Source organism: Ranitomeya imitator, chromosome 2 (assembly GCF_032444005.1).
Source record: "Ranitomeya imitator isolate aRanImi1 chromosome 2, aRanImi1.pri, whole genome shotgun sequence".
Classification (NCBI taxonomy): Eukaryota; Metazoa; Chordata; class Amphibia; order Anura; family Dendrobatidae; genus Ranitomeya; species Ranitomeya imitator.
The window spans coordinates 241,485,081-242,014,398 of NC_091283.1; the positions used below are offsets into that span (position 1 = coordinate 241,485,081).

Below are 529,318 nucleotides of genomic sequence, written 5' to 3' on the forward strand. Positions count from 1 at the left end.
CAGTGTGCTGGTCTATGGAGATCACAGAGGGAGATATATGGTGGAGGGAGCAGGGTGACAGCAGCACAGAGTATTTCAGGAGAGCAGTGTGCTGGTCTATGGAGGTCATAGAGGGAGATATATGGTTGAGGGAGCAGGGTGACAGCAGCACAGAGTATTTCAGGAGAGCAGTGCGCTGGTCTATGGAGGTCATAGAGGGAGATATATGGTTGAGGGAGCAGGGTGACAGCAGCACAGAGTATTTCAGGAGAGCAGTGTGCTGGGCTATGGGGGGTCACAGAGGGAGATATATGGTGGAGGGAGCAGGGTGACAGCAGCACAGAGTATTTTAGGAGAGCAGTGTGCTGGGCTATGGGGGGTCACAGAGGGAGATATATGGTGGAGGGAGCAGGGTGACAGCAGCACAGAGTATTTCAGGAGAGCAGTGTGCTGGTCTATGGGGGAATGTGCTCATACTCGCGCTGATACTCACACACTCACAACTGTATATTTAGCCTTTACTGGCTATTAAAATGGGGGACACCCCCCAAAAAATTGGGGTCCCCCTATAATTAATAACCAGTAAATGCTATGCAGACAGCTGCGGGCTGACATTAATAGCCCAGGAAGGGGCCATTGATATTGTCCCCCCACAGGCTAAACACATCAGCTCTCAGCCCCCTATTAGATGCGCCTTTTCTGGCGCTTTGCCTGGCAATTTCCACTTACCCTGTAGCGGTAGCAAGTGGGGTTCATATTTGTGGGGTTGATTTCACCTTTGTATTGTCAGGTGACATCAAGCCCATGGCTTAGTAATGGAGAGTAAGACACCGATCCATTACTAATCTTATAGTTATATGGTAAATGAAGACACAGCAAGAATAAAGTCCTTTATTAATCTTAATTAAACCATACTGAACGCAGAATCCCTGACTCTCTCGTCTCCTCTGCAACAAAAATAATAAACCACAATGGCGAAAGACATGCAGGGGGGAGAGGAGTGCATAGGAGGGAGAGCGATCCATGGGGAGAGAGGAGTGAATAGGAGAGGATTAGATACTGACTGCTGAGCTGCGTATCTAATACTGTCATGTGTATCTAATCCTATACTGTGTGATACTGTGCTGAGCCGTGTTTCTAATCCTATCCTGTGATACTGTCTGCTACACAGGACAGGATTAGATACACAGGACAGAGGTAGCAATGGTATGTGGTATATATAGAGGCAGGTGGCAGTGGTAGGTGGTATATATATGGGCAGGTAGCAGTGGTAGGTGGTCACATATGTGGGGTCACACGCATTCAGCAAAGCATCGCATTAGCTAAACATCAAGTTATAGCAGTTATTCCATGGCAGTTAGTCAGGGCAGGAGTCAGGTAACCCACACTCTGCTCTCTCTTCTATCCATGTGCATTATTCCTATCCTCCTATGTTCCCTTGCAATCCACATCCACTGCCCAATCCCCCCTCCATCACGGCTTATATACATCAGCTCCTCTCTCCTTCCCTCTCCCATGTACAGCTCCCATGCACTTCTCACCTTCCTGAAAAAACTCAGTCCGTCTTGCCCAAACACACTGCACAAAAAACTATTTACAATTCCAAAAACTTCTTGCTTTTTATCTTCCTACTCCTACTGATTTCGGGAGACATCTCCCCCAACCCTGGTCCACCATCCCACAACTTCAACCGCTACCCTACCTCACATCAAAACCATTCTAACCTTATTAATATTACTTGCACTCCCTCATCTCCTTCTTTTAATTGTGCCCTTTGGAATCCACAGTCTGTATGTAACAAGCTTCCTTTCCTGCACAACTACTTTCTGAACAACTCTCTAAATCTATTGGCCCTCACTGAAACCTGGATCCAGGATTCTGACACGGTCTCCCCTGCTGCCATTTCCCATGGTGGCCTACAATTCTCCCATTCCCCGAGACCCACAAACAGACCTGGTGGTGGAGTCAGCATACTCCTCTAACCACAATGCACCTTCCAGGTCATCCCACCAACTCCATCACTCTCATTCCCTTCTTTTGAGGTCCACACCATCAGGCTCTTCCGTCCTCTCTCTCTCAGAGTATCGGTCATATACCGGCCCCCAGGCTCACCAACCCACTTCCTGGACCATTTCTCTGCCTGGCTGCTGCACTTAATGTCCTCATAACTCCCAACCCTTATCCTGGGAGACTTCAACATCCCCATAAACAGCCCCACTTCTACATCTGCATCCCAGCTTCTATCACTAACCACTTCACTCGGCCTCTCACAGCTCTCAACCTCTGAGACACACAAGGACGGTAACACCCTTGACCTGGTCTTTGTCCGGCTGTGTTCAATCTCCTACCTAAATAACTCACCGCTTCCCCTCTCTGACCACAACATTCTCTCCTTCATGCTCACAAATCCTCGCTCACCCCAGCACCCTCCTACCTACCATTCAGTCAGAAATCTACATGCCATTAGCTCTCATACACTTTCAGATTCCTTACACTCATCACTGTCCCCAACCTCCTCTTTTTCCTGTCCTGATCTGGCGGTACATCACTACAACAACACTCTTAGAAGCACCCTAGACCACGTAGCTCCCCTCACCCTCAGAACCTCCAAGCACAGAGTGAAACAGCCCTGGCTCACATCGCAAACCCGATTTCTCCGGCGATGCTCTAGGTGTGCTGAACGCTTATGGAGGAAAACTCGCACACCAGAAGACTTCATACACTTCAAATTTATGCTAAGAACCTATAATTCTACCCTTCACCTCGCCAAACAGACCTACATCACCACTCTGATCTCCTCACTATCCAACAACCCCAATAAACTTTTTGACACCTTTCACTCCCTCCTCAGGCCAAAAGCTCAAGCCCCTATCACAGACATTTGTGCTGATGACCTGGCCTTCCACTTTATAGAGAAAATAGACAATATCCGTCAGGAAATCCGCTGCCAATCACCAAGTTCAGTGACTCCCATTCCTCCCCTCATTTCCCCTGGCTCACTCTCCGCATTTGATCCCATCAGAAAAGAAGAAGTCTCCAGGCTCCTCTCTTCTTCTCATCCGACTACATGCACTACCAACCCCATTCCCTCTCATCTCCTCCAGTCTCTCTCTCCATTCGTCACTACTCACTTAACTACAATCTTTAATCTCTCCCTCTCCTCTGGCATTTTCCCCTCCTCCTTCAAACACTTTATCATTACTCCATTACTAAAGAAACCCACCCTCGACCCATCCTGCACAAACAACTACAGACCGGTCTCCAATCTCCCCTTCATCTCTAAACTCTTGGAGCGCCTGGTCTACTCCCGCCTTACCCGTTACCTCTCCATTCACTCCCTCCTACTGTAGACCCTTCACAGTCCGGCTTCTGCCCACTACACTCAACAGAAACTGCACTCATCAAAGTGACCAACGACCTTCTGACAGTAAAATAACGGTGACCACTCTCTGCTCATTCTTCTCGATCTTTCTGCAGCTTTCGACACTGTTGACCACCCTCTCCTACTCTATAGGCTCCAGTCACTAGGCATTAAGGACACTGCTCTCTCCTGGTTCTCCTCCTATCTTTCTGACCGCTCCTTCAGTGTTCTGTTCTCTGGCTCCACTTCATCTCCTCTTCCTCTCACTGTCGGGGTACCTCAGGGCTCAGTCCTTGGCCCCCTTCTCTTCTCCCTCTACACGGCCCCAATTGGACAGACCATCAGCAGATTTGGCTTTCAGTACCAACTTTATGCCGACGACACACAACTATACACGTCATTCCCTGACCTTACCCCCGCTGTACTACAGAACACCACTGACTGTCTGTCCACAGTCTCCGACATCATGTCTGCTCTCTATCTGAAACTCAACCTCTCCAAAACTGAACTTTTTCTGCTCCCACCATCTACTAACCTCCCTAAATCTGACATTTCCCTCTCCGTGGGTGGCACCATAATAACACCCCGACAGCAGACGCGCTGTCTGGGTGTTATGTTTGACTCCGATCTCTCCTTCACCTCCCATATACAATCTCTTGCCCGCTCGTGCCGCTTACACCTAAAGAACATCTCTAGAATCCGCCCTTTTCTCACTATAGAAACAACAAAAACCCTCACTGTCGCCCTGATCCACTCCCGCCTGGACTACTGTAACGCTCTATTAATTGGCGTCCCCCTCACTCGACTTTCCCCTCTCCAGGATATCCTCAATGCATAGTTACATAGTTATTAAGGTTCAAGGAAGACTATAAGTCCATCTAGTTCAACCCATAGCCTAACCTTCCTAACCAAGGAAGGTGACGGGCACAAGGGGGCATTCTTTGCGTCTGGAGGAGAGAAGGTTTTTCCACCAACATAGAAGAGGATTCTTTACTGTTAGGGCAGTGAGAATCTGGAATTGCTTGCCTGAGGAGGTGGTGATGGCGAACTCAGTCGAGGGGTTCAAGAGAGGCCTGGATGTCTTCCTGGAGCAGAACAATATTGTATCATACAATTATTAGGTTCTGTAGAAGGACGTAGATCTGGGGATTTATTATGATGGAATATAGGCTGAACTGGATGGACAAATGTCTTTTTTTGGCCTTACTAACTATGTTACCATGTTACTATGTTACCTAACATGCCCTAACATGTTGATCCAGAGGAAGGCAAAAAAAAACCCATGTGGCAAAGAGTAAGCTCCACATTGGGGAAAAAAATTCCTTCCCGACTCCACATACGGCAATCAGACTAGTTCCCTGGATCAACGCCCTATCAAGGAATCTAGTGTATATACCCTGTAACATTATACTTTTCCAGAAATGTATCCAGTCCCCTCTTAAATTTAAGTAATGAATCACTCATTACAACATCATACGGCAGAGAGTTCCATAGTCTCACTGCTCTTACAGTAAAGAATCCGTGTCTGTTATTATGCTTAAACCTTTTTTCCTCCAAACGCAGAGGATGCCCCCTTGTCCCTGTTTCAGGTCTATGATTAAAAAGATCATCAGAAAGGTCTTTGTACTGTCCCCTCATATATTTATACATTAAAATAAGTTTACCCCTTAGTCTTCATTTTTCCAAACTAAATAGCCCCAAGTGTAATAATAACCTATCTTGGTATTGCAGACCCCCCCAGTACTCTGATAACCTTGGTCGCTCTTCTCTGCACCCGCTCCAGTTCAGCTATGTCTTTCTTATACACCGGAGACCAGAACTGTACACAGTATTCTAAGTGTGGTCCAACTAGTGACTTGTATAGAGGTAAAATTATATTCTCCTCATGAGCATCTATGCCTCTTTTAATGCATCCCATTATTTTATTTGCCTTTGTAGCAGCTGCCTGACACTGGCCATTGAACATGAGTTTGTCATCCCCCCATACACCCAGGTCTTTTTCATTGACGGTTTTGCCCAGAGTTTTAGAATTAAGCACATAGTTAGGCTACGTTCACACTAGCGTTCGGCTAGTGTGCGTCGCGCTAGCGTCGGGCGACGCAGCGGCGACGCACGCGTCATGCGCCCCTATGTTTAACATGGGAGACGCATGCGTTTTTGCTTGTTGCGTTTTCCGACACGTGCGTCTTTTTTTACGCTAGCGTCGGACCAAGAAAACGCAACAAGTTGCATTTTTCTTGCGTCCGATTTTCGTCAAAAAACGACGCACGTTTTTGCGTGCGTTTGCACGCGTTTTTCGGTGCGTTGTGCGTCGCCGACGCAGCGGCGCACAACACTAGTGTGAACGTAGCCTTATAGATCCTATTACTTCTATCCAAGTGCATGGCCTTACATTTATCCCCATTAAAGCTCATTTGCCATTTATCAGCCCAAGCTTCTAGTTTACATAAATCATCCTGTAATATAAAATTGTCCTCCTCTGTATTGATTACCCTGCAGAGTTTAGTGTCATCTGCAAATATTGAAATTCTACTCTGAATGCCCCCTACAAGGTCATTAATAAATATGTTAAAAAGAAGAGGGCCCAATACTGACCCCTGTGGTACCCCACTGCTAACCGCTACCCAGTCCGAGTGTGCTCCATTAATAACCACCCTTTGTTTCCTATCCCTGAGCCAGCTCTTAACCCACTTACACATATTTTCCTCTATCCCCATTATTCTCATTTTATGTATCAACCTTTTGTGTGGCACTGTATCAAAAGCTTTTGAAAAGTCCATATACACTACATCCACTGGGTTCCCTTGGTCCAGTCCGGAACTTACCTCTTCATAGAAGCTGATCAAATTAGTCTGACATGAACGGTCCCTAGTAAACCCGTGCTGATACTGGGTCATGAGGTTCTTCCTCTTCAGATACTCCAGTATAGCATCCCTTAGAATGTCCTCCAGGATTTTACCCACAGTAGAGGTGAAGCTTACTGACCTATAATTACCGAGTTCAGTTTTTGTCCCCTTTTTGAATATTGGCACCACATTTGCTATACGCCAGTCCTGTGGTACAGACCCTGTTATTATGGAGTCTTTAAAGATTACAAATAATGGTCTATCAATGACTGTACTTAATTCCTGTAGTACTCGAGGGTGTATCCCATCCGGGCCCGGAGATTTGTCAATTTTAGTGATTTTTAGATGCCGCCGCACTTCCTGCTGGGTTAAGCAGGTGACATTTAATTGGGAATTTTTATCACTAGACATTTTGTCTGCCATGGGATTTTCTTGTGTAAATACTGATAAAAAAAAGTCATTTAGCAGATTGGCTTTTTCCTCATCCTCATCCACCATTTCACCCAGACTATTTTTAAGGGGGCCAACACTATCATTTTTTAGTTTCTTACTATTTATGTAGTTAAAGAATATTTTAGGATTATTTTTACTCTCTCTGGCAATGAGTCTCTCTGTCTCAATCTTTGCTGCCTTTATTTGCTTTTTACAGAATTTATTTAATTTTTTGTATTTATTTAATGCCTCCTCACTACCTACTTCCTTTAATTCTCTAAATGCTTTCTTTTTGTCACTTATTGCACCCCTTACAGCTCTATTTAGCCATATTGGTTTCCTCCTATTTCTAGCATGTTTATTCCCATACGGTATATACTGTGCACAGGTCCTATCCAGGATGCTAATAAACGTCTCCCATTTTCTTTGTGTATTTTTGTGTCTCAGGATATCGTCCCAGTTAATTGCACCAAGATCATCTCTTATCCGTTGGAAATTTGCCCTCCTGAAATTTAGTGTCCTTGTCACCCCTCTACTACTCATCTTATTAAAGGATACATGAAAACTTATTATTTTGTGATCGCTATTTCCCAAGTGACCCCCAACCCTTACATTTGCTATGCGGTCTGGCCTGTTGGTTAATATTAGGTCTAGCAGTGCCCCCCTTCTTGTTGGGTCCTGAACCAGTTGTGAAAGGTAATTGTCTCTCATAGTTGTCAAAAACCGATTACCTTTGCTGGAACTGCAGGTTTCTGTGCCCCAATCTATTTCAGGGTAGTTGAAGTCCCCCATAATAATGACTTCTCCTTGAGTCGCAGCTTCATCTATTTGCTTTACGAGGATATTCTCCGTTGCTTCCATTATTTTTGGAGATTTATAACAAACCCCTATCAGTAATTTATTATTTTTCCCCCTCCCCTTATCTCCACCCACAGGGATTCTACATTTTCATTAAATTCACCTATATTATCACGCAGGATGGGATTTAAGGATGATTTTACATATAGACACACCCCACCCCCTCGCTTATCTGTACGGTCATTTCTGAACAGACTATAACCCTGTAAGTTAACAGCCCAGTCATGGCTCTCATCCAGCCACGTTTCAGATATCCCCACCATGTCATAATTATGCTCCAACAACATTAGTTCTAATTCATCCATTTTGTTGGCGAGGCTTCTGGCATTAGTATACATGAACTTGATGTTCCTCTCTGTACCTCTATTCTTTCTTAAATTATTAACTGTTCTAACCCCACCCCCCATGCCACCGCCACCCCCATCGTCCTTATTTGTGCCCAGGTCTCTATCTGCACTATCTTCCCCTGCTATAAATTGCATACCCTCCCCCCCAATTCCTAGTTTAAACTTTCCTCCAACCTTCTAGCCATTTTCTCCCCCAGCACAGCTGCACCCTCCCCATTGAGGTGCAGCCCGTCCCTAGCGTAGAGCCTGTAGCCAACTGAGAAGTCGGCCCAGTTCTGCAGGAACCCAAACCCCTCCTTCCTACACCAATTCTTGTGCCACTTATTAAGCTCCCTAATCTCCCGTTGCCTCTCTGGCGTGGCACGTGGTACAGGCAGTATTTCGGAAAATACCACGTTGGAGGTCCTTGCTTTCAGCTTGCAGCCTAATTCCCTGAAATCATCTTTAAGGACCTTCCAGCTACCTCTAACTTTGTCATTTGTGCCAATGTGCACCATGACCTCTGGGTCCTCACCAGCCCCTCCCAGTAATCTGTCCACCCGATCAGCGATGTGTTGGACTCGAGCGCCAGGTGGGCAGCACACCGTTCGACGATCCCTGTCTTTGTGACAGATTGCCCTATCTGTTCCCCTAATAATTGAGTCGCCCACTACCCGCACCTGTCTGGCCTGCCCTGCTCTCCTATTTCCCTCCTTACTGGAGCAGTCACTCCTCTGGCTTTCAGAGGACATGCCTGGCTGCAGCATTGCTACCCCTGTACTGGCACCCCCCTCATCTGCCAACTTAGCAAACTTATTGGGGTGTGCCAGATCAGGACTAGCCTCCCTGGCACTCTTCCCTCTACCCCGCTTCCTAACAGTCACCCAGCTTCCTACTTCACTGTCCTGCAGCTCCATCCCACCATCCCCCCCCCTCATCTGTCCCATTGAGCGTCTGCTCCGTGAGCAGAAGACTCCTCTCCATATTGTCTATGGATCTCAGTGTTGCCAGCTGCACATTTACATTCAGAATCTGGGCTTCCAAATGCACAACGTGCTCACATCTCGCACAGCAGTATGCACCCTCGACCGGCTGCTCAAGGACTGCATACATGTAGCAAGATGTGCACTGGATGGCATTAACAAGAGTGGAGCACATTTCCTAATTGGGATTGCACCAGACAGAAAAGTTAAATATTTAAAAAAATAAAATAAAATAAATAAATAAATACAAAGTATTAATAAAAAACAGACAGCAATTCCTCCCTTGGAAACTCCCTGAATCCAAAGTCACTGAATCACAAGTCACACTTACGCTCTGGTCACACTCAGCTCGCTCACACTCGCTATGCTGAAGATTTATAGATTTTTTTTTTTTTTTTACATTGTGAGGCTCTCTCTAAAGCAGTTTTGGTATCACTCCAAATTTTCGAGAAATCCTCGGTAAAGGTATCGGCTGCCAGAATGCCAGATGGTCCACAGATAGGAAGAGGAATTCCGGGTTGGAGTCCAAACACAATCTGAAAGAGAGATTTTCCAGAAGATTCACTCACTTGGTTGTTGTAGGAGAATTCCGCCCAGGACTGTATCTCTACCCAGTCGTCGTGGTGTGTGTTGACGAAGTGGCGCAGGAATCCTGTCAGGATTTGATTAGTCCTCTGCATTTGCCCATTGGATTGGGGATGGTATGCTTAAGAGAAATATAGTTCTATTTTAACCAGTTTGCGTACTGCTCTCTAGAACTTTAAGATGAACTGGACGCCCCTGTCGGACACGATGTGGGGAGGAAATCCATGAAGACGGAAGATATGCTGAATTAAGTGATCCACAAGTTCAGGAGCAGACGGAAGATCGGGTAGCGGAACGAAGTGAGCCATCTTAGAGAAGCGGTCCACCACAGCCCATACCACAAAACAGCCAGAAGAAATAGGAAGATCCGTGATGAAATCCATCGCAAAGTGCTGCCAGGGAGTGGACAGAATCGGAAGAGGCTGTATCCTACTGGCTGGTAGACGTTTATCAATTTTGTTACAGGGACATGAAAGACAGGTTGCAACATACTCTTGGATATCTTTACCCATGGCAGGCCACCAGTAGTAACGGGTGATGAGTTGCAGAGTCTTTTTCTGACTAGCGTGGCCAGCCAACTTGGAAGAATAACCCCACCGCAGGACAAGATTACGTTCTGAGGAGGTCTTGGGAATTTTCTCTGGGAAAAGTCGGGCAAGATCAATAGAGGCAACAGAAACGAACCTTGAAGGTTCAATAATGTGCTGAACATGTCTCCATTCTCGCAAAGGTAGTTTGATAGCCAACAATTCCCAAACTCCAACGGAATAGTTTCTCTCTACTGGGGAAAAAACCTTAGAAAAAAACCACAGTAGACCATCCTATCGGTAGATGATTTTTGGGTGAGAACCGCTCCTGCACCTATGGAGGAAGCATCTACCTCAAGGAAAAATTGCTCATTAGAATTTGGACGATGGAGAACGGGTGCAGAAGTGAAGGCTTTTTGAGAGAAACAAAGGCCTTCTCTGCATCGGAAAACCATACCTTGGAGTTTTCTCCTTTCTGGGTTAAAGTTTTGATGGGCACCACTCGGGTGGAAAAGTGTGGGATGAATTGCCGGTAGTAGTTGGCGAACCCCAGAAATCGTTGTATGGCCTTTAGTCCAGACGGATAAGGCCACTTGAGTATGGCGGACAACTTCTCAGGGTCCATCTTTAATCCTGTAGATGATACAATGTAACAGAGGAAAGGCAAACAGGATTGTTCAAAGAGGCATTTCTCGAATTTGGCATAAAGCCTGTTTTCTCCGAGTCTTTGTAGTACCAGACGCACTTGCCTCCGATGCGAGGCCAAGTCTGCAGAGAAGATCAGAATGTCGTCCAGGTAGACAACGGCACAAGTATAGAGCAGGTCCCTGAAAATGTCACAAATTCCTGAAAGACCGCAGGTGCATTGCTTAGGTCAAACGGCATTACCAGGTAGTCGTAGTGGCCATCACGGGTGTTGAAGGCTGTTTTTCCATTCGTCTCCTCGGATTTGGATCAGGTTGTAGACCCCTCTGAGATCCAATTTAGTAAAGATCCTGGCCCCTCAGAGATGGTTAAACAGCTCTGAAATAAGAGGTAATGGATATCTGTTTGTTGCCATGATCTGGCTTAGGCCCCGGTAGTCAATACAGGGCCGCAGGGATCCGTCTTTTTTCTTCACAATGAAGAATCCCGCTCCAGCCGATGAAAAGGACTTTCAAATAAATTCTCTTGCCAGGTTCTTTTGGATGTAGTCCAACATGGCCATAGTCTCTGCTTGAGAAAGAGCATAAACTCCCCTGCGAGGAGGAGATGTTGCGGGGAGAGGGTCAATCGGACAGTCCTACGACCTTTGTGGAGGTAGTCTCTCAGCCTCTTTTTTCCCAAAAACATTAGAGAACGGCCAGTAAGAGGATGGTAACCCTGGCAGGGAAACTGGTTGGACTGGAGGTGAAACGGGATGATTCCAGGTTAGGCATCATTCCATGCAGCAATCTCCCCTACGCAGAACCTCTCCTGTTCTCTCCAGTTTAGGACCGGTTCATAAATCTGAAGCTATGGAAGATCTAAAAGTAAGGGGTGAGACAAACCGGGATACACATATAAACAGATTCTTTCAGAATGTGTTAGACCTACCCGGAGTTCCACAGACTTGGTTTGAAACCGCACTTGCTCGGTCAGTGGTTTGCCATCTATGGCGGTCACCCGCAAAACATCAGGAAGACACTGGACTGGTATGAGGTAACGATCCACAACTGCCTGCTGGATGAAGTTCCCTGCAGCTCCAGAATCCAGCAAACAGAGTTCAGAGAGTTCAATTTCTCCAAAAGACACGGTGACCGAGACTTGTAAAGATGGAAAGGAATGTTCTCTACCTAGAGTGGTCTCTCCCAATGGACCCTAGGCACTGGAGTTTTCCAACCTCTTTGGACAAGTACGAAGTGTTCAAGACTACCGCAATAGAGACAACTTCCTTCTTTGCGCCGCACCTCCTGGTGGCGGCTGGCCAAACTTACACGATCAACCTCCATGGGCTCAGTGGAGGAAGACGAGGTAGGCGACTTAGGTGAAGAAGAGCCCAGGTAGTAGGGCCTCTTGTTTCATTTGATCTCCTTGGCATGTTCCTGAAAACACAGATCTGTTGGGGTTGCAAGGGAAATCAGATCATCCAGGATGGTAGGCCTGTCCTGTCCTGCCAGCTCATCCTTGATTCTTCCTGACAAGCCCTCCCAGAAGGTAGCCAGCAAGGATGCATTATTCCAGGATAAATCAGCTGAAAGAATGTGGAACGGAACAGCATACTGAGCCACCGTGCGCGTTCCTTGACGTAGGTGAAACAGAGCTGAAGTTGTGGACGTGACACGACCAGGTTCATCAAAGGTCCTGCAAAATGCTTGTAGGAAAGACTGGAGATCATTAACCATAGGATCCCCTCTCTCCCATAGAGGGTTCAGCCTGGCAAGGGCCTCTCCTACAAGGTGTGACGTTATGAAGCCCACCTTGGCTCGGTTGGAAGCAAACATATGCCCCAGGATTTTGAAGTGCAGCGTGCACTGATTGATTCAACCCCGACACTGAGTGGGGTCACCGTGGAAGCGGCTGGGGGCTGCCAGGCAAGGACTTTTATTTGCCGTGCAGGCGAGTTCCTGGGTTCTGGTAGACAAGTCAGTTGCAGCCGGGGTCAGCAGGGAATCGATGCGGGTAGACAAGCTACGAAGATAAGTGGTGATTTTATCCTGTTGATCCCTTAGACGGGTCACCTCTTGGCAAAGCTCCACAGTTTGGGGTCTCCGGGATCCAGCGGGTTCCATGGCAGGAGCAACCTGTAACGAATAGAAGCGGAGGCACAGGTGATGAAGTTCACATTCGTTTTTTATTTTTAGAGTGGAACCTCGGGACCTCGGTCTGGGGGGCTCTGAAGGGGGCGTAACTAGTGAGCCCAGGTATCCATAGTAAAATCCCTCGAACAGGACCAGAGTGGAATACATGGGGGACACAGGTGCTCCCTCCAGTTAGACCCCGGACACGTGGCAACTGTCCCAGCGGGACAAACAGGTAAACAAATATAACAGAGATGGTGGAGCAGACCGACGGACACCGAGTATGAGATGTGGAGCTGGCTCTGGTGAGGGTAGTCAGATTCCTGGTAGATGGGAGGAAGCTGGCTCTGGCATCTTTAGCGTTGTCCAGGAGTACGGATGGAGAGTGGCGGAATGGGCTGGCACTTGAGTATAAAGGTGCAGGAGTCGTCTTAGGATTGCCAAACAACTGGACACTGATATTCTGCAGAAACAAACAGTATAAGCAGAGTGCAAAATGGAATGCTATTACAGCGCAGTCAGAACAGGAACAGAACCAAAAATAGCAAGAGTAGATACTCGTTGCTCCGGCACCCTCCCTATGACGGAGAGGCCAGAAATAGTAATCAGTGTGCTGCCATTGGTTAATTAATATTTTCAAAAAAATGCTCACTGTCCCTTTAAGAGACCGGAGGTACGAGCGCGGCACGTGTCCTAAGTATTCTTCCTGGAGGCCTGCTGGCAGCATGCCAGGAAGTGGGGTATTACAAGAGATGTGGTGCACTCCGCATGGAAAAAAGGTGCAGGCTGAACACAAAGTCACAGTGTCTACAGAAAAAACAGCCGCACACTCAAGACTTGCAGGTTTTTACGTGAAAGTTGTATTTTTTATTATTAGTACAGGCATCACCAAATGCTTATTAGTGTTCAGAGAAAATGACGGATACTTTAAGTTACGGTTAACGCTTCGACCAAGGCTGGTCTTTGTCAAAACCACACTGAAAAACAAACATTACAGTGTAAGTACATGATATAGATGTGCTGTACATGTATCTGTGACATGAATATACAGTAAACAATATATTAACACAATAACATTCACCTAAAACAAAGATCTAGTACATATAATATATTTATATTTACAACCTAATATATACAAAACGATATTAACTAGAACCCCTAAGCAGGCTCGGACTGGCCCACCGGGGAACCGGAGGATCCTCCGGTGGGCCCTGGCACTGACACCTGCTGGCAGGGCCTCCCCCCGCTCCAGGGCCTCCCCCCGCTCCAGGGCCCCCTCCCCCGCTGCCGCCCGCCCGCCTTGAATACTCACCCTGCCTGCTCCAGCGATGGTCTCGGCGTCTGCACTGCAGCTCGTCCTGAACGAGCTGTCACGCGACACCGCTCATTAAGATCATGAATATGCGCATATTCATGATCTTAATGAACGGTGTCACATGACCGCTCAAGCAGGAAGAAGGTGCTGCGCCGCCGCCGCCGCCGCCTGGAGTCGGGACAGAGCGCGCCGCGAGGGATGTCGGCACGGCCGTGCAGTGGGACAGCAGGTGAGTATGAGGGACGGAGGGACTGGGCCCTGGGGGATGAAGGAGGACATAAGCCGGCGCGCCGAGCAGGAGCTGGAGCAGGAGCAGGAGCGGAGAGATAAGCCTGCATACAGGGGGGAATATGAGCCATGCAGGGGGGAATATGAGCCATGCAAGAGGAATATGAGCCATGCAGGGGGGAATATGAGCCATGCAGGGGGGAATATGAGCCATGCAGGGGGGAATATGAGCCATGCAGGGGGGAATATGAGCCATGCAGGGGGGAATATGAGCCATACAAGGGGGAATATGAGCCATGCAGGGGGGAATATGAGCCATGCAGGGGGGAATATGAGCCATGCATACAGGGGGGAATATGAGCCATGCATACAGGGGGGAATATAAGCCATGCATACGGGGGGGGGATATGAGCCATGCATACAGAGACGGACTATGAGCCATGCATACAGGGGTGGAATATGAGCCATGCATACAGGGGCGGACTATGAGCCATGCATACAGGGGGGAGAATATGAGCCATGCATACGGGGGGAGGGGTAATATGAGCCATGCATACAGGAGGGGGGTCATTATACAGTATGGAGCATCATGTGTGGCCAATGGACATTATACAGTATGGAGCACTGTGTGGCCGTTATACAGTATGGAGCATCATGTGCGGTCATTATAAGGTATGCAGCATCATGTGTGGCCATTATACAGTATGGAGCATCATGTGTGGCCTTTATACAGTATGGAGCATCATGTGTGACCAATGGACATTATACCGTATGGAGCACTGTGTGGCCGTTATACAGTATGGAGCATCATGTGCGGTCATTATACAGTATGCAGCATCATGTGTGGCCATTATGCAGTATGCAGCATCATGTGTGGCCATTATACAGTATGGAGCATCATGTGTGGCCATTATACAGTATGGAGCATCATGTGTGGCCGTTATACAGTATGGAGCATCATGTGCGATCATTATACAGTATGGAGCATCATGTGTGGCCATTATACAGTATGGAACATCATGTGTGGTGGCCGTTATACAGTATTGAGCATCATGTGTGGCCATATTTTTGTTTGCTTATAATTATTGTATATAAAACAGTGTGATCAGCAGTGCTAAATGGCTGCGGTTGGGACGTGGATATGGGTGTGACTAGTTGTGAAATGGGTCTGGTCAGAGGCGTGGCCTAAAATTTGCCGCGGCACACTACGCGCGCCGCAAACTTAATACCTCCTTCCCTTCAAAAGTTGGGAGGTATGGTACCACATTTGCCAGATCACGGCAAGTTCCGCAAATCCCATAGGGAATGAATGAGTCCGAACGCAGTGTTGCCATAAGTGATCCGTTACGCGGCAGATGCAGAAAAACTGCCCGATCTCCTGCAAAAGGCGACTTTCACATCAGCGATTCTTGCCAAAGTCACTGCCGATTGTGTCATACTCACCAAAGCGGGAGGCAGCGCTAAAAGTGCCTAGGGCAGCAGAAACTCTAAATATGGCCCTGGGGGGCTACATTATATTCTGTGGGGGGACTGCATTATACTCAAGGTACTACATTATATTATGGGGGGCTACATCATACTATATGAGGGGTTACAGTATACTCTATGGGGGGCTGCATTATATTCTGTGGTGAGGCTGCATTATTCTCTCAGGGGACTACATAATATTATGGGGGCTACATCATACTATATGAGGGGGCTACAGTATACTCTATGGGGGGGCTGCATTATATTCTGTGGTGGAACTGCATTCTCTCAGTGGACTACATTATATTCTGTGGTGGGTGGCATTACACTATATGGGGGGGGGCTGCATTATACCCTATGGGGTGCTACATTATATTCTATGGTGGGGACTGCGTCATACCTGAGAGGGTTGCATTATATTTTGTGGGGTGGTGCATTATATTCTATTAGAGGGGACTGCATTATACTTTATGAGGGGGCTACATTATATTCTGTGAGGGGGCTACCCCAACCCTTGCTACATTATTAAGACGTGAACTACCTTATATTATACCCTGATATTAGCGCTTTTTACCGCACAATTGTTGGTCTTGTATCTATTTCTATGTAGCTACATAGTGGGCCCCAAGAATGATTTTCTCTGGTGGGCCCAAGGTGCTCCAGTCCGACGCTGCCCCTAATTACAGGGGTAATGTAGGGAATCCATATGAACATAAATATTGTAGAAACAGGAGAAGCAAGAGGAGTATGAGAAGGGCTGCCTAGGTGTGCCCTGCATGCATTATTAACACATATCTATCCATATATATATATACACACACATACACACACATGTACACATACACACATATATACATACATATATATACATACATACACAAACACCCAAGAGCCCAATTCCTATCATTGTATTAACCCCTGAAGTCACTAGTCCAATATACAGGAAGGAGCAAAAAAGGAAACCGCGGCCGTTATACTACAGACCCTAGGTTCAGCATAAACCATTTACATGCAAGAAATCTGCAGAAAAAACATATGCAGGAAAAAAGCAAAAATAGTCCACAATCTGCCGGATCCTGGAGCAACATTAACCTCTATTCAGAGTCTCTAATATCACATGTGACACTGACCATCTAATGGAGGGTAGAAAAGGTGCAGAAGCAGTCTGGAGTAGGCTGTGAGAAGAAAAGAAACTTATAAGTATCCCACATGTGTACCTCTGCAGTGAGAGAATTGCGGATTAATAAGAGTCTAAGTGATTCCCATTAGAAATCCAGGTAATTACCGAAGTCTGCAAGGGTCCTGTAGCACTGAGTCTGTCACACTGGTGATGCAGTGTAGAGTAGTGAAAGCCACCAGCATTTTAAGCTGAAGGCGTGCCCAGTACAGTGCCCCTAGCACAGTGCTGGAAGTGTTACTAGGAGTCTGCGCAGTAGAGTGCCTATGTAAACAAGCAGTCTGGCCGCACGGGGATCTACACGGGAGGGGCAATTGGAGACAGCAAGGAGGAGACCGACAAGGAGGTCCAAACGTAAATACAACCGAACGTATGGTAACGAGGTCACAGGTAGGGAATGTAAGTCTGTGATCAATATATCATCTTACACTTTAAACCCATTGGAACTTTTAGTTCTAAAGCGTGGGCTCTCATTCTGCCCTACCCCTGCCTGGGATAGTTTTAAACTTGAACAGGATCTACAGTATTTCTATCGGAGTATTGGACTCAAAACACACTTTGGTTTGTTTCAGGAGACTCTTGGGAATAAACCTCCCCCCACTGTGGGGACTCCTACTCCCGAACTATCAATTTCTTCTCTAGGCTTGTTTAATAAAAGCTCATTTAACCCACCCCACACATATCATGCAACTGAAACATGCATTGAACTGATACACCGGGATATACAGGATATCCTTAAACAACACCAAAAGGGCCATTTCCCCACAAAAAGCAATATAACACCATTGGAAAAACAGGCCATTGAATCATTGAAAAATAATAAAAATATAACAATTAAACCAGCAGACAAAGGTGGGGCCATAGTCGTTATGAATTCTAGTGACTACATGAGGGAAATCCACAATCAGCTTTCAGACACTTCTACCTATAAACAAATTGCCCATGACCCCACAGCCAAAATCAAAAAGAATATTGACACTATACTCCAGGAATATACAACCCTTAACTGCATTGATCAAAAAACGGCGATTTTCCTGTCAAACCCACACCCAGTTACACCAGTATTTTACGTTCTTCCCAAGATACATAAATCCCTGACCAACCCTCCAGGTCGCCCTATAGTGGCGTCCACAGAGTCTATCCTATCTCCACTATCCATTTTTCTCGAGAAATATCTTACTCCGCTGGTCAAGAACACCAGGTCTTTTATTTTAGACACCGGCCACTTCATCAGGACAATCAAACAACTGTCCTTTATTCCAACAGAATGTCTATTGACTACTCTGGATGTCAAAAGCCTCTACACCTCAATCAAGCATGATTTGGGTGTGGAGGCCGTGAGCAATAACTTGTTGACCTCTAACCTTAGCCACCGGTCACAACAATTCATTTTGGACCTTTTGACCCTAGTCCTAGAGGAAAACTATTTCCTTTTCGGCGACCAATTCCATCAACAAATCTGTGGGACCGCCATGGGGTCTAATATGGCGCCGGCTTACGCCAATCTATATATGGACCACTTTGAACGGAGTCACGTGTATGTTAATCCGCTTTTCCAGTTACACTCAGGATGCTGGGTCCGCTACATAGACGACGTCTTCTGTCTATGGAACGGGCCAGCTGAAACGTTCTCCCTATTTGTCTCTCAGATCAATGAGGTAAGACCTGAGCTACAATTTGTACCTAATAGTGATACACAGAAAATTCCATTTCTAGACACCCTGGTGATCAAAAACGGGCATGGTGGTTTGGACACGGACATCTTTGTGAAACCTACAGATTGTTAGGGTTGGCGGAACGCACCAAATATATTGTTTATTAAATGGAATTGGCGCGTTCGCAACCCGGGATCCACCGTGCAGGAAAGTACCTGCTGCTAAATAATGGCGGCTCTATATGGCGGTATATACCAACTCTGTTAGCTTCACAGAGTAACCGCGAGAGACAGGCTCTGCGCCCTGTTAGACTTTCACAGAGGCACAGGCCAACTACCCAGATGTGAGCAGTGAGTGGTCATGCATGCATACACGATCTCCTCGCCGGAGGAGCCAGCATTCTAGGGGCTTATTTCAGCCGGGTCCCTGAACACACTCATACACAATCTCCTCGCCGGAGGTGCCAGCATTCTAGGGGCTTATTTCAGCCGGGTCCCTGAACACATACAAACGCATGACCACATTGGCGCAAAGCATATGACAAAAGACGATACTAGCGCATGGCCGTGCGGTCATGCGCAGCTTATATAGTTGCAGCACAGGAAGCTTTGCCCTTTCAGGACCTTCCTGGAGAACCAATGGAATGTGCTGTAGTACCTGAGCATGTGACCCTCGATCTCCAACGGGAGATCTTGCCCTGGGCATGCTCAGTGTGTGAAAATAAGGACTTAGTCCCAGAGAAGCCCGCTCGCCGCAGATCAGTGCAGGGTACAACAGGAGAACCAGAAAAGGCAGTAGTAACCCTTTGCACAGAATCAGTCCCAGCAAGACGCTGGGAGCGACGCCTCCGCTGAGCAGACCCCACTGCGGCCGATGCAGAATGGGAGACCGCAGCAGACATGGATCGAGATTCCTCCTGTGCAGCAGAGGAAACTCGACTCCTAACATTACCCCCCCCCTCCTAGGGCCCCCCCCTCCTTGAGCATCACTACGCTCAAAAGCTGCAATAAGCAGCGGAGCCCGAATGTGCTCCACAGGCTCCCAGGTTCTATCCTCTGGACCGTGACCCTTCCAGTCCACCAAATAAAATTTCTTGCCACGTACCACCTTGCACCCCACAATAGCATTCACCTCAAACTCATCCGTGGATGAACCCGATGTCCCAGCAGATGACTCAGAAAACCGGGACAAACGAACGGGCTTTAAGAGGGAAACGTGAAAAGTATCGGTGATACCAAGGCGTGGAGGAATAGCCAAACGGTAGACCACAGGGTTGACCTGTTCCAGAACCTTAAACGGGCCAATGTAGCGAGGAGCAAACTTAGTGGACTCAACTCGCAGCCTGATGTTACGGGCGGAGAGCCACACTAAGTCGCCAGTAGCAAAGACCGGAGCGGGGCGCCGGTGTGTATCAGCCGAAACCCTCATTCTCTCCTTGGAAGCCCGGATGGCATCCTGTGTGCGGTCCCAGATGTCACGTGCCTCCACCGCCCAGTCTGCCACCCTAGAATCGGTGGATGACACGGGCATGGGCACAGGGACACGCGGATGCTGGCCGTAATTAAGGAGAAAAGGAGTCTGACCAGTGGAATCGGCTACGGCGTTGTTCAAGGCAAATTCTGCCCAAGGTAGCAAAGATGCCCAGTCGTCCTGTCTAGCAGAGACGAAATGACGCAAATATGTCACCAGAGTCTGGTTGGTTCTCTCCACCAACCCATTCGTCTCAGGATGGTATGCAGAGGAGAGGTTTAACTCTATGCTGAGTAAACAGCAGAGCTCTCTCCAAAACCGAGACGCGAACTGGGGACCCCGATCGCTGACAATCTTATCAGGCATACCATGCAATCGGAAAATGTGCTTGATGAACAACACCGCCAAGGCCCGTGCTGATGGTAACCGAGGAAGCGGCACCAAATGCACCATCTTAGAGAAATGGTCGGTGACAACCCAAATAATGGAGCAGCCACGTGACTTGGGTAAGCCCACCACAAAGTCCATCCCGACCATCTCCCAGGGCCTGTCTGCCACCGGTAGAGGGTAAAGCAACCCAGCAGGCCGTTGCCGTGGAGACCGATTCTGGGCGCAAGAAACACACGCCTGAATATAGTCCCTGACATCTCGGGCCATATGCGGCCACCAGTATGTTCTCGCCAAAAGCTCAGATGTCCTCTTGGTCCCAAAATGCCCACCCACTCTGGAGGAGTGAGCCCAAGAGAGAACCTCCGGTCGCAAGTTAGCTGGCACGAAAGTCTTGCCCGGGGGCACAGACTCTAGCGAAACCGGAGCCACAGTTCTTAGGCTCTCAGAAGGGACAATAAGCCGAGGCTCCTCCTCCTCCTCAGATGACACTACGGAGCGGGAGAGAGCGTCGGCACGAACGTTCTTCTCCCCGGAGAGAAAATGGAGAGTAAAATGGAACCGGGAGAAGAACAGGGACCATCTAGCCTGGCGAGAATTCAGCCGCTGGGCCGTTTGTAGATATAGCAAGTTCTTGTGGTCAGTGAAGACTTGGAAGGGAAAGCGAGCTCCCTCCAAGAGATGTCTCCACTCTGAAAAAGCCAACTTCATGGCTAGCAACTCCCTGTCCCCGATGGAATAATTCCTCTCCGCTGGTGTGAAGGTCTTGGAGAAGAAAAAGCAAGGATGCTTCCGACCTTGAGCATCCTTTTGGAAAAGGACTGCTCCAGCACCAACGGATGAGGCATCCACCTCCAAGATAAATGGTTTATCTACATCGGGGCGATGTAGGATGGGAGCGCTAGCGAAGTGTGACTTAATCGAGAGAACGGCTTTGGAGACCTCCTCTGACCACAACTTGGGATTTGCTCCCTTCTTGGTGAGGGCAACCAAGGGAGCTACCAAAGTTGAGAAGTGTGGAATGAACTGGCGATAGTAATTAATGAACCCCATAAAGCGCTGCACCGCTTTAAGAGAATGGGGTTCCTGCCAGTCCATTACAGCCTGTAGCTTGGCAGGATCCATAGCCAAACCCTGGGCAGAGATGATATAACCAAGGAAAGGCAAGGACTCCTGCTCAAACACACACTTCTCCAACTTGGCATAGAGGGAGTTTGCCCATAAGAGGTCGAAGACTTTGCGAACATCTCTCCGATGGGAGTCAATATCTGGAGAGTAGATGAGAATATCATCCAGATAGACTACGACCGAGGTGGTGAGCATATCTCGGAAGATGTCGTTCACAAAGTCTTGGAAAACGGCTGGGGCATTACAGAGCCCGAAGGGCATCACCAGATATTCATAGTGCCCATCCCTGGTGTTAAAAGCCGTCTTCCATTCATCCCCCTCACGGATGCGAATCAGGTTGTAAGCACCCCGCAGATCTAACTTAGTAAATACCCTTGCTTCCCGTAGCCTATCAAAAAGCTCAGATATCAGGGGTAATGGGTACTTGTTCTTAACGGTGATGGCGTTAAGACCCCTGTAGTCTATGCATGGACGTAAGTCTCCAGTCTTCTTCTGTACGAAGAAGAACCCAGCCCCTGCCGGTGACACTGACTTCCTAATGAATCCTCTTGCCAGATTCTCTTGGATGTACTGAGACATTGCCTCCGTCTCCGGGAGAGATAACGGATAGACTCGACCCCGGGGAGGCTCAGCACCAGGCAAGAGGTCAATAGGACAGTCATAGGGGCGGTGAGGCGGAAGGGTCTCCGCAGCTCTTTTGGAGAACACGTCTGCATAGGGCCAATAGTGCTTGGGGAGAGTGGAAAGATCTGCGGGTACCTGTGTAGTAGCAACCTGAACACACTCCCTCTGACATCTACCCTTGCAGGATTTACTCCATCCCAAAATTCTCCCTGAGGACCACTCAATATGAGGAGAATGGTAGCGAAGCCATGGTATCCCCAACAGGACCTCATCAATTCCCTCAGGAATGACTAATAGGGAGATTATCTCCTGATGTGATGGAGACACAGAAAGCGTGAAAGGAATGGTTTGGTGGTAATCTGTGAGGGTAGTGTCGACCCATTTACCACTCGAACGGTTACTGGGTTGGCGAGCATCACCAAGGGTATTGCACGACGCTGGGCAAAAGAGGATGACATAAAGTTACCCTCTGCCCCAGAATCCACGCATAGCTCGACCATAAGAGTGGATGGGCCTATGGTAATTGTCCCCTTGAAGGACAACTTAGAGGCAAACGTCGCCGTGTCTAGTGTACCTCCTCCAACTGCCACTAGACGCTGACGTTTCCCCGACCGCTGAGGACCCTTGGAGGCAAGATGTCCTGATTGCCGGCTAACATGACGGACCTTATGTGCACGGGCGGACTGAGACTTAGATCCCGCTCGTGTCACCTCTAAGGCCTCATGTGACTCGGACACCTGGACTGGAGATTCCAAAGGTTTGGCGAAGGTGGGAGCCAGCCGAAACCTCTGCCTACACTGGGCTCGCTCCAACCTTCGCTCGTGAAAACGAAGGTCTATGCGAGTGGATACGGCTATGAGCTCCTCCAGTGTGGCGGGAATCTCCCTAGTGGCCAAAGCGTCCTTCACATGGTCAGCCAGCCCCCTCCAAAATATGGGAATGAGGGTTTTATCTGACCATTCCAACTCAGACGCTAATGTCCGGAAGTGAACAGCAAAATGGCTGACCATGGTTGAACCCTGAGTCAAAGCCAGCAGTTGGAGCGCTGTATCATGGGTGACCTGAGGTCCTAAAAAGACCTGTTTCAGAGTGTCCAGAAACAGAGGAACACTCCGCACCACATGATCGTTGCGCTCCCACAGCGGCGTAGCCCACTCCAACGCTCTGTCCGACAAGAGAGAGATTATGAATCCCACCTTTGCCCGCTCAGTAGGGAAACGTGCAGCCAGGAGCTCGAGGTGTATACCACATTGGCTCACGAAACCCCTACAGGACTTACTGTCCCCAGAGTATTTCTCAGGCAAAGGAAGGTGAGATGGGTCGGAACAGAGGTGGCAGTGGGTAAAGCTGCTGCAGCCACGCTTGCAGCCTGAACAGCTATTGCGGTAACATCCACCGCCGAGGTTGCACGCTCAAGAGACGCCAACCGGCCCTCCAGCAGCTGGATGTACCCCTGCAATCGCTGTTTATCCGCCATTACTTAGCCAGATCCTGGCGCTAGTATACTGTTAGGGTTGGCGGAACGCACCAAATATATTGTTTATTAAATGGAATTGGCGCGTTCGCAACCCGGGATCCACCGTGCAGGAAAGTACCTGCTGCTAAATAATGGCGGCTCTATATGGCGGTATATACCAACTCTGTTAGCTTCACAGAGTAACCGCGAGAGACAGGCTCTGCGCCCTGTTAGACTTTCACAGAGGCACAGGCCAACTACCCAGATGTGAGCAGTGAGTGGTCATGCATGCATACACGATCTCCTCGCTGGAGGAGCCAGCATTCTAGGGGCTTATTTCAGCCGGGTCCCTGAACACACTCATACACAATCTCCTCGCCGGAGGTGCCAGCATTCTAGGGGCTTATTTCAGCCGGGTCCCTGAACACATACAAACGCATGACCACATTGGCGCAAAGCATATGACAAAAGACGATACTAGCGCATGGCCGTGCGGTCATGCGCAGCTTATATAGTTGCAGCACAGGAAGCTGCTACCAAAGTTTTGCCCTTTCAGGACCTTCCTGGAGAACCAATGGAATGTGCTGTAGTACCTGAGCATGTGACCCTCGATCTCCAACGGGAGATCTTGCCCTGGGCATGCTCAGTGTGTGAAAATAAGGACTTAGTCCCAGAGAAGCCCGCTCGCCGCAGATCAGTGCAGGGTACAACAGGAGAACCAGAAAAGGCAGTAGTAACCCTTTGCACAGAATCAGTCCCAGCAAGACGCTGGGAGCGACGCCTCCGCTGAGCAGACCCCACTGCGGCCGATGCAGAATGGGAGACCGCAGCAGACACGGATCGAGATTCCTCCTGTGCAGCAGAGGAAACTCGACTCCTAACACAGATTCAAATAATCTACTCCTCTACACAAGTTGTCACCCCAAATCCACTAGGAATAGCTTACCGCGATCACAATTCCACAGGGTCACTAATATAGTTTCAGACCCCAACTTGACAGAGACACGGCTAAACGACATGTCCCAGAAATTCATGGAGAGAGAATATCCCATCAATATTCTCCAAAATGAGAAACAAAGAGTTCTACAAAATCGTCCTCCTCCGGCCAACCAAACCCCCCAAAAAGATAGGGTCCCTTTCATACATACACATCACCCTATTATGCCCTTGGTATACAAGGTAATTAACAAACATTGGCCCCTCCTGTCCGAGGCTTACCCTCAAATAACCCCCTTTCAATCTCCTACCCTGATGTGCAAGCGTAGACCAAGAAACATCAGGGATTATCTTGTTAGGGCTGATGTGGGTAGCCTCACCAGACAACCGAAACAACAGTTTTTAGGCTGCGCAAGAACAGGCACGTTCCCTTGTCTAGGATGTGCCTGCTGTGCGAATGTAATTAAGTCAAGTGAGATCATACACTCACACACTGGCAAGAGGTTTGACATCAAGGGGTTTCATACATGCAACTCCAATTTTGTAGTCTACTTGATAAAATGCCCTTGTGGCCTCATATATGTAGGCGAAACGACTCAGCATGTGCGCGATAGGATTTCGAGCCATAAATCTACTATCAGACTTAGGAAAACATGGCTCCCACTTCCGGATCACTTTAGTAGGGCCAACCATTCGGTGTCACAATTACGCTTCCAGGTGATTGAAAAAGTAGAGAAACCTAGACGTGGGGGGGATCATGTAAAATTGTTAAAACAAAGGGAGGCCTTTTGGATCTATACGCTACAGACCCTTTCACCTAAGGGGCTCAATAGGGAACTGGATTTGGTATTCAACTAGGTAGATGCGACATGAGTCTCTTCATATACCATAGTCTACAGGCTCTTCATATTTATGCAATAATTAACCCTTGTTCCTCTTCCTTCCTCTCCATCACGCTTCAGACTTCATGATAGAACTATATACAGAAGCTGGAGGATCGCACTCTTTTCCTCTATCACTGCACTCTCAGGGTAAGTCCTCTTAGCTTTCCAATTTTTGTTCAAAACATTTTTATTTTACATTTTAATTATTTTTTTTTTTTCATGTATTCTTATTTATTTCATTCATTTTGTTCATCTTTTATTTTTTATTTTTTTATCCCTTTATTTTTATTTTTTAATTTTTATTTCTCAGTCATTATCTTCATTTTTATATTTATTTTCATTATTTTCTTCAGTATTAGTCGGGTTTTTTGCTGTCCAACATTAACAATCTCTATTCCTATCCTAAACCTGACCGTTGCAGCAAAGTGTTCAATGATAAAATCTTATTCCCTCCTCACTACGGGATATACGGTATTATTGTTATTATCCTTTTTTTGTCTTTTTCGTTTTATTGAAATTCTGGGATGTTTTTTCCTTATTTTTTCTTTTTTTCTCTAATTTTTTTTTCTTCATTATTCTCTTTTTCTTTTTCTTATTTTTTTCCGGCGTATTTTTTCCCATATAACTACTTAGAGGCTACCCGTCCCTTTAATCCTTAATCTTTTATTTTTATTTTTACTATTAGGGGAATTTTTTCCCCTTTTTTTTTCTCCTTCCCGTCCATCTCCTGGGTTTCAGACGTTTCCCCTGGGGTGCTCAATTTCAGCTCCACACAGAGATCACACGGCCTTGCTCCAGGCACATCCTCCCCTCAGACAGACTACACAGATTCATAGATCCCCGTGCGGCCAGACTGCTTGTTAAGTCTAAGTTCACATTTGCGTTGTGCGCCGCAGCGTCGTCGCCGCAACGCACAACGCAAACAAAAACGCAGCCAAACGCATGCACATGCGGCCCCATGCGGCGCCAATGTTAAAGATAGGGCCGCACGACGCATGCGTTTTTTAAAAGGTCGGCGCCGCACAAAAAATCCAACATGTTGCGTTTGCCGCGCCCAGACAGGTGCGCCCTAACGCCGCATGCGGCGTAAAACGCAACACAACGCATGCACATGCGGCCCCATGCGGCGCCAATGTTAAAGATAGGGCCGCACGACGCATGCGTTTTGTTGCGGCGGCGACGCTGCGGCGCAAACCGCAAATGTGAACGTACCCTTACATAGGACCAGGTCTACTGCGCAGACTCCTAGTAACACTTCCAGCACTGTGCTAGGGGCACTGTACTGGGCACGCCTTCAGCTTAAAATGCTGGTGGCTTTCACTACTCTACACTGCATCACCAGTGTGACGGACTCAGTGCTACAGGACCCTTGCAGACTTCGGTAATGACCTGGATTTCTAATGGGAATCACTTAGACTCTTATTAATCCGCAATTCTCTCACTGCAGAGGTACACATGTGGGATACTTATAAGTTTCTTTTCTTCTCACAGCCTACTCCAGACTGCTTCTGCACCTTTTCTACCCTCCATTAGAAGGTCAGTGTCACATGTGATATTAGAGACTCTGAATAGGGGTTAATGTTGCTCCAGGATCCGGCAGATTGTGGACTATTTTTGCTTTTTTCCTGCATATGTTTTTTCTGCAGATTTCTTGCATGTAAATGGTTTATGCTGAACCTAGGGTCTGTAGTATAACGGCCGCGGTTTCCTTTTTTGCTCCTTCCTGTATATTGGACTAGTGACTTCAGGGGTTAATACAATGATAGGAATTGGGCTCTTGGGTGTTTGTGAATGTATGTATATATATGTATGTATATATGTGTGTATGTGTACATGTGTGTGTATGTGTGTGTATATATATATATGGATAGATATGTGTTAATAATGCATGCAGGGCACACCTAGGCAGCCCTTCTCATACTCCTCTTGCTTCTCCTGTTTCTACAATATTTATGTTCATATGGATTCCCTACATTACCCCTGTAATTAGGGGCAGCGTCGGACTGGAGCACCTTGGGCCCACCAGAGAAAATCATTCTTGGGGCCCACTATGTAGCTACATAGAAATAGATACAAGACCAACAATTGTGCGGTAAAAAGCGCTAATATCAGGGTATAATATAAGGTAGTTCACGTCTTAATAATGTAGCAAGGGTTGGGGTAGCCCCCTCACAGAATATAATGTAGCCCCCTCATAAAGTATAATGCAGTCCCCTCTAATAGAATATAATGCACCACCCCACAAAATATAATGCAACCCTCTCAGGTATGACGCAGTCCCCACCATAGAATATAATGTAGCACCCCATAGGGTATAATGCAGCCCCCCCCCATATAGTGTAATGCCACCCACCACAGAATATAATGTAGTCCACTGAGAGAATGCAGTTCCACCACAGAATATAATGCAGCCCCCCCATAGAGTATACTGTAGCCCCCTCATATAGTATGATGTAGCCCCCATAATATTATGTAGTCCCCTGAGAGAATAATGCAGCCTCACCACAGAATATAATGCAGCCCCCCATAGAGTATACTGTAACCCCTCATATAGTATGATGTAGCCCCCCATAATATAATGTAGTACCTTGAGTATAATGCAGTCCCCCCACAGAATATAATGTAGCCCCCCAGGGCCATATTTAGAGTTTCTGCTGCCCTAGGCACTTTTAGCGCTGCCTCCCGCTTTGGTGAGTATGACACAATCGGCAGTGACTTTGGCAAGAATCGCTGATGTGAAAGTCGCCTTTTGCAGGAGATCGGGCAGTTTTTCTGCATCTGCCGCGTAACGGATCACTTATGGCAACACTGCGTTCGGACTCATTCATTCCCTATGGGATTTGCGGAACTTGCCGTGATCTGGCAAATGTGGTACCATACCTCCCAACTTTTGAAGGGAAGGAGGTATTAAGTTTGCGGCGCGCGTAGTGTGCCGCGGCAAATTTTAGGCCACGCCTCTGACCAGACCCATTTCACAACTAGTCACACCCATATCCACGTCCCAACCGCAGCCATTTAGCACTGCTGATCACACTGTTTTATATACAATAATTATAAGCAAACAAAAATATGGCCACACATGATGCTCAATACTGTATAACGGCCACCACACATGATGTTCCATACTGTATAATGGCCACACATGATGCTCCATACTGTATAATGATCGCACATGATGCTCCATACTGTATAACGGCCACACATGATGCTCCATACTGTATAATGGCCACACATGATGCTCCATACTGTATAATGGCCACACATGATGCTGCATACTGCATAATGGCCACACATGATGCTGCATACTGTATAATGACCGCACATGATGCTCCATACTGTATAACGGCCACACAGTGCTCCATACTGTATAATGTCCATTGGTCACACATGATGCTCCATACTGTATAAAGGCCACACATGATGCTCCATACTGTATAATGGCCACACATGATGCTGCATACCTTATAATGACCGCACATGATGCTCCATACTGTATAACGGCCACACAGTGCTCCATACTGTATAATGTCCATTGGCCACACATGATGCTCCATACTGTATAATGACCCCCCTCCTGTATGCATGGCTCATATTACCCCTCCCCCCGTATGCATGGCTCATATTCTCCCCCCTGTATGCATGGCTCATAGTCCGCCCCTGTATGCATGGCTCATATTCCACCCCTGTATGCATGGCTCATAGTCCGTCTCTGTATGCATGGCTCATATCCCCCCCCCGTATGCATGGCTTATATTCCCCCCTGTATGCATGGCTCATATTCCCCCCTGTATGCATGGCTCATATTCCCCCCTGCATGGCTCATATTCCCCCCTGCATGGCTCATATTCCCCCTTGTATGGCTCATATTCCCCCCTGCATGGCTCATATTCCCCCCTGCATGGCTCATATTCCCCCCTGCATGGCTCATATTCCCCCCTGCATGGCTCATATTCCCCCCTGCATGGCTCATATTCCTCTTGCATGGCTCATATTCCCCCCTGCATGGCTCATATTCCCCCCTGTATGCAGGCTTATCTCTCCGCTCCTGCTCCTGCTCCAGCTCCTGCTCGGCGCGCCGGCTTATGTCCTCCTTCATCCCCCAGGGCCCAGTCCCTCCGTCCCTCATACTCACCTGCTGTCCCACTGCACGGCCGTGCCGACATCCCTCGCGGCGCGCTCTGTCCCGACTCCAGGCGGCGGCGGCGGCGGCGCAGCACCTTCTTCCTGCTTGAGCGGTCATGTGACACCGTTCATTAAGATCATGAATATGCGCATATTCATGATCTTAATGAGCGGTGTCGCGTGACAGCTCGTTCAGGACGAGCTGCAGTGCAGACGCCGAGACCATCGCTGGAGCAGGCAGGGTGAGTATTCAAGGCGGGCGGGCGGCAGCGGGGGAGGGGGCCCTGGAGCGGGGGGAGGCCCTGGAGCGGGGGGAGGCCCTGCCAGCAGGTGTCAGTGCCAGGGCCCACCGGAGGATCCTCCGGTTCCCCGGTGGGCCAGTCCGAGCCTGCTTAGGGGTTCTAGTTAATATCGTTTTGTATATATTAGGTTGTAAATATAAATATATTATATGTACTAGATCTTTGTTTTAGGTGAATGTTATTGTGTTAATATATTGTTTACTGTATATTCATGTCACAGATACATGTACAGCACATCTATATCATGTACTTACACTGTAATGTTTGTTTTTCAGTGTGGTTTTGACAAAGACCAGCCTTGGTCGAAGCGTTAACCGTAACTTAAAGTATCCGTCATTTTCTCTGAACACTAATAAGCATTTGGTGATGCCTGTACTAATAATAAAAAATACAACTTTCACGTAAAAACCTGCAAGTCTTGAGTGTGCGGCTGTTTTTTTCTGTAGACAGAGGAAGTGGGGTATGGCGAAGCAGCAGCAGGACGCCGGGGAATAGACCGAGAGCAATGATTCTGGCAGGGACCTCTCAGAGGTGCAGGGGCTGCCTCGGGAGCAGGTGAGGGACCAGAACTGGGGGCAGCACCAGAACCAGGTGTATCAAAATGTAGTCAGTAAGCGGGCTGGGATTACAACAGTAAATACTAGAACAAATGACCTGGAAAAAGTAATAGGGACCAAAGAACTCCAATAGTACATAAGTAGCAACAGGTGAAAGCACACACCAGAAAACGGAGTATAATCCTCAATATAGTTTTATTAAGATACAAACAATAACAAATACACCATAAATATTAAAACAAGAACCACTGGAAAACCAGTGACAGGACACAACATTACCGACATACAGAAACAGCCAGTAGATATGTAAATACCATGTGAAAATTCAATACTCCATAAACTACCTATCAAATGCAGTATCCCAGTATATCAGCATATGCTTGAACAGCTAAATGCATTGGGTAGTACGAGAAAATGCACAGTGCAAAAGAGGGGCTATTAGTCTAACCAAGACCTAACAAGTAGGTAAACATGGAGGAGACATGGTATACTTACTAAGTAGCAAAGGCAATATGCCAACCACGGAACCATCACAAGAGCGGCGGTGGAACGCAAGCAGGCATGCGCCGCCTCTGTGGCTCCGGACCATTGTGTGGGCGGCACCCGGCGCGCGGCATGCAGATTCCGTCTCCCTGACGGCTCTGCCTGCTTGTGTTCCACCACCGCTCTTGTGATGGTTCCTTGGTTGCCGTGGCGGCGGCGCATGCACCGTTATTACCGGATACAGCTGGACGTCAGGGCGGGCGGCAGTGAGTGCATGGACGCAGGTTCTTTTAATTAGGAATGTTTTCTTTGTCCCTATTGGCCAGGTATTGCTTAAATAGTCGGAGCCCCCCTCCCCAATGCACGCCTCCTGAGGAAGTCTCGATGAAACGTGCGTTGGGGCGGCAGGGACCGACCTCTTACCGGGATATTGCCTTTGCTACTTAGTAAGTATACCATGTCTCCTCCATGTTTACCTTCTTGTTAGGTCTTGGTTAGACTAATAGCCCCTCTTTTGCACTGTGCATTTTCTCGTACTACCCAATGCATTTAGCTGTTCAAGCATATGCTGATATACTGGGATACTGCATTTGATAGGTAGTTTATGGAGTATTGAATTTTCACATGGTATTTACATATCTACTGGCTGTTTCTGTATGTCGGTAATGTTGTGTCCTGTCACTGGTTTTCCATTGGTTCTTGTTTTAATATTTATGGTGTATTTGTTATTGTTTGTATCTTAATAAAACTATATTGAGGATTATACTCCGTTTTCTGGTGTGTGCTTTCACCTGTTGCTACTTAATTTGGGATTACAACAGGAAACAAATACAACAGCTGAGCACAGATGACTGAACCAGAGGTGAACAAGGCTGTATCTAGCAGCTTCCGGGAATATGCTTCAAGCTTTAGTAGGGTTTGGTGCTTTCTAATTGGCTTAAGCAGGTAGCAGATTGCTGCCTGATTGCTGGACAGTACACAAACCCATACTGCCAGGCTGGATGGAACTACTGGTCTCAGGCACTCTAATCTCAGTGGCTGGACAGAGCCAGCACCACCCAAAGCTTCTGGTTTCTCTTCTATTACCAGCAATAAATAAGGCGCTGCCTGATGATGGAATCAAACATTGCAGGAGCAGATTCCAGTGGAGAGGGGACACATCATTTGTAGATGCCCTAATATAACAAAATTACAGAAACCTAAAGCAGTAGAAATCCCCATAAAGTGACTCCATTTTGGAAATGATACCCCTCATTGAATTAGTCTATGGGTGTAGTGACTATTTTGACTCCACAGCCACTTTACGGCAATTAGCTCGAACTGGATGTTCCAACATGAAAATTGCACATTTGCCATTTTATTATCCAACGCATAGATTGTCCTCCAGAAGACACACAACATAATATAAGTGGGTTCATCACACTATAGTAATGCCAAATATGTGGATGCTAAATATGGTTTGGGCACACTACAAGGCCCAGAAGTGAGTGGGTTTTTGACTTTGGGAGAGTTGATAATGCTGGATTGGTTTATGGAAGCCATGTTGCTTTTCAAGACCTTTTGAGCCACAAATATTGTGGAAAACTTTTGTTTTTCCACTGACAGATGATGGACCTTAGTGGTGTCATGTCTTTCGTGAGATGAGTAGATGTTTTATTGGTATAATTTTAGCCTACATAACATAGTTTGGTGGCTTTTTATTCCATGTTTGGGAGGTAGAATGAATAAACTGTTGGACACCACGATGCACTGGTTCATGCTATGAGGCTTTCGATTAGACTGGGAACTGTCATTGTCTTGGTGAATAATTCAATATTTTTAAAAAACGTTATTTTTGACAACTTAAGTAGAAATGTTTATAAGTATAAAATTTGAGGATATTTTATTCAAAATTATTAATTGGTTTTATTTTTAGCAGATGACTATACCAGGAGATCAGAGGGAACACTGACATCTTCAATTTTTAAATCTGATGATCTTGAGATCTCACAGGACACAACTGAAGTGAATGCCATTACTCCAGATATACTATCATCCCTTCATAGCAAAGATCTGTCATCTGATACTTTGAAACAGGTCCCATCTTCTGGTTCATTACCGACTACTAAGGAAAATCAAAGTCACAGCACAATCGCTCCGATTGGCTGTTTCACTTTCAACAGCCAATCAGAGCAATCAGTAATACTTCACCTATGAAAATTGGTGAAATATTACAATCCAGCCATGGCCGATGCTGCAATAGCATCTGCCATGGCTGGAGACCCTGATCTGGCCCCCCACCAACTGACGGCGGCGATCTGCAGCCACCGTCAGTGTTCCCTACCGCTCCGTCCTAAGCGCCTTCCTCTCCCCTCCGCTCTCCCTGTAGTCCGATTGCACCCCCCCATACTTACCTAGTCCCGGTGTCCCTCCCGGTGTCCTCTGTCTTCTCGCATGGGCGCCACCATCTTGGAAAATGGCGGGCGCATGCGCAGTGCGCTTGCCGAATCTGCCGGCCGGCAGATTCGTTCCCTGGACATTTTGATCGCTGTGATAGAACCTATCACAGTGATCAAAATAAAAAAAATTGTAAATCCCCCCCCCCTTTATAGGTAGGAACAATAATAAAATACCGAAAATATAATTATTTTTGTTTTTCCGTTAGGGTTAGGGGTAGGGTTACGGTTAGGGTTGCACTTAGGGTTAGGGTTGCACTTAGGGTTAGGGTTGCACTTAGGGTTAGGGTTAGAATTATGGCTAGTGTTAGAATTAGGCTATGTGCACACGGTGCGGATTTGGCTGCGGATCCACAGCGGATTGGTCGCTGCGGATTCGTAGCAGTTTTCTATCACGTTTACAGTACCATGTAAACCTATGGAAAACCAAATCCGCTGTGCCCATGGTGTGGAAAATACAGCGCGAAAACGCTGCATTGTATTTTCCGCAGCATGTCAATTCTTTGTACGGATTCCGCAGCGTTTTACACCTGTTCCATAATAGGAATCCGCAGGTGAAATCCACACAAAAAACACTGGAAATCTGTGGTAAATCCGCAGGTAAAGCGCAGTCCGTTTTACCTGCAGATTTTTCAAAAACCGTGCGGAAAAATCCACACACAAATCTGCAACGTGGGCACATAGCCTTAGGGTTGGAATTAGAGTTAGGGTTAGAATTAGGGTTAAGACTAGGGTTAGGGGTGTGTTGGGGTTAGGGTTGTGGTAGGGTTGGGATTAGGGTTAGGGGTGTGTTGGGGTTAGTGTTGGAGTTAGAATTGAGGGGTTTCCACTGTTTAGGCACATCAGGGGGTCTTCAAAAGCGACATGGCAAAACCATTGATTCCAGCCAATCTTGCGTTGAAAAAGTCAAATGGTGCTCTCTCCCTTCCGAGCCCCGACGTGTGCCCAAACAGTGGTTTACCCCCACATATGGGGTATCAGCGTACTCAGGAGAAACTGGACAACAACTCTTGGGGTCAAATTTCTCCTGTCACCCTTGGGAAAATTAAAAAATTCTGGGCTACAAAAATTATTTTTGAGGAAAGAAAACGTATTTATTATTTTCACAGCTCTGCGTTATAAACTTTTGTGAAGCACTTGGGGGTTAAAAGTGCTCACCACACATCTAGATAAGTTCCTTTGGGGGTCTAGTTTCCAAAATGGGGTCATTTGTGGGGGATTTCTACTGTTTAGGCACATCAGGGGCTCTGCAAATGCAACGTGACGCCCGCAGAGCATTCCATCAAAGTCTGCATTTCAAAACGTCACTACTTCCCTTCCGAACCCCGACGTGTGCCCAAACAGTGGTTTACCCCCACATATGGGGTATCAGCGTACTCAGGAGAAATGGGACAACAACTTTTGGGCTCAAATTTCTCCTGTTGCCCTTGGGAAAATAAAAAATTGCGGGCTAAAAAATCATTTTTGAGAGAAGAAAAATTATTTATTTTCATGGCTCTGCGTTATAAACTTCTGTGAAGCACTTGGGGGTTCCAAGTGCTCACCACACATCTAGATTAGTTCCTTGGGAGGTCTAGTTTCCAAAATAGGGTCAATTGTGAGGGAGCTCCAATGTTTAGGCACACAGGGGCTCTCCAAACGCGCCATGGTGTCCGCTAATGATTGGAGCTAATTTTCCATTCAAAAAGCCAAATGGCGTGCCTTCCCTTCCGAGCCCTGCCATGCGCCCAAACAGTGGTTTATCCCCACATATGGGGTATCAGCGTATTTAGGACAAACTGGACAACGACAACAACTTTTGCGGTCCAATTTCTCCTGTTACTCTTGGGAAAATAAAAAATTACGGGCTAAAAAATCATTTTTGACGAAAGAAAAATTATTTTTATTTTCACGGCTCTGCGTTATAAACTTCTGTGAAGCACCTGTGTGTTTAAAGTGCTCACTATGCATCTAGATAAGTTCCTTGGGGGGTATCGGCGTACTCAGGAGAAATTGCCCAACAAATTTTAGGATCCATTTTATCCTGTTGCCCATGTGAAAATGAAAAAAGTGAGGCTAAAAGAAATTTTTTGTAAAATAAAGTACTTTTTCATTTTTACAGATCAATTTGTGAAGCACGTGAGGGTTTAAAGTGCTCACTATGCATCTAGATAAGTTCCTTGGGGCGTCTAGTTTCCAAAATGGGGTCACTTGTGGGGGAGCTCCAATGTTTAGGCACACAGGGGCTCTCCAAACGTGACATGGTGTCCGCTAAAGATTGGAGACAATTTTCATTCAAAAAGTCAAATGGCGCTCCTTCCCTTCCGAGCCCTGCAGTGCACCCAAACAGTGGTTTACCCCCACATATGAGGTATCGGCATACTCAGGACGAATTGCACAACAACGTTCGTGGTCCAGTTTCTCCTTTTACCCTTGGGAAAATAAAAAAATTGTTGCTAAAAGATCATTTTTGTGACTAAAAAGTTTAATGTTCATTTTTTTTCCTTCCATGTTGCTTCTGCTGCTGTGAAACACCTGAAGGGTTAATAAACTTCTTGAATGTGGTTTTGAGCACCTTGAGGGGTGCAGTTTTTAGAATGGGTATTTTCAGCCATATAGACCCCTCAAACTGACTTCAAATGTGAGGTGGTCCCTAAAAAAATGGTTTTGTAAATTTTGTTGTAAAAATCAGAAATCACTGGTCAAATTTTAACCTTTATAACTTCCTAGCAAAAAAAAATGTGTTTCCAAAATTGTGCTGATGTAAAGTAGACATGTGGGAAATGTTATTTATTAACTATTTTGTGTCACATAAACTCTGGTTTAACAGAATACAAATTAAAAATATGAAAATTGAGAAATTTTCAAAGTTTTCTCCAAATTTCCGTTTTTTTTCCACAAATAAACGCAGAAATTATCGACCTAAATTTACCACTAACATGAAGCCCAATATCTCACAAAAAAACAATCTCAGAACCGCTAGGATCTGTTGAAGAGTTCCTGAGATATTACCTCATAAAGGGACACTGGTCAGAATTGCAAAAAACAGCCAGGTCATTAAGGTCAAAATAGGCTGGGTCATGAAGGGGTTAAAGTTGGAACCGGACTCTGTCTCTTTGTGTACTAAAGTAAAGGAAGAAGTTTCTCTGCGACTCGGGAAGGACCCTGAGAACCAGGCAAGTGAGACAGTGGGACTGTGTGTATGTGATGCGGGTGGCTAGGGCACGCTAAAGCTGACACCTGTGTGGGCCATAACTATGGCCCTGGCTGAAGATCACACTATCAGTCCAGTGTCTGTGTCATCTCATATCATGAAATCCAAGGTGATAAACATGCAAATCCCATGATAAAGCTTTTATAATAATCAAAATAAAATCCCCACATAGTTGATGATAAATATATGATAAAAGCCGTATGTGAGGAGCAGGCACAGAGGGCAGTAAATCACCAGTCCAGTCTAGCTCTGGCAAAAATGAAGAGACCACTGCACAGTTTTATAAAAATCAGCTCCTCTCCATGTCCGACAGCCATTCCATTCCAGTGTCAGTTTAATTCCAAATAGAGGACACCTCATTCTACTTAATGTGCTACTGATTAGGTGATCACCTGAACCAAATCTTATGTAACGAAGGAAAGTATAAAAAACCCTGCTCTGGTGTTCACAATCCTCTTGCAATAGGACAAGCTGGATGGCAAAACAAGTGCTGTGCTAGTATCCCAAAATTAATATGAATGAAAAAAAATAACTTTCAGCCATGCCAAACGAGTTGAAAAGTCTTGAGTGAGGAAAAGAAGGGCTCAATTCTGGCTTTACTAGCAGAGGGATACAGTGAGCATTATGTTGCCTCCATCCTTAAAATTTCTAAGACGGCAGTCCATTACAACAATGTCATGCAGCAGACATTGGGGACAACAAAGCTACAGACCGGCAGAGGGCGAAAACGACTCTCCACTGACCGGGATAAACGTCATCTTATTTGAAAACACTCAGCAACCACAGGTTGATATCAAGTGACCTACAAAAGTAATGGCAAATGGCAGCTGGAGTGAAGAGCATGGTAAGAATAGTTTGTAACAGGCTCCTAGAGGCAGGGCTGAAGTCGTGTAAAGCTAGAAAAAAAGCCTTTCATCAATGAGAAGCAAAGGAGTGCCAGGCTGCAGTTTGTCAAAGACCATAAGGATTGGACCATAGAGGACTGGAGTCAGGTAATCTGCTCTGATGAGTCTAATATTCAGATTTGCCCAACATCTGGTTGTCTAATGGTTAGACGGAGACCTGGAGAAGTGTACAAGTCACAGTGTCTTGCACCCACTGTGAAATTTGGTGGAGGATCGGTGATGATCTGGGGATGCTTCAGCATGGCAGGAATTAGGCAGGTTACCCTTTGCGAAGGACATAAGAATCAAGCTGCATACAAGGTTATCCTGGAAAAAGTTGATTCCTTCTGCTCATGCAATGTTCCTCAACTCTGAGGACTGGATTTTCCAGGGGGACAATGCACCATGCCACACAGCTATGTCAATCAACACTTCTGTACTTCTGCACAAATTATTTACATTAGTTACTGTGCTTTTGCATTTTTTCATATATCATCACTTTGTCCCTTCTACTGGGTTAAATGTGATCTTGTCCGCAATCTCTTCCTAAAAATGTTTGTTTCCTTGTGTCAGTATGTGTCACAACACAGCTGTCTGGTGACCCGTGATCAGTGGCTCCTTCCCTGTCCCAAACACTAGGAGGCGCCTTAGCTTGCCCTACTTCCCGTGATACTTCTGAAGGTGAAGATGCCAGGGCCCCCACCCTTGCCTTATCTCCTGAGTTGGCCCCTCCGTCTGTTCTCTTCTCCCACCCAGGGAAGAGGGGGCGCTACTGTACACTGTAGTACACAAACCCGACAAACAAGGCAACACAAGCAAGGGTAAACAGAATACTCCAGGCATGCAAAATATTCACTCACATATAACAGGGGAATGCATCGGGGCATAGAGATAGGGGAATAAACCAAAATAGAAAAGGATAGGGAATTACAACAGTCACAGATAACTCCTCCAACTCGCCTTCTCATATGAACTTTTCTCCATGCAGCAAATGCTAGCTCATACAAGGATTTGTAACAGGACCCAGATTATAAGGGGGAAAGGAGTGGCTAACCGAGCTCAGCTGTGAGCACAGGGATTTCTAACAAGGCCTATTAACCCCTGTTCTGCCAGAAGGAATAAACACCTTTAAAATGAAGGAGTGCTTTTTCTCAGTGCCGGAGTAGGAGTAATCAGACGCTGTGGTCTTCTGGCTCCGCACTGTCGTGGTAACCCCGTGACAGTATGTCCGGCTTTTGTGGGGTTTGGCTCCACCTGAGTTATATCTGATTTTTTTTTACTTTTAAAATATCTGGTTTTCTTGGATACACAAAGGGCGGTGATGGAGGGTGCAGAAAATTCACTTCTGCTTCTTCATTAATCTTTGGAGAGTCCATTAGCTGCCAGCGGTGCTGATCATATTCACATATCACATCACTAGTTATGTCATCCATTGCCAATCTTGTGCCACCTCCAATCACTTCATGGACTTCACTGTTGAATGAAAAATTCATTGTTATTTTTTCTTTTCCACTACATGGGATGACAGTTCGGTATTGCTGAGTCTCACTGATGGGTTCTGCTTACAGAAATCAATGTTTTAACAAACTCTCCTCTTCTTCATAGTCCTGGTTTGTACAGTACATGATCTGGATGTTAGGAATAATGTTTAAGAATTGAGAGTCCTCAGTGGTTGATACATTTTAATGGCAAACTGAAAAGATGGTAACAAATTGCAAGCTTTCGAGACTACACAGGTCTCTTCATCAGGCAAAGACTAAAAGAAATTCAGAAGAATCACATATTTATGCACAACATAGCATAGAAAAAAAAAAGGAAAAACCATGGATAAGACAGGTGACATGAAGCAGAATTACCATGAGTGATAAACAGTTATGTCCATAAATATTGGACCAGTTCTTAGATAAGGAATATTTTATTGTCCTCTGATTGGGGTCTGGTTCTGTTGTGATGACCCCTCATAGTCTGAGGGGCAAGATCCTCAGTTGATGTAAAAAGACATAAATCCATGCAAGCCAATCGACAGTCCAACATACCTTAAATGGGACAGTTTCCATCCAAAACACATAAAAAACTCCATTGTCTACAGCCAAGCCATCAGATACAATCGTATATGTTCCAACCCAATGGATAGGGATGAACACCTTGGTTGCCTCAGAAAGACCTTTTTGAATAAGGGCTACCATCCAAGAACAATTGAAAACCAGATTACAAGAGCCACCAGAATATCAAGGAATCACCTGCTACATTACAAAGCTAAAGAAGAAAATAACCGGGTACCTCTAGTACTAAGAGGAGCTGCACGGAAATTACAACCTTTACTACAAAAAGATGCCCGATTACAATCCATATTTCCAGACCCCCCCCACTACTGTGTTTTAGGCAGCCCCCAAATCTAAGAAGCATCATTGTCAAGAGCTCCCTGTCCTCTCCAACAGCTGCAGGAACCTTTCCTTGCAACCAGAAAAAATGTAAAACCTGTCCATTTATAATGACCACGGACAAGATAAAGATCCCCAATTCACATCAGGACTACAAGATCCCAGGTACTTTCAGCTGCGTCACTTCTAATGTGGTGTACCTAATTATTTGTACTAAATGTCCAACTGGGCGTCTGTATGTAGGGGAGACAGGGCAAAAGCTTAGAACAAGAATGAATTCTCACCGCCACACAATAAGAGAAAAAAGAATGGATCTACCTGTGGCAATACATTTTTGTCTCCCAAATCATAACATTATGGACATGAAATTACTTGTGTTAAAAGGTAACTTCAAATCTAAGAGAGACAGAAGAGTCTGGGAATATAAACTGATGACAACCTTTGACAGCCTTAGTGCAGGAATGAATGTGTTGCATGGATTTGTCTTTTTACATCAACTGAGGAACTTGCCCCTCAGATTATGAGGGGTCATCACAACAGAACCAGACCCCAATAAAACAATCCTTATCTAAGAACTGGCCCAATATTTATGGACATAACTGTCCATCACTCATGGTAATTCTGCTTCATGTCACCTGTCTTATCCATGTTTTTTTTTTCTGTGCTATGTTGTGCATAAATATGTGATTCTTCAGAATTTCTTTTAGTCTTTGCCTGATGAAGAGACCTGTGTAGTCTCGAAAGCTTGCAATTTGTTACCATCTTTTCAGTTAGCCATTAAAAAGGTATCAACCACTGAGGACTCTCAATTCTAATATTTTTCTATCTACTGGCTAACACGGTACCAAGATATGTATCTTTCCTGTAGGAATAATTTTCTCACTCCAGTTGAAAAGTTGCAAGGGTGATAAGATTTGGTCTGATTATGTCCTCTGGAGGCTAGCCCGAGCTACAAAACGTTTCACGGGGCATCCTAAATCATCACATACACATTTGCCATGAGCTGTGGCAAAAAAAAGGGCCATTCGGCTTCCACTCCAAAATCTTTCTTGTGATGGCAGGCATTTATAAAGTATTTCTTATTTTTATAATGTGCAGAAGAGGCATCCGAGTAGTAGATTGCTCAAGCATGGCAGAATGTCAGTTTTTATCACTGAAATCATTTTTTGGGGGGAACAAATGAACAGCTATGAATTATAAAGTAAGCCCTCCGTTACTATAAGTACACTGTTGTATTTTATTTCTGACTGTAAGCAGAGCCGGCTTATTAGTATTCAGCTAAGTAGATAACAGACCGGACGCTGCTCTCATCACACAGGGCACTGGGGGAGACATTGCACAAGGGAGGCACTCCAGGGACCAGCCCACGAAATGAGCGTGACTGATAATGCTTTGTTTCAGGGCGGCAAACTAAGTAAGCAAAGTGTTGGGATGTCCTAGAACCCTTCAATGATGCTACATTTCAGGGGAGTGACAGCAGTTTCAGCCAGCAGATGATGATTCTCAAACTAATCATCATAGCAAGCGGGCAATATCAGCAGAACCCTAAGTTCAGTACAGAGTGAATGGTGTGGAATTAAAAGACTTGAATTGCAAAAGTTATTAGCTTTTAAAGATTTAATAATTGAAATTTACTTTTTGGTTTTCGACTAATCCTTTAAGGATTATCAGCTGGTCACAAAAACGTTCTACAAAGCCTTCTGCACTTTTAGAAACAATGTCAAGAGTCCATCTGTCACCAGTTATCCACTGTTCATAAGTTATACTTTCTATTATTATTATTATTATTATTTATTATTATTTATTCCATGGCGCTTTACATGTGAGGAGGGGTATACATAATAAAACAAGTACAATAATCTTGAACAATACAAGTCACAACTGGTACAGGAGGAGAGAGGACCCTGCCCGCGAGGGCTCACAATCTACAAGGGATGGGTGAGGATACAGTAGGCGAGGATAGAGCTGGTCATGCAGCGGTTTGGTCGATCGGTGGTTACTGCAGGTTGTAGGCTTGTCGGAAGAGGTGGGTCTTCAGGTTCTTTTTGAAGGTTTCAATGGTAGGCGAGAGTCTGATGTGTTGGGGTAGAGGGTTCCAGAGTAGGGGTGATACGCGAGAGAAATCTTGTATACGATTGTGGGAAGAGGAGATAAGAGGGGAGTAGAGTAGGAGATCTTGTGAGGATCGGAGGTTGCGTGTAGGTAAGTACCGGGAGACGAGGTCACAGATGTATGGAGGAGACAGGTTGTGGATGGCTTTGTACGTCGTGGTTCGGGTTTTGTAGTGGAGTCTCTGGGCAATGGGGAGCCAGTGAAGGGATTGACAGAGGGGAGAGGCTATCATAGAATCTTCAAAATGATTTAGTATATTTTCTTGGAGAGCTATTACTGGAGGACATTTTTTGCAGATATTTAGGGAACAGATTGAACTCTTCTGGACACATTATTTGAGACACATACTTTGTAATCACCACGGTCTTAGTGTGTCATGATCCAGGTCGGGTTTTGCCACCTGTTATCTTTTTCCCGGCCCAGTCATGTGTGGGTTAACTTTCTCTGCCTCTCTTTGCTTTCTGTTTGGCTATCTCTCCCCACAGCTGCCGGCAGGCTTTGTCAGTTATAGTTCCTGCCTCTGGCTAGAGCGGCTGACCCCCATTATAAACTGATTCGTCCTCTGCCCTGTGCTGTATTCCTGTGCCCATCCTCACCTGGTATCCTGCCCAGACTTAGTACTAATCCTCCGTGCGTTGACCCCCTGGTGTATGACTCAGCTTGCATTCTGACCTGTCTTGTTGTCTCCCGTCTTGGCGTTCTTGCTCCCGGCTAGATCTGACTTCTTTGGCTTCCTTCTGACTTTGTGTACTGTTGATTCCCTCTGGTACTGCGTTTACCAACTGTTACTGACCCGGTTTGTCTGACACTTCTTATGCCATCTAGTTGCGACTGCGTGACATTACCTCAGGTCCACGTTTGTGAGTGCTATTCCCTCTCCTATCCCCTGGTGGTGGTTGCACGCAGCAGCCCTGCTGTTGCATTACAGTATCTTTCAGTTGACCTCCTTCAGTCATAAGCTTAGTTTTCTGGTGTGCGGTACATACGCATACTGAGTGTACGCTACATCCCCCAGTCAGGACACAATTCTTAGGTCACAGGGCAGCACATTGTGAAAATCCTACTTTGGCAGAAGTTGAATTTTACTTTAATTTTTAGATCTCTTTCAAATTGGCAAGAAGCAGCGTCATATGGAGATGCGTTTTCTCACGGTTCTCTTTCATAGACGCACAGTCTTTCCTGTCAGGTATAATCCGGCTCATGTCATCACTATTGTAAACACCTGTCACGTATCCACTATAGATTTATCTAATGATTTCCTGGTTTACCATCAAGACAAGTCAGAAAGCAAGCTGAGCAGATCTGAATTCAAGATTTTCAATTTGACACTGTCTATATAGCCATTTTTTGAAGTATTATTCCTTTGAGATCCCAACTTGAATTTTTGTACAGATGTGGCTAGGAGCGTAGGAGGTGCATGGGAATTTTGTTACATTTTTATATTGTATAGTTTCTTTGGAAATGCTTCTCAAAATGTTACTCTTGAGTCCATGTAAAATATTAAGATTAATAATACCTTTTTGCTTTGATGACGGCTTTGCACACTCTTGGCATTCTCTTGATGAGCTTCAAGAGGTAGTCACCGGGAATGGTTTTCACTTCACCGGTGTGCCCTGTCAGGTTTAATAAGTGGGATTTCTTGACTTATAAATGGGGTTGGGACCATCAGTTGTGTTGTGCAGAAGTCTGGTGGATACACAGCTGATAGTCCTACTGAACAGACTGTTAGAATTTGTATTATGAAAAGAAAAAGCAGCTAAGTGAAGAAAAACAAGTGGCCATCATTACTTTAAGAAATGAAGGTCAGTCTGAAAAATTGGGAAAACTTTGAAAGTATCCCCAAGTGCAGTGGCAAAAACCATCAAGCGCTACAAAGAAACTGGCTCACATGAGGACCGCCCCAGGAAAAAAAGACCAAGAGTCACCTCTGCTTCTGAGGATAAGTTTATCCGAGTCACCAGCCTCAGAAATCGCAGGTTAAAAGCAGCTCAGATTAGAGACCAGGTCAATGCCACACAGAGTTCTAGCAGCAGACACATCTCTACAACAACTATTAAGAGGAGACTTTGTGCAGCAGGCCTTCATGGTAAAATAGCTGCTAGGAAACCACTGCTAAGGACGGGCAACAAGCAGAAGAGACTTGTTTGGGCTAAAGAACACAAGGAATGGACATTAGACCAGTGGAAATCTGTGCTTTGGTCTTATGAGTCCAAATTTGAGATCTTTGGTTCCAACCACGGTGTCTTTGTGCGACGCTGAAAAGGTGAACGGATGGACTGTACATGCCTGGTTCCCACCGTGAAGCATGGAGGAGGAGGTGTGATGGTGTGGGGGGGCTTTGCTGATGACACTGTTGGGGATTTATAAAAAATTTAAGGCATACTGAACCAGCATGGCTACCACAGCATCTTGCAGCGGCATGCTATTCCATCCGGTTTGCATTTAGTTGGACCATCTTTTATTTTTCAACAGGACAATGACCCCAAACACACCTCCAGGCTGTGTAAGGGCTATTTGAGCAAGAAGGAGAGTGATGGGGTGCTACGCCAGATGACTTGGCCTCCACAGTCACCAGACCTGAACCCAAACGAGATGGTTTGAGGTGAGCTGGATCGCAGAGTGAAGGCAAAAGGGCCAACAAGTGCTAAGCATCTCTGGGAACTCCTTCAAAATTGTTGGAAGACCATTCCCGGTGACTACCTCTTGAAACTCATCAAGAGAATGCCAAGAGTGTGCAAAGCAGTCATCAAAGCAAAAGGTGGCTACTTTGAAGAACCTAGAATATAAGATATAATTTCAGTTGTTTCACACTTTTTTTGTTAAGTATATAATTCCACATGTGTTAATCCATAGTTTTGATGCCTTCAGTGTGAATGTACAATTTTCATAGTCATTAACCCCTTTCTGCCATTAGACGTACTATTCCATCCATGTGGGGTGGGCTTTACTTCCCAAGGACGGAATAGTACATCATAGGCGATCGGCCGCGCTCACGGGGGGAGCGCGGCCGATCGCGGCCGAGTGTCAGCTGCTTATCGCAGCTGACATCCGGCACTATGTGCCAGGAGCGGTCACGGACCGCCCCCGGCACATTAACCCCCGGCACACCGCGATCAAACATGATCGCGATGTGCCGGCGGTGCAGGGAAGCTTCCCGCAGGGAGGGGGCTCCCTGCGGGCTTCCCTGAGACCCCCGCAGCAACGCGATGTGCTCGCGTTGCTCCGGGGGTCTCCTACCTCCTTCCTGCAGCAAGTCCCGGATCCAAAATGGCCGCGGATCCGGGTCCTGCAGGGAGGGAGGTGGCTTACCAAGTGCCTGCTCAGAGCAGGCACTTGGTAACGCTGCACTGATCTCAGACAGATCGGTGATCTGTCAGAGTGCTGTGCAAACTGGCAGATCACCGATCTGTATTGTCCCCCCCGGAACAAAGTAAAAAAGTTTAAAAAAAAAATTTACAAATGTGTAAAAAAAAAAAAAAAAAAAAAAAAAACTAAATAATGAAAAAAAAAAAAAATTATTCCCATAAATACATTTCTTTATCTAAATAAAAAAAAAAAACAATAAAAGTAAAGTAAAGTATTTAGTATCGCCGCGTCCGTAACGACCCGACCTATAAAACTGTCCCACTAGTTAACCCCTTCAGTAAACACCGTAAGAAAAAAAAAAAAACGAGACAAAAAACAACGCTTTATTATCATACCGCCGAACAAAAAGTGGAATAACACGCGATCAAAAAGACGTATATAAATAACCATGGTACCGCTGAAAGTCATCTTGTCCCGCAAAAAACGAGCCACCATACAGCATCATCAGCGGAAAAATAAAAAAGTTATAGTCCTGAGAATAAAGCGATGCAAAAATAATTATTTTTTCTATAAAATAGTTTTTATCGTATAAAAGCGCCAAAACATAAAAAAAATGATATAAATGAGGTATCGCTGTAATCGTACTGACCCGAAGAATAAAACTGATTTATCAATTTTACCAAACGCGGAACGGTATAAACGCCTTCCCCAAAAGAAATTCATGAATACCTGGTTTTTGGTAATTCTGCCTCACAAAAATCAGAATAAAAAGCGATCAAAAAATGTCACGTGCCCGAAAATGTTACCAATAAAAACGTCAACTCGTCCCACAAAAAACAAGACCTCACATGACTCTGTGGACTCAAATATGGAAAAATTATAGCTCTCAAAATGTGGTAACGCAAAAAATATTTTTTGCAATAAAAAGCGTCTTTCAGTGTGTGACGGCTGCCAATCATAAAAATCCGCTAAAAAAACCCGCTATAAAAGTAAATCAAACCCCCCTTCATCACCCCTTTAGTTAGAGAAAAATAAAAAAATTTAAAAAATGTATTTATTTCCATTTTCCCATTAGGGATAGGGCTAGGGTTAGGGTTAGGGTTAGGGCTACAGTTAGGGTTAAGGCTACAGTTAGGGTTGGGGCTAAAGTTAGGGGTAGGGTTTGGATTACATTTGCGGTTGGGAATAGGGTTGGGATTAGAATTAGGGGTGTGTCTGGGTTAGAGGTGTGGTTAGGGTTACCGTTGGGATTATGGTTAGGGGTGTGTCTGGATTAGGGTTTCAGTTATAATTGGGGGGTTTCCACTGTTTAGACACATCAGGGGCTCTCCAAACGCGACATGGCGTCCGATCTCAATTCCAGCCAATTCTGCGTTGAAAAAGTAAAACAGTGCTCCTTCCCTTCCGAGCTCTCCCGTGTGCCCAAACAGGAGTTTACCCCAACATATGGGGTATCAGCGTACTCAGGACAAATTGGACAACAACTTTTGGGGTCCAATTTCTCCTCTTACCCTTGGGAAAATACAAAACTGGGGGCTAAAAAATAATTTTTGTGGGAAAAAAAAAGATTTTTTATTTTCACGGCTCTGCGTTATAAACTGTAGTGAAACACTTGGGGGCTCAAAGTTCTCACAACACATCCAGATAAGTTCGTGGGGGAGGTCTAGTTTCCAATATGGGGTCACTTGTGGGGGTTTCTACTGTTTAGGTACATTAGGAGCTTTGCGAACGCAATGTGACGCCTGCAGACCATTCCATCTAAGTCTGTATTCCAAATGGCGCTCCTTCCCTTCCGAGCCCTCCCATGCGCCCAAACGGTGGTTCCCCCCCACATATGGGGCATCAGCGCACTCAGGACAAATTGGACAACAATTTTTGGGGTCCAATTTCTCCTGTTACCTTTGAGAAAATACAAAACTGGGGGCTAAAAAATAATTTTGGGGGGAATTTTTATTTTTTTATTTTCACGGCTCTGCGTTAGAAACTGTAGTGAAACACTTGGGGGCTCAAAGTTCTCACAACACATCTAGATAAGTTCCTTGGGGGGTCTAGTTTCCAATATGGGGTCACTTGGGGGTTTCTACTGTTTAGGTACATTAGGGGCTCTGCAAACGCAATGTGACGCCTGCAGACCATTCCATCTAAGTTTGTATTCCAAATGGCGCTCCTTCCCTTCCGAGCCCTCCCATGCGCCCAAACGGTGGTTCCCCCCCACATATGGAGTATCAGCGCACTCAGGACAAATTGCACAACAACTTTTGGGGTCCAATTTCTCCTGTTACCCTCGGGAAAATACAAAACTGGGGACTAAAAAATAATTTTTGTGGGAAAAAATTTTTGTTTTATTTTTACGGTTCTGCATTATAAACTTCTGTGAAGCTCTTGGTGGGTCAAAGTGCTCACCATACATCTAGATAAGTTCCTTAGGGGGTCTACTTTCCAAAATGGTGTCACTTGTGGGGGGTTTCAATGTTTAGGCACATCAGTGGCTCTCCAAACGCAACGTGGCATCTCATCTCAATTCCTGTGAATTTTGCATTGAAAAGTCAAACGGCGCTCCTTCCCTTCCGAGCTCTCCCATGCGCCCAAACAATGGTTTACCCCTACATATGGGGTATCAGCATACTCAGGACAAATTGTACAACAACTTTTTGGTTCCAATTTCTTCTCTTACCATTGGGAAAATAAAAAATTGGGGGCGAAAAGATAATTTTTGTGAAAAAAAAATGATTTTTTATTTTTACGGTTCTGCATTATAAACTTCTGTGAAGCACTTGGTGGGTCAAAGTGCTCACCACACCTCTAGATAAGTTCCTTAGGGGGTCTACTTTCCAAAATGGTGTCACTTGTGGGGGGATTCAATGTTTAGGCACATCAGTGGCTCTCCAAACGCAACATGGCGTCCCATCTCAATTCCAGTCAATTTTGCATTGAGAAGTCAAATGGCGCTCCTTCGCTTCCAAGCTCTGTCATGCGCCTAAACAGTGGTTTACCTCCACTTATGGGGTATCGGCGTACTCAGGACAAATTGTACAACAAGGTTTGGGGTCCATTTTCTCCTGTAACCCTTGGTAAAATAAAACAAATTGGAGCTGAAGTAAATTTTTTGTGAAAAAAAATTAAATGTTCATTTTTATTTAAACATTCCAAAAATTCCTGTGAAACACCTGAAGGGTTAATAAACTTCTTGAATGTGGTTTTGAGAACCTTGAGGGGTGCAGTTTTTAGAATGGTGTCACACTTGGGTATTTTCTATCATATAGACCCCTCAAAATGACTTCAAATGAGATGTGGTCCCTAAAATAAAATGGTGTTGTAAAAATGAGAAATTGCTGGTCAACTTTTAACCCTTATAACTCCCTAACAAATAAAAATGTTGGTTCCAAAATTGTGCTGATGTAAAGTAGACATGTGGGAAATGTTACTTATTAAGTATTTTGTGTGACATATCTCTGTGATTTAATTGCATAAAAATTCAAAGTTGGAAAATTGCGAAATTTTCAAAATTTTCGCCATATTTCCGTTTTTTTTTCACAAATAAACGCAGGTAATATCAAAGAAATTTTACCACTATCATGAAGTACAATATGTCACGAGAAAATATTGTCAGAATCACCGGGATCAGTTGAAGCGTTCCAGAGTTATAACCTCATAAAGGGACAGTGGTCAGAATTGTAAAAATTGGCCCGGTCCATAACGTGCAAACCACCCTTGGGGGTAAAGGGGTTAAAATACAGAAAAATCTTTGAATGAGAAGGTGTGTCCAAACTTTTGGTCTGTACTTTATATATAAACAAAATAAAAATAAGATGTGAAAAACAAATCAGAATAAGGTGTAAAAAATCATTTATTGAGATACAGCATCTATCGATCTATTATCTATCTATCTATCTATCGATATACCTATCTATTTACCTATGTATGTATCACATATCTATCTGTGTGTAAACATTATTCTTCAATAGAGAATGTAAAAGAAAAGGTTAGATAAGGAAATTACACCACAATTCTTTCTTTTTTTGTAAAATAATATCTCTCTATTTAGTTTACAAAAACGCATACAAACCTGCATGAAAAAAACGCATCAAATCCGCATGGATTTTCAACTGCGTTTTCTGACGAGAGGAAGAATCCGTGCAGAAAATTCCACAAGCAAATCTGCAATGTGTGCACATACCCCAATACTGATTTCTTTATATTTCTATATTTTACAGAAAACGTTTTTTATGAGTGTATACACTTCCCAACAAACACTTTTCCATGTATGTTATTATCATTACTGTTTTTTAAGCTGCTTTTATCTTTATAACTTTAGCCTATCACTTTATTCTGCATTTCTCACCCGTTGAACTGGTCACTTGGTGGTCTCACATCTGGCACTGTTCACGTGCATTGTTTTGTTTCCTGACACCCCTCACTATCACTTTACCTGACTGATCGCTACCAGATGGCTCTATACATTATTCATCTTGGTCTTACCAACAGGTTTTCATCCTGTACCTCCTGCTTCACTTGGGGCGCTGAATGCTCGTGTGGTGTGGGCCCGTCCAGTCTCCATGCAGTGTCATTCCGGTCACTCCCCTCGGTGACGTAATCCAATCGGAGGTGCCCAGAGGCGGAGTTACCCGGGATGGCGTGTGACGCTGTTTCCTGGATCCCACACATGACACCACCCGGGGGCGTCACAGATGCATTTACCCACGTGGGGTATACTCGCTCCCTGGGAGCTGATTGGCATTTGCCCCAGGTCGTTCGGTTTACACCAATAAGCCATCAGGGGTATGTCCCAACCACTATTAGGTGTCACGCCAATAACATGACCCTGGATAGGAAAGGGTGGTATAAACAATAACCACCAATGTGATTGGCTTACACTGGCAGACTCAGTCATGTGTTCCATAGTTGTGACCGGGGAACAGCCCCAATTAGAAACACTCCCACTGTATCCCAGAGTTACTCACCTTGCCTGGATTAGTGCAGGACCTTGGTTTGTTGGAAACACTTATCCATACCCTCTGAGGAAGCTGACGTGGCGAAACACACGCAAGAGGGAAGAGTGGTAAATATTTCATCCTTACCTGTCTACTACTGGCATGTCGTCTATAGGATTTGTAATCTCCATCTCTTGTTGGGATGTTTACTCCTTTACACTATACTGTACTATATTCCTGGAATATTCCATATAGCACTTGCTGCACTTTATATCTCCTATTATTCCAGGAATGCAATGCACTGTTAGCGCTTTATTTTCTTACTATTTATACCCTTTGCTCTGTGTCTTCTCATTATAGAAGCTTTTCATTTATTAGTATCTATTGACCTTATAAACTAATATCAAGTGATATATCTATAATTCGTTAAAATATATCTATGTATGTATTTATCTTATACTCAATAAATACGGTGCACTTAAAGGGAAGATGCCATAAAAAGATTTAAAAAAAAAATTCAGCAATTGAAAAAGTGCAAAGAATTAATGTTTAAATTTTCTTACAAAAATATAATTTGCTTATATAATTTAGTAAAATCTGAAAAATAATTTGAAAAGGTTTGGTTTTTCCACTTTTAAACACTAGGGGGAGCAGCTACTGAAATTTGACAAAAACCAAGTGTACAACTAGCTCACATTACTGAACTGCAGTAAATATGGGCGGGGTCTGCCGACGTGTGTGATGTCTCCTCTCCACCCCTTCTGGATGTTTACTAAGGGATAAGAGAGGACGACATTTACGAACAGAGTGCGGAACCATTTTGTTGGTGACAGCAAAGTGAAGATAGGAGGCAGCAAGGATTCTGTTAGTTGGTGTTGCTCGCCTTATCACACTCAAGCTGACACACTCATGCTCTTTCAGGCTCACATGCTGATGCTCTCACGCTGACTCTCACATTCATGCTGACGCTCACACTCATGCTGACACTCACTCGCTCTCTCTTATGCTCACACACACACACTCAAGCTGACGCTCACTCACACACTGACGCTCACACTCTCCCGATGTGACTAGTCTACATGTGAGATCGCTGTGGGACACTCGGATTACCTGGACTACGGCGGACAGGGAGTATATGTTGGTTATTATTTTACATTATTTCTAGGGGACGAGGGCATTGGGGATTTGGTGTGAGATGAGTATAGTGGGTATTGTTATGTGAATGTGTATGTAATTTTACTTTCTTTTTTGTTTTTAACTGTGAGCACAGGCAACCGCAAATTATACTACTCTCCCATCAGCGGCACCTGCGGTCACTGTTATCAGTGACACCAGACAAAGCCCGATGGGAGCAGTAGCCTCATCGGTTCGTGCCTGCTTCACCTCTGTGGGTCACAGTCAGCTGCGGAATCACGCTGACATCTGTCAGCATGATCCCGCAGCGCTGTGTCCGAAAGTACCAGTGGTAGCATTACCGTGGGTGGCAGTTACAGCTGTGGGGTCACGCTGACATCTGACAGCATGACCCCGCAGCGCTCTGAACGGCAGTCTTACCGGCAGCTCCTGTCATCGCACGCACTGAGCATTGTCCCATGCACAACCTCCATATGCCAGCTCCCCCTATATGCCACGCACAACCTTCTTATGCCAGCTCACCCCTGTATGTCATGCACAACCTCCATATGGCAGCTCCCCCTGTATATGCCATGCACAACCTCCATATGCCAGCTCACCCCTGTATAGGCCACACACAACCTCCATATTCCAGCGCCCCTTGTATATGCCATGTACAACCTCCATATGTCAGCTCACCCCTGTATACGCCATGCAAAACCTCCATATGCCAGTTCACCCTGTATATGCCATGCCTTACCTCCATATACCAGCTCCCCCTGTATATGCCACGTGCAACCTCCATATGCCAGCTCCCCCTGTATATGCCATGCGCAACCTCCATGTCAGCTCCCCCTGTATATGCTGCAGCGCCCCAGAGATCTGGTCATTGCAGTATGGCCCCAAGGCGAGTAGCGGTACGTCCGATGGCACTAAAGAGTTCTCCTGACCAGGTATCACCAGAACACATTACACTTCACACTCCGGCCACTAGGGGGAGAAAAAGGCTTTATTTATTGGGCCACTCCTTACACTGGTAAAACTAGGGGCTGGGGAGGAAGTTAGTTAGAAGCTGACTGGGTTGGAACCAGGCAACATCCCGTGGCAGGGGGTGTTGCAGGGAGAAGGCACAGGGGGGTCCCTGTCAGGCATGGGAACCTGGCAGGTGCCTAGCGAACAGAAGAGAACGTTACAGCATGCCTTGCGGCGGTATTTTAAGAGAGAGACACGAAGGGAAGAATATTGTGGAACAGTGTAAACGAGATCAGCACAACGGAGAGCCAGTAAGAGTCGTGCCGAGAGAGGAAGGCAACATCTTACTGAGGCGCGTAGTCGGTGGCCGGATCACCGTAGGAGTAACTGACTTCAGGCCTTACTTCAAATTCCGCTGGACAGTTGATTATAGGTTGGCTGTCTACCTTCTACACCTACGAAGACATAGGGGGCAACATTGGGAGAGGGGCGTCTCTAGGGTCCCGGAAGACCTCCAAGCTTTCCCGTCAAACGGGTGGCGTCCTAGCCATAACATATCTGGGGGACGTTAGAAACTAGCAACATCTGGAACTAAAGAACGAGAGAGAGAGAGAGAGAGAAAGCTGTAGAGAACGAACGAACGAGAGCAGCAGTTGTGAGGACTATTCCGAATGCTCAGCAGGGTAGGACTACAACACACAGGCGCTACTGGTAGGCAACGATTTCCATCTGCGAGGGAAACTCTGGATGTGCTCATCGGACCGGCCGGTCTCTGATAGCCCGGTTGAACGTGCTCTGGACTGAGTATATTGAAGCCTTCAGTAAAGAGGTAAAGAGACTGCAATCTTGTGTCCTCGTTATTGCCTGCGCCTCACACCATCACCATCCACCTTACTGGGAAGCCGTGGGGACATACTTCACCTGTGGGAAGGTATACCATCCGGCTGCCATTCCATCACCCCAGCGGACCCCACAGCAGCGTCGGTCACCCTGACCGAACACCACAGGTGGCGTCACGATCCCCTGACAGACTGTACTACCACCTTCATTGGACGCCCCTTAGCAGGGTCACGACCGGGTCCAGCCACCGTGACAACCGCAGAACCGAAGAAGGGACCGGTACCGAGTGACTTGTGGCCCTGTGTCTGGGGGCGCTCCAATGCCACGCACAACCTCCATATGCCAGCTCACCCTGTATATGCCACGCACGACCTCCATATGCCACCTCCCCTGTATATGCCACGCACAACCTCCATATGCCATCTCCCCCTGTATATGCCATGCACAACCCCCATATGCTATTTCCCCCCTAACACATACCATCAACCACCTCTCATATTTTCGCCTCTGTTCAAAAAGCAGTATTCCTGGCCCTTCACCTCTGCAGCCCTAATAGTTACCAATGGATGATGTCACCACCCCACTCCTGTCATCACTGCAGCATCCCTGGTATACAGCAGGTCGTCTTGTCTCCAGCAGCTCATCGGGTCTACATCAGGCAGCAGCTTGTCGGGTCTACATCAGGCAGCAGCTCGTCGGGTCTACAGCAGGCAGCAGCTTGTTGGGTCTACAGCAGGCAGCAGCTTGTCGTGTCTCCAGGAGCTCGGCCGGTATCCTGTCCTGATCTCCTGCAGCTCCTCAACTATGCACAGCAAGACCATCCGAGACCTGTTATGCCGGAAGTGAACAATACAGCATCCGGCATAACAGGGCTTGCAATAGAGTGTAAATGGAACTCAGCGGATAGCGCTGGCCTCTAATAAAATGGCACCTGGCCACACCTACAGCTGTGAATTGAGCAGCCCAGAGGCGTGCCCAGTTCACAGCTGATGTGGCTGCAATGTTAGAGATAGGGTGGCATCCGACCACTGTCTCCTAGGCCCAGGGACTGCCGTATTTGAGGATGGAAAGTGTCGTTCAGCAGCCATTACAGAGTTACGCTTAGGTGAAAACATCTTTTTAGATAATTTATTGTAAAAATGAAAATTATCAAAAATCACAGCACCTTCCCTTTAATCTCATTTCAACGTTGATCGTGACAATCTCTTAGGATACATTTTACTGTATGATGGCACTTTTGCACATAGCCACTAGATGGAGCTACATTTGACATTTGCCTGAATTTTTATATCTACATATGGTTTACACAAATTATATTTTCTTGTCTTAACTATACACTATTTATCATTATAAGCTGTGTATTTCTGTAATTATTTGTATGTATACATGATTGATTACCACTTCTATCTCTGTAAAAACAAGAACCCCTTTAACCCCTTTCCGACATCAGCCATAAATGTACGCCGATGTCGGACTCCCACCCTTTGATGTGGGCTCCAGCGCTGGGTCCACATCTTTGCTGGCACATGTCAGCAAGTGCGCCAGAAATCCTGCCTATCAGTGACCCCGTCACATGATCGTGGGTCACTGATGGGTTGGCATGACAACCAGAGGTCTCCAACAGAAGTCTATCATTGTCACTACCTGATATAGCTATGAGCACCGCCCGCTAGACAAAAATACAGGGATCGTCTTGCCGAACTCCCGCTCTCCTTTTAACATGAGCAAAACGCTACTCAGGCAACACAGGGTGAGGAGAAAACAGTGTGGCAAAGCTTTATTGTACCACAAAACAGGCAGATAAACAGAACAGTCCTAGCAAAATACCCAAGATGGTGCACATTAGAGTCTCACCCTTCCACTGACTCTCCGGGATAATAGCAGCTGTGACTACAGATCTTCCAGGGTCGCTACCTCACCTGTTGCACGCACAGAGGAGGTAACGACAAGCGTAGGAAGATGTCAGTCCATACAAGGCCAGTTGATCCAAGGATCACAACCTGGCTTCATATTCCAGGGTCGGTTACCCTGTGGCACGCACACAGAGAGGAGGTAACGAAAAGTGTAGGAAGATGACAGTCCATTGAGTCCATACAAGGTACAAGGCCAGTTGATCCGAGGATCACAACCTGGCTTCATATTCCAGGGTCGGTTACTCTACCTGTGACACGCACCCAGAGAGGAGATAACAAGTGTAGGAAGATGACAGTCCATTGAGTCCATACAAGGTACAAGGACAGTTGATCCGAGGATCACAACCTGGCTTCTCCAAATGTATCCATGGTTCAGCAATGGTCAGTGCAGCAGATCTGTATTCCTCCAACCGAGGCTGAAACCCCCTAGGTTGTTTCCTATAGAATGATAGATCCGTGTCCCTCGTGATGGAGCCATGATGTAAAATGGCTGCTGTCCTGTCTCTGGTCCTTTTGAGATGTATGGATGTCTTGGCAGAATCTCTCTGGCTGTTTCTTTCTCTCTCAGTCTCTTTATACAGAGGCATGTAACCTATTTTTAGACTTAACAAGTGTCCCTCATTCAGTATTTACATAAGGGTAAGAATGGAGATGTGATCAAGTGGCATTACCTGAATATTTAAACAACTAGATGGTGGCCCGATTCTAATGCATCGGGTATTCTAGAATATATATGTAGTTTATTTATGAAGTTTTCAGAATAATGCAATTTATACACAGGATTAGGCGGACCACGACCAATTAGCGAAGCGTGGTTCAAATTCCGCGCCAATTCGCGGGCGGACTGCGACTGTCGCTGATTGTTCGCAGTTGGTTGGGCGTGACCAATCAGTGAAGCCATGGCCGGCTCCAGGTTTTTGATGGCCCTGGGCGAAAGAGTCTCAGTGGGCCCCCCTCTTTAACACATACCACGATTCATGATGCACAGACACAGCAGAGAAATATAGCACAGCCAAGTAGCGTATAACACAGCCCACATAGTATATAGCACAGCCACGTAGTATATCACACTGCCCATGTAGTATATAGCAGCCACGCGGTATATCACACAGCCCCAGCAGTATACCGCACAGCCCCAGCAGTATATCGCACAGCCCCAGCAGTATATCGCACAGCCCCAGCAGTATATCGCACAGCCCCCGCAGTATACCGCACAGCCCCAGCAGTATATCGCACAGCCCCAGCAGTATATCGCACAGCCCCAGCAGTATATCGCACAGCCCCCGCAGTATATCGCACAGCCCCCGCAGTATATCGCAGAGCCCCCGCAGTATATCGCACAGCCACGCGGTATCTAACACAGCCCCCGCAGTATATCACACAGCCCCCGTAGAATATCACACAGCCCCCGCAGTATATCACACAGCCCATGTAGTATATAGCAGCCACGCGGTATCTAACAGCCCCCACAGTATATCGCACAGCCCCCGCAGTATATCGCACAGCCCCCGCAGTATATCGCACAGCCCTCGCAGTATATCGCACAGCCCCCGCAGTATATCAGCCAGGATTCCGCGTACATATTAACAAAATCTGGGAAAGAGAACTAGTATGTGTGATAATAACCCAGATTATACATATAATCGCTCCAAATACTAAATATAAGAAAAGAAGAACCAGGAGCATATAGTAAGGATATCAATAAGATGACCTTTATTAATACAAAAAGATTAAAAAATCATTGGACATCAGTAATAATCACATTGTAAACCACGACATAGCATAGAAAGGGGGAGAAAAACACCCTACATCTCACCACCCCAGCATAATGTAACAGATGGTCATAATACAGCTGTAAACGGTAAACACCATATGGTAGAGGATAGGTACATGGGGAAGAGGTCACAACTATGACAGGGCCTAGCGGAAGGTAAAGAGCAGGTGCACGCTAACGGCTAGGGTAACCCCTGTGACAGCGGTGACACCTGACCTATGTATGACAGACCGTACACAGGACCTAGCAAAAGGTATGGAGCGAGTACATAATAACAGCCGTAATGGCCCCTGTGGCAACGGTAGAACCTAAACTGTGTACAGCATACCATATGGCAAAAAAGGTAATGGCATGGGAAGAGGAAGTCACAACTGTGACAATAGCTAGCACAGGGTATGGAGCCAGTGTGCACTGGCGGCTAGGGTAACCCCTGCAACAGCGATGAAACCTAAATTAATGCTTACCCATGCAGATGGGGGAGGGAGGTGAAGGGGTCCCGCCGGTGGTTACGCCCCGACGCACGTTTCGCAGCGTAAACACGCCGCTTCCTCAGGGGGATATGTGATCTAGTGGAGCAGGACCTGCCTATAACCTCCCTGACCTCGGTCACATGTCCGGTGACCGCCAATCCAAGTAGCGCTGTCGGCGCATGCGCACTGCGGCGGGGAAGCCCGACAGGAGGACCTGGCGCACAGCCAAGCACGGGGGCCAGGAAAAAGTTCCGGACCTGCGCACAAGACGAGAAGGGGGCGTGCCAAAAGGTAATGTGATAGAAGGAAATACGATAAATAGTAAGACTAAATAATAAATGTAACATCAGCGCCACAAGCCCACAGATAAATATAGCCATACTACTACAATATACAAACACCTGTGACATTTCAAATCAGACAGCGTATATCCTGCGGCACTACGAATGTCATATATTATGCGACCTGTCCGTGGCCAAGGATATACGATGGTCTTACTACTCGCGAACTCAGAATTCGCGTACGGGAGCATGTGCGGGACATTGGCGCGGCCAGGACGGTGTCCGCGTCGGCGGATCCCCAAACTATCCCCCGCCACTTTAAGTTGCACCACAACTGTAACGAGAAATTACTTAAGGAGCGGGGGATTGATGTGCTCCATCTGGGTGTCAGAGGTGGGGATAATAAAAAAAGATTAACACAGATTGAAACTAGGTGGATCGTTATGCTTGACACTGTGACCCCCAAAGGTCTTAACGAGTCCCTTAGTTTCTCTCCCTACCTCTAGTCTACCGTGCCTTTCTCTCTTAGTGGTGTGTCCCATCTCTATTGTTTATTTGAGTCCCACCGGTGGGCTGTTTTGTTTTTATTCTGTTTTTAATTTGTTCTATTTTCCTTTTTATTATCAGTAAGTACTCCTATGTGAGCCCTGTTCTGTGGTCCTCCTTGTCCTTGCTCCCTTGCTCGCGTTACTTACCCGTTAACTACTGCCGTCACCATCCGTGCCTGCTATATGTGTGGACCATGCTTGAAGGATACTGATCACCATGCGCCTCTCCTTAAAGCCTACGGAATGATCTGCAGCACACGTCATGTGACCCCGGTTTTATGATGGACCAGTCTATGATTTGTTACTTTCATTGTGTACACCAGGATATACTTTGTCACAGGTGTTTGTATATTGTAGTAGTATGGCTATATTTATCTGTGGGCTTGTGGCGCTGATGTTACATTTATTATTTTGTCTTACTATTTATCGTATTTCCTTCTATCACATTACCTTTTCGCACGCCCCCTTGTGGCCGTGCGCATCGCCCTGCGTGCAGGCGGCTCTGACATGTGGGCTGGCGCCCTTCTCATCTTGTGCGCCCTTCTCATCTCGTGAGACCGCTAAGTCTTCTGAGTAATTTCGCAATGCATCTCTGGGAACGGAAGATGTCGGCCGGCGCGAGCGCATCGTCAGACGACAGAGGGTGAGAATAGCAGATTTTTTTGTTTTTTTTAATTATTTTTAACATTAGATCTTTTTACTATTGATGCTGCATAAGCAGCATCAATAGTAAAACGTTGGGGACACACAGGGTTAATAGCAGCGATAACGGAGTGCGTTACCCGCGGCATTAACCCTGTGTGAGCGGTGACCGGAGGGGAGTATGCGGGCGCCGGGCAGTGACTGCAGGGAGGAAGGAGCGACCATTTTTCTGCCGGACTGTGCCCGTCGCTGATTGGTCGCGGCAAAACAGCCACGACCAATCAGCGACTTGGATTTCCATGACAGAGGCCGGGACCAATGAATATCCGTGACAGACAGAAGGACAGACAGAAAGACGGAAGTGACCCTTAGACAATTATATAGTACACTAGATGGTGGCCCGATTCTAACGCATCGGGTATTCTAGAATATGTCCACGCAGTATATTGCCCAGCCACGCAGTATATTGCCCAGCCACGCAGTATATTGCCCAGTGACGTAGTATATTGCCCAGCCACGTAGTATATTGCCCAGCCACGTAGTATATTGCCCAGCCACGTAGTATATTGCCCAGCCACGTAGTATATTGCCCAGCCACGTAGTATATTGTCCAGTGATGTAGTATATTGCCCAGCCATGTAGTATATTGCCCAGTCACGTAGTATATTGCCCAGTCACGTAGTATATTGCCCAGCCACATAGTATATTGGCCAGCCACATAGTATATTGGCCAGCACAGAGCCACGTAGTATAGAGACTTAAAAAAATAAACATATACTCACCTATAGCCCATTGAAGTCCTGCTATACTCACCATCCGCCGCCTTTCCCGCTCCTCTCCACGCTCCCGGGACCGCTCCATTGCAAGCGGCATTTTCCGGTCCCAGGGCTGGTGTGAGCAGGACCTATGATGACGTCGCGGCAGGTTCTTGTCGCACACCAGCCCTGGGACGGGACGGGAAGCTGCCGCTTGTAATAGAGCGATCCCGGTAGCGTGGTGAGGAGCGGGAAAGGCGGCGGAGAGTGAGTATAGCAGGTTTTTTTTTTTTTTTTAACATGACATATTTTTACTATTGATGCTACATGGGCTGCATCAATAGTAAATAGTTGGGACACACAGGGTTAATAGCAGCGGTAACGGAGTGCGTTACACCGCGGGCCGTTACCGCTGCCATTAACCCTGTGTGAGTGGAGGGAATTACGGAGCGAGCGCCGGGCAGTGAGTGCAGGGGAGTAGGGGAGGGACTAATCGGACTGTGCCCGTCGCTGATTGGTTGCGGCAGCCATGACAGGCAGCTGCCGAGACCAATCAGCGAATTAATAACCGTGACAGAAGGACAGACAGACGGAAGTGACCCTTAGACAATTATGTACTTAGATAAAGCACAAACACAGCACTTACTAATTCAGACAGGACATGAACAATCCGCCACATATCAGAGTAATACATAAGACCGAGCAGCAGGGAGCGCTGTTCACAGGAGCGAGCACTGAGGAGACAGCAATGTGTGTCCTGCTTCACTGAGGCCTCACTGTACAGACCTGGAGCGAGGACTGGGCAAAATATAGAGCCGGGCCGCCCATCACTACGGGAACCGCTCCTTCTCGCGGTGTTTGCTACCACTGCTTCCCGCGTTACCCGCACGTGACACTCAGGAAGCGCCAAGCAGGGAACGCTGGGAAATGTAGTCCGGCAACTCTGTCAGCGCCACGTGACGGCAGGGGGCGGGGCCTCCAGGCGGCTGCGCAGTACGGGGCAGCACACTAGCTGGTGAGAGCTGGAGCAGCACAGTGTGGTCAGGACGCGGCAGGTATCTGTGTTCTCCTGGGGAGGCTGCGCTGTATGATCGCTGCCTGCCCTTGTGATGGCGGCTTCTCTGCCTGCACTAAGTCAGGGCACGCCCCCCGTGTGACACGCCCCGGAAATGACGTCACACCTGGGAGGAGCCTGTGACGGGGTGTACGGCAGAGCAAGAAGGGACAACAGGCCGAGGGATGATTCAACAGATTTATTATCAAGAACGCTGGAACAACACATGCAGGTAGATCTACAGAGTCCACAATTAGTCCAATGGAACAGGTTCGGGGGCACCTCCCAATAATCCTTGTGCCAGGTAACAAAGCAATAGTCCACAATTAGTCCAAGGCATCCCAAAACAATCTCACGAACGACGAGATATGTCCTCAGCTCAAGTCTCGCCCCGTTCGCTTCCACAGTCCTAGATGGGCGTGGGGTCTTGCCTCAGCTAAGAATCCCCACCTCTTCTCCTTCAAGGATCAACTCACATCTGATCTCAAAATAAGAATGGATTGTCTGAGCTCCTGGGATCCGCCCATGAAGGGGTAGGGGTCACACCTTCTATTCAATGGTTGGGTCCACCAGAAGATTCTAGACTGGTGGGCTCCACGCAGTCTATGTAATATGTACATTTGACTAGCCACCTGCTGTGAGGAAGAATGGCTATTCCTCCACTAGTGATGTTGACAAAGCTTAATTACATTAGAGCTTAGGGCTGCAAGTATTGGGGAAAGGAGACATTGTTACAGGTGAACTCCCAGCCAAGAAAATACATAAATTACAGCTAATAGAAACCAGAGAACAGTTACATACATCAAATGGCATATTATTCAAATACAGGAAGGGCAAAAGTACATATCATGACAATCCCTTCCCCTCCCAATTTGTGTACGTACCAGGGACCTCTACAGGTCGCTGGTTAAGTACACACAGGCAGAGCGTAACTTACATGTGGCTTCATGCAGCCACGAATTGGCATCGTAGCTCTCCCACATCATTGCCCAGGAGAACATAGTAACATAGTAACATAGTAACATAGTTAGTAAGGCCGAAAAAAGACATTTGTCCATCCAGTTCAGCCTATATTCCATCATAATAAATACCCAGATCTACGTCCTTCTACAGAACCTAATAATTGTATGATACAATATTGTTCTGCTCCAGGAAGACATCCAGGCCTCTCTTGAACCCCTCGACTGAGTTCGCCATCACCACCTCCTCAGGCAAGCAATTCCAGATTCTCACTGCCCTAACAGTAAAGAATCCTCTTCTATGTTGGTGGAAAAACCTTCTCTCCTCCAGACGCAAAGAATGCCCCCTTGTGCCCGTCACCTTCCTTGGTATAAACAGATCCTCAGCGAGATATTTGTATTGTCCCCTTATATACTTATGCATGGTTATTAGATCGCCCCTCAGTCGTCTTTTTTCTAGACTAAATAATCCTAATTTCGCTAATCTATCTGGGTATTGTAGTTCTCCCATCCCCTTTATTAATTTTGTTGCCCTCCTTTGTACTCTCTCTAGTTCCATTATATCCTTCCTGAGCATCGGTGCCCAAAACTGGACACAGTACTCCATGTGCGGTCTAACTAGGGATTTGTACAGAGGCAGTATAATGCTCTCATCATGTGTATCCAGACCTCTTTTAATGCACCCCATGATCCTGTTTGCCTTGGCAGCTGCTGCCTGGCACTGGCTGCTCCAGGTAAGTTTATCATTAACTAGGATCATTAACATCTGCAGGCAGACCACCCATCACCCCAACCACACATCGCCTGACCCCAAAACCAAAGTTCAGATCCACAGTGGCTGTGGGAATAGTCCTCCATTGTCCACCAGCCAGTTCAATGACAATCCCAGGTCCTCTATGGATTGCCTCAGGCCGAACTACTCGGGGATCAGCCAGTGTGAGGAAAGCCCCTGAGTCACAAAATCCAATAAGTCTCTGTCCATCCAGCACGACCTCCTGCAAGTGCTTACCTCGATGAGCAGAAGTCGTCATAGCTGCAGGTCGCACACCATGAACTCCTAGTGGTGCAACATGGGTGGGTGAGGCACTAGGCCAGTCCTCACGTAGTGGTGACACGTCGTCCTCCATGGCGCTTGGCTGTACATAATTAATAATACGACTGGGTACAGGATCAATCCTCATTTGAACAGCTGGGCAGGAGGCTTGCAGATGCCCCGGCTGTCCACATCGATAGCATCTGTGCTGGGTCTCACTCCATCCAAGGCGTCCTCTTGGGCGAGGGGTAAGGGAACCTGGAGGCCGGCTCCCACCTGAAGGTGCTGTAGGGGTTTGAGGACGACTTCTCCATGAACTGGCTGGGCATGAGGCCTGCAGATGCCCCAGATGCCCACAACCATAACACCTGCGCTCTACTACTTCCTCTCCTCGTCGTATTCCAGAAAATGCAGTAGAAGCAACTGGAGGCACATTTACACGCGTATCAGCATGAGGTGGTGGCTTAGAGGAACGGGGAACAATGGGGACAGAAGAACAGGGGGCCACCGGTGTTGTGGAGCTGGTAGGCCTCTCTCCATCCTCCAACAGAACCCTCCACTGAGGCTTGATGGTGAGAGCCTCATCAGCTAGAGCTGCAGCTTCCTCCACAGTGGCTGGTCTCCTCTCACGCACCCATTCCCGGATCTCAGCAGGGCACTTGAAGTAAAACTGCTCTTTTAGGATAACCTGGAGGAAGGTCTCCCAGGTTAAGGCCTCATCTGCCTCCAGCCAGCGATGACATATCTGTTTGAGTCTGTGGGCATACATCTTGAAAGACACTTCCTCATCACAGGCTAAAGTACGGAACTGAGTCCTGTAAGTGTCTGGGGTAACAGCATAATGTTCTAGAATAGTCCGTTTAATCTCCGCATACTCACAGTTCCCCTGAGGGTCCATAGCTCTATAGGCTGCGGCAGCTCCACCCTCTAAGAGCCCCACCAGATGTCGGACTCGATCCCTTTCCGGGACTTCCATTAATCGACACTGATGCTCAAAGTCCTGGAAGAAGCCCTCAATGTCACCTGCAGCCTCATTAAAATGCTTGAAGTCTTTGCGGGACACTCTGGGGAGTTCCCTCATGGTGGGTGCTGGGGTTAGAGTCTGTCTGGAACTTCTAGCTGCTTCCAAAGCGATCTGCCTCTCCAGCAATGCCATCTCCTGAGCTCTGTCCTCGGCTCTGTGAATGGCCTCCCTCTCCCTCTCCTCGGCTCTGTGAATGGCCTCCCTCTCCCTCTCTTGAGCTCGGTGAATGGCCTCTTTCTTATAGTCTATGGTGGCCTCTTCTCCCAGCAATGCCAACTCCTCCTCGTACCACATAACCCACTGACTTTTTTGGGTATTTACCTCCGGCTGCAGTCTTTCCTCCATTTGCTGTGAGGATCCTTCCTCAGCGTCATCTTGCAGGCGAACTCCTTCCAAAGCCTCAATAAGCTGCTCCTTGGAGAGTCCCTTAAAACGGACTCCTACTTCACGGGCCTTTGATTGTAGGCTCCCCAAAGTCCAGTTCTTGTACTCTGCGGTGTTGGTTCCCGATGTTGATGGGCCTTTGTCCTCCATTCCTTCTGCTCTGGTCCCACTGCTTGCCACCAGTTTGTGACGGGGTGTACGGCAGAGCAAGAAGGGACAACAGGCCGAGGGATGATTCAACAGATTTATTATCAAGAACGCTGGAACAACACATGCAGGTAGATCTACAGAGTCCACAATTAGTCCAATGGAACAGGTTCGGGGGCATCTCCCGATAATCCTTGTGCCAGGTAACAAAGCAATAGTCCACAATTAGTCCAAGGCATCCCAAAACAATCTCACGAACGACGAGATATGTCCTCAGCTCAAGTCTCGCCCCGTTCGCTTCCACAGTCCTAGATGGGCGTGGGGTCTTGCCTCAGCTAAGAATCCCCACCTCTTCTCCTTCAAGGATCAACTCACATCTGATCTCAAAATAAGAATGGATTGTCTGAGCTCCTGGGATCCGCCCATGAAGGGGTAGGGGTCACACCTTCTATTCAATGGTTGGGTCCACCAGAAGATTCTAGACTGGTGGGCTCCAGGCAGTCTATGTAATATGTACATTTGACTAGCCACCTGCTGTGAGGAAGAATGGCTATTCCTCCACTAGTGATGATGACAAAGCTTAATTACATTAGAGCTTAGGGCTGCAAGTATTGGGGAAAGGAGACATTGTTAGAGGTGAACTCCCAGCCAAGAAAATACATAAATTACAGCTAATAGAAACCAGAGAACAGTTACATACATCAAATGGCATATTATTCAAATACAGGACAGGGCAAAAGTACATATCATGACAGAGCCGCACAGTCTAGTGTAAGTGTTAGGGTTGTGGCTAAATCCAAGTCGGCTAAAGCAGAGGTCCCCAACTCCAGTCCTCAAGGCCCACCAACATGTCATGTTTTCAGGATTTCCTTAGTCTTGCCCAGGTAATAATTGCATCACCTGTGCAATGCAAAGGAAAACATGACCTGTTGGTGGGCCTTGAGGACTGGAGTTGGGGACCTCTGGGCTAAAGGACCAGGTCCCTCTGTGCACTGGGATTTCACTTTCTCACACAGTCGCTATTTCCCGGTTGCAGACGGACTGGGGCCTTTAGTGACTTGGATTCCGCCTGCTCTATATAAGAATGCTGAATCCCAGTAGACAGAAGGCCCCTTATTGTATATAGATATAGATGAATCCTGTCATGTGATTTTTTCCAGTAATATTGAGCCGCAGACTAAATATGACATCTGATTACACATTTATTTATATGTGACAATTATACGCAAGAATTTTCCCCTTAATCCCAGTGTGTACAATATTCTGCGCCAATCTCATCCGCGTCCCGTTTTATTTACTGGTGATCATTTTTGTAGATCACACGACCACAGATTTTTTCCATGCATGCAGCTAGGAGTGTTTTAACCCTCGGGCGATTTTCATTTTAAAAAAAAAAATATTTCCTTCCCATAACTTATTTATTTTTCCATCCACATCGCCATTGGGATTATTTTTATTTTGGCGGGACGTTCTTATTGATGCCATTTTGGCGCAGATACCATGTTTTGATCACCTCTTATTTCATTTTATTGCAATGTTGCGGCGACCCAAAAAAGTCATTATGGTGTTTCGAGCTTTTTTCTCGTTATGCCGTTTACTGATCAGATTATTTTACACTTTGATTGGTCAGACCTTTCTGAACACGACAAGTCCAAATTTGTGTATTTTTTTTAATTGAGCAAAAGCAATATTTTTTTTCTTATATTTCTATGATATATGACGTAACTGCATCATGCATTGTGACGGGGTTAATACTATAATTATTGGCCAAATGGACCAGGTCCTTCTGCCAACTTGGATTTAGCCTGCTCTCTGTGAGAAAGCTAAATCCCAGTCGGCTAAAGGACCAGGTCCCTGTGAGTGTGTGAGTGTTTTAATACTAGATCTAGCAGGCTAAAGGACCAAGTCCTTCTTTCAACTTGGATTTAGCCTGCTCTCTGTGAGAAAACTAAATCCCAGTTGGCTAAAGGACCAGGTCCCTGTGAGTGTTTTAATACTAGATCTAGCAAGCTAAAGGACCAGATCCTTCTGCCAACTTGGATTTAGCCCGCTCTCTGTGAGAAAGCTAAATCCCATTTGGCTAAGGCCTCTTTCACACTTCCTTTTCTTGCAATCCGTCGCAATCCGTCATTTTGGGCAAAAATGGATCCTGCAAATGTGCTCGCAGGATGCGTTTTTTTTACCATAAACTTGTATTAGCGACCGATCGCGACGGATTGCAACACGTCGCGTCCGTCGTGCTACGGATCCGTCGTGTTTTGGCGGACCGTCATCACAAAAAAATGTTCAATGTAACGTGTTTTTGTACGTCGCGTCCGCCATTTTCGACCGCGCATGCGCGGCCGAAACTCCGCCCCCTCCTCCCCAGACTGCAGAATGGGCAGCGGATGCGTTGAAAAACTGCATACGCTGCCCACGTCGTGCAAAACTTTCACAACGTCCATCGGTACGTCGGCCCGACGCATTGCGACGAAAGATGATCTACTAGATCTAGCAGGCTAAAGGACCAGGTCCTTCTGCCAACTTGAATTTAGGCTGCTCAGTGTGAGAAAGCTAAATCCAAGTGGGATAAAGGACCAGGTCCCTTGAAGTGGTTTAATACCAGACTTAGGCTAGGGTCACATTGCGTTATGTGACCGCGATTAACGGACTATGTTACACCGCGGCATAACGCGGTGTAACGTAGTCCGTTAACGCCGCCATAGCCTGTAATGGCGAACGCATCGCTAGCGCACGCCCACATTGGGCGTGCGCTAGCGATGTGCCGTCATTTGAGTGACGGACCGCGAACATTGCTTGCAGGGTTCGCGGTCCTTTCCTCGCTAGCGCAGATTGGGGATCTGCGTTAGCGGGATCGGCTAATGCGATCCCTTTCTGGACATTGCATTAGTGCAGTCCATAGCGCTATGCGCTAAACGGACTGCCCTAACGCAATGTGACCCTAGCCTTAGTAAGCTAAAACACCAGGTCCTTCTGCCCACTTAGATTTAGCTTGCTGTATGTAATAAATTTTAGTGGGCAACGCAGTCCAACAGTGATTCACCATCTGATGCACTGTAATGATTCCACTGGTTCACTGTCGGACTTCCGTACTGTAGTGCCCCTGTGTCATGCAGGGGGCAGTTCGGCAATCCAACCTACTACAATGTTTCCGCCAGGTTATACATATTGCCGGTCACTGTGCTCCTTGAGTTCACCTCAAGTGACAGTTGACAGCTCAGAGGGTTCTGTGATAACCACAAACTGTAATCTCCAGTAGAAAAAAGAAATAAATATATACCAGCTCACCTGTCGGCATGTGTTGTGGGGAAGCACGGATAACGTGTAGTCATCACGTGAGCAAGCAGTCCAAAAAAGAGAAAAAAATCCAGCTTCCAAAAACTTACAAATTTATTCAGGATAAAAGGCAAAGTCCAGTCCAATCCAATAAATTGCATAGTGAAGAGTAGCAAGCAACGCGTTTCGAACAATGGTATGTTCTTTCTCAAAGCTGACCTCACAGGTGGTGATTTCCATGCCATCCTTAGGCCGGCGTCACACTCGGCGTAAGACAATACGGTCCGTAATTTACGGCTGTAATACGCAGAAAAGTCCCCAAAATAGTGGTCCGTATCTCCTCCGTAGGCAGGGTGTGTCAGCGTATTTTGCGTATGGCATCCTCCGTATGTAATCCGTATGGCATCCGTACTGCGAGATTTTCTCGCAGGCTTGCAAAACCGACATATGGACATACAATGGATCCATGTGCTCAAAAAATCGTAACAACATATATACTGTATATATATATATATATATATATATATATATATATATGTCAGTAGACACATATATGTATATATATTAATATTTCATCCAGCGCGAGATAGCAAAAGCCGGCAATTGAATTACCGGCTTTAAAGCTATCTCCCTCCTAAACCCGACATGATATGAGACATGGTTTACATACAATGAATGAACAAAACGCACCAACCCATTTCCTCAAGTTACCAATGGGCCACACTCCAAGCTCAATATAAACATATTGACCATAAGGTAATAAACCCTAGTCACGAAGTGTATACTTTTAGACAAAATCGTTATTTAACATACATAAAACAACATATAAATATTAAAACAGTGCCTCACAATCATAGTAACATAGTAACATAGTTAGTAAGGCCGAAAAAAGACATTTGTCCATCCAGTTCAGCCTATATTCCATCATAATAAATACCCAGATCTACGTCCTTCTACAGAACCTAATAATTGTATGATACAATATTGTTCTGCTCCAGGAAGACATCAGATGAAATACTACACCAAGGTGAACAGCGAACATCACAGTTATATAATCTTAAGTGTATTTTATAGTTACTTAGAAATCATCGGATAGATATTTCCTATTTCATATCTCCGCCAGAGTAGTAAAGCCAATGACTGAGGGCAGATATTAATAGCCTGGAGAGGGTCCATGGTTATTGCCCCCCCCTGGCTAAAAACATCTGCCCCCAGAAAAGGCACATCTGTAAGATGCGCCTATTCTGGCACTTGGCCACTCTCTTCCCATTCCCGTGTAGCAGTGGGATATGGGGTAATGAAGGGTTAATGTCACCTTGCTATTGTAAGGTGACATTAAGCCAGATTAATAATGGAGAGGTGTCAATTATGACACCTATCCATTATTAATCCAATTGCATGAAATGGTTAAAAAACACACACACACACATTATTACAAAGTCTTTTAATGAAATACAAACCCAGGTTGTTGGAATATTTTATTATCCTGGTAATCCACCTGAAGACCCTCGCTCTGTAACAAAGGAAAAATAAAAAAACAACAATATCTCATACCTTCCGATGATCTGTCACGTCCCACGATGTAAATCCATCTGAAGGGGTTAAAATATTTTACAGGCAGGAGCTCTGCTATAATGCAGCTATGCTCCTGCCTGTAAAACCCCAGCGAATGAATGGAAAGTAGGTCAATGACCTGTAGTTACCTTCATTCGCGGTGATGCGCCCTCTGCTGGTTGTCCTCATATGACCTCGAGGCTGGGAAAATATTCTGAAAAGTTCCCACGCTCTAGGTCATATGAGGACAACCAGCAGAAGTGTCTATCAGCCATATCCTCCTTCTTCACCTCTCGCTTCCTAAAACTCAATGTAGACAATACCGAACTCATCATCTTTCCTCCATCTCGCGTATCCCCCCTACCTGATCTATCTATTATGGTAAGCGACATCACGCTCTCTCCCACACCTGAAATCCGCTGCCTCGCGGATGGGAAAATATTCTGAAAAGTTCCCAGGCTCGAGTTCATATGAGGACATCCAGCAGAGGGCGCATCACCACGACTCGAGGTAACTACAGGTCATTCCCTTGCATTCCATTCATTCCCCGGGTTTTTACAGCCACGAGCACAGCTGCATTAGCAGAGCTCCTGGGTGTAAAATGATTTAACCCCTTCAGATGGATTTACAGCGTGGGACAAGACTGAACGACGGAAGGTATGGAATATTGTTGTTTGTTTTGTTTAACTTTGTTTCAGGTGACAAGGGTCTTCAGGTGGATTAAGAGTATAATAAAATATTAAAACAACCTGTGTCTTTATTTCATTAAAATTCTTTGTAATAATTTGTGTGTGTTTTATTAACCATTTCGTACTATTGGATTAATAATGGATAGTTGTCATAATTGACGCCTCTCCATTATTAATCTGGCTTAATGTCACCTTACAATAGCAAGGTGACATTAACCCTTCATTACCCCATATCCCACTGCTACACGGGAGTGGGAAGAGAGAGGCTACATGCCAGAATAGGCGCATCTTCCAGATGTGCCTGTTCTGGGGTGGCTGGGGGCAGATGATTTTAGCTGGGGGGGGGGGGGGCAATAACCATGGTCCCTCTCCAGGCTATTAATATCTGCCCTCAGTCACTGGCTTTCCCACTCTGGCGGAGAAAATTGCGTGGGAGCCCACGACAATTTTTTCCGCGATTTTACCCTTTAATTTGATAGAGCCCCCACATTTTACACCAAGACACTTCTTACATTACTAAAGAGGAATATGTAATAAAAGAAGAGATATGAGATGGTTTACTGTATGTAACCATGTCTCATATCATTTCGGGTTGGGGAAGGAGATAGGAAAAGCCGGCAATTGAATTACCGGCTTTTCTGCTATCTAGCGCTGCATGAAATATTAATATATATATATATATATGTGTCTCACTGACATATATATATATATATATATATATATATATATCCCTATACTATGTATAGACATTTATTTTAGCTATTCTATTCTAACCTGTCAGTGTGATTTAACTGTACATCGCACTGAATTGCCGGCTTTTCTATAGAACACCGCTGCGTATTTCTCGCAAGTCACACTGTTGGTCCGTGTGTAATCCGGATTTTTCTCGCCCCCATAGACTTTCATTGGCGATTTTTTTTTTGCACAATACGCTGACAAACGCAGCATGCTGCGATTTTCTACGGCCGTAAAAGACCGTATAATACGGATCTATAAAATACGGCAGATAGGAGCTGGGCCATAGAGAATCATTATACCGTGTGCAATCCGTATTTTCTACACCTCTCATACATCCGTAAAACTCGCTAGTGTGACGCCGGCCTAACTCTCGACTCTGCCCTGTCCATCAAACCGCACGTCCAAACTCTTGCCACCTCCTGTCGCTTCCAACTCAAACATATTGCCAGAATCCGTCCCTTCCTCTGCCCTCAATCTACTAAAACGCTTGTGCATGCCCTCATCATCTCTCGCCTCGAGTACTGCAACACCCTCCTCTGTGGCCTCCCTGCTAACTCTCTTGCACCACTCCAGTCTGTCCTCAACTCTGCTGCCCGGCTAATCCACCTCTCTCCTCCCCTCTGCAAATCCCTCCACTGGCTCCCAATTCCCCAACGAATCCAGTTCAAACTACTAACACTGACCTACAAAGCCATCCACAACCTGTCCCCTCCCTATATCTCTGAACTATTCTCCCAATATCTTCCCTCACGTAATCTTCGATCCTCCCAAGACCTCCTACTCTCCTCCACACTTATTCATTCCTCACACAACCGCCTCCAAGATTTCTCCCCAATATCCCCCATCCTCTGGAATTCAACACTTCAACACGTCTGATTAGCCACTAGTGCCACCACCCTCAGATCCTTTAGACAGAAACTGAAAACCCATCTCTTCAGGAAAGCCTACAGCCTGCAATAACCATTCTGCCACCTCCCCACCACCAGAGCTGCTGCACCCCCGACCTTCTGTCTCTTCCCCATTATCCCATAGAACATAAATCCGCAAGGACAGGGTCCTCTCCCCTCTGTAATTGTAAATGTGTTCACTGTAAATTATATCTATAACCCTGTATGTAACCCCTTTCTCATGTACAGCACCATGGAAATAATGATGCTATATAAATAATAATAATTCATGCCAGGCTGCCCAGAGGCAAAGACAAACTGTCCTCTGTGGGAGGTGTATGGTCTATGTCCTCCCTGCCATGCTCCAGTGATGCCCGTGAGCTACTTTGAGTGCCACCCTGTTGTGTTCATGACATGGTGAAGTGTTGTTCCACAGAGCTACTCGCCCATGCATGCTGCAGCTGAAACTCCAGTATTGCTTCTGCTCGCACAGCCTCTACAGCGTATTCAACTTTTGAGTTCCACCTTGTTGATATGTCGCATATGAGGCGCTGATCGAGAAGGTAGAAATGAAGCTGCAGCTCAGACCGTCGAGCAGCTGCAGGGTGTGAACGCCATAATCGTGCACAGACGACCTCTCACATATGGGTAATTTTTAAGAAAGATTTGCACCACTAAACTTGACACATGTGCCAGGCAAGGGATGTGGTCAAACCAGCAAGGCCTAGAGCTGCTACAAGATTTCGCCCGTTATTGCACACCACCAGGCCTGGATTTAGGTCCAACAGCACCAACCACTCATCAGTCTCGTTTATTCCTTGTCCACAGCTCTTGCGCAGTATGGAACTTGTCCCCCAAAATGATGAGTTTGAGAACAGCCTACTGTCTTTTCCCCCTGGCTGTGTTGAAGTTGCAGGTGCTAGTCTTACTGCTAGGTGATGGAGTGTTAAATATTACCGTAAGTGAATCATTCTGTACTGAGCACATTGCTTCTTGCTGACACTATCAAAAGCTATTTCTGTGTATGTAGCTCAGAGTATAAGTTAACTCCATATACAGGGAACACGTGATCTGTGTTGGACATATATAAACGTCTCTAAGGAGGTTGTGGGGGCCTTTTGTCACGTGGGACGGTCACCTCCCTTCCTACATTTCATTCTCCATGGACGTCCAACAAGGAAGGAACAACAGCTGATAGCGGAAGCCATGATGACCTTCGAACTTCACACAGACAGATGACTTTTACCATTCAGGACCTTGGGAAAGATGAGTAACAAGACAAGCGCTGATATCTACACATGGACACTCTGTTCGTAACTATTTCATTTACTTTTATGTTTTTGCTGCAATGGTGGATAATTCAATAAACCACTATACTTCTCTTCAGAATACCATGACATTTTTCTTTTAAGAACAACGCACCTGGTTAAGTCTTGATTAAATATTTTTGCGGAATAACAATTTTTAACATTGGTCAAGCCAGCCAGTTTTGATTTTTTGTGCTATTTTTGCGTGAATTTCCTTCAATCTTGCACACGGGGGAAGACAGAAGAGTTCCGCTAGATTATGCAAGTTTTCAGGAATTCCACTTCAAAACTTCAAGTCACAAAGAACTCATACAAGAACCTACGAATTACGGAGACTTTAACAGGTGTCAGACGGTTTGACAAGCAGTAGCATCGGATGTGCTGAAAATAGCCGTGCTGAAGTCCGGAGCCCAGCGTTGTAAAAGCAAAGGGACTACAAGCTGAGATTTCAAGAATTTTACTTTCAAAGCGAGGATTGAACAAAAAATACCTGTTTCATGAATTTATATCCTATTCACACAGGAAGCTATATTAACTGCATGATATATATATATATTTAATACTTAAAATAATTACTAAAGACCTAAAATGTGTGTACTACAAGTTTTTCTGTAACATTATGTTTTTTCCACTGCATGGTGCATGACGTGACAGCTGTGAGTTAAGGGATATCATATAGCCTTGTTTTTAATTTTAGGAGTTTTCCTCAGCCTATACATTCAAATGGATTCCTGTACCGATTTAGCTGTGGAACATTCAACTCGGGTTTCTTGTAAATGGAGGAGTCCTTTCTATAGGTTAAAACATACTGTTAGATAATATTTGGGGAATATTCAAAGAAAATATTAGAATACTAAATTTAATAGAATACAATGCGCATTGATTGATAATTAGGATACAATATTTTGGGTTAATATATGTGTATTCTTTGTATGTGAAATATACATTGTGAACGTCTATGTGTGTCACATGTGACAGGTGAGAGAGCATATGAGCAGCTGCTGAGTGAATTTGACATGAGATGTGATGTAAGAGTGACCAGAGCGTGGTATGTGGAATGTGGAATGTGTATGCACAGTTTGACAGAGGCCTTATGATTCATGGCATGTTGAAAAAGAAAAATCTTGTGTTTATGAGAAAATAAGATTTAGTTATTAGTGAATAAGTACAATAACACATCTTCAAACAAATATAAGTCATAAAGTTGATATGACAGTTATAAAAATAATTATTTTTTCACCAGGGTTTTTAAAAAATAATTTTTTTCATGAAATAATATTTTTTGATATTAAGGGGGAAATGTGTTTTTGATCCTGATAACATCATCACATTTCATCAATACCTCTTCTTCACACATTTTAATAAAGAAGAAATATTAATAAGGTATTATTGGGTACAATAACATTAAATATTATAAATGTCAGTTTTTTTCTCTAATGAAGAGTATTATGTGCAAAGTTGCATAATTTCAATATTTTGGTAATACTAGGTCATGACAACATTTACATGAGGAAAATATTAAGGAAATGTGTTACTGAGACGAGACATAACCTCAGCATTTTTCATCAACATATAAAGGTCTTATTTTTATTTTTTATTCTCATTTTTATTTTTCATTTTTCATTTTTTCATCAACAAATGAAGGCCTTATTTTAATTTTTCATTTTTAATTTTTTCTTCATTTTTATTTTTCATTTTTCATTTTTATTTTTCATCTCAAGAAAAAATCAATATTTGATAAAGTAATGTCTACAAGCATATTGCTTTATCAAATATAGTGATCATATGATTTCATTATATAAGAAATGTTTCAATTCTAAGTTAAATACAACAATTCTTTCACTCATTCATTCATTCATATATATTTTTATTTTGGTTCATTGCTATACATACTTACATATTATTGGTCTACTGAACATAAATTAATAAAGTTTTAATAATAAATATCAGCACTTGTTACATAAAAGACACACTGACATCTATGGGTTCAAAAAGAAATTACACCTACGACATAAAAATGTCTAATCACATGAAGAATATGGTTAATAATATATCATTTATTATTATTATTATTATTTAATTTTTCCAAATATAAATTTCATATTAATATTCTGATAAAATAATTATATGAATATTATTGATTGCTATGGTACGCTGTGATATTATAAGTTAGGGAAATTACCAGATTTGGTATAGAATAGGGAATGAAGACTTCAATCAAGATACCGGAGATACGTTAATAAAGACATTTCATTTTTCTAAATTCAATTGATTCTTAAAAGTTACAAGAAGAAAAGCTGTTATCCAGAAGTTCCACAAGGTAACAATGCTATGATTTCTGAGTAATAATAGACTGTGTCAAATACAATTCATGTCACCACTCACAACTACAGCATCCATCACTGACAACTGAGTACAGTATCAAAGATGAACTGTGTTATTACGTTCTTATTACGTTCCAGTGGTTTCCTATCACCTATAAGACTTCCATGAAAGCTGGTGAACACTCAGGTAATTGTCAGGCCGTTACACCCTGACATGTGTCCTGTGCACTAAGGACTGGTTATGGTGCTATGTTTGGCAAGGAAGAGTCAATGTAACCCTTGCTGTGCTGACCAAAGATGTCACACCTGTCCCAAGACCAGTGCGGACGATATGGAAGGATTCCAGATGGTTTCCAAGGCGAGCCCATGTAAGTCCAGGTCTCTAAAGGTGACACTGCATAGATATTAACCCCTTCCCGACCCATGACGCCACGTAGGCGTCATGAAAGTCGGTGCCATTCCGACCCATGACGCCTATGCGGCGTCATGGAAAGATCGCGTCCCTGCAGATCGGGTGAAAGGGTTAACTCCCATTTCACCCGATCTGCAGGGACAGGGGGAGTGGTAGTTTAGCCCAGGGGGGGTGGCTTCACCCCCTCGTGGCTACGATCGCTCTGATTGGCTGTTGAAAGTGAAACTGCCAATCAGAGCGATTTGTAATATTTCACCTATTATAACGGGTGAAATATTACAATCCAGCCATGGCCGATGCTGAAATATCATCGGCCATGGCTGGAAATACTAGTGTGCCCCCACCCCACCCCACCGATCGCCCCCCCAGCCCTCCGATCTGGCCGGTACACTGCTCTGGCTCCCCTCCGTCCAGTGCTCCGCTCCCCCCCGTGCTCTTGTCCACTCCCCCCGTGCTCCAATCACCCCCCCTGCACTCCGATCCACCCCCCCGGTGCTCCGTTCCACCCCCCCGTGCTCCATTCCAGCCCCCCCGTGCTCCGTTCCACGCCCCCCGTGCTCCGTTCCACCCCTCCCGCACTCCGATTCCCCCCCCCGTGCTCCGATCCCCCCCCCGTGGTCCCCCCCACCCCATCATACTTACCGATCCAGCCGGGGTCCCGTCCGTCTTCTCCCTGGGCGCCGCCATCTTCCAAAATGGCGGGCGCATGCGCAGTGCGCCCGCCGAATCTGCCGGCCGGCAGATTCGTTCCAAAGTGCATTTTGATCACTGAGATAGATTATATCTCAGTGATCAAAATAAAAAAAATAATAAATGACCCCCCCCCCTTTGTCACCCCCATAGGTAGGGACAATAAAAAAATAAAGAAATTTTTTTTTTCCACTAATGTTAGAATAGGGTTAGGGTTAGGGTTAGGGGTAGGGTTAGGGTTAGGGTTAGGGTTAGGGCTAGGGGTAGGGGTAGGGTTAGGGGTAGGGTTAGGGTTAGGGCTAGGGGTAGGGGTAGGGTTAGGGCTAGGGTTAGGGTTTCGGTATGTGCACACGTATTCTGGTCCTCTGCGGATTTTTCCGCTGCGGATTTGATAAATCCGCAGTGCTAAACCGCTGCGGATTTATGGCGGATTTACCGCGGTTTTTCTGCGCATTTCACTGCGGTTTTACAACTGCGATTTTCTATTTGAGCAGTTGTAAAACCGCTGCGGAATCCACACAAAGAAGTGACATGCTGCGGAATGTAAACCGCTGCGTTTCCGTGCAGTTTTTCCGCAGCATGGGCACAGCGATTTTTGTTTCCCGTAGGTTTACATTGAACTGTAAACTCATGGGAAACTGCTGCGGATCCGCAGCGTTTTCCGCAGCGTGTGCACATACCTTTAGAATTAGGCTATGTGCACACGGTGCGGATTTGGCTGCGGATCCGCAGCAGTGTTCAATCAGGTTTACAGTACCATGTAAACATATGAAAAACCAAATCCGCTGTGCCCATGGTGCGGAAAATACCGCGCGGAAACGCTGCGTTGTATTTTCCGCAGCATGTCAATTCTTTGTGCGGATTCCGCAGCGAATTACACCTGTTCCTCAATAGGAATCCGCAGGTGAAATCCGCACAAAAAACACTGGAAATCCGCGGAAAATCCGCAGGTAAAACGCAGTGCCTTTTACCCGCGGATTTTTCAAAAATGGTGCGAAAATATCTCACACGAATCCGCAACGTGGGCACATAGCCTTAGGGTTAGGGTTGGAATTAGGGTTGTGGTTATGGTTAGGGGTGTGTTGGGGTTAGGGTTGTGGTTAGGGGTGTGTTGCGGTTAGGGTTGTGTTTAGGGTTATGGCTACAGTTGGGATTAGGGTTAGGGGTGTGTTGGGGTTAGTGTTGGAGGTAGAATTGAGGGGTTACCACTGTTTAGGCACATCAGGGGTCTCCAAACGCAACATGGCGCCACCATTGATTCCAGCCAATCTCGTATTCAAAAAGTCAAATGGTGCTCCCTCACTTCCGAGCCCTGACGTGTGCCCAAACAGTGGTTTACCCCCACATATGGGGTACCAGCATACTCAGGACAAACTGCGCAACAATTACTGGGGTCCAATTTCTCCTGTTACCCTTGTGAATCAAAAAAAATGCTTGCTAAAACATAATTTTTGAGGAAAGAAAAATGATTTTTTATTTTCACGGCTCTGCGTTGTAAACGTCTGTGAAGCACTTGGGGGTTCAAAGTGCTCACCACATATCTAGATAAGTTCCTTGGGGGGTCTAATTTCTAAAATGGGGTCACTTGTGGGGGTTTCTACTGTTTAGGCACACCAGGGGCTCTGCAAACGCAACGTGACACCCGCAGACCATTCCATCAAAGTCTGCATTTCAAAAGTCACTACTTCCCTTCTGAGCCCCGACGTGTGCCCAAACAGTGGTTTACCCCCACTCATGGGGTATCAGCGTACTCAGGAGAAACTGGACAACAACTTTTGGGGTCCAATTTCTCCTGTAACCCTTGGGAAAATAAAAAATTCTGGGCTAAATAATTATTTTTGAGGAAAGAAAACGTATTTATTATTTTCACGGCTCTGCATTATAAACTTCTATGAAGCACTTGGGGGTTCAAAGTGCTCACCACACATCTAGATAAGTTCCTTTCAGGGTCTAGTTTCCAAAATGGGGTCACTTGTGGGGGGTTTCTACTGTTTAGGCACATCAGGGGCTCTGCAAACGCAACGTGACGCCCGCAGAGCATTCCATCAAAGTCTGCATTTCAAAACGTCACTACTTCAATTCCAAGCCCCGGCATGTGCCCAAACAGTAGTTTACCCCCACATATGGGGTATCACCGTACTCAGGAGAAACTGGACAACAAATATTGGGGTCAAATTTCTCCTGTTACCCTTGGGAAAATTAAAAAATTCTGGGCTAAATAATTATTTTTGAGGAAAGAAAACGTATTTATTATTTTCACGGCTCTGCATTATAAACTTCAATGAAGTGCTTGGGGGTTCAAAGTGCTCACCACACATCTAGATAAGTTCCTTTCGGGGTCTAGTTTCCAAAATGGGGTCACTTGTGGGGGGTTTCTACTGTTAAGCCACATCAGGGGCTCTGCAAACGCAACGTGACGCCCACAGAGCATTCCATCAAAGTCTGCATTTCAAAACGTCACTACTTCACTTCCGAGCCTCGGCATGTGCCCAAACAGTGGTTTACCCCCACATATGGGGTATCAGCGTACTCAGGAGAAACTGGACAACAACTTTAGGGGTCCAATTTCTTCTGTAACCCTTGGGAAAATAAAAAATTCTGGGCTAAATAATTATTTTTGAGGAAAGAAAACGTATTTATTATTTTCACGGCTCTGCATTATAAACTTCTATGAAGCACTTGGGGGTTCAAAGTGCTCACCACACATCTAGATAAGTTCCTTTGGGGGTCTAGTTTCCAAAGTGGGGTCACTTGTGGGGGGTTTCTACTGTTAAGCCACATCAGGGGCTCTGCAAACGCAACGTGACGCCCACAGAGCATTCCATCAAAGTCTGCATTTCAAAACGTCACTACTTCACTTCCAAGCCCCGGCATGTGCCCAACCAGTGATTTACCCCCACATATGGGGTATCATCGTACTCAGGAGAAACTGGACAACAACTTTTGGGGTCAAATTTCTCCTGTTACCCTTGGGAAAATAAAAAATTGCAGGCTAAAAGATCATTTTTGAGAAAATAATTTTTTTTTTTTCATGGCTCTGCGTTATAAACTTCTGTGAAGCACTTGGGGGTTCATAGTCCTCACCACACATCTAGATTAGTTCCTTTGGGGGTCTAGTTTCCAAAATGGTGTCATTTCTGGGGGATCTCCAATGTTTAGGCACACAGGGGCTCTCCAAACGTGACATGGTGTCCGCTAATGATTGGAGCTAATTTTCCATTTAAAAAGCCAAATGGCATGCCATCCCTTCCGAGCCCTGCCGTGCGCCCAAACAGTGGTTTACCCCCACATATGGGGTATCTGCGTACTCAGGACAAACAGGACAACAATATTTGGGGTCCAATTTCTCCTATTATCCTTGGCAAAATAGGAAATTCCAGGCTAAAATATCATTTTTGAGGAAAGAAAAATTATTTTTTATTTTCATGGCTCTGCGTTATAAACTTCTGTGAAGCACCTGGGGGTTTAAAGTGCTCAATATGCATCTAGATAAGTTCCTTGGGGGGTCTAGTTTCCAAAATGGGGTCACTTGTGGGGGAGCTCCAATGTTTAGGCACACAGGGGCTCTCCAAACGCGACATGGTGTCCGCTAACAATTGGAGCTAATTTTCCATTCAAAAAGTCAAATGGCGCGCCTTCCCTTCCGAGCCCTGCCGAGTGCCCAAACAGTGGTTTACCCCCACATATGAGGTATCGACGTACTCGGGAGAAATTGCCCAACAAATTTTATGATCCATTTTACCCTACTGCCCATGTGAAAATGAAAAAATTGAGGCGAAAAGAATTTTTTTGTGAAAAAAAAGTACTTTTTCATTTTTACAGATCAATTTGTGAAGCACCTGAGGGTTTAAAGTGCTCACTAGGCATCTAAATAAGTTCCTTGGGGGGTCTAGTTTCCAAAATGGGGTCACTTGTGGGGGAGCGCCAATGTTTAGGCACACAGGAGCTCTCCAAACGCGACATGGTGTCCGCTAACGATGGAAATAATTTTTCATTCAAAAAGTCAAATGGCGCTCCTTCCCTTCCGAGCCCTGCCATGTGCCCAAACAGTGGTTTACCCCCACATGTGAGGTATTGGTGTACTCAGGAGAAATTGCCCAACACATTTTAGGATCCATTTTATCCTGTTGCCCATGTGAAAATGAAAAAATTGAGGCTAAAAGAATTTTTTTGTGAAAAAAAAGTACTTTTTCATTTTTACGGATCAATTTGTGAAGCACCTGGGGGTTCAAAGTGCTCACTATGCATCTAGATAAGTTCCTTGGGGCGTCTAGTTTCCAAAATGGGGTCACTTGTGGGGGAGCTCCAATTTTTAGGCACACGGGGGCTCTCCAAACGTGACATGGTGTCCGCTAAAGAGTGGAGCCAATTTTTGATTCAAAAAGTCAAATGGCGCTCCTTCCCTTCCAAGCCCTGCCGTGCGCCCAAACAGTGGTTTACCCCCACATATGAGGTATCAGCGTACTCAGGACAAATTGGACAACAACTTTCGTGGTTCAGTTTCTCCTTTTACCATTGGGAAAATAAAAAAATTGTTGCTAAAAGATCATTTTTGTGACTAAAAAGTTAAATGTTCATTTTTTCCTTCCATGTTGCTTCTGCTGCTGTGAAGCACCTGAAGGGTTAATAAACTTCTTGAATGTGGTTTTGAGTACCTTGAGGGGTGCAGTTTTTAGAATGGTGTCACTTTTGGGTATTTTCAGCCATATAGACCCCTCAAACTGACTTCAAATGTGAGGTGGTCCCTAAAAAAAATGGTTTTGTAAATTTCGTTGTAAAAATGACAAATCGCTGGTCAAATTTTAACCCTTATAACTTCCTAACAAAAAAAAATTTTGTTTCCAAAATTGTGCTGATGTAAAGTAAACATGTGGGAAATGTTATTTATTAACTATTTTGTGTCACATATCTCTCTGGTTTAACAGAATAAAAATTCAAAATGTGAAAATTGCAAAATTTTCAAAATTTTCGCCAAATTTCCGTTTTTATCACAAATAAACGCAGAATTTATTGACCTAAATTTACCACTAACATGAAGCCCAATATGTCACGAAAAAAACAATCTCAGAACCGCTGGGATCCGTTGAAGCGTTCCTGAGTTATTACCTCATAAAGGGACACTGGTCAGAATTGCAAAAAACGGCAAGGTCTTTAAGGTCAAAATAGGCTGGGTCATGAAGGGGTTAAAGCTACATTTCATCTATGAACTTTGTTTTCTTATCAACATTTGAATTTATGGACTTTGATTGACACATGACACACAGTCTCTACATATCTACATGCTATCATCTATTTCAAAAGACTTAATAAAGATTGTTTTAAAAGAACCAAGAAGAAGACATCAATATGAAGACCAGATGACACCAGATGACATCTTCAAGTAGATATAAGGAAGTATAATTATATATTTTATATGAATATTAGTCACGGCCTACCATAACATGAATTTACATATCATTATATTATTGAGAACATATAACAATATTATTATTGATTTATTACATTATTTTGCCAAAGAAGAAAGTAGATCTAATTAATATTCTTAATTTGAGGGTTCCAATCAATGTCTGTCACCCTCAAAAGGGGAATTGTTAAATATTAATTATTCTTATTCTGTACCGAGCACATGGTTTCTTGCTGACACTATCAAAAGCTATTTCTGTGTATGTAGCTCAGAGTATAAGTTAACTCCATATACAGGGAACACGTGATCTGTGTTGGACATATATAAACGTCTCTAAGGAGGTTGTGGGGGCCTTTTGTCACGTGGGACGGTCACCTCCCTTCCTACATTTCATTCTCCATGGACATCCAACAAGGAAGGAACAACAGCTGATAGCGGAAGCCATGATGACCTTCGAACTTCACACAGACAGAAGACTTTTACCATTCAGGACCTTGGGAAAGATGAGTAACAAGACAAGCGCTGATATCTACACATGGACACTCTGTTCGTAACTATTTCATTTACTTTTATGTTTTTAATACGACTCAGGTCATTTATTATGCATTATGTAACTGTCCCAAAATTTATATTGGATTAACGTCAAGACGACTGGGTACTCGCACGAGAGAACATGTTAGGGACATTATGGCGGCAGAGAGAGAGGCAGATATCTCGAAATTAAAAACCATTCCACGCCACTTTAAAGAGCACCATAAATGCAACCCTGGACTTCTCTCAGTCAGAGGAATTGAACATATTTCGAGTGGGATTAGAGGCGGAGATATCCCACGCCTGCTGGCACAAAGAGAATGTAGGTGGATTACCGTCCTGGGGACGCTAACACCCAATGGGTTAAACGAATCACATGGTTTCTCTTCCTATTTGTGATATCACTCTTGGTGTATGATCCCTCTAACCAGTATTAAGCCTGTTCCACCTTAATACACTCCGTCCGGATTTTATTCGATTTTAATTCTGTTCTTAGTTTAAGGTTTTTAATTACGTTTTTGTTATCTTGTTCATTAGTTTTTGATCGACACACTGCGAATGTGATGAAGACAGGAGAGAATAATTCCCCATCATCATTCTAAAAAGGAAAAGAAAGAAGATGGCCCCCCCCCCCCTTCTTTTCCCCTGTTTTCAACAAAAGACTGTTTTGGACACATTGGAAAATATGTAGTATTCCTGAATGGAAAATGTGAGATAAAATGGTGAATACGTTCCTGAATGACCATGTGTTTTAAAGGGGCAAAACTTTCATGGTCCTTATCCATTTGTATGTGTTTCTATCATGAACTATTTTAATTATGTATGGATTAACAATGATCAAGGTATTGGTATCTCTTTTTGTGGGCACGTTAGTATAGCAGTCTATTGTAGTGTGTACACTACTATCTAGAGACGGACATATTAATTTAATCATCATGGTAATAATAAGCACTATTAGCACTTTATTTTCACAACTTCACATCACTAATCTGCGCACAGTCATAGTTATAGGTGCAGTGAGCGGTTGGGCGCTGTGTGTCTCGCGCTGTCTCCCTCTGTATAGTGGTGGCTCCCGCTCCCCCTGGGAACGTGGTGCGGGCTAGGCGCCGGCCCGCTCATGTGACCGAGGTGGGCGGGGACTCCCCTGTGCGGTCGGGATCACTGTGGGACATATGGCGCCCACTGGCACTGTTGGATTGGTGTGATGTGCGGACACTGGGAGGTCTGATGCTCGCGCGCCGGGCAGCATCCTGGTAATGTTGGTTACCATGACAAGCTGTTAGAATGCTGGCCCGCTTATGCGATCTAGGTGGGCGGGGACTTCTCGGCGCAATCGAGATCATTGCGGGACATGTGGTGCGCGTTGTTGGATTTACACAGCGCGCAGACACTGGGAGATCCCTCCTTTACACACTAGGCAGCGTCTTGGTATCATTAGTTACCATGACGAAGACACGTTATTAGAACGCACGCGCACCTTCACCCTGTATTGATTGGATGCCGCACGGTCAAGTGACCGGAACGGCATAGTATTTAGAGGGCACTAAGATCAGGATTAAGCCACGCCCCCTGAGGAAGCGAGGCTATTTTAAGCACGCGAAACGCGCGTCGGGGAGACCGTGACTCTAATCTTCACTGGATATGGGTAATTACCTATTTCTATTTATGTTCATATTGTACCTATAGGCTATTTGTTTCATGATGCTTACAGCATAGATTAGTGGGTGGCTGTGACTCTGGATATGTTCTGTGGAACGACATCCAGCTATATTGGTTACACCCATATGCAATGCAATTATTTATATGGAACTTATGCCTAGTTTTCCGCTTTAGAGTGAGAGTCACTGGTCTAGTTATTACACCTGGGTAATGGTTTACTGGTATTTGACTCATGATATCCATTTTTACCAATGTAAATTGTTTTTGATTTAAATAAAGTTTGTATGTTTGGTTAAATCTATGTCCTCCTGTTTTATACTTTTATGTTTTTGCTGCAATGGTGGATAATTCTGTGGCACCCCTAGGGGTATTTGCCACAAAAATAGTTACTGACAGTAAGTACAAATACTAAAATAGCAAGACTGCACTACCACCTCCGGCCAGAAGGGGGAGCTCCAGAGACTCCCCTTGATCCATTCTGGTCTGAGAGAAGAAATGGCAGTTGGGCCAAGGAGCTGAAAGTGAGAGGTCATACAGTTGAATCTCTAACAGCCCTGTGACTGTTACCAGGCCTAAATCACCGGCCTGAGGAGAAGAGGGATAGAGAAAAAGGACATTGTGAGAACCGGGTAGCATTAATCACTACCCAGAACAGGCGCAAAGACGGATACCGGATCCGTGGCTGTATTCATTATATATAATACAGCAACCAGAAAAACGTGAGGTGATATCAGCTTCACTAGGGTCGGATGCAGCAACAGACACAGAGTTCAGCGGTACTCCCAGAGGGGGTAAACCGATAAAAGGACTCGGGTTGCCCGTCGAACCAGGACCCGGAGGGGACAGATTGGGCCGGCAGCCAGTTCACATACAGCAGCAGGGCCACACAGAAATTGCGCACAATAAGAGGCGAAGACCCCGTCAGGGTCAAAGTAACTCAGAGTTCCCATACAGACTCCGGTGACAGGACTGGTTGTAAATCCTTTTATGTTAAAGTAAACTGATTAAACGTTTCAGTGCCTCAGTCTTTCATTTGGACAATAGCCATCTATCCAGGATCGAGATCGTCACCGCTGGGAGAACCTGCTGCTGATCAAGTAAGTGCCTGTCCCCTCATGATACCCCTTACACTGTGCATTGCCTGAGGCCACAGCACCGGGTCAAGCCACCCGTGACATCCCCCTCAAGAGACAGACTCCATTGGTCCGGTGCTGGGTATCCCGGTCTCCTGGGCGTCACAATTGGCGTCACGAACAGGATCTAGCCAGCCCGTATACCGGGTATTGTGTGCCGTGATTGGAGCCCAAAACTGTGAAAACTGGGATGAAAAATCTTGAAAATTGACTTTATTAAAGAAAAATCCATTCCCCATTGAAAACTATTAAAAGTGACTTTTCCCCATTGGTTATAATGGAGTAAAGATGGCCGCCATCCCCTGAGGTAATCACTTCATAACCGTTAGGCACGAGACTGTTAATTGAGCTACGCCATCACCTGAGCCCCAGTCTAACTGAAAAACTTCAGAATCCGCCATTACAGAGCGCGGTGGGTGGGAGCAGCAGGGGGCGTGTCATTGTGGGCGGCACCAAGCTGAGCGCTCTGACATCAGAGCAAGGGGAAAATCGATCCTGCTGCACAGCGGAACGAATCTACACTATCCCGACGGAAGCGGAGGACCGGAAGGGTCCGGATTAACTAAGGGGGCACAGTATGTCGCAGCACGGAGACGCCGCAGCACTCGGCAACGCTAATGCAGCTGAAAGACAGAGTGTCAATAGAGAGTCCGGCAGCGCAGCGGTGCAAGGAGTGGCGCCCATCATGCCGGTGCTGATGCCATATACCCCGGGTGGCCCATGGCTTCCAATGTATGAAGGTGAGCCTAATACAATTGACGATTTCAGAGAAAAGATACTGGCCCATTTTGACATGTTCCCTGTGGGTGAAGTTCAGCGTGTTAGTCTCCTGATGATGCAGTTAAGTGGCCATGCTAAGCGAGAAGTCACAGCATGGGCAGCTGATCTAAAAGGCACTGTTGAACGCATATTTGCTGGATTAAAAGCTACATTTGAAACCACGGCCAGCAGCAAAGCTAAAATACGATTCTTTAGTTGCAAACAAAAAGCTAATGAGGGCGTGAGAGACTTTGCCTTAAACCTGCAGGAAGCCCTTAAATCACTTACACTGGCTGAACCCATTTTTAACACCGGAGCGGATAAACTGCTAAGAGATCAATTTATTGAGGGACTCTACACCCCTTCTCACCGGGGGCATGTGAGCATGCTTGTTTTTAAGAACCCTGAATTGACATTTGCCCAATTAAAGGAGAGCGCTATACGTCTCCAGCTGGCAGAGGCACCTCGGGATCAGGATCCTGCGCAACCCATGGCAGAGGCACCTCAACAACAGGGAGTGCCAGTGACATCAGCTATGTCTGGGGCCATTGCTAAGCCCCTGGGGCCCAGTACTAATGAGGCTCTTCAACAAAAGCTTGACTCTTTAGCTGATGTTGTTGCTTCAATGGCTAAAACCATGCAGGAGATGAGAGGACACAAGATGGAGTTGGCAAACTGTAGAGAGGATGTTCCATGGATGAGACCCCGGAGATACCCGACATGGAGAGGACGACCCCGCGACCGCTACCAACCGGATGGACAGCCCATTTGCCGCCGTTGCCAGCAGCCGGGCCACTTTGCACGAGATTGTGATTTAAACGGGAATCCCCTGGGAATGCGGGCCGCTTCGCAGGAATGAACTTTCAAGGCCCAACACCCTGGCACGACAGGTACATCGGAGGACGACCCATTATCCCTATCGTGCTGGACGGAATTCCCCTCAACGCTTTGCTGGACACAGGTTCCCAGATTTCATCTATACCGTATATCCTTTATAAGAGGTACTGGGCTGATGCAGATATTGATAAAGGGCCCTCTGATGTTGAACTAGATATATGGGCCAGTAATGGTAAGTTGGTACCGAAACTAGGATTCAGGGAGATGACCATAAAGATTGGTAAAGTAGAACTGAAGAAACAGGGTATAATTGTTGTTGATGTTGACCGGCGGAACTGTGAACCAACTGTATTGATAGGAATGAATGTGTTAGAGAACTGCTTTTCCGAAGTCATTTCTGTCTTACAGCAAATTGCTGAAACTGCCCAATCCTGCCAGCAGAGAGTTCTCCGGAGGGAAATAAAAGTATTGATGTTAAGGCAACAGGTAGAAGTTGCAGGTGGAGAAATCGGCAGTGTGAGGGTAAGTGATCCAACGTCTATTGTAATCCCACCAAAAACAGAAATGCTGGTATGGTGTAGAGCAGCCATTGGTACTAAGGGACGAGATTATCAAGCCTTAATAGAACCAGTGTACACCGACAGCAGGCCCACTATACTCACAGCACGAGGGATAGTCGAGGTACACCGGGGACGAGTGCCGGTACGACTTTTGAACTGTGGAGAGGAAGAGGTCACTTTGCCAAGGTATGCTACAATGGCAAAGCTATATACTGTTGACAACAATGCCATCACAACCATTGAGCCCTTAGAACCAACCTGTCAGGTGGAAGGCAATGGCTCAGATGGAGAAATGGAGGATTGGTGCCAACAGCTACACGTGGGCATAAATTCAACACCTACCCATCAAAAACAAGGGGTGTATAGGCTAGTGACGGAATATGAACAAGTCTTCAGTAAACACCCATTGGACTTCGGACGGATAGAAGGGGTAGAACACACAATCCCCACAGGTGACCATCCCCCAATAAAAGAAAGATATAGACCCATACCGCCCGCTCACTATCAATGTGCAAAAGATATGCTGAGGGAAATGAAACAGGCCGGGGTAATAAGAGACAGCTGTAGCCCCTGGGCGGCCCCTCTAGTGATTGTCAAAAAAAAGGACGGAACCATGAGAATGTGCGTAGACTACCGGAAGATTAATAACATCACCCATAAAGACGCCTACCCCTTGCCTAGGATAGAAGAGTCCTTAACTGCTTTGAAATCTGCTAATTATTTTTCCACCTTAGACTTAACAAGCGGGTATTGGCAAGTCCCTGTGGCTGAGAGAGATAAGGAAAAGACGGCATTCACCACACCAATGGGTCTATGTGAATTTAATCGCATGCCGTTCGGACTCTGCAACGCATCCGGTACCTTCCAGCGGCTGATGGAATGCTGCCTCGGACACAAGAACTTCGAGACCGTCCTCCTGTACCTAGATGATGTGATCGTCTACTCAAAGACTTACGAACAACACTTAATAGACCTGGCAGAAGTGTTCGAAGCCTTATCCAGGTATGGCATGAAAGTCAAGCCATCCAAATGTCACCTTCTCAAGCCAAAGGTACAGTACCTGGGACACATCGTGAGTTCGGAGGGAGTAGCACCAGATCCCGAGAAAATAAGCGCCATAAGGGATTGGCCAAGACCTACCAGCGCAAAAGAAGTGAGACAATTCCTGGGATTGGTGGGTTACTATCGCAGATTTATAAAAGGATTTACCAAGTTGGCAGCACCCTTGCAAGACACCTTGGTAGGGCAGACGAAGAAACCTTCAAACCGAAACCCTCCTTTTCAGTGGAACGACGAAAGGGAAGACTCCTTCGAACAACTAAAGAAGGCACTAACCGGAGAAGAGGTTCTGGCATACCCAGATTACCATAAACCTTTCATCCTCTACACCGATGCCAGTAATGTGGGACTAGGAGCGGTGCTGTCACAAAAGCAAGAAGGTCGGGAGAAAGTCATCGCCTTTGCAAGTAGAAAGCTCCGGCCTACTGAAAGAAATTCAGAAAATTACAGCTCCTTCAAATTGGAACTACTGGCAGTAGTTTGGGCTGTGACGGAGCGTTTCAAACACTATCTGGCCGCTGCAGAATTTATTGTCTATACTGACAACAATCCATTGACCCACCTGGACACAGCCAAATTAGGTGCGTTAGAACAGCGATGGATAGCCCGGTTATCTAATTACAACTTCATAATCAAGTATCGAGCAGGTCGCAAGAATGGAAATGCCGATGCCCTATCCCGGATGCCACACTTGAGAGATGTAGAAGAGGAAACGGGGGAGCTTGAAGAAATTGAACTACCAGCCTTCCATCGTCCCAAGGCAAAACATCATCAGTCAAGTACCTATCAGAAACAACAAGAGGTGAATTTTAATCCGTTAGCACACCATAGATGGGCTGACACCCAAGACAGCAATCCGGCTGTGAAGTTGGTGAAGGAACTGTTGACTGAGCAAAGTGCATATCCCTATGAGGATGCCCCAGAAGAGACGCATCAACTCTGGAAAGAGAGAGGCAAAATGTTCCTGTATCAAGGGAAGCTCTGTAGAAGATACACCAATCCGAAAACACATGAATTGGTTTGGCAGATTATTGTGCCTAAACAAGATGTGAAGATGGTCCTCGAAGCTTACCATAATGGTGCTGGTCACTTCGGTTGGAAAAAGTTAGAAGTACTTCTAAGAGAAAGATTTTATTGGGTCGGGATGAGAAAATCAATCGAACAGTGGTGCAGAAATTGTGGCCCGTGCAACCTCAGAAGAAACGATCAAAAGAACCAAAGAGCACCACTGCAGCCCATAATCACCAAACAACCACTTGAACTTGTAGCCATGGACCACGTGAAGTTGACACCAAGCCGGTCCGGCTATGTCTATGCCTTGACCATCGTGGACCATTATTCACGTTTCTTGGTAGTAGTACCCGTAAAAGATCTGACAGCAAAAACAGCAGCCAAAGCGTTCCAAACGTACTTTTGTAGACCCCATGGATATCCGGAACAGGTTCTCACCGACCAAGGTACAGCCTTTGAATCAGAGATCTTCAGAGAATTCTGTAATATGTATGGTTGCAAAAAGATCCGGACGACGGCCTATCATCCACAAACAAACGGCTTATGCGAGAAGATGAACCATATTGTAATAGACCTACTAAAGACTTTACCTGAGACAGAAAGGAATCAATGGCCAGAGAAATTGCCTGACTTGGTGGATCTGTATAATCATGTCCCGGTGAGCTCCACCAACTGCACCCCAGCTTACCTTATGCGTGCAAGACCCGGCCAATTACCAATCGATCTAGAAATGGGAATTCTGAAACCAGACGCAGAAGTTCAAGACTCCAATTGGGATATCATACGGCAAAAGCAGTATCGCCAAGTGCAAGAGAGTGTGGAAAGAAGCCTTCAGCAAACTAGAGAAAGACAAGAGCGAACTTTCAACCAGAATGCTCTAGCGACCCCATTAAGACCGGGTGACCAAGTGCTCAAGAGAAATCGTCGAACCAATAAACTGGACAATCAGTGGGAAGCCGTACCCTACACAGTTTTACCAACAAGAGTGGATAATCCTAAAATGTGTCTCATTAGCAAAAACGGAGGCTTAACATCTGTACTAGTGTCAAGAGACAATCTTAAATTGTGTCCGGAAGCATTGAAAGAGCCAGACGTTGTCCAGCCAGAACCAGAAGTTATTCAACCCATACAGGTTCAACCAGTAAAGGAAAAAGAAGAGGAAGTGTATCACACCTGTATAGGAGACTTTCCCAAAACCCTACTAACATACCATGGTGCAGTAGTGGTTCCCATGGTGGCCTTTTACCCAACACCGAACCCAATACCAGAAGTCCCAAGACAGGAAGAGGCTGACCCCGTACTACAGGAGGTTCCAGGCCAGGAAGAACAGATTCCTGGTCAGAGTAATCCCATTCACGGTGGACTTGCCAACTCCATAGTCGTGGAATTATCTTTAGCAGAGCGGGCAGATACTACATCCGCAGTAGACAGTAGTACACCACATGAAGAGACACCGCTATTACGTAGATCACAGCGTAGTACCCAGGGTCAATTACCGGCCAGGTATGCAGATTACCAACTATAAAGCTCATAATGTGAATTGTATATATGTTATGCCGTATATAGTTAAACAGAAAATGTAGTATAGTCATTGCTATCAGTCTGCAACGTTTAAGCCCAGTGCCTACAGAGACTTGTCTGTATGAACTTATTGCATATTCTTGAACTTTTTATCAGCCCGGAGGCACTAAATCAAAGCTCCGGAAAGACTGCTTTTTGAACTTTGCTTTTTGCTCTTTTTGAACTTTCTTTAGACTTTATATTGATAACTCCGTTGGAAAAATGGAACTAAATTCCTGGACACTAAGTACAGTGCCGTTCCTAATACCTTCAAGGATAGAACTGTATTAATGGACGCTATTTGAAGTGACTTTTTACAGAACTCTATTTTTGTTTCCTTGAGTGGTTTTTGTAACTTTTCATTTTTAAGACTCTGTACATATTAATTGTTATTTCAAAATGTTATTGTCCCACAGTCCCGGAGTACTGTTCTTAACTAAGGGGGAATGTGGCATCCCTAGGGGTATTTGCCACAAAAATAGTTACTGACAGTAAGTACAAATACTAAAATAGCAAGACTGCACTACCACCTCCGGCCAGAAGGGGGAGCTCCAGAGACTCCCCTTGATCCATTCTGGTCTGAGAGAAGAAATGGCAGTTGGGCCAAGGAGCTGAAAGTGAGAGGTCATACAGTTGAATCTCTAACAGCCCTGTGACTGTTACCAGGCCTAAATCACCGGCCTGAGGAGAAGAGGGATAGAGAAAAAGGACATTGTGAGAACCGGGTAGCATTAATCACTACCCAGAACAGGCGCAAAGACGGATACCGGATCCGTGGCTGTATTCATTATATATAATACAGCAACCGGAAAAACGTGAGGTGATATCAGCTTCACTAGGGTCGGATGCAGCAACAGACACAGAGTTCAGCGGTACTCCCAGAGGGGGTAAACCGATAAAAGGACTCGGGTTGCCCGTCGAACCAGGACCCGGAGGGGACAGATTGGGCCGGCAGCCAGTTCACATACAGCAGCAGGGCCACACAGAAATTGCGCACAATAAGAGGCGAAGACCCCGGCAGGGTCAAAGTAACTCAGAGTTCCCATACAGACTCCGGTGACAGGACTGGTTGTAAATCCTTTTATGTTAAAGTAAACTGGTTAAACGTTTCAGTGCCTCAGTCTTTCATTTGGACAATAGCCATCTATCCAGGATCGAGATCGTCACCGCTGGGAGAACCTGCTGCTGATCAAGTAAGTGCCTGTCCCCTCATGATACCCCTTACACTGTGCATTGCCTGAGGCCACAGCACCGGGTCAAGCCACCCGTGACATCCCCCTCAAGAGACAGACTCCATTGGTCCGGTGCTGGGTATCCCGATCTCCTGGGCGTCACAATTCAATAAACCACTATACTTCTCTTCAGAATACCATGACATTTTTCTTTTAAGAACAACGCACCTGGTTAAGTCTTGATTAAATATTTTTGCGGAATAACAATTTTTAACATGGAGTAAGCGGAGTAGGCCACATGGGCAGAGCAATGTCCAACAATAGATGTAGGACATGCGCTAGAACGCCTTCCTCCTCTGTCCCAGCTGCCACATTTACCCAGTGTGCAGATAGGGAGATGTAACGTCCCTGCCCATACTTACTGGTCCACGTATCGGTAGTTATCTGGACCTTGCCACTGAAGGCGTTGCACAGTGCACACCTGATGTTGGTTGCAACATGTGTGTGCTGGGCAGGGATGGCCAACTTGAAACATTAGTGACGGGAGAGGACCACGTACTTCGCAACAGCCACCACCATCATTTTTTTAAAATGGTTTTCCTCCATCAGCTGGAATGGCAGTGTTTCAAAGGCCAGGAAATGGGAAATGTTGTTATTCAGGACCAGGGCCTGTGGGCGGGTAGTGGGGTATTTCCTCTTTATGGGGTTTGGGTGATGGAGAGATGAACACTTCCATGGGACAGGGTGGAGATGCTTGGTGACACTGCTGGTGGTGGTGCTGTCACATCCTGTCTTTGCGGGTAGGCTGTTGTTCGTGAGCTGGATGAAGAGGTCAAGACCGCAGCAGAAGAGGGAGCAGGAGGAAAGCTCACATCTGTCATGTTTTTTAAGGTGTCTACTCTACTGCAGCTCATACTTAGAACTCAGATGCAGGTGGTGCTCAGGTTAAGAAAATGTAAAAAAAAAAAAAAATCAGAGGAGACTGCTTCATGACTTTGGGCTGATACTGCTTGGCCGATTTGCAAGGGGGTGAGGTGGTAGAAAGATGCCCACGGTCCTCAGGTGAAAACGCTGCGCTTTCAGCAGTGGACCCAGTGGAAGGAACTAGAGGCGCTCTCAGCCATCCAATCAAACACCGTCTGCACATGTTCTTGCCTCACTATCCATCCAGCGGTGCTCATGCCTAGGATATGGTGCACAACATCCCGTGGACTGCATGTACCAGAGGAACGTGTTTCATGTAGACACGTAACGGGCCAGATCAACAATGTCACCTCCACCACGACCTTCATTTGATGCTCTCCTCATGTCACTCCCCAACAATAATTCCCAGTAGAGAAGAGGCTGAATTAGGGCAGACTGAACCATGCTTCATTACTGGCAGCGTGCATCAGGTTGCTACGGCATGCTGCACAAGGGTGGTAAATAAACAGTATACGGTAATTGTCAAAATTTTTCTATTAAAAAAAATAAATAAATTTTAAAATTTGAGAATCACTAGTGGTTGATACCCTTTTAAAGGAGAAGTGTAACAATGATTGCAGCCAGCGTCTTGGGAGTCTCCTCCGATCTTTATCAGGCTCAGTGTAGGAGGAGGCTGACAGCAGTGGATACAGAAAGCGCTCCCACGCTCATCAAGGAGAACGGATCCACGATGATTTGTTCCCACTTCTCAGTGGTGTACTAGCCCAGTTTTTATTCATCTTACAGGACCATTTCCAGTTTTCCATATTACAGAATTGTATCTTTATAAATGTCGCACTGATGGGCCATATGGCGTCCAATGTTTTCTGCTCACACCCATCTGATTTCAGTCAAATTGTAGCTGAATACAGATCTGCCCGGCCTGATAGAAGAACATTGCTCCGAGGGCAGCCGACATTTACAGGATTGACCTCAACTGATTTTTATGCTAACAAAAGCGAGATAAAATGTGAAGAGTCACATATTATACAGAACTGGCCATAAATAAGACAAGTGATGCAGAACTATCAATATGGGAGGGGGAAACAGTTGTGGCCAGAAATATTGCAGCAGTTCATAGATGGAGGTTTTATTGTCCTGTGATTTAGGTCTGATCCAGGGTTGTGAAGTCTCCAGGAGGTCTGAGGGAAACATTCCTTAATTGATGGAGCAAGACAAATATATGCGACACATTCATTCCAGCTGTGTCACAGGTCGTCAGAATTTTGTAAACCATTAGTACAAAAAAATTAGAATGTGAATATTGCCTAACATTCCAGAGATACATTATTCCTCTGGAAAATGTCACAGCCTGTCCCATCAGTGGTGGCAGCAGCAGTGAAACCCTCAGAGAAAACCAGCGTATGTCTTTTAAAGAAAAAACAATTATGGACTTTAAAAAAAAATAAACATACAGCTAGTCCGGCTGTAAGGGCTACATGGAAGTGCGGGTCCGGTCTACTGGTGAGGACGTCCCTACAGATAGTTTCCCCAATAACCTGCAATGTGTAAACTCAGCCTGATACAGATCCAACTGCGTTACCCTCCACTAATATCACCCCGCGCTTAAGAATTATAGAAATGAAAATTCAACTCATAGCTGTCAAACAAGTTTATTACAAGTCAAATAGTTAGAAATAAAAAAGAGAGATACATAAATATATGCATACATACAAATGAATAATAGAGATTAAGAAATCAAAACAATAAATTAAACATTAAAGACAGATTAATGACAAAAAAGCAAAACACATTTTGTACCAAAATCCCGTGCTTTAGCTGCAAAAATTGTATTGTGGTGCTTAAAAAGGGAACCTGTCACCCCCCAAATAGAGGGCGAGCTAAGACCACCAGCATCAGGGGCTTATCTACAGCATTCTGTAATGCTGTAGATAAGCCCCCGATGTATCCTAAGCAAATGAGAAAAAGAGGTTAGATTATACTCACCCAGGGACAGTCCCAGTCCTGTCCGATGGGCATCGCGGTCTGGTCCAGCACCTCCTATCTTCATCAGATGACGTCCTCTTCTTGTGTTCACACTGTGGCTCCAGCACAAAGTACTGCAGTGCGCAGGCCCCAGGCCTCTCTGACCTTTCCCGGCACCTGCGCACCGCAGCCTGAAGACAAGAAGAGGACGTCATCCTATCAAGATGGGAGGCCCCGGACCGGACCGCGACGCCCATCAGATCGGACTGCCTGCGTGAGTATAATATAACCTCTTTTTCTCATCTTTTAAGATACATCGGGGGCTTATCTACAGCAACAGCATTACAGAATGCTGTAGACAAGCCCCTGATGCTGGTGGGCTTAGCTCAACTTGAATTTTGGGTCTGACAGGTTCCCTTTAACACAATTCCTCTCTCACTGAATACAGACAGAGGGACCCGACGGGGCCGGGGAGACAGAGGGACCCGACGGGGCCGGGGAGACAGAGGGACCCGACGGGGCCGGGGAGACAGAGGGACCCGACGGGGCCGGGGAGACAGAGGGACCCGACGGGGCCGGGGAGACAGAGGGACCCGACGGGGCCGGGGAGACAGAGGGACCCGACGGGGCCGGGGAGACAGAGGGACCCGACGGGGCCGGGGAGACAGAGGGACCCGACGGGGCCGGGGAGACAGAGGGACCCGACGGGGCCGGGGAGACAGAGGGACCCGACGGGGCCGGGGAGACAGAGGGACCCGACGGGGCCGGGGAGACAGAGGGACCCGACGGGGCCGGGGAGACAGAGGGACCCGACGGGGCCGGGGAGACAGAGGGACCCGACGGGGCCGGGGAGACAGAGGGACCCGACGGGGCCGGGGAGACAGAGGGACCCGACGGGGCCGGGGAGACAGAGGGACCCGACGGGGCCGGGGAGACAGAGGGACCCGACGGGGCCGGGGAGACAGAGGGACCCGACGGGGCCGGGGAGACAGAGGGACCCGACGGGGCCGGGGAGACAGAGGGACCCGACGGGGCCGGGGAGACAGAGGGACCCGACGGGGCCGGGGAGACAGAGGGACCCGACGGGGCCGGGGAGACAGAGGGACCCGACGGGGCCGGGGAGACAGAGGGACCCGACGGGGCCGGGGAGACAGAGGGACCCGACGGGGCCGGGGAGACAGAGGGACCCGACGGGGCCGGGGAGACAGAGGGACCCGACGGGGCCGGGGAGACAGAGGGACCCGACGGGGCCGGGGAGACAGAGGGACCCGACGGGGCCGGGGAGACAGAGGGACCCGACGGGGCCGGGGAGACAGAGGGACCCGACGGGGCCGGGGAGACAGAGGGACCCGACGGGGCCGGGGAGACAGAGGGACCCGACGGGGCCGGGGAGACAGAGGGACCCGACGGGGCCGGGGAGACAGAGGGACCCGACGGGGCCGGGGAGACAGAGGGACCCGACGGGGCCGGGGAGACAGAGGGACCCGACGGGGCCGGGGAGACAGAGGGACCCGACGGGGCCGGGGAGACAGAGGGACCCGACGGGGCCGGGGAGACAGAGGGACCCGACGGGGCCGGGGAGACAGAGGGACCCGACGGGGCCGGGGAGACAGAGGGACCCGACGGGGCCGGGGAGACAGAGGGACCCGACGGGGCCGGGGAGACAGAGGGACCCGACGGGGCCGGGGAGACAGAGGGACCCGACGGGGCCGGGGAGACAGAGGGACCCGACGGGGCCGGGGAGACAGAGGGACCCGACGGGGCCGGGGAGACAGAGGGACCCGACGGGGCCGGGGAGACAGAGGGACCCGACGGGGCCGGGGAGACAGAGGGACCCGACGGGGCCGGGGAGACAGAGGGACCCGACGGGGCCGGGGAGACAGAGGGACCCGACGGGGCCGGGGAGACAGAGGGACCCGACGGGGCCGGGGAGACAGAGGGACCCGACGGGGCCGGGGAGACAGAGGGACCCGACGGGGCCGGGGAGACAGAGGGACCCGACGGGGCCGGGGAGACAGAGGGACCCGACGGGGCCGGGGAGACAGAGGGACCCGACGGGGCCGGGGAGACAGAGGGACCCGACGGGGCCGGGGAGACAGAGGGACCCGACGGGGCCGGGGAGACAGAGGGACCCGACGGGGCCGGGGAGACAGAGGGACCCGACGGGGCCGGGGAGACAGAGGGACCCGACGGGGCCGGGGAGACAGAGGGACCCGACGGGGCCGGGGAGACAGAGGGACCCGACGGGGCCGGGGAGACAGAGGGACCCGACGGGGCCGGGGAGACAGAGGGACCCGACGGGGCCGGGGAGACAGAGGGACCCGACGGGGCCGGGGAGACAGAGGGACCCGACGGGGCCGGGGAGACAGAGGGACCCGACGGGGCCGGGGAGACAGAGGGACCCGACGGGGCCGGGGAGACAGAGGGACCCGACGGGGCCGGGGAGACAGAGGGACCCGACGGGGCCGGGGAGACAGAGGGACCCGACGGGGCCGGGGAGACAGAGGGACCCGACGGGGCCGGGGAGACAGAGGGACCCGACGGGGCCGGGGAGACAGAGGGACCCGACGGGGCCGGGGAGACAGAGGGACCCGACGGGGCCGGGGAGACAGAGGGACCCGACGGGGCCGGGGAGACAGAGGGACCCGACGGGGCGAGGGAGGTTTTGCTTTTTGGGGTTTTTTTTGTAGGAAATATACTCATCTATCTGACATTATCAGACACCCACAGTGTCGTCACTTTGGGTCCTCGCATGGATTGTAGGGGAACAAGCATTCCACTTGGTGAAGAGAAGTCCAGTGATGAAATGACATCTGTAGGGAGGTCACTGCTCTGGGGGACATAGGATGGGGAAAAGCCACAATACCTAGAATAAAACAGAAAAAATCATGCAGAAAACTCGATACAAGTAGTGGCTGACACCATAATACTGAACAGAACAGCGTGCGAGGAGAGAATAAAGCCCGGGATCTGGAGACATTATTATCACGCAGTTTCGCTCCCAGAGGTCATAGGTCAGTCATCAACCTGACGTCATGTGTGCCCAATAATATTAGTGAGAAAGTTTTATGTTAAAAAAAAACAAAAACAACACAACAGGACCGACTCACCATCAGGCAGAGATTCTCATGTTAAGTAATATCAATCCCTCAGATCTCCATCATCATCCATCCCCTCCCCTGTTCGCCCCCTCACATGTAGCACTATACTTCCCTACACACCCCCCACCGCAAGTGACATCACACACTGACCTGCACAGCACGTGACAACAGCCCCCCACACCATGCAGACCCATGCGAATAACATCAGCCCCACTCTGCAGGCAGACCCCCTCTGCACACATCCCCCACGCATGCATGACCCCCTTCCCAACAGAGACTCCAGCACACAGCCTCTCTTCCCCAGAGACCCCCAGCATGCAGCCCCCTTCCCAACAGACACCCAGCCCCGCTCGCAAGGAACATGACCCCCTTCCAACAGAGACCCCCAGCATGCAGTCACCCTTCCCCAGGCAGGCCCCTCCAGCACGCAGTCCCAGGCAAGCAACGTCACCCCCTTCCCCAAGCAGGCCCCTCCAGCACACAGTCCCAGGCAAGCAACATCACCCCCTTTCCCAGGCAGGCCCCTGCAGCACACAGTCCCAGGCAAGCAACGTCACCCCCTTCCCTAGGTAGGCCCCTCCAACGTGCAGTCCCATGCAAGCATCACCCCCGTCCCGAGGCAGACCCCCAGCACGCAGTCTTACACAAGCATCACCCCCTTCCCTAGACAGACCCCCAGCACACAGTCTCACGCAAGCATCACCCCCTTCCCCAGGCAGACCCCCAGCACGCAGTCCCACGCAAGCAACGTCACCACCTTCCCTAGGTAGCACCCCCAGCATGCAGTCCCACGCAAGCAACGTCCCCCCCCTTCTCCAGGCAGACCACCAGCACGCAGTGCCATGCAAGCATCACCAGCTTCCCCAGGCAGACCACCAGCACACAGTCCCATGCAAGCACCATCTCCCCCGGCAGAGCCCCCCTTCCAGCATGCACATGCAGCCCCATGCAAACATCACCCCCTTCTCCCCAGGCAGACCCCCTCCAGCATGCACATGCAGCCCCATGCAAGCATCACCCCCTTCTCCCCATGCAAACCCCCCTCCAGCATGCACATGCAGCCCCATGCAAGCAACATCACTCACTTCCCCCAAGGCAGACCCCCTCCAGCATGCACATGCAGCCCCATGCAAGCATCACCCCCTTCTCCCCAGGCAGACCCCCGTCCAGCATGCACATGCAGCCCCATGCAAGCAACATTACCCCTTTCTCCCCAGGCAGACCCCCCCAGCATGCACATGCAGCCCCATGCAAGCATCACCCCTTTCTCCCCAGACAGACCCCCCCATCCAGCATGCACATGCAGACCCATGCAAGCAACATCACCCCTTTCTCCCCAGGCAGACACCCCGTCCAGCATGCACATGCAGCCCCATGCAAGCATCACCCCCTTCTCTCCAGGCAGACCCCCTCCACTATATACATGCAGCCCCATGCAATCATCACCCCATTCTCCCCAGGCAGACCACCCGTCCAGCATGCACATGCAGTCCCATGCAAGCATCACCCCTTTCTCCCCAGGCAGACCCCCGTCCAGCATGCACATGCAGTCCCATGCAAGCAACATCACCCCTTTCTCCCCAGGCAGACTCCCACTTACCTGATCTGTGACTATGGAGAATGACCCCAAAACACTTCAAATCCTGCACAAAATCCTCGAAATCCGCCCTGACATCCACAGCTTCCTCCTGTCTGCTTTGCTCTATGGAGGAAGAGGCAAATTCTGCACAAGACACTCAAAATCCAAATCCTGCACGAAATCCCGCCATGACATCCACAGCTTCCTCATGTCTGCTCTGTCTGCTCTATGGAGGAAGAAGCTCCGCCCCTTCCGGTCACATGGGCATGATGTCAGCAGAGGTCCTTTAGCGACTGGCAGGCAGCCATTTTTCAGTTTACTTTCTGTTGTGAGAGGACGTGCTTTTGAACTGGGCTTAGGAAGGCATCAGTCTTTCGACCTCTTGCTGCTCTTTGTTGCTCACACTTGCAGTCACACTTGGTGCTACATCTTACTGTACCTGGTCTACACCTGCATATCTGGAGAAAGTACTGTATTACCAGTTATATGCTGTATGTCCAAATCTACAAAATAAACAAGTCTGGATCACACAATCCCTGGAGTGCATCATCTCTCCGGACGCTGAGCAGCATTGGTCCTGTCTGCCTCACATCGAAGAAATACGAAGGTACGACTCTTTCTCTCACAACACTTATTAATCAATCACACCTTCATTCGCTTCATGTGGGGACAGAACAGTCGAAAGACTGCCTTGAAGCCCGGCCAGAATCATCCTTATATCCCTATCCATGTGCCCACGCTCTGCCTGCTCACATACTGCAGCCCTGCTCTGCTAAGAAATCTCCTGCAGCATCACCTCAGACCGCATTGTGCATAAAAACTCTGTGTATTATACCACATCGCTGCGGATTGTCGGACCACAGAACCCCACAATTCTCCAAAAACACCTTGGGAATCTTATCAGGGGGTCGCAACTAAGCTGCACCGCAATTTCCAGCCTCCAATTCAAAAGTTCAGTTTCTTAAAGAGACAGTGCACCTTAAATCAAAATGGCCGAAAAGGACCTTACGCAGGTCCCCAATGCTGAAACAGAGCAAATACAACCCGATACCGTCCATTATGAAGACCAGGAAGCAGTCCGCTTCCGCAGCAGACCCAGGTGCACGACCAGTACGCTCCATCAAGCCAACATTAAAGGTCCTCGAGAATTACCATTCCACAAGGGATGAGTTCAATGACAACTTGGATGACCTATGGGAACGAGTCGCCTCCCTCATTTCAAGCGTCCAACACCACAAAGATGATGCAGCGAGTTTACAGCTAGACTTTACTGTAAGACAGCTAGACGCGGCCCACGGCAGATACAAGAGACTGTCCGCAAAGTATGCTGCCTTCCTAAAAGACTCTAAAATCAACGTAGCCCTATCAGAGTTAAGCAAGGCAGATTCCACAGACAGAGAAAGGGACGCCGCCGTGCAAGACGCCAAAGATAAAGCGGAGCTTCGTGTCGCCCATCTGCAAGAAACTAGATCGCACAGGTCAGCCTCATCCAAACACTCTGTTCGGTCATACCAATCATCCTGCTCAAGAACTTCAGCCCTCAGCAATAGAATTCTAGAGGCCCGTTTAAATGCAGAGCGGTCCAAACTAAGACGTTCATACACAGAAAAGAAAGCAGAAGCAGAGGCTAAAGCAGAAGCAAAGAAAGCAGAAACAGAGGCTCAAGCAAGGATTCTTCAAACAGAAGCAGAGGCTAGAGCAAAGATTCTTCAAACAGAAGCAGAGGCTCGAGCAAAGATTCTTCAAACAGAAATGGAGGAAGAAATCGCGCTAGCTGAAGTAAAAATACTCGAGCAAGCATTGAAGCAAAACCTCGACCCGATTTGCCTGCCACCACTGGAAGAAGACCACCAAGCTGTTCGTACCAGAGACTATGTGCAGAAACAGATACCTGCAGCGCACACCTTCTCCAGCGACGTTCAACCCAACATTGCGGAAACGTCCAAGTCAGCCCAACCTATGGTGCCAGTGTCGCCCACAGCCCCTACAGAGACCCAAGACCAACGCCTTGATGCACCCCCTCAGGAGCAGTCATCACTGCAAGACAACCACAAGGCGCACTCCAGCTCGCCTCCACAGTTCATGCAGCAGTCATCAGAATTTCCAGAGGTTAAACCACAGCTCAACCCTGCAGCAACATCATTTTATCTGGGAGCAATTCACCCTTCCACGCCACACAGCTTCTATGCCAGAGGGGCACAACAAGCTAATACGGTAACAAGGAGTGAAGGATCAGACATGTGAGCAGGGAGCTAATCAGCACTAGCCTCTCAAAATTCGATGACCGTGCAGAGAACTACAGAGCCTGGAAAGCAACCTTCAAGGCCGCCATTGCTGATCTCAACCTATCTGCGGAGCAGGAGGTCGACCTCATGGTAAAATGGTTGGGTCCTGAATCCACAAATCGTATCAAGAGTCTTAGGACTGTTTATGAGGGGCAGGCTGAAGCAGGTCTCGCTGCTGCCTGGCAGAGACTCGAAAGAACCTACGGCAGTGCTGAAGCCATAGAAAAGTCTCTATTCAAGAGACTGCAGAATGTTCCAAGGATCAACCTTAACCCCTTTCTGACCTCGGACGGGATAGTACGTCCGAGGTCAGAAGCCCTGCTTTGATGCGGGCTTCGGCGGGGAGCCCGCATCAAAGCCGGGACATGTCAGCTGTTTTGAACAGCTGACATGTGCCCGTAATAGGCGCGAGCAGAATCGCGATCTGCCCGCGCCTATTAACTAGTTAAATGCCGCTGTCAAACGCAGACAGCGGCATTTAACTACCGCTTCCGGCCGGGTGGCCGGAAATGACGTCATCGCCGACCCCGTCACATGATCGGGGGTCGGCGATGCGTCTCCATTGTAACCATAGAGGTCCTTGAGACCTCTATGGTTACTGATCACGGGTGGCTGTGAGCGCCACCCTGTGGTCGGCGCTCACAGCACACCTGCAATTCTGCTACATAGCAGCGAACAGCAGATCGCTGCTATGTAGCAGAGGCGATCGCGTTGTGCCTGCTTCTAGCCGCCCATAGAGGCTATTGAAGCATGGCAAAAGTAAAAAAAAAAAAAAGTTGAAAAAAATGTGAAAAAATAAAAAAAATATAAAAGTTTAAATCACCCCCCTTTCGCCCCAATCAAAATAAATCAATTAAAAAAAATCAAATCTACACATATTTGGTATCGCCGCGCTCAGAATCGCCCGATCTATCAATTAAAAAAAAAAAGCATTAACCTGATCACTAAACAGCGTAGCGAGAAAAAAAATTGAAACGCCAGAATTACGTTTTTTAGGTCGCCGCGACATTGCATTAAAATGCAATAACGGGCGATCAAAAGAACGTATCTGCACTAAAATGCTATCATTAAAAACGTCATCTTGGCACGCAAAAAATAAGCCCTCAACCGACCCCAGATCACGAAAAATAAAGACGCTACGAGTATCGGAAAATGGCGCAATTTTTTTTTTTTTTTTTAGCACCACTTATGTTAAAAATAACCTAGTCATGTTAAGTGTCTATGAACTCGTACTGACCTGGAGAATCATAATGTCAGGTCAGTTTTAGCATTTAGTGAACCTAGCAAAAAAGCCAAACAAAAAACAAGTGTGGGATTGCACTTTTTTGCAATTTCACTGCACTTGGAATTTTTTTCCCGTTTTCTAGTACACGACATGCTAAAACCAATGATGTCGTTCAAAATTACAACTCGTCCCACAAAAAATAAGCCCTCACATGGCCAAATTGAAGGAAAAATAAAAAAGTTATGGCTCTGGGAAGGAGGGGAGTGAAGAACGAACACGGAAAAACAAAAAATCCCAAGGTCATGAAGGGGTTAAGGAAGCCTACAAGCTTCTGGACTTAAAGGGACACTGTCACCTGAATTTGGAGGGAACAATCTTCAGCCATGGAGGCGGGGTTTTTGTGTTTTTGATTCACCCTTTCCTTACCCGCTGGCTGCATGCTGGCTGCAATATTGGATTGAAGTTCATTTTCTGTCCTCTGTAGTACATGCCTGCACAAGGTGCAAGATTGCCTTGCGCAGGCGTGTACTATGGAGGACAGAGAATGAACTTCAATCCAATATTGCAGCCAGCATGCAGCCAGCGGGTAAGGAAAGGGTGAATGAAAAACACAAAAACCCCGCCTCCATGGCTGAAGATTGTTCCCTCCAAATTCAGGTGACAGTGTCCCTTTAAGTGACTTGCTTATGGAGCTGGATCTTGCTAAAAGAGACCCTCGTCTGTCTGGACTGTGCTACCTGGACACTGACCATGGGGTGAACCCAATCGTCTCAAAGCTGCCACATAGTCTGCAAGAGAAGTGGGCAGGTGTAAAAGGTCACATGATGTCACCTTTCCTCCGTTCATTCAGTTCTGCAAGTTCATTGACGAACAAGCCAAATGAGGAACGACCCTAGCCTCGACTTCCTGGAGTCTAACACTGCAGCTCCAGCAACAAATTCATCAAGGTATGAAAGCGTCGCACATAGACACAAGGACTCAAGGAATAGTATAAGCGTCAGAAAGACTAACCTGCCATCACCTGCAGTACCTGCCGATAAGCAGTACACTATTCCGTCGAGGGATAAGTCAATCATGAGTGTCCCATTCATAAAAGACCACACTCACTGAACAAATGTAGAGGCTTCAGGTCCAAAACCATGCAGGAGCGCAAGAAAATCCTCAGCGAACTTGGGGTATGTTTCAAGTGCTGCGCTTCATCAGAACACATGGCCAAGGACTGTAAATCTGCCATTACGTGTGAAGTGTCACGGCAACACACCCATCAGCCTTGCACCCAGCCTCAGTCACCGGCGATTCAGCAGCTGCAGTTACCTCTAGTCCCACTACAAGCCATGGCGAGGAGCCACAGAATCACGCCAAGTCCACCACAGCTGTTTCCTGCTCATGCTCAGAGGTATGTGGGGAGAATCAAAGTGCTAAATGCTGTTCCAGAATATGCCTAATCAGTCTATCCAGTAGGGCAACCAGAGAAGGCTGTAAAAATGTATGCCATCATTGATGATCAGAGCAATCGATCCCTAGCTGGACCTAAGTTCTTTGAAGCCTTTAGAATCAAAGGACCAGCAACGCCCTACACTCTGAATACTTGCTCGGGGCGCATAGAGACTAGCGGCAGAAGAGCACAAGGTTTCATCGCTCCTCCTGTCAATGGAGACGTAGAAATACCCCTACCTACGCTAATCGAATGCAATCAAATACCCAACCAAAGGGATGAGATCCCTACCCCGGAAGCTGCTTTCCACCAACCACACTTAAGGCACCTAGCCAGCGTTATCCCACCTTTGGACACAGATGCTGAAATCCTACTTCTGCTCGGCAGAGACAATTTGAGGATACATAAGGTCCGCCAACAGTGTAATGATCCTGACTACGCCCCCTATGCCCAGAGTCTTGACTTGGGGTGGGTAGTCATAGGAAATGTATGCTTGGACCAAACAGGAGTCCATTCCTTTAAAACCTACGTACGCTGAGACGGGCGCACTACTTTCTGCAAACCATGTCCTCATCACTATGAGGTGAAGGAAAAGCTTCCAGATCCTGTACAGCTGCCTGATGTTATCCCTTCTCCCTATGCAGACGACTTGGGAAAATCGGTGTTTCGTACCACTAAGGATGACAACAAAGTAGCCCCATCTATGGAAGACAAGGAATTTGTCAGGATAATGGACAACGAGTTCCTTAACCCCTTCATGACCTTGGGATTTTTTGTTTTTCCGTGTTCGTTTTTCGCTCCCCTCCTTCCCAGAGCCATAACTTTTTTATTTTTCCGTCAATTTGGCCATGTGAGGGCTTATTTTTTGCGGGACGAGTTGTACTTTTGAACTAAATCATTGGTTTTAGCATGTCGTGTACTAGAAAACGGGAAAAAAATTCCAAGTGCGGTGAAATTGCAAAAAGAAGTGCAATCCCACACTTGTTTTTTGTTTGGCTTTTTTGCTAGGTTCACTAAATGCTAAAACTGACCTGACATTATGATTCTCCAGGTCAGTACGAGTTCATAGACACCAAACATGACTAGGTTATTTTTTACGCAGCGACCAAAAAAAAACGTAATTCTGGCGTTTCAAATTTTTTTCCCGCTACGCTGTTTAGCGATCAGGTTAATGCTTTTTTTTAGTTGATAGATCGGGCGATTCTGAGCGCGGCGATACCAAATATGCGTAGATTTTATACTTTTTTTATTGATTTATTTTGATTGGGGCGAAAGGGGGGTGATTTAAACTTTTATATTTTTTTTTATTTTTTCCACATTTTTTTCAACTTTTTTTTTTTACTTTTGCCATGCTTCAATAGCCTCCATGGGAGGCTAGAAGCAGGCATAGCACGATCGCTTCTGCTACATAGCAGCGATCTGCTGTTCGCTGCTATGTAGCTGAAAATCAGGTGTCCTGTGAGCGCCGACCACAGGGTGGCGCTCACAGCTACAGGCGATCAGTAACCATAGAGATCTCAAGGACCTCTATGGTTACAATGGAGACGCATCGCCGACCCCCGATCATGTGACGGGGTCGGCGATGACGTCATTTCCGGCCGCCCGGCCGGAAGCGGTAGTTAAATGCCGCTGTCTGCGTTTGACAGCGGCATTTAACTAGTTAATAGGCGCGGGCAGATCGCGATTCTGCTCGTGCCTATTACGGGCACATGTCAGCTGTTCAAAACAGCTGACATGTCCCGGCTTTGATGTGGGCTCACCGCGGAGCCCTGCATCAAAGCAGGGGATCTGACCTCGGATGTACTATCCCGTCCGAGGTCAGAAAGGGGTTAAGGACGAGACCAATCACTGGGTTTTCCCCTTACCCTTCCGAGCTACCAGGGTAAGGCTTCCGAACAATCGCGAACAAGCCTTGTACAGATTCAACTCTCTCCAGCACACGCTAAGCAATAAACCGGAGATGAAAGAACCCATCGTCACCTTTATGGGCAAAATATTCCATAACAACCATGCGGAGCCAGCGCCTCCCTTAAAGGAAAACGAGGAGTGCTGGTACCTACCCTCATTTGGAGTATATCACCCGAAGAAACCTAAACAAATTAGAGTTGTCTTTGATTCAAGCGCCAAACATCAAGGCGTATCTCTCAATGATGTCCTCCTCACAGGTCCTAATCTGACAAACAACCTAGTAGGAGTGTTGATGAGGTTCAGGAAAGAGCCCATTGCCATCACCGCCGACATTGAACAGATGTTCCACTGTATCATAGAGAGGATCACAGGAATTTCCTCAGGTTCCTGTGGTACAAGGACAATGACCCCAGCAGAGAGATGGTGGAGTATCGCATGCGGGTGCACGTATTTGGGAACAGCCCTTCACCCGCAGTGGCAACATATGGCCTGCGGAGAACCGCACAAGAAGGAGAGTCCGAGTATGGAACAGATGCCAGAGACTTTGTAGAGAAAGACTTCTACGTAGATGATGGACTAAAATCTCTACCCACAGAAGAAGCGGCAATCGACCTACTTAAAAGGACCCAACATATGCTGTATCGAGCTAAGCTTAGACTGCACAAAATTGCTTCAAACAGCCCGGCTGTCATGAGAGCCTTTGAGTCAAGTGACCACGCACCTGGATTCAAGGACATAGACCTGGGACCAGACCGTCCGCCTGTGCAGAGAAGCTTAGGCCTGAGGTGGAACCTGTCAGCCGACACCTTCGGATTCCAAATCAACTGTGCAGACAAACCATTCACTAAACATGGTGTCCTGTCAGTGGTAAATAGCCTATATGACCCACTGGGATTCGTAGCACCAATTACCATACAAGGTAAATCCCTTCTGAGACAGCTATCCGAAACTGTCAACGACTGGGATGCCCCTCTATCTCCTGATAAGGAACCAAAATGGGAAACCTGGAAGCAGTCTTTGTGTGCCTTGGATAAAATCCATATACCGAGATGCTACGCTGGAATCTCACTTGATGCTAGCACTAGGACGGAACTCCATGTGTTCTCGGATGCATCCACGGAGGCCATTGCAGCTGTTGTCTACCTGAAGGTAACGGGATCCGACAATCAAGATCATGTTGGTTTCGTTTTCGGCAAGGCTAAGTTGGCTCCCAAGCCTGACCATACTATTCCCAGGCTGGAACTCTGTGGGGCTGTGCTTGCAGTAGAACTCACAGACTTTATTCAGCATGAGCTGGACACTCACAAAAATGATGTACAATACTACAGTGACAGTAAAGTTGTCTTAGGTTACATCTACAACCAAACAAGGCGCTTCTACGTGTACGTCAGTAACCGCATTGAGAGAATAAGAAGGTCTTCCAAATCTGAACAGTGGCACTATATCCCATCTGAACTTAATCCAGCCGACCATGCCACTAGACCTGTGTCTATAAATTCCTTTGCTAACTCTTCTTGGCTCTCAGGTCCAAAGTTTCTGCTGGAACAGAAGGGAAGTGAATGTGTCCAGGAAGTCTTCAGCATCCAGGATCTGGACGATGATCCAGAAGTCCGCTCCGAAGTCAGTGCTGTGGCCACGAATGCTAAACCAACCTCCACCCTCGGTTGCCAGCGCTTCGAACGCTTTTCCAATTGGATGAAACTCATCAAGACTATGGCAAGGTTAGTCCACATTGCAAGATCTTATCACAATTCCCATGGAGACAAAGACTGTCATGGTTGGCACGTCTGCCAAAAACCACTCTCTGCTGAGGACATTTCTCACTGCGAGTGTATTCAGTACCGAATGGGAATGCTTATACTACAAACAGCAGATCCCTCTGAAAAGCCCCATTGCCCATTTGAATCCACTAATTGACAGCTTCGGTTTGCTGAGAGTCGGTGGTCGATTAAGTCGAGCCAAGCTAGAGTTTTCAGAGCAACATCCTTGCATCATTCCCAGTAGACATCACATCACCGATCTACTGATTCGGCACTTTCATGAAAAAACCGAACACCAAGGCAGGCAGATCACTGAGGGCAAGTTACGGTCTGCAGGACTTTGGATCATAGGCATGAAACGACGTGTAGCGGGATCAATACATCGCTGTGTGCAATGTCGCAAAACTGGAAGAAAACAGGTACATCAACAAATGGCCGACCTACCCTTCGACAGGCTGAGCACCGAACCGCCTTTCACCTACGTTGGCCTAGACGTCTTTGGGTCATGGATGGTATCTGCACGCAGGACTCGTGGAGGTCATGCCAACAGCAAACGTTGGGCCGTACTATCCACTTGCATGAGTGTCCGTGCCGTTCACATAGAAGTGATAGAATCTATGGACACATCCAGCCTGATTAACGCTCTTCGGCGGTTTCTAGCGATCAGAGGACCAGTGAAACAATTAAGGTCCGACCGCGGAAGCAACTTCATCGGTGCATGTCGAGAGCTGGATATTGACATCAAGTCAATTCAGGATTAACTGGCAGAAAGAGCTTGCACCTGGATCTTCAATCCTCCGCATAGTTCTCACATGGGAGGTTCCTGGGAAAGAATGATTGGGATCTCACGCAACATCTTGAACTCTATGCTTATGGACATGAACTCTTCAAGACTTATGCATGAGACCTTAGTTACACTTCTGGCTGAAGTTTCTGCCATAATCAATTCAAGACCCCTTGTCCCAGTGTCAATGGATCCTGAAATGCCAACTATTCTTACGCCGGCTACTCTTACCCAAAAGATCGGGAACCCGCTAACAGTCAGTGGAGAGTTTACTCACGCAAACTCCTACCAGAAGCAGTGGAAACGCGTACAGTACCTCGCCAATTACTTCTGGAACCGATGGAGAAAGACTATCTTGTGGTTGTGCAAGGAAGAAAATAGCGACAGAGTAAACCGAACTTGAAGGAAGGAGATATTGTGTTAATGAAGGAACAACAAGCTCAAAGGATCGACTGGCCTATGGGAATCATTACAAAAACTTTCCCCAGTGAAGACGGTAAGGTCCGTAAGGTGGAGCTGAAAGTCCTTAGAAAGGTGAACCTAAGACATTTCAGAGGCCAATCCACGAGCTCGTACTGGTACTACCGATCGAGGACATTCCGGTAGGATAAACTATGAACAGAACACTGCACTACTACTTGCCCATTGGATTACAGTTGGGTCAGAGATAGTTTGGCCTAGTGCGGCTTCTCTGATCCGAAGATAGGTTTTCCTTTGGATTATCTCAGGAACTGACTTAATGTCTTATCTTGTTTAAAATTGTTATTGAATTGCATGCATGTTTGGTTTCATTTTCTAAGTTGTTGGACATTATTTCAATGACATTAATATAGTGAAATCCCTTACGGAATTTCAGACGGGGAGTGGCTGTTCCATTTATATTCCTCAGTTTCCATGTATGTTGTTATATATGTTATATTTAACTCTGCTGCCACCCAATGGCCTTTTTCCGTATGGCAGCTTGTTATTCATTTATTTCTTGTGGGCATGTCTTACATTCGGTTCAGGGGTCAAGGCTTTTCTTCCTCTGGCAGCCATTTTTCAGTTTACTTTCTGTTGTGAGAGGACGTGCTTTTGAACTGGGCTTAGGAAGGCATCAGTCTTTCGACCTCTTGCTGCTCTTTGTTGCTCACACTTGCAGTCACACTTGGTGCTACATCTTACTGTACCTGGTCTACACCTGCATTTCTGGAGAAAGTACTGTATTACCAGTTATATGCTGTATGTCCAGATCTACAAAATAAACAAGTCTGGATTACACAATCCCTGGAGTGCATCATCTCTTCGGACGCTGAGCAGCATTGGTCCTGTCTGCCTGACATCGAAGAAATACGAAGGTACGACTCTTTCTCTCACAACACTTATTAATCAATCACACCTTCATTCGCTTCATGTGGGGACAGAACATATACTATGGAGCATCTTATGGGGGCCATCAACCTTTATGGAGCAGCATATGGGGCATATGGATGGGAGCAGCAAATTACAGAACGGTGGCGCAGGATGGGAGCAGCACATGACAGAATAGGGCAGCACATGAAAGAACGGGGGAGCAGGATGGCAGCAGCACATGACAGAACGGGGGCGCAGGATGGAAGCAGCACATGACAGAACGGGGGCGCAGGATGGGAGCAGCAGATGACAGAACGGGGGCACAGGATGGGAGCAGCACATGTCAGGATGGGGGTGCAGGATGGGAGCAGCACATGACAAAATGGGGGAGCAGGATGGGAGCAGCAAATGACAGAATGGGGGCGCAGGATGGCAGCAGCACATGTCAGAATGGAGGCACAGGATGGGAGCAGCACATGACAGGATGGGGGAGCAGGATGGGAGCAGCACATGACAGAACTGGGGCGTAGGATGGGAGCAGTATATGACAGAATGGGGTCTCAAGATGGGAGCAGCACATGACAGCATGGGGGCACAGGATGAGGCTGCACATGACAGGATGGGGGCGCAAGATTTTAGCAGCACATGACAAGATTAGGCGCAGGATGGAAGCAACCCATACCAGGATGGAGACCATATACCAATATAAATGCTCGCCACCCAGGCATAGAACGGGTTCAATAGCTAGTCTAGCTATAATATAAAGTGCTGAAGTGTAAGACCATATACAGACAAGCAATGATGAACCATGGAGACATAGAAGATGAAAAATATAGTCTTGCAGGAAATACCCTATGTATCGGTGTTATACAATATTCTTATAGGTAATAGTAACCGTAGATCTCAATAGAAAAGAAACCCAGGACAATGATTGTGAAAACAGTTGTCCTAGTTAAAAAAAAAATATATTGCACAATGCCCTACGATAATGGTCTCAATAGATCAAACATAACATCAGTTACATATAAGAGTTAATATTCCATATGGAAAAAACCTGCAAACCGTAAAAACCCAGGTTCACATACTTTCATAGACCCATGAAGAGGCCTATAAACATCAGTCTTTCAGATTCAAGCAAAACTTCTTAATCCATAGATAGGTATATGTACATTAGTCTCACAGACTCGTAGACTGTAAGCCATGTCCATGATGATATAGGACAAGAGCACGTCAGGTCTATCCCTCCAGATAGTGTCCTGTATCATCATGGGCAACCAACATAAAAAGATAAGTAGCAGTCTCTGATAATATATGAATACACTCCTGATAAACCTCTTGTGGGAGGAGAAACGAGTCAAGTTTGAGACTGATTGATACATGCCTATCTAGGGGCTCATGAGGCTTACAGATTATAAAGCAGTCATGGAGGCATAAGGCCGGCAATGATGGGCGTTGTGGGCAATAATAGCGGGTATCATGCCTCATTCCTCTCTTGGAACATACACAACATCTTCTCTGGGGGTTCTTTCTTGTTTCAGTTGCAATATAATGTCCCTCAATGAGTCTTCTGACATCTTCAGATTCTAAAAGATTGGCGGGGACAACATTTTCAAAAACAAGATTTTCAATCACCTTTTTCCCTTCACCATGACAGCACCGCACGTGAGAGATGGCATCCGCCCCCAGGAACAGGAAACCTGTAGCAGAGAATGGGGAGGCCCCTCTCTCCTCAGTTTTGGTTTCCTGTTCCTGCAGGTGGACGCCTGTCGCAGAGCTCCTACCTCCGGAGGGATCCCCCTCTGATGATTCCGGTCTGGAGGCCGAGGTCCGCGGGGGGGCCAGCCATACTCGGCGGCATTACGTGCGGTGCTGCCGGGTGAAGTCACTGCTAGGTCCGCGCCTTCCCCCCTCGCTGGACTCCCCCAGCGACCGCTCTGTGCAGGAGGCTGGTCTGGGGATAGGGGGCGTGTCCTTCACCGACGCTGGTGCCGAAGTGAAGGATGACTACTTCCGGTCGCGCAGGAAGTGACGTCACACGCCGAAGGAGCCTGTGTGCTGGACACTTCCAGGCGGAAGTTGTTCCAGAGGCGCGCACACCGCTCCTTCTATATAAGAAGAGCAACAAGAGGAATCGCTGGTCCTTCACTTCAAGCGGTTGCCTGCTAAGATGACCGAACCAGCAATGGATCCAGAGACACTGCTTATGCCTGCGCCCAGAATGTCTGAGGAGACTCAAGCTGCCGCGGTATCTGGGGTCCTGGAGGGGTGAGTGCCTTTGTAAGGGAAACCACACATGCTGACACCCTGTACACTGTTTTTTAGGGAAGGGAAGGAAAGCCATCTCCAAGCAAAAGAATAGGGTCTGTGCGCTATGTAGGGAAACTCTCCCTATGCTATACAATAAGATAATCTGCCCGCCCTGTATCGACAAAACGGTTGCGGAAGAATCTTCTTCCTTATTACAAAATATTAAAACAATTATACGGGAGGAAGTTAAATCTACGGTTAAAGAACAGCTGAAACATCATACAGCAAAGAGAACCCCCCCACCCCCAACAAGTGAACAAGGGTCGGACGTAAATTCAGGGGATGAGCCGGGGGCCTTAACCCCCTCTGATGCCTCGGATTTAGACTCCTCAGATGAGGAGTATGGCCACCCTTATTTTCAGTCAGAAGATATTGGAAAGCTCCTCAAACTTGTTAGAGCAACTATGAGGGTAGAAACCCCTAAGGAGCCGCGGACAATCCAAGACACCATGTTCAGTAACTTGGAGGAGAAAAAGCGAAAACATTTTCCCTTCCATGATATAGTCAATTTAATAATACGTGAGTGGAAAAAGCCTAATAAAAAGATTTCCATCCCTCAGGCCTTAAAACGCAAATACCCCTTTGATGAGGAGGTCTGTGAGAAGTGGGAAAAGGCTCCTAAGTTAGATGCAGCCATCGCCAGCACCTCTAAAGGGGTTGCGTTACCATTTGAGGACATGGGAGCCCTAAAAGACCCCCATCGACAAGAAGGCAGATGCCTTTCTAAAGTCGGCTTGGGAAGCAGCGACTAGGGTTGAGCGACTTTTACTTTTATAGGATCGGGTCGGGTTTCACGAAATCCGACTTTTTCAAAAGTCGGGTCGAGTTAAATCGGCCAATCCTATAAAGGGGTCGGGGTCGGCCGAAACACGAAACCCAATGCAGTGCATTGGGTTTCCAATGGTTCCCAGGGTCTGAAGGAGCGGAAACTCCTTCAGGCCCTGGGATCCATATTTAAGTGTAAAATAAAGAATTAAAATAAAAAATATTGCTATACTTACCCTCTGACGCGCCCCCTGGTACTAACCGGCAGCCTTCCTTCCTTAGAATCAGCGCGTGAAAGACCTTAGATGACGTTGCGGCTTGTGATTGGTCGCGCGACCGCCCATGTGACCGCTCACGCGACCAATCACAAGCCGCAACGTCACCGAAGGTCCTTCAAGCGCTGATTCTTAGGAAGGAAAACTGCCGGTTAGTACCAGGGCGCGTCAGAGGGTGAGTATAGCAATATTTTTTATTTTAATTCTTTATTTTACACTTAAATATGGATTCCGATACCGATTTCCGATATTGCAAACATATCGGAACTCTGTATTGGAATTCCGATACCAGATTCAGAAGATCGCCGACCTCATGGCCGACCCCACACAGGGGTCGGGTCGGGTTTCATGAAACCCGACTTTGCCAAAAGTCGGCGACTTCTGAAAATGGCCGACCCGTTTCGCTCAACCCTAGCAGCGACATGGTCATTTAAACCAGGGATTGCTGTCACTTGCACGGCACGTGCTATAGTCAAGTGGTTAGAAGAGTTAAGTGGCCAAATCAAAAACAAGTATCCGAGAGAAAGACTTCTGGAAGCATTGCCCTCTCTACAGGGCGCCGCGAGATTCCTGGCAGATGCCTCAATAGATTCTGTTAGAAGTGCCGCACGTGCATGTGCTTTATCCAATTCAGGACGTAAAGCATTGTGGCTGAAAAATTGGACGGCTGACTTCCAATGGAAGGTCAAACTCTGTGAGGTACCCTGTGAAGGGCAATACCTTTTTGGCAAGGCTCTAGACGAGATCCTTGAGAAGGCATCGGACAAGAAGAAGTGGTTTCCACCTCCTTCTTTTCCCAGGTGCCGATGGGAGACCGTTCGTTTGTCCTTTCGTGGATCTGGATATTGAGGGACCCGCGGCCGATCAGATGACCGGTCTAGTCGAGGCAGACCCTGGAGAGATCAAAAACAAAGGGGATTTCTTTTCAACAAGCCTCCCCCCGAGGCTGATCCCAAACATCAATGACGCCAGCATTCCGGTGGGGGGAAGACTCCGGTGGTTTGTCCACCACTGGGCAGCACTGCCGGCTTCTCAATGGGTAACCAATTTATTGTCAGAGGGTCTAAGACTCAAGTTCTCCAGCCTTCCACCAAATCGTGTAAAAATGACCCAATTGGCGGGAAAAAATCAGGCCACAATAGAGAGAGAAATTTATCTCATGCAAAAGGAGGTATTAGTAAAAGTACCTCATCAAGAAATAGGAAAAGGATTCTACAGCACCTTATTTCTAACGCCAAAACCAGACGGCTCACTGAGAGTGATATTCAACCTAAAGGCCCTAAACCATTCAAATAGACAAATTCAAAATGGAGACCCTAAAAACGGCAGTAAAAGTACTCAACCCAAACTGTTAAATGGCAGTGATTGATCTTACAGATGCTTACTACCATGTGCCAATCGCTGTCCAACACCAACAATACCTGAGATTAGTGGTAAACCTTGCAAAAACCCCCGTCCATCTACAGTATCAATGTCTTCCCTTTGGGGTAGCCATAGCGCCCCGTATATTTACAAAAATTATTTCCGAAGTGGCATCCTTCATCAGGAAAGAAGACATAATGCTGGTACCTTATTTGGACGATTTTTTGGTAATAGCGAACAACAAAGAAAATTGCGAGAAAACAGTTGCAAGAGTACTGGAGGTACTGACCAGATTAGGATGGATGATAAACCTGAAAAAATCAAGACATCCCAACACAGACTCAAGAATTCCTCAGAATCTTATTAGATTCAGTCAAGCAGGAGTGTGTCCTCCCACAGAGGAAAATTCAATCTATTCAACAGAAGGTAAAACTGTTCCAGCTACAACGGACTATCTAAGGAATGCAATGTCGCTCTTAGGAGTCCTAACGGCAACAATTCCAGCAACACGGTGGGCACAAAGCCACACACGAGAGTTACAATGGCAGATACTAGCCGAACAAGTGAGGAATCCATACAATCTGAATCAGAAAATTCTTCTCCAAAGGTTCAGGACTCACTAGAATGGTGGCTTGAAACAGAAAATTTAAGCAACGCAGTGCCGTGGTCAGTACAGGATCCAGTAGTTGTTACTACCGATGCGAGTCCATGGGGATGGGGAGCACACTTAGAGGATCAGGTCCTACAGGGTCAATGGGGGGGCCCAATTACAACAGCGTCCTCCAATCTAAAGGAATTGTCTGCGGTAAGGCTAGCACTTCATATAGGAGAAAGGATTCAAGGAAGACATGTTGTGGTGTTGTCCGACAACAACACAACGATAGCCTATATAAATCGCCAAGGGGGCACAAAATCACCATCCCTTATGGCAGAAGCCAAAGAACTTTTTGTATGGGCCGAAAACAACCTTTCACTAACCGGAATATACTTAAAAGGGTCAGAGAATCAAGTAGCTGACTTCTTAAGCCGTCACACATTACATCAAGGGGAGTGGTCCCTGAATCAGCGAGTGTTTGGGAAAATATGTGCCAGCTGGGGTGTACCAGAGATGGACTTGTTCGCCACAAGAGAAAATCGGAAGGTGAAGAAGTTCTATTCTCTGAACCAAAGAGAACACCCGGAGGGAGTAGACGCGTTTCTATATCGGTGGAACTTCCATCTAGCATACGCATTTCCCCCAATACCATTAATCCCGACAGTCCTCAGGAAAATTCGGGAAGACAAGGCACGAGTGATCCTTATAGCTCCCTTTTGGCCGAAAAGGGCATGGTTCACGTGGCTCAGACACATGTCTATCTCGGACCCATGGATCTTTCCGGATACCCCGGATCTCCTACACCAGGGACCAGTTCAACATCCCCAAGTACACAGGCTACATCTCACCGCCTGGAACTTGAGAGGGGGCTTCTGTTAGCAAAAGGATTCTCAAACCCTTTGGTGACCACATTGCTCGCCAGCAGGAAAAAGGTCACCTCAAAGAAATACCAAAAAATCTGGCAAAAATTCCTAGAATTCTCGGGGCGACAATTGTCCGAAACAAGTCAGGAAGTCCCGGTAAAAGAAATTCTTGAATTTCTCCAAAAAGGGTTGGGAAGGGGACTATCTACTAGCAACTTAAAAGTGCAAGTCTCCGCCCTGGGTGCGCTGTTTGATCATAAACTTGCTGACCACCCTTGGGTCTATAGGTTCATCCGTGCCTCCTTTACATCCAGACCCTCAAAATTATTACCTAAGGTGGCTCCCTGGGATCTAAATTTAAAATTTAGTTTTAAATGCTCTAACCGTCTCCCCCTTTGATCCTCTTTGATTCTATTTCAATAAAATCCTTGACCCTAAAAACAGTCCTCCTGGTTGCCTTAACTTCAGCCCGTCGTACCTGCGAGCTGCAAGCTATGTCGGTGAACCCCCCTTACACTACCTTCCAGGATGACAAAGTGGTTATCAAAACCGACCCGGCCTTCCAAAGGTCAACTCAAAATTTCATAGGGACCAGGAAATTATTCTGCCCTCATTCTGTCCGCAACCAAAATCCCAGGGAGAGCAAACCTTCCATTGTCTCAATGTCAGACGCTGCCTGCTTCAATACATAGAGGCCACAAAATCTTGGCGTCTGTCATCAGCCCTTTTTGTCACCTTCCAGGGGACAAACGGGGAAAAAAGGCCTCAAAGGCAACTATTGCACGGTGGTTGCGTACGGCTATTTCACTTTCTTATTCCTCTTCTGGCCAAGTTCCCCACAGGGTGTTAAGGCCCACTCCACGCATGCTATTGCCACATCCTGGGCGGAAAGGGCAAACGCCTCGGTGGAACAGATTTGTAAGGCGGCAGTATGGTCTTCACCCTCTACCTTCTTCCGACATTATAGGCTAGACTTACATAGTAACATAGTTAGTAAGGCCGAAAAAAGACATTTGTCCATCCAGTTCAGCCTATATTCCATCATAATAAATCCCCAGATCTACGTCCTTCTACAGAACCTGTAGAACTTCGAACTTGTCTTTCGGGAGAAAGGTATTATCTGCTGTTGTCCCACCCTAGGAGTCTTCTATTTTCTCCTCTCACGTGCGGTGCTGTCATGGTGAAGGGAAAAAATGATAATTACTTACGGGTAATTTGATTTTCCAGAACCATGACAGCACTGCATTAATTCCCGCCCTATCCTGGTGATGGTTGTGTGATTCACAAAAAAAACAAAAAAAAAAACTTATATCAGTAAATACATTTGTATATATATATATATATATATATATATATATATATATATATATATAGTATTTATATATATATATATATATATATATATACACAGTATATATATATATATATATTATAGAGAGAGAGAGAGATATCTGTATAGATAGAAACTAACGAAAGGTTATACAATGTAAATATAATACATAACTGTGTACTAACAAAGCGGTCATCTTCCATACTCTGAAACAAACTGAGGAGAGAGGGGCCGCCCCATTCTTATATCTGTGCTACAGGTTTCCTGTTCCTGGGGGCGGATGCCATCTCTCACGTGCGGTGCTCTCATGGTTCTGGAAAATCAAATTACCCGTAAGTAATTATCATTTTTCCTGATCAGGAAAGTATCTGCATTCCCGGCTTTTTTGTATGACACATACGAATTATATGAGGCCACCTGAAACAAATAAATGACTAACTTTTTATACCAGGTATATGATTTTTTTGATACCTGGTATGGCTGTAGAACGTGATCTGCAAGGTCTGCACCCCTCATGTATTTGTTGTAGTCAATGACAGACACAGGTTTTGGAGTAGTGGATCCCTGTTGGTCTGCAGTGGCCCTTGTGGCATCTGTGTGGATCGAGCTCAGGATAAAAATATCTTTGTTATCCTTATACTTAAGGGCAAGCAGTTCTCCATTGTGTAAAGTCTGCTCCTTTCAGAACTTTTAGTTGACCAATGATTGTGGAAACCCCTGACGTTTTTTGCGAATGGTCTCTTAAGCCCCCATATTATGTCCAACCAGACATTTAAATAGGGGTATGCTGGTGTAGTACTTGTCAACATACAGATTGTAGCCTTTTTGTAAAAATGGAGTTATCTCCCAAACGTTTTTTCCAGATGTCCCCAGATAAGTAGGGCATTCTGGTGGGTTCAGTTGCTATCTTTCCTTCATAAATTCGAAAAGCTCATGTGTATCTTGTTAAACTGTCGCACTTTTTATAGAGCTTTATTCTGAACCTTGCCCTGTTAGAAGGAATAAATTGCTTGAGGTGCAGTCTTCCTTTGAATTTTACAAGGGACGCATCAATGGAAATGTTTTCTGTTGGGGTGTAAAGCTTTAAGAATTTTTCTGTCAAGTCTTCTATGATGGGTCTGATTTTTAATAGTCTGTCATGTTCTGGAGCATTTCTAAGCAGGCATTGACTCTTGTTAAAATGCCGAAATCTAATGAGCATTTCATAACGGGTCCTAGGAAGAACAGCAGAAAACATTGGGGTGGCTTGAACAGGGCAGTTGGACCAATAGGACCGAATGCTCATTTTTTTTTTAACAAGCCCCATAGCGAATGTAAGTCCTAAAAATGTAATAGGATCATGGATTCTGGCTGATGAATTGGGACGCATATAAATTTATTTGTAGGACAGTATGCCCTAGCAAGCTAATAGAAAACTCTGAAGTGACCAAGTTATTAGGGAGACAATTGAGAAAGGCCTACTTCTTTAGCCTAACCCTAACTTTAGAATAAACTCTAACTTTAGCCTAACAGTAACCCTAACTATAGCACTAACCCTAACCTGCCTTTTCTGTTTTTTTTACTCTATAACAAGATCGCTGACTGACACAGCTGTTGCCAGCAGCACTTCTAACACTGTTTCTCCTCTAATCTCTCACTGACAGGAGATCTGAGGAGAAACAGCGTTTTTATCAGGCAGATCGCCCGGGAAAGTTGGTTGCTACAACAAACTTTCCTAGTGATTTGTCTCATTGGCTGGTGTGACACGGACTTCATCAGGACCTGAACCAATCAGGTCTCAATGAGGTCGAGGGTCACAGGAACTGTTGTGCTCCGGAATCCCCTCGTTATAAGGTACGTGGGGGTCCCGATGAGCACAAAGCTGCCGACCGTAGACAAACGGTAGATAAATGCCGGCGCTAGCAGGGCTTTGTGCAGAGCCAACGTTTATCTACGGTTGGTGGTCACAAGCGGTTAAGTTAGGGGTACCATAATTTCTGTCCAGGCCTATTTCATGAGTTTTATTTTTTTTTTTTTTAAATCTGTGGAAACCTGGTTGAAAAGCAATGTCTGTCTTTAATTTGTTAAATTTCATAGATCTCTTATTTATTACTTTTGTCAGATTCAAGTTATTTCTGTGACCATTGTGGTTTTTTCTGTCATTAAACGAGGGGTACCAACAATTTTGACCAAGTGTGTAGGAGGAGTGAATATTTTGACTCCACAGCCATTTTCCGGAAATTAAGACTTAGTGGATGTTGGAGAGTGAAAATTATACATTTGCCATTTTAGTACCCAGCACAGATTGTTCTCCAGGAGACACACACCGCAAATTAAGTGGATTCTTCTCACTATATAATATTGCTAAATACAGGGATCCTAAATGTTGTTTGAGCACACTGCAAGACTCAGAAGTGAGAGCGGATTTTGCTGGATTGGTTTATAGAAACTTTGTTGCTTTTCAATAGCATTTGAGCCACTAATAGTGTGGAAACCTCTGTTTTTCCATTGACAGATGATGGACCTGAGGGGGGACTTGTTTTTTGTGAGATGAGAATTGGTATTATTTTTGCCTACATAACATTGATTGGTTTCTTTTTATTCGATATATGGAAGGCAGAATGAACAAACAGTTGAACACCACACACTACTGGTTCATCCAACAAGGTTTTCTATTAGACTGTGATCAGTCATTGTCTTGGTAAATAAAGTTGTTGTACATAGCTTGCCATTTGTATGGACAGTTTAAGCAGAAATGTTCAATTATATAAAACTCAAGGATTTTGTGTTAAAAATTTTTTTTTATCTTAGCAGATGACTGTACCAGGAGATCAGAGGGACATTTGACATCTTCAATGTTTAAATCTGATGATCTTGAGATCCTACAAGTTACAACTGAAGTGATTGCTGTTTCTCCAGATATATCATCAATTCACACCAAAGATCTGTCATCTGATCCTATGAAACAGGTCCCATCTTCTGATTCATTACTGACTGCTAAGGAAAATCAAAGTCACAAAAGAGGCAACAAAAAACAAACTGCTCCTAAAGCAAAGAAGTCATTTTCATGTTCAGAATGTGGGAAATGTTTTAACCAGAAAGGGAATCTTGTTAGTCACCAGAGAAGCCACACAGGGGAGAAGCCTTTTTCCTGTTCAGAATGTGGGAAATGTTTTACGCAAACATTGCATCTTGTTAGTCACCAGAGAACCCACACAGGGGAGAAGCCTTTTTCATGTTCAGAATGTGGGAAACGTTTTAACCAGAAAGGGAGTCTTGTTAGTCACCAGAAAACCCACACGGGAAAGAAGCCTTTTTCGTGTTCAGAATGTGGGAAATGTTTTAACCAGAAAAGAAATCTTGTTAGTCACCAGAGAATCCACACAGGGGAGAATCCTTTTTCCTGTTCAGAATGTGGGAAATGTTTTATCCAAAAATCAGATTTGGTTAGGCACCATAGAACTCACACAGGGGAGAAGCCTTTTTGCTGTTCAGATTGTGGGAAATGTTTTAAATGGAAAGTGCTTCTTGTTAGACATCAGAGCAGTCACACAGAGGAGAAACCTTTTTCATTTTCTTAATGTGGGAAATATTTTAATTGAAAATCAACTGTTAATAAACATCAGAGACATCACATAGGGAAGAAGCCTTTTTTATGTTCATAATGTTGGAATAGTTTGAACCAAAATTGAATCTTCTTAAATGGGTTATCTCTTGTCATTCCTCGTGTATGCTGACAAAAGGGTAAAACTAAACTTTATTAATTCCAAATGTAAAACTATACCGATAATTCACCCCCTGAAGGTTAGTCAGTAGGTGACTAATAGAAAAACATGTACCTCACATTTCATTATATAGGGTGAGGTGACGTATACACACTCACTTTCCAAGCCTCTCATTTCTACTTGTTTCATCATCCTCACCAAAGGCGACTCATCAGGAAACTATTTAATATTGACCTATATTCAAGCGAGACTAGACAAAAAAAAACTAGTCATGTATCATGTTATCCGAAACAGTCAGAAAACTAGCCACATATTGGCAGATCCCAGACCTCAAGCTATATACTTCATAAGTTTATAAGCCACTGCAGTGTCCGGAATAGATAGTATGTGAAAATACAGTACAGTATAATTCTTGTGTTTTTTTCTCCTATAGGGACTGCCCCAGTTTGGTATTGTAACAGCTGTTAATTAGTAGTGCAGACAAATTGTCCTGGACTAAACTCAGTTTTCAGACGGCCCAATATGTACCACTCATTGAAAACTTACCTGCTCCAAAGATCAATAGCAGCTTCTAACTAATGGCCATGCTGCGGTCTGTCAAGGAATGCAATATCGTTAGAAAGGCTAGGGATGTGTGCAATCATAAGACATGAGAAGGACAGGACAGCAGCCATTTTACATCATAGCTCCATTACGAGGGACACGAATCTATCATTCGTAAGAAAACAACCTAGGGGTTTTCAGCCTCGGTTGCAAGAATACAGATATGCTCCATTGACCATCATTGAACCATGGATACGTTTGGAAAAGCCAGGTTGTGATCCTCAGATCAACTGGCCTTGTACCTTGTATGGACTCAATGGACTGTCTTCTTCCTACGCTTGTCGTTACCTCTTGTCTGTGTGCGTGCCACAGGTGGAGTAACCGACGCTGGAATATGAAGCCAAGTTGTGATCCTCGTATCAACTGGCCTAGTATGGACTGGCATCTTCCTATGCTTGTCGTTACCTCCTCTGTGTGCATACCATAGGTGATGTAGCGACCCTGGAAGATCTGTAGTCACAGCTGCTATTTTCCCGGTGAGTCAGCGGAAGAGCGAGACTCTGTAATGTTCAACATCTTGGGTACTGTGCTGTGACTGTTCTGTGTTATCTGCCTATTTTGTGGTACAATAAAGCATTGCCACACTGTTTTACTCTCACCCTGTGTTGCCTGAGTAGCGTTTTGCCCATGTTTAAAGGAGAGCAGGAGTTTGGTGAGATGATCCCTGGTTCATGCCTTTTCGGCTAGCGGGCGGCGCTCATAGCAATCCAGCAGTGACAACCATAGACTTCTGCTGGAGACCTCTGGTTGTCATGCCAACCCATCGGTGACCCTCCGATCATGTGACGGGTCACTGATGAGCGGGATTTCCGGTGCACTTGCTGACATGTGCCAGAAAAGATGTGATTCAGCGCTGGAGCCAACATCAAAGGGAGAGGGTCATACATCTGCGTACATTTACGCCTGATGTCGGAAAGGAGTTAAAAGGGATTGTTTTAGGCTAGTTTCACAATAGCGTTCGGCAGGGCTGCGAATGAAAGCCTGCTAACTCTGTGAAGCCCCACCCACTGCCGCTCCTCTTCAGCTTCGCCTACGTCTGCATGCGTCCTGCATACCCTATCTTTAACATTTGGTACGCAGGCCATGCGGATGTATGCGGATGCTTCTGCATGCGTCGTTTTGAAGCTGCGCCGACCGCAACATATTGAGTTTGACGCAGGTCAGCGCAGCGTCAAGACGACCATGCGGAGGCATCCGCATACATCTGCATGGCCTGCGTACCCAATGTTAAAATTAGGGTATGTAGGATGCATGCAGATGTAGGCGGTGTCATGAATCCCACCGTGCTGCCACCAATATGTCACGAATCCCACCACTCTGTCACGGTTTATGGGGAAGATACCTTTATCATCCTCACCACTCACACCAATTTGTCATGAACCGGGCTTGTTTGGTTGCCCCTTGTTCCTTCTGAAGGGGATTTATCTATTTCATACTTCCCAGTTCCGCTTTGAAACTTTTCAGCTCTCTTGGCACACCCCATAACATCAGGTCAGTCAGGGTACTGCATCTAGGGTAATTAGTCACCAGAAGGGCTGCCTGCTATGTATTGGCTATTGGGCACGCTGCAGCGAGGGCGATATAACTACTCCTACACATGCGGGAACAATAATTATCAATGATATGCCCTCGTCGTGACATCACTTAGTGGGCTGAGTTATGACATGCACTCTTTACGTTTTGGCTTCACCAAACAAAGACATTCCTGGGGGAAGGGAGGGGGGAATGAGTGCCTTGAATTCCAATGTGCTGCCACCAGAGAAGAGAAGGGGGGTCAAACATGCAGCGGGTGTCTGTTCTCTGTTCTTGGATGTGGTAGAGCTCAGTGCGCAATAATAGACAATCCACTACCTCATGTTCCTGACACCTCCCCCTTTTGGACTACTACGGAGGCAGGACCTCTCGGTACACCTCCATACGAATCTCAGCAGGTTCTCTCAAGCGGGACAACCCAGGATTCCCTTACCAACCAAGGGGTCCCCAGACTCGCCTGCTATACAGGAGCTCGAAGGGGAGAACCCCGTAGAGGCCTTCGGAACCTCACAGTAAGCGAATAGTAGGTGTGGGAGGTACTGCTCCCAGTCATGTCCTTGGGTCTCAACCAGCTTGCGTAGCATCTGTTTGAGGGTACCATTGAAACGCTCACACAAGCCATTTGTCTGTGGTTGATACGCACTCTATACCAGATGCTTCACCTGCATTTTCTTAGAGAGCCTCCATTAGGCGAGACATGAGTTGGGTCCCTTGATCGATAAGCATCTCCCTGGGAAATCCTACATGGGAAAAGATAGCCAACAGTGCATCCGCCACCTTATCTGCCCTAGTTGAGGACAGAGTCACTGCCTTTGGGTCCCGAGTAGCGTAGCCTACCACAGTGAGGACGCAATGCTTTCCAGAGCTGCTGGGGACGGCCAGCGGGCCCACAATGTCCACCACGATCCTCTGGAAAAGCTCCTCGATCACTGGCAAAGGGATCAGGGGAGCCTTAAGAGCAGGCCCCGCCTTCCCCACTCTTTGGCAGGTGATACAGGAGCGGCAGTCGTTTGTTACATCTGTCCCCATCTTGGGCCAATAGAAGTGTTGAGACAGCCGGGCCTTAGTTTTGCTGATCCTCAAGTGTCCAGCGAGCGTGATCTCGTGGGCAATCCAGGTGAGAATAATGAGTATCAATGCCGCCGTCGCTACAAAGCCTCCCAAACGCACAGAACAAAGTATGCTGCCACCAGCTCCGATTTTCAAAGTATTGACGGGTCCGGAGGGAACTCAAATCTGTAGCGTAATTCACCTCAGAGGACGCGACAGTTTGTTTAGAACATGAAGAGACAAGCTAGTAATTTTATATTTTACTCCATAAAAAGGTAGGCAGTGTTTACAAGGTATAAAAAGATATTATAAAGAAGACAAAATCATCTCTACAATACAATTACAAATACACAGGGCTTATAATTGAAAGAAGAACACTTACATTTCATTCAGATCATTTCATCTTTCGATTGGCCGTGTGCAAAGGAGAGGGGTCACATCTAGATGCGTACCACACATCTAGACAGCAGCTAGACCCTGGACACCAAACTTGAGAAGACTCCTTTCTTCACTACTTGTTTCCTAGCCTAAAACCCAGGCACTCCCCCTGTGGTGACATCACTTAGGGGCTGAAACCTCCCCTTAGAGCTATGGTAACTGTTTTTATGCATAACTGTGTGAACCTCACATACGTATGACACCATGCTCTTAATGTTCCCCACGTCAGGGGCGTTCTTTTAAGTGTAAACTCCGCACTTTGCCCTCATTACGTTTAGCTGCTAGCGCTTTCAGTGAGTGATAGATCTATCGATGGACATCCGGAATATCTAATTCTTATAGTTCTAGCCCGGATTGGTGCCACTATATATCACATTAATAGAACAAAGAATCTTAAAGAAAGCACCAGTTTTGGCCAGTGTTCGATGGGAGGGGGGAATGAGGAGTCTAAGGAGAATTGTCTGCCCAGCATAGAGCTATAAAAATTCTTTTGGGGGGGGGAAATGAGGGGTTTTGGATTCCGACACACAAGCAGCTGACAGAGTGAGAAGGGGTGGCGTCGGGATGGCCCACAGCGTGTCTGGAAAGCCATGTAACCTTTTGAAACTAAACTCAACATGACATTTTTACATTATGGTGACAGGCCCATTGGTTCCCTGGCAGCCGGTACTGTCTGCAGGCTTTATCAGAGGCCAGCAGAAAAGTGTCGAAGTTCCCGTCCTTTTCCATCACAGGAAAGTGCTCTGGCTAGGGTTTAGGGATCTGAGTGCTGTTAGGTCCACGGTTCCACATGGTAGATGGTACTGACCCAAGTTGGGCCATCTGCAGTTCATTATCCCTCCAAGCTTGGGCCTCCTGCTCAGCTCTCTCTGCCTCTTGGAATTGCAGGACCAGCTGCAGACGTCTGTGTCATCTGCGGAGCATTGTTGCAGAGCCAGCTGCAGGCGGGGGTCCAATCCGCCCTGGTTGCTGGTAGGGCCGGCATTCTGTGGTTGGACCTCTGCCAAAGAACCATTTTCGCTTGGGCCGGCTTCTGCATCCGCTGGACTCTGAGCGATTTCCCGTTGCACAAGAGCCATGACCAGTTGGCTTTTGTTTTTGCCCATGGCGTCAATCTGCATCAACCTGCAGAGGGCAATAAGAGTGTCCTTTAGGGCAGGGGTCCCCAACTCCAGTCCTCAAGGCCCACCAGCAGGTCATGTTTTCAGGATTTCCTTAGTATTGCCCAGGTGATAATTGCATTACCTGTGCAAAACAAAGGAAAACCTGAAAACATGATCTGTTGGTGGGCCTTGAGGACTGGAGTTGGGGAACACTGCTTTAGGGTGCCAAGGAAATGCATGGTAAAAATGAAGTAGCAAGTTTTTGAAGGTCTTACCTCCTAATTTTGATCCATTTTGGTCATAAATATTTTATAATTTTCATTTGCAAGAATAGTTATCATTGACTGGTTGCTCAATGGCGCATCATATTGCAGTTTTAAATGTTTGTTTAGTGTTATCGTCATGCATATTCCTTGTTATATATGGTATGTTATGCCGTTTACCGATCAGATTAGTTACATTTACGCGAAAAGCTGAACTGCTACACTGCTACTAAGTACTGATACATGTACAATGTACATAATTGTGTAATGCATATTTTACTGTAATAGAATGCTTACTGCCATTCTGTGTTTTTTTAATTATAAATAGTATATACAGTTAAAGATATGATGACAAACTGAGTGGTTAGTTTGTGTACAATATTGTGGAAAATGAGAAACATGGAATAATTAACATGCCTTGGATAAGTGGTAAATCTAATTCTAATGTCAACATATTTTACATGGCGAATCCTTATGCCAAAATGAACAAATTTGAGGGGTAAGACTTACTAATTTGCAAAGTTCATTTTTCCTTGTTTTTCCTTGGCACTCTAGTGTCCTTGTTATGCTGCTTATACCAGCCTTCTCCACTTGCAGCCATCGTTACCAAAAAAAAGATAGGATAGAAAAACAAAGAGAAGGGTAGGGGGTAATCGCAAGTACACACTATTGTCTCAGGACTAGTAAACACTGAGCTTGTTCTCCAAAACTTATTTGTGCAGATTCCTCTCCAGAACTGTGCAAGTTTTTAGTTTTAGTTTATTTTTTAGTGAAAGGAATGATTGCTCAAACCCAGTCACTAATGCTCTATTATCCCACCGCTGCCACCAATATGTCAGGAATCCCATCGTGCTGACACCAATATGTCACGAATCCCACCGGATATGTCGGGGATCCCACCACTCTGTCACGGTTCACGGGGAAGATACCTTTATCATTCCCACCACTCACACCAATTTGTCATGAATCGGGGTTGTATGGTAGCCCCTGGTTCCTTCTGTAGGGGATTTATCTATATCCCACTTACCAGTTCCGCTGTGAAACTTGCAGCTCTCTGGCACCCCTTACCTTCAGGTCAGTCAAGGTGCTGCACCTAGGATAATTAGTCACCAGAAGGGCTGCCTGCTAAGTACTGGCTATTGGGCACTCTGCAACGAGGGTGATATAACTACTCCCACACAGACGGGAACAATAATTATCAATGCCGCCGGTCGCTGCAAAGAAGCCCAATTGCACAGGACAAGGTATGCTGCCACCAGCTCCAATTTTCCAAAGATTAACGGGGCCGGAGCCAACAGAAATCAGTAGCGTAATTCACTTCAGAGGATGCGACCGTTCATTTAGAGCATGGAGAGACAAGCTAGTAATTGTATATTTGACTCCAAATAAAAAGGTACAGTCATGGCCAAAGTATTCACACCCCTGCAATTCTGTCAGATAATACTGTTTCTTCCTGAAAATGATTGCCAACACAAATTGTTTGGTATTATTATCTTCATTTAATTTGTCTTAAATGAAAAAAACACAAAAAGAATTGTCCTGAAGCCAAATTGGATATAATTTCACACCAAACATAAAAAAGGGGGTGGACAAAGGTATTGGCACCCTTTGAAAAATCATGTGATGCTTCTCTAATTTGTGTAATTAACAGCACCTGTAACTTACCTGTGGCACCCAACATGTGTTGGCAATAACTAAATCACACTTGCAGCCAGTTGACATGGATTAATGTTGACTCAACCTTTGTCCTGTGTCCTTGTGTGTACCACATTGAGCATGGAGAAAAGAAAGAAGACCAAAGAACTGTCTGAGGACTTGAGAAACCAAATTGTGAGGAAGCATGAGCAATCTCAAGTCTACAAGTCCATCTCCAAAGACCTGAATGTTCCTGTGTCTACCGTGTGCAGTGTCATCAAGAAGTTTAAAGCCCATGGCACTGTGGCTAACCTCCCTAGATGTGGATGGAAAAGAAAAATTGACAAGAGATTTCAACGCAAGATTGTGCGTATGTTGGATAAAGAACCTCGACTAACATCCAAATAAGTTCAAGCTGCCCTGCAGTCCGAGGGTACAACAGTGTCAACCCGTACTATCTGTCGGCATCTGAATGAAAATGGACTGTATGGTAGGAGACCCAAAAAGACCCCACTTCTTACCCCGAGACATGAAAAAACAAGGCTGGAGTTTGCCAAAACTTACCTGAAAAAGCCTAAAACGTTTTGGAAGAATGTTCTCTGGTCAGATGAGACAAAAGTAGAGCTTTTTGGGCAAAGGCATCAACATAGAGTTTACAGGAGAAAAAAAGAGGCATTCAAAGAAAAGAACACGGTCCCTACAGTCAAACATGGCGGTGGTTCCCTGATGTTTTGGGGTTGCTTTGCTGCCTCTGGCACTGGACTGCTTGACCGTGTGCATGGCATTATGAAGTCTGAAGATTACCAACAAATGTTTCAGCATAATGTAGGGCCCAGTGTGAGAAAGCTGGGTCTCCCTCAGAGGTCATGGGTCTTCCAGCAGGACAATGACCCACAACACACTTCAAAAAGCATTAGAAAATGGTTTGAGAGAAAGCACTGGAGACTTCTAAGGTGGCCAGCAATGAGTCCAGACCTGAATCCCATAGAACACCTGTGGAGAGATCTAAAAATGGCAGTTTGGAGAAGGCACCCTTCAAATATCAGGGACCTGGAGCAGTTTGCCAAAGAAGAATGGTCTAAAATTCCAGCAGAGCATTGTAAGAAACTCATTGATGGTTACCGGAAGCTGAGGGTGCCAATACTTTTGTCTGGCCCATTTTTGGAGTTTTGTGTGAAATGATCAATGTTTTGCTTTTTGCTTCATTCTCTTGTGTGCTTTTTCATTTAAGACAAATTAAATGAAGATAATAATACCAAATAATTTGTGATTGCAATCATTTTCAGGAAGAAACTGAGTATTATCTGACAGAATTGCAGGAGTGTCAATACTTTTGGCCATGACTGTAGGCAGTGTTTACAAAGTATAAAAAGATATAAGAAAGACAAATCATATGTTGAATGCAATTACAAATAAAAAAAGAATTAAAGTTGGAAAAGAACAGTTAAATTTCTCTCATATCACTTCAGATCATGGCAAACCATGTGCTATGGAGGATACACACATCTAGATGCATAAGGGCAGCTGGCAGAGCTGCTGTTAGCTCGCTTCCTGGGCCAAGACTCACAACCCAGCAGGGGTAAGATATGCCATCTCGTCGTGACATCACTGAGTGAGCTGAGTTATGACGTGCACTCCTCTTTCTACTCTTTACATTTTGGCTTCACCAAAGACATTCCTTGGGGAAGCGAAGGGGGAACGAGTGGCATCAATTCCAATGTGCTGCCAGCAGAGAAGAGAAGGGGGGTCAAACATGCAGCGGGTGTCTGTTCTCTGTTCTTGGATGTAGCAGGGCTCAGAGTGCGCTATATTATAAAATCTACTACCTCATGTTCCTGACAGGCGGAGCTGAAGGAAGAGGTGAGTCAGGTGGCGGAGGAAGAAGGCTTTCAACTGCAGCCCTGCCGAACACATGTCTGAAACCAGCCTTACAGAGATAGAAGTGGTAATCAATCATGTATACATACATATATGTGTGTGTAGCCCCCCCCACTCCACATGCAAAGCATCGTATAATAAACATCTAATATATATTGTGAACCATGTATGTGTGTGTGTGTATATATATATATATATATATATATATATATATAATATGTCTGTGTGTGGCAAAATATGTACAGGTCTATGTGTGACCAGCAATAGTTTAACATCTGTCCTGAGATTGCAGGTCTCACAAAGGTCACAACATATGTATCTGAGAAAGCAGTCTACTGTCTCCAAATCTCACCAGGTAGTCTGCTGGAAACCAGGAAGAAAGGGAAACATTTCACATCTCCTAGCTCTTTGAAGAGAGATGTCAATTATAGCCTGACACTATCTGTGAGAACTTATAGGCAAAGAGTGTTCAAAGGAAAATAATATATTCATTGGGGGAGCAGCCATGGTCCAATCAAAAACAAGCAAGTATAATATTTATCTGAGAGGCTGGACTTGAAATTTTACCTCCAGAATAACACTATAAATTAGGCTTGTACGAGTACAAAGTTGTTCACAGACTGAGGTCAGCCCAGCTGATGTGTTCCAGTCCATCCATTCCCCCCTCAGGGAGCCGAAAGCAGACTACAAAGTTAGCTATTTTCTGTAAGTTTTCTCCTGTTTATTTTTATAACTGTTTTGCATACTTGTGTCTTATTACCATATTTTTATACTTTTTTCTTTACTGTAAGCACTGTACTTTTTGTATAAAAGCATAAACCTTTAACAAGTTGAACCTTGTATGTTCTAAAGAATCCATAGCCTTAAACTGTGTGAGCCTTATGATTGGCAGATAGTAGTAGTAATATTTCCGGGACTCATCGCCCGTGTGTTCGGTGAGTGGTGGCAGCGTGTATGAGCTGGTGTGTGCCCTGGGTCGGTGTGTGATTTATGCTCCCATTACAGCATAGGACAAAGGCTGAAGGCTGGACCGAGAGAGGGAAGATAGATTAACCCTTGCAGGCGCAAACCCAAGTCACGTGCTGAGAGCGGGTACGTGACAAATTGGTGGCAGCCGGGAAGGGATCTGTGACGTATATAAATATCTAATAAATATATATCTATTTCATAGGCACATCTTCTTGACCACAACAGCTTACACTGCCTGTGTTGCCCATAGCAACCAATCACTCAGCATCTTTCATTTTACCTGAGCTGTTTGTAATAAGCTGAGCTATGATTGGTTGCTATGAGCAACAGTTTTCCTTGTATACAGTTGTGGTTACTGAGACCTATTATTCTTCTCATTTCTATGGTGTTATCGTCCTTCTGTAAAGCTGGAAATAACAATTTATTACCGTGCTGACACAGACCCCCCTCTGCCACAGACTGCAGGGGGCCCAGAATCAGGAACTTCTCTTTGTCTGGCAAGAAGCATCTCGTTAACTTCAACCACAGATTAAAGAAAGAAGCACAAAACGGATTTCTCCAACCCAGGAACCATTTTACTCGGTGTAAAGGTACCGTCACACTCAGCGACGCTGCAGCGATACCGACAACGATGTCGATCGCTGCAGCGTCGCTGTTTGGTCGCTGGAGAGCTGTCACACAGACAGCTCTCCAGCGACCAACGATCCCGAGGTCCCTAGTAACCAGGGTAAACATCGGGTTACTAAGCGCAGGGCCGCGCTTAGTAACCCGATGTTTACCCTGGTTACCAGCATAAAAGTAAAAAAAACAAACACTACATACTTACCTACCGCTGTCTGTCCTCGGCGCTCTGCTTCTCTGCTCTGGCTGTGAGCACAGCGGCCGGAAAGCAGAGCGGTGACGTCACCGCTCTGCTTTCCGGCTGACCGACGCTCACAGCCAGAGCAGAGAAGCAGAGCGCCGAGAACAGACAGCGGAAGGTAAGTATGTACTGTTTGTTTTTTTTACTTTTACGCTGGTAACCAGGGTAAACATCGGGTTACTAAGCGCGGCCCTGCACTTACTAACCCGATGTTTACCCTGGTTACCAGTGAAGACATCGCTGGATCGGTGTCACACACGCCGATCCAGCGATGTCTGCAGGGAGTCCAGCGACGAAATAAAGTTCTGGACTTTCCTCAGCGACCAACGATCTCCCAGCAGGGGCCTGATCGTTGGTCGCTGTCACACAGAACGATTTCCTTAACGATATCGTTGCTACGTCACAAAAAGCAACGATATCGTTAACGATATCGTCTAGTGTGACGGTACCTTAACAGCATCACCCTGACAATGCCGGGTTCACTGTATACCTATTTATACAGCTATAACTAATTCCGCTCTAAATGACTCTTATACAATGTCTAACTAATGTGATTACTGAAATGCTCTGTGCTGCGGGGACACCGTGTACAGATGGGAGAACCTGGAGATGACACACAGGTATATACTGTATACAGGGGAGGGGACACACAGGTGTATACTGTATGTAGGAGGAGATGACATGCAGGTATATACTGTATGTAGAAGGAGATGACATACAGGTATATACTATATACAGGAGGAGATGACACAGGTATATACTATATACAGGAGATGACACACAGGTACATACTGTATACAGGGGAGACGACACAGGTGTATACTGGAGGAGATCACACAGGTATATACTATATACAGAGGAGATGACACAGGTGTATACTGTATACAGGAGGAGATGGCATACAGGTATATACTATATACAGGGGAGAGGACACACATGTATATACTGTACACAGGGGAGATGACAAACAGGTATATACTATATACAGGGGAGAAGACACACAGGTATATTGCAGCGCCCCAGGGATCTGGTCGTTGCAGTAACGTTGCTCTGCCACTAAGGGGAGTGATGGTACGTCTGATGGCACTAAAGGAGTTCTCTGACCAGGTATCACCAGCACCCATTACACTTCACACTCCGGCCACTAGGGGGAGTAAAAGGCTTTATTTATTGGGACACTCCTCACACCGGTAAAACTAGGGGTTGGACAGGAAGTTAGAGCAGAAGCTGACTGGGTTGGATTCAGGCAGCACCTCGTGGCAGGGGGTGCTGCAGGGAGAAGATTCAGGAGGGTCCCTGTCAGGCGTGGGAACCTGGCAGGTACCTAGCGAACAGAACGTTACGGAACCGCGCCTGCACTTCCTTGTGGCGGTGTCCTAAGAAAGACACGAAGCGAAGGATATTGTGGAACAGTGAGAAACGAGATCAGCACAAAGGAGATCCAGTAGGAGTCGTGCCCCGAGAACGGCAACATCCTACTGAAGCGCGTAGCCAGTGGCCGGAACACCGAGGAAGTAACTGACTCTATGCCTTACTTCAAACTCCACAGGACAGTTAATTATAGGTTGGCTGTCTACCTTAAATTTCCTACGAAGATATAGGGGGCAACGCGTGGAGAGGGGTGTCTATAGGGTCCCGGAAGAGCTCTGAGCCTTCCCGTCATACGGGTGCGTCCTAGCCATAACATACCTGGGGGACGAGAAACTAGTAACATCTGGAATGAAATAGAAAGAAAGAGAACTAGAACGAACAAATGAACTAGAATAGAAGTTAGGAGGACTATACCGAATGCTCAGCAGGGTAGCACTACAACACACAGGCGCTATTGGTAGGCAACGATTTCCACCTGCAAGGGGAACTCTGGATGTGCCATCGGGCCGGCCGGTCTCTGACAGCCTGGTTAATCGTGCTCTGGATTGAGGATCTTGAAGTCTTCAGTAAAGAGGTAAAGAGACTGCAACCCTGTGTTCTTGTTATTGTCTGCACCTCACACCATCACCATCCACCTTACTGGGAAGCCCTGGGGACATACTTCACCTGTGGGAAGTCACACCATCTAGCTGCCATCACATCACCTCAGTGGACCCCAAGCAGCGTCGGTTGCCCTGACCGAATACCACAGGTGGCGTCACGAAACCTTGACAGACTCCTATCACCTTTTATTGGACGCCCCTTAGCAGGGTCACGGACCGGGTCCAGCCACCGTGACATCCCCAGAACCGAGACAGAGAGGACCGGTACCGAGTAACCGCGGCCCTGCGTCTGGGGGCGCTCCAACTTGGCGTCACGAACAGGATTGTACTTAAGCCTGAAGAATCAGGTCATGTGTGCCTTGAAACTGATTGAATTGTGCTTGCACCGTGATTTATTGCAAGGACTGTGTATTGCTGATTGTCGCAAGATTCCCGCCAAACCCGCCGCCATTACAGCGCCACGAGGAGCGCAGGAGAAGAAGAAGGGCGTGGAAGTGGGCGTGAGAGAGCTGCAGAGAGCGAACGACAATGACCGCCCAATCTAAATATTTCTGCACCCTGAGGACGTGTCCGTCAGCGGCCGAGATCCGCCTCCTGATTCTCAATGGAGGGCAGAGACAAAGGAAATGGAACCGCCCACGAAGGAGAGAGCGGGAAAGAGACCAGGAAGCGACCCACGTGGTGGACGCCATGGCCAGTCGCTCACACCCAGACTGCGGGGATGAAGCAGAGGGCTCCCCCAGCTACCCGGACGAGCACAGCAGCCAGAGCTCCACATCTGGGACCTGTCTCCTGCAGGGAGAGATGGAGGATCTCATGGAGCAGCTTCTCCAGTGGCGGCTGGAGACCAAGGCCTCGAGCCAGGAGGCACCGGCGGAGGAGCTCTCGACCCCGGATCCTTTACCATCACCGGAGCCGGCTGCAAGGGAGGAAGTCGCATCGACCGCTGAGTCTGCCGACCCCATCCCGCAGGCAGAGGACCTGTTATTAGGCCCCATCGCAGCGCCCCCTCCCTCTGGGACCCATTGGCTCCAGCGCCTCCTGCCCTGGGACCAGGCCACGGGCATGGAACACTTCCTAAAGGCCCCGATCACCATGCCAGGTGAGGTCTATGCAGAGTGCACAGTGTGTCACTGGGTGAACCCGAGAACTGACTTCATGGGGTTCCCTGGGGTGAAGACACAGGAAGGGGAGATGGTGGAGGCCCTCAGCTAGGAAGCATACCAGGCCCAGCTGAACCGGCAGTGGGAGGAACAGGAGAAGAAATACCAGGCCGGGCGAGAGGCCCACTACTGGCGGGACCTCGCAGTGAAGGACCGCGCCCGCAAGGACCGCACTACCCACCAGGCCCCGCGCAGGCAGGGCACCTTTGTGGATTTCAAGCTCCGTGGGGGATGGGGCTTCATGAAGGAGCTGGACCTGTATTCTGAGATTTTCGTTAACCGGAGGGATGTGGAGTCCCATCTCAGAGAGGGCCACCCAGACCGGGATCTCTACCCGGGGGACGAGGTAACCTACACTCGACACTTTGGGGAAAGGGGGTGGTTCGGCCTGAATGTACACAATTGGCCAGTCCCCGTGACATCGACAGACAAAGCGTCGGAGAAGCCGTCCCCCGTAGCGAGGGTGCCCCCTTGTGACCGGACCACGACCATCACTATGACTACGGTGGTGACCCCCACGTGCACCGTCGTTAAGACCACCACTTGCACTGTCGACACCACTACTACTGTGGTGGCAGAAAGCCCAGCATCAGGAGTGGTTGGCACCTCGGCCGTTGCGAGGTTTAGAACAATTGCCACCCAGACTCCTGACTGGAGTCCAGGATCTCCTGTGACCACACCGAGTGCCCGTGAGTACCCGGCGGGATGGCCTCGCTCACTGCTGCCGGTGGAGTTGTCACAACCACTCATGCCGAGGAAATAAACCTCGGAAACCTGAAAATGTACATAGTTAACTCTTTGCTTTCCCTACTCCTTTCTACTTAAACCCGTCCAGGGTTAACTCCTAGGGATCCCTTTGTTTACCCGGGATCCCTCTTCCTTTTATCAGTGTTCTAAAAGACTGCCGGATCATGAACAGTGAATGATTCCAAAACTGTTTGTAAATAGTTTGCGCCTTATTAAAGGTGCCCTCTACTGGTTTTACATCGAAAGAAGACTTTGCGAAGAGACTGCTTGAATACAGCACAGAAGGTCTTGCTTTCAATAGACTTGCAGACAAAGAGAATCTGCATTACCTCGAAGAGACTTGGTTCCCTCTTAAAGGGAATGTCCACATGTTGCACTTGTTTTAATGTTGCCTTAAGAACAGAAAAGTTGAAATGTTAATAATGTTGTGATTCAGAAAAGTTTGGTAATGTTACTAGAAATTGAGGACAGGAAAGATTGAAAGTGAACCCGTAGGGGTTAGAGAAAGAGTCCTCCTGAGAACTGTAGAACGATAGTTGGTTGCTGAAGGAGAGACAATGACAGTAGGCCCAGCCAAGGAGCTAGGCGGTCCTGCATTGGTGAAGCTAGAAAGAAAAGAAAAAGTTGAGTTATCTTGTAGTACTTTATAGTAGGCCTTTAGTGGGTTCAGCTATACGTCCTTAAAGGAAAAGTTAAATTATTGTTCAGAATTTGCACTTAGTAGAATACCCGGAGGGGACCAGAAGTTATTTATAGTCAAAAATGTTATTTAAAAATATTTAACCTTGTTGTGTTTGTAACATTCAAGTGTCCTCACCTCCCATAAAGGGAAACATTGTTATATTTTTCTTGCATTTCAGAATTTTGCATGTCTTTCGTTAACATGCCCAGTCCAGGAGTACTGGGGGGAAAGTGCAGCGCCCCAGAGATCTGGTCGTTGCAGTAACGTCGCTCTGCCACTAAGGGGAGTGATGGTACGTCTGATGGCACTAAAGGAGTTCTCTGACCAGGTATCACCAGCACACATTACACTTCACACTCCGGCCACTAGGGGGAGTAAAAGGCTTTATTTATTGGGCCACTCCTCACACCGGTAAAACTAGGGGTTGGACAGGAAGTTAGAGCAGAAGCTGACTGGGTTGGATTCAGGCAGCACCTCGTGGCAGGGGGTGCTGCAGGGAGAAGATTCAGGGGGGTCCCTGTCAGGCGTGGGAACCTGGCAGGTACCTAGCGAACAGAACGTTACGGAACCGCACCTGCACTTCCTTGCGGCGGTATCCTAAGAAAGAGACACGAAGCGAAGGATATTGTGGAACAGTGAGAAACGAGATCAGCACAAAGGAGATCCAGTAGGAGTCATGCCCCGAGAACGGCAACATCCTACTGAGGTGCGTAGCCGGTGGCCGGAACACCGAGGAAGTAACTGACTCTATGCCTTACTTCAAACTCCGCAGGACAGTTAATTATAGGTTGGCTGTCTACCCTAAATTTCCTACGAAGACATAGGGGGCAACGCGTGGACAGGGGCGTCTCTAGGGTCCCGGAAGAGCTCCGAGCCTTCCCGACATACGGGTGCGTCCTAGCCATAACATACCTGGGGGACGAGAAACTAGTAACATCTGGAATGAAATAGAAAGAAAGAGAAAGAACTAGAAAGAACGAACGAACTAGAACAGAAGTTGTGAGGACTATACCGAATGCTCAGCAGGGTAGCACTACAACACACAGGCGCTATTGGTAGGCAACGATTTCCACCTGCAAGGGGAACTCTGGATGTGCCATCGGACCGGCCGGTCTCTGACAGCCTGGTTAATCGTGCTCTGGATTGAAGATCTAGAAGTCTTCAGTAAAGAGGTAAAGAGACTGCAACCCTGTGTCCTCGTTATTATCTGCACCTCGCACCATCATCATCCACCTTACTGGGAAGCCCTGGGGACATACTGCACCTGTGGGAAGTCACACCATCTAGCTGCCATCACATCACCTCAGTGGACCCCAAGCAGCGTCGGTCACCCTGACCGAATACCACAGGTGGCGTCACGAAATCTTGACAGACTCCTATCACCTTTTATTGGACGCCCCTTAGCAGGGTCACGGACCAGGTTCAGCCACCGTGACATCCCCAGAACCGAGACAGAGAGGACCGGTACCGAGTAACCCGCGGCCCTGCATCTGGGGGCGCTCCAATATACTATATAAAAGAGGAGATGACACAGGTATATATTATATACAGGAGGAGATGACACACAGAGGAAAAGGGGAGATGTGGTCTTGCTTTTAATTCATTTAGGAGGCCTTTATGGCACAGCGAATATAAAAAACGTAGAGTAGGACTGCCCCATTATGAGAATATGTGCATTTGCACTTTATGTATTGCGTTTTAACCTTAGGCAGCGCTGGCTTCTCCCCTCTTTTGCTTTGATATTGGTACGTGGCTGACCACCACTGTTGCCATGCGCCGGGCTGGGTTACGTGCGCCATTCTTTCTGTGTTTCTGTGATTGATAGGCTGCTGTATACACACACAGCAGCCCTGCCCTGCTCTAGGCTTTGTTTAATTGTGGTGCTGGATGGGCAGTGTGGAGGTTGGACCTGAAATGTCTGTCTGGACCTGGTCAACCTTTATCCTCGCTTGCCTCCTCTGGCGCCATGGGGGTGACTCAGTAATGCTCCAGGTACAGCTTGCATTTAATGTGGTCTTGCTTTTAATTAATTTAGGAGGCCTTTATGGCACAGCGAATATAAAAAAACGTAGCATAGGACTGCCCCATTATGAGATTGCTATGAAGTGGCAGGGTGGCTCAAAGAATTGATCAATTGTTTGCTTAATGTCTCATTTTGAAAATACAGTTAGAAATTAATATGTGCATTTGCACTTTATGTATTGCGTTTTAACCTTAGGCAGCGCTGACTTCTCCCCTCTTTTGCTTTGATATTGGTACGTGGCTGACCACCACTGTTGCCGTGCGCCGGGCCGGGTTATGTGCGCCATTCTTTCTGTGTTTCTGTGATTGATAGGCTGCTGTACACACACACAGCAGCCCTGCCCTACCCTAGGCTTTGTTTAATTATGCACCTGTGTCTCAGCCTGTCTCACACTTTATCTGTGGTGCTGGATGGGCAGTGTGGAGGTTGGACCTGAAATGTCTATGCCTGGACCTGGTCAACCTTTATCCTCGCTTGCCCCTCTGGCGCCATGGGAGTGACTCAGTAATGCTCCAGGTACAGCTTGCATTTAATGCGGTCTTGCTTTTAATTCATTTTAGGAGGCCTTTATGGCACAGCGAATATAAAAAACGTAGAGTAGGACTGCCCCATTATGAGAATGCCATGAAGTGGCGGGGTGGCTCAAAGAATTGATCAATTGTTTGCTAAATGTCTCATTTTGAAAATACAGTTAGAAATTAATATGTGCATTTGCACTTTATGTTTTGCGTTTTAACCTTAGGCAGCGCTGGCTTCTCCCCTCTTTTGCTTTGAGATGACACACAGGTATATACTATATACAGGGGAGATGACACAGGTGTATACTGTATGTAGGAGGAGATGACATACAGGTATATACCGTATATAGGGGAGATAACACACAGGTGTATACTGTATACAGGATGAGATGACATACAGGTATATACTATATACAAGAGTAGATGACACACAGTTATATACTATATACAGGGGAGATGACACAGCTATATACTATATACAGGGGAGATGACACAGGTATATACTGTATGTAGGAGGAGATGAAATACAGTTGTATACTGTATACAGGAGAAGATGACATACAGGTATATACTATATGCAGGAGGAGATGACACACAGGCATATATTATATACAGAGGAGATGACACACAGGTATATACTGTGTACAGGGGAGATGACATACAGGTATATACTATATACAGGAGGAGATGACACACAGGCATATATTATATACAGAGGAGATGACACACAGGTATATACTGTGTACAGGAGGAGATGACACACAGGTATATACTATATACAGGGGAGATGACACACAGGTGTATACTGTATGTAGAAGGAGATGACATACAGGTATATACTGTATGTAGGAGGAGATGACATACAGGTATATACTATATACAGGAGGAGATGACATACAGGTATATACTGTATGTAGGAGGAGATTACATACAGGTGTATACAGGGGAGATGACACAGGTGTATACTGTATACAGGAGGAGATGTCATACAGGTATATACTATATACAGGAGGAGATGACACACAGGTATATATTATATACAGGGGAGATGACACAGGTGTATACTGTATGTAAGAGGAGATGACATACAGGTATATACTGTATCCAGGAGATGACATACAGGTATATACTATATACAGGAGGAGATGACATATAGGTATATATACACCATGTTCCAAATTATTATGCAAAAGATATTTTTCTCGGATTTTCCTAAATGGTCGGTGCAAATGACAGTCAGTCTAATAAAAGTCATCACCCCTTAGATTATACATCGAATTTTATTGAAGAAACCTCCCAATGATAACAGTATAATCTCCAAAATGAATAAAACCTCACAATGCACTGTTCCAAATTATTAGGCACAGTAGAATTTCTAAACATTTGATATGTTTTAAAGAACTGAAAATGCTCATTTGTGGAATTTGAAGCACTGGGCCGGGGTCACACCCAGCGTAGGGAAATACAGTCCGTACTTTACGTGCGTAATACGCAGAAATATTCCCAAAATAGTGATCCGTATGTCATCCGTAGGCAGGGTGTGGCAGTGTATTTTATGCATGTTTATCTCCGTATGTAATCCGTATGCCAAACATAATGCGTTTTTTTTACGCAAACTCACAGATTGGACATGTTAACGGTTTTGAGGCCTGAAAATAATTTAAATCATAAGCCTAATCCTATTTAAGGCCTCAACAACAGATGAAACCCTCCCATATGGCGATTTTGTTGCTGTGCTTGGTAGGTGTTGTGGTGTTACTTGTGTAACATGTCTGACCTCCTACAATTCACACCAACTCAGCGGGTGTTAGTTAATTGGGTCTTGTCAAGCCGCTTTGGCTAGTCATACCCTGTGATAGTTGATCCACGAAGGAGGAGAAGAATGTGGGTGCATCCACTTTTGCAGCAACGCACCACTAAAGGGCATTTTCACAGGATCTATTCAGCTCTGTGGACACATCCGGGAAAATTCTGCAACTACTGTCGGATGACAATATCCACCTTTGATATGTTGTTGGAGATCGTACGTCCAGGAATCACGTATCAGGATACCAGGATGCGGAAATGCATATCCGCAGAGGAGCGTCTTCTCCTTACCTTACTTACGGTATGTAATCACCATCCTCACATACTGTATGTTGATGATATTTTTTTGGTAATGTTAACAACCTAGCATATTTTGTTAATTAGCTTACAAAATGTTTTATCAATCCTATACAAATATGTCTTAAAGGTTAAATGTTGTTATCCAGTGTAAATTTATGAAGGTAAACTGTTATCCTGCCTTTTAAAAAAAAGTTTTTTTTTGAACTATGGTTTAGTCTAAGCATTGTAACGTATATATTTTTTGTCTTGTGCTTTCAGATTCCTGTCAACTGGCTTATCTTATGCAGGATTACATCTAGAATTTCTCATAGGGCGGTCAACAATTTCAGGCATTGTACGTAACACATGTATGGAAATTTGGAACAGACTGCATGGACTTGTGATGCCGGAGCCTAAACTGGAGGATTGGCAAAATAGCCCATGTTTTTTCACAATATTGTCAATTTCCGCACTGTATTGGAGCCCTGGATGGGAAACATATCAGGGTGCGTAAGCCGCCGAACTCGGGCACCCAATTCTATAATTATAAGCAGTTTTTCTCTGTAGTTCTGTTAGCTGTAGTTGACAGTAACTACAGGTTTATAATTGTAGACATTGGGGCCTATGGGCGAACTGGAGACTCTAGAGTCTTTAATGTGTCCATTATGGGTCGGCGGCTATGTGATAACCTGTTGGACCTCCCACCACCACAACAACTCCCAGGCTCCAATGCTGAACCAGTGCCATATGTACTTGTGGCAGATGAGGCCTTCCAATTGACCAGGCATGTCATGAGGCCTTATCCCCGGCACAACCTGGATCACCGGCGGCGTGTATTTAATGTCAGACTTTCACGGACACGGTGACTGGTGGAGTGCGCCTTTGGCATTATGGCAGCAAAATGGCGTGTTCTCCAGACTGCCATTCAGCTGAGTGAGGCAAATGTTATTGAAGTAATAAAAGCTTGTGTTGTTCTACACAACTTCACAAGAATTCATGAGTGCTCCTCAGCTGACAGTGGTGAAGGCATGTCGCCTAATGTGGGTAGGCCTACAACACAAGTCCTTCCTCTGTGGCATCCCCTTTCTGGCCTAAAAGTTAGGGATATATTTACAAATTATTTTGTGTCAACTCATGGAGCTACTCCCTGGCAAGATAATGCTGTTTCTATGTTGTAATGTTGAAATATATATCTATATATGTTTTGCCAAGTTAAAATCTTTAAAAAACAAAAAAAATAACTATGTATGTTTCTTTGACTAATGTAGCAGATGTTCAACAACCAAGTAATTGTGTCTGATGTTTGAATGATTGGTCAAACAAACTGTAAATGATTTTTTATTTTGAGCTCAAGCTACTTTGGTTTTTTATAAAAGTAATACAAATATATATATATATATATATATATATATAACCAAGTGCCATCACAGCAGATTAAAACATAACATTTTAAGAAAATGAAATATAAAAAATTAGCAAAATATAAAAAAAAAAAACATTACAGATTTCTGTACATTGGTGGAGGAGATGGTGGAGGCTCAGGGTTCTGGTCAGGTGGCCTTTGTTGGGCCAATTGTACATCACCCTGTGTGTATGATGTCTGTCCCTGCTCAAAATGATGCCCTTGATCATATTGGCCAGTTGGGTATTGGCTAGAAAGATACATGCTTTGAGTCTGGCCCTCATGAGGTTGCAAAAAAGGCCTTGGCTCATAACCCCACCCAATATGGCCATGTCGTCCAAAACCAGGTTGGGACCAGCCTCCAGCACTGGGTCTGGACAAGTGGCCATATTGGGAAGGTTGCTGGAATGTTGGATTATTGTAATGTGATGGCCTTGGTTGGTTTTGGGTGGGAAGGGGTAGAGGTGTAGGCACACGTGGAGGGGGTGCTTCAAATACTTGTTGATCATGCACCTGGTGAGATGATGGAATGCGCAGGAGGTTACGTGATGAGAGCTGCCACCTCTCAATGATCTCAAACAATTCATATGGATAATTTTGGGGGTGCATGAATCAATAAGTATTTTAATACACCCTCTCACATGTAAGCCTTGCCTCACAGGGTATGGGATAGAGGTACCGGGCCAGGCTCCTCGCAAAGGCCTCCTCACAATCATCCTGTGCAGCCCTTGCCAAATAATTTAGGACCCCAGTGCCCACATTCCTGCGACTTTCTTGCAGCTCTCTCCTGCGGCCACGGTGGGAAATGACAGCAGGCTGTGGTGATGTCTCCAGAGGAACTGTAGGGCTGCTACTGTTTGCTGCTTCCTCCTGGCTTCCTGGATGTGGTGCTGCTGTGGGTGGTGCTGCAGTTTCTTGTCCACTTGTTGCCGGATCTTGAGTTGGAACTGAAAATGTTGCAGGAGGGAGGACACTGGAAGGATGTGAAGATGGGTCAGCCACCTCTTCCCCTTCCCCAACCGGATCTATGATGGCCTCCAAGTCCGAGCCGGTCTCCTTCTCAGTGAGGTTGGACTGTGTTCTGTTAGTAAAGTATGAGAATAAGTAATTTAATTGTTTACTTTGACCGTAAAAAATATATGTGTTATGTGTTTTGATGTTTTTACTTATGCTCTCAGATCCATATTGGGATCCAAAAAGGAGAGTTGGTCGTAATAAATATATTTCCTCTTTTTGGCAGGCGCTGCGGACCCACTCCTGGCCCTCTGCTGTCTTTCTCTCCTATACTGGTCGCGTATGCTGCGCCATAGTCTCATAACATCTTCCACTGCAATGAAACATCAAAAAATAATGGATAAGATCATTGTGCACAGTGGTAACACAAGGCGACAGTGATTTTTCAGATTTTAATGTGGCCTAGTAACCTGCTTTTCAAAAAAAAGATCATCAATATAAATATTGTCAACACAAACAGCACAATATGATGTAATGCAAAATAACAAGACATAAGGACAGGGTCCTCTTCCCTCTGTTGCAAAATTTGGGAATACAAACTAATGAATATGTTTAATTCGTTGACACTAGGACTCAATTTAACACCTGGATTTATGAGTCACTACATGGATACAATTCACACCTCCACCAGAAGGACTCCAGATGACTAAGAACATTATTCCCACTGCCTCTCTATTTGTAGGAAAATGCCTAATTTTATTACCTTGGCTTATGTATGGACTCATCACACTTCCCACCCCCTAACAAATGTCCTACTGTACTATTCTTTAAATGTTGTGCTTGTTTCTTATTAATCTATTTGTAATCTTGCCTGAAGAAGGAGCCACTGTGCTCTGAAAGCTGCAAACATATTATTTTCTGGTTAGCCATTAAAGGTATCACTCCTAGAATACTTCTGTCATCATTGGGCAGAAAAGTATTCACATCGATTTCTCTGTAGCAGTATGTAATTGTAAATTTTGATAATGTAACCGACATTTATAAAAATCTGAATGTAACCCCTTTCTCATGTCCAGCACCATGTAATTAATGGTGCTAGAAAAATAAATGATAATAATTTTAATGTAAAATACAATAGGTAGTAAATCATGTAGGTAATGCAGTTTCCAATATTCATTAATAGATAAACATGAGTGTACTTACTCATTTGATTCTGGACCTCATGTGGCCACTGGTCATATTCTGGGAAAAGGATCCCACAAATGCTCCTCCAAGCAGCCTCTTTCCTAGCCCTGTTGGCATAATTGGCATCCCGTTGGTCCCAAATTCCGGGCCTTTCCTGGACCAGGACTAGGAGCATATCAACATTTATGATGTTTGCCATGCTGCTTGGAACTCCGTGGAGGCGAGCGCCAGACTTCCGGGATGTCTGTGTGACTTTTTCAGCTAATTAGCATGTCTGAGCTTCCTGATTGAGGGCTTGGCACATTTCCTTGCACCTGGAGATGTCTGGCGTATTTCTCGCAAGTCACACTGTTGGTCCGCGTGTAATCCGTATTTTTCTCGCCCCCATTGACTGTCATTGGCGTATTTTTTGCGTAATACGCTGACAAACGCAGCATGCTGCGATTTGATTTTCTACGTCCGTGCAATACTGTATAATACGGATGCGTAAAATACGGCAGATATGAGCTGAGCCATGGAGAATCATTGTACCGTGTGCAATGCGTATTTTTTGCGCCTCTCATACGTCCGTAAAACTCGCTAGTGTGACCCCGGCCTTAGGAGGTAACATTCACTGAAAAAAAAGCTATTTAACTCCAAAACATCCTAACAGGCCAAGATACATGTTAACATAGGAGCCTTTCTTTGATATCACCTTTAGTGATGAGCGAGCACTAAAATGCTCGGGTGCTCGTTGCTCGGGTCGAGCAGATTGGAATACTCGGGTACTCGGCCAGAACAACGAGCCCAACGTAAGTCTATTGGAGACCCGAGTATTTTTACCGGGATCCCCGGGGATCTTTTAAGGTCTGAAAATGATGGAAACACTGCTCAAATGACACAGGAACATCATGGGGATCGCCCCTGGAAGCATTCCTGACTCCTAGTTCACAGCTTTAAACCATTTTTTCTGAGATTCATGCCTTTTTTCCCAGTGCCACCAAAAACACACTAAAACAAAACCAAAACGGATTTTGCTGGGAAATATGTTAAGGCACATCCTTTGCAGGTTAACGACTTATTAACCCCAGAACGAAAATTTCCTCTCCACTTAGGCCTAGTTCAGACGCAGCGTTTTTGAAGTGTTTTTCAACTTTAACATTGCTTTCTACCACTACAAATGCGTTCACTGGGAAATGTCATTGTAACATTTAACAACCCTAGCTGGCCATGTGGTGTGTGCCCAATTCATGCCCAATTCCCCAATGTGGGGTTCTTTTTTTACAAAATAAGAGTGCCATCACAGCCCCCTTGCCCAAAATGCACCGTACAGAGCACGTTCACCCTGGTGATCTATTGGCAGTTAAAGGACACATAGCAGGAGACAGAATTAAGAAGTAGGCCCAATGTAATGTAATGCCCAATTCCCCAATGTGGGGTCCTTTTTTTTTACAAAATAAGAGTGCCATCACAGCCCCCTTGCCCAAAATGCACCATACAGAGCACGGCAAGCGTGCAAACAGCAATGAAGCTATCAGGGAGCCTTGTAAGGCAGCCTAATAAGCTACAGAGCTGATGCACAAAAATCTAGCCTCCACTGTCCCTGCAAAGAAAAGGTGGTGTTGACAGTGGAAATCGCTACAGCACAAGCAGTTTGGGGGTTAATCTTCTGATGAAGCTGCAGCAACCTCTCCCTATGCTAAGATCGCCAGAAGTAACATGGCAGTCGGCGTGCACGCCCCTTTATAGCCCCTGTGACGCCGCAGACAGCAAGCCAATCACTGTCATGCTTTTCTCTAAGATGGTGGGGACCGAGACCTATGTCATCACGCTGCCCACACTCTGCGTCCTCCTTCATTGGCTGAAAAATGGCGATGAAAGCGTCATATGAAACGCGACTTTTGCGCGCAGATCGGCGACCTCGTGGCCGATCGCACACTGGGATCGGGTCGGGTTTCATGAAACCCGACTTTGCCAAAAGTCTGCGATTTTTGAATTTGCCCGATCCGTTTTCTCAACCCTACTTAAGATAAATATAGAAAAATCTGAAGCATTATTCGTAAACACTCCAAAAGATATGCAAAGCAATATAATCTCCCAATTTAAGATCACAAGAAAGGAGCATTACCTGACCTACCTTGGGATTACCTTACAACCAATAAGTCGACACTGTTCAAAGTTTGTGTGGCAAGGAAAGAGACCTAGAATCTCACAAAAAATTATGTTTCACCACCGGAGATTCGGATGATTATCTTTGCCCAACTTCGCACTATATTTCAAGTCAGCCCAAATAGCTCAACTAACACATGTACACATACCAGCAAACCTAGGTTCTCTTGGAGTCATTTCTCACAAAGCCATTCTCGTTACCAGGTCTCATATGGACTACACAGGGTTTGACCATCACGGCGCCTTTCACAGCCCACTTCCTAATACTCTGGAGGAAAGTAAGGGTACCTTCACACTAAACGACGCTGCAGCGATCCAGACAACGCTCCGGATCGCTGCAGCGTCGCTGTTTGGTCGCTGGAGAGCTGTCACACAGACAGCTCTCCAGCGACCAACGATGCCGGTAACCAGGGTAAACATCGGGTTACTAAGCGCAGGGCCGCGCTTAGTAACCCGATGTTTACCCTGGTTACCATCCTAAAAGTAAAAAAAACAAACGCTTCATACTTACCTTCCGCTGTCTGTCCCTCGGCGCTGTGCTTCTCTGTACTGACTGTGAGCACAGTGGCCGGAAAGCAGAGCGGTGACGTCACCGCTCTGCTTTCCGGCCGCTGTGCTCACAGTGAGTGCAGGAAAGCACAGCGCCGGAGGACAGACAGCGGAAGGTAAGTATGAAGCGTTTGTTTTTTTTACTTTTAGGATGGTAACCAGGGTAAACATCGGGTTACTAAGCGCGGTCCTGCGCTTAGTAACCCGATGTTTACCCTGGTTACCAGTGAAGACATCGCTGAATCAGCGTCACACACGCCGATTCAGCGATGTCAGCGGGAGAGCCAGCGACCAAATAAAGTTCTGGCCTTCTAGCCCCAACCAACGACATCACAGCAGGATTCTGATCGCTGCTGCGTGTCAAACTGAACGATATCGCTAGCCAGGACGCTGCAACGTCACGGATCGCTAGCGATATCGTTTAGTGTGAAGGTACCTTAAGATTCAAAGTTAAACTCCAGTCCAACCCTTCCCCGCTAATCTCATTATTTAACAACCCAATGTTTCTGCCTGGCCTTGAACCCCATCTCTTTTCATTGTGGAAGCTAAAAGGGATCTCCATATTAAAACACCTTTTATCTCCATTTAGCACATTACTTAATAGGCAAGAATTTATTCAGAAATATAACCCCCCCAACCAGAGAAGCCATACGTGAAAACCAGATTCTTCACTTTGCCAAACAAATTTTTTCAAACTGAGTCTTTTATCAATGCTTCAACCTTTGAACAAAAATGTCTAAATGACCCTCTGCGAAGGGGAATAATATCATTTGTCTACATAACCATCCATCAATCCTCCAGACGACAAGAAAAAACTAAAACATATGGTACAATGGGAGGAGGATTTTGGCTTCACTATGTCTGTGGAGAGTTGGCAACGATGCTGCGATACGCTATCAAGAGGTAGCCACCAGACGTCTCTTGTGGAGACTTCTCTGAAAGTTGTCCACAGAACGTACCGTGTACCAGCAAAACTTAATTACATTTACCCAAATGTTTCAGACAAATGTTTCAGGAGATGCAATTTACTAGGAGATATGAAACATATTTGGTGGACTTGCCCAGCGGTATCAGACCTGTGGCATGAAGTGAAACTTCTCGTTGAACAAATATTTGGAGGGACAGTCCAATTAGACCCCTGTATCTTTCTCTTGGGGGCAAAACCTTCAGGATTCACTAATAACTTACACAGATTGGTAAATTTTCTATTTATGGACATCAAAATCCACATAGCGGCGAAGTGGAAGTCGCCTTCACTCTCTATATCTCTGGTAAGAGAGAGGATGAATGCTATCATGCTATATGAACGTATTGAAGCCACAAGAGCTGACATGTAGGACTCCTTTAAGATATGGAACCTGTGGATAGATCTAGATCCGAAAACGCAACTAAATCAGGCCTTGCTTTTGTCACCCTGATGAGACGGGGCCTGAAGGTTTTGGGGAAGATGTCCAAACATAGGATTAGGGGTTTAATCACATGTCTATGCTTAAGCAGATCTTATTATAAATTATATTCTTTCTTTCTCTACCTTAAATTATCACCCCCTGTACAACCTAATCTGAATCTGAAATTCTGACTATTTTATGTTGTTGCCATTCCGTGCGATAGTGGAAAATGAGCTGGTGTAAAACACACCGTGGATTACCTGTTTGTCTTCCTTTGTACTGTCCCTTCCTATCTTTGTCTTGTCTTCCCGTATGTAAAAATTTGTATTTGTTCATTATTACTGAAATTTACACCTCCCCTGCGTGGAACAACCTACCCAAACTGTTGTATACTTTCTAAATAAAACTTATAGAAACTAAAATGCAATAACAGGCGATCAAAAGATTGTATCTGCATCAAAATGGTATAATTAAAACCGTCAGCTCAGCATGCAAAAAATAAGCCTTCACCCAACCCAAGATCATGAAAAATGGAGATGCAATGGGTGTCGGAAAATGGTGCAATTCTTTTATACTTTACCTAATGAAGATGAGTTATTGTTACTGATAAATGTTTGTTTTGGGTCATTTATTTTCTGTTGGTTTTTGGTTTATCATATAAAACTCCCACATAATATTCTCACCTTGAACGCACGCTGCTCGCATCATTTTTTTGTACAATTTGTCAATAATATATATAGGTTCTCACCGTCTGAGTTAGTTTTGAAGGTCAACAAAATACGATTTTCCTGTAATTCATTTCTCACCCTCTAGGTATAATAATGACTTTCCCTGTGTGGGATTTTTGATGTTTATAAAGGTTGACAACTAGTTGGACAAGCCCTTCTCATTCCTCATGTTCGGTCCTGTTAAAATAAAAATCCTCATACAAACCTCCCATGGTGGCGCTGTTTCACTGGTGTTGCCGATTGTGTTCTTCGGGCTCTTTTGTGGTTTTTACGTCATGTGATCTCTGTGTCCAATCAGCGCTGACGTCACGGTCCCCACCTTCGGACAAATCAAGCATCATGAGGCAGTCAGAGAGCAGCCGCGGTACACCAATCGAGAACATATGAAGACACTGGATCAAATATCTAATATATAATTGCCTAGAATACTACTTCCTGCAATTTGTGCCAACTTCCGTGGCTTTGTCCGGAGCTAATGTCCGGAGCTAATGTCCGGAGCTAATGTCCGGAGATAAGTGACGTCAACAGTGTCCAGTGTCTGATTGGTTGCCGCCTGCTGCGAGCGACCAATCAGAAACGTGCCGTACTGTGACACACTCCGCCCGCCATTTTGGTGTGATTTTTGAATTTTTACCTCACAGCAAGTTTCTACTGCGTGGAGGCGGGCCCAGTGACGTTGCTCTTCAAGCTCCTGCCGAATTTCGTCAAAAAAATGATAATACCATTTACCAAAACTATATATATTTAGTTGTGAAGTGGTTCAGTGACATTTTCACACCAATTTTGAACTTTTGTTTGGTGTTTTCTCCACATACTGCCTATTATTTTTGTTCTTTCTTACTATTATTTATTAATTGTATTATTCTTACATTTGAATAAATAAAGTATATATGGATTCTAGACTCCCGATTCTTTAGAATCGGGCTGCCATCTAGTGTAAATATAAAAGACATAAACTTTATTACAAAAGATTAAAAATACACATAGACCATATAACAAACTGGTGAGGCGTAACAGACAACAAGTACAAGGTCATAGCAGATGCTCTAGACCAGTAGGACTCCCCTGCCCATACCATATGTAAGATAATTACCATATGTAAAAATACCATGTGTAGATGGCTCCTAGATTATGCTGATAATACAGCTGGCCCACAGTGTATATAGTCTAGAGAGACCCACAACTAATAGGCGTGGGCCCAAATAGTAAATCACTATGTACGTAGTAAGTAACAACTAAGAGTCATATATACCTGTAGACATGGTGGAGCCCAGGGGAGAGGAGTCATATAGACCAGGGGTCCCCAACTCCAGTCCTCAAGGCCCACCAACATGTCATGTTTTCAGGATTTCCTTAGTCTTGCCCAGGTAATAATTGCATCACCTGTGCAATGCAAAGGAAATCCTGAAAACATGACCTGTTGGTGGGCCTTGAGGACTGGAGTTGGGGACCCCTGATATAGACTAGGCACACCTCGACATGCGTTTCGCTGCGGAAGCAGCTTCGTCAGGAGGTACGGTGGACTGTCTGATAAAGCGCTTATATAGTAAACCCTAATCCACAAATGTCCAGCACCTGTGTAGCGGCGCATCGGCGCCATGTTGCGGCATCACCGAGGGGACGGCGCTCAGTGTGCGCATCATCCGGTCACATGCTCCGGTCATGTGACCGGGCATGTAACCAGGACGACGGAGCACCACAAGAGAACGCCTCCCCACGGCGGCACCAAAGCGCATGCGCGCAGTGCGCACCCAAGTGTCAGCGAGAAACAGTATGTATAAGGGCAGAATCTAATAAATAGACCTAGATAAGAGTAGCAGCGCTGCCCATAATGACACACTAAACCGAATAGTGGACACATGGGCCACCCTCACTAGATATAAAAAGCCGCGAGACAGCGGCGGCCCTGGATTCCTGTTCATGATCAATACGTCCGAAGGAACAGTGAAGCTGCCGCTGATCGGGTGCAGGGCTCGTGTGATGTAACAACCTCACATAAGCCCCGGTACAGTGAGTCTCGAAACCACTGAAGTGGAGCCGGCCGCCAGCGGAGTATGAGTGTTTTTATTTTAATGAGGCCAAACATGAGGAATGAGTTCACTGAGAAAAAAAGATATATACCATGGTTTTGGGGGTATAAGACGCACCTAGGTATTAGAGGAGGAAATTTGGAAAAAAAATTGAAGCAAAAACTGTGGTCAACTCTGTACTTAATATCTCCGATCCTGGTATATATGTTCCCCTCACCCCCATCCTGATACACATGGCCCCTCACCTCTATCCTGATACACAAGGCCCCCTCATCCATATCCTGGTATATATGGTCTCCTCACCCCCATCCTGATACACATGGTCCTTCACCTCTATCCTGATACACAAGGCCCCCTCATCCCTATCCTGGTATGCATTCCTCCTCATTAGTGATGAGCGAGTATACTAATTGCTCAGATGGTCTCGAAAGTATTTGTTAGTGTTCGGAGATTTAGCTTTCATCGCCTCAGCTGAATGATTTACAGCTATTAGCCACCTTAAATACATGTGGGGATTCCCTAGCAACCAGGCAACCCCCACATACATATACTCAAGCTGGATAACAGCTGTAAATCATTCAGCTGAGGTGATGAAAACTAAATCTCCGAACGATAATAAATACTCGGAGATAACCTGAGCATGCACAGGAAAACCCGAGCAATGAGTATACTCGCTCATCACTACTCCTCATCCCTATCCTGGCAGGAATGATCGCCCTCATCCCTATACTAGTATGCATGGCCCCATCCTAATCCTGATATGCAGGGTCCACCATCTCGTCGTAGTATGAAAGGCACCATACCTATTCTGGAATGATTGGCCCCCATCCCGGTCCTGATATGCATGGCCCAATCCTTATAATAGCCCCAGACTCCCATCCTAGTATGCATGGCCCCATCAGAAAACATTAAAAATAAAACATCACATTTACCTACCCGGTGGTCCTTCGCAGCGTCCTGCTCCGATGCCGTCAGCTGCTTTATGCTTGTAAGCAGCACATGGAGGGACGTCACAAGCAGAGCACAGCTGCCGGAGTACTCGCCAGGACTGTGCGCATAGAGAGTGGTGAGTATTCATTACTCTTCAGTAGTGCACAGTGTCAGCCACCGGCTTCCTGCTGCCAGCGGTCACGTGTGCCGCTACTTAAGAGAAATGAATATTCATCAGATTCATTCATCAGGAGACTATTTAATATTGAACTATATTCAAGCGAGACTAGACGAAGAAAACCCTAAAATCATGTATCATGTTATCCGAAACAGTCAGAAAACCAGCTACATATTGGCAGATCCCAGACTTCACACTATATATAGTGTCAGGAATAGATAGTATGTGACAATACAGTATATACCGCTCAGGGAACACTTAACTTCCAGAGATAATTTCCATATTCATACTAAATAATGGCACAGATCTTCCAGACATTATGATTGCACACATCCCTAGTCTTTATAACGATATTGCATTCCTTGACAGACCGCAGCATGGCCATTAGTTAGAAACTGCTATTGATCTTTGGAGAAGGTAAGTTTTCTCTGAGTGTACCACACATATTGGGCCGTCTGAAAACGGAGTTTAGTCCAGGACAATTTGTCTGCACTACTAATTAACAGCTGTTACAATACCAAACTAGGGCAGTCCCCATAGGAGAAAAACACAAGAATTATACTGTATTGTCACATACTACCTATTCCTGACACTGGAGTGGCTTATAAACTTACAAAGTATATAGTTTGAGGTCTGGGATCTGCCAATATGTGGCTGGTTTTCTGACTTGTTTCCGATAACATGATACATAGTAACATAGTAACATAGTTAGTAAGGCCGAAAAAAGACATTTGTCCATCCAGTTCAGCCTATATTCCATCATAATAAATCCCCAGATCTACGTCCTTCTACAGAACCTAATAATTGTATGATACAATATTGTTCTGCTCCAGGAAGACATCCAGGCCTCTCTTGAACCCCTCGACTGAGTTCGCCATCACCACCTCCTCAGGCAAGCAATTCCAGATTCTCACTGCCCTAACAGTAAAGAATCCTCTTCTGATAATGAAAAGTAAACAGTAAAGAATCCTCTTCTAATGATAAATGATTTTAGTTTTTTTTTACTAGTCCGATTGAATATAGGTCAATATTAAATAGTCTCCTGATGAGTCGCCTTTGGAGAGGACGATGAAACCCATAGAAATGAGAGGCTTGGAGAGTGAGTGTGTATACGTCACCTCATCCTATATACTCAACTGTGGGGTACATGTTTTTTCTACTAGTCACCTGCTGACCAACCTTCAGGGGATGAATTATGGGTATAGTTTTACTTTTGGAATTAATAAAGTTTAGTTTTACCCTTTTTTTCAACAAACATGAGGAATGACAAGAGACAACCCATTTAAGAAGATTCAATTTTGGTTAAAACTATTCCAACATTATCAGGTAGGTTTTGTTCCAGGAAGAGAGGCAAGGGACAACACTATAAGATCTATTTCTTTGATAGACAGAGCAAACAGGACCGGGGACCCCATGTGTATATTTTCAATCGATGACGAAAAGGCATTCGATAGGGTGGGTTGGGATTTTATGTACCAAACGCTAGAGGGTATTGGATTAAAAAAGAAAATGCTGAGGAGTATTATGGCTCTTTATGAGTCCCCCTCTGCACAGATCAAAGTTAATGGCTCTTTGTCAGATTCCTTGCACATATGGAATGGCACAAGTGAAGGGTGCCCTTTATCACCCTTGTTATATGTATGAACTATGGAACATTTGGCCAATGCAATACGTAGTAATCCATCTATAAAGGGGGTGAAGATCCTTTCAGAAGAACACAAGTTGGCACTTTTTGCTGACGATGTGCTCATGTTTATTACCTCCATCTAACCTCTAAGATGTCACAATTATATGAAGCCAACCATAAAACAGCCCTTCGTAGAGCAGAACTTGATCTGGAGAGATGGAATAAATTACATCTATCCTGGCTTGGGAGGATCAATACGATAAAAATGGACTTATTACCACGACTCCTTTACTTTTTTCAGACCATTCCTATGGTCTTACCCGCCTCCTTTTTCTCCAGACTCAAGACAATACACACAAGATATGTGTGGTTGGGCAGGCGTCCTTGCATTTCGTACCAGCTATTAAGCAGATCTAAACGAACGGGAGGATTGAGCTTCCCTAACTTTCTACTTTACAATTATGCTTCCGTCGGAACCTGTCTCTTAGATCTATTTCATCATAAACATAAAAAAAATGGGTGGACTTAGAATCAAAGATCTCAACGAATGATCCCAAAGCAAGCATTTGGCAGGGAGGAAGTATAAAAGTTCAGAGAGAGGACCTCCCCTTTCTCCCAAGAAATCTGACCCTTTTTGGTAAACACAGTAATCAAAAGCTCAACATCTCATCCATACCAGGCCCCCTGACCCCGATTTTTGATAACCCAGACTTCCCTGCGGGCCTAGATAAAGTTAGATTTCTACATAAACACAAAGATAGCCACCCGATAGTCTATGATTACATAACTCAATATTCTATAAAATCCTTGCAGGCCCTCTTCGGAGAGACAGACCCTCCCCCTGGCTTATGGCTTTTTTAATAAACAAATTCGAAGCTATATTACCAAGATATCCAGACAGGTTGATCTATTTAGACCCCTTACTCCCTTTGAGTCAGCTTGCTTGGATGGGGACCCTCCATCACACACTGTATTACTTCTCTATAAAGTGTTTCAGGAACATCAAGTGTCTACATTTGATCCTCCAGTTTTTTCTTAAAATGGGAAAACGACTTGAATAAACCATTAACATTGGAAGACAGGAACAAGAATCTCCTCCACACGTTCAGATCCTCATTATGTGCAGATTACCAAGAGAGAAGTTATAAACTGTTGACTCGATGGTGCAGATGCCCAGATAGCATTCATACTATGTTCCCCACCACTCCAGATACGTGTTGGAGATGTTGGAAGGAGAAGGGATCGTATTCACATATTTGGTGGTCCTGTTTACCCATTAGAAGTTTTTGGGAGGCTGTTTTTGATCTCCACAACAAATTATCTCTCCATAAGGTCTGGCCTACAATGTAGGTGGTCCTGCTGTCTATTTGTGATCTCTCCATAGCCAAATTTAAGAAAAGCCTTCTTAGACACTTCTTGACAGCTGCACGCAATCTAATACCCGGCTACTGGAAGCAATCAAATTCCCCTTCACGATCTGAATTTGTAGAAGAACTAAACCATCTCTTTGGAATGGAGCAATTGGTTGGTCAGGATACGGGAACTTTTTATTATTATTATTTATATAGCACCATTAATTCCATGGTGCTGTACATGAGAAGGGGTTGCATCAATACAAATATCACTTACAGTAAACAAAACTAACAATGACAGACTGGTACAGAGGGAAGAGGACCCTGCCCTTGCGGGCTTACATTCTACAGGATTATGGGGAAGGAGACAGTAGGTCGAGGGTTGCAGTAGCTCCAATGGTGTTGAGGTTGCCGTGTGGTCTTTACAGGTTGTAAGCCTCCTTGAAGAGGTGGGTTTTCAGGTTTCTTTTGAAGGATCCAAAAGTAGTGGATAACCGGATGTGTTTGGGCACTGAATTCCAGAGGATGGGTGATATTCGGGAGAAGTCTTGGAGGCGATTGAGTGAGGAGCGAATAAGCATGGAGGAAAGGAGGAGGTCTTGGGAGGACCGGAGATTACGTGAGGGAAGATATTGAGAGATTAGTGTGGAAATATACGGAGGAGAAAGATTATGGATGGCTTTGTAGGTCAGTGTTAGTAATTTAAACTGGATACGCTGGGAAATTGGGAGCCAGTGAAGGGATTTGCAAAGAGCTGAAGCAGGAGTGTAGCGAGGAGAGAGATTAGTCGGGCAGCAAAGTTAAGGATGGACTGGAGGGGTGCGAGAGTGTTAGAAGGTAGGCCACAGAGGAGTATGTTGCAGTAGTCGAGGCGGGAGATGATTAGGGCATGCACAAGCATTTTGGTAGAGTGTGGGTTGAGGAAAGGACGGATACTGGAAATATTTTTGAGCTGCAAGCGACAGGAGGTGGCGAGAGCTTGGATGTGCGGTTTGAAGGACAGGGCAGAGTCAAGTGTTACTCCGAGGCAGTGGATTTTGGGGACAGGGAAAAGTGTGATTTAATTTATTTTGATAGATAGATCAGGTAGGGAAGATATGCGTGATGGAGGAAAGATAATGAGTTCAGATTTGTCCACATTGAGCTTGAGGAAGCGAGAGGAGAAGGAGGATATGGCCGATAGACACTCTGGGATTCTGGAGAGCAGAGAGGTGACATCTGGGCCAGAGAGGTAGATCTGAGTGTCATCGGCATATAGATGGTACTGGAAGCCATAGGATCTTATAAGTTGTCCCAGGCCGAGTGTATAGATTGAGAAGAGTAAGGTCCTAGGACAGAGCCTTGGGGGACTCCAACAGAGAGGGGGCGAGATGAAGAGGTAGTATGGGAGTAGGAAACGCTAAATGTGCGGTTGGCAAGGTATGAGGAGATCCAAGATAGAGCAACATCTTTGACACCAAAAGGAAGAGAGGATCTGTAGTAGGAGGCAGTGGTCAACTGTGTTGAAGGCAGAGGACAGGTTTAGGAGGAGTATAGAGAATTGTCTGTTAGCTCTGGCTGTAAGTAAGTCATTAGTAATTTCATTAACTTCAGATAAAGCATTATCTGAATTAACTTCAGATAAAGTATTAAACAAATGGACTCCTTGGATAGTGTTTAGAGAGACCGAAGAGCTAATTACTTGGCTTGGCTAACGGACTGAATATACTATTGGTACCCTCATGCATATGTATTCTAGGTGGTGGAACAAATGTGTTTTAATATTAACAGCTGAGTTGGACGAGAAACCAGAAACCATACCCTCCTTCCCCATCCTCTTTGTTTACTTTCTATTTCTCCTCTATTAATCATAAAGTTGGTTTAAACTATATTAAGGTTCTGTATAATGAAACAATTTGGATACTCTTACTCAGGGCCGCCATCAGGGCATTACAGCCATCACTACAGTATGGGGCCCGATGAGCTGAAGCAAAAAGGGGGGCCCGCACACGCTGGCAGCAAAGTCTGGGCGGGCCCCCCTCTCTTTGCTAATGCTCATCGGGCCCCTGGGATATTTTGTTTAAAGCTGCCGCAGACCAGATACATAACAACACTGTGGTGATTTAAAGTTACACCTACAGCGTTGTTAATGTATCCGGCAGAGAGAAATGGGCACTATACCTTTAATTTGCGGGCCCTGGTGCATCATGGTCCCGACGTCACGTTACACACTGAGCACTTCCTCATTCTGGAGGAGTGTGGCGTGTGTTGTCGTCAGGCGGGCTGAGGCAGAGAGCAGGAGAAGTGAGGAGACTGCACATCCAGTGAGAAGAGGCTTCGGGTGGCTGCATCTGCTGGCGCTAATTCAGGTCTCTCCTCCTCCCCCCTGTCTGGCAGTTGTGCAGCTCTGTGCTCTTAGTCACGGAGAACTGTCACTCCAGTCCTGTTGGACACAGTGGGGGCAGAAAGCTGGACACAGGGGGGCAGAAAGCTGGACACAGTGGGGGCAGAAAGCTGGACACAGTGGGGGCAGAAAGCTGGACACAGTGGGGGCAGAAAGCTGGACACAGTGGGGGCAGAAAGCTGGACACAGTGGGGGCAGAAAGCTGGACACAGTGGGGGCAGAAAGCTGGACACAGTGGGGGCAGAAAGCTGGACACAGTGGGGCAGAAAGCTGGACACAGGGGGGCAGAAAGCTGGACACGGGGGCAGAAAGCTGGACACAGGGGGGCAGAAAGCTGGACACAGTGGGGGCAGAAAGCTGGACACAGGGGGGCAGAAAGCTGGACACAGGGAGGGGGCAGAAAGCTGGACACAGGGAGGGGGCAGAAAGCTGGACACAGTGGGGGCAGAAAGCTGGACACAGTGGGGGCAGAAAGCTGGACACAGTGGGAGCAGAAAGCTGGACACAGTGGGGGCAGAATGTTGGACACAGTGGGGGCAGAATGTTGGACACAGTGGGGGCAGAATGTTGGACACAGTGGGGGCAGAAAGCTGGACACAATGGGGGCAGAAAGCTGGACACAGTGGGGGCAGAAAGCTGGACACAGTGGGGGCAGAATGCTGGACACAGTCGGGGCAGAATGTTGGACACAGTGGGGGCAGAATGCTGGACACAGTGGGGGCAGAATGCTGGACACAGTGGGGGCAGAATGCTGGACACAGTGGGAGCAGAATGCTGGACACAGTGGGGGCAGTAAAGCTGGACACAGTGGGGGCAGAATGTTGGACACAGTGGGGGCAGAATGTTGGACACAGTGGGGGCAGAAAGCTGGACACAGTGGGGGCAGAATGTTGGATACAGTGGGGCAGAATGCTGGACACAGTGGGGGCAGAATGCTGGACACAGTGGGGGCAGAATGCTGGACACAGTGGGGGCAGAATGCTGGACACAGTGGGGGCAGAATGCTGGACACAGTGGGGGCAGTAAAGCTGGACACAGTGGGGGCAGAATGTTGGACACAGTGGGGGCAGAAAGCTGGACACAGTGGGGGCAGAATGTTGGATACAGTGGGGCAGAATGCTGGACACAGTGGGGGCAGAATGCTGGACACAGTGGGGGCAGAATGCTGGACACAGTGGGGCAGAATGCTGGACAGAGTGGGGGCAGAATGCTGGACACAGGGGCAGACTATGAGACCCGGGGGCAGAATGCTGGACATGGGGGCATGGTTGGAGACATAGGGGGCAGAATGGAGACATGGGGCATGATTGGAGACCAGTGGCAGGATTTCAGACATGGGGGCATGGTTGGAGACATAGGGGGCAGAATGGAGACATGGGGCAGAATTGGAGACAGATCGTGCAGGATCATGGGGCAGGATGGATACAATGGAGACAGATGGGGCAGGATGGAGAGATCACATGGGGCGATCATATGGGGCAGGATGGGGAGATCATATGGGACAGAATGCATACTCATGAGGGCAGGATGGGAGAACATATGGCTGACGCCAGGAATGAGACACACGGTGGCCAGGATGGGGAATATTATTACCATAGGGGCTAATTTAGGGATATTATTACTGCAGTGATGTATTTATTTTATTTTTTAAAGACACGGTTTTAAATGGGGGGGGGGGTCCTGTTACTGTGTAGAGTGACACTGTCGCCTCTTTTTCTTCATGTGGTGTAATGTAGAAGTTGGGAAAAATTAAGTAATGTATTCTACAAGCAGAGCTCGAGATAACTGTGTTATTTCCTGCAGAGACAAGTCCTGGCTGGATGAAGTGATGGCGGTCTGGGCTGGATGAAAGATGAAGGACTTCACCTAGAGACGTCACTGGTGAGTCAGTGTGTTACCTATACACTGACACTATACACTGTATACAGAGCTTCTGTGTATAATTTCACTAGTGATCACTGTATTATCTGTACACAGACACTGCATACTAAGTACAGATTTCCTGTGTATAATAGCACTTATGGTGATAGTATGGTGCTTTTTTTTTTAATTACTGATCAGAATTGTAGTATTCAGTCACTATGTGGTGGTAATATGTGGTCTGGACATGGTGTTGCAGTATTTGTTCCTTGTATGTGATATTATTCGATCACTGTGGTGGTAATATGCGGTCTGGACATGGTGTTGCGGTATTTGTTCCTTGTATGTGATATTATTCGATCACTGTGGTGGTAATATGCGGTCTGGTCATGGTGTAGCGGTATTTGTTCTTTGTATGTGATATCATTCGATCACAGTGGTGGTAATATGTCATCTGATCATGGTGTAGCGGTATTTGTTCCTTGTATGTGGTATTATTGGTCATTTTAAAATAAATAAAAATATACCTAAATTGTATTGCATATTTTAACAAATATTTAGTAGGTTACAGTAGAGTAAGGCCCGGCCAAAAGTGTCTACCGTGTTATGGTGGCGGCTTAAAAAATCTTTTGGCCAAAACAAAAGCTGCCGGCTATATGTGTGATCTGGTGATGGGAACTGTTAATGTGTGATAGGTGAGAAGTGGAGTTTTTCCAAGAGAGAGCGGTGGGACTGCGGACAGTTCGAGGGGTGGAGCCTAGAGGCGGGGCTGGGGTGGAGCCTGGGCGGAGTCTCAAGGGGGCCCCGAAAATTTTGCCAGTATGGGGCCCCGAAATTTCTAGTGGCAGCCCTGCTCTTACTTGAGCATTATATTCAACTCTAGTTAACAGAACAGGACTCGGAGAATCAGACTCTTAATAACCACAAATCCTATTGCCAATAGTAATAGATTATTTCATAGTTAACGAGTAGAACATTCATAAGTTCGAACTCTAGAACTTAGTTAATGATCCCCGATTCTCTTTTGAAAAGTTAAATAGAATAGCATTCTCTATCCTAAAGGAGACAAAGAAACTACTATACAGGCTTATATTATTATTATTTATTTATATAGCACCATTGATTCCATGGTGCTTTACATGAGAAGGGGTTACATACAAATTACAGATATCACTTACAGTAAACAAACTAACAATGACAGACTGATACAGAGAGGCGAGGACCCTGCCCTTGCGGGCTTACATTCTACAGGATTATGGGGAAGGAGACAGTAGGTTGAGGGTTGCAGGAGCTCCGGTGTTGGTGAGGCGGTAGCTTCGGTAGTGATGAGGCGGCAGCGGGGTCAGTGCAGGCTGTAGGCTTTCCTGAAGAGATGGGTTTTCAGGTTCCGTCTGAAGGATCCGAATGTGGTTGATAGTCGGACGTGTTGGGACAAAGAATTCCAGAGGATGGGGGATATTCGGGAGAAGTTTTGGAGGCGATTAGATGAGGAGCGAATAAGTGTGGAGGAGAGAAGGAGGTCTTGGGAGGACCGGAGATCACATATTGAAAACATTATTATATTTTTCCCTGATTTACAGTCCTTGGAAGTGCCAAACGTTATTTTGATTTGTACCTGTTTGTTATATCTTTATATGCAACTTCATTTAATAAACCTGATTTACACGAAAACTATTCCAACATTATGAACATAAAAAAGGCTTCTCTCCTATGTGACGGCTCTGATGTTTATTAACAGTTGATTTCCAAGTAAAATATTTCCCACATTAAGAAAATGAAAAAGGCTTCTCCCCTGTGTGACTGCTCTGATGTTTAACAAGAAGTGCTTTCCATTTAAAACATTTCCCACATTCTAAACAGGAAAAAGGCTTCTCCCCTGTGTGAGTTCTCTGGTGAATAACCAAATATGATTTCTGGTTAAAACATTTCCCACATTCTGAACAGGAAAAAGGCTTCTCCCTTGTGTGAGTTCTCTGGTGACTATCAAGATGCCATTTCCAGTTAAAACATTTCCCACATTCTGAACAGGAAAAAGGCTTCTCCCCTGTGTGAGTTCTCTGGTGCTTAAAAAGATGCCATTTCTGTTTAAAACATTTCCCACATTCTGAGCAGGAAAAAGGCTTCTCCCCCGAGTGGGTTCTTTGATGACGATCAAGATCTAATTTCCTTTTAAAACATTTCCCACATTCTGAACATGAATATAGCTTCTCTGCTGTGTGCATTATTTGGTGCCTAACAAGATGCCCTTTCAGGATAAAACATTTCCCACATTCCGAACATGAAAAAGGCTTCGCTCCTGTGTGAGTTCTTTGGTGTTCATCAAGATTCCATTTGCGGATAAAACATTTCCCACATTCTGAACAGGAAAAAGGCTTCTCTCCTGCGTGAGCTCTCTGGTGGTTAACACATTTTGATTTATGTGCAAAACATTTCCCACATTCTGAACAGGAAAAAGGCTTCTCCCCTGTGTGAGTTCTATGGTGATTAACCAAATCTGATTTCCGGTTATAACATTTCCCACATTCTGAACAGGAAAAAGGCTTCTCTCCCGTGTGAGTTCTATGGTGAATAACCAAAGCTGCTTTCGAGTTACAAGATTTCCCACATTCTGAACATGGAAATGACTTATTTGCTTTAGGAGCAGTTTGTTTTTTAATGCCTCTTTTGTGACTTTGATTTTCCTTAGTAGTCAGTAATGAATCAGAAGATGGGACCTGTTTCATAGGATCAGATGACAGATCTTTGCTGTTAATGGATGATGATATATCTGGAGTAACAGCAATTACTTCAGTTGTATCTTGTAGGATCTCAAGATCATCAGATTTAAAAATTGAAGATGTCAGCTGTCCCTCTGATATCCTGGTACAGTCATCTGCGAAGATAAATATTTTTTTAAATAAAATATCCTTGAGTTTTACATTTTTGAACATTTGTACTTAAACTGTCTATAAAAATGGCAAGCTATCTAATAAACTTTAATTATTTACCAAGACAATGACAGTTGACAGTCTAATAGAAAACCTTGTTGGATGAACCAGTAGTGTGTGGTGTTCAACTGTTTGTTCATTCTGCCTCCCAAATTTCGAATAAAAAGAAACCAATTTAATGTTATGTAGGCGAAAATAATACCAATTCTCATTTCACAAAAACAAGTCCCCACTCAGGTCCATCATCTGTCAGTGGAAAAACAGAGGCTCCCACACTATAAGTGGCTCAAAGGCTGTTGAAAAGTAACAGAACTTCTATAAACCAATCGAGCAAAGTCTGCTCTCACTTCTGACTCTTGCAGTGTGTTCAAACAACATTAAGGATTCCTGTATTTAGCAATATTATAGTGAGAAGAATCCACTTAATTTGCGATGTGTGTCTCCTGGAGCACAATCTGAGCATGATGTGTTGGGTAATAAAATGGCAAATGTGTTATTTTCACTCTCCAATATCCACTGCGTGTTAATTTCTGGAAAGTCAAAATATTCATTTCTCCTGCACACGTGGTCTAAATTGTTGGTACCCCTCGTTTAATGACTGAAAAACCCACAATGGTCACAAATAACTTGAATCTGACAAAAGTAATAAGAAATAAAAAATCTATAAAAATGAACAAATGAAAGACAGACATTGCTTTTCAACCATGCTTCCACAGAATTAGAATTTTTTTTTAAAAAAAACCTCATGAAATAGGCCTGGACAGAAATTATGGTACCCTTAACTTAATACTTTGCTGCACATCCTTATGAGGCAATCACTGCAATCAAACGATTCCTGTAACTGTCAATGAGACTTCTGCACCTTTCGACAGGTATTTTGGCCACTCCTCAAGAGCAAACTGCTCCAGTTGTCTCGTGTTTGAAGGTTTCTTATCCAGACGGCATGTGTCAGCTCTTTCCAAAGATACTCAATAGGATTTAGGTCAGGGCTCATAGAAGGCCACTTCAAAAAAGTTCAATGTTTCCATCTTAGCCATTCTTGGGTGTTTTTAGCGGTGTGTTTTGGGTCATTATCCTGTTGTAAGACCCATGACCTGCGACTGAGACCAAGCTTTCTAACTCTGTGCAGCACATTTCTCTCTAGAATCCCTTGATAGTCTTGAGATATCATTGTACCCTGCACAGATTCTAGACACCGTGTGCCACATGCAGCAAAGCAGCCCCAGAACAGAGCCTCCTCCCTGTTTCACAGTATGGACAGTGTTCTTTTCTTGATATGCTTCATTTTTCTGTCTGTGAACATAGAGCTGATGTGCCTTGCCAAAAAGTTACATTTTTGTCTCATATGTTCATAGGACACTCTCCCAGAAGCTTTGGGGCTTGTCAACATGTAGTTTGGCAAATTCCAGTTTGGCTTTTCTATGATTTTTTTTTCAACAATGGTGTCCTTCTTGGTTGTCTCCCATGAAGTTGACTATGGCTCATACGACAGATTGTGTGATCTGACACTGATGTTCCTTGAGCTTGAAGTTCACATTTAATCTGTTTAGTTTTTCTGGGCTCTTTTGTTACCATTCGTATTATCCGTCTCTTTGATTTGTCATCAATTTTCCTTCTGCGGCCATGTCCAGGGAGGTCGGCTACAGTCCCACGGATATTAAATTTCTGAATAATATGTGCAACTGTAGTCACAGGGACATCAAGCTGCTTGGAGATGGTCTTATAACTTTTACCTTTAACATGTTTGTCTATGATTTTCTTTCGAATCTCCTGAGACAACTCTTTCCTTCGCTTCCTCTGGTCTATGTTGAGTGTTATACACATCATGTCACAGCACAATGAGTATCTGAGAACAAAAACCACTGATTAGTAGTGTTGAGCGATACCTTCCGATATCGGAAAGTATCGGTATCGGATTGGATCGGCCGATATTCAAAAAATATCGGATATCGCCGATACCGATCCCAATGCAAGTCAATGGGACCAAAATATCGGAATTAAAATAAACCCTTTCTTTCCTTGTAGGTTCATTCTACATGAAGGAAAACAACAAAGAATAATGCAGGATGTATTTGGGGAGGTGGCGGAGACATTAAAGTCATAGAGGTTTAGCCCAATCAAATAGAATAGCCTTATTTTTTTTTTTTTTTAAAGACGTTCGGAGTGACAAAGATATTGACTATGTAATTTTTTTTTTATTTTGTCAGATATTGATGTTTCACTATTCCACGCCCTTCCCCTTCTTTTTTTTTTACTTTTCCCACACTTTCATCTTCATCATCATCAGCATCTTTGACATCAACTTCTTCTTCACCTTATTCATCTTCTTCTTCATCTTCTACATTTCTTTTTATTACATTATTCATATTCATTTTCTTCAACTATTATAATTCTTCCTATTCTACTTCTTCATCATATTCTCATTTGTGACAGGCATTCCCGTAGTTGTTATCTATAAAAGTTTGAAGATTACACCTTCCGTTCTGCCAGTCACAAAAGTTACATTTGTCCGCGTTCAGTTTGGCCTGCAGCATCAGGCTTTATCCAGTGGCACCACGAGGAGGAAAGGACTCACCCCCATACACTGCTTAGTCTTCTTCTGCATATAATTTAGATAATATCTTTTGCTCTGATATTAAGTGTTATGCTTAATGTTCTTCTGCTCTTTGTTCTGCAGCCTCTTGTTCTTCTGCTTCTCGGTCTTCCATGTCGTCGTCTCCAGGGTCGTCGTCTCCAGGGTCGTCGTCTTCGTCATCGGGGTGGTCTTCCGGGTCGTCGACTTTAGGGTCTTCAACTTGGAAATGTAGCAGAAGGTACAAGAAGGTTGAGAAAATGCCAAGAACCAGCTGATGGAACTGGAACTCGGATGGCTACCCGAAGGTTCAAGAGCCTATGGAACTACCGAGGACCAGCTGACGTTACTGGAACCCGGTTACTAAGCAGGAGGTACCCGTGCTAAAAAGCACTACCAAGGACCACCTGACGTTGGTGGAACTTGGATACCCAGAAGTAGGCACCTAAGCCAAAGGCTCTGCCCGGAACCAGCTGACGGTACTGGAACCAGGATGGGGAGCAGAAGGAACAAGAGCAAAAGACACTGCCGAGAACCAGCTGACGGTGCTGGAACCAGGATGTGGACCAGAAGGTCCACAGGAGAGGAGAGAACAGCAAGGCCGCGAGGCAGCCGCAGTTACCGAACCCCAACAGTCCTACAGGGGGAGCTTGGCCTACTGGCACTACAGAACCAGCATTGACTACCAATTCACGCAGCCCACATAGGAAGCTCCTAAACTGGAGGCACCCTGGAGTTGGCTAACCCGACCACAACACGACGGGGCAAGCATAGGCGTCTCAGTGAGCTTGACACTACCCGGAAACAGCTGACGGTGCTGGAACCAGGCTGGGCACGAGGTAGTACCCGTGACAAAAACACTGCCGAGAACCAGCTGGCGGTGCTGGAACCCGGATGCGTCGCCCCTGTGTGCAAGAGCCAATGGCACGACCGAGGACCAGCTGACGGTGCTGGAACCCGGTTACTAAGCTGTAGGTGCCCGCGCTTAAAAGCACTACCAAGGACCGCCTGACATTGGCGGAACTCGGATACCCAGGAGGAGGCACCTAAGCCAAAGGCTCGGCCCGGAACCAGCTGACGGTGCTGGAACCAGGTGGTGGACCAGAAGGTCCACAGGAGAGGAGAGAACAGCTAGGCCGCGAGGCAGCCGCAGTTATCGAACCCCAACAGTCCTACAGGGGGAGCTTGGCCTACTGGCACTACAGAACCAGCCTTGACTACCAATTCACGCAGCCCACATAGGAAGCTCCTAAACTGGAAGCACCCTGGAGTTGGCTAACTCGACCGCAACACGACGGGGCAACGCATAGGTGTCTCAGTGAGTTTGAAAGTACCCGGAAACAGCTGACGGTGCTGGAACCAGGCTGGGCACGAGGGAGTACCCGTGACAAAAACACTGCCGAGAACCAGCTGGCGGTGCTGGAACCCGGATGCGTCGCCCCAGTGTGCAAGAGCCAATGGCACGACCGAGGACCTGCTGACGGTGCTGGAACCCGGTTACTAAGCTGTAGGTGCCCGCGCTTAAAAGCACTACCAAGGACCGCCTGACGTTGGCGGAACTCGGATACCCAGGAGGAGGCACCTAAGCCAAAGGCTCGGCCCGGAACCAGCTGACGGTGCTGGAACCAGGTGGTGGACCACAAGGTCCACAGGAGAGGAGAGAACAGCTAGGCCACGAGGCAGCCGCAGTTACCGAACCCCAACAGTCCTACAGGGGGAGGTTGGCCTACTGGCACTACAGAACCAGCCTTGACTACCAATTCACGCAGCCCACATAGGAAGCTCCTAAACTGGAGGCACCCTGGAGTTGGCTAACCCGACCACAACACGACGGGGCAAGCATAGGCGTCTCAGTGAGCTTGACACTACCCGGAAAAGCTGACGGTGCTGGAACCAGGATGCGTTGCCTATTAAAGATTGTCTTCCTACAGCCCCAACTAGCGGTGTTGGAGCAAAGGGTAAGCAGGGGGAGCAGAGTGTAGGCCGAAGCCTGCACTGGAGGCAGCTTTGTGTCTGCGTTGCGTTTGCAGGACACTTTGCCGGCTACACAGTGGGGGAACAGCTGGCGTTGCTGAACCCCACTGACATGGCGGGTGTTTTTCTCTGTTCAGCTAGCACTTCCGGGCAAAAACTAGCGGTGTTAGAGCCCAGGGGCAGCAGGAGGAGGTGAGGAGCAGAGTGTAGGCCGAAGCCTCCACTGGTGGCAGCTTTTGTTCGGTTGTGCCAGCGTGGCTTGTGCTGGACACGTTGCCGACTACACAGTAGGGGAACAGCTGGCGGTGCTGAACCCCACTAACACATTGGCTGGTGTTTTTCTCTGTGCAGCTAGCACTTCCGGGCAAAAACTAGCGGTGTTAGAGCCCAGGGGCAGCAGGAGGAGAGGAGCAGAGTGTAGGCCGAAGCCTAGTTGAACCAATTTCAAAGGTAACCTTTAACCCCCCCTCAGGTGTTACAAAGTACAAGAGCCACACCTTGTGCAGCATTAATGCTGCACAAGTGAAAGGTTGCTCTATTAATTTGTCTACTTGCACACGCTGAATGAAAGACGTACACAATTTAGCCCATTCTACAGTCAAACTGTAGTGGAGGCGAGACTTGTATTTTTAAGGAGACGCAGCACAGGTGTCCCAAATAACGCTTTCGTGCTTGGCGCAGCTTCCTGAGCGTTGTTATTTGCTGTACAGGAGTCTGCGCTCTTGTGTTATCCCTTGGCAATACCCTGTTAGCGCTGCCCGTCTTATGACCTCATTTCATGTTGGCCGGTGCGGTTAACGATGGCCATAAATCCCAGACCCACAGTGCCTTTTCATAAAGTCACACTGCGGTGCTGGGATTCGTGGCCTTGAGCAGTAAATATTTTCGCCGCTCACACACGTCCTTACACCTGCTTCAGACTGGGCGGCCTCTGCTGATCTCTTCTCGCATGCCACGGCCATGAGGCCGCACAGTCTGAAGAAGGCGGAAGGAGATGAGTGACGACAGGCGAACATATGCAATGCTCGTGCCCATAAACCACACCCTCGCTGACAAAATAAATAAGACACCGAGGGGCGTTGTTTCTAGCAGGGCGGACGCACAGGCGCAGCCAGCTAACCAATGATGTCAAAAGACGAGAAGCGCTACCAAGGGGGGTGTTGCGTATCATTAGAAAGGAAAGTCACACCTCAGGGACAGTGGAATGGTCTCAATGAGACACATTTTGTACGTGTTGAGTTCCACGTGGGCAAGTAGAAAAAGTCAGCCACCTTGTACAAATGCAGCATTACTGCTGTACAAGGTGGCTGTTATACATAGAAACACCTGGGGGTGGGGGGCAGGCTCCCTTCAATTTCAGTTCATGTGCCTGCGTGGCGTTTGCAGGTCACGTTGCCGGCTACACAGCAGGGGAACAGCTGGCGGTGCTGAACCCCACTGACACAATGGCGGGTGTTTTTCTCTGTGCAGCCAGCACTTCCGGGCAAAAACTAGCGGTGTTAGAGCCCAGGGTCAGCAGGAGGAGGAGAGGAGCAGAGTGTAGGCCGAAGCCTGCACTGGTGGCAGCTTTTGTTCGGTTGTGCCAGTGTGGCTTGTGCTGGACACGTTGCCGACTACACAGTAGGGGAACAGCTGGCGGTGCTGAACCCCACTAACACATTGGCTGGTGTTTTTCTCTGTGCAGCTAGCACTTCCGGGCAAAAACTAGCGGTGTTAGAGCCCAGGGGCAGCAGGAGGAGGAGAGGAGCAGAGTGTAGGCCGAAGCCTAGTTGAACCAATTTCAAAGGTAACCAGGTGTTGCAAGGTACAAGAGCCACACCTTGTGCAGCATTAATGCTGCACAAGTAAAAGGTTGCTCTATTAATTTTGCTCCTTGCACACGCTGAATAAAACACGTACTGTTGTGAATTCTGTGGCTGAATTCACTCCTGTGGTCACAAGTGGTACTGCAGCTTCTGAGCTTCCTCCCTCAGGTGTTCTGGTGAGCTCGTTAACTGCTTCATTACTTAACTCCGCCTGATGCTGCTATCCTTGCTCCTTGTCAATGTTTCAGTGTTGGATCTGAGCTTCTCCTGATTGTTCCTGTGACCTGCTGCTCTGTATAGCTAAGTGCCTTTTGCTTTTTTGTTGCTTTTTTTCTGTCCAGCTTGTCTTTTGTTTTGCTGGAAGCTCTGAGACGCAAGGGGTGTACCGCCGTGCCGTTAGTTCGGCACGGTGGGTTTTTTTTGCCCCCTTTGCGTGGTTTTGCTTTAGGGTTTTTTGTAGACTGCAAAGTTCGCTTTACTGTCCTCGCTCTGTCCTAGAATATCGGGCCCCACTTTGCTGAATCTATTTCATCCCTACGTTTTGTCTTTTCATCTTACTCACAGTCATTATATGTGGGGGGCTGCCTTTTCCTTTGGGGAATTTCTCTGGGGCAAGTCAGGCCTATTTTTCTATCTTCAGGCTAGCTAGTTTCTTAGGCTGTGCCGACTTGCCTAGGTAGTTGTTAGGCGCAATCCACAGCCGCTTTTAGTTGTGTTTAGGATAGGATCAGGTGTGCAGTCTACAGAGTTTCCACGTCTCAGAGCTCGTTCTTGTATTTTTGGGTATTTGTCAGATCACTGTGTGCGCTCTGATCGCTAAGCACACTGTGTTTCTGGATTGCCTTCATAACACCTGTCATTAGCAAACATAACAGTACAAGGAGCCAAACTAATGATTCTCAATAGAGGGAAAGAAAAAGTTCTGACATCATTTTTTTTTTTTTTTCTGCTCTGTGTTCACTTTTTTTTTTTCCCCTAGACATTTGGGTGATTCTGGACACAGGTGTGGACATGGATATTCAGGGTCTGTGCTGTTCAATGGATAATCTCGTTATAAATGTACAAAAAATTCAAGATACTATTGATCAGAAATCTATGTTAGAACCAAGAATTCCTATTCCTGATGTTTTTTGGAGATAGAACTAAGTTTCTAAGTTTCAAAAATAATTGTAAGCTATTTCTGGCCTTGAAACCCCATTCTTCTGGTAATCCTATTCAACAGGTTTTGATTATTATTTCTTTTTTGCGCGGCGACCCTCAAGACTGGGCATTTTCTCTTGCGCCAGGAGACCCTGCATTGAGTAGTGTCGATGCGTTTTTCCTGGCGCTCGGATTGCTGTACGATGAGCCTAATTCAGTGGATCAGGCTGAGAAAAATTTGCTGGCTTTGTGCCAGGGTCAGGATGATATAGAAGTATATTGTCAGAAATTTAGGAAATGGTCAGTACTCACTCAGTGGAATGAATCTGCGCTGGCAGCTTTGTTCAGAAAGGGTCTCTCTGAGGCTCTTAAGGATGTCATGGTGGGATTTCCTATGCCTGCTGGTTTGAATGAGTCTTTGTCTTTGGCCATTCAGATCGGTCGACGCTTGCGCGAGCGTAAATCTGTGCACCATTTGGCGGTACTGCCTGAGGTTAAACCTGAGCCTATGCAGTGCGATAGGACTATGACTAGAGTTGAACGGCAGGAATACAGACGTCTGAATGGTCTGTGTTTCTACTGTGGTGATTCCACTCATGCTATTTCTGATTGTCCTAAGCGCACTAAGCGGTCCGCTAGGTCTGCCGTCATTGGTACTGTACAGTCCAAATTCCTTCTGTCCATTACCTTGATATGCTCTTTGTCGTCGTTTTCTGTCATGGCGTTTGTGGATTCGGGCGCTGCCCTGAATCTGATGGATTTGGATTATGCTAAACGTTGTGGGTTTTTCTTGGAGCCTTTGCGGTGTCCTATTCCATTGAGAGGAATTGATGCTACACCTTTGGCCAAGAATAAACCTCAATACTGGGCCCAGCTGACCATGTGCATGGCTCCTGCACATCAGGAAGTTATTCGCTTTCTGGTGTTGCATAATCTGCATGATGTGGTCGTGTTGGGGTTACCATGGCTACAAACCCATAATTCAGTATTGGATTGGAATTCCATGTCGGTATCCAGCTGGGGTTGTCAGGGGGTACATGGTGATGTTCCATTTTTGTCGATTTCGTCATCCACCCCTTCTGAGGTCCCAGAGTTCTTGTCTGATTATCAGGATGTATTTGAAGAGCCCAAGTCCGATGCTCTACCTACGCATAGGGATTGTGATTGTGCTATCAATTTGATTCCTGGTAGTAAATTCCCTAAAGGTCGATTATTTAATTTATCCGTGCCCGAACACGCCGCTATGCGCAGTTATGTGAAGGAATCCCTGGAGAAGGGACATATTCGCCCATCGTCATCACCACTGGGAGCAGGGTTCTTCTTTGTAGCCAAGAAGGATGGTTCGCTGAGACCGTGTATTGATTACCGCCTTCTTAATAAGATCACTGTTAAATTTCAGTATCCCTTGCCATTGTTATCTGACTTGTTTGCTCGGATTAAGGGGGCTAGTTGGTTCACTAAGATAGATCTTCGTGGTGCGTATAATCTGGTGAGAATCAGGCAAGGAGATGAATGGAAAACTGCATTCAATACGCCCGAGGGTCATTTTGAGTATCTAGTGATGCCGTTCGGACTTACCAATGCTCCATCTGTGTTTCAGTCTTTTATGCATGACATCTTCCGTGAGTATCTGGATAAATTCCTGATTGTTTACTTGGATGACATTTTGATCTTCTCAGATGATTGGGAGTCTCATGTGAAGCAGGTCAGAACGGTTTTTCAGGTCCTGCGTGCTAACTCTTTGTTTGTGAAGGGATCAAAGTGTCTCTTCGGTGTGCAGAAAGTTTCATTTTTAGGGTTCATCTTTACCCCTTCTACTATCGAGATGGATCCAGTTAAGGTCCAAGCCATCCAGGATTGGATTCAGCCGACATCTCTGAAAAGTCTGCAAAAGTTCCTGGGCTTTGCTAATTTTTATCGTCGCTTCATCTGTAATTTTTCTAGCATTGCCAAACCATTGACCGATTTGACCAAGAAGGGTGCTGATTTGGTTAATTGGTCTTCTGCTGCTGTGGAAGCTTTTCAGGAGTTGAAGCGTCGTTTTTGTTCTGCCCCTGTGTTGTGTCAGCCAGATGTTTCTCTTCCGTTCCAGGTCGAGGTTGATGCTTCTGAGATTGGAGCAGGGGCGGTTTTGTCACAGAGAGGTTCTGATTGCTCAGTGATGAAACCATGTGCTTTCTTTTCCAGGAAGTTTTCGCCCGCTGAGCGTAATTATGATGTGGGCAATCGAGAGTTGCTGGCCATGAAGTGGGCATTCGAGGAGTGGCGTCATTGGCTTGAAGGAGCTAAGCACCGCGTGGTGGTATTGACTGATCATAAGAACTTGACTTATCTCGAGTCTGCCAAGCGCTTGAATCCTAGACAGGCCCGTTGGTCGTTATTTTTTGCCCGCTTCGACTTTGTGATTTCGTACCTTCCGGGCTCTAAAAATGTGAAGGCGGATGCTCTGTCTAGGAGTTTTGTGCCCGACTCTCCGGGTTTATCTGAGCCAGCGGGTATCCTCAAGGAAGGAGTCATTGTGTCTGCCATCTCCTCTGATTTGCGGCGGGTGCTGCAAAAATTTCAGGCGAATAAACCTGATCGTTGTCCAGCAGAGAAACTGTTCGTCCCTGATAGGTGGACTAATAAACTTATCTCTGAACTTCATTGTTCGGTGTTGGCTGGTCATCCTGGAATCTTTGGTACCAGAGAGTTAGTGGCTAGATCCTTCTGGTGGCCATCTCTGTCACGGGATGTACGTACTTTTGTGCAGTCCTGTGGGATTTGTGCTAGGGCTAAGCCCTGCTGTTCTCGTGCCAGTGGGTTGCTTTTGCCCTTGCCGGTCCCAAAGAGGCCTTGGACACATATTTCCATGGATTTCATTTCTGACCTTCCCGTTTCTCAAAAGATGTCAGTCATTTGGGTGGTCTGTGATCGCTTTTCTAAAATGGTCCATCTGGTGCCCTTGGCTAAATTGCCTTCCTCCTCTGATTTGGTACCTTTGTTCTTTCAGCATGTGGTTCGGTTGCATGGCATTCCTGAGAATATTGTTTCTGACAGAGGTTCCCAGTTTGTTTCAAGGTTTTGGCGAGCCTTTTGTGGTAGGATGGGCATTGAACTATCCTTTTCCTCGGCTTTCCATCCTCAGACTAATGGCCAGACCGAACGAACCAATCAGACCTTGGAAACATATCTGAGATGTTTTGTTTCTGCAGACCAGGATGATTGGGTGTCCTTTTTGCCGTTGGCTGAGTTCGCCCTTAATAATCGGGCCAGCTCGGCTACCTTGGTTTCTCCATTTTTTTGCAATTCTGGGTTCCATCCTCGTTTCTCTTCATGACAGGTTGAGTCTTCGGACTGTCCTGGTGTGGATTCTGTGGTGGATAGGTTGCAGCAGATCTGGACTCAGGTAGTGGACAATTTGATCTTGTCCCAGGAGAAAGCTCAACTTTTCGCTAATCGCAGACGCCGTGTGGGTCCCCGACTTCGTGTTGGGGATCTGGTTTGGTTATCTTCTCGTCATATTCCTATGAAGGTTTCCTCTCCTAAATTTAAACCTCGTTTTATTGGTCCGTATAGGATTTCTGAGGTTCTCAATCCTGTGTCTTTTCGTTTGACCCTCCCAGACTCCTTTTCCATACATAATGTATTCCATAGGTCGTTGTTGCGGAGATACGTGGCACCTATGGTTCCATCTGTTGAGCCTCCTGCCCCGGTTTTGGTGGAGGGGGAATTGGAGTATATTGTGGAGAAGATTTTGGATTCTCGTGTTTCTAGACGGAAACTCCAGTATCTGGTTAAATGGAAGGGTTATGCTCAGGAAGATAATTCCTGGGTTTTTGCCTCTGATGTTCATGCTTCCGATCTTGTTCGTGCCTTTCATGCGGCTCATCCTGGTCGGCCTGGGGGCTCTGGTGAGGGTTCGGTGACCCCTCCTCAAGGGGGGGGTACTGTTGTGAATTCTGTGGCTGAATTCACTCCTGTGGTCACAAGTGGTACTGCAGCTTCTGAGCTTCCTCCCTCAGGTGTTCTGGTGAGCTTGTTAACTGCTTCATTACTTAACTCCGCCTGATGCTGCTATCCTTGCTCCTTGTCAATGTTTCAGTGTTGGATCTGAGCTTCTCCTGATTGTTCCTGTGACCTGCTGCTCTGTATAGCTAAGTGCCTTTTGCTTTTTTGTTGCTTTTTTTCTGTCCAGCTTGTCTTTTGTTTTGCTGGAAGCTCTGAGACGCAAAGGGTGTACCGCCGTGCCGATAGTTCGGCACGGTGGGTTTTTTTTGCCCCCTTTGCGTGGTTTTGCTTTAGGGTTTTTTGTAGACTGCAAAGTTCGCTTTACTGTCCTCGCTCTGTCCTAGAATATCGGGCCCCACTTTGCTGAATCTATTTCATCCCTACGTTTTGTCTTTTCATCTTACTCACAGTCATTATATGTGGGGGGCTGCCTTTTCCTTTGGGGAATTTCTCTGGGGCAAGTCAGGCCTATTTTTCTATCTTCAGGCTAGCTAGTTTCTTAGGCTGTGCCGAGTTGCCTAGGTAGTTGTTAGGCGCAATCCACAGCCGCTTTTAGTTGTGTTTAGGATAGGATCAGGTGTGCAGTCTACAGAGTTTCCACGTCTCAGAGCTCGTTCTTGTATTTTTGGGTATTTGTCAGATCACTGTGTGCGCTCTGATCGCTAAGCACACTGTGTTTCTGGATTGCCTTCATAACACCTGTCATTAGCAAACATAACAACGTACACTATTTAGCCCATTATACTGTCAAACAGTAGTGGAGGCGTGACTTGTCTTTTTAAGAAGACGCAGCACAGGTGTCAAAATTTACACCTAGGTGCTGTGCGCAGATTCCTGAGCGTTGTTATTTGCAGTACAGGAGTCTGCGCTCTTGTGTTATCCCTTGGCAATACCCTGTTAGCGCAGCCCGTCTTATGACCTCATTTCATGTTGGCTGGTGCGGTTAACGATGGCCATGAATCCCAGACCCACAGTGCCTTTTCATAAAGTCACACTGCAGTGCTGGGATTCGTGGCCTTGAGCAGTAAATATTTTCGCAGCTCACACACGTCCTTACACCTGCTTCAGACTGGGCGGCCTCTGCTGATCCCTTCTCGCATGCCGCGGCCATGAGGCTGCCCAGTCTGAAGAAGGCGGAAGGAGATGAGTGAACACAGGCAAACATATGCACTGCACATGCCCATCAATCACACCCTCGCTGTCAAAAAAAATAAGACACCGAGGGGCGTTGTTTCGAGCAGGGCAGACGCACAGGCGCAGCCAGCTAACCAATGATGTCAAAAGACGGGCAGCGCTACAAAGGGTGGTGCTGCGTATCATTAGAAAGGAAAGTCACACCTCAGGGACAGTGGAATGGTTTCAATGAGACACATTTTGTACGTGTTGAGTTCCACGTGGGCAAGGAGAAAAAGTCAGCCACCTTGTACAAATGCAGCATTACTGCTGTACAAGGTGTCTGTTATACATAGAAACACCTTGGGGTGGGTGGCAGGGTCCCTTTAATTTCAGTTCATGTGCCTGCGTGGCGTTTGCAGGTCACGTTGCCGGCTACACAGCAGGGGAACAGCTGGCGGTGCTGAAACCCACTGACACATTGGCTGGTGTTTTTATTTCTGTGCAGCTTGCAGTACCGGGCAAAAACTGGCGGTGTTAGAGCCCAGGGTCAGCAGGAGGAGGAGAGGAGCAGAGTGTAGGCTGAAGCCTGCACTGGTGGCAGCTTTTGTTCGGTTGTGCCAGCGTGGCTTGTGCTGGACACGGTGCCGACTACACAGCAGGGGAACAGCTGGCGGTGCTGAACCCCACTAACACATTGGCTGGTGTTTTTCTCTGTGCAGCTAGCACTTCCAGGCTACAACTGGCGGTGTTATAGCACAGGGGCAGCAGGAGGAGGAGAGGAGCAGAGTGTAGGCCGAAGCCTAGTAGAACCAATTTCAAAGGTAACCTTTAACCCCCCCTCAGGTGTTGCAAGGTACAAGAGCCACACCTTGTGCAGCATTAATGCTGCACAAGTAAAAGGTTGCTCTATTAATTTTGCTCCTTGCACACGCTGAATAAAACACGTACACTATTTAGCCCAGTATACTGTCAAACAGTAGTGGAGGCGTGACTTGTCTTTTTAAGGAGACGCAGCACAGGTGTCAAAATTTACACCTAGGTGCTGGGCGCAGATTCCTGAGCGTTGTTATTTGCTGTACAGGAGTCTGCGCTCTTGTTATCCCTTGGCCATGCGCTGTGAGCGCTGCCTGTCTTCTGACCTCATTTCATGTTGGCCGGTGCGGTTAGCGATGGCCATGAAACCCAGACCCGCAGTGTCTTTTCTTTAAGTCACACTACGGGGCTGGGATTCGTGACCTTGCGCAGTAAATTTTTTCGCCTGTCACTCATGTCCTTACACCTTCCTCAGACTGGGCGGCCTCAGCTGATCCCTTCTCGCATGCCGCGGCCATGAGGCCACACAGTCTGAAGAAGGCAGAAGGAGATGAGTAAAGACAGGCGAAGATATGCACTGCTCGTGCCCATCAATCACACCCTCGCAGTCAAAATAAGTAAGACAACGAGGAGCGTTGTTTCAGGCAGGGCGGACGCACAGGCGCAGCCAGCCAACCAATGATGTCAGAAGACGGGCAGCGCTACCAAGGGGGGTGCTGCGTGTCATTAAAAAGGAAAGTCACACCTCAGGGACATTGTAATGGTCTGTAATGAGACACATTTTGTACCTGTTTAATTCAACGTGGGCAAGGAGAAAAAATCAGCCACCTTGTACAAATGCAGCAGTACTGCTGTACAAGGTGGCTGTTATACATAGAAACACCTTGGGGTGGGTGGCAGGGTCCCTTTAATTTCAGTTCATGTGCCTACATGGCGTTTTCAGGTCACGTTGCCGGCTACACAGCAGGGGAACAGCTGGCGGTGCTGAACCCAACTAACACATTGGCTGGTGTTTTTCTCTGTGCAGCTAGCACTTCCAGGCTACAACTGGCGGTGTTATAGCCCAGGGGCAGCAGGAGGAGGAGAGGAGCAGAGTGTAGGCAGAAGCCTGCACTGGTGGCAGCTTTTGGTCTGTTGTGCCAGCGTGGCTTGTGCTGGACACGATGCCGGCTACACAGCAGGGGAACAGCTGGCGGTGCTGAACCCCACTGACACAATGGTGGGTGTTTTTCTCTGTGCAGCCAGCACTTCCGTGCCCCAACTGGCGTAGTTAGAGCCCAGGGTCTGCAGGAGGAGCAGAGTGTAGGCCGAAGCCTAATTGAACCAATTTCAAAGGTAACCTTTAACCCACCCTCAGGTGTTACAATGTTGAAGAGCCACACCTTGTGCAGCAGTAAAGCTCCACAAGTGAAAGGTTGCTCTTTAAGTTATGCTCATTGCACACGCAGAATGAAAGACGTACACAATTTAGCCCATTGAACAGTAGAACAGTATTGGAGGCGTGACTTGTCTTTTTAAGGAGACGCAGCACAGGTGCACATACATAACGCCTTGGTGCTGGGCGCAGCCTCCTGAGCGTTGTTATTTGCTGTACAGGAGTCTGCGCTATTGTGATCCCTTGGCCATGCGCTGTGAGCGCTGCCTGTCTTCTCACCTCATTTCATGTTGGCCGGTGCGGTTAGCAATGGCCATGAATCCCAGACCCGCAGTGTGTTTTCAAAAATTCACACTGCGTGGCTGGGATTCGTGGCCTTGTGCAGTAAATATGTTTGCCGCTCACACATGTCCTTACACCTGCTTCAGACTGGGCGGCCTCAGCTGATCCCTTATCGCCTACCACGGCCATGAGGCCGCACGGTCTGAAGAAGGCGGAAGGAGATGAGTGAAGACAGGCGAACATATGCACTGCACATGCCCATCAATCACACCCTCGCAGCAAAAATATATGAGACAACGAGGGGGGTTGTGTCGGGCAGGGCGGACGCACAGGCACAGGCAGCCAACCAATGATGTCAGAAGACGGGCAGCGCTACCAAGGGTGGTGCTGCGTACCATTAGAAAGGAAAGTCACACCTCAGGGACAGTGGAATGGTCTCAATGAGACACATTTTGTACGTGTTGAGTTCCACGTTGGCAAGGAGAAAAAGTCAGCCACCTTGTACAAATGCAGCATTACTGCTGTGCAAGGTGGCTGTTATACATAGAAACACCTTGGGGTGGGTGGCAGGGTCCCTTTAATTTCAGTTCATGTGCCTGCGTGGCGTTTGCAGGTCACGTTGCCGGCTACACAGCAGGGGAACAGCTGGCGGTGCTGAACCCCACTAACACATTGGCTGGTGTTTTTCTCTGTGCAGCTAGCAGTTCCGGGCAAAAACTGGCGGTGTTAGAGCCCAGGGTCAGCAGGAGGAGGAGAGGAGCTGAGTGTAGGCCGAAGCCTGCACTGGTGGCAGCTTTTGGTCTGTTGTGCCAGCGTGGCTTGTGCTGGACACGTTGCCGACTACACAGCAGGGGAACAGCTGGCGGTGCTGAACCCCACTGACACATCAGCTAGTGTTTTTTCTGTGTAGACAACACTTCCAGGTGGCAACTGACAGTGTTGAAACCCAGGGAATCAAAGAGGAGCAGAGTGTAGGCCAAAGCCTGCAGTGGAGCAAGTTGAAAGGGAACCTTTATGTCCCCCCCCCAGGCATTTGTTGCTGAAAGAGCCATCTTGTACAGCAGTAATACTGCACATGGAAAATGGTGGCTCCTAAAATTATGCTCCTTGCAAACGCTGAAGTACACACTCATATAATGTGTCCCCTCACACCGTCAAACCGTCACGGAAGTGGGACTTTCCTTTGTAATGTGACACAGCACAGCCTTCATTCCAACCCCCTTGGTGCCGTGCGCCACCTCCTCAACGTTGTTTGGTTCTGTCACGGAGCCCGCGCTGTAATGTTATCCCTTGGCCATGCACAGTTAGCGGTGCCCGTCTTCTGACATCATTTAGGTGTCAGGCTGGCAGTGCCTGTGCGTCAAAGCTGCCCGAGATACAACCTCGCAGTGTCATCTAATGTAATCCCACTGCGGGCCAGGGATCCATGGGCATGCGCAGTGCATATCATCGCCTCTCACTCACCTCCTTCCTGCTTCTTCAGACTGTGCGGCGTCACGGCCGTGGCATGCTTTTAGGGATCAGCTGACGCCGCCTAGTCTGAAGAAGTGTGAAGAAGGGGAGTGAGAGGCTAGTATATGCACTGCGCATGGCCATGGATACCAGGCCCACTGTGGGATCACATTAGACGACACTGCGAGGTGGCATTTCGGGCAGCGTGGACGCACAGGCGCAGCCAGGACGACAACAAATGATGTCAGAGGACGGGCAGCGCAAACTGTGCATGGCCAAGGGATAACATAACAGCGCAGGGTCCATGACGGAATCAAACAACGCTAAGGAGGCAGCGCACGGTGCCAAGGGGGTAGCAATGACGGCTGTGCTGCGTCACATTACAAAGGAAAGTCCCACCTCCGGGACGGTTGGACGGTGTGAGGGGACACATTACATGAGTGTGTAGTTCAGCGTTTGCAAGGAGCATAATTTCAAGAGCGACCTTTTCCTTGTGCAGTATCAGTGCTGCACAAGGTGGCTCTTTCAGTAAAAAACGCCTGGGGGGGGGGGGGGACAGGTCCCCTTACATTATAGTTGTGCCAGCGTGGCGGTCGCATGACACATTGCCGGATACACAGCTGGGGATCAGCTGACGTTACTGAACCCCAATAACAGAGGAGCGACTGTTGACTGTGCAGACAGCACTTCCAGGCACCAACTGGCGGTGTTAGAGCCCAGGGACAGCAGGAGGAGCAGATTGGAGGTATTGCCACACACACAGCTGGGGATCAGCTGACGTTACTGAACCCCAATAACAGAGGAGCGACTGTTGACTGTGCAGACAGCACTTCCAGGCACCAACTGGCGGTGTTAGAGCCCAGGGACAGCAGGAGGAGCAGATTGGAGGTATTGCCGCACACACAGCTGGGGATCAGCTGACGTTAATGAACCCCAATAACAGAGGAGCGACTGTTGACTGTGCAGACAGCACTTCCAGGCACCAACTGGCGGTGTTAGAGCCCAGGGACAGCAGGAGGAGCAGAGGAACAGAGTGTAGGCCAAAGCCTAATTGGAGCAAGTTGAAAGGGAACCTTTAACCCCCCCCAAGACGTTTGTAGCTGAAAGAGCCATCTTGTGCAGCACTAAGGATGCAAAAGGAAAAGGTTGCTCTTTTAATTATGCTCCTTGCAAACACAGAAGTAAACACTAAAAATGTGTCACCTTATACTGTAAAACCGTCCCGGAGGTGGGAATTTCCTTCGTAATGGGACGCAGCACAGCTGTCATTCCTATCCCCTTGGTGCCGTGCGCTGCCTCCTCAGCGTTGTTTTAAGCTGTCACGGAGCCTGCGCTGTTCTGTTATCCCTTGGCCATGCCCAATTAGCGTTGCCTGTCTTCTGACATAATTTGGTGTCAGGCTGTCAGTGCCTGTGCGTCCACGCTGCTCCAGATCTCACCTCGCAGTGTCGTCTAATTTAATCCCACTGCGGGCCTTGGATCCATGGGCATGCACAGTGCATATCCTCGACTCTCACTCCCCTCCTTCCCTCTTCTTCAGACTGTGCGGCGTCACGGCCGTGGCATGCTATTAGGGATCAGCTGACGGCGCACAGTCTAAAGAAGGCGGAGGGAGATGGGCGAGAGCCCGAGGTGAAGATATGCACTGCGCATGCCCATGGATCCCAGGCTCGCAGTGTGATTCAATCAGAAGACACTGCGAGGCGGGTTCTCGGGCAGCGCGGGCGCACAGGCGCAGCCAGCCTGACACCAAATTATGTCAGAAGACAGGCAGCGCAAATTGGCCATGGCCAAGGGATAACAGAACAGCGCAGGCTCCGTGACAGCTTAAAACAACGCTGAGGAGGCAGCGCATGGCACCAAGGGGGTAGGAATGACGGCTGTGCTGCGTCACATTATGAAGGAAAGTCCCAGCTCCGGGACGGTATAACGGTATTAGTGAACACATTTTATAAGTGTTAAGTTCTGCGTGTGCAAGGAGCTAAAATAAAAGAGCTACCTTTTCCTTGTGCAACATTACTGCTGCACAAGATGGCTCTTTCAGTAACAAACGCCGAGGGGGGGGGGACAGGTTCCCTTACATTTAGGTTGTTGTGCCAGCGTGGCGGTCGCAGGACACATTGCCGGCTACACAGCTGGGGATCAGCTGACGTTACTGAAACCCAATAACACTGGGTCGTATGTTTTGACTGTGCAGCCTGCACTTCTGAGCCGCAACTGGCGGTGTTGGAGCCCAGGAATAGCAGTTCAGGTGGTAGAAAGATGAACACATCAGGAGACCTGGATGACATCCAATTACTTAATCAGGCAGAGGAGTGGCAAATTCCTGCGAGATCCAGGCCTGGTTCATTTTCAGGAAAGTAAGCCGGTCAACGTTATCGAAGGATAGTCGCATGCGACGGTCTGTTAGTACACCACCTGCGGCACTAAAGACACGTTCCGATAAGACACTAGCCGCAGGGCAAGCCAGCACCTCCAATGCATACTGGCTTAGCTCTGGCCATGTATCCAGCTTAGAGACCCAAAACTTGAACGGGGAAGAGCCGTCTGGGAGTACACTAAGAGGGCAAGCCATGTAGTCTGTCACCATCTGACGGAATCGCTGCCTCCTGCTGACTGGAGCCGCCGGTGATGGTGTAGACATTTGGGGCGGGCACACAAAAGTTTTCCACAGTTGTGCCATACTGGGCTTGCCTTGGGCAGAGGCACTGCTTCTGCTCCCTCTTTGTGCAGAGCCTCCTCCTCCCCTGCCTCGACGCACTGAGCTGCTTTGTAAAGCACTAGCAGCACTCCTCTCAGTTGGACTGGAGAAGATGATGGAATTCACCAGTGTGTCGTGGTACTTCCGCATTTTACGCTTCCGTGTCAACGCCGGGATGAGGTTTTGGACATTGTCACGGTAGCGAGGATCGAGGAGGGCGTACACCCAATAATCAGGCACGTTGAGAATGTGGTCGATGCGGCGGTCGTCTCTCAGGCACTGCAACATGAAATCAACCATGTGCTGCAGATTGCCAACTGGCCCAGAAACGCTGTCCCCTGTTTGAGACATTATCTCTGCCCGCTCTTCATCACCCCACCCTCGCTGTACACACTGACCACTGGACAATGGTGTAACTCCCTCCTCTGGACGTAGCTCTTCCTCGTCCATTGACTCCTCCTCATCCTCCTCACAAAGGGTCCCCTGCCGACCCCTTTGTGAGGAACCACGTGGCGCTGACTGTCCAGAAGATGATGGAAAAGGTGACTCCTCATCCTCCACCTCTTCCACATCATCCCTTATCCCTTGCAGGGTTTCTTGAAGCAAGCAGATAAGGGGGACAGTCATGCTGACTAGTGCATCATCTGCACTTGCCATCCGTGTGGAATAATCGAAAGGACACAAAACCTGGCAGACGTCCTTCATAGTGGCCCACTCTGTGGTTGTGAAGTCTGAGCGGCGCTGACTGCGACTTTTTTGCGCCTGATGCAGCTGGTACTCCATTACTGCTTGCTGCTGCTCACACAACCGCTCCAACATATGTAACGTGGAATTCCACCTGGTAGATAGGTCACATATGATGCGATGTTCAGGAAGGCGAAACCGACGCTGCAGAGCAGCAATGCGGGATCTTGCCAAGCTGGAACGCCGCAAGTGAGCACACTCTAGGCGGGCCTTGTGCAGAAGTGCATCAAGATCCGGATAGTCCCTCAGAAAACTCTGCACAACCAAATTGAGCACATGTGCCAGACATGGGATGTGAGTGAGGTTGCCAAGGCCTAAAGCTGCCACCAGATTTCGGCCATTGTCACACACTACCATGCCTGGCTGGAGATTCGCTGGCACAAACCACACATCGCTCTCCTGCTTTAGGGCATTCCAGAGCTCCTGCGCTGTGTGGCTTCGATTCCCCAAAGAAACTAATTTCAAGACGGCCTGCTGACGTTTGGCCACGGCTGTGCTCATGTCAGTCGTAACAGGTAAACGTTCACGGGTCCAGTGGAGGTGGACTGTGACGGATCCTGCAGCGATGAATCTGAGGAACTGGTGTAAGAGGAGGAGTCAATGCGTACAGACTGGATTCCTGCAATCCTTGGAGTGGGCAGGACACGTCCTGCGCCACTCGCACGGTCTGTACCCGGCTCAACAACATTAACCCAATGGGCAGTGACGGAAAGGTATCGCCCCTGTCCATGTTGACTGGTCCACGCATCGGTGGTGAGGTGGACCTTGCTACTGACGGCGTTCAGTAGCGCGTGTTTTATTTGTCCCTCCACATGCTTGTGCAGGGCAGGGACAGCTTGCCTGCTGAAGTAAAAGCGGCTGGGCACCTTGTACTGTGGGACTGCCAATGCCATCAAGTCACGGAAGCTGTCAGTCTCCACCAGCCTGAATGAGAGCATTTCCAGTGACAGAAGTTTGGCAATGCCTGCATTCAGAGCCTGTGCTCGGGGGTGGTTTGCCGAGAATGCCCGCCTTTTCTCCCATGCCTGTACTACCGATGGCTGTAGACTAGGCTGGGAGTGTGAGGATGACTGGGAACGTGGTACTGTGGGTGGAATTACACTAGGTCTCTGGACAACAGTGCCAGAGGTTCTTCCATGGCGATCCAAGGAGGAAGCCGAACCAGCTGTGCGTGAGCTGGAGGAAGAAGCAACACGAGCTGAAGAGGTGGTAGCTGCCGCTGTTGGTTGGCCTAGGTCTTCAGTGTGTTTTTGTAACTCCACCGCGTGCCTGGTCCGCACATGTTTCCACATATTTGTGGTATTGAGGTTGCTGACACTTTTACCTCTTTTTACTTTCTGATGACACAGCTTGCATTTGACAAAACAAATGTCATCTGCAACTGTGTCAAAAAAGGACCAGGCACTGCAAGTCTTGGGAGCGCCCTTTTTGGCTTTTGAAAGAGACAGGCTCCTAACTGGTGCCAAAGTGGAGGCTACAGGCTCCGCAGTCTTCCCCCTCCCTCTCCCTCTTTGGCCCATTAGGGGAATCTCTTCCTCTGAGCTGCTCCCACCACCTTCCTGTTCCTCACGCCACGATGGGTCAAGGACCTCATCATCTCCACTACCCTCTGCCACCAACTGCTCCTCCTGGGTAGTCTCGGCAGCACAGTACGCACCAGAAAGCGGCACCTGAGTTTCATCATCAGATGCGTACTGCGCTGTGGTCACCGCAGGCACTGACCCACGCGCCTCTTCAGAGTCAGAGAGACAAAGCTGTTGGGCATCACTGCACACTGCCTCTTCTTCCATTTCTCCAATACTGCTTGGCTGGCCCCCTGTTTCCAAGCCAAGAGATTCAGAGAACAGAAGTAGAGACGGCTCCTGTCCTGGGCTCTCTGACTGCCTGGCCAATTTGGCAGGTGGTGAAGAGACAGATGGCTGCTCTCCAGTGGTCTGTGCCTGAGAGGATGTGGCACTAATTGAAGTCGATGCGTTAGCTGCCATCCATCCAACAACGGCTTCAATTTGATCTTCACGCAGCGGTGCACGGCGCTCTCCGACAAAGCTGCGCATGAAGGACTGTTCCCTGCTGAAACTGGGTGATGATGAGTCACCGGTGCCCGCAGCAGGCACAGAATCACCACGTCCTCTCCCTGCTCCTCTCCCTGCTCCACGCCCACGCCCCTTACTCCCTGCCCTCTTCATCTTGGTTGACAGATAAAGATAAGCAGAAAAGTACTAAGGCCTTAGTGTGCTTATTCCTGAAATGCTCCTCCTAACAGGTGTAAGAAACACTAATGTTGTAAAGTGTGGACTAGACTTTATTATTGATAAAATGTGGCCTACACAAGTGTTAAGTGGTGTTTGGTGAACTTTACTTTTTTTTTGTGCAGATCGGGCTACAGAGCGAGTTTAACTCACACGGAGACCGTGCAGACTCCTATCTAGTGTTTTTCCACTATTTAGCTGGAGACGGGTGGAAAGACACTAATAGGAATTTTTTAAATAATTTTTAAACAGGCTGCACTAGTTGAAAAAAAGGACAAGTTATTTAACGGTATGAGGCAGTGACAAACCCTGAGCTGAATACAACGGGCTGTGGCTGCACACAGACTACAGGGCGAGCTGCGCTCACACGGAGACCGTGCAGACAGCCGTAAACGGCGCTGCAAGGCCCAAAAACCCTCCTCTAGGTTATCCTATCTAGTGTTTTTCCACTATTTAGCTGGAGACGGGTGGAAAGACACTAATAGGAATTTTTTAAATAATTTTTAAACAGGCTGCACTAGTTGAAAAAAAGGACAAGTTATTTAACGGTATGAGGCAGTGACAAACCCTGAGCTGAATACAACGGGCTGTGGCTGCACACAGACTACAGGGCGAGCTGCGCTCACACGGAGACCGTGCAGACAGCCGTAAACGGCGCTGCAAGGCCCAAAACCCCCCCCTCTAGGTTATCCTATCTAGTGTTTTTCCACTATTTTGCTGGAGACGGGTGGAAAGACACTAATAGGAAATTTTAGAAAAATTGTGCAGCAGGCTGCACTATGAGCAAAAAAGGACAATGCATAGAACTGTGTGAGGCAGTGTGAACCCCCCCTGAGCTGAATACAACCTGGTATATGGCTGCACACAGACTACAGAGTGAGCTGCACACACACACACACACACAGAGACCTTGCAGAACGCTGTTAAAACAGCGCTGCAAGGCAAGAGCAAGGTGAACTGAACAGTGAACACAGTGTATGCTAAATTAGCCTTGGAAAAGCAAAATAAAGCAATTAGCTATCTCAACTGGCCCTCAGTTAGAACACAGCGTCCTGTCCCTAACTGAAATCACAGCAGAGTGAGCGCAAAATGGCAGCAGCGTTTTTTATAGTGCAGAGTGACATCATTTCAGCAGCCAATCACAGCCTTGCCAGTACTTACATGCCCACCATGCTAAACAGGATGTGCCCACACTTCCATTCATTCCTCATTGGCTGCTGCGTTCAGTTTGAATTCTGGGAACTTCCGATTCCGGTATCCGATACGCGGGAAGTATCGGAATTCGGTATCGGAATTCCGATACCGCAAGTATCGGCCGATACCCGATACTTGCGGTATCGGAATGCTCAACACTACTGATTAGTGTTGAGCATTCCGATACCGAATTCCGATACTTCCCGCGTAGTCACAAGTGGTACTGCGGCTTCTGAGTTTCCTTCCTCAGGTGATGAGGTTAAGTCGTTAGGTGCTGCTCTATTTAACTCCACCTAGTGCTTTGATCCTGGCCTCCAGTCAATGTTCTAGTATTGGTCTTGCTTCCTCCTGGATCGTTCCTGTGGCCTGTCTGCTCAGCATAAGCTAAGTTCTGCTTGTGTTACTTTTGTTGCTATATTTTCTGTCCAGCTTGCTTTTTTGGTTTTGCTTGCTTGCTGGAAGCTCTGAGACGCAGAGGGAGCACCTCCGTACCGTTAGTCGGTGCGGAGGGTCTTTTTGCCCCTCTGCGTGGTTGTTTGTAGGTTTTTGTGTTGACCGCAAAGCTATCTTTCCTATCCTCGGTCTATTCAGTAAGTCGGGCCTCACTTTGCTAAATCTATTTCATCTCTGTGTTTGTATTTTCATCTTACTCACAGTCATTATATGTGGGGGGCTGCCTTTTCCTTTGGGGAATTTCTCTGAGGCAAGGTAGGCTTATTTTTCTATCTTCAGGCTAGCTAGTTTCTCAGGCTGTGCCGAGTTGCATAGGGAGCGTTAGGCGCAATCCACGGCTACCTCTAGTGTGGTTTGATAGGTTTAGGGATTGCGGTCAGCAGAGTTCCCACGTCTCAGAGCTAGTCCTATGTTTTGTGGTTTTTGTCAGGTCACTTGTGTGCTCTGAACTTCAAGGTCCATTGTGGTTCTGAATTACCTATTCACAACAGTAGGCCAAATTTTATCAATAATAAAGTCTAGTCCACACTTTACAACATAAGTGTTTCTTACACCTGTTAGGAGGAGTATTTCAGGAATAAGCACACTAAGGCCTTAGTACTTTTCTGCTTATCTTTATCTGTCAACCAAGATGAAGAGGGCAGGGAGTAAGGGTCGTAGGCGTGGGCGTGGAGCAGGGAGAGGAGCAGGGAGAGGACATGGTGATTCTGTGCCTGCTGCGGGCACCGGTGACTCATCATCACCCAGTTTCAGCAGGGAACAGTCCTTCATGCGCAGCTTTGTCGGAGAGCGCCGTGCACCGCTGCTGCGTGAAGATCAAATTGAAGCCGTTGTCGGATGGATGGCAGCTAACGCATCGACTTCAATTAGTGCCACATCCTCTCAGGCACAGACCACTGGAGAGCAGCCATCTGTCTCTTCACCACCTCCAAATTGGCCAGGCAGTCAGAGAGCCCAGGACAGGAGCCGTCTCTACTTCTGTTCTCTGAATCTCTTGGCTTGGAAACAGGGGGCCAGCCAAGCAGTATTGGAGAAATGGAAGAAGAGGCAGTGTGCAGTGATGCCCAACAGCTTTGTCTCTCTGACTCTGAAGAGGCGCGTGGGTCAGTGCCTGCGGTGACCACAGCGCAGTACGCATCTGATGATGAAACTCAGGTGCCGCTTTCTGGTGCGTACTGTGCTGCCGAGACTACCCAGGAGGAGCAGTTGGTGGCAGAGGGTAGTGGAGATGATGAGGTCCTTGACCCATCGTGGCGTGAGGAACAGGAAGGTGGTGGGAGCAGCTCAGAGGAAGAGATTCCCCTAACGGGCCAAAGAGGGAGAGGGAGGGGGAAGACTGCAGAGCCTGTAGCCTCCACTTTGGCACCAGTTAGGAGCCTGTCTCTTTCAAAAGCCAAAAAGGGCGCTCCCAAGACTTGCAGTGCCTGGTCCTTTTTTGACACAGTTGCAGATGACATTTGTTTTGTCAAATGCAAGCTGTGTCATCAGAAAGTAAAAAGAGGTAAAAGTGTCAGCAACCTCAATACCACAAATATGTGGAAACATGTGCGGACCAGGCACGCGGTGGAGTTACAAAAACACACTGAAGACCTAGGCCAACCAACAGCGGCAGCTACCACCTCTTCAGCTCGTGTTGCTTCTTCCTCCAGCTCACGCACAGCTGGTTCGGCTTCCTCCTTGGATCGCCATGGAAGAACCTCTGGCACTGTTGTCCAGAGACCTAGTGTAATTCCACCCACAGTACCACGTTCCCAGTCATCCTCACACTCCCAGCCTAGTCTACAGCCATCGGTAGTACAGGCATGGGAGAAAAGGCGGGCATTCTCGGCAAACCACCCCAGAGCACAGGCTCTGAATGCAGGCATTGCCAAACTTCTGTCACTGGAAATGCTCTCATTCAGGCTGGTGGAGACTGACAGCTTCCGTGACTTGATGGCATTGGCAGTCCCACAGTACAAGGTGCCCAGCCGCTTTTACTTCAGCAGGCAAGCTGTCCCTGTCCTGCACAAGCATGTGGAGGGACAAATAAAACACGCGCTACTGAACGCCGTCAGTAGCAAGGTCCACCTCACCACCGATGCGTGGACCAGTCAACATGGACAGGGGCGATACGTTTCCGTCACTGCCCATTGGGTTAATGTTGTTGAGCCGGGTACAGACCGTGCGAGTGGCGCAGGATGTGTCCTGCCCACTCCAAGGATTGCAGGAATCCAGTCTGTACGCATTGACTCCTCCTCTTACACCAGTTCCTCAGATTCATCGCTGCAGGATCCGTCACAGTCCACCTCCACATGGACCCGTGAACGTTTACCTGTTACGACTGACATGAGCACAGCCGTGGCCAAACGTCAGCAGGCCGTCTTGAAATTAGTTTCTTTGGGGAATCGAAGCCACACAGCGCAGGAGCTCTGGAATGCCCTAAAGCAGGAGAGCGATGTGTGGTTTGTGCCAGCGAATCTCCAGCCAGGCATGGTAGTGTGTGACAATGGCCGAAATCTGGTGGCAGCTTTAGGCCTTGGCAACCTCACTCACATCCCATGTCTGGCACATGTGCTCAATTTGGTTGTGAAGAGTTTTCTGAGGGACTATCCGGATCTTGATGCACTTCTGCACAAGGCCCGCCTAGAGTGTGCTCACTTGCAGCGTTCCAGCTTGGCAAGATCCCGCATTGCTGCTCTGCAGCGTCGGTTTCGCCTTCCTGAACATCGCATCATATGTGACCTACCTACCAGGTGGAATTCCACGTTACATATGTTGGAGCGGTTGTGTGAGCAGCAGCAAGCAGTAATGGAGTACCAGCTGCATCAGGCGCAAAAAAGTCGCAGTCAGCGCCGCTCAGAATTCACAACCACAGAGTGGGCCACTATGAAGGACGTCTGCCAGGTTTTGCGTCCTTACGATTATTCCACGCGGATGGCAAGTGCAGATGATGCACTAGTCAGCATGACTGTCCCCCTTATCTGCTTGCTTCAAGAAACCCTGCAAGGGATAAGGGATGATGTGGAAGAGGTGGAGGATGAGGAGTCACCTTTTCCATCATCTTCTGGACAGTCAGCGCCACGTGGTTCCTCACAAAGGGGTCGGCAGGGGACCCTTTGTGAGGATGAGGAGGAGTCAATGGACGAGGAAGAGCTACGTCCAGAGGAGGGAGTTACACCATTGTCCAGTGGTCAGTGTGTACAGCGAGGGTGGGGTGATGAAGAGCGGGCAGAGATCATGTCTCAAGCAGGGGACAGAGTTTCTGGGCCAGTTGGCAGTCTGCAGCACATGGTTGATTTCATGTTGCAGTGCCTGAGAGACGACCGCCGCATCGACCACATTCTCAACGTGCCTGATTATTGGGTGTACGCCCTCCTCGATCCTCGCTACCGTGACAATGTCCAAAACCTCATCCCGGCGTTGACACGGGAGCGTAAAATGCGGGAGTACCACGACACACTGGTGAATTCCATCATCTTCTCCAGTCCAACTGAGAGGAGTGCTGCTAGTGCTTTACAAAGCAGCTCAGTGCGTCGAGGCAGTGGAGGAGGAGGCTCTGCACAAAGAGGGAGCAGAAGCAGTGCCTCTGCCCAAGGCAAGCCCAGTATGGCACAACTGTGGAAAACTTTTGTGTGCCCGCCCCAAATGTCTACACCATCACCGGTGGCTCCAGTCAGCAGGAGGCAACGGTTCCGTCAGATGGTGACAGACTACATGGCTTGCCCTCTTAGTGTACTCCCAGACGGCTCTTCCCCGTTCAAGTTTTGGGTCTCTAAGCTGGATACATGGCCAGAGCTAAGCCAGTATGCATTGGAGGTGCTGGCTTGCCCTGCGGCTAGTGTCTTATCGGAACGTGTCTTTAGTGCCGCAGGTGGTGTACTAACAGACCGTCGCATGCGACTATCCTCCGATAACGTTGACCGGCTTACTTTCCTGAAAATGAACCAGGCCTGGATCTCGCAGGAATTTGCCACTCCTCTGCCTGATTAAGTAATTTGGTGTCATCCAGGTCTCCTGATGTGTTCATCTTTCTACCACCTGAACTGCTATTCCTGGGCTCCATCACCGCCAGTTGCGGCTCAGAAGTGCAGGCTGCACAGTCAAAACATACGACCCAGTGTTATTGGGTTTCAGTAACGTCAGCTGATCCCCAGCTGTGTAGCCGGCAATGTGTCCTGCGACCGCCACGCTGGCACAACAACCTAAATGTAAGGGAACCTGTCCCCCCCCCCCTCGGCGTTTGTTACTGAAAGAGCCATCTTGTGCAGCAGTAATGTTGCACAAGGAAAAGGTAGCTCTTTTATTTTAGCTCCTTGCACACGCAGAACTTAACACTTATAAAATGTGTTCACTGATACCGTTATACCGTCCCGGAGCTGGGACTTTCCTTCATAATGTGACGCAGCACAGGCGTCATTCCTACCCCCTTGGTGCCATGCGCTGCCTCCTCAGCGTTGTTTTAAGCTGTCACGGAGCCTGCGCTGTTCTGTTATCCCTTGGCCATGGCCAGTTTGCGCTGCCTGTCTTCTGACATAATTTGGTGTCAGGATGGCTGCGCCTGTGCGCCCGCGCTGCCCGAGAACCCGCCTCGCAGTGTCTTCTGATTGAATCACACTGCGAGCCTGGGATCCATGGGCATGCGCAGTGCATATCTTCACCTCGGGCTCTCGCCCATCTCCCTCCGCCTTCTTTAGACTGTGCGCCGTCAGCTGATCCCTAATAGCATGCCACGGCCGTGACGCCGCACAGTCTGAAGAAGAGGGAAGTGAGAGTCGAGGATATGCACTGTGCATGCCCATGGATCCAAGGCCCACAGTGGGATTACATTAGACGACACTGCGAGGTGAGATCTGGAGCAGCATGGACGCACAGGCACTGACAGCCTGACACCAAATTATGTCAGAAGACAGGCAGTGCTAATTGGGCATGGCCAAGGGATAACAGAACAGCGCAGGCTCCGTGACAGCTTAAAACAACGCTGAGGAGGCAGCGCACGGCACCAAGGGGATAGGAATGACAGCTGTGCTGCGTCCCATTACGAAGGAAATTCCCACCTCCGGGACGGTTTTACGGTATAAGGTGACACATTTTTAGTGTTTACTTCTGTGTTTGCAAGGAGCATAATTAAAAGAGCAACCTTTTCCTTTTGCATCCTTAGTGCTGCACAAGATGGCTCTTTCAGCTACAAACGTCTTGGGGGGGGGTTAAAGGTTCCCTTTCAACTTGCTCCAATCAGGCTTCGGCCTACACTCTGTTCCTCCTGCTGTCCCTGGGCTCTAACACCGCCAGTTGGTGCCTGGAAGTGCTGTCTGCACAGTCAACAGTCGCTCCTCTGTTATTGGGGTTCAGTAACGTCAGCTGATCCCCAGCTGTGTGTGCGGCAATACCTCCAATCTGCTCCTCCTGCTGTCCCTGGGCTCTAACACCGCCAGTTGGTGCCTGGAAGTGCTGTCTGCACAGTCAACAGTCGCTCCTCTGTTATTGGGGTTCAGTAACGTCAGCTGATCCCCAGCTGTGTGTGTGGCAATACCTCCAATCTGCTCCTCCTGCTGTCCCTGGGCTCTAACACCGCCAGTTGGTGCCTGGAAGTGCTGTCTGCACAGTCAACAGTTGCTCCACTGTTATTGGGGTTCAGTAACGTCAGCTGATCCCCAGCTGTGTATCTGGCAACGTGTCATGCGACCGCCACGCTGGCACAACTAAAATGTAAGGGGACCTGTCCCCCCCCCCCAGGCATTTGTTACTGAAAGAGCCACCTTGTGCAGCACTAATACTGCACAAGGAAAAAGGTCGCTCTTGAAATTATGCTCCTTGCAAACGCTGAACTACACACTCATGTAATGTGTCCCCTCACACCGTCCAACCGTCCCGGAGGTGGGACTTTCCTTTGTAATGTGACGCAGCACAGCCGTCATTGCTACCCCCTTGGCACCGTGCACTGCCTCCTTAGCGTTGTTTGATTCTGTCATGGACCCTGCGCTGTTATGTTATCCCTTGGCCATGCACAGTTTGCGCTGCCCGTCCTCTGACATCATTTGTTGTCGTCCTGGCTGCGCCTGTGTGTCTACGCTGCCCGAATTGCCACCTCGCAGTGTCGTCTAATGTGATCCCACAGTGGGCCTGGTATCCATGGCCATGCTCAGTGCATATACTAGCCTCTCACTCCCCTTCTTCAGACTAGGCGGCATCAGCTGATCCCTAATAGCATGCCACGGCCGTGACGCCGCACAGTCTGAAGAAGCAGGAAGGAGGTGAGTGAGAGGCGATGATATGCACTGCGCATGCCCATGGATCCCTGGCCCGCAGTGGGATTACATTAGATGACACTGCGAGGTTGTATCTCGGGCAGCTTTGACGCACAGGCACTGCCAGCCTGACACCTAAATGATGTCAGAAGACGGGCACCGCTAACTGTGCATGGCCAAGGGATAACATTACAGCGCGGGCTCCGTGACAGAACCAAACAACGTTGAGGAGGTGGCGCACGGCACCAAGGGGGTTGGAATGACGGCTGTGCTGTGTCACATTACAAAGGAAAGTCCCACTTCCGTGACGGTTTGACGGTGTGAGGGGACACATTATATGAGTGTGTACTTCAGCGTTTGCAAGGAGCATAATTTTAGGAGCCACCATTTTCCATGTGCAGTATTACTGCTGTACAAGATGGCTCTTTCAGCAACAAATGCTTGGGGGGGGGGGGTTAAAGGTTCCCTTTCAACTTGCTCCACTGCAGGCTTCGGCCTACACTCTGCTCCTCTTTGATTCCCTGGGTTTCAACACTGTCAGTTGCCACCTGGAAGTGTTGTCTACACAGAAAAAACACTAGCTGATGTGTCAGTGGGGTTCAGCACCGCCAGCTGTTCCCCTGCTGTGTAGTCGGCAACGTGTCCAGCACAAGCCACGCTGGCACAACAGAACAAAAGCTGCCACCAGTGCAGGCTTCGGCCTACACTCTGCTCCTCCTGCTGACCCTGGGCTCTAACACCGCTAGTTAAACACCCGCCAATGTGTCAGTGGGGTTCAGCAACGCCAGCTGTTCCCCTGCTGTGTAGCCGGCAACGTGACCTGCAAACGCCATGCAGGCACATGAACTGAAATTAAAGGGACCCTGCCACCCACCCCAAGGTGTTTCTATGTATAACAGCCACCTTGTACAGCAGTACTGCTGCATTTGTACAAGGTGGCTGATTTTTTCTCCTTGCCCACGTTGAATTAAACACGTACAAAATGTATCTCATTACAGACCATTACAATGTCCCTGAGGTGTGACTTTCCTTTTTAATGACACGCAGCACCCCCCTTGGTAGCGCTGCCCGTCTTCTGACATCATTGGTTGGCTGGCTGCGCCTGTGCGTCCGCCCTGCCTGAAACAACGCTCCTCGTTGTCTTACTTATTTTGACTGCGAGGGTGTGATTGATGGGCACGAGCAGTGCATATCTTCGCCTGTCCTTACTCATCTCCTTCCGCCTTCTTCAGACTGTGCGGCCTCATGGCCGCGGCATGCGAGAAGGGATCAGCTGAGGCCGCCCAGTCTGAGGAAGGTGTAAGGACATGAGTGACAGGCGAAAAAATTTACTGCGCAAGGTCACGAATCCCAGCCCCGTAGTGTGACTTAAAGAAAAGACACTGCGGGTCTGGGTTTCATGGCCATCGCTAACCGCACCGGCCAACATGAAATGAGGTCAGAAGACAGGCAGCGCTCACAGCGCATGGCCAAGGGATAACAAGAGCGCAGACTCCTGTACAGCAAATAACACTGCTCAGGAATCTGCGCCCAGCACCTAGGTGTAAATTTTGACACCTGTGCTGCGTCTCCTTAAAAAGACAAGTCACGCCTCCACTACTGTTTGACAGTATAATGGGCTAAATAGTGTACGTGTTTTATTCAGCGTGTGCAAGGAGCAAAATTAATAGAGCAACCTTTTACTTGTGCAGCATTAATGCTGCACAAGGTGTGGCTTTTGTACCTTGCAACACCTGAGGGGGGGTTAAAGGTTACATTTGAAATTGGTTCTACTAGGCTTCGGCCTACACTCTGCTCCTCTCCTCCTCCTGCTGCCCCTGGGCTATAACACCGCCAGTTGTAGCCTGGAAGTGCTAGCTGCACAGAGAAAAACACCAGCCAATGTGTTAGTGGGGTTCAGCACCGCCAGCTGTTCCACTGCTGTGTAGCCGGCAACGTGACCTGCAAACGCCACGCAGGCACATGAACTGAAATTAAAGGGACCCTGCCCCCCACCCCAAGGTGTTTCTATGTATAACAGCCACCTTGTACAGCAGTAATGCTGCATTTGTACAAGGTGGCTGACTTTTTCTCCTTGCCCACGTGGAACTCAACACGTACAAAATGTGTCTCATTGAGACCATTCCACTGTCCCTGAGGTGTGACTTTCCTTTCTAATGATACGCAGCACCCCCCTTGGTAGCGCTTCCCGTCTTTTGACATTATTGGTTAGCTGTCTGCGCCTGTGCGTCCGCCCTGCTAGAAACAATGCCCCTCGGTGTCTTATTTATTTTGTCAGCGAGGGTGTGGTTTATGGGCATGAGCAGTGCATATGTTCGCCTGTCATCACTCATCTCCTTCCGCCTTCTTCAGACTGTGCAGCCTCATGGCCGCGGCATGCGAGAAGGGATCAGCAGAGGCCGCCCAGTCTGAAGCAGGTGTAAGGACGTGTGTGAGCGGCGAAAATATTTACTGCTCAAGGCCACGAATCCCAGCACCGCAGTGTGACTTTATGAAAAGGCACTGTGGGTCTGGGATTTATGGCCATCGTTAACCGCACCAGCCAACATGAAATGAGGTCATAAGACGGGCAGCGCTAACAGGGTATTGCCAAGGGATAACACAAGAGCGCAGACTCCTGTACAGCAAATAACAACGCTCAGGAAGCTGCGCCACGCACCAAAGCGTTATTTGGGACACCTGTGCTGCGTCTCTTCAAAAAAAAAGTCACGCCTCCACTACAGTTTGACTGTAGAATGGGCTAAATTGTGTACGTCTTTCATTCAGCGTGTGCAAGTAGACAAATTAATAGAGCAACCTTTCACAAGGTGTGGCTCTTGTACTTTGTAACACCTGAGGGGGGGTTAAAGGTTACCTTTGAAATTGGTTCAACTAGGCTTCGGCCTACACTCTGCTCCTCTCCTCCTCCTGCTGTCCCTGGGCTCTAACACCGCTAGTTTTTGCCCGGAAGTGTCAGTGGGGTTCAGCAACGCCAGCTGTTCCCCCACTGTGTAGCCGGCAAAGTGTCCTGCAAACGCAACGCAGACACAAAGCTGCCTCCAGTGCAGGCTTCGGCCTACACTCTGCTCCCCCTGCTTACCCTTTGCTCCAACACCGCTAGTTGGGGCTGTAGGAAGACAATCTTTAATAGGCAACGCATCCTGGTTCCAGCACCGTCAGCTGTTTCCGGGTATTCTCAAACTCACTGAGACACCTATGCGTTGCCCCGTCGTGTTGCGGTCGAGTTAGCCAACTCCAGGGTGCCTCCAGTTTAGGAGCTTCCTATGTGGGCTGCGTGAATTGGTAGTCAAGGCTGGTTCTGTAGTGCCAGTAGGCCAAGCTCCCCCTGTAGGACTGTTGGGGTTCGGTAACTGCGGCTGCCTCGCGGCCTAGCTGTTCTCTCCTCTCCTGTGGACCTTGTGGTCCACCACCGTCAGCTGGTTCCGGGCCGAGCCTTTGGCTTAGGTGCCTCCTCCTGGGTATCCGAGTTCCGCCAACGTCAGGCGGTCCTTGGTAGTGCTTTTAAGCGCGGGCACCTACAGCTTAGTAACCGGGTTCCAGCACCGTCAGCTGGTCCTCGGTCGTGCCATTGGCTCTTGCACACTGGGGCGACGCATCCGGGTTCCAGCAATGTCTCCGCCACCTCCCCAAATACATCCTGCATTATTCTTAGTTGTTTTCCTTCATGTAGAATGAACCTACAAGGAAAGAAAGGGTTTATTTTAATTCCGATATTTTGGTCCCATTGACTTGCATTGGGATCGGGTATCGGTATCGGCGATATCCGATATTTTTTGAATATTGGCCGATCCAATCCGATACCGATACTTTCCGATATCGGAAGGTATCGCTCAACACTACCACTGATACATAATAATTAAACAGGTCCAAATACATACCTTTTATACCTATTTTAGACCTATATTATACCTTTTCAAGGGATTAGATCAACATGATCAAGGACACTCCAAACTAGATAATTCCTGCACAAACACACGGAGTAAATGTCCAAAAATAATTTCATAAAAAAAAGAAAGTTTATTGAAAACATGATATTACAAGAAAATCACAAAAAAAATGTGATAAAAACGTCTTATCAATGACAAGGCACATAGAGAGCTTCTGTGTGAAGGACACAAAAACAGTGGCACTGAGAAAAAGCAGGCTGGGCAAACAGAGGTCATAAATCTCCACCTTAATAAACTTCAATGCAATAGCAAAAAAGTGCATAGTGCAAATAAGGTGCAAACATTATACCCATTACCAAAAAAGTAAAAGGCTTAATATGGTTTAATGTGGGAGAGTATACACCACTCTAAATAAACCCATTAGCCAAATATCACTACCCTAGGGGAAAAAGCAACACTCAAACAAAGTAATGCTTACCCATGTTGCCTGTCAGAGTTTGTCCAAGGCAGCCCCAATGCACTTTCAGGAGGCAGCCTCTCGAAGAAGCCCATGCGAAACGCGCATCAGGGCTACCCTGGACACACTGACAGGCGACATGGGTAAGCAGGACTTTGTTTGAGTGTCGCTTTTATCCCGAGGGTAGTGATATTTGGCTAATGGGTTTATTTAGAGTGGTGTATACTCTCCCACATTAAGCCATATTAAGCCTTCTACTTTTTCGGTAATGGGTATAATGTTTGCACCTTATTTGCACTATGCACTTTTTTGCTATTGAAGTTTATTGAGGTGGAGATTTATGACCTCTGTTTGTCCAGCCTGCTTTTTCTCAGTGCCACTGTTTTTGTGTCCTTCACACAGAAGCTCTCTATGTGCCTTGTCATTGCTAAGACGTTTTTATCATGATTATTTTGTGATTTTTGTGTAACATCATGTTTTCAATAAACTGTTATTTTTATGAAATAACTCTTTTTGGACAGTAACTGTAGCCCTATATACAGGCCCACTCACTGATTCCAAGATTGTGATACTAGTTAGTGGTCACACCGCGATTTAACATGTCCCTTTTGTCACATTATTTTCAGGGGTCCCATCATTTCTGTCCAGGCCTATTTCATGAGTTTTATTTATTTTAATTCTGTGGAAGCATGGTAGAAAATCAATGTCTGACTTTCATTTGTTGATTTTCATAGATCTTTTATCTCTTATTACTTTTGTCAGATTCAAGTTATTTCTGCATATGTTGTGTCCAGCTGGAGTAATCTGCTCCCTACTTCAGCCAATTGGAAAGTACCACACCCTACTAAAGCTCAAAGCACATGGCCGGAATCTGCCAGAAACAGCGTTGTTCACATCTGGTTCAGTCCTCTGTGCTCAGCTTGTGGCTTGTGTATTTGTTTCCTGTTGTGACTGTGGCCCGTTTACTGACTACTCTTGTGTCTTCTGATTCTGTATTCTGTCCTTCCCGGTTCTGACCCAGCTACCTGACTATTCTTCTTGCCATCTAATACCACAGAATAGCAGGTAACACCATGGTCCAAACCTAGGGGTCCCAGTGTAAGTCCAGATCCATGTAATGGTGACAAAGGGCGATGAGCAAGGCAATCCTTGGGATATGGAAAGCAGAGAAGATAGTGCCAAGCATGTTCATGGTGGAGATCTTTTGAGCTGCCAGCTGACCATGAACATTGCTTCCAATACATTGTGTCTGCAAACTATTCCAGCTAGATCTGCATTCAAACAGCTAAATGGCGCTCCTTCCCTTCTGAACACGGCCATGTGCCCAGAGAGTAGTGTACAATCGTATGTAGGGTATTGTGAGAAGGTGGAAAATAATTTGTGAGATCCATTTATTTTCTATTATCCTTTGTGAATAATTCCAAAGTTATCACCACATAAAGTGACCACGTCAGATGGTAAAAATGGGGCCGGATTAAGAACACAAAACTGGCCGCGGGAAGATGTTAAATCAGAGTATTCTGGACATTACTGCAATCAAAAACTGACTATAGACAATAACATCTACTGAAATGCTCAAACTGAACAGTCTCCATCAGTAATAAATGAGCAGCTAGTGGTGAAACCTCTCTGGGGTAATTAGAGCACAGGGCTCGGTGACTTTACAATCTAAACTATCGGAAGCTCTAATATTTTCTGTCAGATGAGTTTCAAGAAGAAATATTACACATTTAAAGGGAACTGTGTATAATAGTGCAGAGCGGAGATGTCTTAAAGGGAACCTGTCAGCAGGATTGTGCTCAGTGACTACAGACACTGTCAGGTCGGTGCCGTTATACTGATTACACTGATACCTGGTGATGAAATCCGTCTTGTGGTTGTTGTTTAATCTGTATTTGTAGTTTTCAGCTAATGAGATTCTTGTGCTTCAGGGCAGGGCTTTGTGGTGCTCTGGGGCGGGGCTGAGGGCGGGGCTTTATGTGGTGCTCTGATTACATATGCATCTCTATTGGCTTATGACAGGTCACTGACCCTCACTACAGGGGCTGACAACCCCTCTGCTTTTGCATCCTAGACCCCGTGGAATGACGTGTGGTCCCAATCGCTGTCATGGAGACCCGATGTCGTCATGATGACATCCGGGTCTCCAGACCTGAGAGGCTTCCTGTTATGCGCAGTGATGATCAGGAAGTCTCTCAGATCAGTGTATAGAAGGAGAGTGTTGTGGTCTAGAGGCAAAATGGTGATCATGGTAATACGGCCGGACTACACCACCGATAAAGCAGCCACAGCCGGTGATGAGAAGAATCTGTGACTTCTCTGCATTTAGTGGTTACTACTCACCTGGGTAGCCATATGTAGGAATCTCCTCTTTACACCACTCATCACCCCTCACATATGTCTCTGTAGAATTAATATGGGTCAGATCTTCACCCTGAAACAAATATTATAAAAGTCACCGACAGATGGAGAAGTCACATCTATGACCAGCTCTAATCCTGCCATCTCCACCGTTCTCATTACACAAGTATAAAACATATAATACTGGTGGATAAAACAAGACTGAGCACAAGACCTTCACCGGCGTCTACACATCATAGGGGAGATCTCCTGACACCTTCTCTCCATCTACCTGATGATCCTGAGGAGCATTGGGATCTTTTGGTTACAGTCCTGTGGAAGAAGAGGACGGGGACATCTCTCTGGTGTTGTCCTCTAACTGGATAGATCTGGAGGAAACACATACAGGGACTGAATTCATTCTTTACATAGAGATAATTATAGGCCGTGTGTATTTAGTCCTGTCTATTACCTGGAGATGTGAGGGGCTGGGGAACCTCCATTATGACGTTCTTGTACAGATCTCTGTGTCCTTCTAAATACTCCCACTCCCCCATGGAGAAATAGACAGCGACATCCTCACACCTTATAGGAACCTGACACATACAATGATACCGTCATCCCCCGATCCCTTCTTAGTGTTACTATATAATGTCCCAGCATTCCCAGCAGTGTCACCTCTCCAGTCAGCAGCTCAATCATCTTGTAGATGAGTTCTAGGATCTTCTGGTCATTGATGTCCTCATGGATCAGGAGGCGAGGTGGATACCCCGTGATTGGGCTCAGGGGTCTTCCCCATCCCTCAGACACATGGTCCTGACAGCGCTCACTAGAGGTCTTCTTCACCACTGTGTAATCCTGGTAATGGAGAGACACATTAATAAATCTCACTACAGACATTTCCAGAGTCCTCACCTCTCCAGTTCTGTCCATCTGTTTTTGCCATAGGTAAGAATGATGTAATGTGACGTCATCAGAATCTCTCACCTCTCCAGTAAGCCGGAAGAGGATCTCTAGGGTGAGGTGTAATATCCTCTCCGCCATCTTGTCTCTGTCCATATCCATCTTTGATGGGTAAATCAGGAAAATTCTCTTTTGTAGAAGATCTTCACTGAGAGGATCCGATATTGTAGAGACCTGAATGAGAAGATGAGCCGATGTAACATCAGAAGAATCCTGTAATAATACAATTACTGGAGATAATAAGGGAAACATATGAGGAGATTTATTATTTTACAGTATTTAGTTTCCTCTTTACATCTACTAATAAATCCTATATATTTAGGCCACAGACAACAAGCAGTTTGTTCCTCGGAGTCGGCAGCTGAATACGTTTCTCATAGACTCATCTTCCATAACGCTAATTCTCGTCTCATTTACCGACCCTGGAATCGGCATTAGCAATACTGCAGGAGATATTCATTACACGCGACATGAGAAATAACTACTTCATGATGAGGATGACATCTTCATCTTCTACTACGGCTCTAGAGACATATTTGGCCAGAGTCGGTCACTGACTCCATCACCGGCCGTCTATATGAAGGTTTCCCGTCTTCCCCGCACTGTAATCTTCTATCACATTAGATCTCAGGTCTGATTCACACACATAAGTTTGTTTATAGCCTAGGAAGGGGGTAATACCCATGGAGCTTCCCAGGCTAGTAATATCAGCTCACAACTGTATACTTAACCTTTAGTGGCTATTAAAATGGGGGACCCACCCAAAAAGTGATGTAGGGTCCCCCTATATTTAATAACCAGCAAAGGCTATGCAGACAGTTGCGGGTTGATATTAATAGCCTAGGAAGGGGCCATGGATACTGTAACCCCAGGCTAAAAATATCAGCTCTCAGTCACCCGGAAAAGGCACATATCTAAAAATAACCAATTCAGGCACTTAGCATCTCTCTTCCCACTTGCCCTTTAGTGGTTATCGCTGAAATTGTGATGATGGGAAGGAGAGGGTAACAACTACCACACCCCACCAAACCCTGTCAATTCATAGGCATCATAGCAACCGAGTGGGCTATCGTCTTGGATGCAATGCTGCCTATCCAACTATCAAATGGTAAATATCTCATAGATTCTGGGTTTATTAGTAACTGCACCAACAATGAGGCTAAGTGATTATTTATTAATTGTCGGTGGTCGGAGGTAGTCAGTGAGGTGGATGGTACCATATTGTGCATGTAGGGGAAAGTACTGTGAGAACATTAAAAAGTGGGGTGATGGCAATACTGTGGGGACATTATACTGTGTGTGTGGGGGATGATGGTACTGAGGGAAATTTATACTGTGTGTGGAGGTATAGCGGTACTGTGAGAACATTATACTGTTTGTGGGGGTATGGCAGTATTATGAGAAGATTATACTGTGTGTGGTGGGACAGAGGTACTGTAGGAACATTATACTGTGTGTGGGGGTATGGCGGTACTATGAGATTACACTGTGTGTGGGGGTATAGAGGTACTGTAGGAACATTACACTGTGTGTGGGGGTATAGCGGTACTATGAGAACATTATACTGTGTGTTGGGGTATGGCGGTACTATGAGAACATTATACTGTGTGTGGGGATATGGCGGTACTATGAGAACATTATACTGTGTGTGGGGGTATGGCAGTACTGTAGGAACATTATACTGTGTGTGGGGGTATGGCGGTACTATGAGAACATTAGACTGTGTGGTGGGATAGAGGTATTGTAGGAACATTATACTGTGTGTGGGAGTATGGCGGTACTATGAGATTATACTGTGTGTGGAGGGATGGAGGTACTGTAGGAACATTATACTGTGTGTGGGGGTATGGCGGTACTATGAGAACATTATACTGTGTGTGGGGGTATGGTGGTACTATGAGATTATACTGTGTGTGGAGGGATGGAGGTACTGTAGGAACATTATACTGTGTGTGGGGGTATGGCGGTACTATGAGAACATTATACTGTGTGTGTGGGTATGGCGGTACTATGAGAACATTATACTGTGTGTGTGGGTATGGAGGTACTGTAGGAACATTATACTGTGTGTGGGGGTATGGCGGTACTATGAGAACATTATACTGTGTGTGGGGGTATGGCGGTACTGTGAGAACATTATACTGTGTGTGGGGGTATGGCGGTACTATGAGAACATTATACTGTGTGTGGGGGTATGGTGGTACTATGAGAACATTTTACTGTGTGTGTGGGTATGGAGGTACTGTAGGAACATTATACTGTGTGTGGGGGTATGGCGGTACTATGAGAACATTATACTGTGTTTGGGGGTATGGCGGTACTATGAGAACATTTTACTGTGTGTGTGGGTATGGAGGTACTGTAGGAACATTATACTGTGTGTGGGGGTATGGCAGTACTGTAGGAACATTATACTGTGTGTGTGAGTCAAATCGCGAGAAAAGGGGACCGAAACACAGAGTACCAAATGATATACAATAGTGGTAATATCAGTTAACTTACAAAGTAGCATGATCTATTCCTGGTCTCCTGGATGGGCGCCCTCCCCAACGCACGTTTCGGCACGCTGCCTTCGTATGATATTTCATTTACTGATCCCTGATGTTCAATCCTGGTCACTCAATACTCGATGTGGATATACTGACAGCTGCTGGTGGAACTTTCGCATTTGCACTTTATTATTATTTTATTCAGAGTATTGTGTTTACAGTGGACACGTTAACACACAATTGTGAATCTTTGCACTCTCTTGCACTTTACTATTTTATATGCAAAAAAATTTCTGGTGTAGTGCACCCCCTTTTCCTTGTAGCATACAGGTATGTATTTTATTTATCATTTTATGTAATTTTTTTTATTCTATATTATTTTTAATCTGGTATACCAATAAAAAAATAAATGTATACTTTCTGTACTTTGGACTTTTAGTCGGTTTTTGTTCTTGTGTTTCTATGTGTGTATGTGTGGGGGTATAGCGTTACTGTAGGAACATTATACTGTGTGTAGGGGTATGGCGCTACTATGAGAACATTATACTGTGTGTTGGGGTACAGCGGTACTGTAGGAAAATTATACTGTGTGTGGGGTACGGCGGTACTGTAGGAACATTATACTGTGTGTGGGGTATGGCGGTACTGTAGGAACATTATACTGTGTGGGGGGGTATGGCGGTACTATGAGAACATTACACTGTGTGGGGGTACGGCGGTACTGTAGGAACATTATACTGTGTGTGGGGGTATGGAGGTACTGTATGAACATTGCACTGTGTGGGGCCAAGAAAGGGGCCCTGTACTAGGAGAACAATCCGCTCCCTCACTTCCTGTCCTCCATAGTTGCCTCGTGTGTATCTATTACAGGAAACAGAACAACAACGTTATGATTCTTATAAAGTGGCAACAACAACCCCAAATGAGTCTCCGTGCAGAAGGGGTTAATGTCCCGGCGCTCAGTAATGGGGAATCTCCACATACCTCCACCCGCAGAGCAGCACTCCATATATATGGCTGCTCTGTGCGCACAGGACCTGTGATGAGGTCACAGGAGGGAGGAGTCAGGGGTCACGTGATCCGCAGTGAAGACACTACATGGAGACTTCTCCTCAGTCAGTGACATTTCCGCCATTATTCGCCCTCACTACTGGCACAATTACCTCGCGCCGCCTTTTCTACACAATGTTCTGTGTGGAATGTAACGTGTGATTTCTCTGGAGACAAATAGACCCCACACATGAGGGAATTATTACCGGTTACCGGACGTCTAGTATATGGCGGCATATGATTGTGCTATCGCCTCCACACCAGGAGCTAAAATGCCAAAATCTCGCTTATTTACCCCCTTCCAGTGTCCGGCTAAGGCTATATTCACACTTTGCGGATTTTGCTGCGGATCCGCAGCGGATTTGACCGCTGCGGATCCGCAGCAGTTTCCCATGAGTTTACATTTCAATGTAAACCTATGGGAAACAAAAAACGCTGTGCACATGCTGCAGAAAAATCCGCGCGGAAACGCTGCGGATTACATTCCGCAGCATGTCACTTCTTTTCTGCGGATTTTCAGCTGCTCCAATAGATAACTGCAGTTGAAAATCCGCAGAAGAAACCGCAGTAAAAACCGCGATAAATCCGCAGTAAAAACCGCGATGGGTTTTCACTGCGGATTTTGCAATTCCGCTGCGGAAAAATCCGCAGTGGAATCTGCAAAGTGTGCACATAGCCTAAGGGTCATATACGGCCATGCTCCTCTCCAGTCACTGTGGGGGTTTGTTAATAGGATGGAGGGCGGCGTCCATGCTTGGACTTCAGAGAGAGTAATAAAATCACAGCTCACCTTCCCTGTCCTTTACCCCTTACACCTGACTTGTTTAGCCAATTACCTGGAGATAAATGGTTTTAGAGACTTAACGTGAGAGGGGCATATAACCTTATACGTATCGCCATGGTGACGGATGGAAGACCGCACACAATACACCTGAGGGGCAGATTGAACATTTGATGTTGCCATTCGGGGTAACCAATGCTCCGGCAGTCTGTGAAAATGTCATTAATAATATTTTTCTCACTGATTGGTAGATTTGTGGTAATTTTCCTGGATGATATATTGAGTTCCTCACGGTCTCTAGAGGAGCATGGTGAGCATGTCAGACAGGTTCTCCAGGTTCTACCTGACAACTATTTATTTGATAACCTGGAGAAATGGCAATTTGTGGTACAGCAGGTCCAGTTCTCAGGACATTTGGCTTCTGCATTGGGGTTTCAGATGGACCCCGTTAAGGTCCAACCAGTCCTTGATTGCTTCTCACCAAGGAACCTGAAAGCGTTACAGAGATTTCTTGTAGTTGAGACACCGAGGAACAAACAAAATAGGGTCTTATCTGATAACAAGATCTAATGAGAATAGAGGAGTATTACACTCATGTTCAATGCATAAATCAGCTGCTGCAGGCAGGGGCGCTGCTATCATGAAGCAAGTTGAGCAGTTTGCTTCAGGCGGCAGCTCATCCCTCAAGCCAGGGGGCGGCAGAGCGACGTGGTGCTGTTGCCGACTCTCCCTGTAATCCCTGCAGACCCTTGCCTTGCTGCCACTCACACAACCTAACGTGACTGCTACCTTACCAGCAGCAGTGCCCTGTGTCCCATCCCTGGGGACACACATTGCTGATTGCTGGGACTCGCAGAGCAGTAAGTTAACATCTCCTGACTCCTGCCCACGCTCTGCTGCACTGTGCATGTATGTAATGTATAGCGCTGTTCACATGCACAGGATTGGATCTCGGAGTTGCACACTACTTATACAATTGTGTAGTGATACAGCAGCTGTGGGTCTGCCCCCTAGTATATAGTCCTATAAGGCTATGTGCACACTTTGCGGCTTCCACTGCGGATTTTTCCGCAGCAGAATTCCAAAATCCGCAGTGAAAACTCGTTGTGGTTTTTACTGCGGATTTATCGCGTTTTTTACTGCGGATTCTTATGCAGATTTTCATCTGCAGTTTCCTATTGGAGCAGGTGAAAATCCGCAGAAAAGAAGTGACATGCTGCGGAATGTAATCCGCTGCGTTTCCGCACGGTATTTTCCGCAGCATGTGCACAACGTTTTTTGTTTCCCATAGGTTTACATTGTACTGTAAACTCATGGGAAACTGCTGCAGATCCGCAGCGGTCAAATCCGCTGCGGATCCGCAGCAAAATCCGGAAAGTGTGAACATAGCCTAAGTCTGTATTATGTTGCACTCTTGAGCACTATAAAAAACTGTGCCTATGGTGATAACTGCACCCAAGTAATTGTTCCACATCCACAGCAGTGTGTCTGTATTGTCTTGCACATTTGAGCCCTGTGTGTGTGTATATTATATATATGTATATCCACAGCAGTGTGTCTGTATTGTCTTGCACACTTGAGCCCTGTGTGTGTGGGTGTGTATATATATTATATATATATGTATATCCACAGCAGTGTGTCTGTATTGTCTTGCACACTTGAGCCCTGTGTGTGTGTGTATATTACATATATATGTATATCCACAGCAGTGTGTCTGTATTGTCTTGCACACTTGAGCCCTGTGTGTGTGTGTATATTACATATATATATATGTATATCCACAGCAGTGTGTCTGTATTGTCTTGCACACTTGAGCCCTGTGTGTGTGTATATTATATATATATGTATATCCACAGCAGTGTGTCTGTATTGTCTTGCACACTTGAGCCCTGTGTGTGTGTATATTACATATATATATATGTATATCCACAGCAGTGTGTCTGTATTGTCTTGCACACATGAGCCCTGTGTGTGTGTGTATATTACATATATATATATGTATATACACAGCAGTGTGTCTGTATTGTCTTGCACACATGAGCCCTGTGTGTGTATTATGTATATATATATGTATATCCACAGCAGTGTGTCTGTATTGTCTTGCACACTTGAGCCCTGTGTGTGTGTATATTATATATATATGTATACCCACAGCAGTGTGTCTGTATTGTCTTGCACACTTGAGCCCTGTGTGTGTGTGTGTATATTATATATATATATGTATATCCACAGCAGTGTGTCTGTATTGTCTTGCACACTTGAGCCCTGTGTGTGTGGGTGTGTATATATATTATATATATATGTATATCCACAGCAGTGTGTCTGTATTGTCTTGCACACTTGAGCCCTGTGTGTGTGTGTGTATATATTATATATATATGTATATCCACAGCAGTATGTCTGTATTGTCTTGCACACATGAGCCCTGTGTGTGTATATTATATATATATGTATAGCCACAGCAGTGTGTCTGTATTGTCTTGCACACTTGAGCCCTGTGTGTGTGTATATTATATATATATATGTATATCCACAGCAGTGTGTCTGTACTGTCTCGCACACGTGAGCCCTGTGTGTGTGTATATTACATATATATATATGTATATCCACAGCAGTGTGTCTGTATTGTCTTGCACTCTTGAGCCCTGTGTGTGTATTATGTATATATATGTATATCCACAGCAGTGTGTCTGTATTGTCTTGCACACTTGAGTCCTGTGTGTGTGTATAGTATATATATATGTATATCCACAGCAGTGTGTCTGTATTGTCTTGCACACATGAGCCCTGTGTGTGTGTGTATATAAATATATATATGTATATACACAGCAGTGTGTCTGTATTGTCTTGCACTCTTGAGCCCTGTGTGTGTGTAGTATATATATATATGTACATCCACAGCAGTGTGTCTGTACTGTCTCGCACACGTGAGCCCTGTGTGTGTATATTACATATATATATATGTATATCCACAGCAGTGTGTCTGTATTGTCTTGCACTCTTGAGCCCTGTGTGTGTATTATGTATATATATATATGTATATCCACAGCAGTGTGTCTGTATTGTCTTGCACACATGAGCCCTGTGTGTGTGTATTATATATATATATATATGTATATACACAGCAGTGTGTCTGTATTGTCTTGCACTCTTGAGTCCTGTGTGTGTGTGTGTATTATATATATATATGTATATCCACAGCAGTGTGTCTGTATTGTCTTGCACACTTGAGCCCTGTGTGTGTGTATATTATATATATATGTATATCCACAGCAGTGTGTCTGTATTGTCTTGCACACTTGAGCCCTGTTTGTGTGTGTATATTATATATATATATGTATATCCACAGCAGTGTGTCTGTATTGTCTTGCACACTTGAGCCCTGTGTGTGTGTGTGTAGTATATATATATATGTATATCCACAGCAGTGTGTCTGTATTGTCTTGCACACTTGAGCCCTGTGTGTGTGTGTGTGTGTATATTATATATATATGTATATCCACAGCAGTGTGTCTGTATTGTCTTGTACACTTGAGCCCTGTGTGTGTGTATATTATATATATATGTATATCCACAGCAGTGTGTCTGTATTGTCTTGCACACTTGAGCTCTTTGTGTGTGTGTATATTATATATATATGTATATCCACAGCAGTGTGTCTGTATTGTCTTGCACACTTGAGTCCTGTGTGTGTATATTATATATATATGTATATCCACAGCAGTGTGTCTGTATTGTCTTGCACACATGAGCCCTGTGTGTGTGTATATTATATATATATATATATATATATATATATATATATATATATATCCACAGCAGTGTGTCTGTATTGTCTTGCACACTTGAGCCCTGTGTGTGTGTATATTATATATATATGTATATCCACAGCAGTGTGTCTGTACTGTCTTGCACACTTGAGCCCTGTGTGTGTGTATATTATATATATGTGTATATCCACAGCAGTGTGTCTGTATTGTCTTGCACACTTGAGCCCTGTGTGTGTGTGTATATTATATATATATATATGTATATCCACAGCAGTGTGTCTGTATTGTCTTGCACACTTGAGCCCTGTGTGTGTGTATATTATATATATATGTATATCCACAGCAGTGTGTCTGTATTGTCTTGCACACATGAGCCCTGTGTGTGTGTATATTATATATATATGTATATCCACAGCAGTGTGTCTGTATTGTCTTGCACACTTGAGCCCTGTGTGTGTGTGTGTATATTATATACAGTGCCTACAAGTAGAATTCAACCCCCTGCAGATTTAGCAGGTTTACACATTTGGAATTAACTTGGCATTGTGACATTTGGACTGTAGATCAGCCTGGAAGTGTGAAATGCACTGCAGCAAAAAAGAATGTTATATCTTTGTTTATTTTTTTTTTAAATTGTGAAAAGTCTTTTCAGAGGGTCATTTATTATTCAACCCCTCAACCCACCAGAATTCTGTTTGGTTCCCCTAAAGTATTAAGAAGTAGTTCAGGCACAAAGAACAATGAGCTTCACATGTTTGGATTAATTATCTCTTTTTCCAGCCTTTTCTGACTATTTAAGACCCTCCCCAAACTTGTGAACAGCACTCATACATGGTCAACATGGGAAAGACAAAGGAGCATTCCAAGGCCATCAGAGACAAGATCGTGGAGGGTCACAAGGCTGGCAAGGGGTACAAAACCCTTTCCAAGGAGTTGGGCCTACCTGTCTCCACTGTTGGGAGCATCATCCGGAAGTGGAAGGCTTATGGAACTACTGTTAGCCTTCCACGGCCTGGACAGCCTTTGAAAGTTTCCTCCCGTGCCGAGGCCAGGCTTGTCCGAAGAGTCAAGGCTAACCCAAGGACAACAAGGAAGGAGCTCCGGGAAGATCTCATGGCAGTGGGGACATTGGTTTCAGTCAATACCATAAGTAACGTACTCCCCCGCAATGGTCTCCGTTCCAGACGAGCCCGTAAGGTACCTTTACTTTCAAAGCGTCATGTCAAGGCTTGTCTACAGTTTGCTCATGATCACTTGGAGGACTCTGAGACTGACTAATTCAAGGTTCTCTGGTCTGATGAGACCAAGATCGTGATCTTTGGTGCCAACCACACACGTGACGTTTGGAGACTGGATGGCACTGCATACGACCCCAAGAATACCATCCCTACAGTCAAGCATGGTGGTGGCAGCATGATGCTGTGGGGCTGTTTCTCAGCCAAGGGGCCTGGCCATCTGGTCCGCATCCATGGGAAGATGGATAGCACGGCCTACCTGGAGATTTTGGCCAAGAACCTCCGCTCCTCCATCAAGGATCTTAAGATGGGTCGTCATTTCATCTTCCAACAAGACAACGACCCAAAGCACACAGCCAAGAAAACCAAGGCCTGGTTCAAGAGGCAAAAAATCAAGGTGTTGCAGTGGCCTAGTCAGTCTCCTGACCTTAACCCAATTGAAAACTTGTGGAAGGAGCTCAAGATTAAAGTCCACATGAGACACCCAAAGAACCTAGATAACTTGGAGAAGATCTGCATGGAGGAGTGGGCCAAGATAACTCCAGAGACCTGTGCCGGCCTGATCAGGTCTTATAAAAGACGATTATTAGCTGTAATTGCAAACAAAGGTTATTCCACAAAATATTAAACCTAGGGGTTGAATAATAATTGACCCACACTTTTATGTTTGAAATTTATAAAAATGTAACTGAGCAACAAAACTTTTTGGTTTGTAAGACTTATGCATCTGTTAATAAATCCTGCTCTTGTTTGAAGGCTCTAACTTATTTGCATCTTATTAAACCTGCTAAATCTGCAGGGGGTTGAATACTACTTGTAGGCACTGTATATATGTATATCCACAGCAGTGTGTCTGTATTGTCTTGCACACATGAGCCCTGTGTGTGTGTATATTATATATATATATGTATATCCACAGCAGTGTGTCTGTATTGTCTTGCACACATGAGCCCTGTGTGTGTATATTATATATATGTATATCCACAGCAGTGTGTCTGTATTGTCTTGCACACTTGAGCCCTGTGTGTGTGTGTATATTATATATATATATATGTATATCCACAGCAGTGTCTGTATTGTCTTGCACACTTGAGCCCTGTGTGTGTGTATATTATATATATATGTATATCCATAGCAGTGTGTCTGTATTGTCTTGCACACATGAGCCCTGTGTGTGTATATATTATATATATGTATATCCACAGCAGTGTGTCTGTATTGTCTTGCACACTTGAGCCCTGTGTGTGTGTGTATATTATATATATGTATATCCACAGCAGTGTGTCTGTATTGTCTTGCACACTTGAGCCCTGTGTGTGTATTATATATATATATATGCATATCCACAGCAGTGTGTCTGTATTGTCTTGCACACTTGAGCCCTGTGTGTGTATATATTATATATATATGTATATCCACAGCAGTATGTCTGTATTGTCTTGCACACTTGAGCCCTGTGTGTGTATATTATATATATATGTATATCCACAGCAGTGTGTCTGTATTGTCTTGCACACATGAGCCCTGTGTGTGTGTGTATATTATATATATCTATATGTATATCCGCAGCAGTGTGTCTGTATTGTCTTGCACACTTGAGCCCTGTGTGTGTATATTATATATATATGTATATCCACAGCAGTGTGTCTGTATTATCTTGCACACTTGAGCCCTGTGTGTGTGTATATTATATATATATATGTATATCCACAGCAGTGTGTCTGTATTGTCTTGCACACTTGAGCCCTGTGTGTGTGTATATTATATATATATATGTATATCCACAGCAGTGTGTCTGTATTGTCTTGTACACTTGAGCCCTGTGTGTGTATATTATGTATATATGTATATCCACAGCAGTGTGTCTGTATTGTCTTGCACACATGAGCCCTGTGTGTGTGTATATTATATATATATATGTATATCCACAGCAGTGTGTCTGTATTGTCTTGCACACTTGAGCCCTGTGTGTGTGTATATTATATATATATGTATATCCACAGCAGTGTGTTTGTACTGTCTTGCACACTTGAGCCCTGTGTGTGTGTATATTAGATATATATATGTATATCCACAGCAGTGTGTCTGTATTGTCTTGCACACTTGAGTCCTGTGTGTGTGTATATTATATATATGTATATCCACAGTAGTTTGTCTGTATTGTCTTGCACACTTGAGTCCTGTGTGTGTGTATATTATATATATATATATATATCCACAGCAGTGTGTCTGTATTGTCTTGCACACTTGAGCCCTGTGTGTGTGTATATTATATATATATATGTATATCCACAGCAGTGTGTCTGTATTGTCTTGCACACTTGAGTCCTGTGTGTGTGTATATTATATATATATGTATATCCACAGCAGTGTGTCTGTATTGTCTTGCACACTTGAGCCCTGTGTGTGTGTGTCTGTATATTATATATATATGTATATCCACAGCAGTGTGTCTGTATTGTCTTGCACACTTGAGCCCTGTGTGTGTGTGTGTGTGTATGTCGGGGTCGTCACGACAATACCCTTCCTTCACCAGTCATTCCAAATCAAATTATGTGAGCATTGGTACCGGATAAGAATGATTCAGACAAAGGCTGGTTCAATCTCATTGCATGCTCGTGCTTCCACACGTAGTAGCAACGTCACAGCAACTGAACTCTTTATTTCCTATACACAACATTATATGGTCCATTGGGGGAAGGTGTGCAGAGGGCGGGGTTAGGCGGGGTTTAAGCAATATGTCTAGTATTCAGTCTTTCTGGTTGGTCCTGACGTCATGTGATGGATCCTCCTTCCTCCACGTCACTTTAAGTTTCCATTTCAACAGAAGTGATACTTTAGCTTCAGAAACGAAAGTAGGTTCTTAGCAGGAACAAAAACTAGGGCAAAGGTGAATACTGGCAGCCATCTTAAATACAGTTACATTTGCATTAGCAAGCAAAGGGAAAAAAAACTTATTGCTTCACAGCATAAAAATATAAAAGTACAAAAATGTATAAAAATATATATTTTCACCTTGACAATCCCCCCTAAACACTAAGTTTTTCCCTAAAAAGAAAGATCCTTCGAGACTGTCCATGTGATGGGGAAAGGGGAGGTGGATTTCTTCATCCAGACACCTCAGAAGCTCTCCCCTTGTGAGAGGCCTCCAGGCAGCTGAACCCTTCACTAGTCTCACATGGAGTTCTCCCGCTGTCCCTAAACTAAATCTCTTAGCAACATCTGAGAATAAGGGGTTTTGTCTAATTTCTTAAGGGGGACATGCTTAGGGATCTCCCCTGGATCAGTGCCATCGTACTCTGGTGGGTCTACTTCTTGGTTGAGGAAGGTGCCAGTTGGAGTTGCTTCAGCAATAACCTTTTTTATACAGGGGAATAACACAACAGAGGATTATCGATCCAACTACAAGAAGGGCAATCAGTACCAGACAAGCTTGTTGAAGAAATCCTTTGAGCCCACCCAACCAACCAGAAAAGAATGATGTGTCTACTCCAGCATTAGTTTTTAATTCTGCTGCTAACCCATTTATCTTTTTAAGGGCTATCATGGTCTTTCCATTTACCCCAGAGTTCTGAGGGATATACTGTAGGTACAACACTCCTCTCCCACCATCCCACAGACTCCTCCTTTCTCAGCTAAGATCATATCAAGGGCTAGTCGGTTTTGGAGGGTCATTCTAGTGTTAGGGCCCAATTCCTCAACTATACCTTGGAAGGCTTCACAGATAAAATTGACAAACCTTTATTCACTGTAATATATATAATTGATCCCATCAACATTTTTGTTAATCTGCACTTGTGGATTAAAGAAGCAAAGCTAGCATAGATCTGGTTCTGGGCTTTAAATTGGTCAGGCACCCCCCTTGGCACTCCAATAGCATCAACATATACTAATGGATCTTCTTCATAACTCATGTGGAGCTGATCGAGACTTCTCCTCTTTCTGGTATATTCATCAGGTGTCTCCGGATCCCAAGGTAAAATCTTGAACTGCATAGCTAGTTTAACAAGGGTGCATTGACCTGACCAGGTATTAGGCAACCTAGGACGGAGCTTACCATCTCCACATAACCAATAAATATCGTACATATACTGTGTATGATTAACTAGCAAGTCAGTATCTAGGGAACTGTTCTCTTTGCAGAAACCTGTCTCGAAGACCCCTACTGGTGTACCTGTAGTGTCGTGGGAATTATAGCAGGTATAATTATCAGCTAATACGGTTATCCCCCCTGGGACCTTTAGTTTGGGTGCTTCATGAATTAGTTGGACATAATCTGAGCAATCAGTGGACTTTAGACCCTTCAACAGATTCATAACACAGGCAGTGGTATTGTCATCAGGAAAAGACAATAATAATAATAATCTTTATTTTTATATAGCGCTAACATATTCCGCAGCGCTTTACAGTTTTGCACACATTATCATCACTGTCCCCGATGGGGCTCACAATCTACAATCTCTATTAGTATGTCTTTGGAATGTGGGAGGAAACCGGAGTACCCGGAGGAAACCCACGCAAACACGGAGAGAACATACAAACTCTTTGCAGATGTTGTCCTGGGTGGGATTAGAACCCAGGACCCCAGCGCTGCAAGGCTGCTGTGCTATCCACTGCGCCACCGTGCTGCCCACAATGCATGTGTGTATAGATGTGTATTTGCTGCAGCACAAGCAATACATAGATCAGACAACAAAGGAGGGCACCATCAATAATAACAAAGCTGAATATACTACAAGGGGATCTACCCAGAAGTATGCCAAAAAGTAATATGAAAAACAAAGAGAACAAGAGACATACCAAAACCTGGGGAACACCCTTAGTATAAGGTTATAAATGTAAAAAAGATATTTTATTTATTCTTGAAGTCCAAACAACATATACCACATAGAAAATAGTTACATAAAAACATAAGTATTAAAAACACTTGTATTAAAGACCACCCCAAAAAGAGAGAGGCAGAGAGAAATAAAGACCCCTAGGACCCGAAACAGTGGGTCTGGTACACTTAATAGACATAACATCGGGCAGTTAGATAATAATGCAGCACATAATTATAGGACATGATAACAGATACTGGTAATACTGGTGTGGAGAAAGAGAATGTTCTACCCCCAGAGCATAAACGGGCCGACACATCAAAAGCCTAATAGTTCACAATAATATTAACACCATATACGCTAGCATAGAAAATCCACAAAAAATAATAAGTAGACACTATATAACCAGCCAAACTTGCATAATAGCTTATCCAGTACCTTAATATTGGCAAAACGATGTTATGCCCAGAGATAGGACCATCATGTCCAGCAACCAGAAAACACACATAAGCACCACAGACCAATAGCCGTGATGAAAATGGTGTATGAGACCAAGACCCACTGCTAGATGGATATGTAATATACCTGGCACCAAAAGGTGCAGAGGTATTAAGATCGCAGTGGAAATAGGTACATGTAACCACCAAAGCCAACCATACAAATGAGATACTGATGAAAAAAATTATACTAATGAAAGAAATAATAAATAGAGGAGAACCCTCGGACTCCTCTTTGGGTTCTGTGTACCTACTGCTTGGACATGCGTCATGGGACCTGGACCTGGAGCGTAAATATATAGGCAGGCAGCGTTCATTGTTCATCGTGGGCTTTTCTGCCACGCTCATTATGGTCATGTACCCACCTCTGCTCCATGTATATTTGCTGCAGTTTGCAGCTGCATTTTTTTGTTATTGAGGTATTATTTATTATTTCTTTCATTAGTATAATTTTTTTCATCAGTATCTCATTTGTATGGTTGGCTTTGGTGGTTACATGTACCTATTTCCACTGCGATCTTAATACCTCTGCACCTTTTGGTGCCAGGTATATTACATATCCATCTAGCAGTGGGTCTTGGTCTCATACACCATTTTCATCACGGCTATTGGTCTGTGGTGCTTATGTGTGTTTTCTGGTTGCTGGACGATAGTCCTATCTCTGGGCATAACATCGTTTTGCCAATATTAAGGTACTGGATAAGCTATTATGCAAGTTTGGCTGGTTATATAGTGTCTACTTATTATTTTTTGTGGATTTTCTATGCTAGCGTATATGGTGTTAATATTATTGTGAACTATTAGGCTTTTGATGTGTCGGCCCGTTTATGCTCTGGGGGTAGAACATTCTCTTTCTCCACACCAGTATTACCAGTATCTGTTATCATGTCCTATAATTATGTGCTGCATTATTATCTAACTGCCCGATGTTATGTCTATTAAGTGTACCAGACCCACTGTTTCGGGTCCTAGGGGTCTTTATTTCTCTCTGCCTCTCTCTTTTTGGGGTGGTCTTTAATACAAGTGTTTTTAATACTTATGTTTTTATGTAACTATTTTCTATGTGGTATATGTTGTTTGGACTTCAAGAATAAATAAAATATCTTTTTTACATTTATAACCTTATACTAAGGGTGTTCCCCAGGTTTTGGTATGTCTCTTGTTCTCTTTGTTTTTCATAGCACAAGCAATACATCCTACAGAGATATTCTGGACTCTTACATTGTATCTTACCCATTCTAACCATAAATTTTTCCTTGGGGCTGTTTGTGTTTCTATAGAGAAGACTTATAACACATATATAATACTGGATGATTCCCTCTACCACCCGTTGAGTCTCGGGGCACTTGACTACATCGCAGAAATCAAATCGCCAGATATTTACCGGGGCCGTTAGGTTTACCCAGAGAATAGTGGCACCGGGATTCTTATTTACAATAGGGGCCGAAGAGGTAGGGGCGAGGATGACCCCTGACCCTAGGACCAAAAACAACAGCAACATTTTTCTTTAATCACTGCTGCGACTAAGCGCTGGTCCGGTCTCTTTTACAGTGTGAAGCGTGGATCCAGGTGCTCTTTCCTTCAACTTTTACTGACATAGGAGTGATGAGGAGGACCTGGTAGGGACCGTCATACAAGGATTCTAGTCCGTGTTTTCTGACATGGCTTTTCACGACCACAAAATCACCAGACTTCAAATTGTGACAAGTGTCGGTTTCTGCTGAATCTGGAACGAAAGAAGAAACTAAAACATGGGTGTTAGCAACATTTTTACTAAGCTGAATAACATATTGAACAGCACGGTCAGTTTCTTCTGATAACTACTGAGACTGAAATTTGCAACTGAGGGCCTAGCACCAAACAGTATCTCATATGGGGACAAGCCATGTTTTGCAATAGGGGCAGTACAAATGTGGTACCGTACAATGGGTAGGAGCTCTGGCCATGGAGCTGTAGCCTCCTGCATCATTTTGGTCAATTGTCCCCTCAGTGTGCCGTTCAGCCTCTTAACTTTTCCACTAGATTGCGGATGGTACGGAGTATGGAGGGCTACAGTGGATCCAAGCATTGTCAGAACCTCCTGATACACATGAGAAGAAAAGGCCGGGTCTTGGTCACTTTCATCAACTTCTGGAACACCATATCTGCATATAACTTCCATCACCAGTTTCTTTGCTGTGGTCTTTGCAGTCACGTTGGTAACGGGGAATGCTTCTGGCCAACTGGAGAACATGTCGACAACCACCAGACAATATTCATACCTTCCAGACTTGGGCAATGTGATGTGGTCCACTTGGAGCCTTTGGAAAAGATGGTCGGGCTTAGCAAGATGCTTTGGGGGTGCACGTTGAAGTTGACCGGGATTGCAGGTCTGACAGATATTACATGCACGGTTGAGTGCTGTCAGGACTGTAGAAACACCTGGAGCCCAGTAGAATTTTTGTACCAGGGCTAGGGTCTGTTTTTTTTTTCCTCGATGTGTGGGCCCATGTGCCCACATGGCAATAGCAGGGTACATCCACTTAGGGAGACACACAAGTTGGTCCTTTTTCCAGTGACCATTGTCCATACATGCTCCATCAGCTTCCACTGCTTCACTTCTTCCTTTGGAGACATTCTCTGCATCATCATTAAGCGGTCTCGCGGGTTCCGGAAGAAAACCTCAGTCTGGCATAGATCATCAGGTTCCTGTAGAGTCAGTGTTTCTTATAACTGTTTACGCTGAGAGCGTGTGGTCACCATAGCTGGTATGGGCGGTTCAATGGGTAGGAGAGCAGCTTTTGCTTGCATATCCGCAAAGGCGTTACCACCAGTCTGTGGACTGTTCCATAGTACCGTGCTCCTTAACTTTGATAATGGACACCTGAGTAGGTAATTTGATTGAGTCCATGAGGGTTTTAACAGCTTCAGCATTCTTCACTGGAGTCCCGGCGGTAGTAACAAATCCTCGATTAGCCCATAGAGCTCCAAAATCATGAGCAATACCAAATGCACACTGTGAGTCCGTGTATATATTAGCCCGCCTGTCTTTGGCCAGAACACATGCAGCAGACATAGCCTAATGTTCTACTTCTTGTCCTGACAGTGAGAGAGGGAGTGCAGCTCCGGGCACTACAGTATCTTCCATAGTAACAGTGTATCCTGTGTGGAATCTGCCAAAATCATCATATCTTGAACAGTCTTTCAGGGCATTGTAGAGTGGTTGCATTATGCGGGATGCGTCCGGTATTCACTGACAACAATAAATACATAGTCCAAGAAAACGCTGGAGTTCAGTCTCATCCTTTGTAGCTGACAGCTATTTTTCTTTCTTCTGTGAGGTGTCTGGCACCCTGAAGGAGACAGTGACCAAAAATATCACTTGACCAAGGCAGAACCGAAGTTTCAAGGCCGAAACCCGACAGTTCAGAACTGCCAGATACTTGAGAAGGCTAACAGTGGCAACAATGGCTTCCTGCTCTGTCCGTGCACACAACAAAAAATTACCCACATACTGAAGCAGCGTGACATAAGGATATTCTAACTGCCAGGGTTAAAGACACTCGCCCATATTTTTTTGCAAACTGATCGGGAAAGGGCGTGTAAGATACACATCTCATTATGTTCATCTGCGTAGGGGTTATATAACATAAATACCATTTGACCATCATCTTGGAATAGTGTTGACCATTCCGATACCGCAAGTACCGGTATCGGCCGATACTTGCGGTATCGGAATTCCGATACCGAATTCCGATACTTCCCGCGTATCGGATACCGGAATCGGAAGTTCCCAGAATTCAAACTGCATGCAGCAGCCAATGAGGAATGAATGGAAGTGTGGGCACATCCTGTTTAGCATGGTGGGCATGTAAGTACTGGCAAGGCTGTGATTGGCTGCTGAAATGATGTCACTCTGCACTATAAAAAACGCTGCCGCCATTTTGCGCTCACTCTGCTGTGATTTCAGTTAGGGACAGGACGCTGTGTTCTAACTGAGGGCCAGTTGAGATAGCTAATTGCTTTATTTTGCTTTGCCAAGGCTAATTTAGCAAAACGCTGTGTGTTGTTCACTGTTCACCTTGCTCTTGCCTTGCAGCGCTGTTTTAACCGCGTACTGCAAAGTCTCTTTGTGTGTGTGTGCAGCTCACTCTGTAGTCTGTGTGCAGCCATATACCCGGTTGTATTCAGCTCAGGGGGGGTTCACACTGCCTCACACAGTTCTATCCATTGTCCTTTTTTGCCCATAGTGCAGCCTGCTGCACATTTTTTCTAAAATTTCCTATTAGTGTTTTTCCACCCGTCTCCAGCTAAATTGTGGAAAAACACTACATAGGATAACCTAGAGGGGGTTTTTTGGGCCTTGCAGCGCCGTTTACGGCTGTCTGCACGGTCTCCGTGTGAGCGCAGCTCGCCCTGTAGTCTGTGTGCAGCCACAGCCCGTTGTATTCAGCTCAGGGTTCGTCACTGCCTCAAACCGTTGAATAACTTGTCCTTTTTTTCAAATAGTGCAGCCTGTTGAAAATTTTTTTAAAAATTTCCTATTAGTGTTTTTCCACCTGTCTCCAGCTAAATAGTGGAAAAACACTACATAGGATAACCTAGAGGAGGGTTTTTGGGCCTTGCAGCGCCGTTTACGGCTGTCTGCATGGTCTCCGTGTGAGCGCAGCTCGCCCTGTAGTCTGTGTGCAGCCACAGCCCGTTGTATTCAGCTCAGGGTTCGTCACTGTCTCTGTTATGATAAGGTAATTCAGTACCACAATGGACATAGAGGTCAGAGCACATACAGTGACCTGACAATAACCCAAAAACATTGAACGAGCTCTGAGACGTGGGAACTCTGCTGACCGCAATCCCTAATCCTCTCCAACCACACAAGAGGCAGCCGTGGATTGCGCCTAACGCTCCCTATGCAACTCGGCACAGCCTGAGAAACTAGCTAGCCTGAAGATAGAAAATAAGCCTACCTTGCCTCAGAGAAATACCCCAAAGGAAAAGGCAGTCCCCACATATAATGACTGTGAGTAAGATGAAAAGACAAACGTAGAGATGAAATAGATTTAGCAAAGTGAGGCCCGACTTTCTGAACAGAGCGAGGATAGGAAAGGTAACTTTGCGGTCAACACAAAACCCTACAAAAACCACGCAAAGTGGGCAAAAAGACCCTCCGTACCGAACTAACGGCACGGAGGTACACCCTCTGCGTCCCAGAGCTTCCAGCAAGCAGGAAAAAACAAATAGACAAGCTGGACAGAAAAAAACAGCAAACAAAATAGCAAAGTGGAACTTAGCTATGCAGAGCAGCAGGCCACAGGAACGATCCAGGAGGAAACAGGTCCAATACTAGAACATTGACTGGAGGCCAGGATCAAAGCACTAGGTGGAGTTAAATAGAGCAGCACCTAACGACTTCACCACATACCTGAGGAAGGAAACTCAGGAGCCGCAGTACCACTTTCCTCCACCAACGGAAGCTCACAGAGAGAATCAGCCGAAGTACCACTTGTGACCACAGGAGGGAGCTCTGCCACAGAATTCACAACAGTACCCCCCCCTTGAGGAGGGGTCACCGAACCCTCACCAGAACCCCCAGGACGACCAGGATGAGCCATATGAAAGGCACGAACAAGATCGGGAGCATGGACATCAGAGGCAAAGACCCAGGAATTATCTTCCTGAGCATAACCCTTCCACTTAACCAGATACTGGAGTTTCCGTCTTGAAACACGAGAATCCAAAATCTTCTCCACAATATACTCCAACTCCCCCTCCACCAAAACCGGGGCAGGAGGATCAACAGATGGAACCATAGGTGCCAAGTATCTCCGCAACAATTACCTATGGAATACGTTATGTATGGAAAAAGAATCTGGAAGGGTCAGACGAAAAGACACAGGATTAAGAACCTCAGAAATCCTATACGGACCAATGAAACGAGGTTTAAACTTAGGAGAGGAAACCTTCATAGGAATATGATGAGAAGATAACCAAACCAAATCCCCAACACGAAGTCGGGGACCCACACAGCGTCTGCGATTAGCGAAACGTTAAGCCTTCTCCTGGGACAAGGTCAAATTGTCCACTACATGAGTCCAAATCTGCTGCAACCTGTCCACCACAGTATCCACACCAGGACAGTCCGAAGACTCAACCTGCCCTGAAGAGAAACGAGGATGGAACCCAGAGTTGCAGAAAAACGGCGAAACCAAGGTAGCCGAGCTGGCCCGATTATTAAGGGCGAACTCAGCCAAAGGCAAAAAGGACACCCAGTCATCCTGATCAGCAGAAACAAAGCATCTCAGATATGTTTCCAAGGTCTGATTGGTTCGTTCGGTCTGGCCATTAGTCTGAGGATGGAAAGCCGAGGAAAAAGACAAGTCAATGCCCATCCTAGCACAAAAGGCTCGCCAAAACCTCGAAACAAACTGGGAACCTCTGTCAGAAACGATATTCTCTGGAATGCCATGTAAACGAACCACATGCTGGAAGAACAATGGCACCAAATCAGAGGAGGAAGGTCATTTAGACAAGGGTACCAAATGGACCATCTTAGAGAAGCGATCACAGACCACCCAAATGACTGACATCTTTTGAGAGACGGGAAGATCTGAAATAAAATCCATAGAGATATGTGTCCAAGGCCTCTTCGGGACCGGCAAGGGCAAAAGCAACCCACTGGCACGAGAACAGCAGGGCTTAGCCCGAGCACAAATCCCACAGGACTGCACAAAAGAACGCACATCCCGCGACAGAGATGGCCACCAAAAGGATCTAGCCACTAACTCTCTGGTACCAAAGATTGCAGGATGACCAGCTAACACCGAACAATGAACCTCAGAGATAACTTTATTCGTCCACCTATCAGGGACAAACAGTTTCTCCGCTGGGCAACGATCAGGTTTATTAGCCTGAAATTTTTGCAGCACCCGCCGCAAATCAGGGGAGATGGCAGACAAAATTATTCCCTCTTTGAGGATACCCGCCGGCTCAGATAAACCCGGAGAGTCGGGCACAAAACTCCTAGACAGAGCATCCGCCTTCACATTTTTAGAGCCCGGAAGGTACGAAATCACAAAGTCAAAACGGGCAAAAAACAGCGACCAACGAGCCTGTCGAGGATTCAACCGCTTGGCAGACTCGAGATAAGTCAAGTTCTTATGATCAGTCAAGACCACCACGCGATGCTTAGCTCCTTCAAGCCAATGACGCCACTCCTCGAATGCCCACTTCATGGCCAGCAACTCTCGATTGCCCACATCATAATTTCGCTCAGCAGGCGAAAACTTCCTGGAAAAGAAGGCGCATGGTTTCATCACCGAGCAATCAGAACTTCTCTGCGACAAAACAGCCCCTGCTCCAATCTCAGAAGCATCAACCTCGACCTGGAATGGAAGCGAAACATCTGGTTGACACAACACAGGGGCAGAAGAAAAACGACGCTTCAACTCTTGAAAAGCTTCCACAGCAGCAGAAGACCAATTGACCACATCAACACCCTTCTTGGTCAAATCGGTCAATGGTTTAGCAATACTAGAAAAATTGCAGATGAAGCGACGATAAAAATTAGCAAAGCCCAGGAACTTTTGCAGACTTTTCAGAGATGTCGGCTGAGTCCAATCATGGATGGCCTGGACCTTAACAGGGTCCATCTCGATAGTAGAAGGGGAAAAGATGAACCCCAAAAATGAAACCTTCTGAACACCAAAGAGACACTTTGATCCCTTCACAAACAAAGAATTAGCACGCAGGACCTGAAACACCGTTCTGACCTGCTTCACATGAGACTCCCAATCATCCGAGAAGATCAAAATGTCATCCAAGTACACAATCAGGAATTTATCCAGGTACTCTCGGAAGATGTCATGCATAAAGGACTGAAACACTGATGGAGCATTGGCAAGTCCGAATGACATTACTAGATACTCAAAATGGCCCTCAGGCGTATTAAATGCAGTTTTCCATTCATCGCCTCTCTTAATACGCACAAGATTATACGCACCACGAAGATCTATCTTGGTGAACCAACTAGCCCCCTTAATCCGAGCAAACAAATCAGATAACAACGGCAAGGGGTACTGAAATTTAACCGTGATCTTATTTAGAAGGCGGTAATCTATACAAGGTGTCAACGAACCATCCTTCTTGGCTACAAAAAAGAACCCTGCTCCTAATGGCGATGATGACGGGCGAATATGCCCCTTCTCCAAGGACTCCTTCACATAACTCCGCATAGCGGCGTGCTCAGGCACAGATAAATTAAACAGTCGACCTTTTGGGAATTTACTACCAGGAATCAAATCGATAGCACAATCACAATCCCTATGCGGAGGTAGGGTATCGGACTTGGGCTCATCAAATACATCCCGGTAATCAGACAAGAACTCTGGAACCTCAGAAGGGGTGGATGACGAAATAGTCAGAAATGGGACATCACCATGTACCCCCTGACAACTCCAGCTGGACACAGACATGGATTTCCAATCTAATACTGGATTATGGACTTGTAGCCATGGCAACCCCAACACGACCACATCATGCAGATTATGCAACACCAGAAAGCGAATAACCTCCTGATGTGCAGGAGCCATGCACATGGTCAGCTGGGTCCAGTACTGAGGCTTATTCTTGGCCAAAGGCGTAGCATCAATTCCTCTCAATGGAATAGGACACTGCAAGGGCTCCAAGAAAAACCCACAACGCCAAGCATACTCCAAGTCCATCAAATTCAGGGCAGCGCCTGAATCCACAAATGCCATGACAGAATACGATGAGAAAGAGCAGATCAAGGTAACGGACAGAAGAAATTTTGACTGTACCGTACCAATGGTGGCAGACCTAGCGAACCGCTTAGTGCGCTTAGGACAATCAGAGATAGCATGAGTGGAATCACCACAGTAGAAACACAGCCCATTCAGACGTCTGTGTTCTTGCCGTTCAACTCTGGTCAAAGTCCTATCGCACTGCATAGGCTCAGGTTTAAGCTCAGGTAATACCGCCAAATGGTGCACAGATTTACGCTCACGCAAGCGTCGACCGATCTGAATGGCCAAAGACATAGACTCATTCAGACCAGCAGGCATAGGAAATCCCACCATGACATCCTTAAGGGCTTCAGAGAGACCCTTTCTGAAAATAGCTGCGAGCGCACCTTCATTCCATTGAATGAGTACGGACCACTTTCTAAATTTCTGACAATATACCTCTATCTCATCCTGACCGTGACACAGAGCCAGCAAATTTTTCTCTGCCTGATCCACTGAATTAGGTTCATCGTACAGCAATCCGAGAGCCAGGAAAAACGCATCGATATTACTTAATGCAGGATCTCCTGATGCAAGAGAAAATGCCCAGTCCTGAGGGTCGCCACGTAAAAAAGAAATAATGATCGTAACTTGTTGAACTGGGTCACCAGAGGAGCGAGGTTTCAAAGCCAGAAATAGTTTACAATTATTTTTGAAACTCAGAAATTTAGTTCTATCTCCAAAAAACAAATCAGGAATAGGAATTCTCGGTTCTAACATAGAATTCTGAACCACAAAGTCTTGAATATTTTGTACTCTTGCCGTGAGCTGATCCACACATGAAGACAGACCTTTAATGTCCATCGCTACACCTGTGTCCTGAACCACCCAAATGTCTAGGGGAAAAAAAAGGCAAAACACAGTGCAGAGAAAAAAAAATGGTCTCAGAACTTCTTTTTTCCCTCTATTGAGAATCATTAGTACTTTAGGCCTCCAGTACTGTTATGATAAGGTAATTCAGTACCACAATGGACATAGAGGTCAGAGCACATACAGTGACCTGACAATAACCCAAAAACATTGAACGAGCTCTGAGACGTGGGACTCTGCTGACCGCAATCCCTAATCCTCTCCAACCACACAAGAGGCAGCCGTGGATTGCGCCTAACGCTCCCTATGCAACTCGGCACAGCCTGAGAAACTAGCTAGCCTGAAGATAGAAAATAAGCCTACCTTGCCTCAGAGAAATACCCCAAAGGAAAAGGCAGCCCCCACATATAATGACTGTGAGTAAGATGAAAAGACAAACGTAGAGATGAAATAGATTTAGCAAAGTGAGGCCCGACTTTCTGAACAGAGCGAGGATAGGAAAGGTAACTTTGTGGTCAACACAAAACCCTACAAAAACCACGCAAAGGGGGCAAAAAGACCCTCCGTACCGAACTAACGGCACGGAGGTACACCCTCTGTGTCCCAGAGCTTCCAGCAAGCAGGAAAAAACAAATAGACAAGCTGGACAGAAAAAAACAGCAAACAAAATAGCAAAGTGGAACTTAGCTATGCAGAGCAGCAGGCCACAAGAACGATCCAGGAGGAAACAGGTCCAATACTAGAACATTGACTGGAGGCCAGGATCAAAGCACTAGGTGGAGTTAAATAGAGCAGCACCTAACGACTTCACCACATCACCTGAGGAAGGAAACTCAGAAGCCGCAGTACCACTTTCCTCCACCAACGGAAGCTCACAGAGAGAATCAGCCGTAGTACCACTTGTGACCACAGGAGGGAGCTCTGCCACAGAATTCACAACATGCCTCATACCGTTGAATAACTTGTCCTTTTTTTCAAATAGTGCAGCCTGTTGAAAATTTTTTTAAAAAATTCCTATTAGTATCTTCCACTCGTCTCCAGCTAAATAGTGGAAAAACACTACATAGGATAACCTAGAGGAGGGTTTTTGGGCCTTTCAGCGCCGTTTACAGCTGTCTGCACGGTCTCCGTGTGAGCGCAGCTCGCCCTGTAGTCTGTGTGCAGCCACAGCCCGTTGTATTCAGCTCAGGGATCGTCACTGCCTCATACCGTTGAATAACTTGTCCTTTTTTTCAAATAGTGCAGCCTGTTGAAATTTTTTTTTTAAATTTCCTATTAGTGTCTTTCCACCCGTCTCCAGCTAAATAGTGGAAAAACACTACATAGGATAACCTAGAGGAGTGTTTTTGGGCCTTGCAGCGCCGTTTACGGCTGTCTGCACGGTCCCCGTGTGAGTTAAAGTCGCTCTGTAGCCCGATCTGCAGAAAAAAAAAGTAAAGTTCACCAAACACCACTTAACACTTGTGTAGGCCACATTTTATCAATAATAAAGTCTAGTCCACACTTTACAACATTAGTGTTTCTTACACCTGTTAGGAGGAGCATTTCAGGAATAAGCACACTAAGGCCTTAATACTTTTCTGCTTATCTTTATCTGTCAACCAAGATGAAGAGGGCAGGGAGTAAGGCACGTGGGCGTGGGGGCGGAGCAGGGAGAGGAGCAGGGAGAGGACGTGGTGATTCTGTGCCTGCTGTGGGCACCGGTGACTCATCATCACTCAGTTTCAGCAGGGAACAGTCCTTCATGCGCAGCTTTGTCGGAGAGCGCCATGCACCGCTGCTTCGTGAAGATCAAATTGAAGCCGTTGTCGGATGGATGGCAGCTAACGCATCGGCTTCAATTAGTGCCACATCCTCTCAGGCACAGACCACTGGAGAGCAGCCATCTGTCTCTTCACCACCTGCCAAATTGGCCAGGCAGTCAGAGAGCCCAGGACAGGAGCCATCTCTACTTCTGTTCTCTGAATCTCTTGGCTTGGAAACAGGGGGCCAGCCAAGCAGTATTGGAGAAATGGAAGAAGAGGCAGTGTGCAGTGATGCCCATCAGCTTTGTCTCTCTGACTCTGAAGAGGCGGGTGGGTCAGTGCCTGCGGTGACCACTCAGGTGCCGCTTTCTGGTGCGTACTGTGCTGCCGAGACTACCCAGGAGGAGCAGTTGGTGGCAGAGGGTAGTGGAGATGATGAGGTCCTTGACCCATCGTGGCGTGAGGAACAGGAAGGTGGTGGGAGCAGCTCAGAGGAAGAGATTCCCCTAACGGGCCAAAGAGGGAGAGGGAGGGGGAAGACTGCGGAGCCTGTAGCCTCCACTTTGGCACCCGTTAGGAGCCTGTCTCTTTCAAAAGCCAAAAAGGGCGCTCCCAAGACTTGCAGTGCCTGGTCCTTTTTTGACACAGTTGCAGATGACATTTGTTTTGTCAAATGCAAGCTGTGTCATCAGAAAGTAAAAAGAGGTAAAAGTGTCAGCAACCTCAATACCACAAATATGTGGAAACATGTGCGGACCAGGCACGCGGTGGAGTTACAAAAACACACTGAAGACCTAGGCCAACCAACAGCGGCAGCTACCACCTCTTCAGCTCGTGTTGCCTCTTCCTCCAGCTCACGCACAGCTGGTTTGGCGTCCTCCCCGGATCGCTATGGAAGAACCTCTGGCACTGTTGTCCAGAGACCTAGTGTAATTCCACCCACAGCACCACATTCCCAGTCATCCTCACACTCCCAGTCTACTCTACAGCCATCGGTAGTACAGGCATGGGAGAAAAGGCGGGCATTCTCGGCCAACCACCCCCGAGCACAGGCTCTGAATGCAGGCATTGCCAAACTTCTGTCACTGGAAATGCTCTCATTCAGGCTGGTGGAGACTGACAGCTTCCGTGACTTGATGGCATTGGCAGTCCCACAGTACAAGGTGCCCAGCTGCTTTTACTTCAGCAGGCAAGCTGTCCCTGCCCTGTACAAGCATGTGGAGGGACACATAAAACACGCACTACTGAACGCCATCAGTAGCAATGTCCACCTCACCACCGATGCGTGGACCAGTCAACATGGACAGGGGCGATACATTTCCCTCACTGCCCATTGGGTTAATGTTGTTGAGCCCGGTACAGATCGTGCGAGTGGCGCAGGACGTGTCCTGCCCACTCCAAGGATTGCAGGAATCCAGTCTGTACGCATTGACTCCTCCTCATACACAAGTTCCTCAGAATCATCGCTGCAGGAGCCGTCACAGTCCACCTCCACATGGACCCGTGAATGTTTACCTATGACCGACATGAGCACAGCCGTGGCCAAACGTCAACAGGCCATCTTTAAACTAGTTTCATTGGGGAATCGAAGCCACACAGCGCAGGAGCTCTGGAATGCCATCAAGCAGGAGAGCGATGTGTGGTTTGTGCCAGCGAATCTCCAGCCAGGCATGGTAGTGTGTGACAATGGCTGAAATCTGGTGGCAGCTTTGGCCCTTGGCAACCTCACTCACATCCCATGTCTGGCACATGTGCTCAATTTGGTTGTGCAGAGTTTTCTGAGGGACTATCCGGATCTTGATGCACTGCTGCACAAGGTCCGCCTAGAGTGTGCTCACTTGCGGCGTTCCAGCTTGGCAAGATCCCGCATTGCTGCTCTGCAGCGCCGATTCCACCTTCCGGAACACCGCATCATATGTGACCTACCTACCAGGTGGAATTCCACGTTACATATGTTGGAGAGGTTGTGTGAGCAGCAGCAAGCAGTAATGGAGTACCAGCTGCATCAGGCGCTAAAAAGTCGCAGTCAGCGCCAATCAGACTTCACAACCACAGAGTGGGCCACTATGAAGGACGTCTGCCAGGTTTTGCGTCCTTTTGATTATTCCACGCGGATGGCAAGTGCAGATGATGCACTAGTCAGCATGACTGTCCCCCTTATCTGCCTGCTTCAGCAAACTTTGCAAGCGTTAAGGGATGATGTTGTGGAAGAGGTGGAGGATGAGGAGTCACCTTTTCCATCAGCTTGTGGAGAGTCAGCGCCACGTGGTTCCTCACAAAGGGGTACGCAGGGGCCACTTTGTGAGGAGGATGAGTCAATGGAGGAGGAAGAGCTCCGTCCAGAGGAGGGAGTGAGACAATTGTCCAGTGGTCAGTGTGTACAGCGAGGGTGGGGTGATGACGAGCGGGCAGAGATCATGTCTCAAGCAGGGGACAGCGTTTCTGGGCCAGTTGGCAGTCTGCAGCACATGGTGGATTTCATGCTGCAGTGCCTGAGAAACGACCGCCGCATCGACCACATTCTCAACATGCCTGATTATTGGGTGTTCACCCTCCTCGATCCTCGCTACCGGGACAACGTCCAAAACCTCATCCCAGCGTTCACCCGGGAGCGTAAAATGCGGGAGTACCACGACACACTGGTGAATTCCATCATCTTCTCCAGTCCAACTGAGAGGAGTGCTGCTAGTGCTTTACAAAGCAGCTCAGTGCGTCGAGGCAGTGGGGAAGGCTCTGCACAAAGAGGGAGCAGAAGCAGTGCCTCTGCCCAAGGCAAGCCCAGTATGGCACAACTGTGGCAAACTTTTGTGTGCCCGCCCCAAATGTCTACACCATCACCGGCGGCTCCAGTCAGCAGGAGGCAACGGTTCCGTCAGATGGTGACAGACTACATGGCTTGCCCTTTTACTGTACTCCCAGACGGCTCTTCCCCGTTCAAGTTTTGGGTCTCTAAGCTGGATACATGGCCAGAGCTAAGCCAGTATGCATTGGAAGTGCTTGCTTGCCCTGCGGCTAGTGTCTTATCGGAACGTGTCTTTAGTGCCGCAGGTGGTGTACTAACAGACCGTCGCATGCGACTATCCTCCGATAACGTTGACCGGCTTACTTTCCTGAAAATGAACCAGGCCTGGATCTCGCAGGAATTTGCCACTCCTCTGCCTGATTAAGTAATTGGGTGTCATCCAGGTCTCCTGATGTGTTCATCTTTCTACCACCTGAACTGCTATTTCTGGGCTCCAACACCGCCAGTTGCGGCTCAGAAGTGCAGGCTGCACAGTCAAAACATACGACCCAGTGTTATTGGGTTTCAGTAACGTCAGCTGATCCCCAGCTGTGTAGCCAGCAATGTGTCCTGCGACCGCCACGCTGGCACAACAGCCTAAATGTAAGGGAACCTGTCCCCTCCCCCCCACCCCGGCGTTTGTTACTGAAAGAGCCATCTTGTGCAGCAGTAATGTTGCACAAGGAAAAGGTAGCTCTTTTAGTTTAGCTCTTTGCACACGCAGAACTTAACACTTATAAAATGTGTTCACTGATACCGTTATACCGTCCCGGAGCTGGGACTTTCCTTCATAATGTGACGCAGCACAGCCGTCATTCCTACCCCCTTGGTGCCATGCGCTGCCTCCTCAGCATTGTTTTAAGCTGTCACGGAGCCTGCGCTGTTCTGTTATACCTTGGCCATGGCCAATTTGCGCTGCCTGTCTTCTGACATAATTTGGTGTCAGGCTGGCTGCGCCTGTGCGCCCACGCTGCCCGAGAACCTGCCTCGCAGTGTCTTTTGATTGAATCACACTGCGAGCCTGGGATCCATGGGCATGCGCAGTGCATATCTTCACCTCGGCCTCTCGCTCCTCTCCCTCCGCCTTCTTTAGACTGTGCGCCGTCAGCTGATCCCTAATAGCATGCCACGGCCGTGACGCCGCACAGTCTGAAGAAGAGGGAAGGAGGGGAGTGAGAGGCGAGGATATGCACTGTGCATGCCAATGGATCCAAGGCCCGCAGTGGGATTACATTAGACGACACTGCGAGGTGAGATCTGGAGCAGCGTGGACGCACAGGCACTGACAGCCTGACACCAAATTATGTCAGAAGACAGGCAGCGCAAATTGGGCATGGCCAAGGGATAACAGACCAGCGCAGGCTCCGTGACAGCTTAAAACAACGCTGAGGAGGCAGCGCACGGCACCAAGGGGATAGGAATGACAGCTGTGCTGCGTCCCATTACGAAGGAAATTCCCACCTCTGGGACGGTTTTACGGTATAAGGGGACACATTTTCAGTGCTTACTTCTGTGTTTGCAAGGAGCATAATTAAAAGAGCAACCTTTTCCTTTTGCATCCTTAGTGCTGCACAAGATGGCTCTTTCAGCTACAAACGTCTGGGGGGGTTAAAGGTTCCCTTTCAACTTGCTCCAATCAGGCTTCGGCCTACACTCTGTTCCTCTGCTCCTCCTGCTGTCCCTGGGCTCTAACACCGCCAGTTGGTGCCTGGAAGTGCTGTCTGCACAGTCAACAGTCGCTCCTCTGTTATTGGGGTTCAGTAACGTCAGCTGATCCCCAGCTGTGTGTGCGGCAATACCTCCAATCTGCTCCTCCTGCTGTCCCTGGGCTCTAACACCGCCAGTTGGTGCCTGGAAGTGCTGTCTGCACAGTCAACAGTCGCTCCTCTGTTATTGGGGTTCAGTAACGTCAGCTGATCCCCAGCTGTGTGTGCGGCAATACCTCCAATCTGCTCCTCCTGCTGTCCCTGGGCTCTAACACCGCCAGTTGGTGCCTGGAAGTGCTGTCTGCACAGTCAACAGTCGCTCCTCTGTTATTGGGGTTCAATAACGTCAGCTGATCCCCAGCTGTGTATCCGGCAACATGTCATGCGACCGCCACGCTGGCACAACAAAAATGTAAGGGAACCTGTCCCCCCCCCCCCCCCCCTAGGCGTTTGTTACTGAAAGAGCCACCTTGTGCAGCACTAATACTGCACAAGGAAAAGGTCGCTCTTGAAATTATGCTCCTTGGAAACGCTGAACTACACACTCATGTAATGTGTCCCCTAACACCGTCCAACCGTCCCGGAGGTGGGACTTTCCTTTGTAATGTGACGCAGCACAGTCGTCATTCCTACCCCCTTGGCTCCGTGCGCTGCCTCCTTAGCATTGTTTGATTCCGTCATGGACCCTGCGCTGTTATGTTATCCCTTGGCCATGCACAGTTTGCGCTGCCCGTCCTCTGACATCATTTGTTGTCGTCCTGGCTGCGCCTGTGCGTCCACGCTGCCCGAAATCCCACCTTGCAGTGTCGTCTAATGTGATCCCACAGTGGGCCTGGTATCCATGGCCATGCGCAGTGCATATACTAGCCTCTCACTCCCCTTCTTCACGCTTCTTCAGACTAGGCGGCGTCAGCTGATCCCTAATAGCATGCCACGGCCGTGACGCCGCAAAGTCTGAAGAAGCAGGAAGGAGGTGAGTGAGAGGCGATGATATGCACTGCGCATGCCCATGGATCCCTGGCCCGCAGTGGGATTACATTAGATGACACTGCGAGGTTGGATCTCGGGCAGCTTTGATGCACAGGCACTGCCAGCCTGACACCTAAATGATGTCAGAAGACAGGCACCGCTAACTGTGCATGGCCAAGGGATAACATTACAGCGCGGGCTCCGTGACAGAACCAAACAACGTTAAGGAGGTGGCGCACGGCACCAAGGGTGTTGGAATGACGGCTGTGCTGTGTCACATTACAAAGGAAAGTTCCACTTCCGGGACGGTTTAACGGTGTGAGGGGACACATTATATGAGTGTGTACTTCAGCGTTTGCAAGAAGCATAATTTTAGGAGCCACCATTTTCCATGTGCAGTATTACTGCTGTACAAGATGGCTCTTTCAGCAACAAATTCCTGTGGGGGGGGGGGGGGGGGAGGTTAAAGGTTCCCTTTCAACTTGCTCCACTGCAGGCTTCGGCCTACACTCTGCTCCTCTTTGATTCCCTGGGTTTCAACACTGTCAGTTGCCACCTGGAAGTGTTGTCTACACAGAAAAAACACTAGCTGATGTGTCAGTGGGGTTCGGCACCGCCAGCTGTTCCCCTGCTGTGTAGTCGGCAACGTGTCCAGCACAAGCCACGCTGGCACAACAGACCAAAAGCTGCCACCAGTGCAGGCTTCGGCCTACACTCAGCTCCTCTCCTCCTCCTGCTGACCCTGGGCTCTAACACCGCCAGTTTCTGCCCGGACGTGCTAGCTGCACAGAGAAAAACACCAGCCAATGTGTTAGTGGGCTTCAGCACCGCCAGCTGTTCCCCTGCTGTGTAGCCGGCAACGTGACCTGCAAACGCCACGCAGGCACCTGAACTGAAATTAAAGGGACCCTGACCCCCACCTCCAGGTGTTTCTATGTATAACAGCCACCTTGTACAGCAGTACTGCTGCATTTGTACAAGGTGGCTGACTTTTTCTCCTTGCCCACCTTGAATTAAACACGTACAAAATGTGTCTCATTACAGACCATTACAATGTCCCTGAGGTGTGACTTTCCTTTTTAATGACACGCAGCACCACCCTTGGTAGCGCTGCCCGTCTTCTGACATCATTGGTTGGCTGCCTGTGCCTGTGCGTCCGCCCTGCCCGACACAACCCCCCTCGTTGTCTGATCTATTTTGACTGCGAGGGTGTGATTGATGGGCATGTGCAGTGCATATGTTCGCCTGTCTTAACTCATCTCCTTCCGCCTTCTTCAGACTGTGCGGCCTCATGGCCGTGGCAGGCGATAAGGGATCAGCTGAGGCCGCCCAGTCTGAAGCAGGTGTAAGGACATGTGTGAGCGGCGAACATATTTACTGCGCAAGGCCAAAAATCCCAGCTCTGCAGTGTGACTTTAGTAAAAGACACTGCGGGTCTGGGATTCATGGCCATTGGTAACCGCACCGGCCAACATGAAATGAGGTGAGAAGACAGGCAGCGCTCACAGCACATGGCCAAGGGATCACAATAGCGCAGACTCCTGTACAGCAAATAACAACGCTCAGGAGGCTGCGCCCAGCACCAAGGCGTTATTTATGTGCACCTGTGCTGCGTCTCCTTAAAAACACAAGTCACGCCTCCAATACAGTTCTACTGTACAATGGGCAAAATTGTGTACGTCTTTCATTCTGCGTGTGCAATGCGCAAAATTCAAAGAGCAACCTTTCACTTTTGGAGCATTAATGCTGCACAAGGTGTGGCTCTTCTACATTATAACACCTGAGGGTGCGTTAAAGGTTACCTTTGAAATTGGTTCAATTAGGCTTCGGCCTACACTCTGCTCCTCCTGCAGACCCTGGGCTCTAACTACGCCAGTTGGGGCCCGGAAGTGCTGGCTGCACAGAGGAAAACACCCGCCTTTGTGTCAGTGGGGTTCAGCACCGCCAGCTGTTCCCCTGCTGTGTAGCCGGCAATGTGTCCAGCACAAGCCACGCTGGCACAACAGACCAAAAGCTGCCACCAGTGCAGGCTTCGGCCTACACTCTGCTCCTCTCCTCCTCCTGCTGACCCTGGGCTCAAACACCGCCAGTTTCTGCCCGGACGTGCTAGCTGCACAGAGAAAAACACCAGCCAATGTGTTAGTGGGCTTTAGCACCGCCAGCTGTTCCCCTGCTGTGTAGCCGGCAACGTGACCTGCAAACGCCACGCAGGCACCTGAACTGAAATTAAAGGCACCCTGACCCCCACCCCCAGGTGTTTCTATGTATAACAGCCACCTTGTACAGCAGTACTGCTGCATTTGTACAAGGTGGCTGACTTTTTCTCCTTGCCCACCTTGAATTAAACACGTACAAAATGTGTCTCATTACAGACCATTACAATGTCCCTGAGGTGTGACTTTCCTTTTTAATGACACGCAGCACCACCCTTGGTAGCGCTGCCCGTCTTCTGACATCATTGGTTGGCTGCCTGTGCCTGTGCGTCCGCCCTGCCCGACACAACCCCCCTCGTTGTCTGATCTATTTTGACTGCGAGGGTGTGATTGATGGGCATGTGCAGTGCATATGTTCGCCTGTCTTAACTCATCTCCTTCCGCCTTCTTCAGACTGTGCGGCCTCATGGCCGTGGCAGGCGATAAGGGATCAGCTGAGGCCGCCCAGTCTGAAGCAGGTGTAAGGACATGTGTGAGCGGCGAACATATTTACTGCGCAAGGCCAAAAATCCCAGCTCTGCAGTGTGACTTTAGTAAAAGACACTGCGGGTCTGGGATTCATGGCCATTGGTAACCGCACCGGCCAACATGAAATGAGGTGAGAAGACAGGCAGCGCTCACAGCGCATGGCCAAGGGATCACAATAGCGCAGAATCCTGTACAGCAAATAACAACGCTCAGAAAGCTGCGCCCAGCACCAAGGCGTTATTTATGTGCACCTGTGCTGCGTCTCCTTAAAAACACAAGTCACGCCTCCAATACAGTTCTACTGTACAATGGGCAAAATTGTGTACGTCTTTCATTCTGCGTGTGCAATGCGCAAAATTCAAAGAGCAACCTTTCACTTTTGGAGCATTAATGCTGCACAAGGTGTGGCTCTTCTACATTATAACACCTGAGGGTGGGTTAAAGGTTACCTTTGAAATTGGTTCAATTAGGCTTCGGCCTACACTCTGCTCCTCCTGCAGACCCTGGGCTCTAACTCCGCCAGTTGGGGCCCGGATGTGCTAGCTGCACAGAGAAAAACACCAGCCAATGTGTTAGTGGGGTTCAGCAACGCCAGCTGTTCCCCTGCTGTGTAGCCGGCATCGTGTCCTGCAAACGCCACGCAGCCACCTGAACTGAAATTAAAGGGACCCTGCCCCCCCCTCAAGGTGTTTCTATGTCTAACAGCCACCTTGTACAGCAGTAATGCTGCATTTGTACTAGGTGGCTGACTTTTTCTCCTTGCCCACGTGGAACTCAACACGTACAAAATGTGTCTCATTACTCATTAGAGACCATTTCACTGCCCCTGAGGTGTGATTCTCCTTTTAAATGACACGCAGCACCCCCCTTGGTAACGCTGCCCGTCTTCTGACATCATTGGTTGGCTGGCTGTGCCTGTGCGTCTGCCCTGCCCGACACAACGCCTGTCACGCTCGCGCCCAGACTGGTTGGCACGGGCATACGGGGGTGTGGCCCCACTGGACCACAGACCAAACTTCCCTGGAAGGGGCGTAACTAAGTGAGTAACTGGTGAGGTCAGACTTGTGCAATAGGAAGCTACCAGATGCCACTCCAGGGTAATGTCTGGCTGTGGCTGCTGATCCCACTAAAGAACGGAGCGGGCACGGCTGGCACACTGGCTGACAGGCGGGCACGGCTGGCACACAGGCAGGCAGACGGGTACAACAGACACTGGCGGGCAGGCGGACACGACTGGCTCTCTGGTAGGCAGGCAGGTACGGCTGGAACATAGGAGGAACCGGTAGGGACCGGTCTGCAGGCAGGTATGAGAAACAGGTAGGAACCTGTTCAGACAGGAGGACTAAATAACAAGTAGAGAAAGACCGCAAGAGCGGATGCAGAGCGAAAACACAAGAGCAAGAACCAAGAACAGAAATGCAGGAGGCTGAGTACGAGTAGAAGGTGGAACTAAGAGAAGAGAAGGAGAAGGCAAAGCCAAGGACGGAGCCGCAAGAGGCGGAGCCAGGAGCAGAGACGCTGGAGGCGGAGCCAAGAGCGGAGACGCTGGAGGCGGAGCCAAGAGTGGAGATGCTGGAGGCGGAGCCAAGAGTAGAGATGCTGGAGGCGGAGCCAAGAGTAGAGACGCTGAGGCGGAGCCAAGAGCAGAGACGCTGGAGGCGGAGCCAAGAGCAGAGATGCTGGAGGCGGAGCCAAGAGCGGAAACGCTGGAGGCGGAGCCAAGAGCGGAGACGCTGGAGGCGGAGCCAAAAGCGGAGACGCTGGAGGCGGAGCCAAGAGCGGAGATGGAGCCAAGTGCAGAAACACAGGAGGCTGAGCCAGATAGAACCGCAAAGAGTGGAGCCAGATAGAACCGCAAAGAGCGGAGCCACAGAGCAAAGCCAGAGAGTGCGAAGCAAGGTCTGAGTGCAGAGCCGCAAGAGTGCGGAGTGTAAGCAGACTGAGAACACAAGGAAAGACACAGCAGGGAAGGAAGCCACAGACAAGGAGACAGAGGTATGACAAAGTACAGACAAGGCAATGGAACAAGACACAGGGACAAAGACACAGGGACCAGGATATTCTGCCTCATGGAGGGCGGACTACAAGATCAAGGCAATAGCACAGAGAAAAGCCTCCAGAGAGGGAGTAACTCACAGCAAGGCCAGGCAAACTCAGCAGCTAAACACTAACTGAGCTAACACATTGCACAGGCCCAGACCACAGGATGGAGCTGCACTATATACAGGAGGCCTCTTGATAATTGGTCAGGAACTGATTAGACAGATACACCTGATTCCTATAAGAACCAGAGAGTTCAGGCGCCGGCCCCCTGTAGACATAGCCATGAGGCATGCACAGAGCAGAGACACAGAACATGGAGCTGGCATGAAACAGAAACCACATCATGGCCTGGAGCAGTGGGTAAGATTGTGTGAGAGATGTGAGGCCATGACGTGATGCCAGCAGAGTTGTTACAGTACCCCCCCCCCCTTTACGGCCCCTCTTCTTCAAGCCCGCCAGAATAACTTGTAGAAGGATAGGAGCACACATAGTCCAGGCCAACATGACATCTTCAGGGTAGAATAAGGCAGGCGGGTCACCAGGAATCTCATAAAACAAAGTCTCTTGGTGCTCAACAGGGTTAGCTTCCACAATGAGCTGGACCACCTCCTTCAGGTAGACAGGTAACAGGGAATTGAATGCTGCTGTCTTAACATCTTCACCAGCCGGACACATGGAAACTGGAAGCCTTCTCATAGGATTCAACTTTTGCCCGACAGGTAGCAGAGATGTTCTTAGATAAGGAACACAAGAAAAGTCATTAGAGATGAGAGAGGAGAACAACAGCTCCACCGGGTCAGAGAGAAATTGAGGTGAACAAACTTCTGTTTTGAAATCTTCACCAGTCGGCCACAAGGACGCAGAAGGTATCCACATAGGAACCATCTTCTGCCCGTTATCCAGAAGAAATCGTCCAAATGGCGGGGATGTTCCTAGGAACGAATTACAGGAATAGTCGCTGGAGATGTGTGGAGAGATAGTCACCGCTTCCCCATCTGTTTACTGGTATAGTCATTGGAGATGTGTGGAGACATCGTCACCATTTCCCCATCTTCGGTGACGTCAGCACACCTTGACTCGACGACTAACTGTTTACTGGTATAGTCATTGGAGATGTGTGGAGACATCATCACCGTTTCCCCATCTTCGGTGACGTCAGCACACCTTGACTCGACGACTAACTGTTTACTGGTATAGTCATTGGAGATGTGTGGAGACATCGTCACCGTTTCCCCATCTTCGGTGACGTCAGCACACCTTGACTCGACGACTAACTGTTTACTGGTATAGTCGCTGGAGATGTGTGGAGAGATAGTCACCGCTTCCCCATCTTCAGTGACGTTAGCACACCTTGACTCGACGACTAACTGTTTACTGGTATAGTCATTGGAGATGTGTGGAGACATCGTCATCGTTTCCCCATCTTCGGTGACGTCAGCACACCTTGACTCGATGACTAGCAGACCAGCTGAAGAAGATGACACTGCTGAGTGTCTTTGACGCATGGGAACCAGACACTTCTCAAGACTGGGAAAGTTCAAACGAAGCACTTTACTGGAACTCTTGACCAGAGCGGGTGGTAGAGTCCTTGGCTCAGAATGACCCATGGGCATAACAGACAGCATACGGTAGACAAACTTCTTCGTGTATAAGGCTCCAACTTGGAGCTGTAGTTGTCCTTGCAGGACTAGACTGCTCTTTAGCAGGGCTCGGCCATCATCAGGCAACGCCCACACCGGGTTCTGGAGCTGTATAACAGAGACCATACACTGACTCCGAATGATAGGCGGCTTAAACACACCGAAGCTCCCAGAAGGCAGAGAAACAGTCATTAACTTTGACGGAGAGGAAGTACTCTCGCCATGGGCAGCCTCTCCTACTGGCCCAGGGTTTTGGAGTACAGGCTTCACAGGGCAAAGACCATCTGAATGTTCTTTACAACCGCAGGGATACCGTTTTTCAATCTCAGCACCAGATTCAGGCTGCAGATTTGCCAGACCCCTTTTATTAGACCTCTTGAATCTTGCTCAGGTGGCCGTTTTGGCGGGTTGTGGAACAGATGAGTCTTGGACGGTCATGGACGGAAGTGACAGTTTACCTACAGGTTTCTGTCGTCTGGACCGTCTCTGTGAGCTTGAAGGGGAAGGCTTTTCAGGAGATGCAGTACTTGGCTCATCGAAGGCTTTACAGAAGGCCACCAGGAAGGCCGGCAGATTCGAGATGATGGGGTCCCCTGCTTCCCAAAGGGGGTCGCACCACATCAAAGCATCTCCTCTAAGGTCGGCCATTAAGAAACCTACTTTCAACCAGTCAGTGGGGAATTGGGTAGCATGCCACTTGAAATAATGCAAGCACCGCTCCAGGAACACACGACATTGCTTTGGGTCCCCATAGTAGCATGGAGGATCTGCTGGTCTGGATTCGTCATTAGGAGTGCAGGCTTGAAGTCGATCAAACAGCTCATTGGAGATGACAATAGGGGATGGAGCAGTGAAGGACTGGCTTTCAGACTGGGTAAACATTTTCCTCGGAGGCCAATACTGGCAAGAAGAGAGTTCATCTTGCTCCGAGAGCGAAGGCACATGGGACTCAGCGGGGACCATGGCCTGAGCAAACTGTCACGCTCGCGCCCAGACTGGTTGGCACGGGCATACGGGGGTGTGGCCCCACTGGACCACAGACCAAACTTCCCTGGAAGGGGCGTAACTAAGTAGCTTCCTAGGTGTTCGCTGGAGCCTCTGATGGTGAGGTCAGACTTGTGCAATAGGAAGCTACCAGGTGCCACTCCAGGGTAATGTCTGGCTGTGGCTGCTGATCCCACTAAAGAACGGAGCGGGCATGGCTGGCACACTGGCTGACAGACGGGCACGGCTGGGAAACAGGCAGGCAGACGGGTACAACAGACACTGGCGGGCAGGCGGACACGACTGGCTCTCTGGTAGGCAGGCAGGTACGGCTGGAACATAGGAAGAACCGGTAGGGACCGGTCTGCAGGCAGGTAAAAGAAGCAGGTAGGAACCTGTTCAGACAGGAGGACTAAATAACAAGTAGAGAAAGACCGCAAGAGCGGATGCAGAGCGAAAGCACAAGAGCAAGAACCAAGAACAGAAATGCAGGAGGCTGAGTACGAGTAGAAGGTGGAACTAAGAGAAGAGAAGGAGAAGGCAAAGCCAAGGACGGAGCCGCAAGAGGCGGAGCCAGGAGCAGAGACGCTGGAGGCGGAGCCAAGAGCAGAGACGCTGGAGGCGGAGCCAAGAGTGGAGACGCTGGAGGCGGAGCCAAGAGTAGAGATGCTGGAGGCGGAGCCAAGAGTAGAGACGCTGAGGCGGAGCCAAGAGCAGAGACGCTGGAGGCGGAGCCAAGAGCAGAGACGCTGGAGGCGGAGTAAAGAACGGAAACGCTGGAGGCGGAGCAAAGAGCAGAGACACTGGAGGCGGAGCCAAAAGCGGAGACGCTGGAGGCGGAGCCAAGAGCGGAGACGCTGGAGGCGGAGCCAAGAGCGGAGACGCTGGAGGCGGAGCCAAGAGCGGAGATGGAGCCAAGTGCAGAAACACAGGAGGCTGAGCCAGATAGAACCGCAAAGAGTGGAGCCAGATAGAACCGCAAAGAGCGGAGCCACAGAGCAAAGCCAGAGAGTGCGAAGCAAGGTCTGAGTGCAGAGCCGCAAGAGTGCGGAGTGTAAGCAGACTGAGAACACAAGGAAAGACACAGCAGGGAAGGAAGCCACAGACAAGGAGACAGAGGTATGACAAAGTACAGACAAGGCAATGGAACAAGACACAGGGACAAAGACACAGGGACCAGGATATTCTGCCTCCTGGAGGGCGGACTACAAGATCAAGGCAATAGCACAGAGAAAAGCCTCCAGAGAGGGAGTAACTCACAGCAAGGCCAGGCAAACTCAGCAGCTAAACACTAACTGAGCTAACACATTGCACAGGCCCAGACCACAGGGTGGAGCTGCACTATATACAGGAGGCCTCTTGATAATTGGTCAGGAACTGATTAGACAGATACACCTGATTCCTATAAGAACCAGAGAGTTCAGGCGCCGGCCCCCTGTAGACATAGCCATGAGGCATGCACAGAGCAGAGACACAGAACATGGAGCTGGCATGAAACAGAAACCACATCATGGCCTGGAGCAGTGGGTAAGATTGTGTGAGAGATGTGAGGCCATGACGTGATGCCAGCAGAGTTGTTACAGTACCCCCCCCCCCCTTTACGGCCCCTCTTCTTCAAGCCCGCCAGAATAACTTGTAGAAGAAGGATAGGAGCACACATAGTCCAGGCCAACATGACATCTTCAGGGTAGAATAAGGCAGGCGGGTCACCAGGAATCTCATAAAACAAAGTCTCTTGGTGCTCAACAGGGTTAGCTTCCACAATGAGCTGGACCACCTCCTTCAGGTAGACAGGTAACAGGGAATTGAATGCTGCTGTCTTAACATCTTCACCAGCCGGACACATGGAAACTGGAAGCCTTCTCATAGGATTCAACTTTTGCCCGACAGGTAGCAGAGATGTTCTTAGATACGGAACACAACAAAAGTCATTAGAGATGAGAGAGGAGAACAACAGCTCCACCGGGTCAGAGAGAAATTGAGGTGAACAAACTTCTGTTTTGAAATCTTCACCAGTCGGCCACAAGGACGCAGAAGGTATCCACATAGGAACCATCTTCTGCCCGTTATCCAGAAGAAATCGTCCAAATGGCGGGGATGTTCCTAGGAACGAATTACAGGAATAGTCGCTGGAGATGTGTGGAGAGATAGTCACCGCTTCCCCATCTGTTTACTGGTATAGTCATTGGAGATGTGTGGAGACATCGTCACCATTTCCCCATCTTCGGTGACGTCAGCACACCTTGACTCGACGACTAACTGTTTACTGGTATAGTCATTGGAGATGTGTGGAGACATCGTCACCGTTTCCCCATCTTCGGTGACGTCAGCACACCTTGACTCGACGACTAACTGTTTACTGGTATAGTCATTGGAGATGTGTGGAGACATCGTCACCGTTTCCCCATCTTCGGTGACGTCAGCACACCTTGACTCGACGACTAACTGTTTACTGGTATAGTCGCTGGAGATGTGTGGAGAGATAGTCACCGCTTCCCCATCTTCAGTGACGTTAGCACACCTTGACTCGACGACTAACTGTTTACTGGTATAGTCATTGGAGATGTGTGGAGACATTGTCATCGTTTCCCCATCTTCGGTGACGTCAGCACACCTTGACTCGACGACTAGCAGACCAGCTGAAGAAGATGACACTGCTGAGTGTCTTTGACGCATGGGAACCAGACACTTCTCAAGACTGGGAAAGTTCAAACGAAGCACTTTACTGGAACTCTTGACCAGAGCGGGTGGTAGAGTCCTTGGCTCAGAATGACCCATGGGCATAACAGACAGCATACGGTAGACAAACTTCTTCGTGTATAAGGCTCCAACTTGGAGCTGTATTTGTCCTTGCAGGACTAGACTGCTCTTTAGCAGGGCTCGGCCATCATCAGGCAACGCCCACACCGGGTTCTGGAGCTGTATAACAGAGACCATACACTGACTCCGAATGATAGGCGGCTTAAACACACCGAAGCTCCCAGAAGGCAGAGAAACAGTCATTAACTTTGACGGAGAGGAAGTACTCTCGCCATGGGCAGCCTCTCCTACTGGCCCAGGGTTTTGGAGTACAGGCTTCACAGGGCAAAGACCATCTGAATGTTCTTTACAACCGCAGGGATACCGTTTTTCAATCTCAGCACCAGATTCAGGCTGCAGATTTGCCAGACCCTTTTTATTAGACCTCTTGAATCTTGCTCGGGTGGCCGTTTTGGCGGGTTGTGGAACAGATGAGTCTTGGACGGTCATGGACGGAAGTGACGGTTTACCTACAGGTTTCTGTCGTCTGGACCGTCTCTGTGAGCTTGAAGGGGAAGGCTTTTCAGGAGATGCAGTACTTGGCTCATCGAAGGCTTTACAGAAGGCCACCAGGAAGGCCGGCAGATTCGAGATGATGGGGTCCCCTGCTTCCCAAAGGGGGTCGCACCACATCAAAGCATCTCCTCTAAGGTAGGCCATTAAGAAACCTACTTTCAACCAGTCAGTGGGGAATTGGGTAGCATGCCACTTGAAATAACGCAAGCACCGCTCCAGGAACACACGACATTGCTTTGGGTCCCCATAGTAGCATGGAGGATCTGCTGGTCTGGATTCGTCATTAGGAGTGCAGGCTTGAAGTCGATCAAACAGCTCATTGGAGATGACAATAGGGGATGGAGCAGTGAAGGACTGGCTTTCAGACTGGGTAAACATTTTCCTCGGAGGCCAATACTGGCAAGAAGAGAGTTCATCTTGCTCCGAGAGCGAAGGCACATGGGACTCAGCGGGGACCATGGCCTGAGCAAACTGTCACGCTCGCGCCCAGACTGGTTGGCACGGGCATACGGGGGTGTGGCCCCACTGGACCACAGACCAAACTTCCCTGGAAGGGGCGTAACTAAGTAGCTTCCTAGGTGTTCGCTGGAGCCTCTGATGGTGAGGTCAGACTTGTGCAATAGGAAGCTACCAGGTGCCACTCCAGGGTAATGTCTGGCTGTGGCTGCTGATCCCACTAAAGAACGGAGCGGGCATGGCTGGCACACTGGCTGACAGGCGGGCACGGCTGGGACACAGGCAGGCAGACGGGTACAACAGACACTGGCGGGCAGGCGGACACGACTGGCTCTCTGGTAGGCAGGCAGGTACGGCTGGAACATAGGAAGAACCGGTAGGGACCGGTCTGCAGGCAGGTAAAAGAAACAGGTAGGAAACTGTTCAGACAGGAGGACTAAATAACAAGTAGAGAAAGACCGCAAGAGTGGATGCAGAGCGAAAGCACAAGAGCAAGAACCAAGAACAGAAATGCAGGAGGCTGAGTACGAGTAGAAGGTGGAACTAAGAGAAGAGAAGGAGAAGGCAAAGCCAAGGACGGAGCCGCAAGAGGCGGAGCCAGGAGCAGAGACGCTGGAGGCGGAGCCAAGAGCGGAGACGCTGGAGGCGGAGCCAAGAGTGGAGACGCTGGAGGCGGAGCCAAGAGTAGAGATGCTGGAGGCGGAGCCAAGAGTAGAGACGCTGAAGGCGGAGCCAAGAGCAGACACGCTGGAGGCGGAGCCAAGAGCGGAGACGCTGGAGGTGGAGCCAAAAGCGGAGACGCTGGAGGCGGAGCCAAGAGCGGAGACGCTGGAGGCGGAGCCAAGAGCAGAGACGGAGCCAAGTGCAGAAACACAGGAGGCTGAGCCAGATAGAACCGCAAAGAGTGGAGCCAGATAGAACCACAAAGAGCAGAGCCACAGAGCAAAGCCAGAGAGTGCGAAGCAAGGTCTGAGTGCAGAGCCACAAGAGTGCGGAGTGTAAGCAGACTGAGAACACAAGGAAAGACACAGCAGGGAAGGAAGCCACAGACAAGGAGACAGAGGTATGACAAAGTACAGACAAGGCAATGGAACAAGACACAGGGACAAAGACACAGGGACCAGGATATTCTGCCTCCTGGAGGGTGGACTACAAGATCAAGGCAATAGCACAGAGAAAAGCCTCCAGAGAGGGAGTAACTCAGAGCAAGGCCAGGCAAACTCAGCAGCTAAACACTAACTGAGCTAACACATTGCACAGGCCCAGACCACAGGGTGGAGCTGCACTATATACAGGAGACCTCTTGATAATTGGTCAGGAACTGATTAGACAGATGCACCTGATTCCTATAAGAACCAGAGAGTTCAGGCACCGGCCCCCTATAGACATAGCCATGAGGCATGCACAGAGCAGAGACACAGAACATGGAGCTGGCATGAAACAGAAACCACATCATGGCCTGGAGCAGTGGGTAAGATTGTGTGAGAGATGTGAGGCCATGACGTGATGCCAGCAGAGTTGTTACAACGCCCCTCGTTGTCTGATATATTTGGACTGCGAGGGTGTGATTGATGGGCACGAGCAGTGCATATCTTCGCCTGTCTTCACTCCCCTCATTCCGCCTTCTTCAGACTGTGTGGCCTCATGGCCTGCGGCATGCGATAAGGGATCAGCTGAGGCCGCCCAGTCTGAAGCAGGTGTAAGGACATGAGTGAGCGGCAAACATATTTACTGCGCAAGGCCATGAATCCCAGACCTGTAGTGTGACTTTATGAAAAGACACTGTGGGTCTGGGATTCATGGCCATCGCTAACCGCACCGGCCAACATGAAATGAGGTCATAAGACAGGCAGCGGTCACTGCGCATGGCCAAGGGATAACAAGAGCGCAGACTCCTGTACAGCAAATAACAACGTTCAGGAGGCTGTGCCCAGCACCAAGGCGTTATTTTTGTGCACCTGTGCTGCGTCTCCTTTAAAACAAAATTAACGCCTCCAATACAGTCTTACTGTATTAATGGGCAAAATTGTGTACGTCTTTCATTCTGCGTGTGCAATGAGCAAAATTCATAGAGCAACCTCTTACTTGTGCAGCATTAGTGCTGCACAAGGTGTGACTCTTGTACTTTGCAACACCTGAGGGGGGGTTAAAGGTTACCATTGAAATTGGTTCTACTAGGCTTTGGCCTACACTCTGCTCCTCTCCTCCTCCTGCTGACCCTGGGCTCTAACACCGCCAGTTGGGGCTCGGAAGTGCTGGCTTCACAGAGGAAAACACCCGCCATTGTGTCAATGGGGTTCAGCACCGCCAGCTGTTCCCCTGCTGTGTAGCCGGCAACGTGTCCAGCACAAGCCACGCTGGCACAACAGACCAAAAGCTGCCACCAGTGCAGGCTTCGGCCTACACTATGCTCCTCTCCTCCTCCTGCTGACCCTGGGCTCAAACACCGCCAGTTTCTGCCCGGACGTGCTAGCTGCAGAGAAAAACACCAGCCAATGTGTTAGTGGGCTTTAGCACCGCCAGCTGTTCCCCTGCTGTGTAGCCGGCAACGTGACCTGCAAACGCCACGCAGGCACCTGAACTGAAATTAAAGGCACCCTGACCCCCACCCCCAGGTGTTTCTATGTATAACAGCCACCTTGTACAGCAGTACTGCTGCATTTGTACAATGTGACTGACTTTTTCTCCTTGCCCACGTGGAACTCAACACGTACAAAATGTGTCTCATTAGAGACCATTACAATGTCCCTGAGGTGTGACTTTCCTTTTTAATGACACGCAGCACCCCCCTTGGTAGCGCTGCCCGTCTTCTGACATCATTGGTTGGCTGCTTGTGCCTGTGCGTCCGCCCTGCCCGACACAACCCCCCTCATTGTCTCATATATTTTGACTGCGAGGGTGTGATTGATGGGCATGTGCAGTGCATATGTTCGCCTGTCTTCACTCCTCTCCTTCCACCTTCTTCAGACTGTGCGGCCTCATGGCCGCGGCATGCGATAAGGGATCAGCTGAGGCCGCCCAGTCTGAAGCAGGTGTAAGGACATTTGTGAGCGGCGAACATATTTACTGCACAAGGCCATGAATCCCAGCCCCACAGTGTGAATTATTGAAAACACACTGAGGGTCTGGGATTCAGGGCCATCGATAACCGCACCGGCCAACATGAAATGTGGTCATAAGACAGGCAGCGCTCACAGCGCATGGCCAAGGGATAACAAGAGCACAGACTCCTGTACAGCAAATAACAACGCTCAGGAGGCTGCGCCCAGCACCAAGGCGTTTTTTTTGGACACCTGTGCCGCGTCTCCTTAAAAAGACAAGTCACGCCTCCAATACAGTTCAACTGTGCAATGGGCAAAATTGTGTACGTCTTTCATTCTAAGTGTGCAATGAGCAAAATTTAAAGAGCAACCTCTCACTTGTGGAGCATTTTACTGCTGCACAAGGTGTGGCTCTTCTACATTGTAACACCTGAGGGTGGGTTAAAGGTTACCTTTGAAATTGGTTCAATTAGGCTTCGGCCTACACTCTGCTCCTCTCCTCCTCCTGCTGACCCTGGGCTCAAACACTGCCAGTTTCTGCCCGGACGTGCTAGCTGCACAGAGAAGAACACCAGCCAATGTGTTAGTGGGGTTCAGCACCGCCAGCTGTTCTCCTGCTGTGTAGCTGGCATCGTGTCTAGCACAAGCCACCCTGGCACAACGGACCAAAAGCTGCCACCAGTGCAGGCTTCGGCCTACACTCTGCTCCTCTCCTCCTCCTGCTGACCCTGGGCTCAAACACCACCAGTTTCTGCCCGGACGTGCTAGCTGCACAGAGAAAAACACCAGCCAATGTGTCAGTGGGGTTCAGCAACGCCAGCTGTTCCCCCGCTGTCTAGCCGGCAACGTGTCCTGCAAACGCAACGCAGACACAAAGCTGCCTCCAGTGCAGGCTTCGGCCTACACTCTGCTCCCCCTGCTTACCCTTTGCTCCAACACCGCTAGTTGGGGCTCTAGGAAGACAATCTTGAATAGGCAACGCATCCGGGTTCCAGCACCGTCAGCTGGTTCTCGGCAGTGTCTTTGTCACGGGTACTCCCTCCTGCCCAGCCTGGTTCCAGCACCGTCAGCTGGTTCCGGGTAGTGTCAATGTCACTTACACGCCTATACGTTGTCCCGTCGTGTTGCGGCCGGGTTAGCCAACTCCAGGGTGCCTCCAGTTTAGGAGCTTCCTATGTGGGCTGCGTGAATTGGTAGTCAAGGCTGGTTCTGTAGTGCCAGTAGGCCAAGCTCCCGCTGTTAGACTGTTTGGGTTCGGTAACTGCGGCTGCCTCGCGGCCTAGCTGTTCTCCCCTCTCTTGTGGACCTTCTGGTCCACATCCTGGTTCCAGCACCGTCAGCTGGTTCCGGGCAGAGCCTTTGGCTTAGGTGCCTCCTCCTGGGTATCCGAGTTCCGCCAACGTCAGGCGGTCCTTGGTAGTGCTTTTAAGCGCGGGCACCTACAGCTTAGTAACCGGGTTCCAGCACCGTCAGCTGGTCCTCGGTGCCATTGGCTCTTGCACACTGGGGCGACGCATCCGGGTTCCAGCACCGCCAGCTGGTTCTCGGCAGTGTTTTTGTCACGGGTACTCCCTCGTGCCCAGCCTGGTTCCAGCACCGTCAGCTGTTTCCGGGTAGTGTCAAGCTCACTGAGACACCTATGCGTTGCCCCGTCGTGTTGCAGTCGGGTTAGCCAACTCCAGGGTGCCTCCAGTTTAGGAGCTTCCTATGTGGGCTGCGTGAATTGGCAGTCAAGGCTGGTTCTGTAGTGCCAGTAGGCCAAGCTCCCCCTGTAGGACTGTTGAGGTTCGGTAACTGCGGCTGCCTCGCGGCCTAGCTGTTCTCTCCTCTCCTGTGGTCCTTCTGGTCCACATCCTGGTTCCAGCACCGTCAGCTGGTTCTCGGCAGTGTCTTTTGCTCTTGTACCTTCTGCTCCCCATCCTGGTTCCAGTACCGTCAGCTGGTTCCTTCTGGGTATCCAAGTTCCACCAACGTCAGGTGGTCCTTGGTAGTGCTTTCAGGCACGGGTACCTCCTGCTTAGTAACCAGGTTCCAGTAACGTCAGCTCGTCCTCGGTAGTTCCATTGGCTCTTGGACCTTCGGCTACCCATCCGGGTTCCAGTACCGTCAGCTGGTTCTCGGCAGTGTTTTTGTCACGGGTACTCCCTCGTGCCCAGCCTGGTTCCAGCACCATCAGCTGTTTCCGGGTAGTGTCAAGCTCACTGAGACGCCTATGCTTGCCCCGTCGTGTTGCGGTCGGGTTAGCCAACTCCAGGGTGCCTCCAGTTTAGGAGCTTCCTATGTGGGCTGCGTGAATTGGTAGTCAAGGCTGGTTCTGTAGTGCCAGTAGGCCAAGCTCCCGCTGTAGGACTGTTGGGGTTCGATAACTGCGGCTGCCTCGCGGCCTAGCTGTTCTCCCCTCTCCTGTGGACCTTCTGGTCCACATCCTGGTTCCAGCACCGTCAGCTGGTTCCGGGCAGAGCCTTTGGCTTAGGTGCCTCCTCCTGGGTATCCGAGTTCCGCCAACGTCAGGCGGTCCTTGGTAGTGCTTTTAAGCGCGGGCACCTACAGCTTAGTAACCGGGTTCCAGCACCGTCAGCTGGTCCTCGGTGCCATTGGCTCTTGCACACTGGGGCGACGCATCCGGGTTCCAGCACCGCCAGCTGGTTCTTGGCAGTGTTTTTGTCATGGGTACTCCCTCGTGCCCAGCCTGGTTCCAGCACCGTCAGCTGTTTCCGGGTAGTGTCAAGCTCACTGAGACACCTATGCGTTGCCCCGTCGTGTTGCGGTCGGGTTAGCCAACTCCAGGGTGCCTCCAGTTCAGGAGCTTCCTATGTGGGCTGCGTGAATTGGCAGTCAAGGCTGGTTCTGTAGTGCCAGTAGGCCAAGCTCCCCCTGTAGGACTGTTGGGGTTCGGTAACTGCGGCTGCCTCGCGGCCTAGCTGTTCTCTCCTCTCCTGTTGACCTTCTGGTCCACATCCTGGTTCCAGCACCGTCAGCTGGTTCTCGGCAGTGTCTTTTGCTCTTGTACCTTCTGCTCCCCATCCTGGTTCCAGTACCGTCAGCTGGTTCCGGGCAGAGCCTTTGGCTTAGGTGCCTCCTTCTGGGTATCCATGTTCCACCAACGTCAGGTGGTCCTTGGTAGTGCTTTCAGGCACGGGTACCTCCTGCTTAGTAATCGGGTTCCAGTAACGTCAGCTGGTCCTCGGTAGTTCCATTGGCTCTTGGACCTTCGGCTACCCATCCGGGTTCCAGTACCGTCAGCTAGTTCTCGGCAGTGTCTTTTGCTCTTGTACCTTCTGCTCCCCATCCTGGTTCCAGTAATGTCAGCTGGTTCCGGGCAGAGCCTTTGGCTTAGGTGCCTCCTTCTGGGTATCCGAGTTCCGCCAACGTCAGGCGGTCCTTGGTAGTGCTTTTTAGCACGGGTACCTCCTGCTTAGTAACCGGGTTCCAGTAACGTCAGCTGGTCCTCGGTAGTTCCATAGGCTCTTGAACCTTCGGGTAGCCATCCGAGTTCCAGTTCCATCAGCTGGTTCTTGGCATTTTCTCAGCCTTCTTGTACCTTCTGCTACATTTCCAAGTTGAAGACCCTAAAGTCGACGACCCGGAAGACCACCCCTAAGATGACGACGACACCAGAGACGACAACCAGTGAGATGACGACGACCCTGGAGATGACGACCCTGAAGACCACCCCGATGATGACGACGACGACGACGGCGGTGGAGACGACGACGGCGGAGACGACGACCCTGGAGACGACGACATGGAAGACCGAGAAGCAGAAGAACAAGAGGCTGCAGAACAAAGAGCAGAAGAACATTAAGCATAACACTTAATATCAGAGCAAAAGATATTATCTAAATTATATGCAGAAGAAGACTAAGCAGTGTATGGGGGTGAGTCCGTTCCTCCTCGTGGTGCCCCTGGATAAAGCCTGATGCTGCAGGCCAAACTGAACGCGGACAAATGTAACTTTTGTGACAGGCAGAACGGAAGGTGTAATCTTCAAACTTTTATAGATAACAACTACGGGAATGCCTGTCACAAATGAGAATATGATGAAGAAGTAGAATAGGAAGAATAATAACAGTTGAATAAAATGAATATGTAGAATAGGAAGAATAATAATAGTTGAATAAAATGAATATGAAGAATGTAATAAAAAAAAATAGGTAGAAGATGAAGAAGAAGAAGATGAATAAGGTGAAGAAGAAGTTGATGTCAAAGATGTTGATGATGATGAAGATGAAAGTGTGGGAAAAGTAAAAAAAAAGAAGGGGAAGGGCGTGGAATAGTGAAACATCAATATCTGACAAAATAAAAAATAATTTACATAGTCAATATCTTTGGCACTCCGAACGTCTTTAAAAAAAAAAACACACATGCTATTCTATTTGATTGGGCTAAACCTCTATGCCTTTAATCTCTCCGCCACCTCCCCAAATACATCCTGCATTATTCTTAGTTGTTTTCCTTCATGTAGAATGAACCTACAAGGAAAGAAAGGGTTTATTTTAATTCCGATATTTTGGTCCCATTGACTTGCATTGGGATCGGGTATCGGTATCGGCGATATCCGATATTTTTTGAATATCGGCCGATCCAATCCGATACCGATACTTTCCGATATCGGAAGGTATCGCTCAACACTAAACATGAGCAATCCACATATAGACACAGTTTGACAAGTGTTCTTTAGCTTTGACATACAAACAACAGATGTATAAGCCAAGATCTCCAGAATAGCTTGCACACACACACTAGAGCTTCTTGTTCAATATTGATCTCTGTATATACGTTGCATTATTATTATTATTATTATTATCATTATCATTATTATTTTACATTCCCCCCTGATTATGATTTGAGAAATATCATACTCAATCCTAAACTCTTTCTCTCACCATTCGTATCACATTCATTCTTTATTCTGAAAACCTTGTATCAACATCTGTCTTGAATGTCATCTAAATTTTGGTGACTAAAATCAAATTAAATCAAAGATTATATTTTTATTTTTAGCATTTCTCCTAAAATATCATCTTCCTTTTTCATTTCTATCTTTATCTTTTTGTAAATATTCTTAATTTTACACATAACTATTTGATATATGATACACAGCAAAACTATAATAAATATTGTAACAATCGGATTAGATAATACATTTCCTGCTGCCATTTTCGCTGAAGACTGTGACCAACTATGGAAAGTAGAATTCTTTCGAAAGGTTCATCCACTTCACTAGTGTTGGTTCCACGATGCAAAATATCTTCTGCGTAGATCACAGTTGAAATAGTACATAGTAGCAGAAATTTGATTCCCATCAGATAGTAGCTTTTCCTGGGAAATGTCTTCTTCTCCTGAAGGATTGGTGTTGATTCCCTTCCATCAAGGAAATGGTGTTTCGTATTCCAGCTCTTATTGGAATCCATTTCTTCCTAAAAGAAATGCAGTATCATTATTTTGCAATATACAATTTGCAATGATCGACATGTACCCACACTCTTTGTTGTCTGCGGGTATTTTTAACCACATTAGATGCTCGTTGCATAAGAATCATGACTTGTCCCATGGTTTCTATGATCTCAAAGGGACCTTCCCAGTTACTTTCCCAAGGTCCATTCTTCCTGAAAGTTTTGATCATCACCTGAGCCCCTTTTTTGAATTTGGATTCATATGGTGGCTCCATTCTCTGCATTCTTGATGCAGCATGTGGAAGAATCGTTTTTAAATTTTCCTGCAACAATTGCAACCATTTGGACCTTGCAACAGCATCTTTTTGAGGTGTGGACAAAAATGGTTCATGTGGAAAAATCAATGGCATTTTCCTTCCTGTTATTAGTTCAAAAGGAGTAAACTGAGTTGTAGAAGAAGTTGTCCCTCTCACACTCAACAATACAAAAGGTACTGCAACAACCCAAGTATTGCCTTTGTCCAATAGCATCTTGGCAATTCTGGATTTTATTGTTCTATTCATCCTTTCCACAATACCAGCAGACTGTGGATGGTAAGGTACATGGAACTGTTGTTGTACCCCTAGAATAGTACAAACGGCTTGCATGATTTTTCCTGTAAAGTGACTTCCTCTATCGGAGGAGATGATTCTTGGGATCCCCCAAGTACAAAAGACATGATTAACTAATGTTCTAGCTGTAGACAAAGCATCATCTTTTCTGACAGGTAAAATTTCAACCCATTTAGAAAAAACATCTACTACAACCAATGCATACCTGAGACCATTTTTACCTGATGGTAACGGTCCAATGTAGTCGATTTGTAATGTGGACCATGGACCATCTGCAGGTGCGGTTCGGAGTAGTGGCGGTTTCTGTCCTTTTGGTGTTGGATTAATTTGGGCACAAATGAGACATGATTGGACAACACTTTGTACTGTCTCTTCCATCTTTTCCCAGTAAAATTTCTCTCTGAGAATGTCTAACAATTTCTGTTGGCCCAAATGACCCAAATTTTCATGATTATATTTTGTGAACTCGGCCTTTAGATGTTTTGGTACAACAGGACGCAACTCCCCGTTTAAGTCATGACACAAAACAACGTTTTCACAAACAAAGGGAGGTTTTGGATCAACCCGGGAAGCAACAAGACATTTGTCTTTTTCTTGTTCTTCCGCAAAAGAAGGGATATGCGTGTCTGTTTTTTGAACTGCTCTAACCTTGAGAGATTCAGGTTGAAACACTTCTTCTATTGTCAGAGCTGCCTCTTTGGCTAACCTATCTGCTGTGGCATTTCCACCAGATAATTCATCATCAGATTTTTTATGGGCAGGAACTTTAACAATAGCAAAACCATTAGGGGTTTTCGATGCTATCTCAAAGATTGTTTTTAGTGTGTCACTATGTACAAGAGTCTTAAGGTACCGTCTGTTGTGATAGGCAATTCAGTATCACAATGGACATAGCGGTCAGAGCACACACAGTGATCTGACAATAACCCAAAATAATAGAACGAGCTCTGAGACGTGGGAACTCTGCAGACCGCAATCCCTAATCCTCTCCAAACAACACTAGAGGCAGCCGTGGATTGCGCCTAACTCTGCCTATGCAACTCGGCACAGCCTGAGAAACTAACTAGCCTGAAGATAGAAAATAAGCCTACCTTGCCTCAGAGAAATACCCCAAAGGAAAAGGCAGCCCCCCACATATAATGACTGTGAGTTAAGATGAAAAGGCAAACGTAGGGATGAAATAGATTCAGCAAAGTGAGGCCCGACTTTCTTAACAGAGCGAGGATAGGAAAGATAACTTTGCGGTCTACACAAAACCCCAAAGAAAACCACGCAAAGGGGGCAAAAAGACCCTCCGTACCGAACTAACGGCACGGAGGTACACCCTTGCGTCCCAGAGCTTCCAGCAAAACAATTAGACAAGCTGAAACGAGGTTTAAACTTAGGAGAGGAAACCTTCATAGGAATATGACGAGAAGATAACCAAACCAGATCCCCAACACGAAGTCGGGGACCCACACGGCGTCTGCGATTAGCGAAACGTTGAGCCTTCTCCTGGGACAAGGTCAAATTGTCCACTACATGAGTCCAAATCTGCTGCAACCTGTCCACCACAGTATCCACACCAGGACAGTCCGAAGACTCAACCTGTCCTGAAGAGAAACGAGGATGGAACCCAGAATTGCAGAAAAATGGCGAAACCAAGGTAGCCGAGCTGGCCCGATTATTAAGGGCGAACTCAGCCAAAGGCAAAAAGGACACCCAGTCATCCTGATCGGCAGAGACAAAGCATCTCAGATAGGTTTCCAAGGTCTGATTGGTTCGTTCGGTCTGGCCATTAGTCTGAGGATGGAAAGCCGAGGAAAAAGACAAGTCAATGCCCATCCTACCACAAAAGGCTCGCCAAAACCTCGAAACAAACTGGGAACCTCTGTCAGAAACGATATTCTCTGGAATGCCATGCAAACGAACCACATGCTGGAAGAACAATGGCACCAAATCAGAGGAGGAAGGCAATTTAGACAAGGGTACCAGATGGACCATCTTAGAAAAGCGATCACAGACCACCCAAATGACTGACATCTTTTGAGAAACGGGAAGATCTGAAATAAAATCCATAGAGATATGTGTCCAAGGCCTCTTCGGGACCGGCAAGGGCAAAAGCAACCCACTGGCACGAGAACAGCAGGGCTTAGCCCGAGCACAAATCCCACAGGACTGCACAAAAGTACGCACATCCCGCGACAGAGATGGCCACCAAAAGGATCTAGCCACTAACTCTCTGGTACCAAAGATACCAGGATGACCAGCCAACACCGAACAATGAACCTCAGAGATAACTTTATTCGTCCACCTATCAGGGACAAACAGTTTCTCCGCTGGACAACGATCAGGTTTATTAGCCTGAAATTTTTGCAGCACCCGCCGCAAATCAGGGGAGATGGCAGACACAATTACTCCTTCCTTGAGGATACCCCTCGGCTCAGATAAACCCGGAGAGTCGGGCACAAAACTCCTAGAGAGAGCATCCGCCTTCACATTTTTAGAGCCCGGAAGGTACGAAATCACAAAGTCAAAACGGGCAAAAAACAGCGACCAACGAGCCTGTCTAGGATTCAAACGCTTAGCAGACTCGAGATAAGTTCTTATGATCAGTCAATACCACCACGCGATGCTTAGCTCCTTCAAGCCAATGACGCCACTCCTCGAATGCCCACTTCATGGCCAGCAACCCTCGGTTGCCCACATCATAATTTCGCTCAGCAGGCGAAAACTTCCTGGAAAAAAAAGCGCATGGTTTCATCACTGAGCAATCAGAACCTCTCTGCGACAAAACAGCCCCTGCTCCAATCTCAGAAGCATCAACCTCGACCTGGAACGGAAGAGAAACATCTGGTTGACACAACACAGGGGCAGAAGAAAAACGACGCTTCAACTCTTGAAAAGCTTCCATAGCAGCAGAAGACCAATTGACCAAATCAGCACCCTTCTTGGTCAAATCGGTCAATGGTTTGGCAATACTAGAAAAATTGCAGATGAAGCGACGATAAAAATTAGCAAAGCCCAGGAACTTTTGCAGACTTTTCAGAGATGTCGGCTGAGTCCAATCATGGATGGCTTGGACCTTAACAGGATCCATCTCGATAGTAGAAGGGGAAAAGATGAACCCCAAAAATGAAACCTTCTGCACACCAAAGAGACACTTTGATCCCTTCACAAACAAAGAATTAGCACGCAGGACCTGATAAACCGTTCTGACCTGCTTCACATGAGACTCCCAATCATCCGAGAAGATCAAAATGTCATCCAAGTACACAATCAGGAATTTATCCAGGTACTCTCGGAAGATGTCATGCATAAAGGACTGAAACACTGATGGAGCATTGGCAAGTCCGAATGGCATCACTAGATACTCAAAATGACCCTCGGGCGTATTAAATGCAGTTTTCCATTCATCGCCTCGCCTGATTCGCACCAGATTATACGCACCACGAAGATCTATCTTGGTGAACCAACTAGCCCCCTTAATCCGAGCAAACAAATCAGATAACAATGGCAAGGGGTACTGAAATTTAACAGTGATCTTATTAAGAAGGCGGTAATCTATACAAGGTCTCAGCGAACCATCCTTCTTGGCTACAAAATAGAACCCTGCTCCTAATGGCGACGATGACGGGCGAATATGCCCCTTCTCCAGGGATTCCTTCACATAACTGCGCATAGCGGTGTGCTCAGGCACGGATAAATTAAACAGTCGACCTTTTGGGAATTTACTACCAGGAATCAAATTGATAGCACAATCACAATCCCTATGCGGAGGTAGGGCATCGGACTTGGGCTCATCAAATACATCCCGGTAATCAGACAAGAACGCTGGAACCTCAGAAGGGGTGGATGACGAAATTGACAGAAATGGAACATCACCATGTACCCCCTGACAACCCCAGCTGGACACCGACATGGATTTCCAATCCAATACTGGATTATGGGCCTGTAGCCATGGCAACCCCAACACGACCACATCATGCAGATTATGCAACACCAGAAAGCGAATAACCTCCTGATGTGCAGGAGCCATGCACATGGTCAGCTGGGTCCAGTATTGAGGCTTATTCTTGGCCAAAGGCGTAGCATCAATTCCTCTCAATGGAATAGGACACTGCAAGGGCTCCAAGAAAAACCCACAACGCTTAGCATATTCCAAGTCCATCAAATTCAGGGCAGCGCCTGAATCCACAAACGCCATGACAGAATACGATGACAAAGAGCAGATCAAGGTAACGGACAGAAGAAATTTTGACTGTACTGTACCAATGGTGGCAGACCTAGCGAACCGCTTAGTGCGCTTAGGACAATCAAAGATAGCATGAGTGGAATCACCACAGTAGAAACACAGCCCATTCAGACGTCTGTGTTCTTGCCGTTCAACTCTGGTCATAGTCCTATCGCACTGCATAGACTTAGGTTTAATCTCAGGTAATACCGCCAAATGGTGCACAGATTTACGCTCACGCAAGCGTCGACCGATCTGAATGGCCAAAGACATAGACTCATTCAAACCAGCAGGCATAGGAAATCCCACCATGACATCCTTAAGGGCTTCAGAGAGACCCTTTCTGAATATAGCTGCCAGCGCAGATTCATTCCATTGAGTGAGAACGGACCACTTTCTAAATTTCTGACAATATACCTCTATCTCATCCTGAGCCTGACAAAGAGCCAGCAAATTTTTTTCTGCCTGATCCACTGAATTAGGCTCATCGTACAGCAATCCAAGCGCCAGGAAAAACGCATCGATATTACTTAATGCAGGATCTCCTGACGCAAGAGAAAATGCCCAGTCCTGAGGGTCGCCACGCAAAAAAGATATGACGATCCTAACCTGTTGAACTGGGTCACCAGAGGAGCGAGGTTTCAAAGCCAGAAATAGTTTACAATTATTTTTGAAACTCAGAAATTTAGTTCTATCTCCAAAAAACAAATCTGGAATAGGAATTCTCGGTTCTAACAAAGAATTCTGAACCACAAAATCTTGAATATTTTGAACTGTTGCCGTGAGTTGATCCACACATGAAGACAGACCTTTAATGTCCATTGCTACACCTGTGTCCTGAACCACCCAAATGTCTAGGGGAAAAAAAAGGCAAAACACAGTGCAAAGAAAAAAAATGGTCTCAGAACTTCTTTTTTCCCTCTATTGAGAATCATTAGCACTTTGGGCTTCCTGTACTGTTGTGATAGGCAATTCAGTATCACAATGGACATAGCGGTCAGAGCACACACAGTGATCTGACAATAACCCAAAATAATAGAATGAGCTCTGAGACGTGGGAACTCTGCAGACCGCAATCCCTAATCCTCTCCAAACAACACTAGAGGCAGCCGTGGATTGCGCCTAACTCTGCCTATGCAACTCGGCACAGCCTGAGAAACTAACTAGCCTGAAGATAGAAAATAAGCCTACCTTGCCTCAGAGAAATACCCCAAAGGAAAAGGCAGCCCCCCACATATAATGACTGTGAGTTAAGATGAAAAGACAAACGTAGGGATGAAATAGATTCAGCAAAGTGAGGCCCGACTTTCTTAACAGAGCGAGGATAGGAAAGATAACTTTGCGGTCTACACAAAACCCTAAAGAAAACCACGCAAAGGGGGCAAAAAGACCCTCCGTACCGAACTAACGGCACGGAGGTACACCCTTGCGTCCCAGAGCTTCCAGCAAAACAATTAGACAAGCTGGACAGAAAAAAACAGCAAACAAATAGCAAAGAAGAACTTAGCTATGCAGAGCAGCAGGCCACAGGAATGATCCAGGGAAAAACAAGTCCAACACTGGAACATTGACAGGAAGCATGGATCAAAGCATTAGGTGGAGTTAAGTAGAGAAGCACCTAACGACCTCACCAGATCACCTGAGGGAGGAAACTCAGAAGCCGCAGTACCACTTTCCTCCACAAACGGAAGCTCCCAGAGAGAATCAGCCGAAGTACCACTTGTGACCACAGGAGGGAGCTCTGCCACAGAATTCACAACAACCGTCACACTAAGCGACGCTGCAGCGATACCGACAACGATGTCGATCGCTTTAGCGTCGCTGTTTGGTCGCTGGAGAGCTGTCACACAGACAGCTCTCCAGCGACCAACGATGCCAAAGTCCCCGGGTAACCAGGGTAAACATCGCTTAGTAACCCGATGTTTAGCCTGGTTACCGTTGTAAATGTAAAAAAAAAAAAAAACACTACATACTTACATTCCCGGTGTCTGGTCACGTCCCTCGCCTTCAGCTTCCCGCACTGATTGAGCACCGACCGTAAAGTACGTCACCGCTGCACAGCATGCTTTACGGCCAGCCGGCGCTCACCAGTCAGTGCGGGAAACTGACGGCGGGGGACATGACCAGACACCAGGAATGTAAGTATGTAGTGTTTGTTTTTTTACATTTACAACGGTAACCTGGGTAAACATCGGGTTACTAAGCACGGCCCTGCGCTTAGTAACTCAATATTTACCCTGGTTACCAGTGAAGACATTGCTGGATCGGCGTCACACACGCCGATTCAGCGATGTCAGCGGGAGATCCAGCGACAAAATAAAGTGCTGGACTTTCCACAGCGACCAACGATCTCCCAGCAGGGGCCTGATCGTTGGTTGCTGTCACACAACGATTTCGTTGACGATATTGTTGCTACGTCACAAAAAGAAACGATATCGTAAACGATATCGTTCAGTGTGACAGTACCTTTATTAGAAGAATCTACATAGCCTCTTTTTTCCCAAACTGGCAAATAATCTGTCAGTGATCTAACAACATAGGCGCTATCACTGTAGATTACAATGGGACACTGATCATCAGCTTCGTTCAGCTGTAGTACCATTTTTACTGCTTCTAGCTCTGCCCTTTGAGCTGAGAAATGACTTGGTAATTTGTGTTTTACAACCTGTTCTCTTTTGGGATAAAAAATGGCATATCCTGGGGGGCGTGGCTTGAGCCTGAAGCATGAGGATGTAATTTCAGGAGCTCCAGAGACAATCATCCCAATCCGACTAAAAAGCGACATTAATCAAGCCATCCAGCCCCAAAAGTATGTGGGATTGATCCAAGACACAGTCTAGCCCCTTTTGGGATGTTTATTTTTCATTTCTGAGGACTTTGGAAGCTGAGGCCTACAAAGCTGATGCAACACTGAGGCCGGGACCTAGATTTCCCTAGCCGACCGGCTGCAGCAAAGCCACACCTCCTCACACACAGTGAGGCGCTTCCAGGACTAAGAAAACTTAAGCGGACTAACCGGGTCCCCTTGGTTCCGGGACCGCCGAGACCGAGGTGGGACAGCCGCTGCTACAACATCTCCCTCCCTCCCTCGCAGCACCCGGCGGCACCGAGCGGGAGATCAAAGGCCCCAAAGCCTGTGCTGCGGCCGAGCGCTGCAAAATCAGCAGCGACACAGAGCCTCTCAACCTGAGCTGTGGCTGGACACGGTGAAGAGGCAGAAAACCGGAGCCACCCATCGCAACAAGAAGCCCTGCCGGGCCCCTGTCTCACCGGAGTTCCCGCTTATGGCAGGAAACAACCGCTGCGGAGAGCGCCGCTTCCCTCCTCCACTTACAGTTAGGGCCAGAAATATTTGGACAGTGACACAAGTTTTGTTATTTTAGCTGTTTACAAACACATGTTCAGAAATACAATTATATATGTAATATGGGCTGAAAGTGCACACTCCCAGCTGCAATATGATAGTTTCCACATCCAAATCGGAGAAAGGGTTTAGGAATCATAGCTCTGTAATGCATAGCGTCCTCTTTTTCAAGGGACCAAAAGTAATTGGACAATGGACTCTAAGGGCTGCAATTAACTCTCAAGGCGTCTCCCTCATTAACCTGTAATCAATGAAGTAGTTAAAAGGTCAGGGGTGGATTCCAGGTGTGTGGTTTTGCATTTGGAAGCTGTTGCTGTGAGCAGACAACATGCGGTCAAAGGAACTCTCAATTGAGGTGAAGCAGAACATCCTGAGGCTGAAAAAAAATAAAAAATCCATCAGAGAGATAGCAGACATGCTTGGAGTAGCAAAATCAACAGTTGGGTACATTCTGAGAAAAAAGGAATTGACTGGTGAGCTTGGGAACTCAAAAAGGCCTGGGTGTCCACGGATGACAACAGTGGTGGATGATCGCCGCATACTTAATTTGGTGAAGAAGAACCCGTTCACAACATCAACTGAAGTCCAGAACACTCTCAGTGAAGTAGGTGTATCTGTCTCTAAGTCAACAGTAAAGAGAAGACTCCATGACAGTAAATACAAAGGGTTCACATCTAGATGCAAACCATTCATCAATACCAAAAATAGACAGGCCAGAGTTAAATTTGCAGAAAAACACCTCAAGAAGCCAGCTCAGTTCTGGAAAAGTATTCTATGGAGAGATGAGACAAAGATCAACCTGTACCAGAATGATGGGAAGAAAAAAGTTTGGAGAAGAAAGGCAACGGCACATGATCCAAGGCACACCACATCCTCTGTAAAACATGGTGGAGGCAACGTGATGGCATGGGCATGCATGGCTTTCAATGGCACTGGGTCACTTGTGTTTATTGATGACATAAGAGCAGACAAGAGTAGCCGGATGAATTCTGAAGTGTACCGGGATATACTTTCAGCCCAGATTCAGCCAAATGCTGCAAAGTTGATTGGACGGCGCTTCATAGTACAGATGGACAATGACCCCAAGCATACAGCCAAAGCTACCCAGGAGTTCATGAGTGCCAAAAAGTGGAACATTCTGCAATGGCCAAGTCAATCTCCAGATCTAAACCCAATTGAGCATGCATTTCACTTGCTCAAATCCAGACTTAAGACGGAAAGACCCACAAACAAGCAAGACCTGAAGGCTGCGGCTGTAAAGGCCTGGCAAAGCATTAAGAAGGAGGAAACCCAGCGTTTGGTGATGTCCATGGGTTCCAGACTTAAGGCAGTGATTGCCTCCAAAGGATTTGCAACAAAATATTGAAAATAAAAATATTTTGTTTGGGTTATGTTTATTTGTCCAATTACTTTTGACCTCCTAAAATGTGGAGTGTTTGTAAAAAAATGTGTACAATTCCTACATTTTCTATCAGATATTTTTGTTCAACCCTTCAAATTAAACGTTACAATCTGCACTTGAATTCTGTTGTAGAGGTTTCATTTCAAATCCAATGTGGTGGCATGCAGAGCCCAACTCGCGAAAATTGTGTCACTGTCCAAATATTTCTGGCCCTAACTGTACTGTGACAGGCAGCGCAACACAGACTCTTGCAGCCCGCGCGATCACCAGGCACAGCGAGGAGACCGAGCACCGGAGCTCCGACCGGAGCAAGAAGCAGGTGCGGCTGATAGCTCCATTTCCCCCTCCCTCCGCTGTGACTGATCCGGAGAACAACCTTACCGGAGGACATCCGACGCGGGAGAGCCTCGTCCAGGACTCAGACTGCGCCACACCGGAGGCACAGACATCACTGAAGCCCTCTGAACCGGAGGTAAGAGCCTCTCGTCCCGGTCCCAGCACTCGAATAACAAACTCTCCTTAGACAAGTGGCCGCAGCGTTGTGTCTGCAGTTACTGTTTACGACGCTCCAGCGCCCAACGACGCCCCGGCGATCTAATACGCTCCAACGCTCTACAACGCTCCTGCGTCTTATCTACAACGCATCAGCGAATCATTCACGACGCTCCAGCGGACCATTTACGACGCTTCAACGATTCATTTACAACGCACCAGCGCTCTATTCACGACGTTCCAGCGCTCTAAGACACTTTAGCGCTTTATCCATTACACCACCAATGTTCAACTAGAGGTCTTCCTCCCCTCTCTCTGCAGGCACATATATAAGTGCCATTGAGCCACATTATAACCGCTAGAAGGGCAGCAATAATGGCGGCTCCCACACCGGGTCATCCGGTACCAACTTGTTACTTCACAGCATCTGTAGCAGTGAATACACAATAACTGAGGCAGGATTGCCCATAAGTTCATTCCTACAATATAAGAAGAAACCTACTGGTGAAGTTAATCACTATGAGTTTCTCTAAAACAAAAGGAGGCTCCCAACCTCAACAATCACCAAAATCACAAAGCGTTGGTAAACAAAATAAACTCTACAGCAGCTATAAGCCACACAGGGACCAAGCAAACCCTATCAGTCCTCTCAAATCCAGATCACCCCCAAGAGACCTAAACCATCGTCCTGAAATTAAAAGGAAAACTAAATTGGATGAAAGTCCCCACCCATCAGATAAAATGGATTCATCCTTTTCTTCAAAAAGAAACATGCCGGGAGCAACGGGTGAAAAATATGAGGTCCTAAAAGATCTTAGTGAGTCAGAGGACTCCTCAAACGACTATAGCCCTAATAGGAGCCCGGAGAAACAAAGAGCCAGAAGAGAGAGCCCTGTAAGATTCCAATCTGCTATGAATCCGCAGAACCAAGACACCCAAGCTGATCTCATCGACAGGTTCAGCACAATGTTAGATAAAAAATTTCAAATACAAAAACAAGAAATTAATGAACAATTTGTGAAGTTCTGTGAGAAAGTCGACAAACAATTGGAAAGCCATGAAAAAAGGATTCAAAAATTAGAAAAAGGAGGTGCTGAATCATCAGTTGACTTAGAATATATCTCGGCAGAAGTCCACAAACTGAGATTAAAAATGGCAGACATCGAAGATAGGGGACGCCGGAACAATATAAAGATCAGAAGGCTTCCGGAGACAATAACACAGGAAGATCTTTCTAACCGTATCCAAGATATCTTCAAAACTGCAATTCCGGACTTGACTCCCTCTGACCTCATCATTGATAGGGCACACAGACTCCCTCGACCTCCTAGAATAGCACCGGACATCCCAAGGGATACCATCTTAAGAATCCACTTTTATCATACTAAGGAGAAAATTCTTAACTATCTGAGAATAAATAAATTCTTCCCTGAACCGTACAAGGACTTAAAAGTTTTCCCGGACTTGTCTAAAGATACGTTAGAAGGCCGAAAGGAGTTCAACAGAGTTACCTCGATCCTCAGGGAGGAAAAGATACCCTACAAGTGGGGCTTCCCCCTAAAACTATTGGTGAACTTTAGAGGACGGATCATCCCAATCCATTCCCCAGGAGATGGAATGGACTTTATTCATTCGATTAAAGAAACCTTCACCAAAGCCAAAGAATGAAAAAACTGTTTGTATCGCCACAATTGGGGATATGCTGGCTTTGATTATCAGCTATTTGGATGTTGTCTCTGTTTTCCTTTTACAGGAGCTCCTTGCTGAGAGGCGGTAGTACCTTTTCGGGTCTACCTGGGCATTTGTTTCATATTATTATACATTGTTAACTATTTTTGCTTTGCAGGTTACAAGTTAAATCGTTATATTCAGAACATCAAGACAGCTGTTACTGTTTATATTAACCTACTAATCTAAGCAACTTTACTACTGTTTATTTTTCAGTTATTTCACAGAAAAGATAATGGAGCTGAACGTAGTTTCATATAACGTCAGGGGCCTTAATAATCCGAGGAAAAGACACGCCCTCTGGAAAGAGCTGATCAGGTCCAAGGCTAACATCATATGCATTCAGGAATCCAAATTTCTTGAAGGTAATCATCCATACTTCTCCCACCACAAATTCCCTCATATCTTTGAGGCATGCAATACAAAGAAAATAGCAGGGGTACTTACAATAATAGATAGTTCCATCCCATTCGAAACAATAGAAGAATACAAAGATAATAAAGGTCGTTTTCACATCCTGACATGTAAAATTAATGACCAGGAATGTACAATAGCCAACATCTACGCACCGAATTCTGGTCAAATACCTTTTTTAAATAAGGTCATGAGGTTAATTGAGGAAGTCAGGAGAGGGTACTTGTTTCTGATGGGTGATTTTAATATTACCCCAGACAACAAATTGGATTCATCTTCAAAAAATAGGCCTATCGCGGATTGCCTTAATGCTTGGCTGGATAAGAATGAGGTATTTGACACCTTCAGGTGTCTAAATTCAAATTCCAGAGAGTACACCCACTTCTCAGATGTACACCAGACAGCCTCGCGAATTGACTTGATTCTTACCGACATTTATTCCTTGACCAGAATTAAAGAGGTTTCAATCGGGGATAGAACAATTTCTGATCATGCCCCAGTCACCGGTAAAACTATAATAGGCCCCCCTCTTCTAAATACTAAACTCTGGAGATGCAGTTCAAAAATCCTACACAATCCAGTAAGCAAAACAATAATACAAAAAGCCATAACTAACTACTTTGATGACAACAAACCTGAAATGACAACCCCCTGCAATAACTGGTGTGCCCATAAGGCAGTGATTAGAGGAGTGATTATGGGCTTAGCCTCAAAAGAGAAAAAAGAGTCCAGGAAAAAAATTCAAAACTTATCAAACAAAATCCGAGAAATGGAAAACAAATTACTTAAATTTACCACACCCCCCCAAAACTTTCAGACTGAATTATCTAAGCTGAGAACGGAACTTAGAGAGATACTATTCTCACCATATGATGCCATTGTGAAAATGTCGAACTACAAATATTACATATCCCATAACAGACCAACTAAATTTATGGCCAACAAAATTAAAAAGAAAAGAATTAACAATAGGATTAACAGAATCAACAAACTGGACGGGACGGGCAAAATTTCACACCCAAAAGAACGAGTTCGCAAAATTCTACTCAAAGCTCTATAACATCAATCCCAAACAAAACGACCCCATAGAGAAATTAGGAAAAATCAACAAAATCAAAGCATTTATGTCACAAATAAATCTTCCTACCCTAACATCAAACGAACTTACCTCCCTTAAAGCCCCAATTACCCCGGGTGAGATAGAAAGTGTAATCAAGGAATTCGGCCTTCATAAATCTCCTGGCCCTGATGGGTTCACAAACGCTTACTATAAGGCCTTCCCAGATGTTCTTTCACCACACTTGGCCGAGGTCTTTAACTATGTGTTCCAAGGAGGATCCTTTCCTCAGGAGATGCTGATGGCTACGGTGTCAGTTATTCCAAAATCCAAAGGTGATCCCGAGGCTATAGAAAATTTCAGACCTATTTCCTTGATTAACGTGGACTTAAAGATATACTCAAAAATTTTAGCAGACAGAATTAGCCTTATTCTTCCAAGACTGATACCCAATGATCAGATGGGATTTGTGAAAGGAAGGCAACCGGCAGATGCAACTAGAAGAATTATTGACATTATGAGCTGGGCTAGGAAAAACAAGATACCCTTAGCCTTACTGTCTCTTGACGCCGAAAAGGCCTTCGACAGGGTCGATTGGGACTTTCTGAGAGAGAGCTTAACTAAATTTGGGTTTGACGAAATTATGATATCATACATCATGGCCCTATACTCGAAGCCTAAGGCTAGTATCTGCTGCAATTGCCAAATCTCGGATCCCTTCTGTATCAATAATGGTACCAGACAGGGCTGCCCCCTCTCACCTATTCTATTTAACATAGCTATAGAACCCCTAGCTGAACTAATAAGATCCAACAACAAAATTACGGGCATCTCCACCCAAACTAGGCACCATAAAATTACACTTTTCGCGGATGATTTAATATTAACCTTGTCAAACCCAGAAACTTCTATCCCTGAGGTGTTACTAAATATTGAAAGATTCTCTACACTTTAAAATTTCAAAATAAATGAAATCAAGTCTAACATCCTACCCTTAGACCTAGACAAGGATCAAATCCAAACCATAAAAAACTCAACTATGTTGAACTGGTGTGATAAAGAATTTACATACTTAGGCATTTTGATAAACAAAACCATGAAAGGGACAATAAAATCAAATTTCAAACTTTTAAGCGAGATAATAAGCAAAGAGAACATCGCTCATAGAGATAACACTTTATCATGATGGGGTAGGACTCTTACAATGGGACTTTTCATCTTACCAAAACTCCTCTACATTCTTAGGTGTATTCCCCTTCCATTCTCAGACATCGGTATCACACATCTACAAGCACAGATCAAGGCATTCATTTGGAACTCAAAAAAACCAAGAACAGCCACTCAAACCCTATACAAAAGGAAAACCAATGGTGGGATCAATATCCCAAACCTGAAAGCACATTACCACACCCTTCTGATAAAGCAAAGTATTCACTGGCTCCAAAATACAGACCCTCCGGTATGGTTAGATTTAGAGATGGCAATAAACAACAACCGTCATCCAAAATCAATCATTCACAAAGCTCTTTTTAACAACCTCCCAGACTCTGTATCACACCCCCTTTTTCAGGCGGTGGCCAAAGCCTGGAATAAACTATCTTACCAGAAAAATGGCCTAAAACATTCAGATATTTTAAAAGACATTCCCATCTCCTTGGTATATTCTATAACCAATCAAACTCTCCCTAAGCTATGGGTAGACTCAAAAATTAAAAAAATAGGTGATATATATTCGGACCAGACATTTGTAAATTTTCAAACCCTAAAAAGCAAATTCGGCATACACACATCCTCCTTTTTGGAGTTTATGATTCTTAAAAAGAACATAGGATCTTTCTTGGAAGACAAACCAAAATTCTCAGAATCTTCAATCAAATTACTTAATAACATTGGTCATCGTATATTTTGGAGCCATAAATTTATTTATAATAACTTCAACTCAGACTTTAATTTATCCAAAAGCCCCCCAATGATTAAGTGGGAACAAGATTTAAAAGATACATACAAAATTGAGGATTGGGAGGAAGCTTTCACCACTTCCTATCAATCAACTCTTTCCATGTCTCTCCAAGAAACCCATTTTAAGGTGACCTCGCGGTGGTACTACACCCCAAGCAGGCTGGCACACATGGGATCAACAAACTCCTCCCAATGTTGGAGAGGATGCGGTCAAAAAGGAGACATGATGCACATATTCTGGAGCTGCCCAATAGTAAACCCTCTCTGGAAAAAACTTTCTAGAGAAGTCATCAGCAAACTTACCAATGCTCCCTTCACTTTACAACCTCAAAATGCTCTGCTGTCTATTGGACTTGATCAGCTCGACCATAACTTAAAATTAACTATAATTCATATATGTCTTGTGGTGAAGAATTATATTGCTTTTCATTGGAAGAGTCAACAGATACCATCATTAAAAGATATCATACTAAGAGTTTCTCAGCACAGATCCCATGAGTTTCATTTTTCAATAGCGAATAACCAGTGTCTAAAATTCATGAAAAAATGGTCCAGATGGGACGAAATATTCCCTACCCCGATTACTTGAAGTGTTAGTCAAGTTCAGGCTCCATTCATTAATCATAAAGTGATTACCTCGATTCCTGTTTTATGTGGTCCTAATTTATACTCTTGGTTTCATTTCAAGACGTTTATTAACATGCTTGTAAAAATCTGTATATAGTTCTTGTTATCATACTTGTCCTATGCAATATTACTGTATGATCATCATTATACCCCATTGTTAGGGGTTTGTCTCTCCCTACCTCCATACCCCTCCCCCTCCCCTCCTCCCCCTCCTGATTTATCCCTCCCGGTTAAAGTTTAAAATTTAATAAAATATTTTGAAAGCAAAAAATGGCATATCCTGAATAGTAGTGTCCATCTGCATAGAATCTGGAACCATCTACAAAAATTGGTTCATCTGTTGCCTCTGCCTTCCTTCTGAAAAGCGATGGACTAGGATCCTGAAAAGACTGTAAACAATCATGAGTTTCTCCTTCATATTGCATCAACGGAGGAAGAACATATTTGGTCTTATAATCTACCTCAATTTGTTTGGGAGACAATGACAATAACAAATAAGCAAATCTCTGATGTGACACACCTGGGATATTATTCTCAAAGAGAAGTGTTAGTGTAGAATGAGGAGTTTGCAAAGTGATTTTGTTGAACCCAACAATGTGTTCAGTTGCTTTGACTGCTAAGTACACCTCTACCAGGTGTCTTGCACATGTCTCAAACCCTCTTTCAACAGGTGAGAGAAGCTTAGAAAAGTAGCCCAAAATTCTCCACTCTTCTCCCTGCAACTGTAGCAGCATAGCAGACACAGAAGTCTCTGATGTGTGTACTTGCAAAGCAAATGGCGCGGACGTATCTACTGTGGACAAAGCAGGTGCAGTCTGTAAATTCATTTTCAATTGTTCAAATGAGGTGTGTTTGTTCATCATCCCAAGGACCAAAGTAATCACTATTTTCACCTTTTAAAAGATCATACAAAGGCCTGGCCTTGTCTGCAAAATTTTCAATGAAGTCCCTTGAAAAGTTTATAAGACCCAAGAAATGTCGCAATGCCTTGTGTGATGTTGGAATTGGTAGAGAAGCAATTGCCTCTATTCTTTCCTGCAGTAGCTGTCTTTTTCCTGGACTCAACAACACTCCCAAAAACCTGACCTCGGTCTGCATCAATTTGACCTTTTTAGTGTTCAATTTCAACAATGCATCATGCAGCAGCTCAAACAATTCTGTCAGAAGAGAAACATGTGACTCTTTATCCTCAGTAGACAACAGGATATCATCCACATACTGCAAAATACAATTAGGCCTCGAAAATCTAGATAATACCTTTGCAAACGTCTGATGGGAAACACTAGGTGACAAATGTGCTCCTTGAGGTAACCTGCAAAACAGATATTGTTCATCCAAGAAAGTAAATGCAAACTTGTACTGACAACTCTTTTCAAGAGGTATACTGAAAAAACATTACTGATCTCTAGTACAGAGAAGTATTTTGCCTTTTCATTCAACCTTGCCATCATGTCATGAGTATCTGCAACAATGGGTGCTACATTGGGAGTATGTTTGTTAAACATCCGCAAATCCAATATCATTCGATAAGAACCATCAGATTTAAGGACACACCACAAAGGATTGTTACTTACAGAATTAGCCTTTTGGATGACACCTTGATCTAACAATTCCTGTATTATCTTTGACATAGAATCAATTGATTCTGGAGGCAATTTATACTGACGCTGAGGATCTCGCCCTTCCACATTTACAACAACATCCTTCATTGTACCAACCTCATTCCTGAACTTAGCCCAAAGAGAAGGAAAAAGCAGTACAATTTCTGTCAATACCTCGTCACCACCAGTTTCAGGCCACAAATGATCTGTTGACACAACATCATTTAAGCAAATACTTCCAACATGGCTATAATCACCAGAGTCAATGACTTCACGTTTACAACCATTAGAATCTTTCCAGATAACTTGATTTCCTAGATCCACTACCCATCCGAAATTTCTGCATAAAATCTGTGCCAAGTATATTTTCAGAATCACGACAATACCAAATGTCAATTCCTGTTTTGATAGGTGTTTCCAACGTCACATTGGTAACTAAGGTTGCTTTAGTTCCACCTTGTCCACTAAAACCAACAATTGTACAAACTGGTGAATCTGGTTGTAGCTTAAAATCAAGATTTGTAACACTTAATTGGGCTCCTGTATCAATAAGAAATACAACCTTCTGTCCTGCTAGATTTACCTTGACAAATGGTCTTCCACAGTCATCCAATGTAACTCGAGTCCCAAATTCCAATGGATGGGGTGTAGGAATTGTCTGTGATTGTCAAAAAGATGGAGGAGATGGGAGAAGACCAGTGTCCTTTTTAAAAGCACTTGGAATTCGGTCCCTGGACTCAGTTTCCTTCATTGACATCGCTCTGATCTGTCTGATTAATGGTGCATACGGTGACTACGTTTGTCTGTTGTCAGTGTGAGTGCAGAAGAATGTAATGGCGGTGCGGAAGGTTTGGTGGATGATTTTGGCATGAGTCCATTTTCCCTTCTCAATTCTAAATATTTTTCTATCTACTGGCTAACACGGTACCAAGATATATATCTTTCCCGCATTATAAAAGGCATCCATCTTGTCATTGTAGTTTGGAATATCTTTTACAATTTTCATTAACTGATCGTGTATTTTCAATTTGTGCTGCTCTGTCATGTAATTTCTTCCATTGTAGTTCATCTGCCTGTAAATCTTCTACTGAAACATGTGGATTTTGTGTGTCAGGTACAAATGATGTGGCGGCATTGTCTTCATGTTTGTTTGATCTTGTAAGAACAGAAACCTTTTTTATCTTGGTGCAATTTGGACAATAATTCTGTTCGAGCATCGATTTGATCTTCCAATTTTTCATAATGTTCTGACAAATACAAAACAATTTGGACAATCAAAGTAATCCCCGTCAGACTCTTGTGTGTCACCTTGTGTGTCAGTATGACCAATCTCTTGTGTGATAGTACATGCTTTATATGTTTGTGTTTCAGTTTTCTCAAAGACTAAATTATTTTACACTCAGACCATGTACATGACATTTTGAAGCTTTCTCTGTAACTTTTTTTACTGAAAAACCTCTGATCAATCTTAAGATTCTCTGCTTCACATTGGCTATAAAAACTAGACCATAATTGTGAATCTGTATGGCTATGAACAAACTTAAACTCTATATTACTTTTCTTAGAATAATCATGAATGAAATCCATTTTCTCACCTGTGGAATATCTTTTCTTCTCCTGGATTGATCCAACCGTCAATGGATGGTCCTCTGTGTCTCTACTGAAATCCTCAGACCTCCATCATGGGACACATCCAGCTCTTTATGGTTGGAGACACGAATCCTCACTGTCTGTAGGCTCTGTCTGATCCTTGTGACGTGAAATAGCAGAATTCCTGCGCCTTGAACAACAGGTGTTTAGCAGAGCTCTCCACCTCCGTGTGCAAGGGAAAGGATTTCACAAAAATAGCACAAAAATCAGATTTGGCAGGGCTCGCCAAAATGTTAGAGAAAATAACAGTTTCTTACTTTTTTAAGTAGGAGCACAGTGAAGATAGAAAGGAAAGCAATATTGAATTGTGTGGATAAAACAAATCTTGTTTAATGTTCATTCAAAAAGTGATGACAAAAATGAAGAAAAGTAAGTTTATAGCACGTAGTAAGTATTAGATTATAGAAAACAAGCATTCATTGGTTCTTACATATGGTTTTGAAGTATGATGTGGTCTGGGTTGGAGATTCTTAAAGTATGAGAGATCTGTCTGAACAGGAGTTGGTGCATGTAGAAAAGCCGCGGAGACACCATCACGTGTTTCTCAACGCAAGCAATAAATAGCCAGGTCTTTCACCGGGAAGGAACAACCACGGGAAGGGCAGCATCCAAAAAGGAAAACCACCTATGCCAAAACATGGTATCCATCCACAGACAGCTGTTTTGGGGTATTTGCCCCTCATCAGTGTGGAGTAGGAAACTGGCTATTAGGAGCAGTGCCTAGTAAAAGGAACAGGAGTTAGGTCGGCTTATATACTATTTTGACCCATAGGCTTACATTGGATCTATTTTTCCTGTCTCATAACCACATATGGTGATCTGCTGCTATGTTCATAGCCTCTACCATATTAGAAGAACACTAGTAACTTGCGGAATATGAATATCAGTTTTTTGTACATTACCTCATTTTGTAATGCTTAAGCATATAGCCTGTGACCTTTAAGAACCATTTATTACCTCCAAATAGCCACAGTTCTGACAATAGCCCTATAGTTCTGACAAACAGAGAACAGATGTATCGGCCACAATCCTCAGAATAACTCAGTCCCTCACTACCCAGAGTATCTATTTGCTAGTTAGAACCTGCATATGTTAAGTAAACTATATTTTTTAATTATTATTGAAATACTAATATTTTACAGTGGCTTACCCTCTTTCTGGAGTGTGTCAATGACTACCTTCTAGACATCTGTCCAGTGAGCAGTCTTCCTCATGATTGTGGAGCCTACTGAAACAGACCAAGGGACCCTTTTAAAATGTTTAGGAAGCCATTCCAGGTGTTTTTATTCTAATTTACTGACATAATGACTTTTGGGTTTTCATTGGCTGTAGGATCTAGTCATCAACAGAAATAAACACTTGAGATATGTCACTCTGTAATGACTCTATATAATATAAGAGTTTCACTTTTTGCATTTAAGAACTGGAATAAATGAACTTTTTGATAATATTCTAACTTAGTGAGAAGAACTTGTATGTGACTATGTAAACACAATTAAGAACATAAAAAAGCTTCTCCCCTGTGTGAATTCTTTGGTGGCTAGAGAGAGATGGTCTCTTCACAAAACATTTTCCACATTATGAACATGAAAATGGCTTCACCCCTGTGTGTGTTCTTTGGTGGGTAACAAGATGTGTTTTCTGGTTAAAACATTTCACACATTCTGAACAGGAAAAAGGCATCTCCCCTGTGTGGGTTTTCTGGTGGCTATCAAGATTCGTCTTCCTGCTAAAACATTTCCCACATTCTGAACATGAAAAAGGCTTCTCCCCTCTGTGGGTTTTCTGGTGGCTAACAAGATTCGATTTGTGGTTAAAACATTTCCCGCATTCTGAACATGAAAAAGGCTTCTTCCCTGTGTGGGTTTTCTGGTGGCTAACAAGATTCGATTTGTGGGTAAAACATTTCCCACATTCTGAACATGAAAAAGGCTTCTTCCCTGTGTGGGTTTTCTGGTGGCTAACAAGATTCGATTTGTGGTTAAAACATTTCCCACATTCTGAGCAGGAAAAAGGCTTCTCCCCTGTATGGGTTTTCTGGTGGCTAACAAGATTCCCTTTTTGGTTAAAACATTTCCCACATTCTGAACATGAAAAAGGCTTCTCCCCTGTGTGGGTTTTCTGGTGGCTAACAAGATTCGCTTTGTGGTTAAAACATTTCCCACATTCTAAACAGGAAAAAGGCTTCTCCCCTGTGTGAGATCTATGATGTCTGATAAGAACATTTTTAACTGTAAAACATTTCCCACATTCTGAACAAGAAAAAGGCTTCTCTCCTGTGTGGGTTTTCTGGTGGCTAACAAGATGCGCTTTCCTGTTAAAACATTTCCCACATTCTGAACAAGAAAAAGGCTTCTCTCCTGTGTGAGACATATGATGTCTGATAAGAACTTTTTTATCTGTAAAACATTTCCCACATTCTGAACAAGAAAAAGGCTTCTCTCCTGTGTGGGTTTTCTGGTGGCTAACAAGATGCGCTTTCCTGTTAAAACATTTCCCACATTCTGAACAAGAAAAAGGCTTCTCTCCTGTGTGAGACATATGATGTCTGATAAGAACTTTTTTATCTGTAAAACATTTCCCACATTCTGAACAAGAAAAAGGCTTCTCTCCTGTGTGAGTTCTTTGGTGGGTAACAAGCTGCGCTTTCCGAATAAAACATTTTCCACATTCTGAACATGAAAATGGCTTCTTCTGTGTGTGAATTCTCTGGTGACTGACAAAATCTGATTTCTGGTTAAAACATCTCCCACACTTGGAACAAGAAATTCTATTGTCTGCTTTGTGAATGCTTTGTTGTTTGAGAAATGACTTTTCTAGGGGAAAACTATTTCCATATTCTGAAAATGAAAATGTCTTCATTGCTTTAGTTCGTTTTTTAATGCTTATTTTGAGATTTTGATTTTCCTTAGTAGTCGGTAATGAATCAGAAGACAGGATCTGTTCCACAGGATCAGATGACAGATCTTTGCTGTGAAGGGATGATGGTATATTTGGAGTAATGGCATTCACTTCAATTGTATCCTGTGGGATCTCAAGATTATCTGATTTAAACATTGAAGATGTCAGCTGTCCTGCTGATCTCCTGGTACAGTTATCTGCCAAGAATAAAACCAATTATTATTTTAGAATAAAATATCCTTGAATTCTATATTTTTGACCATTTCTACTTAAACGATCTGTAAAAATTGCAAGTTATGCAAAATTATTGAATTATTCCCCAAGACAATGACAGTTTACAGTTTACTAGACTGTGCTCAAAACCACATTAAGCATCGATGCTTTTGGCATTACTATAGTGAAAAGAAATCACTTATTGTATGGTATGTGTATCTCCTGGAGCACAATCTGGGCACTATGTGTTGGGTAATAACTTGGAATATTTGCAATTTTCACTTTCCAACATTTACTGCGCGTGCTGATGAAGTGACCGAGGGCAAGGTCGCCCATGTATATCTATGATCTGGCCCAGCAAAACTTCCACACTCAGATTCCATTTTAACAATCGTATCTTTACTGTTATACATTTTTCCTTAACACGGCGGAACACAATAATAGACAATACAAAATATGCCTATTCACTGAGATAACATGTAATAACAAACTGTCCCTCACTTTCCCTATCCACACGTTACCAGTTCCTTTGCTCCAAGAGGCTATCTTCCCACGTCGCAGGCCTGTCTGTCACTGCAGGGGGACGCTCCGGCCGAAGAGAAAACAACAAGGATTAAACAAAACGCCGTCTCTCAGGTCCAGACTGTAGTCCTTGGGGTTCAACAGGTAAGGGTGGAAGATTCGGCCTCTCAACAGAGGACCCGCTTACAGTTCATGGGCTCCAGGATCTGTGAGTTTGTCACCGTTGAGTGCTCCGCAGTGTGGGAGCTCGGAACAATCTGGATGTCAGCTTTCAAGAGAGAGAGGTCATCCAGTCAATCTTCTATATCGCCTCTACAGGAGGACGCCAGCACACACCGACCTCTCTCTGCACACACCAGTTTCCCGAGCTTCCTCTTTCCCTCCCCTTCCTGTTCACGACACCCCAGGGGAAAGTTTTGCCAATACAGTTTGTCCCTCTGTAATCACATTTGGCATAGGTATAACTTCTGGCCACACGGGGGCAGTGTCTGTCACAGATTCTATGTCAATGATAACAGAACAGTCACAGCCGGCCAGCTCACTACACGCCCCCCCGCTTAAAGGTTGGCAGTCCCTGTCAACGACTGTCTCCGGGGCGGCGATGGCTGTGGAGGCTGTAGGACCCGGCTGCGAAAAGGGCCACACATATTGGTCTCTGTAGGACTGTCCCGGGGGCACTCCTGCGGTGGTCCTCGTTGTCCGCCTAACGGGTGCTAACCTCTCTTCCCGATCAGTCACCCCACTCTCTGCCCCAGTCGGTAAGTCAGTCGAGGAGGTAAGGGGTTCAGACGCTTCAGTCAGGCGAGCAGGGGTAGGGATGTCTTCCACCTCTACATCCCCGGTATCGGTGTCTCCCACAGTATTAGTGATATCCATCTCTCTAGGTATCACAGGAGGGGAGTCAGGCTGAGAACGACAGGGGCGCAACATGTTGCGGTGCAGGGTGCGGAGGCTGCCGCTGTCTTCGCCTTGTACTTGGTAGACGGGGCCACCAGGGTACGGGTGTCCAATTATTCGATAGACTTCGGTCTCCCACTTGGGCCGGAGTTTTCCTTGCTGTTTCTTTATACGAACTAGTACCAGTTGACCCACACTCAGTAGGTCTTCTTGTACTGGAAGTGGATCAGCGTGGACCTGGTCCTGGATCTGCTGTTCCACCAGCCGGTAGACAGTTTCCATCCTTTGACGGTGTGCTTGTAGCCAGGAAGGATAGGTACCACAGGTGTCTTCATCAGGGTTAGACAGGTGTAGCTCATGGATGCCTTTGCCTGGTCGGCCAAAAAGGAGGGTGTAAGGCGTGTATCCGGTGACAGAATGGACTTGATTGTTATAGGCCCACAGCAGTTCTGGGAGGAATCGAGGCCAGTCGGGCTTTTTGTCTTCTGCTAAGGTTCGGATCAGTTGTAAGAGGGTCCGGTTGAAACGTTCACACGCGCCATTCCCTTGTGGATGATACGGGGTGGTCCTGGACTTCTTGATTCCATACATCTTCTGAAGTTCTTCAATGACTCGCCCTTCGAAGCACGCCCCCTGATCGGAGTGCAGCCGCTCCGGACACCCGTAAACCCGAACAAAGTGTTGACAGATGGCCTGTGCAGCTGACTCGGCAGTCGGATCTTTGGTAGCAACAGCGACGGCGAATTTCGTGAAGTGGTCCACCATCACCAGACAGTACTGGTAGCCACTATTCGCCGTTCCAATCAACAGATAGTCCACCATCAACAATTCGAGGGGCCTGGATGTGCTAATAGTCTGGACGGGTGCACGCTGCTCAGTAGACTTGTGGAGTTCACATGTACGACACCTTAGTCAGACGTTGTCAACCAGCTTACGGAGTCCTGGGCAAAAAATGAATTGCTGGGTCCACCGGAGGGTCTTGTCTATGCCGAAGTGGCCATTCCTTCTGTGGGCTTCAGCAACCATCTCATGGGCCAGCTGCTCCGGGACGACAATCTGCAAACATTCTTCCAGCATATGGGATAACAGGGCCCTGCGATACAAGACTCCATCCTTCACGATCAGCCGATCCCATTGGGCAAGTAGGGCGGAGGTCCTGGTTGATAGTCGGGCTCTTACTTCGGAGGGTGGTTTCTCTTGTGTCTTCACGTACTGTTTCAGTAAGACGTGTTCAGGGTCTCGATCTTGAAGCTTGGCCCATTCTTGTTGGGACAGGGGGACCCAACTATGGCTTCGATCCCGCCTACAGCATACTGGCGGCTATCTTCTATTTGTTTAGCTAGCCGGGCAAAGTCAGGCAATTCATCTTCCTCCAACTCTTCATCCCGGTTCCCCACTGGCGGGGATGATGTCACTCTGGAAAGGCTGTCAGCATTCTGATTCTCCGTCCCCGCTCTGTATTTAATTTTGTATTGGAATCTAGAGAGCCTTGCCATCCAGCGCTGTTCCATTGCCCCTAGTTTGGCATTTTCTAGGTGGGCAAGAGGATTGTTGTCTGTTACGACCAGCACCTCCACCCCTGTCAGGTAGCCAGCAAATTTCTGTCATAGCCCAGGTCAGGGCCAGGAGTTCCAGGCGGAAAGAGCTGTAGTTGACGGGGTTTTTTTCGGTGTCACGGAAGGATCTACTGGCATAGGCTATTACGCGTTCCTTGCTATCTTGGACTTGGGAGAGGACCGCCCCGAGACCTTGAAGGCTGGCGTCGGTGTATAACTGGAACGGCAACGTGTAATCTGCAAATGCCAGAATAGGAGGTGATGTCAGAGCAGCTTGAAGCGCCCGGAAGGATTTTTCTTGGTCGGGCCCCCAGCTGATGCGTCGTCCTCTGGGACTGTTCGCGGTCCCTCGGAGAGTTTCATGCAGTGGTTCCGCAAGCCGGGCAAAGTCCTTGACAAATCGGCGGTAATAGCCCGCTAGCCCCAGGAAAGCCTGGACTTCTTTGATGGTAGTTGGTTGTGGCCACTCTCGGACAGCTGCTATCTTCTCTGGAGAGGGTTGGACACCTTTGGCCGAGATCCGGTGTCCCAGGTAATCGATCTCCTGCTGGAATAGACGGCACTTGCTGGGCTTCAACTTCAAGCCGTGTCTCTTCAAGCGCTGGAACACCTTGCCAAGCTTGTGAAGATGATCCTCAAAGGTGGCGGAGTATACCACGATGTCATCAAGGTATATCAGCGTGAATTCGAAGTTGAAATCTCCCAGACAGCGTTCCATCAGTCTCTGAAAGGTTCCGGGTGCGTTACTCAAGCCGAATGGCATCCGGTCAAACTCGTACAGGCCCATGGGAAGGATGAAGGCGGTCTTTTGTCTGTCCTTTTCACTCATGGGGACCTGCCAATATCCACTGGCCAAGTCTAGAGACGAAAAATATTTGGCCTTTTTCAGGGCGGTCAGTGACTCTTCGATTCGGGGGAGTGGATAGGAGTCCCGGATCGTGCAAGCGTTCAGCCGACGGTAGTCTACGCAAAATCTCAGGGATCCATCTTTCTTTTTGACTATCGCCACGGGTGCAGCCCATGGGCTCTGGCTCTCCCGCACCACTCCGGCGTGTAGCATAGATTCTAAGAGGCTTTTCACCTCCTGGTATTGTTGAGGTGGTATTTGTCGGTACCTCTCGCGAATAGGGGCAGTATCGCCCGTGGGAATCTCGTGCTGGATACTGGTGGTGTACCCGAAGTCGGTGTCATGCTTTGCAAAGGAGTCTTGGTGTTCTCGCAGTAGTCTCTCCACTTGAGACACTTCCTGTTTGGTGTACTGGGACGGGTCCAGTTGCACTTTTTCCAGTAGTTTTCGCCCAATGTCTTCATCATCTGCTTGAGCATTTATGGCTGAGACAGTTACCGTCCAGCCATCTTCTGTAGACGGGGTGAATTGTAAGGGCCCCATGGGGTTCACTTCTGTGGGTAGGGCATATATTCTGGCAAGTTGCGTGCCAGCTTCAAGGGCTACACCTACGTCTGCGGTGTTGTTCAGCCGGACAGGGACTCTTCCATTACTCACGACGGCTAGGGTGCGAGCGACTTGGACTTGGAGCCCTCGGCTCGATTAACACTTCAACTCCTTCAAGCTGTCGGTTGGTGTTAAGAGGCAGGGAAATGACTGTCTCTTTTTCAGCGGGCAAAGTGATCCGGGTACAGCGGGGAACTTTAATGGCTGCTAGGGGTAGTTGTTCCTTTGCCATCTGTTGGAGTCCAACGGTCCGGATTACGCGCTGGAACGCCAGACGAGTCGGTTTATGTTTCGTAACTTTCTGCCAGTACTTGGGTCCTTTTCTTGTCGACAGCATGAGATCCAGGTCTTTCAAGATATTCATTCCGATTATTACTGGGGTCTCGGAGCCGAAGCCTTCCTTGACAATGACGATTCCTCGTTTCCCTAGGTCTTGCCCGCAGGCCTTCGTATCCATCTAGGCGACTCCGGTTACTGGAATGGGTAGGTTATTAGCTGCAATTATCTTAATGGTGGTATCTGGATCACAAGTAGTCCTTGGTTTGAGGTACTTTTCATAAAACTGTTCAGAGATCGTGGTCACTTGTGACCCAGTGTCCATCAAACCTTGTACTGCAACTCCCTCCAGAATAACTTCAAGTGTAGGACTACTCGAGGCAAGAGTACTCCGTTGCTGGCTCTGTTTTTCTACACCCCATTCTCTGTCCCCCCCTGCTGCTCGAACCTCAGCTGCAGGGGTGTCTAGTTTAACGGCGGCCATTGTGGTGAGACCTGGCGTGGTGGCTCTGCTCGTGGATGTAGCTGATATTCTGTTCGTCGTGGTAACTGATGGTTTGTTCGTTGAGGACAACGATTCGCCCTATGACGAGGATCACCACATGACCAACACGGTCCTGCGGGACGGCTAGGTTGCATCCGCTGGTCTCTCTGTCATTCTAGTGTTAACTGTGACACCTGTTGCTGTAAATCTGCTACCATCTGTTTCAGCTCCTCGGTGTCACTGTTGGGCTGTTTAACGTCTAATATGGATCTGCACGCAGCGCTTTGAGTCCCCACATCCATGACGGGTCCCCTAGAACGTTCTATGGCCTCCTGCTTGACTTCAGCGAAGGTGAGAGTCGGCGTCATCCGAATCAAGTCCTGTAGCGCATGGTTAAGATACTGGTCTCTCAGCCCCATAACGAATTGGTCTCTCAGTACCAGGTCACGAGGAGCTATAGTAGCCAGTTGTTCCCCTTTTGCACAGACTTGTTCAAGGAGTACCTGAAGGGCATTTGCATATTGGGGAATGTCTTCCCATTCAAGCTGTGTCTGTCTGAAGAACAGGTATCGCAGTGTTCCCTGGTACGTAGTAGGCCCATAGGTCTTTTCCAGCACCCGCACCAAATCCTCCAACGTACGCTGCCCCCTGACCATCTCCAGTCTGACTGTCGTCCATGCCTCCCCCTCTAGCGTCAGTACCGCCATTTCTGCCAAGGTCTTAGGGTCAATATTATACATTTCTCCCAGTATCCGCACTTGTTCCGCCCATTCTGGTACGGGGTAGTTTTGCCCGCCAAACTTCCTGACCTGGTTTACAATGGACACCGGCGGCGGTTTCTGACTGTACACTGGGCCTGGGTGGGAATCCTGCTGGGCACAGATCCTGCCGACTACGCCAGATGAAGTGACCGAGGGCAAGGTCGCCCATGTACATCTATGATCTGGCCCAGCAAAACTTCCACACTCAGATTCCATTTTAACAATCGTATCTTTACTGTTATACATTTTTCCTTAACATGGCGGAACACAATAATAGACAATACAAAATATGCTTATTCACAGAGATAACGTGTAATAACAAACTGTCCCTCACTTTCCCTATCCACACGTTACCAGTTCCTTTGCTCCAAGAGGCTATCTTCCCACGTCGCAGGCCTGTCTGTCACTGCAGGGGGACGCTCCGGCCGAAGAGAAAACAACAAGGATTAAACAAAACGCCGTCTCTCAGGTCCAGACTGTAGTCCTTGGGGTTCAACAGGTGAGGGTGGAAGGTTCGGCCTCTCAACAGAGGACCCGCTTACAGTTCATGGGCTCCAGGATCTGTGAGTTTGTCACCGTTGAGTGCTCCGCAGTGTGGGAGCTCGGAACAATCTGGATGTCAGCTTTCAAGAGAGAGAGGTCATCCAGGCAATCTTCTATATCGCCTCTACAGGAGGACGCCAGCACACACCGACCTCTCTCTGCACACACCAGTTTCCCGAGCTTCCTCTTTCCCTCCCCTTCCTGTTCACATGACACCCCAGGGGAAAGTTTTGCCAATACAGTTTGTCCCTCTGTAATCACATTTGGCATAGGTATAACTTCTGGCCACACGGGGGCAGTGTCTGTCACAGATTCTATGTCAATGATAACAGAACAGTCACAGCCGGCCAGCTCACTACACTAATATCTGGAAACTGCAAGTGGAGTCAAAATAGTCACTATTCCTATAATTTATTGAGGGTTATAATTTACAAAATGGAGTCATTTTAACCCCTTCATGACCCCATTTTTTTTGTTGTTGTACGTTTTCGTTTTTCGCTCTCCTCCTTCCCAGAGGCATACTTTTTATTTTTCCGTCAATATGGCCATGTGAGGGCTTATTTTTTGCAGGACGCGTTGCACTTTTTAACAACATTATTGGTTTTAGCATGTCGTGTACTAGAAAACGGGGAAAAAATTCCAAGTGTGGTGAAATTGCAAAAAAGTGCAATCCCACACTTGTTTTTTGTTTGGCTTTTTTTTTGCTAGGTTCACTAAATGCTAAAACTGACCTGCCATTATGATTTTCCAGGTCATTATGAGTTCATAGACACCAAACATGTCTAGGTTATTTTTTATCTAAGTGGTAAAAAAAAATTCCAAACTTTGCTAAAAAAAAATAAAAATAAAAAAATAAAAAAGTTGCGCACTTTTCCGATACCTGTAGCGTCTCCAATTTTCGTGATCTAGGGTTGGGTGATGGCTTATTTTCTGTGTGCTGAGCTGACATTTTTAATACCATGTTGGTGCAGATACATTCTTTTGATCGCCCGTTATTGCATTTTAATGCAATGTCGCAGTGACCAAAAAAAAAAAATCGCAATTCTGACGTTTCAATTTTTTTCTCGCTACGCCTTTTAGCTTTCAGGTTCATTTTTTTATTGATAGATTGGGCGATTCTGAACGCGGCGATACGAAATATGTGTATATTTGATTTTTTTTTTTTTTACTTTTGCCATGCTTCAATAGCCTCCATGGGAGGCTAGAAGCTAGAATAGCCTGATCGGCTCTGCTACATAGGAGCGATGCTCAGATTGCTCCTATGTAGATTTACTGCATTGCTATGAGTGCTGACCACAGGGTGGCGCTCACTGCAATCAGGCATCAACAGCCATAGAGGTCTTCAATAGACCTCTGGTTGTCATGCCGACGCATCGCTGACCCCCGATCACGTAACGGGGGTCAGCAATGCATGCATTTTAGGCCCGACGGCCAGAAGTGCTAGTTAAATGCCGCTGTCAGCGTTTGACAGTAGCATTTAACTAGTTAATAGTGGCGGATCGTGAATCCACCCCCCGCTATTGCGAGCACATGTCAGCTGTTTTGAACAGGCTTTGATGCGGGCTCACCGCCGGAGGCCACATCAAAGCTGGGGTTCTGACCTCGGATGTACTATCCCGTTCGAGGTCAGAAAGGGGTTAAAGGGGTTTCATCTGCTCTGGTTTTCAGCAAATTTTGTCATATTAGAAATTCTGCAAATGGTGTGTCCCATCTCCTCTGGGATCTGCCCCTGCAATGTCTGCTTTGGACACCAGACGCGGCTTACTCAATCTGCAGGCGATGCTGGTAACAGAGGTGGGGTTGGAACCAGAAGCTCTTGGCGGTGCAGGCTCTGCCCAGTCACTAAGATTAGGGTGCCTGGCATCTGTAGTACCATTTGCCAATTAGAAAGCACCAAACATTTTTTAATCAGATACATTTGTATTACCGATAACAAGATTTACAACAGATCACATGTTCATACTCATTTTGTTTTACAGTAAATTAACCCCCCATGGAGGCCATATCAGGAGCAAACAATAATTCGTCCATAGTTGACAATATCAAACAGAGTTCCAGTTTACCATAAATTGTACTCTATACTATATACTGGTAGAACATTAATCCTATCCAACCACGGCTGCCATAATTTATGGAAGAAATCTAGCTCGTCCCTCCTGGTGTAAATGCTGTTCTCAAGCTCAGTTATGTGGTTCGTTTGAGCAATGAATTCGCGTCTGGACTGAGGCTCCTCTCTAACACAATATTTTGCAATCAGTTTCCTTGCAGCAAACTATAATCTTGCAATTACAATTTTAGTCGTATTGTCAGTTAATATTTACCCTAATATACATATCAACGGATCCCTAGGGATAACGCACCCATACACCACTCCAATGCAGTTCAACACTACAATCCAATAGGAGGACAATCTGGGACAATGCCAAAGCACATGCAATATGTCCGCCTGAAATTGCGAACTCCTTGGGCAATCAGAGTTGGACTTCGAAAGCACCAAACCTTACTAAAGCTTGAAGCATATTGCCGGAAGCTGACTGATACAGCCTTGATCTCCTCTAGTTCAGTCCTCTGTGCTCAGCTCCCGGCTTGTGTATTTGTTTCCTGTTGTGACCCCAGCCTGTTTACTGACTACTCCTATGTCTCCTGAGTTAGTATTTTCTCTGGCCTCTTGGTTCCGACATGGCTATCTGTCTTTTCTTCTTCCCATCTTACTCCACAGAACAGTAGGTAAAGGTACCTTCACACTGAACGATATCGCTAGCGATCCGTGACGTTGCAGCGTCCTGGATAGCGATATCGTTGAGTTTGACAGGCAGCAGCGATCAGGATCCTGCTGTGACATCGTTGGTCGGCGCAGAAAGTCCAGAACTTTATTTCGTCGCTGGACTCCCGCAGACATCGCTGAATTGGCGTGTGTGACGCCGATTCAGCGATGTCTTCACTGGTAACCAGGGTAAACATCGGGTTACTAAGCGCAGGGCCGCTTAGTAACATCTACTGAAATGATCAAGCTGAACAGTCATCCTCAGGAAAAAAAAATGAGTAGTGGTGAAACTTCTCTGGAGTAATTGGAGTATGGGACTCTGTGGCTCTAAGCAATATAAACTATCATAAGGACCAATATTTTCTGTCAGATGTCAAGAAGAAATATTAGAAACTTACATAGAACTTTTTATAATAGTGCAGAGCTGAGGGATCTGAAATTTGAGCTGAGGGAATGTGGGAGCTGAGGGAAATTTGAGCTCTGAAATTCAGAGCTGAGGGATCTGAAACATATGTATGAGGGGAGAACTCGAACACTAAACCAGAGTTGCACTCATTTATGGTGGACCATTGGAGCTACTATGAATCCTGACCAGAAGATTAGAGAAAATAATATTGCTCCTCATTTCAGGAGAGATTGTGCAGTAATCTGAATTTCTTAGGATCAAAAACAATGTAATTTATGAGGTGGAGTGAATCCATGAAACCAGGGCTGGAGCCAACACAACTCCTGCTGGCGGGAATAAATGTACGGTGGGTACAGAAAGTATTCAGACTCCTTTACATTTTTCACTCTTTGTTTCATTGCAGCCATTTGGTAAATTTAAAAAAAAGTTAATTTTTCTCCCATTAAATGTACACGCTGCACCCCATCTTGACTGGAAAAAAATCAGAAATGTAGACATTTTTGCAAATTTAATAAAAAAGAAAAACTGAAATGTCCCATGGTCATAAGTCTTCAGACCCTTTGCTCATACACTCATATATCAGTCACACGCTGTCCATTTCCTCGTGATCCTCCTTGAGATGGTTCTACTCCTTCATTGGAGGCCAGCTGGGTTTAATTAACCCCCGGAGCCTTTTTCAGTTTTGCGTTTTCATTTTTAACTCCCCTTCTTCTCAGAGCCATAACTTTTTTACTTTTCCATCAATATGGCCATGTGAGGACTTGTTTTTGGGAGACGAGTTGTACTTTTGAATGACACCATTGATTTTACCATGTCGTGTACTAGAAAATGGGAAAAAATTCCAAGTGTGGTGAAATTTAAAAAAAAAAAATGCAATCACACTTGTTTTTTGATTCTCCAGGTCATTATGAGTTCATAGTAGTATAGGATATATTTGGCACACTTGTATGGGTCTGATGCAAAAAAGTGTTTATTATATACATACAGAATTCAAACGTTTCGGTCTACCAAGGACCTTCATAAGTGTGCTCTACAAATAAACAAAATAAAGCGCATAGACATAATCCGAAAACAGAAATTAAATAAAATAAAGTATATACAAGGAAATATATTTGGTCGCGTATGGTAGACTGGTAGAAACCAGAAATGACACTCCAAACATTATAACAAAACATACATCATATATGCGAAAAATATTTTACAGAATTTCAAAATCCTTTCCTTCCATGTTTCTGTTACGGGACACGTTGGTCCGTGCAGACATTGGTCCCTCCCGCGCACCGTCCTCCCAACTTTTCTTTGCAACCCGAAAAAAGGCACCTTTCCCTGCTTAAACTGCAATCAATGCAGCAATGTTCTAAAAGGTGACACCATTTATCATCCATACACGGGGAAACGGTACAATATTAACACTTTTTTCACTTGTAATTCAAACTTCGTTGTCTATCTGGTCAAATGTCCTTGCGGTCTATTATACGTAGGGGAGACCACAGAATATCAAAACATAAATCCACCATCAGATGCAAGAATTTATTACTCCCCATACCTGATCACTTCAATTCAAAAGGACACAATGTGTCACAACTCCGCTTCCAGGTAATTGAGCAAGTTACCCCTCCCCGTCGCGGGGAGACGGTATTTCTATACTCAAATGCAGGGAAGCCTTTTGGATTCATGAACTGAACACTCTGAGCCCCAAGGGGCTCAATAGAAATTATGATTTACAATCCTTCATGTAGAATGGTCTTGTTCCATTATTCCCTTGGTAAGGTTTTTTTTGTCTTTCTTTCAATTTAATTGTAATCTATATCGATTGAGCTGGATAATACCCAGCACTATACTCTGTACCATTGTATTTGTTGTTCTCAATTAGCTTGCCGCATATAGCAATCTACAATGTTAATCTGGGTAATCCCCACTATTATATATGGTGTTAAACTAGCTTGCCTCATAATATACATGTGGGTCCTCTTATGGCGATACCATACCTATCTTCCTGCTTCCTCTAGTCTTACACCCTTCCCTCCGATATTTCTTTTTGTTCCTTTTAACATCCATTTAAATACAAGCATGTTACTAATCTTGTGTTTTGTCCACAGAGCCGCCCCTACTGAAATGTGTATGACACTCCTTCACTTGATCCCACCCTTCTCGTCAGCAATGCGCAGGAGCCACCCCTCCTGGAATGCACTGCTTACCACCTCCTTCTCTGTGGAACGCACAGCACAGCAGCAGTTTTCTTTACGTGCGCTCGCGCGTCATTTCCGGTTCACTCCTTTCGGTTTTCGTTCCGGCCACAGCACGCGCACAGGGCTTTATAAGTTCTGGCACTCCCGGACATTGTACCGCCGACATTCAGTTCCTGTGACCTGCGGTGGATACCGCATCCGTCGTCTCTCTCCACAGCCTCCTCTAAGGCTCGGTAAGTGCCACAGATACGAGTGCCTACATGCTGCATGGACTCCCTACTCTTTTAATAGTATTCTAACAAACATTTGGCAGTCTCTTATAGATCGGCTGGTCTAGAGCCCTCTATTTTCAGGATCCCTTGTTTATCCTACTATCTTGGTACGTCCATTCAACCTGTAGTCACTGTGCCACATGTTCCTATTCATGTCATTCGTTTATATAGATATATATTCTCTCTATTTCACTACAGATGCAATATAACTTCTAAGGGTCTATGCTTTATACCCTCTTTCCAAGCTCTCCATAGGTATGTACCCCCTATCTATTTCGTGAGACACCAACCCGACACTCTATAGTCTAGTCCTGGTACCTATAAGGTTCCCATGGATTCCACTCATATTTGTGTAAAATATTTTTCATATATGACGTATATTTTGTTATAATGTTTGGAGTGTCATTTCTGGTTTCTACCAGTCTACCATACGCGACCAGATATATTTCCTTGTATATACTTTATTTTATTTAATTTCTGTTTTCGGATTATGTCTACGCACTTTATTTTGTTTATTTGTAGAGCACACTGATGAAGGTCCTTGGTAGACCGAAACGTTTGAATACTGTATGTATATAATAAACACTTTTTTGCATCAGACCCATACGAGTGTGCCAAGTATATCCTATACTACACTTCAAGGTCTGGGCACCTAATTCTTCGGCACCTCCACCCTCGGGCTGTGCTTATCATCTACTTTACCGCATTATGAGTTCATAGACACCAAACATGTCTAGGTTCTTTTTCATCTATGTGGTGAAAAAAAAAAAAAAAAACTTTGTTAAAAAAAAATAAGAAAATTTGCGCCATTTTCCAATACCCGTAGTGTCTCATTTTTCGCGATATTGGGTCGGGTGAGGGCTTATTTTTGGTGCGCCGAGCTGTCGTTTTTTAATGACACCATGTTGGTGCAGATACGATCTTTTGATCGCCCATTATTGCATTTTAATGCAATGTCGCAGAGACCAAAACAAGTAATTCTGTCAATTTTACTTTTTTCTCGCTATTCCGTTTAGCAATCGAGTTAATCCTTCTTTTTTTTTTTTGATAGATCGGGCGATTCTCAATGTGGCGATATCAAATATGTGTATGTTTGATTTTATTTTTATTGTTTTATTTTGAATGGGGCGTAAGGGGGGTGATTTGAATTGTTATATTTTTTATTTTTAAAAACTTTTTTGTTTTACCTTTGGCATGCATCAATAGTCTTCATAAGAGACTAGAAGCTGCCACAACCCGATCGGCTCTGCTACATAGAGGCGATGTTCAGATGGCCTGTATATAGCAGATTTACTCACTTGCTATGAGCGCCGACCACTGGGTTGCGCTCACAGGAAGCCAGCAGGAGACCTCAGGTTGTCATGCCAACACATCGGTGACCCACGATCATGTGACGGGGGCAGGGCCGGCTCCAGGTTTTTGAGGGCCCCAGGCGAAAGAGTCTCAGTGGGCCCCCCCTTTAACACATACCCCGATTCATGATCGCATATAAACACAGCCATGTAGTATATAACACTGCCCACGTAGTATATAGCAGCCCACGTAGCATATAGCAGCCCACGTAGTATATAGCACAGCCCACGTAGTATATAGCAGCGCAGCCCACGTAGTATATAGCAGCGCAGCCCACGTAGTATATAGCAGCGCAGCCCACATAGTATATAGCAGCGCCACTCACTCATGCACTGGTAGGACTAGGAGCTCCTCCTGAATCTGCCTCATAACTTCAGCAGCACAGCAGCCAGCCAGGGGCGGAGATCAGAGCAGAGAACGTGCTCTCTCCCCCCACAAACAATGTCACACTGGCTGCCTTCTCTTAACCCCTATGTGTGCCTGCCTGGCTGCACTCACTGAGTGATAAGATGCTTGTGTCAGAGCTGGCACATAGGGGTTAAGAGAACGCAGCCAGCAGTGACTTTGTAGGCGGAGAGAGCATGTTATCTCCTGCTCTCCCAGCTGTATCTATGACAGCTGAGTGGGCCCCCCTCTCTCCCCAGGGCCCCGGCATTTGCCCGCTGTGCCGGGTGCTGACGCCGGCCCTGGACGGGGGTCACCAGTGCACGTATTTCCTTCGTGATTGCCATAAGTGAAATTTAAATGCCACTTCAGAGTTTGACAGCGGCATTTAACTGGTTAATAGCCGTGGGTGGATTTCTATTCCACCCGCGGCTATTGCGGGCACATGTCAGCTGTTCAAAACAGCTGACGTGTCCCCGGAAAGATGTGGGCTCACTGCTGGAGCCCACATCAAAGGGAGGGAGTCCGACTTCAGCATACTATTACTCCCGATGTCGGTAAGGGGTTAAACTGATAGGACTCGATTTGGAAAGGCACACACCTGTCTATATAAGACCTCACAGCTCACAGTCCAAGTCAGACCAAATGAGAATCATGAGGTCAAAGGAACTGGCCAAGGAGCTCAGAGACAGAATTGTGGCAAGGCACAGATCTGGCCAAGGTAACAACAGAATTTCTGCAGTACTCAAGGTTCCTAAGAGCACAGTGGCCTCCATAATCCTTAAATGGAAGAAGTTTGGGACCAACAGAAGTCTTCCTAGACCTAGCTGTCCAGCCAAACTGAGCAATTGGTGAAGGAGGTAAAGAAGAACCCCAAGATCACTGTGGCTAAGCTCCAGAGATGCAGTATGGAGATGGGAGAAAGTTCCACAAAGTCAACTATCACTGCAGCCCTCCACCAGTCGGGCCTTTATGGCAGAGTAGCCCAATGGAAGCCTCTCCTCAGTGCAAGATGTATGAAAGCCACATAGAGTTTGCTAAAAACACATGAAGGACTCCCAGACTATGAGAAATAAGATTCTCTGCTCTGATGAGATGAAGATCGACCTTTTTGGTGATAATTCTAAGCAGTATGTGTGGAGAAAACCAGGCACTGCTCATCACCTGTCCAATACAATCCCCACAGTGAAGCATGGTGGTGGCAGCATCATGTTATGGGGGTGTTTTTCAGCTGCAGGGACAGGATGACTACTTGTCATTGAAGGAAACATGAATGCGGCCAAGTACAGAGATATCTTGGAAGAAAACCTCTTCCAGAGTGCTCTGGACCTCAGACTTGGCCGAAGGTTCACCTTCCACCAAGACAATGACCCTAAGCACACAGCTAAAATAACAGAGGAGGTGCTTCAGAACACCTCTGTGACCATTCTTGACTGGCCCAGCCAGAGCTCTGACCTAAACCCAATTGAGCATCTATGGAGAGACCTGAAAATGGCGTCCACCAACATTCACCATCCAACCTGACGGAACTGGAGAGGATCTGCAAGGAAGAATGGCCAAGGATCCCCAAATCCAGGGGTGAAAAACTTGTTGCATCATTCCCAAGAAGTCTCAAGGCTGTACTAGCTCTAAAGAGTTACAGTGCCTACAAGTAGTATTCAACCCCCTGCAGATTTAGCAGGTTTACACATTTGGAATTAACTTGGCATTGTGACATTTGGACTGTAGATCAGCCTGGAAGTGTGAAATGCACTGCAGCAAAAAAGAATGTTATATCTTTGTTTATTTTTTTTTTAAATTGTGAAAAGTCTTTTCAGAGGGTCATTTATTATTCAACCCCTCAACCCACCAGAATTCTGTTTGGTTCCCCTAAAGTATTAAGAAGTAGTTCAGGCACAAAGAACAATGAGCTTCACATGTTTGGATTAATTATCTCTTTTTCCAGCCTTTTCTGACTATTTAAGACCCTCCCCAAACTTGTGAACAGCACTCATACATGGTCAACATGGGAAAGACAAAGGAGCATTCCAAGGCCATCAGAGACAAGATCGTGGAGGGTCACAAGGCTGGCAAGGGGTACAAAACCCTTTCCAAGGAGTTGGGCCTACCTGTCTCCACTGTTGGGAGCATCATCTGGAACTGGAAGGCTTATGGAACTACTGTTAGCCTTCCACGGCCTGGACAGCCTTTGAAAGTTTCCTCCCGTGCCGAGGCCAGGCTTGTCCGAAGAGTCAAGGCTAACCCAAGGACAACAAGGAAGGAGCTCCGGGAAGATCTCATGGCAGTGGGGACATTGGTTTCAGTCAATACCATAAGTAACTTACTCCACCGCAATGGTCTCCGTTCCAGACGAGCCCGTAAGGTACCTTTACTTTCAAAGCGTCATGTCAAGGCTCGTCTACAGTTTGCTCATGATCACTTGGAGGACTCTGAGACTGACTGGTTCAAGGTTCTCTGGTCTGATGAGACCAAGATCGAGATCTTTGGTGCCAACCACACACGTGAAGTTTGGAGACTGGATGGCACTGCATACGACCCCAAGTACAAGAAAAAAGAAGCAGCAAAGGCCATAGAAAGGGGGATCACCAGGCAGCAAGGATTTGTGCAAAAAACACAGCTTTTATTAAGGTGAAATACAGGACAAAAAAAGCTTTAAAAACATCTAAAAACAGATAATAACAATGCCTAAGATAAGGCATATGTACAAAATACATTTGTGTAGTGGCAGAGCTGGCCATATAATAAAACAATAGATGCCCTAAGAGTCACATATGGTAAACTAGAAGTGCTGAAGTACACAGAGATATAGTGCATGTAATATAACAGTTCTGAGCAAACCAGAACAACCTATGATTTAGCTAGCATAGCTGACAGAAAAATGCATATAAGACAACATCATAAATACATCTAGATACAGCATGGGACTACCGGTCACTAACAGATATTAATCACACTAAGTTACAAAATAGGCCAGGCATAATAGCCCTAGAAGCCCAAATACTCAAAAGAGACCAGGTAATGCATGAAGCAATAATAATGCACTCTAAGTAAAACCACTCCCCATGTGCAAAGCATGCAAGCTTGCCATTTCCCCCACAAGCAGATTGGGTATGATAAGCCAATCTAAATGAAAACAGGCACCAGATAAAAGCGTGTACCCTACGCGTGTCGCCACAGCGGTGGCTTCATCAGGGGTATAGTAATCGCCACATATGCCCATTTATAAATACCTTAGATCATGATGTAACTTGATGCAGCTGTGTGCGTATTAACCTCAGCCTCATGGAGCAGAGTGCCCAGCGGTATTAGCTGCGCAGGCGCCGGCGTGCTGATGCCGGAACTCACCGGCGCTTAGCAACAGTGCGATGTGTGGACCCATCAAGGCCACGCCCACACACAGATGACATGTGGTGACGTACGGCTCAGAGCGGCCAGGTCTATGCAGATGCCAGCATTCTGAGACCGGAAATAGCTGGCACCTAGCAACAAGTATATACAAGGCGTCACAAACTAGCGCCTGCGCAGTGGCCGCCAACCCAAGCACATCACTGCCAGAGTCCGTCGGTGCCTAGCAACCAAGTGTGCAGACGCTGCCAGAGTGTAGTGCCGCCTATACCTTAAATAGCCAGATCCATACAGGCGCCGTCATCCCGCAGTCAGAGATGATCAGTGCAGAGTAACAGATATACAAAAGGACGCATCAGCACAGCGCCTGCATAGTAGTAACTAACCCGGTGTAGTATAAGTGTGGATGCACATAGTCTGCAGCCACACTAAGCCAACGTGGAGATTAAAAAGAGGTACCTAATCAGATTCCCCATATTCAATGAAGTGTACTGAGTCAAACATTACAAATATGGACCTGTAGTGGCTAAAATTTAATTAAAGATATGTCAGCACAAACGGCCACCTAACATTGTAAAAACAGGTACAAGTTTCAAAAGTCCACCATAACACACCCATAGGCGAACGAATAAGCATGCTAGGATAACAGCCCATTTGTCTTATAAAGGTGGACACCATTAGGAGTATAACCCATATTTTATACACATAGCAACAATAGCCATCTGTCAAACACCGGGAAACATAAATGTCAGATATTCAATGTAGCCACGCAATTAAACCCTTTGCAGGAGTAATCATGCATAGAAAAGAGGGGTTTCCAATATACTGAAATGAACTAGATGCAGACTCAAGTATCATAGAAGCTGAGCTCTGTAGAGACACCGAGCCCAGCTATAGGACACAAAGGACTAACCACCACAGCAAAAGCTGTGATAAAGTGCCCATGCATCAGTGTTATCCCCAAGGGAGGGCCAAACCCAGGGGAAACACTAATGTCAGAATATAATAGGAAACAGATACTGTTAAAGCCTCCTAAGTAGCGCCCCAGCCTGCAAAATAATGCTCCTGATCCCATAGACGGCATAGACGAAATTCTGACCCTGTAGGTGATAGTAAGGAGGGTAGCCTTCATCCTACTGATGAATACGGCATAGAAGTCCCTAGTGTACATATAAGCATTGACGTACTGCTTGATGATCAAGTTTATTACATCAGTACAACAATAATAATAACAACCCGATGGCCTGGAGTAACCGCTTAGAAACACCTAATAATTCTGCCAAAGAACTATATATGCTGTCCATATAGGTAAAAATGGAAATAGCAAATAGAAATGCAGTCCATACACAAAAAGAGGTAGAGTTAGAGCGGTCCTGATGGAAAAAAGGAAAATGCATACTAATAATATGACCATGCAGTATCCTTAACCAAATAGCAATGTCACATGCACTTGTAAAAGCCGGTGAACAGCAAGTCCTCATTAAGGCCTAACGGGGCCACACAGTTCAGATCAAAGATCCATTTTGACTCGCGTCTAAGCAATTCTGAAGTGATATTGCCTCCTCTGATGTTTAAAGTAACTTTCTCCAAGCCACAGATCTGAGTTCCATTCCAGAGTGAATTGTGTTGCGTCAAGTAATGTGAGGCAACAGACGTGAGGGTCTTTCCTTTCATATAATCCTTCTTTGCCGTCGTGATGTTCGAAAAATGTTGCTGAATTCTTTTCCTTAGTTCTTGCGTTGTTTGCCCAACATAGGCCTTGGGACACGGACAAACCAAGGCATAGACCAAATTTTTGGTCTTGCAGTTGAAATATGCTCTAGGGGCAATCTGGAAAGGCAAAGAAGGTAAGGTAACATTAATGTCTCCAGCTGTAAACGGACAAATGTTGCAATTACCACACGGAAACGTGCCGTGGAGATGGAATCCCCTATTTGTGCTCACAGGTGGACGCTGAAAATGGCTATGACTAAGGCAGTCTTTAAGGTTTCGGGCTCTCCTGGCTATCAAATTGGGTCTGGGCGAGATGTGTGGTACCAATTTGGATTCACTCAATAAAAGACCCCAGTATCTGGACAAGATATTCCGAATGTCATGCCACTGGTTATTAAAAGATGTTATTATCCCCAGTGGCCTACTTGAGGTCTTAGCCCGGGGGCACAGTAAATTAGCCCTATCCTGATCCCTGGCTGCAACAAAAGCATGGGAGATTACCTTTTTCGGGTAGCCCTTCTCTTTGAACCTAGAGGTGAGTTCACGGGAATGTTTCCAGAAATCCTCTTGTCGAGTGCAGTTCCTCTTGACTCTGTAAAACTGGCCCTTCGGTATCCCTTCCTTCAAATGCTGTGGATGGAAACTGCTGAAATGCAACAGGCTGTTAGTAGCCGTAGGCTTACGATATAGACTTGTAGTGATCTTGGAGTCCATTAGGCTGAGTTTCAGGTCAAGAAATTCGATCTCTGTCTGTGACATGTGTGCAGTAAGGCGTATATTCAAAGGATTATCATTAAGGGTCCCGATGAATTGTTGACATCCTTCCAGGGTGCCTGTCCAGAGAAATAAAACGTCATCAATATAACGTAACCACTTGATAACATACATAGAGAATCCCTCTAGACAGTACACCCTGGTTGTCTCCCACCAACCTAAAAAAAGGTTGGCGTAAGACGGGGCGCATCGGGCACCCATAGCCGTACCCCTCACTTGCCTGTAGTAGGCGCGGTCAAAAGTAAAATAGTTTTGATCCAAGATGAACAAGAGAAGATCCAGTAAGGAGTCATGCATTCTGTCTCCAGACGTGTTTTGATCCAGAAAGAAGGACACGGCTTGTATCCCTAGATCATGTCCTATACAGGTGTAGAGTGACTCTACATCTAGAGTCACTAGCCAAGTTCCAATGGGGACTGTCAGATCTTGGACCTGTTGTATCAGGAAGGTGGAGTCTCTTACAAACGACTGAAGGGAAGCGACCAAAGGCTGTAGGAAAAAGTCGACATAAATGCACGGTCTTTCCAGTAGTCCACCTATCCCAGATATAATGGGCCTACCTGGGGTGGCTGTAAGAGACTTGTGCACCTTCGGGAGCATGTAGAAGGTAGGGATTTTAGGATGACTATTAAACACTAGATTGTGGCCCGATTCTAACGCATCGGGTATTCTAGAATATGCATGTCCCCGTAGTATATGGACAATGATGATTCCAGAATTCGCGGCAGACTGTGCCCGTCGCTGATTGGTCGAGGCAACCTTTATGACATCATCGTCACCATGGCAACCATTATGACATCTACGTCGATACTGTGCCCGTCGCTGAATCAGAAACGTGAGATGTCTACGTCCTTTATGACATCATCGTCGCTGTGCCCGTCGCTGATTGGTCGAGGCCTCGCGGCCTCGACCAATCAGAGACGCGGGATTTCTACGTCGATGCTGTGCCGGTCTCTGATTGGTCGAGGCCTGGCGGCCTCGACCAATCAGAGACGCGGGATTTCCAGGACAGACAGACAGACAGAAAGACAGACAGACGGAAAAACCCTTAGACAATTATATATATAGATAAAATCTCTCTCTCGTTTGTTGATGATATTACACGTGAAAGCAGCCTCCAAGAGACGAAACAGTTTTGCCTGAAAAACAGTGGATGGATCGGAGGGGAGAGTCTGGTAACAATCTTGATTTAATAGTTGGCGTCTGGAGTCTTGCACATATAAATCAATTGGCCAAATTACCAAATTCCCCCCCTTATCCGCCTCGCGGATGACAAACTCTCGATTGGAACCCAACCTGGCAGTAACAGCCTGCTCGTTTTACTCATATTTCTGCCCCTATTTGGATCCAGCTTCAATTGCTGTATTTCCCGGACCACAGCATCAAAAAAAATTTGTACTACTGGAAAAAGTGAAAATACCGGAGTGGCCTGTGAAGGCAACCTACCAGTGAACCTTCTCCTTGGACAGTTTTCATCACCCTCCTCAAGCAAGTCCAACAGATCTCTAAGGACCGACCTATCGGCCATAGGATGATCATCCAAAACTGACGGTTGATGGAATAACAGCTTGAAGGTGAGTTGTCTGCAAAAGAGGTAGACGTCTTTTATCACAGTAAATTTATCAAGGCCACTGGTAGGGCAAAAGGACAGGCCCTTTTCCAGAACTGTAATTTCCAAGTCAGAGAGATTATATTTTGAGAGATTAAGAATCTGCAGCTTACCAGCATCCACTCCAGGTTCCACCGGGACATCCAAAGCTAATGCATATGATCCCAAGAATACCATCCCTACAGTCAAGCATGGTGGTGGCAGCATCATGCTGTGGGGCTGTTTCTCAGCCAAGGGGCTTGGCCATCTGGTCCGCATCCATGGGAAGATGGATTGCACGGCCTACCTGGAGATTTTGGCCAAGAACCTCCGCTCCTCCATCAAGGATCTTAAGATGGGTCGTCATTTCATCTTCCAACAAGACAAAAACCCAAAGCACACAGCCAAGGAAATCAAGGCCTGGTTCAAGAGGCAAAAAATCAAGGTGTTGCAGTGGCCTAGTCAGTCTCCTGACCTTAACCCAATTGAAAACTTGTGAAAGGAGCTCAAGATTAAAGTCCACATGAGACACCCAAAGAACCTAGATAACTTGGAGAAGATCTGCATGGAGGAGTGGGCCAAGATAACTCCAGAGACCTGTGCTGGCCTGATCAGGTCTTATAAAAGACGATTATTAGCTGTAATTGCAAACAAAGGTTATTCCACAAAATATTTTTTTTAACCAATACATTTTTATTGAAATATTGCATGTTAAACAACACATCAGTAAACTTCAGGAAGAGGAGGGGAAGGAGGGGAGGGGAGGGTAATCGGGGAGGGAAGGGGGATGAGGGGAAAAATCCAGTGCATAATACATGAAGACCACAACATAATCAGTACAAAATACACAATTACAGTGTCAGATACAGCATAAAAAAATTAAAGAAACATACATTTTAAATGAGGGTAAGAGCAGACTGAGAGATGAATGCGGAGGACACCCAGGGGTCCCACCATGAGAGGACCTTAGTTTTCCTCGATAAACCCTGAGCCATAATAACCTCATAGCAGAAGTGTAAATCGATCTTGGAGATCAGTTTGGCTCTGGAAGGGAGATCCGAGGACTTTCAATGCTTCGCAATACATTGTCTAGCGGCAACTAGGACATTAGAGACTATGGGACGGAGGGGAGAGGGGAGATCAATGAGGGAAATGCCTAGGACAGCAAGCTGACCACTCAGCTCCAGGGGGAGACGAGTCAGATCGGCAATCAATGCCTCCACCTCGCGCCAGAAAGCCTGAATCTGCGGGCACGACCACCAGACATGAGAGGAGGACCCCAAGGCGCCACACCCCTTCCAACAAAGAGGAGAGGAAGACGGGGAAAACTTCGCCAAGCGGACAGGGGTAATGTACCAATGTAGCTGAATCTTTTTCACCTGTTCCAAGTGGCCAAGACATGAGGAGAACTTAGAGGGATGTACCATTGCAAACTGCCAATCCTCCAGGGAGGCCTCAAAGCCCAGCGAGGACTCCCAGGAAGCCATAAAAGGAAACCTGTCAGTAGTACCATATGATATGAGTGCTTTATAGATAATGGAGATGCCATGGGGCAATATAGTGGCCGGTCTGAAGAATCTATGAGCCGGGTCCTCTATCAAAGACGGGGGTGCCCCGAATGACCGACGTGACCTGAGAAAGCTACGGAGCTGAAGGTATTAGAAAAAGTCAGAATTAGTAAGGGAGAATCTCCCCGAGAGGTCCACAAACGACAGAAGGCCATCTGAGCCAAATAGGTCCGCCACCCGGAGCACCCCGCAACTTCTCCAGGAGGAAAGAGAAATGTGCCCGATAGCATACTCCAAAGCCTGCAAAGAGACATAATCATACATGAACATCAGATGGGAGGAGCTAAGTAGCGCCCAAAGTTTAGAAGCATTTCTGATAGAACGGAGACAGGGGCCCACAAGGGGAACCCGAAGCAGCTGAAGTTCTAAGAGCAATTTAAGCGAGTTTTTGGGGGCAAAGTGAGATTCAATAAGGAACCAGGGCAAACATGAGTTCCCCTCCCACCATATCTTAAGGGGCTCAAGGATCGCCGCCCTATAATAAGACTGGACCGCAGGAGCGCCCAGCCCACCCACAGAATACGGTAGGGACAGAATACGGTAGGGACATAATCCGGCGTTTGACCCTGTGAGGCTTCTTGTTCCAAATAAACCGATCTATAAGGGATTGAAAAGCTGAAATAAACTTCGAGGGGATAAAAAGGGGGAGGCAACGGAAAAGATACATTTTAGGTAGGAATAGCATTTTAGTAGTTTGTATTCGGGCCATCCATGAGAGCGACGCATTCGATAAGTGATCCATGCCCTTCCTGACCTCCGCAAGAGTTTCTTCACAATTTGCACGAACGATATTGTCTAGCCTAGTAATCCTGATACCTAGGTACGTGAAGCCCAGGGGAGCCCAAATGAACGCATATTGAGATTGAACTTGGATTTGAAGGGGGGCTGGGAGAAAAAGGGGAAAAATTGTGGATTTGGTCAAATTAAGTTTGTAGTATTAAACCGCTGAGAACTCAGTTAAAATGGAAGTGATCGCGTTCAACGAGGTTAAAGGTGAGGTGCAGGTCAGGACCACGTCGTCGGCATAGAGACCAATTTTGTGTTCAGTTCCCCCCACCTCAATTCCCCTTATGTCCGCACTCTGCCTGACCGTGGCAGCCAAAGGCTCCATGACCAGAGCAAAGATGATAGGGGAGAGGGGGCAGCCCTGACGCGTGCCATTCCGAATGGGAAATGTCCGAGACCCAAATCCCGCCGATCGAACCGACACACAGGGGTTGGAATATAATGCCATAACCGCTTTACCAATTTGCCCGGTGAGCCCAAATTTCTCCAGTGTGAGTTCAATATATCCCCAGTGCACCCTGTCGAACGCTTTTTCCGTATCAAGCGACAGAAATACACTGGGGAGGGCCCCCCTCTCCACCACACCCAAAAGGTCTATCAGGCGCCTGGTGCCATCCCTGGTCTGTCTGCCAGGAACAAACCCAACCTGGTCGGGGTGAACGAGGCTAGGGAGAACCGCGAATAATCTGTTGGCCCAGATTTTTGCATAAATCTTCACGTCGCAGTTTAAGAGTGCTATTGGGCGAAAGTTCCCCGGAGAAGTTGGGGGTTTCCCCTGTTTGGGGAGAGTCGCTATGGAAGCCTCCAACACCTCAGCCCTAATGCTGCCTGTCGACAACCAATTATTAAAAAGGCGCAGAAGATAAGGGGAGAGGGCAGAAAAGAACTGGGCATAGTAAAGAAAAGAAAAGCCATCTGGCCCAGGGGAGGAGCCCTTATTGGCTTCTCTGACAATCTGCGAGAGCTCAGACTCGACAATGGGGGAGTTTAGGAAAGAGAGCTGCTTCGGGGTGACCGAGGGGAGATTAGCCCTCTCCAAGAATGCCAAAATTGACTCCCGCGAAGGCTGGGGAATCCCTGGGTCAAACCCGAGATCATAGAGAGAGGAATAATAAGATGCAAACTCCTCAGCAATATGAATAGGGTTGCACACCCGGGAACCGTCAGGCCTGAGCAAGAATGGGATCTTGGATTGAGCCTCTCTCTTCCTAAGACGTCTAGCCAAAACAGCACCCGCTCGATCTCCCATTGTATAGAATTTAGCCCTAGTTTTCCTCAGGGCCTTCTCAGCTTTATGGAGGAGTAAGTTGCGGACATGCATGCGAGCTTTAGAAAGATCAGAGAGAAGCGTTGGAGTAGGGGATAGTTTGTACGCAGACTCGAGATGAGATAGTTCATCTAGGGCAGATTGGAGAGCTGCATTATACTTCCTTTTTGCCGTCAGCTTAATGAAACAACCCCTAATTACCGCCTTGTGGGCAAACCAAAGGGTGTCGTCACCTATGTCAGGAGTGTCATTGGAGGCAAAAAATTCCCGCAAGGCCTCCTCTACACACTGGGAGTTGGATTGGTCAGCAAGGAGATGGGCGTTGAGACGCCAGTGCGCGGGGGGCCTGATGGCCAAAGGGTCTTTTAGGGTAAGGGACACCGGGGCATGGTCCGACCAGGTGATACTGCCTATATCTGCTGAGATGCAGTGAGGAAGAGCCACGTCATTCACCAGCACAAAATCAATCCTGCTGTAGGAACCGTGCCTGGGAGACAAGAACGTGTAATCTCTCTCGCCGCAATGCAGATATCTCCAGATATCATGTAGGTTGAACGAATTAGTTAGAGGACCCGCTTCGCATCTTGACAGGGAGGAGGCAGAGCAGTCCAGATTTCTAGACATTGGGGCATTGAAATCACCAGCAATCAGTTTGTGACCGTGTTGGATGTCGTGTAGAATTTTGAAAACCCCCTCCAGAAATTTAAGCTGCCCTACATTAGGGGCATAGATCGAGGCAATGGTGTAGGGGGCATTATTAATAAGGCATAGAACCACAATGAACCTACCCAGCGGATCCGCTATGGAGCGAACCAGCTGAAAGGAGTTGGCCCTGATAAAAAAGGCGGGAGTAGCCATTTTCTTTGACGGACCATTGGCAAAAAATTGATGCGGCTATAAACCTGAGTGCATTCTAGGATTATCACATTCCAACAAGTGTGTTTCCTGAAGACACAAAATGTCATGCCGGGATTTGCCCAACTGACGCCATACAACAGACCTCTTGCCTGGAGAGTTGAGACCATTAACATTAATTGAATACAACGAAATACTCATAATGAGGGCATGTAAACAGTTTTACAATCTTCTGGACACCGATAACCGTGTAAAAGAAAAGAAGACATGTGGCCAGTAAACTAGAGCATAAGTAGGGGGAGACCGGAAGGAGGGAAGAAAAAAAAGGGGAGGAAACAAACAAGACACACAACAAATAAACCAGTGGACCGAGGTCCATTCAGGAATATCCTGAGTCCTAAAGGCGAAAATCAGAAAAACAGTTCACCTATGGGGCAAACAAATGCTGCGGATACTCTCGAAAGAGGGACCAGCGCAGCTTAAAAAAAGGAAAAAGGAAAACAAAGTAAATCCGTGCGGGAAAATAACCAGGAACCGTAGATGCAGTGGTCTCAGGCCACCTCCCAGTCCGGTGCAATGCGGGCCCTGAGGCCTCCGCCACCACCAGGCCTAGAAAGGGTCACGGAGACCGGAGAGTCAGGAGTTGAGAGTCCCCATTTGGAGAGAGCGGTAGCTGCGTGAGACGGAGTCAGGCAGGTGGTGATCAATCCATCTTTACGGATGAGGAGCTTGGTAGGAAACCTCCAGCGGTACAGGATGCCCTTCTCTCTGAGGATAGTAGTATAGGGGGCAAAGGCCCTCCGAAGGGCCAAAGTACCCGGGGAGAGATCTGGATAGACAGACAGAGATGCGTGCAAATCTTTCAGGGAGAGCTGGATTCTTCCTTAGAGCCTGGAGAAAATCTTCCTTCATTTCATAGAAGTGTATGCGTGACAGCACATCTCTTGGGACGGAGGGTCCCAGGCCAGACGGTTTAGGGATCCTGTGCACACGGTCAATTATAATATCCTTTGGAGCAAACTGAGGGAGAGCTGCAGCCATAAAATCCTGCAAAAATAGCTTCAAATCCCCTGCCAGGACAGATTCCTCAATGCCTCTGAGTTTAACGTTATTCCTCCTGGACCTATCTTCCAGGTCCAGGGCTTTAGAGTGGGTTTTAGTGGCCAGGGTTTGCAGGGACTCATGAGCGTCCCAGAGTTCGTTATGAGAGGAGACCAGCTCCGCCATCTTGCGTTCCAGGCGATCAGTGTGATTACCCAGCTCCACCACCTCCCCTATTAATTCAGCCAGCATAGAGCGCATATCCTCTTGAATGGAGGTTCTGAGGTCTCCAAGTAAGCCCTTGAGGAGAGTAGCAGTCACCGGGCCGTCAGCCGAATCCGATGCTGTAGCGCTTGAATGCGACGCTGCTCCGCCTGAATGCGACGCTGCACCACCTGATTGTGACGCTTGAGCGTTGCGTTGTGAAGAGCGGGAAGGCCTGGGGGAGGACGGCGCCATCTTGGATTTCGGCGGTGGCTGTGGGGTGGCCGCGAAGAAGTCAGGAATTCTCCTGGAGGGATCACGGGCGCCAGCTTTAGATTTCCCCATACACTCACCACCGCACCGGGGACCGGTACCGATAACGTGGAGGCGAGCGAGGACGCCAAAGAGGTAGAAATGAGCCGCTTTAAGGTTCCTGGCCGCGGAGCTCCCGCTCTGTGCGACCTACTCCATCGGCAGTCAGGCCACGCCCCTTCCACAAAATATTAAACCTAGGGGTTGAATAATAATTGACCCACACTTATGTTTAAAATTTATAAAAATTTAACTGAGCAACAAAACTTTTTGGTTTGTAAGATTTATGCATCTGTTAATATATCCTGCTCTTGTTTGAAGTTTGAAGGCTCTAACTTATTTGCATCTTATTAAACCTGCTAAATCTGCAGGGGGTTGAATACTACTTGTAGGCACTGTAATACTGAGCTGGTCTGAATACATATGACCATGTGATATTTCAGTTTTTCTTTTGTAATAAATTTGCAAAATTTACTACATTTTGGGTTTTTTTTCAGTGAAGATGGGGTGCGGAGTGTACATTAATGAGAAAAAATGAACTTTTTTGAATTTCCAAATGGCTGCAATGAAACAATGAAAAATGTAAAGTCTTCTTCTGAATACTTTCCGTACCCGCTGTATATTACAGCCATCAGCCACGCACAGCTCAGAGATACATCATGGCACCGGTGTGATGTTTATTATGTGTATCACAATCTTGAAGTTAGTTGGTTTTATAAGAAATTGAAAAGTCAGGATAAAGGAAAACTCTGTTATTGTGCAGAAATTCACACTTGGTCTCACTGCACATTTAATGTTGTCGATCATAAAAGTGAAGTTTGGCCAGAAAGACTGGACCTGGTCTTGTAGGGACCATATGATCACATTCAGCAGCACAGAAGGGAGAGAAGGGAGATTCATCCGATATCAGGAATCTAAAAACGACCCAAGCGATAAGATGACCAGCCAGAGACATAATATTAGGAAAGGTGTAATCTGTCTATTTAGGCATTTCGCTTTAGAATATAAACGAGATCCCACCAGTTTAACCCCTTAGTGACAGCCAATTTGGTACTTAATGACCGAGCCAATTTTTACAATTCTGACCACTGTCACTTTATGAGGTTATAATTCTGGAACGCTTTAACAGATCCCGCTGATTCTGAGAATGTTTTTTCATGACATATTGTACTTCATGATAGTCATAACATTTCTTCGTTATTACTTGTGATTATTTATGAAAAAAACGGAAATATGGCGAAAATGTTTAGAATATTGCAACTTTCAAACTTTGAATTTTTATGCCCTTATATCAGAGAGATATGTCACACAAAATAGTTAATAAATAACCTTTCCCACATGTCTACTTTACAGCTGCACAATTTTGGAAACATTTTTTTTTTGTTAGGAAGTTAAAAGGGTTAAAAGTTGACCAGCGATTTCTCATTTTTACAACAAAATTTACGAAACCATTTTTTTAGGGACCATCTCACATTTAAAGTCACTTTGAGGGGTGTACATGACAGAAAATACCCAAACTTGACACCATTATAAAAACTACACCCCTCAAGGTGCTCAAAACCACATTCACGAAGTTTATTAACCCTTGACGTGCTTCACAGCAACTGAAACAATGTGGAAGGAAAAAATGAACATTTAACTTTTTTTTGCAAACATTTTATTTCAGAACCATTTTTTTTAATTTTCACAAGTGTAAAAAGAAAAAATGAACCACAAAATTTGTTGTACAATTGCTCCTGAATCCGCCGATACCCCATATGTGGGGGAAAACCGCTGTTTGGGTGCACGGCAGAGCTTGGAAGAGAAGGAGCACCCTTTGACCTTTTTCAATGCAGAATTGGCTGGAATTGAGATCGGACGCCATGTCACGTTTAGAGAGCCCCTGATGTGCCTAAACAGTGGAAACCCCCCACAAGTGACCCCATTCTCGAAAGTAAACTCATTAAGGAACTTATGTTGATGTTTGGTGAGCACCTTGAACCCCCAGGTGCGTCACAGAAATTTATAACATAGAGCCGTGAAAATAAAAATGCAGACTTCGATGGATTGGTCTGCGGGTGTCACATTGCGTTTGGAGAGCCCCTGATGTACCTAAACAGTAGAAACCCCCCACAAGTGACCCCATTTTGGAAACTAGACCCCCTAAGGCAGGGCCGCCATCAGGGCATTACTGCCCTGACTGGCATATCGGGCCGGGTGGGCAGAGGGGGCCCGCATCAGGCCCCATCTCATCTGCTCACCGGGCCCCTACCGGCAAGCTAAAAAGGGCCCTTAGCGGCACTGAGGCAACACTATTGACGTGCGGGTCCCCGCCCGCAAGTCAATAGTTAACAGCCGCCAGCCAATCGGAGGCTGGCAGCTGACATCAGCCGCAGCGCGCACATTGCTGGCGTCTGACGTCAGTGTCAGTTGCCGGGGTAAGTGCGCGCTTCAGCTGAGTGGAGGGAGCTTCGCCTTTGCGAAGGGAGCACGGTCAGGTAAGAACTTCTTTTTTTTTATTATTATTGAGAGCAGCGATCTGGGGGGCCCGGGGCTGAATGCTAGATACACTGGGGGCTGAATGATGGAGCACTGGGTGTAGAATACTGGAGCACTGGGGGCAGAATGCTGGACACACTGGGGGCTGAATGCTGGAACACTGGGGCAGAATGCTAGACACACTGGGGGCTGAATGCTAGATACACTGGGGGCTGAATGCTGGAGCACTGGGTGTAGAATACTGGAGCACTGGGGGCAGAATGCCGGACACACTGGGGGCAGAATGCCGGACACACTGGGAGCAGAATGCCGGACACACTGGGGCCCGAATCATGTTCTCTGGGGTCTCAGCTACCCTCGGCAACCGAGACCCCAGAGAAAATCCGACTCTGGTGGCGCTATTCACTTTTTCCACAGCGCCGTTAATTAATGGCGCTGTGGTTTAAGAATCCTTAACTGACGCCGTTAAAAGGCGTATCGGCGGGTGTTAAGGGGTTAAGACTCATTATATTAGAACAAATATCAGAGCATGTGTCTAATAGGTCCCAAAGACTTGTGAATAGAGAATCATATTGGATTTTTAAACTATTCACACTTAAACCGGAGGATTTTCCATGTACGTATATTGTTCGTTATATGGATTTTATTGTGCATCCAATATGCACTTTACATCTTTTTGTATTGTTTTGTATATGAAGAAAGGATTCTATACAACAAACTGCCCAATAGGCGCGGTTTAATTAATGAATTAAGCAATTGGATTAGTGACGCCGTTCTGGAGGATATAAAACATCCACAACGTATCATTTGTATAAGCCTGAGGAAGGAGCTGTTCACATTGGAAATAGGTAGAATATTAAAATGAAAAGTTGTTTCTTTTTACGTTCATTTGTTTTGATAGCCAACTTCATGGCTCAGCACTTGGCAGCGCTTTTCAAAGCCCTGATTTTATCATTCTTCCCATATCAGGGATTTTGGAAGCCAACAACATCATTACCCTCCATTTTCAAATCATAATATACTTCTATCTTGTCAGCACATTCTACGTACGCTGTCATTTGGCTTTGTAGTTTACGGATCTGGGCAGGTAACGCTCAGTGTCTTCTAATCTCAGGGGGTAGGTGGATCTACCAGGTTGTAAGTTCTATAGAAAAGGGCTTTCAATGCCCAAAGTCATTAGAACAATTTTGGGCGGAGGAGAATGTTCTGGTCTAGAGGTAAAATGGTGATCATGGTAATACGGCCGGACTACACCACCGATAAAGCCGCCACAGCCGGTGATGAGAAGAATCTGTGACTTCTCTACATTTAGTGGTCACTACTCACCTGGGTAGTCATATGTAGGAATCTCCTCTTTACACCACTCATCCCCCCTCACATATGTCTCTGTAGTATTAATATGGGACAGATCTTCACCCTGAAACAAATATTGTAAAAGTCACCGACAGATGGAGAAGTCACATCTATGATCAGCTCTAATCCTGCCATCTCCACCGTTCTCATTACACAAGTATAAAACATATAATACTGGTGGATAAAACAAGACTGAGCACAAGACCTTCACCGGCGTCTACACATTGTGACACAGTCACTGGTAAGGTGATAGAGGGGAGATATGTGTCACTGCGCTTAACGGCGTCAATGGTGTGAAACCAGAGCATTTTTTCTCCACCACACTACGTGTTGTGAGGGTTAAGTTGTATAAACAGGGCTGGTTTTATGTGGACCTTCACAGAGCGGGTGGGAGAAGGTCCACTTTATCTCCCCTGGCAGACCTGCCAGGACCTGCATGAGGACATGATCATGTGATCAATCACATGATGGGGAAGTTACAGGCTTAGGGTGAAATAACCGAGCTCTACAGTCTGGGTTCAGATAGCCTGGAGAGAGGACTCCAGAGGCTTTGTGGCTCGTCATGCACAGACTGAACCTGTCCTGCTCCAGAGCGGGGGGCCACCCGCAACATACGGACTGCGCTCTCCAGAGCGGGGTGCCACCCGCAACATATGGACTGTGCTGCTCCAGAGCGGGGTGCCACCCGCAACATATGGACTGTCCTGTTCCAGAACGGGGTGCCACCCGCAACATACGGACTGTGCTGCAGTTTTTTTTTCTTTGTTATTTTGCTCCAGTTTTAGCCAAAAATTCTAATTTTGTTTTCCCCACAAGTTGGTTTATGTTGCCTTACAATAAAGAGACAGTGTTGCCATTTTTCCCACCTCTGAGTGTGGGACACCCGCCAGGTCCATGGGGTACTCGGTACTGGGTCTGGTACTTAAAGGGGATGTCACGATGGCAGCAACCCGGTCCGTGGCCCTGGGCGCCCAAGTAAAAGGGAATGCCCTTAAAGGGTCATTGAATAAAGTTTGTGCTCGTGATGCCACCTGTGGTATTCGGTCAGGGTGACCAACGCTGCTTAAAGGGGTCCTCTGGGGAGATGTTGTTGCAGCAGTGATGGTATGGCTTCCCACAGGTGAAGCTGGGTCTCTAGGGCTTCCGGTGTATAGATAAAGATGGTGGCTCATTCACCAGTAGTTTTCAGCCTGGACGGTCGCATCTTGGCACCCTTCAGGCTGAAAACTATTTCTCCCCAGACATGGATTACAGCGTGGGGCAGAACGACAGACAGGTATGGTATATTGTTGTTTTTTTATTTTACTTTTATTATAGGAGATCGAGGACTTTGGTGGAATTAGGCGATGCAGTACATATGGTTTACTTTGAACTTAGTAAAGGAGTCTGTGTCATTTTTTCAGTTCACTTTATTCTTGCTGTGTCTTTATTTATCATATAACTATAGGATTAGTAATGGATAGGTGTCTTACTCTCTATTACTAAGTCGTGGGCTTGATGTCACCTGACAATACAAAGGAGACATCAATCCCACAAATATGAACCACTACAGGGCAAGTGGGAAGACCTGGGCAAAGTGCCACAATTGGAGCATCTAATAGATGGGCCTTTTCTGGGCAGCTGCGGGCTGCTATTTTTAGGCTGGGGGGGGTCAATATCCATGGCTCCTTACCAGCCTGAGAATACCTGCCCCCAACTGTCAGCTTTCGTAAGGCTGGTTGCAAAAAATGCGGTGGACCCGATGCAGTTTTTTTTTTATTATTTAATAAAATATAAAAAAAAAATAACTGGGGACCCCAGTGTGAGGATATGGCCGCTTACTAAAGACTATAAGACAAATGGACGTAGAGCGGAGACCACAGCTCTAAGACATAAAGACTTTTTCCAGCACGGACCACCGGTTACATCAATATTATTGTACTTTAATAGTTAATTTGCTTGATGTATTTTATTAGTGATTTTATTGCTCATCTGTTCATGCTCAGGAATCAATGTCTCTATTCAGTGGCAGTCAGCAGAGGAAGACGAGCAGGCTAGAGTTTATGTGAACCTAAGCGTACCGTCACACTAAGCGACGCTGCAGCTATACCGACAATGATGCCGATCGCTGCAGCGTCGCTGTGTGGTCGCTGGAGAGCTGTCACACAGACAGCTCTCCAGCGACCAACGATCCCGAAGTCCCCTGGTAACCAGGGTAAACATCGGGTTACTAAGCGCAGGGCCGCGCTTAGTAACCCGATGTTTACCCTGGTTACCAGCGTAAACGTAAAAAAAAAAAAACACTACATACTTACATTCCGTGTCTGTCCTCCGGCGCTCTGCTTTCCTCTGCACTGTCAGTGCCGGCTAGCCGTAAAGCAGAGCGGTGACGTCACCGCTGTGCTTTCCGGCTGGCCGGCGCTCACAGCCAGTGCAGAGAAGCAGAGCGCCAGGGGACAGACACGGAATGTAAGTATGTAGTGTTTGTTTTTTTTTTAAGTTTACGCTGGTAACCAGGGTAAACATCGGGTTACTAAGCGCGGCCCTGCACTTAGTAACCCGATGTTTATCCTGGTTACCAGTGAAGACATCGCTGAATCGGCGTCACACACGCCGATTCAGCGATGTCTGCAGGGAGTCCAGCGACGAAATAAAGTTCTGGACTTTCTGCACCGACCAACGATGGCACAGCAGGATCCTGATCGTTGCTACGTGTCAAACACAACGATATCGCTAGCCAGGACGCTGCAACGTCACGGATCGCTAGCGATATCGTTCAGTGTGACGGTACCCTAAGGACAGACTCTATCAATCTCATTTGTATCAAGGTCTTGCTCCCCATTGTACTCCCAAACCTAGGCCTATTGTGTGGCTGGGGTGTTTGATTCACCCTTTCCTTACCGGCTGGCTGCATGTTGGCCGCAGTATTGGATTGAAGTTTATTCTTTGTCCTCCGGAGTACACGCCTGCGCAAGACAATATTGCAATATGGCGTGTACTCCGGAGGACAGAGAATGAACTTCAACCTAATATTGCGGCCAGCATGCAGCCAGCGGGTAAGGAAAGGGTGAATCAAACACCCGAAAACCCAGCCCATATGACCCAAAACTGGTCCTGCCAAATTCAGGTGACAGGTTCCCTTTAATATAACTCATCATTCTCTACTGCTCACGCCGATCGCTGGCAGAGCAGGGGAGAGCGATGAGAGCTGTCTTCAGCACCCGCCACAGGGGAACAGCGCTTACAGTAGCACTTCTTCCCAGGCGGCCGTCTGTGTGGTACTGAGGCAGCGCATGGTTGCCACACGTGTGCCGCAAGTATTACACAAACGGACACTGGTATCTCCAGTATTGGTTTTTCTTGGATTGCAAATAAACTGAAGTGTGAAATCGGCCTAAGGGAGATCTCCTGACACCTTCTCTCCATCTACCTGATGATCCTGAGGAGCATTGGGATCTTCTTGCTTGCAGTCCTGTGGAAGAAGAGGACGGGGACATCTCTCTGGTGTTGTCCTCTTACGGGATAGATCTGGAGGAAACACATACAGAAAGTGAATTCATTCTTTACATACAGATAATTATAGGCTGTATGTATTTAGTCCTGTCTATTACCTGGAGATGTGAGGGGCTGGGGAACCTCCATTATGACGTTCTTGTACAGATCTCTGTGTCCTTCTAAATACTCCCACTCCTCCATGGAGAAATAGACAGCGACATCCTGACACCTTATAGGAACCTGACACATACAATGATACCGTCACCCCCCTATCCCTTCATAGTGTTACTGTATAATGTCCCAGTATTCCCAGCAGTGTCACCTCTCCAGTCAGAAGCTCAATCATCTTGTAGGTGAGTTCTAGGATCTTCTGGTCATTGATGTCCTCATGGATCAGGGGGTGAGGTGGAGGCCCCGTGATTGGGCTCAAGGGTCTTCCCCATCCCTCAGACACAGGGTCCTGACAGCAATCACTAGAGGTCTTCTTTACCACTGTGTAATCCTGGTAATGGAGAGACACATTAATAAATCTCACTACAGACATTTCCAGAGTCCTCACCTCTCCAGTTCTGTCCATCTGTTATTCCCATAGATAAGAATGATGTAATGTGACGTCATCAGAATCTCTCACCTCTCCAGTAAGCCGGAAGAGGATCTCTAGGGTGAGGTGTAATATCCTCTCCGCCATCTTGTCTCTGTCCATATCCATCTTTGATGGGTAAATCAGGAAAATGTTCTTTTGTAGAAGATCTTCACTGAGAGGATCTGATATTGTAGAGACCTGAATGAGAAGATGAGCCGATGTAACATCATAAGAATCCTGTGTAATAATACAATTACTGGAGATAATAAGGGAAACATATGAGGAGATTTATTATTTTACAGGATTTAGTTTCCTATTTCCGTCTATATGGTACTGTAGGAACATTATACTGTGTGTGGGGGTATGGCGGTACTATGAGAACATTATAATGTGTGTGGGGGTATGGCGGTACTGTAGGAACATTATACTGTGTGTGGGGGTATGGCGGTACTATGAGAACATTATACTGTGTGTGGGGGTATGGCGGTACTATGAGAACATTATACTGTGTGTGGGGGTATGGCGGTACTATGAGAACATTATACTGTGTGTGGGGGTATGGCGGTACTATGAGAACATTATACTGTGTGTGGGGGTATGGCGGTACTATGAGAACATTATACTGTGTGTGGGGGTATGGCGGTACTATGAGAACATTATACTGTGTGTGGGGGTATGGCGGTACTATGAGAACATTATACTGTGTGGGGGTATGGCGGCACTATGAGAACATTATACTGTGGGGGTATGGCAGTACTGTGAGAAGATTATACTGTGTGTGGGGGTATGGCGGTACTGTGAGAACATTATACTGTGTGGGGGGTATGGCGGTACTATGAGAACATTATACTGTGGGGGTATGACGTACTGTAGGAATATTATACTGTGTGTGGGGGTATGGCGGTACTGTAGGAACATTATACTCTGTGTGGGGGTATGGCGGTACTATGAGAACATTATACTGTGTGTGGGGGTATGGCGGTACTATGAGAACATTATACTGTGTGTGGGGGTATGGCGGTACTATGAGAACGTTATACTGTGTGTGGGGGTATGGCGGTACTATGAGAACATTATACTGTGTGGGGGTATGGCGGCACTATGAGAACATTATACTGTGTTTGGGGGTATGGCAGTACTGTGAGAAGATTATACTGTGTGTGGGGGTATGGCGGTACTGTGAGAACATTATACTGTGTGGGGGGTATGGCGGTACTGTGAGAAGATTATACTTTGTGTGGGGGTATGGCGGTACTGTAGGAACATTATACTGTGTGTGGGGGTATGGCGGTACTATGAGAACATTATACTGTGTGTGGGGGTATGGCGGTACTATGAGAACATTATACTGTGTGGGAGTATGGCGGCACTATGAGAACATTATACTGTGTGTTGGGGTTTGGCGGTACTGTGAGAAGATTATACTGTGTGTGGGGGTATGGCGGTACTGTGAGAACATTATACTGTGTGGGGGGTATGGCGGTACTATGAGACCATTATCCTGTGGGGGTATGACGGTACTGTAGGAATATTATACTGTGTGTGGGGGTATGGCGGTACTGTAGGAACATTATACTGTGTGTGGGGGTATGGCGGTACTATGAGAACATTATACTGTGTGTGGGGGTATGGCGGTACTGTGAGAAGATTATACTGTGTGTGGGAGTATGGCGGTACTATGAGAACATTATACTGTGTGTGGGGGTATGGCGGTACTATGAGAACATTATACTGTGTGGGGGTATGGCGGCATTATGAGAACATTATACTGTGTGTGGGGGTATGGCGGTACTGTGAGAAGATTATACTGTGTGTGGGGGTATGGCAGTACTGTGAGAACATTATACTGTGTGGGGGGTATGGCGGTACTGTGAGAAGATTATACTGTGTGTGGGTATGGCGGTACTATGAGAACATTATACTGTGGGGGTATGATGGTACTGTAGGAATATTATACTGTGTGGGGGGGTATGGCGGTACTGTAGGAACATTATACTGTGTGTGGGGGTATGGCGGTAGTGTGAAAATACCATTTTTACGAGAGATGCCAGTACTGTGGGAACATTATACTGTGTGTGGGTATGGCGGTACTATGAGAACATTATACTGTGGGGGTATGGCGGTACTGTAGGAATATTATACTGTGTGTGGGGGTATGGCGGTACTAGGAGAACAATATACTGTGTGTGGGGGTATGGCGGTACTATGAGAACATTATACTGTGTGTGGGGGTATGGCGGTACTATGAGAACATTATACTGTGTGTGGGGGTATGGCGGTACTATGAGAACATTATACTGTGTGTGGGGGTATGGCGGTACTGTAGGAACATTATACTGTGTGTGGGGGTACGGCGGTTCTATGAGAACATTATACTGTGTGGGGGTATGGCGGTACTATGAGAACATTATACTGTGTGGGGGTATGGCGGTACTATGAGAACATTATACTGTGTGTGGGAGTATGGCGGTACTAGGAAAACATTATACTGTGTGTGGGGGGTATGGCGGTACTATGATTAGATTATACTGTGTGTGGGGGTATGGCGGTACTGTAGGAACATTATACTGTGTGTGGGGGTATGGCGGTTCTATGAGAACATTATACTGTGTGGGGGTATGGCGGTACTATGAGAACATTATACTGTGTGTGGGGGTATGGCGGTACTATATGAACATTATACTGTGTGTGGGGGTATGGCGGTACTAGGAAAACATTATACTGTGTGTGGGGGGTATGGCGGTACTATGATTAGATTATACTGTGTGTGGGGGTATGGCGGTACTGTAGGAACATTATACTGTGTGTGGGGGTATGGCGGTTCTATGAGAACATTATACTGTGTGGGGGTATGGCGTTACTATGAGGACATTATACTGTGTGGGAGTATGGCGGTACTATGAGAACATTATACTGTGTGTGGGGGTATGGCGGTACTATGAGAACATTATACTGTGTGGGGGGGTATGGCAGTACTATGAGAACATTATACTGTGTGGGGGTATGGCGGTTCTATGAGAACATTATACTGTGTGGGGGTATGGCGGGACTATGAGGACATTATACTGTGTGGGGGTATGGCAGTACTATGAGAACATTATACTGTGTGGGGGGGTATGGCGGTACTATGAGAACATTATACTGTGTGTGGGGGTATGGCAGTACTATGAGAACATTATACTGTGTGGGGGTATGGCGGTACTATGAGAACATTATACTGTGTGTGGGGGTATTGCGGTACTATGAGAACATTATACTTTGTGGGGGTATGGTGGTAGTGTGAAAATACCTTTTTTACGAGAGATGCCAGTACTGTAGAAACATTATACTGTGTGAGCGCCATCATATATATTACATAAGCGGTGTAAAAAGGAGAGTCATAAAAAAGACTCCTCAGGGCTGTGCTGCATTTGTACAAAAAGACTGCTATCTGCCGTCCAGACGGGACCATGTGACATCAATGGGAAGAGGGAGGGTTTCCGGAGGGAAGAGTCTAGAGGGTGCACCTGGTCAGGAGACCTTGATGACGCAGTTACTGATATTATAAAGGCCGGAGCCCCAAAGGCAGAACAGATTTGGCGCCAGACAAAGGAAAGGGGTGCGGGGAAGAATCTGAGGTACCAGCTCATGGTAAAGTGCCCGAGGCAGCTGGGTGTGGGGCAGAACCCTGCTTACAGGGCATAATGGGGGCATTACACTGTGTGGGGCCAAGAAAGGGGCCCTGTACTAGGAGAACAATCCGCTCCCTCACTTCCTGTCCTCCATAGTTGGCTCGTATGCAGGGGCTGACTGGCAAATTTTAGCCTGGGGGGCAAGCACACAGCAGTGGCCCATGAGTAGCGGCCCATCCTTAAAGGAGTTGTCGGATCTTAAAGGGACATATATGAATAGTATGGAGGGCACCATAGAAATATAAAAATATAGACAATGGGATCGATCCCACAGCGTACAAAAACAGTAAACCAATACGCAAAGAGAAAAGAATACGCTGATAGGGAGATCACCAAACAATTACAAAATATGGCTTTTATTAGAAAAGTGCACACAGAAAAACAGTACAATAAAACCACTTAAAAAACACATACATGAAAACAATGCCCTGTAGATAGTAAGAAATCCCCCTCCTCCCCCCATCCAAACTGAACACTCCCGCTGATCTGGCAAAAGTTACAACCCAGGAAGGTATACATGCAGGTGCTGAGTGCATAAACACTAAACTAAAGCTCCTATCCCCAATATGCAGTAATCTAAGGGTACCGTCACACTATAACATTTCGATCGCTACGACGGTACGATTCGTGACGTTCCAGCGATATCGTTACGATATCGCTGTGTCTGACACGCAGCAGCGATCAGGGATCCTGCTGAGAATCGTACGTCGTAGCAGATCGTTTAGAACTTTCTTTCATCGCTGGATCTCCCGCTGTCATCGCTAGATCGGTGTGTGTGACACCGATCTAGCGATGCGATCCAGCGATGCGTTCACTTGTAACCAGGGTAAACATCGGGTAACTAAGCGCAGGACCGCGCTTAGTTACCCGATGTTTACCCTGGTTACAAGCTTTAAACTAAAAAAAAACAAACAGCACATACTTACATCTGGTGTCCGTCAGGTCCCTTGCCGTCTCTGCTTCCCGCACTGTGACTGCCGGCCGTAAAGTGAAAGCAGAGCACAGCGGCTGTGCTTTCACTTTCACTTTACGGCCGGCAGTCACAATGCGGGAAGCAGAGACGGCAAGGGACCTGACGGACACCAGATGTAAGTATGTGCTGTTTGTTTTTTTTTAGTTTAACGCTTGTAACCAGGGTAAACATCGGGTAACTAAGCGCGGTCCTGCGCTTAGTTACCCGATGTTTACCCTGGTTACCCAGGGACCTCGGCATCGTTGGTCGCTGGAGAGCTGTCTGTGTGACAGCTCCCCAGCGACCACACTACGATTTACCTACGATCACGGCCAGGTCATATCGCTGGTCGTGATCGTAGGTAAATCGTATAGTGTGACGGTACCCTAACATGAAGCGGTCAAACACATACCACCTGAGAGTCCGTCGGACTAATGAAATGTAAATAACCCTATCTCACACTGATAGTGTAATGTCTGCTAGCCGCACACATAAATAATGAACAGTGAGCACGACCAATGTCTAAATCAGAGCAAGTGGGAGACAAATAAGAGATACAGAGGGTATATACGTTACACAGGTGCTGCAGAGCCGCAGGCAGCCAGGAGGTGTGACGGAGCTGAAGCCAGGGTGTCAGTCAGGAGAGAGGAGGGGGGCCGAAGCCCAACGCGTATCGCTACACACAGGTAGCTTCGTCAGGGGCAGAAAGAGTGTCTGCCCCTGACGAAGCTACCTGTGTGTAGCGATACGCATGTGATATATATATATATATATATATATATATATATATATATATATATATATATATATATCTATTATGACACGCACAGGCACAGTCCCACTGTATAATCACTCACACACACACAGGGCTGGAAAGGGACAAAAAAGCACCCCTGCCACAAAAACCCCCACCAGTCCACATACTCAAACACTCCCCACCCCCAATCAGTGAATTTTGCTATACTTTGTCCTGCCCTTCAACACTCCTCTTAAAGGCGTTGTTTGAAGAGCCACATGTGAATGGCGCCGAAGTGCGCATGATCGACCACAGGTCCATTTACATGGTGCTCTTTAGAGCTCCAGCTCTCGGGATCATGGGGGTCTCAGGAGTTGGACCCCGGCGATACTGTGCAGTGTATATATACAGGACAGGAGGAGTGGTACTGTGCAGTGTATATATACAGGACAGGAGGAGTGGTACTGTGCAGTGTATATATACAGGACAGGAGGAGTGGTACTGTGCACTGTATATATACAGGACAGGAGGAGCGGTACTGTGCAGTGTATATATACAGGACAGGAGGAGCGGTACTGTGCAGTGTATATATACAGGACAGGAGGAGTGGTACTGTGCAGTATATATATACAGGACAGGAGGAGTGGTACTGTGCAGTGTATATATACAGGAGGAGTGGTACTGTGCAGTGTATATATACAGGACAGGAGGAGTGGTACTGTGCAGTGTATATATACAGGACAGGAGGAGTGGTGCTGTGCAGTGTATATATAGAGGACAGGAGGAGTGGTACTGTGTAGTGTATATATACAGGACAGGAGGAGTGGTACTGTGCAGCGTATATATACAGGAGGAGCGGTACTGTGCAGTGTATATATACAGGACAGGAGGAGCGGTACAGTGCAGTGTATATATACAGGACAGGAGGAGCGGTACTGTGCAGTGTATATATACAGGACAGGAGGAGCGGTACTGTGCAGTGTATATATACAGGACAGGAGGAGCGGTACTGTGCAGTGTATATATACAGGACAGGAGGAGCGGTACTGTGCAGTGTATATATACAGGACAGGAGGAGCGGTACTGTGCAGTGTATATATACAGGACAGGAGGAGCGGTACTGTGCAGTGTATATATACAGGACAGGAGGAGCGGTACTGTGCAGTGTATATATACAGGACAGGAGGAGCGGTACTGTGCAGTGTATATATACAGGACAGGAGGAGCGGTACTGTGCAGTGTATATATACAGGACAGGAGGAGCGGTACTGTGCAGTGTATATATACAGGACAGGAGGAGCGGTACTGTGCAGTGTATATATACAGGACAGGAGGAGCGGTACTGTGCAGTGTATATATACAGGACAGGAGGAGCGGTACTGTGCAGTGTATATATACAGGACAGGAGGAGCGGTACTGTGCAGTGTATATATACAGGACAGGAGGAGCGGTACTGTGCAGTGTATATATACAGGACAGGAGGAGCGGTACTGTGCAGTGTATATATACAGGACAGGAGGAGCGGTACTGTGCAGTGTATATATACAGGACAGGAGGAGCGGTACTGTGCAGTGTATATATACAGGACAGGAGGAGCGGTACTGTGCAGTGTATATATACAGGACAGGAGGAGCGGTACTGTGCAGTGTATATATACAGGACAGGAGGAGCGGTACTGTGCAGTGTATATATACAGGACAGGAGGAGCGGTACTGTGCAGTGTATATATACAGGACAGGAGGAGCGGTACTGTGCAGTGTATATATACAGGACAGGAGGAGCGGTACTGTGCAGTGTATATATACAGTACAGGAGGAGCGGTACTGTGCAGTGTATATATACAGGACAGGAGGAGCGGTACAGTGCAGTGTATATATACAGGACAGGAGGAGCGGTACTGTGCAGTGTATATATACAGGACAGGAGGAGTGGTACTGTGCAGGGTATATATGCAGAATAAGTTTCCTCTTCAACTCCTCCCAGCCCCCCCCCCCAGTCAGGTGGGAAGAGAAATCTAAGCAAACACCAGGAGAAAAAAAACAAAACAGCTCAGCTCCCAGTGGTGAGCCAGCTGCCGTCCTTCATATCAAAGAACCGACATTTCATCTGGATCCTTCACAAAGGACACATCACTACTTCATTTACCTGCAGGGTGCAGGCACTGGGCAGCAGCCTGGGAGTGTGGTAGACACCGGAGTGGACTGTGGGACGGGACCACTATATAGACTAGATCATCATTCAGCCTGCCTGTATAATGGCTGTGGCCGCATGTCTTCCTGCTCAGCCTCAGGGGTCAGACAGGGTTCAGAGGCGTGCTTACGTAGCACGCTGTACACAACACGTCTCTCTGAACCCTGTGTGAACCCTGGCCTGCTCGCACATCCAATCCAAGCGTGCAGGGTGCCATAGCAACTGGGTCTCAGCTTGCTCGCTGCGTGAAGTGTCCAGACACAGCTGTGTGTGGCTGCAAGCAGATAGTCTTGAATAAACAGTTAACAATACATGCTGCACGGAGGAAGGGCGGCCCTGTCTGTTGATAATTAACGGCCGGGGGGGGGGGGGGAAATGCCTCTTTGCCACCTGGCCCAGTCCGCGCCTGCTCGTATGTATCTATTACAGGAAACAGAACAACAACGTTATGATTCTTATAAAGTGGCAACAACAACCCCAAAAGAGTCTCCGTGCAGAAGGGGTTAATGTCCCCGCGCTCAGTAATGGGGAATCTCCACATACCTCCACCTGCAGAGCCGCACTCCACATATATGGCTGCTCTGTGCGCACAGGACCTGTGATGAGGTCACAGGAGGGAGGAGTCAGGGGTCACGTGATCCGCAGTGAAGACTCTACATGGAGACTTCTCCTCAGTCAGTGACATTTCCGCCATTATTCGCCCTCACTACTGGCACAATTACCTCGCGCCGCCTTTTCTACACAATGTTATGTGTGGAATATAACGTGTGATTTCTCTGGAGACAAATAGACCCCACACATGAGGGAATTATTACCGGTTACCGGACGTCTAGTATATGGCGGCATATGATTGTGCTATCGCCTCCACACCAGGAGCTAAAATGCCGAAATCTCACTTATTTACCCCCTTCCAGTGTCCGGCTAAGGGTCATATACGGCCATGCTCCTCTCCAGTCGCTGTGGGGGATTTGTTAATAGGATGGAGGGCGGCGTCCATGCTTGGACTTCAGAGAGAGTAATAAAATCACAGCTCACCTTCCCGATCCTTTACCCCTTACACCTGACCTGTTTAGCCAATTACCTGGAGATAAATGGTTTTACAGACTTAACGTGAGAGGGGCATATAACCTTATACGTATCGCCATGGTGACGGATGGAAGACCGCATTCAATACACCTGAGGGGCAGATTGAACATTTGATGTTGCCATTCGGGGTAACCAATGCTTCGTCAATCTTTGAAAATGTCATTTATATTTTTTCTCACTGCTTGGTAGATTTGTGGTAATTTTCCTGGATGATATATTGAGTTCCTCACGTACTCTGGAGGAGCATGGTGAGCACGTCAGACAGGTTCTCCAGGTTCTACGTGACAACTATTTATTTGCTAACCTGGAGAAATGGCAATTTGTGGTACAGCAGGTCCAGTTCTCAGGACATTTGGCTTCTGCATTGGGGTTTCAGATGGACTCCGTTAAGGTCCAAGTAGTCCTTGATTGCTTCTAACCAAGTAACCTGAAAGCCTTACAGAGATTTCTTGTAGTCGAGATTCTGAGGAACAAACAAGCGAAAAATAGGGTCTTATCTGATAACAAGATCTAATGAGAATAGAGGAGTATTACACTCACCTGATAGAGCGGCACCTCAGCAACATGTTCAATGCATAAATCAGCTGCTGCAGGACACGGGGCCAAAGACCGAGCAGAATAGCTGATCCGGGTATAATGTGTCTGTACCTGCACTGCTGATGAAGACTATCAGATATGGAGATTTCCTTAAAAACGCACGATATGTCAAAGTTTATGAGAAAGTCCGTCAAACAAAGATAAATTATGGTTCATGAAAAAACCATTTACATACATTAATTATATTAAACAGTGCTTATGAATGAAGTGAGGTCACCTAAAGAATGAATAAACATGTATGTGATGTGAATGAGAAAGTTCTTGCCAGTAAATAAATCATTTATAAATGGTGTTATTGAGTTGTGTCAGTAGTTTCCTATATGAGATGTGACCTGGTGTTCTGGAAGGTTCTGAAGTCACAGGTATAGTGGTGTAAAGCTGGGCACCACTAGTGAACTTGATGGATCAGCATTGGACTGAAAAAATAGGATTATTGGAAAAGAATCCACTGACCCAGAAGACAAATCCGTAACCCAATGGTTAATAAGTAATAAGAATGAATGACAGCCTGGGGTGTTACATAGTGAGAAATGGAAGTGCTGACAACACAAGAATGTGATTGGATCTTGTATGTGACGGCTGTCTATTCGAAGAGCGCGTGTTGGTTCCTGATCGCGGCTGTTTTGGTAACAGGAGACATAAACCTAGTGAGCATGTATCGGGGTCAAGCTACTATGGTGGAAGCGGATAGGAAGTGTGGTAAATTGTGCTCATGATTGTGCCATTTCAGGGCTCCATAGAATTTTGTTGTTGTGCCATTGCAACTTATTGACACAATTTTGCTAGCCAAAAAATAAAATACAGGCCACATATTTTACAGTGTGGCATCTCCGTGACACGCCTCATCTATCTGTGGCTACAAATTGTGGCATTTGAGGCCTCCATTGAACTGTTTTTGCTGTGTGTTACCCTAGTTATTGACACCAGTTTGCTAAAAATAATTTGTTACCTACAGGGCAGATATTGTAAACTGTGGTTTTCCCGCACACGGATCACATATAAGTTCGCTCCAAATTCAGCCATTTGTAGTGAACATGGAAAATATTGTAGTCCATGTAAAATGGGCAAGGCGCGAGGCAAGGGATGGGGAAGTGGACGTGATGCTGATGGTGCATGCAGAGGTCGAGGCCATGGACAAGCTGAAAGTGGCCACAACAAACACCCACATCTGCTGGCTCAACCTTCCTGTCCCAATTACTAGGGGACCGCAGCAGGACAGCAGTATTGAAGCCAGAGCAGTGTGAAAAGGTTGTGGGTTGGATGGTGGATAATAGAAAATAGCAAAAAATGGGAACCTGAAACATCATATTTAATAAGACTATTAAAGTGACTTGAGACAACAACAACAATCAAACATATATTTAGCAAAAGCTAACCAGATAAGAAGCTGATTATGAGTCCAGAGACCACTCGTTAATATAGACAGACTTCCCTGCTCCCTTAGCTTGAAACAGTCACTAAACTGATAGACATTTATAATCAAGCAGAGGAAATAAGCAAGGTACATAGATCCAAAAGGATAATACCACCACTGCCAGTAATATGGAAAAGGAAGAGGGAGTAAAAAAGCCTACGTAATAGCCTAACACCTTCCCCTATACTAAATACACCCTACCTGACAGCGGAGGTTGGCACCCTAGATCTGTGCAATGGCGCCCCCACTCGGTGGCGGCTCACCCTCACTGGAGGACCCAACAAACGCCCTACACCTCAAAGAAAAGAGGCAAAAGGATAGTTGTTCATTTAACCCTATTGGGTAGATGGAGCCCAATCTGTGAATCCATTTGTGTCATGTTGCAGTATCAACCTATCCCAATCACCACCCGTAGTGGTTTATTGACTTTCTCAATACCCATAAATTTCACTGCGGTTAGATCACCTCCATGGGCAAGGTTCACGTGTCTCGGTAACGGGGTGTATCTCTTTTTCACAATGTCTCTCAAATGTTCTCCAACTCTCCTCCTAAACTCTCTAATCATTTTGCCAACATATACTAGATCACAACTGCAAATTGCTCTATAAACAATACCTTTGCTTCTACAATTAATGAAGGACCTGATCTCAAACTTATTTACTTTGTTGGTAGAAAAGAAAAATTTACCCACTTCGATATTTTTGCAGGCTACGTAACCACTACATTTATAGCACCCAGTGATATTAGAGGTCAACCAAGATTTCTGTGGTGATTGGGAAAAGTGACTACGTTTAAAATTGACCAATGCTTCATCAAAATTTGCCTCAAATAATTTGCACTATTGTTAAACGTGGTTATGAAACGAAGGCCGGAATATTCATCTTTTTTCACCGTAACTGGAGTTAATAAATCAGCTCTCTCTTTTTTAACTTTATTAAAGTCCCCCCTCAAAACCAGATCAGGGTACCCCCTTTCACGGAATCGATTTTGTAGGTCATGTGCCTGTCTCACAAAATTACTGTTATTCGAGCAGTTCCTACGTACTCTCATGTACTGCCCTTTAGGAATGCCTTTTTTCAATGCTAAAGGGTGCCCACTCTACCATCTAAGCAGGGAGTTTGTGGTGGTGGATTTCCTGTGAATACTGGTGCCCAAAGAGCCAACAGACATCCTCTCAGTCAGTACATCCAGGAAGGCGAGTTTCAGTAAGTTCCACTCAAATATGAAGGTAAGTCCCAGATCTTTAGAATTAAGTTTAGCAACATATTCAGAGGAGTCACCTGTGCCTCTCCATATAACGAACACGTCATCAATGAATCTTAACTACAATAGGGCCCTGTTATTGCCTTCAATCCCAGTCTCGCCAAAGACTATAGTTTTCACCCACCAGCCCAGGAGCAAATTAGCATACGAAGGAACACAGGGTCTCACCATGGCTGTGCCCCTGAGCTGATGGAGGTGCATCGCCCCCAGACACAGGGCCACAGATCACTCGGTACCGGTCCTTTCTGCTCGGTTCTGGGGTTGTCACGGTGGCTGGACCCGGTCGTGACCCTGCTAAGGGGCGTCCAATAAAGATGATAGTACAGTCTGCCAGGGGTTCGTGACGCCACCTGTGGTGTTCGGTCAGGGTGACTGACGCTGCTGTGGGGTCCGCTGGGGTGATGGAATGGCAGCTGGATGGTATACCTTCCCACAGGTGAAGTATGTCCCCAGGGCTTCCCAGTAAGGTCGATGGTGTGAGGTGCAGCCAATAACGAGGACACAAGTTGCAGTCTCTTTACCTCTTTACTGAAGGCTTCAATATCCTCAGTCCAGAGCACGTTCAACCAGGCTATCAGAGACCGGCCGGTCCGATGGGCACATCCAGAGTTTCCCTCGCAGACGGAAATCGTTGCCTACCAATAGCGCCTGTGTGTTGTAGTCCTACCCTGCTGAGCATTCGGAATAGTCCTCACAACTGCTGTTCTCGTTCGTTCGTTCTCTACAGCTCTCTTTCTCTCTCTCGTTCTTTGGTTCCAGACCCCACTGTGCTTTCTCCCTGCAACACCCCCTGCCACGGGATGTTGCCTGGTTCCAACCCAGTCAGCTTCTACTAACTTCCTCCCCAGCCCCTAGTTATACCAGTGTGAGGAGTGGCCCAATAAATAAAGCCTTTTTCTCCCCCTAGTGGCCGGAGTGTGAAGTGTAATGTGTTCTGGTGATACCTGGTCAGGAGAACTCTTTAGTGCCATCAGACCTACTGCCACTCTCCTTAGCGGCAGAATGCCATACTGCAACGACCAGGTCTCTGGGGCGCTGCACTAGTACTTACCGTCAAAGGTGAAGTAGTCGTGCGTCAATAAAACATCAAGACACTCAAGTATGAAGTCATTATGATTACTCAAATGACGCCCCCTACTTCTCAAGTAATAGTCTACCCCCTCAAGCCCCTTATAATGAGGGATTGATGAATAAAGGGCCTCAACGTCAATGCTACCAAGAATGTTGTCAGAGTCAAGAATTAGGCCCTCAATTATCTTAAACAAATCTGTTGTATCTCGTGTGTATGAGCTTAGGGCCAAGACAAAGGGATTTAAAATTTTGTCCAAATAGACAACAAGATTCCTTGTCAGTCTTCCTGTACCTGACACAATGGGTCTACCCCTCAAAGGGGATAAGCCCTTGTGAACTTTAGGGAGATAGTAGAATGTGACCGTTATAGGGAATTTTGGTACAATGAAATCCATCTCAGTTTTATCAATGACTGCTAAGGAGAGACCATACGTGGTGATATCCTAAAATTCATTAAGAAATGTCTCAGTGGGATTTGATGTAAGTACACAATAGAAATTATTGTCACGTAAAATACGCAAACACATTTGTTTATAATCAGAGGTGTCCATGACCACAACATTACCGCCTTTATCTGAAGGCTTGATTTGAACGCTGTGGTCCTTCTCAAGACAACACAATGCAGAGATATCCTGTCGGGTTAAATTATAACGAACCTCAGAGGAGATTTTATCAAGATTTTCAATGTCCTTTGAATCTAAATTGTGGAAAATATCAATAGATGTTAAGTCCGCTGGAGGAGGAGGCATCTTTTTACTTTGAGCTAAGATCCGTAAAAGGACCTTCACCCCTGGTGTTAGGGTTTGCATCAGACAGGTCATAGAGTAATCTAATGTCCTCCAGCATTGAGTCAGGAACCCCCAGACTCTCAATCATTTTTTTTAATCTTCTTGGATGTGAAATTTCTTCCATTTAAGCTTACGGATAAAAAGGTGAAGATTAGTGATGAGCGAGCACTAAAATGCTCGGGTGCGCATTGCTCGGGTTGAGCAAATTGGAATACTCAGGCACTTGACCCGAGCAACGAGCCCAATGTAAGTTTATGGGAAACCCGAGTACTTTTACCACAATCCCCCCCCCCCCCCCTGGGGGGGCCTTTTAAGGTCTAAAGACGTCTGAAAATGATGGAAACACTGCTCAAATGACATGGGAACATCATGGGGATCACCCCTGGAAGCATTTCTGACTCCCAAGGTCACAGCTGTAAGCAATGTTGTCAGTTTCACGCCATTTTTACAGGTGCACCAAAAAACAAACAAAAACAAAACCAAAATGGATTTTGCTGGTAAAGTTGTTAAGATACATTTTTTTCCAGGGTAATGACTTGTATATAAGGCAAAATAATTAACCCCAGATCGAAATGTTCCTCCACCACTTGGGCTATGTTCACACGTAGCGTTTTTGATGCGTTTTTCAACTTTAACATTGCTTTCAACCAATACAAATGCATTCACTGGGAAACGTCATTGTAACATGTAACACCCCTAGGTGGCCATGTGGTGTGTGACACATAAGCAGACCCATCTTGTTTCATTTATGAAGGAGGGTCTCTTAAAGTCACAGAGCCTATTTTTAGAGGGGCATCAGGCGGAATTAATATTCTTAAAGGGCCATTATTATACAGTGGGTATCCTATGCTGTTATTGCCTATGCAGTGAGTGGCTGGGCTGCCAAGAATTAGGACTCCCCCCAATACCCCTTTCATGAGAGGTACAGGAGGGCTTCCTGAAAAAATATTGAATTGAATGCAAGGCCTGCCCTGCTATCAAGTCATATGCACCCCAATAAGCCTTTGAACCCAGATACTGGATGGCCACAGGAAAACCCAGTTCACATTCTTCAGTTGGTCCTGCCATACTGTTTCCTTATGCATTGAATGCAGGAGCCGCCTTGACCCAAATTTGCACGCACCATAATCCCCTTTGGAAGAAACATGGAGGAGGGCCTCATAAAAAAAACTGTCCCACTACAAAGGAGCGGGTCTCCTAAACTCGTAATGCCCATACACTAAGTGCATGGGCTGACAAACATTTCCCAATAGGGATATGAGTTGCCCACCAGGGCCATGGGGTACTCAGCACCAGGTCCAGTCGCTCTTAAAGGTGATGTCATGGTGGCTGCGACCCGGTCCGTGGCCCTGGGGTGCCCAATTAAAGGGGAACGGTATTTTAAAAGGAATTGTAAATGAAGTCTATTGTTCGTGACGCCACCTGTGGTTCTCGGTCAGTAGGGAACGACGCAACTTAAAGGAGTCCTCTGGGGTGATGGTATGGCGGCTGGATGGTGACGCTTCCCACAGGTGAAGCGGGGTCCCCAGGGCTCCCAAGGTGTGTGGCAAGATGGTGAGTGCCGACGAATAAGTGAAGGACACAAGTTGTAAAGTCTTTACCTGGTTTACTGTTGTTAGCAGGCCACAGTCCAGGGTACCAGGCACAGGCGGTCATGTGGTCCGGCCGGCTTGGAGGCAAAGGTGATCCCTCTCCCAAGTGAGGTCCGTAAGCCTTTTCTACTTGTGCTAAGATGGTGAGGTCCCTGCTGCTTGTAGCTTGCTGGCAAGGTATCCTCTCCTGTCCTGTGACAGTTGCCTGCACGGTTACAGATACATTTGTAAAAAAATATTTACTTGGGATCACAGACACCCTTGCCAAAAAATTGATTGTCTGTAGCAGCACGGAACACGTGAACCCTGGTGATGTGGTGGAAAAGGTGAGGTGAAAGAAGGCTTCATTAAAAACTAGGCCCAATGATAAGGAGCGGGTCTACTAGGCTTGTAACGACCTTACATGAAGTGCATGGGCTGAGACACATTTCACCATGGGGCGGGTACCTTTTTAAAAAATCTTTTATGGACATCATAGACAGGCTTGGCAAAAATTGTACTGCCTGTAGCATCACAGAACACGTTAAGCGTGGTGATCTAGTGGTAGAGAATGAAGAGACATTGCTAAGGCCTCATGAAATACTAGGCCCAATGTAAAGGAGTGTGTCTCCTAGACTTGTAATGCCCATACACTCAGTGCATGGGCTGACAAACATTTCCCCATGGGGTACATTTTTTTAAAATATACTATGAGCATCGTAGACACCCTTGCTAAAAAATTGACTGTAGCAGCACAGAAGACGTTAAGCCTGGTGATCTAGTGGTGGAGAATGAGGAGACATTTTCCATTTCCTTTCCCATTCCGGTTCATAGTGGCGGTGTGATTCACTCCTGTTGGTGCTGGTGCCCGACTTGCTCTAATTAAGGTTTCCTGACCTCCTTTTGATGTCCTTGATCTCTTTGTGCCTAGATATCTCTGTCCATGTGGTAATATGTGATCCCAGCCCAAGCTCCTTTACTATATTGACTGATTGTATTATTCAGTAATTTCTCATTTTGTTACTCGTTTCCCTAATGAGCGGCAGAATATGATTGTTTATGACACAATTTCTAAATGCCCCTCATTTACGTCCAGTGTTATTTAATAATTATGGTAACATACGACACCATCTAATATAATGCTTTTTTATGTATATAATTTACATGCTGGGATGAAATTTAGTTTGATGACATAGTTGGCGCGTTGAGATTCCTATAATATGTTGCAGTCTCACTAGTTAATTGATGCCTTACCTCTTTGCGGATCACGTATGCGCATTGAGTGATAAGTGTTCAGGAAACACGTGATCTCTGCATCCTGTTATGGGCTCCACTCCTTGCGTCTCCTGTACCGGACGCATCTATACTCCCCAGCTGCGGCCCACGCTGGATGACGTGCGGTTCATGGACTCAACCATCTGAGTTACCAATGAGGTTGGTTTGACTACTGGGCTCCTGTTTGATGCGCAGATATGATTGGATCCGGACAAACCGGAAGTTGATGTGCGGACATTTTCTTTGATATGAGTTCTTTATTTGAGACGATTTTGTGGAATCCTTCTTGTGAGAGGCTCCATATAGAGGCCAGCGATGGCGGAGCGCTCCATCATTTAGACTACCACTTATCTGCCCTATCCCCTGATGAGTCCCCCCGGGAAGAAACGGAGGTGGTCTTATATAGGAATGGTTTGAGAAATCATGTATCAAACTTATGGATTCCTGGTCAACTGTAATAGGAGGGTCCATTCTCCATGAGGCATCCCCATCGTTTGGTGAGATTGTTCCAATTATTCATGTACCCCCGATCTTTTCTTTCCTTAACATAATCTATATGATTATCAGTGGTACTGATTTTCCTAATGGGTAATAATTTGGTTATGTTGACCAATATTACTGGCAGTGGTGGTATTATTCTTTTGGGTCTATGTACCTTGTTTCTTTCCTCTGCTTGATTATAAATGTCTATCAGTTTAGTGACTGTTTCAAGTTAAGGGAGCAGGGAAGTCTGTCTATATTAACGAGTGGTCTCTGGACTTATAATCAGCTTCCTATCTGGTTAGATTTTCCTAAATATATGTTTGATAGGAGTTGTTGTTGTGTCATGTCACTTTAATAGTCTTATTAAATATTATGTTTCAGGTTCCCATTTTTTGCTATTTTCTATTATCCACCATCCAACCAACAACCTTTTCCCACTGCTCTGGCTTCAATACTGCTGTCCTGCTGCGATCCCCTAGTAATTGGGACAGGAAGGTCGAGCCAGCAGATGTGGGTGTTTGTTGTGGCCCACTTTCAGCTGGTCCACGGCCTCGACCTCTGCATGCACCATCACCATCACTCCACTTCCCATCCCTTGCCACGGGCCATGCCCATTTTAATTGGACAATATTTTCAACGTTCACTACAAATGGATGAATTTGGAGCGAACTTATATGTAATCCGTGTGCGGGAAAACCACAATTTACAATATCTGCCCTGTAGGTAACAATATTTTTTAGCAAACTGGTGTCAATAACAAGGGTAACACACAGCAAAAAAAGTTCAATGGAGGCCTCAAATGCCACAATTTGTAGCCCACAGATAGATGAGGCATGTCATGGAGATGCCACACTGTAAAATATGTAGCCTGTATTTTTTTGGCCAGCAAAATTGTGTCAATAAGTTGCAATGGCACAACAACAAAATTCTATGGAGCCCTGAAATGGCACAATTTTAAGCACGATGATATGCGATCCATGTGCCGTACAAAACTCAGTGTAAAATATCTGCCCTGTTGCAAAAAATTTTGGGGCAGCAAAATGTCAAGAAATTGGATAAGACACTCCCAAAAAGTTTTTAAAGTACCATAAAAAAATGGCAGAATTTTCTGCGCACTCAGATGTGATCGCTGGGACGGGCAAACCCGTGTAAAATAGCTGGAATTTTACGCTGAACTATGAAAAGGATCTGGTGTAGTCTGCAGTGTCAACAAGCAAATAGAGAAAAAGGGGGCTCTGGAATAAAATAATCAGGATTAAGATGCCCAAAAAATTATTCCTGACCATTGACACCTGGGGCTATGTATATATGTAATAGGCAGCAGCAGACAGTAATGGAATGGACCCTCTTGATGTATGCGCTGTTATCTATATACCCACATACAGTGCCTGCAGGCCTTGCACTGATATGTATAGAGCCACATACACTCCCCTGCCTACCTAGCACTGCAATCTATATACTCCGGAATTAGTCCTTAGAAGGACTGTTGGTTTAGCTGGATTTGTGGATTCTATGATGTAGAGTCTCACTAACTGAAAACCCCCCACATCTGACCCTATCTCGGCAGAAGCTCTCCCTACACTGTCTGAATCCGGAGCTGAATGTGACGAGCAGGGCGGTGCTAGGTATCTTATAGACCTGGTGATGCTGTGTGGCCAGCCAATCACTGTAATGCCACAACCAACATGGCTACGGCATTATAGTGCGTGGCAGACAATCCCTGCATGTTTATTGTCTCTCTAAAGAGCACCAAACATGCAGGGCGGGGACCCGAACTCCCGCCGAGCAAACCCGGAAATGCTCGGTGCTCGCCGAGTACAGCGATGATCGGGCGAGTAACGACCATTACCGAGTATGCTCGCTCATCACTAGTGTAGTTCGTTCCCCCAGTTTTTTCGTTCTCTCTGGCATCCAGAGTGCTCCGCCAATGGATCCTCCATTCTGTAGCCTGAGTGATCAGCCGATGCTCTTTGTATCGCATTATTCCCCTCATCAACACCTCCCTCATTTTCCCTTACTCCTATTCACTACACATTCTATCAGCTTCCACCATAGTAGCTTGACCCCGATACATGCTCACTAGGTTTATGTCTCCTGTTACCAGAACAGTCGCGATCAGGAACCAACACGCGCTCTTCGAATAGTCAGCCGACACATACAAGATTCAATCACATTCTTGTGTTGTCAGCACTTCCATTTCTCACTATGTAACACCCCAGGCTGACATTCATTCTTATTACTTATTAACCATTGGGTTACATATTTGTCTTCTGCTTCAATGGATTCTTTTCCAATAATCCTATTTTTTCAGTCTGATGCTGATCCATCAAGTTCACTAGTGGTGCCCAGCTTTACACCACTATACCTGTGACTTCAGAACCTTCCAGAACACCAGGTCACATCTCATATAGGAAACTACTGACACAACTCAATAACACCATTTAAAAATGATCTATTTACTGGCAGGAACTTTCTCATTCACATCACATACATGTTTATTCATTCTTTAGGTGACCTCACTTAATTCATAAGTACTTTTAAATATAATTAATGTATGTACCATATATACTCGAGCATAAGCTTGAGATTTTCAGCCCAAAAAAATGGGCTGAAAGTGCCCCTCTCGGCTTATACTCGAGTCATGGAAGGCGGGGGGGTCGGCGGGTAAGGGGGAGCGATGCCTGTCAAATACTCACCTGCTTCCAGTGCTCCTGGCGCGGTCCCCACATGTCCCACGGTCTTCGGGCGCGGCAGCTTCTTCCCCTGTTCAGCGGTCACTGGTACTGTTATGAATATGGGCTCCACTCCCATAGGGGTGGAGTTGCATATTCATTACTGTAATGAGCGGTGCCACGTGACTGAATGGTATAAGTGCCACTGAATGGTATAAGTTGCATGAAGCAGGTCAGATCTGATTTCAGTCAGATGTGACATAATTTCAAGTGACATATTTTAAGTGTGTCATCTAAAATATACCAGAAATAGTCCAGAAATCGGCCAGACGGTAAGACTAATCACTATCTTCTAAGTTTACTTGCCTTTCCTTTCTCCCCTGCTCTTTAACCATGCTCACATTTCCCCCACTGTTTTTTCTCCACTAATCCTCAATCTCCTCCACTAAGGGTGGTTTCACACTTGCGTTTTTGTCTGCAGCGTTTTTTTCAAAAAAACGCATGCGGTTTTTTTTCCTATATTTAACATTGAAAACGCATGCGTTTTTTTGTGTACGCGTTTGGTCGCGTTTTGTGACGCATGCGTTTTTTTTACTGCATGCGTTCATTTTCTGAAATGCTACTTGTAGTATTTTTAGAAGCGTTTTTTGGACCAAAAAAATGCATGCGTTTTCATGCGTTTTTTTGGGGTCAAAAAATACATTGGAGTCAATGGGGACGCATGCGTTTTTTGGTGCATGCGTTTTTTGCGGTAAAAAACGCATGCGTTTTTTTATTAAAAAACCAGAAAACACACTGATATCCCACCCCCCAACATAAAGGTGATAAAGGGAACCTAACCCTACCCCTAACCCTACCCCTACCCCTAAGGGATCCTAACCCTACCCCTAACCCTAACCATAAAGGGATTAGGGGTAGGGTTAGGATCCCTTAGAGTTAGGGTTAGGGGTAGGGTTAGGGGTAGGATCCCTTAGGGTTAGGGGTAGGGTTAGGATCCCTTAGGGTTAGGGGTAGGGTTAGGGGTAGGGTTAGGGGTAGGGTTAGGGGTAGGATCCCTTTAGGGTTAGGGTTATGATCCCTACCCCTAACCCTACCCCTAACTATTTCTGTTCATAGTGGGTTTTTTACTTTATTTTGATGATTGGCAGCTGTCACACATTTCTCAGCATGCGTTTAAAAAACGCAAACGCATGTAAAAACGCATGTAAACGCGTCAAAACGCCGCGTTTTTTTCACCACATGCAAAAACGCATGCGTCAAAAAAACGCAGCGTTTACATGCGTTTTTTCACCATGCGTTTTTTACTGCAAAAACGCACCCCAAAAAACGCCAATGTGAAACCAGCCTAACCCCATACCCTTGCACCCTCAAACCACGTATCTCCCCCTCTCTTACCCCCCACCTCGCTTCATCTGCAGACCTGGTCTCTAACCTCAGACCTCTACCACCAAAATATAATATAAGCCAATCACTCTCCTTCACCCACCTGCTTCTTTCTCTGCTTATTCTCACAGCTGGCGACATCCCCCAATCCGACATCCCCCAATCCTGCCCCCCGCCTCATTCATCACTAATCCTCACCACTATCCTTCTCACACTATGAGAAACTATCGCAACCCCTCACACTTAAAATCTGTGCCACTGACCCCCATCCCCCTGCTTCCTCTCTCTGGGGCACTTTGGAATGCCTGCTCTATATGCAACAAGCTCCATGTGATCCACGATCTCTTTACTTCCCGAAACCTTTCCTTCCTGGCCCTCACTGAGACCTGGCTGACGCCCCCTGACACGGCCTCAATTGCAGCACTGAGCTATGGTGGCCTCCAATTTACCCACACTCCTCGCTCTGGCAACAGACATGGTGGAGGAGTGGGTATCCTTCTTTCTAAAAACTTCCTTCAACCCTATCCAACCCCCTCCCTCCCTTATCCTCCCTTCTTTCGAGGTTCACTCTGTCCGTATCTACGCTCCCTCCAATCTCCAATTGGCTGTCATATACTGACCACCGGGCTCAGCCACTGCCTTCATTGACCAATTCTCCACCTGGCTCCTTCACTTTCTCTCTGCTGACATCCCCACCATCATCATGGGTGACTTTAATATCCCTACTGACACCAGCCAGCAGCCTCCAAGCTCCTGGCCCTTACTTCATCCTTTGGACTCACTCAGTGGTCCTCCACAGCCACCCACACAGACGGACATACACTAGACCTCATCTTCACCCGCCTCTGTTCCTTATCTAATCTCACAACCTCTCCCTTCCCCCTATCTGACCACCATGTACTCACCTTCTCATCCTTGTCCTCCTCACCTGCCCCCCATGTCCAGCCATTACCACATCCTCGCAGAAACCTCGCACATCTAGACATTCACAGACTCTCAGACTCTCTCCTACCCCTGTCCTCCATATCTTCACTCCATGACACGGACAGTGCCACTGCTTTCTATAACTCCGCCCTCACATCAGCCATAGACTCAGTCGCCCCTCTCATGCATGGCACAGTGCGATGAACCAATAGACAACCTTGGCATAACAATCTCACAAAAAAACTTTGACAAGCACCCAGGGTTGCGGAGCGGCGTTGGAAGAAAACACGCCTGCCAGACAACTTCACTGCTTTCAAACAAGCTACATTTGACTTCAAATTAGCACTCACCTCCGCTAAACAGACCTATTTCACTAACCTTGTATCTTCACTATCCTACAACCCAAAACAACTATTCAGCACATTTACCTCCCTCCTCCGCCCACCACTGCCACCTCCAACTCCCCTCATCTCCTCCGAGGACTTTGCCACCTACTTCAAAAACAAGATCGACCAAACAAGGCTAACCTTTACAGTTCCATCACCCCAAACACTCCATATACCAGACCTCTGCCCTTCCCTAATAACCTCCCTCTCCAACATCACTGAAGGAGAGCTTACTCGCCTCTTCTCCAAATCGCACCTCACCACCTGTGCACTTGACCCCATCCCCTCCCACCTGCTCCCCAACGTCACTAACATGCTCATTCCAGCCCTAACCCATCTCTTCAACCTATCGCTATCTTCTGGTACCTTCCCCTCGGTCATCAAACATGCCACCATCACACCCATCCTCAAAAAAACTAACCTTGACCCAACTGCTATGCCCAGCTACCGCCCCATATCACTGCTCCCGTTTGCTGCAAAACTCCTTGAGCAGCATGTCCATGCTCAAATTTCCTCCCACCTCTCATCTAACTCTCTCCTTGACAACCTTCAATCTGGCTTCCGTCCCCACCACTCCACCGAAACTGTCCTGACAAAAATTACTAATGACTTACTCACAGCCAAAGCTAACAGACAGTTCTCCATCCTTCTCCTTCTTGACCTGTCCTCTGCTTTCGACACAGTCGATCACTGCCTACTGCTACAGATTCTTTCTTCCCTTGGCATCAAAGACCTTGCCCTGTCTTGGATTGCCTCATACCTTTCCGACCGCACATTTAGCGTTTCCCACTCCCACACCACCTCCTCATCCCGCCCTCTCTCTGTTGGATTCCCTCAGGGCTCTGTCCTAGGGCCCCTACTTTTTTCCATCTATACTCTTGGCCTAGGACAACTCAAAGTCCCATGGCTTCCAGTACCACCTGTATGCGGACGACACTCAGATCTACCTCTCTGGCCCAGATGTCACCTCTCTGCTGTCCAGAATCCCGAAGTGTCTGTCAGCCATATCCTCCTTCTTCACCTCTCGCTTCCTAAAACTCAATGTAGACAAAACCGAACTCATCATCTTTCCACATCTCACGTATCCCCCCTACCTGACCTATCTATTATGGTAAACGGCATCACGCTCTCTGCCGCACATGAAATCCTCTGCCTCGGGGTAACTCTCGACTCTGCCCTGTCCTTCAAACTGCACATCCAAACTCTTGCCACCTCCTGTCACCTCCAACTCAAAAATATTGCCAGAATCCGTTCCTTCCTCAGCCCACAATCTACCAAAACTCTTGTGCATGCCCTCATAATCTCCCGCCTCGACTACTGCAACAGCCTCCTCTGTGGCCTCCCCGCTAACTCTCTTGCACGACTCCAGTCTGTCCTCAACTCTGCTGCCCGGCTAATCCACCTCTCTCCTCGCTACTCCCCTGCTTCTCCCTTCTGCAAATCCCTCCACTGGCTCCCAATTCCCCAACGAATCCAGTTCAAACTACTAACACTGATCTACAAAGCCATCCACAACCTGTCCCCTCCCTATATCTCTGAACTAATCTCCCACTATCTTCCCTCACATAATCTCCGATCCTCCCAAGACCTCCTACTCTCCTCCACACTTATTCGTTCCTCACACAACCGCCTCCAAGATTTCTCCCGAATATCCCCCATCCTCTGGAATTCCACACCTCAACATGTCCGACTATCCACCACCCTCGGCTCCTTCAGACGGAACCTGAAAACCCATCTCTTCAAGAAAGCCTACAGCCTGCAATAACCATTCTGCCGCCTCGCCATCGCCAGAGACGCCGCCTCGCCCCTACCTTCTGTCTCTTCCCCACTATCCCATAGAATGTAAGTCCGCAAGGACAGGGTCCTCTCCCCTCTGTACCAGTCTGTCACTGTAAATTTGTTTACTGTAAACAATATCTATAACTCTATATGTAACCCCTTTCTCATGTACAGCACCATGGAATTAATGGTGCTATATAAATAAATAATAATAATAATGTCTCAATTAATTTTACTTTTATTGGTATCTGTTTTTATTTTTGACATTTACCGGTAGCTGCTGCATTTTCCACCCTAGGCTTATACTCGAGACATGAAGTTTTCTCAGTTTTTTGTGGCAAAATTAGGGGGGTCGGCTTATACTCGAGTATATACGGTAAATGTTTTTTGTTTTTTTCATGAACCATAATTTATCTTTGTTTGACGGACTTTCTCATGAACTTTCACATATTGTGCTTTGTTTGGCTTTTTTTAATTTAAAAAACACAGCATATAAAAGGTTCCAAGCTTGACATGTTCATCCGCTATCAGGTTTTGTCCTGAGGAAGAGGTCCTGCGTGACTTTGAAAACCTATTTGAATAAATGTTTTTAAGGAAATCTCCATATCTGATAGTCTTCATCAGCAGTGCAGGTACAGACACATTATACTCGAATCAGCTCTTCTGCTCGGTCTTTGGCCCCGTGTCCTGCAGCAGCTGATTTATGCATTGAACATGTTGCTGAGGTGCCGCTCTATCAGGTGAGTGTAATACTCCTCTATTCTCATTACATCTTGTTATCAGATAAGACCCTATTTTTCGCTTGTTTGTTCCTCAGGATCTCGACTACAAGAAATCTCTGTAACGCTTTCAGGTTACTTGGTTAGAAGCAATCAAGGACTACTTGGACCTTAACGGGGTCCATCTGAAACCCCAATGCAGAAGAGAAAATGTCCTGAGAACTGGACCTGCTGTACCACAAATTGCCATTTCTCCAGGTTAGCAAATAAATAGTTGTCACGTAGAACCTGGAGAACCTGTCTGACGTGCTCACCATGCTCCTCCAGAGTATGTGAGGAACTCAATATATCATCCAGCAAAATTACCACAAATCTACCAATCAGTGAGAAAAAATATAACTAATGACATTTTCAGAGACTGCCGGAGCATTGGTTACCCCGAATGGCAGCATCAAATGTCCAATCTGCCCCTCAGGTGTATTGTGTGCGGTCTTCCATCTGTCACCATGGCGATACGTATAAGGTTATATGCCCCTCCCACGTTAAGGCCGGCGTCACACTCAGCGTAAGACAATACGATCTGTATATTACGGCCGTAATGAGCTGAAAAGTCCCCAAAATAGTGGTCCGTAGCTCTTCCGTAGGCAGGGTGTTTAAGCGTTTTTTACGCATGGCATCCTCCGTATGTAATCCGTTTGGCATCCGTACTGCGTGTTTTTCTCGCAGGCTTGCAAAACTGACATACGGCTATACAAGAGATCCATGTGTAAAAAAAAAAAAAAAAACATATATACTGTATATATATATATATATATATATACATATATATACTGTATAAATATATATGTCAGTAGACACATATATGTATATATATTATTAGTTCATACAGCGCTAGATAGCTTTCAAGCCGGTAATTCAATTACCGGCTTTTGCTATCTCCTTCCTAAACCCGACATGATATGAGACATGATTACATACAGTAAACCATCTCATATCACCATTTTTTTTGCATATTCCACACTACTAATGTTAGTAGTGTGTATATGCAAAATTTGGCCGTTCTAGCTATTAAATTAAAGGGTTAAATGGCAATTGGCGTGGGCTCCCGCGCAATTTTCTCCGCCAGAGTAGTAAAGCCAGTGACTGAGGGCAGATATTAATAGCCTGGAGAGGGTCCATGGTTATTGGCCCCCCCCTGGCTAAAAACATCTGCCCCCAGCCACCCCAGAAAAGGCACATCTGGAAGATGCGCCTATTCTGGCACTTGGCCACTCTCTTCCCATTCCCGTGTAGCGGTGGGATATGGGGTAATGAAGGGTTAATGCCACCTTGCTATTGTAAGGTGACATTAAGCCAAATTAATAATGGAGAGGCGTCAATTATGACACCTATCCATTATTAATCCAATACTAGTAAAGGGTTAAAAAAAACACACACACATTAATAAAAATTATTTTAATGAAATAAAAACAAAGGTTGTTGTAATAATTTATTCTACGCTCAATCCATCTGAAGACCCTCGCTCTGTAACAAAGAAAAAATAATAAACCAACAATATACATACTGTTATGAAAGGCAATTCAGAATCACAATGGACATGGAGGTCAGAGCACATACAGTGAACTGACAATAACCCAAAATAATAGAACGAGCTCTGAGACGTGGGAACTCTGCAGACCGCAATCCCTAAGCCTATCAAACCACACTAAAGGTAGCCGTGGAGCGCTCCTGACCAGAACCTAGGCGCCTCGTCACAGCCTGAGAAACTAGCTAATCCTGAAGATAGAAAAATAAGCCTACCTTGCCTCAGAGAAATTCCCCAAAGGAAAAGGCAGCCCCCCACATATAATGACTGTGAGTAAGATGAAAACACAAACATAGAGATGAAACAGATTTAGCAAAGTGAGGCCCGACTAGCTGAACAGAACGAGGATAGGGAAGATAACTTTGCGGTCAGCACAAAAACCTATAAAAAACCACGCAGAGGGGACAAAAAGACCCTCCGCACCGACTAACGGTACGGAGGTGGTCCCTCTGCGTCTCAGAGCTTCCAGCAGGCGAGAAAAACCAATAAAGCAAGCTGGACAGAAAAATAGCAACAAAATAACATCAGCAAAACTTAGCTTTGCAGAGCAGCAGGCCACAGGAATGATCCAGGGAAAAAACAAGTCCCACACTGAAACATTGACAGGAAGCATAGATCAAAGCATCAGGTGGAGTTAAGTAGAGAAGAAGCTAACGAGCTCACCAGATCACCTGAGGGAGGAAACTCAGAAGCTGCAGTACCACTTTCCTCCACAAACGGAAGATCCCAGAGAGAATCAGCCGAAGTACCACTTGTGACCACAGGAGTGAACTCTGCCACAGAATTCACAACAACATACCTTCCGAAGATCTGTAACGTCCCACGATGTAAATCCATCTGAAGGGGTTAAAATATTTTACAGCCAGGAGCTCTGCTAATGCAGCGGTGCTCTTGGCTGCAAAACCCCGGGGAATGAAGGTAAAGTAGGTCAATGACCTATATTTACCTTCATTTGCAGTGAGGCGCCCTCTGCTGGTTGTCCTCATATGAACTCGAGCCTGGGAGCTTTCTAGGAAAGTTCCCACGCTCCAGGAACAGCCAGCAGAGGGCGCCTCACCGCAAATGAAGGTAAATATAGGTCATTGACCTACTTTACCTTCATTCCCCGGGTTTTGCAGCCAGGAGCAGCTCTGCATTAGCAGAGCTCCTGGCTGCAAATTTTTTTAACCCCTTCAGATGGATTTACATCGTGGGACCTTACAGATCTTCGGAAGGTATGTATATTGTTGGTTTATTATTTTTACTTTGTTACAGAGCGAGAGTCTTCAGAAGGATTGAGCGTAGAATAAATTATTACAACAACCTTTGTTTTTATTTCATTAACATTTTTAATAATGTGTGTGTTTTTTTTAACCCATTACTAGTATTGGATTAATAATGGAGAGGTGTCATAATTGACGCCTCTCCATTATTAATCTGGCTTAATGTCACCTTACAATAGCAAGGTGGCATTAACCCTTCATTACCCCATATCCCACCGCTACACGGGAATGGGAAGAGAGTGGCCAAGTGCCAGAATAGGCGCATCTTCCAGATGTGCCTTTTCTGGGGTGTCTGGGGGCAGGTGTTTTTAGCCGGGGGGGGGGGGGGGGCCAATAACCATGGACCCTCTCCAGGCTATTAACCCCTTTCTGCCATTAGACGTACTATTCCGTCCATGTGGGGTGGGCTTTACTTCCCACGGACGGAATAGTACATCATAGGTGATCGGCTTCGCTCACGGGGGGAGCGCGGCCGATCGCAGCCGGGTGTCAGCTGCTTATCGCAGCTGACATCCGGCACTATGTGCCAGGAGCGGTCACGGACCGCCCCCGGCACATTAACCCCCGGCACACCGCGATCAAACATGATCGCGATGTGCCGGCGGTGCAGGGAAGCATCGCGCAGGGAGGGGGCTCCCTGCGGGCTACCCTGAGACCCCCGCAGCAACGCGATGTGATCGCGTTGCTCCGGGGGTCTCCTACCTTCCTCCCTGCAGAAAGTCCCGGATCCAAGATGGCCGCGGATCCGGGTCCTGCAGGGAGGGAGGTGGCTTACCAAGTGCCTGCTCAGAGCAGGCACTTGGTAACGCTGCACTGCTCTCAGACAGATCGGTGATCTGTCAGAGTGCTGTGCAAACTGTCAGATCACCGATCTGTATTGTCCCCCCCTGGGACAAAGTAAAAAAGTTAAAATTTTTTTTTACAAGTGTGTAAAAAAAAACAAAAAACCTAAATAATGAAAAAAATAAATAAATATTATTCCCATAAATACATTTCTTTATCTAAATAAAAAAAAACAAACAATAAAAGTACACATATTTAGTATCGCCGCGTCCGTAACGACCCGACCTATAAAACTGTCCCACTAGTTAACCCCTTCAGTAAACACCGTAAGAAAAAAAAAAAACGAGACAAAAAACAATGCTTTATTATCATACCGCCGAACAAAAAGTGGAATAACACGCGATCAAAAAGACAGATATAAATCACGCGATCAAAAAGACAGATATAAATAACCATGGTACCGCTAAAAGCGTCATCTTGTCCCGCAAAAAACGAGCCACCATACAGCAACATCAGCAAAAAAATAAAAAAGTTATAGTCCTCAGAATAAAGCGATGCAAAAATAATTATTTTTTCTATAAAATAGTTTTTATCGTATAAAAGCACCAAAACATAAAAAAAATGATATAAATGAGGTGTCGCTGTAATCATACTGACCCGAAGAATAAAACTGCTTTATCAATTTTACCAAACGCGGAACGGTATAAACGCCTCCCCCAAAAGAAATTCATGAATAGCTGTTTTTTGGTAATTCTGCCTCACAAAAATCGGAATAAAAAGCGATCAAAAAATGTCACGTGCCCGAAAATGTTACCAATACAAAACGTCAACTCGTCCAGCAAAAAACAAGACCTCACATGATTCTGTGGACTCAAATATGGAAAAATTATAGCTCTCAAAATGTGATAACGCAAAAAATATTTTTTGCAATAAAAAGCGTCTTTTAGTGTGTGATGGCTGCCAATCATAAAAATCCGCTAAAAAACCCACTATAAAAGTAAATCAAACCCCCCTTCATCACCCCCTTAGTTAGGGAAAAATAAAAAAAATTAAAAAAATATATTTATTTCCATTTTCCCATTAGGACTAGGGTTAGGGCTAGGGCTAGGGTTAGGGCTAGGGCTAGGGTTAGGGCTAGGGTTAGGGTTAGGGCTAGGGTTAAGGCTAGGGTTAGGGCTAGGGTTAAGGCTACAGTTAGGGTTAAGGCTACAGTTAGGGTTGGGGCTAAAGTTAGGGTTAGGGTTTGGATTACATTTGCGGTTGGGAATAGGGTTGGGATTAGGGTTAGGGGTGTGTCTGGGTTAGAGCTGTGGTTAGGGTTACCGTTGGAATTAGGGTTAGGGGTGTGTTTGGATTAGGGTTTCAGTTATAATTGGGGGGTTCCCACTGTTTAGACACATCAGGGGCTCTCCAAACGCGACATGGCGTCCGATCTCAATTCCAGCCAATTCTGCATTGAAAAAGTAAAACAGTGCTCCTTCCCTTCCGAGCTCTCCCGTGTGTCCAAACACGAGTTTACCCCAACATATGGGGTATCAGCGTACTCAGGACAAATTGGACAACAACTTTTGGGGTCCAATTTCTCCTGTTACCCTTGGGAAAATACAAAACTGGGGACTAAAAATAATTTTTGTGGGAAAAAATTTTTGTTTTATTTTTACGGCTCTGCATTATAAACTGTAGTGAAACACTTGGGGGCTCAAAGTTCTCACAACACATCTAGATAAGTTCCTTGGGGGGTCTAGTTTCCAATATGGGGTCACTTGTGGGGGGTTTCTACTGTTTAGGTACATTAGGGGCTCTGCAAACGCAATGTGACGCCTGCAGACCATTCCATCTAAGTCTGTATTCCAAATGGCGCTCCTTCCCTTCCGAGCCCTCCCATGCGCCCAAACGGTGGTTCCCCCCCACATATAGGGTATCAGCGCAGTCAGGATAAATTGCACAACAACTTTTGGGGTCCAATTTCTCCTGTTACCCTTGGGAAAATACAAAACTGGGGACTAAAAATAATTTTTGTGGGAAAAAATTTTTTGTTTTATTTTACGGCTCTGCATTATAAACTTCTGTGAAGCTCTTGGTGGGTCAAAGTGCTCACCAAACATCTAGATAAGTTCCTTAGGGGGTCTAATTTCAAAATGGTGTCACTTGTGGGGGGTTTCAATGTTTAGGCACATCAGTGGCTCTTCAAACGCAACATGGCGTCCCATCTCAATTCCTGTCAATTTTGCATTGAAAGGTCAAACGGGCTCCGAGCTCTCCCATGCGCCCAAACAGTGGTTTACCCCCACATATGGGGTATCAGAGTACTCAGGACAAATTGTGCAACAACTTTTTGGTTCCAATTTCTTCTCTTACCATTGGGAAAATAAAAAATTGGGGGCAAAAAGATAATTTTTGTGAAAAAAATGATTTTTTATTTTTACGGTTCTGCATTATAAACTTCTGTGAAGCACTTGGTGGGTCAAAGTGCTCACCACACCTCTAGATAAGTTCCTTAGGGGGTCTACTTTCCAAAATGGTGTCACTTGTGGGGGGTTTCAATGTTTAGGCACATCAGTGGCTCTCCAAACGCAACATGGCGTCCCATCTCAATTCCAGTCAATTTTGCATTAAAAAGTCAAATGGCGCTCCTTCGCTTCCAAGATCTGTCATGCGCCCAAACAGTGGTTTACCTCCACTTATGGGGTATCAGCGTACTCAGGACAAATTGTACAACAAGGTTTGGGGTCTATTTTCTCCTGTAACCCTTGGTAAAATAAAACAAATTGGAGCTGAAGTAAATTTTTTGTGAAAAAAAGTTAAATGTTAATTTTTATTTAAACATTCCAAAAATTCCTGTGAAACACCTGAAGGGTTAATAAACTTCCTGAATGTGGTTTTGAGAACCTTGAGGGGTGCAGTTTTTAGAATGGTGTCACACTTGGGTATTTTCTATCATATAGACCCCTCAAAATGACTTCAAATGAGATGTGGTCCCTAAAATAAAATGGTGTTGTAAAAATAAGAAATTGCTGGTCAACTTTTAACCCTTATAACTCCCTAACAAAAAAAAAATTTGGTTCCAAAATTGTGCTGATGTAAAGTAGACATGTGGGAAATGTTACTTATTAAGTATTTTGTGTGACATATCTCTGTGATTTAATTGCATAAAAATTCAAATTTGGAAAATTGCGAAATTTTCAACATTTTTGCCATATTTCCGTTTTTTTCACAAATAAACGCAGGTAATATCAAAGAAATTTTACCACTATCATGAATTACAATATGTCACGAGAAAACAATGTCAGAATCACCAGAATCCGTTGAAGCGTTCCAGAGTTATAACCTCATAAAGGGACAGTGGTCAGAATTGTAAAAATTGGCCCGGTCCATAACATGCAAACCACCCTTGGGGGTAAAGGGGTTAATATCTGCCCTCAGTCACTGGCTTTACTACTGTGGCGGAGAAAATTGCGCGGGAGCCCACGCCAATTTTTTCCGCCATTTAACCCTTTAATTTAATAGCTAGAATGGCCAAATTTTGCATATACACACTACTAACATTAGTAGTGTGGAATATGCAAAAAAATGGGGATATGAGATGGTTTACTGTATATATACCTGTTCTATGTGTACACATTTATTCCACCTATTCTATTGTAAGCTGTCAGTGTGATTTTACTGTACACCGCTCTGAATTGCCGGCTTTTCTCTCTAACACCGCTGCGTATTTCTCGCAAGTCACACTGCTGGTCCGTGTGTAATCCGTATTTTTCTGGCTTCCATAGACTTTCATTGGCGTTTTTTTTGCACAATACGGTGACAAACGCAGCATGCTGCGATTTTCTACGGCCGTAGAAAGCCGTATAATACTGATCAGTAAAATACGGCAGATAGGAGCAGGGGCACAGAGAATAATTGGAACGTTTGTTAGGCGTGTTTTACGGACGTATTTTATGCGCTCATACGCCCGTAAAACTCGCTAGTGTGACGCCGGCCTAAGTCTCTAAAACCATTTATCTCCAGGTAATTGGCTAAACAGGTCAGGTGTAAAGGTACCGTTACACTAAACGATTTACCAACGATCACGACCAGCGATACGACCTGGCCGTGATCGTTGGTAAGTCGTTGTGTGGTCGCTGGGGAGCTGTCACACAGACAGCTCTCTCCAGCGACCAACGATCCGGGGAAAGACTTTGGCATCGTTGAAACTGTCTTCAACGATGCCGAAGTCCCCGGGTAACCAGGGTAAACATCGGGTTACTAAGTGCAGGGCCGCGCTTAGTAACCCGATATTTACCTTGGTTACCATTGTAAAAGTTAAAAAAAAAACCAGTACATACTCACATTCCGATGTCTGTCACGTCCCCCGGCGTCAGCTTCCCTGCACTGACTGAGTCAGTGCCTGCCGTAAAGCAGAGCACAGCGGTGACGTCACTGCTCTGCTTTTCGGCCGGCGCTCACAGTCAGTGCAGGGAAGCTCAAGCCGGGGGATGTGACAGACATCAGAATGTGAGTATGTAGTGTTTTTTTTTTTCTTTTTAACTTTTACAATGGTAACTAGGGTAAATATCGGGTTACTAAGCGCGGCCCTGCACTTAGTAACCCGATGTTTACCCTGGTTACAAGTGAAGACATCGCTGGATCGGCATCACACACGCCGATCCAGCGATGACAGCGGGTGATCAGCGACCAAAAAAAGGTCCTGATCATTCCACACGACCAACGATCTCCCAGCAGGGGCCTGATCGTTGGTCGCTGTCACACATAACGAGATCGTTAGCGGGATCGTTGCTACGTCACAAAAAAAGTGACGTTGCAACGATATCGTTAACGATATCGTTATGTGTGAAGGTACCTTAAGGGGTAAAGGATCAGGAAGGTGAGCTGTGATTTTATTAATCTCTCTGAAGTCCAAGCATGGACGCCGCCCTTCATCCTATTAACAAACCCCCACAGTGACTGGAGAGGTGCATGGCCGTATATGACCCTTAGCCGGACACTGGAAGGGGTGTAAATAAGCGAGATTTCGGCATTTTAGCTCCTGGTGTGGAGGCGATAGCACAATCATATGCCGCCATATACTAGACGTCCGGTAACCGGTAATAATTCCCTCATGTGTGGGGTCTATTTGTCTCCAGAGAAATCACACGTTACATTCCACACAGAACATTGTGTAGAAAAGGCGGCGCGAGGTAATTGTGCCAGTAGTGAGGGCGAATAATGGCGGAAATGTCACTGACTGAGGAGAAGTCTCCATGTAGCGTCTTCACTGCGGATCACGTGACCCTTGACTCCTCCCCCCTGTGACCTCATCACAGGTCCTGTGCGCACAGAGCAGCCATATATGTGGAGTGCTGCTCTGCGGGTGGAGGTATGTGGAGATTCCCCATTACTGAGCGCGGGGACATTAACCCCTTCTGCACGGAGACTCTTTTGGGGTTGTTGTTGCCACTTTATAAGAATCATAACGTTGTTGTTCTGTTTCCTGTAATAGATACATACGAGCCAACTATGGAGGACAGGAAGTGAGGGAGCGGATTGTTCTCCTAGTACAGGGCCCCTTTCTTGGCCCCACACAGTGTAATGCCCCCATTATGCCCTGTAAGCAGGGTTCTGCCCCACACCCAGCTGCCTCGGGCACTTTACCATGAGCTGGTACCTCAGATTCTTCCCCGCACCCCTTTCCTTTGTTGGCGCCAAATCTGTTCTGCCTTTGGGGCTCCGGCCTTTATAATATCAGTAACTGCGTCATCAAGGTCTCCTGACCAGGTGCACCCTCTAGACTCTTCCCTCCGGAAACCCTCCCTCTTCCCATTGATGTCACATGGTCCCGTCTGGATGGCAGATAGCAGTCTGTACAAATGCAGCACAGCCCTGAGGAGTCTTTTTTATGACTCTCCTTATTACACCCCTTATGTAATATATATGATAGTGCTCACACAGTATAATGTTTCCACAGTACTGGCATCTCTCGTAAAAAAGGGATTTTCACACTACCGCCATCCCACCACACACAGTATAATGTTCTCATAGTACCGCCATACCCCCACACACAGTATAATGTTCTCACAGTACCGCCAAACCCCCACACAGTATAATGTTCTCATAGTACCGCCATACCCCACACACAGTATAATGTTCTCATAGTACCGCCATACCCCACACACAGTATAATGTTCCTACAGTACCACCATACCCCCCACACACAGTATAATGTTCTCTTAGTACCGCCATACCCCCACACACAGTATAATGTTCTTATAGTACCGCCATACCCCACACACAGTATAATGTTCCTACAGCACCACCATACCTCCACACACAGTATAATGTTCTCATAGTACCGCCATGCCCCCACACACAGTATAATGTTCCTACAGTACCGCCATACCCCCCACACACAGTATAATGTTCTCATAGTACCGCCATACCCCCCACACAGTATAATGTTCTCATAGTACCGCCATACCCCCACACGCAGTATAATGTTCTCACAGTACCGCCATACCCCCACACGCAGTCTAATGTTCTCATAGTACCGCCATACCCCCATACACAGAATAATGTTCTCATAGTACCGCCATACCCCCACACACAGTATAATGTTCTCATAGTACCGCCATACCCCCACACACAGTATAATGTTCCTACAGAACCTCCATACCCCCACACACAGTATAATGTTCCTACAGTACCTGTTACATGTTACAGAACCCCGCAGCACCCAGAATATTGAAGACACAAAAGAGAATAGTAAAACCAAAAACACTCAGTTTGAAAAAAATCGAAGTAATCCGCAAGTGCTAGTAAAAGATGTAAAAAACAGGGTATTTGGTTGATACGTTTTTTGCAAAAAATGTATACTAAGCTGCTCTACCAAACTTCACGGTATACCCATATCAGAGCAGTCCTAACTAATGTATGCAATCCCTATCTGATGTATTTAAAAACCTGATCATCTTTATATTACCTGTGTGAACAGGGTTCAGAGAGGAAAAATCCATGTGTGCATACAGAGTAGAACAGCTTTTGTGCAGATAGCCCAAGAGGAGTGGTGGATACCTCCCCAGTCTTGTAGACACAAGAGAACAATTATGGAAACAGGAACACATGGGCTACCCAGAATATGTTGTGCAGTTATATGTATGTATAATAGGTTCTATGTGAGATGCATGTCCCTAATGCATCAGCCCACAAGCTGCGCCCCTGGGCAGAGGGGACAAGATATTCCCCTTCTGACCTTCCCCCTCCTTTGTAATTCCCAAAGGGAATCGACCTTCCCAAAGGAGAGATTTCAGTCACGTGGATACAGTAATAGGAGCAATTAAACGTGGTTTTACTCGGGCCAAGCATCAGAAAAGATGTGACCTCTTATCTCAACAACCTAAAACGAAAAAGAAGGAGGATGGGAAAATTAGATATATCTCCACATTTAACCATCAGTGGGGTAAAATGAGGAACATCTTAAGGAGACATTGGCCCATACTTAGAACAGAACCCGTTTTGGCCAAATACCTCTCGGAGGAACCCCTTATGACGGCCAGGAGATCAAAAAATCTGAGAGATATTCTGGTCAAAAGTCACTACGTCTCCAAAAATCCATCCATCTTTGGTACTGGAAAAAGAAAGTGGGGATTCTTCCCATGCGGGGACTGCTTGGCGTGTCGGAACCATATCAAGACATTATCATTCGCTTCTGCAGATGGTAAAAAAGAATTCAAAATCACAGATTACATTTCCTGTAGTACCACATTTGTGGTCTACATGGCAGTATGTACATGCGGCCTTCCCTATGTCGGACTGACCTCACGGGAGTTGAGTCAGGACCCGGGAACACATTAGGGACATTATGGCAGCGAAAGAAGCGGGTGATGATGTACCTTTGAAGTCTATACCAAGACATTTCAAGCAATTCCACGGATGTAACCCCAAGGACCTAAAAGTCTTTGGGATAGACCATGTTAGGGGTGGAATAAGAGGTGGGGATCTGAAGAAAAAATTGGCTCAGCTGGAATGCCGATGGATATCTGTGTTGGGCACTATGGCCCCGTCCGGCCTTAATAAACAGCTGAGCTTTGCTTCTTTTCTATAGTTCTTAAGCGTTGGGTTCGCCTGGATTTCCTGCTTTTGGATTTTAATTTTGTGTGTTTTTTATGTTTATCTATAGTACCTGTATTGCACGTATCCATCTTCACCATTGTCTGTTCTTCTGGGCGTAGTATATGACATCTGGATATCCTGACAGCAGCACATCCTGACGAACGAGAAGATTGGAAAAAGGACTCAATTAGTTATTGATTATGTGTATGTTATGCCCGGTGCTTCATGGGTACTGGATGGCGGCAGGAAAACAGCTGTGATAATTGTGCTATTGTTGTATTGTTCCTGTTCTTTTACTTGTATATATAGTGTAATTTACGTATGGGTAGTACATTATTATTTTATAGTTGTGTACACATGGATTGTTGTATGACTTGTATAATATTGGTCCGTTTTTCCAATTGTTATGCACGTGCACTGTGTGCACATTTTCTTTCACTTACTGGTACACATGAGATTTATATTCTCTCTCTTTTTTGCACATACTAGCTACAAGATGATTTTATGGGAGTTTGGGTGGGTAATGTTTTCTCTCCCTCTAATATTATGGCCGTATGTTTAGTATAGTTACACTTTTTACCCTGCCCTGCTGTCTTTACAGCCTTTTTATGATATATGGCCGTTAGTATGTATTTCTCATATTCACTTTATGCACTTTATCTAGATAATATATTTTATTGGTTGGCACCTATCCTCAATAAGACCACCTCGAGAGTTTCTCTGGGGGGACATATTCCCCCTTTTCACACTATGGGCACTTTTTTGTAGTCTTACAATTGTATATCCCGGACGATCGGTAGTTTCCGTGCTGCCATCAATGTTTCCCTCAGGAAAAATGGCCGCTCCTGCACGCGCGCATGCGCGCCACGATGGGACTTACTGACCATCATCTCCGGCGTTCATTTGTGGCAGAGCAGGATATGACGTCTGGAGGGTTTTCCCTCAGCCTGCTCTGCATGCCGGAAGTGCCGGAGATGTTATGCGCGGCGTCCCATACTATGGCGGTGCGCATGCGCCAATCTTTGTGCAGTATAGTCGCTGCAGCTGTAGAGATGTCCTTAAATACAACCCCAGTTAAGCACACAAATACGACCCCCCCCGAGGAAGCCTACGCGAAACGCGCGTCTGGGCCGCCGGACACACACTGGCACCACTAGTTTTTGGGTAAGATTGGCAGAGCTTTGTTTGTCCTTATATTTGCCTATTTTATGTCTGATTAGTATCAACATTTATGATGATAGGAGGTATATGCATATCCTCTAGGAGCACTATGCACTTTATTTACAATTACATTATGGATTAATATGCTTCTTATAGTCACTCTGTTCTTGTCCTCTCTATGACCGAGGTGTTACTTGCAGTGGCTGTTGTCTGCCGTACATGTACTATACGTGTCCCTTGTATGTGATATATGTTATTTTCATGTGATGATGACATCTAATAAAATCTGTTACGTTTTTTAGTTTATTACGTTTGTTGGGTTCTTTGATACTCCGTAGTTTCTCTGTAGGATTTAGGTTCTATGTGAGATGCATGTCCCTAATGCATCAGCCCACAGGCTGCGCCCCTGGGCAGAGGGGACAAGATATTCCCCTTCTGACCTTCCCCCTCCTTTGTAATTCCCACAGTAAATATCGGCAGGCTCCGGCCACCTGCGGCTATTGTAATGTATGTCTGGCCTGCCGCTTTTCTATTGGCCTGCTGTGAGGAAAATGTATATCATAAGTTAGTTTTCTTGCTAGCCTGTGTAGGCTAAGCCCCCCTTTTTGGAGTGATGCTGCAACAGTTTGTAGCTTCAAATTCCTGACTTTCAACTCCCAAATCCCCCATCACCCCTCGCCAAAGGTATTTACGACTGGCATTTCCTGCCGTGTAAGCTCTAACTGGACTAGAAACTTCCAGAAATCCCTGGAAGTTCTTTGTTTTGTTTTTGTAAGATATTATGTAAACCGTTTACGTTACGAACACGAAAATATATATTCTTAATCTCACTCGGTGGACCTACTCATCCCTCGAAACACGGGCTTCTAACTCCATCTGGTAAAGAAGTAGGGATTTCTCTGTAAATATGTATCCCAGATAGGACATATTTGATCTCATTAGAATGCTCACATTAATCCGAGATGAATGATGGGTTTGTTATGACTATGACATGTTTTGTAGCGGAGTTACTGAAATTAGATATAGATTAGGATAAAATGAGTTAACTGAAGAGGTAGGAGGGACGAGGTGATCCAACCCCTTTCTGGGATGTCACAGGCTGAAGCTATAACTGTCTGCCACTTTCCTCAGCTCAGTCTTCTTCTTGACTTCTTGTCTTCTCCTGAAGCCCTGAGCACGTCCAATGAGCTGGGACGTATGGTTGCCTGCCATGCAATGAACTGAGAACATGTGAGTGTTACCTTTTCTCATTTAATCCCTGTTTATTTTATAATTACCCTTGTACATATTTGCAATTGTCTCATTTGTAACATCTTTATAAAATATTTTTGATAAAGCACTGCCTAATTTTTATGGGATATAATATTTAATATTAGTTCATTCTCCATGCTCTAAACGTACCCTGTCTCCCGAAGGGAATTACGCTACTGTGTTGGGTTAGCTTCGGACCCGTTTAAACGAAGCTGGTGGCAGTGATACCGTGTGCAGTCTTTTGGGTTATGTTGTAGCGACTGCGGCGTTGATAATTATTGTTCCTGCCTGAGTGGGAGTAGCTTATCGCATCGCTGCAGCGTGCCCAATAGCCAGTACATAGCAGACAGCCTGTCTGGCGACTAATTACCCAGGGTGCAGTACCTAATCTGACCTGAGAGTAAGGGGGGCGCCAGAGAGCTGCAAGTGTTGAGTGGAACTGTAAGCGGGATATACATAAATCCCGGCAGTTCGTGGTACATTAAAGAGCAGTGGGATACCTAGAATGAGCCGCGGCTGTAACCTAAGAGGTCAATAGCCTTGTGTGTGTTTTTTCATCACATTGTTAGCAGTGGAGGGATAACTAAGATAAGCCCCCCCTACACATGTGATAGCCGTCTGTTGGCCTAAAGTCACCCCGACCCGTGACGTAGGGGTGATGGTCACGGTGTGAATCGTGACAAATTGGTGGCAGCGGTCAGGGATTCCTGACAATTGGTGGCAAGGCGGTGGGATATCTTAGAGCATTAGTGATTTGGTTTGAGTAATCATTCCTCTCACTAAAAACTTGCAGAAAGTTCTTGCGAGGACTCTGCGCAAATAAGTTTGGAGAACGAACTCAGTGTTTTATTAGTCATGAGACAATTGCGTACTGGTAATTATCCCCTCGCTTCCTCTTCGTTTTTCTATCCTATCTTTTATTTGGCAACCATGGCTGCGAAAGGGGAAGCCTGGTACAACCAGCAGAAGAAGGACCTTCTTGCTGGGATATGCACGTGCCATGGCCTGAACCCCCAGGGTAAGACCAAGACTCAAATGGTCGCTGAACTGGTGCAATTTGAAGCAGACCAAGCCAGGCCACAGAGCCCAGAGGCCGCAGAAGCCAGCATGTTATGACCTGGTGGTTAGGAGCACCAGGAATGACCTGATGGTTAAACTCACAGGACAAGCTCTGGGAAGTGGGAACTTTGCTGACCGCAATCCCTAATCCTATCACACACACTAGAAATAGCCGTGGAGCGTACCTAACAGGCCTAGACGCCTCGGCACAGGCTAAGAACTAGCTAGCCCTAGAGATAGAAAATAAAGCCTACCTTGCCTCAGAGAAATTTCCCCAAAGGAAAAGGCAGCCCCCCACAAATATTAACTGTGAGTTAAGATGAAAGTCACAAACACAGAAATGAAACAGGTTTTAGCAAAGGGAGGCCAGACTAACTAAATAGACAGAGGATAGGAAAGGTATCTTTGCGGTCAGCACAAAAACTACAAAAGACCACGCAGAGTGTGCAAAAAGACCCCCGCACCGACTCACAGTGCGGAGGCGCCACCCTGCATCCTGTTGTGAATTCTGTGGCAGAGTTCACTCCTGTGGTCACAAGTGGTACTTCGGCTGATTTTCTCTGGGAGCTTCCGTTTGTGGAGGAAAGTGGTACTGCAGCTTCTGAGTTTCCTCCCTCAGGTGATCTGGTGAGGTCGTTAGCTGCTTCTCTACTTAACTCCACCTAGTGCTTTGATCCATGCTTCCTTTCAATGTTCCAGTGTTGGACTTGTGTTTCTCTGGATCATTCCTGTGGCCTGCTGCTGCTCTGCATAGCTAAGTGCTTCTTTGCTATTTGTTGCTATTTTTTCTGTCCAGCTTGTCTATTTGTTTTGCTGGAAGCTCTGGGACGCAAAGGGTGTACCTCCGTGCCGTTAGTTCGGTACGGAGGGTCTTTTTGCCCCCTTTGCGTGGTTTTCTTTAGGGTTTTGTGTAGACCGCAAAGTTATCTTTCCTATCCTCGTTCTGTCTAGAATATCGGGCCTCACTTTGCTGAATCTATTTCATCCCTACGTTTGTCTTTTCATCTTACTCACAGTCATTATATGTGGGGGGCTGCCTTTTCCTTTGGGGTATTTCTCTGAGGCAAGGTAGGCTTATTTTTCTATCTTCAGGCTAGTTAGTTTCTCAGGCTGTGCCGAGTTGCATAGGGAGCGTTAGGCGCAATCCACGGCTGCCTCTAGTTGTGTTTGGAGAGGATCAGGAATTGCGGTCTACAGAGTTCCCACGTCTCAGAGCTCGTTCTATTATTTTGGGTTATTGTCAGATCACTGTATGTGCTCTGATCGCTATGTACATTGTGTTACTGAATTGCCTATCATAACAGCATCCCAGAGCTTCCAGCTAACAAGACAAAATCATGAAAGCAAGCTGGACTAGTGTTATGACCTGGTGGTTAGGACAATAATGGACCTAGTGGGTAAGAGCACACGGAATGACCTAATAGTTACTAATAATATAGGACGAGCTCTGAGACGTGGGAACTCTGCTGACCGCAATCCCTAATCCTATCACACACACTTGAAATAGCCGTGGATTGCTCCTAACGCTCCCTATGCAACTCGACACAGCCTAAGAAACTAGCTAGCCCTAGAGAAGAAAAATAAAGCCTACCTTGCCTCAGAGAAATTCCCCAAAGGAAAAGGCAGCCCCCCACATATAATGACTGTTAGTAAAGATGAAAATTACAAACACAGAGATGAAATAGATTTAGCACAGTGAGGCCCGACTTACTGAACAGACAGAGGATAGGAAAGGTAACTTTGCGGTCATCACAAAAACCTACAAAAAGACCACGCAGAGAGCGCAAAAAGACCCTCCGCACCGACTCACGGTGCGGAGGCGCTCCCTCTGCGTCCCAGAGCTTCCAGCAAGCAAGACAAAAATCAAAATAGCAAGCTGGACAGAAAAATAGCAAACCAGAGAAAAACAATTAGTAACTTATCTTCAGATGGGAAGACAGGTCACAAGAACGATCCAGGAAAGAGCAAGACCAATACTGGAACATTGACAGGTGGCGTGGAGCAATGATCTAAGTGGAGTTAAATAGAGCAGCCAGCTAACGAATTAACCTCGTCACCTGTAGAAGGAAACTCAGAAGCCGCAGCTCCACTCACAACCACCAGAGGAAGCCCATGGACAGAACCAGCCGAAGTACCATTCATGACCACAGGAGGGAGCTTGACAACAGAATTCACAACAGACTAGAAAACCATGAACAGAAAATAACAAACGGGGACTTAGCTTCTTGCAGGAAGAGACAGGTCTCCAGAAAGATCCAAGAGCGAACTGAACCAGCACAGGAACATTGACAGCTGGCATGGAGTAACGATCTGAGTGGAGTTAAATAGAGCAGCCAACCAAAGGATAAACCACGTCACCTGTGTAAGGAACCTCAGAAGCAGCAGCTTCACTCACAGCCACCAGAGGGAGTCCATGGACAGAACTCGCTGAAGTACCATTCACGACCACAGGAGGGAGTTCAACAACAGAATTCACAACACCAGCACAAGCGAACATGGTGCTGCAGCAGAGGTCCAACCACTGAATACGGGCCCTACTGGCAACAAGGGGGGTGCAGACCTCCTGCAGCTGGCTCTGCAACAATGCGCCTTAGATGACCTAGACGGACGTCGGCAGCTGATTCAGCAATACCATGAGCGAGCCGAGCGAGAGGCCCAGCGAGCCGAGCGGCAAGCGGAGCGGGAGTACCAGCTGCAGTTAGCCCAACTGCAAAGGCAGGGGTCATCCCAGTCCAGCCGTGAGCCCAGCAGCGCTCAGATACCTAAGCCCCGGCCCGATCACTTTCCTGTTATGGAGAAGGACGGAGACTTAGACACGTTTCTGCGGGCCTTTGAGAAAGCCTGCAGACAGTACCGGCTGCCTACAGATGAATGGGCACGATACCTCTATACCTCTACCTCCCCTCTATAATTTGTAAAGCGCTGCGGAATATGTTGGCGCTATATAAATAAAAATTATTATAATTATTATTATACCTGACAACAGGGCTGAGAGGCAAAGCTCTGGAGGCGTTTGCTGCCCTCCCTCAAGAACAAGATGGTGACTATGAGGCCATCAAGCAGGCTCTGATAGCCAAGTACCAGCTTACACCCGAGGTGTACCGTAGAAAGTTCCGGACCCTCCAACGTGGCCCACACGACAGTTACAGTGATGTGGTGCATGGACTGGGGACCCACTTTGACCAGTGGACCCAAGGACTGTCAGTGACTACCTTTGCCCAGCTGCGAGACCTGATGATCAAAGACCATTTCTTTCATCTTTGCCCAGCTGAGGTGCGACAGTTCGGGATGGACAGAGAACCCAAAGACGTGACGAAAGCATCGCAGATTGCCGATGCCAATGAGGCCAACCGTAGATCGGAAGTGCGGAAGCCAGTCACCACCAGCTGGAGAGGGGGTAAGCCTGCAACCAACGCCAGTATCCCTGCCTGCCAACACACCAGAGGTCCTGGCCCCGTGGCCAACAGCACCAGACCTACCACCGAACCTCGCAAGTGTTACTCCTGCAATCAGACTGGTCATCTCAGTCCCTCCTGCCCAACCAAGCAGAAGAACACCCCAGCCAAGGCCCAAGGGCCTAATGCAGCAGTTCTTTTGGTGGGTGGTGTGGTTGGGAGGGTGTGTGACAACGTGCAGCACGTCACGGTGGGAGGCCATGTTGCTACAGGCCTCAAGGACACCGGGGCTGAACGAACCCTCATCCGACCCGAACTGGCGGCCCCTGAAGAAATCATTCCGGGGAAAACCCTAACTGTCACTGGGATTGGGGGCATCATCTGTCCCTTACTGATGGCCCGGGTTTATATTGATTGCGGTGCCGGGAGCAGGGTGAAGGAAGTGGGGCTGTCTGATAATTTGCCCACTGATGTTTTGTTGGGGACTGATTTGGGGAGGTTGGTTGCACACTACGTCCCTGACACACCTCCCCAATCTACTAATAAGGGTAACGTTAACCCTGATGATGATGATGGGAGATCGCATGTGTTACCTGACCATGCTTTATCTTGTAATGATGCATCTAATAACCATTGGTTTCCTAGGATTGATGGTGAAAATGTTGTACCTGTGCCAGCTGAACCTGATAATGATTTTTCTGTGAAGGTTAATGTGTCCATAGGTACAGGCGTGCCCAGCCACGTCGCTCTGCGGAGTGAGACGGCTGAGGAACCCCTAACAGGGGCAAGTGTCAATGCTACAGGAAATGGGGAGATGCATGGGAACCGTGAGGAAGGTGATGCAATGAAAGTGACCAGTGCCACTGAGGAAGGTAACTGGCCCATAAGTAGCACTGCCCCTGGAGTGTTGGGGGTGGATGGGGAGGTAGAGCCCATAGCAGCGCCGGCTGATGGGTCTGTAGAAACCCCCGGGGAGACAGCCTACGTAGCTGCTGTCACCCGCAGTCAGAGTGCCCGGAACGCAGATAACTGTCTGCCTTCCGGACCCTCCTCAGTCATCACTGTGACTGAACCAGAGGTGGACCCAGAGCAGGTCCAAGAGGGTTCCGGTGGGGAAGGGACCCTGACATCGCTGCTGGCTTCCCCTAGCCAGGAGTTTCAGGCCGCTCTGCACACAGATGTGAACCTAGAGAGTTTGAGGCAACTCGCCGAGACGCCCACCTCCGTAAATGATAAGGAGAGGGTGTTCTGGGAACGAGGAAGGTTGTACCGGGAGACAGTACCCGGAGAATCACAAAAGGAGTGGTTGAGGGAAAGACAGCTGGTCGTCCCGCAGCAAATCCGGGGTGAGTTGTTGCGGATTGCCCATGAGATCCCGCTAGCTGGACACTTGGGGATCAGCAAAACTAAGGCCCGGCTGTCTCAACACTTCTATTGGCCTAAGATGGGGACAGATGTGTCAAACTACTGCCGCTCTTGTGTCACCTGTCAAAGAGTGGGGAAGGCGGGGCCTGCTATTAAGGCTCCCCTGATCCCTTTGCCAGTGATAGAGGAGCCTTTCCAGAGGATCGCGGTGGACATTGTGGGCCCGCTGGCCGTCCCCAGCAGCTCTGGAAAGCAATACATCCTTACTGTGGTAGACTATGCTACCCAGTACCCAGAGGCAGTAGCTCTGTCGTCAACTAGGGCACATAAGGTGGCGGATGCCCTGTTGGCCATCTTTTCACGTGTAGGATTTCCCAGGGAAATGCTTACTGATCAAGGGACCCAATTTATGTCTCGCCTAATGGAGGCTCTCTGTAAGAGAATGCAGGTGAAGCACCTGGTATCGAGTGCGTATCACCCACAGACCAATGGCTTGTGTGAACGCTTCAATGGTACCCTCAAACAGATGCCACGCATGCTGGTTGAGACTCAAGGGCGCGACTGGGAGCGGTACCTCCCACACCTGCTGTTCGCTTACTGAGAGGTTCCGCAGGCCTCGACGGGGTTCTCCCCCTTCGAGCTCCTGTACGGCAGGCGAGTTCGTGGACCCCTTGGGTTGGTAAGAGAATCCTGGGAAGAGGAGCCGAATCCTTCTGAAGTGTCCATAGTGGAGTATGTCATGCGCTTCCGTGACAAGATGCAGACCTTGACGCAGTTGGTGCATGACAACATGACGCAGGCTCAGGCTGACCAGAAGCACTGGTACGACCAGAACGCCCGGGAGCGGACCTACCACGTGGGTCAAAAGGTGTGGGTGTTGGTCCCCATACCAACAGATAAGCTTCAGGCAGCCTGGGAGGGCCCGTACGTCGTCCACCAACAGCTCAACCCGGTCACTTACGTGGTCACGCTTGACCAGGCTCGGGGTAGGCGAAAGGCCTTTCACGTCAACATGATGAAGGCTCATCACGAACGTGAACCTTTCGTCCTACCGGTCGGCAGCTTGCCCGAAGACGGTGAGGAAGACACCCTCCTGGACATGCTGGCCCAAGCCAAGGCCAATGGGTCCATCGAGGACGTGGAGGTAAGCACCTCGTTAACTGCACCCCAACGGTTGCAGTTGCAAACCACACTGGAACCTTTCCGGGTCGTGTTCTCCATCCGACCTGGGAGGACGGAGTTAGCCGTCCACGAGGTGGACACCGGGAATCACTCCCCACCACGGCGAACACCCTATCGAATCTCTGACCAGGTGCAGCAGATTATGTGCCAAGAGATCGATGAGATGTTACAGCTGGGGGTGATTCGACGGTCAAAGAGCGCGTGGGCATCACCTGTAGTTCTCGTGCCAAAGAAGGACCGGACCACCCGGTTCTGCGTGGACTACAGGGGGCTCAACGCCATCACAGCCTCTGACGCGCACCCAATGCCGCGCATCGAGGAGCTGCTGGACAAGTTAGCTGGCGCAGAATACCTAACAATAATGGATCTGAGTAGAGGATACTGGCAGATTCCCCTGAGCCCCGAGGCGCAGGAGAAGTCCACCTTTATCACGCCCTTCGGACTGTACGAGTCCACGGTCATGCCCTTCGGCATGAAGAATGCCCCTGCCACTTTCCAGCGGATGGTCAACCTCCTGCTTCAGGGACTGGAGAAGTACGCCGTGGCGTACTTGGATGACATTGCCATCTTCAGTTCCTCCTTGGAGGAACACCTGCAGCATCTCGAGGAGGTGCTCAGGCGAATTCACCAAGCAGGACTGACTATCAAGCCGGGAAAGTGTCAGATGGGCATGAGGGAGGTTCACTACCTGGGGCACCGTGTAGGCGGGAACACCCTGAAGCCAGAGCCGGACAAAGGGGGCGCAATCGTGAACTGGCCCACTCCCGTGACCAAGAAACAGGTGATGTCCTTCTTGGGCACTGCAGGGTACTATAGGCGCTTTGTACAGCACTATAGAAGGCTGGCAAAACCTTTGATGGACCTCACCAGGAAGAAGCTAGCCCACATTGCCAACTGGACAGATGGCTGTGAGGGGGCCTTCTAAGCGTTGAAAACCGCACTGAACAACGCCCGTGTTGAAAGCAGTCGACAGCAGTCGACCGTTCTTGGTGCAGACCGACACCAGCGAGTTTGGCCTTGATGCTGTGCTCAGCCAGGTTGACTCAGAGGACCAAGAGCACCCTGTGTTGTACCTGAGCCGGAAACTTTTGCCGAGGGAAGTGGCCTACTCCACCATCGAGGTGGAGTGCCTTGCCATAGTCTGGGCCCTGCAGCGCTTGCAGCCCTACTTGTACGGTCGCACCTTCACCGTGGTGACCGACCACAACCCTCTCCGCTGGCTAAACGCCATGTGTGGATCCAACGGCAGGTTGCTACGCTGGAACCTTGCCCTTCAGCAATTTGATTTCACCATTGAGCACAAAGCGGGCAGGGAGCATGGGAATGCAGATGGACTGTCCCGCCAGGGTGAACCACTTGAGGTGCGCATGGAGGCATACCGTGGGGTTCTACCTCCGTAGCGCACACCTGAAGGGGGAGGTGTGAGGAAAATGTATATCATAAGTTAGTTTTCTTGCTAGCCTGAGTGGGCTAAGCCCCCCTTCTTGGAGTGATGCTGCAACAGTTTGTAGCTTCAAATTCCTGACTTTCAACTCCCAAATCCCCCATCACCCCTCGCCAAAGGTATTTACGACCGGCATTTCCTGCCGTGTAAGCTCTAACTGGACTAGAAACTTCCAGAAATCCCTGGAAGTTCTTTGTTTTGTTTTTGTAAGATATTATGCAAACCGTTTACGTTACGAACATGAAAATATATATTCTTAATCTCACTCGCTGGACCTACTCATCCCTCGAAACACGGGCTTCGAACTCCATCTGGTAAAGAAGTAGGGATTTCTCTGTAAATATGTATCCCAGATAGGACATATTTGATCTCATTAGAATGCTCACGTTAATCCGAGATGAATGATGGGTTTGTTATGACTATGACATGTTTTGTAGCGGAGTTACTGAAAGTAGATATAGATTAGAATAAAATGAGTTAACTGAAGAGGTAGGAGGGACGAGTTGATCCAACCCCTTTCTGGGATGTCACAGGCTGAAGCTATAACTGTCTGCCACGATCCCCAGCTCAGTCTTCTTCTTGACTTCTTGTCTTCTCCTGAAGCCCTGAGCACGTCCAATGAGCTGGGACGTATGGTTGCCTGCCATGCAATGAACTGAGAACATGTGAGTGTTACCTTTTCTCATTTAATGCCTGTTTATTTTATAATTACCCTTGTACATATTTGCAATTGTCTCATTTGTAACATCTTTATAAAATATTTTTGATAAAGCACTGCCTAATTTTTATGGGATATAATATTTAATATTAGTTCATTCTCCATGCTCTAAACGTACCCTGTCTCCCGAAGGGAATTACGCTACTGTGTTGGGTTAGCTTCGGACCCGTTTAATCGAAGCTGGTGGCAGTGATACCGTGTGCAGACTTTTAGGTTATGTTGTAGCGACTGCGGCGTTGATAATTATTGTTCCTGCCTGAGTGGGAGTAGTTTATCGCGTCGCTGCAGCGTGCCCAATAGCCAGTACATAGCAGGCAGCCTGTCTTGCGACTAATTACCCAGGGTGCAGTACCTAATCTGACCTGAGAGTAAGGGGGGCGCCAGAGAGCTGCAAGTGTTAAGTGGAACTGTAAGCGGGATATACATAAATCCCTGCAGTTCATGGTACATTGAAGAGCAGTGGGATACCTAGAATAAGCCCCTGCTGTAACCTAAGAGGTCAATAGCCTTGTGTGTGTTTTTTCATCGCATTGTTAGCAGTGGAGGGATAACTAAGATAAGCCCCCCTGCACATGTGATAGCCGTCTGTTGGCCTAAAGTCACCCTGACCCGTGACGTTGAAGTGATGGTCACGGTGTGAATCATGACAAATTGGTGGCAGCGGTCAGGGATTCCTGACACCTGCCCTCTGTATCTGTGTGATATATTCTGTGTCCTGTGAGTAAAGTTTTGTCAGACTGGAAATACGTGGAGAAGCAGTGAGATTTTACATGCGCCCATGTAACCAAGGAATTCCAGCGAGCGTCCTTCATTCAGACTCCAGCCAAAGCATAGTGGACCTTCTGAAACACGGGGTGGTACTGAAAGAGGTACCCCAGCTTGGTAGACCCCATTACACTGGTGGCAGACAGCGGGATATGATACACCTTCTACAGGAGGAAAGGAATGAATGGAAAACTACTACCAGAAGTTAAAGAGGACTACATTAAAAGATCTGGTGGAAGCCCGAGGGTTAATCGCCAGCAACAAAACAAAAGCGGATTTGATAGCAGCCATCATGGAACACGACAGTGCAGCGCCCTCCAATGTGAACGTGGAGGAGACTGAATTCCAGAGGGAGGTGTTATAGCTGTTTTTCATTCTGACCCAAATGTCAGCTTACAGATCACCAGTGAGACCAAATTGTGGAGTTACGCCCGTCATTTTACAAGCGCGCTTGGAGACAAAAAGACACCTCACACATATCCTGTGAGCAAGTCACTTTTATCTGAAGTAATAGAGCAAGAAGCAATATTTTATACCATTTACACATAATGCATTTCAATGTAACTCATGTAGCGCCCACCATCACCCACGGTCATACTGACCTTTATTCTCTAACGTACCCGGAGCATGTTGTGACTGAATATTGGGAACATACATGATAAGAAGTACAGTCTCCTTGAAGAGGAGACCGTCGAACTACTGAGTCAACAGATTCTAGTAATTCTAACACTTAAAGGCAAAAGGCACTTAAAGGCAAGGTAGTTAAAGGCAAACTATTAACCCTTCTATATCAATTTCCCCCTTTTGTAAATGGTATAACCTCTGCTACGGGGTCAGCTGATGTCCACAAAGGAGCTACTGTCTCATGGGTCTAGTACCCACAAGGGGACTTCCTACCTGCTTCACCCATCCACCCTCAGTGTGGACACTCAACTTCCCCATCAGCAGTGGCCATACGGGGCCTATGATACACTACAGAAGGTTCAGCCTTAGATTTTTTTCTACACCTACATTATTCCATAGCTTAGGTAATATATATATTAGCGCTTTTACGGCTACATAAAAGAATAAGTCAAGCAACAAAATTTGCATACAAGTCTGTAAAACACTGAAAATAATCCATCCCGCTAGGCCGCTAAGCCAATTGGCTGGAAAAAAAAAAAAAAAGGAGTCTCCATATTGTATTAGTCTCATTAAGAGCCTTAAGGAACCACGAAAATCTGAGTCCAAGTCTCACTTGTGCATGCAGTGGGGTGTTAATACCTTCCTTGGGTCCTGGGGTAAGGCTAAGTACAGCATAGTCCTTGCAGATACTGGGCTGTGTGCACAGATCCAACAGTCCAGCAGTTTTTGTCCTTCCGCGTCTTTTATAAGAAAAGCAAGATGTTGAATAAGTTTGTTTATCCAGTGTCTCTGTAAGATGCAAACATCCTACCACAGCCAGCAAGGTGATTAGGACAACAGTCATTCTGCTGGTGAAAAGATCTTTTTGCAGTGACTGGCATGGATCCAGGTGGGCTTTCCCTCAAGTTTCCCTGAGGTGAATGTGGTCAGCTGGACTTTAAAACGGGCCGTCAAACCGTGGATCTAGGTTCCTTCTCACGTGTCTGTGTATGACCACCAATCACCTGGATTCAGCTGATGTACATCTGTGTATGACCACCAATCACCTGGATTCAGCTGATATACGTCTGCACTGGCATTAGGATCTGGAATGGATGAAAACACATGTTTATGCACCACATTAAGTCTTTTCTGTACGGCCTGGACATGGGCTGTCATAGCACCGTGTTGCTTTTGTAGCACCTGTGGGAAGTACAGACCAGCCTCTGGCAAACTACTAAACAGGACTTCAAAAGGACACAAGCCTGTCTTTCTATTTTGAGTATGTGTGACTGAAAAAAGTGCAAGAGACAAACACTCTACCCCGCTCTTTCCTTTGTCTGCCGTGGCCTTTGATTTTCCAGTTTAAGTGTCCCGTTTAGTCTCATCACTTTCCCACTACTTTGTGGTCTATATGGTGCATGATATGCTTGCTGTACTCCCAGGACCTGCATGACTTCCCTCATTATTTTTCCCGTGAAGTGTGTGTCCCTATCGCTGTCCATGGTTTCTAGGACACCATACCTGCAGATCATTTTTTTTTTTTATCAGTTTGTCTGCAGTCGCTTTAGTATTTGCACATTTTACAAAATAGGCTTCCTGCCAACCAGAGAAGAGATCTACACATACTAGGACATTTTTCACACACTCCTACCTTGGGTAGCTGTATGTAGCCAGTCTGCAGTCTCTGAAACGGGTAGAGAGGCCTGGGTGTCGCTTTCTTAGGGATTTTTACTGTTTTACCTGGGTTGTGCTGTGCACAGATGAGGCATGACCGTACGAGCTTTGCGGCTGCGTAACTGAAACCAGGAGCGGTCCAGGAGGCATCTTGTGTTGCTTGCGCCATGATTGGGAGCAGGGATCTTGGTATATACGATTTATCCTGATTCTCCCATACTCTTTCTGAGTTCAGCTCAGCTCCCATTCTCCCAGTGTTCCTTCTCTGTTTGGGCAGCTGGAGGGATTTCAGGACATCTAGGCTCAGTGTGGCTGGAATACTCTGACTCCCCGCCACCGTCCACTGCTCCCTAGGCCGCCTTGCTGCTACTTTAGCAGCCTCGTCTGTCCTTCTGTTGCCCTTTTCCTCCACAGAGTCACCGTCCGTGTGTGCTTTTACCTTGACGATGCCAACCTGGACTGATAACGTCAATGCCTCCACTAATTGTTTCACCAGCTCTGCATTTTTAATGGGCTCACCGGCTGATGTAAGAAACGTTCTGCTTCTTCAGATAGGGCAATAATCATGGGATATTCCCCATGCGCAATTCGAATCTGTGTAACTGTTAGCGACTTTACCTGCAGCAGCTCTACACGCCTCAGTGAGTGCCTTCAACTCTGCCTCCTGCACAGACATGTGAGGAGCGAGTGGTTCAGCTCGGATTACCTCATGTGAGGATACTACTGCATATCCAATGTAGAGTCGCCCATTCTGGTGGTATCTGAAGCCATCTACAAAAATAAAAAAACCTCAAAATATGCATTAGGAACAGGTTTTTTTCTTCCCACGAACATATGTAAAACCCACAGTCTCCTGACTCATCAGTTCCTATGCAGTCATGTTCGTGCGTCATGTCAACGTCATGTCATGTTCTCTTTCCCACCTGCCAATGCTGTCACCAATTCCCCCTTTTCTGAATCCACAGGCAGATGAGTGGCTGGATTCAGAACATTATGTCTTTTGAGGGTGACATATTCAGGAATTAGTATTAGAGCACATTCAAGTCTGATCTGTCTATCCTTAGACAGGTGTTTTGGTTGAACTTGTACGAGTATGGCATTAATGTCACGTGGGGAACAAATTGTCAAAAAGTCAAAAAGAAAAAGTCAGTGAGATTTCACATGCCTTTCAGTAATACAGCAGCTCTTACAGCACGTACACATATAGAAGACCCTCTAATCACGGGGTCTAATTGTGCTAAGTAGTAAGCTATCGGTCTCTGTTTCTTTCCATGTTGTAGTGTCAGTACTGCGGTAGCATGTCCACCCTGCTCTGTGAAAAATAAGAAAAAAATGGCTGATCCTAGTTTGGAATGTCTGACACAATGAGCAGCTTGAGAGAGTGGAAGGAGTCAATTTTTCTTGAGTGAGATTGTAGGGTTCTGATGGCAAACAGTCATAGAGTGGGTGCATCATTTGTGAAGCAGACCTTATCCAAGGCCTACAGTAGGTCACCAAACCTAGAAAAGTGCGTAGATGCTGATGTGACCTGGGTAAAGGGAGATTTGTATTGCCTGTTTTCTGTCTTCAGTCAGGTGTCTTGTACCTTCAGCAATACAATGTCCTAAAAATGTCACCTTTTGTTTGCAATACTGTAATTTGTCACGTGGACTCTGCAACCCTTTTCTGCCAAAAAAAAAAAAAAAACACAGCAAGGAAACTGTAGCTTCCGGACATCTGGTCCGGGCAGCAGAGCAAGAGGTCATCCACGTACTGTAATAGCACAATCTGTGGATGAGGTGGTTGCCACTGCTCAAGAATCCCTACCATCGCTGTTGAATAGATGGTTGGGGAGTTCTTTTCCCCTTTGTGGGAGGACCGTCCAACAGTATTGTTTACCTTCGTGAGTGAAAGACAAAAGATACTGACAGTCAAAGTGCAGTGATACAGAGAAGAATGCATTTGCCAAATCAATAACTGTGAAACATTTTGACATTGCGGGGATCTGTGACCGTACGGTGTGTGTATTAGGGACTGTTGAGGTCACACTCACTGTAACATCATTAATAGCTCGTTAGTCATGAACCATTCTGTAAGTGTCATGGGAACCCTTGGGTCCTTTTTTTTTTTTTTCTTAATGGGATACAAAAGGGTGTTGCATGGGGAATATCTCTGCACTAGAACCCCTGCCTTAATATACTCTTTAATATTCCTGCTCAGGGCCATTGATTTGACTAGACTTAAGGGGTATTGCCTTAACCAGAGAGGAGTGATTACTTCTCTTGATTTATCATGACAGGGGGAATGGGCAGCCGACCCATATCAGATTTTCCCCTTGCCCAAACAGTGTCTGGTACCTGACTCTTTTCCCTGTCCTCAGACATTCTGGTGTCAGGTGATACTTTCACTACTCTTGCCATATACACCATTTCTGCAATATTACACAAGTGTTTATATAAGTCACACATTAATGTCCAAATATTTATACCCGTATTTGATTGGGTAGAGTACCCCTTAAAAAAACTAAATTTGATTCACAAAATGTTACCAAAAGAAAATTATATATATAAAATTACGAAAGATACTGAGTCATAAAACGGGGGAGCACAATGCCATAGGCCACAGCAAGCACAAGCTTATTCTAAGAAAGTAACAGCCCTATATAAATCCGTAACTAACAGTTCCAAATACAAAAAGAAGGGATTTGAAAAATACTTCTAATAGTAAATGCATATACTAGGGAAAAGGTATAAATCATAAAGAGAATGCCCACGTTGGGCGCCAAAACTGTTATAGCTGTTTTTCATTCTGACCCAAATGTCAGCTTACAGATCACCAGTGAGACCAAATTGTGGAGTTACGCCCGTCATTTTACAATCTCTATAGCGGTTCTGGATCCCATTGGGGGCCCTGACTGCACACAGAATAAGTTGCCCATGGCTTCAACTTATCCGCTCAGACACTCACCTCTAAAAATGCCCTTTTTTTAGTGTGCCTTGCCTTAAACCAGGGTTGCAACACGTGACAAGTCAGAGTGAGTGTCAAGGTTTAGCGAGCAGGTTACACCACCTACCTACCACTCGGTAGACCTAAAGGATTCTAGCGAGCAGGTTAACCACCTACCACTCGGTAGATCAGCTGGCTAGCACAGCTCCATGGACGGCAAGGTTACACCACCAATTTGCCGTAGGCTGACTGTAGCAGGTTACACCACCTATTACATCAGCCGTGCAGTTGGCTACCTCCTCTGTTGATCCTCAATTTGCTATATCAATCACTCAACTTGAAGCAGGTGGATCTTTTACCAATCTTTTCAATCACTTACAAATTTTCCTCTATACTAGGCACAATTCTTTCACTTTCAAATTCCAACTTGAACTTACGATATTTCTTTCTACTTCAATACATACAGTCAGTACTATTGCTTTAAACACAAAATCTCTCAGCGCGTACTGACCCGAGGATAAAATATGCACAGCTCTATATTCTACAGTGCGACTGTATGCCCCGACTCCCCCTTCCTCTGGCCCACAGCACAAAAGGGAGAAATGTCAAGCAAGTCGCGCAGGGGCTCAGCTTACCCCTCCCATCGGCTATTTCGCGCTGATAAGCTTGTTGTCTTACACACACACAAACAGAATGCAGCAGTTTTCAGACTTAATCTCTACAAAACATTCATTCTCTCGGAATTAAAAACAGTTTCTCTATACAGGCAGATCACTGCATAACTTGAATAAGCTGATTCTGACCGCGTCCAGCCAAAACACATATAGAAACCTATCCAATGTCAAACCACACATAACACGGGTTTCACTGAATCTCAGATGTAAATTAAATGTACATTAAAAATATCCACAACTCATTCATCCTGGACAATTAACAACAGTTAGATAAGTAATGATACTTATGTGATCACTCATACATACATGCTCATTCAGGGATTGTGGTTTCTTTTCCCTTCACTTTCAGTTGATTTTTACAAGAAGAAAATCCCTTATCTCAATCACTCCACCTAATTCAGCTCAAACTGCGCTGAATAATGTCTTCTGTCACATACAGAGGACCACACCTAACGGAACCCCTCATCAATCAGGGATTTATGTTTATTCCTTATACTCATTTACTCACCTGTCATCTCATTCAGAGTTTCTCATAGACATACATACAAGGCTCACACAGCCTGCCTATTTTGCACTTTGGAATTAACACAACTCTATATAACACAAACTGCAGCAGTGTCCACTGACACTCTGAAAGCACTTTAAGGCCAAACAACAAAAACCACGGCCTTAATACAAAATACAGCTTCATATAATGTACTGCCAATCCAAAATGACCAAAATAACAACACTGCACAGAGTCTATCCCAGCTCTGTATTACACATTACACAAATACACAACCAATTAGGATACTGACAAATGATACAGATAACAATTATCATCTTATAACTCTATTATTCAACTCTCATACGGACATAAATAGACAAAACACAAAACTCACTGGTGATGTGGATTCTTTGAACCATGTTCGCAGCCTTTTACCCAGAGGTATGGAGAGATCCAGATGAGAGATTGCAAGTGCAAAACAGGTTTGTAAGAATAATATTTCTCACCTTGCTGCAGCTGGTGTTTTGCATGCCAATCTCCCAGAAGCTCCCCCATACGGATTCCGAATAAGCTGGATACACGGCCCCGGTCGGGCGCCAAAACTGTTATAGCTGTTTTTCATTCTGACCCAAATGTCAGCTTACAGATCACCAGTGAGACCAAATTGTGGAGTTACGCCCGTCATTTTACAAGCGCGCTTGGAGACAAAAAGACACCTCACACATATCCTGTGAGCAAGTCACTTTTATCTGAAGTAATAGAGCAAGAAGCAATATTTTATACCATTTACACATAATGCATTTCAATGTAACTCATGTAGCGCCCACCATCACCCAGGGTCATACTGACCTTTATTCTCTAACGTACCCGGAGCATGTTGTGACTGAATATTGGGAACATACATGATAAGAAGTACAGTCTCCTTGAAGAGGAGACCGTCGAACTACTGAGTCAACAGATTCTAGTAATTCTAACACTTAAAGGCAAAAGGCACTTAAAGGCAAGGTAGTTAAAGGCAAACTATTAACCCTTCTATATCAGAGGTAAAGAACAGACTGGCGTTTTATGGCCCAAACCCTGCAGTAGAGATCATACGAGAGGTGATGGCTGATGTGCGTACTGATCTGAAGGAAAAGATGGCCGAGCGGACCAGGATAGAGCTGGCCAAGATGGAGATGGCAGAGAGGAGAGTCAGCGAGCAGGGGGAGCTCTGGCCTCCGACCAGGTACCTTCAACACTAAGCCACAAAAAGATCCAGTATAATGCCTTCCGACAGTTGTGGGAGTCAGAGGAAGACATTGATGACTTTCTGCAGGACTTTGAGCGGCAGTGTTCCCTTCATCAAGTGAAGCCGGAGGAACGGGTTCAGATTCTGGCCAGCTAGCTGACAGGCCGGGCAGCGGACGCCTATCACACGGTACCTGATGAGGACTGTATGGACTATGAGCGGATCAAAGAAGTGATCTTGGCCCAGTATGCGCTGACACCAGAGGCAAACCGCCAAAAGTTCCATGGACTTATAAAACGCGTAACCGATACCCACGCTGAATGGGCCTTTAAATTACAGCAGTCACTGCTACAGTGAAGAGACAATTTGCATATTTCCCAGAGGATCATTGCGGCTTTAAGTCTCCTCACCTCGACATGCTTATCATGTCACTCTCCGCAAGGAGAAACGATACTTCTTGGATCCCGGTCAGACGCCTCTCAATCAGCCAAACCAGATCTCCACTTTGCACTGACGAGGGGCAGTACCCCGAAACACAGTGTCTGCAAATTGAGATTCTGGTTTTGGCTATTATCCCAAGTCATGTGACAAGGCTCATTAGAGGGTCGGCATTGACTGTTAGGATTGCTACTTCCAATAAGTGGCACTAGAGTTCTAGTCATCTTCCTCTCTTAAGAGACAATTTGCACAGTGGGTATAAGGGAGCCAAGCAACCACTAAGAAGGACGTCCTCCAGCTCTTCTTGTTAGGCTGCCATCACACTAGCAGTATTTGGTCAGTATTTTACATCAGTATTTGCAAGCCAAAACCAGGAGTGGGTGATAAATGCAGAAGTGGTGCATATGTCTCTATTATACTTTTCCTCTAATTGTTCCACTCCTGGTTTTGGCTTACAAATACTGAGGTAAAATACTGACCAAATACTGCTAGTGTGACGGCAGCCTTAGAACGATTCTTTAATGGACTAATCCCCGAGACACAGGAATGGCTTCGGGACAGGCGGCCAACGACTCTTCAGGAAGCCGCTCGTCTGGCCGATGAACATCATGATGCCAGGAGGCCTTAGTTGTCTGGATCAAAGATGGTCACTAGGGGTCCACCCATGGACCTGGAGGGCCCCAAACCCTGCACCTGATACCCCGATCCTGAGCCGCTGCTGCTGTAAGTGTCCCTATTACTGCACCTGATACCCCAATACTGAGCCGCTGCTGCCGTATGTGTCCCTATTACTGCACCTGATACCCCAATACTGATCCGCTGCTGCCGTATGTGACCCTATTACTGCACCTGATACCCCAATACTGATCCGCTGCTGCCGTATGTGACCCTATTTACTTCACCTGATACCCCAATACTGAGCCGCTGCTGCCGTATTTGTCCCTATTACTGCACTTGATACCCCAATACTGAGCCGCTGCTGCCATATGTGTCCCTATTACTGCACCTGATACCCCAATACTGAGCCGCTGCTGCCGTATGTGTCCCTATCACTGCACCTGATACCCCAATACTGAGCCGCTGCTGCCGTATGTGTCCCTATTACTGCCCCTGATACCCCAATACTGAGCCTCTGCTGCCATATGTGTCCCTATTACTGCACCTGATACCCCGATACTAAGCCGCTGCTGCCATATGTGACCCTATTACTGCACCTGATACCCCAATTCTGAGCCTCTGCTGCCCTATGTGTCCCTATTTCTGCCCCTGATACCCCAATACTGAGCCGCTGCTGCCGTATGTGTCCCTATTACTGCCCCAGATACCCCAATACTGAGCCTCTGCTGCCGTATGTGTCCCTAATACTGCCCCTGATACCCCAATACTGAGCCTCTGCTGCCATATGTGTCCCTATTACTGCACCTGATACCCCAATACTGAGCCGCTGCTGCCGTATGTGTCCCTATTACTGCACCTGATACCCCGATACTGAGCCGCTGCTGCCATATGTGACCCTATTACTGCACCTGATACCCCAATTCTGAGCCTCTGCTGCCCTATGTGTCCCTATTTCTGCCCCTGATACCCCAATACTGAGCCGCTGCTGCCGTATGTGTCCCTATTACTGCCCCTGATACCCCGATACTGAGCCGCTGCTGCCATATGTGACCCTATTACTGCACCTGCTGTGTTGTTGTCTGTGCCCTCTAAATTCTAAAGCACCCCTCTATGATATAGTAATGTCGGGTGCAATGCCCTAGAAAACAGTGCCTCCTATAAATAGTGCCCTCTGTGTGCCCCTTTGATAGTCACAGTAAGGCTAGGTTCACATTGCGTTAGTGGGTATCCGCTAACGGAATCCGTTTCATAGCGCCACTAACGCAATGCAACGGATCCGTTAGCGCACCCAATGACCGCAATGCATGTAACGCATGCCATTTTTGGCATGCATTAGCGATGTTCCATTATTTTGTGAAGGACCTCGAACGCTGTCTGCAGTGTTTTTGGGTCCGTTCTCGCTAGCGCAGATCGGTCATCTGCACTAGCGCGATTGCTAAACGCGATCCCTTTTTGGACACTGCGTTAACGCAGTCCGTTAGTGCAGTCCATTTAGCGCATACACTAACGCAATGTGAACCTAGCCTTATTGCTATAGGGGAACTCTGGTTAGGCTAGGTTCACATTGCGTTAGTTCAGTCCGTTTAGCGCTTACGCTAACGGACAGCTTTAACGCAATGTCCAAAAAGGGATCGCGTTTAGCGATCGCGCTAGCGCAGATGTCCGATCTGCGCTAGTGAGAACGGACCCAAAAACGCTGCAGACAGCGTTCGAGGTCCGTCACAAAATAACGAAACATCGCTAACGCATGCCAAAAATGGCATGCGTTAGGGATGCGATACATACATTGCGGTCAGTGGGTGCTGTTGTGAATTCTGTGGTCAAGCTCCCTCCTGTGGTCATGAGTGGTACTTCGGCTAGTTCTGTCTATGAGCTTCCTCTGGTGGATGTGAGTGGGGCTGCGGCTTCTGAGTTTCCTTCCTCAGGTGACGAGTTTAAGTCGTTAGGTGCTGCTCTATTTAACTCCACCTAGTTCTTTGTTCCTGGCCTCCAGTCAATGTTCCAGTATTGGTCTTGCTCTCTCCTAGATCGTTCTTGTGGCCTGTCTGCCCTGCATAAGCTAAGTTTTGCTTGTGTTACTTTTGTTTGCTATATTTTCTGTCCAGCTTGCTATATTGTTTTTTCTTGCTTGCTGGAAGCTCTGAGACGCAGAGGGAGCATCTCCGTACCGTTAGTCGGTGCGGAGGGTCTTTTTGCCCCCTCTGCGTGGTTGTTTGTAGGTTTTTGTGCTGACCGCAAAGCTATCTTTCCTATCCTCGGTCTATTCAGTAAGTCGGGCCTCACTTTGCTAAAATCTATTTCATCTCTGTGTTTGTATTTTCATCTTAACTCACAGTCATTATATGTGGGGGGCTGCCTTTTCCTTTGGGGAATTTCTCTGAGGCAAGGTAGGCTTATTTTTCTATCTTCAGGGCTAGCTAGTTTCTCAGGCTGTGCCGAGTTGCATAGGGAGCGTTAGGCGCAATCCACGGCTACCTCTAGTGTGGTATGATAGGATTAGGGATTGCGGTCAGCAGAGTTCCCACGTCTCAGAGCTCGTCCTATGTTAGTAACTATCAGGTCACTTTGTGTGCTCTTAAGCACTAGGTCCATTGTGGTTCTGAATCACCTGTTCATAACAGTACTGGAGGCCCAAAGTACTAATGCTTCTCAATAGAGGGAAAAGAGAAGTTCTGAGACCATTTTTGTTTCTCTGTACTGTGTTTTGTCTTTCTTTTCCCCTAGACATTTGGGTGGTTCAGGACACAGGTGTAGTGATGGACATTAAAGATCTGTCTTCTTGTGTGGATAATCTCACTGCAAGAGTACAAAATATTCAAGACTTTGTGGTTCAGAATTCTATGTTAGAGCCAAGAATTCCTATTCTTGATTTGTTTTCTGGAGATAGAGCTAAGTTTCTGAGTTTTAAGAATAATTGTAAACTGTTTCTGGCTTTGAAACCCCGCTCCTCTGGTGACCCAGTTCAACAAGTTAAGATCATTATTTCTTTATTACGTGGCGACCCTCAAGACTGGGCATTTTCCCTTGCGCCAGGAGATCCTGCATTATGTAATATTGATGCGTTTTTTTCTGGCGCTCGGATTGCTGTATGCAGGGCCGTATTTGCCACTAGGCACTTGAGGGCACGTGCCTAGGGCGGGGACAGGCGAGGGGGCGGCACCTCAGCAAGGTTTTTTTTTTTTAAATACTAGTCCTGTGCGTCCCTTCCTGAAGAGTAGCCAGGGAGCGGCAGAGCGGCAGCCAGAACACGTGGTGCTGGTGCCGACTCTCCCTACTTCCCCTGCTGAGACACAGTGACCCCCTGCTCACAGTCAGCCTCACTGGTGCCCGGCAGAATGTGACTGCTGAGGTGGAGCAGCGGCGCCCTGTGTCCCGACCCTGGGTCCTGTAATGGACTCACATTGCCTGCCTGGAGAACTCGCAGTAGAGCAGTACATACACAGTAAGTAGTGTGCTGTCTCTGTAATCTGATCTCCCTCCTGGCTCGGTGGCTCCTGCCCGCGCGCTGCCTGCTGCAATGCACAGCTCTGTCTGTGACTCACCTCACGGTCCTCACCTCTTCCCTCACATTCCTCAGCCTCATTTCTGACTGTACTAGTGCCTGAGGCTGGAGGAGCCGTGAAAACACTGCAGCCCTTGAATGTTTGATCTTTGCTCCCAGCAGACAGATCCAGAGAGTGAGTGGTGGGGGTGGGGTATAATACACCCCCACTCACTCTATCTGGGTCCAAGGAGCAAACATTGCCAGTGCTGGTGTGTGTGCCTGTATGTATGTGTGTGTCTGTGCGGTGCTGCATGTGTGTGTGTGCGGGCAGCAGAGCCGTATGTGTGTGCAGGCAGCAGAGCCGTATGTGTGAGTGGGCAGCAGAGCCGTATGTGTGTGCAGGCAGCAGAGCCGTATGTGTGTGCAGGCAGCAGAGCCGTATGTGTGTGCAGGCAGCAGAGCCGTATGTGTGTGCGGGCAGCAGAGCCGTATGTGTGTGCGGGCAGCAGAGCCGTATGTGTGAGTGGGCAGCAGAGCCGTATGTGTGTGCAGGCAGCAGAGCCGTATGTGTGTGCGGGCAGCAGAGCCGTATGTGTGTGCAGGCAGCAGAGCCGTATGTGTGTGCGGGCAGCAGAGCCGTATGTGTGAGTGGGCAGCAGAGCCGTATGTGTGTGCGGGCAGCAGAGCCGTATGTGTGAGTGGGCAGCAGAGCCGTATGTGTGTGCGGGCAGCAGAGCCGTATGTGTGAGTGTGCGGGCAGCAGAGCCGTATGTGTGAGTGTGCGGGCAGCAGAGCCGTATGTGTGAGTGTGCGGGCAGCAGAGCCGTATGTGTGAGTGTGCGGGCAGCAGAGCCGTATGTGTGAGTGTGCGGGCAGCAGAGCCGTATGTGTGAGTGTGCGGGCAGCAGAGCCGTATGTGTGAGTGGGCAGCAGAGCCGTATGTGTGTGCGGGCAGCAGAGCCGTATGTGTGAGTGGGCAGCAGAGCCGTATGTGTGTGCGGGCAGCAGAGCCGTATGTGTGAGTGTGCGGGCAGCAGAGCCGTATGTGTGAGTGTGCGGGCAGCAGAGCTGTATGTGTGAGTGTGCGGGCAGCAGAGCCGTATGTGTGAGTGTGCGGGCAGCAGAGCCGTATGTGTGAGTGTGCGGGCAGCAGAGCCGTATGTGTGAGTGTGCGGGCAGCAGAGCCGTATGTGTGAGTGTGCGGGCAGCAGAGCCGTATGTGTGAGTGTGCGGGCAGCAGAGCCGTATGTGTGAGTGTGCGGGCAGCAGAGCCGTATGTGTGTGTGTGCGGGCAACAGAGCTGTATGTGTGTGCATTCACGGGCAGCGGAGCTGTATGTATGTGTGTGTGTGTGTACGCACGGAGCTGTATGTATGTGTGTATCTGTGCGGTGCTGTATGTGTGTGTGTGTGGGCAGCAGAGCTGTATGTGTGTGCGGGCAGCAGAGCTGTGTGTGTGTGTGCGCGCGGAGCTGTATGTATGCGTGAGTCTGTGCGGTGCTGTATGTGTGTGTGTGTGCGCGGGCAGCAGAGCTGTATGTGTGTGTGTGCACGGACAGCGGAGCTGTATGTGTGTGCATGCACGGGCAGCGGAGCTGTGTGTGTGTGCGCGCGGAGCTGTATGTATGTGTGTATCTGTGCAGTGCTGTATGTGTGTGTGTGCGGGCAGCAGAGCTGTATGTGTGTGCGGGCAGCAGAGCTGTATGTCTGCGTGCACGGACAGCGGAGCTATATGTGTGTGTGTGTGCATGTGGAGCTGTATGTATGCGTGTGTCTGTGCGGTGCTGTATGTGTGTGTGTGGGCAGCAGAGCTGTATGTGTGTGTGTGAACGGGCAGCGGAGCTGTGTGTGTGTGTGCGCGCAGAGCTGTATGAATGTGTGTGTCTGTGCGGTGCTGTATGTGTGCGTGTGTGGGCAGCAGAGCTGTGTGTGTGTGGGAAGCTCTATGTGTGTGCGGAGCTGTCAGTGCCAGTGTGTCGCCCCATCCCGGACCAACTTTTTACTATTGATGCTGTCTATGCAGCATCAATAGTAAAAAGATAAAATGTTAAAAATAATTACAAAAAATAAAAAATTGTGCTATTCTCACCTTCCTCCGTCCACCGATGCGCGACGCTGCCACCAGCTTCCGTTCCCAGTGATGCATTGCAAAAGTACCCAGATGACTTAGCGGTCTAGACCGCTAAGTCATATGGGTAATTTCGCAATGCATCACTGGGAACGGAAGCTGATGGCAGACCGCTAAGTCATCTGGGTAATTTTGCAATGCATCACTGGGAACGGAATCTGGCGGCAGCATCACGCGCATCGGTACAGCTTCGGTGGACGCCGGGGGGCGAGTATATAACTATTTTTTATTTGAATTCTTTTTTTAACAGGAATATGGTGCCCACACTGCTATATACTACGTGGGCTGTGTTGTATTCTACGTGGGCTGTGTTATATACTGCCTGGCTGCTATATACTACGTGGGCTGTGTTATATACTGCGTGGGCTGTTATATACTGCGTGGGCTGTTATATACTGCGTGGGCTGAGTTATATACTGCGTGGGCTGAGTTATATACTGCGTGGGCTGAGTTATATACTGCGTGGGCTGAGTTATATACTGCGTGGGCTGAGTTATATACTGCGTGGGCTGAGTTATAAACTACGTGGCTGCTATATACTACGTGGCTGTGCTATGTACTATGTGGCTGTGTTATATACTATATAATATGGTACTGAGGGGGTATAGAGCTTAGAGCTGGAGTAACAGATCTACTCCCTCATTTGTATGCAAACCGATTTCAGATGAATTGACTGAACATGTAAAAATATTGCTGGAATTGTCTTTGAAAGAGCTACATGGGCATATACATAGATTTGGACCCCTTACTGATTCCCTATGGGACTTGCGAACATGTGCAGCACTTGCGGTTTTACGGAAACCTGTCGCCCTCGTTTTTTCAGTATGAGATAAAAATACTGTTAAATAGGGCCTGAGCTGTGCGTTACAATAGTGTATTTTGTGTACCCTGATTCCCCACCTATGCTGCCGAAATACCTTACCAAAGTCGCCGTTTTCGCCTGTCAATCAGGCTGGTCTGGTCATATGGGCGTGGTGACATCGCTGTTTCTTCCCCCAGATCTTGCATATCTTTCCGTTGGTGGCGTAGTGGTTTGCGCATGCCCAACTGCTGAATCCACTGCGCAGGTGAAGAAAAAACGCGCGATCGGCTCTATTTCCCTGGTGATCGGTGGGGGCGGCCATCTTCCTGAGGCCGCGCGTGCGCAGATGGAGTCCTCTGCTGCCTGGGGCTTCAGGAAAATGGCCGAGGGATGCCGCGTGTGCGCAGATGGAGATCGCGGCGGCCATTTTCCTGAAGCCGAGTTCGGGGTACACAAAATACACTATTGTAACGCACAGCTCAGACCCTATTTAACAGTATTTTTATCGGGGTGACAGGTTCCCTTTAAGATGAGACAAAAAAACACTGCTAGCAGCGTTTTTTTTCCGTTGCTGCAAGTACCGCATTTACCGGATCGCAGCAAAACCGCAAGTGCGGCACATGTCTGCAAGTCCCACAGGGAATGAATGAGGCCGAACGCAGTGTTGCCGTAAGTGATGCGTTACATGGCAGATGCAGAAAAACTGCCCGATCTGCCGCGAATGGTAAAAATCGCTGATGTGAAAGTAGCCTAAGACACTGACAGTGTCTGCATTAGTCATAGTCACCAATGGGGGAGGCAGCACGAAAAGTGCCTAGGGCAGCAAAAACTCTAAATACGGCCCTGGCTGTATGATGAACCTAATTCAGTGGATCAGGCAGAGAAAAATTTGCTGGCTCTGTCTCAGGGTCAGGATGAGGTAGAGATATATTGTCAGAAGTTTAGGAAGTGATCTGTGCTCACTCAATGGAATGAATGTGCGCTGGCAGCAATTTTCAGAAAAGGTCTCTCTGAAGCCCTTAAGGATGTCATGGTGGGATTTCCTATGCCTGCTGGTATGAATGAGTCTATGTCTTTGGCCATTCAGATCGGTCGACGCTTGCGTGAGCGTAAAACTGTGCACCATTTGGCGGTATTATCTGAGCATGGACCTGAGCCTATGCAGTGCGATAGGACTTTGACCAGAGCTGAACGGCAAGAACACAGACGTCAGAATGGGCTGTGTTTTTACTGTGGTGATTCCACTCATGCTATCTCCGATTGTCCTAAGTGCACTAAGCGGTTCGCTAGGTCTGCCACCATTAGTACGGTACAGTCGAAATTTCTTTTGTCCGTTACTTTGATCTGCTCTTTGTCATCCTATTCTGTCATGGCATTTGTGGATTCAGGCGCTGCCCTGAATTTGATGGACTTGGAATATGCTAGGCGCTGTGGGTTTTCCTTGGAGCCCTTGGAGTATCCTATTCCATTGAGAGGAATTGATGCTACGCCTTTGGCCAAGAATAAGCCTCAGTACTGGACCCAGCTGACCATGTGCATGGCTCCTGCGCATCAGGAGGATATTCGCTTTTTGGTGTTGCATAATCTGCATGATGTGGTCGTGTTGGGGTTGCCGTGGCTACAAGTCCATAACCCAGTATTGGATTGGAAATCAATGTCTGTGTCCAGCTGGGGTTGTCACGGGGTACATGGTGATGTTCCTTTTCTGTCTATTTCATCATCCACCCCTTCTGAGGTCCCAGAGTTCTTGTCGGATTACCGGGATGTATTTGATGAGCCCAAGTCCAGTGCCCTACCTCCGCATAGGGATTGTGATTGTGCTATCGATTTGATTCCTGGTAGTAAGTTTCCTAAAGGTCGACTGTTTAATTTGTCTGTGCCTGAGCACGCCGCTATGCGGAGTTACGTAAAGGCATCCTTGGAGAAGGGTCATATTCGCCCGTCGTCGTCGCCATTGGGAGCAGGGTTCTTTTTTGTGGCCAAGAAGGATGGTTCGCTGAGACCTTGTATTGATTACCGCCTACTAAATAAAATCACGGTCAAATTTCAGTACCCCTTGCAGCTGCTGTCTGATTTGTTTGCTCGGATTAAGGGGGCTAGTTGGTTCACCAAGATAGATCTTCGTGGTGCGTATAATCTTGTGCGTATTAAACAGGGCGATGAATGGAAAACAGCATTTAATACGCCCGAGGGCCATTTTGAGTACCTGGTTATGCCATTCGGGCTTTCTAATGCTCCATCAGTGTTTCAGTCCTTTATGCATGACATCTTCCGAGAGTACTTGGATAAATTCCTGATTGTGTACTTGGATGATATTTTGGTCTTCTCGGATGATTGGGAGTCTCACGTGAAGCAGGTCAGAATGGTGTTCCAGGTTCTGCGTGCGAATTCTTTGTTTGTGAAGGGGTCAAAGTGTCTCTTTGGTGTTCAGAAGGTTTCATTTTTGGGGTTCATTTTTTCCCCTTCTACTATCGAGATGGACCCTGTTAAAGTTCAGGCCATTTATGATTGGACTCAGCCGACATCTCTGAAGAGTCTGCAAAAGTTCCTAGGCTTTGCTAATTTTTATCGTCGCTTCATCAATAATTTTTCTAGTATTGCTAAACCGTTGACTGAGTTAACCAAGAAGGGTGCTGATGTGGTCAATTGGTCTTCTGCTGCTGTGGAAGCTTTTCAAGAGTTGAAGCGTCATTTTTCTTCTGCCCCTGTGTTGTGCCAACCAGATGTTTCGCTCCCGTTCCAGGTCGAGGTTGATGCTTCTGAGATTGGAGCAGGGGCTGTTTTGTCGCAAAGAAGTTCTGATGGCTCGGTGATGAAACCATGCGCCTTCTTTTCCAGGAAGTTTTCGCCTGCTGAGCGTAATTATGATGTTGGCAATCGAGAGTTGCTGGCCATGAAGTGGGCATTCGAGGAGTGGCGTCATTGGCTTGAAGGAGCTAAGCATCGCGTGGTGGTCTTGACTGATCACAAGAACTTGACTTATCTCGAGTCTGCCAAACGGTTGAATCCTAGACAGGCTCGTTGGTCGCTGTTTTTCTCCCGTTTTGACTTTGTGGTTTCGTACCTTCCGGGCTCTAAAAATGTGAAGGCGGATGCCCTGTCTAGGAGTTTTGTGGCCGACTCTCCGGGTTTGTCTGAGCCGGCGGGTATTCTCAAAGAGGGGGTAATTTTGTCTGCCATCTTCCCTGATTTGCGGCGGGTGCTGCAAAAATTTCAGGCTAATAGACCTGACCGTTGCCCAGCGGAGAAACTGTTTGTCCCTGATAAATGGACGAGTAGAGTTATCTCTGAGGTTCATTGTTCGGTGTTGGCTGGTCATCCTGGAATCTTTGGTACCAGAGATTTGGTGGCTAGATCCTTTTGGTGGCCGTCTCTGTCGCGGGATGTGCGTTCGTTTGTGCAGTCCTGTGGGATTTGTGCTCGGGCTAAGCCCTGCTGTTCTCGTGCCAGTGGGTTGCTTTTGCCCTTGCCAGTCCCGAAGAGGCCCTGGACACATATCTCTATGGATTTTATTTCGGATCTCCCCGTCTCTCAAAAAATGTCGGTCATTTGGGTTGTTTGTGATCGCTTCTCTAAGATGGTCCATTTGGTACCCTTGTCTAAATTGCCTTCCTCCTCTGATTTGGTGCCATTGTTCTTCCAGCATGTGGTTCGTTTACATGGCATTCCGGAGAACATCGTTTCTGACAGAGGTTCCCAGTTTGTTTCGAGGTTTTGGCGAGCCTTTTGTGCTAGGATGGGCATTGATTTGTCTTTCCTCGGCTTTCCATCCTCAGACAAATGGCCAGACTGAACGAACCAATCAGACCTTGGAAACATATCTGAGATGTTTTGTTTCTGCCGATCAGGATGATTGGGTGTCCTTTTTGCCTTTGGCTGAGTTCGCCCTTAATAATCGGGCCAGCTCGGCTACTTTGGTTTCGCCGTTTTTCTGCAATTCTGGTTTCCATCCTCGTTTCTCTTCAGGGCAGGGTGAGTCTTCTGACTGTCCTGGTGTGGATACTGTGGTGGATAGGTTGCAGCAGATTTGGACTCATGTGGTGGACAATGTCTCAGGAGAAGGCTCAACGTTTCGCTAACCGCAGGCGGTGTGTGAGTCCCCGACTTCGTGTTGGGGATTTGGTTTGGTTGTCATCTCGTTATATTCCTATGAAAGTTTCCTCTCCTAAGTTTAAGCCTCGTTTCATTGGTCCGTATAGGATTTCTGAGGTTCTTAATCCTGTGTCTTTTCGTTTGACCCTTCCAGCTTCTTTTTCCATCCATAACGTATTCCATAGGTTATTGTTGCGGAGATACGTGGCACCTGTGGTTCCATCCGTTGATCCTCCTGCCCCGGTTTTGGTTGAGGGGGATTTGGAGTATATAGTGGAGAAGATTTTGGATTCTCGTATTTCGAGACGGAAACTCCAGTACCTGGTTAAGTGGAAGGGTTATGGTCAGGAAGATAATTCCTGGGTCTTTGCCTCTGATGTTCATGCTGCCGATCTGGTTCGTGCCTTTCATTTGGCTCATCCTGGTCAGCCTGGGGGCTCTGGTGAGGGTTCGGTGACCCCTCCTCAAGGGGGGGTACTGTTGTGAATTCTGTGGTCAAGCTCCCTCCTGTGGTCATGAGTGGTACTTCGGCTGGTTCTGTCTATGAGCTTCCTCTGGTGGATGTGAGTGGGGCTGCGGCTTCTGAGTTTCCTTCCTCAGGTGACGGGGTTAAGTCGTTAGGTGCTGCTCTATTTAACTCCACCTAGTTCTTTGCTCCTGGCCTCCAGTCAATGTTCCAGTATTGGTCTTGCTCTCTCCTGGATCGTTCTTGTGGCCTGTCTGCCCTGCATAAGCTAAGTTTTGCTTGTGTTACTTTTGTTTGCTATATTTTCTGTCCCGCTTGCTATATTGGTTTTTCTTGCTTGCTGGAAGCTCTGAGACGCAGAGGGAGCATCTCCGTACCGTTAGTCGGTGCGGAGGGTCTTTTTGCCCCCTCTGCGTGGTTGTTTGTAGGTTTTTGTGCTGACCGCAAAGCTATCTTTCCTATCCTCGGTCTATTCAGTAAGTCGGGCCTCACTTTGCTAAAATCTATTTCATCTCTGTGTTTGTATTTTCATCTTAACTCACAGTCATTATATGTGGGGGGCTGCCTTTTCCTTTGGAGTATTTCTCTGAGGCAAGGTAGGCTTATTTTTCTATCTTCAGGGCTAGCTAGTTTCTCAGGCTGTGCCGAGTTGCATAAGGAGCGTTAGGCGCAATCCACGGCTACCTCTAGTGTGGTATGATAGGATTAGGGATTGCAGTCAGCAGAATTCCCACGTCTCAGAGCTCGTCCTATGTTAGTAACTATCAGGTCACTTTGTGTGCTCTTAACCACTAGGTCCATTGTGGTTCTGAATCACCTGTTCATAACAGGGTGCGCTAACGGATCCGTTACATTGCGTTAGTGGCGCTATGTAACGGATTCCGTTAGCGGATACCCACTAACGCAATGTGACCTAGCCTAAGTCTCCCCCCTGTACAGCTCCTCTATACACAATATGATGCACTCTTTTACACAGTATAATGCCCCCTCACTGTATAGTACCAACCACACAGTATACTGACCCCTTAGTAGCCCCAAACTGTTTGATGACCCCCTCACTGCATTCTCCACACTGTATGATGGCCCCCTAGATAGTCTCTATATAGTATAATGCACCAGATAGTCCTCAATAAAGTATATTGGACTCCCCATAGGCCTCCATATAGTATAATGCACTCCTCATAGGCCTCCACATAGTATAATGCACCAGATAATCCTCAATATCAGGGGTGTCAAACTGCATTCCTCGAGGGCTGCAAACAGGTCATGTTTTCAGGATTTCCTTGTACTGCACAGGTGAATTTAATCACCTACACACACAATGATTGCAGCACCTTGTGCAATGCTAAGGAAATCTTGAAAACTCGCATGGTTTGCGGCCCTCGAGGAATGCAGTTTGACACCCCTGCTCAATATAGTATTATGCATTCCCCATAGGCAGACTCTATAGCATAAGGCAGCTCCCATAGACAGACTCTGTAATAAGGCAGCACCCCCATAGGCAGACCCTGTAATAAGGCAGCACTTCCAGTCAGAGCCTGTAATAAGGCAGCACCCCCATAGTCAGACCCTGTAGTATAAGGCAGCACCCCCATAGGCAGACCCTGTAGTATAAGGCAGAACCCCATAGGCAGACTCTGTAATAAGGCAGCACCCCTATAGTCAGACCCTGTTGTAAGGCCTCACCCCCATAGTCAGACCCTGTAATAAGGCAGCACCCCCATAGGCAGACCCTGTAATAAGGCAGCACCCCATAGGCAGACCCTGTAATAAGGCAGCACCCCCATGGTCAGACCATGTAATAAGGCAGCACCCCCATAGTCAGACCCTGTAATAAGGCAGCACCTCCATAGGCAGACCCTGTAGTATAAGGCAGCACCCCCATAGGCAGACCCTGTACTATAAAGCAGAACCCCATAGGCAGACCCTGTAATAAGGCAGCACCCCATAGTCAGACTATGTAATAAGGCAGCACCCCCATAGGCAGACCATGTAATAAGGCAGCACCCCCATTGGCAGACCTTGTAGTATAAGGCAGCACCCCCATATTCAGACCCTGTAATAATGCAGCACCCCCATAGGCAGACCTTGTAGTATAAGGCAGCAACCCCATAGGCAGACCCTGCAGTATAAGGCAGCACCCCATAGGCAGACTTTGTAATAAGGCAGCACCCCCATAGTCAGACCCTGTAATAAGGCAGCACCCCCATAGGCAGACCCTGTAATAAGGCAGCACCCCCATAGGCAGACCCTGTAATAAGGCAGCACTCCCATAGTCAGACCACGTAATAAAGCAGCACCCCCATCGTCAGACCCTGTAATAAGGCAGCACCCCCATAGGCAGACCCTGTAGTATAAGGCAGCACCCCCGTATTCAGACCCTGTAATAAGGCAGCACCCCCATAGGCAGACCCTGTAGAATAAGGCAGCACCCCAATAGGCAGACCTTGCAGTATAAGGCAGCACCCCATAGGCAGACTCTGTAATAAGGCAGCACCCCCATAGTCAGACCCTGTAATAAGGCAGCACCCCCATAGGCAGACCCTGTAATAAGGCAGCACCCACATAGTCAGACCATGTAATAAGGCAGCACCCCCATAGGCAGACCCTGTAGTATAAGTCAGCACCCCATAGGCAGACCCTTAATAAGGCAGCACTCCCATAGCCAGACCCTGTAATAAGGCAGCACCCCAATAGTCAGACCCTGTAATAAGGCAGCACCCCCATAGGCATACCCTGTAATAAGGCAGCACCCCCATAGGCAGACCCTGTAGTAAGGCAGCACCCCCATAGTCAGACCATATAATAAGGCAACACCCCCATAGTCAGACCCTGTAATAAGGTAGAACCCCCATAGTCAGACCCTTTAATAAGGCAGCACCCCCATAGGCAGATCCTGCAATAAGGCAGCACCCATAAAAAATAAATGCTCCTCTCTTCTCCTGGTTCCTCCGCTGCTCTGAGTGCCCGCAGATCTCAGGACCGCGGGCGCCGGGATTTGACGTCATAATTCCCGCTGTCAGGGGGATGATGGGAGGAGTGTAACGCTCCTTCTCACATCAATGCGGTCAGCTGTAGCGGCATGTAGCCAATACAGCTGAACCAATGATGATGGGGGGCCCCTGCTCAGGGGCACGTAGCGGTCGGGTGGCAGAGCAGAGAGATTGTGTCTCCCTGCTCTGCTGCAGAATGTAACTGTATCGGCGCACTGTGCACACCAATACAGTTACAGTAGCGTAGCTCCAGGTGGGCCCCCTCAGAGCACTGGGCCCGGGGCGATGGCCCCCTCTGCCCCCCGGTAGCTAGGCTACTGAGAGTGGCTCTCTGTATTCTCCCGCTCCCTTGATCACAGACACTTTGGTCCTCCGAGCTTGGGGATAAGTGGCGTTTCAGCAGGGGAGCAGCAGCGGCAATCCCCAGTCAGCGTTCCGCTGATGAAGTGTACCGGTGCCTATGGACCGCAGGTGGGTGGTCCGAAAGCCACAGTCCTGTTGTGAATTCTGTGGCAGAGTTCACTCCTGTGGTCACAAGTGGTACTTTGGCTGATTCTCTCTGGGATCTTCCGTTTGTGGAGGAAAGTGGTACTGCAGCTTCTGAGTTTCCTCCCTCAGGTGATCTGGTGATCTCGTTAGCTTCTTCTCTACTTAACTCCACCTGATGCTTTGATCTATGCTTCCTGTCAATGTTTCAGTGTGTGACTTGTTTTTTCCCTGGATCATTCCTGTGGCCTGCTGCTCTGCAAAGCTAAGTTTTGCTTATGTTATTTTGTTGCTATTTTTCTGTCCAGCTTGCTTTATTGGTTTTTCTCGCCTGCTGGAAGCTCTGAGACGCAGAGGGACCACCTCCGTACCGTTAGTCGGTGCGGAGGGTCTTTTTGTCCCCTCTGCGTGGTTTTTTATAGGTTTTTGTGCTGACCGCAAAGTTATCTTCCCTATCCTCGTTCTGGTCAGCTAGTCGGGCCTCACTTTGCTAAATCTGTTTCATCTCTATGTTTGTGTTTTCATCTTACTCACAGTCATTATATGTGGGGGGCTGCCTTTTCCCTTGGGGAATTTCTCTGAGGCAAGGTAGGCTTATTTTTCTATCTTCAGGATTAGCTAGTTTCTCAGGTTGTGACGAGGCGCCTAGGTTCTGGTCAGGAGCGCTCCACGGCTACCTTTAGTGTGGTTTGAACACTGAGGCTTAGGAATTGCGGTCTGCAGAGTTCCCACGTCTCAGAGCTCGTTCTATTATTTTGGGTTATTGTCAGTTCACTGTATGTGCTCTGACCTCCATGTCCATTGTGATTCTGAATTGCCTTTCATAACAGTACAGGAAGCCAAAAGTGCTAATGATTCTCAATAGAGGGAAAAAAGAAGTTCTGAGACCATTTTTTTTTCTTTGCACTGTGTTTTGTCTTTTTTTTCCCCTAGACATTTGGGTGGTTCAGGACACAGGTGTAGCAATGGACATTAAAGGTCTGCCTTCATGTGTGGATCAGCTCACGGCAAGAGTTCAAAATATTCAAGATTTTGTGGTCCAGAATTCTTTGCTTGAACCGAGAATTCCTATTCCAGATTTGTTTTTTGGAGATAGAACTAAATTTCTGAGTTTCAAAAATAATTGTAAACTATTTCTGGCTTTGAAACCTCGCTCTTCTGGTGACCCAATTCAACAGGTTAGGATCGTCATTTCTTTTTTGCGCGGCGACCCTCAGGACTGGGCGTTTTCTCTTGCGTCAGGAGATCCTGCATTGAGTAATATCGATGCGTTTTTCCTGGCGCTTGGGTTGCTGTACGATGAGCCTAATTCAGTGGATCAGGCAGAAAAAAATTTGCTGGCTCTTTGTCAGGCTCAGGATGAGATAGAGGTATATTGTCAGAAATTTAGAAAGTGGTCAGTGCTCACTCAATGGAATGAATCTGCGCTGGCAGCAATATTCAGAAAGGGTCTCTCTGAAGCCCTTAAGGATGTCATGGTGGGATTTCCTATGCCTGCTGGTTTGAATGAGTCTATGTCTTTGGCCATTCAGATCGGTCGACGCTTGCGTGAGCGTAAACCTGTGCACCATTTGGCGGTATTACCTGAGCTTAAACCTGAGCCTATGCAGTGTGATAGGACCTTGACCAGAGTTGAACGGCAAGAACATAGACGTCTGAATGGGCTGTGTTTCTACTGTGGTGATTCCACTCATGCTATCTCTGATTGTCCTAAGCGCACTAAGCGGTTCGCTAGGTCTGCCACCATTGGTACTGTACAGTCAAAATTTCTTCTGTCCGTTACCTTGATCTGCTCTTTGTCATCATATTCTGTCATGGCATTTGTGGATTCAGGCGCTGCCCTGAATTTGATGGACTTGGAATATGCTAAGCGTTGTGGGTTTTTCTTGGAGCCCTTGCAGTGTCTTATTCCATTGAGAGGAATTGATGCTACGCCTTTGGCCAAGAATAAGCCTCAATACTGGACCCAGCTGACCATGTGCATGGCTCCTGCACATCAGGAGGTTATTCGCTTTCTGGTGTTGCGTAATCTGCATGATGTGGTCGTGTTGGGGTTGCCATGGCCACAAGCCCATAATCCAGTATTAGATTGGAAATCCATGTCGGTGTCCAGCTGGGGTTGTCAGGGGGTACATGGTGATGTTCCATTTCTGTCAATTTCGTCATCCACTCCTTCTGAGGTCCCAGAGTTCTTGTCTGATTACCGGGATGTATTTGATGAGCCCAAGTCCAATACCCTACCTCCGCATAGGGATTGTGATTGTGCTATCAATTTGATTCCTGGTAGTAAATTCCCAAAAGGTCGATTGTTTAATTTGTCCGTGCCTGAGCACACCGCTATGCGCAGTTATGTGAAGGAATCCCTGGAGAAGGGGCATATTCGCCCGTCATCGTCGCCATTAGGAGCAGGGTTCTTTTTTGTAGCCAAGAAGGATGGTTCGCTGAGACCTTGTATAGATTACCGCCTTCTTAATAAGATCACGGTTAAATTTCAGTACCCCTTGCCTTTGTTATCTGATCTGTTTGCTCGGATTAAGGGGGCTAGTTGGTTCACAAAGATAGATCTTCGTGGTGCGTATAATCTGGTGCGAATTAAGCAAGGTGATGAATGGAAAACTGCATTTAATACGCCCGAGGGTAATTTTGAGTATCTCGTGATGCCGTTCGGACTTGCCAATGCTCCATCAGTGTTTCAGTCCTTTATGCATGACATCTTCTGAGAGTACCTGGATAAATTCCTGATTGTGTACTTGGATGACATTTTGATCTTCTCGGATGATTGGGAGTCTCATGTGAAGCAGGTCAGAACGGTTTTTCAGGTCCTGCGTGCTAATTCTTTGTTTGTGAAGGGATCAAAGTGTCTCTTTGGTGTGAAGAAGGTTTCATTTTTGGGGTTTATCTTTTCCCCTTCTACTATCGAGATGGATCCTGTTAAGGTCCAAGCCATCCATTATTGGACTCAGCCGACATCTCTGAAAAGTCTGCAAAAGTTCCTGGGCTTTGCTAATTTTTATCGTCGCTTCATCTGCAATTTTTCTAGTATTGCTAAAAGATTTACCGATTTGACCAAGAAGGGTGCTGATGTGGTCATTTGGTCTTCTGCTGCTGTGGAAGCTTTTCAAGAGTTGAAGCGTCGTTTTTCTTCTGCCCCTGTGTTGTGTCAACCAGATGTTTCTCTTCCGTTCCAGGTCGAGGTTGATGCTTCTGAGATTGGAGCAGGGGCTGTTTTGTCGCAGAGAGGTTCTGGTTGCTCAGTGATGAAACCATGCGCTTTCTTTTCCAGGAAGTTTTCGCCTGCTGAGCGTAATTATGATGTGGGCAACCGAGAGTTGCTGGCCGTGAAGTGGGCATTCGAGGAGTGGCGTCATTGGCTTGAAGGAGCTAAGCATCGCGTGGTGGTATTGACTGATCATAAGAACTTGACTTATCTCGAGTCTGCCAAGCGCTTGAATCCTAGACAAGCTCGTTGGTCGTTGTTTTTTGCCCGTTTTGACTTTGTGATTTCGTACCTTCCGGGCTCTAAAAATGTGAAGGCGGATGCTCTGTCTAGGAGTTTTGTACCCGACTCTCCGGGTTTATCTGAGCCGGCGGGTATCCTCAAGGAAGGAGTAATTGTGTCTGCCATCTCCCCTGATTTGCGGCGGGTGCTGCAAAAATTTCAGGCTAATAAACCTGATCGTTGCCCAGCGGAGAAACTGTTTGTCCCTGATAGGTGGACGAATAGAGTTATCTCTGAACTTCATTGTTCGGTGTTGGCTGGTCATCCTGGAATCTTTGGTACCAGAGAGTTAGTGGCTAGATCCTTTTGGTGGCCCTCTCTGTCGCGGGATGTGCGTGCTTTTGTGCAGTCCTGTGGGATTTGTGCTCGGGCTAAGCCCTGCTGTTCTCGTGCCAGTGGGTTGCTTTTGCCCTTGCCGGTCCCGAAAAGGCCTTGGACACATATCTCTATGGATTTTATTTCTGACCTTCCCGTTTCTCAAAAGATGTCAGTCATTTGGGTGGTCTGTGATCGCTTTTCTAAGATGGTCCATCTGGTACCCTTGTCTAAATTGCCTTCCTCCTCTGATTTGGTGCCTTTGTTCTTCCAGCATGTGGTTCGTTTGCATGGCATTCCAGAGAATATTGTTTCTGACAGAGGTTCCCAGTTTGTTTCGAGGTTTTGACGAGCCTTTTGTGGTAGGATGGGCATTGACTTGTCTTTTTCCTCGGCTTTCCATCCTCAGACTAATGGCCAGACCGAGCGAACCAATCAGACCTTGGAAACATATCTGAGGTGCTTTGTTTCTGCTGATCAGGATGACTGGGTGTCCTTTTTGCCTTTGGCTGAGTTCGCCCTTAATAATCGGGCCAGCTCGGCTACCTTGGTTTCACCGTTTTTCTGCAATTCTGGGTTCCATCCTCGTTTCTCTTCTGGACAGGTTGAGTCTTCGGACTGTCCTGGTGTGGATACTGTGGTGGACAGGTTGCAGCAGATTTGGACTCAGGTAGTGGACAATTTGACCTTGTCTCAGGAGAAGGCTCAACTTTTCGCTAATCGCAGACGCCGTGTGGGTCCCCGACTTCGTGTTGGGGATCTGGTTTGGTTATCTTCTCGTCATATTACTATGAAGGTTTCCTCTCCTAAGTTTAAACCTCGTTTTATTGGTCCGTATAGGATTTCTGAGGTTCTTAATCCTGTGTCTTTTCGTCTGACCCTTCCAGATTCTTTTTCCATACATAACGTATTCCATAGGTCATTGTTGCGGAGATACGTGGCACCTATGGTTCCATCTGTTGAGCCTCCTGCCCCGGTTTTGGTGGAGGGGGAATTGGAGTATATTGTGGAGAAGATTTTGGATTCTCATGTTTCAAGACGGAAACTCCAGTATCTGGTTAAATGGAAGGGTTATGCTCAGGAGGATAATTCCTGGGTTTTTGCCTCTGATGTCCATGCTCCCGATCTTGTTCGTGCCTTTCATGTGGCTCATCCTGGTCGGCCTGGGGGCTCTGGTGAGGGTTCGGTGACCCCTCCTCAAGGGGGGGGTACTGTTGTGAATTCTGTGGCAGAGTTCACTCCTGTGGTCACAAGTGGTACTTCGGCTGATTCTCTCTGGGATCTTCCGTTTGTGGAGGAAAGTGGTACTGCAGCTTCTGAGTTTCCTCCCTCAGGTAATCTGGTGAGCTCGTTAGCTTCTTCTCTACTTAACTCCACCTGATGCTTTGATCTATGCTTCCTGTCAATGTTTCAGTGTGTGACTTGTTTTTTCCCTGGATCATTCCTGTGGCCTGCTGCTCTGCAAAGCTAAGTTTTGCTTATGTTATTTTGTTGCTATTTTTCTGTCCAGCTTGCTTTATTGGTTTTTCTCGCCTGCTGGAAGCTCTGAGACGCAGAGGGACCACCTCCGTACCGTTAGTCGGTGCGGAGGGTCTTTTTGTCCCCTCTGCTTGGTTTTTTATAGGTTTTTGTGCTGACCGCAAAGTTATCTTCCCTATCCTCGTTCTGTTCAGCTAGTCGGGCCTCACTTTGCTAAATCTGTTTCGTCTCTATGTTTGTGTTTTCATCTTACTCACAGTCATTATATGTGGGGGGCTGCCTTTTCCTTTGGGGAATTTCTCTGAGGCAAGGTAGGCTTATTTTTCTATCTTCAGGATTAGCTAGTTTCTCAGGCTGTGACGAGGCGCCTAGGTTCTGGTCAGGAGCGCTCCACGGCTACCTTTAGTGTGGTTTGATAGGCTTAGGAATTGCGGTCTGCAGAGTTCCCACGTCTCAGAGCTCGTTCTATTATTTTGGGTTATTGTCAGTTCACTGTATGTGCTCTGACCTCCATGTCCATTGTGATTCTGAATTGCCTTTCATAACACAGTCCAACTCTCCCATCTCGCACCGCCAGCCGCAGCCGCGAAGCACAGATGTTCAGCGTCTAACCTGGGCCGCGGCAATGACCGTGAGGAGGTTTTCATTACTGAGATGTGAGCTCCTTCAGGTCATAGTAATACTGTGTGAGGGCTGCTCTGTATTTACTATTCATCCTATTACATCTCTTATCAGTGTCAGGTGAATACTATGGCTATGTGAACACGTTGCAGAATTGCCGTGGAAATTTCCGAGGCAATTCTGCAACTCTCTGAAGCGGGTGTAACGCATGCAGAATTGGCATGTGTATTCCCGCTAAACACTAGCGTTTTCCAAGCGATCTGATTGACAGGTTGGTCACAATTGTCAAACATAGTGTCTATGCAGCATCAGTAGTAAAAAGATAGAATGTTAAAAGAATTTTTTTAAAAAGTAAAAAATCGCGACATTCTCACCTTCCAGCGTCCCCCGCAGGCTTCCAGCTCCTCACGATGCTCCAGTTCCCAGCGATGCCTTGCGACAATGACCCCAGATGACGTAGCATTAAGCAAGACCGTTACATCATCCAGGTGATTCACGCAATGGATCCCTGGGAACGGGAGCTGGCGGGAGCATCAATAAGGCCTGGGCTGGATTTGGGGGCCGCCGGAAGGTGAGTATATAATTATTTTTTATTTTAATTCTTTTTTTTTTGTATCAGGGATATGGTACCCAGGGCCTGGAGGAGAGTCTCCTCTCCTCCACACCCGGGTACCATCTGCACCTGATCCGCTTAATTCCTGCATGGTGGGCATAGCGCCATGATGGATGTAAGCAGATCAATGCATTCCTATGTGTGCGGAATCACCACGATTCCACACAAAGAATGAGCATGCTGTGTATTTCCGCAATGCGATTCCTCCGTGGAAAAATACGCAGCATTAGCACAGCATAGCGGAATCCCATTTAATTCAATGGGCTGTGTTTTGTATGCGTTTTTGCAGTGAAAAAACGTGGCAAAAATGCTTACAATCTGCAACATATGCACATAGACTAAAGGTTCATAATACTAAGGACTGTTTTTTTAACCCCTTAATGACCGCCAATACGTCTTTTCACTGACCTGAGATATAAGAGAATATCGTCCCTATACAGGTGACAATCCTGCAGCTGTCCACTATAGCTGACAACTTGCTGCATCAGCCACGATCAGTGTTCGCACCGTCCAAATCTGTTTAACCCCTTAGATGCTGCCATCAATAGTGACTACATCATATAAATGGCTAACAGAATGTGGGGTCTTCCTCTTTATCCCAGTTGGTGTCCTCAGATCATGATTTTGTGGTCCTGATGTTTGCTGGCAATTCATGACCAAATAGCGGCCTTAGAGTCTGACGGCTGTTGTTCAGAAGTTAGAAGCATTTAAGTGGTAAAAACACACATTTTCATTTTTATCATGCCACTTTGCATTAATTCCTGAAAATCACCTGAAGGGTTAATAAACTACTTGACAGCAGTTTTCAATACGTCAGGGGGTGCTGTTTTTAAAATAATATAACTTTTGGGGGTTTCCCAATATATGGGACCACTAAAGTCACTTCAAACATGGATAAGTCTCTTAAAAAAATAAATTTTGTAAATTTCCTTGAAAAAATGAAAAATTACTGCTACATTTTTAAACCTCCTAAAATGCTAACAAAATAAAATAACATTTTACAAATTGTGCTGATGTAAAGCAGACATGTGGGAAATGTCATTTATTAATGTTTTGCTCTGGTATGACCATCTGGATTAAAGGGATAATCATTCAAACTTTGAAAATTGCAATTTTTTTTAAATTTTTCTCAAATTTCTGATATTTTTTCTAAATAAACACAAAACATATCGACCTAAATTTACCATTATCATAAAGTATAATGTGTCACGAAAAAACATTCTCAAAATCACTGGGATTTGTTGAAGCGTTCCAGAGTTATTACCACATAAAGTGACACTGGTCAGATTTCAAAAATTTGTCTCCGTCACTAAGGGGATAAAAATGCTGCCGAAAAACAACCATCTAATGGGCAAGTTCATCCAAAAGCTAACAAAGCAAAATTGTGTCAAAGATGTGAGACAAGTGAACAACGTGACTCGCGGCTTGAAAAGAAACGAATGAGACAGGCTAAATGTATGGCAGCTGAGACATCAGAGCAACGGGAATGTCGTCTTCACAAGAATCGGATAAGGCAGGCTGAAGCAAGGAATATGGAAACATCTGAACAAAAGGATGAACGTTGTGAAAATGACCGCATACGACATATGCAACGTGTGCAGAGATGGAGGCAGGCTGAAGCAAGGAATATGGAAACATCTGAACAAAAGGATGAACGTTGTGAAAATGACCGAATACGACATATGCAACGTGTGCAGAGATGGAGGCAGGCTGATCTGAGCTTGGAAGCATTTCACTACAACCCAATTCAAGACTATAGGTCACCTCAGAAAGTCATAATTGGCAAAATGGACATAATATGCCAACATTGTCAAACAGAGAAGTTTGCCGCCTTCAGATCTACCTCCTGAACCACTTCTTTCATACATGTCAGGAACAACTACCGAGTCCAAACATTTTCTGCAGAACATTAGGAGATGCAATTCATCTTTCCTTGCTCTTCAGTAGTGCGCAGTGTCAGTCACCAGCTTCCTGTTGCTGCTGGCGGTCACATGTGCCGCTACTTAAGAGAAATGAATATTTATTGGATTCATTCATCAGGAGACTATTTAATATTGAGCTATATTCAAGCGAGACTAGACAAAAAACAAAACTAAAATCATGTATCATGTTATCCGAAACAGTCAGAAAACCAGCTACATATTGGCAGATCCCAGACCACAAACTATATACTTCGTAAGTTTATACATCACTCCAGTGTCAGGAATAGATAGTATGTGACAATACAGTATATACCGCTCAGCGAACACTTAACTTTCAGAGATAATCTCCATATTCTTACTAAATAATGGCACAGATCTTCCAGACATTATGATTGCACACATCCCTAGTCTCTATAACGATATTGCACTCATTCCTTGACAGACGGCAGCATGGCCATTAGTTAGAAGCTGCTATTGATCTTTGGAGCAAGTAAGTTTTCCCTGAGTGGTACATATTGGGCCGTCTGAAAACGGAGTTTAGTCTAGGACACTTTGTCTGCACTACTAATTAACAGCTGTTACAATACCAAACTAGGGCAGTCCCTGTAGGAGGAAAACACAAGAATTATACTGTATTTTCACATACTATCTATTCCTGACACTGGAGTGGCTTATAAACTTACAAAGTATATAGTTTGAGATCTGGGATCTGCCAATATGTGGCTGGTTTTCTGACTGTTTCGGATAACATGATACATGACTTTAGTTTTTGTTTTGCCTAGTCTCGCTTGAATATAGGTCAATATTAAATAGTCTTCTGATGAGTCGCCTTTGGTGAGGACGATGAAACACGTAGAAATGAGAGGCTTGGAGAGTGAGTGTGTATACGTCTCCTCACCCTATATACTGAACTGTGGGGTACATGTGTTTTCTATTAGTCACCTACTAACTAATCTTCAGGGCGTGAATTATGAGTATAGTTTTACATTTGGACTTAATAAAGTTTGGTTTTATCCTTTTGTCAGCAAACATGAGGAATGACAAGAGACAACCCATTTAAGAAGATTCAATTTTGGTTAAAACTATTCCAACATTATGAACATAAAAAGGTTTCTCCCTATGTGACGTCTCTGATGTTTATTAACAGTTGATTTCCAAGTAAAATATTTCCCACATTAAGAAAATGTAAAAGACTTCTTCTCTGTGTGACTGCTCTGATGTCTAACAAGAAGCACTTTCCATTTAAAACATTTCCCACATTCTGGACACGAAAAAGGCTTCTCCCCTGTGTGAGGTCTATGGTGACCAACAAGATGCCCCAACTGGCCCCTGAGGAAGCAGCGAAACGCGCGTTGGGGTATCGGAGCAGTGTGCCATTTCTGTCATAATGGGTGAGACCTTATTTTCTCCAGCCTCTCTCCTCCGGTGACTTTTTGCATATACCCTATCTTCATTATGGGTCTTGTATATATTCCACATATGAAGTTATGGAGTCTGGTGTTATATATCTGCGGCTCACTCACTGATGTATATGGGTCTCATTGGGTTACTTATAATTATGATACTGTGGTCTAGGCACATGTATTATTGTGGCTATATATTTGGGAACCCTTTCAATTATAGACAGTTTTGGCACTGCCTGTATGCATTGTCGCATTACTCACCTGTCCTAATTTATTATATGTTTATTTTTTGTATATGTTTCTGTGTTAATGTTTCAATAAAATTTTGTAATTTTTTATGAAGATTTCTCATGGTATATGTTACATATTTGTATAGGTAATTATACTCGGGATTTTCTTGGCTCCTTGTTTTTTTTCGTATGATTACTACTGTGAGTTCTTTGGTGTCTAACAAGAGTCTGTTTGAGGGTAAAACATTTTCCACATTCTGAACAGGAAAAAGGCTTCTCCCATGTGTGAGATATTTGGTGTGTAACAAGATTCCCTTTCAGGTTAAAACATTTCCCACATTCTGAACATGAAAAAGGCTTCTCTCCTGTGTGAGTTCTTTGGTGTGTAACAAGATTCCCTTTCAGGTTAAAACATTTCCCACATTCTGAACATGAAAAAGGCTTCTCTCCTGTGTGAGTTATTTGGTGTGTAACAAGATGCCATTTGGAGGTAAAACATTTCCCACATTCTGAACATGAAAAAGGCTTCTCTCCTGTGTGAGTTATTTGGTGTGTAACAAGATACACTTTGGAGGTAAAACATTTCCCACATTCTGAACATGAAAAAGGCTTCTCCCCTGTGTGAGTTCTTTGGTGTGTAACAAAATGTGATTTCCACTTAAAACATTTCCCACATTCTGAGCATGAAAATGACTTTTTTGCTTTAGGAGCAGTTTGTTTTTTAATGTTTCTGTTGTGACTTTGATTTTCCTTAGTAGTCAGTAATGAATCAGAAGATGGGACCTGTTTCATAGGATCAGATGACAGATCTTTGCTGTGAATGGATGATGATATATCTGAAGTAATGACATTCACTTCAGTTGTATCTTGCAGGATCTCAAGATCATCAGATTTAAAAATTGAAGATGTCAGCTGTCCCTCTGATCTCCTGGTACAGTCATCTGCTAAGATAAAAAACAATTCTTTTTAATAAAATATCCTTGAGTTTTATATTTTTGAACATTTTTACTTAAACTGTCCATAAAAATGGCAAGCAATGTAAAAAACTTTATTTACCAAGACAATGACAGTTCACAGTCTAATAGAAAACCTTGTTGGATGAACCAGTAGTGTGTGGTGTTTAACTGTTTGTTCATTCTGCCTACCAAATATCGAATAAAAAGAAACCAATCAATGTTATGTAGGCGAAAATAATACCAATTCTCATCCCACAAAAAAACAAGTCCCCACTTAGGTCCATCATCTGTCAATGGAAAAACAGAAGTTCCCACACTACTAGTGACTCTAAGGCTGTTAAAAAGCAACAGAGTTTCTATAAACCAATCCAGCAAAATCCGCTCTCACTTCTGAGTCTTGCAGTGTGCTCAAACAACATTTAGGATCCCTATATTTACCAATATTATAGTGAGAAGAATCCACAAAATTTATGGGGTGTTTCTCCTGGAGCACAATCTGGGCAATATGCGCTGGGAAATAAAATGGCAAGTGTGTAATTTTCACTTTTCGAGAGTTCAACCGGATACACATCAGCTTTTCACATTTATGAGAGGAAAGATAGCCAACTAAACCCACCAGGATGTCCTACTTATCTGGGGACATCTGGAAAATTTGTTGAGAGCTGATAACTCCATTATTACATAAATGCTACAATCTGTATGTTGACAACTGCTACACCAGCATACCCCTATTTAAATTCTGCTTGAACATAACATGGGGGCTTGTGGGACCATTCGCAAAAACCATCAGGGGTTTCCACAATTATTGGTCAATGAAAAGTTCCGAAAAGGGCAGTCAGGGGCTTTACAAAATGGATAGATGCTTGCCCCTAAGTATAAGGATAAAAAAGATAATTTTATCCTGAGCTCGATCCACACAGATGCCACAAGGGCCACTGCAGACCAAGAAGGATCCACTACTCCAAAACCTGTGTCTGTCATTGACTACAACAAATATATGGGGGGTGTGGACCTTGCAGACCAGGTTCTACAGCCATACCAGGTATCAAGAAAACCATACACCTGGTATAAAAAGTTAGTCATCTATTTGTTTCAGGTGGCCACATATAATTCTTTTGTGTTACACAAAAAAGCCGGAAATGCGAATACTTTCCTTGATTATCAGAAAAAGGTCATTGAAAATCTTGAATATGAAAATGTTGGAAGACTCACTGAGCGACATTTTATTGCACTCATTTCAGCAACTGAAACAGGAAATAACCCCCAGAGAAGATGTGTGTTTGTTCCAAGAGAGGAATGAGGCATGATACACGCTATTATTGCCCACAATGCCCATCATTGCCGGCCTTATGCCTCCATGACTGATTTACAATCTTCCACACAGAACTACGTTTTTAAACTGTTTTGACATTCAAGCATTTTGGTTTATTTAGTGACAGACACATCTGAGTAGAGCTGACTTTACAATTTCTGGGGGTAGGTGGGGGGATGTCTCCAGAGATACAAGCTGGGCACAATATATTGGGCCACTATGTGCTTCTTGAAATCATCCGTGTAATGAAAATGGTCACTATATCCATAGATGAATTCTCAGGGGGGCGTCATTCCCAAAATGGTGTCACTTCAGGAGGGATTCTGTTGTTCTGGCACTTAGCGGCTCTCTAAAGTGCCATAACAGCAGAATCCCACCTGAAGTGACCCCATTTTGGAAATGACACCCCTCTGGGAAATGGAAATGACACCCCTCTGCGAATTCATCTATGGGTGTAGTGACCATTTACCTATCTACCTAATTTCCCATGTAAAATTTGGGATTAAAACAACATTTTAGTGGTTAAAATGTTGTTAATTTTTCTTCACTGCCCAATGGTGTAATTTTCTGTGGAACAGCTGTGGTGTCAGTATGCTCACTGCACCACTATAAGAATTCATTCAGGGAAGTATTTTGTAAAATGCAATCACTTTTGGGGGCTTATGCTGTTCTGGCACCTCAAGGGCTCTGACAATGTGACATGTCACCCACAAACAATTGCAGCAAAATCTGGTCTCCAATATGGCGCTCCTTGCCTTCCGAGCTCTGCCATGCGCCAAAATTTTTGTGAAAGAGAAATGTTTATTTTTTCCTTTCACATTCCATTCTTTGATGTCAAGCACCTGAAGGGTTAATAAACTTCTTCAATGTGGTTTTGAGCACCTTGAGGGGTGCAGTTTTTATAATGGTGTTACTTTTGGGTATTTTCTGTCATATTGACCCTCCAAACTCACTTCAAATGTGTTGTGCTCCTTAAAAAAATGGTTTTGTAAATTTTGTTGTAAAAATGAGAAATCACTGGTCAATTTTTAACCCTTATGACTTCCTAACAAAAAAAGGTGTTTCCAAAATTGTGGTGATGTAAAGTAGACATGTGGGAAATGTTATTTATTAACTATTTTGTGTGATATGACTGATTCGGGATCATAAAAATAAAAATTTTGAAAATTGCGAAATTTTTAAAATTTTCTCCAAATTTCCATTTTTTTAAAAGAAATAAATGTAAGTTATATCAAATAAATTTTTATCACTATCATAAAGTACAATATGTCAAGAAAACAATCTCAGAATCACCAGGATTTGTTGAAGCGTTAGAATTATTATGACCTCATAAAGTGACACTGGTCAGAGTTGAAAAAATTGGCCTGGTCATGAAGGCAAAAACCGGCTCTGGCGCGAAAGAGTTAATATTTTGCTGCACAACTTTTTGAGGCAATCACTGCAATCAAACGATTCCTGTAACTGTCAATAAGACTTCTGCACCTCTCGACAGGTATTTTGGCCGCTCCTCAAGAGCAAACTGCTCCAGTTGTCTCGTGTTTGAAGGTTGCCTTTTCCAGACGGCATGTTTCAGGTCTTTCCAAAGATGCTCAATAGGATTTAGGTCAGGGCTCATAGAAGGCCACTTCAGAACAGTCTAATGTTTCCCTCTTAGCCATTCATGGGTGTTTTTAGCTGTGTGTTTTGGGTCATTATCCTGTTGCAAGACCCATGACCTGCGACTGAGACCAAGCTTTCTGACATCGGGCAGCACATTTCTCTCTAGAATCCCTTGATAGTCTTGAGATTGCATTGTACCCTGCACAGATTCTAGACATCCTGTGCCAGATGCAGCAAAGCAGCCCCAGAACACAACAGAGCATCCTCCATGCTTCACAGTAGGGACAGTGTTCTTTTCTTGATATGCTTCATTTTTCCATCTGTGAACAGAGCTGATGTGCATTGCCAAAAAGTTCCATTTTTGTCATCTGTCCATAGCACATTCTCCCAGAAGCTTTGTGACTTGTCAACATGTAGTTTGGCAAATTCCAGTCTGGCTTTTTTATGATTTTTTTTTTCAACAATGGTGTCCTCCTTGGTCATCTCCCATGAAGTCCACTTTGGCTCATACAACAACAGATGGCGCGATCTGACAGTGATGTTCCTTGAGCTTGAGTTCACCTTTAATGTGTTTAGAAGTTTTTCTGGGCTCTTTTGTTACCATTCGTATTATCCGTTTCTTTGATTTGCTATCAATTTTCTTCCTGTCCTGTGGCCACGTGCAGGGAGGTTGGCTACAGTTCCATGGATCATACATTTCTGAATAAAATGTGCAACTGAAGTCACAGGAACATCAAGCTGCTTGGAGATGGTCTTATAACTTTTACCTTTAACATGTTTGTCTATAATTTTCTTTCTAATCTCCTGAGACAACTCTTTCCTTCGCTTCCTCTGGTCCATGTTGAGTGTGATACACACCATGTCACGAAACAGCACAGTGAGTATCTGTAGCCCTATATACCGGCCACTCACTGATTCCAAGATTGTAGACACCTGTGATGCTAGTTACTGGACATATCGCGATTTAACATGTCCCTTTTGTCACATTATTTTCAGGGGTACCATCATTTCTGTCCAGATCTATTTCTTGAGTTTTATTTTTTTTTTTTAATTCTGTGGAAGCATGGCTGAAAAGCAATGTCTGACTTTCATTTGTTCATTTTCATAGATCTTTTATTTCTTATTACTTTTGTCAGATTCCAGTTATTTCTGTCAGAATTGTGTGTTTTTCTGTCATTAAACGAGGGGCACCAACAATTTTGATCACACATGTATAGATTATAACCCTCAGTAAATTAATTTATAAAATGAAATCACTTTATGGGGATTTTTACTATTCTGGTTTTCTGTCATTTAGTCATATTAGGGCTTCTGCATATGATGTGTCCAATCTCATCTGGGATCTGTTCCTGCTGTCCAGCTGGAGTAATCTGCTCCCTACTTCAGCCAATTGGAAAGTACCACACCCTACTAAAGCTCAAAGCACATGGCCTGAATCTGCCAGAAACAGCGTTGTTCTCCTCTGGTTCAGTCCTCTGTGCTCAGCTTGCGACTTGTGTATTTGTTCCCTGTTCTGACTGTGGCCCGTTTACTGACTACTCTTGTGTCTTCTGATTCTGTATTCTGTCCTTCTGGCTCTGACCCAGCTACCGGACTATTCTTCTTGCCATCTAATATCACAGAGTAGCAGGTAAAACCATGGTCCAAGCCTAGGGGTCCCAGTGTAAGTCCAGATCCATGTAATGGTGTTAAAGGGCGATGAGCAAGGCAATCCTTGGGATATGGAAAGCAGAAAAGATAGTGCCAAGCATGTTCATGGTGGAGATCTTTTGAGCTGCCAGTTGACCATGAACAGTGCTCCCAATACATTGTGTCAGGGCTAGCGGAACGCACCGAGTAATAGGTAGATAGCTACAAGTTGCGTTCGCAGCCCGGGATCCACCGTGCAGAGATATCTGCTGCTAAGTAAAGGTGGAAGGACTCTGAGCTCACACGTGGGTTAGGCTTTACCCCGTGTGAACTGGTAGCAAACTCTGTTGCCTCACAGAGTCGCGCTGTACACGGAACTAATGCCCTAACTAGGCTAATTGCCCCCACTGACGCTAGCTGCCTGCCTGAGTGTACACTCCCAAAGCTAACAGCTTCACACCACATAGAACTGAGTGGTATAGTATCCACTGGCATAAGCCACAAGACATTTGATATTAGCGCATGGCCGTGCGGTAATACAAGCCTTAAATTTCTGCAGCACGTACAGGACCCTTCAAAGAAGGACCAATGGAATTGCTGCAGTACCTGAGCATGTGACCCCAGATCTCCAGTCAGAGATCTTGCCCTGGACATGCTCAGAGCAAAGCAGAACTTAGTCCTAGCACCTGCAGGACCTTCCGTGAGAAGGACCAATGGAAGTCGCTGCAGTACCTGAGCATTTGACCCTAGATCTCCACTGAGAGATCTTGCCCAGGGCATGCTCAGCGTGTGCAAAGCAGGACTTAGATCCAGAAAAGCCTGCTCGCCGCAGATCAGTGCAGGGTACAATAGCAGAGCCTGGAGAGGCAGTAGTAAACCTATGCATGGCATCTGTCCCTGTGAGACGCTGGAGATGGGGGGGGGGGGGGTTAGGGGGCTATTGATACGTACCACCTGGGTCTTTTATGAGTATTAGCATAAGGAGCCTGTTATGATCTGGTGGCCTAGGAGCAGCATGAGACGGACTCTGGAGAAGGTGGTCCCTGTACTGACCGCAAACCCTGAACCTAGCAGCGCAACTAGAAATAGCCGTGGGGGGTACCTGACACTCCCTAGACCCCTCGGCAAGCCTAAGATCTAACTTCCCCTAAAGACAGAAACAGGAAACCTATCTTGCCTCAGAGAAAATTCCCAAAGGATAGATAGCCCCCCACAAATATTGACGGTGAGAGGAGAGGGAAATAACATACGCATAAATTAAATCAGATTTTAGCATAGGAGGCCATACTAGCTAAAAAGAAAGAAAAGAACATAGTACTATGCGGTCAGTATAAAAACACTGGAAAATATCCACCACAGAAAATATGAATCACCACATCTGACTAAAGACATGGGGGTATATCTGCATCTCCAGAGACACAGCTTAGCTGCAAAAAATCCTTCACAGACAAACATGAGCAAGACAAAAACATGAATATGCACAAAACTTTAAGGTCCACAGCAGGTGGACAGCAAAAACAAGGCCAGGACTTAACTTTGTAGAAAAGCACAGCAAACTGGAGAGACCAGCAGGGAAGTGAATCCTTCAAAAACAATGGACAACTGGCAGGGAATAAAGAGTCCAGCAAGGCTATATACCCCAGTCAGTTTTGCAATTAGTAGATACACCTGTCCAATCCTGCAGTCCAGTCACAACTGCATTACCCTCTACAACCACCGGAGGGAGCCCAAAAGCTGAATTCACAACAGTACCCCCCCTTGAGGAGGGGTCACCGAACCCTCACCAGAGCCCCCAGGCCGATCAGGATGAGCCTGATGAAAGGTACGAACCAAATCAGCGGCATGGACATCAGAGGCAGAAACCCAAGAATTATCCTCCTGGCCATAACCCTTCCATTTGACAAGGTACTGAAGCTTCCGCCTCGAAAAACGAGAATCCAAAATCTTCTCAACCACATATTCCAACTCCCCATCGACCAACACAGGGGCCGGAGGATCAACAGAGGGAACAACGGGCTCCACATATTTCCGCAACAAAGATCAATGGAAGATATTATGAATAGCAAAAGAGGCCGGAAGCGCCAGGCGAAAGGACACCGGATTAATAATCTCAGAAATCCTATAAGGACCAATAAATCGCGGCTTAAACTTAGGGGAAGAAACCTTCATAGGAACATGACGGGAAGATAACCAAACCAGATCCCCAAAGCGAAGCCGGAAACCAACACACCGACGACGGTTAGCAAAATGTTGAGCCGCCTCCTGAGACAACACCAAATTGTCCACCACATGAGCCCAAATCTGCTGCAACCTGTCGACCACAGAATCCACACCAGGAAGGTCAGAAGGCTCAACCTGCCCAGAAGAAAAACGAGGATGAAAACCAAAATTACAAAAAAAAGGCGAAACCAAAGTAGCCGAACTAGCCCGGTTATTAAGGGCAAACTCGGCCAATGGCAAAAAAGCCACCCAATCATCCTGATCAGCAGACACCAAGCATCTCAAATAGGTCTCCAAGGTCTGATTAGTTCGCTCAGTCTGGCCATTTGTCTGAGGATGAAATGCAGAAGAAAAAGACAAATCAATGCCCAGCTTGGCACAAAAGGCCCGCCAAAACCTAGAAACAAACTGGGAACCTCTGTCGGACACAATATTCTCCGGAATACCATGCAAACGTACCACATGCTGAAAAAACAACGGAACCAAATCAGAAGAAGAAGGCAATTTAGGCAAAGGCACCAAATGAACCATCTTAAAAAATCGGTCACAGACAACCCAGATAACCGACATTCTTTGGAAAACCGGAAGATCGGAAATAAAATACATAGAAATATGTGTCCAGGGCCTCTCGGGGACCGGTAATGGCAAAAGCAACCCACTAGCGCGGGAACAGCAAGGCTTAGCCCGCGCACAAATCCCACAGGACTGCACAAAAGAACGCACATCCCGTGACAAAGAAGGCCACCAAAAGGACCTACCAACCAAATCTCTGGTACCAAAAATCCCAGGATGGCCAGCCAAGACAGAACAATGAACCTCAGAAATCACTTTACTAGTCCATCTATCAGGAACAAACAGTTTCCCCACAGGACAGCGGTCAGGTTTATTAGCCTGAAATTCATGAAGAACCCATCGTAAATCAGGGGAGATGGCAGAAAGAATCACCCCTTCCTTCAAAATGCCGACCGGCTCAAGAACCCCAGGGGAATCAGGAAAAAAACTCCTAGAGAGGGCATCCGCCTTAACATTCTTAGTACCAGGAATGTACGAGACCACAAAATCAAAACGGGAGAAAAACAGGGACCATCGAGCCTGTCTAGGATTCAGCCGTTTGGCTATATACCCCAGTCAGTTTTGTAATTTGTAGATACACCTGTCCAATCCTGCAGTCCAGTCACAACTGCATTACCTTCTACAACCACCGGAGGGAGCCCAAAAGCTGAATTCACAACAGGAGCCCCCATACAGTAACCAAGAGCTGCATCACATTTACAGCACCACTCTAGCATTATTTTTTATTTAATTGCTGGAGCGGTGCTGAAAATCCACGTCCCCTGCCCCGTCTGATACTTGCCTTCTTGCGTTTTCATCTGTTTTAGTCTCCGCTCAGCTCCGTCTCCTGCAGTTTGTGACCTGTCCGCTGCTCCAGTGTTTCATGGAGCAGTGCAGAGGTCATTAATCAATATAGGTCTGTGGGAGCCTCGTTCTGGCCTCTTTCTCACTCTTAGGGTATATTTCCACGTTCAGGAAACGCTGCGTTTTTGACGCTGCGTTTAGCCGCAGCGTAAAAAACGCAGTGTCCAGATGTTACAGCAGAGTGGAGGGGATTTCATGAAATCCCGTCTCCACTATGCATTAAAAGACGCATGCGGCAGACCCACGAAAACGCACATGCGGCGCGTCTTTTAAGAACGCAGCATGTCCTTACATTGCAGAAAAAACACAAGGACAGAGCAGTTGATCTGCCAGTGACCTCAGGTGCAGATTTGGTCAGGATTTTACCTGCATAAAATCCTGACCAAATCCTGATGCAATCCTGAACGTGGACACATACCCTTAGGCTATGTGCACACGTTGCGGATTAGCCACTGCGGATTCGCAGCAGTTTTCCATCAGGTTTACAGTACCATGTAAAACCTATGGAAAACCAAATCCGCAGTGCCCATGGTGCGGAAAATACTACGCGGAAACGCTGTGTTGTATTTTCTGTAGCATGTCAATTCTTTGTGCGGATTCTGCAACATTTTACACCTGCTCCTGTATAGGAATCCACAGGTGGTAAAACGCAAGTGAAATCTGCACAAAAAACACAATAAATCCGCGGTAATTCCGCTCACGAATCCGCAACAAGTGCACATAGCCTCATAGTCAAATAAATAAGGCAGCACACTGCAGCGCCAAAACATGCAAACATGAAAATTGAACTGCATTACTGCACTAGAAATATGAAAAAATTAGAGCGTTTAGCGTATAAATTGGCCAATTCATGTGGCTACCAGGTACACATGAATTGGCCAATTTATGCGCTAAACACTCTCATTTTTCATATTTCTAGTGCAGTAATGCAGTTCAATTTTCATGTTTCATGTTTGCATGTTTTGGCGCCGCAGTGTGCTGCCTTATTAATTTGACCGTATATGAGTTGGTGACTCTAGGTTCAGCACCTGTTCACACTTAGTCTATGTTTGGATGTGACGGTCAGTTTTTTTAAATTTAAATTCACATAGCCTCATAGTCTTACATTGAGCGCTTGTGAAATAGCTTCTAACTTCTGGCCTGTCAGAAGCTGCGCTCATAAGTTTGAGTCGCGGGACTGCAGCAGTGCCACAAAATAGTGAAAACGCCAGAGGATGAGTAAATGACCGGGGCATCCAAATCATGACAGGGAGCTGTGAGTCCATTACACTGTGTATATGGGAGCTGCGGGCCAAATATACTATGTATAAGGGAGCTGCGGGCTCATCATACTGTGTATAAGGGAGCTGCGGGCTCATCATACTGTGTATAAGGGAGCTGCGGGCCAATCATACTGTGTATAAGGGAGCTGCGGGCCCATCATACTGTGTATAAGGGAGCTGCGGGCCTATCATACTGTGTATAAGGGAGCTGCGGGCCCATCATACTGTGTATAAGGGAGCTGCGGGCCCATCACACTGTGTATACGGGAGCTGCAGGCCAATCACACTATGTATAAGGGAGCTGCGGGCCCATCATACTGTGTATAAGGGAGCTGCGGGCCAATCATACTGTGTATAAGGGAGCTGCGGGCCCATCATACTGTGTATAAGGGAGCTGCGGGCCCATCATACTGTGTATAAGGGAGCTGTGGGCCCATCATACTGTGTATAAGGGAGCTGCGGGCCAATCACAATGTGTATAAGGGAGCTGTGGGCCCATCATACTGTGTATAAGGGAGTTTTAGGCCCATCATACTGTGTATAAGGGAGCTGTGAGTCCAACATACTATGTATAAGGGAGCTGCAGGCCCATCATACTGCGTATAAGGGAGCTGCGGACTCATCATACTGTGTATAAGGGAGCTGTGGGCCCATCATACTGTGTATAAGGGAGCTGTGGGCCCATCATACTGTGTATAAGGGAGCTGCGTGCCCATCATACTGTGTATAAGGGAGATGCGTGCCCATCATACTGTGTATAGGGAACTGTGGGGGACATCATACTGTTTGACAGGAGCTGCGGGCTCATCATACACTGTATATAGGGGAGCTCTGGGGGCATTATACTTTCTATAGTGGAGTTCTGTCAGCATTATACTGTGTATAGGGGAGCATTGGGCTCATACTATATAGGGGAGCAGTGGGATCATACTGTGTAGAGGGGAGCAGTGGGAACATACTGTGTATAGGGGAGCAGTGGGAACATACTGTGTAGAGGGGAGCAGTGGGATCATACTGTGTAGAGGGGAGCAGTGGGAACATACTGTGTAGAGGGGAGCAGTGGGATCATCATACGGTGTATAGGGGAGTTATAGAATCATCATACTGCGTATAGGGGAGCTGTGGGAGCCTTATACTGTGTATAAGGAAGCTGTGGGCCCATCATACTGTGTATAGGGAACTGTGGGGGACATCATACTGTTTAACAGGAGCTGCAGGCCCATCATACTGTGTATAGCGAACTGTGAAGGCATATTGTGCATATGGGAGCTGTTGGCCCATTACACTGTATATAGGGGAGCTCTGTCGGGGGGGGGGGGGGCATTATACTTTCTATAGTGGAGTTCTGTCAGCATTATACTGTGTATAGGGGAGCAGTGGGATCTGTTGTGAATTCCGCTCTTGTGCTCCCTCCGGTGGTTGTAAGTGGCACTTTTGTGAGTTCTGCTCTTGGGCTCCCTCTTGTGGTTTCTAGTGGTATGGCTGCTCCTTGGAGTTAGCTGTCATCAGCTGCCTCCACTTATCGTCTCTTCTGCTCAGCTATTTAGCTCTGGCTCTTTCTTCAGCCAGTGCCACTTGTAAATGGTTCCTGGTTGGATTCACATCTCTTTGGAGTTCCCTGTTTTCCTGACCAGTTCAGCTAAGCTAAGTTTTTGCTTGCTCTTTTCTGTCCATAGATTGTGGACTTATCCATTCTGTGCTTTCTATGTTTATACAGCTTATCAGTGTGAATTTATTCTGTCTTGCTGGAAGCTCTGGGAGGCAGATTTGCCTTCCACACCTTTAGTCAGGTGTGGAGATTTTTTGTAAACTCTGCGTGGATTTTTGTAGTGTTTTATACTGACCGCACAGTATTCCATCCTGTCCTATCTATTTAGCTAGACTGGCCTCCTGTGCTCATCCTGGTTTCATTCTGTGTATGTCTTTTCCCTCTCCACTCATAGTCATTATTTGTGGGGGGGGGGGGGGCCTAATCTATCCTTTGGGGATTTTTTCTGAGGCAAGATAGTTTTCCTGCTTCTTTCTTTTGGGGTAGTTAGCTCTTAGGCTGTGACGAGATGCCTAGGGAGAGTTAGGAGCATTCCACGGCTACTTCTAGTGTTGTGTTGAGCTTAGAGACTGCGGTCAGTACAGTTACCACTTCCTTCAGAGCTCGTTCCATGTTGCTCCTAGACCACCGTATCATAACAGTACAAGTGGCCAAAAATGAATTAAATGCATCTCAAAAGAAGGAAAAGAAAGTTCTGAACCATTTTTTTCTCTGTGCTCTGGTTTGTCATTTTTTTCCTCTTGATATCTGGGTGGTTCAGGATATATGCTTTGGCATGGATGTTCAAGGTTTGTTTTCTCGTGTGGATCAACTTGCTGCAAGAGTACAGAGTATCCAGGACTATGTTGTCCAGACTCCGGCTTTAGAGCCCAGAATTCCTACTCCTGATTTGTTTTTTGGGGACAGATCCAAGTTTTTGAACTTTAAAAATAACCGCAAATTGTTTTTTGCTTTGAAACCCCGTTCTTCTGGTGATCCCATTCAGCAAGTAAAAATCATCATATCCTTGCTGCGTGGTGACCCTCAGGACTGGGCTTTTTCTCTTGAAACAGGGGATCCGGCATTATTGAATGTAGATGCATTTTTTCAAGCACTCGGATTATTGTATGACGAACCTAATTCTGTGGATCATGCAGAAAAAACCCTGTTGGCCTTGTGTCAAGGTCAGGAAGCGGCAGTTATACTGCCAGAAATTTAGAAAATGGTCTGTGCTCACTAAATGGAATGAAGAGGCTCTGGCTGCTATTTTCAGAAAAGGTCTTTCTGAAACCCTTAAAGATATTATGGTGGGCTTTCCTACGCCTGCCGGTTTGAGCGAATCTATGTCTTTAGCCATTCAGATTGATCGGCGTCTGCGCGAGCGCAAAGCTGTGCACCATATGGCAGTATCCTCTGAGCAAAGTCCTGAACCTATGCAATGTGATAGGATTTTGACTAGAATAGAACGGCAGGAATTCAGACGTCAGAATAGGCTGTGTTTTTACTGTGGTGATTCGGCTCATGTTATCTCTGATTGCCCTAAGCGTACTAAGAGATTCGCTAGGTCTGTTACCATTAGTACTATACAGCCTAAATTTCTCTTATCTGTGACCCTGATTTGCTCATTGTCGTCCTTTTCTGTCATGGCATTTGTGGATTCAGGCGCTGCCCTGAACTTAATGGACTTAGAATTCGCCAGGCGCTGTGGTTTTTCCTTGCAGCCTTTGCAGAGCCCTATTCCTTTGAGGGGTATTGATGCTACACCCTTGGCCAAGGATAAATCTCAGTACTGGACACAGATGACTATGTACATGGCTCCTGCACATCAGGAAGATTGCCGTTTTCTGGTGTTGCATAACCTGCATGATGTTGTTGTACTGGGATTTCCATGGTTACAGGAACATAATCCGGTGCTGGATTGGAAAACTATGTCGGTGACTAGTTGGGGTTGTCGAGAAGTACATAGTGACGTTCCTTTGATGTCAATTTCCTCTTCCCCCTCTTCTGAGGTCCCTGAGTTTTTGTCGGATTTCCAGGATGTATTTGATGAGCCCAAGTCCAGTTCCCTTCCTCCACATAGGGACTGTGATTGTGCTATTAACTTGATTCCTGGTTGTAAGTTCCCTAAGGGCCGACTTTTCAATCTGTCTGTGCCAGAGCATGCCGCCATGCGGAGCTATGTTAAGGAATCTTTGGAGAAAGGGCATATTTGGCCCTCTTCGTCACCATTGGGAGCGGGTTTCTTTTTTGTTGCTAAGAAGGATGGCTCCTTGAGACCCTGTATTGATTACCGTCTTCTTAATAAGATCACGGTCAAATTCCAATACCCCTTGCCTTTGCTTACTGATTTGTTTGCTCAGATTAAGGGGGCTAGTTGGTTTACTAAGATTGACCTCCGAGGGGCATATAATCTTGTTCGTATTAAACAGGGTGACGAATGGAAAACTGCATTTAATACGCCCGAAGGCCATTTTGAATACCTTGTGATGCCATTTGGGCTCTCTAATGCTCCATCTGTGTTCCAGTCTTTCATGCATGATCATGATATTTTCCGCAATTATCTTGATAAATTCATGGTCGTATATTTGGATGATATTTTGATTTTTTCCGATGATTGGGAGTCTCATGTGAAGCAGGTCAGGATGGTGTTCCAGATCCTTCGTGATAATGCTTTATTTGTGAAGGGGTCTAAGTGCCTATTCGGAGTTCAGAAGGTCTCTTTTTTGGGTTTTATTTTTTCTCCCTCGTCTATAGAAATAAATCCTGTTAAGGTCCAAGCTATTCATGACTGGATCCAACCCACATCTGTGAAGGGTCTTCAAAAATTTTTGGGCTTTACTAATTTCTATCGCCGTTTCATTGCCAACTTTTCCAGTGTGGTTAAGCCCCTTACTGATTTGACAAGGAAAGGCGATGATGTGACGAATTGGTCCTCTGAGGCTGTTGAGGCCTTTCAGGAGCTTAAACGCTGATTTACTTCTGCCCCTGTGTTGCGTGAGCTGGATTTTTCTCTTTCTTTTCAGGTTGAGGTCGACGCTTCTGAGATTGGGGCAGGGGCCGTTTTGTCTCTGAGGGAGTCTGATGGTTCTTTGATGAAACCGTGTGCTTTTTTTTCCAGAAAGTTTTCACCTGCGGAACGCAATTATGATGTCGGCAATCGGGAGTTGTTGGCTATGAAGTGGGCGTTTGAGGAGTGGCAACATTGGCTTGAGGGAGCTAAACACCGTTTTGTGGTCCTGACCGATCATAAGAATCTGATTTAGCTCGAGTCGGCCAAGTGGCTGAATCCTAGACAGGCTCGATGGTCCCTGTTTTTCTCCCGTTTTGATTTTGTGGTCTCGTATCTTCCGGGATCTAAGAATGTTAAGGCTGATGCCCTCTCTAGGAGTTTTTCGCCTGATTCTCCTGGAGTCCTTGAGCCGGTTGGCATTCTTAAGGAGGGGGTGATTCTTTCTGCTATCTCCCCTGATTTGCGGCGGGTGCTTCAGGAATTTCAGGCTGATAGGCCTGACCGCTGTCCAATGGAGAAGCTGTTTGTTCCTGATAGATGGACAAGTAAGGTAATTTCTGAGGTTCATTGTTCAGTGTTGGCTGGTCATCCTGGGATTTTTGGTACCAGAGATTTGGTTGCTAGGTCCTTTTGGTGGCCTTCCTTGTCGCGTGATGTGTGTGCTTTTGTGCAGTCCTGTGGGACTTGCGCCCGGGCCAAGCCTTGCTGTTCCCGCGCTAGTGGGTTGCTTTTGCCTTTGCCGGTCCCTGAGAGGCCCTGGACGCATATTTCCATGGATTTTATTTCGGATCTTCCTGTTTCCCAGAAGATGTCTGTTATCTGGGTTGTTTGTGACTGGTTCTCTAAAATGGTCCATCTGGTACCTTTGCCTAAGTTGCCTTCCTCCTCAGATCTGGTTCCATTATTTTTTCAGCATATGGTTCGTTTGCATGGCATTCCAGAGAATATTGTGTCTGACAGAGGTTCTCAGTTTGTCTCTAGATTTTGGCGGGCCTTTTGTGCTAGGATGGGCATTGATTTGTCTTTTTCTTCGGCGTTTCATCCTCAGACTAATGGCCAAACTGAGCGAACTAATCAGACCTTGGAGACCTATTTGAGATGCTTTGTGTCTGCTGATCAGGATGATTGGGTGTCTTTCTTGCCATTGGCCGAGTTTGCCCTTAATAATCGGGCTAGTTCGGCTACTTTGGTTTCAGCTTTCTTTTGTAATTTTGGTTTTCATCCTCGTTTTTCTTCTGGGCAGGTTGAGCCCTCTGATTGTCCTGGTGTTGATTCTGTGGTGGACAGGCTGCAGCAGATTTGGACTCATGTGGTGGACAATTTGACATTGTCTCAGGAAAGGACTCAACGTTTTGCTAACCGCCGTCGGTGTGTTGGTCCCCGGCTTCGTGTGGGGGATTTGGTTTGGTTGTCTTCTCGTCATGTTCCTATGAAGGTTTCTTCTCCTAAGTTTAAGCCTCGGTTTATTGGTCCTTATAAAATTTCAGCAATTATTAATCGGGTGTCTTTTTGTTTGGCTCTTCCTGCCTCTTTTGCCATTCATAATGTTTTCCATAGATCTTTTTTGCGGAGATATGTGGTGCCCGTTGTTCCCTCGGTTGACCCTCCTGCCCCGGTGTTGGTTGAGGGAGAGTTGGAATATGAGGTTGAGAAGATTTTGGATTCTCGTTTTTCGAGACAGAGGCTTCAGTATCTTGTCAAGTGGAAGGGTTAGGGCCAGGAGGATAATTCTTGGTTTGTTGCATCCGATGTCCATGCCACCGATTTGGTTCGTGCTTTTCACTTGGCTCGTCCTGATCGGCCTGGGGGCTCTGGTGAGGGTTCGGTGACCCCTCCTCAAGGGGGGGGTACTGTTGTGAATTCCGCTCTTGGGCTCCCTCCGGTGGTTGTAAGTGGCACTTTTGTGAGTTCTGCTCTTGGGCTCCCTCTTGTGGTTTCTAGTGGTATGGCTGCTCCTTGGAGTTAGCTGTCATCATCTGCCTCCACTTATCGTCTCTTCTGCTCGGCTATTTAGGTCTGGCTCTTTCTTCAGCCAGTGCCACTTGTAAATGGTTCCTGGTTGGATTCACATCTCTTTGGAGTTCCCTGTTTTCCTGACCAGTTCAGCTAAGCTAAGTTTTTGCTTGCTCTTTTCTGTCCATAGATTGTGGACTTATCCATTCTGTGCTTTCTATGTTTGTACAGCTTATCAGTGTGAATTTATTCTGTCTTGCTGGAAGCTCTGGGAGGCAGATTTGCCCTCCACATTTTTAGTCAGGTGTGGAGATTTTTTGTAAACTCTGCGTGGATTTTTGTAGTGTTTTATACTAACCGCACAGTATTCCATCCTGTCCTATCTATTTAGCTAGACTGGCCTCCTGTGCTCATCCTGGTTTCATTCTGTGTATGTCTTTTCCCTCTCCACTCACAGTCATTATTTGTGGGGGGCTAATCTATCCTTTGGGGATTTTCTCTGAGGCAAGATAGTTTTCCTGCTTCTTTCTTTAGGGGTAGTTAGCTCTTAGGCTGTAACGAGATGCCTAGGGAGAGTTAGGAGCATTCCACAGCAACTTCTAGTGTTGTTTTGAGCTTAGGGACTGCGGTCAGTACAGTTACCACTTCCTTCAGAGCTCGTTCCATGTTGCTCCTAGACCACCGTATCATAACAGGGATCATACTGTGTAGAGGGGAGCAGTGGAAACATACTGTGTATAGGGGAGCAGTGGGAACATACTGTGTAGAGGGGAGCAGTGGGAACATCATACGGTGTGTAGGGGAGTTATAGAATCATCAAACTGCGTATAGGGAAGCTGTGCGGGCCTTATACTGTGTATAAGGAAGCTGTGGGCCCATCATACTGTGTATAGGGAACTGTGGGGGACATGATACTGTTTGACAGGAGCTGCAGGCCTATCATACTGTGTATAGGGAACTGTGAAGGCATATTGTGCTTATGGGAGCTGTTGGCCCATTACACTGTATATAGGGGAGCTCTGTCGGGGGGGGCATTATACTTTCTATAGTGGAGTTCTGTCAGCATTATACTGTGTATAGCGGAGCATTGGGCCCATACTATCTATAGGGGAGCAGTGGGAACATACTGTGTAGAGGGGAGCATTGGGCTCATACTGTGTAGAGGGGAGCAGTGGGATCATACTGTGTAGAGGGGAGCAGTGGGATCATACTGTGTATAGGGGAGCACTGGGCTCATACTGTGTAGAGGGGAGCAGTGGGATCATACTGTGTAGAGGGGAGCAGTGGGATCATACTGTGTAGAGGGGAGCAGTGGGATCATACTGTGTATAGGGGAGCATTGGGCTCATACTCTGTAGAGGGGAGCAGTGGGCTCATACTGTGTATAGGGGAGCAGTGGGATCATACTGTGTAGAGGGGAGCAGTGGGATCATACTGTGGAGAGGGGAGCAGTGGGATCATACTGTGTATAGGGGAGCATTGGGCTCATACTGTGTAGAGGGGAGCAGTGGGAACATCATACGGTGTATTGGGGAGTTATAGAATCATCATGCTGTGTATGGGGAGCTGTGGGGGCCTTATACTGTGTATAGGGAAGCTTTGAGCTCACCATACTGTGTATAATGGAGCAGTACATGGGGGAACTTAGGGGACATTATTAAATGTTAAGTGGGCACTTAAGCATCATTGTTATAGGGGCACTCAGAGTATTGTGACCATCAAAGTTGTATATGGTCACAAAATACCAGTTAAGTCGATGTTCGTTTTTGTATATAGATTTATTTTCAATAACAGTGCGGTCATATTCTGAGGTTCCACTATATTCACAATTAGAGTCATGGGCGGACATACCGCCGGTTCAACCTGTGCAACTGCATTGGGGCTCGGAGTGGGAGGGGGCCCCCGAAGGACTGAGAAAGCAATGAGGTGAATGACAGCTAACAGGAGAAGCAGGGGGCCGCTCTGCTGTACGCATGTGATATGAAGTTCAAAAGGGCCCCCCTGCTGACCTCACCTGTTAGTATTCATTATGCTGCTGTCCGGCTGTCAGTGGTGTGGTAGCTGTTATGTTTGCTAATGACAGGTGTTATGAAGGCAATCCAGAAACACAGTGTGCTTAGCGATCAGAGCGCACACAGTGATCTGACAAATACCCAAAAATACAAGAACGAGCTCTGAGACGTGGAAACTCTGTAGACTGCACACCTGATCCTATCCTAAACACAACTAAAAGCGGCTGTGGATTGCGCCTAACAACTACCTAGGCAACTCGGCACAGCCTAAGAAACTAACTAGCCTGAAGATAGAAAAATAGGCCTGACTTGCCCCAGAGAAATTCCCCAAAGGAAAAGGCAGCCCCCCACATATAATGACTGTGAGTAAGATGAAAAGACAAAACGTAGGGATGAAATAGATTCAGCAAAGTGGGGCCCGATATTCTAGGACAGAGCGAGGACAGTAAAGTGAACTTTGCAGTCTACAAAAAACCCTAAAGCAAAACCACGCAAAGGGGGCAAAAAAAACCCACCGTGCCGAACTAACGGCACGGCGGTACACCCTTTGCGTCTCAGAGCTTCCAGCAAAACAAAAGACAAGCTGGACAGAAAAAAAGCAACAAAAAAGCAAAAAGCACTTAGCTATACAGAGCAGCAGGTCACAGGAACAATCAGGAGAAGCTCAGATCCAACACTGAAACATTGACAAGGAGCAAGGATAGCAGCATCAGGCGGAGTTAAGTAATGAAGCAGTTAACGAGCTCACCAGAACACCTGAGGGAGGAAGCTCAGAAGCTGCAGTACCACTTGTGACCACAGGAGTGAATTCAGCCACAGAATTCACAACAGTACCCCCCCCTTGAGGAGGGGTCACCGAACCCTCACCAGAGCCCCCAGGCCGACCAGGATGAGCCGCATGAAAGGCACGAACAAGATCGGAAGCATGAACATCAGAGGCAAAAACCCAGGAATTATCTTCCTGAGCATAACCCTTCCATTTAACCAGATACTGGAGTTTCCGTCTAGAAACACGAGAATCCAAAATCTTCTCCACAATATACTCCAATTCCCCCTCCACCAAAACCGGGGCAGGAGGCTCAACAGATGGAACCATAGGTGCCACGTATCTCCGCAACAACGACCTATGGAATACATTATGTATGGAAAAGGAGTCTGGGAGGGTCAAACGAAAAGACACAGGATTGAGAACCTCAGAAATCCTATACGGACCAATAAAACGAGGTTTAAATTTAGGAGAGGAAACCTTCATAGGAATATGACGAGAAGATAACCAAACCAGATCCCCAACACGAAGTCGGGGACCCACACGGCGTCTGCGATTAGCGAAAAGTTGAGCTTTCTCCTGGGACAAGATCAAATTGTCCACTACCTGAGTCCAGATCTGCTGCAACCTATCCACCACAGAATCCACACCAGGACAGTCCGAAGACTCAACCTGTCCTGAAGAGAAACGAGGATGGAACCCAGAATTGCAAAAAAATGGAGAAACCAAGGTAGCCGAGCTGGCCCGATTATTAAGGGCGAACTCAGCCAACGGCAAAAAGGACACCCAATCATCCTGGTTTGCAGAAACAAAACATCTCAGATATGTTTCCAAGGTCTGATTGGTTCGTTCGGTCTGGCCATTAGTCTGAGGATGGAAAGCCGAGGAAAAGGATAGGTCAATGCCCATCCTACCACAAAAGGCTCGCCAAAACCTTGAAACAAACTGGGAACCTCTGTCAGAAACAATATTCTCAGGAATGCCATGCAACCGAACCACATGCTGAAAGAACAAAGGTACCAAATCAGAGGAGGAAGGCAATTTAGCCAAGGGCACCAGATGGACCATTTTAGAAAAGCGATCACAGACCACCCAAATGACCGACATCTTTTGAGAAACGGGAAGGTCAGAAATGAAATCCATCGAAATATGTGTCCAAGGCCTCTTTGGGACCGGCAAGGGCAAAAGCAACCCACTGGCACGAGAACAGCAGGGCTTAGCCCTAGCACAAATCCCACAGGACTGCACAAAAGTACGTACATCCCGTGACAGAGATGGCCACCAGAAGGATCTAGCCACTAACTCTCTGGTACCAAAGATTCCAGGATGACCAGCCAACACCGAACAATGAAGTTCAGAGATAAGTTTATTAGTCCACCTATCAGGGACGAACAGTTTCTCTGCTGGACAACGATCAGGTTTATTCGCCTGAAATTTTTGCAGCACCCGCCGCAAATCAGGGGAGATGGCAGACACAATGACTCCTTCCTTGAGGATACCCGCTGGCTCAGATAAACCCGGAGAGTCGGGCACAAAACTCCTAGACAGAGCATCCGCCTTCACATTTTTAGAGCCCGGAAGATACGAAATCACAAAGTCGAAGCGGGCAAAAAATAACGACCAACGGGCCTGTCTAGGATTCAAGCGCTTGGCAGACTCGAGATAAGTCAAGTTCTTATGATCAGTCAATACCACCACGCGATGCTTAGCTCCTTCAAGCCAATGACGCCACTCCTCGAATGCCCACTTCATGGCCAGCAACTCTCGATTGCCCACATCATAATTACGCTCAGCGGGCGAAAACTTCCTGGAAAAGAAAGCACATGGTTTCATCACTGAGCAATCAGAACCTCTCTGTGACAAAACCGCCCCTGCTCCAATATCAGAAGCATCAACCTCGACCTGGAACGGAAGAGAAACATCTGGCTGACACAACACAGGGGCAGAACAAAAACGACGCTTCAACTCCTGAAAAGCTTCCACAGCAGCAGAAGACCAATTAACCAAATCAGCACCCTTCTTGGTCAAATCGGTCAATGGTTTGGCAATGCTAGAAAAATTACAGATGAAGCGACGATAAAAATTAGCAAAGCCCAGGAACTTTTGCAGACTTTTCAGAGATGTCGGCTGAATCCAATCCTGGATGGCTTGGACCTTAACTGGATCCATCTCGATAGTAGAAGGGGTAAAGATGAACCCCAAAAATGAAACTTTCTGCACACCGAAGAGACACTTTGATCCCTTCACAAACAAAGAGTTAGCACGCAGGACCTGAAAAACCATTCTGACCTGCTTCACATGAGACTCCCAATCATCTGAGAAGATCAAAATGTCATCCAAGTAAACAATCAGGAATTTATCCAGATACTCACGGAAGATGTCATGCATAAAAGACTGAAACACAGATGGAGCATTGGCAAGTCCGAACGGCATCACTAGATACTCAAAATGACCCTCGGGCGTATTGAATGCAGTTTTCCATTCATCTCCTTGCCTGATTCTCACCAGATTATACGCACCATGAAGATCTATCTTAGTGAACCAACTAGCCCCCTTAATCCGAGCAAACAAGTCAGATAACAATGGCAAGGGATACTGAAATTTAACAGTGATCTTATTAAGAAGGCGGTAATCAATACACGGTCTCAGCGAACCATCCTTCTTGGCTACAAAGAAGAACCCTGCTCCCAGTGGTGATGACGATGGGCGAATATGTCCCTTCTCCAGGGATTCCTTCACATAACTGCGCATAGCGGCGTGTTCGGGCACGGATAAATTAAATAATCGACCTTTAGGGAATTTACTACCAGGAATCAAATTGATAGCACAATCACAATCCCTATGCGGAGGTAGAGCATCGGACTTGGGCTCTTCAAATACATCCTGATAATCAGACAAGAACTCTGGGACCTCAGAAGGGGTGGATGACGAAATCGACAAAAATGGAACATCACCATGTACCCCCTGACAACCCCAGCTGGATACCGACATGGAATTCCAATCCAATACTGGATTATGGGTTTGTAGCCATGGCAACCCCAACACGACCACATCATGCAGATTATGCAACACCAGAAAGCGAATAACTTCCTGATGTGCAGGAGCCATGCACATGGTCAGCTGGGCCCAGTATTGAGGTTTATTCTTGGCCAAAGGTGTAGCATCAATTCCTCTCAATGGAATAGGACACCGCAAAGGCTCCAAGAAAAACCCACAACGTTTAGCATAATCCAAATCCATCAGATTCAGGGCAGCGCCCGAATCCACAAACGCCATGACAGAAAACGACGACAAAGAGCATATCAAGGTAATGGACAGAAGGAATTTGGACTGTACAGAACCAATGACGGCAGACCTAGCGGACCGCTTAGTGCGCTTAGGACAATCAGAAATAGCATGAGTGGAATCACCACAGTAGAAACACAGACCATTCAGACGTCTGTATTCCTGCCGTTCAACTCTAGTCATAGTCCTATCGCACTGCATAGGCTCAGGTTTAACCTCAGGCAGTACCGCCAAATGGTGCACAGATTTACGCTCGCGCAAGCGTCGACCGATCTGAATGGCCAAAGACAAAGACTCATTCAAACCAGCAGGCATAGGAAATCCCACCATGACATCCTTAAGAGCCTCAGAGAGACCCTTTCTGAACAAAGCTGCCAGCGCAGATTCATTCCACTGAGTGAGTACTGACCATTTCCTAAATTTCTGACAATATACTTCTATATCATCCTGACCCTGGCACAAAGCCAGCAAATTTTTCTCAGCCTGATCCACTGAATTAGGCTCATCGTACAGCAATCCGAGCGCCAGGAAAAACGCATCGACACTACTCAATGCAGGGTCTCCTGGCGCAAGAGAAAATGCCCAGTCTTGAGGGTCGCCGCGCAAAAAAGAAATAATAATCAAAACCTGTTGAATAGGATTACCAGAAGAATGAGGTTTCAAGGCCAGAAATAGCTTACAATTATTTTTGAAACTTAGAAACTTAGTTCTATCTCCAAAAAACAAATCAGGAATAGGAATTCTTGGTTCTAACATAGATTTCTGATCAATAGTATCTTGAATTTTTTGTACATTTATAACGAGATTATCCATTGAAGAGCACAGACCCTGAATATCCATGTCCACACCTGTGTCCAGAATCACCCAAATGTCTAGGGGAAAAAAAAAAGTGAACACAGAGCAGAAAAAAAAAAAAAAATGATGTCAGAACTTTTTCTTTCCCTCTATTGAGAATCATTAGTTTGGGCTCCTTGTACTGTTATGTTTGCTAATGACAGGTGTTATGAAGGCAATCCAGAAACACAGTGTGCTTAGCGATCAGAGCGCACACAGTGATCTGACAAATACCCAAAAATACAAGAACGAGCTCTGAGACGTGGAAACTCTGTAGACTGCACACCTGATCCTATCCTAAACACAACTAAAAGCGGCTGTGGATTGCGCCTAACAACTACCTAGGCAACTCGGCACAGCCTAAGAAACTAACTAGCCTGAAGATAGAAAAATAGGCCTGACTTGCCCCAGAGAAATTCCCCAAAGGAAAAGGCAGCCCCCCACATATAATGACTGTGAGTAAGATGAAAAGACAAAACGTAGGGATGAAATAGATTCAGCAAAGTGGGGCCCGATATTCTAGGACAGAGCGAGGACAGTAAAGCGAACTTTGCAGTCTACAAAAAACCCTAAAGCAAAACCACGCAAAGGGGGCAAAAAAAAACCACCGTGCCGAACTAACGGCACGGCGGTACACCCTTTGCATCTCAGAGCTTCCAGCAAAACAAAAGACAAGCTGGACAGAAAAAAAGCAACAAAAAAGCAAAAAGCACTTAGCTATACAGATCAGCAGGTCACAGGAACAATCAGGAGAAGCTCAGATCCAACACTGAAACATTGACAAGGAGCAAGGATAGCAGCATCAGGCGGAGTTAAGTAATGAAGCAGTTAACGAGCTCACCAGAACACCTGAGGGAGGAAGCTCAGAAGCTGCAGTACCACTTGTGACCACAGGAGTGAATTCAGCCACAGAATTCACAACAGGTAGCCATGGTGACGGCAGACGCTGGAAGAGAGGAGCGAGGGAGGGGGAGTGTCTGTGAGTCACTGAAACCTCCGCTCTGTTTGTGAGTCCCTGTGCTGCTACTGTGCGCACTCAGTGATCCCTTGGGACAGGGATACATGAGAATGGGGGGAGAGGGGCTGAGGAGGGATCACTAGGTTAGGTAGGAGAAGGGACGGGTACTAAAATTATCCACTATATAGGGGGATGGGATGGCGATCCCCTGGTGCAATGTCTAAGATTACATGGAGTGCACAGTGACATTTGTGCATCGTTACCTCGGGGATGATCTGCAAGTGTCTGTGCTCTGGAGTCTGCAGCTTGGAGCGGGAGCTGCTGCAGACTCGGTGCAGAGGACGAGTGTGGACCAGGCTGACAGGATCTTTGCTGCCTGGTGGAAATGTTGTAAGTATACAGAAAATTGGAAATACCTGAGATATGGACCACACAAGTGCCGCCGGTATATCAGTCGGATAACGTGCCCAATCCGACAAAGAGGCAGAAAAACCAATATAGAAAATTGGAAATACCGCGCTCCAAGTGGCTAGGACTAGACCATGTCCATGGTCCTAATGTGACATACAGAAACTCCTTATATTCGTGAGCAGCAACCACTACTAGCTATCCAGTTTATCGGCCACCATAAATACAGTAAAGGAGGGATGCACTGTTCCTCTGTATACGTAATGCACCTACTTGTGGCTAAACTATTGTGCCTATGTACTAATAGGCCATTTTTCACGTGTATCCAGGGACGCCTCCGGCCGGGACGTCTCTGGCGCTACACATACCATTTGCAGTCTCCACCTGCAGTACCCACAGCTACCGATATCGGCTGACGCTGGTATCCGCACACTTACCCTCCGAGCGGACGGGAACTGCCTCCAGACACAGCGGACATCCATGTGTGCAGGTCCGGCCTCCGAATCTGAAGAAAGCAGTCCAGCCGCTCAACGATCTCCACACGGCCCCAGGCAGTAGGTAGTGATATTAGTACATAGGCCCAATAGTTTAGCCACAAGTAGGTGCATTACGTATACAGAGGAACAGTGCATCCCTCCTTTACTGTATTTATGGTGGCCGATAAACTGGATAGCTAGTAGTGGTTGCCGCTCACGAATATAAGGAGTTTCTGTATGTCACATTAGGACCGTGGACATGGTCTAGTCCTAGCCACTTGAAGTGCGGTATTTCCAATTTTCTATATTGGTTTTTCTGCCTCTTTGTCGGATTGGGCACGTTATCCGACTGATATACCGGCGGCACTTGTGTGGTCCATATCTTGGGTTATAGCGCAAGTGTATTTTATCCGGTTGTAAGTATACAGTTTTGTTTTGAAAAATAAAGAAACAACAATTTATATTTGAACCATGTTGGGAGTAGTGATCAATAGTCATAAGCGAGCATGTTTGGATAAGGCGTTATCTGAGCATGCTCAAGTGCTAATGGAGCATCTTCGGCATGGTCTTATAATATGTCCGAGTCTCCGCAGCTGCACGATTCGTGGCTTTTTGACATCCGCAACACAAGCAGGAATGATTCCCTGTTTGTTAGGCAACCCCTGCATGTGTGGAACAGCCCACATGAAGCGGTGGGGAGTCAAAAATAAATATTATTCAAGCACGCCAAAAACACTCCGCACACAAGCATGTTCGGATAATGCCTTATCTGGGCACTTTCACTCATCACTAATGCCGGAGACCTAAGGAAAGTGACACATCCTCATATTCAGTGCACAGTGGCCCGCTAGTGACAGCACCAGCCTGGTCTTTGTCCGCTGCAATCTCTCACATAGACCATAAGGGTGTGTTTCCACATGGCGGATTTGCTGCGGATTGGACACTGCGTTCGCCCACAGCGGCAGATGTTACAGCATAGTGGGAGATTTTATGAAATTCCATCCCCACTATGCATACAAAGACGCAGGTGGCAGACCTGTGTATACGCACATGCAGCACGGTATATGTATCTAAAGTGTATGTATGTACGGTATAAGTGGGTGTGTGTATGTACGGTATATCGGTATATGTATGTAAGGTGTATGTGTGTACGGTATATGTATGTGTATCTGTGTATGTACGGTATATCGGTATATGCATGTAAGGTGTATGTATGTACGGTATGTGTATCTGTGTATGTATGGTATGTGTATGTATGGTGTGTGTGTGTATGTATGTACGGTATATGTATGTGTATCTGTGTATGTACGGTATATCGGTATATGCATGTAAGGTGTATGTATGTACGGTTTGTGTATCTGTGCATGTACAGTATATCGGTATATGTGTGTAAGGTGTATGTATGCACGGTATGTGTATCTGTGTATGTATGGTATGTGTATGTACGGTGTGTATGTATGTACTGTAGCATGGCTAACGGGTGTGTGGTCAACGGGAGGTATGTGTCACATAGGTACCTTGTCGCTGTAATGTAGCCCGGAATATTTCTTTGTTTTACATAACCATATATTTGAGTTTCAGGACCTGTGGTGATGTCAGACCACATGGCTAATCATGTGATAGATTACTGGGTGTGGTTAGTCCTATATAAGACAGGCTAATGCTTAACACAGTAGATATGTGTGGAGGTGAAACCCTCCTGAGTGTGTCAAGGCTTCAGGACTGAGCCGGATGAACTGGATACTTGTTTTTCTTTGCCTGAACCAAAGATTATTTGTTTTCTGTTGTTTTGCCACATGGTTTATGAAGCAATAAACCCAGTGAACGTTAAAGGAACACGCCTTCTGAGTGTCAGCCATCGCACCTGAGTGAGTAGAATCCCTACAATTGGTGGTAGACATGCGGGCAGCGTTCCCAGCAGAGACGTAAGTCTATTGTTTAATGTCCTGGGTCAAGTCTGTTGCAAGCCAGCAAGCATCGCCGGGGAAAATGGAGGACCTGCTGAAACACTTGGTTCAGTTACAGTCACAGCAGGAGCAACGGCAGCAAAAGACCAACAGGCTGTTGATGCAGCAGGAGCAACGGCAGCAGATGCAACAAAGCCAGCAGGAGCAACGGCAGCAGATGCAGCTTCTGGCAACCTCCATGCAGGGCAAAATGAGCTCCCCAACCCCAGGTCTGGCTGATGACACGCACGTCCGGAAGACGGTAAGACGCGCATTGCAGAAAATGACCCCCGGGGATGATGTTGAGGCATTCCTGACGGTGTTTGAGAGGGTGGCTGAGAGGGAAAAACTTCCGCCAGAGCAGTGGGCAGAGGTATTGGCGCCATACCTGACGGGAGAACCCCAGAAGGCGTACTATGACTTGACCTTGCAGGATGCCAAAGAGTATCACAAATTGAAAGCCGAGATTCTCGCACGTTTGGGGGTGACACTGACTGTCAGGGCACAGCGAGTTCACTGCTGGGCCTATCACCGGGACAAACCACCTCGTTCCCAAATGTTTGATCTGTTGCACCTGGTCCAGAAATGGCTGCAGCCAGAGTCATCTACTCCTGCACAGATGGTAGAACGGGTGATGATGGATCGGTTTGTACATTCTCTCCCGAGGCCTATACAGTCTTGGTTTGCCCAAGGTGATCCCCAGAATGCCGACGAGCTGATCGGACTGGTTGAGAGATACCAAGGGTTGGAAGGCTCCTTCGGGAGGCAGCCCATGCCGTACTGGGGGTCCCAGAAGGGAGCTGAGTCCCAAAAAGGGGTAGTGCGTCCAAGGTCACAAAGGGCGGGGGAGGTGGTGCCCAAGGTCCCTTCGGGTGATATTATTTGTTGGAGGTGCCACGGGCCAGGACATATAGCTGCCCGTTGTTCCCAGACCACTGAGCAGATGGACTGCAGCATGGGACGCCGTTGTTCATACTATGCGTATCCAGCCTGTAGTGTGAACTCTCCATCCAACGAGGGACCTCAAGCGTGTCCCGTAAAGGTGAACGGTCGAGCAGTAATGGCACTGTTAGACTCGGGGAGCCTAGTGACCCTGGTGAGGGCCACTTTTCCTCTCCACCTGCTCCCAGGAAAGAAGGTCGGAGTGCGGTGCATACATGGTGATGCAAAGGACTACCCTATGGCCAGGGTGGACATTGAAACGGCATGTGGCACTGAGTCCCACATAGTCGGCGTCGTTCAGGACTTGTTGCACCCTATAATTATTGGCCGGGATTTCTGTTTGTTTTGGGATTTGTGGGGGAAAGGTTCTGAGCTCCCTAGCAAGAGTAGGGAACCAATGAACCCTGGAAGAGTGTCGCCACACCCAGAGTCAGACAGGTTTCCTTTTTGTGTCCTGGTTGGAGATGAGGAGGAAGTGTCCCCTGCATCTGACATTCTGGAGTTAGAGGTATCTGGTGAAAATTTTGGGACTGCCCAAAATAGGGACCCCACTCTAAGGGAAGCCTTTAATAATGTCACAGTTATTGACGGGGTGGTACAGGAGCCGGGGGCAGACACAAGATTTCCCCATTTTCTGATGAGTGGGGAGTTGTTGTACCGGGTCACGAAAATAATGGAGGAGTTGGTAGAGCAGTTGGTAGTGCCGGGTCCGTATAGACGGAAGGTGTTGGACATGGCCCATTCACACATCTTGGGTGGACACCTAGGGGTGGAAAAAATGCAGGAACGGGTTGTGCAGAGGTTCTATTGGCCTGGGTGTCACCGGGAAATAGTGAACTATTGCAGGTCCTGCCCTACATGTCAGCTAACTGCTCCCACTCCTCACTTCCGGAACCCCCTTGTGCCACTGCCCATTATTGAGGTACCGTTCGAGAGAATTGCCATGGACTTGGTCGGTCCCTTAGTTAAATCAGCTCGGGGCCATCAGTATATATTAGTCATCCTGGACTATGCCACACGCTATCCTGAGGCAATTCCCTTGAGAAATTCTTCCTCAAAGAGCATAGCCCGCGAGTTGGTCCATGTCTTTTCCCGGACAGGTCTGCCGAAGGAGATCCTGACTGACCAGGGTACACCTTTCATGAGCAAGGTGATGAGGGAGTTATGCAAAGCCCTGAAAATCTCCCAGTTGAGGACCTCGGTGTACCATCCCCAGTCAGATGGCCTTGTTGAGAGATTTAACAAGACACTGAAGAGCATGCTGAGAAAAGCTATAGAGAAAGACGGTAGAGACTGGGATTGTCTCTTACCCTATCTGATGTTTTCCATTCGTGAAGTTCCACAGGCCTCCACAGGGTTCTCACCGTTTGAGCTTCTATATGGCCGACATCCACGAGGACTCCTGGATATAGCCAAGGAAACCTGGGAAGCCGAAGTCACGCCCCACAGAAGCGTCATTGAGCATGTGGCCCTGATGCAGCAGAGGATTGCAAAGGTGATGCCTATCGTGAAAGATCACCTTCTCCAAGCACAAGAAGCTCAGGCCAGGGTCTACAACCGGTCTGCAAGAGTGAGGCAGTTCAATCCGGGAGACCGAGTTCTTGTGTTAGTTCCGACGGTGGAAAGCAAGTTCTTGGCCAAATGGCAAGGGCCATATGAGGTTGTCGAGAAACTTGGTGAGGTAAATTATAAAATTCACCAACCAGGAAGACGGAAACCATTCCAAGTTTACCATGTCAACCTCATCAAGCCGTGGCAAGATAGAGAGCCGACAGTAACTCCATCGTTGTTAAGCAACCCAGAAGGTGAGGTTGGAGCGGTTACTATAGCAGAGACGCTATCAAAGACCCAGAAACAGCAGTGCCGGGAGTTACTCCAGAAAACAGGGACCTGTTTTCAGAGTTGCCAGGACACACGAAGGTCATAGAGCACGAGGTTCTAACAGAGCCACATGTGCGGGTGAACGTGAAGCCCTATCGTATTCCTGAGGCTCGTCGAGAAGTTATCTCCAAGGAAGTGGAGCGTATGTTGAAGCTTGGAGTCATTGAGGAATCCAAGAGCGGTTGGTCGAGCCCAATTGTCCTGGTCCCAAAACCTGATGGAGAGTGGAGGTTTTGCAACGACTATCGGAAGTTGAATGAGGTCTCCAAGTTTGACGCTTATCCCATGCCCCGCGTTGATGAGCTCATCGAAAGGCTTGGGCACGCCAGATATATATCCACCTTGGATTTGACAAAGGGGTATTGGCAGATCCCCATGGCACAGGAAGCCAAGGAGAAGACGGCCTTTTCGACACCTGATGGATGCTTCCAGTATGTCCGGATGCCGTTTGGCCTACAGGGAGCTCCGGCGACCTTCCAGAGGGCTATGGATAGAGTCCTTGCACCCCATAAGGCCTACGCTGCTGCGTACCTAGATGATATCGTCATCTTTAGCCCGGACTGGGAGAGTCATCTGGAGAAAGTCCAAGCGGTGTTTGATGCTCTAAGAGAGGCGGGGTTTACAATAAACCCGAAGAAGTGTGCCTTGGGTAAGGAAGAAGCTAAATACCTAGGCTATATAGTGGGTCGTGGAGAAATAAAGCCCCAAATCAGGAAAGTGGAGGCAATCCAAACGTGGCCGAAACCACTTTCAAAAAAGCAAGTTAAAGCCTTTCTGGGAATCGTGGGATATTACAGGAGGTTCATCCCGAACTTCGCCACAGTGGCTGCGCCTCTGACTGATTTGCTGAAGGGGACAAAGTCAGTGATGATTAAATGGTCCGAAGAGACAGAGTCAGCCTTCCAAGAGTTGAAAGGGGCTCTATGTAAGCAGCCCGTTCTGATGGCCCCAGACTTCAAGAAAGAATTTATTCTTCAGACAGATGCCTCAGATGTTGGGGTAGGACCAGTCCTTTCCCAAGAGCTACATGGGGAGGAGCATCCCGTTCTCTATCTGAGTAGAAAGCTGTCCTCATCTGAGAAGAACTACTCAGTCGTGGAAAAAGAGTGTTTGGCCATAAAGTGGGCGGTGGACACGTTACGGTACTATCTGCTGGGTCGTAAATTCAGACTAATATCTGACCATGCCCCACTTAGATGGATGAGGGAAACAAAGGGTAAGAATGCTAGGGTCACCCGTTGGTTCTTAGCCCTGCAGGACTTTAGTTTCCATGTGGAACATAGGGCCGGAAAGCTGCACGGTAATGCGGATGCCCTATCAAGAATCCCTTGTTTAGTTGGGGAAAGTGCCAAGCCCCACGGCTTTAGGCAGAGGGGGGAGGTATGTAGCATGGCTAACGGGTGTGTGGTTGACGGGAGGTATGTGTCACATAGGTACCTTGTCGCTGTAATGTAGCCCGGAATATTTCTTTGTTTTACATAACCATATATTTGTGTTTCAGGACCTGTGGTGATGTCAGACCACATGGCTAATCATGTGATAGATTACTGGGTGTGGTTAGTCCTATATAAGACAGGCTAATGCTTAACACAGTAGATATGTGTGGAGGTGAAACCCTCCTGAGTGTGTCAAGGCTTCAGGACTGAGCCGGATGAACTGGATACTTGTTTTTCTTTGCCTGGACCAAAGGTTATTTGTTTTCTGTTGTTTTGCCACATGGTTTATGAAGCAATAAACCCAGTGAACTTTAAAGGAACACGCCTCCTGAGTGTCAGCCATCGCACCTGAGTGAGTAGAATCCCTACAGTACGGTATATGTATGTGTATCTGTGTATGTACGGTATATCGGTATATGCATGTAAGGTGTATGTATGTACGGTATGTGTATCTGTATGTATGGTATATCGGTATATGTATGTAAGTTGTATGTATGTACCGTATATGTATGTGTATCTGTGTATGTATGGTATGTGTATGTACGGTGTGTATGTGTGTACGGTATATGTATGTGTATCTGTGTATGTACGGTATATCGGTATATGTATGTAAGGTGTATGTGTGTACGGTATGTGTATGTGTATCTGTGTGTATGTATGGTATATCGGTATATGCATGTAAGGTGTATGTATGTACGGTATGTGTATCTGTGTATGTACGGTATGTGTATGTACTGTATGTATGTACGGTATATGTATGTGTATCTGTGTATGTACGGTATATCGGTATATGCATGTAAGGTGTATGTATGTATGGTATGTGTATCTGTGTATGTACGGTATGTGTATGTACTGTATGTATGTACGGTATATGTATGTGTATCTGTGTATGTACAGTATATCGGTATATGCATGTAAGGTGTATGTATGTACGGTATGTGTATCTACGGTATGTGTATGTACGGTGTGTGTGTGTATGTATGTACGGTATATGTATGTGTATCTCTGTATGTATGGTATATCGGTATATGCATGTAAGGTGTATGTGTGTTGTACAGTATATGCATGTGTATCTGTGTATGTACGGTATATCGGTATATGCATGTAAGGTGTATGTATGTACGGTATGTCTATCTGTGTATGTATGGTATGTGTATGTACTGTGTGTGTATGTATGCACGGTATGTGTATCTGTGTATGTACGGTATATCGGTATATGTATGTAAGGTGTATGTATGTACGGTATATGTATCTGTATCTGTGTATGTATGGTATGTGTATGTACGGTGTGTATGTACGGTATATGTATGTATCTGTGTATGTACGGTATATGCATGTAAGGTGTATGTATGTACGGTATGTGTATGTGTATCTGTATGTATGGTATGTGTATGTACGGTGTGTATGTATGTACAGTATATGTATGTGTATCTGTGTATGTATGGTATATGTATGTAAGGTGTATGTATGCACGGTATGTGTATCTGTGTATGTACGGTATATCGGTATATGTATGCAAGTTGTATGTATGTACGGTATATGTATCTGTATCTGTGTATGTATGGTATGTGTATGTACGGTGTGTATGTACGGTATATGTATGTATCTGTGTATGTACGGTATATGCATGTAAGGTGTATGTATGTACGGTATGTGTATCTGTATGTATGGTATATCGGTATATGTATGTAAGTTGTATGTATGTACGGTATATGTATGTGTATCTGTATGTATGGTATGTGTATGTACGGTGTGTATGTATGTACGGTATGTGTATCTGTATGTATGGTATGTGTATGTACGGTGTGTATGTATGTACGGTATATGTATGTGTATCTGTGTATGTATGGTATGTGTATGTACGGTGTGTATGTATGTACGGTATATGTATGTGTATCTGTGTATGTACGGTATATCGGTATATGCATGTAAGGTGTATGTATGTACGGTATGTGTATCTGTGTATGTACGGTATGTGTATGTACTGTGTATGTATGTACGGTATATGTATGTGTATCTGTGTATGTACGGTATATCGGTATATGCATGTAAGGTGTATGTATGTACGGTATGTGTATCTGTGTATGTATGGTATATCGGTATATGTATGTAAGGTGTATGTATGTACGGTATATGTATGTGTATCTGTGTATGTACGGTATATCGGTATATGCATGTAAGGTGTATGTATGTACGGTATGTGTATCTGTGTATGTATGGTATATCGGTATATGTATGTAAGTTGTATGTATGTATGTACGGTATATGTATGTGTATCTGTATGTATGGTATGTGTATGTACGGTGTGTATGTATGTACGGTATATGTATGTGTATCTGTGTGTATGTATGGTATATCGGTATATATACAGTATGTAAGTTGTATGTATGTACGGTATACCGTATGTATGTGTATCTGTGTATGTATGTACGGTATATGTATGTAAAGTGTATGTACAGTATGTGTATGAGTATCTGTGTGTATGTACGGTATATGTATGTACGATGCATATGTGATCCATCGGATCGTGGATAACTTGCTGATCACCGTGCATTTGGCAACTGCCCCCCAGAGATTCGGAGAACAGGGCTCATCCTAGATGGAGCAAAGTTGTGCATGCTCGGCCTCAGCTCTATTCATTATCTATAGAGCTGCTTAGCTATTTCCATAGGTTCCATAGACAATGAATAGAACAGATACCAGACATATAATGTAATATAATATATACACAGTCGGGCTCTGCCGTTTTCAGCAGTTATCACATAAGCACGAGGATAGGCGTGTCAGCCATGTCTGCAGTGTTCTATTGATTGACATAGCCGACACTAGTTGTCACTTGGCTGCAAGTCTGACTGCGCTGGAACCAGCAGAACCAAATGATAATCAATAGATATATATAAATACCGTATATACATACATTCCACACATACCGTATACCGTGTGTGTGTGTGTGTATATATATATATATATATATATATATATATATATATATATATATACCCTCAATGAAAGCTGAAAGTCAGAACTTCAACTGCATCTGAATTGTTTTATTAAAAATTCATTGTGGTGATGTCTATAACCAAAATTAGAAAAATGTTGTCTCTGTCCTAACTGTATTTTTTAGAGCTATGGGGAGGCCCAAATAGAACTTTTGCTATGTGGCCCTGTAATTGCTATGTACTGCCCTGCTTGCAGGTGGATAATGAGGGAAATCTGCCTTGAGTCACACTACTGTAGATTACGGATGAGTGCTATGCGATAAAATAATTGCATAGCACTCGGACCAGTATTCCTCTATGGGGCAGCTCCCACCACCATATTTTTTTCTCAGCCGTTTTCAGTGTGCGAGGGAAATCGTAGCATGCTGCGATTGTCACGGATACTCGGCCGAGTCTCGGCTCACTCGCACCCATATAAGCCTATAGGTGCGAGTGAGACAACGCACATCACTCAGATATCATCCGAGTGCTGTGCGATATACGCTGACCCCGGCAATGGAGGAGATGGAGAAAGTCATTTCTCCGCTTCCTCCGCAGCTGTGCTCCGATCCTCCCTGTGCGAGAGGCTCGGAGCACAGACGCATGACATTTGGCTCCTGCTCGCAGCAGAGCAGGTGACGGGGGTCATTAGCATATCGCATCTGATGCCTACGCAGCATACCGAGCAGGGAGGGGGGCCCAGACACATTTCTTGCACAGGGGCCCCAAGCTGTTAGAGTGCAACCATAGCTGTAATCAGGGTTAGCTGGTTAGGGGCCACTCAGATGTTTGGCCCCCCTAAGTTGAAAGCAAGCTACGCCTCTGCTCTGGGGTAATTAGAGTACGGGGCTCAGTGACTTCACAATCTAAACTAGCGGAAGCTCCAATATTTTCTGTCAGATGAGTTTCAAGAGGAAATATTACACATTTAACCCCTTCATGACCCAGCCTATTTTCACCTTAATGACCTGGCAATTTTTTGCAATTCTGACCAGTGTCCCTTTATGAGGTAATAACTGAGGAACTCTTCAACAGATCCTAGCGATTCTGAGACTGTTTTTTTAATGACATATTGGGCTTCATGTTATTGGTAAATTTAGGTCAATAATTTTTGCGTTTATTTGAGAAAAAATTGTAAATTTGGTGAAAATTTAGCAATTTTCAAATTTTGAATTTTTATTCTGTTAAACCAGAGAGTTATGCGACACAAAATAGTTAATAAATAACATTTCCCACATGTCTACTTTACATCAGTACAATTATGGAAACATTTTTTTTTTTTAGGAAGTTATAAGGGTTAAAATTTGACCAGCGATTTCTCATTTTTACAACAAAATTTACAAAACCATTTTTTTTAGGGACCACCTCACATTTGAAGTCAGTTTGAGGGGTCTATATGACTGAAAATACCCAAAAGTGACACCATTCTAAAAAATGCACCCCTCAAGGTGCACAAAACCACATTCCAGAAGTTTATTAACCCTTCAGGTGTTTCACAGCAGCAGAAGCAACATGGAAGGAAAAAATGAACATTAAGCTTTTTAGTCACAAAAATTATCTTTTAGCAAAATTTTTATTTTCCCAAGGGTAAAAGGAGAAAGTGGGTGGGGGGGACAACTGTTTGGGCGCACGACAGGGCTCGGAAGGGAAGGAGTGCCATTTGACTTTTTGAATGGAAAATTAGCTCCAATCGTTAGCGGAAACCATGTCGCGTTTGGAGAGCCCCCGTGTGCCTAAACATTGGAGCTCCCCCACATGTGACCCCAATTTTGGGAACTAAACCCCCCAAGGAACTTATCTAGATGCATAGTGAGCACTTTGAACCCCCAGGCGCTTCAGAAATTGATCCATAAAAATGAAAAAGTACTTTTTTTTTCACAAAAATTTTCTTTTAGCCTCAATTTTTTCATTTTCACATGGGCAACAGGATAAAATGGATCCTAAAATTTGTTGGGCAATTTCTCCTGAGTACACCGATACCTCATATGTGGAGGTAAACCACTGTTTGGGTGCACGACAGGAAAGGAGCGCCATTTGACTTTTTTAATGGAAAATTAGCTCCAATCGTTAGCAGACACCATGTCGCACTTGGAGAGCCCCTGTGTGCCTTATCATTGGAGCTCCACCACATGTGACCCCATTTTGGAAACTACACCCCCCAAGGAACTTATCTAGATGTGTGGTCAGTACTTTGAGCCCTCAAGTGCTTCACAGAAGTTTATAACGTAGAGCCGTGAAAATAAAAAATAATTTTTTCCTCAAAAAATGATTTTTAGCCCGCAATTTTTTTTTCTCCCAAGGGTAACAGGAGAAATTAGACCCCAAAAGTTGTTGTGCAATTTTTCCTGAGTATGCTGATGCCCAATATGCTGGGGTAAACCAGTTTGGGTGCACATCAGGGCTTGGAAGTGAGGGAGCACCATTTGACTTTTTGAACGCAAGATTGGCTGGAAACAATGGTGGCGCCATGTAGCTTTTGGAGAGCCCCTGATGTGCCTAAACAGTGGAAAACCCTCAATTTTAACTCCAACACTAACCCCAACATCTCTAACCCTAATCCCAACCCTATCCATAACCCTAATCACAATCCTAACCCCAACACACCCCTAACCACAACCCTAATCCCAACAAACCCCTAATCCTAATCCCAACCATAACCCTAACGACAAGCCTAACCCTAATTCCAACCTTAACCCTAATTCTAACCCTTACCCTAGTGGAAAAATAAAAATAATATATTTTCTTTATCTCATTATTTTCCCTACCTATGGGGGTGATAAAGGGGGGGGTTATTTACAATTTTTTTTACTTTGATCACTGTGATAGGTCATGTCACAGCGATCAAAATGTACCTGGAATGAATGAATGAATACGCCGGCCAATTCGGCGGGCGCACTGCGCATGCGCCCGCCATTTTGGAAGATGGCAGTGCCCATGGCGGAAGACAGATGGACACCGGGAGGGACACCGGTACTTGTGAGGTTAAGGGGGTGGGATCAGGCTGCGGGGGGAGTGGAGGACAGAATGGAGGGGAGAGGAGGGCAGTAGAGGACAGGACAGAGGGGAGGAAAGACTGACGCGGCGGCAGATCGCCGCCATCTGTCGGTGGCTGGGGCCGGATCACGGTCTCCAGCTGTGGCCGATGATATTGCAGCATCAGCCATGGCTGGATTGTAATATTTCACCAAGTTTCATTGGTGAAATATTACAACTGCTCCGACTGGCTGTTGAGACTAAATCAGCCAATCAGAGCAATCGTAGCAACGGATGGGGGGGGAAGAGGGTGAGCAAAACCACCCCCCCGGGTTGAAGTACAACTCCCCCTGTTCCTGCAGGTCGGGTGAAATTTGAGTTCACCCATTCACCCGACCTGCAGGAACGCGATCCTGCCATGACGCCACATAGACGTCACAGGTCGGATTGCCACCGACTTTAATGACGCATACGTGGCGTCACAGGTTGGGAAGGGGTTAAAGAGAACTGTGTATAATAGTGCAGAGCGGAGATGTCTTAAAGGTGGTTGTTGTTTAATCTGTATTTGTAGTTTTCAGTTAATGAGTTTCTCGTGCTCTGGGGCGGGGCTGTGGGCGGGGCTTTATGTGACGGAACCTGAAAACTCATCTCTTCAGGAAAGCCTACAGCCTGCACTGACACCGCTGCTGCCTCATCACTATCGAAGCTACCGCCTCACCAACACCGGAGCTACCGCCTCACCAACACCAGAGCTACCACCTCACCAACACTGGAGCTCCTGCAACCCTCAACCTACTGTCTCCTTCCCCATAATCCTGTAGAATGTAAGCCCGCAAGGGCAGGGTCCTCGCCCCTCTGTATCAGTCCGTCATTGTTAGTTTGTTTACTGTATGTGATATTTGTAACTTGTATGTAACCCCTTCTCATGTACAGCACCATGGAATCAATGGTGCTATATAAATAAATAATAATAATAATAATGTGGTGCTGTGGGCGGGGCTTTACGTGGTGCTCTGATTACATATTCATCTGTATTGGCTTATGACAGGTCACTGATCCCTCACTGACCTGCCCCCATTTTTACATAATGCATATAATAGTGTTGATATTATTGTTGATAATGCCTATAATATTGTGGCTATTGGGAGGCTTAGAAAAAAAATTACATCCAGCAAAATGACACCGGCGATGGCAGCACCTGCGCAGTCTATAAGTAAGAGATAGATGCTACTGGACAGGCGCCGTTGGTGTCATTTTGATGGATGTAATTTTTTTTTCTACTCCTCCCAATAACCACAATATTGTAGGCATTATCAAAAATAATATCAATACATTATGCATTATGTAAAAATGGGGGCAGGTCAGTGAGGGATCAGCGACCTATCAAAAGCCAATACAGATGAACATGTAATCAGCACACCACATAAAGCCCCGCCCACAGCCCCGCCCCAGAGTGCCACATAAAGCCCCACCCACAGCCCCGCCCCAGAGCACGAGAATTTCGTTAACTGAAAACTACAAATACAGATTACACAACAGTAAACCAGAGTTGCATTCATTTATGGTGGACCATTGGAGCTACTATGAATCCTGACCAGAAGATTAGAGAAAATAATATTGCTCCCCATTTCAGGAGAGATTGTGCAGTAATCTGAATTTCTTAGGATCAGAAACAATGTAATTTATGAGGTGGAGTGAATCCATGAAACCAGGGCTGGAGCCAACACATCTCCTGCAGGCGGGAATAAATGTATATTACAGCCATCAGCCACGCACAGCTCAGAGATATATCATGGCACCGGTGTGATGGGTTTATGTAGATTATCATAATCCTCCTGGAAGTTAGTCGGTTTTACTACAAATTGAAAAGTCAGGATAAAGGGAAACTCTGTTATTGTCCAGAAATTCACACTTGGCCTCACTGCACATTTAATGTTGTCGATCATAAAAGTGAAGTTTGGCCAGAAAGACTGGACCTGGTCTTGTAGGGACCATATGATCACATTCAGCAGCACAGAAGGGAGAGAAGGGAGATTCATCCGATAAGATCTCAGGGTTCTAGGAAGCCAACAGCATCATTACCCTCCGCTTTCTCTTACAGGCCCATCATCATATTTTTCTCCAAGTGATTTTCTATCTTGTCAGCACATTCTACGTACGCTGTCATTTGGCTTTATAGTTCACAGATCTGGGCAGGTAACGGTCAGCACCTTCTAATGTGAAGGAGAGAATGGCTAAAGAAATCGAAATGGACCTATCATAGACTGACACTGGCTACTCAGAAGATTGTGTGACACCCATTTCCTGTCTCTTTGTCTTGAGAATAAACTTCAGTTGTGTGCAAGCCTTTGCTGAGAAAGGAGTATACATATAACTCTGTATTCGGTGTGACTCTTTAAGCGTCCACTCGGACTATATTGGGTCAGGTACAAGCAATTATACAAATCTCGCTTTAAGGCCATGTTCACACTATGCGGTTTTTACTGCGGAACCGCGGCGATTTTGCCGCTGCAGGTCCGCAGCTGTTTTCCATGCAGGGTACAGTACAATGTTACCCTATGGAAAACAGAAACCGCAGTGTACATGATGCGGAAAAACCCGAAAAAAACCGCGCAGAATTGCTGCGGAAAAAAAGAAGGACCATGTCACTTCTTTGTGCAGAATCGCAGCGATTCTGCACACATAGAAATGCATTGATCCGCTTACTTCCCGCATGGGGCTGTGCCCACCATGCGGGAAGTAATGCGGATAATGTGCGGGTTATACCCGGGGTGGAGGAGAGGAGACTCTCCTCCAGGCCCCGGGAACCATATTTGTATTAAAAAAAAAAGAATTCAAATAAAAAATCATGATATACTCACCTCGGAAGTCTCAGCGCTGCACGCGGCCGTCCGGTCTCAGGTTTGCTATGCGACCAGGACCTTCGGTGACGTCGCGGTCACATGACCGTGACGTCACCGAAGGTCCTGGTCGCACAGCATCTTTGGAACCGGACCGCCGCCTGCAGCGCCGAGGAGATCGGGACGTCGGAGGGTGAGTATATCATTATGATTTTATTATTTTTAACACTACTATTGATGCTGCATATGCAGCATCAATAGTAGGGGTAAATCCCGCAGCAGAACCCGCAGGACAAACCGCGATAAATCTGCAGGGATAACCGCAGCGGGTTTGCCCTGCAGATTTATCAAATCCGCTGCGGGAAACCCGCAGTATAAAAAGGAACGTGTGAATGTGGCCTAAGGGATCACCCTCACACTAATACCAGGGTGTAGGTGGATCTTCCAGGTTGTAAGTTCTATAGAAAAGGGCTTTTAATGCCGAAAGTCATTTGAACAACTTTCGGTGGAGGAGAATGTTGTGGTCTAGAGGTAAAATGGTGATCATGGTAATACTGCCGGACTACACCACCGATAAAGCAGCCACAGCCGGTGACTGAGAACAATCCGTGACCTCTCTACATTTAGTGGTTACTACTCACCTGGGTAGCCATATGTGGGAATCTCCTCTTTACACTGCTCATCCCCCCTCACATATGTCTCTGTAGTATTAATATGGGTCAGATCTTCACCCTGAAACAAATATTGTAAAAGTCACCGACAGATGGAGAAGTCCCATCTATGATCAGCTCTTATCCTGCCATCTCCACCGTTCTCATAACACAAGTATAAAACATATAATACTGGTGGATAAAACAAGACTGAGCACAAGACCTTCACCGGCATCAACACGATCTCCTGACTAGAGTTGAGCGACTTTTACTTTTTTAGGATCGAGTCGGGTTTCGCAAAACCCGACTTTCTCAAAAGTCGGGTCGGGTGAAATCGGCTGATTATTGCGAAACGTCGGGGGCCGACCGAAACCCAATGCAAGTCAATGGGGAATCAAAGTCGGCAGTGAGTGGAGGACAGGAAAACACCTACAGTGCCCATTTTAATGCCAAAAACATCAATTCGTATTACTGAAGCTTGTCAATCTTAATTAACTTTATAATAATAGATAGGCATTGAAAACAGGGACTCATTTGGCTAGTTGTGGGGGGGTAGGGCTGGCTCAAGATTTTCGTGGGCCCAGGAAATGCAAAATGCGTCACGGCGCTGGAGCAGGGAGAGGTATTTCAACTTTGCAAGTGCTGCGATCCTGGGCAAGCAGGGGGGCCCACTAGTTGGCATTGGCACTGGCACAGGGTCCCTCATAGTACGGCGGTGTGTTTGACGGCGGGCGGCGCCTCCCACTGCCAGAGACACTTTTGCGTACTATGAGAGGCCCTGTGCCAGTGCCAATGAGTATGCCCCCCACACCTGATGAAGGAACCTGCATTTTCATCCTTACCTTCCTCTTTGTCCCCGTGTAAGGTGGTATAGTATGCGGGAAGGGGAACCTGACTTTCAGCAGGGTCAGATTCTGGCTGTGTAGAGTGCAAGGGGAATGTAGTGGTCTGGGTCTATGTACCAGCAGACTCATCTAGCAGTGGCTGGGCAATGGGCAGGATGAGGAGGAAACACAGATATAGGCCCAAAATTAAAAAGTAGGCTAAAAGCAGTTCAAAATTGGTAACAGGACTAAACAGGCGGCATTGCTTTGTTCACTGGAGGACAATTGTAACAAGTGGCTCAGACAGACTTAGTAGGCCTAAAATAAAAAAAGTAGGCTAAATGCAGTTCAAAATTGGTAAGAGGAGTACACAGGCAGCATAGCTTTGTTCAGCGGAGGACAACTGTAATGAGAGGCTCAGACAGACTTAGTAGGCCTAAAATAAAAAAAAGTAAGCTAAATGCAGTTCAAAATTGGTAAGAGGAGTACACAGGCGGCATAGCTTTGGTCAGCGGAGGAGGACAACTGTAATGAGAGGCTCACACAGACTTAGTAGGCCTAAAATTAAAAAGTAGGCTAAATGCAGTTCAAAATTGGTAAGAGGAGTACACAGGCGGCATAGGTTTGTTCAGCGGAGGACAACTGTGATGAGAAGCTGACACAGTTACTAGGCCCAAATAAGTAAGTAGGCTAAATGCAGTTCAAAATTGGTAACAGGAGTACACAGGCGGCATAGCTTTGGCCAGCGGAGGAGGACAACTGTAATGAGAGGCTGACACAGTTACTAGGCCCAAATAAGTAAGTAGGCTAAATGCAGTTCAAAATTGGTAACAGGAGTACATAGGCACCATAGCTTTGGTCAGCGGAGGCAACTGTAACGAGAGGCTGACACAGTTACTAGGCCCAAATAAGTAAGTAGGCTAAATGCAGTTCAAAATTGGTAAGAGGAGTACACAGGCGGCATAGCTTTGGTCAGCGGAGGAGGACAACTGTAATGAGAGGCTCATACAGACTTAGTAGGCCTAAAATAAAAAAGTAGGCTAAATGCAGTTCAAAATTGATAAGAGGAGTACACAGGCGGCATAGCTTTGTTGAGCGGAGGAGGACAACTGTAATGAGAGGCCGCCACAGTTACTAGGCCCAAAAAAGTAAGTAGAATAAATGCAGTTCAAAATTGGTAACAGGAGTACACAGGCGGCATAGCTTTGGTCAGTGGAGGAGGACAACTGTAATGAGAGGCTCACACAGACTTAGTAGGCCTAAAATAAAAAAGTAGGCTAAATGCAGTTCAAAATTGGTAAGAGGAGTACACAGGCAGCATAGCTTTGTTCAGTAGAGGACAACTGTAATAAGTGGCTGACACAGTTAGTAGGCCAAAATAACAAAGTGGGCTAAATGTTTGCCAAAAAAAATGTCATAAATAAACTGGTGGCATAGCGAGGTACAGGGGTGGGCTCCTCTGCTGAGTAGCAGACAGTTGTAGTTGGCGCAAAGTATTAACTGGTCTAAATGGAGGCCAGGGCCCCTGTATATTTTTATTATCATCTATCATTTCAACAAATTTGTATTGGCAGTGCCAGTGGCGTATCCTAGGGGGGGCAGCCGGTGCATGTGCCTCGGGCGCAGCCGACAGGGGGGGCACCAGCGGGCCGCCTGATGATGCGGCGGTCCAAGGAGGCTCGGGTGGGACTGCACTTGTCTCGCAGCTGAGCCCCTCCACCGCAGAGAGTCGCACACCACAGCTAATGCTGCTGCAGCTCTGTGCACACAGGACCTGTGATAAGGTCACAGAAGGGGAGGAGTCAGGAGTCACATGATCAAGGGCCTCCGTGTAGTGCAGGACTCAGTGCTGGTTGTCATGGTGCTGGAGGATGAGAGTAAGCTTTTGTGTGGGGTCAGGAGTGGTTTGTGTGGATGTAGCAGAGCCGTGTGTGTACGAGGTGTACAGAGTGGAAGCCGTGTGTGCAAGGTGTATGGAGCGGAGCTGGGTATGTACGGAGCAGAGCAGTGTGTGTACGAGGTGTACAGAGCGGAACAGGGTGTGTGCAAGGTGTATGGAGCGGAGCCGTTTGTGTACGAGGTGTGCGGAGCAGAACTGGGTGTGTGCACGGTGTATGGAGCGGAGCCATGTGTGTACAGAGCGGAACCGTGTGTGTATGAGGTGTATGGAGCAGAACTGGGTGTGTACGAGGTGTACAGAGCAGAGCCGCATGTTTACGAGGTGTACGGAGCAGAGCCGCGGGTGTACAAGGTGTACGGAGCAGAGCTGCGTGTGTACGAGGTGTACGGAGCAGAGCCGCGTGTGTATGAGGTGTACGGAGCAGAGGCGCATGTGTATGAGGTGTACGGAGCAGAGCCGCGTGTGTATGAGGTGTACGGAGCAGAGCCGCGTGTGTATGAGGTGTATGGAGCAGAGCCACGTGTGTACGGAGCGGAGCCGTGTGTGCAAGGTGTACAGAGCTCAGCCGCATGTGTAGGAGTAACTAGGTGTGGCCATTATACTGTACGCAATATGTGTGTGTGTGTGTGTTTGTGCGTGCATGCGTAGCGCTGCGGGTGAATGTGCAGAGATGTAAATTGTTTTGTGTGTTTGTAAATGTTATTTGTGATACTGACTCTCATGTTTTTATTTATGTTAGGAGCATTAAAGCGGATGTCCAGGTTTGTGATGAGTCTGCAGTCATTCTTTGTGACTGCAGACTTCTGAGTTCTCACAGTGCGCACTGCACGCTGTCAGGATTCTCTCGTGCTGGCGATTTACATACATGCGGTCACATGCTGACTAGATATGTGTGGCCTCACTCAATGAAAATAAACTGAGTGAGGCTGGGCACGTCTAGTTGGAATGTGGTCAGAAGTATCCAAATCACATGCTTCTGCTGACATTACTGTCCACCGGCAAGGGAGAATCCTAAAAGTGTGCAGTGCATTAGTTGGGAGAATTCAGAAGCTGCGATGTCAGGATTCAGCTCTGCAGGTTCCAGTACCCATCATTGGACACTTCACTCATATGTGATTATCATACTTATGGTCCTGTGACAATGAGCTTCTCTTCCGCTGCTCTCAGTTTTTCACTGAATATTGAGAGCATTAGGGAGAGGAGCTCGTCGGTACGTGACTAAGTGTGAAAATCGCATATGTCAAAATGAATTCTTGCCCCGGGTGCCAGAAACCCTAGATACGCCTCTGGGCAGTGCCATTGAAGGATTTAACAGCACAGACTACACAGTGGTGGAGCAGGGAGAGGTGAGTTTTGCAAGTGGTAGAGCACAGTTCGAGCTGGGGGGAACACTCTCTCATGGGCGGCGGTACTGGCACAGGGTCCCTCATATTACGACGGTGTGTCTGACTTTGGTTGTGCACCACCGCCATCAGAGACACTTCACTGTACTATGAGGGAGCCTGTGCCAGTGCCGTCGCCCAAGAGTGGGGGCACCCACCTGTCCAGGCAAACGGCACTCGCACGGGTGCTTGCGCCAAGTGGTGACCACGGCCCTGTGGGGGGAGTCGGCCCATTTAGGGAGGTATAAAAATGGCCTATGGTGGACATTCAGCAGCTGCAAATGGAGGAATTGGAGCAGTCAGTAAGAGGAGGCCAAAAGCAAGACATTTTTCAGGCAAGCTACGTGTCAGCAGGGGAAGGTGGGGCAAAATAATTGGAAATCCATGATTGGTTCATTTTAATGAAGGTTAGATCATCAACATTTCGGGTAGCCAAACGTATCCTTTTTTCGGTCAGTATTGAACCAGCAGCACTGAAGACTCTTTCTGATAGCACACTAGCTGCTGGGCAAGCAAGCTCCTGTAATGCATATTCTGTCAATTCAGGCCAGGTGTCTATTTTAGATGCCCAGTAATCAAAGGGGAATGACCTGTGAGGGAGAACATCGATAAGGGAGGAAAAATAGTTGGTAACCATACTGGACAAATGCTGTCTCCTGTCACTTTGAATCGATGCAGCAGTACCTGTCGTGTCTGCGGTCATTGCAAAATCACTCCACAACCTGGTCAGAAAACCCATCTGTCCAACGCCACTTTGGATTTGTGCACCTCTAACACCTCTGCCATGTTGCCCCCTACAGCTCGTGTGAGAATCATCAGCGCCGCTGTGTGCTGGGAATGCCTGAACCAAACGGTCTACAAGAGTTGCTTGTTTGGTAGCCAATATTTGCTCAAGGTTCTCATGTGGCATGATATTTTGTAATTTTCCTTTGTATCGTGGATCCAGGAGGCAGGCCAACTAGTAATTGTCATCGGTCATCATTTTGATAATGCGGGGGTCCCTTTTTAGGATACGCAAGGCATACTCAGCCATGTGGGCCAATTGTTGTGAATTCTGTTGTCAAGCTCCCTCCTGTGGTCATGAATGGTACTTCGGCTGGTTCTGTCCATGGGCTTCCTCTAATGGTTGTGAGTGGGGCTGCGGCTTCTGAGTTTCCTTCCACAGGTGACGAGGTTAATTCGTTAGCTGGCTGCTCTATTTAACTCCACTTAGATCATTGCTCCAGGCCACCTGTCAATGTTCCAGTATTGGTCTGTTCGCTCCTGGATTGTTCTTGTGACCTGTCTTCTCCTGCAGAAGTTAAGTTCCTGCTTGTTTTTCTCTTGTTTGCTATTTTTCTGTCCAGCTTGCTATTTTGATTTTTGTCTTGCTTGCTGGAAGCTCTGGGACGCAGAGGGAGCGCCTCCGCACCGTGAGTCGGTGCGGAGGGTCTTTTGCGCCCTCCGCGTGGTTTTTTTGTAGTTTTTGTGCTGACCGCAAAGTCATCTTTCCTATCCTCTGTCTGTTCAGTAAGTCGGGCCTCTCTTTGCTAAATCTATTTCATCTCTGTGTTTGTGATTTTCATCTTAACTCACCGTCATTATATGTGGGGGGCTGCCTTTTCCTTTGGGGAATTTCTCTGAGGCAAGGTAGGCTTATTTTTCTATCTTTAGGGCTAGCTAGTTCCTTAGGCTGTGATGAGTTGCATAGGGAGCGTTAGGAGCAATCCACGGCTATTTCTTGTGTGTGTGATAGGATTAGGGATTGCGGTCAGCAGAGTTCCCACGTCCCAGAGCTTGTCCTGTATTATTGTAACTATCAGGTCTTTCCGTGTGCACTTAACCACCAGGCCCATTATTGTCCTAACCACCAGGTCATAACAGCCAATGTTCCAGGTGTCAATTCACTGCTTGTGCTGGGTTGAGGAGCACTTTCTTGCAAATCAACATCACTTGTGGCCCGCAAAAACCCTATACTTGACCTTGCAACGCCACCAGTTTATATTGCCCCCTGAGAAGCATCCTCCTCCCATAAATATTCATCCCCATCATCCACCTCCTCCTCCTCTTTGTCCGCCACCTTGTCCAGGAGACTTCCCTGAGCAGACAATGGCTGACTGTCATCAAGGCTTCCCTCCTCCTCGGCTGCAGACGCCTGCTCCTTAATGTGTATCAAACTTTGCATCAGCAGACGCATTAGTGGGATGCTTATGATGGCGTCATCTGCACTTACCAGCCATGTGCATTCCTCAAAACACTGAAGGACTTGACAAAGGTCTTGGAGCTTCGACCACTGCACACCAAACAACTCCATGTCTGCCATCCAAGTGCCTGCCCGTGTATGTGTATCCTCCCACAAATAAATGACAGCACGCCTCTGTTCGCACAGCCTCTGAACCATGTGCAGTGTGGAGTTCCACCTTGTTGCAACGTCGATTATTAGGCGGTGCTGGGGAAGATTCAGCAATTGCTGATGGTTCAGTATACGGCTGGAGTGTACGGGTGACCGGCGGATGTGCGAGCAAAGTCTTCACACCTTCAGGAGCAGGGCTGGTAACTCTGGATAATTTTTCAGGAAGCACTGCACCACCAGGTTCAAGGTGTGAGCCAGGCAAGGAATGTGTTTCAGTTCTGAAAGGGCTATGGCAGCCATAAAATGCCTTCCTTTATCACAGACTACCTTGCCTGCCTCAAGATGTACACTGCCCAGCCATGACTGAGTTTCTTGCTGCAAGTACTCGGCCAGTACTTCCGCGGTGTGTCTGTTGTCGTCCAAACACCTCATTGGTAGCACAGCCTGCTGACGCTTACCACTAGCTGTTCCATAATGGGACACCTCGTGTGCAACACTGGCAGCTGCGGATGGAGTGGTCATGCGACTGCGCTCTGTGGACGAGCTTTCACTTCTGGAGGAGGAGGAAGAGCAGGAGGTGTGGCAAATGCCTACAGCCAACTGTTTACTAGACCGTGGGCTAGGCAGAACTGTCCCACTATTGCTGTCCCCTGTGGACCCTGCATCCTTATTAACCCAGTGCGCCGTGATGAACACGTAACGTCCCTGGCCATGACTACTGGTCCATGCATCTGTTGTGAGGTGCATCTTTCTACTGGCTGATTGTCTCAGTGCATGGACAATGCAGTCTTTGACATGCTGGTGGAGGGCTGGGATGGCTTTTCTTGCAAAGAAGTGTTGACTGGGTAGGTCATAGCATGGCACTGCGTAGGCCATCAGGGCTTTGAAAGCTTTGCTTTCAACCAAACGGTAGGGCATCATCTCTAACGAGATTAGTCTAGCGATGTGGGCGTTCAAACCGTGTGTACGTGGATGACAGGATGAGTACTTTCTTTTCCTAACGAGAGTCTCTTGTAGGGTGAGCTGGACAGGAGAGCTGCATATGGTGGAACTAGCGGGGGTGGTGGTGGACATGGCAGATTGAGAGAGGGTTGGTGATGGTATTCTTGCTGTTGGCCTACATACAGTGTTTCCTACCAAGAACCTTGTGATTTCCTGACTGCTTTGGCCTTGCGACGATACCTCCACATTTGCTGCTCGTGGTGTCCTAACCGGTTGGCTTACAGTGAGGGAAGCAATGTAGCGTTGCTGACTACCTTCATTCTGAGCAGGGGCACCAACGGTACGGAACGTTTGGTAGTTAGTCCAGGCTTGCAAGTGCATGCTGGTTAAATGTCTAAGCATGCACCTTGTATTTAAATGTTAGAGATTCTTCCCTAAAGGTCTTTGAGCATTTCTTACAGATAACTTTTCACTGATCATTCGGACCTTGATTAAAAAATTCACTCTTCCTACTATTATTATTATTATACATTTTTATAGCGCCATTTATTCCATGGCGCTTTACATGTGAATACGAGGCAAATATAGACAAATACATTAAACACTACTATGGAATACCTTTTCAGGCATTGCACGCTGTGCTACTTTCACCGGATGGCCACACTGTTCTAAAACTGTTTTTGGTTTTGACAAACGTTTTTGGCCAGATACGGGCCTGCCAAATGAAAAATGTTGCGATGTAGACGGCTGCTGCGGATCATCCTCCTCCGCTTCTGAGCTACTGGCAGCAGCACCTTCTTCCCCCAATGGCTCCCAATCTGAGTCAACAACTGGGTCATCTATCACCTCCTCTTCAATTTCATGTGCACCTTCCTCTGTGTCACCGTGTAAGGTGTAATGGCGTTCGGGACGGGCAGCATAGTCTCATCAGGGTCAGATTCTGGCTCAGTACACTGCGAGGGCAATGTAGTGATCTGAGTCAATGGAACAGCATAATAATCTAGCAGTGGCTGTGCATCTGTGCACTCCATGTCCGATTCATCTTGTAATGGGCTTTTAACAATTTCCCTCTCTAACCCAGGCACGGTATGTGTAAAGAGCTCCATGGAGTAAACTTTAGTGTCGCCTGCCGCATTCTTCACTTTTGGTTTGGGTGAAGGACACAAGGAAGCGACCTGTTCTTGACCGGGAGCATCCACTGATGACTCGCTGCTTTTATATTTCGAACTTTCGGAACAGGAGGCGAAAGAGCGAAAGGCTGAGTCAGCAAGGAAAGCCAAAACTTTTTCCTGCTGCTCCGGCTTTAAAAGCTGTTTTCCTACTCCCAGATAAGGGAGCCTTCGAGGCCTTGTGTAGCCAGACGATGATGCTGGCTCAACACCTCGAGCCTTTGGTGCTATTTTGCTTTTCCCACTACCACCAGATGCTCCACCACCACCATCAGTACCAGCTGGCAACGACCTAACCAAAATAACAACCGTTATATGGTACTGTGAAACAAGGTAGAAGGTGTATATAAACTTGTTGAGAATTTAAATCTCCCTTTTTGGGGGGGCAGACTGCACCAAAACTCAGGCACAGTGTATTACACTACACAATGTAAGTGGCAGAACGTGGCTGGAAGATATACGACAAACAGAACTGACGTAGATCCACTTAGTGCCAATTTAAATCTCCCTTTTTGGGGGGGAGACTGCAACAAAACTCAGGCCCAGTGTATTACACTACACAATGTAAGTGGCAGAACGTGGCTGGAAGATGTATGACAAACTAACAGAACTGTGACGTAGATCCACTTAGTACCAATTTAAATCGCCCTTTTTTGGGGGGGAGACTGCAACAAAACTCATAAACATAAGGATGAATGACCTCGGGGAGATCAAAACATCCAACACCGTGGAGACACCATCACGTGTTTCTCAGCGCAGTGCTCTAGAACACTGCCCGGATCCCTTATGGGAAATATGCAAATGCATGTAGAAAAGCCGCGGAGACACCATCACATGTTTCTCAACGCAAGCAATAAATAGCCAGGTCTTTCACCGGGAAGGAACAACCACGGGAAGGGCAGCATCCAAAAAGGAAAACCACCTATGCCAAAACATGGTATCCATCCACAGACAGCTGTTTCGGGGTATTTGCCCCTCATTAGTCTGGAGTAGGAAACTGGCTATTAGGAGCAGTGCCTAGTAAAAGGACAACAAACATAAGGATGAATGACCTCGGGGAGATCAAAACATCCAACACCGCGGAGACACCATCACGTGTTTCTCAACGCAGTGATTCAGAACACTGCCCCCATCCGTTATGGGAAATGTGCAAATGCATGTAGAAAAGCAGCGGAGACACCATCACGTGTTTCTCAACGCAAGCAATAAATAGCCAGGTCTTTCACCAGGAAGGAACTACCACGGGAAGGGCAGCATCCAAAAAGGAAAACCACCTATGCCAAAACATGGTATCCATCCACAGACAGCTGTTTCGGGGTAGTGTGGAGTAGGAAACTGTCTATTAGGAGCAGTGTCTAGTAAAAGGATTATAAACATAAGTCCTTTTGCTAGGCAAATGTCCCGAAACAGCTGTCTGTGGATGGATACCATGTTTTGGTCTCAGGACAAGTATGGCAGCAATAAAAAGGACTGCTGCACACAAAAGAGTGTGGACAAAGAAACAAGAGAACTGTGCAGAAAGGAGAAACAGGATTTTTGCTTTTAAAAAAGCAGTTGGTTTGCACAGCGGCGTATAAACAGCAATGCAGCTATCAGGGAGCCTTATAAGGCAGCCTAATAAGCTACAGAGCTGATGCACAGAAATCTAGCCTCCACTGTCCCTGCAAAGAAAAGGTGGTGTTGGACAGAGGAAATCGTTACAGCACAAGCAGTTTTGGGGTTAATCTTCCCTCCCTAACTATATCCCTGCTTCTCACAAAGCTGCAGCAACCTCTCCCTATGCTAAAATCGGCAGAAGTAAGATGGCGGTCGGCGGGAACGCCCCTTTATAGCCCCTGTGACACCGCAGAAAGCAAGCCAATCACTGCCATGCCCTTCTCTAAGATGGTGGGGACCGAGACCTGTGTCATCATGCTGCCCACACTCTGCGTCCTCCTTCATTGGATGAAAAATGGCGCTGAAAACATCATACGAAACGTGACTTTGGAGCGCTGATCGCCGACCTCATGGCCGATCCCACACTAGGATCGGGTTGGGTTTCACGAAACCCAACTTTGCTGAAAGTCCGCGATTTTTCAATTCATCCGATCCGTTTCGCTCAACCCTACTCCTGACACCTTCTCTCCACCTACCTGATGATCCTGAGGAGCATTGGGATCTTCTTGGTTACAGTCCTGTGGAAGAAGAGGACGGGGACATCTCTCTGGTGTTGTCCTCTTACGGGATAGATCTGGAGGAAACACATACAGGGAGTGAATTCATTCTTTACATACAGATAATTATAGGCCGTGTGTATTTAGTCCTGTCTATTACCTGGAGATGTGAGGGGCTGGGGAACCTCCATTATGACGTTCTTGTACAGATCTCTGTGTCCTTCTAAATACTCCCACTCCTCCATGGAGAAATAGACAGCGACATCCTGACACCTTATAGGAACCTGACACATACAATGATACCGTCATCCCCCGATCACTTCATAGCGTTACTGTATAATGTCCCAGCATTCCCAGCAGTGTCACCTCTCCAGTCAGCAGCTCAATCATCTTGTAGATGAGTTCTAGGATCTTCTGGTCATTGATTTCCTCATGGATCAGGGGGTGAGGTGCAGGCCCCGTGATTGGGCTCAGGGGTCTTCCCCATCCCTCAGACACAGGGTCCTGACAGTGATCACTAGAGGTCTTCTTCACCACTGTGTAATACTGGTAATGGAGAGACACATTAATAAATATCACTACAGACATTTCCAGAGTCCTCACCTCTCCAGTTCTGTCCATCTGTTATTCCCATAGATAAGAATGATGTAATGTGACGTCATCAGAATCTCTCACCTCTCCAGTAAGCCGGAAGAGGATCTCTAGGGTGAGGTGTAATATCCTCTCCACCATCTTGTCTTTGTCCATATCCATCTTTGATGGGTAAATCAGGAAAATGTTCTTTTGTAGAAGATCTTCACTGAGAGGATCCGATATTGTAGAGACCTGAATGAGAAGATTAGCCGATGTAACATCATAAGAATCCTGTGTAATAATACAATTACTGGAGATAATAAGGGAAACATATGAGGAGAGTTATTATTTTACAGTATTTAGTTTCCTTCTTTACATCTACTAATAAATTCTATATATTTAGGCCACAGACAACAAGCAGTTTCCTCCTCGGAGTCGGCAGCTGAATACGTTCCTCATAGACTCATCTTCCATAACGCTAATTCTTGTCTCATTTACCGACCCTGGAATCGGCATTAGCAATACTGCAGGAGATATTCATTGCACGCGACATGAGAAATAACTACTTCATGATGAGGACGACATCTTCATCTTCTACTACGGCTCTAGAAACAGATTTGGCCAGAGTCGGTCACTGACTCCATCACCACCGGCCGTCTATATGAAGGTTTCCCGTCTTCCCCGCACTGTAATCTTCTATCACGTTAGATCTCAGCTCTGATTCACACACAGAAGTTTGAGGCTTTTAGAAAAGATTTTTTGTTTCCACAATCAACGCGGACAGAAATGATCTGATCCCAAAGTCTCCATGTGCAGTGATTTATGGGGTTTATTTCTGGCCTTAGGTTTTCCTATATTAGGGTAAGTTCACACAGGGCGTTTTTGCTGCTTTTCTTTTCTTCAGCAAAACCTGATCTTCTTGGCAGGAAAGAAGATGCGTCAAAAACGCAGTTTTAGGTGTGTTTTTTGTTGCGTATTTGGTGATATTTTTTTGTCCATGCTATTGTCCTTGAATTTTCAGCAGCAAAAACGCAGCAAATAATGATACCTGCGTTTTTGCAGTGTTTTTTCAACACCCATTCAAGTCAATGGGTGAAAAATGCTGAAAAAACGCTGAAAGAAATGACAAGCTCAATGTCCAAAAAACGCAGCAAAGCAAAAAAATACTGTGATCGCACAACTATATGTGTGCATGAGATTTCTGAAATCTCATAGGCTTTGCTGGTACTGTAAAAAAACAGCTGAAAATTAGCATTAAAAAAAAACACAGAAAAATGCCCAGTGTGAACTTACCCTGACAAGAAAAACACCAGAAAAAGCAGAAATTAAAATGTTTCTAAAGAAAAAATGGCTCCAACAATTCTTGTAAAAAGAAAAAAAAACATGGAAAAAGCAGAAGACACATTTTATAATTTTTAACATGTTAAACATTTATTAAAAAGAAATTAATCTTTTTGTGCCCCAGAACATAGATGTGCACCGCAGGGACGGCACAGATGAGGCTTCAACAAAAACCCTGGCAGTTTAACCACTTGCTGCTGTGAAAAGCAAACATGGCGTCTAAGAAGGTGACAGAGTTTGGCTGAATGCCCCCCGCCCCCAAGTACTCGATAGTATGGGGCGGCCTCGTTATTACGATACTTACATGCCTAATAATGGTGTCTGGCCTGCAATGTATGAAGGTCTATAAGGCCGGGCCAGAGGCGGCGTCCAATAAGTTACCTTTTACCGCTTTTACATTAGGCTACGGTTACATGAAATCACTGATTTCAGAGGTTTGGGCGACTATATAATGTATTGGGGGCCTCCCGACAAATGATGTCAGGGCAGAGAAGGATCTGACATCCTGAATTTCAGAGGATAATCCGTTTGTTCTTCCTGTAGATAATCCTCCGCTAGAGGAGTCTGGAGGCGACTCTCTCATACAGACCCCAGGAAAGCTGGAATATTTGTGTGTATGAGGGAGTCAGGAGAGATGGCCGTCTGCCAAATGACCGTTCAGCCAACTCTTATCTCATGTGTATGGGGCCGTTAGTATTACACTGACAGCAGTGATGATACTCGGAACTATAGTAGTACAGGGCATCACCGGAGCCATCAGAGGCTTGTATGTTGTATGATCGCACTGATCAGAGGGGTTTAACAAAGGGTTAAAGTGAAAAACATCATAGTTTCTGCAACAAGAAATATCTGTCACGATTGTTCTGTCCCCACATGAGGCGAATGGAGGTGTCGTTGACTAATAAGAGTTGTGAGAGAAAGAGTCATACCTTCGTATTTTTTCGATTTGAGGCAGACAGGACCAATGCTGCTCAGCGTCTGGAGAGATGATGCACACCAGGGATTGTGCAATCCAGACTTGTCTATTTTGTAAATCTGGACATACAGCGTATAACTGGTAATACAGTACTTTCTCCAGAAATGCAGGTGTAGACAGGGTACAGTAAGATGTAGCACCAAGTATGACTGCAAGTGTGAGCAGCAAGAGAGGTCGAAAGACTGATGCCTTCCTAAGCCGGTTAAAGAGGAGTCCACTCACAACAGCATGAAACTGAAACTGAAATGGCTGCCAGAGGAAAAGAAGACTTGACCCCTGAACCGGAAGTAAAGACATGCCCACAAGAATAAATGAATAACAAGCTGCCATATGGAAAAAGGCCATTGGGTGGCAGCAGATTAAAATATAACAACATAGAAACTGAAGAACATACATGAAACAGCACACTTCCCGTCTTAAATTCCGTAAGGGATTTCACTATATTAATGTCCTTTAAATAATGTCCAACAACCTAGAAAATTAAAACAAACATGCATGCAATGCAATAACAACTTTAAACAAATTAAGACATTATTTTAAGTCAGTTCCTGAGATAATCCAAAGGAAACCCATCTTCGGATCAGAGAAGCCGCACTAGGCCAAACTATCTCTGACCCAACTGTAATCCAATGGACAAAGTACTATTGCAGTGTTCTGTTCATAGTTTATCCTACCGGAATGTCCTCGATTAGTAGTACCAATACGAGCTCGTGGATTGGCCTCTGAAATATCTTAAATTCACCTTTCCTAAGGACTTTCAGCTCCACCTTACGGAGCTTACCATCTTCACTAGGGAAAGTCTTTGTAATGATTCCCATAGGTCAGTCGATCCTTTGAGCTTGTTGTTCCTTCATTAACACAATATCTCCTTCCTTCAAGTTCGGTTTACTCTGTCGCCATTTTTTTCTTCCTTGCAGAACCACAAGATACTCATTTCTCCACCGGTTCCAGAAGTAATTGGCGAGGTACTGTACGCGTTTCCACTGCTTCTGGTAGGAGTTTGCGTGAGTAAACTCTCCACTGACTGTTAGCGGGTTCCCGATCTTTTGGGTAAGAAGAGTAGCCGGCGTAAGAATAGTTGGTGTTTCGGGATCCATTGACACTGGGACAAGGGGTCTTGAGTTGATTATGGCAGAAACTTCAGCCAGAAAAGTAACCAAGGTGTCATGCGTAAGTCTTGAAGAGTTCATGTCCATAAGCATAGACTTCAAGATGTTGCGTGAGATATGATAGGATCATCCTTTCCCAGGAACTTCCCATGTGAGAACTATGCGGAGGATTGAAGATCCAGGTGCAACCTCTCTCTGCCAGTTGATCCTGAATTGGCTTGATGTCAATATCCAGCTCTCGACATGCACGATGAAGTTGCTTCCACGGTCGGTTCTGCGGTCGGACCTTAATTGTTTCACTGGTCCTCTAATCGCTACAAACCGTCGAAGAGTGTTAATCAGGCTGGATGTGTCCATAGATTCTAACACTTCTATGTGAACGGCACGGACAATCATGCAAGTGAATAGTACAGCCCAACGTTTGCTGTTGGCATGACCTCCTCAAGTCCTGCGTGCAGATACCACCCATGGCCCAAAGACATCTAGGCCAACGTAGGTGAAAGGCGGTTCGGCACTCAGTCTGTCGAAGGGTAGGTCGGCAATTTGTTGATGCGCCTGTTTTCCTCTAGTTTTGCGACATTGCACACAGCGATGTATTGATCCCACTACACGTCTTTTCATGCCTTAGATCCAAAGTCCTGCAGACCGTAACTTGCCCTCTGTGATCTGCCTGCCTTGGTGTTCGGTTTTTTCATGAAAGTGCCGAATCAGTAGATCGGTGATGTGATGTCTACTGGGAATGATGCGAGGATGTTGCTCTGAAAACTCTAGTTTGGCTCGACTTAATCGACCACCGACTCTCAGCAAACCAAAGCTGTCCATTAGTGGTTTCAAATGGGCAATGGGACTTTTCAAAGGGATCTGCTGTTTGTGGTATAACCATTCCCATTCAGTACTGAATACACTCTGCAGGACTTAAAGTATTATAAGGGACTCACAGTGAGAAATGTCCTCAGCAGAGAGTCGTTTTTGGCAGACGTGCCAACCATGACAGTCTTTGTCTCCATGGGAATTGTGATAAGATCTCGCAATGTGGACTAACCTTGCGATAGTCTTGACGAGTTTCATCCAATTGGAGAAGCGTTCAAAGCGCTGGCAACCGAGGGTGGAAGTTGGTTTAGCGTTCGTGGCCAGGGCACTGACCTCGGAGTGGACTTCTGGATCATCATCTGGATCCTGGATGCTGAAGACTTCCTGGAAACATTCACTTCCCTTCTGTTCCAGCAGAAACTTTGGACCTGAAAGCCAAGAAGAGTTAGCAAAAGAATTTAGACATAGGTCTAGTGGCATGGTCGGCTGGACTAAGTTCAGATGGGATATAGTGCCACTGTTCAGGTTTGGAAGATCTTCTTATTCTCTCAATGCGGTTACTGACGTACATGTAGGAGCGCCTTGTTTGGTTGTAGATGCAACTTATGACAACTTTACTGTCACTGTAGTATTGTACGTCATCTATGTGAGTGTCCAGCTCATGCTGAATAAAGTCTGCAAGTTCTACTGCAAGCACGGTTCCGCAGAGTTCAAGCCTGGGAATAGGGTGGTCAGGCTTGGGAGCCAACTTAGCTTTGCCGAAAACGAACCCAACATGATCTTGATGGTCGGATCCCGTAACCTTCCGGTAGGCAACAGCTGCAATGGCCTCCGTGGATGCATCCAAGAACTCATGGAGTACCATCCTAGTGCTAGCATCAAGTAAGATTCAGGCGTAGCATCTCGGTATATGGATTTCATCCAAAGCACACAAAGACTGCTTCCAGGTTTCCCATTTCGATTCCTTATCAGGAGGTAGTGGGGTATCCCAGTCCTTGACGGTTTCAGAGAGCTGTCTCAGAAGGGATTTACCTTGTATGGTAATTGGTGCCAAGAATCCCATTGGGTCATACAGGCTATTTACCACTGACAGGACACCACGATTAGTGAATGGTCTGTCTGCACAGTTGATTTGGAATCCAAAGGTGTCGGCTGACAGGTTCCACCTCAGGCCTAAGCTTCTCTGCACAGGCGGACGGTCTGGTCCCAGGTCTATGTCCTTGAATCCAGGTGCATGGTCACTTACTATACGATACGATACACTTTATTGATCCCGTGGGAAATTATGGTATCACTTGACTCAAAGGCTCTCAGCCGAGCTGTTTGAAGCAATTTTGTGCAGTCTAAGCTTAGCTCGGTACAGCATATGTTGGGTCCTTTTAAGTAGGTCGATTGCCACTTCTTCTGTGGGTAGAGATTTTAGTCCATCATCTACGTAGAAGTCTTTCTCTACAAAGTCTCTGGAGTCTGTTCCATGCTCGGACTCTCCTTCTAGTGCGGTTCTCCGCAGGCCATATGTTGCCTCTGTGGGTGAAGGGCTGTTCCAAAATACGTGCACCCGCATGCAATACTCCACCATCTCTTTGCTGGTGTCATTGTCCTTGTACCACAGAAACCTGAGGAAATTCCTGTGGTCCTCTCTGACTATGAAACAGTGGAACATTTGTTCAATGTCGGTGGTGATGGCAATGGGCTCTTTCCTGAACCTCATCAACACTCCTACTAGGTTTGTCAGATTAGGACCTGTGAGGAGGACATCATTGAGAGATACGCCTTGATGTTTGGCGCTTGAATCAAAAGACAACTCTAATTTGTTTATGTTTCTTCGGGTGATATACTCCAAATGAGGGTAGGTACCATCACTTCTCATTTTCCTTTAAGGGAGGCGCTGGCTCCGCATGGTTGTTATGGAATATTTTGCCCATAAAGGTGACGGTGTTCTTTCATCTCCGGTTTATTGCTTAGTGTGCGCTGGAGAGAGTTGAATCTGGACAAAGCTTGTTCACGATTGTTCGGGAGCCTTAACCTAGTAGCTCGGAAGGGTAAGGGAAAAACCCAGTGATTGGTCTCATCCTTAAGGAACTCATTGTCCATTATCCTGATGAATTCCTTGTCTTCCATAGACGGGGCTACTTTGTTGTCATCCTTAGTGGTACGAAACACCGATCTTCCCAAGTCATCTGCATAGGGAGAAGGGATAACATCAGGCAGCTGTACAGGATCTGGAAGCTTTTCCTTCACCTCATAGTGATGAGGACATGGTTTGCAGAAAGTAGTGCGCCCATCTCGGCGTACGTAGGTCTTAAAGGAATGGACTCCTGTTTGGTCCAAGCATACATTTCCTATGACTACCCACCCCAAGTCAAGTCTCTGGGCGTAGGGGGCGTAGTCAGGACCATTACACTGTTGGCGGACCTTATGTATCCTCAAATTGTCTCTGCAGAGCAGAAGTAGGATTTCAGCATCTGTGTCCAAAGGTGGGATAACACTGGCTAGGTGCCTTAAGTGTGGTTGGTGGAAAGCAGCTTCCGGGGTAGGGATCTCATCCCTTTGGTCTGGTATTTGATCGCATTCGATTAGCGTAGGTAGGGGTATTTCCAAGTCTCCATTGACAGGAGAAGCAATGAAACCTTGTGCTCTTCTGCTGCTAGTCTCTATGCGCCCCGAGCAAGTATTCAGAGTGTAGGGCATTGTTGGTCCCTTGATTCTAAAGGCTTCGAAGAACTTAGGTCAAGCTAGGGATCGATTGCTCTGATCATCAATGATGGCATACATTTTTACTGCCTTCTCTGGTTGCCCTTCTGGATAGACTGATTAGGCATATTCTGGAACAGCATTTAGCACTTTGATTCTCCCCACATACCTCTGAGCATGAGCAGGAAACAGCTGTGGTGGACTTGGCGTGATTCTGTGGCTCCTCGCCATGGTTTGTAGCGGGACCAGAGGTAACTGCAACTGCTGGATCGCCGGTGACTGAGGCTGGGTGCAAAGCTGATGGGTGTCTGTCGCTGTAGCACTCTTCACACTTAATGGAAGATTTACAGTCCATGGCCATGTGTTCTGATGAAGCGCAGCACTTGAAACATACCCCAAGTTCGCTGAGGATTTTCTTGCGCTCCTGCATGGTTTCCAACCTGAAGCCTCTACATTTGTTCAGTGAGTGTGGTCTTTTGTGAATCGGACACTCACGATTGAAAGACTTATCCCTCGACGGAATAGTGTCCTGCTTATCGGCAGGTACTGCAGGTGATGGCAGGTTAGTCTTTCTGAAGCTTACACTGTTCCTCGAGTCCTTGCGTCTATGTGCGACGCTTTCATACCTTGATGAAGGTGTTGCTGGAGCTGCAGTGTTAGACTCCAGGAAGTCAAGGCTAGGGTCGTTCCTCATTTGGGCTTGTTCGTCAATGAACTTGCAGAACTGAATGAACGGAGGAAAGGTGACATCATGTGAACTTTTATACCTGGAGACGCACACTGCCCACTTCTCTTGCAGACTATGTGGCAGCTTTGAGACGATTGAGTTCACCCCATGGGCAGTGTCCAGGTAGCTCAGTCCAGACAGACGAGGGTCTCTTTTAGCAAGTTCCAGCTCTATAAGCAGGTCACTTAAGTCCAGAAGCTTGTGGGCTTCCTTAAGGTTGATCCTTGGAATGTTCTGCAGTCTCTTGAATAGGGATTTTTCTATGGCTTCAGCACTGCCGTAGGTTCTTTCGAGTCTCTGCCAGGCAGCAGCGAGACTTGCTTCAGCTTGCCCCACATAGACGGTCCTAAGACTCTTAATATGGTTTGTGGATTCAGGACCCAACCATATTACCATGAGGTAGAGCTCTGCGGATAGGTTGAGATCAGCAATGATGGCCTTGAAGGTTGCTTTCCAGGCTCTGTAGTTCTCTGCACGGTCGTCGAATTTTGAGAGGCTAGTGCTGATTAGCTCCCTGCTCACCATGAACCTGGCAAACTCGGACATGTCTGATCCTTCACTCCTTGTTACCGTATTAGCTTGTGGTGCCCCTCGGGCGTATAAGCTGTGTGGCATGGAAGGGTGAATTGTTCTCGGGTAAAATGATGTTGCTGCAGGGTTGAGCTGTGGTTTAACCTCTGGAGATTCTGATGACTGCTGCTTGAACTGTGGAGGCGGGCTAGAGTGTGCCTTGCGGTCGTCTTGCGGTGATGACTGCTCCTGAGGGGGTGCATCACGATGTTCGTCTTGGGTCTCTGTAGGGGCTGTGGGTGATACTGGCACCATAGGTTGGGATGACTTGGATGTTTCTGCAATGTTGGGTTGAACGTCGCTGGAGAAGGTGTGCGCTGCAGGTATGTTTCTGCACGTAGTCTCTGGTACGAACAGGTGGGTCATCTTCCTGTGGTGGCAGGCAAATTGGGTCGCAGTTTTGCTTCAACGCTTGCTCGAGTATTTTTACTATAGCTAATGCGATTTCTTCCTCGATTTCTGTTTAAAGAATCTTTGCTCTAGCCTCTGCTTCTGTTTGAAGAATCTTTGCTTTTGCCTCTGCTTCTGCTTTCTTCGCTTCTACTTCTGTTTGAAGAATCTTTGCTTTTGCCTCTGCTTCTGCTTTCTTTTCTGTGTATGAAGGTCTTAGTTTGGACCGCTCTGCGTTTAAACGGGCCTCTAGGATTCTGTTGCTGAGAGCAGAAGTTCTTGAGCAGGATGATTTGTATGATCAAACAGAGTGTTTAGACGAGGTTGACCTGTGCGACCTAGTTTCTTGCAGATGGGCGATACGAAGCTCCGCTTTATCTTTGGCGTCTTGCACGGCGGCGTCCCTTCCTCTGTTTGTGTAATCTGCCTTGTTTAACCCTGATAGGGCTTTGTCTATTTTAGAGTCTTTTAGGAAGGCAGCATACTTTGTGGACAGTCTCTTGTATCTGCCATGGGCCACATCTAGCTGTCTTTTAGTGTCCTGTAAACTCACTGCATCATCTTTGTGGCATTGGACGCTTGACAAGAGGGAGGCAACTCGTTCCCATAGGTCGTTCAGGTTGTCATTGAACTCGTCCCGTGTGGAACAGTAATTCTCGAGGACCTTTAATGTTGGCTTGATGGAGTGTACTGGTCGTGCACCTGGGTCTGCTGCGGAAGCGGGCTCTGCTTCCCGGTCTTCATAATGGACAGTATCGGGTTGAATTTGCTCTGTTTCAGCACTGGAGAACTGCGTAAGGTCCTTTTCAGCCATTTTTATTTAAGGTGCGCTGTCCAGCGCGATCGGCGGCGCTCACGGAGGGAGCGCGGCCGAGTGTCAGCTGCCTATCGCAGCTGACATCCGGCACTATGTGCCAGGAGCAGTCACGGACCGCTCCCGGCACATTAACCCCTGGCATACCGCGATCAAACATGATCGCGATGTGCCGGCGGTGCAGGGAAGCATCGCGCAGGGAGGGGGCTCCCTGCGGGCTTCCCTGAGCCCCCCGCAGCAACGCGATGTGATCGCGTTGCTGCGAGGGTCTTACCTCCCTCCCTGCTTGTTCCAGGCCCGGATCCAAGATGGCCGCGGATCCGGGTCCTGCAGGGAGGGAGGTGGCTTCACAGAGCCTGCTCAGAGCAGGCACTGTGAAGCAGCCAGCACTGCTCTCAGATCGGTGAAATGTAAAAAAATGTAAAAAAGTAAAAATAAAATTTTCAAAATGTGTAAAAAAAAATATTCCTAAATAATGACAAAAATATATATATACAGGTCCTTCTCAAAAAATTAGCATATAGTGTTAAATTTCATTATTTACCATAATGTAATGATTACAATTAAACTTTCATATATTATAGATTCATTATCCACCAACTGAAATTTGTCAGGTCTTTTATTGTTTTAATACTGATGATTTTGGCATACAACTCCTGATAACCCAAAAAACCTGTCTCAATAAATTAGCATATCAAGAAAAGGTTCTCTAAACGACCTATTACCCTAATCTTCTGAATCAACTAATTAACTCTAAACACATGCAAAAGATACCTGAGGCTTTTATAAACTCCCTGCCTGGTTCATTACTCAAAACCCCCATCAAGGGTAAGACTAGCGACCTGACAGATGTCAAGAAGGCCATCATTGACACCCTCAAGCAAGAGGGTAAGACCCAGAAAGAAATTTCTCAACAAATAGGCTGTTCCCAGAGTGCTGTATCAAGGCACCTCAATGGTAAGTCTGTTGGAAGGAAACAATGTGGCAGAAAACGCTGTACAACGAGAAGAGGAGACCGGACCCTGAGGAAGATTGTGGAGAAGGACCGATTCCAGACCTTGGGGAACCTGAGGAAGCAGTGGACTGAGTCTGGTGTGGAAACATCCAGAGCCACCGTGCACAGGCGTGTGCAGGAAATGGGCTACAGGTGCCGCATTCCCCAGGTAAAGCCACTTTTGAGCTACAGAGAAGCAGCACTGGACTGTTGCTAAGTGGTCCCAAGTACTTTTTTCTGATGAAAGCAAATTTTGCATGTCATTCGGAAATCAAGGTGCCAGAGTCTGGAGGAAGACTGGGGAGAAGGAAATGCGAAAATGCCTGAAGTCCAGTGTCAAGTACCCACAGTCAGTGATGGTGAGGGGTGCCATGTCAGCTGCTGGTGTTGGTCCACTGTGTTTCATCAAGGGCAGGGTCAATGCAGCTAGCTATCAGGAGATTTTGGAGCACTTCATGGTTCCATCGGCTGAAATGCTTTATGGAGATGAAGATTTCATTTTTCAGCACGACCTGGCACCTGCTCACAGTGCCAAAACCACTGGTAAATGGTTTACTGACCATGGTATTACTGTGCTCAATTGGCCTGCCAACTCTCCTGACCTGAACCCCATAGAGAATCTGTGGGATATTGTGAAGAGAAAGTTGAGAGACGCAAGACCCAACACTCTGGATGAGCTTAAGGCCGCTATTGAAGCATCCTGGGCCTCCATAACATCTCAGCAGTGTCACAGGCTGATTGCCTCCATGCCACGCCGCATTGAAGCAGTCATTTCTGCCAAAGGATTCCCGACCAAGTATTGAGTGCATAACTGAACATTATTATTTGTTGGTTTTTTTGTTTGTTATTAAAAAACACTTTTATTTGATTGGATGGGTGAAATATGCTAATTTATTGAGACAGGTTTTTTAGGTTATCAGGAGTTGTATGCCAAAATCATCAGTATTAAAACAATAAAAGACCTGACAAATTTCAGTTGGTGGATAATGAATCTATAATATATGAAAGTTTAATTGTAATCATTACATTATGGTAAATAATGAAATTTAACACTATATGCTAATTTTTTGAGAAGGACCTGTATTATTCCCCTAAATACATTTCTTTATCTAAATAAAAAAAAACCAATAAAAGTACACATATTTAGTATCGCCGCGTCCGTAACGGCCCGTCCTATAAAACTGGCCCACTAGTTAACCCCTTCAGTAAACACCATAAGAAAAAAACAAAACAAAAAAACGAGGCAAAAAACAATGCTTTATTATCATACCGCCGAACAAAAAGTGGAATAACACGCGATCAAAAAGACAGATATAAATAATCATGATACCGCTGAAAGCGTCATCTTGTCCTGCAAAAAACGAGCCACGATACAGCATCATCAGCAAAAAAAAAAAAAAAATTATAGTCCTGAGAATAAAGCGATGCAAAAATAATTATTTTTTCTATAAAATAGTTTTTATCGTATAAAAGCGCCAAAACATAAAAAAATGATATAAATGAGGTGTCGCTGTAATCGTACTGACCTGAAGAATAAAACTGATTTATCAATTTTACCAAACACGGAACGGTATAAACGCCTCCCCCAAAAGAAATTCATGAATAGCTGGTTTTTGGTCATTCTGCCTCACAAAAATCGGAATAAAAAGCGATCAAAAAATGTAACGTGCCCGAAAATGATACCAATAAAAACGTCAACTCGTCCCGCAAAAAACAAGACCTCACATGACTCTGTGAACCAAAATATGGAAAAATTATAGCTCTCAAAATGTGGTAACGCAAAAAATATTTTTTGCAATAAAAAGCATCTTTCAGTGTGTGACGGCTGCCAATCATAAAAATCCGCTAAAAAACCCGCTATAAAAGTAAATCAAACCCCCCTTCATCACCCCATTAGTTAGGGAAAAATTAAAAAAAATTATTTATTTCCATTTTTCCATTAGGGCTAGGGCGAGGGTTAGGGCTAGGGTTAGGGCTAGGGCTAGGGTTAGGGTTAGGGCAAGGGTTAGGGTTAGGGTTAGGGCTAGGGTTAGGTCTAGGGTTAGGGCTAGGGTTAAGGCTAGAGTTAGGGTTGGGGCTAAAGTTATGGTTAGGGTTTAGATTACATTTACAGTTGGGAATAGGGTTGGGATTAGGGTTAGGGGTGTGTCAGGGTTAGAGGTGTGGTTAGGGTTACTGTTGGGATTAGGGTTAGGGGTGTGTTTGGATTAGGGTTTCAGTTATAATTGGGGGGTTTCCACTGTTTAGGCACATCAGGGGCTCTCCAAACGCGACATGGCGTCCGATCTCAATTCCAGCCAATTCTGCGTTGAAAAAGTAAAACAGTGCTTCTTCCCTTCCGAGCTTTCCCGTGTGCCCAAACAGGGGTTTACCCCAACATATGGGGTATCAGTGTACTCAGGACAAATAGGACAACAACTTTTGGGGTCCAATTTCTCCTGTTACCCTTGGGAAAATACAAAACTGGGGGCTAAAAAATAATTTTTGTGGGAAAAAAAAAGATTTTTTATTTTCACGGCTCTGCGTTATAAACTGTAGTGAAACACTTGGGGGTTCAAAGTTCTCACAACACATCTAGATAAGTTCCATGGGGGGTCTAGTTTCCAATATGGGGTCACTTGTGGGGGATTTCTACTGTTTAGGTACATTAGGGGTTCTGCAAACGCAATGTGACGCCTGCAGACCATTCCATCTAAGTCTGCATTCCAAATGGCACTCCTTCCCTTCCGAGCCCTCCCTTGCGCCCAAACGGTGGTTCCCCCCAACATATGGGGTATCAGCGTACTCAGGACAAATTGGACAACAACTTTTGGGGTCAAATTTCTCCTCTTACCCTCGGGAAAATACAAAACTGGGGGCTAAAAAATAATTTTTGGGGGAAAGATTTTTTTTTTAATTTTCACGGCTCTGCGTTACAAACTGTAGTGAAACACTTGGGGGTTCAAAGTTCTCACAACACATCTAGATGAGTTCCTTAGGGGGTCTAGTTTCCAAAATGGTGTCACTTGTGGGGGGTTTCTACTGTTTCGGTACATTAGGGGCTCTGCAAATGCAATGTGACACCTGCAGACCATTCCATCTAAGCCTGTATTCCAAATGGAGCTCCTTCACTTCCGAGCCCTCCCATGCGCCCAAACAGTGGTTCCCCCCCACATATGGGGTATCAGCGCACTCAGGACAAATTGGACAACAAATTTTGGGGTCCAATTTCTCCTGTTACCCTCGGGAAAATACAAAACTGGGGGCTAAAAAATAATTTTTGTGGGAAAAAATTTTTGTTTTATTTTTACGGCTCTCCATTATAAACTTCTGTGAAGCCCTTGGTGGGTCAAAGTGCTCACGACACATGTAGATAAGTTCCTTAGGGGGTCTACTTCCCAAAATGGTGTCACTTGTGGGGGGTTTCTACTGTTTAGGTACATTAGGGGCTCTGCAAACGCAATGTGACACCTGCAGACCATTCCATCTAAGTCTGCATTCAAATGGCACTCCTTCCCTTCCGAACCCTCCCATGCACCCAAACAGTGGTTCCCCCCACATATGGTGTATCATCGCACTCAGGACAAATTGGGCAACAAATTTTGGGGTCCACTTTCTCCTGTTACCCTCGGGAAAATACAAAACTGGGGGCTAAAATAATAATTTTTGTGGGAAAATTTTTTTGTTTTATTTTTACGGCTCTGCATTATAAACTTCTGTGAAGCACTTGGTGGGTCAAAGTGCTCACCACACCTCTAGATTAGTTCCTTAGGGGTCTACTTTCCAAAATGGTGTCACTTGTGGGGGGTTTCAATGTTTAGGCACATCAGTGGCTCTCCAAACGCAACATGGCGTCCCATCTCAATTCCTGTCAATTTTGCATTGAAAAGTCAAACGGCACTCCTTCCCTTCCGAGCTCTCCCATCCGCCCAAACAGTGGTTTACCCGCACATATGGGGTATCAGCGTACTCAGGACAAATTGTACAACAATGTTTGGGGTCCATTTTCTCCTGTTACCCTTGGTAAAATAAAACAAATTGGAGCTGAATTAAATTTTTTGTGAAAAAAGTTAAATGTTCATTTTTATTTAAACATTCAAAAAATTCCTGTGAAGCACCAGAAGGGTTAATAAACTTCTTGAATATGGTTTTGAGCACCTTGAGGGGTGTAGTTTTTAGAATGGTGTCACACTTGGGTATTTTCTATCATATAGACCCCTCAAAATGACTTCAAATGAGATGTGGTCCCTAAAAAAAAAAATGGTGTTGTAGAAATGAGAAATTGCTGGTCAACTTTTAACCCTTATAACTCCCTAACAAAAAAAAAAATTTGGTTCCAAAATTGTGCTGATGTAAAGTAGACATGTGGGAAATGTTACTTATTAAGTATTTTGTGTGACATATCTCTGTGATTTAATTGCATAAAAATTCAAAGTTGGAAAATTGCGAAATTTTCATAATTTTCGCCAAATTTCCGTTTTTTTCACAAATAAACGCAGGTACTATCAAAGAATTTTTACCATTGTCATGAAGTACAATATGTCACGAGAAAACAAAGTCAGATTCACTGGGATCCGTTGAAGCGTTCCAGAGTTATAACCTCACAAAGGGATAGTGGTCAGAATTGTAAAAATTGGCCCGGTCATTAACGTGCAAACCACCCTTGGGGGTAAAGGGGTTAAGAAACTGAACTTTTGAACTGGGGGCTGGAAATCGTGGTGCAGCTTAGTTGCGACCCCCTGATAAGATTCCCAAGGTGTTTTTGGAGAATTGTGGGGTTCTGCAGTCCGACAATCTGCAGCGATGTGGTATAATACACAGAGAGTCTTTATGCACAATGCAGTCTGAGGTGATGCTGCAGGGGATTTCTTAGTAGAGCAGGGCTGCAGTATGTGAGCAGGCAGAGCGTGGGCACATGGACAGGGATATAAGGATGATGTCATGCCGTAAACGGCGATAAAGGGGCAGGACGGCATACTGGAACCCGCACCTGTCCCTGCCACTAAAATGGGGCCCTGTCTTGCCCTTATCTCGGGGGTGCCTATGATGGTTAGGAGGCCCGAGCCGCCAGCGTATCCCTTTATCCTGTGCAGGCCCTATAAGGGGCCCCCTCTCCCCCCAAAGGAGGTGGACTGCACCAGTGTAATAATACAACAAATAACAGGGTATACAGACAAGGTAACTAAAAGTCTCAAACTCACCAAATGCTCACCCAACCACAGAGGAAACACAGAGAAGGGAAGAGAAGGAATAAACTTAGGAAGGAAAACAGGTTAAACATGCAACCAAAACTGCAGACACCAATCTCTGTAAATAAACCTCCAACACCAACACTACGCCCCTTGACACTCTCCAAGCCAGGCAGTAGAACTGATCACTGACACTAGCTGAAGTCAGGACTGGGTCTATATAGAGGATCAGATTACAAAATCCACTTCAACTGAGAGACCCAGCTCTCAGCAACTCAGTAATAAGGTTAACTCCTGCACTGCTGACACAAAGCAGCCAGGTCAGAATACAGGAGAAGAGCTTCTGTTCACTGTGTGTGAACGAGGCCCAGAGCGCTGCGGTTCTCTGGAACCTCTCTGTCGCGGAAGCCCCGTGACAGTACCCCCCTTCTAAGAGGGACCTCCAGAACCTCAGGACCAGGTTTCTCAGGATGAGCTGTATGAAATGCTCGAACCAACCTAACCGCATGGACATCGGCAGCAGGTACCCACATCCTTTCCTCAGGACCGTACCCTCTCCAATGTACCAGATATTGTAGGGATCGACGAACTAAACGAGAATCCATAACCCTAGAAATCTGGAACTCGAGACTTCCATCAACAAGGACCGGAGATGGAGGTGAAGGAGACTGATTGGATGGCGCCACAACCTTTTTGAGTAAGGAGCGATGAAAAACATTATGGATCCTAAATGACTGAGGCAAAGCCAGCCGAAAAGCAACAGAGTTCACGACGGCCACAATCGTATAAGGGCCAATGAACCTAGGGCTCAATTTCCACGAGGGAACTCTCAGCTTAATATTTTTCGAGGACAACCAAACCCAATCACCCACACACAGGTCCGGACCTTCCACACGTCTCCGATCAGCCGCATTCTTATACCTGGAACCCATCCTCTTTAATTTATCAAGAACCCCTTGCCATACGGATGTGACGGATGAAGAAAACCTCTCGTCTTCAGGAACACCTGAGGAATCCCTCCTATTAAATGCACTAGATTGAGGATGAAAACCATATGCCCCGAAAAACGGGGACTTACCAGTAGACTCATGAGTACGATTGTTTATAGCAAATTCTGCTAGCGGTAAGTACTTAACCCAGTCCTTTTGATTCTCTGAGATGAAACACCTGAGATAAGTCTCAAGATTTTGATTTACGTGTTCAGTCTGACCATTGGATTGAGGATGAAAAGCTGAAGATAACGACAAATGAGTCCCCAGCCGGCTGCAGAAAGCCCTCCAAAACTTAGAAATAAACTGCACCCCACGGTCTGAGACAATATCTGAAGGAATACCATGCAGTCTCACAACCTCCTTAATAAAGACCTGTGCCAGAGTCTTAGCATTTGGTAATGTGGGGAGCGCAATAAAATGAGACATTTTGCTAAATCTATCAACTACGACTAAAATAACTGTATTACCCTCAGAAACAGGTAAGTCGGTGATGAAGTCTATAGACAAATGAGTCCAAGGTCTATTGGGAATCTCCAAAGGTTGGAGAGACCCAGATGGGCGAGAACAAGAGGACTGGACTTGGAACACGCACACACACTGCAGGCAGCGACATATTCCTGTACATCATGTCTTACCCCAGACCACCAAAAACACCGAGTGAGTAGGTCCGCAGTAACCTTACTTCCAGGGTGTCCGGCCAAAACCGAGTCATGATGCTCATTTATGACCCTGAGACGGAGATTAGCTGGAACAAAAAGTTTAGCTAACGGACAGGCTGCTGGGGCGTCCCTGTGCCTCTACCACCTCTTTCTCAAGATCAGAATTAATAGCGGCGACAACTACACCCTTCTGCAGTATAGGACCTGGTTCAGAATTATCACAACCCCCCGGGAAACAACGAGATAACGCATCAGCCTTGACATTCTTGTTTCCTGGCCGGTACGTAATGTAGAAATTGAACCTGGCGAAGAACAGAGACCACCTTGCCTGCCTAGGTGTAAGACGAGTTGCAGATTCTAAATACAACAGATTTTTGTGATCTGAGATTACCATGACAGGGTGAAGTGCTCCCTCCAAAAAATGGTGCCATTCCTCAAATGCCCATTCAATTGACAACAGCTCCCTGTTACCAATGTCATAATTCTTCTCCGTAGGAGATCATTTTCTCGAGAAAAATGCACACGGATGCCACTTACTCTGAGAAATCCCCTGAGACAATACAGCTCCCACCCCTACCTCAGAGGCATCCACCTCTACCATAAATGGCTGCGTGATGTCAGGCTGTATTAGTATGGGTGCAGTGGAAAAACACTTTTTCAAAGTTTCAAAAGCCTTGCAGGCCGCACTGGACCATACAGAGAAATCCGTGCCTCTCTTGGTTATGTCTGTCAATGGTTTGGCTACCACTGAAAAGTCTTTAATAAATTTGCAATAGAAATTTGCAAAACCTAAAAACCTCTGTAAAGCCTTAAGGTCCTCAGGACGATCCCACTCCAAGACTGCCCTGACCTTAGCCGGATCCATATGAAAACCTGTAGAGGATAAGAAATAACCCTGAAACTGAATTTCTTTGACCGCGAACATGCATTTCTCAAGTTTGGCAAACAGTTTATTGTCCCTGAGTACCTGAAGGAACTGCCGTACATGATCCTGATGAGACTCGAGGTCAGGGGAATAAATTAAGATGTCATCGAGATATACCACCACAAATCTACCTATTAAGTGACTAAGTATATCATTGACAAAGTGTTGAAACACAGGAGGAGCATTACTTAACCCAAAAGGCATAACCAAGTTCTCGTAATGTCCCTCTGGAGTATTAAACGCCGTCTTCCATTCATCCCCCTCCTTCATCAGAATGAGATTATATGCCCCTCTGAGATCTAATTTGGAGAACCATTTAGCCCCCACAATTTGGTTAAAGAGGTCCGGAATAAGAGGGAGAGGGAAAGGATCCCGGACCGTAATTTGATTCAATTCACGGAAGTCTAAGCATGGGCGTAAACCCCCGTCTTTCTTCTTTACAAAGAAGAACCCAGCAGCAATGGGTGGTGACGAGGGTCTGATATGACCCTTGGCCAGACTCTCCGTGATATAGTCCTTCATGGCCTGTCTCTCTGGGGCAGAGATGTTGTATAGCCTACTCTTAGGGTACCGTCACACTATACGATTTACCTACGATCACGACCAGCGATATGACCTGGCCGTGATCGTAGGTAAATCGTAGTGTGGTCGCTGGGGAGCTGTCACACAGACAGCTCTCCAGCGACCAACGATGCCGAGGTCCCTGGGTAACCAGGGTAAACATCGGGTACTAAGCGCAGGGCTGCGCTTAGTAACCCGATGTTTACCCTGGTTACCATTGTAAATGTAAAAAAAAACAAACAGCACATACTTACATCTGGTGTCCGTCAGGTCCCTTGCAGTCTGCTTCCCGCACTGTGACTGCCGGCCGTAAAGTGAAAGTGAAAGCACGTCACCGCTGTGCTCTGCTTTCACTTTACGGCCGGCAGTCACAGTGCGGGAAGCAGACGGCAAGGGACCTGACGGACACCAGAATGTAAGTATGTGCTGTTTGTTTTTTTTTAGTTTTACGCTTGTAACCAGGGTAAACATCGGGTTACTAAGCGCGGCCCTGCGCTTAGTTACCCGATGTTTACCCTGGTTACAAGTGAACGCATCGCTGGATCGCATCGCTAGATCGGTGTCACACACACCGATTTAGCGATGACAGCGGGAGATCCAGCGATGAAAGAAAGTTCCATACGATCTGCTACGACGTACGATTCTCAGCAGGATCCCTGATCGCTGCTGCGTGTCAGACACAGCGATATCGTAACGATATCGCTGGAACGTCACGAATCGTACCGTCGTAGCGATCTAAATGGTATAGTGTGACGGTACCCTTAGGCAGTTTAGCACCAGGAATGAGACGTATGGTGCAATCATAAGGACGGTGTGAAGGTAGCTCTCGACTCCCCTCCTCAGAGAATACATCCTCAAAATCTGAGATGAACTCTGGCAAAAACTGAGAACTCAATCCGGCCCGCCGAGTGCCCAGGCAATGTTCCTGACAAAACTCACTCCATCTAGTAATCTCCCGAGTCTGACAGTCTAACACCGGGTTGTGTAAAGGTACCGTCACACTCAGCAACTTTGCAAAGAGAACAACAACAATCCGTGACGTTGCAGCGTCCTGGATAGCGATCTCGTTGTGTTTGACACGCAGCAGCGATCTGGATCCCACCGTGCCATCTCTGGTCGGAGCTAGAAGTCCAGAACTTTATTTTGTCGCCAGGTCGGCGTGTATCATCATGCTTGACATCAAAAGCAATGACGCCAGCAATGAGCATAGGGCCCCTAGATGTGTGTCGGATCGGTACACTCCGGCTGTTTTGACATGGAGCTAACAACCAGCGAGAATGAGAAGTGAGTCGCCGTTACGTCACTGGATCGCTCCTGCATCGTTCTGGAGTTGCTGTGTTTGACGTCTCTACAGCGACCTAAACAGCGACACTCCAGCGATCAAGTTTAGGTCGGCTCGTTGTCTATATCGCTGCAGCGTTGCTGAGTGTGACGGTACCTTAACGTGAGCCATGGTAAACCGAGAACTACAGTCGACGGTAAACCCCCCAACACATAACAATCTAATGACTCAGAGTGCAACACCCCTATTTGTAGGCTCACCCCATGGACGATCTGAGTGAAAGTCCCCTAGCTCAAGGGTCCAGAATCAATGGCAATTATAGGTATGGGTCTAGACAACTCTTGAGTCTTAAACCCATGTGCCTGAACAAACCCAGCATCAATTAAATTAAACCTGCCCAAGAGTCCAGAAAGGCAGAGATATTGAACCTATTTTCACCAAGACGAATCTCGGATGGTAGGAAAAATTGAGGTTTACCTAAGGAGGAAATTAGTACACCCGAGTTGCCAATCTTCCCGCAACCCGGGCTCAATAGTTTTCCGGCGGTTGTTTTCTAGAAGGACACACATTCACATAATGACCCTTTCTGCCACAAAAAAAACATGCACCTTCCTTACGCCGTACTACTGCAGCCCCCTTAGAACGAGTAGTGCCACCCAACTGCATAGGTTCTCCTATAGACTCAGATTCTGGTGAGTCCAAATCTGAATTACGCTTGAATAGCGGCGATTCATTAAGTCTCTGGCACAGCCAGCGGTCCACATGGATCGCAAGAGATATAGCTACCTCCAGTGTGGTTGGTGTCTCCTGTAGGGCGAAGGCATCTTTTATTTTATCAGATAGGCCCTGATAAAATTGACTGCGGAGTGCAGGGTCATTCCACATTGTGTCAGTAGCCCATCTCCGAAACTCAGAGCAGTACTCCTCTACTGGCCGGTCTCCCTGTGTAAGATGGCGTATTGTGGACTCAGCGAGGGAGACGAGGTGAGGATCATCATACACCTGACCTAAGGCTCGAAAAAACTCCTCCACAGTCCGTAACAGCAAAGCGTCAGCGGGAAGTGAAAATGCCCAGGCCTGAGGGTCACCTTGTAGGAGTGATACTACAATTCCAACCCTCTGCTCCTCTGAACCTGAAGTGTGAGGACGCAACCTAGAATACAATTTACAGGCCTCCCTGAAAGTAACAAATTTGTCACGCCCCCCAGAGAACCTGCCAGGTAACGCAATTTTAGGCTCTAGCAAAACTTGTGGAGGTGTAGCAACCCCTGCAGTGGCCACTGGAGTGCGCTGCACAACCGCTGAGCGGAGGTCAGCCACCTCTAGACTGAGTTGCTGCATTTGTCCAGCTAAAGCAGCAATGGGGTCCATATTGGACCAAGAAAAATCTTTAAGGTCAGTGATACTGTCCCGCCGTAAACGGCGATAAAGGGGCAGGACGGCATACTGGAACCCACACCTGTCTCTGCCACTAAAATGGGGCCCTGGCTTGCCCTTATCTCGGGGGTACCTATGATGGTTGGAGGCCTGAGCCGCCAGCGTATCCCTGTCTCCTGTGCAGGTCCTATCAGGGGCCCCCTATCCCCCCAAAGGAGGTGGACTGCACCAGTGTAATAATACAACAAATAACAGGGTATGCAGACAGGGTAACTAAAAGACTCAAACTCACCAAATGCTCACACAGCCACAGAGGAAACACAGAGAAGGGAAGAGAAGGAATAAACTTAGGAAGGAAAACAGGTTAAACATGCAACCAAAACTGCAGACACCAATCTCTGTAAATAAACCTCCAACACCAACACGATGCTTCTTCACACTCTCCAAGCCAGGCAGTAGAACTGATCACTGACACTAGCTGAAGTCAGGACTGGGTCTATATAGAGGATCAGATTACAAGATCCACTTCAGCTGAGAGACCCAGCTCACAGCAACTTAGCAATAAGGTTAACTTTTGCACTGCTGGCACAAAGCAGCTAGGTCAGAATACAGGTGAAGAGCTTCTGTTCACTGTGTGTGAACGAGGCCCAGAGCGCTGCGGTTCTCTGGAACCTCTCTGTTGCGGAAGCCCCATGACAGATGATTCTAGCCAGACTTCAAGGCAGTCTTTCGACTGTTCTGTCCCCACATGAGGCGAATGGAGGTGTCGTTGACTAATAAGAGTTGTGAGAGAAAGAGTCGTACCTTCGCATTTCTTCGATGTGAGGCAGACAGGACCAATGCTGCTCAGCGTCCGGAGATGGGAAGGAGAGGGTGACCAATACCACACCCCACCGAGCCCTGTCAATTCATAGGCATCATAGCAACCGAGTGGGCTACCGTTTTTGATGATACACTCCGCCTATCCAACTATGATATGGTAAATATTTCATAGATCCTGGATTCATTAGTATTTGCACTAAGAATGAGGCTAAGTGAGTATTTATTAATTGTTGGTAGTGAGAGGTAGTCAGTGAGGTGGATGGTACCATATTGTGGATGTAGGGGGCAGTACTGTGGTAACATTAGAAAGTAGGGGGATGGCAGTACTGTGGGGACATTATACTATGTGTGAAGGGGATGCCAGTCTTATGGAAACAATGTCCTGTGTCTGTGGGAAGCCACTATTGTGGGAACAAAATACTGTGTGTAGTGGAATGATGGTAATGTGGGAACTTTATACTGGGTGTGGGGGTAAGGCGGTACTATGAGAAGATTATACTGTGTGTGGGGGTATGGAGGTGCTGTAGGAACATTATACTGTGTGTGGGGGTATGGCGGTACTATGAGAATATTATACTGTGTGTGGGGGTATGGAGGTGCTGTAGGAACATTATACTGTATGTGGGGGTATGGCGGTACTATGAGATTATACTGTGTGTGGTGGTATGGCGGTACTGTAGGAACATTATACTGTGTGTGGGGGTATGGCGGTACTATGAGATTATACTGTGTGTGGTGGTATGGCGGTACTGTAAGAACATTATACTGTGTGTGGGGGTATGGCGGTAGTGTGAAAATACCTTTTTTACGAGAGATGCTAGTACTGTGGAAACATTATACTGTGTGAGCGCCATTATATATATACTAGCTGAAGATCCCGGAGTTGCCTGGGCATAGTCAATATCTGTGGTTAGTTATAGCACCTCACTTATTTTCCCATCAGGCCTCTCATTTTCCCCCTCACTTCTCTCATTTTCCCATCACGCCTCTCATTTTCCCCCTCACATCTTTCATTTTCCCCCTCACATCTCTCATTTTCTCCCTCACACCTCTCATTTTCCCCCTCACACCTCTTTTTTCCCCCTCACTCCTCTCATTCCCCCCTCACTCCTCTCATTCCCGCTAACACTTGTCATTTCGACTTCACATCTGTCATTTTCCCATCACTCCACTATTTTCTCTCACTCCTCTCATTTTGCACTCACACCTCTCATTTTCACCTCACACCTCTCATGTTTGTCATCTCCCTTATATATAGTATACACCTGTATCTCATCTCCCCTGTAAATAGTATATACCTGCTGTATGTCATCTCCTCCTGTATATTGTATATACCTGTGTCATCTCCTGTATATTGTATATACCTGTACGTCATCTCTTTTGTATATAGCCTATACCTGTATGTCATCTCCTCCTATATATAGTATATACCTGTATGTCATCTCCTGTATATAGTATATGCCTGTATGTCATCTCCCCTGTATATAGTATATACCTGCTGTATGTCATCTCCTCCTGTATATACTTATGTGTCATCTCCACTTTTATATAGTATATACCTGTGTCATCTCCTCCTCTGTATAGTATATACCTGTGTCATCTCCTCCTGTATGTAGTATATACCTGTATGCCATCTCCTCCTGTATATAGCATATACCTGTATGTCATCTCCTCCTGTATATAGTATATACCTGTATGTCATCTCCTCCTGTATATAGCATATACCTGTATGTCATCTCCTCCTGTATATAGTATATACCTGTGTGTCATCTACTCCTGTATATAGTATATACCTGTGTGTCATCTCCTCCTGTATATAGTATATACCTGTGTGTCATCTCCTCCTGTATATAGTATATACCTGTGTGTCATCTCCTCCTGTATATAGTATATACCCATAAGTCATCTCCTACTGTATATAGTATATATCTGTGTGTCATCTCCTCCTGTATATAGTATATACCTGTGTCATCTCCTCCTGTATGTAGTATATACCTGTGTGTCATCTCCTCCTGTATATAGTATATACCTGTGTGTCATCTCCTCCTGTATATAGTATTTACCTGTGTGTCATCTCCTCCTGTATATAGTATATACCTGTGTGTCATCTCCTCCTGTATATAGTATATACCTGTGTGTCATCTCCTCCTGTATATAGTATATACCCATAAGTCATCTCCTACTGTATATAGTATATATCTGTGTGTCATCTCCTCCTGTATATAGTATATACCTGTGTCATCTCCTCCTGTATGTAGTATATACCTGTATGCCATCTCCTCCTGTATATAGTATATACCTGTATGTCATCTCCTCCTGTATATAGTATATACCTGTAAGTCATCTCCTCCTGTATATAGTATATATCTGTGTGTCATCTCCTCCTGTATTAGATCTCGTTCACACGTTATTTGGTCAGTAGTTTTACCTCAGTATTTGTAAGCTACACTGGTAGCCTGATAAATCCCCAGCCAACAGGAAGCCCTCCCCTCTGGCAGTATATATTAGCTCACACATACACATAATAGACAGGTCATGTGACTGACAGCTGCCGTATGTCCTATATGGTACATTTGTGGTACGTTTTGAGTATGTGAAAGTTTTGTGTTAGGCAACTTTTGCATGTGTTGCAACTTTTGTGCATGTGGCAATTTTTCCGCATGTGCAAGTTTTGCCAGTGGCGAGTTTTCCATGAGGTGAGTGTTGTGATTTCTGTTGTCGAGCTCCATCCTGTGGTCGTGAATGGTACTTCGGTGAGTTCTGTCCGTGGGCTCCCTCTGGTGGCTGTGAGTGGAGCTGCTGCTTCTGAGGTTCCTTACACAGGTGATGGGGTTTATCCTTTGGTTTGCTGCTCTATGTAACTCCACTTAGATCGTTACTCCATGCCAGCTGTCAATGTTTCTGCATTGCTTCTGTTCGCTCTTGGATCTTTCTGAGACCTGTTTCTTCCTGCAAGAAGCTAAGTCCCCGTTTGTTATTTTCTGTTCATGGTTTTCTAGTCCAGCTTGCTTTCATTATTTTGTCTTGCTAGCTGGAAGCTCTGGGATGCAGGGTGGCGCCTCCGCACAGTGAGTCGGTGCGGGGGTCTTTTTGCACACTCTGCGTGGTCTTTTGTAGTTTTTGTGCTGACCGCAAAGATACCTTTCCTATCCTCTGTCTTTTTAGTCTGGCCTCCCTGTGCTAAAACCTGTTTCATTTCTGTGTTTGTGACTTTCATCTTAACTCACAGTTAATATATGTGGGGGGCTGCCTTTTTCCTTTGGGGAATTTCTCTGAGGCAAGGTAGGCTTTACTTTCTATCTCTAGGGCTAGCTAGTTCTTAGGTTGTGACGAGGCGCCTAGGGAGCGTCAGGAGCGCTCCACGGCTATTTCTAGTGTGTGTGATAGGATTAGGGATTGCGGTCAGCAGAGCTCCCACATCCCAGAGCTTGTCCTGTTTGAGGTTTAACTATCAGGTAATTCCTGGTGCTCCTAACCACCAGGTCATAACCGTACAGCTGGCCCAAAGTATTAATGCATCTCAATAGAGGGATAAGAGAAGCTCTGAGACCATTTTTTTTTCTTTGCACTGTGTTTTGTCTTTCTTTTCCCCTAGACCTTTGGGTGGTTCAGGACACAGGTGTAGAGATGGATATTCAAGGTCTGTCCTCTTGTGTGGATCATCTCACTGCAAGGGTACAAAACATTCAAGATTTTGTGGTATAGAATCCTATGTTAGAGCCTAGAATTCCTATTCCTGATTTATTTTCTGGGAATAGAGCTAAATTTCTGAATTTCAAAAATAATTGTAAACTGTTTCTAGCTTTGAAACCCCGCTCCTCTGGTGACCCCGCTCAACAAGTAAAAATCATTATTTCTTTGTTGCGTGGTGACCCTCAAGACTGGGCATTTTCCCTTGCGCCAGGAGATCCTGCATTGCGTGATGTTGATGCGTTTTTTCTGGCACTTGGATTGCTTTATGATGAACCAAATTCCGTGGATCAGGCAGAGAAAATCTTGCTGGCATTGTGTCAGGGTCAGGATGAAGCGGAGGTGTACTGTCAGAAGTTTAGAAAGTGGTCTGTGCTTACTCACTGGAATGAATGTGCCCTGGCGGCAATTTTCAGAAAGGGTCTTTCTGAAGCCCTTAAGGATGTCATGGTGGGATTTCCCACGCCTGCTGGTCTGAATGAGTCTATGTCCTTGGCCATTCAGATCAATCAGCGCTTACGTGAGCGCAAAGCTGTGCACCATTTGGCGGTATTCTCTGAGAATAGGCCTGAGCCTATTCTGTGTGATAGGACTTTGACCAGAGCTGAACGGCAAGAACACAGACGTCGGAATAGACTGTGTTTTTACTGTGGTGAATCCACTCATGCTATCTCCGATTGTCCTAAGCGCACTAAGCGGTTTGCTAGGTCTGCCACCATTGGTACAGTACAGTCTAAATTTCTTTTGTCCGTTACTCTGATTTGCTCTCTGTCATCCTATTCTGTTATGGCATTTGTGGATTCAGGCGCTGCCCTGAATTTGATGGACTTAGAGTTTGCTAGGCGCTGTGGTTTTTCCTTGGAGTCCTTGCAGTATCCTATTCCATTGAGAGGAATTGATGCTACACCTTTGGCCAAGAATAAACCTCAATACTGGACGCAATTGACCATGTGCATGGCTCCTGCACATCAGGAGGATATTCGCTTTTTGGTGTTGCATAATCTGCATGATGTGGTCGTTTTGGGGTTGCCATGGCTACAGGTCCATAATCCAGTATTGGATTGGAAATCTATGTCTGTGTCCGGCTGGGGTTGTCAAGGGGTACATGGTGATGTTCCATTGTTGTCAATTTCGCCTTCCACTCCTTCTGAAGTCCCTGAGTTTTTATCAGATTACCAGGATGTATTTGAGGAGCCCAAATCCGGTGCCCTACCTCCTCATAGAGATTGCGATTGTGCTATTAATTTGATTCCCGGTAGTAAGTTTCCTAAGGGCCGACTGTTTAATTTATCTGTGCCTGAGCACGCTGCTATGCTGAGCTATATAAAGGAATCCTTGGAGAAGGGTCATATTCGCCCGTCGTCGTCACCATTGGGAGCAGGGTTCTTTTTTGTGGCCAAGAAGGATGGCTCTTTAAGACCTTGTATTGATTACCGCCTTCTTAATAAGATCACAGTCAAATTTCAGTATCCTTTGCCGCTGATGTCTGATCTGTTTGCTCGGATTAAGGGGGCTAGTTGGTTCACCAAGATAGATCTTCGAGGGGCGTATAATCTTGTGCGAATTAAACAGGGCGATGAATGGAAAACAGCATTTAACACGCCCGAGGGCCATTTTGAGTACCTGGTTATGCCATTCGGGCTTTCGAATGCTCCATCTGTGTTTCAGTCCTTTATGCATGACATCTTCTGAGAGTACCTGGATAGATTCATGATTGTATATTTGGATGACATTTTGGTCTTTTCGGATGATTGGGAGTCTCATGTGAAGCAGGTCAGAATGGTGTTCCAGGTCCTTCGTGCGAATTCCTTGTTTGTGAAGGGGTCTAAGTGTCTCTTTGGAGTTCAGAAGGTTTCGTTTTTGGGTTTCATTTTTTCTCCTTCTACTATCGAGATGGACCCTGTTAAGGTCCAGGCCATTTATGATTGGACTCAGCCGACATCGGTGAAGAGCCTACAGAAGTTCCTGGGCTTTGCTAATTTTTACCGTCGCTTCATCGCTAATTTTTCTAGTGTTGCTAAACCGTTGACTGATTTGACCAAGAAAGGTGCTGATGTGGTCAATTGGTCCTCTGCGGCTGTAGAGGCTTTTCAGGAGTTGAAGCGTCGTTACAATTATTAGGTTCTGTAGAAGGACGTAGATCTGGGGATTTATTATGATGGAATATAGGCTGAACTGGATGGACAAATGTCTTTTTTCGGCCTTACTAACTATATTACTATGTTACTATGTTTTCTTCTGCCCCTGTGCTGTGCCAGCCAGATGTTTTGCTCCCGTTTCAGGTCGAGGTTGATGCTTCTGAGATTGGAGCAGGGGCTGTTTTGTCGCAAAGAAGTTCTGATGGCTCGGTGATGAAACCTTGTGCCTTCTTTTCTAGAAAATTCTCGCCTGCCGAGCGCAATTATGATGTTGGCAATCGAGAGTTGTTGGCCATGAAGTGGGCATTCAAGAAGTGGCGACATTGGCTTGAAGGAGCTAAACATCGCGTGGTGGTCTTGACGGATCACAAGAATTTGACTTATCTCGAGTCTGCCAAACGGTTGAATCCTAGACAGGCTCGATGGTCGCTCTTTTTCTCCTGTTTTGATTTTGTGGTTTCATACCTTCCGGGATCTAAGAATGTGAAGGCTGATGCCCTGTCAAGGAGTTTTGTGCCTGACTCTCCGGGTGTTCCGGAGCCGGCGGGTATTCTTAAAGAGGGGGTAATTTTGTCTGCCATCTCCCCTGATTTGCGGCGCGTGCTGCAGAAGTTTCAGGCTGATAGACCTGACCGTTGTCCAATGGAGAAACTGTTTGTCCCTGATAGATGGACTAGTAGAGTTATCTCTGAGGTTCATTGTTCAGTGTTGGCTGGTCATCCTGGAATCTTTGGTACCAGAGATTTGGTGGCTAGATCCTTTTGGTGGCCTTCTTTGTCATGGGATGTGCGTTCTTTTGTGCAGTCCTGTGGGACTTGTGCTCGGGCTAAGCCCTGCTGTTCTCGTGCCAGTGGGTTGCTTTTGCCCTTGCCGGTCCCGAAGAGGCCCTGGACGCATATTTCCATGGATTTTATTTCTGATCTCCCTGTTTCTCAAAGGATGTCGGTCATTTGGGTGGTTTGTGATCGCTTCTCTAAGATGGTCCATTTGGTACCCTTGTCTAAATTACCTTCCTCCTCTGATTTGGTGCCATTGTTTTTCCAGCATGTGGTTCGTTTGCATGGCATTCCGGACAACATCGTCTCGGATAGAGGTTCCCAGTTTGTTTCAAGGTTTTGGCGGTCCTTTTGTGCTAAGATGGGCATTGATTTGTCTTTTTCTTCGGCTTTCCATCCTCAGACTAATGGCCAAACCGAACGAACTAATCAGACTTTGGAAAAATATCTGAGATGCTTTGTTTCTGCTGATCAGGATGATTGGGTGTCCTTCTTGCCTTTGGCTGAGTTCGCCCTTAATAATCGGGCCAGCTCGGCTACTTTGGTTTCTCCTTTTTTCTGCAATTCTGGTTTCCATCCTAGTTTCTCTTCAGGGCAAGTTGAGCCTTCGGACTGTCCTGGTGTGGATACTGTGGTGGACAGGTTGCAGCAGATTTGGACTCATGTGGTGGACAATTTGACATTGTCCCAGGAGAAGGCTCAACGTTTCGCTAACCGCCGGCGCTGTGTTGGTCCCCGACTTCGGGTTGGGGATTTGGTTTGGTTGTCATCTCGTCATGTTCCTATGAAGGTTTCCTCTCCTAAGTTTAAGCCTCGTTTCATTGGGCCATAAAAGATTTCTGAAATTCTTAATCCTGTGTCATTTCGTTTGGACCTTCCAGCTTCTTTTGCCATCCATAATGTGTTCCATAGGTCGTTGTTGCGGAGATACGTGGCGCCTATGGTTCCCTCCGTTGATCCTCCTGCCCTGGTGTTGGTCGAGGGGGAGTTGGAGTATGTGGTGGAGAAGATTTTGGATTCTCGTGTTTCAAGACGGAAACTCCAGTACCTGGTCAAGTGGAAGGGTTATGGTCAGGAGGATAATTCCTGGGTTTTTGCCTCTGATGTTCATGCTGCTGATCTAGTTCGTGCCTTTCATTTGGCTCATCCTGATTGGCCTGGGGGCTCTGGTGAGGGTTCGGTGACCCCTCCTCAAGGGGGGGGGTACTGTTGTGAATTCTGTTGTCGAGCTCCCGCCTGTGGTCGTGAATGGTACTGCGGTGAGTTCTGTCCGTGGGCTCCCTCTGGTGGCTGTGAGTGGAGCTGCTGCTTCTGAGGTTCCTTACACAGGTGACGGGGTTTATCCTTTGGTTTGCTGCTCTATTTAACTCCACTTAGATCGTTACTCCATGCCAGCTGTCAATGTTTCTGCATTGCTTCTGTTCGCTCTTGGATCTTTCTGAGACCTGTGTCTTCCTGCAAGAAGCTAAGTCCCCGTTTGTTATTTTCTGTTCATGGTTTTCTAGTCCAGCTTGCTTTCATTATTTTGTCTTGCTAGCTGGAAGCTCTGGGATGCAAGTTGGCGCCTCCGCACCGTGAGTCGGTGCGGGGGTCTTTTTGCACACTCTGCGTGGTCTTTTGTAGTTTTTGTGCTGACCGCAAAGATACCTTTCCTATCCTCTGTCTATTTAGTTAGTCTGGCCTCCCTGTGCTAAAACCTGTTTCATTTCTGTGTTTGTGACTTTCATCTTAACTCACAGTTAATATATGTGGGGGGCTGCCTTTTTCCTTTGGGGAATTTCTCTGAGGCAAGGTAGGCTTTACTTTCTATCTCTAGGGCTAGCTAGTTCTTAGGCTGTGACGAGGCGCCTAGGGAGCGTCAGGAGCGCTCCACGGCTATTTCTAGTGTGTGTGATAGGATTAGGGATTGCGGTCAGCAGAGCTCCCACATCCCAGAGCTTGTCCTGTTTGAGGTTTAACTATCAGGTCATTCCTGGTGCTCCTAACCACCAGGTCATAACAGGTGAGCTTTGCATGTGTGGCGAGTTTTGCGTGAGCCTAGTTTTGCATGTGGCGAGTTTTGCATGTGGCGAGTTTTCCATGTGTCGAGTTTTGAGTGGCGACATTTGTGTTTCGACTTTTATGTGGCGAGGTTTTTGTATGTGTGGTGAAATGTGTGCTGAGGGTGGTATATGTGTTCAAGCACGTGGTAGTGCATGGCACATTTTGTGTGTTTGTTCATATCCCCGTGTGTGGTGAGTATCCCATGTCGGGGCCCCACCTTAGCAACTGTACGGTATATACTCTTTAGCACCATCGCTCTCATTCTATAAGTCCCCCTTGTTCAGATCTGGCAGCTGTCAATTTGCCTCCAACACTTTTCCTTTCACTTTTTCCCCATTATGTAGATAGGGGCAAAATTGTTTGGTGAATTGGAACGCGCGGGGTTAAAATTTTGCCTTACAATATAGCCTATGACGTTCTCGGGGTCCAGACGTGTGAGTGTGCAAAATTTTGTGGCTGTAGCTGCGACGGTGCAGATGCCAATCATGGACATACACACATACACACATACATACATACACACACATTCAGCTTTATATAGTAGATTGCATAAAGGGTGTAAAAAGGAGAGTCATAGAAAAGACTCCTCAGGGCTGTGCTGCATTTGTATAAAAAGACTGCGATCTGCTAGTGGTGTGTCATTCGTGAACGATCCGACACAAAGAGCCGGCTCCCTGCTGTGAACGATGGGATCCGGCACGCCAGTGAGAGCCACTAAAATTCCTGAATGGCTCTCACTGGGCGTAAAATCCCGAACTTTGGCATGTGTAACTCCGCCCACCTGAGCAAACCACCACCCACTCTTCAATTTAATTGGCTATAAGAAGTGGGCGGAGTTTCTGTGGTAGGTGGGCGGAGTTTCGGATGCCAGAAGAGATATTCAATAGGGATCCATTTAGGATCCAAAAAGAGCCGTTTTGTGAGCCGAAAGAGCTGGCTCTTTTTGGTGAGCGGAGCCATGAGAGCCGGATCACCAAAAAGAGCCGGACTGACCATCACTACTATCTGCCGTCCAGATGGGACCATGTGACATCAATGGGAAGAGGGAGGGTTTCCGCTTTCTGGTGCGTACTGTGCTGCCGAGACTACCCAGGAGGAGCAGTTGGTGGCAGAGGGTAGTGGAGATGATGAGGTCCTTGACCCATCGTGGCGTGAGGAACAGGAAGGTGGTGGGAGCAGCTCTGAGGAAGAGATTCCCCGAACGGGCCAAAGAGGGAGGGGGAAGACTGCGGAGCCTGTAGCCTCCACTTTGGCACCCGTTAGGAGCTTGTCTCTTCCAAAAGCCAAAAAGGGCGCTCCCAAGACTTGCAGTGCCTGGTACTTTTTTGACACAGTTGCAGATGACATTTGCTTTGTCAAATGCAAGCTGTCATCAGAAAGTCAAAAGAGGGAGAAGTGTCAGCAACCTCAATACCACAAATATGTGGAAACATGTGCGGACCAGGCACGCGGTGGAGTTACAAAAACACACTGAAGACCTAGGCCAACCAACAGCGGCAGCTACCACCTCTTCAGCTCGTGTTGCCTCTTTCTCCAGCTCACACACAGCTGGTTCGGCTTCCTCCCAGGATCGCCATGGAAGAACCTCTGGCACTGTTGTCCAGAGACCCACTGTAATTCCACCCACAGCACCACGTTCCCAGTCATCCTCACACTCCCAGCCCAGTCTACAGCAGAGGTCCCCAACTCCAGTCCTCAAGGCCCACCAACATGTCATGTTTTCAGGATTTCCTTAGTCTTGCCCAGGTAATAATTGCATCACCTGTGCAATGCAAAGGAAATCCTGAAAACATGACCTGTTGGTGGGCCTTGAGGACTGGAGTTGGGGACCTCTGGTCTACAGCCATCGGTAGTACAGGCATGGGAGAAAAGGCGGCCGTTCTCGGCAAACTACCCCCAAGCACAGGCTCTGAATGCAGGCATTGCCAAACTTCTGTCACTGGAAATGCTCTCATTCAGGCTGGTGGAGGCTGACAGCTTCCGTGACTTGATGGCATTGGCAGTCCCACAGTACAAGGTGCCCAGCCGATTTTATTTCAGCAGGCAAGCCGTCCCTGCCCTGCACAAGCATGTGGAGGGACACATAAAACACGCGCTACTGAACACCGTCAGTAGCAAGGTCCACCTCACCACCGATGCGTGGACCAGTCAACATGGACAGGGGCGATACCTTTCCCTCACTGCCCATTGGGTTAATGTTGTTGAGCCGGGTACAGATCGTGCGAGTGGCGCAGGATGTGTCCTGCCCACTCCAAGGATTGCAGTAATCCAGTCTGCATGCATAGACTCCTTCTCATACACAAGTTCCTCAGAATCATCGCTGCAGGAGACGTCACAGTCCACCTCCACATAGACCCGTGAATGTTTACCTGATACGACCGACATGAGCACAGCCGTGGCCAAACGTCAACGGGCCGTCTTGAAATTAGTTTCTTTGGAGAATCGAAGCCACACAGCGCAGGAGCTCTGGAGTGCCATCAAGCAGGAGAGCGATGTGTGGTTTGTGCCAGCGAATCTCCAGCCAGGCATGGTAGTGTGTGGCAATGGCCGAAATCTGGTGGCAGCTTTGGCCCTTGACAACCTCACTCACATCCCATGTCTGGCACATGTGCTCAATTTGGTTGTGCAGAGTTTTCTGAGGGACTATCCGGATCTTGATGCACTGCTGCACAAGGCCCACCTAGAATGTGCTCACTTGCGGCGTTCCAGCTTGGCAAGATGGCGCATTGCTGCTCTGCAGTGCCGATTCCGCCTTCCGAAACATCGCATCATATGTGACCTACCTACCAGGTGGAATTCCACGTTACATATGTTGGAGCGGTTGTGTGAGCAGCAGCAAGCAGTAATGGAGTACCAGCTGCATCAGGCGCAAAGAAGTCGCAGTCAGCGCCGTTCAGACTTCACAACCACAGAGTTGGCCACTATGAAGGACGTCTGCCAGGTTTTGCATCCCTTCGATTATTCCACGCGGATGGCGAGTGCAGATGATGCACTAGTCAGCATGACTGTCCCCCTTATCTGCCTGCATCAACAAACACTGCAAGCGCTAAGGAATGATGTTGCGGAAGAGGTGGAGGATGAGGAGTCGCCATTTCCATCAGCTTCTGGACAGTCAGCGCCACGTGCTTCCTCACAAAGGCGTAGGCAGGGGACACTTTGTGAGGAGGATGAGGAGGAGTCAATGGAGGAGGAAGACCTCCGTCCAGAGGAGGGAGTTACACAATTGTCCAGTAGTCAGTGTGTACAGCAAGTGTGGGGTGATGAAGAGCGGGCAGAGATCATGTCTCAAGCAGGGGACAGCGTTTCTGGGCCAGTTGGCAGTCTGCAGCACATGGTTGATTTCATGCTGCAGTGCCTGAGAGATGACCACCGCATCGACCACATTCTCAACATGCCTGATTATTGGGTGTACACCCTCCTCGATCCTCGCTACCGGGACAACGTCCAAAACCTCATCCCAGCGTTGACCCGGGAGCGTAAAATGCGGGAGTACCAAGACACACTGGTGAATTCCATCATCTTCTCCAGTCCAACTGAGAGGAGTGCTGCTAGTGCAAAGCAGTTACAAAGCAGCTCAGTGCGTCGAGGCAGTGGAGGAGGCTCTGCACAAAGAGGGAGCAGAAGCAGTGCCTCTGCCCAAGGCAAGACCAGTATGGCACAACTGTGGCAAACTTTTGTGTTCCCGCCCCAAATATCTACACCATCACCGGCGGCTCCAGTCAGCAGGAGGCAACTGTTCCGTCAGATGGTGACATACTACATGTCTTGCCCTCTTACTGTACTCCCAGACGACTCTTCCCCTTTCAAGTTTTGGGTCTCTAAGCTGGATACATGGCCAGAGCTAAGCCAGTATGCATTGGAGGTGCTGGCTTGCCCTGCGGCTAGTGTCTTATCGGAACGCGTCTTTAGTGCCGCAGGTGGTGTACTAACAGACCGTCGCATGCTACTATCCTCCGATAACGTTGACCGGCTTACTTTTCTGAAAATGAACCAGGCCTGGATCTCGCAGGAATTTGCCACTCCTCTGCCTGATTAAGTAATTGGGTGTCATCCAGATCTCCTGATGAGTTCATCTTTCTACCACCTGAACTGCAATTCCTGGGCTCCAACACCGCCAGTTGAGGCTCAGAAGTGCAGGCTGCACAGTAAAAACATACGACCCAGTGTTATTGGGTTTCAGTAATGTCAGCTGATCCCCAGCTGTGTAGCCGGCAATGTGTCCTGCGACCGCCACGCTGACACAACAACCGAAATGTAAGGGAACCTGTCCCCTTCCCCCCCCGGCGTTTGTTACTGAAAGAGCCACCTTGTGCAGCAGTAATGCTGCACAAGGAAAAGGTAGCTCTTTTAGTTTAGCTCCTTGCTCACGCAGAACTTAACACTTATAAAATGTGTCCACTGATACCGTTATACCGTCCCGGAGGTGGGACTTTCCTTCGTAATGTGACGCAGCACAGCCGTCATTCCTACCCCCTTGGTGCTTTGCGTCGCCTCCTCAGCATTGTTTTAAGCTGTCACGGAACCTGCGCTGTTCTGTTATCTTTTGGCCATGCCCACTTAGCGCTGCCTGTCTTCTGACATAATTTGGTGTCAGGCTGGCTGCGCCAGTGCGGCCGCGCTGCCCGAGATCCCGCCTCGCAGTGTCTTCTGATTTAATCACACTGCAGGCCTGGGATCCATGGGCATGCGCAGTGCATATCTTTACCTCAGGCTCTCGCTCATCTCCCTCCGCCTTCTTCAGACTGTGCACCGTCAGCTGATCCCTAATAGCATGCCACGGCCGTGATGCCGCACAGTCTGAAGAAGAGGGAAGGGGAGTGAGAGGCGAGGATATGCACTGCACATGCCCATGGATCCCAAGCCCACAGTGGGATTACATTAGACGACACTGCGAGGTGGGATCTCGGGCAGCGTGGACGCACAGGCACTGCCAGCCTGACACCTAAATGATGTCAGAAGACGGGCACCGCTAAGTGTGCATGGCCAAAGGATAACAGAACAGCGCAGGCTCCGTGACAGCTTACAACAACGCTGAGGAGGCGGCGCACGGCACCAAGGGGGTAGGAATGACGGCTGTGCTGCATCCCATTACGAAGGAAATTCCCACCTCTGGGATGGTTTACGGTATAAGGGGACACATTTTTAGTGTTTACTTCTGTGTTTGCAAGGAGCATAATTAAAAGAGCAACCTTTTCCTTTTGCATCCTTAGTGCTGCACAAGATGGCTCTTTCAGCTACAAACGCCTTCGGGGGGGGGGGTTAAAGGTTCCCTTTCAACTTGCCCCAATCAGGCTTCGGCCTACACTCTGTTCCTCTGCTACTCGTGCTGTCCCTGGGCTCTAACACCGCTAGTTGGTGCCTGGAAGTGCTGTCTGCACAGTCAACAGTCGCTCCTTTGTTATTGGGGTTCAGTAACGTCAGTTGATCCCCAGCTGTGTGTGCGGCAATACCTCCAATCTGCTCCTCCTGCTGTCCCTGGGCTCTAACACCGCCAATTGGTGCCTGGAAGTGCTGTCTGCACAGTCAACAGTCGCTCCTCTGTTATTGGGGTTCAGTAACGTCAGCTGATCCCCAGCTGTGTATCCGGCAACGTGTCATGCGACCGCCACGCTGGCACACTTGTTGTGAATTCTGTGGCAGAGCTCCCTCTTGTGGTCACAAGTGGTACTTCGGCTGATTCTCTCTGTGAGCTTCCATTGGTGGAGTAAAGTGGTACTGCGGCTTCTGAGTTTCCTTCCTCAGGTGATATGGTGAAGTCGTTAGGTGCTACCCTATATAACTCCACCTAGTGCTTTGATCCTGGCTTCCAGTCATTGTTCTAGTATTGGACCTGTTTCCTCCTGGATCGTTCCTGTGGCCTGCTGCTCTGCATAGCTAAGTTCCTCTTTGCTATTTGTTTGCTGTTTTTTTTCTGTCCAGCTTGTCAATTTATTTTTTCTGCTTGCTGGAAGCTCTGGGACGCAGAGGGTGTACCTCCGTGCCGTTAGTTCGGTACGGAGGGTCTTTTTGCCCCCTTTGCGTGGTTTTTGTAGGGTTTTGTGTTGACCGCAAAGTTATCTTTCCTATCCTCGCTCTGTTAAGAAAGTCGGGCCTCACTTTGCTGAATCTATTTCATCTCTACGTTTGTCTTTTCATCTTAACTCACAGTCATTATATGTGGGGGCTGCCTTTTCCTTTGGGGTATTTCTCTGAGGCAAGGTAGGCTTATTTTCTATCTTCAGGCTATCTAGTTTCTCAGGCCGTGCCGAGTTGCATAGGCAGCGTTAGGCGCAATCCACGGCTGCCTCTAGTGTGGTTGGAGAGGATTAGGGATTGCGGTCAACAGAGTTCCCACGTCTCAGAGCTCGTTCTTGTTTTTTTGGGTTATTGCTAGGTCACTGTATGTGCACTGACCTCTATGTCCATTGTGGTACTGAATTACCTTTCATAACAGTACTGGAAGCCAAAAGTACTAATGATTCTCAATAGAGGGAAAAAAGAAGTTCTGAGACCATTTTTTTTTCTTTGCACTGTGTTTTGCCTTTTTTTTCCCCTAGACATTTGGGTAGTTCAGGACACAGGTGTGGACATGGATATTCAGGGTCTGTGCTCTTCATTGGATAATCTCGTTATAAATGTACAAAAGATTCAAGATTTGGTGGTTCAGAAGCCTATGTTAGAACCAAGAATTCCTATTCCTGATTTGTTTTATGGTGATAGAGCGAAGTTTGTGAATTTCAAAAATAATTGCAAACTGTTTCTGGCCTTGAAACCTCGCTCCTCTGGTGATCCAGTTCAACAAGTGAGAATTGTTATTTCTTTTTTGCGGGGCGATCCTCAGGACTGGGCATTTTCCCCTGCGCCAGGGGATCCTGCATTGAGTAATGTTGATGCGTTTTTTCTGGCGCTCGGATTGCTGTACAATGAGCCTAATTCAGTGGATCAGGCAGAGAAGAATTTGCTGGCTCTGTGTCAGGGTCAGGATGAGATAGAGGTATATTGTCAGAAATTTAGAAAGTGGTCTGTACTCATTCAGTGGAATGTAGGTGCGCTCGCAGCTATTTTCAGAAGAGGTCTCTCTGAAGCCCTTAAGGATGTCATGGTGGGATTTCCTATGCCTGCTGGTCTGAATGAGTCTATGTCTTTGGCCATTCAGATCGGTCGACGCTTGCGCGAGCGTAAATCTGTGCACCATTTGGCGGTATTACCTGAGCTTAACCCCTTCCCGACCTTTGACGCCACGTAGGCGTCATGAAAGTCGGTGCCAATCCGACCCATGACGCCTATGCGGCGTCATGGAAAGATCGCGTCCCTGCAGACCGGGTGAAAGGGTTAACTCCCATTTCACCCGATCTGCAGGGACAGGGGGAGTGGTAGTTTAGCCCAGGGGGGGTGGCTTCACCCCCTCGTGGCTACGATCGCTCTGATTGGCTGTTGAAAGTGAAACTGCCAATCAGAGCGATTTGTAATATTTCACCCATTATAACGGGTGAAATATTACAATCCAGCCATGGCCGATGCTGAAATATCATCGGCCATGGCTGGAAATACTAGTGTGCCCCCACCCCACCCCTCCGATCGCCCCCCCACCCCCCCGATCTGGCCGGTACACTGCTCCGGCTCCCCTCCATCCAGTGCTCCGCTCCCCCCCGTGCTCGTGTCCGCTCCCCCCGTGCTCCAATCACCCCCCCGTGCTCCAATCACCCCCCCTGCACTCCGATCCACCTCCCCCGTGCTCCGTTCCACCCCCCCGTGCTCCATTCCAGCCCCCCCGTGCTCCGTTCCACGCCCCCCGCGCTCCGTTCCACCCCTCCCGCGCTCCGATTCCCCCCCCCCGTGCTCCGATCCCCCCCCCCGTGGTCTCCCCCCACCCTATCATACTTACCGATCCAGCCGTGGTCCCGTCCGTCTTCTCCCGGGCGCCGCCATCTTCCAAAATGGCGGGCGCATGCGCAGTGCGCCCGCCGAATCTGCCGGCCGGCAGATTCGTTCCAAAGTGCATTTTGATCACTGAGATATAATCTATCTCAGTGATCAAAATAAAAAAAATAATAAATGACCCCCCCCCCTTTGTCACCCCCATAGGTAGGGACAATAAAAAAATAAAGAAATTTTTTTTTTCCACTAATGTTAGAATAGGGTTAGGGTTAGGGGTAGGGTTAGGGTTAGGGCTAGGGCTAGGGTTAGGGGTAGGGTTAGGGTTAGGGTTAGGGGTAGGGTTAGGGCTAGGGCTAGGGTTAGGGTTAGGAATGTGCACACGTATTCTGGTCCTCTGCGGATTTTTCCGCTGCGGATTTGATAAATCCGCAGTGCTAAACCGCTGCGGATTTATGGCGGATTTACCGCGTTTTTTTCTGCGCATTTCACTGCGGTTTTACAATTGCGATTTTCTATTGGAGCAGTTGTAAAACCGCTGCGGAATCCGCACAAAGAAGTGACATGCTGCGGAATGTAAACCGCTGCGTTTCCGTGCAGTTTTTCCGCAGCATGTGTACAGCGATTTTTGTTTCCCATAGGTTTACATTGAACTGTACACTCATGGGAAACTGCTGCGGATCCGCAGCGTGTGCACATACCTTTAGAATTAGGCTATATGCACACGGTGCTGATTTGGCTGCGGATTCGCAGCAGTGTTCCATCAGGTTTACAGTACCATGTAAACATATGAAAAACCAAATCCGCTGTGCCCATGGTGCGGAAAATACCGCGCGGGAACGCTGCGTTGTATTTTCCGCAGCATGTCAATTCTTTGTGCGGATTCCGCAGCGTTTTACACCTGTTCCTCAATAGGAATCCGCAGGTGAAATCCGCACAAAAAACACTGGAAATCCGCGGAAAATCCGCAGGTAAAACACAGTGCCTTTTACCCGCAGATTTTTCAAAAATGGTGCGGAAATATCTCACACGAATCCGCAACGTGGGCACATAGCCTTAGGGTTAGGGTTGGAATTAGGGTTGTGGTTAGGGTTAGGGGTGTGTTGGGGTTAGTGTTGTGGTTAGGGGTGTGTTGGGGTTAGGGTTGTGATTAGGATTATGGCTACAGTTGGGATTAGGGTTAGGGGTGTGTTGGGGTTAGTGTTGGAGTTAGAATTGAGGGGTTACCACTGTTTAGGCACATCAGGGGTCTCCAAACGCAACATGGCGCCACCATTGATTCCAGCCAATCTCGTATTCAAAAAGTCAAATGGTGCTCCCTCACTTCCGAGCCCTGACGTGTGCCCAAACAGTGGTTTACCCCCACATATGGGGTACCAGCATACTCAGGACAAACTGCGCAACAATTACTGGGGTCCAATTTCTCCTGTTACCCTTGTGAATCTAAAAAAATGCTTGCTAAAACATAATTTTTGAGGAAAGAAAAATGATTTTTTATTTTCACGGCTCTGCGTTGTAAACGTCTGTGAAGCACTTGGGGGTTCAAAGTGCTCACCACATATCTAGATAAGTTCTTTGGGGGGTCTAGTTTCTAAAATGGGTCACTTGTGGGGGGTTTCTACTGTTTAGGCACACCAGGGGCTCTGCAAACGCAACGTGACGCCCGCAGAGCATTCCATCAAAGTCTGCATTTCAAAACGTCACTACTTCAATTCCAAGCCCCGGCATGTGCCCAAACAGTAGTTTACCCCCACATATGGGGTATCACCGTACTCAGGAGAAACTGGACAACAAATATTGGGGTCAAATTTCTCCTGTTACCCTTGGGAAAATTAAAAAATTCTGGGCTAAATAATTATTTTTGAGGAAAGAAAACGTATTTATTATTTTCACGGCTCTGCATTATAAACTTCTATGAAGCACTTGGGGGTTCAAAGTGCTCACCACACATCTAGATAAGTTCCTTTGGGGGTCTAGTTTCCAAAATGGGGTCACTTGTGGGGGGTTTCTACTGTTAAGCCACATCAGGGGCTCTGCAAACGCAACGTGACGCCCACAGAGCATTCCATCAAAGTCTGCATTTCAAAACGTCACTACTTCACTTCCGAGCCCCGGCATGTGCCCAAACAGTGATTTACCCCCACATATGGGGTATCAGCGTACTCAGGAGAAACTGGACAACAACTTTTGGGGTCAAATTTCTCCTGTTACCCTTGGGAAAATAAAAAATTGCAGGCTAAAAGATCATTTTTGAGAAAATAATTTTTTTTTTTATTTTCATGGCTCTGCGTTATAAACTTCTGTGAAGCACTTGGGGGTTCAAAGTCCTCACCACACATCTAGATTAGTTCCTTTGGGGGTCTAGTTTCTAAAATGGTGTCATTTCTGGGGGATCTCCAATGTTTAGGCACACAGGGGCTCTCCAAACGTGACATGGTGTCCGCTAATGATTGGAGCTAATTTTCCATTTAAAAAGCCAAATGGAGTGCCATCCCTTCCGAGCCCTGCCGTGCGCCCAAACAGTGGTTTACCCCCACATATGGGGTATCAGCGTACTCAGGACAAACTGGACAACAATATTTGGGGTCCAATTTCTCCTATTATCCTTGGCAAAATAGGAAATTCCAGGCTAAAAAATCATTTTTGAGGAAAGAAAAATTATTTTTTATTTTCATGGCTCTGCGTTATAAACTTCTGTGAAGCACCTGGGGGTTTAAAGTGCTCAATATGCATCTAGATAAGTTCCTTGGGGGGTCTAGTTTCCAAAATGGGGTCACTTGTGCGGGAGCTCCAATGTTTAGGCACACAGGGGCTCTCCAAACGCGACATGGTGTCCGCTAACAATTGGAGCTAATTTTCCATTCAAAAAGTCAAATGGCGCGCCTTCTCTTCCGAGCCCTGCCGAGTGCCCAAACAGTGGTTTACCCCCACATATGAGGTATCGGCGTACTCGGGAGAAATTGCCCAACAAATTTTATGATCCATTTTATCCTACTGCCCATGTGAAAATGAAAAAATTGAGGCGAAAAGAATTTTTTTGTGAAAAAAAAGTACTTTTTCATTTTTACGGATCAATTTGTGAAGCACCTGGGGGTTCAAAGTGCTCACTATGCATCTAGATAAGTTCCTTGGGGCGTCTAGTTTCCAAAATGGGGTCACTTGTGGGGGAGCTCCAATTTTTAGGCACACGGGGGCTCTCCAAACGTGACATGGTGTCCGCTAAAGAGTGGAGCCAATTTTTGATTCAAAAAGTCAAATGGCGCTCCTTCCCTTCCAAGCCCTGCCGTGCGCCAAAACAGTGGTTTACCCCCACATATGAGGTATCAGCGTACTCAGGACAAATTGGACAACAACTTTCGTGGTTCAGTTTCTCCTTTTACCATTGGGAAAATAAAAAAATTGTTGCTAAAAGATAATTTTTGTGACTAAAAAGTTAAATGTTCATTTTTTCCTTCCATGTTGCTTCTGCTGCTGTGAAGCACCTGAAGGGTTAATAAACTTCTTGAATGTGGTTTTGAGTACCTTGAGGGGTGCAGTTTTTACAATGGTGTCACTTTTGGGTATTTTCAGCCATATAGACCCCTCAAACTGACTTCAAATGTGAGGTGGTCCCTAAAAAAAATGGTTTTGTAAATTTCGTTGTAAAAATGACAAATCGCTGGTCGAATTTTAACCCTTATAACTTCCTAACAAAAAAAAATTTTGTTTCCAAAATTGTGCTGATGTAAAGTAAACATGTGGGAAATGTTATTTATTAACTATTTTGTGTCACATATCTCTCTGGTTTAACAGAATAAAAATTCAAAAAATGTGAAAATTGCGAAATTTTCAAAATTTTCGCCAAATTTCCGTGTTTATCACAAATAAATGCAGAATTTATTGACCTAAATTTACCACTAACATGAAGCCCAATATGTCACGAAAAAACAATCTCAGAACCGCTAGGATCCGTTGAAGCGTTCCTGAGTTATTACCTCATAAAGGGACACTGGTCAGAATTGCAAAAAACGGCAAGGTCTTTAAGGCCAAAATAGGCTGGGTCTTGAAGTGGTTAAACCTGAGCCTATGCAGTGCGATAGGACTTGGACCAGAGTTGCACGGCAAGAACACAGACGTCTGAATGGGCTGTGTTTCTACTGTGGTGATTCCACTCATGCGATCTCTGATTGTCCTAAGCGCACTAAGCGGTTCGCTAGGTCTGCCACCATTGGTATGGTACAGTCAAAATTTCTTCTGTCCGTTACCTTGATCTGCTCTTTGTCATCGTATTCTGTCATGGCATTTGTGGACTCAGGCGCTGCTCTGAATTTGATGGACTTGGAGTATGCTAGGCGTTGTGGGTTTTTCTTGGAGCCCTTGCAGTGTCCTATTCCATTGAGAGGAATTGATGCTACGCCTTTGGCCAAGAATAAGCCTCAGTACTGGACCCAGCTGACCATGTGCATGGCTCCTGCACATCAGGAGGTTATTCGCTTTCTGGTGTTGCATAATCTGCATGATGTGGTCGTGTTGGGGTTGCCATGGCTACAAGTCCATAATCCAGTATTAGATTGGAAATCCATGTCTGTGTCCAGCTGGGGTTGTCAGGGGGTACATGGTGATGTCCCATTTCTGACTATTTCGTCATCCACCCCTTCTGAGGTTCCTGAGTTTTTGTCTGATTACCGGGATATATTTGATGAGCCCTAGTCCGATACCCTACCTCCGCATAGGGATTGTGATTGTGCTATCGATTTGATTCCTGGTAGTAAATTCCCAAAAGGTCGACTGTTTAATTTATCCGTGCCTGAGCACACCGCTATGTGGAGTTATGTGAAGGAGTCTTTGAAGAAGGGGCATATTCGCCCGTCATCGTCGCCATTAGGAGCAGGGTTCTTTTTTGTAGCCAAGAAGGATGGTTCACTGAGACCTTGTATAGATTACCGCCTTCTAAATAAGATTACGGTTAAATTTCAGTACCCTTTGCCATTATTATCTGATTTGTTTGCTCGCATTAAGGGGGCTAGTTGGTTCACCAAGATAAATCTTCGGGGTGCGTATAATCTTGTGCGTATTAAGCGAGGCGATGAGTGGAAAACTGCATTTAATACGCCCAAGGGCCATTTTGAGTATCTTGTAATGCCATTCGGACTTGCCAATGCTCCATCAGTGTTTCAGTCCTTTATGCATGACATCTTCCGAGAGTACCTGGATAAATTCCTGATTTTGTACTTAGATGACATTTTGATCTTCTCGGATGATTGGGAGTCTCATGTGAAGCAGGTCAGAACGGTGTTTCAGGTCCTGCGTGCTAATTCTTTGTTTGTGAAGGGATCAAAGTGTCTCTTTGGTGTCCAGAAGGTTTCATTTTTGGGGTTCATCTTTTCCCCTTCTACTATCGAGATGGACCCTGTTAAGGTCCAAGCCATCCATGATTGGACTCAGCCGACATCTCTGAAAAGTCTGCAAAAGTTCCTGGGCTTTGCTAATTTTTATCGTCGCTTTATCTGCAATTTTTCTAGTATTGCTAAACCATTGACCGATTTGACCAAGAAAGGTGCTGATGTGGTCAATTGGTCTTCTGCTGCTGTGGAAGCTTTTCAAGAGTTGAAGCGTCGTTTTTCTTCTGCCCCTGTGTTGTGTCAACCAGATGTTTCGCTTCCGTTCCAGGTCGAGGTTGATGCTTCTGAGATTGGAGCAGGGGCCGTTTTGTCGCAGAGAAGTTCTGATTGCTCGGTGATGAAACCATGCGCCTTCTTTTCCAGGAAGTTTTCGCCTGCTGAGCAAAATTATGATGTGGGCAATCGAGAGTTGCTGGCCATGAAGTGGGCATTCGAGGAGTGGCGTCATTGGCTTGAAGGAGCTAAGCATCGCGTGGTGGTCTTGACTGATCATAAGAACTTGACTTATCTCGAATCCGCCAAGCGCTTGAATCCTAGACAAGCTCGTTGGTCGTTGTTTTTTGCCCGTTTTGACTTTGTGATTTCATATCTTCCGGGCTCTAAAAATGTGAAGGCGGATGCTCTGTCTAGGAGTTTTGTGCCCGACTCTCCGGGTGTATCTGAGCCGGTGGGTATCCTCAAAGAGGGAGTAATTGTGTCTGCTATCTCCCCTGATTTGCGGCGGGTGCTGCAAAAATTTCAGGCTGATAAACCTGATCGTTGCCCAGTGGAGAAACTGTTTGTCCCTGATAGGTGGACGAATAAAGTTATCTCTGAGGTTCATTGTTTGGTGTTGGCTGGTCATCCTGGAATCTTTGGTACCAGAGAGTTAGTGGCTAGATCCTTTTGGTGGCCATCTCTGTCGCGGGATGTGCGTACTTTTGTGCAGTCCTGTGGGATTTGTGCTCGGGCTAAGCCCTGCTGTTCTCGTGCCAGTGGGTTGCTTTTGCCCTTGCCGGTCCCGAAGAGACCTTGGACACATATGTCTATGGATTTTATTTCAGATCTTCCCGTCTCTCAAAAGATGTCAGTCATTTGGGTGGTCTGTGATCGCTTCTTTAAGATGGTCCATTTGGTACCCTTGTCTAAATTGCCTTCCTCCTCTGATTTGATGCCATTGTTTTTCCAGCATGTGGTTAGTTTACATGGCATTCCAGAGAATATCGTTTCTGACAGAGGTTCCCAGTTTGTTTCGAGGTTTTGGCGAGCCTTTTGTGGTAGGATGGGCATTGACTTGTCTTTTTCCTCGGCTTTCCATCCTCAGACTAATGGCCAGACCGAACGAACCAATCAGACCTTGGAAACATATCTGAGATGCTTTGTTTCTGCTGATCAGGATGACTGGGTGTCCTTTTTGCCTTTGGCTGAGTTCGCCCTTAATAATCGGGCCAGCTCGGCTACCTTGGTTTCACCGTTTTTCTGCAACTCTGGGTTCCATCCTCGTTTCTCTTCAGGGCAGGTTGAGTCTTCGGACTGTCCTGGTGTGGATACTGTGGTGGACAGGTTGCAGCAGATTTGGACTCATGTAGTGGACAATTTGACCTTGTCCCAGGAGAAGGCTCAATGTTTCGCTAATCGCAGACGCTGTGTAGGTCCCCGACTTCGGGTTGGGGACTTGGTTTGGTTATCTTCTCGTCATATTCCTATGAAGGTTTCCTCTCCTAAGTTTAAACCTCGTTTTATTGGTCCGTATAGGATTTCTGAGGTTCTTAATCCTGTGTCTTTTCGTCTGACCCTTCCAGATTCTTTTTCCATACATAACGTATTCCATAGGTCATTGTTGCGGAGATACGTGGCACCCGTGGTTCCATCTGTTGATCCTCCTGCCCCGGTTTTGGTGGAGGGGGAGTTGGAGTATATTGTGGAGAAGATTTTGGATTCTCGTGTTTCAAGACGGAAACTCCAGTATCTGGTTAAGTGGAAGGGTTATGCTCAGGAAGATAATTCCTGGGTCTTTGCCTCTGATGTCCATGCTCCCGATCTTGTTCGTGCCTTTCATATGGCTCATCCTGGTCGTCCTGGGAGCTCTGGTGAGGGTTCGGTGACCCCTCCTCAAGGGGGGGGTACTGTTGTGAATTCTGTGGCAGAGCTCCCTCTTGTGGTCACAAGTGGTACTTCGGCTGATTCTCTCTGTGAGCTTCCGTTGGAGGAGGAAAGTGGTACTGCGGCTTCTGAGTTTCCTTCCTCAGGTGATATGGTGAAGTCGTTAGGTGCTACCCTATTTAACTCCACCTAGTGCTTTGATCCTGGCTTTCAGTCAATGTTCTAGTATTGGACCTGTTTCCTCCTGGATCGTTCCTGTGGCCTGCTGCTCTGCATAGCTAAGTTCCTCTTTGCTATTTGTTTGCTGTTTTTTTTCTGTGCAGCTTGTCAATTTGTTTTTTCTGCTTGCTGGAAGCTCTGGGACGCAGAGGGTGTACCTCCGTGCCGTTAGTTCGGTACGGAGGGTCTTTTTGCCCCCTTTGCGTGGTTTTTGTAGGGTTTTGTGTTGACCGCAAAGTTACCTTTCCTATCCTCGCTCTGTTCAGAAAGTTGGGCCTCACTTTGCTGAATCTATTTCATCTCTACGTTTGTCTTTTCATCTTAACTCACAGTCATTATATGTGGGGGCTGCCTTTTCCTTTGGGGTATTTCTCTGAGGCAAGGTAGGCTTATTTTCTATCTTCAGGCTAGCTAGTTTCTCAGGCTGTGCCGAGTTGCATAGGCAGCGTTAGGCGCAATCCACGGATGCGTCTAGTGTGGTTGGAGAGGATTAGGGATTGCGGTCAACAGAGTTCCCACGTCTCAGAGCTCGTTCTTGTTTTTTTGGGTTATTGCTAGGTCACTGTATGTGCACTGACCTCTATGTTCATTGTGGTACTGAATTACCTTTCATAACACACACTAACAGACATTTACATGCCTACAGTGCAGGCTTCGGCCTACACTCTGCTCCTCCTGCTGTCCCTGGGCTCCAACACTGCTGGTTGATGCCCGGAAGTGCTGTTTGCACAGAGCCAAACACCTCGCCAATGTGTTAGTGGGGTTCAGTCACGCCTGCTGCTCCCCTGCTGTGTATCCGGCAACGTGTCATGCGACCGCCAAGCTGGCACAACTAAAATGTAAGGGAACCTGTTTGTTACTGAAAGAGCCACCTTGTGCAGCACTAATACTGCACAAGGAAAAGGTGGCTCTTTAAATTATGCTCCTTGCAAACGCTGAACTACACACTCATGTAATGTAACATAGTAACATAGTAACATAGTTAGTAAGGCCGAAAAAAGACATTTGTCCATCCAGTTCAGCCTATATTCCATCATAATAAATACCCAGATCTACGTCCTTCTACAGAACCTAATAATTGTATGATACAATATTGTTCTGCTCCAGGAAGACATCCAGGCCTCTCTTGAACCCCTCGACTGAGTTCACCATCACCACCTCCTCAGGCAAGCAATTCCAGATTCTCACTGCCCTAACAGTAAAGAATCCTCTTCTATGTTGGTGGAAAAACCTTCTCTCCTCCAGACGCAAAGAATGCCCCCTTGTGCCCTTGTGCCCCCTTGTGTGTCCCCTCACACCGTCAAACCGTCCCGGAGGTGGGACTTTCCTTTGTAATGTGACGCAGCACAGCCGTCATTCCTACCCCCTTGGCTCCGTGCGCCGCCTCCTTAGCGTTGTTTGATTCTGTCACGGACCCTGCGCTGTTATGTTATCCCTTGGCCATGCACAGTTTGCGCTGCCCGTCCTCTGACATCATTTGTTGTCGGGCTGGCTGCGCCTGTGCGTCCACGCTGCCCGAAATCCCACCTCGCAGTGTCGTCTTATGTGATCCCACAGTGGGCCTGGGATCCATGGCCATGCGCAGTGCATATCCTCGCCTCTCACTCCCCTCCTTCCGGCTTCTTCAGACTAGGCGGCGTCAGCTGATCCCTAATAGCATGCCACGGCCGTGACGGCGCACAGTCTGAAGAAGCAGGAAGGAGCGGAGTGAGAGGCGATGATATGCACTGCGCATGCCCATGTATCCGAGGCCCGCAGTGTGATTACATTAGATGACACTGCGAGGTTGGATCTCGGGCAGCATGGACGCACAGGCACTGTCAGCCTGACACCTAAATGATGTCAGAAGACGGGCAGCGCTAAGTGTGCATGGCCAAGGGATAACATTACAGCGCAGGCTCCGTGACAGAATTAAACAACGCTGAGGAGGCGGCGCACGGCACCAAAGGGGTTGGAATGACGGCTGTGCTGCGTCACATTACAAAGGAAAGTCCCACCTCCGGGACGGTTTTACGGTGTGAGGGGACACATTACATGAGTGTGTACTTCAGCGTTTGCAAGGAGCATAATTTAAAGAGCCACCTTTTCCTTTTGCAGTATTATTGTTGTACAAGATGGCTCTTTCAGCAACAAACGCCTGGGGGGAGGGTTAAAGGTTCCCCTTCAACTTGCTCCAGTGCATGCTTCGGCCTACACTCTGCTCCTACTGCAGACCCTGGGCTCCATCACCGCCAGTTGGTGCCCAGAAGTGCTAGCTGCACAGAGAAAAACACCCGCCAATGTGTTAGTGGGGTTCAGCAAAGCCAGCTGTTCCCCTGCTGTGTAGCCGGCAACGTGTCCTGCAAACGCCACGCAGACACAACAGACCTAAAGCTGCCACAGTGCAGGCTTTGGCCTACACTCTGCTCCTCTCCTCCTCCTGCTGTACCTGGGCTCTAACACCGTCAGTTGTTGCCCGGAAGTGCTAGCTGCACAGAGAAAAACACCCGCCAATGTGTCAGTGGGGTTCAGCAAAGCCAGCTGTTCCCCTGCTGTGTAGCCGGCAACGTGTCCTGCAAACGACAAGCAGACACAACAGATCTAAAGCTGCCACCAGTGCAGGCTTCGGCCTACACTCTGCTCCTCTCCTCCTCCTGCTGTACCTGGGCTCTAACACCGTCAGTTGGTGCCCGGAAGTGCTAGCTGCACAGAGAAAAACACACGCCAATGTGTCAGTTGGATTCAGCAACGCCAGCTGTTCCCCTGCTGTGTAGCCGGCAACGTGTCCTGCAAACGCCACGCAGACACCTGAACTGAAATTAAAGGGAACCTGCCCACCCCAGGTATTTCTATGTATAACAGCCACCTTGTACAGCAGTAATGCTGCATTTGTACAAGGTGGCCGACTTTTTCTCCTTGCCCACGTCGAACTCAACACATACAAAATGTGTCTCATTAGAGACCATTACACTGTCCCTGAGGTGTGACTTTCCTTTGTAATGACACGCAGCACCCCCCTTGGCAGCGCTGCCCGTCTTCTCACATCATTGGTTGGCTAGCTGCGCCTGTGCGTCTGCCCTGCCCGACACAACGCCCCTCGGCGTCTTATTTATTTAGACTGCGAGGGTGTGATTGATGGGCACGTGCAGTGTATATCTTCGCCTGTCTTCACTCATCTCCTTCCGCCTTCTTCAGACTGTGCGGCCTCATGGCCGTGGCATGCGATAAGGGATCGGTGGAGGCCGCCCAGTCTGAAGCAGGTGTAAGGACATGTGTGAGCGGCTAACATATTTACTGCACAGGGCCATAAATTCAAGCCCCGCAGTGTGAATTTTTGAAAACACACTGCGGATCTGGGATTTATGGGCATCGCTAACCGCAACGGCCAACATGAAATGAGGTCAGAAGACCGGCAGCGCTCACAACACATGGCCAAGGGATAACACAAGAGCGCAGACTCCTGTACAGCAAATAACGACGCTCAGGAGGCTGCGCCCAGCATCAAGGCGTTATTTTGGACACCTGTGCTGCGTCTCCTTAAAAAGGCAAGTCACGCCTCCAATACAGTTTGACTGTATAATGGGCTAAATTGTATACGTGTTTCATTCAGCGTGTGCAAGGAGCAAAATTTTAATAGCAACCTTTCGCTTGTGCAGCATTACAGCAGCACAAGGTGTGGCTCTTCTACTTTGTAACACCGGAGGGGGGGTTAAAGGTTACCTTTGAAATTGGTTCAATTAGGCTTCGGCCTACACTCTGCTCCTCCTGCAGACCCTGGGCTCTAACACCGCCAGTTGGTGTCTGGAAGTGCTGGCTGCACAGAGATAAACACCCGCCAATGTGTCAGTGGGGTTCAGCAACGCCAGCTGTTCCCCTGCTGTGTAGCCGGCAATGGGTCCAGCACAAGCCACGCTGGCACAACAGAACAAAAGCTGCCACCAGTGCAGGCTTCGGCCTACACTCTGCTCCTCTCCTCCTCCTGCTGACCCTGGGCTCTAACACCACCAGTTGGTGCCCGGAAGTGTTAGCTGCACAGAGAAAAACACCTGCCAATGTGTCAGTGGGGTACAGCAACGCCAGCTGTTCCCCTGCTGTGTAGCCGGCAACATGTCCAGCACAAGCCACGCTGGCACAACAGAACAAAAGCTGCCACCAGTGCAGGCTTCGGCCTACGCTCTGCTCCTCTCCTCCTCCTGCTGTACCTGGGCTCTAACACCGCCAGTTGGTGCCCGGAAGTGCTAGCTGCACAGAGAAAAACACCCGCCAATGTGTCAGTGGGGATCAGCAACGCCAGCTGTTCCCCTGCTGTGTAGCCGGCAACGTGTCCTGCAAACGCCACGCAGGCACCTGAACTGAAATTAAAGGGAACCTGCCCCCCCCTCAGGTGTTTCTATGTATAACAGCCACCTTGTACAGCAGTAATGCTGCATTTGTACAAGGTGGCTGACTTTTTCTCCTTGCCCACGTCGAACTCAACACGTACAAAATATGTCTCATTAGAGACCATTGCACTGTCCCTGAGGTGTGACTTTCCTTTTTAATGACACGCAGCACCCCCCTTGGTAGCGCTGCCCGTCTTCTGACATCATTGGTTGGCTGGCTGCGCCTGTGCGTCCGCCCTGCCCAACACAACGCCCCTCGGTGTCTTATTTATTTTGACTGCGAGGGTGTGATTGATGGGCATGTGCAGTGCATCTCTTCGCTTTTCTTCACTCATCTCCTTCCGCCTTCTTCAGACTGTGCGGCCTCATGGCCGTGGCATGCGATAAGGGATCAGCGGAGGCCGCCCAGTCTGAAGCAGGTGTAAGGACATGTGTGAGAGGCGAACATATTTACTGCGCAAGGCCATGAATCCCAGCCCTGCAGTGTGAATTTATGAAAACACACTGTGGGTCTGGGATTCATGGGCATCGCTAAACGCACCGGCCGACATGAAATGAGGTGAGAAGACAGGCAGCGCTCACAGCACATGGCCAAGGGATAACACAAGAGCGCAGACTCCTGTACAGCAAATAACGACGCTCAGGAGGCTGCGGCCAGCACCAAGGTGGGATTTTTTGACACCTGTGCTGCGTCTCCTTAAAAAGGCAAGTCACACCTCCAATACAGTTAGACTGTATAATGGGCTAAATTGTATACGTGTTTCATTCAGCGTGTGCAATGAGCAAAATTTAAAGAGCAACCTTTTACTTGTGCAGCATTACTGCTGCACAAGGTGTGGCTCTTCTAGTTTGTAACACCTGAGGGGGGGTTAAAGGTTACCTTTGAAATTGGTTCTACTAGGCTTCGGCCTACACTCTGCTCCTCCTGCAGATCTTGGGCTCTAACTACGCCAGTTGGGGCCCGGAAGTGCTGGCTGCACAGAGCAAAACACCCGCCATTGTGTCAGTGGGGTTCAGCAACGCCAGCTGTTCCCCTGCTGTGTAGCCTACAACGTGTCCTGCAAACGCAACGCAGACACAAAGCTGCCTCCAGTGCAGGCTTCGGCCTACACTCTGCTCCCCCTGCTTACCCTTTGCTCCAACACCGCTAGTTGGGGCTCTAGGAAGACAATCTTGAATAGGTCCACATCCGGGTTCCAGTACCATCAGCTGGTTCTCGGCAGTGTCTTTGTCACGGGTACTCCCTCGTGCCCATCTTGGTTCCAGCACCGTCAGCTGGTTCTGGGTAGTGTCAAGGTCACTAAGACTCCAATACGTTGTCCCGTCGTGTTGCGGTCGGGTTAGCCAACTCCATGGTGCCTCCAGTTTAGGCGCTTCCTATATGGGCTGCAGGAATTGGCAATCAAGGCTGGTTCTGTAGTGCCAGTAGACCAAGCTCTGTTATGACCTTGTGGTCAGGACAATAATGGACCTGGTGGTTAAGAGCACACGGAATGACCTGATAGTTACTGATAATAAGGACGAGCTCTGGGACGTGGGAACTCTGCTGACCGCAATCCCTAAACCTATCAAACACACTAGAAATAGCCGTGGATTGCGCCTAACGCTCCCTATGCAACTCGGCACAGTCTAAGAAACTAGCTAGCCCTGAAGATAGAAAAATAAAGCCTACCTTGCCTCAGAGAAATTCCCCAAAGGAAAAGGCAGCCCCCCACATATAATGACTGTGAGTAAAGATGGAAATACAAACACAGAGATGAAATAGATTTAGCAAAGTGAGGCCCGACTTACTGAACAGACCGAGGATAGGAAAGGTTACTTTGCGATCAGCACAAAAACCTACAAAAAGACCACGCAGAGGGCGCAAAAAGACCCTCCGCACCGACTCACGGTGCGGAGGCGCTCCCTCTGCGTCCCAGAGCTTCCAGCAAGCAAGACAACAAATTAAATAGCAAGCTGGACAGAAAAATAGCAAACCAAAGAAATACAAGCTGGAACTTAGCTTCTGATGGGAAGACAGGTCACAAGAACGATCCAGGAGTGAACAGACCAATACTGGAACATTGACAGGTGGCATGGAGCAAAGATCTAAGTGGAGTTAAATAGAGCAGCAGCTAACGAATTAACCTCGTCACCTGTGAAACTCAGAAACACCCACCAGAGGAAGTCCATGGACAGAACCAGCCGAAGTACCATTCATGACCACAGGAGGGAGCCCGACAACAGAATTCACAACAAAGCTCCCCCTGTAGGACTGTTGGTGTTCGGTAACTGCGGCAGCCTCGCGGCAAAGCTGTTCTCTCTTCTCCTGTGGACCTTCTGGTCCACATCCTGGTTCCAGCACCGTCAGCTGGTTCCGGGCAGAGCCTTTGGCTTAGGTGCCTCCTTCTGGGTATCCGAGTTCCACCAACGCCAGGCGGTCCTTGGTAGTGCTTTTTAGCACGGGTACCTCCTGCTTAGTAACCGGGTTCCAGCACCGTCAGCTGGTCCTCGGTTGTGCCATTGGCTCTTGCACAGTTTGCCAACGCATCTGGGTTCCAGTACCGTCAGCTGGTTCTCGGCAGTGTCTTTTGTTCTTGTACCTTCTGCTCCCTATCCTGGTTCCAGTACAGTCAGCTGGTTCCGGGCAATGCTTTTGGCTTAGGTGCCTCCTTCTGGGTATCCGAGTTCCACCAACGTCAGGTGGTCCTTGGTAGTGCTGTCTGGCACGGGTACCTCCTGCTTAGTAACCGGGTTCCAGTAACGTCAGCTGGTCGTCGGTAGTTCCATTGGCTCTTGGACCTTCAGGTAGCCATCCGAGTTCCAGTTCCATCAGCTGGTTCTCGGCATTTTCTCAGCCTTCTTGTACCTTCTGCTACATTTCCAAGTTCAAGACCCTAAAGACGACGACCCGGAAGACCACCCCTAAGATGACGACGACACCAGAGACGACAACCACTGAGATGACGACGACCCTGGAGACGACGACCCTGAAGACCACCCCGATGGTGACGACGACGACTACGGAGACGACGACCCTGGAGATGACGACATGGAAGACCGAGAAGCAGAAGAACAAGAGGCTGCAGAACAAAGAGCAGAAGAACATTAAGCATAACACTTAATATCAGAGCAAAAGATATTATCTAAATTATATGCAGAAGAAGACTAAGCAGTGTATGGGGGTGAGTCCGTTCCTCCTCGTGGTGCCCCTGGATAAAGCCTGATGCTGCAGGCCAAACTGAACGCGGACAAATGTAACTCTTTTGTGACAGGCAGAATGGAAGGTGTAATGTTCAAACTTTTATAGATAACAACTACGGGAATGCCTGTCACAAATAAGAATATGATGAAGAAGTAGAATAGGAAGAATAATAATAGTTGAATAACATGAATATGAAGAATGTAACAAAAAAAAAATAGGTAGAAGATGAAGAAGATGAATAAGGTGAAGAAGAAGTTGATGTCAAAGATGCTGATGATGATGAAGATGAAAGTTTGGGAAAAGTAAAAAAAAAAAAAAAAGGTGAATGGCGTGGAAGTAGTGAAGTAATAAAAAAAATCTTAACATAGTCAATATGTAATTGTAACTCCGAACGTCTTAAAAAAAAAAAAAATTCATGCTATTCTATTTGATTGGGCTAAACCTCTATGCCTTTAATGTCTCCGCCACTTCCCCAAATACATCCTACATTATTCTTAGTTGTTTTCCTTCATGTAGAATGAACCTACAAGGAAAGAAAGGGTTTATTTTATTTCCGATATTTTGATCCCATTGACTTGCATTGGGATCGGGTATCGGCGATATCCGATATTTTTTGAATATCGGCCGATCCAATCAGATACCGATACTTTCTGATATCGGAAGGTATCGCTCAACACTACTTGTGATTAATCATGAAGAAAGAGCAAGAAAAAGATCATGCCCACATAGACAGGAACACCTCCATATACAGTTAGGTCCATATATATTTGGACAGGGACAACATTTTTCTAATTTTGGTTATAGACATTACCACAATGAATTTTAAACAAAACAATTCAGATGCAGCTGAAGTTCAGACTTTCAGCTTTCATTTGAGGGTATCCACATTAAAATTGGATGAAGGGTTTAGGAGTTTCAGCTCCTTAACATGTGCCATCCTGTTTTTAAAGGGACCAAAAGTAATCGGACAGATTCAATAATTTTAAATAAAATGTTCATTTCTTAAGTCTGGAACCCATGGACATCACCAAACACTGGGTTTCCTCCTTCTTAATGCTTTGCCAGGCCTTTACAGCCGCAGCCTTCAGGTCTTGCTTGTTTGTGGGTCTTTCCGTCTTAAGTCTGGATTTGAGCAAGGGAAATGCATGCTCAATTGGGTTTAGATCTGGAGATTGACTTGGCCATTGCAGAATGTTCCACTTTTTGGCACTCATGAACTCCTGGGTAGCTTTGGATGTATGCTTGGGGTCATTGTCCATCTGTACTATGAAGCGCCGTCCAATCAACTTTGCAGCATTTGGCTGAATCTGGGCTGAAAGTATATCCCGGTACACTTCAGAATTCATCTGGCTACTATTGTCTGCTCTTATGTCATCAATAAACACAAGTGACCCAGTGCCATTGAAAGCCATGCATGCCCATGCCATCACGTTGCCTCCACCATGTTTTACAGAGGATGTGGTGTGCCTTGGATCATGTGCCGTTCCCTTTCTTCTCCAAACTTTTTTCTTCCCATCATTCTGGTACAGGTTGATCTTTGTCTCATCTGTCCATAGAATACTTTTCCAGAACTGAGCTGGCTTCTTGAGGTGTTTTTCTGCAAATTTAACTCTGACCTGTCTATTTTTGGTATTGATGAATGGTTTGCATCTAGATGTGAACCCTTTGTATTTACTGTCATGGAGTCTTCTCTTTACTGTTGACTTAGAGACAGATACACCTACTTCACTGAGAGTGTTCTGGACTTCAGTTGATGTTGTGAACGGGTTCTTCTTCACCAAATTAAGTATGCGGCGATCATCCACCACTGTTGTCATCCGTGGACGCCCAGGCCTTTTTGAGTTCCCAAGCTCACCAGTCAATTCCTTTTTTCTCAGAATGTACCCAACTGTTGATTTTGCTACTCCAAGCATGTCTGCTATCTCTCTGATGGATTTTTTCTTTTTTTTCAGCCTCAGGATGTTCTGCTTCACCTCAATTGAGAGTTCCTTTGACCGCATGTTGTCTGCTCACAGCAACAGCTTCCAAATGCAAAACCACACACCTGGAATCCACCCCTGACCTTTTAACTACTTCATTGATTACAGGTTAACGAGGGAGACACCTTCAGAGTTAATTGCAGCCCTTAGAGTCCATTGTCCAATTACTTTTGGTCCCTTGAAAAAGAGGACGCTATGCATTACAGAGCTATGATTCCTAAACCCTTTCTCCGATTTGGATGTGGAAACTATCATATTGCAGCTGGGAGTGTGCACTTTCAGCCCATATTATATATATAATTGTATTTTTGAACATGTTTTTGTAAACAGCTAAAATAACAAAACTTGTGTCACTGTCCAAATATTTCTGGCCCTAACTGTATATATATATATATATATATATATATATATATATATATAGATATATATATATATATATATATCTATATATATATATATATATATATATATCATATCCTAGAATGAGGAAAATGACAGCCCACAAAACATGTGCTTCCCACAATAAGGTTATCACAAGAATCTGACTGCACAAGCGAAGATAATGCAAGGATAAATGACCACTCCATGAAATGGGTGTGAAGATGTTAATATTGCAATACCATACATCCCTATAATAAGGCACATAATATGCATGCAGGATACTTCAATAATATAGAAACTTTAGTCATATGGCAAAAAGAAAAAATGTAACTGATGAAAAAAAGGCGTACAACAAAAATGGTGATGAATGAGACAGTAGAAAAAATAGAAAAGCATAAGAGATGTGAATATATGAAATGTCTCAGTAATAGTACGCATAGGACCTGCGGGAGGGGGAGGGAGAGGGGGAACTAGACAATGCAAGAGCCCAAAACCTCAATCCCATGGGGGAAAAAAAAACAAAAACCTTGTCATACCCACAGTCCAAAGCCATAGAGAAAGATCTTGTGAAGTGGGGAAGCAGAATGTGGGATAGGCTCCCACGCGTATCGCCGCCTGAGTAGCGGCTTCTTCAGGGAAAAGATATCATGTAGTGTGAGGCATCCCATGTGGTAACATATATACATATCCCTAATGGTACTAAAGGTATTCACCCGTGTGGAGAGATCTCAAGGAGCACATGCATGCAATAGAGCATGGTCGCGGCCATCTTGTTTGTGTTAAAATCCTGAATGAAGCAATAAAGTTTGATCACATAGCTAGTGCGCACACATAGAGGCGATGCACACCGAAAACTCAGATATAAAGCGTCTAGCCATTGCTGCACAAACCCAAGGGGGAAGTATCTCTGCATGCACACTGCATGGCACTGCCTAAGTATCACAGTACATGCTACAATTATTCAGCACATACCAAGTAGCGAATCGGAGCGATTGTACCGGCGAAAATTCATGTACACAGATCCCACTAAGTAAACAAAGCATGACCCAATTTTGTAACATTGATGGAAAAAAAAAAAAAAGCAGCTTATGCGTGTGCGCATAGACATGGATGTCATATGCCAGTAACATGAAACTGACCGACATGGTGATTGCTGCACAGACAAATGGAGATGGTACCAACACTTGCGCTATGTGCCACACAACACCCATGCAAGACCACTCGCTGTGGGTATAGGTGCAAAAGATGCTGAGGCTTATTGGTGTAATAGAGAGAATATCAACATATATAAAAGCACATGCACAGCATCCAAGAGGATAAATAAATGAAAACACGCTCCTTGCATGGGGCTAAGTAGCCTGTACTGAAAATGAAAAAAGAAAGAGGTAGGTAGATGAAGAAATAATAATAAATAATAAATTAAATAATAGTAATAAAAAAAAAATTTTGCTCAAAAGATAGAAGCTATTAATCAATTATATTTGTAACAAATACTGTTGTAATACTACCATGCCCGACACAAGATACAGATGTTTTTGCGCCGTTGCGATCCTTTGTGCCTAAAGTACATAGTAAAATTAAGGTGCATGCAATTGACTTAAGCGTATGGTACTGCAATATCAAGAAATGAAAAATCAAAAAATCTCTGAAAAGCAGGCATAAACGAGACAGAGTAAAAAAGGGGGAGTGTGGGGTTGTTGTGATCAGACCTAACTCAAAAATATATATGTATATCCAGGTGCAAACAATGCACACGCAAATAGGTTTCACACCATATATGTACATGTATACAACACGGCAATCCAGGTATCAACAGGGTAACTATGACTATTATACAGATAAGCCCCCACATGAATATTTTGACAATGGTCCAATCTGGGATGCAAAATAAGGTCAAAATCAGCCATAAAATCCAGAGAACAAGAGTTCTTCATTTAGTCCATTGGGCGATAAGCTTTTTAAATTGAAGATCCAACGGGATTTTGTGGGCTGTCATTTTCCTCATTCTAGGATATGACATATATATGTATATATATACATATATATGTGCATGTTTTCTTGCATGTTTGCATTTTTTAAGCGTTTTTAATGGTTTTTGTGTTGTTGTTTTGTGTGTGTACTTATGTGCAGTCTTGAGTTTTTTGCCAATTTAATAATAAAAACTATTTTTGATACTGGTATATATATGGAGGTGTTCCTGTCTATGTGGGCATAATCTTTTTCTTGCTCTAACCTGTTTAGCCAATTACCTGGAGATTGCCCTTAACTGGGGATATATTCACATGCAGGAGTCTGCTACAGCTACTGCTGCAATTCATCTTTTAACTTCCATCTTTTTAATTATGATTTTGAATTAGACTGGAATTGACTGGAAGGTAACAGAATACCAACCACTACAGTGTTTTGGTTTCTTTTCTCTTTCACCCCCATACTACTTTCCTTCTTAACCCCTTAATCCCATATGACGTACTATCCCGTCCAGGTGACCTGGGACTTAATTCCCATGGACGGGATAGTACGTCATATGCGATCGGCCGCGCTCACGGGGGGAGCGCGGCCGATCGCGGCCGGGTGTCAGCTGCCTATCGCAGCTGACATCCGGCACTATGTGCCAGGAGCGGTCACGGACCGCTCCCGGCACATTAACCCCCGGCACACCGCGATCAAAGATGATCGCGGTGTGCCGGCGGTGCAGGGAAGCATCGCGCAGGGAGGGGGCTCCCTGCGGGCTTCCCTGAGACGATCGGTACACGGTGATGTGCTCACCGTGTACCGAGCGTCTTCTCCCTGCAGTCCCCGGATCCAAAATGGCCGCCGGGCTGCATCCGGGTCCTGCAGGGAGCACTTCCGGGTCAGGATCAGGCTGCAGCTGCAGCTCTAATCCTGCCCGGCTGTATGTCAGATCACCGATCTGATAGAGTGCTGTGCACACTGTCAGATCGGTGATCTGTGATGTCCCCCCCTGGGACAAAGTGAAAAAGTAAAAAAAAAAATTTCCACACTTGTAAAAAAAAAAATAAAAAAAAAATTCCTAAATAAAGCAGAAAAAAAAAAATATTATTCCCATAAATACATTTCTTTAAATAAAAAAAAAACAAAAAAACAATAAAAGTACACATATTTAGTATCGCCGCGTCTGTAACGACCCGACCTATAAAACTGGCCCACTAGTTAACCCCTTCAGTGAACACCGTAAGAAAAAAAAAAAAAAAACGAGCCAAAAAACAACGCTTTATTATCATAACGCTGAACAAAGAGTGGAATAACACGCGATCAAAAAGACGGATATAAATAACCATGTTACCTCTGAAAACGTCATCTTGTCCCGCAAAAAACGAGCCGCCATATAGCATCATAACCAAAAAAATAAAAAAGTTATAGTCCTCTGAATAAAGCGATGCCAAAATAATTATTTTTTCTATAAAATAGCTTTTATCGTATAAAAGCGCCAAAACATAAAAAAAATGATATAAATGAGGTGTCGCTGTAATCGTACTGACCCGAAGAATAAAACTGCTTCATCAATTTTACCAAACGCGGAACGGTATAAACGCCTCCCCCAAAAGAAATTCATGAATAGCTGGTTTTTGGTCATTCTGCCTCACAAAAAAATCGGAATAAAAAGCGATCAAAAACTGTCACGTGTCCGAAAATGTAACCGATAAAAACGTCAACTCGTCCCGCAAAAAACAAGACCTCACATGACTCTGTGGACCAAAATATGGAAAAATTATAGGTCTCAAAATGTGGAGACGCAAAAACTTTTTTGCTATAAAAAGCGTCTTTTAGTGTGTGACGGCTGCCAATCATAAAAATCCGCTAAAAAACTCGCTATAAAAGTAAATCAAACCCCCCTTCATCACCCCCTTAGTTAGGCTAGGTTCACATTGCGTTAATGGGTTAACGCTAACGGACAGCGTTGCACGGCGAAAATGTCACAATTAACGCCGTGCAACGGGTCCGTTAGCACAACCATTGACAGCAATGTGATTTTCAGGTGTAGCGCATCGCTAGAGCGTGCCATTTTCGGCTCGCGCTAGCAAGGTGCCATTCTTTTGTGGCGCGCCTCAGACGCTGCTTGCAGCGTCCGCGGCGCGCCCGAGGTCCGATCCCCGATCTTCCAGAGCGGGGACGTTAACGCGACCACTAAACACGACACCTAAAAAGACATTGTGTTAGCGCAATCCGCTAGTGCTAAACGGATTTCCCTAACGCAATGTGAACCTAGCCTTAGGGAAAAATAATAAAATTAAAAAAAATGTATTTATTTCCATTTTCCGGTTAGGGTTAGGGTTAGGGTTAGGGCTAGGGTTGGGGCTAGGGTTAGGGTTTGGATTACATTTACGGTTGGGATTAGGGTTGGGATTAGAATTAGGGGTGTGTCTGGGTTAGGTGTGTGGTTAGGGTTACAGTTGGGATTAGGGTTAGTGGTGCGTTTGGATTAGGGTTTCATTTATAATTGGGGGGTTTCCACTGTTTAGACACATCAGGGGCTCTCCAAACGCGACATGGCGTCCGATCTCAATTCCAGCCAATTCTGCATTGAAAAAGTAAAACAGTGCTCCTTCACTTCCGAGCTCTCCCGTGCGCCCAAACAGGGGTTTACTCGAGACAAATTGGACAACAACTTTTTGGGTCCAAGTTCTCTTGTTATCCTTGGGAAAATAAAAATTTGGGGGGCTAAAAATCATTTTTGTGGGAAAAAAAAGGATTTTTATTTTCACGGCTCTGCGTTGTAAACTGTAGTGAAACACTTGGGGGTTCAAAGTTTTCACAACACATCTAGATAAGTTCCATGGGAGGTCTAGTTTCCAATATGGGGTCACTTGTGGGTGGTTTCTACTGTTTGGGTACATCAGGGGCTCTGCAAATGCAACGTGACGCCTGCAGACCAATCCATCTAAGTCTGCATTCCAAATGGCGCTCCTTCCCTTCCGAGCTCTGCCATGAGCCCAAACAGTGGTTCCCCCCCACATATGGGGTATCAGCGTACTCAGGACAAATTGAACAACAACTTTTGGGGTCCAATTTATTCTGTTACCCTTGTAAAAATACAAAGCTGGGGGCTAAAAAATCATTTTTGTGAAAAAAAAAAGAATTTTTATTTTCACGGGTCTGCGTTATAAACTGTAGTGAAACACTTAGGGGTTCAAAGTTCTCACAACACATCTAGATAAGTTCCATGGGAGGTCTAGTTTCTAATATGGGGTCACTTGTGGGGAGTTTGTACTGTTTGGGTACATCAGGGGCTCTGCAAATGCAACGTGACTCCTGCAGACCAATCCATCTAAGTCTGCATTCCAAATGGCGCTCCTTCCCTTCCGAGCTCTGCCATGCGCCCAAACAGTGGTTCCCCCCCACATATGGGGTATCAGCGTACTCAGGACAAATTGGACAACAACTTTTGGGATCCAATTTATTATGTTACCCTTGTGAAAATACAAAACTGGGGGCTAAAAAATTTTTGCGAAAAAAAAATAAATTTATTTTAACGGCTCTGCGTTATAAACTGTAGTGAAACACTTGGGGGTTCAAAGCTCTCAAAACACATCTAGATAAGTTCCTTAGAGGGTCTAGTTTCCAAAATGGTGTCACTTGTGGGGGTTTTTAATGTTTAGGCACATCAGGGGCTCTCCAAACCAACATGGCGTCCCATCTTAATTCCAGTCAATTTTGCATTGAAAAGTCAAATGGCGCTCCTTCCCTTCCGAGCTCTGCTATGCACCCAAAAAGTGGTTTACCCCCACATATGGGGTATCGTCGCACTCAGGACAAATTGCACAACAACTTTTGTGGTCTAATTTCTTCTCTTACCCTTGGGAAAATAAAAAATTGGGGGCGAAAAGATCATTTTTGTGAAAAAATAAGATTTTTTATTTTTACGGCTCTGCATTATAAACTTCTGTGAAGCACTTGTTGGGTCAAAGTGCTCACCACACATCTAGATAAGTTCCTTAAGGGGTCTACTTTTCAAAATGGTGTCACTTGTGAGGGGTTCCAATGTTTAGGCACATCAGGGGCTCTCCAAACGCAACATGGCGTCCCATCTCAATTCCAGTCAATTTTGCATTGAAAAGTCAAATGGCGCTCCTTTCCTTCCGAGCTCTGCCATGCGCCCAAACAGTGGTTTACCCCCACATATGGGGTATCGTCGCACTCAGGACAAATTGCACAACAACTTTTGTGGTCTAATTTCTTCTCTTACCCTTGGGAAAATAAAAAATTGGTGGCGAAAAGATTATTTTTGTGAAAAAATATGATTTTTTATTTTTACGGCTCTGCATTATAAACTTCTGTGAAGCACTTGTTGGGTCAAAGTGCTCACCACACCTCTAGATAAGTTCCTTAAGGGGTCTACTTTCCAAAATGGTGTCACTTGTGGGGATTTCAATGTTTAGGCACATCAGGGGCTCTCCAAACGCAACATGGCATCCCATCTCAATTCCAGTCAATTTTGCATTGAAAAGTAAAATGGCGCTCCTTCGCTTCCGAGCTCTGCCATGCGCCCAAACAGTGGTTTACCCCCACATATGGGGTATCAGCGTACTCAGTACAGATTGTACAACAATGTTTGGCATCCATTTTATCCTGTTACCCTTGGTAAAATAAAACAAATTGGAGCTGAAATAAATTTTGTGTGAAAAAAAGTTAAATATTCATTTTTATTTAAACATTCCAAAAATTCCTGTGAAACCCCTGAAGGGTTAATAAACTTCTTGAATGTGGTTTTGAGCACCTTGAGGGGTGCAGTTTTTAGAATAGTGTCACACTTGGGTATTTTCTATCATATAGACCCCTCAAAATGACATCAAATGAGATGTGGTCCCTAAAAAAAAATGGTGTTGTAAAAATGAGAAATTGCTGGTCAACTTTGAACCCTTATAACTCCCTAACCAAAAAAAATTGTGGTTCCAAAATTGTGCTGATGTAAAGGAGACATGTGGGAAATGTTACTTATTAAGTATTTTGCGTGACATATCTCTGTGATTTAAGGGCATAAAAATTTAAAGTTGGAAAATTGCGAAATTTTCAAAATTTTCGCCAAATTTCCGTTTTTTTCACAAATAAACGCAAGTTATATCGAATAAATGTTACTACTAAAATGAAGTACAATATGTCACGAGAAAACAATGTCAGAATCGCCAAGATCCGTTGAAGCGTTCCAGAGTTATAACCTCATAAAGGGACAGTGGTCAGAATTGTAAAAATTGGCCCGGTCATTAACGTGCAAACCACCCTCGGGGCTTAAGGGGTTAATCTCCTGTAATCCCTCCACCTAGTAAAGAACTACTCATTTCTCTCTCAATAGTCCCCAGCCATCTCACCTCCTCACAGCTGTTCCTCCACATACAATCCTTTCTCCAGACACACGGCCGCATCATGTCCTATCCTTCTCCCACCTTCTAACACTCTGTCTGCTACGCCTCATCTCTGGTGATGTATCCCCAAATCCCAGCCCCTCTCATCACATCCCCACACTCATTTCTAACCCCCTGCCATGATCCTCTGCACGTTTTCCCAACCATGACAACCTCATACCCATTCATCCAGCCCCCACTCCCACGGTCCACTTACCTGGAGCACTTTGGAATGCACGCTCCGGCTGCAACAAACTGCCATTTATCCATGACCTCTTCTGTTATGAAAGGTAATTCAGTACCACAATGGACATAGAGGTCAGCGCACATACAGTGACCTGGCAATAACCCAAAAAACAAGAACGAGCTCTGAGACGTGGGAACTCTGTTGACCGCAATCCCTAATCCTCTCCAACCACACTAAAGGCAGCCGTGGATTGCGCCTAACGCTGCCTATGCAACTCGGCACGGCCTGAGAAACTAGCTAGCCTGAAGATAGAAAATAAGCCTACCTTGCCTCAGAGAAATACCCCAAAGGAAAAGGCAGCCCCCACATATAATGACTGTGAGTTAAGATGAAAAGACAAACGTAGAGATGAAATAGATTTAGCAAAGTGAGGCCCAACTTTCTGAACAGAGCGAGGATAGGAAAGGTAACTTTGCGGTCAACACAAAACCCTACAAAAACCACGCAAAGGGGGCAAAAAGACCCTCCGTACCGAACTAACGGCACGGAGGTACACCCTCTGCGTCCCAGAGCTTCCAGCAAGCAGAAAAAAACAAATTGACAAGCTGGACAGAAAAAAAACAGCAAACAAATAGCAAAGAGGAACTTAGCTATGCAGAGCAGCAGGCCACAGGAACGATCCAGGAGGAAACAGGTCCAATACTAGAACATTGACTGGAAGCCAGGATCAAAGCACTAGGTGGAGTTAAATAGAGAAGCACCTAACGACTTCACCACATCACCTGAGAAAGGAAACTCAGAAGCCGCAGTACCACTTTCCTCCACCAACGGAAGCTCACAGAGAGAACCAGCCGAAGTACCACTTGTGACCACAAGAGGGAGCTCTGCCACAGAATTCACAACACTCTTCATCACCAACAAACTTTCCTTCCTCGGCCTCACTGAAACCTGGCTCACCCCCTCTGACTCGGCCTCTCCAGCTGCGCTCTCCTATGGCGGATTCCACCTCTCTCACACCCCTCGCCCCAGCAACAAACGTGGTGGAAGAGTTGGCTTGCTCCTGACCGACACCTGCTCCTTCACTCCAATCCCGCTACCACCCTCCGCTACTCTTCCCTCGTTTGAGGTGCACTCTGTCCGCATCTATTCCCCTCCAACCTCCAGCTGGCTGTCATCTACCGCCCCCCAGAACTAGCCATCTGTTATGAAGGCAATCCAGTGACACAGTGTGCCAGCAATCAGAGCACATACAGTGATCTGACAATAACCCAAAAACAATAGAACAAGCTCTGAGACGTGGAATCTCTGTAGACCGCAATACCTGAACCTATCCTAAACACAACTAAAGGCAGCTGTGGATTGCGCCTGAAACTACCTATGCAACTCGGCACAGCCTGAGAAACTGACTAGCCTGAAGATAGAAAAACAAGCCTGGCTTGCCTCAGAGAAATACCCCAAAGGAAAAGGCAGCCCCCCACATATAATGACTGTTAGCAAGATGAAAAGACAAAACGTAGGGATGAAATAGATTCAGCAAAGTGAGGCCCGATATTCTAGATAGAGCGAGGATAGCAAAGAGAACTTTGCAGTCTACAAAAAACCCTAAAGCAAAAAACCACGCAAAGGGGGCAAAAAGACCCACCGTGCCGAACTAACGGCACGGCGGTACACCCTTTGCGTCTCAGAGCTTCCAGCAAAACGAATAGACAAGCTGGACAGAAAAAATAGCAACAAAAGCAAAGAAGCACTTATCTAAGCAGAGCAGTAGGCCACAGGAAAGATCCAGAAGCTCAGATCCAACACTGGAACATTGACAAGGAGCAAGGAAGACAGAATCAGGTGGAGTTAAATAAGAAAGCAGCCAACGAGCTCACCAGAACACCTGAGGGAGGAATCTCAGAAGCTGCAGTACCACTTGTGACCACAGGAGTGAATTCAGCCACAGAATTCACAACAGTACCCCCCCCCCTTGAGGAGGGGTGGTCACCGAACCCTCACCAGAGCCCCCAGGCCGACCAGGATGAGCCACATGGAAGGCACGAACAAGATCTGGAGCATGGACATCAGAGGCAAAAACCCAGGAATTATCTTCCTGAGCATAACCCTTCCATTTAACCAGATACTGGAGTTTCCGTCTAGAAACACGAGAATCCAAAATTTTCTCCACAATATACTCCAATTCCCCCTCCACCAAAACCGGGGCAGGAGGCTCAACAGATGGAACCATAGGTGCCACGTATCTCCGCAACAACGACCTATGGAATACATTATGTATGGAAAAGGAGTCTGGGAGGGTCAGACGAAAAGACATAGGATTGAGAATCTCAGAAATCCTATACGGACCAATAAAACGAGGTTTAAATTTAGGAGAGGAAACCTTCATAGGAATATGACGAGAAGATAACCAAACCAGATCCCCAACACGAAGTCGGGGACCCACACGGCGTCTGCGATTAGCGAAAAGTTGAGCCTTCTCCTGGGACAAGGTCAAATTGTCCACTACCTGAGTCCAGATCTGCTGCAACCTGTCCACCACAGAATCCACACCAGGACAGTCCGAAGACTCAACCTGTCCTGAAGAGAAACGAGGATGGAACCCAGAATTGCAGAAAAATGGAGAGACCAAGGTAGCCGAGCTGGCCCGATTATTAAGGGCGAACTCAGCCAACGGCAAAAAGGACACCCAATCATCCTAGTCTGCAGAAACAAAACATCTCAGATATGTTTCCAAGGTCTGATTGGTTCGTTCGGTCTGGCCATTAGTCTGAGGATGGAAAGCCGAGGAAAAAGATAGGTCAATGCCCATCCTACCACAAAAGGCTCGCCAAAACCTTGAAACAAACTGGGAACCTCTATCAGAAACAATATTCTCAGGAATGCCATGCAAACGAACCACATGCTGGAAGAACAAAGGCACCAAATCAGAGGAGGAAGGCAATTTAACCAAGGGCACCAGATGGACCATTTTAGAAAAGCGATCACAGACCACCCAAATGACTGACATCTTTTGAGAAACGGGAAGGTCAGAAATGAAATCCATCGAAATATGTGTCCAAGGCCTCTTTGGGACCGGCAAGGGCAAAAGCAACCCACTGGCACGTGAACAGCAGGGCTTAGCCCTAGCACAAATCCCACAGGACTGCACAAAAGTACGTACATCCCGTGACAGAGATGGCCACCAGAAGGATCTAGCCACTAACTCTCTGGTACCAAAGATTCCAGGATGACCAGCCAACACCGAACAATGAAGTTCAGAGATAACTTTACAAGTCCACCTATCAGGGACGAACAGTTTCTCCGCCGGACAACGATCAGGTTTATTCGCCTGAAATTTTTGCAACACTCGCCGCAAATCAGGGGAGATGGCAGACACAATGACTCCTTCCTTGAGGATACTCGCCGGCTCAGATAAACCCGGAGAGTCGGGCACAAAACTCCTAGACAGAGCATCCGCCTTCACATTTTTAGAGCCCGGAAGGTACGAAATCACAAAATCGAAGCGGGCAAAAAATAACGACCAACGGGCCTGTCTAGGATTCAAGCGCTTGGCAGACTCGAGATAAGTAAGGTTCTTATGATCAGTCAATACCACCACGCGATGCTTAGCTCCTTCAAGCCAATGACGCCACTCCTCAAATGCCCACTTCATGGCCAGCAACTCTCGGTTGCCCACATCATAATTACGCTCAGCAGCCGAAAACTTCCTGGAAAAGAAAGCACATGGTTTCAACACTGAGCAACCAGAACCTCTCTGTGACAAAACCGCCCCTGCTCCAATCTCAGAAGCATCAACCTCGACCTGGAACGGAAGAGAAACATCTGGTTGACACAACACAGGGGCAGAACAAAAACGACGCTTCAACTCCTGAAAAGCTTCCACAGCAGCAGAAGACCAATTAACCAAATCAGCACCCTTCTTGGTCAAATCGGTCAATGGTTTGGCAATGCTAGAAAAATTACAGATGAAGCGACGATAAAAATTAGCAAAGCCCAGGAACTTTTGCAGACTTTTCAGAGATGTCGGCTGAGTCCAATCCTGGATGGCTTGGACCTTAACCGGATCCATCTCGATAGTAGAAGGGTGAAAAGATGAACCCCAAAAATGAAACCTTCTGGACACCAAAGAGACACTTTGATCCCTTCACAAACAAAGAATTAGCACGCAGGACCTGGAAAACCATTCTGACCTGCTTCACATGAGACTCCCAATCATCTGAGAAGATCAAAATGTCATCCAAGTAAACAATCAGGAATTTATCCAGATACTCACGGAAGATGTCATGCATAAAAGACTGAAACACAGATGGAGCATTGGCAAGTCCGAACGGCATCACTAGATACTCAAAATGACCCTCGGGCGTATTAAATGCAGTTTTCCATTCATCTCCTTGCCTGATTCTCACCAGATTATACGCACCACGAAGATCTATCTTAGTGAACCAACTAGCCCCCTTAATCCGAGCAAACAAGTCAGATAACAATGGCAAAGAATACTGAAATTTAACAGTGATCTTATTAAGAAGGCGGTAATCAATACACGGTCTCAGCGAACCATCCTTCTTGGCTACAAAAAAGAACCCTGCTCCCAGTGGTGATGACGATGGCGAATATGTCCCTTCTCCAGGGATTCCTTCACATAACTGCGCATAGCGGCGTGTTCAGGCATGGATAAATTAAATAATCGACCTTTAGGGAATTTACTACCAGGAATCAAATTGATAGCACAATCACAATCCCTATGCGGAGGTAGGGCATCGGACTTGGGCTCTTCAAATACATCCTGATAATCAGACAAGAACTCTGGGACCTCAGAAGGAGTGGATGACGAAATTGACAAAAATGGAACATCACCATGTACCCCCTGACAACCCCAGCTGGATACCGACATAGAGTTCCAATCCAAAACTGGATTATGGGTTTTGGCAACCCCAGCACGACCACATAATGCAGATTATGTAGCACCAGAAAGCGAATAACTTCCTGATGTGCAGGAGCCATGCACATGGTCAGCTGGGCCCAGTACTGAGGTTTATTCTTGGCCAAAGGTGTAGCATCAATTCCTCTCAACGGAATAGGACACCGCAAAGGCTCCAAGCAAAACCCACAACGTTTAGCATAATCCAAATCCATCAGATTCAGAGCAGCGCCTGAATCCACAAATGCCATGACAGAATACGATGACAAAGAGCATATCAAGGTAATGGACAGAAGGAATTTGGACTGTACAGTACCAATGACGGCAGACCTATCGAACCGCTTAGTGCGCTTAGGACAATCAGAAATAGCATGAGTGGAATCACCACAGTAGAAACACAGCCCATTCAGACGTCTGTGTTCTTGCCGTTCAACTCTGGTCATAGTCCTATCGCACTGCATAGGCTCAGGTTTAATCTCAGACAATACAGCCAAATGGTGCATAGATTTACGCTCGCGCAAGCGTCGACCGATCTGAATGGCCAAAGACATAGACTCATTCAAACCAGCAGGCATAGGAAAACCCACCATGACATCCTTAAGAGCCTCAGAGAGACCCTTTCTGAACAAAGCTGCCAGCGCAGATTCATTCCACAGAGTGAGTACTGACCACTTCCTAAATTTCTGACAATATACTTCTATATCATCCTGACCCTGGCACAAAGCCAGCAAATTTTTCTCAGCCTGATCCACTGAATTAGGCTCATCGTACAGTAATCCGAGCGCCAGGAAAAACGCATTGACATTACTCAATGCAGGGTCTCCTGGCGCAATAGAAAATGCCCAGTCCTGAGGGTCGCCGCGCAAAAAAGAAATAATAATCAAAACCTGTTGAACAGGATTACCAGAAGAATGAGGTTTCAAGGCCAGAAATAGCTTACAATTATTTTTGAAACTAAGAAACTTAGTTCTATCACCAAAAAAACAAATCAGGAATAGGAATTCTTGGTTCTAACATAGATTTCTGATCAATAGTATCTTGAATCCTTTGTACATTTGTAACGAGATTATCCATTGAAGAGCACAGACCCTGAATATCCATGTCCACACCTGTGTCCTGAAACACCCAAATGTCTAGGGAAAAAAAAAGACTGAACACAGAGCTGAGAAAAAAAAATGATGTCAGAACTTCTTTTTTCCCTCTATTGAGAATCATTAGTAGGGCTCCTTGTACTGTTATGAAGGCAATCCAGTGACACAGTGTGCCAGCAATCAGAGCACATACAGTGATCTGACAATAACCCAAAAACAATAGAACAAGCTCTGAGACGTGGAATCTCTGTAGACCGCAATACCTGAACCTATCCTAAACACAACTAAAGGCAGCTGTGGATTGCGCCTGAAACTACCTATGCAACTCGGCACAGCCTGAGAAACTGACTAGCCTGAAGATAGAAAAACAAGCCTGGCTTGCCTCAGAGAAATACCCCAAAGGAAAAGGCAGCCCCCCACATATAATGACTGTTAGCAAGATGAAAAGACAAAACGTAGGGATGAAATAGATTCAGCAAAGTGAGGCCCGATATTCTAGATAGAGCGAGGATAGCAAAGAGAACTTTGCAGTCTACAAAAAACCCTAAAGCAAAAAACCACGCAAAGGGGGCAAAAAGACCCACCGTGCCGAACTAACGGCACGGCGGTACACCCTTTGCGTCTCAGAGCTTCCAGCAAAACGAATAGACAAGCTGGACAGAAAAAATAGCAACAAAAGCAAAGAAGCACTTATCTAAGCAGAGCAGCAGGCCACAGGAAAGATCCAGAAGCTCAGATCCAACACTGGAACATTGACAAGGAGCAAGGAAGACAGAATCAGGTGGAGTTAAATAACAAAGCAGCCAACGAGCTCACCAGAACACCTGAGGGAGGAAGCTCAGAAGCTGCAGTACCACTTGTGACCACAGGAGTGAATTCAGCCACAGAATTCACAACAGCCATCTCCACCTTTCTCGACCACTTCACCACCTGGCTACTTCATTTCCTCTCTGTCGACATCCCCACTATCATCATGGGTGATTTCAATGTCCCCATTGACACTTCCACCTCAGCTGCTTCTAAACTTTTATCACTGACTGCCTACTTTGGCCTCACCTAATGGTCCTCTGAGGCCGCTCACAAAGATGGCCACACGCTGGACCTCATCTTCACCCACCTTTGCTTCCTTACTAATCTCATTAACACACCCCTCCCCTTGTCTGACCACAACCTACTGACATTCTCGTCCCTCTCCTCTCCTAATGTGCAACCCCCTCTCCACAAACTCCCTCGCAGAAATCTCAAACATCTCAACTTACAATCACTCTCTGAATCCCTTCTCCCTCTTACAGACATAGCCTCTCTTCATGACACAGATGCTGCTGCCACTTTTCTTGAGTGTGCGGCTGTTTTTTCTATAGACACTGCCACTTTTAATAACACCACAATAACAGCAACACTCAATTCGGCCGCCCCGCTCATGCATAGTAAAACTCGTACAATTAACAGGCAGCCCTGGCTGAACAGCCTGACCAAAGAATTGAGACGGGCTTCCAGGATTGCTGAGTGGAGATGGAAGCAATCCCGCTCTGCCGACCACTTCACTGCATACAAGCAGTCCCTCGCCAGCTTCAAGTCTGCGCTCACTGCCGCAAAACAAACTTACTTCTCATCTCTCATATCCTCCCTGTCTCACAACCCTAAACAGCTGTTCAACACTTTCAATTCTCTACTCCGTCCCCCAGCACCTCCCCCCTCCCCCCTCATTTCTGCTGAAGACTTTGCCTCTTTCTTTAAACAGAAGATCGATACGATCAGAGAAAGCTTTGGCCCACAGTGCCCACTGCCCCTCTTAGTTGCTCAACCCTGCTCCTCCAAAACCAGCTTCTCCACCATGACAGAAGATCAGCTCTCCACCCTCCTGTCAAGATCACACCTCACCACCTGCATGCTCGACCCGCTCCCATCCCACCTCATCCCTAACCTTGCCACAGTCTTCATCCCAACCCTAACGCACCTCTTCAACCTCTCACTCACAACAGGTGTCTTCCCCTCATCCTTCAAGCATGCCAAGATTACACCCATCCTCAAAAAGCCCTCCCTCGACCTATCCTCTGTGTCTAGCTATCGCCCAATATCTCTTCTCCCTTATGCCTCCAAATTACTGGAGCAACACGTCCATCTTGAACTGTCCTCCCACCTCTCCTCCTGCTCCCTCTTTGATCGGTTACAATCTGGCTTCCGACCCCATCACTCAACTGAAACTGCCCTAACTAAAGTCACCAATGACCTACTAACTGCCAAGAGCAAGCAACACTACTCTGTCCTCCTTCTCGTGGACTTGGCTTCTGCCTTCGATACTGTGGACCACTCCCTTCTGCTACAGATCCTCTCATCTCTTGGCATCACAGACTTGGCCCTATCCTGGATCGCATCGTATCTGACAGACCGAACATTCAGTGTCTCTCTCCCCCACACCACCGCCTCACTTTGCCCCTTGTCAGTCGGTGTTCCCCAAGGCTCTATTCTAGGACCCCTACTCTTCTCCAACTACACCTTTGGCCTTGGACAGCTCATAGAATCCCACGGTATGCAGTACCATCTCTACGCTGATGACACGCAGATCTACCTATCCGGACCTGACCTCACCTTTTTACTTACCAAAATCCTGCACTGTCTGTCTGCTATTTCAGCTTTCTTTTCTGCTCGCTTTCTACAACTGAACATGGACAAAACAGAATTCATCATCTTTCCCCCATCTCACTCTACCCCCCCACCAGACCTATCCATCAATATCAATGGCTGCTCACTTTCCCCAGTCGGGGTGAACCTCGACTCTGCCCTCTCTTTCAGGCCACATATCCAAGCCCTTGCCTCCTCCTGCCGTCTCAAACTCAAAAATATTTCCCGGATCCACGCATTCCTTGATCGCGACACCACAAAAACACTAGTACATGCCCTTATCTCCCGCCTTGACTCCTGCAACCTCCTACTCTCTGGACTCCCATCTAGCACGCAGGCACCACTCCAATCCATCCTACACTCTGCTGCCCGACTAACCTACCTTTCTCCCCGCTATTCCCCAGCCTCTCCCCTATGCCAAGCCCTTCACTGGCTTCCTACCGCCCAGAGACTCCAGTTCAAAACCCTCACAATGACATACAAAGCCATCCACAACCTATCTCCTCCATACATCTGTGACATGGTCTCGGTACCTACCTACACGCAACCTCCGATCCTCTCAAGACCTCTTTCTCTACTCCCCTCTCATCTCTTCTTCCCACAACCGCATCCAAGACTTCTCCTGTTCTTCCCCCATACTCTGGAACTCTCTACCCCAACACATCAGACTCTCGCCTACCATAGAAACCTTCAAAAAGAAACTGAAGACTCACCTCTTCCGACAAGCCTACAGCCTGCAGTGATCCTGAAGTTACTGAACCGCCGCACAACCTGCTCTACCCTCTCCTAGTGTATCCTCACCCATCCCCTGCACACTGTGAGCCCTTGCGGGCAGGGTCTTCCCTCCTTATGTACCTGTGTGCCTTGTTTTGTGCTCATGTTTAATGTATTTGTCTATATTTGCCCCGTATTCACATGTGAAGCGCCATGGAATAAATGGCGCTATAAAAATGTATAATAATAATAATCTCAATAAATATCCGCTCATTGGATTACAGTCCAAAAGGTCTTCTCAATTTTCAAGAAGGTCCAATATAGTCCCAAGATTATTTCTCCAATTTTCACAGTATGCTCCTGTGCAATCCTAAGAAATATATCTTCCCAATTTTCACAGTATGGATACTACTGCAATGTAGTTTCCAGAATGCTGAAGCACCCACTGGTCCAATATGGAATTCCAAAGGCTAAACGGACAAGAAGTTCATCAATCAGGTAAGACCATATCACGAGGATTAGTCAACAGAAACTTATAACTAGAATAAGGAAAATAGAAAAATGAAATGAAAAACAAATTTTGCAATTTTCAAATTTTGAATTGTTATTCTGTTAAACCAGAGAGTTATGTGACACAAAGTAGATAATAAATAACATTTCCCACATGCACATAGTGGATGTACATTCCAAAAATGTCCTTACTTTCAACCAGGCGACACTTTTATTTGATTTCATCAATACACACCCTTTCCACTTCATGCAACTACAGAGCTATGTGACGAGTGTTACTTGTGGCTTCAGTGATAATGACTGGCAGGATAAGCTGATAACCAAACTTACCACATGCAAGCTGACGAAACGGCTTGTGTCAGACTACTATACATTCCTAAGAACTGAGACCAAGAGGGAAGAACATTCCACAGGAATAATGAAGTGGCAGCTCTGTGACCCGTCATTGACACCTACTCTGATTTTACAAATGTTGAGGAACGCGCTTAAATTTACACCGTTTATATCTTATTGGGAAATGGCGTTGAAGATTATGCATAAATCCTATATCTCGCCAAGGCGCAACTTTCTTATGGGTAATATACCGAGTCCGATCTGTTCCAGGTGTGGAGAGGCCGAGGCAGACATGTTCCACTGTTTGTGGGCTTGCTCACAAATCCAACAATTTTGGCAACGCATACTTGTATTTACTCATACGCATACACCATATAGAGTAGCTCTCACCCCAGCCTGGGCTCTTTTCGGGTACATTACTAATGAAGGGGCTGTGATCCCCACTCATGGTAGAAAATTCTTGTACATGATTTCGGCCTCGGCCCGGAAAACGATTTTACAAACCTGGCTGGCACCTAATGTGCCCACCCTGAGGATCTTCCTGGACAAACTCTCCTTCCTATTTAGGATGGATTGGGTGGAAGCATCCCTTCAGAAGGAACTAAAAACCCAAAATTTTTTTGAACTATGGCAGCCACTTATACCCATTCTTCCAACGCATATACAACAGAGGCTCAAACAATGCTTCTGTACAACTACATGGTTTTTGGAACAGGCGGTAGCGGGCCGAACACCCTTGTGAGCGGAGTTGTCTCCTAAATAACACATTGGGCGAAGTGCGGAGCCGTGTGCCCCCCCCCTTCCCTCCCTTCGACTTTCCCTAGTCTGTTTGTTGACCCCTCCCCCCTCTTTTTTGTTCTTCATTTTTTCTCTAGCTATAACTTCCCCTCTCTCATCATTTGGGGTTATCTAGTTACAGAGTGGTAGTCCACTCGTATTGTATTTCCATGTTGAATTCTATGTTTTTAGCCTTATGTTTATCTTGATTGAGAGGTACTTTGCCTTAATTTGCAAATTGGAATGCTAAAATAGTTACCGTCTTTAATAATGGGCTTCTGTAATACCGGAAAGAGGGAGGTAATTCCTTGTACCTATGTTTGCATGTTAATATACTAATGTTGAAAATGTTTAATTGAAAATGTTTAATAAAAACAGTTTGAAAAAAAAAAAAAAAAAAAAACATTTCCCACATGTCTACTTTACATCACCACAATTTTTGAAACAAAATTTTTTTTTTGCTAGGATGTTGTTATAAGGGTTAAAATTTGACCAGCGATTTCTCATTTTTACAACAAAATTTACAAAACCATTTTTTTTGGGGGGGCCACTTCACATTTGAAGTCAGTTTGAGGGGTCTATATGGCTGAAAATACCCAAAAGTGACACCATTCTAAAAACTGCACCCCTCAATGTGCTCAAAACCACATTCAAGAAGTTTATTAACCCTTCAGGTGTTTCACAGCAGCAGAAGCAACATGGAAGAAAAAAATGAACATTTAACTTTTTAGTCACAAAAATGATCTTTTAGCAACAATTTTGGTATTTTCCCAAGGGTAAACGGAGAAACTGTACTGCGAAAGTTGTTGTACAATTTGTCCTGAGTACGGTGATACCCCATATGTGGGAGGAACCACTGTTTGGGCGCACGGCAGGGCTCGGAAGGGAAGGAACGCCATTTGATTTTTTGAATGAAAAATTGGCTCCTATCTTTAGCATACACCATGCCGCGTTTGGAGAGCCCCTGTGTGTTATAACGTAGAACCTTGAAAATAAAAAATCTTTTTTTTTCCTCAAAAATGATTTTTTTTTAGTCCGCAATTTTTTATTTTCACAAGGGTAACAGGAGAAATTGGACCCCAGAAGTTGTTGTCCAGTTTGTCCTGAGTATGCTGGTACCTCATATGTGGGGGTAAACCACTGTTTGGGCACACGTCGGGGCTCGGAAGGGAAGTAGTGACTTTTGAAATGCAGACTTTGATGGAATTGTCTGCGGGCGTCACGTTGCGTTTGCTGAGCTCCTGATATGCCTAAACAGTAGAAACCCCCCACAAGTGACCCCATTTTGGAAACTAACCCCCCCCCCTTCCAAGGAACTTAATTAGATGTGTGGTGAGCACTTTGAACCCCCAAGTGCTTCACAGAAGTTTATAACGCAGAGCAGTGAAAATAAAAAAATCATTTTTTTTCACCCCAAAAAATTTTTTAGCCCCCAAATTTGTTGTGCAATTGTTACAGAGTACGCTGATACTCCATATGTGGGGGGAACCACTGTTTGGGCACACGTCGGGGCTTGGAAGGGAGGGAGCACCATTTGACTTTTTGAACGCAAGATTGGCTGGAATCAATGGTGGCGCCATGTTTGGGACCCCCTGATGTGCCTAAACAGTGGAAACCCCTCAATTCTAACTCAAAGACTAACCCCAAATCCCAACCCTAACCATAACCCTAACCACAACTCTAACCCCAACCCACGCCTAGCCCTAACCTTATCCCTAATTCCAACCTCAACCCTAATTCCAACCCTAACCCTAAGACTATGTGCCCACGTTGTAGATTTGTATGCGGATTTTTCAGCACCGTTTTTGAAAAATCCACAGGTAAACGCAGTGCGTTTTACCTGCGGATTTACCGCGGATTTCCTGCGTTTTTTGTGCGGATTTCACCTGCAGTTTTACACCTGCGGATTCCTATTGAGGAGCAGGTGTAAAACGGAATCCGCACAAAGAATTGACATGCTGCGGAAAATACAACTCAGCGTTTCCACGCTGTATTTTCCGCACCATGGGCACAACAGATTTGGTTTTCCATAGGTTTACATGGTACTGTACACCGCATGGAAAACTGCTGCGAATCCGCAGCCAAATCCACACCGTGTACACATACCCTAATTCCAACTCTAACCCTAATTCTAATTCTAACCCTAATTCTAACCCTAACCCTAGTTCTAACCCTAACCCTAACGTTTTGGCCGCTGTTTAGTGTTCATTCCATGGCAAAAAGGTTCCTATTTTCAATTGAACTCAGCACCTTTTCTATCGTTTTTCATTGTAATGTTTCAAATATATATTTTTTAAAATTACTATATTATTAAAATTATCTATTTTAGTACCAAAGAATGTTTGGGATCATTATTGAATTATGGTTACCAATGCAGTGATTTATTGCATTTGCACAGTGCATTAATATTTTCTAGTGGGGGGGGGGGGGGCAATTTTACCATATAGAGGGCACAAAGGAGGCATTATTACTATGAAAGGGGCACAGTGGTGGCAGTATTATGTGGGGCAGTAAGTATTGTACCACACAGCAGGTGAAGTAATAAGGACACATACGGGAGTTGCGGGTCAGTATTGGGGTATCGGCAGGATGAGGAGTTTGTGCAGGTTGGGAATAGATGGTGATGGGGCTGGAATATGAGAAGTGAAATATGTCTTTGTTGTATTCTCTGCAGACGAGTTTTAGCTGGAAGAAGTTGTCATGTCGGTCTGGGCCAGATGGAAAAGACGGGAAAAGTGAACGATTCCATCAGAGAACATCAGCGGTAAGACATTATCTGTAACTGTGCTGTGATCACTTATATGTTCTGCAAGACTGGTATCTACCGCTGTATGGTCACAATATGATGGTAATACAGATCTTGGCCTTTGTAGAGATTTTTGGTGGCTCAGTGGTTAGCACTGTTGCTTTGCAGTGCTGGGGTCGTAAGTTCAAATCCCACCAATGACAACATCTGCAAGGAGTTTGTATGTTCTGCCCATGTTTGCGTGGGTTTCTTCAGGGTTTTCTGGTTTTCTCCCACACTCCAAAGACTCATAGGGAATGTAGATTGTGAGCCCCAATGGGGAGAGTACTGATGACGTCTGTAAAGTGCTGTGGAATCCACGGTGCTATATGTTAGGGCTAGCGGAACGCACCAAATAATTTGAGCAGCCCGGGGTCCACCGTGCAGAGATGGAACCTGCTGCTAAGTAATGACGGACTATATGGCGGTACAATGAGAATACACACACGGGTTAGCTTCACCCTGTGTGAAAGAAGTGAACCCTGTTGCGTCACAGGGCCGCAGTACCGCACGTAACAGAAATAATAAAGTAGCACGAGAGTGCATGTGGTGCCACACTGACGGACGCCACTAACCGCCCAAACTTGGGTTTGGAAAGCGCGGTGATAGCGCACGGTGCAGCACTGGCGGTCACAGCAATAGACGCTGTTTGTGTACTATGTTGGTAAAGTCGGGCGCTAGATTACAATCATCCTCCTTACGCGAGCAGTCAAACACAAGGGAGGGGCTGATTAAAGAGCGACTTTCACTCACAATAAACAAGTGTATACTAGCACATGGCCGTGCAGTCATGGAAACCTTTTATAGCTGCAGCAAGTTCAGGACCTTCCTAGAGAACCAATAGAAGCTACTGCAGTACCTGAGCATGTGACCCCAGACCTCCACTGAGAGGTCTTCCTTTGGGCATGCTGAGAAGGGGAAAAGCAGGACTTAGTCCCAGAGAAGTCTGCTCGCCGCTGATCAGTACAGGCTACAATGGCAGAGCCTGGAAAGGCAACAGTAACTCTTTGCACAGAACCAGACTAAGCAAGACGCTGGGACTGACGTCTGCGCTGAGCAGGCTCCACTGTGGCAGGAGAAGAATGGGAAACTGCAGCAGACAAGGTTCAAGATTCCCCCAGTGCAGCGGTGGGAACTCGACTCTTAACACTATATCAGTGAGTAAAATAAATATTAGCTCAGTGGTATCTGACTCTTGGCATCACTGTCCATCAGCTGCTGTATATGAAGACGCTGCAGCATCATTTTCATTGTCTATGAGACCCAGCTCTGTGTGTAAAATAGCAGCTTAGCCCGGTCCTGCGCCTAAGAGCTATAAACAGGGCAGAGCTGTAATACAGGGTACAGCTGTTACTATGTTATATAGTCGTGTTACACTCCCCTCACTTCTTGTGACCTACAGCTGCACCAACATATCACACATTCACCATGCGACAAGTGGCCTGTGCACCTTCACATGCCGGGGCTGAAATTTAGCCCCAGTCCGGCCCTGGACACATTATACCCGGATCAGCTATTCTGCTCGGTCTTTGGCCCCGTGTCCTGCAGCAGCTGATTTATGCATTGAACATGTTGCTGAGGCGCCGCTCTATCAGGTGAGTGTAATACTCCTCTATTCTCATTAGATCTTGTTATCAGATAAGACCCTATTTTTCGCTTGTTTGTTCCTCAATATCTCGACTACAAGAAATCTCTGTAACGCTTTCAGGTTACTTGGTTAGAAGCAATCAAGGACTGCTTGGACCTTAACGGGGTCCATCTGAAACCCCAATGCAGAAGCCAAATGTCCTGAGAACTGGACCTGCTGTACCACAAATTGCCATTTCTCCAGGTTAGCAAATAAATAGTTGTCACGTAGAACCTGGAGAACCTGTCTGACATGCTCACCATGCTCCTCCAGAGTACGTGAGGAACTCAAAATATCAGCCAGGAAAATTACCACAAATCTACCAATCAGTGAGAAAAAATATAATTAATGACATTATCAAAGACTGGAAGCATTGGTTACCCCGAATGGCAGCATCAAATGTTCAATCTGCCCCTCAGGTGTATTGTGTGCGGTCTTCCATCCGTCACCATGGCGATACGTATAAGGTTATATGCCCCTCTCACGTTAAGTCTCTAAAACCATTTATCTCCAGGTAATTGGCTAAACAGGTCAGGTGTAAGGGGTAAAGGACAGGGAAGGTGAGCTGTGATTTTATTACTCTCTCTGAAGTCCAAGCATGGATGCCACCCTCCATCCTATTACCAAAACCCCCACAGCGACTGGAGAGGAGCATGGCCGTATATGACCCTTAGCCGGACACTGGAAGGGGTTAATAAGCGAGATTTCGGCATTTTAGCTCGATAGCACAATCATATGCCGCCATATACTAGACGTCCGGTAACCAGTAATAATCCCCTCATGTGTGGGGTCTATTTGACTCCAGAGAAATCACACGTTACATTCCACACATAACATTGTGTAGAAAAGGCGGCGCGAGGTAATTGTGCCAGTAGTGAGGGCGAATAATGGCGGAAATGTCACTGACTGAGGAGCAGTTTCCATGTAGCGTCTTCACTGCGGATCACGTGACCCCTGACTCCTCCCTCCTGTGACCTCATCACAGGTCCTGTGCACACAGAGCAGCCATATATGTGGAGGGTTGAGCCTAGAGTGTATGGGCTCCTTCCAGGTCCTGACTGCAGCCCATACACTCTAGCCGGCTCAGTACTGAAGACGCTAGAGTGTATGGGCTCTTTCCAGGTCACCTGACTGCAGCCCATACAATATAGCCAGCTCACTGTGAAGATGCTAGAGTGTATGGGCTCCTTCCAGGTCCTGACTGCAGCCCATACACTCTAGCCGGCTCAGTACTGAAGATGCTAGAGTGTATGGGCTCCTTCCAGGTCCTGACTGCAGCCCATACAGTGTAGCCCGCTCACTACTGAAGATGCTAGAGTGTATGGGCTGCAGTCAGGTATATATTCTTAAAGATAGCAGACTTTATGGGCGGCTGCCTGGCCCTGACTGCAGCCCATACATGACACTAGAATGTATGTGCTCCTTCAAGGTATAAATTATTAAAACCAGCAGAATATATGGGCTCCTGCCAAGTCCTGACTGCAGCCCATACAGTCTAGTCAGCTCACTGGTGAAGACACTAGAGTGTACGGGCTCCTGTCAGGTATATAGTATGGTAGATACAGACTGTACGGGCTCCTGTCAGGTATATAGTATGGTAGATATAGACTGTATGGGCTCCTGTCAGGTATATATTATTGTAGATACAGACTGTACGGGCTCCTGTCAGGTATATATTATTGTAGATACAGACTGTACGGGCTCCTGTCAGGTGTATAGTATGGTAGATACAGACTGTACGGGCTCCTGTCAGGTATATATTGTAGATACAGACTGTACGGGCTCCTGTCAGGTATATAGTATGGTAGATATAGACTGTATGGGCTCCTGTCAGGTATATATTATTGTAGATACAGACTGTACGGGCTCCTGTCAGGTATATAGTATGGTAGATATAGACTGTATGGGCTCCTGTCAGGTATATATTATTGTAGATACAGACTGTACGGGCTCCTGTCAGGTATATATTATTGTAGATACAGACTGTACGGGCTCCTGTCAGGTATATATTATTGTAGATACAGACTGTACGGGCTCCTGTCAGGTGTATAGTATGGTAGATACAGACTGTACGGGCTCCTGTCAGGTATATATTGTAGATACAGACTGTACGGGCTCCTGTCAGGTATATATTATTGTAGATATAGACTGTACGGGCTCCTGTCAGGTATATATTATTGTAGATACAGACTGTACGGGCTCCTGTCAGGTATATAGTATGGTAGATACAGACTGTACGGGCTCCTGTCAGGTATATAGTATGGTAGATACAGACTGTACGGGCTCCTGTCAGGTATATAGTATGGTAGATACAGACTGTACGGGCTCCTGTCAGGTATATAGTATGGTAGATACAGACTGTACGGGCTCCTGTCAGGTATATAGTATGGTAGATACAGACTGTACGGGCTCCTGTCAGGTATATAGTATTGTAGATACAGACTGTACGGACTCCTGTCAGGTATATAGTATTGTAGATATAGACTGTACGGGCTCCTGTCAGGTATATATTATTGTAGATACAGACTGTATGGGCTCCTGTCAGGTATATAGTATTGTAGATATAGACTGTACGGGCTCCTGTCAGGTATATAGTATGGTAGATACAGACTGTACGGGCTCCTGTCAGGTATATAGTATTGTAGATAGACTGTACGGGCTCCTGTCAGGTATATATTATTGTAGATATAGACTGTACGGACTCCTGTCAGGTATATAGTATGGTAGATATAGACTGTACGGGCTCCTGTCAGGTATATATTATTGTAGATACAGACTGTACGGGCTCCTGTCAGGTATATAGTATGGTAGATACAGACTGTACGGGCTCCTGTTAGGTATATAGTATGGTAGATATAGACTGTACGGGCTCCTGTCAGGTATATATTATTGTAGATATAGACTGTACGGGCTCCTATCAGGTATATATTATTGTAGATATAGACTGTATGGACTCCTGTCAGGTATATAGTATGGTAGATACAGACTGTACGGGCTCCTGTCAGGTATATATTATTGTAGATATAGACTGTACGGGCTCCTGTCAGGTATATATTATTGTAGATACAGACTGTATGGGCTCCTGTCAGGTATATAGTATTGTAGATACAGATTGTATGGGCTCCTGTCAGGTATATATTATTGTAGATACAGACTGTACGGGCTCCTGTCAGGTGTATATTAGTGATGATATCAGAATGTATGGGCTCCTGTCAGGTATATATTAGTGATGATATCAGAATGTATGGGCCCCTGTCAGGTATATATTATTGTAGATATAGACTGTATGGACTCCTGTCAGGTATATAGTATGGTAGATACAGACTGTACGGGCTCCTGTCAGGTATATATTATTGTAGATATAGACTGTACGGGCTCCTGTCAGGTATATATTATTGTAGATACAGACTGTATGGGCTCCTGTCAGGTATATAGTATTGTAGATAGATTGTATGGGCTCCTGTCAGGTATATATTATTGTAGATACAGACTGTACGGGCTCCTGTCAGGTGTATATTAGTGATGATATCAGAATGTATGGGCTCCTGTCAGGTATATATTAGTGATGATATCAGAATGTATGGGCCCCTGTCAGGTATATATTATTGTAGATGCAGACTGTACGGGCTCCTGTCAGGTATATATTATTGTAGATACAGACTGTACGGGCTCCTGTCAGGTATATATTATTGTAGATACAGACTGTACGGGCTCCTGTCAGGTATATATTACTGTAGATATAGACTGTACGGGCTCCTGTCAGGTATATATCAGTGATGGTATCAGAATGTATGGGCTCCTGTCAGGTATATATTATTGATATCAGAATGTATGGGCTCCTGTCAGGTATATATTATTATTGATATCAGAATGTATGGGCTCCTGTCAGGTATATATTATTATTGATATCAGAATGTATGGGCCCCTGTCAGGTATATATTATTGTAGATACAGACTGTACGGACTCCTGTCAGGTATATATTACTGTAGATATAGACTGTACGGGCTCCTGTCAGGTATATATCAGTGATGGTATCAGAATGTACGGGTTCCTGTCAGGTATATATTAATGATGGTATCAGAATGTATGGGCCCCTGTCAGGTATATATTACTGATGATATCAGAATGTATGGGCTCCTGTCAGGTATATATTATTATTGATATCAGAATGTATGGGCTCCTGTCAGGTATATATTATTATTGATATCAGAATGTATGGGCTCCTGTCAGGTATATATTAGTGATGATATCAGAATGTATGGGTTCCTGTCAGGTATATATTAATGATGGTATCAGAATGTATGGGCCCCTGTCAGGTATATATTACTGATGATATCAGAATGTATGGGCCCCTGTCAGGTATATATTATTGATATCAGAATGTATGGGCCCCTGTCAGGTATATATGCTGCGATTGTTCTCGTATGCCGATTCGGCATGAAAAAATAATCACAGATGTGATCTGCCCCATAGATTAACACTGGTCCGAGTGCCATGAGATGTTTTCTCACATAGCGCTCGTCCGTATTCTACGCTAGTGTGACCCCGGCCTTAAACTTATGAAGAGACACAGACCACCTGCAGCTCAGCCTTCTTCAATATTTAAATTACAAGCTTTTCACCATCCAAAAAATGCTATTTTTACCTAGTTCCATAGGTTTCTTAAAGGGAACCTGTCACCAGGTTTTCCCCATATATAGTACCACCAGAACCTATATGCCCTTATACACACCCTTCTACAGTGCTGTACCGTACATACCGTATATACTCGAGTATAAGCCGAGATTTTCAGCCCACTTTTTTGGGCTGAAAGTGACCCTCTAGGCTTATACTCAAGTCATTGTCGGCGGGGGAGGGGGAGCGGCGGCTGTCACATATTCACCTGCTCCCGGCGCGGTTCCTGCATGTCCGATGGTCTCCGGGCAGCTCTTCCTTTGTTCAACGGTCACGTGGACCCGCTCATTAATGAATATGGATGCATATTCATTACTTTAATGAGCTGTTCGTGACAGCTGAACATAGGAAGACGCTGCCGACTTCCGGAGACCATCTGACAGTGAGAAGCTGCCAGGGACCGCGTCGGGAGCAGGTGAGTATAACGGGGGAGGTGAGCATTGCGCGATATTCACCTCTCCCCTTTCCACCGCTGCGGGCCGCTCTGTCCTCTTGCTGTGACTGTTTAGGTCAGAGGGCACGATGACGTAGTTAGTGTGCGCGCCGCCCTCTGCCTGAACAGTCAGTGCAGAGGATGGAAGACAGAGCAGCGCGCAGCAGTGGAAAGTGCCGGGGGCCTGAGCGAAGAGAGGCGAGTATGTTTTTTTTTTTAATTTTATTCGCAGCAACAGCAAATGGGGCATAATGTGTGGAGCATCTCATGGGGCATAATGTGTGGAGCATCTCATGGGGCATAATCTATGGAGTATCTTATGGGGCCATCAACCTTTATGCAGCATTGTATGGGGCAAAAGTTTCTATGAAGCATCTTATGGGGCCATTATTAACATTTGTGCAGCATTATATGGGGCATATTTTAATATGGAGCATCTTATGGGGCCATCATAAACTTTATGGAGCATTATATGGGGCTCCTCATTCAATATGGATATTCAAAAACACTTAACCTACTGATGTCTCAATTCATTTTACTTTTATTGGTGCTTCTGTGCAGGAACACTTCTCTGCCGAGCACAAAGCAAAGTACTGCAACGGGCAGAAAGAAGTGCGATGCACAGGAGCACGATGGAAGACACCGTGTGGATGACATAGGACGCGTCATCGACTCAAAGAAAGAAGGACGGTGATAGAAGAGGAGAAGGCCCCGGATTAAGACTAGCAAAGCCCATTGTATGGGGCCAGGCAAGTCTTAAGGGCATACAGATAGTGGTTGTGCTTTATAAAATGCTGTATATAAGGGTATACAGGCAGTGGGCCTACTATATATACACAGCATTCTAGAATGCTGTATATAAAGGCATATAGATAGTGGTCATGCTTTATGTGGGGGGGGGGGGGGGGACAGAAACAATGATTGAATACCCTGTAGTAAGTGAACGGCTACAGTGCAAGAAAATAAAGGGTACTTAGTTAACACTTTTTTGGGGGCCTGAGAAAGGAGTCAGAAAAGAGCATCGGGGCGGACGCGCTGCTGTGAATGTCAGTGTCTATATCTAGCACGGCATAATTTTCATAACCAGCAAAGGGAAAGCTGACAGCTGATGTTAATATTCTGGAAAGGAGCCAATAATAATAGCCTGGGAACCTTTATGGTTATCAGCTCACAGCTGTTTGCTTAGCCTTTACTGGCTATTTTACGGTGGGACACAAAATATTGACATGGGGTCCCCCTATAAAAACTGTAGGCTGATATTAATAGTCTGTGAAGAGGCCATGGATATTGGCAGCCCCAGAGGCTAAAAACCATCAGCTCTCAGCCATCCCAGAAATGGCGCATCTTATAGATCTGCCAATTCTGGTACTTAGCCTTGCTCTTCCCACTTGCCCTGTAGCAGTGGGGCTCAGATTTGTGGGGTTGATGTCACCATTTTATTGTCAAGTAACATCAAGCCCACAGGTTAGTAATGGAGAGGCATCTATCAGACACCTCTCCATTAGTAAGCTGGCCTACTGTCACCTTACAATACAAAGGTGACATTAACCCCTTATTACCCCATATGCCACCGCTACAGGGCAGTGAGAACAGAGGCTGAGTGCCAGAATTGGCGCATCTTACAGATGCACCTTTTCTGGGGTGGCAATAACCATGGTCCCTATCTAGGCTATAATATCTGTCCTCAGTCACTGACTTTCCCTCTGTGGCACAGAAAATTGTGTGGGAGCCCACGCCAGTTTTTTCAGTGAAAACATTTTTATTAAATACATACAGGTCCCAAATTTTACACACACACACACACTACTAACCGTATTAGTCACTGACCTATATAAATCTAACCGTTCTGCAATGGTTTACTGTATGTAAAC

The 529,318-nt window shown here is 46.5% G+C and overlaps 3 protein-coding genes and 1 long non-coding RNA gene across 5 annotated transcripts; 2 read left to right on the forward strand and 2 right to left on the reverse strand.

Annotated features, from left to right (window-relative positions):
- Positions 1–17,101: 17,101 nt before the first annotated feature.
- LOC138662859 (uncharacterized) lies at positions 17,102–30,221 on the forward strand. Its single transcript, XR_011318081.1, has 4 exons — positions 17,102–17,242; positions 25,462–25,530; positions 26,875–26,919; positions 30,083–30,221. It is a non-coding gene; the product is annotated as an uncharacterized lncRNA (long non-coding RNA).
- A 79,406-nt stretch (positions 30,222–109,627) lies between these two features.
- On the forward strand, positions 109,628–122,380 carry LOC138662857 (gastrula zinc finger protein XlCGF17.1-like). Its single transcript, XM_069748840.1, has 2 exons — positions 109,628–109,863; positions 120,149–122,380. The coding sequence occupies exons 1-2, from the start codon at positions 109,743–109,745 to the stop codon at positions 120,913–120,915; spliced, it is 888 nt and encodes a 295-aa protein (XP_069604941.1). The 5' UTR covers positions 109,628–109,742; the 3' UTR covers positions 120,916–122,380.
- Positions 122,381–159,888: 37,508 nt separating this feature from the next.
- On the reverse strand, positions 159,889–443,369 carry LOC138662856 (oocyte zinc finger protein XlCOF22-like). The gene is made up of 6 exons (XM_069748839.1): positions 443,224–443,369; positions 442,915–443,094; positions 442,709–442,832; positions 442,528–442,625; positions 198,997–199,087; positions 159,889–162,170 (listed from the first exon to the last, which is right to left on the reverse strand). The coding sequence occupies exons 1-6, from the start codon at positions 443,299–443,301 to the stop codon at positions 161,065–161,067; spliced, it is 1,677 nt and encodes a 558-aa protein (XP_069604940.1). The 5' UTR covers positions 443,302–443,369; the 3' UTR covers positions 159,889–161,064.
- Positions 270,069–316,525, reverse strand: LOC138662852 (oocyte zinc finger protein XlCOF6-like). Of its 2 annotated transcripts, none has more exons than XM_069748831.1 (7): positions 316,472–316,525; positions 308,428–308,577; positions 308,119–308,298; positions 307,913–308,036; positions 307,732–307,829; positions 304,296–304,386; positions 270,069–273,162 (listed from the first exon to the last, which is right to left on the reverse strand). In XM_069748831.1, the coding sequence occupies exons 1-7, from the start codon at positions 316,496–316,498 to the stop codon at positions 271,643–271,645; spliced, it is 2,190 nt and encodes a 729-aa protein (XP_069604932.1). In that variant the 5' UTR covers positions 316,499–316,525; the 3' UTR covers positions 270,069–271,642. The 2 variants fall into 2 exon arrangements, with proteins under 2 accessions (XP_069604932.1, XP_069604933.1); XM_069748832.1 differs by lacking the exon at positions 316,472–316,525 and adding an exon at positions 315,884–315,991.
- Positions 443,370–529,318: the final 85,949 nt, after the last annotated feature.

What these genes read in the sequence shown, in the direction of transcription:
- LOC138662857 (XM_069748840.1), top strand. Translation starts at nt 109,743, where the DNA reads ATGCTGTATGTCCAGATCTACAAAATAAACAAGTCTGGATTACACAAT. An exon ending in GACATCGAAGAAATACGAAG is followed by an intron (nt 109,864 to 120,148) that starts GTACGACTCTTT and finishes TTATCTTAGCAG; the next exon opens with ATGACTGTACCAGGAGATCA.
- LOC138662852 (XM_069748831.1), bottom strand. Translation starts at nt 316,498, where the DNA reads ATGTGGAGTGCGGCTCTGCAGGTGGAG. An exon ending in TCTTCCGGCTTACTGGAGAG is followed by an intron (nt 308,299 to 308,427) that starts GTGAGAGATTCT and finishes CTCCATTACCAG; the next exon opens with GATTACACAGTGGTAAAGAA. An exon ending in TCCTACATATGACTACCCAG is followed by an intron (nt 273,163 to 304,295) that starts GTGAGTAGTGAC and finishes TATTCTTGGCAG; the next exon opens with ATAACTGTACCAGGAGATCA.
- LOC138662856 (XM_069748839.1), bottom strand. Translation starts at nt 443,301, where the DNA reads ATGGATATGGACAAAGACAAGATGGTGGAGAGGATATTACACCTCACC. An exon ending in TCTTCCGGCTTACTGGAGAG is followed by an intron (nt 443,095 to 443,223) that starts GTGAGAGATTCT and finishes CTCCATTACCAG; the next exon opens with TATTACACAGTGGTGAAGAA. An exon ending in CCAGCCCCTCACATCTCCAG is followed by an intron (nt 442,626 to 442,708) that starts GTAATAGACAGG and finishes TGTTTCCTCCAG; the next exon opens with ATCTATCCCGTAAGAGGACA.